General features: G+C 39.4%; 3 protein-coding genes, 1 long non-coding RNA gene and 3 pseudogenes across 11 annotated transcripts; 4 read left to right on the top strand and 3 right to left on the bottom strand.

Annotated features, from left to right (window-relative positions):
* Nucleotides 1–46876: 46876 nt before the first annotated feature.
* On the top strand, nt 46877–84563 carry TRHR (thyrotropin releasing hormone receptor; the record flags this gene model as incomplete). The annotated part of the gene is made up of 2 exons (XM_079796110.1): nt 46877–47699; nt 84156–84563. Exons 1-2 carry the CDS (start codon nt 46911–46913, stop codon nt 84561–84563), a joined length of 1197 nt encoding a protein of 398 aa, XP_079652236.1. The 5' UTR covers nt 46877–46910.
* A 66315-nt stretch (nt 84564–150878) lies between these two features.
* LOC307114104 (peroxiredoxin-1-like) lies at nt 150879–151987 on the top strand (annotated as a pseudogene). The gene is made up of 2 exons: nt 150879–151000; nt 151271–151987. The product of its transcript is annotated as a peroxiredoxin-1-like (transcript).
* Nucleotides 151988–166375: 14388 nt separating this feature from the next.
* LOC307114297 lies at nt 166376–171336 on the bottom strand. Its single transcript, XR_013814972.1, has 3 exons — nt 169375–171336; nt 169170–169279; nt 166376–167382 (listed from the first exon to the last, which is right to left on the bottom strand). It is a non-coding gene; the product is annotated as an uncharacterized lncRNA (long non-coding RNA).
* A 7256-nt stretch (nt 171337–178592) lies between these two features.
* EMC2 (ER membrane protein complex subunit 2) lies at nt 178593–538136 on the bottom strand. Of its 5 annotated transcripts, XR_013814944.1 has the most exons (18): nt 538063–538136; nt 535244–535357; nt 534528–534592; nt 533152–533237; nt 526445–526502; nt 516516–516601; nt 516310–516369; nt 510869–510950; nt 510117–510227; nt 508981–509085; nt 482739–482813; nt 448302–448386; nt 409857–410004; nt 406754–406855; nt 359585–359701; nt 316970–317069; nt 223444–223535; nt 178593–178699 (listed from the first exon to the last, which is right to left on the bottom strand). XR_013814944.1 is itself a non-coding variant. In XM_079796391.1 (11 exons), exons 1-11 carry the CDS (start codon nt 538100–538102, stop codon nt 495904–495906), a joined length of 894 nt encoding a protein of 297 aa, XP_079652517.1. In that variant the 5' UTR covers nt 538103–538136; the 3' UTR covers nt 491569–495903. The 5 variants fall into 5 exon arrangements, 1 of the variants encoding a protein (XP_079652517.1); XR_013814945.1 differs by lacking the exon at nt 406754–406855 and having other exon boundaries at nt 178596–178699; XR_013814946.1 differs by lacking the exons at nt 178593–178699; nt 223444–223535; nt 316970–317069 and adding an exon at nt 404067–404104 and having other exon boundaries at nt 359392–359701.
* TMEM74 (transmembrane protein 74) lies at nt 251603–252634 on the top strand. The gene has a single exon (XM_079796685.1). The coding sequence runs from the start codon at nt 251700–251702 to the stop codon at nt 252612–252614; it is 915 nt and encodes a 304-aa protein (XP_079652811.1). The 5' UTR covers nt 251603–251699; the 3' UTR covers nt 252615–252634.
* LOC307114225 (beclin-2-like) lies at nt 408251–409823 on the top strand (annotated as a pseudogene). Its single transcript has one exon. The product of its transcript is annotated as a beclin-2-like (transcript).
* Nucleotides 442612–443399, bottom strand: LOC307114152 (large ribosomal subunit protein uL22-like; annotated as a pseudogene). The gene has a single exon. The product of its transcript is annotated as a large ribosomal subunit protein uL22-like (transcript).
* Nucleotides 538137–576716: the final 38580 nt, after the last annotated feature.

Below are 576716 nucleotides of genomic sequence, written 5' to 3'. Positions count from 1 at the left end.
GGTGAGAAGAATATATTAAAGGAGGAAGTGCTGGGGATCAGGGAAACAGAGGCAAAGAAAAGAACTTTGGAGGCCCTCTCTCCCATCTTCTGCAAGGAGATGGGTGCGCTACACGTCATCTCCCATTGCTGACCAACTCCATCATAAAGAGGATAACAGGAGGAAGAGTTGGAGGTTGCAGAGCCAACATTTAAAGACCCTTAAATGCAGGACCAGATCTGTGGAATTTTATTCTTCCTACCTTTTAGCTATAAGAGACACCATTTTATAATGTGAAAAGTCTGGGACGTAATTATATTTAACTTAATGAAAGAGCTTGTACAACCTCTAGCACTAATTTTGGACATAGTTGTGAGTATTGAATTGGCATGAGAACAAGAGTTATTATAAAAAAGTTTCATCCTCTAGATTAGCACAATGGATTATGCAATTTGCCAAGATGTCAGACATGAATAAGGAATTAGTTGTTCTTATTTGGATGGAAGTATGCTCTAGCACTTTGGATTGTCTTCCAGGACTCAGGTGTTCAAGAGAATCCCAACAGTGACCAAGAGACCAATAATTTTCCAATTTCAATCATCCTACCATCACTTATTTGTGATGTAGTAGGAGGTCTCAGGTTGGGAGCAAGAGGAGCATACTCATTCTTGATTGGCTGGTGGGCATGGCTTGTGGGTGTAGCGGAGGTACAGTCAATTTGCATATCACTCTTTTATTAGATAGGATTATCTTTTACATATATTTTTATTGATTTCAGAGAGGAAGGGAGAGGGAGAGATAGAAACATCATTGATGAGAGAGAATCATTGATCAGTTGCCTCCTGCACAGCCACCATTGGGGATTGAGGCCACAACTCAGGCATGTACCCTGACCAGGAATCAAACTGTGACCTCCTGGTTCATAGGTTGATGCTCAACCACTGAGCCATGCCGGCTGGGCGTATTACTCCATTTTAAAGATGAAGAAATTGTTACTCAGAAAGGAGATGTAACTTGATCAAAATAATGAAGCTAGCCAATCAATGTCAGAGCTGGAATTTGAATCAATGCCTTCTAATTCCAAACTCTGGCATTTCCATGAGGGTGTTTCCATCATGTTATGCTGCTCTGCTACCACCGTAAGTAAGCACATGGAATTTAAGCACGTGCACTTTTTGAAGCAAATGAATTCCAGAGTATATCTTATGCTATCTGAATTCAACTTGCTACAATGTCATTTGATTAAAGGATTGGGATGCACACAATGTAGAGTATGGTACAAAATCCAAGACATTTTGTTTCGTGTCAATTAAAGAGTTTCAAGGATAAGAATTTCAGGAATTCTGAATCTGAAAGAGCCAGCCCACTTCCCCAGGAAGGGGGAGACAATAGCCTGGAAAACCAGACCCTGGAGGACAAGGAGGAAGTGAGGGAGGGAGAGGGAGAGGGAGAGAGAGAGAGAGAGAGGGAGAGAGGAAGAGAGAGATAGAGATCTGAGATTCAGAACTGCCCACTCTGCAAGAGATAACTAATTGGGAGTTTGGGAGTGAAATGCTATATACTGTGCTATGTGAATGCACACCTCTAACTTTTCCCAAAAATATTTATTAAAATACACATTGTTCAATAAATAATGTTTTGGAGTGGGCTCTTTCTAATAAATGTAAGCAGCCAAGTTCTGCTTCAAATTTGGCACACTGGCCAAAATAAACACTCCACCCAGGGACAGAGACAAATGAGTTGTGCATGTATCATCTTGTTTCGTCTTCAAAGACAAACCGTCCCATCAAGGAGTTACCAGCATCTTCTAACTAGAAGAAGAAATGGAGGTTCAAAATGTAAAGAACACCTGGTAGTCATACATCTAGGAAGTGACAACATTGGGATTCTAGCCAGAGTTCCTGATTCCAATGCCATTGTATTAGATAGAGCAGGGTGCCTCTCCCGTCTGCCCACACTCTCCCTCCTTCTTGAGGAAAAGTAAGAAGCTTCATTGGGTCCATGGTTATTTCATTTTGCCCCTTGCACGTCTATACCCCTTTTCGTTTCCTATGTGACCAAACCTCCTACAAAACAAACCCAAAAACACCTTATACAAATGTTTTCGAAAGGCTAATACCTATTACCTACTTTGAAAACGTAGCCTTTTGAAAGCTTTTTTGCCCCAAAGAGTTGACAACTAACCTTTAAAACATTTTAATTTAGCAAAGTTATAGGGAAAATTGGTAGAAAATTTGCCCAGTATCTGTTCAGGGACATTCAAATGTGATGAATCATGACACAGTTACACGTTAAATTTGCTTCCATAGATGATTAAGAAACACACATCTCATGTCATGAAGGTAAGAAAAATCTAAGGCTTCCATGATTATACTGTTTTCATTAGCTAAAGAACTGCTTTTAAAATAATGAGAATGCTTCTACTCTGAATAATTTTGTATCTGAGATAATATTCTACCCAAAAGGGCATAACATTTCTCTTGACACATCCAGGTTTTTCCTGCCCATTAAAAACTAGCCATTCCATAAGAGGCATGACTTGTCTTTCCAGTGACATACAAGAATCTTTTATGCAGCTCTTCCTTCTGGTAAATGGAGTAATGTGGCTGTTTAATCAAAAGCTGGACACTAATAGGCAGAGTCCAAGGGTGTAAGGATTTAGAATTATACTCAGTGCCCTGATTCTCAACCCAGCACTCTGAAAAATTCTACTCTAATAATACCTTACTAAAATAGGAAACACTTTCACCGGGGTCAGGAAGTAAGGTCAAAGAAGAAATGATGAGAAACTCTGGCAGAAAACGTCTCTCTCAGCTCTCTTTGAAACTGTGTTTCTCAGAGATACTTTGGCAGTGTCCTCATGAACGGTACCCTGCCTAAGGTCTATGAACACTAATCTCTAGAGAGGGTTCCTGAAAAGAAGATTTCTGAGGTTAAAGCTGGGAGTGTTTCAGATTCCACCACACTGTTTAAGATACACAAGACATAGCAACCTATTAAGGCTCTTAAAATATCCATTCATACTTACCTTTGTTTGATGTAATGTTTTCAAAACTTGTTTGACCACGGAAGTCTTAAAGGAAAAAACACTATTAATATTCTACCCCTCACTCCTGACCTATGTATTTTCCATTTAGTGATCAAAGAGATCTTTTTTTTAAAAGCACAAATCATGTCACCTGCCTTTGCTGTACATTCTCCAATGTTTTCACACCAACTCAACATGAAAATCGCAGTTCCTGACCAAGTCCAACAAGTCCTACATCATCTGGTCTGTCACCTCTATTGGTATCTATCTCACATATGCCATTCTTAGACCACACTGACCATCTTCCTGTTTCCAGAATATTCCAAGGGCTCTTTCACTTTAGCATTGTTCCCACTGCTATTCATTTGCCTGGCTTACTCTTTCCCAGATAAACTTTATGCCATTCTCTCTCATCCTATTCTGATCTCTGCTCAGATGATCACTTTCTCAGAAAACTTCCTTTCTTGAGAAAGCATTGTATCTAAACAATAGGCTTTAAATTTACTCTTTAGCCCCTTACATTGTCTTATTTTACTTCATAGTGCTATTCAGTACATGATATTATAGAATTACTTGTTATGACCTAAAGTTCTGTGAGTTGAAACCTGGCTTCATCTCCAGAGGAGAATATACAAAGATTCCATGACCTTCAGTGAGGAAAGAATACAAAGTACTTTCCTGGCAACTGAAATCTAGTACGTAGGTAAAATGCTGAAGTTTTTTCCTTTGCAATTTCAGAGGTCTTGCATCAAGAAATCAATGGTCCAATTTCACATTATTTGAATTATGAGTCTAATGATCTTATTGTCAGCTCAGAGTTCAACTATTATAACCCTTGAAAAATCAGAGAAAAGCAATTAAATACAGATGTGTTTCCTTGAATATGTCACAAATTGAGAACAGAGCATTATTCACAACCATCATTAACATCATAAGAAATTATTACCTTAAATTCCAGAGTCACTCACTACCACTGAAGAATTACCTGTTTAAAAGACAAAATAAAGAAACCAGCATTGAAAGGTACTACTGAATTTCTCTCCCAGAGACCTCTAATTTCTAGCTGCCACTAAAAAGAATAATGATTATCGTACTTTCTTCTTTGCCTGGCAATAGTTTAGAAGTTGCCTTTTCAAAGACAAGCTTAGGAAAATTTGATGAAGGAGGCTCATTTTTCATAATTATGTAAACCATATATAGTGAGCAAAAAAAGAAAAATCTTTTATGTGTGAGCATGTCATCATCAGCAGAAGCTAGATATAGATGAGTGACTTGGATTAATTTGAATCCCAATCAGTCTAAGGGCAGGAGAACAAAAAAAGGTTAACAGGTAGAATAAAGCAACAGAATGCTAATTTGGAAGATTCAACTGAGGTACAGAAGAAGGCTATAAACCAACAATGGTTTACAACGGGCTAGGCACGCTTACAAGAGCTCTTCATACTTTATTTTGCAGGAAGTTCTTTAAACCTCATTCTATAGATGAGGAAACTGAGGCACAGGCAGGCCAAGTAACTTGTCCAGTGCCTCACAGCTATTGTCATGTGTCTCAGGTTCCAATTTCAACCCAAGTATCCTGGGTTGGGGTGCAAGCCAAAAATGCTGCATAAAATACTGAGGGAGCTTGTCCATATGCAGGAATTCTTAGGAAACAGCCAGCCAGCAGAAACTGGTCTTAAAACACTAAAAACAAAATATTACCCACAAAGGGGTGATGTAGGAGAATGCCAAGAGCGTTAAGGTGAGAAAGAGGATTTTGTGAGGAAGTTTCTTTGGCAAAATTTGCCTTTTGAGCCACAACCCCACTTCCTTCAAATAAGAGGAGTAGTGGATGGATCCAGCCCCTTCCAAACAGTTGAGAGAAGTTTTTGGGGAGGAGTTCAACAGGACCACTAAGAGGACACAGGGGACTTGAGATCTGGCCTTTGTCTCTGGAAATCTGGACAACATCACAGGTAAGCTTCAGGGACTGCTCTGGTGGCCGGACGAAGGTGAGTTTCTGTAGCTTGCTGAAAGTGATTATACTCCCCTCTTAAGTTGAGTAAAAAAAAAAAAAAGAAGCATTTTTTTTTCTGTGAAACAGGATAGAGAATTGACCTGGAAGATACAGAAACCAGTGTCTGTTTTGTACATGCTGTTTCCCAGTATCTAGAATAGTGCTTGTCCTAGTGGCTAGACCAAATATTCTATGAATATTTATTAATTTTAGAAATAATTATTTTATTATAAAATATTACAGCCATAAATTATTGTTCCTACTTAATAATTTAATATATTAGTGTATTAGTTAATGACTATTAATTAGTTAGTTAATTGATTAATGAACAAAGCATCAAGGAAGGAGTGACCAGCTGGAGGAGAGTTGCTGCTACATCACAGGACACCCCAGCTGGGGATCCAGTAAAAGCCTTCCAAAATATGTGCTCAATTTCCTGTGGGGGAAAAAAAGACAGCATTTTTATATTATTTACCCTGAAGATTCCTTAGAGATGTGTTAGTGGCAAAAAGGTACTACCAAGGCTCTGTCCAGCCTCAAATCTGGTTATTTAGCTGTTCCTCTAATTCTTTGACTACTGCTCCCAATAGGTTTCTTTCTTTCTTTTTTTCCTTCTTGTTTCAGATATCTAGAGTTGTTTTTCATAGTTTGCATCAAAAACAAAACAAAATTGAAATATCACAGCAGAGACACAACTGGCAGCCCCATACTAGAAACAGCTAGGTTTGGTTTGGCCCAAAGGAAAACTAAGTGTATTGCCACTAAGATCTAAGATAGCATTCACATAAAATCTGAACCTTCTGGCTTCTCAAATCTGGCAATAGAGGGCTGCCATCCCACATGGTAACAATTGTGTGGATTGGAGTAGTCATCTCCCTTAGAACAAGCATGTGCTTATTTATTTATATCATCTGTTGGACCCTGTGGTAGTGGAGTATGTAATCCATGGTACATACAGTATCTTCGTGCTCTCTGGTTTTTTATTACTTGCCTGATTCAGTTTAGTTTGACTCACTAAATCTTTTTTCTTTAACACCTGAAGTAGCTGGCACCTAAGAGAATGAAATAAGCTACGGTCAACACCATCAAAGAACCACTTAGTCTAATCAGTGAGACAGGCATTTCAAAGGAGAATTTTATATGTAAATGGTGAAAATCATGGAGGAAGGTACAATATAGTATGAGAAGCAATAAAGAGCATTTCATTCAACCTGAGTTATCAGGGAAGGTTCTGTAGAAGATAATGCCTCATTGGGTTTAAAGGATAGGGGAGAAGAGAATTCTTGACAGGCAAGCAGGTTGAATAAAAGGAAGAAGGAATGAAATGGCAGATGGAGTATGAATAAGGTATTTAAAAAATATTTTTAACAATCAAGCAATTGCTGATGCCACAGCTCTATTTTAATCTACTATTAACTAGAATTTAGTCCCAAGTAATGTCTTTGCTCCTTATAAAATACCTATTTAGCTTAATTGATGATATAAAATTTGCCATGTATTAAAATATTTTTATAGTTCCACTTACATAGCCTTTTAAAGTGCAATTAACTCCAATGATCTTTATCAAATAAATAAAATTAGTGTGACTGAGTGGTTGAAATAGAGATCATAGGCATTCCTTTTTTTTTGCTATTTAAAAGAAAATGTGGTATTTAAATCATAAGCTTACTTTAGAAAACAGTAGCAACCAAAATTATTTCAAACTTTTTGTATGGTATAGGGATCCAAGGAACTAATATTGCAACTAGATCTTTCTCTTTATATTATAAGATTTATCAAGTGGTAAGCTGTGGGTCATTTTGTTGTGTTATTTATAAGATATTTCAAGGAGAGAGCCAAATAGACATATTAGCACTTCACTGGAAACCATCTACCACTTACTTCCCTATTACCCATCTATTTATACCCAATCTTGTTTCAGAAAAGATTGAGTGCGGCTTGCAAATACTTGGATAGCATAAATAAAAACAGAGCAAAAGGAAGAAGCAAATGACATAAAATGCAACTAGGAATGATGCTAAAATGTAAAATGTGCATCATAAATGTGCTATAACTGAGCCACAAATTGGCTCTGAGCATTCTACCAAGTTCCTTGGAAAATGGAAATTTGACCAGTTCCTCAATGCCCAGGACTCATAACATAGAAACAGCATTTTATCAGAATGCATAAAAAGACGATTGTCCTAAGATCAAACAGGATGTATTCAATAATGTTCTTATATTTTATCACAGTATAGGCTGATGATCAATCACAGTAGACAACAATTTAATAAAAGCAATTCTAGCCTGGCTGGGGTTGCTTAGTGGTCATGGTTCAATTCCCCACCAGGGTACATGCCCAGATTGTGGGGTTCATCCCTTGTAGAGGATGTGCAGGAGGCACCCGATGGATGATTCTCTCTCACCATTGATATTTCTCTCTCTCTCTCCCTCTCTCTAATATCATTTTTTTTTTTTAAAAAAAGCAATTCTACAAGAGAAAATACCTCCTGGTGACTTACCTCTCCTTATTTACCTGTGTGCCATTAATTGGCATGAGTAGCTAAGAATTACAGTCAGCACAGTTGGCAGTGCTGGAACAGGCCCTTACATGCCCTATCTCTACTTATTTTTGCTTCTGAATTATCGTTTTATTTTTCAGGCAATATTTTGCCCCCAATCCTTTGGGAAAATGATGGTAGACTCTTAGAGCTGTTGGATAATTATAGTAGGTAATACATCTATAAGAATAAAAAACCTATGCCTGCGACTATTGATTGCTTTTCTTTTTAAAAAATATATTTTTATTGATTTCAGAGGGAGAAGGAGAGAGAGATAGAAACATCAATGATGAGAGAGAATCATTGATCGACTGCCTTCTGCACGCCCCCTACTGGGGATAGAGCCCACAACCTGGGCATGTGCCCTTGACTGGAATTGAATCCGGGACCCTTCAGTCTGCAGGCCGATGCTCTATTCACTGAGCCAAACCGGCTAGGGCTTGCTTTTCTTTTTAATGTCAAAATTTTTCAGCTAAAAGACTCTCCCATCAGGGGCAAACTTGATAAGAAACACAGGAAGGGAAGGAGATGGAGAAAGCTCCTTCTGCTAGAGCTTAAATCCCTGAGCAGAGAAGCCGAGCATGTCTTATTCATAACTACATCCCTTTCCCACAACACCTTGCATGTGCACTAGTGTTGATTCTACTTGGCTATCAAATGAATGAATGAATGATCAAATGATAGATGCATGAAAGCATTAGCCAGGGAATGTGGACTTTTCAGTGGATGGGAAAGAATGTTCCAAACAGAGAGAAAAGCATGTGCAAAAAATGAGAAAAAAAAGTCAGAGAGATTATGACAAGTGTCAGAAACTGAAAATAGAGCAATCTAGAAATAGTAAAGAATAAGGCATGAAAGCTAGAGATGTAATTCTGCATCAACTCAATCATTTGGCGACACAAACTTGTTGAATAAACTTTGCTTTTCCACCGATTGGGTTGCCATTGTCTAGCATGTCATAATATCTAGTTCATAAGAGATTAAGCCACCTTCTATGGGTCACTTTGGATGTATGGGGGTATCAAAATAAACAGATCTGTCGTTTTGCATATAAGCAAACATAATGACTTAACACCTATAACATATTTTAAGTTTTCCCCTATCTCGGTAACTTTATCTGAGTTGTCATGGTTGGGAAGCTCATAAAATCATTCTATAATTTAAAACCACAGTTAATTACTCTGAAAATTAATATTTTCTTTCTTGTGCTCATGGCAAGAGCTTCTCAGAGCCTCATTTCAACTAGCAATGTCCAATTATAATAAATGCCTCTAATAAAGATGTAAAAGGACAGGAATAAAAGCGAAAGAACTGGAACACCGAGGAGAAGAATTCTAAAGGGCAACCATTATACCGTTTCTTGTAATTGCCCTCAAAATTTGCCATCTCCCTTAAAAGAAGGAAATCTGAATTGTATAGAATGGGCTCATAACAACTGTACTTTGGGAGTTTTTCCAGGTGGTTCACATACATGGAAAACAAGTGTTCAAGGGGCCATGCATATCCTTCTGAGTACTTAAGGATAATAACATCAATTTTAAAGTACATTTTTCTAAGAAAAAGGGTTAATCCTTCCCCATTGCTCTTAAGTCTAGGTTGCCTTGTTGAGGTGTACTTTTGAAAAGTTGCAAGAAATAAATTGTCAAATGCCAACATTTACTCTGTTAACTGATAAACTCATGTTTTAACTTTATTAAATTTTTCAATTTTAATCTTTAATTACTAGGACATTACCTGCTATCTCTGGGCTTGTGTGGCATGCATGTGGAAGTATTTCCTGACTAGCTCATCAGAAGAAATTAAAAGTAAAGGGTTCCGGCGAGACTTTCAACCACACAAGTAGCATTAGAATCAAAGTCTAGCTGAATAAAACCTGTAAACACAACATTTTCTTTCATCAGATTAGGATCTGTCCAAGGATGGAATAGCAGGTTCAAAATAATGGCCTGTGTAGGCAGACAGATCTAAGCCCAGAGGCAGGGGGAACTTTGGCAAATTTGCCCCTACAGTAAGAATCAGGTTTTGCTGTATTTTTGCCCTTTGGGAAGTCTAAGGCGTTTAGGAAACTCCACATGCCTATGAAATAATCATATGCCCACTATTTGCCTACTATCTATTAGGTTTAATAGTTCCATGATTTAGTTTAAGTCTCACTTCTATGAGCTAGATAGTTGGTTTTATTTTCTCTATTTTACTGATAAGGAAAAAGGAAGAGGATGAACTTGATCAACACAGTGGAGAAGAGGAGCAACCAGGAGTTAAACCCAAGTCTATCTAACTCCAAAGCCTCTGCTTTGTCTTCCATACCCACAAATGCCAATCTTTAAAATAAAATAAAATAAATTTATACTTTTTATTTTGCTGAAAAGTTAGGTCCTCTGAGATCTGGTTGATTTCAGCAACATGATTAAATATAGATTCACCTTAAAGTAACTAAGAATATAGTTTTCGAGGAATTGTAATATCCTGGAAGCCAAATGCATCTCTGTATTCCGGCAGCATGATTGACATAAAGGTTCACTGTCACTCCCACTGACTGACAGCACAGATTTTTCTACCAGCCAGGTATATTGTCTGGTCATTTTCTTTCTTCCCCCCCCCCCCATTTTTTTTATTAAGGTATTACATGTGTACATATCTTCCCATTGACCTCCCACCCCACCCCACCCCACTCCCATACATGCCCTCACCCCCCAGTGTCTTGCGTCCATTGGTTATGCTTATATGCATGCATACAAGTCCTTCGGTTGATCTCTTATCTCCCCCACCTCTCCCTAACCTTCCTGCTGTAATTTGACAGTCTTTTGATGCTTTACTGCCTCTGTATCTATCTTTTTGTTCATCAGTTTATAATGTTCTTTATTATCCACAAATGAGTGAGATCGTGTGGTATTTTTCTTTCATTGACTGGCTTATTTCACTTAGCATAATGCTCTCCAGTTCCATCCAGGTTGCTGCAAATGGTAAGAATCCCTTCTTTTTTATGGCAGTATAGTATTCCATTGTGTAGATGTACCATAGTTTTCTGATCCCAGTCATCTGCTGACGGGCACCTAGGCTGTTTCCAAATCTTAGCTATTGTAAATTGTGCTGCTATGAACATAGGGGTGCATATATCCTTTCTGATTGGTGTTTTTAGTTTCTTAGGATATATTCCTAGAAAGGGAGACAGAGAGAGACATTGATTTGTTGTCCCCCTTATTTATGCATTTATTGGTTGATTCTTGTATGTGCCCCGACAGGGATCTAACTCACAACCTTGGCATATAAGGGACAACACTCGAACCAACTGAGCTACCCGGCCAGGGCCAATTACAATTGCTTTTTAAAACAGAAATTAGGGGCTTGAAATATGTAGCAACTTTACTTCACACATCAGTAGTTTTCTTTCCTTCATACACGTGGGAAAATGTCTGAAATAACCCATTCCTGTAGAAAAGCCCATGTAAAGTACTCTGAACAGAGACAGAATATTCTGTTTACTATGACTCACATTTAAATATCATTTCACAGGAAAAGAAAATGGCCCCTGTGGCTTTTAATATAATCACAAAAGCAGAGAACATTCTTGAATATAAAAAACTGCAGAGCCCTGGCCAGTTTGCTCAGTGGTTAGGCCTTCAGCCAGTGGACCAAAGGGTCACGAGTTCAATTTCCAGTCAAGGGCATGTACCTCAGTTTCAGGTTCAATCACTGGCCCCAGTTTGGGGGCGGGGGCGGGGACGAGCAGGAGGCAACCAATTGATGAGTCTCTCTCATGTCAATGTTTCTCTCTCTCTCTCACTCCTTCCCCCGCCTCCTTTCTACTCTCTCTAAAAATCAATGTGAAAAATATCCTAACTCCTGGGGTGAAGATTAAAACACACACACACACACACCAACCCCCCCCCCCCAAAAAAAAAACACAACAAAACAAAACAAAACCGCAAAGAATCTTTGTACAGGAATATTAGTACTGCTCTAATAAATTAACCATTAACCCACTCCCATATTCTAATTATGGAAAATATACCTCCACAAAATTTCATTTAAGATAAAAAATAAGGAAAGGTACAGAATGAACCACAGATTTCCTCAGAGAAAATGGGGCGGGGGTGAGGGGCAATGGAACTGCGCATGAAATTGACATTTTTTTGTCTTCTCATCTCATTAGGTATGCCAGCCACACAGGAGCTGAGGAAGCTCGGAGCCGGTCACTTAAGGGAAGACTCTGCTTGTTGAGAACATGAGGAGAGAGAGAGAATAATGCCTCTAAGAGTCTCACTAAGAATGCTTCAATCAATATTTTCCCCCAAACTCCACCCCTAATTTTCCAGTAGCTCTTCCTCCTTGTGGCCCTTCCCTGCTCACACATTCTTCTCACCCATTTGGAAATGACTTCAAAGTGAGAGCCATAAATAAGCAGTTGTAGCTACTTCCCATCCTCTGCTAACTCCAGGCAACACGGAGGTTAGGCACAGGGACTCCGGAACCATTCGGCTTGGATTTGTACTCCAGCTTTGCCCTGGAGACACGTCTCATAGGCCTCAGTTCCTCACATAGAAAACGGAGATGGTAGCGGCCTCTCTCCACAGAATGTGGTGGGGATTGTACGTGAAACACTGACGACAGTGTCTGGATCAGAGTAGGTTTGTGGTCCAATATTTTGTAGAAATTGTAAGTTCAATGCTCTAACTCCATACTGATATAATTACAAAAATTCCATTTATGTTTTCAATTTAATGGTGAGAAACAGTGTTTTTGTTCCAAGCTTCATCAGACTCTCATTAAATACTCAGGGGGAAATAGCCCATCTGTCTCTGAACAATATTTCAGACCTCACTGGTCACTAACTTCCTTCTCCTAAAAGCTTTTCCCTGCTCCTCACTTTATGATTATGTGTTTTTAATGAGTTGAAAGAGGAGTGTTTCCACTTTGCCCTGTTTTATTCCTCCCACTTTTAAAGTGAGTAACATTCTTTTATTTTTAATTCACTCTCAGTCACAACCCACCTAATGGCATGCTAATCCTCTCTCTTTTTTTCTTTTCTTCACATACCAGGTATGTATACATGGCCACTGAAACTAAGGACTGTTGTTTGGGTTTCTTTATAATGATATAAACAATTCGATTTATAAAAGGTGGCCCACTATTCCCAATTTTCTGGGAGTTTCTAAATTTAAACCCTGAAAGTCCCATGTTCAGAGAACTCCTTTGACACCAGACAACCTGGGACACTTGGTCTTTCTACATCATTCATATTGTACAAATATATTGCAATTGTCTTTTAAAATATCTCAAACCATAAATGAAGCATAGTAAAAATGGCATTGAACTTTGGACTCAGAAGTGCTGGTTTCGAATAATGTGCCGGTTTTGCCTTTTTCATCAACTCAGTAGAACATTCAAGGTTCTCATATATAAAATGAAACTGGAATATTGGCCTTTGTTATATGAGGACAGTTGTGAAGGTCAACTGTAATAATGGTTGTGGAAACAGAATCTTAATGAAGAAAAAGTTTCATGTGTTATGTGATATTAAAATTCAGTGCAAAAGTTGCTAACTGTTTCTCCTATTAGTTCATGGTGGTTACTAACATTTGGAAGTTAAAAGGAAGTGTTACACGAGAAGTTTTGTTCTTTTGCACAGATATTTCATGCCCAACCATATTCATAAGAAACTGTATTTTATGTTTAATCAATAATAAAAATTCATATCATCTGGTATTAAAAATTATTTCATAAGACAGTCCCAAACCTCTCCTGTTAGTATTTTTTTACCCTCATACTAGGATATGTTTTTATTGAGTTTTAAAGAGAGAGGAAGGGAGAGAAAGAGAAAAACATTGATCTGAGAGAGAAACATCGATCAGTTGCCTCCCATAGGAGCCTTGACAGGGAATCCAACCCCAAACCTTTGGTAAACCAGACAACGCTCCAACTGAGCTGCCCAGCCAGGGCCCTCCCATTAGTATTTGTAATACAAATATTTTCCCAGTTCAAAAGGGATCAGTAAAAATAGATTATTTTAAGTACTGCTCTCATCAGTGAGCATTTTCACATAGTTACACAGACATGGTTATTTTAGGGTAACGATTTCTTCATAACTGCAATATGCTTGTACACACACACACACCCACCTTCTGAAAACAGACTGTGTGACCTTGAGGCAGATGCGTAGCTTCTCTGTACCTATATCTGTGCATCTGTAGAACAGATATAATAACAACATAGGTTTGTTATGGGAACTAAGTGGATGGACACAAGAGTCTAAAACAATACCTGAGGAACCCATAGAGGAGAGTGTAGATGTGTGTGGTGTGTGTGTGTGTATGAGATAGGGTCAGTTAGATTCTGCAGGTCTTCCAAGGGGCTCCCGAACAGGGCAGCCCTAGACGGCGGAGCCCCGCGCACAAAGCGGACACTTCTCGGCGGCTGGTGCGGACGCAGAGACCACGCCATCTTGAGAAACAGAGCTGCCTGAGACTCAGATCCTGGCTTCTGACACAAACCAGGACCCTGCAGCCACCGGGGACAGAGAACTGCTATCACAGCTTCAGACAAACAAACAACAAGAATCCAGACTTCCCGGCAGATTTCCGTGAGTCAAAGAGCCTATCCCCCTCCTCGCAGGCGCTGATAGCGCCATAGTAACTGATAGACCTGCCCCTCCCCCAAGCTGCTGAGCGCCCACAGCGTGCGGAAAGCGCCATAGTAACTGATAGACGCGCCCTTCGCCCTAGCGGCTCACAGCGTGCACAGACAGCTCCATAGTAACTGATAGACCCGCCCCCGGCCCAATCTGCCGAGCTTTGCGCAGGGACGCGCTCCCTCTTAGGGAATTTGGCGCGCGCTCGCGCACGGGACAGAAGCAGCTCCCCGTTGGGGAAATCTGTCAGTGCGCACAGAGGGCTCCCCTTCGGGGAATTTGGGGGAATTTGGCTCGCGGGTCACAGCTCCCCCTTCGGAGATTCTTAAGAGCCTGCACAGAGGGGCTTCCCTTTGGGGAATTTGGCGCGCAGGACGGACTCCGCCCCCCTTCTGGGACTTTGGGAGAGTGCACTGAGCCGGCTCACCTTCAGGTTTTTAAGAAAGTGCGCTCTAGCCGGTTTGGCTCAGCAGAGAGAGCACACACAGGACGCAGCTCCACTTCAGGGAATTTGGCACGCCGGACACAGCTGCCTGGGATCCCTGACTCACAGCGCATTCACACTAAGAGCCAGCGACCCCAATTGTTGGTGCGTGCACACACAGGGACCCTGATTCTCAACGAGAAACCGCACAAGGCAACAGAGACTTTGACACTCGAGTCTTGGTGCAGACACAGGGAAACTCTGACTCCTGGCACATGCTAAGGATCTCATTCTCGGCACATACCAACAGTGTGGTGCAGACAGGGCCCCTGATTCTAAATGTGCACACGAGACCACACAGAACACTGGGGACACTGATCCTGGGCAAGTCTGGTTCCCACCAACCAAAGACAGCCACACATCCTAGTGTCAGAGCACTTCAGTGAAACTAGGGTGGAGCGAAGTCCCCACAGCACACGGCCCAGGTCCACGCAAACAGAAGCTTGAGCTTTCTGGTAATAGCCAGAATGGGGAAACGAAATAACTCACAGAGGAAAGAAAATGTGGAGTCGCCAAGAAAGGAAATTAGTGAAAATGAAGCTTGCAACATGACCGAAAAGGAATTCAGAGTAATGGTCATGGAATTTATACATCGGATGGATGAGAAAATCAACAACTTATGCAAGAATCAGGAAGAAATGAAAAGTGATATAGCTACAATCAAAAACACCATGGAAAGTTTCAACAGTAGACTACAAGAAGCAGAGGACCGAATTAGTGAGTTAGAAGATCAGGTACAGAAACAAGCTCAAGCTGAACAGCAATTGGAGAAAAAAATTAAAAAGCAGGAGGAAAGCCTAAGGGAACTTCGGGACAACATGAAACGAAGTAACATGCGTATAATAGGGCTGCCAGAAGGACAAGAAGAGCAGCAGGGATTAGAAAATCTATTTGAAGAAATAATGACAGAAAACTTCCCGGATATGGGAAAGATAAAAGTTACGCAAGTAAAGAGAGTCCCAAGCAGGATCAACCCCAAAAGACCCACGCCAAGACATGTCATAATTTCAATGGCAAATATAAATGATAAAGAGAGAATCCTAAAGGCGGCAAGAGAGAGACAGAGAGTTACCTACAAAGGAACACCCATCAGATTGTCAAATGATTACTCATCAGAAACACAACAAGCTAGAAGTGAATGGAAGGAGGTATACAAAGTGTTGCAAAGCAAAGGACTGAATCCAAGAATACTATATCCAGCAAGACTATCAATCAAAATTGAAGGGGAAATCAGGAGCTTTGCAGACAAAAAAAGCCTCAGGGAGTTTATCACCACCAAACCAGCAATGCAAGAATTGCTAAAGGGAATACTGTAAAAAGAAGAAATAAACAGGTAAGAAGGAATACAGACACAAAAATAGATATGACTGCAAACAAATACCTTTCAGTAATAACTTTAAATGTAAACGGACTAAATGCTCCAATCAAAAGACATCGAGTAGCTGAATGGATAAAAAAACACGACCCATATATATGCTGTCTACAAGAGACCCACCTCAGAACAAGAGACTCACACAGATTGAAAGTGAAGGGATGGAAAAATATCTTTCAGGCAAATGGAAATGAAAAAAAAGCTGGGGTAGCAATACTTATATCTGACAAAATAGACCTCAAAGTAAATGCCATAACAAGAGATAAGGAAGGCCACTTCATAATACTAAAGGGAGAAATCCAACAAGAAGAAATAATTCTGGTAAACATATACGCTCCCAATATAGGAGCACCCAAATACATAAAAAAACTCCTGGAGGATATCAAGGGAGAGATTAATAGCAACACAATCATAGTAGGAGACTTTAATACCCCACTATCACCACTGGACAAATCCTCTAAACAAAAAATCAGCAAAGAAACAGCAATCCTAAATGACTCACTAGACCAGATGGAATTAATTGACATCTTCAGAACATTTCACCCCAAAGCCACAGAATATACATTCTTCTCAAGTGCACATGGGTCATTTTCAAAGATAGACCATATGCTGGGTCACAGGCAAAGTCTCTTCAAATTCAAGAAGATAGAAATTATATCAAGCATCTTCTCAGATCACAGTGGCATAAAACTGGAAATCAACTACAATAAATACAATCCAAAGAAATCAAACACATGGAGACTAAACAGCATGCTATTAAACAAGGACTGGGTCACCAGAGAGATCAAGGAAGAAATAAAAAACATCATGGCAACAAATGACAATGAAAACACAACAATCCAAAATCTATGGGACACAGCGAAAGCAGTCTTGAGAGGGAAGTTCATAGCTCTACAGGCCTATTGCAAAAAACAAGAAACAATGGTAATAAATTACTTAACCCTACAACTCAAAGAGCTAGAAAAAGAGCAGCAAGAAAAGCCCAGTGTAACCAGAAGGAAGGAAATAACAAAGATCAGAGCGGAGATAAATGACATAGAGACCAAAGAAACAATACATAAGATCAACAAAACCAAGAGCTGGTTCTTTGAAAGGATAAACAAGATTGATGGACCTCTAGCCAGGCTCACCAAGAAGCAAAGAGAGAGGACCCAAATAAACAAAATCAGAAATGAAAGAGGTGAAATAACAACAGACCCCGCTGAGATACAAAGGATTGTTACAAAATACTACGAACAACTCTATTCCAACAAACTGGACAACCTGGAGGAAATGGACATATTCCTAGAAAAATATAACCTTCCAAAAATCAATCAAGAAGAATCTAAACAGCTCAATAGGCCAATAACTATGGACGAAATTGAAGCAGTCATCAAAAAGCTTCCGACAAACAAAAGCCCGGGGCCTGATGGCTTCACAGGAGAGTTTTACCAAACATTCAAGGAAGAACTAAAACCTATCCTCCTCAGACTATTCCAAAAAATTCAAGTGGAAGGAACACTTCCAAGCTCCTTCTATGAAGCCAGCATCACCCTAATACCAAAACCAGATAAAGACAACACAATGAAAGAGAATTACAGACCAATATCCCTCATGAACATAGATGCCAAAATCCTCAACAAAATTCTAGCAAATCGGCTCCAGCAGTACATCAGAAAGATCATACACCATGACCAAGTAGGATTTATCCCAGGAATGCAAGGATGGTACAATATCCGCAAATCAATAAACGTGATACATCACATAAACAAATTGAAAGATAAAAATCACATAGTCATATCAATTGATGCAGAAAAAGCATTTGACAAAATCCAACACCCTTTCTTGATAAAAACTCTCAACAAGGTGGGAATAGATGGCTCATACCTCAACATAATAAAAGCTATATATGATAAACCCACAGCAAACATCATACTCAATGGACAAAAACTAAAAACATTTCCCCTAAGAACAGGAACAAGACAGGGATGCCCACTCTCACCACTCCTGTTTGACATAGTACTGGAAGTATTAGCCATTGCAATTAGACAAGAAGAAGAAATAAAAGGCATCCAAATTGGAAAAGAACAAGTAAAGCTGTCTTTATTTGCAGACGACATGATATTGTACATAAAAAATCCGAAAGACTCCGTCAAAAAACTAATAGACTTAATAAATGAATTCGGCAATGTAGCAGGATACAAAATTAACGCCAAGAAATCTATGGCCTTTCTATACACCAATAGTGAACTTACAGACAGAGAGACTAAAAAGGCAATCCCATTTACCATCGCACCAAAAAAATTAAGATACCTAGGAATAAACTTAACTAAGGAGGTAAAAGACCTATACACGGAAAACTACAGGACACTGAAAAAAGAGATAGAGGAAGACGTAAACAGATGGAAGAACATACCATGTTCATGGATTGGTAGAATCAACATCATTAAAATGTCCATACTACCCAAAGCAATCTATAGATTCAATGCACTCCCCATTAAAATACCAACGGCATATTTCACAGACCTTGAAAGAACTCTCCAAAAATTCATCTGGAATAAAAAAAGACCCCGAATAGCCACAGCAATCCTGAGAAAGAAGAATAAAGTAGGAGGGATCTCAATACCAGATTTCAAGCTGTATTACAAAGCCACTGTTCTCAAAACAGCCTGGTACTGGCACAAGAACAGACATATAGATCAATGGAACAGAATAGAGAATCCAGATATTGACCCAAACCACTATGCTCAATTAATATTTGACAAAGGAGGCATGAACATACAATGGAATAAAGACAGTCTCTTCAATAAATGGTGTTGGGAAAATTGGACAGATACATGCAAAAAAATGAAGCTTGATCACCAACTTACGCCATACACAAAAATAAACTCAAAATGGATACAGGACTTAAACATAAGACGGGAAACCATAAAAATACTAGAGCAATCCACAGGCAGCAAAATGTCAGACATATGCCAAAAGAAATTCTTCACTGACACTGCCCCTAGGGCAATGGAAGCTAAAGAGAAAATTAACAAATGGGACTACATCAAAATAAAAAGCTTTTTCACAGCAAAAGAAACCATCAACAAAACAACAAGAAGGCCCACTGCATGGGAGAACATATTTGCAAATGGCATCACTGATAAAGGTTTAATCTCCAACATCTACAGGCAGCTTATACAACTTAATAAAAGGAAGATAAATGATCCAATAAAAAAATGGGCAACAGACCTAAATAGAATCTTTTCAAAAGAAGACAGAAGGAAGGCCAAGAGACACATGAAAACATGCTCAACGTCACTAATTATCCGAGAGATGCAAATCAAAACAACAATGCGGTACCATCTCACACCTGTCAGAATGGCTATCATCAACAAATCAACAAACGACAAGTGTTGGCGAGGATGCGGAGAAAAAGGAACCCTCGTGCACTGCTGGTGGGATTGCAGACTGGTGCAGCCACTGTGGAGAACAGTATGGAGTTTCCTCAAAAAACTGAAAATGGAACTCCCATTTGACCCAGTAATCCCACTCCTGGGAATATATCCGAAGAAACTAGAAACACCAATTAGAAAGGATATATGCACCCCTATGTTCATAGCAGCACAATTCACCATAGCTAAGATTTGGAAACAGCCTAGGTGCCCGTCAGCAGATGACTGGATCAGAAAACTGTGGTACATCTACACAATGGAATACTATGCTGCCATAAAAAAGAAGGAATTCTCATCATTTGCAGCAACCTGGGAGGAATTGGAGAACATTATGTTAAGTGAAATAAGTCAGTCAATGAAAGAAAAATACCACATGATCTCACTCATTTATGGATAATAAAGAACATTATAATCTTGAACAAAAAGATAGATACAGAGACAGTAAAGCATCAAACAGACTGTCAAATTACAAGGGGAAGGTTAGGGAGAGGTGGGGGAGATAAGAGATCAATCAAAGGACTTGTATGCATGCATATAAGCATAACCAATGGATGCAAAACTCTGGGGGGTGGGGGCATATATGGGAGGGGGGTGTGGGGAGGGCAATGGTAAGATATGTACACATATAATACCTTAATAAAAAAATTGAAAAAAAAAAAAAATAAAAATAAAAAATAAAAAAAGAAAAAAAAAAAAAAAAAATAAAACAATACCTGACACAACCCAAGTATTCTTATAAGTATTTTATCATTTTTATTAGTTTAACCAATCACTTCCCTAAGGCCTGAGAAAAGATACTGAATAAGGTTGGTTATGAGTATTATACATGTTTGGGGGGAGGTGACTATGGGTCATGGTGTCAAGCAAGTCTATCCTAAAGGACACTGTACTTGCTCTCTCTTTAACTCAGGAAAGGGGTCTAAACTTTCTATGCATCCATTTCCTTATAAGCTTCATAGAATCTCCCGTTGAAAACCTTAATCCTAAACCATTTCCAGGTTACAAGTGTGTTTAGTCTTCAGTAACTTCTCTTCCAAACAGAATATCAGGACTTTCGACATTTCAACACATACCAGGTCAACAAAAATAGCTCCTCCTGCCTCTCAGCGCCCTCTCTTCTGAATGTTTGTTGTTACTAATGTGCTCCATCAGGGCTCCAAACCCAAAGATCCTTTGTGTTCATCCTAACCTTTTCATAGGTTGTCTTCTTCAAAGACATGTTGCCAGATCGTCGATATTTTCTCCACTAGGACGCTGAATAATTGGTTTCCACCTAACTCAGTAAAAATGTGTGCATAATTGAGGATGTCTCACTTAGCCAGCTAAGCTGAGAACATCCTCTGTTGTCATCTGTGTCACCGTGACCTTTTGGCACAGCACCGCCCCTCCACCCAGTCTCTGCTGTTACTGCTTCCCCACCCACTCCTCAGCCCCTCACTAATTCTGCAGCGCCAGTCACCTTTCTCCACACAAAGGAAGATGATCAGTGACTTGCTGTTCCGTACTAGTACAGGTATTGAAAGGGCAATTATTATTTACAACATCTGCTGCTGAAATGAAACCCATCAGATCTCATTTGGTTTTATTCATCGCCAAACTTTTTCTTTAACTCTCTTAACAACATGGCACCTACTACTCAGTTTTCTTCATTGGAAAATTTAAAGTATCTTAAAGATGCTTTAAGATCTTTTCATGTTCTTCAACTCTGTGCATTTATTCATTAAGGGCAAATGGGGATGGCATCTAAAGAGTGTGCAGTGAGAAGCATCGATCGGACCGTCAAACCTCAGAGGGAAGGTAGGGGAGGGTGGGGGTAAGGGGGAGAGATCAACCAAAGGACTTGTATGCATGCATATAAGCCTAACCAATGGACACAGACACCAGGGGGGGGGTGATGGCATGAGTAGGGGGGGGGCAATGGAGAGATAAGGACACATATGTAATACCTTAATCAATAAAGAAAAAAAAAAAAGAGTGTGCAGTGGCTGCAGAGAAGCTTGTAAGGCAGGTGAAGAGCTTGGTGGTGCCCATCTCCAGTCCCATGCTGAGGTCCCATTAGCCACAGTGGCCTGTGATTCAGACAAGCCTCACCATAATGCAGGCTGCCTCCCTGATCCCTCCACGGCCCAGTCCAGGTACCAGCAGAAGCATCACCCCAGAATCAGAAGTGGAGTTGAGTCTCTGCAAACCAAAGTGACTCATTCAGTCAATTTTCACCTTGTTGGAATTCCTCATTAGGGTTCTTCAGAGATTCAGGTTCAGCAATAGTTCCAGGGTTTTATCTTGTGGATGGTCTCACGTTCCTCCTTATGTTCATGCTCACTTTTCTCTGCCACATTCCAGGCTGCATTATCTTCATTGGTTCTCCTAATTAATGGAGTTTCTCTTTTACTATCTCACCAATATGAAGAACTATTTGTGTTTTTTTTTTTAAATTTTCTCATATTCTAGAGGCCAGAGTTCAAATCTCATTACTCTATCCTCATTTTAAATAACAAAAGTAATCAGTCACTGATTCTAATTATTCCTCTTCCATGGACTTTTATCACCTGCCCCTCTTCTTTTTTATCTTCTTTTAACAATAATGACTTTCGTTTATGGGAGGTTTACTATGGGTCAGGCATTTTGCATGCATAGTCTCTATTCCTCTTCCATGGATTTTTATCACCTGGCCCTCTTCTTTTTTATCTCCTTTGAACAATAATGACTTGAGTTTACAGGAGGTTTACTATGGACCAAGCACTTTGCATACATAGTCTCTAAATCCTCGCCACTACCATGCAATGAAGGGGTTACCTCTACTTGGTTTTTCTCTGTTTCACTTACTATGATCTGATATGTACATATTTAATTAACGTATTTATATGTTCATTTTTCCCTCCGCCGTCTAGAATGTAAGCTCCAAGAGGATGAGAATATTTGTTTTGTTAATTGCTGTGTCATCAATACCTAGAACTGGTACCAGGTTGGCAAGGACCAAATTTGTTGCCCATTATTTTAATTTAGAACATAGCATAGTACTTTGCATTTAAGTTTCACCCAATAAATATTTCTTAAATAATTAATGAGATCAAGAATGGCACATATAACTCCCCCCTTTTCTATTTCTCTCAGTTATATGCTGTTTTTGGCATTTTATTCCTAATTGGCCTGCCTTGCATTTATTGATTCCTCTTAAATATGAAACTATTTTGAAAGGGTACATGGTATCTATCGGCTGGTATTGAATCAGAGAAGCAGAACCACTAGGGGACCTCCCAATATAAACGGATTTGTCACAGGGTTTTGACCTTCTGCAACTCTGGGAGCTGGTTAAGCAGTCTCCGTAAGTTTATTGTCTTTGCACCTGATGTTAGAGCTTAAACTCCACTCATTAGCCCTTCAGAAAGGGAAGATGGAGGTCAAGTGAGGGTCAGCAAGGAAAAGCTAGAACCCATAAACGTGACCTGGAATCCACAAAAAAGGAGTCAAATCTGTGTCATTTCCTGTTGCCTCCAACCTTGATGGTGTGGGTGTCTGAAGAGATCTGGACCTTCCATCACAGAACTAAACACACACACACACCTGGCGCAGGATTCAGAGAAGCTGAAGGAAGATCCAGAGGCAGGTGGAGTAGTTGCAGACCTGGCTGCTACCTCAGACTCATGAGGTGTACCGGCAGGTATACGGCACGTTGTTTAAGTTACACACTGGCTGCAGCTTAACTTCTGCGTCCACCTATCCTACAAGGATCTCTCTTGTGGCCCATTCTACCTGGACAGACACTGGAAAGGGAATTCTGAGAAATGCAGTTCAGCCTAGCCACGCTGACACATTACAAAGCTTCTTCTCATTATCTTCCAATTAATTGTTCATGACAATTTTGAATTGCATTTCTATTTTATAAATTATTAACAATTCACTCTAATTAAGACTATAAACTTGAGGAATGATCTTTGTTTTTTCTTTTATAACAATCTCTTACAAAGTGTTACTGAATTCCTAATAACATCTTACCTGTACTATGCCACTTCACACTTGATTGGATATTTACTTAAATTAACTTCTCTACTGGTTAGAATTGGGTTTGTCTACAAATGACATTAAGTCAAAAAATAAACAAATAGAAATATTTTCTTAAACAAAATAGAAAATTCTTTCTTTCTCACTAAAAAGAAATATAGAAGTAGGAAGTCTAAAGCTGGTCTGTCCATGAACATCATAAATCAAGGCTTTTTCTATCAACAAGATAAGGCTTAGCATCTTCAAAGTTACTTAATGGTTCACCATAGCTACTAAATCTCTGATCATTATACCTGCTTCCCAGGAAGAGGTAAAATTCAAAGACCTTACCTCTGAGCTCCTTACAGCTTCCTTGAAGCCTTCCCGGAAATCCTGAAGAGCAACTTTCACTTGTATCTCAGAGCTTCAAGAGAAGCTGGGAATTAATAGCCTAGAGTTATGCACATTGCTCAGGGGAAAGCAAATGTTGGGACACAAATAGCAATGCCTGCCACAATTTCTAAGAAGAAATACTCCCTACACAAATCATACTTACCAACAGGAGACACTGCTTTCCTCCCTAGGGAAGAGAATGTTATTAAATAGAATGGTGGGCTTGAAAAGAGTTAATTTTGTGGTAGGTGACTTCATTCAACATTGTCAGCAAGTACTTTTGAAACGCTGCACTCACAATGTGGATGTTACAAAGAGCACCCTCGAACTCTTAAGCTGAAGCAGTGAAGATAACACAGGAAGCCAAATTTTACAGGCAAAAATATGTTGACTCCTGTGAAAGATGTGCAGTATTATGAGAGCCCAGTAGAACCTGGGGTGCCCGTCAGCTGGGAGTGATAGCCATGGGAACTGGAGACTGATTCAAACAGAGCTGTGGACGGGGCGAGGGCTGACACATTGAGATGCACATGAAATCATCATGATCTGAACCAGGTTTTGGAGAGTGCAGGGGTCAATCCGACAGGGAGAGATTTACCAGAGGACATTTTTCCAGTTGAGAGAAGGAAAAGGCCCTGAATCCTAAGGGCCTGCAGAAGTGGAGGAAACAATACAAAATTCACTTTGGCCACAGAATTAGTGTCTGTTGAATAGCACAGCATGTGAACCTGAACTACCCACAATCCCCCTGCAGGTCTGTCCTTAAAGGCAGCTATTTATCCGTCTGATCATACTACAATCTAACACTTTTCTGTCTTCGTTATTAAGAATGTTATGCCAGACAAAGCATAACCTTAATAAAAATCACGATTGCATTCTATCTTTTCTTTTGTTGCCTTGTCTCTCAAGCAATAACAAAGGAAGTTAGTTTGTCTAAATTTGCTCATCACTTAGCCATGCTGATCACTACATGTGAAGACTGACCGCAGGGAAGTGAGAGGCAGGGCTTACAGATGGGGTGGCGTGTATGCGCCCTCGTGAATGCCATCTCCTTCAAAGTGTCACAGGGAAGAAGACAGTTACAGCAGTTGCTATGGTTCCACACATTTTGGAGCTCTTGTTTTGGAATTCGACAGAGACTGTGGCAATTTTTTCCCTTCCCTTTCTTTGCTGCTCTCATGTATGCATTTTTTTCCATCCTGCTTGGGTGAAAAAGGACCCAAAGAACTGGTCTGTTCTACATGGTAGGCAACTGGGGAGGACCAGAACATATGGTTAAGAACACAGGCTCCAGGGACTGAGCACCCGCAATAACTTCCCATACAAACTGGGTAGCCTTGGGTGAACTTATCACCTCCTTGTCTATTGTCTCATCTGCAAAGTGGGGATACTAAAACTAGTTGTACATCTTGGATCTGGGACAAGGCTGAGGCTTTAGGTAGGCTTCAGATTATTTTAGCTGTGAGAATACGGTCCCTGGTAGCAAACAGAAGAGAAATATGGTAAACAAAGAAGTACAAAAATTAAGCTACTCTTTCTCACAATATATTCTTAAGCAATTAAGTTAAATTTGAACAACCAAGTACTTAATGTTTAAAAAAATAAAAACGGAGCATCTTCATAATTAATGTCTTAAATATTTTTCTAATTAAATTTATTGGTACATTGGTTCATAAAACCATACAGGTTTCAAACTCAATAAAAAATCGTCTGCATACTGCATGGTGCATTCACCATCCAAAGTCAAGTCTCTTTCTGACCCATTTATCACCCTTTTGCCCACTTCCACCTCCCCCACCCCACTTTCCCTCTGGCTATCACCATACTGTTGTCTATGTGTCATATATACATATTTTTTGCTTAATCCCCTCACCTGTTTTCGCCCAGCCCTCCAAACCTCCTCCTTTCTAACAGCTGTCAGTCTGTTCTATGCTTCTGTTTCTATTTTGTTTGTTAAATTATTTTGTTCATTCGATTCCACATATAAGCAAGATCATATATTATTTGTCTTTCTCTGACTGACTTATTTTACTTAGCATCATCTCCAGGTCTATCCATGCTGTTGCAAAAGGTAAGATTTTCTTCTTTTTCACATCCAAGTAATATCTCATTGTGTAAATGTACCATAGCTTTTCATCCATTTATCTACTGATGGGCACTTGGGCTGCTTCCAGATCTTAGCTATTGTGAAAAACACTGCAATGATATAGGAGTGTTTTATTTTTTCAAATTAATTTTTCAGGTTTCTTCTAATAAATTCCCAGAAGTGGAATCACTGGGTCATAAGGTAGCTCCATTTTTATTTTTTGAGGTAATTTCATATTGCTTTCCACAGTGTTTACACCAATCTGCACTCCCACCAGGGTTTCCTTTTCTCCACATCCTCACCAACACTTGTTGTTTATTAATTTATTGATGATAGCCATTCGGACAGGTGTGAGATGGTATCTCATTATGGTTTGAATTTGCATTTTTCTGATGATTGGTGATGTTGAGCATCTTTTCATATATCTATTGGCCATTTATATGTCCTCTTTGGAGAAATGTCTATTCAGAGCCTTTGCCCTTTTTAAAATTGGTTGTTTGCCTTCTTGGTGTTGACTTTTATCAGTTCTTTATATATTTTGGAAATTAACCCCTTATCAGATGTATCATTGGCACATATGTTCTCCCATACACTGGGTTGTCTTTTTTTTGGTTGTTGTTGATGGTTTATTTTGCTGTGCAAAAGCTTTTTAGTTTAATGTAGTGCCATTTGTTTATTTTTCCTTTGTTTTCCTTGCCAAGGAGATACATCCACAAAAAATATTGCTTTGAGAGCTTTCTGAGATTATATTGCCTACCTTTTCTTCTAGGATTTTTATGGTTTGTGACTTACATTTAGGCCTCTTATCCATTTTGAGTTTATTCTTGTGTAGGGTGTAAGTTGGTGGTCTAGTTTCATTTTTTTTTTTCACGTACCTGTCCAATTTTTCCAACACCATTTATTGAAGAGACTGTCTTTACTCCACTGTATGCTCTTGTCTCCTTTGCCAACTGTTAATTGACCATAAAGGTGTGGGTTTATTTCTGGGCTCTCTGTTCGGTTCCCTTGATCTATATGCCTGTTCTTATGCCAGTACCAGGCTGTTTTGATTATAATAGCCTTGTGGTATAGTTTGCTATCTGGTAGTGTGATACCTCCAACCTTGTTCTTAAATCTTGAAAAAAATAACAGATTCTCAAAATGTAAAGAGTGGGCAGAACAAGGTGTTTCTAAATTAACCACTCCTGTCTTGAAGACAAATTAAGAGTTACTGAGAAATTAAAGGGCAGGCTCTAGTTCCTCAGTTAGCCTGCCTTCAAGACTATGCAGTCTAGGACAGCTCTGAGTTCTAGAAGGATGCTACTGCCTCCCTTCAATATCCCAGGGTACATGGAGTTGTGTCAGTGCGACAGGTCAAATTTAGTTTGAGGGGACAAATTGGAAATGTAGAATCAGTTACCGGATAGTGTTACACATCTTCAAGTTGTTTAATTACAGCCTTCACTGAATTTATTAATTTATATTTCCCATTAAGAACGAGTGGTTATCCCCAAACCACCATGTAAAACAACAGGATTGCTGTCTGCTAGAGCTACAGAGCCCCGGTGCGGATGAACCCCTCGGGCTCGGTGACTCACTCAGAGCCCAGGACGACTGAGCCATCAAGCATGCCTGTTGGTATTGAGTAGGTCTTGCCGGGAAGGTGTTCACGTGCTCTAGATAGGTTCACTGCGCTCTGGGTTTTGTGTGAGATTGTAAGTGCAGACTTGCAAATGGCTGTGGAAACAACAGGTTGACCAAAAGTGTGTTTCTTTATTCCCAGGTAGACCCTGACTTGAAGAATTCATGTGGGTCCTCGATTGCGTGTTTAGGCACATTGCAACTCATGCCCCGGGGAAGGAGGCGAGGGACAGAATGTTCTGCTGGCTGGCCTGGGCCGCGGCTGCTTCCTTGATTCTTCCTAAAAAGGATCCATTTGCTTTCAGGCAGCACATCCCTGCCTTTGCAACACGTAGAGCCCCTCTTCCTCGTTGTGAGCACTGTACAGTGTAATTTGTGTAATTTATACCATCAGCTGGAATCAGACAGAGGAGAAGCCTTGAGTAATGCACAAAACAGAATTCTTTCAAATCCAAGATGAAAGACTGTTTCCGAAGTACCTATTTGCAATGGATTTCAGCTATCACTTTTACTTTTCCCCCCATTATTCGCTTTTTTTTCTACCTGTTTCAAAGTGTCAATCTGATGCTTTGAGAGTTTCCTTTTAAAAAAATTTTAAGTTACTCATTAGGAACTCACTGTGGGCAGTTCAAAGGGAAGTCTCTAGGACTCCTGTAGCTTCAAGGAGCTGTGAAGAACACCTTGTGTGTCTGGCAAGATTTACATTTGACTTTCAGAATACCAGCAGGAATGTCAGTAAGAGGCAACACAGCAGACGTACATGGGTGTTATATGGGCGTATAAAAGGACAAAGCATTATTTTCCAAAATGATCTCTACAGGACAAGGGCATGAAATGCACACACATACACACACACACACACGAGGAGGGGTAAAGAAGAGAGAATTCCACAGTCAACTACACTGGGGAAATGTTACACACTATATCCCTTCATAGAGACATCCAATACACCTTATCGTAGAAGGTATGAAAATGTTCTGTAGAATAAATTTGTTTAACCCAGAATTTCTGCAAGTGTCTGAACCACAAAATACCTATCACTTGGGATTAGTAGGATTTGTATTTTCAGTAAAACACTTTGGGAAACATTGCTTAATAATCACCAGTTAAGGCTTGTATCAAGGACTGGCTATTGTATTAATTTTTAAAAACAATAATCCTATCAATTTTAATCATATATTTTCCTGTGAACGAAATTATTATATCTCTACAATAGCCATTTGTGTTTTTTAACATCTGTAGGTCTGGAACACTGGAATGTTGAAGTTTTGTCTGCAGAAGCCAGGAGACAAGACTTGATTTAACTCTAATAAATAATTACTTTTCTAACCTGATGACTAATTTCCTTTTTTCCCCCACTTCTAGCTAATAATCACTGTAGCCTCCATATGCCTCCCATGTGCCAGATAAGAAGTGAATATTATTTCCCAAGAATCATACAATTAAGTAAGATCATCCCCATTTTATTAGGAAGAAAATGGAGCTTCTAAGATGCTGAGAAATTTCACTAGTAAGTAGCAGGGTGAGAGACTGAACCCAGGTTTGTTTGACTCCATCTGCTTTCCGCTGGACCACACGGTCTCTCTCTACTGTGAGCTTACTTACCTGCTTTCTGCTTTTAGGCCAGTTATTATGTGTCCACATGCAAAATAAAATCTCGCTGATCCCACTGGTGTTAAAGGGTGAAAACTGTGGGCCTTTACCTTGAACTAAGTACCATCTGTTTACACACACCTGTGTCATCACCACTATCACACTCTGTTACAATTATTGTCTTATTTGTGGTCTCCTTTATGAGCTTGTGTGTGGCTAAACCTCGTGTCTTAAAATTCCCAGAACTTACCATAAAACCTTAACTAATTACAAATATAATAACAGCTAACACGTATTAAGCAGTTTTTTTTGTGTCAGGACTTAATTTAGATGCTTTAAATGCTTTTAACTCATTTTCTCCTCCAATACCATGAGGTAAGTACTATAATTCTTTCTGTTACAGATGAAAAGCCTGAGACTCAGAGAGGTTAAGCAACTTGTCCAAGGACACATAGCTAGTAAATAAAAGAGGCCAAAGTCTGAACATAGTAGAGACAATTGAACACCCTTATGAATAACAAATGATTGAAAAGAGCTAACACTGACTAAATTATTACTTCGTGCTAGGTGCCATCTAAGGGCTTTGCGTGAATTATGACTTTTATTTATACAACAACTAGAGGGCCGGTGCACGAATTCGTGCATGGGTAGGGGCCGGCCGGGGGAAGGGGATGTGGAAGGTAGGAGGAGCCAATCGGGACCAGGGCCTGCCAGGGGAGGGGCTGCGGTTGGCTGGGGGGAGGGCCCATGGGGCAGTAGGCTGGCTGGCTCTCCCCCCTGGTCAAACTCCTGGTTGAACCCCTGGTCAAGGGGACAATTTGCATATTAGCCTTTTACTATATAGGATTCTATGAGATGAGTGGGATTATTACATACACCCCCATTCTGTACAGAGATGGAAACTGATCAAAGAGAACTTAAATAATGTGTTCAGAATCACAAAGCTAGTAAGTGATGGGGCTGGGAGTAGAACTGACTCCAGAACCTGTGGTTTTATGCTTTTCATAATTGAATAATTTAATTGTTTTTAAAAACTGAACTAATTACAAGACAACTCAGTAGGGAGTCACACACCTAAACAATAGGAATCACCTACTTATGAACATCACTAATCTTAGAAAATGTCTGAAACCATTTTTAAGAAGCAATAAAAAGTATTGTCAATGGTTTCCATTATGAAATTCTCCAAATTGACACCTGGCTTTCCTGAAGTTACGAAAAAATACTTTGGTACAGCATTCCTTCTTGTGGCTTGTATCTTAAAAAAAAAAAAAAGGATTTTGATATGGCCTTTCTTGGGAAAACTGATTTGAAGGATTTTAAACTAATCATCAAAAGCAAGCAAAATAGAAAGCATTCATCAGAGGCTCACCTCTAGATATTTTCAAAATTCCTCCAAATAATATATGCCTATTCTATATGCTCTATTCTCTCCCTCAAAAAATACATTCCTCAGATCTAAATTCCCTTAAAGGACCGGGAGCCAGAAATAAATAGGGGCAGAGAAAGGAGAGAAAGCAACAAGCAACATAGAAAAAAACAAACAAACACCTCTTCTTTTCACAGACAACTCTTGGAGGGCAGTTCTCAGCGGCCCAACAGCTGTGTAATGTTCAGCAAATTTTGCCTCTCTGGATTTATGGGGTATAGAAAACGGCCATCATAAGATCTGAAAATGATGAGTCCAGTCCTGAAATCACCGTGTCAACACAGAAAGTGCAGTGGAAGACAAATAAAAATGATTACATTTTGTGTGACAGAAGGTGCCGGCTCACAGAGCACGAGCAGCTGTTTCCCCAGGGAGACATTTGTCACAAGTGGGACATTGATGGTGGCCAAGAGCAGGCAGCCAGGGCCAGGTGGGTGCAAGGCAGGCTGCACCGCTCTGGTGATTGCAGAAGGAAGGAGGGGTGGTTCTATACTCTATCCAGGCCGCATCGGCTCTTCCCGGGGATGTCAAACCTTGCTATGTCAGTCCTGCCCCAAGATGACATAGCACCTCCCATTGTGCCTGAGGTCCTCTGTGGATGACAATGACTGCCATTAATGAGTACTTGCTATGTTAAAAGCAATTCTAACCACTGTTTATCTATCCCTTCACTGAAACTGTAAAACTCCACAGCAATTTCAACTGTACACATGAGGAAACCAAGACGTGGAGAAATTAACTGCCTGAGGTTTAATAGGTAGAAAGGAAGAGTCCAGAATTCAGAGAGAGACAATCTGACCCAAATTTGCGGTCTTCACATTCTATGCCAGAGGTCAACAAACAGCAGCCTGGTGGCCAACTCAGCCCACAGCCTGCTATGTTAGTGGCCCATGAGCTAAGGATAGTTTTTATATTTTTAAATGGTTGGGGAGGAAAAACATCAAAAGAAGGAGAATATTTTGTGGCACATGATCATCACATTAGATTCAAATTTCATTGTTTATAAACAAAGTTTGATTGGAACACAGCCACGCTCATTCATCTCTATGTTGTCCCTGAATGCTTTTGTGCTACCATGAAAAAAGTGAGCAGTCACTACCGAGGTGGTATGACCTAAAAGCCAAAAATGTTTATTCTCTGGCCTATAACAGAAAATCTTTTGGTGCCTGGTCAGTTCAATACTGAGCAAGGACTGAGGAGAATTCTCCAAAGTTGACGTACTCAAGGGATGATCCGGACAAACCTTCTGGTCCACCTACCCCCATTCATTTCATTCATATCTTTGTTTCTGTATGTGAATGTGATGCAGTAGCAAATTTCTGACCTGCCCCTGATGGATTGCTTCTTTTGTCTTGAGATGGATGGATGGAAATAACCCAGCAAAAGTGGCCATTCTACAAAATGGAACTAGTCACAAAACCAAATTTCTAAAATACAGTTATTGTGACTTTAAAAATATTTGGGCCAGTGTTCCAGTGGGAGGGGAAAGAAGCATTGAAAATCTTTTTGTAATTAGATTGCTCCCATCGAAGAATAGAAGGTTATATTGTTGCCCAGAAAAGGTGGGCCTTTCAGCTGATCCAGTCACTCAACTGTCCTCACTGTGGTTTGGTGATTCTCACCCGAGAATAACAAAATGCAGATGAGTCACTGTTGATGAAGACACTTGTGTGCATAAAACAGCCATCAAAGAGGAAAAGGCAAAGGTAATTGGGAAAGCAGTACTTCAGCTTCCCTGATCACCGGGTTTTGAATATTTTAATAAATAAATTAAAGTCCATGTTTAATTTAAACATTAGTTGGATAAAAATTTCACCTGAACACTTCATGCCTGGCTTTTATCTCTCTAGCATCACTATAGCAACAAGACAGGAGCAGGATTTGGCATTTCCTTAACCACAGTTAAAGGGGTAACCAATAAAAGAGGTGAACTTAGAACAAAAGACCCATAAAATATACATCATTAGCCCAGTGGAGCCCTGGTTTTCTCTTGTGTTAATATGCATTCCAGAAGAACAGAAAGCAAGACAGATCTAATGATTATCTCCAAAGAGGAGATATTACCCTGTACTCCCAAGGGGACTCATCTGCATATGGACAGTGGGTTTAAAGGTCCCCAAGAGCTTGATTCTTTGACATCATGTGGGTTTTTCTGCTCTGTTCCCTTATGCAGCTCTTAGCCTTCACAGGTTCTGCAAGATTAGGGCATTACTTCTCTGATGCATGCGGGCTTGGGCTTTTCTCCATGCTGGAGGCGCAAGAGGACCAGAGCAGCCTCATAGGCCACCAGCAAATATAAGCAGTGTTGACAGATATGGGATGAAGTCCAAAGGGCACAACCAGAGAGCCCACCTCCCCAGCTGGGTTCAGAAGACAGCTTAGTCCAGCTTCACAGAGGAAACCAACTTCTTCCATTTTGGTTCCCTTGGGATGATGGGGTATGAGAGATGCTGGAGTATGACTGCGCTACCCGAGCCTTAAACATATCTCTTGGTTCTCAGGAAGCACCTGAAATACCCTCAAAATTAGACATTTAAAACTAGAACGTGTCAATTATTCCATCACCCTCATTTTACAGACCAGGAAACTGAGCCTCAGGGAATTGAAGCAAATTGGCCAGGGTCATCAGCTGATTCATGGGATACCCAAGCCTTTCATGGGACATTGGATTCCATTTCTATTACACATATCATCTTGCCTCCTTGCTCTTCCAAGCATGGGCCAGTTCCTTTTAAGAATGACATTGGAGCCCTACCGGTTTGGCTCATTGGACAGAGCATTGGTATGTGGACTGAAGGGTCCCAGGTTCAATTCTGGTCAAGGACGCATGCCCAGGTTGTGGGTTTGATCCCCAGTAGGGGGCCTGCAGGAGGCAGCCAATCAATGGTTTTCTCTCATCATTGAAATTTCTATCTCTCTCTCCCTATCTCTTCCTCTCTGAAATCAATAAAAATATATTTTAAAAAAAGAATGACATGGATCACAACACATATTGAACTCTGGGTTGCCAAAGGCTAATGTTGCTTGTTGAAACATTGTTAAAAGCATATGTCTAAAATGAGAAGATATTTTCATGACTTGTTCTACCCTGGGGAGCTAGTGAACACGGCATACTAATTGAGGCAAGCAAGGAAAGTTTAAAATTGCTGCCTGCAGCATCTCACTGGAAAGCCAGTCAATCAATCAATAGAAAGTGTTTCAATCTTTGAAGCACACTAACCCCTTAGGTAAGCCAATTCATCCAGAATTTATTAGGAACAGGCATAATGTTGTAGAAATTTCCTTTTCCAGCTGTGCTAGTATTCAATTACATATACTCAATAGAGCCTAGGAGAATGCAGCTATTTTGGCAAGATTCAGCATTTCTTCAGTTATAAGGATGTTGTAGAACATTATGGAATGTTTCATTCCAAAGACATTCTCATTACTAGGAAACGTGGCAGTAAGTAGTTGGAATAGCTTATGTTATGTTCCATAAATATATCCCACTTCTTCACTTTATTATATACATTCTTCCCTCAGCCTGAAATACCCTTTCCTCTTTCCACTCTCAAGATTCAGGTCAAGAATTGGCTCTCCCATAAGCTTTTTTGATCCTCCAGGCCACTTTGGTGGCCACTCTGATGTACAACTAAAGAGCTCACTGCATTTCTTCACATTTCTATCATTGAACTGGCAAGGTCATTTTGTAACTCCTATTTTGTGTTTGCTTGTCTCTCCCATTGGACTATGAACTACTGGAGGGCAAGAGACCCTACTTATTTATCTTTGCTCCCCACAATAATTGGAGTATATAGGTTCACAGCAAATATTTATTTTCTGAAATAATGTTTTGTGAATGATACTAATTGAATTGTTTATGATCTGCACATGCCAGCTGCTCTCCATTTTCCCTCCCTAAAGGATGTCCTTGAAGATTTTGACATCTTACTCTTTTGCATACACGGACATTCCTCTCATTCTTAAATTGATTTGATCATTTGGCTAAAACTCAGAAGTAATGTGAACATTAACACTAGCCGCGATTGCCAAGATGGGAGGAGGACTGTGAAGGCAGCACAATTGATGAGAGATGTTGGAGTAGCAGGGCTTGCTCATCTCCTCATCATAGTGGCTTTCAAACTCTCTTGACCTAGACCCACAGTGAGATGTATATTTTATATTATAACTGTGTACCTCATAGCTCTGGAGACAGACTTCCAGGTCTGCACCGGACTCTGGAATATATCAACTCTCTGTCCTTATCCAGTTGTTTAACCCGTTGGTTTCCTCATATGCAAAATGGAGCTGGTAATCGATTTCCTAAGATTGTTATAGAATTAACACAGTATTGTTAAGTTCTTAGAATGGTGTCAGTCATGTTTTTACCTATATGAATTCAGTAAAAATAGAAGTCTATGAAATAATGCTTACCCAAATTATCTAAAAGGGCATTTGTCGTAAAAATTTAAATTAATTTCACAACCCAATATTGGGTCTTAACCTGCAGTTTGAAAAATAACAATGCTTGACAATTTCATTCTCTTTTAAAATACTCATTTGCTAGATTTTGCTAAATACCAATTGCTTTTGGAAATCCCTGTAGAATAGGCAGAGAGACTATAAAGCTTCAAGTCACAAGAATGGGCACTCTAGTCTCCCCGACTTACTTTAAGATTTGTTCAACAGGAAAAAAAGCTTTGCTATCCATTCTTTTCATCATTAAATAGATTTAGATCCTGTCTTTTCCCTGTTGGTTCTTTGCAATATTGATGAGCATCTAGGTTTTTTAAATGGCCCCTGCCACTTCCTGAAACCAATAAGTAGTTAGCCCAGGCTTCAAAACTCAGCAGAATTAAATAACAGTGGGGTTTTTTCTACTCTAAGTATAATAACAGTTACATTTATTCAGTACATTATAAGTGTGGGCATAGTTCTAATAATTTTAATTATTATTATTTTATTTAATCCTAAAAAAGGACATGCAACCCTATGAGATAACTACTGTTAAAATGACATGCTAAAGTCACACAGACAGTAAGTGAACCTGGATCAAAGACCAGTCAGTCTGAGTCAAGACCATGGGCTTAGTGTATGCCTTTGTGAAAGGGTTCCATGCCCAATGACGGGAAAGTCAGGCACTGCATGTATTGTGGAGTAGTATTCACCATGTAACCTCCTCAGAGAGAGACCAGCCATCTACTGCCCTCCACTGAGAATTTTCCATCTCTATTTCCCAGCTGGTTGGCCAGGGGCTATTTGTCCGACTCTTTATTGCTTATTTTTTCCTCCTGGGCCTGATCATTATTGACTTTCTCCCTAGTCTTGTGAAATGACTGCACACACCACTTCACATAGAATTAGTCACTCCTTACATTGCACACCCTTCAAAATGTGTACACACTTCCATTATAGCAGTGAACATACTGCATTATAATTGGCAGTATATGTGCCCTTCTTCCCCCCTCCCAGCACCCCCCCCCCCCCAACTTCTGCACTGCCAGGCCGGGAGCTCCTCTGTGCTTTTCATATTAACATTTCTATCTGTAGTGTCAGGCATAGACCCTGTCAAATAACTGGCACTCAATCAGTAAGCATTTACCAAGCATGAATGGATGAAGAGGGGGACAGACAACAGAGCCTTTACATTGAAGGTGAGAAATCACTCTGTAATGTTGTCTCATAATTCACTCACCACATTTCTTTCCTGCCATTCGTCTTCCCAGAGGATTTCCCAGCACTCTGGAAAGTTAAAAAAAAATACGATCAGATACTTCAGGAAGGTCTTGCTTAGAGGAGATTGACGATTTCACAAATTGAAAACTTGTTCTACATTAATGTCTCTTTCTATTTACTTACTTACTTTTGTGTTTTTTTTAATCATTTCAATTTAAAGTGGCCTTTGATTCTCTGAGATACTATACTTCTAATTTTAGCAGATCTTACTGAACTTCTTCAAACAAAGTTCCTATCACCATCAGTCCCAAGGAGCTCCCACCCACCTACCTTCTCCATGCCTTTGGGCCATCTGTGTAGACTGTCAGAAAACATTTCTCATGGAGGTGTGGCCCCTTTTGCACCCAGTGCTAGCATGAACTCATCAGTAACCAATTATCCAGACCCAACTAACAGCCTGAAAACTGACTGGATTTTATTTGTAATGACTGTCTTCCTTCCCTTTTGATTATATACTAGAGGCCTGGTGCATAAAATTCATGCACAGGGGGAGGGTCCCTCAGCCTGGCCTGCACACTCTCGCAATATGGGATCGCTAGTTCCTAACTGCTCACCTGCCTGCCTGCCTGATCTCCCCTGATCACTCTGTCTGCCTGCCTCATCACCCCTAACCACTCGCCTGCCTGCCTGGTCACCCCTAACCACTGTGCCTGCCTGCCTGATTGCCCCTAACCATCTATGCCTTGGCCCTCGCCACTGCAGCTTCGTCCAGAAGGACGTCTGGAATGACGTCCAGAAGGTTGTTCAGCTGTCTGGTCTAATTAGCATAATACACTTTTATTATTATAGATAGCTTCTATATTCTATACTCTCCTTTCTGTCTTAGGATATTAATTAAGCCAACAATTCCTCACAATGAGAACAGATCATTTTCTTCAAGGTTTTCTATGACAATCATTACCATTTCAAAGGCACCAGTGAGAATTTAAATTCCACAAATTCTCCCATTTCTTATGGACACAATTATGGTGAATAAACAAATACTTGCATTTTTGTTAATTAATAAAATTACTGACGAATTTTTTAATGTTACATTTCACATTAGCTCAGTTTTAGAAGAATGAGAGTGATATGGCACAAGCATCTCCATGGAGGTAGATCTCAGCCAAACCACTAAAAAACTCCATTCGATACAGCAAGACATATTTCATAACTTAGCTGTTTTAAAGGTACAATGTGGTGTTTTAGCAAGTGTAATAATGCCAGTTTCATTTTTTCACAAATACGTTGTGTTTATAGAGTAGTAAATATGCTAAACTCTTATTATGTGCCAAGTGCTGGGCTAAGTGCTTGATATGTGTTATCATTTACTCATCACATCCATTCTATAAATTACATTTTATGTCAATCATTTGGGGAAATCAATTCACCCATTTGTACAACAAATGTGTATTATACGCAAACTGCCTTCTCTGTGTTCTCTGATTATTCTGTCTGCTGCATGCGGGGGGCATGCAAATGCATAAAAGGGAGTTCAGAGAGTTCACCTTAAACATGTGGGGTTACTTTCTGCTTTTATTATTTTACATGTATCTGTTATGTAGATTTGAATACAAACAAAACATTATGTAGATTTGTATGAAAATGGTGCAGTCATTTTGGAAAACATTTTGGCAGACTCATGAAAATGTAAACATATTCTAAATTTATGTCCTACCAATTTCACTCTTAGGTAATTTGATAATCCTTATCCAAGGAATATGACAAAATATTTCCACAAACATTGTATTTATGTGCATGTTAGTGGAAGTTTTATTCATAATGACCAAAACCTGAAAACAATGGAAATGTCCACCAACAGGTGAATGGATAAACAAAATATGATATACCTACATATCCATACAATGAAATGTTATGCATCCATAAAAGGGGACAAACTACTGATTAATGTGACAAAGTAAAAAAAAAATATACAAAACATTATGCTGAATTGGAGAAGCCAGAAATATAAGAATACATGCTGTATAATTCCACCTATATGAAACTCTTCAAAAGATAAATATAATCTAGAGATAGGCTGCTGAACCGCATTTACTGGGGCACAGAATTGTTCTGGGGATAGAGAACTGACAGAAAAGGAACACAGGGAACATTTTAGGATGATGAAGGTTTTCTGTATCATGTTTGTAGTGGTAGCTACAAAGGTTTATATATTTGTTAAAACTCTACACTTAAATGAATTCTTTTTATTTATGTAAATTTATGTAAATAATCACTAAAATTTATTTTTAAAGAAAATTATGTATAGATTCAGTTGGGAAGCAGTGTTATGTGTTTACATTTGTGTGTATGACACAGTAAATATGCACCAGGGAGGAACTGAAGGTCAAATACAAAAGTTGATAGATTTAGTAGGTAAAAAAACGACATTTTATTGTTAAAGTCTTATGCAACTATTCATGTGAAGATACAAATTTGGACTTGAGATTCTTAGCATCCTATATAATAAAACCCTAATATGCAAATGACTGAACGGTGGAACGACCGGTCACTATGACGCACACTGACCACCAGGGGGCAGACGCTTAACGCAGGAGCTGCCCCATCGTGGTCAGTGCACTCCCACAGGGAGCAGAAGCTGGGCTCATGGCTAGTGAGCACAGCGGTGGTGGCAGCAGCCTCTCCTGCCTCTGCAGCAGAGCTAAGGACCCATCGGTGGATGTCTGCCTGCTGGCTTAGGCCTGCTCCCCGTGGCAGGTGGACAACCCCCGAGGGGTCCCAGACTGTGAGAGGGTGCAGGCCGGGCTGAGGGACCCTTGCCCCCCAGTGCATGAATGTCATGCACCAGGCCTCTAGTAAAATATAGTCAGCTACCAAATGAAAGTTTATAGTAACATATTTTTTTGAATTATATGAATTAAAAAAATAAGTTTAGTGTTTCATAAAACATGCAATAAATCAAAATAAGCACAAGTTCAGAAGTTAGATGTTTTGCTTGAATTCTTACTCTTTCATCTTTTGTATGGGTCATGCCCACAAGCGACACTCTGGGGAAACTGGTAAACAGCATTAAACCTTTCTGATCAGATAACAAAAGGTATGGACTGCAGGGATGAAGGAGCTATGTGTGTATGTGTTTATGCTTTTTTTCATCTTTAAATATTTGTAGGTTGAGTTATGCTGCACTTTGTTTTTAAATTTAAGATCCTATTTTCTCCACCAATGTTGACACTAGTGTTATTTAGCATTGTAATAACCTGGCTATTATTTAACAGGAAATGAATGAAAGGGGAGACCAACAGATACAGGCATGTTATTTACACAGCTTTTCGAAAAGGCTGCTTTAACATTCTCCAAGTCTACTCCCTGCTGATTAATGGGAGAAGGGACTGGATAAAGGCAGTTCAGATACACACCCAGTAAGGTCTGAGTGATGTGGGAAAATGCTTACCTGTCAATCACACCTGGAAACAGGCAATTGGCCAGGATGGGTGTGGCCACAGCAAGCTCTCAACATCTAAATACATAAACTTCTAGACAAAAGAGTCACATTCTCCTGGGTCCAGGTTGCCGGGACCTCTTGGGACTCCTCCTGCAGGGACACACTCCCCTTTGTCCCATAGGGCTCAGGGCCACGTGGGCTAATGTGCTGTAATCTGGCCTGAATGTGGAACCACACCCAGCTACAACATGGAAGGGAAGCTCTGGACACTGGCTCTGTTTCTGACTTTGCTGAACTCCTAGCTGCCCCTCTTCCAGGACCGGCTTAAGGGGCAGGGGACTTTGGAACCTGAGAAATGTAACTTGATGCAAATAAAGCCTTCTTCCTATGCGAGTCTGAGAAAACTCGTATTCTGAAGATCTCGCAAGAGCCTCATTCACTGTTGTGTCTGGGAAGTCTGGCCCTTTAATTCCTCTGACATCACTAGCATACATAAAAGTATACATGACAGAGAAACAGAAAAGGACAGTTTGTGCCCAAAATACCCAACACAGCGTATTTTATCTTTCAGCATAAACAGGATTTCATGTCTTTTCCAATAAACACAAACTCATAATCCCATTACATAAAGTATTTTCTCTAGCTAATATTTAAATTCCAGCAAAAATGGATTCTGACACTTTTTTTTTTTTTCCTATAAAGTTTGCCAAATGCCTTCGTCTACCCCAGGCTCTGGGGGAAATTACACCTGAACAGAGGAAATGGAAGTATCATCCTTAGTTCAGTATCTGGGTGACTCAGCATAAAATCCCTTGTTTTCCTCTCCCAGAACCCATCCCTTCTGTCCCAATCCCGGTGACTAAGTCTTTGACGTGGGTTCTGTGTCTCATTATTAACTTGATGGACTGCACGGCATTCAGCATTTCTAAACCTAGATACCTGCACCGTTATACAATTTCTCTCAGGAACCGAGACTGTGCCAGCGTTTGGCTGCCAAAGTTTTCTGATGTCCCCTTTTCGAATCTTGGCAGGTGACTCGCACCCAGTTTATTTCACCTCACTGGCTGTCCTGCAGCCTAGACTGTGTGTCCCTGCAATCCCTCATCCAAGGCCAGCATTTGCTGGTGCGGATCAGTGGCTCGTGACCACTGTTGCACGTACTACTCTTGGGCTTCACTTTGTGACTGATTAAGTAAGACTGTCTGAAAGACAGACCTGAGTATCTATATTTTTTTAAACCTTTCCAGATTATTCTAAGATTTAACCAAGGATGAGAAAGCTGGGAATGGGACAAGGCAAGGGAGGGTACAAAATGTAAAAGAGCTCCAAATACTCAGTAGTCAAGAGAGAACTTTAGTGCAATGGTTTTAAAAATCAAAATGAATGCCAAATAATCCGTAGTAAACAAAGTAACGAAATTTTGCATAAAGGATCAGGACTCAGAGACTTGTGTGAAAGGGAAAATTCATCCTATTGGTCCTGTCTCTAACTTTTTGATATTTTATTCATCAAAGACTTTTTGCATTACCTTTAATTTTTAGAAATATTGCATTAACATAATGCGAAATAAGCCAGTCAGAGAAAGATAAGTATTGCATGATCTCACTCATATGTGAAATCTAATGAACCAAATAAACTGATGTACAAAATAGATCCAGAGACATAGAAGCATGGAACAGACTGACAAATTTCAGAGGGAAGGCAGGGGTGGAGGGGTGGGGAGGAAAGATTAACCGGGGAACTTACATGCATACTAGTATATGCATAGCGCATGGACACAGACAATAATGTGGTGAAGGCCTGGGAGGGGCAGGTGTGGGGGTCAGGGGGGGCAATGGAGGAAAAAGGGGGGCCATCTGTAATATTTTCTACAATAAAGATAAATTTTTGAAAAGAAAAGAAAAAAGTCCTATCAGAAAAAAAACATTGCATTAAAATATTAATTATATCAATTACTGAGGTTTTTGCCACTCCCTTAAATTTTGTTCTCTCTTCACTCTGCTCTGGATCCTACAAACCCCTGAACCAGCCGAATGCTCTACACTATCTGTGACCCCAGCAGCATTTGAATGTAGTGAGCACAGATATTCTCTTTCCCAACAATTCCCCACCTACTACTATAACCTACTACAGTTATGCCAGTTTAAGACAGAGGGTAAGAAGAATACTTTTGTCTACAATCCAGATCTCTTTCGCAGGCCATTCCTAGGAAATACACCTGTAACCAAAATATGTAGGTGGGCTGCCCTAGTATGCACATTTTCAAAACTCTTTCTAGGTTATTCTGATTCACCATTGCTCTTTACCTCCCGCATCAGAACCATTGAGCTAGATCATATAGTTACTCCCAGTGTTACTCAAAGTGTGGTCCACAGACCAACAGCCACAGACAGCATCACATGGATGTTTATAAGAAATGCATGCACTCAGGTCCCATCCTAGAGCAACTAAAACAGCCATTTGGGGAAGAAGCCAGGGATCTAGGTTTTAACAAGGTCTCTGGGAGATTCAGATGTGTGCTAATGTTTGAGAAATGCTGATGACGTAAATAATCATCCATCCTCTAATGGGTTTGCGACAACCAGTAGAGGACCACCTACAACCTGGATAGCTAAGATGACCTCCAGAAACAAGTATAGGGCTGGCCTGATTCCTCTTGAGTAGAGAGATAGGAGGGTCCGGCAGGGGTGATGTCATGTCAGCCACAGTATCGCAGGGACAAAGACTTGGCCAAGCAGATGATTTCTTGGGTAGCAAGGAAAGAGAAAGCCTGATACTGAGAGCAAATTACATGATTAGGAATGCCAAGTGTGGGAAGCAGAAGTACTAAATCTTTTTAGAGTTCAAGGTAAGGTCTAAGGCCAGACCTCCTCACCCCCTCACTCCCCCAAAAAAGTCCTGACTAGGATTCTAAGACCATACGTAGAGGAGCCTGTGAAGTCTCATGCTCATTTTTATTGATGCGTGAGTGTGATGGCCTGGCTAAAGGCATGAGGGCAGAGGAAGAAGGGTGAGACTGAAATGGGCATGAAAGTGTGTGCAGTGTTTTAAGCTCCCCAACTACACTGCCCCGGCCATGACTTACTGTCCTTTTTCAAAACAGATGCCACTGGCCTATTCCCAAAGGAGGCATTTCTCTGTAGTCTTAGTACTAAAAAGATATAAAATGATATAAAAAGATACAAAAGCCACAAGTCGAACATCTTAAAATTTAAGCTATTGTGAGGGAAAAAAAAATCTCAACCCAAATGTAAGGTTTATTCTAATTTGTGCAGCTCTTTACACAGAAGGAGCATTTATTAGCTATTAGCTGATTGGGGTTTACAAATGACAAGCCCAACGAATGAAATCACAGTTATTTTGAAAATATAATTTTGCAAAGAGTATTAAGGTGATTGAAATAGGCAGGACCATCATGAACAGGCACGTCTGGGATGGTGGAGTCAGAAGTTTGGACTCCCCAGAGTTGAAAGAACAAGTTAAGGGGGAGGGGAGAATGGTCCGAGTTGGAGCAGAAGGAGGGCTCCTTGCTAGGAAACCTGCCTGGTCGGCATCAGTGGCTGTCTCATCACCAGCTCCGACTTCTACGGCCAAAGCAGAATCATCAATCACTCCCCCACCCTCCAAAACCCTTGTCATTTTACACAGCGGGGCTTTACATACCCTATGGCCTTCAGTCAGAAGAGCTTCACTCGCCCCTCCTAGCAAAAGGAAGCTGTACTTTACGTTGAGACTGTTCTCAGATTACCTTGCCTCTGAAGCTTTCACTGGTCTCTCAGTCCATTGTCCCCACTACTCACAAACGACGTCTCCTTCACAATCTAAACCCTCTCCCAACATACGTGGGTTTTTTATTGTTGTTGTTTTTAATGTTGTTGTTTTTTCAATTGATTTTAGCAAGAGAGTGAGAGAGACAGAGAGAGAAACATTGATGTGAGAGTGAAACATCGACTGGTTGCCTCCTGCACTCCCACTACAGGGGATGGAGTCTGCACCCAGGCATGTGCCCTGGTCGGGAATCGGGAATCGAACCAGCAACTTCTTGGTGCATGGGGTGATGCCCAACCAACTGAGCCACACTGGCCAAGGCAACATACATTTTTTTAAATCTCCCTGTAGCTGTTTATAAGTTTACTTCTCCCAATAGACCATGACCTATTTGAAAATAAAAACAAAATTCTATATAATAGGCCCTTGGTACGTAGTAAAAGCTTAACAATTATGTGCTAAAAAACAATAAATAAATAGAGACACAAAATAGAGACTCAGAATGATGACCTTGCATAGAATTGTTGGGGAATGTAAAACAAGAAGACTTGGGGCAGAACTGGCATTGCCAGAGGAGAAGGCATTAGGTATGATCTCTCCCCTGACCTTTACGCCTTAAGTATAAGCTTGAAGTACGGTCTTTTGAGGAGGCCTGGAAGCTGACTCTCATCCCAGGGAGAATGGCAGGGAAAGATGTGCTTTCTGAATTGTGACTTCAAGAGGCATTTTGGGTTGAAGGTGATAGGGTTGGGGTGGGGTAGGGAGGCCGTGCATTCATCTTAGAATTTTTTTTTTATCCTGAAATGGAGAGGTCTAGTCAAGAAATGGGGTATTCAGAGCAATCCCTGTCCTCTAGATAAGAGAGAGGTAAAGGGTGCATCCATTGTCCAGTCTGCTAAACCAGTTGTGGGAACAAACTAGGATATGGGCTGAAATTCTACTCGGGGTAAAAGAATTTGCACGTGGCTGGTACTCTCCGTCGCCTCTCTCAGGAACAGAGGGCGAGACTCAAATGGCTACAGTGTGATAACTGAGTGAAGCTGGCACGTGTGACAGATCAGACGTAGTGTGAAGTGAGGAAAATAGGAGGCACTTCCTGTATCAAGGACCCCCACAAACTGCTACCCACAACCACTGCTCAGCTTCCGATGATAATTTCTATGCAGGAATATGGGCCCATGGTTGCCAGATCTCTCTTATTTTGATGAGAGGCAGAAATCCAAATAGAGAATACAATTTCTCAATTTCAAAAGGTAGACAATGATCAACTTATTTTAAATTACACTTGAGCTTACATTGTACAGGCCAAACAATACACATCTGAAAGCTGAATCTGGATTGTGAGTTATTAGTTCGTAACTACAGACGATGTGAAAGGAGAAAGAGATACTCAAAGGGCCCTTATTTGCTCATTCAGAGGGTGGAATTTACTCAACATGATCCAGAGCTTCCCCTTCATCTTGTTACCTGGCCCTGAACATGGCTTTGATTCCCCCATGGTCTTGTCTGCTCAAAAATATATCCTTCTATTAACATCTTCTAGAAGGAAGATCATCTAAACGTCTTAAAAACAGAGTATCAGCCCATTCAATGTACAGGGAATTCAGTTAAGCGCTGTTTTTCTTACTCAGTTAATAAAATAAAAGTGGACAAGCATTAACATTTGGTGTATTCAGTTGGAGCCTGGAGAAGGGAGATATCTTACCTGAGCTTCCATAAAAAAGTATAAAGATTTGCCCACAGGCTACTTTAGAGAAATAAAAATCCAAGTGAAGTGCACTTTTCTTAAGATAAAAAAAAAGATGGGTCTATAAAGTTTCATTTCAGACATGTGGCACGGAGGGGCACTGGCCTAGATTTCCACTGGACAAGTTTTCACCTACAAATCCATTGACAGAAAACATGGCTGGGTGGTACATGGGGCTGGCGGTCCAGAGGGTGGGTGAAGACGGGAGATGCACCCAGAGCAATTAGAGAAATTCTCAGAGCAATTAGAGAACTCTTACTAAGTGACGCAGAGGCAGAATTGGAAAACAAACTTAGTTGCTCAAACGCAGGTTTAAATGGATGTTCTCAGCTCAAACAGTTTTTTAACACAGCAATATTTATAAGCCCCAGAAGATTGAAGCTGAAATGGTTTTAAATAAATTTTAACTCCTTTTCCATTCACAGAGTAGGAGAGGAGGGAGACGATTTTACTGGTTCACAGGAGAAACACTCTAAGGGTTTCTGTAGTAGAGAAAGAAGTTGATTTCAGCTCAGATATTTCAAGCTTCAAGGGATGGTGTCTGGGCTAAGAAAGGTGTGCTATTCCCAAAGTCCTACCAAACAGGAAGTGTCAAGATATTTCAGGGCTGCTCGGGTCCTGAAGGGCCCATAGAACTCAGACCATAAGCAACTATAAAGACTGCCTGCCTCTGGACCCCTTGCTTGTGATCAGCCTTCCAGATTGAGGAGTGTAACATCAGCATAGTTCAAAGTAAATCCTTCAAGGGGAGAAGATTAAGAATCAGTGAGGACTGATTGGCATCTGTGAGTGTGTGTGTGTGTGTGTGTGTGTGTGTGTGTGTGTGTGTGAGAGAGAGAGAGAGAGAGAGAGAGAGAGAGAGAGAGAGAGAGAGTTCTCATTAGGGGGCGATCTGTGATTTGCCAGCCTCGCTGCTCCTGCTGCTGCTGCCTGGCTGCGGCTACATGGTCCGTCAGCACTTGAACAGGGCTGCGAGGGCTCAGAGGAACTGCAGTTCTGAAGACTGGGCACTGCTAAGTGGGCTCCCAGTCCAACAAAGTGGATGAGAATTCCTGCAGGTTTGGAAACTTGGACTTCTTACTGCTTCACCCACCCAGAGAGGCAGGCAGCAGCGCTACAGGAGACAAGGTAAGAGATTGCTCTTTACTGGGTGGGTAGGGCAGGGGGCTCAAAGGAGATGGAGACTCAAAGCCTTGCTTTTATCCTAGCGAAGGGATCTCACCCGCTGAGAGCTAAGGAGGCAGATGCTGATTTCCTACCGGGCTTGATCATTGAGCCCCTTGGCTCCCTCCACCCCATCTCTCCCCCCTCGTACCTTTTTTTTAATTTATACTTTCCCCAAGCATCTGAGAGGTTTCTTGGTACCTGTTTTTTAGTTAGCAGATAATGTTTAGTTTTTCCCTCTGAGCACTCTTTCAAAACAGAGAGCTTTTTCTGTGTCTCATTTCTTAAGCATTTTTTCTCCATGAAACTGGTCCCTCTTTCTATAAGCTGCTCAAAAACAGTTTCTCCATCCTACACTAGAGCTGCACTAAGAGGAGTTTCCAGAAGTACGCAGGAGCCCCATTCTTGCAGCAAAAGGGGAGGTGAAAGGAGAGGTGAGGGTTACTGGGCAATGACTGGATTTGAATGAGGCTGTGAATGAATGTGGACTATTCCTCTTCACAGGGGAAGGGAAGCACTGTGATAAAGGCAGGACGCTGGAAAGAGAATGTTTTGAGAAGTGTTTCAGAGAAACTTCAAGCCACTGAAGATGGAGAACGAGACAGTGAGCGAACTAAACCAGACACAGCTCCAGCCACGAGCAGTGGTGGCCCTAGAATACCAAGTGGTCACCATCTTACTTGTGCTCATCATTTGTGGGCTGGGCATTGTGGGCAACAGCATGGTAGTCCTCGTGGTCATGAGAACCAAGCACATGAGGACCCCCACAAACTGCTACTTGGTGAGTCTGGCAGTGGCCGATCTCATGGTCCTGGTGGCCGCGGGCCTACCCAACATCACAGACAGTATCTATGGTTCCTGGGTCTACGGCTATATTGGCTGCCTCTGCATTACTTACCTCCAGTATTTGGGCATCAATGCTTCATCTTGTTCAATCACAGCCTTCACCATTGAGAGGTACATAGCGATCTGTCACCCCATCAAAGCCCAGTTTCTCTGCACATTTTCCAGAGCCAAAAAGATCATCATCTTTGTCTGGGCTTTCACATCCATTTACTGTATGCTCTGGTTCTTCTTGCTGGATCTCAATATTAACACCTACAAAGATGCTATTGTGGTGTCCTGTGGCTACAAGATCTCCAGAAATTACTACTCACCTATTTACCTAATGGACTTTGCTGTCTTTTATTGTGTGCCCATGATCCTGGCCACCGTCCTCTATGGATTTATAGCTAGGATCCTCTTTTTAAATCCCATTCCTTCAGATCCTAAAGAAAACTCTAAGACGTGTAAAAATGGCTCAACTCATCAGAACAAGAATCTGAATTCGAAGACCTCTAATAGGTGTTTCAACAGCACAATATCTTCAAGAAAACAGGTAAGCAAATCTGGACATCCAGGTCCACAGAGGAAATGTAAGCTAGAGTGCCTTGTGAGATGGGATCAACTTTGCCCTCCTTAGCTGATGCCTAAACCAAAATACAATCATGTAAACATTTCACACTGTAAGCTTCTGCTTTACATATTAAATCCATCTCTAAAGCAACTGAAGATCTAAAAATAGATGGGGAGATGTTGCTAGCACATCAGCAGGTACCGGTTTAGGTGTTATTAAAGTATAAGGAACTATAAACAGAAGCCCTAGAAATCCATCTTTAAAATGTTCGTGCCTCTCTGGGAAATGGTATCAAAATATTTATACCCTTTTGGGCTTCTGTAGGGAGCAGCTGGATGTCTTTTAAGAATTCTATTGCACTGCAAAGATTTGATAAGATAGCTTGAGAAAAGATGAGAAAAAGCAATAATGAAACTTTTCTTACCCTTCTATCGTTGCTCACGACTGAGACACAGGACTGAGAGGGGTTCCTGGACTTGCCTTAGTCTCAGTGGGAAAGATTCTATCACCCTCTCCTCTAGGCCCCCACAAAGTGTGTCAGCCTGCAGAAGCTGAGAATGTACTTTGCTCAGGCAATGCACTGATAAAAAGGCTAACACCAAGCTCTCTCTCTCTCTCTCTCTCTCTCTCTCTCTCTCTCTCTCTCACACACACACACAATTGCATTTTTTAAAATGTATGTTTTTCCTACTAAAGCATAACTAAAAAGCCCTTTATGCTTTCAGATCATCTGAATCCCCAGGTGGCTACAGCTGGATAGTAGTTTTATTAGTGAACGAAGTACAACTTTAGTTATAGTAGATATGGTTTCTAAGAAAATATTGGAAAAATACATTTATATCAGATACATATTTATCTATATTTACACAATTGTTTTAAGTTACTTATGAACTTGGCTTTAAGTTCCTTTCTTTCTTTGCTAAACAGAATAAACACATGGTAAACATTTTTGCTCACAGCTGGAAAAGAAAACTTGAAGTCAACAACACTGGCTCTTTCAAATAGGGTGTGTGTGTGTGTGTGTGTGTGTGTGTGTGTGTGTGTGTGTGATGTAATTCTTCCTGTGTACATAGATAGAAACTTAGTATGCCTTGAAAATACTCATATGGATCATTTATGTTAACTCTAGATTAACTGATATATGAAGAGTTATAATTGGAAATGTGGGCACAAGTGCAACAAGCTACTAATACATGTCTGTGTTTTAGGTATACATGAAATTAATAATGAACTGTAACTGAAAAAAATATTTACAGCATTTTAAATGATTCTGTGGTACTTGATTTATATAACTTTAATTATTGAAGATACTTAGATGATAGGAAGAGAAGACCTGAACAACTATTGCCAACTCTTAGATTCCTATTGCTTTGGGTCTAGCAGTACTACCTAATACAAGGCATATTTGGCCATCTAGTACCCAAAACTTGATTAAGGGAAATTCAGAGAGAACCGCTGACCATCTGCCAAGACAAACATTAAAAAATACAATAAGATAGTAAAGCATATGTACATCTCAATTAGAGACCAAACATGGGCTAATGTCTGCAGCAAAGAAGGTTAGTGAGTAAATTTATTCATTAGACTCCAATTGATATTCTTGTTATAAGATCTGAAATATTGCTTGTCTGGTCTAATATTTCCTTCCTTTCAATTACAGTCATTAGTACTGAACAGCATTAATAATGTGCTTTAAATTGTTAATTCTGTTACATATGCACACTCTTATTTCAAAGCTGTTACAGATAGGCTGTCTTTACAGAGGCTGTGTGGCAGAAGAAAAAGGCAAAATTTTGGCTCCAAACAATCCTGAGCTTAAATGCCAGGGTTCTAATCAAGTTGTGTGATCTTGGAGAAGCAGAACTCTCTGAGACTCAGTTTTCTCATTTATAAAATGAGGGCAAACAGCAACATCCAGGGTTGTCTATCTTATGAAAGACACCTAAAATGGCATGGTAATTAACATCTGGGTGTTAATTAACCTCCTTCATAATTTTCTAGCATGCTGACAGCTATTAAGAAAAATACAGCCCATCAGAGAAAGACAAATATCATGTAATATTTGTCTTTTTCTGACTGGCTGTATTTTTCTTAATAGCTGTCACTTACATGTGGAATCTAAAGAACAAAATAAGCTGACAAATAAAATAGGACCAGAGGCATGGATAAATGAACAGACTGACAGTTCTCAGAGGGGATGAGGTGGGGAGGACAGGAAGAGATCAACCAAAGAATGAATATGCATATATAAACAGTCCATGGACACAGACAATAATGTGGTGAAAGCCTGGGGTGGGGGTGAGGTGGAAGCAGGGTGGAGGGGGGCAAAAGGGGGAAATACAGAGGAAATCTGTAATAGAGTCAACAATTAAAAAAAAGAAAATACAGATTTATTCTTAAAAACATACATTTGCCATTTAAACAGATTATTTGTTAAACAAATGTGTATATCATACAGTAACTTCTTTAAGGAAACTTTAAATAATTAGGGCGTTTGGAAATGTATTCAGAGCATTTCGGGTTGTCACAATAACATCACCGTCAGCTAGCATCTGGAGCCAGGGATGCCAAATGTGCTGGAACGTGCAAGACAATCCTGCGCAAGGAAGTGCCTTGTTACAAATGCCAATAACATGCTCAGAAAGAAATATGGGATGACATATGAATCAATAGAATCGTATTTAAGTACTGTGTCCTGTCATTTAGCCCTAATCATAGATGGGATGGGAGTTCAGAGAAAAGAAAGGAAATTATGAAGCAAGAGACATCAGAGAAGACTTCACAGAAGAGGTGGCATTTGAGAAGGCTCTAGAAATGGGGATAGCCCTAACCGGTTTGACTCAGTGGATAGAGCGTCGGCCTGCAGACTCAAGGGTCCCAGGTTCGGTTCCAGTCAAGGGCATGTACCTTGGTTGCGGGCACATCCCCAGTAGGGAGTGTGCAGGAGGCAGTTGATGGATGTTTCTCTCTCATCGATGTTTCTAACTCTCGATCCCTCTCCCTTCCTCTCTGTAAACTATCAATAAAATATATTTTTTTAAAAAAAGAAATGGGGATAATTTGGAAAGTGAAAGTCAGGAGGGACAGCACTCCACACAGAAAGGATGTGGCTGGGATGAGAAGGGTATGGGTTCGAAGAGGCGATAAGGAGGAGCACATAGGGAGGGGTTTTTACAGGATGGAATGACTTTGTTGACCAAAATGAATGATGCATTAGAGTAGTAAAGCGTAAGATGGGATCAATAGGTGTGAGAGAGAGGGGGGCGGGGGCGGGGGCTTTGGAGGATTTCAACTATCAGGCAGAGAAGGGAGACTGAACTTAGTGCAGGGGCAACAAAATGAGAGTGGTGAGCAGGAGCAGCCGGAGGAAAGTGGTGTTGAGGATGATGACTGGGACAGCTGTGGAGGAGGCAGGTTTGGAGGGCGAGAGATGGTGGCAGAAAGACCACTCTGAAAGCTGGTGGCAGTGATCCAGGCGTGAGGCTGTCAGACCCTCTATCAGAAAAATGTAAAGGAAGGTATGAACTGGGGAGATGTTTCGAAGAAAGAAAGGGTGAGATGTGTACATATTAGATGCAAGCGATGCAGAGAGGACCATTCAACGTGGACCAGTGTTCTGAGTCTGGAACAATGGTGGTGCCCTGGATAAATGGGAACGAGAGCCTTGAAGTTTTGTCCACAGTCAATGAACCTTTATCTAGCCTTTTCCTCTTCTGAAGTAATTATTTTCTTAAATCTTTGAAAGTTCAAACCTCCACCTTCTATTACCCATGGACTTCTATTTTAATATTTCCTCTGCATTTTTTTTTCTTTCAGGCAAGTTTAATTCCTGTTTTAATAAATATTATGTCCAGGCCAGGTCTTTTTAACCAAGTTATTACAGTCAAATATGCTTAGCCTAAAAGAACTACAGTTAAAAGGGAAATAAAAGAGCACTTGTAGGTAAGAGACAAATATAAGTTTTTTTTGTTTGTTTTCAACTTATATCCTCTATGCATGAAACCCAGGCCAGATTCTTTCTTGCTCCTATTACTCAGAGATTTAATTACATTTTAGGAAACTAAATAAATATTTGGTAAATTCAATGAAGTAAATTATTCAAACTAATGGCTTGGAATTGCATAGACAAGAGAATTCCCTGATTGAATAAATCTTTTGCTTATAATTAGTTGTTTTGATATTGAGGAGACACAGTTTAAATGATCAGTTTGTCACATTTCAGCTGTATCTGCACAATGGGAAAATATTCTCCCAGTTCAGTCCATTCAGGTGTTCGGCATTGTGTAGATAAAATAGCTCTATTATTGACTGTACATTTCAAAGGAATTGATTGGAACTTTTGGCATTCTGGAGGCAACAAAAACATGGACTATCATATGGATAAACACAATCCATTCAAACATTTGCTTTCCACGGGATAGAGGGGTCTGCACAATACTTTAGTGATCACGCCACCAGCTTTAATTTCAGTTGAGTCACTGCAGCTTTCTTTTCTGTGAGCATAGCTGGTGGGGGAACTGTAACATAACCCAAATAGAAAGCTTTAACACTTTATGGCCAAATTTTCATTATGGGTTTTATGTGACTAAACAAGCCTATAAAATACCAAACAGTTTTTGTGTCCATAAATTTCTTAAATGCCTTCTACTTTATTAGAAGAATGTTGGTATCCAAGAAACAAAAGCAGTTTTTTTTAAAGCAATACATGCTTTTTGTTGCTGTTTCCATTGTTACCACAATGACAACATAAAAGCAATCAGGTGTCTTATGAAAAAACACAGAAAACTATGAATAAGAAAAAAATATCCTTTACCCCACCTCTTAAAACCACAATTTATTAGTATTCAATTATATTATTTTTCTGATATTTGCATTGCTCTTTTTATATTATTGTAGATATACATAGTATATGTAATTTTATACCCTGCTTTTACATAAAAGTGTTAAAATTATTATTCTCAAAGAGAATAGCACAGAAAAAAATGAGAAAGACCGTGAGTCCATTTCTCTCAACCTCAGTTTCCTTATCATTAAAATGGGAATAACAATTACTCATAGAGTCACTCTTTAAATTGAGTCAGATGCATCATACAAAACTCATGTTTGCTCTCCTCCCACCTGCTCCATCAGCTGTCTTCCCTCACTCCTGTCCTCAGTGACCTCCGACCCCTAGGCAGCCTCCTGGCTCTCTCATAAGCAATTTCCTACAATATGATGTGCTCATTGAAAATGAAGACACTCAAATAAAGAAGGGGCTTTAATGCATCTTCTCTCTTCTCCCCCTGCCTCCCTCCAACTCCCACCTCTATTGCTAGTTACTTTTTTAAAGAAGAAATCTTAAACAAAGAGGAGGAAGCGTAATGGTGGAATGTCAGGCAGTGGGACTGATATTTAGGAGGATAAAGTCCTTAAGTTGTACGGGTAGCTTAATCAATGATTCATCTTATAAGGCAGATTAATGATACTAAACTCTTCAGCATTAGGCCTAAATTAGCAGTGTCTGAAGTTCACTGGGACTGTTTTTATAGTGTTTTCACAGGCCCATCTTTCATTTATAATTGTTTTATTTGTTCCACTTGTCTGGGTTCAAGCACATCATTAATAGTAAAAAAGTGCAATTTTGTCACTTAGCAAACAATTATCTAAAGGTGCCATCTTATTTTTATTATTAAAAAAACAGCTTTACATTTTCTGGTTCATATTCTATATGAGTAAAGACCTTGTGCATATCCCATAAAATGAGTAAGTGACAATCCCCTGCAGTTAGACGCTTTGTATCCTATGATTAGATGAACACACATTGTTTGTTCCCAATGTTATACTTGCAACTTTGAGCCATAATTTCTATAGCAAAGAAAAATTAATTTTCCTAAATGCCTACAAAAAAGAAAAACCTACACTCCTTCAGAATGCTCAATTTGGTCACACACACACACACACACACACACACACACACACAAAGAGTAAAATCAGCTAACCTTGAAAATAGTGAGCTATTTTATACTTCTTAATGTATAATATAATGTAGCCTCTTGTGAATGCTTTATACTGCAAATAGATATCCCAAGTTCAAAACAGATAATTTTGGGGCTGTATCTATATGCTCAGTCTCCTTCACTAATTTATTTAATGACTTGGGGCAAGGGTGAAAGGTATAAAGCTAGGTCTTGGGGTCAACATTAAGTAAAATTTTGCAGTAGGTCATTTTATATCACTATCATCCTCAATGTAATTAAACAGGCCCCCAAAGCACTCAGCACTGGGAGAGGTGCAGATGCTATAGGGACACATAAAGGCTAACTTTACCTTCAAGGAGCCCCCTGTGGGCCACGCACACAAATACTCCTGAGTGGACCATTCATTATGTTCTACAACAGAGGACACACATCAGTGAGGGGCGAAGAAAAAAGGGGGGAATGGAGGGAGGTTTATGGAGTTCATGACATTCAGCAAGGCCTGTACAGGTGGGCAGAATGTCTCAAAGCAGCAATAGGGAGGAAGGGAGGAAAGGAAGAGACAGTTGAACACAAAAGGGCATTGTCTAGTGAGGGAAGTCCCAACCAGGTTCTAGTCCTGCTACATTTACCTTCTGTCTCTCCTCCCTGCCCTTTGGCATTCCACCTACTTCCATCATCCCCATCCTTACAACTACCACCTGCCAGTCTCCATAGACAGCGCTCACAGAGACATCTCCTGACCTGTACTTAATTGTTCGGTGGACCTCATGCAAATACATCAAATCTAATATGTCTAAAACTAAACCCATTATTTTCCCTGATAAACCTCTACCTCTGTGTTTCTTTCCTATTTTAGGTGCCCAAGCCAGAAACACAGGAAGTCCCTCTAAGAGCCTTTCTGTCCCACTCACCTGCAAATCTCAGCAGTAGCCAAGTCCTGGAGCTTCTAACTCCTAACTTTCACCTCTGACCTCCTCCATCACACTGACATTGTCCCAGTTTACCATTTGTCACCTGCATTCATCCAATACACACCTCACCAACCTCTCTGACTTCCATTCTGCACCCTGCCGCCCCCCCATCATTCTGCACATTGCTCACTCACAGATCTAACACAGAGATGTGTTATCAAAGTGATCTTTATAGCTCCCTGAGGCCTACAATTTAAACTCCTCAGCATAAAAAATAAGATCCTAGATCCTTCCTATATTCTCAGCTTCATCTCTTCTAGCTCTCCTAACTTACAGTTTATGCTCCAGTGACACCAGATTATTTGTAGTTCTCTGAACTTGCTCTGTTCTCTCAGCTGGAATGCCCTTCATCTGGCAAACTCCCAGTTATCTTTCAAATCTAAGATCAAATGATGCCTCCCATGCACACCCCATCAAGCTTTCCCTGAATTTCTCAGGCAGATTTCTATATCTAAATGCATTGCTCTAACTATGTATGCTAGGAGTTCTACCTATGCTTTTACAGCACTTTGCATCTACTTATGGTTTAGTAATTCTTATGTATCATAATTGTTAGCTTGTCGGTCCTTCCACTGACACTAACATCCTTAGGAGTAAGGCCTTGCATCCCCAGTGCCCCCAGCACTGAGTTTGGCAGTGTTATCAACAAGAGGAAAAAAAAAATCCCAGAATTAAAGAAGCATGTACTATCTGAGGAATAGTAATGAGATTAGCCAGATGTGGGCCATAGATTCATGTTAGGGAGACATGGAAAACACATTTGGAGGACATGTAGGATGGGGCCGGATTAATGAGGCCAGAAAACCAAGCACAGGATCACCACCACCTGCCTTCCCAGGTCCCTCATCCTGCTATTGAGCAACACCAGGGTCACACTCCATAGACAGCATGTACCTTAGCCTTGGAGTTTCCATTCCAATGGGCCCTCAGTGATCTCTGTCCATCCATTTACAGGGCCATAATGAGTTCCCTCTTTTCATGCCTTAAATGTTTATTTCAAAACTTCCTATTCTCCTCGAATCATTATACCTGGAATATTTTCCCTCTGAAATCCTCCCACATCCAACCTCTTCTTTCTACTGCCATTTCCTCAATTCCAGCCTCATTTCCTCTCTGCACTATAGATGAGAACTCTGGTCTCTCTGCTTCGCCAAACCATTGCAAAGGCTTCCTAACCAATCTCCCTGCCTCTTAATTCCCCTCTTCTCAATCATCCCCCAGAATGCTCCTAGGGTCACTAAATACAAACTTGATAGCATCACTACACCACCTGAAATCCTCCAATATTCCTACTTCTTATAGGTTTAAACCCAACGACATTATCATGGCACACTGGGGCATATTTATGTTCAGTTTTCTGCCTACTTTCCCAAACTCATCTTCTTCCTTCCCCTACATGCCATTTGACAAGTGGTTTCCTAAACTGGCCGTACTCTACCATACCTCCAGCCAGTGTGCACATCCCTAGCCACAAGCATTCTGCAGGCCTCACTTACCTCTTACTTCTAATCCACCCTCTTGTAGATCACCTCTCAGAGCAGGCTTTCCGGACCTCCACTGGCAGGGTTTGGTGTTTTCCCTCCCCTTTGTAGCATTTTGTTCTTGCGTCTGTTCAGGACACCATGTTGCTGTAGTAATTTGTCCAAATGTCTCTCTCACCAGATTGGCTGAAACATCATCCCATTCATATTTGTGTCCACAGTGTCATGGTGCCCAGGGACATATCAATAAATGACAAAACTAGTAATGACTGGATATAAAGGATGAGAGAGAGGACAAAGTCAAATATGACTCTAAAGATTTATTTTTTTAAGGAGACTGAAAATGGAATTGTTAAAAGCAATGTTGAGGGAGAGATGTTAAAATCTTCAGATTAAGATGGGGATGTGGAAAATTTAAATTGTAAGTAAATGGTCAAGATCAGATATGTGAATTTGGAAATCATTAGGATAATGGGGGAAAAGGTGTGACCAAGGTTGAATTTTAAAAGAGATAAGAACAGACTGACAAATACTGAGTTCTGGACCACGCTTTACCTTTAGGGAGCTAGAAGAGGAATTGGGTCTTTGCTAGAGATAAAAGACCTATTTTCCTCTTTTGGAACATAGCCAGAGGACTAGAGACAATATTTTATTGGATTCTCTCAGTTGGGAAAGAAAGTAAAGAAAGAAGAATGATCCAAGGAGAGAGAAAAGGTTCAGTTAAAAGAGTAAGTGGATTGAATATATTCCTTGATGAACACCATTCAACAAATACATTTTGAGTTAAATTTAAACAGTGAATTACTCTACAAATATAAAACATGCACAATGGTAAAAATGTTTATATGCAAGTCATTCAAATCTATTTTCTTTTCAAAGTCAAAGAAAAGAATAAGTGGATTTATCTAAAACTGAAAAGTCATGGCCTGGACACCAGAGTCAAACACAGCTCTTCAGAGATTCGTGACAGGCACAGGGGAAGAACTTGAATAAGCTAAAAGTTAAATTAGCTCAGAAAATTAAATAGGGCTGAACACATGTGCATATGAAATAGGATGAATAATGTAAAAACACCTGACAGCCATATTTAGTTGAAATAAAAATAGGTAACATCCTTTTGGAGGAGAAACTGCTACAACCTTTCATAAGCAGCACTGCTGACTTTTGGCTCTATCCCTTGGATAGATCGCCTGAACCTAATTATATAGTTGCGGCAAGTAAGTAAGACATCCTATGCCTCTCCATTCTGTGCCTTTGTTGTTTGAGTTTTATGGGGATTTATGATTATGGAATAGCTCCGCATATTTTCTGAAGGCAGCAGTTCGTAGCTTAGAAAATAAGGAAGTGATTCAGAGAGATGTGGCACCATCGTGAGAGGGAGAGAGGGCAGAAGCAGGATAAATGCAGAGCACGCCGGGACACTCATTTTAAAGATCATTGGTAAAGTCAAGTGATTCAAACCGCCACCAATAAGCAGACGGACTCCCTGCCATGCTCCCCCCGGGACAGGGGTTCGCTTTTTGTGACTGATTCTACTTGGCACACATTTAAAAGATTATGCATTCAGAAAATTTGGGTTGGGGAGGGTGGGAGAAAAGCATGCATGGAGATATTTTCTGCTCTACCAGGAAAGATAGCAATAGGCTCAGATTCAGGGTGAATTTACAAGAGAACTGTTTAACAGAAATTATCAAATGCGAGGATGGCCCTCCAGGCATGTCTTTATGAATCAATTAGACTGCTCCGTGAATACGTTAACATCAATCAAGTCAAAACTTGTGTATAAACCAACTGCAGGGTACAGACGCGGTGTGATCCTACAACTAAGGATGGTCTTGTTAAATTATTTCAATCCCTTCCAAGGTGTTGTTATAGGAAATAGGGGAATCAAGGGCAGATTTTCACCTACTCACTAATGACTGTATTGAGAACCTACTGTATATAAATAAGGCACTGTGTTAGGCATTAGAATTGAATACAGAGTATCTACTCATAAAAACATCACAGTCTAATAGGAAAAACAGGGGAGTAAATGGATAATTAAAGCCATAAAAAAATAAGTGTTACTGTAGGGAAAAGCATGGATTAGTGTTACCTGACCTAGATGGCTTGGGAAGAGGCTTTTTGGAAAAGGAAATGCTTAAGCTGGGCCTTACAAATGAACAGTAGTTTTGTAGGTGAAAATGGGAAGGGAGACATTATGGGAACTATAGAGGTGAAGGTCAGGGGTCCCAAAAGTACACAATCAGTCCAGAGAACTCCAAGGAGCTCGTTAAGGCTGGGCAACAAAAGATGAGCCTAATGCAGCAAGGAAATATGGAATTTATATAAAATATTGAGGGATATGGATGGAAAATTACACGACAAATCATATTATAATGAGATGTATGCTTGAGGAAGGTCACTGTCTTCAATTTAGGCAAGGAATAGACCAGAATCAAGGATGTTAATTAGAAGAGTGCTATAACCATATGGGCAAGACAATGATTCTGGTAAGGCCTAATATGATACCAGTAAGAATATAAAGAAATAGATACATTGGGAATAGAATCAATAGACTTGGTGTGAGTAGATGTGAGGAAGAGGGAAGAGAAAGGAGTCAAAGGTAACTCACTTGAACCATTGAAAAAGAGAGTGACTGACGGTGGAGAGCCTGTATTCCAGAATCTCACTCCCTGGGGTCAGAGCCACTGACTAAGTGATGTGAGCAAGTTAATTTGACTCAGTTTGCACATCTGTTAAAAGGATGCTAGTAACAGCACCTACCTCTAAAGGTAGTTGTTATTATATTATAATTTAGTGTAAAAGTCCATATAAAGTGCTATGCATGGTGTCTGGAACATAGAAATAGTAAATGGTAGCTACTATTATTATTAATTGTATAGGGCCGTGGTCAGCAAACTGGCTCGCAAGCCACATGTGGCTCTTTGGCCCCTTGAGTGTGGTTCTTCCACAAAATGCCACGGCCTGGGCAAGTCTATTTTGAAGAAATGGCATTAGAAGAAGTTTAAGTTTAAAAAATTTGGCTCTCAAAAGAAATTTCAATCGTTGTACTGTTGATATTTGGCTCTGTTGACTAATGAGTTTGCCGACCATTGGTATAGGGTAACTTGCCTAAATGAGGAACAATTAATGGAGGCACATATTTCAGAACAGTGAGCATATTTCATTCAGTTTTGCCCATGTTGTATTTAAAGTGTCTATAGACTGCAAGGGTTCAGTTAGAAATATAGAATTAGAGCTCAGAAGAATCATCTGGCCTAGAGATGTAGATTTGGGAGCAAACAATATACACATGGTTTATTGAAGACCCTGGAGTAGATATGATTACTGGGGGAAATTTGGTGGAATAGAAAAGAAACTTTGGAGTAGCTAAAATTCTGGGGAGAATAGGATGGAGAGCCTGTAAATAAATGGAAGGAATTTCCAGAGAGAAAAACCAGAAGAAAGTAGAGTCACAAAAGCCTAAGAGAGAAACTTAGGAGTGGTCAATAGAAAGAGGTAAAGACAAGAACTGGAAAAGTGCCTGAACAGGCATTGGTAACCTTTGTGAGTGTGGCTTCCAAAAAGTGTTGGGAGGAATAAATTAGATTTCATGGAGTTGATGAATGAATAGATGGAAAGCAGGGGACTGGTGGTCAGAGAATAAGAGTAGACAGCTGTTCTAACAAACTTGATTAAGGGAGGGAAGGAGGGAGGGAGGGAGAGGAAGGGAGAGAGAGAGAGAGAGAGAGAGAGAGAGAGAGAGAGAGAGAGAGCAGTAATGACAGAAATAAATAAGTCAGAGTATTTTAATTTGTTTTATTTTATTTTACTTCTTAAGAAGAAACCTGAGCCTGCTCAGGTGGAAAAAAGATACTAGAGTGGGAGGAATTATTTGTAGATACACAAGCAAGATTCAATTTTGATAGGGCATGATCCTGAGGAGGCCAGAAGGAATGCCATAAAGACTGTAGCGATTTACCTTGGAGAGAAGCAGGGTGTCTTTCTTTTCCTGTCAGCAGAGATTGTGTCTAGGTCACTGATCCATTTGCAGCACCGAGCACAGTGTCTGGCACCTAGAAGTATCCAATGAATGCCAAACAAATAAGTGGATAAACGAGTGGATTAAAGAAGGAATGAGTACGATGCCAGGAGAAGAGATAAAGACGATTACTGTTACAGATCAATTTTAGGTTATGGGGCAGGAAGTGATGAGTTCTCACAAGCTGGTTTCTGCTTTCTCAGTGAAATAGAATGGAAAGTCATCAACTGAGAATGAAGAGGCAATGGCAGAGGGAGGGGACTTGAAGAGAGACTTGGCAATTCATGCTGGGAAATGAGAGCAGTAGATGACAGGTAGAATGATAACAGGAATAAGTCCCATTCATATTTAGAAAAACTAACCTGGTACAGCAGTAAATTACAGGTGCTCTGAATTCTTTAGCGACATCTAAACACTTTGGAGTGGGCCTGTGAGACTCATTCCCAGTAAACATATCAAGAAAATGAGGAAAAATGCATCCCTTTGTTTAGAGTCTAAATTTTAGACCATCAGAGGCCCTGATTCTGATGCTCTTTACACTTGGTGTCCTATTTATTTATTTTTAAAATCTTTACTAAAAAGAATTACATATGTCCCTTTTCCCCCATTGACCCTTTCGAGCCCACCCCCTGGTGTCCTACTTAGATGAACATTTCATTGTCCTCAGTTTGTTTCCTTTACTGGGGTGGCAAGGGACATACCCACAACCAGTACAATTTCACATGTAGCACTTCGTTCCCTTCGCTGAGGCAACGATCTGTTGCTAAGGGCTGGACTGCATCGGAGGCGGTGCATCACCACAGGGCAGGGACTTCTACAGTCACAAAAAAGTTCCATCCGAGGCCCGGCCTCCAAGTGGATAGAAGCCAGGTGCTTCAATAAATCCCTTACTCAAAAACACGGAGAAACAAACAGCTCATGGCAATAGCTCTGTACTCACCACATTGAGCCACGTCTCTCCTGTATCAGCATCTTCAGCTGGCGTATCTGGTGTTCACAGCCTGTTTTGTTTTCCCTCAAACACTTGGCTCTTTCCAATTTATCTTTGAAGGATTCTGGAAACACACTCAAGAGCAATTAGCCTTGTGACAAAAGCAACCCACTCCATCTTGCACACGGTCCTTGACTTTGTTACTGACTTTAGCTCAAAGAAAGATGGTATCATAAGGTGCGAATAATAAACAGGGATCGACAGGATCAAGGATGCTTGACTCTTCCGGGTTTTGTGCCTCAGAAGACCCTAGAGGCACTAAAGGTAAAAGCCAGACAGGCCCCACAGAACAACACTCCCTTTATCAGTGCACCGCTCTTCACACTTCAGCATCATAAAGGAGGTTTGTTTATTCCTTAGGGGAGCTCTCCCAACTCAAGGAGACTGTGCACGCCACTTGAAATCCAATGCAGACCCAGAATTCCGAGAAGTAGAAAACTGCTGGTACTGATTGCGGCTTTTAAGCTAATGGATAACCATTTCTGTTTCTGGCTCCTCCCCAACTCCACCCATCTCCTCAGAATAATTAGTCAGGAGAGGTTATTAAATCCCATCAGGCCTATTGTCCCCATTCTAAACATGTTTTAAAATAGATAATTATCCATGCACATACTACAAGTAGAAAAGGCAGTCTTGAATATATTTTTTTTTAATCTCGAAGACTGCTGCACTGAAAGAAAACTCATGTTCCTATTACGCCCAGTTAGTCAAAAGACAGAAATTTCTGGCCCGTGACAGTATGAATTATCTTCTCTAATAATCTTTAATGGTCATTAAAAAGCTCTTGGTAGCACTGAAGGGAGGTTCATTAATTTTTACAAACTGATACTTAAGTGTAAGCCCACTTTCCGACAATGCTGCTATCTTTTAAAGAGTTATAAAGTAAAGCTATTATAATTAGAATGTTATTTATCTGGGAAGGTCACCTTTCTGCCTCAGCTAAACCAACCCAGTAAGATTCCAATATTAAAAATAGAAACAAGTTATTTAGAATATCAAGTATTCTTTCAACACACCAATGATTTATCATAAAGACAACGTAGAGTATGAGGATTAGCTAGAATGAAACTCACAAAGTCATTTCCCCACAAAGAGAAATGTCTGCTTAAGTAAGGCATCTTGGTGAACCGTTGCAGCAGGGCTATGGGAAAGGCTCTGTGCAGGAGCCTCTGAAATGAGTAGTGATTTCCTTGTGAGCTAACTAGCCAATATTTCAGCTCTATGCCATGTTTACAGTCATTGTAAAGATTTGAACATATTACATCTTACATTATAAATTTGTCAACTTTTATTTCACTCCCAAGCCCCCGAGGAGCCGGACATTTTACCTTCAGCAGCAGAAGTACATCCCAACATAAATCCCATCCCTTTTCAAGAGTCGCTGTCTAAATATTCTAGCTTAGATTCTTCAGTTAATATCATGCACCAGGCTGCTTGCCTGGGCTTCTCCCCACCTGGAAGGCAACCTGAAAAATAGTCTGTCCCACTTACATAGGTGACTGTGGTTTATTAACCTTTCTGATAGGTAATGTTTATGAGCTTTTACTATGCACCAGGCATGGTGCTCAGGGTGTTCACACATCATCTCCTTTGCACTGATGACAATTTATCATCTCCATTTTTTTATTGATTTGTGAGGGAGAAAGGGGGAAAGACAGAGAGGGAGAAAGACACACACACACACACACACACACAGAGAGAGAGAGAGAGAGAGAGAGAGAGAGAGAGAGAGAGAGAGAGAGAGAGAGAGAGAACATCTATCAGCTGCCTCCTACACATGCCCCAACTGGGGATTGAACCTGCAACCTGGGTATGTGCCCTGACTGGGTATTGAACCCGTAACCTTTTGGTGCATGGGACAATTCAACTAACTGAGCCACACTGGTCAGGGCTAGCATCTCCAAAATCAGGTAATAGATATAAATAGCATATGAACAAATAAGCATAGTATATTCAAATTGTGACATATCAGATTGTGGAGAAATATTATGCAGATAAGGAGGATATGAAATGCTGACATTGAAGAGGTGCAATTTTACATAGGGTGGTCAAATAAATAGCCATTTTCAGAATGTAGTGTTATTTTGATTCCATATGCAAGACACTAACAAATGTCACTTAATAAATCAATGACTGAAACAACAGAGTATTTCCCATTGATGCAATGTTAAAACACCAGGCTGGCCTATCATAAGTCACTGGCTTTTATACACAGGAAGTATATATAGCATTATTGATACTATTCAATTATATTTCATAAATTCTATAATAATTTTTCTGAAAGAAAATACATTCTATGTTCTAATGCAGAACCAAAGCATCTCCCAGTGGTGGGAATGGGACTGCTAGGTAGGCCAGAGATTGAGAGGTTTGAGATGAAATGTTCCTTTAACCCAAACAAAGTGTTAGCTCTCTAAGAAACACTTGTCCTTTTAGGGCCAGATAGACAAGAGACTGTCATCTTTGTGTGGTAGCCAGAGCGGTTAAAGCACAGATTGGGGCAAACTGTCTGGATGGAATTCCAGTTTTACCACCTGCAGGTGAAATACTGCTTCCCTCATTTGTAAAATGGAGTTAATGATCCTACCTTCTTCACAATGCTATTGTTGAGGGTGAATGAGCAATGTGTAAATGAAACACTTAGAACAGGGGTTGAGGCACAGTAAGTCATGAGTGTTTTCTATTACTAGTTTCAAACATAGCTTTCAGTTTTCTAGCGTTTACTATGTTCCAAGCACTAGTGTAAGAACTCGGTATACATCATCTCAGTTATCCACAGCAACCCTGGGAATTAGGTAAGATTTCTTTCACAATTTTTCCTGAATAGAAAACTAAGACTCAGAAATAGTAACAGGCTCCAAATTCTAACAGCTGGTAAGTGGGGGGAGCCGGGATCCCAACACAAAAAAGAGTGACTGCTATAAACAAGGAGTCTCTGACATTGATTAATTAGGAGAGTCTGATTTAAACATGAGAGAGAGGGGGGGGGGAGAGAGAGAGAGAGAGAGAACAGAGAAGAGAAGAGAAGAGAAGAGAAGAGAAGAGAAGAGAAGAGAAGAGAAGAGAAGAGAAGAGAAGAGAAGAGAAGAGAAGGGTTTGTCTTTCTCTGGGCCAGAAGGGTAAATTGCCATCAATCAAAAGCACAACTTCTCTGACTGGCTCCTGTCCTGATGCCTATATTACTCCTGATTTAAACTTCCGTGAGAGTGCATGCCTTCTGGGGAAGTAGCTCCCACGATTACTAAAAGGACAGTGTTACCATTGCATTTTTAGGTGGTATATTTTAGAAAGGCAAAGCTAATCATGATTCTATCATAGGAAAAAATCAAACATAAAATCAAAACTTTGGTCCACAAGCTGACAGCCAGTATTATTTGGCCCACGTTTCTCATAGGCTCTGTGGATAATTAGATGAAGAACTTAAAAAAAAAGTTAGCCATAAATCCTCATCGTGGTTTGAAATCCTCTATATGTCCTTTGTCCGTTTTATTAGGTGTGTTCAACTCTCCCATTGGTTGGCAAACTAAGGTCATGGGCCAAATTTAGCTCTACTGCTTGTGTTTCCAAATCAAGTGTTCAGGGGACACAGCCAGGCCCATTCATTTATGTGTTGTCTGTGGAGGCTTTCACATCACGGCAGAATTGAGCAGTTGTAGGGCCCACAAAAGCTAAACTATTTGCTACCTGGTCCTTTATGGTAAAAGTTTGCTGACCCCTGAACTATGTCTACGTAAAAGTATATTTTTGAAAATACTGTATATTTAGTAAAGACACCGGCACATGATAGGTGCTCAAGAAATAAATGATAAAACATGTTTGGATTCCACAAAATTACAAAGACAGGCAAGTTCAAGCTTATCACAGACAGCCAAAATTAGCAGCTAGTGAATCTCCTGCCTCCATCTTGATTCTTTATCCCCTAGAGAAAATGCTTTGGCCCTTACATGGGAGCAGCCTTGATTTCAATGGGCCCTAAAAATACAAATTTAAGATGCAGGGTGACATTTAGAGAGAAAGCTTCATGAGTGACAGAGAAACCACACATGGATAAACATGAAAGGAAATAGATAACACAGAGCAAGAAGCCTATCAAAGTGAGATTTGTATCTTTGCATGGCAAATCTTACCTTACCTTGGCATGTATTAACATAGTATTAATCAACATCCAGTAATGGGAAATGAGCTCAACATAAATCATATTGAGTTAGCATCTCCCTAGCTCTTTACATTTCCTGGGTTCTTCATAACAATATATCCAATAATTATTTCTAGAGTCACAGACTAAATAACAGAATAATAACAGAATAAAATTCCCCAGAAAATTTTCTTCACTAAAATTATAATCTGATCTATCATGCCCCTTTTTGAGACTGAATCTTTGCACATTGATTTTAATGTTTAACTTCAAGCATTTTTTTTATGCCTAGCCTGGTTTTAGTGGCTAGTGAGAAAAATAGGGAATACACACTATTTCTGCCATCAGGATCTTAAATATCAGAAAAAAAGCCCCAAAATAATAATGGTATTTGTATTAGAGCTGAAAATACTTAAGAATAGCATAGTGGATTCCTTCCTTCCTCCCTCCTTTCCTTCCTTCTTCTTTCTTCCTTCCTTTCCTGAATATTTATTGCACCTACCAGGTGCCAGATCTGCATGTTGCTCCTTGCAGGTAGGGTAGGGCAGGGATCTTCAAGGAGCCATCATTCTAGGGAGTAAAGAGAGGCAATAAACAGGTAAACAAATGAAGTAACAAAACCCTTTCAGAATGTGACTATTAGTATAGATGAAATAAACAGGGATATGAGAGAAAGTAATGGGGAGGGCTTAGTTCCCACCACTCTCTCTATAATAGTGACATCTCTAGATCTCTTTCTCTTCACCTATAAAATGAAGAGAATACTTACTTTATAAATACTGTAAAGATTGAGTAATTCAATAAAGTCTCTGGTGCTATGTTTAAAATATATTAAGTGCTTAATAGAGTATTATTATTATTATTATCATCATCATCATCATCAAAGGCTTCTCTGTCACTTGGTTAAATCTTCCACATTTTCCCAGAGATTGAGATATATAATCACTCTAATATAATATTAGATGTTGTTTTTTGAGGACCACACTCTATGCTGGTGCTTTACATAAATCACCTCATTTATTCTTTACTAGAGGCCCAGTGTATGAAATTCGTGCACTGGGGGGGTTGTGTGTGTCCCTCAGCCCAACCTGCACCCTCTCCAATCTGGGACCCCTCGGGGGATGTCCAACTGCCTGTTTAGGCCCGATTCCTGGGGATCGGGCCTAAACAGGCAGTCGGACATCCCTTTCACAATCCAGGACTGCTGGCTCCCAACTGCTCGCCTGCCTGCCTGATTGCCCCTAACCGCTTCTGCCTGCCAGCCTGATCACCCCCTAACCACTCCCCTGCCAGCCCGATCGTCCCCAACTGCCCTCCCCTGACAACCTGGTCACCCCTAAATGCCCTCCCCTGCATATTCCCTCTTCATTAGATAGGGTTTTTTCTTTAACATATTGGACAGCCCTAACTGGTTTGGCTAGGTGGATGGAGCATCGGCCTGTAGACTCAAGGGTCCCAGGTTTGATTCCGGTCAAGGGCATGTACCTTGGTTGGGGCACATACCCAGTGGGGAGTGTGCAGGAGGCAGCTGATTGATGTTTCTCTCTCATAGATGTTTCTAGCTCTCTATCCCTTTCCCTTCCTCTCTGTAAAAAGTCAATAAAATATATTTTTTATAAAAAGAAACATTTAAGATTCCTCCATATCTGCCTGGTTGGTGTGACTCAGTGGTTGAGACCCCAGGCTGCCGCAGCTGGGAGGGGATCACGCAGTGGGGGTGCGGTGCCCCTGCCAGGCTGAGACCCCAGCCCAGGCTACCGGCGCTGGCAGGGGATCGCGCCGTGGGGAGTGAATTTGTTTTTGTTTTTATAAAGAGTCAGGAGGGCCTCTGGGCAGTATTCAGCCAGGCCGCTTACTCTGCAGGCTGTCAGCGGCAGCCCTCCCTGAGACTGGGGGACTCTGGTGGGGCTGAGAGGATTGGGCTCTGCCATCTTGTGGCTATGGGTACCGCCATTTTGTTGTGGAGTGATGGTTAATTTGCATATTACTCTTTTATTAGATAGGATACTTACTCCTGTTTCACAGATAAATATACTGAGGCTTAGAAGGGTGAGATGTCTTGTCCAATGGCATACAGCTAGTAACAGGCAGAACTAGAATTAGAATCCAGCTATGTCTGGCTCCCCAGCCTGTCCCCTTAACCACTATACTAATACTACAAAGTGTCCTGGACAATATTACCCAAAAGAGACTCTGATGACATAGTGCTCTGTGGTGAAAGCTTGGGCCTCACAGCACAGGACCAGCATGCCGTGGTTTGCATCACACACCTATAGAGCCAGAGGGTTTCTAGTCAAATAGGCAAGAAGCTGATACATGCAAAGAAACTTTATTCAACCTGTTAGTTTAACACAGAGTAGTAATAAAGCTAGACCTCCTTACTAGGGATGCAGATTTCAAGGCAAGCTAAGAAATACAATACTCCTTTAGATCAGAAAGTTCCAATATATGTTACAAAGTGTTTTTACGTCCTCCTTGCAATTGATCTTCAAACATATGTTTTCATATATTAACTGCAGACTCTCAAAAAGCTTTGAGTGATAATGTGTGGTCAAGCTGAGACTTCAAACCACGTCTTCTGATCTTGAGTCCCATGTTTAGCATATTCCAAAGCTAACATCAGTGGAAAACGCTGAATTTATGGCTTGCTGAAGGAAAGAAATGAACCGCTGCCATGTTTGTTGTCTCTGTGAGTCCTTTCAGGACAGCTAGGAAGTTAGGTCTGTAACTCCAGGGGCACTAGCATGGTCCAGGCAGTCTTCCCTGGGAGACACACAGGCACAGGAGGAGCTGGCTGCCTCCCAGGCAGGCTCGGCCCCATGGAACTTTGTCCAAGACTTTTAGAAGCAAAACAACCCAACGCCCACTAAAAATTTGGCAGCCCTGAGAGCTTTCCTCCCCTCTCCATCACTCACGTTTTACATTTTAAAATATTCTCATTGATTTTCCATCCCCTGCTGCGTGAGCAGCTGAGGGATTGCTTCCCTGTATCACAGTCTATAATGTCACCCTTACCGGGCTGTGTGGCCAGAGACGATCAGGGAAGAGATTAGGTTGGGAAATATGTCCCTCAGAAAGGATCAATTTCTTCATAGAAGTATTACAGGTAGCAACTAGGCTCCTAGCTCAGAGCCGGCCACGATGCTTCATTCGGAAATTCTAGGGTCTAGTTCCAGTGAGAAAAATGATCAGGAAAAGTAAACAAACCCTAGAGAGCAAAGGTAAGAAAACCAAAGCAAATGTATTAGGGCCGACCTTTCCACATGCTTAGCCATTTGCCAACAATTTACCTGGAAGAGAGACCATTAAGAAAAAGACTAAATAGTCCTGGCCATTTTGCTCAGTGGTTAGAGCGTCGGCCCATGCACCAAAGGTCTGGGTTCAATTCCCAGTCAAGGGTATGTACTCGGTTGCAGGCCTGATCCTGGCCTGGGTCAGGGTGTGTGCCAGAGGCAACCGATCAATGTGTCTATCTCACATCGAAGTTTCTCTCTCTCTCTCACCCCCCTTCTGCTTCCACTCTTTCTAAAAAAATCAATGGGAAAATATCCTCGAGTGAGGATTAACCAAAAAAAATAAATAAATAAATAAATAAAAATAATGGGGGTGGGGGGCTAAAAGCACATGCAACCCACAGCAGACAAACTATAGCTTTGTTCCAGTGTGGCCCATAAAAGAATTCAGAATGACATTTTATTTTCTAAATTAAGACGGTATTATAATTTTGAATTCCAATTCTGCCAGCTGAGTTATTCCCTTCCCAGCGTGTTTCCAAATATCTGCCTCCTGTGAACAAGAAAACATGCAGGCAACAGGAGCGGGGCAGCCTTTCAGCGTGCACAATTATCAGGCTGCAATCAATACTGACACCTCCACACGGGCACCGCTGCTAATGTTGTGGAAAGTTCTGCATCTAATCCTCGGGTCTGGTTTGCAAATGTTACCTAGTGCACAGCTGTTTTCCACTCTGAGAAGAACCTTGAAATCAGAAACATTCAAAAATGTGTTGCATCAGGACTTCGTATCACAGTGTGAATAGAAGTATCTTTGTTTGAGGCAACAACCCTTGGCTGGAAATAAAATTTAGTTTTTTCTTCTCCTACTTCACTCTCACATACAGCCTTCACCAATTCCAACCTTTCACTTCAGAATTAAATATGTTTCCTCCCCAAATTCAAGGTATTATAGTAAAGAGGAGACTTTGGAGTCAAATACTGGTATCCTCGTACATGTTGGTAGAGTGTGACTTTTATTCATTAGCATATGGCTTTTCTCAGCATTGGTCTTATTCTCTGTAAAATGCAGGTAAAGTAGGACTGTTATGAAGAACATACCAAGCACAATGCCTGGCACATGGCAGGCATGTCACGTATCTTAATGCTCTTCTTCTCTTTCATCTGCTAGTTCCTACTGTTAGATTGGAATGCCTTCTCTTTAAACCTGGTTTTCCTCATTCTAGATGGAAACATGTTCAGAAGTACTGCACAGCCCCCGGGTAACAGGCTCCCAGAGATTCTCAGAAAGTGAGGCTCACGACCACTCGGGGTCTCTAAGTGAGCCCTGAACCATTAACCAGAACAGCTCAGTGTTCCCTCACTTTTTCCCACTCCTCGTGTGTTTGTGCTTCTCACTTTGCTCTTTACAAAAATAGAGGCTTTGAAGGCTCATCTGACATCAGACTTGGGTACAGAGCTCTGCCCATTTTCCTCAAGAAACGCCCTCATACTTGGCATTTGGTGATTGATGTTAGTCATTTTACTGGAGAACTGGCGGCGGCGTGTCCTGTTCTGCACCGAGGTATGCCCTCCTGTACCTCCAGCTCTCATCCGTGCTCTTGTAGCTTACCAGCAGGAGTGCCAATGTGCGACCCTGCCAGTACAGGCAGCCCCACTGGGGTATAGAGTCCTGTCTCCACAAATGTCTCACTCAGGAAACAGCTCTGCTCGGCGAGTCTACCTTCCTCAGCACCCCTAGATTTGTAGAGAAGAAAATGTTTCCAATCTCATTGGGTACACCACACTTACAAAGTGACACTTCAAAAATCTTGCATCACCATTTCCCCCTGCTTCTCCTTCCCCAAGCATCACCAAATACAACCAAAGTTTCCCTCCTGTGAATCTCTGCATGTATATTTTTTAAATCATTCTTTACTGTTGAAAGTATTACATATGTCCCCCTTTTCCCCCCATTGACCCCCTCCAGCCCCCCCCCCCCCGGCCCAGGCCTTCAGCACCTTTTGTCTGTGTCCATGGGTTATGCATATATGTATACAAGGTCCTTGGTTGATTACCTCCCACCCACACACCCTCCCTGCCTTCCCTCTGAGATTCTGCACTCTGTCCCATGTCTCTGGATCCACTACGTTCATCAGTTTATTTTGTTACTTAGATTCTACATATGAGTGCGATCATGTGATATTTGTCTTTCTCTGATTGACTCATTTCACTTAGCATGACACTCTCCAGGTCCCTCCATGCTGTCTCAAAACGTAAGAGATTCTTCTTTTTTACTGCTGCATAGCATTCTATGGTATAAATGTACCAGTTTTTTGTTTTGTTTTGTTTTTTTATCTCCTCATCTACTGATAGGCACTTGGGCTGTTTCCAGATCTTAGCTATTATAAATTGTGCTGCTATGAACATAGGGGTGCATCCATTCTTTCTGATTGGTGCTTCGGGTTTCTTAGGATATATTCCTAGAAGTGGGATCACTGGGTCAAATGGCAGATCCATATTTAATTTTTTGAGGAAACTCCAGACTTTTTTCTATAATGGTTGCACCAGTCTGCATTCCCACCAGCAGTGTACTAGGGTTCCCTTTTCTCCACATCCTTGCCAGCACTTGTCGTTTGTTGATTTGTTGATGGCAGCCATTCTGACAAGGGTGAGATGATACCTCTTTGTCGTTTTGATTTGCATCTTTCAGATGATTAGTGACTTTGAGCATTTTTTCATATGTCTCTTGGCCATCTGTTTGTCCTCTCTTTTCATGGACATTTAAAATCAGAGCAGAGCCCAGAAAATTCTCCATAATTCTTGCCAGAATGCCTATTCTGAATGGAACATTTAAATATTGTACTTGACAGATAGAGTTAAAAACCATGTATTAGCATCTCTGAGAGCCTTCTTGTCAAGAAACCTACAAGTAATCTACAATGCAAGATATGACAGACCATGATCACCCCCACCATAAACCATCACACTCCAACTTTATTCACTTTTCTTATACTTCATCTGACTCTGAGTTGATTCCAAGCCCCTATTCAGCCCTATAATTCAAGTTTTAAGCCCCACCAGTGATCTCACTCCATAATATGAAGCACCCCACATTCATCATATATACACTAGAGGCCCAGTGCAGGAATTCCAGCATGGGTGGGATACCTTGGCCTGGCCGGTGATTTGACCAATCAGGGCCAATGGGGCCGGCCGGTTTGGGGGAGGGACCATGGAAGGTTGGCTGTGGGAGTGCACTGATCATCAGGGGGCAGCTCCTGCATTGAGCGTCTGCCCCCTGGTGGTCAGTGTGCATCATAGCAACTGGTCAACCAAGCGTTTGGTAGTTCAGTCATTCAGTCACTTAGGCTTTAATATATATAGATATACATCAATGTCCAGACATTAAGTCAAAACAAAGCAGAAAATCTACCAGATGAAAATCCCAGAGGTCTCAGTCATTATAAAAACTTGGCTAATTCTGATTTATATAATTTTCTAGTCAAGTTTATCCTTCAGTTGGCTCAATTAATGTAACAAAATGCAAAGGGTCACTGATCACTTTGCTGAAGGCCATCTAATAGCAGAATACTCCCAGTCACAGAACACATTTTTAATATGCAGCAATTCAGGAGATGGGCAGACTCCAAATGCAGAACATATTATTACCCTTAAAAAATGGCATCAGAATTCAAGGTAACTGTTTAGTATTCAGTAGATAAGAACATGTTTTCAGATGGAAGTACACTTCTGAAAAATTGGGCTATTCCAGCCAGAAATCAAGAACTAGGTATGTGTAAAACCTACATATACCTCTACAATTATATTTTAACATTTGTGAATAATAAATGTACACTCAACAACAATTCAGCTGTACATTGAGCACTTATTATGTGCAGGCATATGTACTAAGAACTTCTCCCGATCTTCTGTAGAGCAGACATCCAATAAAAGTTTGTTGTTGTTTTACTTTGCTCATAAGGCCAAAAAATAGAGCTTTGGTATTATAAAATGTGGGATCCAAAATTAATAAAGAGCCTATTTACAATTATAGTTACCTCCTATGAAGATTATTAGTTATAAAAGAGGTGAATGTTCTTCAAAGACCAGTTTACTGGTGTAGTTGTTATTTCCTGTTATATAGCTTTGCCTTTTTAGTACTGAGAAAGCTTTTTCACTATTTAAGCATGCCCTGAAATTTAGATATTCTGCTAATAATGTTGAATGGGGCCCCGTTACCTTCTATTAAATAACTTTTGTCTGCCTGACCCTTTTAAAACTTATACAAATTCAGTGTTTAAATTGGCAGTACCCCTTTGAAAGATGTATTTGTTTTCTTTCTAAAAGTGATACCCCTATACCTGTTTTTTAAAAATAAAACTTTATTGTTCAGATTATTACAATTGTTCCCCTTTATTCCCCCCATAGCTCCCCTCCAACCGGTTCCCACCCCACCCTCTGCCCTTACCCCCCTCCCCCACTATCCTCAACCATCGGTGTATGATTTTTGTCCAGTCTCTTCCTGCACCCCCACACCCCTTTCCCCCCAAGAATTGTCACTCCACTCCCTTTCTATGCCCCTGATTCTATTATATTCACCAGTTTATTCTGTTCATCAGATTTCTTTATTTACTTGATTTTTAGATTCACTTGTTGATAGATCTGTATTTGTTGTTTATAATTTTTATCTTTACCTTTTTCTTCTTCTTCCTCTTCTTAAAGAATACCTTTCAGCATTTCATATAATACTGGTTTGGTGGTGATGAACTCCTTTAGCTTTTTCTTATCTGTGAAGCTCTTTATCTGACCTTCAATTCTGAATGATAGCTTTGCTAGGTAGAGTAATCTTGGTTGTAGGTTCTTGCTATTAATCACTTTGAATATTTCTTGCCACTTCCATCTGGCCTGCATAGTTTCTGTTGAGAAATCAGCTGACAATCGTATGGGTGCTCCCTTGTAGGTAACTAACTGTTTTTCTCTTGCTGCTTTTAATATTCTCTTTGTCTTTTGCTCTTGGCATTTTAATTATGATGTGTCTTGGTGTGGTCCTCTTTGGATTCCTTTTGTTTGGGGTTCTGTGCGCTTCCTGGACTTGTAAGTCTATTTCTTTCACCAGGTGAGGGAAGTTTTCTGTCATTATTTCTTCAAATAGGTTTTCAGTATCTTGCTCTCTCTCTTCTTCTGGCACCCCCATAATTCGGATGTTGGTACGCTTGAAGTTGTCCCAGAGGCTCCTTACACTATCTTCATATTTTTGGATTCTTTTTTCTTTTTGCTTTTCCAGTTGGGTGTTTTTTGCTTCTTTGTATTTCAAATCTTTCACTTGATATTTGCGATCCTCTAGTCTGCTGTTGGATCTCTGTATATTATTTTTTTTATTTCAGTAAGTGTATGCTTAATTTCTAGTTGGTCCTTTTTCATATCCTTGAGGGTCTCACTAAATTTATTAGCCTTTTCTAGAAAATTCTTGAAAAACCTTATAACCATGGTTTTGAACTCTATATCCAGTCATTTGCTTTCCTCCATTTCTTTAATTTGTGACCTGTTTCTTTGTCTCTGCATTTTGGCTGCTTCCCTGAGTTGATAGAGTGGTTTTGTGTGCTAGATGTCCTAAAGGGCCCAGTGGCTCAGCCTCCCCAGTTACCTGAGGTGGACACTCTTGGTGTACCCCTTTTTGGGCTGTGTGCACAGTCTTGTTGTAATTAAGCCTTGATTGTTGTTGGTATCACTGGGAGGAATTGACCTCCAGGCCAACTGGCTGTGAGGATCAGCTTTGTCTATGCTGGGAGAACTTCTATGCTAGAGACCCCCTTATGAGACAAGACTTGCAAAAGCCTCTGTGCTCAGCTTGGATGGGGCGGAGTATCAAGGTAGAGCAGACAGAGAGAAGCCAAGATGGCGGCGGAGGTGAACGGCTGATCTGTTGCCTCGCATGGCAGTTTCGGAAAAACAACTAAAAGATGGACTGGTGAGCGCGGCGACTCTTGCTCGCGCCTCCCCAGGCTGGGCGGCTGCTCCTCTCAGCCAGCACCGCAGCCGGGGCCATGAGCTCGTGGGCGCCGTGGCAGCTGCTGTGGCGGCGGCCGCGGACTCGGCGCAGCGGCTCTCGGTGAAGGAAGAGACCATCTTTCTGCGAGACGGGCCCACCCGCGTCACCGACCTGGCCCAGCTCCTCACTGAGATCCTCGGGGCCCCGGAGACCGCCAACACCGACTTAGAGGATTCTTAAGACTTCCTGTCTTACACTCAAGTCCTCTAGCCATTTTGAGAGAGGAGGACCAAGAAGGCAGCAAAGTCAAACAAAGGAACTTTGCGCACAGCAATTTCAAAGTTAAACAAAGGAACTTCGCCGCGCACAGAGCGTCTGCCACCCAGAACCACAGGAGAGCTGGCTGAATGGTGGATTTACAGCTAAGAGAGAAGAGGAAAGAGCGAACTCTGGAGGAGCTGAGGTGCGGAGGCGCGTGGGTCGGGGGAAGGGACTTGTGGCTTTTGTTCCAACCCTAGGGGAGATTAGCTCCCCAGACGCCTGCGGGGAGAGGCTGGACTCTCGGCCTTTGGATCGGAGAGTGGGAGTGACTTCCTTGTGGAGGTGCACCCAGCAATCAGTGTTTGCTGCATTGGAGTGCGGAACGAGGGGGCTTAGAAACGTGAAAAGCAGAAAAAGCAGACTTGCAGCCAGTGTGGTTCGCCACGCCATGGCCTGGTGGCGCCCTGAGGCCCCGCCCCGCCCTGAGACTCGCCCCGCCCTGGGACCCGCCCCACTCGATTTGCAGGTCTGCCCCGCACGTCTTGCAGGCACACCTGGGCTCCAAGCAACGGCTTTTGCATGTGGGTGGCCTGCCCTATGGCAGCTTGACCAGATAAACTGCGGTTCTAGTCGGACTGCTCTAGGGACGCTCAGACAGGAGGAGGAAACTGCAGTTTTTGCCGTAAGTCCTGCTGAGTGGTCTCAGGTAGTAGCTGACCTACACACCATTGGAGACCCAGAAACGAGGGCATCTAGTGGTCGGTGTGAGATGACACCAGATTTCAACCACTCGCATAAAGGACACATTCCAGAGGCAGACTCAGTGAGCGCCAAAGCCTTGCTGCACTAAGACCCGGCCCATAAATCTGTCTCCTACACAGCAACTCTTCCTTTATAGACACAGAGGATCCGCACGGCCAATTGGCCTGGAGGACAATTCCTCCCAGCGACACCAACAACAATCAAGACTTAACTATACAAAGGAAGACCAAGATGGAGGCATAGGGCGGAAGCCTGATTGTTGCCTACCACAACAATTTTGAGTCTACGACGGGAGAGCAGAGCAGACACCATCCAGAACCACCGGAGGGCTGATTGAGCAGATGCTCTACAACTAGAATAAAAGAGAGGGGTACTCGGGATGATGCTGATGCCGGTGACCCAAAGATCACACTTTAAGAACTATGGCTCAGGCGACACAGTGGCGGCCTGGAACGTGCTCGGCGCAGTTCCCCCGGCGGTCTCCGGCTGAGGGGAAGGCCCCACTCGCTGCCGAGCACGGACAGACGAGCCACTGGGAGACATGGGGTGGGAGACTCCGCGCTTGCTGACCTCTGAGTCCTTCAAGAATCTCAACGCCCCGGAAGCGGCCAGGTGCGCACGCTCGGTGACTGGCCACCGCTGCAGACCCAAGGGCCGACACAGCCACCCCGAACCAGCCCGCTGCCGCGCACCGGGCACACCGGAGCTTCGCCGAGCCCGCCGCCCAACGAGTTCTGCGGCGGCTGCCCTGGAGCTCTGAGAAAATGGCCGAAGGAATTACTGAGATGGAATTGACCAACAGGAAATGGGATCAAGAAGGTAGAGCAGACAGCAATGGCTTCCCATCAACCCTGCCCTAAGAGGCCCCTGGATCTCAGTGTCCCATGGTAATCGCTGAAAGCACCTCTTAGAGAAAACCACCCTCGAGTTTTGCCCGCTGCCAGACAATCCAGTTTCTCCCCAAATGAGTCTGGGTCCCCAGAGTCTTGCCCGGAACTGGAGTTCAGAGCAGTTGGGAGCTTTTGTCTCCCTCCCGATTGAGAAAGCCAGCTGCGTACTCAATTGCCAGCATTCTCCGCGTGCGTGCCTCCGTACTTCTGCCTTCTGAAGCTCCTCTGAGTCTCAGTGTGCTTTTCTCTTCCTTCTAGTTGTAGAATTTCCACTCAGCCAGCCTTCCTGTGGTTCTGGATGATGTCCGTTTTGTCTTTTAGTTGTAGTTTTGAAATTGTTGTGTGAGGCAGCAGTTTAGGTGTTTACCTATGCCACTATCTTGGTTTCTCCTCACCCCTATACCTTTGTTAACTCCATTTCTTCAATAATATTTCAGTTATAGTGAATTTTAAAAGAGAAAATAATAGCAGGTCAGGAAGCCAGGGTCCTGGTTCTAGAAGGCACCCTGTTCTTAGTTGGCTATAGGAAAGTAAAATGAATTCTAATAATTTCTTCAGCACTTCAGGAAACTGCACCACCTCTGCAAATGCAGCAATTAAGATGATTCCCAGAAATCAGTGTGATTAAGAGCTCAATCTGTTCCTATGGTTTATCAGCACCTTGAGGGATACATACATACACTCTGGGTACTATTTCCCTTGTCCTGGCTTTATAATCCCCAAATAACAAAAACTAATTATGTGAAAATGATCATAAACATGTCTGAATATTGTGTCACCGTTAGTAATATATAAGCTAGATTTTCTAAAAATGTTAGAACTGGAGAAACTTTTCAAGATTGTAAATTTACTGATTCTGGAAAATGAGGTCCAGACATAAGACCATGAGACCTAGAGTATTAATCTGGAGGTGATGAAGATGACAAAAGGATAAGTTGAGCAGGACTGAATCCAAACTCTTATGAGAACTATATGCCACTATTCCCCATAATTAAATATAATGAGGAGTAATATATCTAGTCGGACTTGAGTTCAAAATTTCAACCTGATCCTCATCATGGGGTCAAGGAGAGAAACTCATCCAGCTCTTAGACTGTCCTGTTCCCACTCTGCTCTTCTCCTTAACCACCTCTTGCTGGCAATCTGTCTCTTTAAACACTACATTTTAATCAACTGCTTTCTCTACCTCTATGCCTGGCCTTCAATATATGCTACAAAAAATGCCTGGTCTACTTCCGGGCTGACAATTGGCTCCATGGAGCTGGCATTTTCAGAAAACCCTCTGCCCTGCAGCTCTATCTGCTTTGGCAGATGCACCCCTCCTTCTGTCCTGGCAATGGAGAGCCAAGCACCCTACAGAGTGTGGCATCGCCTCATCGTATAAAAATGATGGCCTTGTAATGGTTTCCACATGCTTCCTAGAGCAAGAGGACGCTCCACTTCATTACACGGTCTGCAGTTAGACTGAATTACTTCTGATCCCTAGGATATGCCCTGCTATCTCATGTCTCTTGATCATCACACACACCAAATCTCGTAGGACCACTCTTCCTGCCTCTCCTTACCTTCAGATTTTGGCTTAGATGTCACTGAAACTGAAAGGCCCTCACCATCCATTCTCAACCCCAAGTTCAGATCAGGTGCTGTCATAGAAGCCCAAATTTCCTCTATCTTAGCATTTATCACATTGTACTATAACTGCCCGTCAGAGTACAAAGTACCTGAAATCACTGGCAATGTCTGTCTGCATTACCGTCAAATCCACAAGGGCCAGGATTTGGACAGGTACACAGTACGGCTGCAAATGAATCTCTTAGAATGAATGGATGAATTCCTTTCCAATCAAAAATATACTGTAAGATCATTTCCCCTTGATGATTATGTCATGCTGTTTCTCAAGGACATCTTGAGGCAGAGAATTCTATAAGGAAGACTGTCTTTTATATAATTGCATATCCCATGCTTTGCCTTGGCAAAAATGGCAATGCTTAGAAATAATGGCCCAAGATGTTTTCAAATTAGCATTTTTGTTACTTTATTTAGGATAAAGAATAACAACAGAAATAAAACTTCTGCCACCACTGTGAAATTAATTGAGGGTGAAAGACAATCTTTAGGACATTTTCTTTCTGGGTGTTTGTTCTCATACTGAATAAGAGGTACTAAAATCCAAACTATAGCCACACTAAAAACTTGTGGACTTAGCCCCCAGGTGCCCTTCGTGGTAGGTATCTTCTTTCTCAGGGTCAACAATGCCAACAGCAAGTGTAAGATCTTGTGGCCTCACCTGGCTTCCACGGTCTCCAAGAAGCAGAGAGCTGGAGAGATGGAGGAAAATGTCCGGTGACACCTGTTACTTTTACTCACTATGCATTGAGAGGGATTTCATCACGTGAGCATGCCTAACTGCAGTGAGGGCTGGCAAAAGTGAGCCAGCCATGCACCTGGGAGGAAGCAGAAAGAGGTTTCGTGAATAGGTGGCCCACCCCCACCATCCCACCTCATGGGACCACTGACTCCTCTTAGAAAGGAGTTGTTAGCTACAGAAGATAAGGATGGTGCCACACAGGGATGAGGACAGTAACTGGTCTGGTGATGATTAATGAGAAGAACATCTTTGATTTATCAAAGCAATGTATTTCTGAAGACAGTGCTCACTTAACAAAAGTAGTCCCTCTGGTGCTCCCTGGTGACCTCCCATTGGGGATTTCAAATAGGAATTAGAATTTCAAAAAAGAGTGATCTGTTTGCAAGAGCCCATAGAAGGTAGGATGCTAATATTTGTATTCACATTTATTGCAGTCTTTGATACCAGCCATCCTCCAATCCCATTTCGTAAAAGGGTGAGTTTTATAATTAGAGTCAGCATGGGTTTGAATCCTGACTCCGTCATTTACTAGCTCTGTGACCTTGAGCTAACCTCTTGTCACTAAGCTTCAGTATCTGTGACTGTGACCTACTAATGGTACAAATGCCTCAGAGGAGGTGGTGAGAATGACCATAGACAGTGCAGGTAAAGAGCACAGCACGGCCCAGTGGGAGTGGCTCAGTGGTTGAGTTTCAACCCATGAACCAGGAGGTCACCGTTTGATTCTCGTCAGGGCACGTGCCCAGGTTTTGGGCTCAACCCCCCATAGGGGGCTTGCAGGAGGCAGCCTATAGATGATTCTCACCATTGATATTTTTATCTCTCTCTCCTTCTCCCTCCTTTTCTCTGAAATCAATAAAAACAAAATAAAACTTTGTGAACATTTTAGAAAGTGATTATATTCAATCAAAGATATTTGAAATTAACTAAAAATAATTATGAGTAGGATTAAATGTAATCTCTGTCATTCCACTGGAGACATTTTCCTCTGGGTCAATCTTAGAAAGTCATTAATATTTATTTCATTTCATACCTCCATAAATTTAAAAAATATATATTTCAAATAAAAAACAAATATATTATGGACTCATTTTACTAATTAACCATCTCCATTTAAAAGGATTTTTGATATTAAAAAGTAAAGTACTTGCAAAAATCCCCTAATAATATGTTGGGGAACTGAAATCTACAAAAAGATCATGGTTGCATATTTTGAAATAATTCTTTCAATGCTTGAATTTATTCAACATTTTTTGAAGACTGTCTTACATCACATTGTCACTAATTCCCTGGAGAAATGAATAACCTTCCTCCTGCCCTGAAGAAGCTCATTGTCTAGTGAAGAGATGGACAAATATGGTTCATTGCAATAAAAAGTTTTGGGAGTGAAGTTCAAGTATTCATGGAGGGCTGTGGAAGCTCATGGCAGAGATTCTAACTTCAAAACAGGTTGTTTTTCTTTGACACAATGAAAGTTGCTCCCTCACTGACATTAAGTGAAAACAGAAAGGTAGATATGAATGTGGATTCCATGTTTCACCTGACAACTGTAGAGAAAAATATAAAGATAGATGAAGGTCAACTTTTAAGTTCGGAAATTTAGTAGCAATGAGTTTGTTGGATTTATACTTAGAAGAAGTTACATGTTTTGGTGACGATGATGGGGATAACACAGTAAAAATCTCATCATTGGATTGCAAAAGGCTTTCACAGGGAAAGTGAAGCATAAAGGAAGGAGGATGGGATTTGGCTTAAGTAGGCTTAGATTGAATTACTGCTCTCTCACTTACTACCCATGTGTCTTGAGCAATTTTCAACTGGTGTGCCATACAGTTAAATTCTTAAAACATGCAATACCTATTAGTCAGGGTCACTAACTTTTTACCCCTTAGCTTGTCAAATAAAAAAATGGCAACTGCCAACAAAACAATAGCAGTCCATTGGTAAATGAATCAAAAGTATACCAATTTTATGTTAGATAGGCAAAAAGTATATTTTTGGGTATGCTGCAGAATTTTAGTAATTAGTTTATGTGTGCCATGAAAAGTGTTGAAAATCACTGCTTTAGACAACTCTCACTCCCTAAAACCCAATGTCTTAACACGCAAAGTAGAGGTAATACTAGCTTACACATAGAGTTATAAGCATTATATATGATAATGTTCACATATCTTTGTGATGGGGGATCATGAAGGACTCAAATGTAGGCTACGGAGTCCTTGGCAAGGAGTGGAAGGATGTTGGCAAGTGTGAAGCAGTAGCCTGATGTCAGAAACCTGGAGTGCAAGGCAGGAAACAAAGGCAGGGATGTGAGTGATGATATGACAATAAAGGTAGTAACCACTATGGCTCCTTCCAAAGCTCAGAATATTTATCACTGAATTAAGCCTTTGATTTCCTATGACCACTTGTTTACTCATAATCTTAACTCTGCTTGGGAAAAATCAGGCTCCAATTTACCTCTTGGCTGAGTAGCTCCTCCTTGTCTCTATGAAGTCAGAGTCTCTGGGATGTGTTACCTGGTATTACCCATGTGAAAACCATACCTTCCCACTGAACGACGGCTCAACCCCCAGGGAGCAAAATATGAAGTGTAACTGTCCTACATGCACTGAGTTGGAAGAGATGCTCAGGAAATGGTAAGTGAGATAGAACAGGAGGGCAGGGAGCTTCCAGAACATGATAAAACAGCCCGTGGAAGCAGAGGAACACAGCAACTTGAGAGCAGGAGGGTAGCTCACAAAGCGCCATTGCAAGAAAGTAGTAGGGGTCATTCAGGAAGAGATGGGGTTCAAAAAGAGAAAAAGATGATGCGTACCCATGGGTGAGAAGTTTGATAGCAGTTGATATTTGGAGAGCCAAGAAGGAGGCAATTACTATAGACCCAGGAAGAATAACAGCAAGTCAGGACTCCGGGGAGCTCCTAGGTAGGGGGAAAGAGATACAGTCAAGGGTAAGATAGAGCCCCATGATCAGAAGACTAGGAGTGCGGGGGAGAGAGGGAGATAGTCTCACATACAAGACGAAAGTGGATCCTACAACCAGGATTAAGTGGAGCTGAATTTATAGTAGACTAGAGGCCCAGTGCATGATTGAGTCATGCACGTGTAGGGGGAGGGGGAGCTGGGTGCCTGTCCGCTGGTGCACCAGGCCTTTCAGAAGCCTCCAGCGGGGCGGAGGCTTCCGAAGGTGCCTGAGTGGACAGGCACCCAGCTCCCATGCTTTTGCTTTTGATCGCTGGTGCACCAGGCCTTTCAGAAGCCTCCAGCATGGTGGAGGCTTCTGAAAGGCCTGGTGCCTGAGCGGACAGGCACCCAGCTCCAACCAGGATTAAGTGGAGCTGGATTTATAGTAGATACCAATGAAAGAGGAGGTGTCTAGATGGGAATCTTTATTTCTACTTTGAAGAACTTTTAAAAGCCCTCTCTAAAAATAGGATCCCCTCATTGTCAGAACAAAATAGAGGTTTCAGTGAATCGTGAGAGGTTAAGAGGGATGAGGGAGGAAGAATCAGATCCTTCTAGGTTGTTGGGTATTTTCCAAATTCAGAACATTTAGAAAGTATGGGTTGAGGAAGCTGAAATTTCTCAAACCCTGTGGGAGACTAAGGAGAACTAGAACCTTGTTTTTAAATGTGTAAAGTGTCGCTCTTGAAAAGTAGCCAGTTATGATCTCCCCCACTGCTACAACTTTAATACACCCTTCCTATAGTTGAAACACTATGGTCTCTTTATGCGGTCATTAGTAAAAGGGTAAAATTTCCATAGCGCTTTAAAGTTTCAAAGCCCTTCTCGCATTCATTATTTTATTTTCTCCAGACCTCTATGAAGTAAAAGCAACGATATAATCAGACATAGTTCCGGGTGTAGAAATGCAAATACAGATGAATGACTTTATTAAGGTCTTAAAAGCACTTAAAAAATCAAAGCCAGATGATTTAACTCTGATTCCTGGCCAATTCCCAGCCTTTCACTGAACACAGGGGTGAATGAGAGAAGAATCTGCTAAATTATGCCTTTCAATAATCTTGTGCCTGGCCAATCTTGGATATTAAACCCCATCTTCCCTAATATCCTAGCTCCTGTGCACTGCTTGGACTTCGGACCACACTAAATTCCAGAGTTTGTTTCCTCTGGCCTCCCTCTCTGTTTACCCCGAAGGAAAGCTGTGCATGTGAAGGGCAAACGCCTTGGATTCCTGCCGACATGGATTCCAATCCCAGCTGTAAGGCTCTACAACTCCCGCCACAGTGCTAACCAGCATCTGTACCTCCGTTTTCTAATTGGAAAAAATGGAGTATGCAATACCTATTTGGGAGAGTCTTAACCCTTTGCACTCACTTGCTTTTTTCTCGATGCCTTTATTCTACTCGGGATTTAATTTTTTAAATACCCCAGATTTTACAAAGTGCGGCAGTAGAATAAAAAACTGGAGTTTCTTTTCATACAAACTTATTTATTTGGATTTTTTTATATTTCAAATTATTGATACATATAATACAATTCGACATACGAGCTGCTACCGATGCTAACCGTGTCGAGTCACACTCGACATCCGAGTGCAAAAGGTTAAGCTTTTTAAATGCGATCACATATGTCAAGCACCTAGTATAGTGTCTGGCACATCGACATTCTATAACCATTGGCTTTTTTGCTGAGGACACTTTATCCTTTTCAAGCTACGATGTTACCGCGTTTGACACAGGGGAGCAGAGTTGGCTCCATTTTACAGATGGGGTATAAGACAGCTTAAGCACATTTCTCGGGATCACATGTGTGGTAAGTAAAGATGGGATTAGACCCCACGCCTCCTAATGTTTGTTGAAGACATGCGTTTTGGCACCCTGTGTCACATCCTCTTAGCGGGACTGGTTTCAGCCACAGCTACCGTGGATGGGTCCTGCCTGGAGAGAATGTCCTACTCCCGGCACCCACTGTCCCCTGTCTATCTATCACCTTCTCTGCCTCAAGGTTCTCTCTAAAGCCCCCCAGGAGTTTCCAGGCAGGAGAATCCTGGAGTGTAGGGCCATTAAAGACCCTAAAGGTACCCCTCAACAAAGCGGGGAGGGCAGCCAGTGGATAAATGCCTGTCCTCTCTTCCTCTGGACAGATAACCCTGGAGCGCACTATTTGGTTGCCAGTTGCCCACAATGGGAACCTTCTCCATAACACACACTTGATTTGGGCTTTTCTTCTCCTATGACACTGTCCTCCATACCCTTGATCCGCCTTCCTGGGACCATCTCCCAGATAAACTTCCGACGCTTAAGTCCTTGTCTCAAACTACATCTTGGGAACTAAAGGTCGGGACGGGGGTTGTATTGTTTTCACTCTTTTGCTTTGCTTTGTTTTCATTTGTGTTTACAGGCATTTCTCTCCCTGTCTCTCTCCACAGGTCACCAAGATGCTGGCAGTGGTTGTAATTCTGTTTGCACTTTTATGGATGCCCTACCGGACTCTTGTGGTTGTCAACTCATTTCTCTCCAGCCCTTTCCAAGAAAATTGGTTCTTACTCTTTTGCAGAATTTGCATCTATCTCAACAGTGCCATCAACCCAGTGATTTACAACCTCATGTCTCAGAAATTCCGAGCAGCCTTCAGGAAACTCTGCAACTGTAAGCAGAAGCCCATGGAGAAACCCGCTAGCTACAGTGTGGCCCTAAATTACAGTGTCATCAAGGAGTCAGATCACTTCAGCACAGAGCATGATGACATCACTGTCACTGACACGTATTTGTCTGCCACAAAAGTGACTTTTGATGACACCTGTTTGGCTTCTGAAATCACCTTTAGCCAAAGCTGACTCACGAGTTAGAAGAAAATGGACCATAAAGTGAATCTGTGCAGTTAGCCACCCAAGAGAGGAAAAGGCCGATACTCGTATGTGAAGACAGAGCAGATAGTCTTTTCCAGCGCTCTAACAAATCCTGGCCCAAGATCATCTAACCCACAGAATGACTCATATTTTCCTCCTAGTGTCACAAAACTAATATCACAAAAAATGAAGCAGATCTGTGAAAGAGCCAAAGGGTGAAAATTGAGAGTGTAGCCCTTTGCATTTAATGTGAGAAGTTCACTTTATTTTGGGGGGCTATGAAGTTTAGATAAAATCTAGACATCAATTTACATTATTTATAATAACTCTACCAAATGTGATTTCTCAACTCCCCCCCCCCAAGTATTTACATATGGGTGGGACAAAATTAGGTTTACAGTTGTCCATATGGAAAATAATACAATAATTCATAAATAATAATACAAGAATAAACTCTGTGTTTTGCATACTCACAACTGGTAAGCCTACTTTGCCTCACTCTGTATTTGGTAATTTTGCAGCATGTGAATGCTTAAGTGTTTGCATTTAGCATTTCAACAAATGCAGTGCTATATCAGGAATATCTGAGACTACAGGAAAAAATAGAAAAAGTATTTTTTATTTATTGAGTAAAAATGAGATTTCAGACAAATAGGTTCACTATACTAAAACAAATACAAAAGGAAATGTCATGATTCTTATAAAATTTTGAGGTGATTTTTATATCTTACAAAGTAGACAGTCATCATTTTAAGTTTAATGTAAAATAAACCACAAAATAGTCAAAATTACAAATTAGGAGAAAATGTGTATTTAATTTTTAGATAAATCCAGCTCTTATCAACTCTTTGAGCCTCCTAAGTGATGGCTTAGACATGAGAATTATTCAAATTGAGTAACTGTGAAAATACAAATGAACACACAATTAATATTGAAAAGTATTGCCAAGATAAGACCAAGTATTTAAAATAAGGTTTCACTTGTCTCTGAAACTTTAAGAAAGGAAATCCTCCTTGAGTAAATATTATTGTGTGTAAAGTACTGAGCCATGTCCAGGAAATAAATCCTTCTAACTGACTCTAGCTTAAAAGATGGGAACCTTCTCAAAAGCTCACTTGCTATTCTGTCAGTCAGTGTGACTCCTCTCTGATCACTACATATAGCCTCCAGATTTTAACTTGTCTACACTTGTCTTTCCTTGCTGCCTGCTTGTTATTTGTAGGTACTTTATCTTTTTCCAACTGCTAGTGATATTTTGTTTACAGAGTCTAAATCAAAGCAATGCAAGATGCTGTTGGCTTTATTTTCAATAGAGCTAAAACTGATTTCAACTCATAATCAGTATCTCTTTATAGTTATGATTTAGACTTGCTAGTCTGTATCAGTGATTATTAGAGAGCTATGAATGTGAGTTTGCCCAAGACAGTGTCTGGTCTTACTTTACTCCCTTTCAAATGACTCACCTACTGAGATCTGGCCAATCAGCATCTCCAACTATATAAATTGCCCTTGTGATGACAGTAAGAGCTAATTTTTAATGACTGGGCCAGAAAGTACTGGGTACTTTTAAGTATCCCATAGGCTAAAATGTTCTTTCTCCAGCCTGTATCCTTTTTTTGTGCATTTTTCTGGAACCTAATCGTTACTGATAATTATTCCGCCCCACCTTCTTAAAGAAGAAGACATCATTCTGTTTTGGAAACTTTTTAAAATGCTGCTTTGCCATCCAGAACCTCATTTCAGGATATGCTTTTGTAAAAATTGGCCTCATCCACTCCAGGAAGACATTCATATCCTGACACTGTGTCAGTAAACAAATACAAGCAAATCTATATATATATAAAAGGCTAATATGTAAAGTGTCCCCACGGGAGTTCAACAAGGAGACCAGGAGTGCTATTGCTTGCTATGACATGCATTGACCACCAGGGGGCAGCGTGGAATGAAGAAAGGCCCCAGACGGCAGCTGGTGGCCAGCAACCAGGGAAGGGAGGCCCTGGCCCCGATTGGCCCTGATCACCGGCCAGGCCTAGGGACCCTACCCATGCATGAATTTCATACACCAGGCCTCTAGTATTTATATAAATACTCTAAACGTCTATCTGCATGACACTAAGAAACCTATTTTAACTGACTTGCATCCTGAATTAAATGTTAATCTTGAAAGCACCAGAGGGACCCAACCCCAAACCACATGAGCACACGTGCAGGTGCATAAAAACACAGACACACACATGTAAATAAACTGCTTAACAAAGGGAATTGGAATATATTCAATTTTTTTCATTAGGGGAAGGAACTTATATTATTGAGCTTCTAATTATGTCTCAGGCATGCTGATATGCCCTTAACCAATATTATCTTCATCACAATCTCACTACTGCTGTAAAGTCTCTGATGATAACACCAGGGGTCAGGGATCAATGCAACTTCCCTAAATTGTGTAGATACTAGGGAGAGAAAATGCCATTCTTTCTTTTCTTTTTTTAAATCCAGCATGATGATTAAATTATTTTAGCCTGATGCCCTGAAGAATAAAATATATATATGCTTTGCAGGATGGTAATATCAGATGTCAAAAAAATTTACAATTTGTCTTACATGTCATACACAGAACACAGTACACCTTTCCCACCTTTGGAAATTGAATATATGTGCTTAGTTTTTCCATTTTAATTTTTTAAAGTTATTTGCACCCTGGTCAGTGTGATCACTGGTTAGAACATCAGCTCATGTACTGAAAGGTCTCTCTCAGGTTCGATTCCCAGTCAAGGGCACATACTTGGATTGTGGGTTAGCTAGCTCCCCACCTCTGATGGGGTTCATGTGGGAGGTAACCAGTCTATGTGTCTCTCTCACCTCCCTCCCTCTCTCTCTCTCTCTCTCTCTCTCTCTTTCTCTCCCTCCCTCCCTCCCTCCCTCCCTCCCTGAAAAAAAAATCCTCAGGTGAGGATTAACAACAACAAAAAGTTTTTTTGCTAATAGTCTGTTAGTTTTAGACGATATGGGAAATTCAAAAGAATACAGTGTTTCAACTGTAAAGCAAATGCCATAACAAAATTAAGAGTTCTCATGCAATGTTCAATAGATATCTGGATTTACATAGAAGAGATACAACTTTTTAAAGTATTCTTTCTCACACTGTACTAAATCATAAAGTATTTCCATAAAGAATCAAAACTTAATATACCATCAAATGAAAATTAAAGAACTAGATTAAAATTTGCTGTTGGAGTAAAGTAATATTATTAAGGAACCCCCTTAATAAAATTCCTTGAATTATTTATTACTTCCAATTTCATTAACTGCTGAGTGTCTTTGGTTAGATCTTGCACCTGAGGTAATTAGGTAAAGGTCACAGATCATGAATAAAATAAGACTTCGCCATCAGTATTGTGAGTTTATTTCTAGAGCTTCATTCAGCACAACTATTCTAAATGCTGGAAAGAAATGGGAAAAGTCCAAACTAGATTCAACCGTAAACAGGCTAAATGTACAGAACAAGACACCTTGACAATATTCAAAACAAATGGGCTGTTTCAGTTAAGTAATTAGTAAAGTCAAAAGAAAACTGTAGCCATAAAACTTAGTTGAATATAACAAAATGTTAAATAAAGGCTTTGTTTAATTTCCAGAAGAACATGTTGGAATAGTAAGACAATTTGTCAGTAAAGCTGAGTCACAGAGTTCGAGACTACTCTTAAAGAATCAGAGTTACATCATCCTAAACTATGTTAAATTTGAAAACATGACAGAAGAGAGAAGATATTAACTTTTTGGAGGAAAAGGAGATTTTAAATAGTTTGCCTATGACTGTGAATTCTATGAATATTACCTTGAACATTAAGGAATGGAGTAAGAATAGAGTAAGGAAAGTAGATGTGAATAAGAGGGCATCCGCAAACAACTGGTCAGTCCCAGGTGCAAAGGAAAGATTTTTCAAATGTGTGGAATCACTTGTTCCCCTTGGAAGAAGCAGAGGGTGAAAACCTCTAGCAATTCATTTTCTATTTATATCCAGTTATCTAATGTAAATATCCATCAAAACCAAGATTTGGTTGAGCAAATACATTTTCAGAGTAATACACATGAAGATGTCTTACAGAGTTCTGTGTTAGATATTTTCCTCTCTTTCTCCTCCTCTCCCATCAAATCTTATTCCTCCATACACATCACCTTTCCTCAGAGCAGGCAGGTTCATCTGACTTCAGCTAAGGCTAATCTTGAACATGAACTGTCTTAAGTAAAAGTGTAAATATTATTTCAACCATATTTATTTATAAAAAGACGTTTTGTTGTTCTGAGCACCTTCGTGCTGTCATAAAAATCATGTTTAAATGGAAAAACTGATTCCTCTAAAATCTCTATTTAACTTATGTCCCCGTTTTTATGGTGGGGGTCATGTGTAGAATGAAGCTAGCTGCTCAATATGGGTGTTTTCTCACACAACCAAAAAATAGGTTTGGTATTTCTGAGGTTTCCATGAGGAACCAATAAAAGAGCACTCAATGTGTGAAAACTTTCTGCAGAAACCAAAAGGCTTTTCCAAATCTTGAGGAGCTCACAGACCATGAAAAAACAAACAAAACAAAAAAAAAAAAAAAGAAAGAAAAGAAAAAACAAAACAAACAAACAAACAACAACAAACAAGACCAGTATGATATCATTTCAAGATAACTGCTTGGCAATATTTAGACTATGAATTGGAGATGTCATGTTTTAAAGAAACAATTGTTAAAAGTCCATTTAGAAATACCTTAGGATGACTTTCAATATAAAGATCATTTTTAAGTATTGTAATTCTATTTTATGAACTATAACTAGTTACATTGATTCATTTAATTCTTAAACTTAATTAATTACATGGGGGAAAAGGTCAGGTGACACCCTGTAATTTTTTTGTTCATATGCTTGGTCTATAAGTATAATCTCAAATCACTCAGCAGAAAACCTCATTTACAAGAGTTGCACATTGGGGAACAGTTTTGTTACTGAGATGGTTAGCTCCAAATGGACCATGCTGATGGGAACTAGATCTATATGATTCTAATTTTAATAATCAAATAATCGCTTGTGAAAGGAATGGCTGTGAGTGTTTGCATACAGTGTTGTCGGGCCTATTTACATTCTTGGACACCAAGCACATTCATCGCCAATCCAACCTGAGGTGACTGGTTTATGTTTTAGAAATTACATCTGGAAAATGTAATTTTCCAGAAGGGGCTGGATGAAATAGTACAACTGGAACAGCCATTGTCAGAACTGTCACATCTGGATCCAGCAAGAAAACAAAAGGCGGTTTTATGGCCAATAAACAGCAAATCCACACAATTGCCTATATGCCCTCATCAAGGAGCATCTGGTTCAAGTCCATACTACAGGCTCTCAACTGCAATAACGGACGTGAAAGTGCTGTGGTAATTAATTATAAAAGTTAAAAGGATGGGATAAGCAATGGAGTTGACTAGAGCTTCTGCAACTTATTTGAGCCCCGAAGCAACACTGTAAGTGACTATTTTTTTCCTCGCAGAATAATAGACTAATTTGTATGCATGTGGTTGTTCACTGACTTGCAAAACAAGAGAATGAACTTTGTCAAGAATATTACAGATTGATATTGATAAAAGTGGAGACTTGGCAGAAAAGAAAAGCAAACTCAACATGGCAGTAGAATGAGACGCCACCAGTTATAACTGGATGTCTGAATCCAGAAGTCAGGAAGAGCCGTTTCTACATTCCTGAAATGATGCCAATGCCCCAGTCAGGAGGCCAAATGTTTACTCCTGAGCCAGGAAGGATAAACCACACCCACTTTGGTAAACGGAAGAATTATCTGGGAGCTTACCTTAAAATTTATTTATTTGGCCCTGACCTAAGAGATTCTCATTTCTTAGGTGATTTTTGATGCCTGTAGTCTGATCACACCTTGAAAACCTCTGAGTCCTGGTCCCCCATGTAGAGGCTTTAGGCTTTTATTCATCACATAATTCTTAATAAACAACCTGCATGGAAAAATCCTTGAGGGTAAGTCTATTTCACCTTCGTATTTCACAAACTATCTAAACTTAAACGATGTCCCTAAGTATCTGCTAAATGAATGAATAAATCAATGAATCCCAAACTAAGAAATACATTTTAAAATCTGCTGATGCCCAGTTTGCCTATAGATCTGTCTGCACAATCAGATAGCTAGTTTTATTTGTTTCTTATTTTTCCAAACGGTTCTCTCCGCTAGGAATAGAGATGAACATTGTCTCTGCCCTCAAGGAGATGATCATTTAATGACAACATTGAACTCAGAAATACAAAATACATAACTGGAAGCCAAATTCCGTGTTTTCAGAAGTACAAACAAGTGAGCTCCTCCAAGAAAAAGGGTGTCCATGGGACCTGGAGTCACTAAAGAGGACTTTGTAGGAATGATAGGACTTCTTTCAAAGATGCACTTGGTTTAGATAGTTAAAGGAAAGACAATCCATGTGGGAGAAATAAAATGAGTGAGGGCAGGGAGACACAAACCTTAGAGCAAGGCTCTGGACATGAAGGTTATATGTCCAAGGCAAGTATGTTTCATGAAGGAGTGGTTAAGGAAGGCAGCTCATCCTTTAATATTCCTAGCACCAATAAAGCCCCAAGTAAAGGAAGTCAAAGACCTACTTACATTTGGTGAGGAAATATTCACCCATACGCTAGAGCAGTGGTGGGCAAGCTCATTAGTCAACAGAGCCAAATATCAACAGTACAACGATTGAAATTTCTTTTGAGAGCCAAATTATTTAAACTTAAACTTCTTCTAATGCCACTTCTTTAAAATAGACTCGCCCAGGCCGTGGTATTTTGTGGAAGAGCCATACTCAAGGGGCCAAAGAGCCGCAGGTGGCTCACGAGCCGCAGTTTGCCGACCACGGCACTAGAGTATAGAGTTAAAAAGCATACTGGTCAGCTATGTTAATTTTCAAAACTTTGTGAATTTCAATTATTATCTATAGAAAATATAGTACACTATTTGTCCTATAAGTGTTATAATTCTAAAAAAATTCTTATGGTCTTAATTTTCCAAGTGCAAAATATATATATAGAGAATATATATATATATATATATATATATATATATATATATATATATATATCTTTGTTTCTGTATTATATTGCCACTATATATTTAAAACTATTTATACTTGTGTATGTTATCCAGGGGACCTTAGCAACAATTGCCGGTTTATCCAATTATGCTAAACATAGAGATCAGAGCTAGCTCAGGGACCTTGGCTCTTTATAAACTTAAACTTCAAGCTTAAATATGATATTGAAAAGCATGTATTGATTAGCTTCTGATTACTTGTGACAACATCATGGGATTGCATGTTGCTTATAATGTGCTTCTGAATGTGTTGGCTTCTTTCTTCTATCAATTTTAGAAAGAGTTATGCTGACTAACTTCATCACTTGGGAATTAATCATTGTGGAACAAGGACTCTTCTTTAAGAAAGTACAGTATTATGAGCTCTGCTGTGGGAAACTGTGTGTCTTACTTCAGTCTGTGTATTGTGAGCAATAAAACATCAAACTAAAAGAACTGGCTCTGTAGCTTTCGTTTTCTTCCAAAATTATTTCATTTTTGGTGTAACCTGACCCTAAACCACTTGACCAGAAGAACTTAATTTTGATTTAGTCTGTTTTTATTTTAAAAGAGACTTCCAACATGTATCAGTCACTATGGTGTTTTTAGATTATTGTAAGTAATACACAGATAGACATTTTCCTTTTGTTGTTGTTGATTTTATAAATCCTCACCTAAGGACATGAGGGCATTTTTATTAATTTTAGGGGAGGGAGAGAGAGAAACATTGATATTGATGTCAGAGAGAAACTTTTATCAGCTGCCTCCTGTATGTACCCCAAAAGAGGATAGAACCCACAACCTAGGTATGTGTCCTGATTTTGAATCAAACCTGGAACCTTTTGGTGTATGGAACGATGCTACAACTAACTGAGCCACCCAGCCAGAAAAATGCAACATTTTTCCATTCTAAAAATAAACTTAATGTGTATTGAAGCAAATACGACTTGCCCATCAAATACATTATGTCAATAATGTTAATGAGTTCATTTAATGTTGATATTGGATAAGACAAAAGCCATGAGGGTAAAACAAGTGGTTGAAGTTTGGGCAACACTGAAGTAATTGTTCCAAATGTCTCTGTCTCTTCTTGAACACAAACAAAGTAAACTCAAGTGGTTGTGTATTATTGTAAAGCAGATTCCTCCATTACTTTTGTAATTCCACAAAATCTCCAATTTACCTGGAATGGGCAGGTCAAAAAACACAGGCCATGAAGTTCAGTTTTGTGCAGAGGTGGATTTGGCTACTCTAGTAAACAGACTCCATTTGATAAAGCTCATTTTTCCACATAAAAGGAAATTCTTGCTTAAGTAAATCCCAAGCTTTGCTTGAATGACCTCATTCTTTCACACTTGGAGAACATGGGAAAAATAAAATTTTAAAAATGCATTTGAAACACTATCATATTTAGTGAACAAGAGAGGATTCTTAGAATCCTTATTCAAGAATACAACAGGCATGCTGCCACTAACAGGGTCTACCTTTTAGAACATGTATTCTTAGATTATGACATGTAGTGCCTCCAGCTATATAAATTTTCCTCAATTCCCCCAGGTGACTGGTTTAGTGGGATTTTACCAAGTAGCATATTGCTCTTTCCCAAATATCCTGAAAACGCTATAAAAATCAATGAAGACACATTTTTGCTCACCATGATCAATAAAATGCAGTGACTAGCACATTACCTGGAACATAATGGACCCTCCAAAACTATCTGTTGATGGATATAAATGAACGTGCCTATTAAAGAATTAAATTTAATGAAGAGAAAACATTCTAGACCACAGAAAATAACTACTAAGAGTATGATTGCATGTAGACACGGAAAGTCTTAGGCCTCTTCAATCTCAAGTACCATCCACTTATTCCTATTGACTTTCAGATATGTTCAACTTCATGATTCAATGCTATTTCCTCTGACATGAAAATCCATTAAATGTGATCACCCCATCCACCCCACACACCCGCCAGTTCTGCTGGTAAATTTGCTGCAAAAGGTTAGATAATGTAGATGGTTCTATGCAAATAAGCCAGTGCAAGCTGCCACCTGTGGAGCTTTGTGCTGCATCTTCTCTTTGGCTCCCATGATTTCAGCACAGCGGTGCTGGACAGTTCCTCACACATTGCCACCCTCCTGTCTACAGCAACCAAGGTGGCTCTGTGCTTTTCAGCCTCACAGCTTTCTCTAAAGCTATGCAAAGCCATTCAGCTGGAGCACAGATAGCCAAGGGTTTCAATGGCCCTAGGGACAACACTGTTACAGTGAGGGATGGACACCGATGGACAAATGCTCCCACCTCTCCTCTTCTGGTGGAATATATCTGAGGTGCCTTCAAAAATGGTTCCTTATAGGATCTTCTGCTTGACTAAGCTCCCATTCTCCACATTGGTAACCACATCAAAAACACATCCTTCAGCCGAAACCGGTTTGGCTCGGTGGATAGAGCATCGGCCTGCAGACTGAAAGGTCCCAGGTTAGATTCCGGTCAAGGGCATGTACATTGGTTGCGGGCACATCCCCGGTAGGGGGTGTGTAGGAGGCAGCTGGTCGATGTTTCTCTCTCATCGATATTTCTATCTCTCTATCCCTCTCCCTTCCTCTCTGTAAAAAAAAAAATCAATAAAATATATTTAAAAAAACACATACACACACATCCTTCATCAACCTTTCTTCCTTTCTTGTCCGACTCTCCAACTTCCTTACTTCTGCTTCTTGAAGTCACCTCCAAAATGTAACATTGCACCAAATCCTCGCTTGGGGGTACAATCAGGGCTACAAGTTTAAGTGGATTTCTAAAATAGTAGATCAGAAATGTCGTAGTCAGAAAGTTAACACTGAAACTGAAACTCATTATATTTCTAATCAGAGATTTCTGTCTAAAATTTCAATGAGTTGATATTGCAAATGTGTGTCTGTTACTAATCATAAAAGTTGTTTATCTATACTACTGAATCATAAAGAATCCTGTCATTTCAATTTATCTTTGTTCTCCTCATTCTCTCTTATGAAATTTATAAGTATTTGACTCAGCATATAATCATTGCATTTGTGAAATGGAGATAGAAATTTCTAATTCATGCATGAACTGTGAGGATTAAATTAAATTACACATAAAATTAGTTATAAGATACATGGCCCATGATATGCACTCAACATTTTTAACAATTACTAATCAGACTTCAAACAAGGAATTTCAACCATCTCAAGTAACAAATATTGAGAAATGCTGTGATGATTAGTGACTTTTTTTCCCCAAATGTCCCTTTTCCATCTGTGTGTCTATTCAGGTCCTTTGTCTATTTAATAATTGATTGTTTTTTTTTGGTGTTGAGTTTTATAAGTTCTTTATAAACTTAGGATATTAAACCCTTATCAGATGTATCATTGGCGAGCCAAAAAAATCCTAGAAGAAAACATAGGTAGTAAAATCTCGAACATTTCTCATAGCATATTTTTTTGATTAATCTCCTCAGGCCAGGGAAACAAAAGATAAAATAAACAAATGGCACTATATCAAATTTAAAAGGTTTTGTACAGCAAAGGAAACCATCAACAAAATGAAAAGACAACTCACTGAATAGGAAGAAATTCCCTAATTATTAACATAGACAATAATTGCCAAGAAAGTTCATAAGAGAGAGAAATCACTCCAGGCTAGGCCAGCCAGAAGAGACCTTGAAGAGGCAGTGGGATATGAGCTGAATGTTAAATAGTAGCAGGATATGAAAAAGGAGAGTGGGTAGACAGAAAGGGGGGCATTCAAACGATAAGGGATAGGATGATTGGAGACAGAGGAGTGTGATGAAAACTATGAAAGATTAACTCATAAGAGAATATCAAGAGCAGAATAACAATATAAAGGCAGGTAGTGCTCATTCAAAAGGGGAATTTAGTTGGGCTATGTTTTACTTTCAAACTAAGAAATGTATTCTGAAAATACCAAGCATTAAAATCATAATCATACCTGGCTGGTATTGCTCAGTGGTTAAGCATTGACCTATGAACCAGGAGGTCACAGTTCTATTCCAAGTCAGGGCACAGGTCCAGGTTGCAGGCTCGGTCCCCAATAGGGGATGCACAGGAGGCATCCAATCAGTGAATCTCTCTCATCATTAATGCTTCTATGTCTCTCTCCCTCACCCTTTCTCTCTGAAATCAATAAAAATATATTTTAAAAAATCATAATACTGTCATGAAGTGATGTTTATGTCACCCTGAAATTCATATGTTGAAATTCTAACCCCAGGGTGATGGTATTTGTGGGTGGGGACTTTGGAGGTGATTGGATCAGAGCCTTTATGAATGGGATTAGTGTCCTCATTAAAAGACCCCGGAAGCCCACTCCCTCCTTCTGCCATGCTATGACAAAGCAAGAACATTACCTTCCGTACGCCAGTCACCAAATCTGGTGGTGCCTGATGTTAGACTTCGCAGACTCTGAAACTGTGAGAAACAAAGCCACCCAGCCCATGGTATTCTGTTATAGCAGCCCAAATGCCCTAAGACTAATACTATTATGCTTAACTTGTTTCTGTTTTAGACTCAGTAGAAAGTAAGCAGAATAAAGCACACTCTTTGAACTTGTCTATAAATCTAAACTATTACATAATTTTTTAAAGATATATTTTATTGATTTTTTTACAGAGAGGAAATGAAAGGGATAGAGAGTTAGAAACATCGATGAGAGAGAAACATCGATCAGCTGCTTCCTGCACACCCCCCACTGGGGATATGCCTGCAACCAAGGTACATGCCCTTGACCGGAATCGAACCTGGGACCCTTCAGTCCACAGGCCGACGCTCTATCCACTGAGCCAAACTGGTTACGGCTATTACATAATTTTTACAAAAAAAAAAAAATCGACAACAAATGTTTGTCATGGAACTCCAGGAAGAAAGTGATTTGTTCTAGAATGTTTCTCTTAAAGATCCAAATTATTTAGACATTAAATTTTTTTTAAATAGTCAAATGGAAAAATTAGGCAAACTCTCTCACCAAAATTGCTAACCAAGTTCACAACTCTCAAACTATAATTAAAGTGTAGCAGGACTTTATTTACAAGAACTTTTTGAATGGCTCTCACTTGAGTCAGTTATCTTCATATTTTGTAATATAGCAGTGTAAGCCAGAAAAGCCCACAACCTAACCCCAAATACACACAAACACACACACACACACACACACACACACACACACACACACACACTCCCAGATTACAGAATTTTCAGAAGTATAAAATAATAGGGATCCCAGGGTGACCACAGACATGTTTCTCTCTTCACTTCATCCACATAACTATTCACCAACTAAAATCCATTATGTACCTCCTGCATGACTTTGGTCATCCTCCGGTGTTATAAAATGGACACTGGTTGACTCCAAGGAGTTTCTAATGACTCTGCCTTTGCCAAGTCACCCTCAGAGAAACTCCACATTGATGATTAACATAGTGTTTTCACTTTTACCCCACACTCCAGACCTTGAATGTCACATATTATGTCGTTGTCTATTATGGCAGGTGACATGGTTGTGGAAACTTCCAAGTTCTAAGGAAGACTAACTTGAACTGGGGGGAAAATATCCTGAAAAATAGGTGACAATAGCCACCACCTCTACATTGCTTTCTGCTTAGATGGCTGTTAATAATCGCCTGACATTCTGGGGAGACTTCCACAGCTGATCAGATAAGGAGGGAGTGCACACCCAGGGAAATGGTCCTTAGTTTAGGGCCGTGGTCAGCAAACTGCGGCTCGCGAGCCACATGTGGCTCTTTGGCCCCTTGAGTGTGGCTCTTCCACAAAATACCATGGCCTGGGCGAGTCTATTTTGAAGAAGTGGCATTAGAAGAAGTTTAAGTTTAAAAAATTTGGCTCTCAAAAGAAATCTCAATCATTGTACTGTTGATATTTGGCTCTGTTGACTCATGAGTTTGCCAACCACTGGTTTAGGGGAAGAGAAATCGGATAAAGATCTATGAGGGCCTTAAAGATGGCTCTCCAATGAAAATGCACTGATACTCATTGAGAAACAATCTTTTACCAACAACATTTTCATGAATTAGATCATCTCCTTTCTTCAAACCAGAAATTTGTGAAAAATCTTTGTTTGCCTTCTATAGACATAATACCAAAAAGAGGATTCCCTGTTTTGAGAATGTGCACTCATAAGAATCAATTACATTTATTGAATATCTATTATATCCTAGGCACTGTGCCAAGTGTTTTACATGCATTATCACATATCATTCTCACAAGTTTCTCCTGAGATATGTACTACATATTCTCTTTTATAAATGAAGGAACTCCACCATAAAAGAATTGAGGACAATCACATACCAGGCACTGTTCTTAGCTTTGTATGGGTTGTCTCATTTGATCTGCAATTCCATTCCACGAAGTCTTATTATTATCCCGCATTTACAAAGGAGGAAACTGTGACCCAGAGATGGGCACATTTCTTAAGGTCACACAGTTTGCACAGAGTTAACTATCATTTGCATCCAGACAGTCTGACTTCAGAGCCTTGCTTAGAAGCTCACATCATGCAATGTGCCCAAGGACCCTGGGCACATAAGCATAGATGGAAACCTAACCCAGCCTAATTGGATCCCAGACTACGGGGTCACATTATAACCTTCAGCAACACTGAGCTCTAAAGTGTATAGCTTCCTCCACACATACACATATGTCATTCAAAGTTAAAAGCACCCTACATGGTAAAACCAAGCTTACATGTATGCTAAAATTAAAGTAATTTCTAACTCGCTTTTCTGATGTCACAATTCTAATTATGGGTGTATAAAACGAACTCTTGCACATTTTTGTCAACTCTAGGAGGATGCCACTCATCTACAATCTCCTATTTTTGATACAACAAGAAAGAATAGAAAAGTCTTTCTCATCAGATTATAGAAAAATATATCTGATGTGAATATGCTGAAATAATGGAAGTGCAACAAAAAGGGTGGTTTTTCTCTGCCAATAATTTGGCATTAACTCAAAGTGCCCTAAGGCAAAGTGCAATATTTCTGTTTCCAAGTGAATTAAAATCTGCAGACACAACGAAGTCACATTAACATTCACACACAATTTCACTGGCTGGTCAACCCACCTGTCTAACCAGAGGACCTCAGCCTCCACTTTAGTTATCTCTTGCAGACCTGGGGGTGTATCGCCTTGCCCAGGACCTCAGCCCCCACACCGATGCAGACCCACTGGAGGACAGCAGCTCCTAGTTGCCATGGCTGCCAGTTCTCACCCTGAGAATGTAGCTTTGCCCAAATACTACCTCTTTTGAGTTCAAAAGGTGCAAAGCTCTGAGTTACCAAAAAGAGCTGCACTTCTTTCCTTGCTCCATGTAAAATGCACGTCTCTCCCCTCTTTGGTGTCGTCTTTTATACTAACCTTGGTTCTGTAAACCACTGAACATGCTCTCCACTGAACAATGACTCCTATGAAAACTGGCTCTCAGCTTCCACCTACAAATGTTCTCCTGCAAGATCAGATCCAGCCTGAGTTCAAGGCTAAGGAAAAACACCTCACTGTCCTCTGCCACTTCTCATCTCTGCTCTTGGACACACATCACAAAATTTCTGCCCCTGACATCTTCCCTCCCGCCTTTTTAAAAATATATTTTATTGATTTTTTTACAGAGAGGAGGGGAGAGGGATAGAGAGTTAGAAACATCGATGAGAGAGAAACATCGACCAGCTGCCTCCTGCACACCTCCTACTGGGGATGTGCCCGCAACCAAGGTACATGCCCTTGACCAGAATCAAACCTGGGACCCTTCAGTCTGCAGGCCGACGCTCTATCCACTGAGCCAAACTGGTTCAGGCTCTTTTTCCCCTTTAATACAAATCAACTCATGAAGGTAGACAATGAAGGGCCTGGCCCCCAGAGCAGCAGACAGAATCCCAGCTTAGGTTCTGAGAAAATTACAGCTATATTGAAAATAGAGTAGGTTTGAGCAACAAAGTAGACATGCTAATTTACTCTTCTTTCTGGGACTTGAAAAACCAAATGTTAAAGAAAAGAGGAACTCAGGGGGTCCTGAACTTACTTGGAATCTGTAAGTAGCAAGAAGTACTGATACCAAGGTCAGACATGAACATTTGTGGCTTTAGACTATCTCTCAATCTTCAGTAGCCTCAAGCATTCAGATGGAGTGAGTGAAGGGCAGAGCCAGAATGAAACATACTTGGCTGTCATTAGAGTAACCTATATAATAAAAGCCTAATATGCTAAGAGTTCGGTCGTCCAGTCATCCGTTCAACCAATCAAAGCGTAATAATACTAATGATATGCTAAGGCTGCTCAACCACTCGCTATGATGTGCACTGACCACCAGGGGGCAGACGCTCCAACCAGTAGGTTAGCTTGCTGCTGGGGTCTGGCCAACTGGGACTGAATGAGATGCACTGGACATGCCCTGGAGCCCTCCCGTGGTCCCTCCCTGGCTGGCCAACCTCCTGCGTCCCTCCCCAGCCCCATGCACCAGTGGGGTCTTTCAGCCTGGCCTGCACTCTCTTGCAATCCAGGACCCCTCAGGGGATGTCGGAGATCTAGTTTCAGTCCTATCCCACAGGCCAGGCCGAGGGACCACACTGGTGCATGAGTTTGTGCACCAGGCCTCTAGTACATGAATAAAAAGAGAAATGGCTGCTTAGTTTAACCGACAGCTGACAAAAGTGGAAATAAAAGGGAGATTTAGCTGTTCAAATAATAATCTATGTTAACTTTAATTATGGTAAGTAAAATAATACCTACTTGAACAAGATGGTATTGTAAGGATTAGAAATGATTATATAAAAGTATTAGCCTATTGCAGGGCTAACTGAATCATAAACATTTGTATATCTGAATGTGCATAGAGAACTCTTTTCAAGGTATAAATGCAACACTATGCTAAAATACAAACTAGTGGTAAATGTATTAGAAAATGATTCTACAGAAATTATCCATATACCTCATTGTTGGAAGGTTGACCAAGTCACTGTGCTGGTTTGGCCAGTTTATATTTATTACTTGAATGTCATTTTTCTGATCATGGCTAGGAACAGTCCCATTGATGAATTCTTTGGGACAAAGGAAAATTGAAGGAGTTGAGACCAGAAACTAGGCTCACCCCCAGGTATGGGTCAATAAGGGGATAATGGATTTGATTTTGGATTTCACATCAAACCCTGAAATGAGTGGAATCATACTGTAGAGGCAGCAGGGACAGAAAGGGAGTCAGAGAACCAAATATAGAAACCAGGAAACCATAAGGGAATATAAAATAAATGAAGGGGCAAGGCAGAAGAACCAAATCCAGTGTATGTGCAGGTTGGTCAGGTAGCCAAGAACAGAGGTGAGGTCTTGGTATAAAAAAGATTGACTGTGGATTTGCTTCAATTCTAACCAATCTCTAAAATCAATTGTAATTTTTAAGGGTGTGTTGTTGTTTTTTTATCAGAGTTTCCTTTTTCCACACCACTGCCTCTGCAAATCAACTCTATTGATTTGTTTTTCCCTGCCCCTGCATGAAATTTAAGATTTAATAGCTTCTGTACTTCCTGTAATTTTTTCTTTTTCTGGGGGGTATTTTTATTATTTTTTTTTTCTTTATTGAACTCCCTGTAATTTTTAAGACAATAAACCAAAGGATCTAATTTAAGGTTAGAACTTCAAACCCTCTTTCAATTTATGGTAAAATGTCTACATCCTCCTCAACATCTCTCCAGCCCACTTGTTGGGCTTAACGCAGGTGATTAACCTAGATTGGAACAGAGGACATGATTAGCTGCTCCTTCACTTTCCCCCAAACTGCCTGGCTTCTTTTCCTCCCCCATACATAATTCTGCATGAAAGACTGGAGGGGAAGGGGAAAGCTGCAGCATAGAGGGGGAAAAAAAAGGGGGGGGTGTTTGATAAGTCCAGTTTTTAGCCATCACTTACGCCTTCTAGGATGTCAGACACCTAACCATTCTTTATTGATTGGTGCTTCTGTGGGTGTTTGGAGGTGTCTTCCTCCTCCTCTGGGTTTCTCCTTATCAGTCCCCTTGATGTAAGTGATTCCTCCACAGGCTGGCTACTCTGCACCTTAGCTAGGATCTCCACATTCCTTTGGGAGTTCCCAACGTATTCAAGGCCAGCACCTATCATAGGGTTCACACCAGTCTCATAGTAAGGGAAGGGCACCCAGTGAAGCCCATGTTGCTACAGATTGGGTATTTCTGGACCACCTCTCACTTCAGGCATTGACTTTTTCTGGGAACTCGTGAAGGTCTTGAACTGGCTTTCTGAAATCATGCTCACATGACTTGAGAAGGGCAATGGCAGTGATGTCTGGCAATAATCTCACAAGTCTTCTCTAAAGAAATCATCTCTATAGTTTTTTAAGGGCTAGTTTAATTAGCTACTAAATGGTATTTTCACTTTTAACAGACATACAAATCATTCTGCCATCTCTTTAACTCTACACTAATTTCATCACACCCATCCCCCCTTATATAGTCTGGAGATGGGTAATGGACTCAGCATCCCAAAATTGGTGTCAGAATCTCTTAGCAGGTCGTGAATACATGGTCTGGTGCTTATTGCTTATGGCCTTTGGAGCTTGGCCAACATTCCAAGACCACAGGAAAAGTCATGCCTAACATCTGGTTACCCAACAAGAAGCCTCTCTGAAGAATTTTCCTGTATGTTGCAGTCTTACTTGCTGTTCGTGGATTTCCCTATGGAAATCTTCAAGGGGCTTCACAGCTTCTCGCACACAGTCTTCACTTCTAAGAAGTCATTGCAGCTTCACGGTTAAAGGTGTATGGCTTATCTCTCGCCATGTTCAGCTAATAAACACTGCCCTGTATTTCCTGAGTTATCTAGCACTGCACAAACCATTTAAATCTCCCTGTGCCACATTTTCAACGTGTTGAATGGCCACAATACTTGACTCATTTGGATTGGTGTGAAGATAAATGGAAACACTTTAAAATCTGAACACACTCAGTAAAAGATGGTTTGAAAATATTTACCTTGTGAATAGATGAGCCTGTTTGAAGGAAGGCTCTTTTTGTGGGGGTCTGGAAAGAAGCAAAGCAGGGTTCATTCTGTGCACTGGAGATTTTGGCTTAAGAGTACCCTTCTGTAGTAGAGTAGAAGCAAAGTCATGTTGATATATGTATGTATGGCACAGATAGTATGTTTTGGTGAAAAAGCAAAATAAGCCAGATATATTTTGACATACCAGCTTACTTTATGAAATATATAGTTTTTAAGTGATCAAATCTTGTCTCTGTACAATGATAGCTAAGTGTTGCAAGATTGCTTCTCTGGGATTTAGTATTACCCCGGTAAAGCATGGCCTGTGGTAAAATGCATCTGAGTAGAGAGATTGAAAAAGGTTTCAGAGTTCACATTTTGAAACAGTTGTTATACCAACTATGAATTTCTGTCGGACAGTCTTCAGACTATCTCTTTCTCATATATGTATATAAAAGCCTAAGCGACCACTCGACTGGTCCACCTTTCAACAGGTCGACCGGTCGCTATGATGCTCACTGACCACCAAGGGGCAGATGTTCAAATGCAGGAGCTGCTCCCTGGTGGTCAGTGCATTCCCACAGCAGGAGTGCTACTCAGCTGACTGAGGGGCGCCAGACGCAGGGCTCACGACTGGCTGTTGCAGTCCGGAGACCGTAGGGGAGCGGCAGCAAGCTTACTGAGCAGTGGAAGGCGCAGTGGGGCTGGGATGAGCAGGAGCAGCAGACAGGAGCAGCAGGTGGTATTGTACTGCCGGTTTCAGCCAGATCCCCGCAGGCCATGCCGAGGGACCCCACCGGTGCACGAATCCGTGCACTGGGCCTCTAGTCTTCAATAATATTCTATGCTATTTTGCTAAATACTCTACAAAGTTTCACATACAATGTTTCTAAAGAGATGCCATCAATAAACCCTGCCACCCTAACTTTAATAGTTATTAATAAGATTTAATAAATGCTATTTTAGGAATGTCACATGCCCAGTAGGCTTAAGTATCCTCTTCTCTGTTACTAGCAGGTATAACTCAAATAATCTAGCATGGACTTTCACGTTGTTTCTTTATAATCCAGTTTCCCGCATTCAATATTTTTACTCTCTGGTTCTCAAAACACATTCATTAAACCTGAAGGAGTATTTAGGCACCCACCTGTGACCCAATTTAGAAGAAATTGTACAGCTATAAGCTTAGAACAGGGCTGATGGACTCAAGTCCATTTTTTAAGAGTCAAAACACTGACTACTGAATCCAATTATTACAATCAGGAACATTGGTCTAAAATATTTTTGAACCAGACACATTTTGAATTTCTGCTTTCCTCTTGATAAAAGAGATTTCCTTAATGGGCAACACCAGTGTTTCAAAAGGAATCCCGAATGATTGAGAGAGTTGTAGAACTCAGTTCACATTTACATATGTATGAGATTCAGTCTCCCAAGTAAATATTGCAACACTAGCTTATCCTGTAATATGGCTGAAGACTAATCATTAGTATTAGTTAAAACACCTCTGTGTTTTCTCAATATTTTCTTTTGACATCAGTTATATTCTATGGGAAGCCCCAAGATAGTCCTGGAAGAGATAGAGCCTGGAAGACAGGGGCAAATGCTTTTAAGTATTTTTAAAGCCTGAACATGAGGAAGAAGTCCAAAATCATGAAGGCAAGAGAAGTGGAAGTCAGAAGAAGGAGTCTCGTCTACCTTGCCTGTGAGGGTGAGTTGGAAGGTGGGTGGATGGATAAATCTGCTTTACCTTCATCCTCAAGTTTATTCCAACAGGCCAGGTATCACTGAGGATGTGTCCTCTTATCAAAGAACCTGGATACAACTGTCCTAATGAATCAGAGAAACCCGAGAAGCACAACTCTCCTTGGGGGACAAAAAAGACCTGTTTGAGTTTGAAATCCAATCGCTTAATATCTCTGAACTTCAATTTTACCTAATATAAAATGGATACATTAATACACACTAAACAATGCTAGAATTCAATGAGATAATATGTACTACAACTTTATATACAAAAAGGGAACATGTGATTTTCTTCAATCCACAGGAGGTTTCTTTAATATAACAAATACAGTGTAAGTTTCATAGATCAGGATACCTAGATTCAATATTCATCAAACATACTGGAAGCTTCTTAACCATCAGCAGACCAAATTCTGATATTTCCTATGCAAATGTATTGCAGCAAAAGAAGTTCATACAGCCTTAAAGACTCTTCAATAGTCAAATAAATTCATTCATTCAAAATATGTATTTGATGATTTCTCTGTGCTAGATCCTGGGCATATAATTTTGCCTGGACAAAGGTAAACAGACATATAGGATTTATTTTGTCACAAATGTTTAAATGACATAAATTAAGACAAGTAGTTTCAGAATCAAAGCTATGATTGCACTTCCAAATGAAATATGTGATGTAGTTAGGGAATGGTGGGGATTGTGTCACATTTTGAGAGTACAAATTCAACCTAAAGATATTCAAGTTAGAATGAATTAGAAATCAACTGTACTACCCAAATGGAAGATAGCAGCAGCTTGGATTTGGCTTGGTGGGTCTGAGTTTATGGATCTCTTTTATACAGTTAGTTATAGACTATGTTTATGAAAGAAACAAATTTGCAAAATCAAACATTCTCTAACATTCTAGAGCTTCCTGGTGTTTTTTGTTTTTTCTTAATTATTCTTAATGGATACAGGGAGGGATAGTTGAAGATAAGAATTTTTATGTGTCACCCCATTTCAAGTTCCACTGCAGATCTGAGAAAAGAGAAGAAAGGAACAGGTCTGTCTTTAATTGAGGCTAGCAGATAGAAGAGTCATATTCTTTTTGATAAAACTTATCAGAAACACAGCAGGGCAGCTGCTTTCAGGCACGACATTGGGGCCTCTTGGCACTGATACAAAGAAACACAAATAATGAGGCCTTTTCTGGTCTGAATAACAAAACAGGATGGCCACCAGCAGCTCCTAAGAACCTACAGGCTTGCGGGCTGTGCTGGTCACAGGGGAAAGCAGGTCAAGCACCAAAGTGGACAAAACACCAATTGGAAACCATCTCTTTAGAGCCGCTATTTCAACCGTTATCTCATGGCACACATAAACTATTACTAAAATTCTGCAGCACACCAAAAATATATTACATTTTTGGCCGATCTGACAAAAAATAAGTATAATTTTGATTTGTTCACACTGGACAGCTACTGTTGTGTTGGCTGCTGTCGTTGTTTTATTTGACAATCTAAGGGAAAAGAGGTCAGTGTCCCTGACTAAATAGTCAGGTATTGCATGTTTTAAAAATTCTTGCTGCACACCAATGTGCCATGGCACATGGATTGAAAATTGCTGCCTTAGAGGATAAAATAAGCAGAATTTAATTTTTATAAGTTAGATTTTGTGTTAATTGATAATGGCATTGACATAGCTAGTAAAGACAAAGATACAACATAAACAACAATGCAGTTCAAGAGGTAAGTGGATATAACTGGCTGACCAGAAATGATATATATATATATGTCTATTCAGGTAATTTCTTTCATACAAGAGATAGGAATGAGAGAGTATGAACACAATTTCACTTGTCATATTTATAAGATTCCAAAACAAGTCAACTTTTTTGATACACTGTATTTCTCTGAAGTAATATTTGAGAGCTCTGTGATTTATACTGCTGAGTCAGACCAACGCACACCTCAGTCCATAAACCCTTTTTTGAGAATCTCATATCCTTTAATCCCAATTTACTCTCATCCTAGCCTCTTGCTTTGTGTCTCAAGGTTCAGCTTTCTAATGCCTTTGGAGAATTTCCACCTACATGTTGTGAAGTTATTTTCAAATTTATATTCTAAAACCAAACTTACCATATTTGCTCCCAGTTTCTTTGATCTCTCCCGTTTCCTATTCTAGTTAGTCATTTGTATCATCTAGTCTCCCAAGCTCCAAAACTTAAATCCAGCCTCCGTTTTCCCTTCTCCACATGCATCTAATGGGTCCTAAAATTTACTTCACTGTGACAATTATGGTTCATCATAAGTGTATTTCAAACTCTACCTATGTGATTTAGTTGCCAAGTCTTACTTCAGATTCTTATCATGTCACATCTGGATATTTGGGAATATTTTTCTTTTTATTCCTAAGTAGATATTTACAACTGGATTTTAAACATCTGTATAAAGAGTGGATGTGTAATCCTCTGAATCATAGGAGAGACCAGGCAATAAAAGGAAAAGCATCCTCACAGCTCGAGAGCCAGCTACCACGTGGCCAGGTGTGCCACTAGCAGGTGGTCTGGAGCTCACAATAAGGCTGTGATGTTCTCCTTTGAACATGAAACATTTCACCAACACCAAGATGGACCAAGAGAAAAATAAGGCCACTGTATTACTACATCTAAGTGGAGACAAACAGAAACATGGAACAAACCACAGAAAAAAATTAAGCAACTCCTTTTCTAACTACTATAAGAGAACTTATTTTGTTTATTTATTATTTGTTATTTGATTTGTTAATTATAGGCTTAATCTCACTTTTGTTCCCTCTATATCCTGGATAAGGTGCATTAACATACCCAATCATGGCATTACCTTTATCTTCTAAGAGTACCCGAATCAGAGTAAATCCCCACTTCCTTAAACTCTTAACAAAAAGATCTAAGAAAAGTCTAATCCCTATAAAAAGTCCCTGTCAACACCCTCTTCCTGAAATACCCCTCAGTTCTCCCTTTATTGCAACAAGACAATCAATTCAACTTTATTTAACTTTGTGTATGTCTCTGGTCATCAACACTGATACTGAAATATAATTTTTTTTTTTACCTGAATGTTCCGGTATTAGTTGAGAATGCCTCCAGCATCAAATAATACAAAATCTGTTTTATAGTTGTTTGCATTAGTAGGAGCTTGCATTATAAAAAGTAGAGAGAAGTGTTTGCTACCAGAAGTTCTCCTCTAAAATAATGGCTTTTGGGGAACCAGGCACTTCTGCTCTTTCTGCTCTGCCACCCTCAGGTTGTCATTCTGATGATTATTATCTTATGATCAGATGGTTGTTCCTGCACCTCCAGACATCTTTCAGAATTCCAGGCAGAAAAAAAGAGATAAGGAGGAAAAGATATTTTTTCCTCACCAGTTTTTCTTTTTAAGAGATACTCTCTCAGCTGAGTGGAGAAACACAATGGGGACCAGGCCAGGAGGGCCTTACGTGCAAAGACTAAGAGGTTTGGACATTATCTTTTTATCTGCATGGTAAGAGGGTATGGTGTCTACTCTTGGGTAATGTGTATTCCCAGCACCCAGCATAGCACCAAGCACATGATACTCTATCCATTGATTATTTCCAAATTGCATTATTTCTTCTGGAGCTAGTGATTGACAAGTCTACTTGGAGAAGAGCTTTTTCTTTTCTCCTATTTATTTATTGGTTTATTTCTTTTTCTCAGTGTGGGCTCATGGATTTTTATTTTATTCAATGGGTTATAAACTGTTATTATAATGGGTTATTTGGTGCTCTCATTGTCCTAGATTTGACCAATAGTAGCCTCTTCAAGTTGGCATCTGTGCCCATTGACATGTCTCCATCATTCTTTGAGCACTATCTTACTTTTTGGCAGGACAAAGTGTTCTGGATTAAAGAAATCTAAAGAAACATAACAATTAAATGCAAAGTGGATCCTGGCCTAGTTCCTGGACTGGGAAAGAATTTTTTTCTATAAAGAATATTACTGGAACAATAGGCCAATTTGATTAGATCTGTAGATTAGGTAAGAGTATTGTATCAAAGTTAATTTCTTCATTGTTAACTGAGAGCATATTCTTGTTTTAGGGAAATGTAAACTTCTGTGTTTAGGGGTAAGTGAGCATTATGTCTGTGACTTACTCTCAAATTATATTTAGGAACAAATAACAAAAGAGAATTGTATACAAATATGTATTTATGTATATATGCAACATAGGCACTATTGTATATATCTGAGAGAGATTGATAAAGCCAATGTAACATGTTATTGTTTGGGAAATCTTGGATATGGATATATGGAAATTTTTATATTGTTTTTGCTATTTTTCTGTAATTCTGAATTGCTTTGAAATATAAAATTTAAGAGAACAAACATACAAAAAAGATCTTGGCTGTTCAGGGAAGAATGATTTGTCAGGAATCAAAAGTGGAAAAAAGAACCTAAGAAAGGACGCTATTATAGTAGTCTGGGAAAAAATGAGCATGCCATGGACTAGATGATAGAAGCCATGGATATATGGAGATGTAAACAGACTCAAGGTACAAAGTAGAGGTGGAGCTGACGGGACTTGGCTATGGATACCTGGGTTTGGAACTTCAGCAACTTGATGGATAGTGGTCATTTATAGATATAGGAACTTGGAGAAAAAATTTTTGCAGAGAAGGAAAAACCAAGAGCTTTTATTTGGACATAAAATTTGAAATGGGCTTTAGTCATCCAGGTGGAGATATATGACATACATAAGCAACTCAGGGGAAAATCAGAGTTAAAACAATTTATGGGGGTGGCTGGAATAAAGGTGGCATTTAAAACCACAGAACTAGATAAAATTATTTAAAAAGTGAATGTGGGAAGAGAAGAGAAGACAGCCTTGAAGCACTACCATATTTCAGAGTGGATAGACAGAAACTGCTATGTCATCTTTGAAGCTCGGTGCAAAATAAAAATGTAGGGTCTTTTGTTAAAAAATTATTAAGAATTTCAAAACTTATTTTTCATGGGTACATATTTTTACACTCTATATATCTAACTTCTTATCCTTTATAGTTAAACTAGAGGCCTGATGCACGAATTTGAGCAAGGGGCTCAGCCCTCCCAGCCGCAGTGGCTTGCCTCGGCCCTCACAGCCCCGGCTTCATCCGGAAGGCTGTCCAGAAGGACGACCGGAATGTTGTTTGGCTGTCTGGTCTAATTAGCATATTACGCTTTTATTATTATAGACTAGAGGCCAGGTGCACGAAATTCATGCCTAAACTGGCATTTGGACAACCCTCTCACAATCTGCGACTGCTGGCTCCTAACCACTCACCTTCCTGCCTGCCTAATCACCCCAAACCACTCGCCTGCCTGCCTGATCACCCCTAACCACTCGCCTGCCTGCCTGATCATCCCTAACTGCTCACCTGCCTGCCTGCTTGCCCCTAGGTGCCTCTGCCTCAGCCCCTGCCACCGCGGCTTCGACTGGAAGGTCTTCTGGAAGGACATCCGGAATGACATCTGGAAGGTCATTCAGCTGTCCGGTCTAATTAGCATATAGTGCTTTTATTATTATAGATAGTTATATTATCTCAAAAACTCAAGTATTATAAATAAAATTTCAGTAAATATCACTATAATTTTTTAGTTGGTCTGTATTTGATGCTTATTGACAAATTAGTCTCCACTCCCAGGAAGTACACAAAATGCCTATTCTACTCACCTCATAACATGTCATTTTAAAAAACTATTGTTGTAATTTTAAACTTAACACTTTTTGATTAGCAGTAAAGTTGAACATAGTTTGAAGTTTAACATTCATTAGTATTTCTCTTTTAATGTTGGAGTTCTGTATATGTAGGGAGGATTAACTATTTGTCATATTTGTTACAAGTGTTTATTCCCAGTTATCATTTTACTATTTTATTGTGTTTTATTGCTTTTAATGCTGATGCTTATTCTTTTGTGTAGGCATATCAAAGTACTTTTAAAACATATTTATTTATTTTTACACTTAGAAAAGTTTTTCTCCACAGAGACTATATATATATATATATATATATATATATATATATATATATATACATATATATATAGTTTTCCTTTTTATCATTATTTTATTTTTTACATATATGTGTATATGTATATATGATGTATGATACATGATAAATGATATATGATATATGTGTGTATATATATATTATTGGTTCTGTTCTGGAGAATCCTGACAAATACATGTACTAAATGTCATAAAGATATTCTAAAGATATTCTCTTCTGCCTTATTTTTTATAGTTTATTGTACAATCTTTTACACTTAAATCTATAATCCATCTAGAATTGATACACTATTTTGTTTTTTAAAACTGCATATTACTTTGGTAAATATTCATATGACATGACTGATGGTATCTTTGGTATGATTTGTAAACCTTTATAAATATCTACAATGCTTCACTATTAAAACCTGATTTTATCTATTTGTTTGAAAGAATCATTTTAAAAATTCTATTGAGAGAATACCATTAGATTATAAAATTACTGAATTACTATTAAATTTTTTAAAATTACATTTTTGCCTCTATTGAAATCATAGCTATGGTCTCATGACTTCCACTTACCTACCTGTAGTAAATTACTTTAATAAATTTCTAAAATTTAAATGAGCATTAATTTCTTGATTTATAATTTTCATTATATTGTTCTGCTAGATTTAATTTTTAAATATGATTTAACTTTTAGTCATATCTGAGTTTGCCTAATGGAATTTTTAAAATTAAGGATATAGTCTATTATTCATAAAAAGATGAATGATAAATGACTAAGTTCGCTTAATTAGTCCTTTTCTCCTTTAGTATTCTATGAAATTAACAGTATAAATTTTATTTAGAATATTGATTTGATCATATCCCATACTATTTTTTAATGAATTGTCTATTAGTGACATATTCTAAATGATCTATAAATAGATTAATCCAAAAACATTTTAGAAGAGTGTTTTAAATTTTAACTATTTTTTATTCAACCATTTATAATACATTTCAAGCTCTATTAGGACATGCTTTGCACACATTTTGCTTTTGAAATTAAGGTTATCAACATGACCTATTATGTAATTAATTATTGTAACTACCATGGTTTTGTTAGGAAAAAATATAATCATTATGTCATCAGAAATTCAATATTTGATAAGTCTATCTTATTATTTGTGGTTTTTATTATTATACTAGAAGCCCGGTGCATGAAATTCGTGCACGGCGGGGGGTTGTCCCTCAGCCCAGCCTGTACCCTCTCCAATCTGGGACTCCTGGAGGGATGTCCGACTGCCCGTTTAGGCCCGATCCTGGTGGGATCGGGCCTGAATGGGCAGTCGGACATCCCTCTCACAATCCAGGACTGCTGGCTCCCAACTGCTTGCCTGCCTGCCTTCCTGATTGCCCCTAACCACTTCTGCCTGCCAGCCTGATCACCCCCTAACCACTCCGCTGCCAGCCTGGTTGATGCTTAACTGCTCCCCTGCCAGCCTGTTTGCCCCCAACTTCCCTCCTCTGCTAGCCTGGTCACCCCTAACTGCCCTCTCCTGCAGGGTTGATCACCTCCAACTGCCCTCCCTTGCAGGCCTGGTCCCTCACAACTGCCCTCTCCTGCTGGCCATCTTGTAGTGGCCATCTTGTGTCCACATGGGGGCAGGATCTTTGACCACATGGGGGCAGCTATATTGTGTGTTGCAGTGATGATCAATCTGTATATTACTCTTGTATTAGATAAGATAGAGGCCTGGTGCACGGGTGGGGGCCAGCTGGTTTGCCCTGAAGGGTGTCACAGATAAGGGTAGGGGTTCCCTTAGGGTGTGGGGCGGCCTGAGCGAGGGGCCTGTGGTGGTTTGCAGGCCGGTCACGGCCCCTGGCAACCCAAGGGGAGGCCCTGGTATCTGGGATTTATTTTCCTTCTACAATTGAAACTTTGTAGCCTTAAGCGGGTGAGCCCAGCGAGGGTGTGCGGAAAGCTTTGCTTCCCCTGTTGCCGCCGGCAACCCTGGCCTGCTCTCTCAAGCTCCATTCTGCCGCCATTTGTTTGAATTTGTTTACCTTCTATAATTGAAACTTTGTAGCTTGAGTGGAGGCTTAGGCCTGCAACGGCTATGGAAAGCTTGGCTTGCTCTGTTACCTGGGAAACCTTGCTCTCTGTGGCTGTAGCCATCTTGGATTGGGGTTAATTTGCATACTTGCCCTGATTGGCTGGTGGGCGTGGCTTGGCTTGTGGGCGTGGCTTATGTAGCGGAGCGATGGTTAATTTGCATATTACCATTTTATTAGAGAGGATTATTTCTCTATCAATGGTTATTTGTCTACTGGATCAGTTAAAACCTGAAGAAAATATATAAAACTTAACATTTTTGTGTCATGAAAATTTCTCCCTGTGTTTTGAACAGATATTTATATATATGTATACATACACATTCACATGCAGTTTTATTTAAATGTTTTACTATGGAAATCTACAAATGTATATAAAAGTAGAGAGGTAGCTATAACAAATCTGACTTATCTTCCACTGAGCATCAACAATTGTCAATACATGACTAATCTTATTTTATTTATATCTCCATCCACTCATAGGCATCCATACCTGATTATTTTAAAACAAATTCAATCATATAATTTCATCTGTAAATACACCAATATGTAGTTCTAAAAGATAACAGCTCTTTATAAATATAATGAAATATCATTAGTACATTTCAAAGATAAAAAATAATTGCTTAATATAATCAAATATAATCATATCAAATTGCCTTATAGCTTTTTAAAAATTAGTTTGTATTAGCATCTTAGTAAGGTCCATATATTATATTGAATCTAATGTGTTTACTAAATCTATTTTGAGCTATAATTTCTAACTTTTTTCTTATGTAAAATAGGTCAATAGTTCTGTAGATTTTCCATTATTTTGGGTTTGGTTGATTGCATTTGTGGTATCACAGTGTAACTTATTATTCTCCTCTGTCCCTTTTATTTTTTGTAAATTGGTAACTAGGCCCAGGGGTCCTGGGCAGATTAAGCATTCTTTGTTTGAGTGGCAAGACCTATTAACTGGTAGTGTATTTTCCTTCAGATATCATTTTACTATTTTCTTATTCTTCTTTTATTGCGCTATTAGCCATCAGTTCTCATTCCAAAATCTATTAGTTATTAGTAGTTGTAATATGGTGGTTTTTAAATTCTATCACCTCTTCCTTTATTAGTTGAAATAATTCTATAAAGAGAAACTTTCCTTTATCAACTATTCGGTTACCCTTTAAGTCCAGATTATACATGAAAGTGGAGTAAATGCATGCCTTTTCTTTCATTTACCAATTTTCAGGATAATGAATAAGGGTGCTATATTGGATTTCCTTCACCTAAGCAGAGTCTGGGTCAAAGAGTTGTGTGTAGGTAGTTTATTTTGTAATTAATCCCTTGCATCAGGAGTGAGTGGTATGGAGAAATGAGGAAAGAAGGAAAAACAACAGACAGTCAAGTCACATTATTGAGATCATTGCTTGAGGTCAACTAGAAAATACAGACCACCTCTCAAAACTGTGCATCAGAGGAACAGAAGGTAGGAGTATTTATTCATCAACTTTTAACTCTTATTGATGGAGGGTTGTCTTAAAGGATGCTGACTCCCTCATGTTTCTGAGCTGTGCATGAACAAGAGGCAGAAAGCAGACACCACCGAAACCGGTTTGGCTCAGTGGATAGAGCGTTGGCCTTTGGACTCAAGGGTCCCAGGTTCGATTCCGGTCAAGGGCATGTACCTTGGTTGTGGGCACATCCCCAGTAGGGGGTGTGCAGGAGGCAGCTGATCGATGTTTCTCTCTCATCGATGTTTCTAGCTCTCTAACCCTCTCCCTTCCTCTCTGTAAAAAGTCAATAAAATATATTAAAAAAGAAAGCAGACACCTTACAAACTTGAGACAAGCTGTTCTCAACAAAAGTCCACATGGAATTGTCTCTCCAGTGTACTTAAAGCTCCACTTAGAGGTGTGGCAGTGGAAGAATGGGGAAATTACACACTTGACTTGAATTTGTGTGTGTGTGTGATTAAGAACCCATAGATTTAAACATAGTTAATGTTTCTATTGCATTGAATTTATTTTCCTTATATGGCCAGTAGAAGTCTCTTCAAGTTGGCTCCTGACATGACTCTGGTAGTGTTTGACAGCTCCTATGATATCCAGTATGAAAAGATATTGCAGTCTTGTTATATATTTCTGCATGAGACTTGGTATCAGTCATTTTTCTAAGGAGCACTGGTCTTTTAATGAGATATGTTCATTTAAAGATGGCAATTTGTATTTGTTGCTAGGATGTCATTGCTACTAGACTGGTCATGTCTTCTAGGCGTTTTTGGTAAACAGATCTAGGAAATGAGTGTGTGTCATTAAAAGAAAATATTCACAGAGAACTCATACAACATAACAAAAGGAAGATAAATGATCCAATCAAAAAAATGGGCAAAGGATCTAAATAGACACTTTTCGAAAGAGGACATACAGAAGGCCCAGAGACATATGAAAACATGCTCAAAGTCACTAATCATCCCAAAGATGCAAATCAAAACAACAATGAGATACCATCTCACACCTGTCAGAATGGCTCTCATCAACAAATCAACAAATGACAAGTACTGGCGAGGATGTGGAGAAAAAGGAACCCTCTGTGCACTGCTGGTGGGAATGCAGACTGGTGCAGCCACTGTGGAGAACAGTATGGAGTTTCCTCAAAAAACTAAAAATGGAACTCCCATTTGATCCCACTTCTAGGAATATATCAAAAGAAACCAGAAAAACCAATCAGAAAGGATATATGCACCCCTATGTTCATAGCAGCACAATTTACAATAGCTAAGATTTGGAAACAGCCTAAGTGCCCATCAGCAGATGAGTGGATTAAAAACTGGTACATCTGCACAATGGAATACTATACCACTTTAAAAAAGAAGGAACTTTTACCATTTGCAACAGCATAAATGGAACTGGAGAGCATTATACTAAGCGAAATAAGCCAGTCAGAGAAAGATAAATATCACATGATCTAATTCATATGTGGGATATAATGATCAACATAATTTGATGAACAAGAATAGATCCAGAGACAAATGGTGGGGTTGGGAGTTAGAGAGCAACCACAGGACTTGTATGCATGCATATTAGCATAACCAATGGACACAGACACTGGGGTGGTGGGGGCTTGTCCAGGGTGGCAATGGCTGGGCGGGGGGCGGGGGGGTTACTTGGGGGAAAAAAAAGGAGACATATGTAAAACTTTAGACAATAATAAATAAATAAATAAATAAATAAATAAATAAATAAATAACAGACACTATATTAAAAAAAATTCTTTTGAAGTGCTCAGTACCATACTGTTAACTATGGCACCATGTTGTACATGTTGTATAGTGGATCTTTGGAACTGATTTATCTAGCATAACTAAAACTTTATAGCAATAAGGTAGACCATGTTAAGTGTGTTTACCAAAACAAACAAATAAACAAAAGAAAACAAAAACAAATAAACTTTGGGAAATAATGGATATATCTATTCCCTTGATTTGGGATGGTATCATGGGTGTTTGCATATGCTCAAACTAATTAAGTTGTACACATTAAAGGTGTGCAGTTCTTTGTATATCAATTATACTACAATAAAGCTGTTAAAATTTTAAAATAAAAATATTTCTGAACATTATCTTTAGTTTATACTAATATGTTCTATTCAATCTTACTAATCTTACTAAGAATCTCATGTGCCTCCTCTCTCCTATGCTTAAAACTTATGTCTCAATGTAATTATTCACTAGATTTACTCCAAAATATACACACAAAAATCTCAGAATAACAGTAACAACACAACCCTAAGAATATGACCACTGCAAAAAAGCTTGAATTTTTTCTCAATTGTTTTTGTCCTTTGCTTATATCCTACTCGGGATGTGTGGTACGTGTGTGAATTTTAAAGTAATTTTGGATTGTCAGTCTCTGTGTGGCTATGCCATCAAATGGTTAGATAGTTGAGTTCATTTGTTTAATTTCCTTTTTATTTTTACGTACTTTAAGACTTTATTTAATTTTTTAAAATAACGATGTATAATATTAAATAGTGTCAAGCTAAACATCAACAGAACAAGCTAGCTTCTCTTCTGGTTGATATATTTCTCTTCCTGTGACAATAGATAAATTTAAGGAAAAATTATTAGGTTTTCTTCCATTTTAAAAAATGAAATCAATTGTGTATAATCACTATGTATATGTGTGTATACTATATATGTATATGTGTTAATAGTACCTTCCCACCACCCTTCTTAGACAAACGGTATTCTATGTACACTTTACTCACTTTGCTTTCTTCGTGTAACATCATATTTTCCATTTTTAAATTTTAATTGTGATCTCTGTTGTATGACTGAGAGCTGAATTTAATAAAAATAATTTTTGTTATTCAAATTGTGGCCTTCCTTCAGCGTAGGAGAGTTTTCACCTATCAAGATATTTTATTTTTTTTCTTATGGACTCCTATTAAGTTTGCTTGAACACCTTCACCACTACACACAGGAGAAATTGCCATTGTCTGTCTTCTACATCTCTCTCCTCACTTTTAACTCATGGTTTAAAGAAACTTTTTCTTCTGCTTTCCTGAAAGGCTTGAGTGCTAAAAGGATAGATTTGTTTTTCTTCAGAGATATTTATAACCTTTATTAAGGCAAATTCTGCTTTTGCCTTTGAGAGAAACTAGCTGAGTGACACCAACACATGGAGTGGATTGGAAAATACCCACATTGAAATGGGTAGGAAAGACTGAGACTTGCAGGACTTTAACAAAGAAGCTGTTCTCTCAGTTCGGGTGACAGTATAAGTTACCATAAAACATCCCCCGTGAGAAGACAAAGACGAAGAGAAGATGGGAAGGCTGCACAGGGAGACTGTCGTCCCTGCGCATTTGGAAAGGATAGGCCTACTGAACTGACCCAGATAACTAACTAGTATCTTCTCTCCTGCCCAGGACTTTGCTACTTTAGTGAGTTAATACAATACCACTGGTATTTTAAACCTAAGAGTGTTTAGCATGTATCAAACTAGGCACACAGTTATTGTCTATTAAGTATTATTATCTACTAAGATCAAGATGGAGCAGTTTAAAAACGTTTTCTTTTTCTAGGGGCTGGGTAGGAAAGAAGCAAAGGTTTTTTTTTAACTTGGTCAAGGTCATAATAAAATCCTGTGATTTGGAGAATCTAAAATAACATCTTTCTACAGCCCTACCTTGTGCTCTAACCACAAAAGTAACACCGGGTTCTTTATAAACTACAATACTGGCAGTCCCATGTGTAATCTCAGCAGTATTTTGGCAGAAATATAATTCTTGCTGAGGAGTTATCACTCAGTTTTATTTTTCCTTTTCCTAAGTGGAACATTGTAGATAGCTGCATTGTAGCTTATTGATTTTAGTTTTCCTCATTGTCTAATTGGCTTTTGATCTTTTGCCCGCTCCCTTAATAACGTTTAAATGAAACTTAACACTTCCAAATACAAACCTGTACAACACAAACTTCTAAATGCAAAAAGGTATCTTTTCAAATAATGTGATTACTATGTCATGGAGAGATATGTGGAAAAGGCAATAGAATAGTTTATTGAAGGCATATAGAACATATGGCTTAGAGTTTATTTCACAAGACAACTTTATAAATGGAAATACCATATCAGGATGGCCCTCTTGGAATTTCATGAACTCTTGATCAGAGACTGTATTGCAATCTCGGGATCAATGGGAGTTAAGAGAATCCATAATCCCCTAATATTGAATGCATACATTTTTACATATGTGCTTTCTTTTGCACATAAGTTCCATAGAGCTCTTGAATTTTTCAAAGGGGTGTGTGGCCTCAGTAGGAAAAAAACAACTAAATATGTTAACATGTTACCAAAAATTTTAGAGTTTTATGGAAAAGTGCTGTGTAGATTCAAATATCTTGATCTAGTTGCTGCAGTCTATCTAGGATGAGGACTGTGAATTGCTATTTCTATTGAATAGTAACTGCCATTCATGAAACGTCTATTGCTTTGAACATTTTATCTCAAATCCTCATAGATCTCTTCAAGGTAGACATTATTCTCCTCATTTCACAATTAGGAGACGGAGCCTCCAAAAGTCTAACAGAGTGTATAATTGCTAGAAGCTCTTTTTGGCTACAAATCCTGCATACTTTTTTTCTCAAAGGGTAGTAAAATTTCCTGTTTTATTGAGCAACTGCCATATTAGACTATAAACTGAAGTCTTTACAGTTGTTAACTTTCAATCCTCATACATATCCTGCAAATGATATCGTTATTCTCATTTAACATATGAGTGAACTGACACTAATGAGCCCTCACAACTGGAAACAGGCAGAGAGAGCTGGGTGTAAATAACCAAAAAGTTGTAAAATGTTGGTTGCCTTTTACACGCTCAATAATCTTTTCAAAGGGATTTCCTGAATGAGTTCAGAGTGTGTTCAGATGAAAGCTTGAGCTTCTAAAGAGTATTTAGACAAGCAAGGGGCGTATACTCTTGTAACAGAAAGTCTGAAGACAGTGGCTCAGGGCTGGTGAGATGGCTGGAGGATATTGAGCAATGAACCAGGCACATCCAATCTTCCTGTTCTATCATAATTACTACGCAGCTATCATTCTGATAGCTACATTCTTATTCAGCTTTATTTCCAGGTATTACCGTGCATTCTTATTCAGCACGGAAGAGTGGGAAGCACAAAAGACAAATTTTAAAAAGCCTTTTCCTCATGAGAATTAATTTGGGAAGAGGAACCCTTTGAGGACTCTCCTAGGAGCCAGAGTTTAATGGCCATTCTTAGTAGAAGCAAGGCTGGGAGATGATTTAGGTAAACATTGCTGCCCTACATTAATCCTGGGTATAGTTAGTAAGAAAGGGGAGGAATGGAATTGGATAGAAAGCCAGTGGGTCATGCTAAGTCGTCTTTTCTATTTGATCTTATCGGTGGCCTATTGGTGACCTCATTCAGTAACTGTAGGAAAAAACACTAATTCAGAAACACAGAGTCTTAACTAATCAACAAAAATTACTTGAGCAATTACTAAACATAGGACCTGTTCTAGAAATTAGAATTCAGTGGTAAACAGTGTAGATATGATTTCTGACTTTATACATTGTAAAATTTTGTAAAGAAAATGTTCAGAATGTACAGGAGTATGATGAGCCCTGCCAAAGAGGAAATATAATATTGACATAAACAAATATTATAGGGACATAACCTAGTTTGAGTGGTCAAAAGATGAGGCCTAGAAGCTGAATAAGAGTTTGTAAGTGTGTAAGGCCTAGAGGAAAGCAGGAGCATTTCAGGCAGAAGGAACAGTGTTTGTGAACGTGTTGTGGAAGAGGAAGAAAATGTGGTGCACTGAACGCATGTAGAAAATACATGCAATGCAGCAGGGCACTGAGAATTTGAAGAGGCACAAGAAAAGAGGCAAGAGCTAGAGAAAGGGGCCAGATTACAGTGGTCTTCTTAGGAGCTGTTTTAAGTCTTAGGTCTTTAAACTAAGATCAATGAGAATGCAAGGGAGGGGTTTAAATATGAGTGACGTATGATTGAATTTTACTTTAACAGATCATCCTGACTCTTGTAAAGAATGGAATGGCAGGAAGTGATAGGGCATTATATTATTCAGAAATATGAGAATGGACACTTAGATTAGTGTGGCAATGTCACTGTAAAAAGAAAAGGGATGGGTTCTAGTGATATTTTGGTAGTAAAATCTACCTATCTGGGTCATGGATTGGGTATTTGGATGTGAGGATTGAGAAATAAGGAGACTCAGGTTTCTGGTTTAAGTAACTGGGTAACAATGATAGGTAAGAATAATAAATTTGTAAACTCAGAAGAGATTATTTAGTCCAACATCAATAATTTATAGATGTGAACTCAAAGTAAGAATATGACGAAACTTTTACAATAACTGTTTTCCAATGGTTGAGCTCAGATGGATTCATTTTTTAAATCATTGACAATATTAGAAATGTCTCCCATTTCCCCTCCCTTTGCCCCCCTCCACCCAGCCTCCACCTTCACCCCTGGCCTTCACAATAGTGTTGCTGTGTCCATGGGCTAAGAATATATGCATATATGTTTTTTGGCTAATTTCTTTCAGACCACCCCCCCCCCGCCCATGCCTCTACTCTCTGAGATCTGTCAGTCTGTTCCATGTATGCATGCCTCTGATCCTATTCTGTTTGTCAGTTTATTTTGTTCATTAGGTTCCCCATATAAGTGAGAGCATATGGTATTTACCTTTCTCTGGCTGGCTTATTTTGCTTATCATGATAAGGTCCATCCATGCTGCTGCAAAGGGTATGAGTTCCTTAGTTCCTTCTTTTTTACAGCCACATAGTATTCCATTATGTAAATGTACATCTTTTTTTATCCACTCATATACTGATGGGCACTTGGGCTGTTTCCAGATCTTGTAAATAATGCTGCTATGAACATAGGGGTGCATATGGCCTTTCTGATTGGTATTTTGAGATTCTTAGGATATAGTCCCAGAAGTGGGATCACTGGGTCAAATGGCAGTTCCATTGTTAATTTTTTGAGGAAACTCCATACTGTTCTCCACAGTGGCTGCATCAGTCCCATTCCCACCAGCAGTGCATGAGGGTTCTCTTTTCTCCACAACCTCGTCAGCACCTGTTTGTTGATTTATTCATGGTAGCCATTCTGGCAGATAGATTCATTTACCAAGATTTATTGAGCACCTATTATTTTCAGTTCCTGTGCTATCACCTGGAGATGTAGAGAGAAACAATAAAGATTTGGTTCCTCTTGCTCGACATCTCAGAGTTCAAGCCCAGGCTGGCTAATTTCAGCCTCTGAGATCTTCTATGCAACTGCATACATTTATTTCTTCCTTTCTGAGCATTTACATAGAGTTACATTTTATGGTCTTATCTTTACTTAAATTAATGCCTTTGAAATAAATTATTTTACCAGTTTGAATCTGCATAACTCTGCATAACTGCTCTTAAATCTTATCAACATTTCTACATATTTATTGCATTAGTAGTCTTTTAAAAATGCATACAACCTTTCTCTAATATTATTTTGATCTGCCAGCTATATAGCTCTATTTGCTCTATTATAGGTTAAAATAGCCAAAAGCACAATTTTGTCCAACTTCATTTGTATTCTATCTTAAGAAAGACCATGTAGGTGATTGTGGTTGAATATTTTAGTTTTTAAAATTCTATTAGGTTTACTTAGAGGAGAGTGTTATAGGATTTCAAATTCTTATTGTAGTTATTCTGATTTTTTAATGCTTTATATGAGAGAGTTTAAAATAAAGCAATTAATTCTTTACATTTTTTATGAAAATTTTAAAGGTACATTTTGTTGGTTCTATTTCACACTTTGATGTTTATTCTTTTCATTCTGTTTGACTTTCATGTAATGTATTTCATTAGAAAACTCAGAGAAAGGTTTCCTTGACAACCATAAAAATAATTAAGAGTTTTTTAATCTTGAAGTACTTGTTGCAATAGTGATTTTTTTTTTTTAGTGTTTTGATTGACTCCATATCATATGTTTTCAATATGTGAGTTTCCCCAAAAATAAGTCCACAGAGCCCCTGGCTGTCAAATGATTTTACATTATATGCTCTATCATTACGTAGGGTTAGTTAATAAATGGCTTCAAAAACAAAAAGTGGACCCTAAACCCAAGTAAATGATCTGTGGATCAAGAAAGAATGTGCAATTTTCTGTATTTTCAAGTAGAATTAAAGTTTTTCCCTTATGTTGTTTCAGAGTACATTTTGAAAAAATTGATTTTAAATTTTATTTATAGCTTAATTTTGAACTTTTAATAAAAGTCTCCAACAGTAAGAGTGTATAATAATAGAATCATCTGTTTCTGGAGGGGTTGAGCTCCTAAGTTAGAGAAATGTGTCCATGAGAGTGAATGATCAGCACAGTGAATTGGCGGGGGAAAGGGGGGGTTGGAATACTGGGACATAGCACTCATTAAAAGTAACAGTAGAATTTATGGTCATGATGTAATAGTAGCAGTAATAATATATGGCATTTGTCATTATTATTATAATTACTGAGGTGATATTATTGTAGAGGAAGTTCAAACATAGGATAGATGGCCAAATTATACATAAATTAGGAATATTTCCACACCTTGGATTTACTGATTTTCTGAGGTTTACATGTTTAAATTGCTTTGTGTAAATGAATATTAAAAACTATTCAGTGAGCCTGGCCGGTGCTGCCCAGCAGTTGAGCATCAAACCATGAACCAAGAGGTCACTGGTGACTAGGGATCAAGCAGGATGAAGCCAATCCATGATGTTTCTCTCTCATTGATGTTCCTATCTTTCTATCCCTTTCCCTTTCTCTCTATCAAAAAACAAACAAACAAAAAACAGAGGACAAAAATAAAAATAAAAACTATTCAGTATTTTTTCTCTACGTTAGTTAGCTAGAATTTTAAATGAAAGTTGGTATATGAAACACTTTAAATAAAGCCTTCATAATCTAGATGAAGGAATTATCTTTTCAACTAATATTATTAAATAGCCCAGACACTATTAGTGCTGTCATTAGTCATTTTGTAAGTATAAGATTGTTCTATATTTCAAGGCCTTTATCTATCTTGAGAGGTGTTGGTACAAATGATTTTCCTGGTGCTGTTTGCTGTTCCAGCATTAGGATTAAATTGACTTTGTCCATTGTACAGCTTAGGCTCATAATGGTGTGTGGAGATGAGATATCATGTACATGTTTTTATTGGTTAGGGTAGGCTGAACTGTTATAACAAAGAGGCCCTCAAATTCACTAGCTCCAAATGGTAAGAATTCCTTCTTTTTTATAGCGGTGTAGTATTCCATTGTATAGATGTACCACAGTTTTTTAATCCACTCATCTGCTGATGGGAACTTAGGCTGTTTCCAAATCTTTCCTATGGTAAATTGTGGTGCTATGAATATAGGGGTACATATCTTCTTTCTGATTGGTGTTTCTAGTTTCTTGGGATATATTCCTAGAAGTGGGATCACTGGGTCAAATGGAAGCATTATGCTAAGTGAAATAAGCCAGTCAGAGAAAGATAAATATCACATGATCTCACTCATTTGTAGAATATAATGAACAACAAAAACTGATGAACAAAAACAGATTCAGAGACAGAGAAGCATCGATCAGACTGTCAAACCTCAGAGGGAAGGTAGGGGAGGGTGGGGGTAAGGGAGAGAGATCAACCAAAGGACTTATATGCATGCATATAAGCCTAACCAATGGACATAGACACCAGGGGGGTGAGGGCATGAGTGGGGGGTGGGCGGGGGCAATGGGAGGATAAGGACACATATGTAATACCTTAATCAGTAAAGAAAAAAATGGAGGAAAATATGAAAAAATGAAAAATAAAAATAAAATAAAATGTGAAAAAATATAAAAGAAAGTTATTTCTAAAAAAAAATCAGTAGTTCAACCAAGTTATGAGTTTCTATCTCTGTCATAATGAAGGAGAATATAGGGTGCAACCTGGGGGGGGGGGGGCGGGCAGGGGGCTCTTGTCAGCCTATAATTAAGTCACTGCCTCTTTCTTAGGCAATAGTCTGTTTTCCTGGGTGCTCCCAGTTTGCAGGGGCCACAGGCTAGGAATTTGGCAGCTTGGCCGGAGGGGGGTCGCTGGCGCCACCCAGGCCAGGCATTTAGATACAATCTAATTCCCTATTCTAACGGACTATGGAGGGGCTGTGAAAGCCCGCCACAAAAGCCAGGAAGGAAGGAAACAAAGAATGCAGAAATATATAAGGAGTAATCTCATTGTATAGGTTGTTCAGGCTTTGGATCTTCGAATCCCCCGAGCCAGCAGTGCTGCTTTAAATGAAGGGTTTTTTCTTGAATCTCTGAGTACTCCTTGTGTATTTCCTGGTCGCCTGGTAAATTCTGTAACAATGTAGCCATGATGGGATGGGATGGGATGGGATGGGATGGGATGGGATGGGATGGGATGGGATGGGATGGGATAGGATGTCATGGCATGGGATGGCATGGTATGGGATGGCATGGCATGGGATGGAATAGGATAGGGGGATGGACATTCAGGGAACAGTTTCCTTCCATCTTGCTTTTTCACCATTTTCTGGGGAAGTCACTGCATGCACAGTTGAAATGGAGTCACTGGCTAGAGCATTAGCCTATGAACTGAAGGATTATAGGTTTGATTTCTGGTAAAGGCATGTACCTGGGTTGCAGGTTCAATCTCCAGCCTGGTCAGGGTGCGTGCCAAAGGCAACCAATTAATGAGTCTCTTTCCATATTGTTGCTTTTCTTTCTCTCTCTCTCCCCCTCCCTCTCTCCTTCTCCTCCTCCCTTCCTCCCTCCATATCCCTGTCTCTAAAAAGCAATGGAAAAAATATTCTCAGTTGAGGATTAACCAAAACAACAACAAACAAACAAAAAACACGGAGTCACTAATACTTCTGAGTTTCAGACAGTGAGAAGGACAAACAGAGGTACACCCGCTCTTTAAGGGCGATAGCCAGAAAATCACACTCACAACTTGCGCTTACGCTGAAGACTCTCCCTACCATAAGGGAAGCTGGGGAAGCACAGGCTATAGCTGGGAAGCCATAGCCTGTGCTTCTATGACTATGGAAGGATGGCAGACGGGACGGGTGGTCTGGACTGCTAGCAGTCCCTTCGCAGACAGAGGTCAGGCTTCTCTCCCAGCTGTGTAATGGAGAGCTTGAAGGTCAACCACAGCAAGCCTCTGCCTCTGATAACTAACTCTTTCCTGGAATATCAGAACATGTATTATGTCCACTTGTAAGAAATGGACTTGGAAAGATGCTGAAGATGAGACCCATGGTTTCTCACATCAAGAAATGAGCTTCTTATTTACAGCAATGCCTGACTTTGGGCTAACATTGTCAGCTGCTAAGGGAAGCTATACAATAGATGCTGTAGCTATCTCTGCTTCTAGGAGCCCCTCTGTTGCTAATATGTCCTTTGGAAATTTTATGTTATTGGGAATTGGGGATTTTATCTCACTTAAAGTGACATGTGTACATAGTCTCTTCCCATGAATCTATCTATCTGTCTATCTATCTATCTATCTATCTATCTATCTATCTATCTATCACATATATATTATTTTTAGTTATAAACACAATATATTTTGCTCTTTTAAAAATATTTTTCAAGGGGATCCTTAAAACAAACAAAACCAGAAAAAGAATCAAGAAAACTTAAAGGAAACATCAGGAAACAACTTCTACTCAAATTGGGCTTCTCCTTTAGTTATTTATTAGAATTTAAATGGAACCATCAGAACCCTCTTTGTATTGTAACCTTTTGCAATCTTTTGCAATTCCTTACCCCTAAAATCCCACAGTATTATGCTTATTCTAGGATTTTAGGATTCAGCCTCTGGAACAAGCAGTTTCTTGAGGGCTTCAGAATATTGAATCCATAATCTGTTACATGCATTTTCTTTAAAGTAATGTGGAATCAGGCAATTTTAACTTAATTGGTCTATCTTAAAATTATTTTAAATTGCATAATAATTTTTTCAGAATAGTACAATAAGAATAGAGGGCCCTCTGCTAGAGAGCATGCAATCAAGAGCATCACATTTTATATTAAAACTCCTAAAAATCCAGTCATTTCCAACAATCACTGTGGTGAGTCATTATTGCTTGATTACTCATTAAGGTCTTACTTGTACAATGGATAAACTTCTAAAACAGAAAATTTAAAAAAAAAGTATAATAGGAAGAGAGAGCAGATTACCTGAGAATCTCTGCTTTTTGTTTTTTAATATTTTTATTGGTTTCAGAGAGGAAGGGAGAAGGAGAAAGAGAGAGAAACATCAGTGATGAGAGAGAATCATTGACTGGTTGCCTCCTGCAGTCCTCGACTGGGGATGTGCCCTGACCCGGCATGTGCCCTGACTGGGCATAAGCCCTGACTGGGAATTGAACCATGAACTTCTGGTTCAGAGGTCAATGCTCAACTACTGAGCCACACAAGCCAGGCCTGAGAATGTCTGTTTTTATTACAACCTTTATTTGTCTTTTGTCTGTGAAATGTTTTAAATTGAAAAATATTGGAAAATAGCATGATCGGCAATCTGTAGCTCCAGCGTGGGGATGGAGGGACAATTGTGTCAGGTTAGTTAGTAGAGTGCATCATCCAAATTCCAAAACATAGGATTTGGGTGTTAAGTTCTACATTGTACTAGAGCTGCTTCCTACTTTTAGTTTCTTCCTACTGCTCTTAGTTCACTGATGAGATGTTCCTGAAAATAGGGAAACACCTTTATTGATCTCCCAGCATGAAGGTTCCTTGCTTGTTGTAAGATTCTGGATGTCTGACTATTGTTTTAGGGGCTCGTTAAGTGGCAGCTTTAATAGCAATTGTCTAACACATTGATGTGATTATGGATGAATCACCCAGCCCCAATGCATCCTGGGATGTGGCACATTTATCTATTTAGCTCATCTATTTGTGGACTGCCATTAAAATACCAATGGAAAATTCATAAACTGAATGTCAAAATGGGGGTGGGAGAGAGAGAGAGAGCGGGCTACTGTATTAACTCTTTTGTAAGCAATATTTGGATTATGTGAAAATGCACCATATATATATATTCTTTTCTTGGCAGAAATATCCCAGCACTAATAGAAAAGCTTCTTAACCATCTTTTCATTTCATAGTTTGTTATGTGATTTGAAATAACTACTTGGAACTTGAATTGTGGATCATAATTTTTAACTATTGTTGAATATAACTCTGGTCTTTTTAAAAAATAAAACACAATCAATACTGAAAAAGAATTGCCAGACATTACCCAGAATCCCATTATAATTTTTATGAGCATATCATAGTTGGCCAAGTTGTTTTAAAATGCTATTTTTCTTTGCCCCAGTGTCTCTATAGTTTGAGATGTTGCTCATTGATCATAAATATAGTTTGACCTTGCACAAAGTTGGTGCTGAAACATAAAATACAGCTCAATATTTTAAAGTCTATACTTTTTTCAACAATACAACAACAAAATATATTGTAAATGATTAACTACATTTGACTCCTGAACATAGGTTTGAACTGTGTGGGTCCACTCGTATGTGGATTTTTTTCAATAAGTATTATAAATGTGTTTTCTCTTTTTTATGATTTTCTTAATACCATTTTCTTTTCTCTAGCTCACTTTACTGTAAGAATACAAAGCCTAATACATATAACATACAGAATATGTGTTAATTGAACTGTTTATATTATTGCTAAGGTTTTCAGACAACAGTAAGCTACTCATAAAATTTTGGGGGAGTCAAAAATTACATGCAGATTTTTAACTGTGAGGGGGCTGAGTGCCCTTAACCCACAGTTATTCAATCGTCAACTATATATGAAATGAAAGTGTCAATAGTTATCTGGCCATTTTCATCCCAGTCTAGATGGTACAAAATACAAATATTCATTATTATTACTGAGAATTCAGTAATAATTGTTTTAGAAGAACTTCAGCGAACCAAGATTGTGGTGTGATTTACTAGTAAACTGCATCTATGTGCATCACTGTTTCAACTCATTTAAAAGAAGCTTTGTCTACATGACCTTAGTTAGAAAATAGGAAATTAAAAATCAATAAATGTGCTTTGACTTTTTCTTTTTTTAGGATTTACAATTTAGATCTAACATGATTAGCTGTTCATTGAAACTTAAACTGTCCCTCAGCAGAGAAATCTGCTATTATCAGCCACTATTTGGTTAAAATATATTAATTTATTAAGTCCATCTTGTTTAAGGATTAAAATTCTACTGCAGATAGTAGCAGGGTATAATTTCATTTTTGAGAACATATTTTGTGAGAGTTAATTTATAGATTGATTTTGCAGATACAGTAAGCAAGTACAAAAGAGCAGCTTGGAGGAAAACTAAGCATTGACATTTCATGTTCCTCTTTATTTTAATACTATACTTAGAAGTTTAAGGTTTTGTTAAAATGAAACTATTTTCCTTTTGCTCATAGTAGTGTGGTGGGTGAAATAAATTCTAATTTTTGAAGAGTGATGAGATTATTTTTGTTTAGAAAATAGTGAGTTAAAAATAGCAAATATTCTCCAGTCACCTAAAACCTAATATTTCACAAGCTTTTCCTAAGTTACTTGTAAACATTACAATTCTAACAGATAAAACTGAAGTTGAGATTGGGAAAAAATCAATGAATTTCATTTAAGGACAAAATGTGTGTGTGTGTGTGTGTGTGTGTGTGTGTGTGTGTGTGTGTTCTTATAGCACTGACTTCATTCTGCTAACCATTGGACATAATTTGTCTTGGCAGTAATCATTCACTTCTCATGAGTTCTACAATAAGAAAATGTTGTGCATGAGTATGCAATGCTATTATCCTAAACCAATAAATAAGTTGCAATATGCTATTTATGTTTTTTTCTACAACTCGCATTAATAAAAGGCAAAAGAAAATTATGAAATCCTTTACCATGGAGAATTGCAAATTAAATGTCAGGTTTTAATATTTAAAGTGGCTAAACTTTATTCATATATTTAGAAGTTGGAATTTTCTTATACTTTAATAAGTAAGTTTAATTTAGGACTAGCTGCTCTGTTATTTTTCAATAGTATAACAAAACATTTTTTAAAAGAAGAAAAAGTTAGTTTTAGTACTAGTGCTTTTATCACATTTAATTAGGAAAGGGCACCTGGCCAGTGTAGCTCAGTGGTTGAGCGTCGACCTATGAACCAGGAGGTCAGGGTTCAATTCCCGGTCAGGGCATATATCCAGGTTGTGGGCTCGATCCCCAGTGTGGGGCATGCAGGAGGCAGCCAATTAATGATTTTCTATCATCATTGATGTTTCTATCTCTCTCCATCTCCCTTCCTCTCTGAAATCAATAAAAAAAAATTTTTTAAAGAAAAGGGCAAAAATGGGAGATTTGTGAGCTACTTCTTAGAAGACATCTTTGAGGTAGATGAGAGGTAAATACCCCTTTTTTTGTAAACAAAGAAATGTAGAGTGACTTGGAAGCAGATGGGAATTCCAAGGCAGGATGTTTGGCCCTCCTGATGCATTTGCCTTGTAAGCCAGCACATCTCCACACTTACCAATCTGCCCACCCTCACCCAAGCTAAGTAGTAGGAACCTCAGTCTCTCCTCTGACCAATGACCACAATTTTCTCTTATTAAGCCAAAATACTGATGCTGCTTCTCCCTTCAGTGTTATACATCTCACTCCCTTTATTTGGCTAAAATACCCTTGCACTATTTCAGTTTTCTATTCTTGGCTTGTTTTTGGACTCTTTTCCCAGTGGGATGAGTAATTTATATTTCTCTCATTTGGGCAGTAATATTTGGATTTATAGGTAGTTCTCAGAAGGAGGGAGGACCTTGGGGAAACAAAGCAGACTATATTTTGATGCCACCTGAGGTTTCTTCTATAAGTTTTTTGGAAATGAGATGGCATCAAAGGGTGAGAGGACAGAAGTTCCATTACTGCACATAACCTATGACACATTATATGGGGCTTCATAATATTTTGATATATCTGGAAGATGAGAGGTGCCGTGCCCCTCATTCTGTCAGAATATAAGCCATTTTCTGTCTGTGGTTAGCAAAGCAGTCTGAGACATCTGTTTTTGTTGGGTCTATTTTATTTATTTACTGGAGGCCTGGTGCATGAAAATTCATGCACTTGGGGGGCGGGGTCCCTCAGCCTGGCCTGCACCCTCTCACAATCTGGGACCCCTCGGGTATGGTCCCTAGGCCTGGCCTGAGATCAGGGCCTATTGGGGCTTTCCTTCCCCCGGCTGCAGGCAGCTGGCCCCAACCCCGCTGCTGCCACTGCTTGCCATCTGTGCAGTGTTGCCCAACCCCCTGCCACTGGTGGCCTCCCTCTGCAGGCTACAGGTGTGGGGTGCAATGGCTTGGCTGGCCTGGGCCTCCCTCTGTGGGGTGATTGCTGGCCAGCCGCACACCTGCCACAGAGTCGCCACAGGTGGCCTGGGCCTCCCTCTTTCTTTGCTGGAGGGCGGGGCCAGCCCTGTGAGGGGACGTCTGCCTACCTCATCACCCCTAACCACTCTGCCTGCCTGCCTGATCGCCCTAACCATTTGCTTGGGGTTGGAGCCAGCCCGGTGAGGGGCTATCTGCCTACCTGATCACCCCTAATTGCTGGCCTGCCTGCCTGATCACCCCTAACCACTGGTCTGCCTGCCTGATCACCCCTAACCACTCTGCCTGCCTGCCTGATTGACCATAATCGCTTGCTTGGGGACAGAGCCAGCCCAGCGAGGGGCCGTCTGGCTACCTGATCACCCCTAACCACTGATCTGCCTTCCTGATCACCACTAACTACTCTGCCTGCCTGCTTGATCACCCTAACTGCTTGCTTGGGAGTGGGGCCAGTCCTGGGAGGGGCTGTGGTGGTTCTGGTCTCTGGTCATTCTGGTCATTCTGCTAATGGTGGCTGGCCTTTTATTATATAGGATTTTATTTGTCCAGTATGCATTTTTCTCTCTTATGATTACAACTCTCTAATTTTTGGGGGGGATCTTTCTTTGCTGACCACTGATGGTTACACTGCAATCAAGGACTCTGGTGTCTCTATGTGGTCTATAGGCTGGGAGGAGCATTGGGCCAAAAGACAACTGACCCAATGCTCCTCAAAGTTAGTGGCACAAGGCAATTAGACCTCAATAAAAGGATTTCTCTCCCCAGGCTCCATGGGCTCAGGGATCTTGTCAGCATTTTCTCCCTTAATCCACTCTGCCTCTCTTGTCTGTTCCTCATTGGTGAGCCGCTTGCTTCAGATCTGATCGCTGCCCTCTACTTGCCCCTTGGGTTTAACTCTTCACAGTGTTCTTTGTAAGCTTATTTTTGTCCATAATATGACTACAGTTTTCATTTATTCTTTGCTCCACAGCTGAAAGTCAGTGTTAACTACCACTGCATCTACCGGGCTAGCCTATCCTCTAGTCTCCTGCTTTTTCAAGATAGATGGTGAAAACAAGTTATAGCTGAAAAAAGGAGCTAGCCAGATAGGAGTGAATAGTGGGTCTCAGATATGATTCACACTATGAATGAGTTCCTTATAGTACATCATCTTTTTCCCACTTTACAATTCTGTCTGAACACATACTTCCCTTCTGGTATTATGGATTCCAATGTAAGAATCACGGGGGTTGCACCAACCTGGGGAATGTTGCTCAGCTAGTTCCTGCCTACTCATGACTGTGCTGTCACTCCATTATTAATCAAAGCTTACTCAATCAACACTCTATTCCGCCAACCCTGAGTTCCACACAATCTGATACTTATTAAGTGCACTTCAAAGAAAAAAAAGTATTCTTTGTTTTACTGGTCTACCCATAATTGTTTGCATACTATCAAAGGCACCTTAATCATATCTTAATCAAGAGCTATGCCTTTGATATTTAACATTTCTTTAATGTTTTATAATCCATTCTATGTTTTATTATTCTTTTGTATGAAAAGGATGTTTCAATGAATCAATTTACCCACTATTTTGAAAGTACACTGTGATAGCTTAATTAATTTATTTTTACCTGTCCAGCATTTTGTGGGGAGCTACTTTCTCCCTTTCTCAGTCCCTGTGGTTCTGCTCAAGTTGACACAACCCTCAGGAGTGGGTTAAAAAATGACCCAGGTTTGACCATCTTGACATCAAATTTCCATTAGCGATAGTGATTGTTTCACGGATTGGCATATGACAAAAATGAAGCCAATCCATCAATCTGAGGAATTGGCTTGAGTTTCTAGGGAAAGTAGCACTCCTTTTAATTAGTATTTGTAAGCTGGTTATTACCTTAGCCATGCCATGTGGTAAACATATAAAAATATAGCTCACATATAAAAAGGGAGAGATGGAAGACGCAGAGGGAGAAGAAACTTGAGAACATAATTTGAGGCCACATTTCAGCTAAACTGGATTCATATCACTCCCTCCACCGCATCTGGTTGTATAGGCCAATATTTTATTAATCTAGCAAATGGGAAGAGAGTATCAAAATTTGTTTGAGAGTCAATCCAGGAAACTGAGTAAAAATTGCTTCTGCCAAATAAATACTGTTTTTTTCTTTTATTTTTTTGCACTAATTTCCTATACTTTTTAAATTTAATTTAGGAATCATTACACCTTTTTGTATATATTATTTTGTGTTAGGTTTTCAAATATGTAAAACATAAAATTCCCATAACTGAGGACTGCCACCCTGCTCAATATCATTCCTGTAGATTGCTCTCAGATTATCACCCATCTGTGACACCTTGCTGACTGCAACACAGAGTCTCCATCCTCTTATGATGAAGAGAAATTTGAGTCAAAGAATGTTCCAGATCTGTTGAGGTTTGTGAAAGCCTGCTTTGTTGTGGTGCTTTAACCTATGGTTATGTATTTATCACTAATGTGAGCACGTGAGTACATATCACAGGAATCTTCTACCATAATATCCATGCATATCCCATGTTTGTTTACTTATCATATAATTTTAGGGATATGGTAAAGGTTGTTTTTTTTTTTAACTGTCTATCTCTCTTGCCATTCTATAATACTTGCTGTAGAATCTAATACTCCAACAAGAGAGGGTTATCCCAGTAGGTTGTGTAAACACTGAGAAATAAGACACCTACTAAGATGGGCTCCTGGTGGCTAACTTGGCTCAAATTTTAAAAGACAAAGCCTAATAGACATTTCTACACAGGAGCCTCCCATACAAACTGCACCTCAGGGAGAAGCCTGCATTGAACTGCCTACCTGCACTGTGTTTCTGCCATCTGAGCCAGCCCTTACAAAGAAGTTCCTGGAATCCTCTTTCAATCAGTAGGACCAAGGGTTTCCCCCATTCAATGGGCTGCACAGCTCTGACCAATCAGAGTGGCTCTATTCTGACCAACCAGGACAGTGCCCTTTGGACCAATCAAACTGCAAGGATTTGGAGTCTTCATTTGCATGAGGATGGGCCAATGAGGGCTCAGAGGCAGGGACTTCTGTCTATGTAAGCCAGCTCCCCTCTAGTTCTGAGAGTTCACTTTTTCTTTCCACCAAGGACGGAAGAGTGCATTTCCCGGGCTGAGCTAAAACACTGAAGATGTCTCTCAGGAGCAGAGCAGAACAGACAGGTGTAGGCCAGAGCAGACTGGTAGGAAACTAAGCAGACCAGATCAGAGCAGAGCTGGGCCTGAGATGGGCCTGTCCTGGGGCCACCTGGCCTCAGGGTTGCCTCACAGCCTTGCTGTTTTGTACTGTATCACAATTGCGCAATTCCACAGCAGTGCTGTTTTCACAGCTGTGCTATATCACATTTGAGCTATTTTGCACTGAATAAAGCTTCCTTCCTCACCATACCCCAAATTGGACATTCCTGTTGGCATTGAATTGGTGCCAACAACCATGGGTTGACAGTTGGAACTGTCTTCTGCTGTCTCCTAGGAAACATGCAAGGATCAGCTGTAATAAACGAACTCACTAACTAACCATCAATATTGTGGATTGGATTAATATGTAAGAATATTTTTTTAACCAGTGTAGAGAGAACATTATTTCGATAAGGATTTGGGTGGCGATGGTGGGAAGTACTATATGCTATGGTGGTGTTTTCAGTCTGCGTACAACACTTAGAACTGAGCTATTACCAAGGCCCTAATTTCTCCTCTCTTTCCTTCTTTTCTTTCCGCCTGCTCACAACATACTTGGAAATAGCAAAATTTGTATCAATCCAAAAGCCAGAAAGGTAGCTTCTGCCGTTCAAAGCAAAGTCTGAATGCATTTATTCTAATAGAAAGCAGCAATTACAGTGAGCATATTTATAAAATAGAAAGGAAACTGCATATAACCTGAAAGTCTAATGTGTCCACCTTTTGCTCCATATTCTTCTCCCTACTAAACAAAGAAGCCAGGATCACAGCATTAAATCTTTTATCTTGATAATTCCATAAATGATACATCCAGGAAAGAAAAGTTATCCTATTTAATTCATTGTTATTTTTACCCTAAGAAAGGAGGAACTTGCCTGTATAACTACTTTGGTTCTCAAAGGACTGATGTTCCCCAAGGTTCACTGAGAAATGGAGATCTCACCTGAAACCCAAGGCTTATCTTTATTTAAGAGAGGGCTGGGAAATTGCGAGGCACCACGGGAAAGCTAATTTACATCCTAGCACAGACTATTACTCACATCTGTAACTCCCATGCTGATTCTGTGCCTCTCTGGTGGTCGCATCCCACTGGTGTTTTGTACCGGGCAGGTATATGGTAATTTCCTGTGTAGCCATAGACGCTTTCACTTTGGCGCTCACTTTCCTGGGGCTGCAAGGCAGAGGGGAATGTTCTCCCAATGCTTAAGCACCTCCTGGCAGAGGAAATGCAATGAAAACCGAGCATTACCTATTTTCCCTGGTGGCCCCAATTTTAAAGCAGAGCTATTTTAAAACAAAGAAAGAGACAGAGAAGTGGAAAGAAAATGAATCCTACATTGGCTGTTTGGAAAGCACTTACTGGGTAATTGCTGAGTGATTTGAGGTGGGAAATGGGATGCAGATTTAATGAGATCCAGTCTAAGGCACCATTTGCAGGAGCCCAGAATGACAATAGTGGAGGGTAATTTTCATGCCTCCTGATTGCCCTCGGTCTCAGTGAAATCGCGGGGATTTCTTAGTCCAGTACTATGGGAGGCACCATAACACTGGCTTCCAGGGACGCCAATTTGCAAAAGCGCAGAGGCCAACCAATGGCTGGGAAATGGATGCTCTTCCAGGACTAGAGATCAGCTCATTTTATAAGGAAGGTTGACTAACATGACTGCAATGTTCCTCTCAACTTGGCTACACCTTAGACAGGTTTCTTCTGACTAAACCCCCCCCCCCCCCCGCCCCCCGGCCTCCCTTTCCTTAGAGCACTTACTTTATTGCAATTGTAAATTCTTTCTTTGCCCCTTGGGAATACAGTTGGCCCTTGAACAAAACAGGTTTGAGTTGCATGGGTCCACTTACACACAGATATTGTCAATATATCTATTAGAAAGACTTTTGAAGTTTTGCAATAAATTGAAAAAACAGATGAATGAACCTTTTGATTTTCTTAATAACGTTTTCTTTCCCCTAACTTACTTTAATACAAGAATATAATACACAATACATACAACATACATAACATATGCTAATCAACTGTCAGATTGGATTAGGGTGGCCTCGTTTTACCTTAAGCACCTCTGAAAGGCCTTATCTCCTAATCTAGTCACAATTTGAAGTACTAGAGGTTAATGTTTCCACCTACAAACTTGAGGGGTGGGACACAATTCAGCACAGGACTCTGGTTCTCTGTTTTTGTTGCTCTGGTCTCTCCCCCTCCCTTCTGAGGGGAAACTGCTTCCTAAATGCCAATCCAACCATCTTATGGAAACCTTTCTCCAGGATAACAACCATGTATGTCTTTCTAGTTTCCTACCCTCAACCCCAAAGACAATAGCAGGTGAATATTCGGTGCTTGCCAACTAAATAAGCTGCACGTACGAAGAGGGCTGGAGGGAGGGGAAGGCAGGGCTGCTCCACGGGGAATATGGCATTGGAAGACGGAGGTATTCATTGTGCAAGTTTAACTTTTGCCCCATTACATCACCTTGAAGTGCCAATCAGTAGATCTCTTCTTTTAAATTTGTATACTTGTGTTGGAACTAGCATATTTACATGGCATTTTTAAAATCAAGAGTATTAAACAACTATCAATGACAAGCAACACAATTTTCATCACTCTGTTTTGCCACTTCTTTTCTAATAGGGCACTATTATTATTGTTACCATCCACACACACAAATCAACTTCTAAAAGACCCTGCCTAAGGCAACACAAATAGCTATTTGAAGTGTTTCCGAAGATCAAAAGTAAAGCTAAGAGAGAAGTTCCTGTTAGAAGACCATATAAAGTCCACGCTATTAACTCAGGTCAGGTTCCACTTTATATTAGAAAAACCCAGGAACTGTGAAATCTGAATAGAACAATTCCATTAATACAAGATATAGCCTTGTGTAAAGCATACCGTATTCTCTGACAAATTCATTTGACTGCTAATTTAGAAGATTGATAAGAAGATCATGAACCAATGTGTCTTATTAGTAGCCTACCGCCTGCCAAGAATTCACTGGTGTTCCCTGAAATAAAACTGTAAGTACAAGCAGAGGCATTTATAAAGTGGAGCTAAGCCTCCTTTCAGAACGAGAAAGTTGTCCTTGGGCAAGGTGGGGTTAAAAGCCAGCTTTTCTGTTGCTAAGCTATTGGGCAGGGGAATAAGCAAGGAAAGAGTGTAAATGGCTAGTTACATGGAAGTTTTGCTGTCTCTATAAGTGTTTGAAAAACCATGTATACAGACATAGTTTCCTATCTGAACTCATCTTATGGTCCACAAAGTATGTATGTATTTTTGTGGGTTTTTTTTTTTTTTTGGTTTTCTAACTTTACCTGAAAGATACATTTTTGACCTTATTAAAAATGATTTTACAGAGAGATTACCCCAGAACAATAATAACCTTGCCCACACACACTCCTGAGCTGTCTAAGTTTCCTGACCTTAACATTTAATGTACTGACTCTGTATATCCATTCAATTCAAATCATTAGGCACCTGCTCTTATCATTTTTGGGTTTTTTTCTGGGGGCTTCATTTCTTCCAAAATACTTCCAGCTTCCAAAATCCTAAGCAAGGTCATAGGCTTTTATTTACCTTGTACTTTTTAAGCTTTTATTTTATTATTATTATTATTTTGATCCTCACTTGATATGTTTTTTATTGATTTTAGAGAGAGAAGAAGGGAGAGACAGAGAGAGAGAGAAACATCAATGTGAGAGATAAACGAGGATCAGTTGCCTCCTGCACACACCCTGGCCAGGGATTGAACCCACAACCTAAGTATACACCCTGATCGGGAATCAAAACAGCAACATTTCAGTGTAGGGACGATGCTTCAACCAATTGAGCCACCCGGCCAGGGCACTTTATAGCTTTTATATCATCTTTCCCTCTCCACTCATCCATTTTTTTGGGGACGATTATTTCCTCAGATCTCCACTAATAATAATAATAATAATAATAATAATAATAAACAGTTTGCATCTACCTAGCATTTACTATGTGCCAAGAAATAAGTGCAGTGCATAGATTAATTTCTTTACTCTCCACAGCAACCTTATTTCTATTGATTGTTATGTTATCATCACATTTTATAGTTGAAGACTCTCAGGCACAGAGAGCTTAAGTAACTTGTCCCACAACACATAACCAGTTAGTTGTAAAACCAGAATTTGAGCCCAGGTAGTCTGGTACCAAAGTCTGTGACTAGTATACAGTAATGGAATTTAAGCAGAACTGATGTATACAATCCCCATAGAAACCTTTCTAACAATCCTTCATGCAATTTTTTCTTTCCTGGTGTGTCTCTGGATGATGAGGGTCCAGAACAAGAATGCATAGCCTAGGACCTACATTCATCTGTTACATGAGTGAAATTTGGGGGCTGAGAGATGCTAAAAAATAAAATGCGTTTAGCTTCCCATCATAAGGATAAAATACCATGTTTGCTAGTCATTCACAGGAAGGACTTTAGATTTGAAATCACAAGCCTTGTTCAGTGACCAGAAAATTTAGATGGCCAGGCTATTTTTTTAATAGACACCTATCTCCACACATTCTTAGCCACATTTTCATTGTGTCACAATAATAGATCAGGTTCTCAAAGTAGACCTACATTAAGGTCATCTCAGGCAAACTCCTTCAATCTGCCCCTGAGATTTGGCAGAGACAAAGGGGTCCAGAGACAAGTCGGAGAGGGCAAGCTGGAGCTGTTAGAAGTTGAATTGTCTGCACACATTGGGTTCGTTTGAATCATAAATGCAGTGGACTGTAAATAAGCAAATGCAGGGGGAACTAAGATCAGGTTGTTAGCACCCTGTATGTTTGGATTTAACTTTCACCAAGGTCCCTGAGCACTTCAATTGCTATACTGACTATATTTTTATAAATTTATTTTAAATTCATTAAAAATATTTCTTATGCACATCTATGCAATTGTATATCAATGCCTAAATGTGATTCCTGCATATCTTATTATTTTTTCTGCGTGCCAGCATTTTGCTTTCCCTCTTTATTTCCAATACCTTTCCTCCCCTACCCAACCTCTTACCCTTCTATTTTTCCATGCTTTAAAAATACTAAGCAAAGAGACTTTATATACATATATGAATATATTTATATGCACCTAAACATGACTATGCATATAAACTCACATAAATGTATACACATTATTTATGCATAGTTACATATATACACATATATACTCTGAGTACACACACAAATGTGTATATAATAACATGCTTTCTATAAAGGTTTTTTCTGTGTCCTGCACACCTTCAGTTGTAGAAATTAAGAGGGGCCTCCAAAACTCTGTATCCTGGCATGGTACACCCCCTTCCACCTTGCAAAGTCTCAAAGTCTGCCTCGGAGGCCATCAGGGCTAATCCCACCACTCTTAGCCCTATGCAATGGGTAGCTACAACGACTTCAAGCAGCCTCTACAATTCTGAGTCCTCCCACTGCCCCTGTGGTCTCTGGAACTTAAGGTCCATCAGAAATTCTCTCCTTTGAATTTTCCTCTACCTTTGCAGATGTTTCCTGCGGCTGCTGCAACAAATGACTACAAACGTGGTGAAAACTGAATTCTCTCAACTCTCGATTCCTGAGGCCTGGTCACACCGGGCTGAAATTAAAGTGCTAGCAGGCCTGTGCTCCCTCCAATGGCTCTAGGGGCGAACGCATCCCTCACCTCTTAAAGCTTCTGGTGGCTGCTGGCACTCCTTGGCTTGTCACTTCACTCCAAACTTGAAGGGAATCGCCTTCAAATCTCTGTCCCGTCCACCTTTTCCGAGTGCCTTTTCTTCTGTCTGTCTTATATCTCCCTCTGCCCCGCTCTTAATAAGGACACATGTGATTGCATTTAAGGCCTACCTGGATGATCCTCACCTGGAGACCCTTAACTTAATTACATTTGCAAGACCCTTTTTCCAAATAAGGTAACATTTACAGGTTCCAGAGATTAGGAACTGATACCTTTGGAGGCCATAATGCAGCCAACAACAGACTCTGTCTCAAACCTGACTCTTCCCTAAGGAACCTGTGTCTTCTGCAGCACCCTCAAAGGTGGCTGGGTCTTGGGGGGCGGGGGGGCGTTTAGTCTCCCACAGCCCAGAAGTGAGGTAACATCCTACTCATTCCTTATCAACAACATTGTCCCTCTCTCCTTCCAAAGAACTGCTAACTTCAACGCTCATGCTATCACACTATCCCTTCACCTCCCCTCCTTTTAGCATCATCTACAGACCCTCAAGCTACTTCTGAAGATTTTATTACATAGCTTGCTCTCACTTCTCCTAATGCTATTCCTGTTATAATGATGATTTCAATATCAATGTATGCAATATTCCCATACTTTTGTTTCTCAGTCTCTTAACCTCCTCTCTCCTAATATCTTGAAACTTCAGTCTATCTTGGCGTTTTAGTTTCATGATTATACACTAAATATTGTCAATAATAATAATAACTGTATCCCTTTTGCAATCTTGAATTTCAGACACTGCATCACTCCTATCTTTTTAGCTCATTTCCTCTAATACCCCAATTCCAAAAACACAAACAAAAACACATTTGATCTATCTGGGATCTATAATCTCTTGATCCTGTCACAGTTCACTATTCTTCACCCCTTTTATGTCACAATCCCCTCCCTACAGGGCCCATCTTTATGTCACCCCGCCCTGTTTATATGCAACTCGGCTTACTCCGGATGTGTACCCAGAGAGCCGAATGTGACTAGAGAAAAACCTCAGCTGGTGGGAGCTCACTTTAAACATATAGCCTCAAGAACATTAGTGCTTCCCTGCTGGCGTGACTCAGTGATTGAGCGTCAATCTATGAACCAGGAGGTCACCGTTCGAATTCTGGTCAAGGGCACATGCTCAGGTGGTGGGCTCGATCCCCAGTGTGGGGCCTGCCGGAGGCAGCCGATCAATGGTTCTCTCTCATCATTGATGTTTCTATCTCTCTCTCCCTCTCTTCTCTTTGAAATCAATAAAAATATATATATTTTAAAAAGAACATCAGTGTGCTGACAAAAGCCTACTGCATTTCCATCGTCATTCCCTCCACCCCTTTCCTAGATGACTTTCCCATACCTTTTATTTCTCTTCAAACTTCCAGCGCTGACTTCCATCTTCATCCTCAGCTAATGATCTTGCTTCTGTATTTCATTATGAAAATGCAAGAAATTAGAGGATATCTTTCACTCACTGACATCACTACATCTGCCAGCACCCAGCATCTCTACCGTATACCCAGGCTTCCTCTTTGTTTATGGTACAGGAACAGTCGTGCACCTTCTAAAACCATTCCTGCCATCTGTGCATTAAAATCCATTGCCTCTAGTTACCTTAAAACGTCACTCTAGCTAATGTCTCCTGTCATCAATTTTCTTCTACCGGATAGTTTTCATTAGCATGCAGCTGTTCTGAAATGTCGATCTTAAAAATCAAAACAAAACAAAGCACCCCCTTCCAGCTACTGCTATTTTACTCTTTCCCCTTTTAAATCAAAACTCTCTTGCAAGATTTGACTGTAATTGTCTCTTCTTTCCCTCATTTTCCCATTCTGACTTGAAACCTCTCCAATCAAATTTCCATCCCCATCACAATAAAAAGTATCTTGAAAAGATAAAAGATGCATAAGTGGTCTATCTCCATGTTACTAAAGCCAATGGCCTCATCTTACTCTACCCAGCAGCCACTTTTGCCCAGGGTGTTCTTGAACCTCTTTTTTTATTGGCTTCCTGGAACCTGCTCTCTTGTTTCTCTACCTACTTCACTTACTGGTCATCCCAAACGCATAGAATCACATACAATGAATAAATATATAGAATATGTTTTTGTTTTGTTCTGTAAAAATATGGCCAAGTCATTCACAGTTTTATATATTGCTACTTCAATGCTACAATACATCGTGGATATCCCTCTAAGTCAGTTGGTAAGGCTCAAATTGATTCTCCTTTTTAAAAAATGTATTTATTGATTTTAGAGAGTGAAAGGGAGGCGGGAAGGAGAGAGAGAGAGAGAGAGAGAGAGAGAGAGAGAGAGAGAGAGAGAGAGAAAGAGAGAGAGAGATTTGTCATTTCACATATTTAATGCATTCCCATGGATGATTCTTGTATGTGCCCTGACCAGGGATCTAGGCTGCAAACCTGACGTAGCTGGATGATGCTCTAACCAACTGAGCTACCCAACCATGGCCTCAAATTCATTCTTCTTTATGTCTGGATTATATTCTGTGAAGTAGGGATGCAATAATTTATTTAAGTATTCCAATTTTATGAATAATTCTTTATATTTATTTACTTATTTGAATTTAATTTTATTTTTAAATATATTTTTTATTGATTTCAGAGAGGAAGGGAGAGGGAGAGAGAGAGAAAAAAACATCAATAATGAGAATCATTGATTGGCTGCCTCTTGCACAGTCATTCACAGTTTGAATCTTTATGTCACCCCGCCCTGTTTATATGCAACTCGGCTTACTCCGGATGTGTACCCAGAGAGCCGAATGTGACTAGAGAAAAACCTCAGCTGGTGGGAGCTCACTTTAAACATATAGCCTCAAGAACATTAGTGCTGGGGATTGAGCCTGCAACTCCAGCATGTGCCCTTGACGGGAATCGAACTTGGGACCCTTCAGTCTGCAGGCCAAGGCTCTATCCACTGAGCTAAACCAGGTAGGGCTATATTTATTTTTTTACTGTGATGAATAATGTGGTAATTAACATCCTTCCATTTTTATTCCTGTTGGGTAGTTTCCCAGGAGTAGGATTGCTGAAACCAAGGATATATGTATATTAAATAATAGCTATTTTGTGATTGTTTCTCACAAAGCCTATATTAATTAACATTTTTGCTAACAGTGTTCTCTACTGCTGTATTTCAAAAAGTGTTTTTACTCTTTCAATTTTTTGCCAGTATACCATAAAGCATTTTCTATCTAGATGTTGAGTCACCTGTCACTGTATTATGTACAGGTTACTATATGTATATTATTAATTGCAGTCTCCTAAAAGCCTGCAAATGGCTGAGCCAGAATATAAAGCTAGGCAGTTTGGTTCTGGATAGATATTATTACATTTCTTTTTCATTAGAGGAGCTACTAAAACGTGGTGTTACTAATCCAGTGCTGAACTGATTAAGTCAGACTGCTTTCCAATGCTTTTCTGAGGAAGGCAGTATTTCAAAGGCATGATGCTGGGGCGTGAAATATTTTCTCCTGGATGTCTAAGCCAAGAGTGCTGGCAGGGCTTGGGGAAGGAGGCCGTGAGAAGGCATGTGGTGCAGGGAGCCAGTGCCCAGACCCAGCGGACCTTCAGTTCACTCCTCTGATTGACTCCGAAAAGCATTTCCCCAATTTCGGCTTGACCCTGAGCAACCGTGGAGATTAGTTAGGAAAGTCACTCCTGAGATTGCAGCAGAAATCTCATTACTCAGTTAAGGTATCCAATCAGCCTTCATGTTTGCATCTTCCTGCCTTCCCCCAGTAGGCTCGCTATTTGTCTACATAATCTCCAGGACTTCTCTTGAGTCATTGCGACTCATACACATGGAGAAGTTGTCTCTAGTACCTTTAGTGTGTGGAAACTATAACTGTTATAAAGAACAGAGGATCTGTGAGTCGGAGATTTCTGCCAAAGAGAAACACAAAATAAAGCCCTTTCACAAACATAATAGTTAAATAGGAAGGGAGGAGGAAGGAGAGAGAGAAAGAGAGAGAGAACTCTGTTATCAAGCCACTCAATTTCTCGACTACCTCCGAGTCAGTTTCAACAGAGGGGCTGCTCAATCCTTCCTAGTAAAGAGTGAGAAATGTTTTATGTCCAAAGAACATGCTCAAAGTGGGTCTAAATAGCGTTTTCTCTACACTAGGTTAGGACAGCATCTGGAGACAGCCTGGCAAAGCATATTTTCCCTTTTATTTAACATGAAAATTGAAATGAGTGAAACTCACATTGTTTCATGTCCATGCATAGCCTCGCATATTTGAGGTCTGACTAGAAACTATATAAACTTTGGTGATAAGAGAGATTTACCACATATCATTAACATGTTTATTATTAGACAAACTTCTTTTGTCAGCCAAGCTTTTTTATAAATCTTCTAGTTCACCAATTTTGGCTTTATTATTATTGTTTGTTATTCTTATCATCCAGCCGTTAGTGAAAAAAGGAAGCAGCAAGAGAGAAAATGAAGAGAAGCAGTGGGCCCAGATCAAGCTGTATCCCAGGCCACTCCAACTATGATATATAAAGATGGGCTTGAAGAAATTAGTTCTGAGTCTGATTGTCCCTTACTCATAAAACTATGCTCAATATTCCCGTAAAGATATGCCACTACTTGTATTGTTCTATCTAAAGATGGATTGTAAAATAAACACAATTTACCAGGTAGGCTAATAGGATTGACTGTTCATTTTAACAAGCACCACACTAATAAATCCAAGGGCATGGGTGTCACCTCCTCACAAGCCCCATAGCTTTGCCTTTTTGATGGTTTGAAACTGCTGTTGCGGTGCTGTATCAAACCATATCCGCATAGGTCTAATTCCTTTATTTCCTCCCAGCACCAACCTTTTAATGCCTCAACTTGATTGGCCATGGGGTCCCAGATTAGTCTTGTTCTGAGAGTCTGCGAGGGTGTTTCTTGATGAGATTAGCATAGGAAGCGGTGAGCTCAGTATAGCAGACTGCTCTCCCAACCTGCGTGGGTACAACCCAATCTAATCCTTTGAGGCCTGGAAAAGAACAGGAAGAGGAAAGAATAATTCACTCCTTTTCCCCCTGCTTCGGAGCTTGAGTTGGAACATCACATCCTCCTGCACTCAGACTGGGATGTAGACCATTGGCTCACGTTCTTCTCAGGCCTTTCCAGACTGCAAGTGCAGGGCTTCCCAGTGTCCTCCATCATCATGTGTGGCGATTCCTCGTATTCTCCTCTCTCTCTCTCCACCCGCCCCCCACCCTCAGATAAAATATGGTACAATTGGAGTCTCAGAACATTTGACTGTAGATTTACATCTAATAAGATTTTTATTGCTGACCAAAGTTTTGAGCTGGGCAAAGAAGGCGTGAGAATTAGGAGCTAATCTCCATTTATAAAACAGGTCTACTGCTTCACAATAATTTAATTGGGCATTTCTTTGGCATCTTCCATGTGTGTTGGATTTTGGAATGGGGGTCACTTTCTCCACAAATCCTTCTTCTGATCTTCTCTGCTGGGCATTTCTCTCATATTTTTATCATCGCACACTGTACTTCAACGGTAACATCGTGCATCATTCTGCATTAGATTTCCCTGCTTGTATCGTAGAATCTTTTTGTATTAGTTTCCCAGGGCTGTTGTAACAAAGTACCATCAATGGGGTGGCTTAAAATAATATAAATGTATTATCTCATAGTTCTGGAATCTGGAAATCTAAAGATCAGGGTGTCAGCAGGTCCACACTCTCTGAAACCTGTAGGGAACAATCTTTCCTCGCCACTTGTGGTTTCTGGTGTTTGCCAGAAATCCTTGGCATTCCTTGGCTTGGAGGTGCATCAATTCAATCTATTCCTCTATCATCATATGACAATCCTTTCCCTGTGTTTTTCTCTCTCCACTTCTTATGAGGACACCAGTCATATTGCATTAAGGGCCCACTCTACTCCAGTATGAGCGCATCTTAATTACTTACATCAGCAATGACTCTCTTTCCGAACAAGTTCACATTCTGAGATACTGAGACTTCAACATACCTTTTTTTTTTGAGGGGGGTGGGGGGAGAGGGGAAAGGGAGGAGGGCACAATTCAACCCATAGCAGTGGACAAGGTTTACATCTATTTCATCTTTTTTACTTCTATATTCTAGCTCTTATTCCATTGTCAAGCGCCTAGAACATGTCCAATAACATATTGGTGAATAAATGAATGTATGTCTAAGGGAATACGATTGTACTAAGAAGTCACATTCCATTTTTGTGTGGAAGAAATTCAGGCCCTTTCAGTCCCACCACTCTGAGCTTCTTTAGTCTCAGCACTGATTTGGTCTCAGCCATTTGGAAAAGGTCCGTGAGAGGTAACTGTGTGATTACATCTCTGTAAACCCAAAACAGACAGATTGTAATTAAGTTTCATGAAGAATATCTTAATGCATGGCATTGTGTGCCTATTGTTTGAAGTTTCAGGGGATTTCAAAGGTCTTTGCCCTTGTATCTGAGGTTGAACTGTTTTTGTTTGTTTTTTGTTGGTGGCAGTTTAATGATCCATGGAACTTACATAAAAGGTTTTCTTGGGCCCGGTCAGCATGGCTCAATGGCTGAGTGTCAACCTATGAATCAGGAGGTCACGGTTCAATTCCTGGACATGACCGGGTGGCGGGCTTGAAGTCCAGTGTGGGGTGTGCAGGAGGCAGGCAAAGATTTTCTTTCAATAAAACAATAATAAAAAAAAGAAATAAAAAAGTGATTCTCATCATTGATGTTTCTGCTTCTCTCTCCCTCTCTGAAATCAATAAAAATATCTGTTTTTTTAAAAAAGGTTTTCTTGAGTAGCTGCAAAATGAGTAGTTTTACCCATCCACAGGCCAGTTCTAAAAGTTAACGTAAAGACATTCACTGGGCTCAGTCACGCACACGGGAAGCTGTGAGTAGGGTCAGTCACATAACCAGTTCAATGGTCTCAACAGCCCATTTCTATTCCAAGGCTGCATCCTTGGAGCAACTCCTGGGATCCTGGGAGGCAAATGGAAGGCATTATCCAAGGACAACAGAGGAATGAGGAACCTCCAGCTGCCTGGGCCAACTTGTGGGTCAGCTGGCAGTCTTTTTGATAACCTCCTCCAACAGATTTTCATTTGCAATTCCCTGATGAATATTTGCAAACAGGTTTTCATTTGCAATTCCCTGATGAATATATGCGTCTGATAAGGAGTTAATCTCCAAAATATATGAGGAACGCACAACTCAATAGTAAAACCAAAACAAACAAAAACCCCCCACAAATGATCTGATTAAAAAATGGGCAAAGCATCTGAATAGACATTTCTTCAAAGAAAACATTAAGATGGCTAAGAGGTATATGAAACGATGTTCAATATCAATAATGATCAGGGGACTCAAGTTAGTTGACTTGTTTTTAAGCCTTTTAGGAGAGAGACAAAGAATTTATTTGAGTTGTAAGACTGACATCTAGTGGCTAACTCTGGATGTGCAGAACGGTGTAAGCATGAGAAAGGGAAATAAATGGAGTCACTCAGTTTAACTGTTAATCATTAGAAAGGAAAAGAAAAAAGATTTTATATATTTATATAATATACATATATATATATTAGAAATCTATTCACAAATGGACAAATGCATTTTTTTCATAAAGAGAGAGTTAGCATTATGGCCTAACACATATTTTGTGGAGTTCACCAGAATTGATTTTGGCCTTGGAGAAGAAAATGAGGGAAAGAGAAAACATAAATGAAGAGACCATTCAGGAAGTGAGCAAGAGGAAACAGATGGATGGAAGTGTTCCTGATGAAAGCCTAATGCTTTGGGGTTCTTATAAGAGACGTCAAATACTATGAGGGAGGTTCTGGGATACTTTGACAACCAGACTGGTCTTTACTCCACCAGAGGCAGAACTAGGGTGGGTACGAGAGGTCTCTGTAGGTGTTTCCATTTGTACCTTCTGCCATTTATGCTGGACTGACTTTGCCCCAAGTTCAGGAGCACCGTCGGGCTGACTATTTATTCCTTTATAAGAAATGTGCTGATCACACCTTCCGACCTTCTAACTTGTTCCCTAGTTTATTGTTCTTCTCTCTGAGCGGTTTCACTTTTCCTTTCATGAGGATGCACCGCAGAGGGCATTGCAGAGCACAGCTGTGTCCTGAGTGCCTGCTGCCTCCCTGCCAGCCACATGGTTCCTTGCTACTGTCAATTCCAAAAGGAGGACAGGAAGAGAAAGAGAAAACAAGTGAAATGGATCAGTCAATTTAGCTATCAGGAGTTGCTCCTATGTTGGGGGAGGGAGGGAGGGAGGTTAGGAGGGTTACATCCTAGTAAGCAGGATGAACTGGGCTTCTACCATCAGAGTCACAGAGATGAACTCAAGCAAAAGAATTTTAAAAATTAACAACTAATTAATGATTGCTGCTCTAAGTGCTACTCAGGACAGACAGGGTGCTAGGCAAGTGTGTAACAGGGACTCCTGGTCTAATAGAGGGAGAAAAGGTTTTACAGGCACAGAACATTTAAACTCTTATGTAAAGAGTAGGTGTCCTTTAAAGAAAGGGATTGGGGGGGGCAGCATTATAAACAAAGACAAAGGCACGTATTAGACACTTAGGCAAGAAAAACAAATCATAGAAATCCTCCTCTAGCCCTATCTGTGGGCCAGACACAAATGGACACTTTCCCATGGATTATTTGATCCTCATAACATCACTGTCAAGTGGATACATTTATTATATATATCTTACAGATGAGGAAACTGAAGCACAGGTATAAGTAAGTACCTTGTCCATAATCACAGAGCTCATCCGTGGCCAACTGGGGACTGAAACCCAGGCAGTCCAGCCCCAAAGTCTAGAACAGTGATTTTCAACCTTTTTCATCTCATGGCACACATAAACTAATTACTAAAATTCTGCAGCACACCAAACAATGTATTATATATTTTTTGCATATCTGACAAAAATAGGTATGATTTTGAAACATTCACACTAGATGGCTATTGTTGTGTTGGCTATTGTTATTGTTATTTTTTTTAATAACCTAATAGAAAAGAGGTCAGTGCCCCTGACTAAATAGACAGGTATTGCATGTTTTAAAAATTCTCACAGCTCACCAGTTGAAAATATCTGGTTTAGATGAATAAGGTCAGAGTGGCTCAAGTTTAGAGGAGGAGGAGGTTGAGAGGGGAATTGACGTGGGAAAGGTGGAAAGGATGAGATCCTGTTGGGACCTGTGGCCATGTTAAGAAATTTGTGTTTCGTCCCAATAGTAATTGGACACTATAGACAGATTCTAAGCAGGGAAGTAGCAAATTAAAGTTTGCCTTTTTCAAACGTCAGCCTGGCTGTGGTATGAACAGAGATCTTGACTGGTCCTTTGTGCGATTCGATTAATAGGAGGGGACCGTCCTCACTAAATTACCCCCCTGTTTGCTGTATCTGTAAAAATAGCACTGCTGCCCGACAGTTACACTGCAGCATGGGAGAACCAAGCAATCTGTTCTCACACATTCCTGACGAGAGAAAGGTTAGGTTATTATTTGTGCAAAAGATATTGAATATAAGGCATGGGGGAAATGAAAAAAGAATAGGTCATCCGCATGCCCATAGCCTCAGAGCAAAATGAAATACTGAAAGTATAATGCAATAATACTTGGTAGGTTCACACTACGAAATACAGATGGATAAGAAAAAATTATGTATGTCATAGTTTCCTGGTAATTTAGCTCTGTGTATGCAATGCAAATAATTTTAGAAATGATTTGCAAGATAGACGTTTCTACCATACAAGGAAATGACCAACTTGACCTTGTTGAGCCTCATTTTCTCAATCTCTGGAGTTAACTGCATGTATCAGGTGTGCACATGTACAAACCTTAAAAAAATTAGCCACGGTGGCATCTCTGTAATAGCTCTTGAGCAATCACCTAATTGAAGGTTTGGTTATGAGCAGTGACTCTAACAGAAACATGAGCTTCTTAAGAATGAGTGCCAGGCCATATCACTCTTCCTTTCACTGTATCTAACTTAATGCTTTGCATATCTCAGTGAAAGAATGAGTGTTGAATGAAAGAATGGAGCAGCCATGTTCTTCTGCTCTTCAGCGCTGGTGCTCCTGGTTCTCAGGCCTTTGGGTTTGGACTCCAACTACAGCATCAGTTTCCCTGGGATCCCAGCTAGCAGATGGCAGATCATGGGACTTCTCAGCCTCCATTATTATGGGAGCCAACTCCTGTTAAAAATTTCTTTCTATGTATATCTTATTGGTTCTGTTTCCCTGGAGAACACCGACTAATACACAGTCCTTTGCAAGCAGAGAATTGAAATGGGGAGGACATGGGCAGGAGCTGCCTAAGAAGAGGGGTTGGGAGGAAATATAAACCTATTGATGAGATCTTTATAATGTCTAAGGACTTCCTGCCATTTTAAAGTTATAATTAGTTACTGTGTGCCGGTGCTTATAATAAGCGTGCTGTAGACATGATCTTTAAATTACACATTAACACTAAGAAATAGGTGTATCACCATACTATCAATCATCCAGTCACCAAGGCTTATAAGTTTAGATTCTTCCTGTCACCCCACCCTTTCATTTGGTAGGCAATATGGAGCCTGAGAATATTTCTGAAGAAGGTGTAACAGGATAGGGATTGTGCTTTAGTGAAATTAAACAGCAACATCCTCAAAAATCTAAAATAGGAATCCAAGGAGGGTTGTATTCAGAAATGCAGCCATGAGATTTGGAAACGATTGGTTGAATATGACCCCATACATAGTTATCACAATATTATCAAATATTACATATGTTCCCTGTGCTATAATTTACATCTCCATGACTATTTTGTAACTATTAATTTGTACTTCTAAGTCCCTCCTCCTTTTTCAACCATTCCCTGCAACCCCCCTCCCAGTAACCTTCAAAATATTCTCTATATCTATTACTCTGCTTCTATTATGTTTATTTTGTTTTGTAGATTCCATATATAAGTGAAATCACATAGCATTTGTCTTCCTCTGACTTATTTCACTCAGCACAATACCCTCTAGGTCCATCCATGTTGTTACAGATGGCAAGATTCCATTCCATTCCATTGTATGTATGCTCTACTTCTGTATCCATTTGTCTGTTGATGCAACTTAGGTTGCTTCCATATCCTGGCTATTAAATAATGCTGCAATAAATATATGGATGTATATGTCTTTTCAATTTAGTGTTTTGGTTTTCTTTGGATAAAGTAGAATTGCTGGGTCCTTCTTTGTCTCTTATTAGATAGCCTTTGTTTTAAAGTCTATTTTGTCTAAGTATTGCTACCCCAGCGTTTTGTTTCCATTTTCATGAAATATCTTATTCTATTCCTGTACTTTTAGTCTGTTTCGTTTGATCTGAAGTGAGTCTCTTATAGACAGCATATATAAAGGTCTTATTCTGTCATCCATCCGGTCTCCACATGTCTTTTGGAGCATTTAATCCATTTGCATTGAAAGTAATTGATATGTGAGTCATCCTCCTGATGGTCTTGGTATTTCTGTCTCAGTGCCGCTGATAGCTGGATGTCTTCAGGAAATGCTAAAATTGGGCACCCTGCTCCCAACTTTAGAGCCACAGCTGTTATGCCAGATGGTCAGTTCAAAGATATCAGGCGCCGAAACCGGTTTGGCTCAGTGGATAGAGCGTCAGCCTGTGGACTGAAGGGTCCCAGGTTCGATTCTGGTCAAGGGCATGTACCTTGGTTGTGGGCACATCCCCGGCGGCGGAGGGGGGGGTGGTGCAGGAGGCAGCTGGTCGATGTTTCTCTCTCATCGATGTTTCTAGCTCTCTGTCCCTCTCCCTTCCTCTCTATAAAAAATTAATAAAATATATTTAAAAAAAGAAAAGCCACATTTCTTTAAAAAAAAAAAAAAGATATCAGCCTATCTGACTACAGAGGAAAATATGTATTCTTCTTTTACCCCTCTTTGCCTTTGTGTGCCCCATGGAGATCATTTCTTTCATTGATAGAGCAGCAGAATTTAAGAAACACAACTGCCAAGTGATTGGTGCTTCTGTGGATTCTCACTTCTGTTACCTGGCATGGGTCAACACACCCAAGAAACAAGGAGGACTGGGCCCCATGAACATTCCCTTGGTGTCGGGCCCCAAGTTCACCACTGCTCAGGACTATGGGGTCTCAAAGGCCGATGAAGGCATCTCATTCAGGGGACCCCGTATCACTGTATCCTTCACCAGATCACCGTAAGCATCCCTCCCTGTTGGCCGCTCTGTAAACAAGACTCTGAGGCTAGTTCAGGCTTTTCAGTTCCCTGGCAAACATCGGGAAGTGTGCCCAGCTGGCTGGAAGCCTGCCAGTGATACCATGAAACCTGACGTCCAAAAGAGCAAACAATATTTCTCTAAGCAGAAGGAAGTGCGGGGCTGTTTTAGGGTCATGTGGCAGTGGATGGCCAGGAGAACAAAACCTCTTTTGACTATTGCCAAGCTTAAAACACAAGATCTTAGACTTAACCCAGATGTAGTATGGGACATGACAGGCCTTTCATGCAGAGTTGGGGCGATGGGAGGGAGGAGCAGCCAATTTTCTTTCTTTGGAGGAAATAGCCTGAACTTATGGAGCAGGCAGAAGATGTAAATAGAAAGCTATTGGGTCCCAAGCTGTAAAGGCCTTAATTGACAGACTGAAGAGTCTGGATTATAGTCTGGAAAATTATATTGCTTCTGTTCTATTCTTTTTCCCCCTCTCCTTTTGGGACTCCGATTACATATACATTATACTTTATACCTAATCTCAAATCTCAAATGCTCTTTGTTTATATGTGTTTTGTCTATCTTCACTTTAATCTCTAACATTTTCTTCTTTTACTAGGTTTGGACTTAGTTTGTGCTTCTTTATCTAACTCTGTAAGGTGTAAAATTAGGTATCAATTATAGATCTTTTTAATGTATACATCAATAGCTATACATTTCCTTAGGGAGCACTGCTTTCATTGCATTCTGTAAATTTTGGTATGTTGTGGTGGTTGTTGTTGTTTATTTATCTCTAAGCAATTTCCAATTTCTCTTGTGATTTCTTCTTTAACCCTTGGTTGCCTGAGAATATGTTTTTAAATTTCTACTTATTTGTAAATTTTTCAGTTTTCTTTTTGTTATTTTTTATTTGTGTGTATGTGTCCAAAAGCAAAGATAACACTTGGATATTTAAATACATTAGTCCCTTAAGTAGAAAACAAAAAGTGGAGCTACAAACCAAAGTTACAATAGTACTAACTTTTATAATTGTCCATGTACTTACTTTAATAGATATCTTTTCATATGGCTTTAAGTTTACCTAGGAATGTCTTAATTTCTCCCTCATTGTTGAAGGACAGTTTTGTGAGATATAAGATTCTTGGTTGACAGCATTTTTCCTTCAATGCTTTGAATATAGCAATTCACTACCTCTGGTGTCCAAGGTTTCTGATGTTTCTGCTCCTGATCTTATTGGCAAAAATATAATGAAAGCTATCTTCCTCTCTGCTTTATAGATGTTAATAATGTACCTTCCCATGTCTTATGAAACAGATATTTTCTTATAGTATTGTGATATCAGTTAAGTTGTAGCATATTTTTAAACCAATCAGAATTTAAGGAAAATGAATTGAATGTTTTAATGGTAGATTTTCAAATTATAAATGAAAAGGTCACTGATGCATCCTACAGATTTTAATTTATAATAAAGCAAATGATAATCTTTAGTATTGCACATAAACAAAAGGTCTTTGTGATCTTTTAATTTTTTTTTAGAGTAAAGATATCTTCAGAATAAAAAGTGAGGAAACCACTATGGTTTATTACTAGCCATGAAAGGCTGGTTTCTTGCTCTGACTTTATAAAGCAGCATTGTAATAAAATTACAAAAAAAAAACCCTCCTATTGAAGGTGCTGGCTAGGCTGAGGTTTTTGTCCTTGTAGCCCATAAACAGATTTGTGGTGACCTATCAGACTTGTACTTGTTAGCTTGTTGTCACTCCCACACCCCCTCCTCTGGCCCCCACCACCTCCATTTTTTTTCTTTTATTTACTCTTTTTTCTCCATTAGTTATAATTTTTCTTTCCTCTCTGTTTCCATGTTTCTTTATTCTTTTTGTATTCTTTCAGTTTTTATTTTTTCTCCTTTTTCTTTGAATTTTCTCAAATTTTTTGTTTTCTATTTTTTTTCATTTGTCTTTATTTTTCTGTTTTACTCATTTTTATTTTTATATTTTTAGTATTTTTAGTTAGCTTTGTGAGTACAGTTGGTATACTTAGTATTGTCAGTAGAATTAATATACTTAGCATAGTTAGTATTTATTTTCATAGGTAGTGAGTATATTTAGCATTGTTAATGTTAGTATTAGCATAACTAGTTTTGTTCTTTAGCATAGTTACTAATAATAGTTAGCAGAGTTTTTTAGTATTGTCAATTAGTATAATTAGCAAGTCACCATATAGATGACCTTGCAGCCATCTCTGTGGACCAGGAGCCCCAAAGTGGGCATTACAAGTTCCTCAACACCATTGCAGGAAGCAGCCAAGGGGAGGTTGGACTGACACGTTCTGAACGGTACAGAAATGGCTGTCAAAGTCATCAATCAGCAGGGATCCTCCAGCCTTCAGAGGCTTCCCCTGCAGGATTTCCATGCATGAAGGCATCCGATCACCAATATAGTCAAGTTATCAGAGGTGACTGGAAGCAGCAGAAAACTCTTCATCATCATGGAGCACCTAAGTGGAGGGAACATATCCAGTCACCTGGAGGACCACTACCGCGTGCCCAAGAATGAGGCCTGAGGCATTTTCTGTCAGCTGGTATCACCTGTGCAGCACAGCCACCAAAGTGGCATGGTCCACAGGGACCTGAGGCAAAGAACATGCTCGTTGATGCTCATAGGAACGCCAAAATGGTGGACTTTGGACTCAGCAATTTGGGAGCGATAAGGTGAGAACATTTTGTGGTATCCTCTCTTATGCTGCCCCAGAACACTGCTTGGGCCAAAAATATGATGGCCCCGTGGTAGATATATGGAGCCTAGGAGTGGTTCTCTATACGATGGTCACTGGGAACCTGCTGTTCATAGAAAAGAACTTCGGAAAGCTGCAGCAAAAGATTGGGAGCAGAAAATAAATACCTTGTACCATTGTTCCTATCTTTTGAATTGGAAACAACGTTTTTAAAATGGTTGATTCTCATCCAAGGGATAGAGGAAGTTTATGGGATAACCATGGCTTAGAGGCCAGGTCCATCGTCTTCAGTCCAGCCCTCCAGTGTGGCCCTGGAGGTTCCTATCCACCTCCAGCTCTAGCAGCAGCAGCTGAGGATCCCCAGAGGGAACCAGCAAGGGCCTGCAGGCACTAAGCAGGTTCTTGAACTTCACGTGTTAAAAAGTTCTGCTTCAGGTCATCCACAAAAAAGCATGGCAACGGAAATATGTAGAGTGTATGTAAATGGTGGACAGCCAAAGAAGAGATACAACCAAAGAGTCCATGGAGGTCAAGCTACGCATTCTCCACTTTAAATGAAGAATTAAACCATGATGCGCTACAGGGAGCCCAGTCACGTGGTGCAGGGAGAAAGGCCAAAGGCTGGACACAGAGAGCTTCCAGAAGAAGAGGAGCATAATGTGCACACTGTGGGTGCTAGGACCCCTGGGCGAGAGAGCACTAGATCCAGTGGACAGTGGAGCTGTGCAAACTGCCACGATGTTCTCTGCACAAATTCACATCCGAAGGGCACCGGGCATCTCTGTGGCCTGCAAAACTCAGGGCCAAAAATACCTGCTGAGCATGGAGGATGGCCTCGGGGACAACAGGAAAGGACCCCTCACTGCAGGTCCACCACTCAGCCAGCCTGTTCTCCTGGGATCCTTTTCACCTCTCCTGTTCTTCTTTCCTTCCATGTTTGTGTGAGGGGATGATTCTCACATGAAAGTACTTGGTTCTTCCAAGTCTTGTAATGAACTTGGTGCTTCAGAAAGATACATTGGATACTCTTGTTTGGCCTGCTCCCTCACAGAATCAGGGCTGTGCATCCTCCAGTTTGAGAAGCATGTAGTGATGTAGCCCTTGGACTGGATCAGAACAACTAAATAGAAGAGAGAGAGAGAGAGAGAGAGAGAGAGAGAGAGAGAGAGAGAGAGAGAGAATGATCTTAGTGACTCCCAACAGCAACGAATGTGGTTCTGAAGGGCAAGGCTGTGAGCCGTACTGCAGGGGAGAAAGGCAGACCTGTGTTACCTTCCTGCACTCACATCACCTAACATTTGCATGGAGCCCGAGGGGAATTGTGGTCCTGTGGCCGGTGCTAATTATGACCAAGAGGTCCACAAGAGGACATCAATGTGCATCTTTGTGTCTTATCTATAATGTAGTTGTATCTTTCCCTTTTCCCTCTCAGGAAGGTGCCAGGATGTGAGGGTTTGACCATAGGAAATGGAGGTGTGAGGGCAAGAGGAAGCTTAGGTTCAGCAAACCTCTTTGTTGAGTCAGAAATGGCGCCCTCTTATGAAGTCAGAAAGTGGCATGGTGGTTTTGGAAATACAGGCTCTGGGCTCAAATCTCACCCCCACAACTCACCCGTCAGCCCCTTACCTACTTTCAGCCTCTGTTTCTCCTCTGTAAATTGGGATACAGTCCTTCTCACTCTCACCCTAACCCTAACACTCAGGATGAGGGTGTCCTATATAAATTACAACACTAAATGCTGGGTTGTTTTCAGTACCCTGGGCAGGGAGTGTAGGCCTCAGGCTGGTCCAGGTCAGGTGGAAATGGTGAGCTGCAGGATCACAGGTGTGACATCATGGCTGTAAAGGAACTGGGCTAAGTGTCCTGCATTCTAACATCCAGAAACAGGTAGCTGTTGAACTTGTTGAATAGCAAGATGAGTAATTAAGGTCATTAATTAATATCACCTATAATCTCTCTTGTCAATTGTAATCATCTGAATAGAAGCATTCGGAATTTATTAATAACTTTTCCTACCACAGAATAACCCTGCTCAGTTCCTAGAATATAGGTAACCTTGCATACCTGTGGTATTTCCACCTGCTCCTGCATTTACTCTCTTGCTCTGTGTCTCTCAGTAGCTCCTTACTGTCTTGGCCTTCCCTGCTCCAGGTATAAAAGGTAATATGAGAACTAAAGCACCTCTCCCCACCTGAGTGGTGTTCCTGCAGTAATGAACCACCAGCAATCCCAAGCACCAGGGTGTCTCCCACACCTCTGTACCTTTGCATATTCTGCTCCTCTTGTTCTTCTGTTCCCTCGGCTTTGAATTCTCAGCTACCTTGTCCATTTCTACTTTACGGTGGAATGATGTTGGTTGCTCAGACAACATTGCCTTCTTCTTAAGGATGTTCAATTGGAAGGAATTGGGGTTGGTCTAAGGCAGTTACAGCAACTGCATAACCCCCTGCTAATGATTGGGTCGGTTTTGACCAATGACATATTAATGGACAACTATGGGGCCTCTTGGGAGAAATTTTCCTTCCTTAAAAGAAAGAGGTGGGAGGAAAATAAGTTACACCCTTGCTTCTGGCTTCGGTGCTAACTACGCAGATGTAATGGCTGGAGTGGAGACAGCCATAGTGCAACCATGCGGGAGTACACCAACATTTGATAATGGAGTACCGAGGTGCATGGTATTTTCGGACCACAGTGCCACCTCTGGACCTCCCATCTTTCCCATTGTCTATCAACATTAAATGTTAGAACCTTTGTAGTTTAAGCCAACCTTAATTGAGTTTTCTATTATTTCTGCCAAACAAATATTTAACCAGTAAAGACTTCGAGTCTCAGTTAAAATTCTCTTTTCTTAAAAGCCCTCCAGCACGCCTGTGTATCTGCTCAATTTCCCCACCCTGCAACCATGAAAACAGCTCCTAAGCCTAGAGTGTCCTATCTCTCTGGTGTGTCCTTTCTGATAGGTGAACATCCCTGTGGCATGCCTCTGACTTTTTGTCTCTGTCCACATTGAACCTGCACACAGTGGGCCTTTAGAAGAGTTTGACATCACCACCTGCACTACTCCTTAGCCAGAAGCCCAGAGCCATAAAGAAGCCTAGGAAATGAAATAATTGATCCAAGCACGGCCTCCAGACCTTGTGAGCTTCTGTAGCCTCTTCAGCTTGAGTGTCAGGTCCCAGCTCTCAGATCAGCCTCATGCCTGCCTTTGAGTGCTGAGCTATTGATTCATGGTGAGCTAAGCCTCCTATTATAGCAACAGGAAGCCTTGTGCATAGAAAGGAGAGCATGAGCTACGGCGCAAGGGAGTCATGGAAAAGACTTAATAGATACATCCCTTTCACACTGGGTGAGGGTCTCTGCATATCCTTGAAAAGACTTTGATGTGCAAGTGGGGAGTAGGGTTCCCCCAAACCCAAAGGAAGATGTTCTCTGGTATAGTGGGTAGGCGAAGGCTCTTGGCCTCACCCATGGCAGTTCCAGATGCCAGGCTGGAAATGGGGGAATGCCTGTGTGGTCACAAGAGCATGACTAATTGCCAAGCAAAACTAGAGAAAAGGATGGTAGGCATGGGAAAGCTGAGAGGGTGTGGTGTTACCAGTGAAGGAAGGTCTCCCTCCCTCCCTCCTTTCCTTCCTTCCTTCCTTCCTTCCTTCCTTCCTTCCTTCCTTCCTTCCTTCCTTCCTTCCTCCCTTCCTTCCTCCCTTCCTTCCTTCTTTCTTTCTTTTCCTTCCTTCCTTCTTTCAGAGCAAATTGCTTCTATGAGTCTCTTAACTGCCAGGTATCAGTGTCCAAGTCTCAGGCACTCACAGGACACTGGGTGTCGGGTAGGATGCTAAGCCATTGTCAGGAGCACAAACTACATTATGCAGTTTCCCAGAGTACATGCTGTGGAATTTTGGTGTGTGGTTGGGCTCCTCAATTCCTCACTATGAACCACTAACCTCCCTTCTTCGAGCATCAATCTTGCCCTTTAAAATGGAAACATCAGTTGCTACTCAACAGCGTTAATCCCATGAGGATTAATTTGGTTTGGCCAGTACCCAGCTCTCAACAGATACCACTTGAACCCACTTGGAAATCCAGATTAGATTGGAGGTAAACAATCAAAGCAGGGGGAAAACAATTTATGTAACTGAGATGTCTACGTGCAGACAGCTTCAGGCAAGACTGTACCTGAGAGCTCCATGAATTCAGCAAAACAAAACAAAACCATGACTCTTTAGACCTCTTGCTTATTTCCCTCTGTGCTGTTGTCATTCTCACCTCAGCTTTCTTTTTATGAAAGCAAGATGGCCAGCAACACCCACAGGCTCATAACTGCTCAGCTCTCCAACTGAAATAGAACTCTCTTCTCCCATGATTCCAACACTAGGGACTGAATCATGGGACTTGACTGGTCCCATGCCCAGCCCTGAGCCAATCACTATGTTTTAGGATGTGAAATGTACTGATTGGTCAGCTCTGGGTCATGTGACCTTGATGGAAGCTTGTGAACTGTTCACCCTGTTCCTGGGGTGGGAGGTAGTGTGGTGCTTGATAGAACAAGAATAAGTGTCCAGTTTCCTCTGTGCTTAATTTCCTGGGATGAACCTCCTCATATTCTCTACCCACAGCCTGTTGTCTTCTGTTTACAAAAGGATACCTGGCAGTATCTCTTCTCTGTCCAAGCTTGTTTCAGGATTTTAGTCAATTTTCAGCTGACAGGCATGCTTTTGTGTCTTATGTTTATTTAGTCAACAAACATTTACTGAGCACTTATGAGCTACTGTGAGTTTTCAAAATTGTTAATTATACTGAGAAGTTTATCACCCAGGAGTCTTCCAAAGGAAATGAGTTCTGTCTCAGCAGGCATCTGAGGTTAGGTGTGTGGCCCTGAGGGAATTCCTTTCCCTCTTTGGGCTTCTGCTTTCTCATCAGCAACAAGAGGCTCTGGGGTAAATGAGTTCCACCACCCCCTCAGCTCTGACTACTGTGCTCAGTCTCAGAACATGTCTCTCCAGCTGTGAGTCAGCCCAGGACAGAGGAGGATCTGGGGGTTCTGTGTCTGTGAGGACCCCAGGCTCCACGTTCCTGTGAGGTTGCCCGATGCTGCTGCTGCTGCTACAGAAAATCTCTTTGGGGGAGTTTGTTAGTCTCAAGCCCTCCCACCCCTGAAAGGCAGTGTGGGACTCTGAAAGGGAAGTGTAGGGAGGTGGATGGAAAGGAGGAGAGGATGATGTCAAGTTCCTAGGAACCCATCCATCATCCACTTTCCTCCCCCTCCCCTCTTCTTCTCCTGCCCACCCCTTTTTTTCTTTCTTGTGGCTGAAATTGGTCCTGGCTGCCTGGAAGAAGAGAGCCCCCTGATGTGTTGGTAAAGGAGAGAGGGATTTGTCTGAGGCAAGCCCAGTGGGAAGGACTTTCTTTTTCTTCTGGCTGAGTCTGGTTTCTCTTCACACTTTGAGTATAAGGGGACATGAATTAATTCCCCTGGTCACTCTGTCACTCACGTGTCAGCTTACTAAGCAGCTCTTCACCTTATTAATCCATTTATTACCCCCTCTACTGATCTCATGTTTCTCTTTAATAAAGAAGGAATATTTATTATAATAGAGGACCAAGAACAAACTGACTAGAGCAGCTGAACTTCTCAAAAAACTGGAGTAGCAACTGGTAAGAAATGAAAAACCATGTCGGTTGTGTGTCTTCTACCATCTGTTCCTGGGGCCAGACTCACTCCTGTTTCTCTCTGCCCATCACTAATCCTCCCATCTCTTCAATGTAGTGGTTTTTCTATTTCCACAGTCATATCCCTTACCTAAAGTACTATCCTTTCATTTTCCTTGAAAGCTGAAATGGCTCACTTATTTTTCTCACTAAATCCACCCTTGCAATTCCTAATGTGTCATTCCCTTTCTAGGCAAGAGAAATTTATCTATATATATAAAAGCCTAAGTGACCTTTACAATCGAACGACTGGTCAACCAGTCGCTATGACGTGCATTGACTAGCAGTGGGAAGACGCTCAACACAGGAGCTGCCCCCTGGTGGTCAGTGTGCTCCCACAGCGGGAGCACCGCTCAGCCAGAAGCTGGGCTCACATCTGGCAAGCACAGCTGTGGTGGTGGGAGCCTCTCCTACCGCTGAAGCAGCGCTACTGTGGCGGCAGGCACAGCATGGCCCAGCCCTGGCTTGGGCTCCTCCCTGGCCGCCTGCCACTTAGTGCACTGCTACATCTCTTGTACCCCATAAGCCTGCAGTTACAATCTCCGGAGAATGGTTGAAGCACAGACACTCGGAGTAACCAGGAGGAGCCTGATATCCCAATCACCACCTCATGTGGATTCTTCCTCAGCATTCTCTGCTTAAGTCCCACACACGGCCTTGCTATTTGCACCTGTATCCTTCATTCAACAGCTATTTCCGGAAGACCGACCTACTGTGTGCCAGGCCCTGCTGCAGCAACTCCTGGCCATGGTTGCATCTGCACCTCCCTCCTCTCTCCCCCATCCACCCTCCAAGGCAGGAGGCTGAGACCCTGCTGCCCAGGAGCACTTGGCTGGTGAAGGGGGAAAGAAGAAAGTGTCAAACAGTTCCCCCCAGTGTAATACGGACTGGAGGGATGTGTCTTACCCACAGACCTGGCTTTTATCGGTGTGTGGACGAGTGTCAACTCTCCATGACTGCACCCACGTATGTAACTGGGAGCCAGAACGGCCAGTCTTGGTTGTCCGAGGTCAGAGCCAGACCATGAAATTTCAAACTGCAGCAGACACAGCACCACGAAAGCAAAAGCAACACCTCTGCGGACGGTGCTGCTCCTGCCGCCCGGGGCCCACCGAGTGGGGAGAGCCGGAGGTAACCCCCGTCGCTGTGCCTCTGTTGGGGCCACCCTGGCGGGGTCAGTGATCTCGCTCCATTTCTGTGTCAACGGGAGAATCTCTCCACAGGTGGGGCCAGCGTTGGGCAGACACACACTGACCTGACATAGTGACAGGAGTTCTGGAACCCACCACCCCTCCGTGCTGTGGACTTCAGGCAAATCATACTCAGAGTTCCCTGTCTGTAAAACAGGGGCATTAAAAAACCAGAGAGGGAACGAAAATAGGCCCTGCGTCCTTCCCTGCCGCACTCCCCATTGCTCCCCAATGCCTTCCCAGGGTCCAGGCTTGTTGAGCCATATGCCTGCCCCTAGCACACCCCGCCCTCTGTTTCTTTATACATGCTGTCCCCGTAGCCTGGCCCAGCCTTCCCACCTCCATTCACAAAACACATGTTTACCCCGTGTTTACTGTGCACCAGATGCATTGCTGGGCCTCAGGAAGGCAGTAGTGAGAGCTAGAATTCACCCAGAGGCTCCAGGGGCTGATCCCTGGGTGGGAGCACTGCAGGAGGAGCAGGCATTATCTAGGCCCGTGGTCGGCAAACTGCGGCTCGCGAGCCACATGCGGCTCTTTGGCCCCTTGAGTGTGGCTCTCCCACAAAATACCACGGCCTGGGCAAGTCTATTTTGAAGAAGTGGCGTTAGAAGTTTAAAAAATTTGGCTCTCAAAAGAAATTTCAATCGTTGTACTGTTGGTATTTGGCTCTGTGGACTAATGAGTTTGCCGACCACAGATCTAGGCCAAGAGAGGGCCGAGTATTGGGGACCATCCCCCTGTGCCAAGGCCCCGAGGTGGCCTGTTTGAAGCACTGGGGGTATGGGAGGGCTGGAGGCTCTGGGATGCTGAGAATCACCTGTCCTAGGTAGAAGAGTGAGAAGCCCCAAGGTGGCTTTCAGTAACCCCCCCATGTTCCCGTTTCATGCTGTCAGCATCGGGCTCTCCTCTGCAGTGGCATGGGAGGGACAGGCGTTTTCCTATATTTTTCCATTGGGCTGTCCTGGAATGTCTGAGGCCCATTTGAATGGTGCTTTTTAAGAAATAGAATCCAGAATTATGCGCAGGATTTAAGAAAGGTCCCTACTGGTGAGGAATCCTGCGGTTTCAGCTTCTATAGCTTCCCAGAAACCTACCTCTGTGAGTCCAACTCAAGGTAAGAAACCCTGTGTCCATGTTCTGTGCCCTGACAAGCTGTGTGACCTTGACCTGGCAGCCTTACCTCCAGGGACCCCAGGCAGTGGTGCATTCAAAGACCTGGACCTGGTGAGAAAAGGACAGTGACAACACTGAGGGTTTCCTCCTCAGGGAGAGATGAGTGGCCTGGGGATTTTTAAAGATTCCCAATGGGCTGTGGTGCCGTATTGAATGCTGTTTGAATTAATGCAACCATTACACGTCGTCACATCTGCCTAATGTCACCTCTTTTTATTCTTGTTTCAAAGCAAAATGCACATCATACAAAATGGTCAGTAATGTGGTAAAACTTCCCATTTGAGTAAAGCATTCCTCCTCCTCTCTGTTGGCTGTAAGTCCCCCCCCCCCCCCCAACAATCTGGTCTGTTCTGACCTGAACTGTGTGCGCACATGTACGTGGGGCTCTCTCCCTGGAGTCCTCTTTCTTCCTTCCTTCATTGTGCTGAACACAACCTCGCACTCAGACGAGATCAGTGTTTTGATGGCTTTGATCAGCGCTCTACTGTGCCCCAACCCCATCCAAATCAGGTGGGCATCAGGTCTTGTTTGGTGCAGGGGCTCAAATTATATCACCAGGAGCCACCTTAGCTCTGCTTTCCAGGTAGGCCTCACTCTCAGGTCAGTTTCCCCAAAGTAGTAGCCATGGCAGCTGCCTGTGGGTAATGAACTTGAATTTGCATAGTTCTGTTGTAAGTCCTGGCACGGGGCTCAAATTTGTTGGACTTGGGCCACACATCCATCCTCAAACTGGTTGCTGAAGCAAAGGGGATGGAATCCGTGGATTGACCAAGTCCAGGTGATGTGCTCACTCTTTGATTCCGGTATGATGGAAGATTAATGTCTCCCAAACCACATGGACGAGGAAAGGCTGGTGGAGTCTTCCCAGGGAAAAGGAGGTACTGTTGGCATAAGATAAAGACATAGCGAGCAGCGTACTAAATCTGAAGGGGCAAGTTCACCCCACAGCTGATGGAAAAGCCAACTCAAAACCCCTAAGAGCCACACATAACATCAGCGGTTATGGAGCCTGGCATTGAGACCAAATGGGGACAAGGCAGGAGGCAAGCAGAATAGAAGGAGCACATGGTTTCCTGCTGGGACTGCTGGCCCGGGGGCTCGGGGCTCGGGGTTGGGGGCTGAGGCCAGACTCAGGTGCCTGGGCTGTGCCTCTAGGGATTGTTCGCTAATAGGAAGCAGCAGGCAGCAATGAGGTGAGGACTCTGAGGAATTCTCCGGGAGTCGCTTAGAAATGGAGCATCTCCAGCCCCACTCCAGACCCCCTGCCTCGCAATCTGAAGTATAGTCAGACCCATACATGATTCCCAAGCGCCGCTTAGTTTAAAGACTCCTCCCTTGTCTCTTAGCGCTCACATTCTGGGGTGGTGGGACTTAAGTCAGCTTCAGTTCCGACTTTCTGGAGTGCAATGTGGCCATGGGTGTGATGGAGCCTTAGGCATATGCATGCTCTCTGGTGCAATGTCTCTGCTCCTGAGAAAGTTAGCAAAACCATAAGCTGCAGCGATAAAGAAATCTAAGCCTCACACAGGCTGGTGCAGTGGGGGAGGGGCAGGCTGCTCTGAGAGGCATGAATGCCGGATTGGGGAGAAGGCTTGGCAGAGTCCGAGAAGGGTAGCGGGACACGCCCCCCGAGTTAGAGACAGGTTGCTGAGTGAGGCTGATGGTCAGGTGTTAACTGTGTGGAGCATTCCAGGCAGGATGAGGAGTCCGGCAGACTGCAGGCTGGAGAGGGTGGATTAGCTCAGGCCTCCAGAACAAAGTGCCGCAGCCCCGGGAGGCTTAAACAACAGAGATTACTTTCTCCCCTTCTGGAGGCTGGAAGTCGCCGGTCAGAGCCCCCCAGGGTCAGTTTCCGGTGTGCTCACTCTTCCTAGCTGAGCCTGCTGCCCTTCACTGTGTGCTCACATGGCAGAGAGGGGGAGCTCTGGGGCCTCCTCTTCTTGTCAGGGCACCAGCCCTACTGGACCAGAGCCCCATCCTTTTGACCTTGTTTAACCTTGAGCACGTCACAGGACTCATCTCCAAGTACAGCCACTCTTGGGGGTTAGGGCTTTCTGTCTTATTTCCTTTTTCATATTTTTTTTGCTCTCTTTTTTTCTTCTCTATTATTCTTTTGTCTTGTTCTCACTACTCTTTTGTTCCCCCCCACACTCATTTCTTTGTTTTAATTTACTTAATTTTTGTTTTATCATTTTGTTCTCTTTTTCATTATTTTGTTTTTCTTATTTAAACAAATTTAGATAGTATTTTACATTAGCAATGTTTGTACCATTGTATTGTTGGTAGAGTCAGTATAGATTGTTAGCATTGTTACTATAGTTATTGTTTTATGGGATAGTTAATAAGCATAGTCAGTAATCATAATTAGCATTGTTAGTATTGTCGATTAGTATAGTTAGCAAGTCACCATATGGATGACCTTGCAGCCATCTCTGTGGACCAGGAGCCCCAAAGTGGGCATTACAAGTTCCTCAACACCATTGCAGGAAGCAGCCAAGGGGGGGTTGGACTGACACGTTCTGAACGGTACAGAAATGGCTGTCAAAGTCATCAATCAGCAGGGCTCCTCCAGAGGCTCCCCCTGCAGGACTTCCATGCATGAAGGCATCCAATCACCAGAATATAGTCAAGTTATTCGAGGTGACTGGCACCAGGAGAAAATACATGCTCTTCATGGAGCACCTAAGTGGAGGGAACATATCCGGTTACCTGGAGGATCACTACCGCATGACCGAGGAGGAGGCCCGAAGTATTTTCCATCAGCTGGTATCACCTGTGCAGCACAGCCAACAGGGGGACATGGTCCACAGGGACATAAGGCAAAGAACATGCTCACTGATGCTCATAGGAACGTCAAAATTGTGGACCAGGAGCCCCGTAGTGGGATTACATTCTCCAAGACAGTATTGGAGAGGGTGGCGAAGGGGGGGTTGGGCCGACACGTTCTGAACGGTACAGAAATGGGTGTAAAAGTCATCAATCAGCAGGGCTCTTCCAGAGGCTCCCCCCTGCAGGACTTCCATGCATGAAGGCATCCAATCACTAGAATATAGTCAAGTTATTCGAGGTGACTGGCACCAGGAGAAAATGCATGCTCTTCATGGAGCACCTAAGTGGAGGGAACATATCCGATTACCTGGAGGATCACTACCGCATGACCGAGGAGGAGGCCCGAAGTATTTTCCATCAGCTGGTATCACCTGTGCAGCACAGCCAACAGGGGGGCGTGGTCCACAGGGACCTGAGGCAAAGAACATGCTCACTGATGCTCATAGGAACCTCAAAATTGTGGACCAGGAGCCCCGTAGTGGGATTACATTCTCCAAGACAGTATTGGAGAGGGTGGCGAAGGGGGGGTTGGGCCGACACGTTCTGAACGGTACAGAAATGGCTGTAAAAGTCATCAATCAGCAGGGCTACTCCAGAAACTTGGACTCAGCACTCAGTTTTTGGGCAATAAGTTGCACATGCTTGTGGTACCCTCTCTTATGCTGCCCCAGAACTATTTCTGGGCTCAAAATATGGCAGCCCCTTTGGTTGATGGATAGAGCCTAGGAGTAGTCCTGTATAAAATGTTGACAGGGACCTGCCCTTCATAGAAAAAAAAATTTAGGGAGCTGCTGCCACAGATATTAAGCAGAAAATAAATACATCACGCCATCTCTCCATCCTTTGAATTGGAAAAGACATTGAAAAAATTGTTGATTCTCATCCAAGGGACAGAGGAAGTTTATGGGAGGACCATGGTTAAACATGGGCCAAGAAGAAATACTCAGTCCTCACAGCGAGCCTCCCTGTGATGACATGGACTCCTGGGTGACAGACAGACGATGAGCCTGGGGTTGGAGTGGGGTGAGATCCCAGAGCCAGAAAAGCACAAGAGGTTCACCAACACAGTGGCCACTTGTCTCATTATGAGCAGCAAGAAACCAACACTGGAGTGCCACACCGTTGTGATAGGGCCCTTCTGTTCCCCTGACCATACAGTTGGTCCCTCCCCGACTCAGGCGTTTTACCCAGAGTTCTCCATGTGTCTGGAAATATATAAGCAGCCAGAGGACCAGGAGTCATGACAGAAGACCCAGGAGCCTGCCATTCCACCAGTCATCTCGGAGTCAAGGGCCGCCACACCCAGCCCAGCCTCCAGGGTGGCTCTGTGGATTCCTGGACACCCAAAACGATCTGATAATCATAGCAGCAGCTGTGGATCCCCAGCGGGAACCAGCAAGGACCTGCAGGGGTCACCAGGAGAATCTTGGTCTTTATGTTGAAAAAGTTCTACTTCAGGTCATCCACAAAAAAAGCTTGGAAAAATGTAGCGTCCATGTAAATAGTGGACAGCCAAGGAAGGATACAACCCAAGAATCCAAGGAGGTCAAGTTACACATCCTCCACTTTAAATTAAGAATTAAACCATGATGAGCTACTGGGAGCCCGGTCACGTGGTGCAGGGAGAAAGGCCAAAGGCTGGGCACAGAGAGCTTCCAGAAGAAGAGGAGCATAATGTGCACACTGTGGGTGCCAGGACCCCTGGGCGAGAGAGCACTAGATCCAGTGGACAGTGGAGCTGTGCAAACTGCCACGATGTTCTCTGCACAAATTCACATCCGAAGGGCACCGGGCATCTCTGTGGCCTGCAAAGCTCAAGGCCAAAAATACCTGCTGAGCGTGGAGGATGGCTGAGGCCGCCTCGGGGACAACAGGAGAGGCCCCCTCGCCGCAGGTCCACCCCTCAGCCAGCCTGTTCTCCTGGGATCCTTTTCACCTCTCCTGTTTTCCTTCCCTTCCATGTTTGTGTGAGGGGGTGATTCTCACATGAAAGTACTTGGTTCTTCCAAGTCTTGTAATGAACTTGGTGCTTCAGAAAGATACATTGGATACTCTTGTTTGGCCTGCTCCCTCACAGAATCAGGGCTGTGCATCCTCCAGTTTGAGAAGCATGTAGTGATGTAGCCCTTGGACTGGATCAGAACAACTAAATATAAAAAAAATAAAGAAAGAAAGGAAGGAAGGAAGGAAGGAAGGAAGGAAGGAAGGAAGGAAGGAAGGAAGAAAGAAAGAAAGAAAGAAAGAAAGAAAGAAAGAAAGAAAGAAAGAAAGAAAGAAAGAAAGAAAGAAAGAAAGAATTATCACCGTAACTCCCAACAGCAATGAATGTGGCTTTATTTTCTTTTCTTTTTTCCCCTATTGATTTCAGAGAAGAATGGAGAGGGATATGGAAACATCAATGATGAGAGAGAATCATTGATTGGCTACCTCCTGCATGTCCCAGCTCGCAACCCAGGCACGTGCCCTTGACCGGAATTGAAGCCTGGACTCTTCAGTCCTCAGGCCGACACTCTAGCCACTGAGCCAAACAAGCCAGGGCACGAATGTGGTTCTGAAGGGCAAGGCTGTGAGCCGTACTGCAGGGCAGAAAGGCAAACCAGAGTTATCTTCCTGCACTCACATTACCTAACATTTGCACAGAGCCTGAGGGGAATTGTGGTCCTGTGGCCTGTGCTAATTATGACCAAGAGGTCCACAATAGAACAAAGTGTAGCTTTGATTCATGGCTATAAGGCAGGAGTTGGGCCTTTTCCCTTTCCCCTTTAAGAAGGGACTGGGATGTGTGGGTTTGATCACAAAAATAAAGAGAGGGCCTGGGGGAAGGAGGAAGCTCAGGTTCATCAGGCATCTCGGAGCAGTTAGGAGGGTGCAGTCCTCTGAAGCCATGGTGGCATGGTGGAGTGGGAAAGACAGGCTCTGGGCTCATGGCTCACCCCCACAGCTCACCAGTAAGCCCCTTATTGACTTCCAGCCTCTGTTTCTCCTCTGTAAACTGGGACACAGTTCCCCTCACCCTAAGAGGTGTGGGCTTCCTATGTATATTACAACACAAAGTGCTGAGTTATATCGGGCACCCTGGGGGATGGAGGTGGTGGGCTGAAGGCTGGGCCCAGGGCAGGTGGGAAAGGTGAGGTTGTAGGCATTATAGATGTAACATCGCAGCTGTCTACAGAACAGGGCTGAGTGTGTGTTTTTTAATATCCTGAAATAGGTGGCTGCTAATAGCAAATTCATTAATCTAGATGCGTGGTCGGCAAACTGCGGCTCGAGAGCCACATGCGGCTCTTTGGCCCCTTGAGTGTGGCTCTTCCACAAAATACCACGGCCTGGGCGAGTCTATTTTGAAGAAGTGGTGTTAGAAGAAGTTTAACCCTTTGCACTCACTTGCTTTTTTCTCGATTCCTTTATTCTACTCGGGATTTAATTTTTTAAATACCCAAGATTTTACAAAGCGCGGCAGTAGAATAAAAAACTGGAGTTTCTTTTCATACAAACTTATTTATTTGGATTTTTTTATATTTCAAATTATTGATACATTCAAAGAGTATAAAAAGAGCTGCTACCGATGCTAACCGTGTCGAGTCACACTCGACATCCGAGTGCAAAAGGTTAAGTTTAAAAAATTTGGCTCTCAAAAGAAATTTCAATCATTGTACTGTTGATATTTGGCTCTGTTGACTAATAAGTTTGCCGACCACTAATCTAGGTCATTGATTAAGGTCATTCTATGATACAGGTGACCTTGCACACCTGTGGTTTTTCTATTTGCTCCTTCACTCTCTCTCAATACCTCCCCATTGCCTAAGGCCTGCATGCTACAGGCATAAAATGTGATATGATACCTTGCCCACCTTTCCCCACCTGTGTGGTGTTCCTGCAGTGATGAGTCACTAACAATCCCGAGCACCTGAGGTGTCTCATGCACTTCTGTACCTTTGCATGTTCTGTTCCTCCAGTTCCCTTGTCTTCGAACCCTCAGCTACCTTGTTCACTTCTTTATGGCAGGATGATGTTGGTTGCTCACACAGCACATCGCCTTCTTCCTGTGGATAGTCAGTTTGAAAAAAAAAAATCACAATTATTCTATGAAGTTACAGCAACTGCATGACCCCTGCTGGTGCTTGGTTGGGGAACTTACCTGAGTCCCAGTTTTAACCAATGAGATATTAGAGGATGTCTACGGGGGCTTGTGGAAGAGGTGTTCCTTCCTGTAGAGAAATAGATGGGCAGGTAAGAAGGTGCTTGTGGCTTAAGCACCAACTACGCAGATGTGAAGGCAGCCACGAGGGAGTAATGGTGGAGTACAGAGGTGCAAGGCATCTGAGGCATGATGACATTGTTGGGCCACCAGACCACCTCTGGACCTGCCATCTTTCACATCATGTACAACATTAAATGTTAGAAGATGCTGTAGGTTAAGCCACTCTGAGTGGGGTTTCTGTTACTTCAACCAAACACGTATATAATTGCTACAGCCTTCAAGTCTCAGTTGAAAATTGTCCTTACCTACTTCCTCAGTGCGCGTGTGTCTCCCAAGGGCCCTGCCCTTCCCCCTGAAAGCAGCTCCTGAGCTATGGTGCTCCGTCCGTCTGTCTGTCTGTCCGTCTGTCTGTCTGCTGTGTCCTTATTTGATCTGTGAAGAGCCCTGAGGCATGCCTCTGTCTTTTCTTTTCTGTCCACACTGAGCCCGCACACAGTGGGGAAAACCCTAGGAAGTAACTTTGGCCCAAGCACTGCCTCCAGACCTTGTGGGCTCCTATAGCCGCTTCAGCTTGAGTACGATGTCCCAGCTGTCACATCTTGCCTCATGCCTGCCTTCAAATGCTGTCGACTGATGGTCAGCTCAGCCTCCTGTCAGCAACAGGAGGCCTTGCGCATAGAAAGGAGGACATGAACTCCGTAGAAGTGAGACATAGAAAGGACTTGATCCATCCCTTTCACACTGGGTGAGGTTCTCTGCGTGTCCTGGAAGTGCCCTTGGTGTGTAAATGGGGAGGACGGTTTCCCAAATCCAAAGGAAGAAGATGTCACCTGGGATAGTGGCAGGCCAAACACTCTGGTCCTCACCTGTGGTAGCTCCAGATGCTATTCTGAGATGGATGATTGCCTGTGTGGTTATATGAGCATTTGTGTTATCGCCCAGGAAAACAAGATAGGATGCTGGGCATGGGGAAGCTAGGAGAATGAGTTCACGCCAGTGAAAAAAAAGGTCCAGTACCACCCATCAGTGAAATGGGTTCTTCAAGTCTCCTGCACATGACAGTTTCCAAGCCTCAGGCACCCACAGTACACTGGGTATAGAGCAGGGTGCCTTAGCCACCCTTGTGTGGACAAGTTACATTGAGCATCTTCCCAGAGTACAAGCAGAATGTGGGTGTGCAGCCTGGCTTCCTCACTCTGGACCTCCCTTCTCTGAGCCTCAATTTTGCCCTTTAAAATGGAAACATTAGTTGCTACCTTAACAGGGTTCATCAATCCCATGAGGATTAATTTGGTTTGGCCAGTATCCAGCTCTCAACACATACCATTTGATCCCATTTGGAAATCCAGATTAGATGGGAGGCAAACAATCAAAGCAGGAGAAAACAGATTATGTAACAGATGTCTAAGTGCAGACAACTTCAGGAAAGACTACCTGAGCATTCTATGAATTCAGCAAAAATACCCCTCTTACCTCTTGGCTTTGCTTATTTCCCTCTGTGCTGTTGTCATTCTCACCTGAGCTTTCTTTTTATGAAAGTAAGATGGCCACCAACTGCCACAGGCTCATATCCTAACTGCTCAGCTCTCCAACTGAAATAGAACTTCTTTTCTCCATGATTCCAACATTGGGACTGACTCATGGGACTTAACTGTCACATGCCCAGCCCTGAGTTAACCTCTGTAGTTTAAGATGTGAAATGTACTGATTGGTCAGCTCTGGGTCAGGTGACCACCCTCTCCATGGAAATTTGTGAGCTGTTCACCCTGTTCCTGGGGTGGGAGGTAGTGTGATGCCCAATAGAGCAGGAATACGTGTCCAGTTTCCTCAGTGCTTAATTTCCTGGGTTGGACCTGCTCATATCCTCTACCCACAGCCTGTTGTCTCCTTTATTTGTTTTAAAACATATTTTTATTGATTTCAGAGAGGAAGGGAGAGGAAGGGAGGGAGGGAGGGAGGGAGGGAGGGAGGGAGGGAGAGAGAGAGAGAGAGAGAGAGAGAGAGAGAGAGAGAGAGAGAGAGAGAGAGATATGAAAACATCAATGATGAGATACAATCATTGATCAGCTGCCTCCTTCGTACTCGCCCCCCTCCTGTACTGGGGATTGAGCCCCCAACCCAGGCATGTGCCCTGACCAGGAATTGAACAGTGACCTCCTGGTTCATGGGTCAACGCTCAACCACTGAGCTACCCCGACGGGACACTTGTCTCTTTTATACAAAAGAAGCTATGTGGCATCACTTCCTTTCCCAATTCCATGTCAATATATAAGGAAAGGAGTGAAATGTCCTTTTTGAATTCAAGATTTGAGATCCGCTCCCAGCTTCAAGGCCTGCTGTGTGTGTGTGTGTGTGTGTGTGTGTGTATGTGTATATATATATATATATATATATATATATATATATATATATATTTTTTTTTTTTTTGCCAGATTATAATTATCTAGTCAACAGAAATCTACTGAGCACCTACAATGATCTACTGGAAATTTTCCAGATTGTTAATTATTCTGGGGAATTTATCACCCCAGAGTCTTCCAAAGGAAATGAGTTCTATATGAGCCAGCATCTAGGACTAACTTCCAGTCCCACCCACTCAGGCCCTCACTGTGTGGCCCTGAGGGAATTGCTTCCCCTCTCTGAGCTTCTGCTTTCTCATCAGCAACAGGAGGCTCTGGGGTAAATGAGATCCCAGCACCCCTCAGCTCTGATATACTGTGCTCAGTCTCAGAACATGTCTCTCCAGTTGTGAGCCCAGGACAGAGGAGGATCTGGGTTTTCTGTGTCTGTGAGGACCCCAGGCTCCAAGTTCCTGTGAGGTTACATGCTGCTGCTGCTGCTACCAAAATTCTCTTTGGGGGAGTTTGTGAATCCCGAGCCCTCCCAATCCTGAAAGGCAGTGTGGGACTCTAAAAGGGAAGTGTAGGGAGGTGGATGGAAAGGAGGAGAGGGGAGGAGAGGATGATATAGAGGGTCCAAGGAGCCTATCCATCATCCACTTTCTTCCCCCCTCCCCTCTTCTTCTCCTGTCTACCCCCCCCCTTTTTTTCTTTCTTGTGGCTGAAATTGGTCCTGGCTGCCTGGAAGAAGAGAGCCCTCTGATGTGTTGGTAGAAGGGAGGGATTCCTCTGAGGCAAGCCCAGTAGGGAGGACTTTCTTTTTCTTCTGGCTGAGTCTGGTTTCTCTTTTCTCTTTGAACATTTGTGGATACAGATAAATTCCCATGCTCAATCTGTCACTCACTTGTCAGTTCACTCAGCATCTCATTACTTTATGAATATATTTGTTCCCCTTTTAACTGACCTGATTATTTATTTATTTTTTTACTTATCCTACCTAATAATAGACAAATATGCAAACTGACCACACCTTCGCTACGCACAAGCCACGCCCACCAGCCAAGCCACGCCCATCAACCAATCAGGACAAGTATGCAAATTACCCAACCAAGATGGCAGCTAATTTGCATATCAAGACAGTGTAGAAAGAAGCCAAGAGCTGCAGAAGGGAGCAGAGCTGTAGAGAAGCAAGCAAGCCGGGGGGAGGAGAAGGGAGGAGCGGAGGCGGGGCCGGGGGAGAAGGGAGAAAAGCAGGCGGGCTGGCGGAGAAGGCGGGCTGGGGGAGAAGGAAGGAGCCCAGGCGGGGCGGGGTCGAGTGCAGCAGGAAACCCTATTGCAGGATTTTTCCTGCAACGGGAACGCTAGTTTATTATGAAAGAGGGAATATTTGTTAGAAGAAAACTGGATCCTAAAACAGAGACTAGAATAGCTCGACTCCTCAATAGACCAGAGTCACTAACTGGTAAGACATGAGAAACCATGTCGGCTGTGTCTTCAACCACTAACACCACCCATCACTCGAGGCCACAGCATCTCTCGGCATCACTAGATCCTCCTATGGGTTAAATTTTGTGGTTTCTTTCCATTTCCATGGTCATGACCCTAGTCTAAAGCTCTATCATATTTTACTTTTTTGGAAGACTGAAATGGCCTTATTTTCTCCCTAAATCCATTCTTGCCCATTTCTAATCTGCTATTCTCCTCACTATGATCAGAGTGATTTATTGAAAATGAAAATTGTACTCAATGGTGTTCCATCACTCCTTGGGTAAACATCTAAATCTTAAGCATAATGGGGGACTGGATTCTGATTCACTCCCACTCAGTGCCCTTGGTTGTGGCAAATCTTTCATTGGAATTAAACAGCCCTGACCCTGTTGCTCTCAGGGATGGCAAAGGGGCTGATGAACAGAGAAATGTGAGCACACACTTTAAGAACCAGTGTGTGATTGATCACCTCTCTTTTCCTTCTTCCACAACAAAGACAGATTGAGTATTCCAGACTGAGTTGACAGCCTGAGTCCAGAGGGCAGATAACATGGAGCAGAACCATGTAGACAGGCAGCATGAGAGCCAATTAAACCTCATTGTAGGCCACTGAGATTTGGATTTCAAATCTTTACTCTTAAAAATAATTCAAGGAAGTTCTAATCAACCTGATTATTTTACTTTGTCACAATTTTGCAAAGATTTCAAAGAATCAAACAACAATGCCACATCACAAGTCTTTATATCCCCTTTAATTCTTTGCAGCTATGTCAATTTTCAATGAAGAATTTTAGATGCTCATCTAAAAATATGTCAAGTAGTATAAAGTTTCTTGAAATTCTTATTAGACCACTGGACATAAAGGATTTGAAGAATTTTATAATTTGAATTATGATTAATTTGGCTTAATATTAATTTTTAAGAATTAAATAGAAATTGGGGAAATAGAAATTGGTGAAAGATGCTTTATAAACCATTATTAGTTAAAAATTAATATATGGATATAGTAAAATATTCAAGTAATAAAGTATATGACATTGTTGGGACACCAGGCCACCTCTGAATCTGCCATCTCTCACATCATCTTTCAACATTAAATGTTATATCCCTTTGTAGTTTGTCACGCTTATGTGGGTTTTCTTTTACTTCACATCTCAGTTCAAAATTCTCTGTCTTTTAAAGTTCCCTAGCACACCTGGGTCTGTGCTCAATCCCCCTGCCCTTCACCATGAATGTAGCTAAACGAACTATCGTGCTCTATCTGGTGTCTCCTTATTTGATCTGTGAACATCCCTGAGGAAGGCTTCTGACTTTTATTCTCTGTCCACTCTGAGTCTGCACACAGTGGGCCGTCAGGACAGCTTAGGGACCTGGTAATCTGCCCCCACCCTCTTAGGCAGAAGCCCACAGCCGTCAGAAAACCTAGGGAATCGCTTTGGCCCAAGCACTGCTCCCGAACTCTGAAGGCTTCTGCAGCCTCTTCACTTGTGAGGTTCCAACTGTCAGATCTTGCTCATGCCTACCTTCAAGTGCTGAGCATTTGCTACCTTATCAGGGTTAATCTTACAAGGATTAAATTAGTTTAGCCAGTAGTCAGCCCTCAAGAGATATTGCTTGAACTCATTTTGATCTTAAGATTAAGTTCAAGTCTTGCAGTGTTAGCTGGAAGTTCCTCCTTGCAGCTGACCTTATCCCTACTGCTGAAGTTCCAGGAAACTCCATTTAGCCTGCTGGAAAGCACCGTCAGAATTCTCTTGATAGCCAGTGACAGAAAACAAGCAACGGATCAAAGGAGGAGGAAACAATGTATGTAACTATAAAGATGTCTAAGTGCAGACAGCTTCAGGCAAGACTGTACCTGGACTCTCTAAGAAGTCAGCATAAAAGGCCTCTTCTGACCTCTTGAAGCTTTACTTCCCTCTGTGCTGCTATCATTCTCACCTGAGCTTTCTTTTTATGAAAGTAAGATGGCCAGCAACTGCCACAGGCTCATAACTGTTCAGCTCTCCAACTGAAATAGAACCTCTCTTTTCCCATGATTCCAACATTAGGGACTGAATCATGGGACCTGACTGGTCACATGCCCAGCCCTGAGTCCATCATTGTGGTGTTTAAAGTGCAATATATTGATTGGTCAGCTCTGGATCATGTGACCTCCCTCTCCATGGAAACTTATGAACTGCTCACCCAGTTCCTGTGGTGGGAGGTAGTGTGATGCCTGATAGAGTTAGGGGTATGGGGCTAGCATTCCTCTATGGTTAATTTCCTGCTCATATCCTCCGGGAACCATCTATTGTCTTCTGTTTACAAAAGAAGTCTTGGCATCACTTCTGTGCCCAATTCCCATTTCAACCATATCAGAAAGGAGGGAGGGAGATGTCCTTTTTTTCCCCCTTAATTTTTTAAAAATTTATTTCAGAGAGAGGAGAGAGAGAGAGAAACATCAATGATGAGAAAGAATCATTGATTGGCTGCCTCCTGCTCACCCCTACTAGGGATTAAGCCTGTACCATAGGCATGTGCCCTGACTGGGAATTGAACTGTTTACTCCTGGTTCATAGGTCTACACTCAACCACTGAGCAACACCTACCAGGTGAGCTGTCCTTTTTGATGACGGTATTTGGGGTCCATTCCCAGCTTCAAGGCCTGATGGTTTGTGTGTGTGTGTGTGTGTGTGTGTGTGTGTGTGTGTGTGTGTGTGTTTTATCAGATTATAATTATTTATTCAGTCAACAAAAATCTACTGAGCACCTACAATGTGCTACTATGTGTTTTCAGGACTGAGAAGTGGACATCACCCCGGAGTCTTCCAAAGGAAATGACTTCAGTCTGAGCCAGCATCTGAGGCTAGCTTCCAGTCCCACTCAGGCCCTGACGGTGTGGCCCTGAGGGAATTGCTTCCCCTCTCTGGGATCTGGATTTTCTGTGTCTGTGTGAACCCCAGGCTCCAAGTTCCTGTGAGGTTGCCTGATGCTGCTGCTGCTGCTACCGAAAATCTCTTTGGGAAAGTTTGTGAATGCAGAGTCCTCCCACTCCTGGGAGGCAGTCGGGGACTCTGAAAGGGAAGTGTGGGGAGGTCCTGGCTGCCTGGAAGAAGAGACACCCTGATGTGTTGGTAAAGGAGAGAGGACTTCCTTTTTCTTCTGGCTGCATCTGGTGTCACTTCTCTCTTTGGACATTTGTGGATATGAATTCTTTTTCCAGGTCACTCTGTCACTCATTTGTCAGTTCACCCAGCATCTCAGTACCTTATTAATGTATTTGTTCCTTTTGTTACTGACTTTATGATTTTTTTTTTAAGAAAGAGGGAATGTTTATTATAAGAATAAAGAGGACCCAAGAATAAACAGAGTCTAGAGTAGCTGAACTTCTTAAATGACTGGAGCCAGGAATGAGAAGACATGAGAAACCATGTGGGCTCCCTTTCTTCCACCTCCACCACCACCTGCCCCCCGTGGCCACAACAGCTCTTATCTCAGCTTCTCTCTGTGCATCACTAGATCCCTTCATCTTTTATATTTATTGGTTTCTCTCCATTTTTACTGCCATGTTCACAGGTTAAAGCATTGTTCATTTTTGTGGGTTGTTTTTTTTTTTTTTTTTGGGGGGGGGGGGAGGAGAGGTAGCTTGGAAAACTGATTTGGCCTTTTAATTTTTCTCCCTAAATTCATTCTTGCCCATTCCATTTGTTGTTCTCCTCACTGTTGCCAGAGTAATGTATTAAAAAATGAAAATTTTACTCAATGGTGTTCCATCGCTCCTAGGATAATCATCTAAATCTTAAGCATAATGGGGGGGCTGGATTATGATTCACCCCCACTCAGTGCCCTTGGTTGTGGCAAGTCTTTCATTGGAATTAAACAGCCCAGACCCTGTTGCTCTCAGGGATGGCAAAGGGGCTGATGAACAGAGAGAGAAATATGAGCACACACTTTAAGAACCAGTGTGTGATTGATCCCCTCTCTTTTCCTTCTTCCACAACAAAGACTGAGTCCAGAGGGCAGATACATGGAGCAGAACGATGTAGACATGCAGCATGAGAGACAATTTAACCTCATTATAGGCGACTGAGATTTGGGTAATATTTGTTACACATGGATAACAAATCCTTTACAGTCAGGTGGGTTCCAATTCTTTTCTCTTAAAAATAAGTGAAGGAATTTCTAATCAACCTGATTATTTTTTCATTGTCACAATCTTGCATGGATTTTATATAATGAAATGACAATGGCACATCACAACTTTTTATATCCCTGGCCATTTTTGTAAATAAGTTTTCTTAATGCTTGTGCCTTTAAAACAAAAAATAGAATTACAACTGATAAACCTTGTCTCTGTGAAGCAGTAAATAATTTATGAGTACATTAATTAATTGGTAATATTTTAGATTTATAATGGTAAGCCTTTAGTGGTAGTAGTAAATACATGCCTGTATACACACATACACACATACAGCACACACATAGCGTTAGTTCATAAAAATGAAGACTTAAAAGAGAATTTTACATAAAATTATTAAAAGTGTGTATTTATATTATCTTTTAAATTTATTAAATGCAAAATTTTCTAACAAGTATTATAATATTCTACTTATACTTTTTACTAATCTCTCCTCCTTTATGTGGCTCAGAGAATAGTTTTTCTTTTTAGACCAAATGATTAGTTAAATACTAGATAATATTAATAAAGGGAATAAAAGCAAAAGAGCAAAGTTTACTCTATGCTTTCCATATGAGCTTCATTTTATATTCTCATCTATATAATCATCCTAAAGCCAGAACTTTAGGTAATTAATAAAAAGAGTAAGATCAAATCATGTTAAATTAAGATTTGGAAATGGTCTGTAATATTTACTTAAATATTTTGTTATGTCAAATTAGTGAGAAAATGGATATAATGTAGAGAAAAATGTTAACAAGCCAGAAAAAAAAGATAAAACATATTCATAGGGCAAGATTTTCACTGAAGTTAATCTTGAATTTGACACCTAAAACTGAGTGCTTTAATCAAACATCCTATATGTTCTCTTTGGCCTATAACATTTTGCTAATTGTAATCATACCTCAAATTTTAAAAATCACTTTAAATGCTGATTTAAAAAATATATTACAATAACATTTTCTGGATTTTTATTTTTTTAGTCTATTTTGAAGAAAAAATTGTAGGAACTTGTGAACTTATATATTTAACAATCCCTTTAAATAACTTTAGATGTACCAGATGGTTGTCTCTATTAGCCAGGTGGACTAATTGTTATAATAATTATAAATTGTCAACGTCTTAATGCCATAAATATTGAATACTTAGTAAGCCCAATGTATGTTGTTGGAAGGAAAGTGGGCAGATTCTTCTCCATGTAGTCATTCAGTAATCCAGTTGGTTTCCAGTCTGTTCATCCCTTTCTTCTAAGTCCAGGAAATCCTCTTCACTCTATCTGACAAAAGAATGAAAATGATAGGTGAGAGGGTTTTTTTTTATTATTATTAAATATATTTTATTGATTTTTTACAGAGAGCAAGGGAGAGAGATAGAGAGTTAGAAACATCGATGAGAGAGAAACATCAATTAGCTGCCTCCTGCACATCCCCTACTGGGGATGTGCCCACAACCAAGGTACATGTCCTTGACCGGAATCAAACCTGGGACCTTTCAGTCCGCAGGCTGACACTCTATCCATTAAGCCAAACTGGTTTCAGCTAGGTGAGAGGTTTTTATGAGCCAGGCCTAGAAATAGCAGCATCATCGACCTCTCAATTGTATTAGCCAAAATTCAGTCAAATGGTCATATTTAATAAAAAGAAATGTTAAAAAAGTTTGTATGACTGCTTCTCCAGGAAGAAGAGTAAAAAACCCATTAGTGATCACTAATAGTGTTACCACAGTGGCTAAAAGATTTTTAATATATGACTTTGGATATAAATATTTAGAAGGATAGAACTAGTTTCCTCAATTCTTTATGTGAGGGCTAATAGGTAAAATCTGCTATCAGGTAAAAACTTTCAGTTATAGTTTTTAATTAAAAAATGAACCTAAAATATTGGAACATAGTATTTAATGTGAAATCTGACATAATCACAACAGAATGAAGAATTACTACTGTTGATTCAAGAACAAAGTAATTCGGTAGTTCAGTGTTTGTGGAATATATTCAAAGGATGGTTGCCAAAAAAACACTATACCATCAATATCATTCATTGCATAGTTTAAGTACTGTTATTTGATTTGTTTTTGTGTTGGTATAGAAAAAAAAAGTAATTACATTAGCTTCCATCAAGTTTTTATTTAGATGGAAAATTATATGGCTCATTAAATTGTAAAAGAAAAGAGAGCACAACTATACTTTAAATGTTTAAAAGAATTAAGTGGTTATGTTGCAAAGAAATGTTTATAAGACCAATACAGAAACATACTTTTAATTTTTACATTTTATTTAGTTATTAGGGGGGGGGTGCATATTTATTTTATTTTTAATTTTCCAGTACGTAATACACATGGTAAATACATATATCTAAAAAACTAAAAGAAAAATGGCATATAGTGAAAAGTCTTATTAATACATCTTGGCTAATCACCCTGTTCCCAACTCTGATCCCAACAAATAAACCCTTTTTTTTGTTTGTTTCTGATCTATCAATCCTTCCAAAGATTCCATTTGCAAATATAAGCAAAGATGTAAATGTTTCACCCCGCCCTTTTCTTACTTGTCATTTTGCATAGCAAGCATTCTATTCTGCACCTTGTTACATTCTCAGTAATGATAAAAACAAAGACAAACTACAGAGTATTTACAGTGAACATAAAAATACTGAAATTTAAGACCAGATTGAGAAAAGCACCTTTAGGATTAAGAAAAGTACCTTTCGGATTGAAACACATATACTCCTTTATTTTTTATTTTTCGTGTGTGGCAAGCACTGCTAGTAACCCCATGACCGTGTTTTCATACTTCCTTCTTGCTAAGAGAGCCCCTGTTTTTTGAGGCAGCAACATGCCTGTTAATTACATGGTTAACACATCAGCCTCCTTTACAATTGCAGGCAGCCCTATGATGATATTCTGGTTAGTGAGGTAGAGTCCCTATGAAGGGCTCCCCTTTCTTGTTCACAGGACAAAGCTCACTTAGAAAAGCCCATCCCTTCTCCCATCTTTGTGCCTGGACTGGGCACACATGGCCTGGAGGTTCGATACTCACTTTGTGACCATGAGGCAGGAAGCACACGAGTAAAGGTACACACACAGGATGGAAGGTCACAAAGATGAAAAGGTCTTGGGTGCCTGATGACACTAAACACAATGCTAAGTCCCATTCCTCCACATTCACAATTAAAACAATTTGGTGATTTGGTTATAGGGGATGAGGCAGAGGAGAAAGTCACAAAAATGTGGTTTTCTTGGTTTGGGCACATGAGTTGCTTGTTGAGGCATGAAAGGACAGGCATCATATTTTATGGTGTTGTGATTAACCGTTACTCATCATCATCTTTTCCCACCAAGCAGTGAATTTTTTGATGAAGGACCTTATTCACTATCGTTTCCTTCACAGTCAGCACTCTGAGGTTAAGCATAAACCTCTCTTTATTTTTGGAAGCATAAGTATTTGTTAAAAAAGAAACAAAGAGAGGATAACAAGCACAGTTTGGGACACAGTTAATGATGTCTGTGGGAATGGCAAGTTTGGAGCTAATGCTAATGGTTAATTTTGTTTAAGCACTCACTATGGGTCAAAAATTTTACTAGTTTTACATGCATTAATTCACTTAATCTTCAAAAAATAGAAGAAAACAAAATATTATTAGGTAGAGATTAGCATTATATCCATTCTTTAAGATGTGGAAATTAAGGTAACAAGAAGCTAATGAACTTGGCTGAGGTTAACACAACTCAAGTAGAAGAGTCTGGATCCTAATTCAGTCAGTTTGGTTTCAGAGCTCATAAGCTTAACCATGAACTCATGAACTATACTCTATACTATCTCTCCTTGGTATGTGTGACACAGAATATATATATATAAATTAGTTAATAAAAGTGTAATATGCTAATTAGACCAGGTCAGCCAGATATCTTTCGGTTGTCCTGCCTTCCTTCTGGACAAAGCCACAGTGGCGGGGGCTGAGGCAGAGGCGGTTAGGGGCGATCAGGTCGGCAGGGGAGAGCAGTTAGGGGTGATCAGGCCAGCAGGGGAGGGCAGTTAAGGGCGATCAGGCAGGAAGGCAGAGGGGTTAGGGTCAATCAGGCAGGTGAGTGGTTAAGAGCCAGCGGTCCTGGGTTGCGAGAGGGATGTGTGACTGTGGAATCGGGCCTAAACCAGCAGTCGGACATCCCCCAAGGGGGTCCCGGATTGGAGAGGATACAGATCAGGCTGAGGGACACACACCCCAATGCACAAATTTCATGCACTGGGCCTCTAGTATATGTGTGTATGTGTGAGTGTGTGTGTGTGTGTGTGTGTGTGTGTGTGTGTGTGTGTGTGTATGACTTACAGTCATTTTTCAAACCAGAATTGGAATAAGGAAAATTATGCATCTCAACTAAGATGTCTCCAGGAAAGCTGGACCAACTGTTGTTAAGAAGCCTCCTTGACTATGTGCACCAGAATCTTGGATCTAGCTGTCAGAGAAGCAAGTCAAAACTTTAGATTTGATTATGTTGTTGCTGTTAATTTAGCTTTAGGGAGTTGACTCACACTAATTCATAAGAGACTCAGTCATCAAAATCAGAATGCCAATGGACTCATTTGAAATGAGAAAGTTAATAGAAGGTAGAATAAACATCCACACCAGGCAAGCAATGTTCATTAAAGGTTCTTAGTGAGAACAAAACAAAAACAAGGGACATTAGTTAAAATATTTGAATGCTTAAAGGCACTAGGATCTTACATGTTACATTTCATCAGTGATATACACCTGTCAGGTAGACTTGACTGAGAATCCACAACCTTGATTTCTGAGTGGGCTCAGCCAGTTTCTGCATCTGTCATCCTTTTCAGTACTTGCTATGCTGTCTGATTTGAGTCCTTCTGGTTGACATATTCTTCCCTTAAACTTCAGTCAAAGCATGGTAACGTGACTGAGCATTTTCACACTAGTAGATGTGTCCATTTATGGTTAGTATGAAAGGACAACCTGATTTGTTTCTCCAAGTTCTTTGTCTCTTCCTACATCCCTTTCACCTCTACAACTCACTGATTTTCATCTGTTTTTCAGTTACAGTATAGGAAACAGTATCTAAAACGTGCAACCTCTCCTTTAAGACTAAACCCTCCATTTGTACCTTTGTTTCCCACCCCTTCTGTACTTTTAGGACCCTGACCACTCTCGCTTATCTATCTTCCCTTCTGCAGGTTCAACCTCAACTTCACCAACTTATAAACATCATCAAGTTTCTGTCTTAATAAAAACACAAAACAACCAAATGCCTAAATTTCATGTTCCCTTTAAAAAAAAAAAAAAAAGAGCAGGGAGCTCTCCTCAGAACCTGTGTGCCCTTCCAATACTGCCATGCCTCCTCTAATCCACAGCTAACCTCTCTGACAGGTTGATCTGCATCCACTATTTCCACTTCCTTACTTCTGTGACCTGCTATTTGGCAGCAATCTGGCCTTGGCTCTCACTGCTCCAATAAATACACTTTGGCACACGTCCCCAGTGGCATTCTACTTGTCACATTCATGGACTGTGCTTTGCATTGCATCTTACTTGACCTCATTAGCATTTGGCACTCTTGAACACTGCCTTTGCAAAGCTCTCACCTCTTCCACCCAGGACACCATTTCTCCTAGTTTCTTTCCACATTTTCTTCCTCCTTTACTTTATGTGTTCTTCTTTCTTTATCTGCCCCTTAAATCTGCATGTTCCCCAGTGCACCATCATTGGCCCTTTGTTATTCAGTATCTATCTATCCTACTTCTGAAATCATTTCCATTTTGATGGTTTCAACTGTCATTATATATCTAATACTGATTGTCCTTTACATTCAACTGCATGGTGGACATATCCACCAAAGGACATTTCAAAATCCACATTCCCAAACTGAAATTTAATATTTCCCTCAGGTATTTAATATTTCCCTTTCTCCTCTTGTCCATCATACCATTTATCCAACCAAACCATAAACCTGGGAATTATTCCAAACCTTTCTGCTATCTCGGTATTAAATTAGTGAAAACCTCCAACTCTATTAATTCTATTACTGTACTTCTTTGGTAGTTTTGACATTCTCTTTATTCGTCAAAAGCAGAGAGGGAAATTCTCTAAGTTTTCATTTTTGTCTTTTGATACTTTCCCTCAATGTTGAATAATCTCATATAAGAGATTTTTAGTAATGAATAGTGTTGCTTTGCCTATAGGCCTTCTCTATTGACAGAAAACTTCTCCCCTTTCTTCCTTTGTTGGGAATGAGTTTACCCTCTCTCACTTTAGAGGAGAGGCTGGGTAGAAGCAGAGAGAACCCACTACAGTCATATTTTACTAACAAACACACTAACGTAAGTATTTAAGTATAATTGCCAGATAAAATATAATATGCCTAGTTAAATTTGACTTTCAGATAAACAACAAAAATATTTTAGTATAAGTATGTCCCATGCAATACTGGGACATACCTATACTAAGAAAATTCATGGTTTATCTGAGATTCAATTTAACTGGGCATTAACTAAAGCTGATATCCCTAGTTTAAGCTCCTTTTCCTTCTAAATATGTACTCTCTGGAATGCGGGGGCGGGAGGGGGGAAGAAAGTCTGGGGACCTAGGTCCACTAAGTGGTCATTATTGTCACAACAACAACAAAAAATACTGAAAGCATCTTCAATCTCTACCATCTTGGGATTTATGTTGGTTGCCCCGGGGCCTATGAAATACCCACCCAGCCATTCATTATGACGATATCATATTTCCTGTTCCACTGAAATCTTCTTTATCCAAACCCTGGAGCATGTCTAGATCAGGATTGTGAAGCCTGCCCATTTTCCCTGCCAAAGAATTGCCATCTTGTAGAGGTAATGCCTGCCTCTTGAGATTTTAAGTTTTATTAGTTATCCCCCTGCCCTCACTCTTATGTTGTTGCCTGATTCTATCTACCCTTGTATTGTCTCTAGGAAGCATTCAAGCCACTGTTCAAAATTCTTTCCCCCATCTCTGGAAGGGCTTCCTTCTACATGTTCCCAGTTTGGATGCTAATGGATACACACAAGAGAAAAAATATTGGTTAAAAAAAAAAATCTCAAAATAATCCTCAATATCAATGTATTATATTGTACTAGTAGCCCATTTGCAGGAAAATCCTGCAAGCGGCTGTTGCAGCCCTGTGCGCTGCCGCTGCCACTGCCTTTGTGGCCACAGCGCCTGCACCCGCTCGCCACTGCCGCCCGCCCCGCTCCGCCCCATTCCACCCCGCTCCGCCCCGCCCGGGCTTTCCCTCTGGCAGCCACCTTGCTTTCCGCTTTTCCTCCCTCTTCCTTCTAAGTTGTCTTCAGTCTTCACTCCTCCCTCTCTCAGCACATGCAAGTTAACAGCCATCTTTGTTGGGTAATTTGCATACTCGCCCTGATTGGCTGGTGGGTGTGGATTTGGCTGGTGGGCGTGGCGAAGGTGCAGTCAATTTGCATATTACTATTTTATTAGGTAGGATTAGTGAAAGGGCACTACAGATTATTTAATTGATTCCTAATATTTCAAAATTATTTTGAAATCTGAAATAATGCAATGAAGTTAGCATGTTTTTAATAGATATTCATTCCTTATTGAATAGGACTGAAGAAAATCCTAGAAAATTCTAGATACTTGAATCATAGAATGTTCAAGCAGGTATATCCACACGATATCTAGCTCACTGTAAAATAATAACCAGTGTAATTTGCTAAGGTCACACTCTGTGTTTAACACCAGGTGGGACAGCATGGAGAGGAAGGACATCCTTGCAGCTTTTGTGGATATATCACTAATCAACACAGTAATTCTAGTAAGGTGGTCATTATTATACTTGTTTGTCAGATGAGGACATAGAAACTCATGTTATTTATCTAAGATCATACAGATTAGGGCTGCTTGACTCCAAAACTCCTTCTCTTTCTGTTATACCTTACTCTCTCATGGTTAGACGAGGACATATGCCCAAGTCTCTCCAGAGTGGTTACTTATTACAGCTAAACTCCACAAACAGATCAACACAACTTTTAAATTAACAAGCAGTAGAGATTCATTAATCATTTTAATATTAATAAATTCAGAACAGTTTAAATTATAAGGTTCTTGAGCCAAATTGTTGGGAATTGCATTAAAATGCTAAATGGCCAAAACAAAAAAGTTGGAAAAAATTAAGAAGGCAACCTATTTAAAAATGTTTTGTATTTCTTTTCCAGGCTGAAAATCTGGTTCTTTTTTTAGAATAGTTGGTAGCTCCTGACACCCTGTGGCCACTTCATGTATTGCTCTAAATATATTTGAAGACAAATGGCCCTATCAGCGAGGGGAAAAAGCAACAATAAAATTAATGCATATTGTGAGATGCATTATTTCATTCATTGCCATTTAATTGTTTAGGGACCGAATATTATGGTTAAAGAGACCAGTGGATGGTTATTAAGTTATTCGTGTCTGTACTTTAAACATTTATTCCAGTTTTATTGCTGGTGTTGGCATGTGCCCTATTCTTTTTGTTTTTAAATATGTTTTTATTGATTTCAGAGAGAAGAAGGGAGAGAGAGATATAAACATCAATGATAAGAGAATCATTGGTCAGCTGCTTCCTGCTCACCCCACATGAGGGGTCGAGCCTGCAACCTGGGCATGTGCCCTGACCTGGAATCGAACCATGACTTCCTGGTTCATAGGTCGATGTTCAACCACTGAGCCATGGCAGCTGGGCTGTGTACGATTCTTAACAGTAAGCCCAATGGTTTGTATGGTCCCTTTTGACCAAGATAACCAGAATTATAGCATAGCAACGAAGAAATATTGGCTTTAGAATCACATGAACTTCAGTCCATCCATCTTCTTCGGCTTCTATCACTATATTGCTGAGATCTCTTCTGGCCACAGTCTAGCACTTACCCCATAGCAGCATATCCAGAACATTAGGGTGTCATTGGGTCACTAGCTGATGCCCCCACAGTTGGGCATTGTCAATGCGTCCACCACCACAGCTGATGTCTTGGAACCTCCCTAGTGCCAACGGGCACCCTGTTCTAGACTACGGATCCAGCAGACCCAGTGGAAACTACCCTTTATTACCCACAAAAGCTGAAAGGATGCACTTCCCCTTTGTCAGGCGATGCTCTGTCTCATGCGCATTGAAGTGCTGCCATGCACCTAAAAGAACTCAGAATGAAACAGGCCTAAAAGAACTCAGTGCCTAAAAGAACTCAGAATGAAACAGGCTCTTGAAAGTCTGTCACCAGATCCGCCTGAATTCCAGCAGTAAACGCCACTTAGTCATAAGCTGATGTCTCTTCAGCACTCTTCACGTGTACTCTAGGTTTCAAAAACCAACCATTGCGGTTGTAACAACTACACAAATATTCTACAGTATAGATACAGGAGGACAGGGATCTATAGTTTTCTGAGGATCTTATCAAAATGTAAGGTCAGTGACAAGTCTAATGTTATGAGTATAAACTTAACATTCCAATTATTTGCCCTTGTTTCTCTCAGGTGTGAGCCATTGCAGATGTTCTACTCAGCTTCAGCGGTTCAGGAAGTGCACAGATGTAGCTCAGCTGAGCATGCTGACAAACCTGGAGAACCATCAGAGAGGAGGGGATAGAGATAAACACCTTCACTTTAAAAATATGTCACAGGTGACACTGGGGAAATTATTGGCTTTGGAGTGTCTTTTGTGAGAAAACGTAAAAATCAGTGTTTATGAAATAAGCAGCAATAGGAGGCTAGTTTTTATTGTGCAGCATCTGCTAATATTAAGTATTTTTTTCTCTCTTTTACCTCATTTTGAACAAATAAGAGAAATTTGCCTACATGCTGGACATTTTCAGTACACGTGAATAGCCTATGAATAACATCTACTAGCTTTTAGGGACCTGGATGTCAGAGTACTTTGGGATTCTAAAGTGTTGCTAAATCATGTTCTTATAAAGCTGCTTTTTGAGTACTGGACTTGCTAAGGGACACAAGTGTAGGACCAATACCTACTAGCTGTTCATTTCAGGTAAATGGATTGGTCTTTGGTTATGATTTTGTAATATGGGGGTAGAAAACAACAAACAATGGGCTCTTAAATAAAACAATGAAAGCATTTATCATCTGTTCTTTGAATGTAGAATTTGGTTTTAATTTCATAATCTGCTAGCAAACATGACATATAAATAGTGTATTTATATGTGTATATATATATATAATTTTATATGTGTGTATATATACTGTATGTATATATGTAGATAGCATAATTTTAAAATTCCATTTTACAATTTTCTGATTCCAAGGTGAAATAATGCATTTAGTAATTTTGGGAGTGGGGGAAATATTGTGTTTAATTGGAGTTTCTCAAATTATATTTTTTCTGTTTTAAAAGACATCTTGTGTTTAATTCTTAAGCCATTGTCATTTAAATTTTCAAAAATGCTTAAAATTCTTTTCTTTTAAAATTAGAATTGCCAATACCTTGACCTTTGAGAAGGGTTTCTTAGAAATAAGTCCTATGTTTAAACTTTTCTTTAAAATATGCTATTGGATGTTAACTTTTACACAGTTCTGAACACTGTTCACAATATAAGGAAAGTATTTTTAGATCAGTGGAATGTTAAACATTCTGAATTTAACATGAATACAGAACACTTCTTTTTAATTCACAAAATAAAATTAGATTTTTCAAAGTAAAAAAAAAAAGTCACAGGTAATGCTTTATTGTATATACATGTTTTAACTGACAAGAGGAAATTTTGGGGGCAATATGTAAAGTGCCCAAAAGAATGCATACATACTTTATAGCTGATGGCTCAATTGCTGTTTCTATCCTTTCAGATTTAACCCATTGGAATGAACAATTATTCAAAGTGTGTATACAGTTTTCATTTGGGGGGGGGGGGGGAACATCTGTATAAGTTTAAGTATAATTATGCTTTTATATTAATACTAGAGGCCTGGTGCACGGATGCATGCACCGATGGGCTCCCTCAGCCTGGCCTGTTTGGATTAGACTGAAACCAGCAGTCTGATATCCCCTGTGGGGTTCCAAATTGCAAGAGGGCACAGGCCAGGCTGAGGGACCCCACCAGTGCACGAATCTGTGCACCCGGCTTCTAGTATGCACATAAGATCTTTGGTTAATCTCTTCCTTCTCTCCCCCTCCCTCCCATCTCTCATCAATCTGTTCCATGTTTTCATGCCTGTGGTTTCCATTCCTGCATTGAGCATCTGCCCCTTGGTGTTCAGTGTGCATCATCATAGCTACCGGCCAGTCAGCTGGTCGCTTAAGCTTTTATATATATAGATTTTCCTCTGACTGAACTAAATCAGAATTTATCATATATATTTCAGTTGTATTTCTTTTTGTTAGCACTTTTGAAAAACTTTACATAAATATATTACACAAGCTTTTCTGTATAAAAGGAGCTGTTTCTGAGTGCTTTCTTGATTGATCATTGTCATAAAAACTATCCTTCTAAGTGAGTTTTTATAAGTTCAATCAATGAAACCCAGTTAATCAATGACAAGAGTAGTTAAAATGCATTACAACTATGAGTCATGATATTGATGTAAATGTTTTATATGAAACAGTCAGCACTGAGTTGAGTTATATTTTAATATTTTAAAAATATTTGTCGAAAAGATGACTTTGAAGTGTTAGATTCCAGGAAGAAATTCAAAATAGTTTGCTTTTCCCTTTTTCCTGGAAGAAGGTGCTATGTTTTAGAGAATTATAAAGAGAAAAGTAAATAAATAAAAGTTTATTAGAAAACCTGAGTCTTTTAAGATAAAAATGCATTCCTGATAATATATGAAAAGGAAAAAAAATAGTAACTTTCCAGTGGAGCATCCTGCAGACACCACTATGGCCAAATGATGAAGCTTAAAATTAACCCTAGTGTCATATGTTTTTTTTTGTTGTTGTTTGTTTGTTTGTTTGTTTGTTTTACTGGTGTCATATGGATATCACATATCCCTTGACATCATGTAAGAAGACACTTCACCTCTGTGACATTCCTTGAAAAACCAAATGCAACAGCATAATCTTGAGAAAAATATCAGACTAACCTGAATTTAGGGATATTTTACAAATGTTTGATCAGAAGTCCTCAAAACTGTCAAGGTTGTGAAAGATAGGGAGAGGCTGAAAATCTGTCACAGGACAGAAGAGACTGTGGAGACAAGACGACTACATGCAATGTGGTTCCCTGGATTAGATCTTGAACAGAAAGAGGGCCTTAATAGGAAAACTGGTGAAATTCATATAAATATGGTATTTTTTTTAATACTTAAAAAAATGCATCCCTGAGAAGGGCAATATGCTTGAAGTAAATATTTCAATTGTGACAGTTTCTACTGGGTTATTCACACTCTTTAGCAAACTAGAGAATTGTGAAAATACTGCCCAAATCAAAGGAATTAAAATAGATATTTAGAACTTCTCTACTGCAATCTTACTCCACTCAGTTGTCCATTTCTATGAGTGTTGGAATATAGGTATTGTCACATATGCAAGATTGCCTAGGAAGCAGTAAGAGATTTCAGTTTTATACAACTCTTTGACTAGAAGAGCATTCATCTAAGAGATGAAGGGGTTGGGTAGGATTTGGTAAAGAAAACAATGTATTTAAGTTTTGGATATGATGCATTTTAGAGACCCAGGACAAGTTATAGGTGTGGCTTGGAGCTCAAGGGCTGGAGCTGTCAGGTCCTATAGACAACATAGATTTGGTAGTCATCAGCCGAAGTTTAGGTGGGTCTCCAGGGCAAGTAAGGAAAGAGAGAAGAGCAAATCCCTTTCAATCTACTTGTTTCTTTCACCAATGTCATGAGTTCATGGTCACAAAACTCAATGAAATGAGAGTTTAGCTGACAGCATTTTCCAGCCTAGATGTCTACAATAATTTCAGCTTCAAGAAGCACTCTGCATAATATTGATACTTGTCTCATGGAAATTGTAAGAAATCATACAGCTTACTATTTTTTTCTAAAAGCTAGAGATATTCCAGTCTAAATACTAAAGAAGAAAGAAGATCCTTAAAGTCACAAATTTTGTCCACATATATTTCCCAGGCTTTAACAAAAAGATTTTCATGTATATTATTTTAGATTTTCATAGGGGCCTAGAGAATTTGAACAAAACTTAATGATGCATTTTTTAAGAGTCCAGATGTAGGTTTTGGTGTTGCAGTGCACTCATTTCAATTATCTCATTTTGTTTACATCCACCAGACTTCCTGTAAGAGTTCTTTGAGGTGACCCTGCATTGTCCAGCTTGGAGGTCAGAGTGATTGGTTGGTCAATTGCTAGGAACATGGACCTTTGCCAAAAGTGTTTAGGTTGGGAATTTCTATAATTTCCCACCAGGTAGAATTTCCTGAATGTGAATTTGATATCAGGAAATGGAGAAAGTATAGAGAAAGACATGGAAGAGGAAGCAGCATAGCTCAAAAATGATTTATCCTGATGAGACTACAGAACCAAAAGGAATCTTGTAACAGATTAGTACTTTCCAATTCCCTTTGGGTTAGCTTCTCAAACCTAATAACCTTTCAGGTTTAGGTCTTGGGACTCATCAAAGTGGATATATGAAAAGAACATTTAGGAGAATAGTGCCTTGGGCATTTGGAAAAGAGAGATCTAGTAAAATAAAATATTTTAGAAGAGGTCCAATATGATGAAAAATCCTGCTTTGGAAAATTATTCAGGAAGCAGTATTTGGCCTCAATGAAAGGAAGGATGTCCTTGGATGATAAAGCTGGTCTCAGGAAGTTTGCTGCTGTTCCTTTCTGTAGCCAATCACCATCTATTCCTTCTGTCCATAGCCCAGAATCTACTACTCTTCAGACCTCACTTTTATCCCAATCCCATAGTAATGCTGCTTACTGTTATCACTGCTTTTCTCTACAGTATAACAAATAACTGTGTGGTTAGTTCCCACATTAGATTATAAGCCATCTTATCTTGACAACTTTCATTCCTGGAGAATTTATAGTTCCTTGTAATCACCCTAGGAGGTGGCTAAAACTATCTCCTTTATTTTATTTGTTTATATGTTTTCTCCTCCTCTCCTCATCAAACTATAGATGCAACTAATGCCAACATCTTGTCTCTGGTTTTCTTCTATATCCTCAGGACCTAGAACTGTGACTGACATGCAGTAGAACCCAGTAAATATTGACAAATGAAACCCCATTGGCATATATATGGCAAAGACTTGAACTCATTCCTGTCAGGCTTCACAGGTCAGTTGTGTTTAACTTCTGTATTGATAAAAAATCAAAACCCACTCAGTATCCCAAAGCAATCAACCAATCAGTCAAATAACCAACATCAATTAACCTTACATAATAGGCAGAGAAGTTGTAACTGGAAGGACACACATTGGTATGACTTTCATATCTCCACTTTGATGAGTCCCAAGACCTAAAGTGCCCAGAGCATTTAGAGCCTTGTTTTAATAGTCAATAATTATTGAATACTTAGTATGTATCAGAATTATTTTAAGGCTTTGAAGTATTTTCTCACATAATGCTTACTATATAATCTGAAGAAAATATTATTATTATTATGGATGATGTAACTCAACATAGTTTAAGTAATTTCATCACTTCACATACTGAGAATGACAGAGCTAAGATGTGAACCCACTGTCTTCTGTTTATCCTTTCTAAGAACTTGGCATATTGATGTGGTCAGGAGTTAGCAAAGTAGCCAGCTGTGTTTTAGCAAGGGCTAGTTTTTATTTTCAGTACCTTCCAGGATTAAAACAATCCTGAAAATAGCAGGGGCTCATTAAATATTTATAAAATTAATCAATGAATGAATCTGACTAGCTATTTTCTTATAGAATTACTAACCTAAGAGCATGGGATTCAGTGGTAAACTGGGATGTCTTGAGCTTTAAACAATACTCCAGGATAGTGAGAACTAAAGGGATATATGTTAGGAGAGTGGAGGTTCAGTGGGCATGGAGAGGATGAGGGAGGCTCTTCACGGGGATAAATAGGTAAATAAATGAGGTCAGAGAGACAACTCCAATATCCAGCTTTACTATTGATGTCCCTGAAAATGAACTTTTATAACTTTCTCTGAAACCAGCCTCGTGGTAAAAATATCACCAGTGAACCTAACTTGCTTAAGTTCTTCAGCTCTTGACATGTGACAACTGAAGCATGTGGGCCATGGATCCCTTCATGAAACTTCACATCCTTCCAGAAAGTATGGTGAACATATAATTTACTGTTCTCACATGGACATATTAATAAGCATTCTTTGAGTATCCATGAGTCATCTTATTAAGTGTCTATAGTAATAGGCTGGCCCTGATAAGGTGCATACCTTCAATCTGCTGTTAATTTGAGAAAAGAAAGGGATGGTCACAGGAAATATTAGAAAAAAACCTCATTGACAGAACTTGATGACTGACAAGATATAAAGTGAGAGAAAACAGAGTCAATGAGTTAAGATGGACTCAAAACAATGATGGCTAAACATTGTAAGGAGTCAAGAAAGGGATCTGGATAAGGAAAGGGCAATGCTGAAAAAAAGATGAATTCAGTTTTCAAAATATTGGATATTTGGAGATAAATGACATCTAAATAGAAATGTCTAAATGCTACTTAAAATAGTGAGAATATGGTCTTAAAGGCCTCTCCATGGAGGTGATTGGTAAAAACTTGAGAGAATTCATTCATTTAACACTTAATTATGTATTCCAATGTTCCTTGCATTAGGCAAGAAACTGGGATACAAAGAAGAATGATGAAATTATTATAGAGTCTTCAAAAAAAGACCTTATAAACCCAACTAGCTGTAGAAACAGATTTGGGAAAATGTATGGCATGGTAAAGAAATTAATTTTCAAAGCTCAACGGAGAAAGAAGAAACAAGGAGGCTTCAGAAAGGTGAGGAATGAAATAATGATTGAAGGATAGAAATAAGAATCATGCCTGGTTGGTGTGGCTCAATGGTTTAGTGTCGACCTATGAACCAGGAGGTCACGTGTTGATTCCTGGTCAGGCACATGTCTATCTCTCTCTCCCTCTCCCTTCCTCTCTGAAATCAATACAATATTGAAAGAAAGAAAGAAAGAAAGAAAGAAAGAAAGAAAGAAAGAAAGAAAGAAAGAAAGAAAGAAAGGAAGGAAGGAAGGAAGGAAGGAAGGAAGGAAGGAAGGAAGGAAGGAAGGAAGGAAGGAAGGAAGGAATCTTATTAAGACAATTAACATATTTACCTCCAGGGAGAGGTAAATTCAATGGCATAAAAGTACTAAGATGATGGCAAAAAGAAGTGACAATCAACTTCACCTGGGGGAAGCAGGAGGAACTCTGGTAATGCTACAGTGAATAAGATAATTAAACTTTTATTCACAAACCTTTTCTATTTTGTTTATTGCAGTATTCCCAGAAGTTAATATTATACAAAAATGAGTTTAATTTTAATGTGTTTACCTGGAAATATGATTAATCTTTAAATGAAAAAAAGCAACAGATATAGAGTGTGTCAAGAACTATTGCCAGGTTATTTTAAAAATGCTTTAGGGGCTTTGTTGGCCCTTTGCCATATTTCAATGTTTTTGTTCATCTGTGAAAATATGGGCTTGCTAAACTGTCACTGAAAGAGCATTCTATAGTAAACTGTGGGTCATTCTACATCTACATGGCAATTCATGTATAATATAACAAGGGGAGTAAAACAACACGGGACCTTCTCTCTCCTTGATCTCAATTTGCATAGGTATAGTGCTTTGTCATGAGACGTTCATAAATGCATGCTACTCTCTATTAGAGATCAGAGGGAAATCTATTGCTCAGTGTCTTCCATGAGAAAGTGTGTGATTGGCTAATACCACCATCAATTATCTGGGGATAAAGAGGGAGATAGTCACCTCAAGAAAGAGAACAGGTTGGATCCATATGTTTAATTATGGCAAACCTTCTTTTAGTCTAGACTTTGGGAGTTAGGAGTAAGGGATGGTCTTCAAATTATTGGTTATGATTTTTGAGATGCTGACTCTATTTTTTTAATAAAGAACTAAAGTCCAAGAAAACCCAGGGCTCTCTGGAGGAAAATGGTTAAGTGGAGGGGGATTTCTCTATAAGATACTGAGTGCAACATTGGCATAGAAATAAACAAATTGGCCAAAGTAACAGAATAAAGACCAACATCTATAAAAACTTCATATATGCAGAGGTTGCATTATAGACTGAGAAAAGGAGGACCTACTTAATAAATAATACTGGAAAACTTATCACTATGTGGAAAGGATTATTTAAAATTATTTTTAATTTTACATACAATGTATGACTTCATTGTTACTCTAAAAAATATAACAGATAGAACTAAATTTTTCTTTGATCACCTCCCCAGTGCTAGCAATTATGCCCCCTTTTCTTGGGCAATAATAATAACTAACATTTATTTAGTTTCAAATAAAAAACTGGCAGAGACACTATGAGACAAAAGGTAACACATTTCAAAGGTGGTGCTATTCCATATGCAACATTTATAAATAAGTTATCAAAAAACAGTTACATGACCCTTATCCCTTAACTAATGTGAATGGCATAAAAGTACTAAGAGTTAGAAATTAGCCCAGCCGGAGTGCATCCTGTGCACTGAGAAGTTGCTGGTTCGATTCCCAGTCAAAGCACATGGGTTGTGGGTTCAGTCCCCAGTTGGAGCATGTTTGGAGGGCAGCCGATTGATGTTTCTCTCTCCCATTGGTGTTTCTCTCTCTCTCTCTCTCTCTCTCTCTCTCTCTCTCTCTCTCTCTCATTATTTTTATTTCTCTTTCTCTCCTTTCCTCTCTCTGGGCATGTCCTCAGGTATGGATTTTAAAATACTGCTACTACTACTACTGATGATGATGATTTTTAAAAAAATGAGTTATAGGGGGGTGGGGCATGAATGGGAGGTGAGGGGTAGTGGGGGAATAAGGACACATATGTAATATCTTAATCAATAAAGAAATTAAAAAACAAACAAAACATATGGACAAAAAATTAAAAAGTAAAAATGAGTTATAAATTAGAATGGGGAAGAGTGTCCTGCTAATAAACTTCATTTCCCAGCCTTCCTCAAATGAGAACCAAATGAAAGTCATTGGGTAGAGTTTCCAGGAAGCTCACATTGCCCTCTCTCTTTCTCTTGCTTCTAGTCTGGAGCTCGGATGGATTGGCTGTAGCTCAAGGAGAAATCTAGGTCAATGAGGAAAACTGAAAATGGAAACAACATGTTACAATTGCCAAAGCAGAAAGATATAAAATATGGGCCCTGGTGACTATGGAGCTGCATGTCAGCACAAACCACCTACCTCTTGACTTCCTTTATACAGGAGAAAAATGAACTTCTGGCATGTCTATGCCACTGTTATTCTGTTTCTGATACAACAGCTGAATGCAAATCCCAATTGACACAAACATGTTACAAAGAAAAGATACTTTGAGGAAAATGTTATACAAATGATATGTATACATATAGATATAGTATCTCACACATATACACATATGTGCATATATGCACATGTATATACTGTATGCATGTATGTATATGCATGTGTATGCATGCATGTGCATAAGTATGTGTTATAAGTAGAGATAGTGTGTGTATATTTAATACATATATCTCATGCTCACACACATACATGTCCCTTGAAGTTGTTACCATAGACAAACTTGACTTAGTAACTCTATTATAATTGCTGTGGGGTATTTGCTGTGCCATCCTAAGTAGTTGGTCATGCCACCAGAAATGTTCATTTTAAAAAAAGAACAAGAAGAAACTAGGAAAGCAATTTATTGTCTACTAGAGGCCCGATGCACGAAGATTCATGCAAGAATGGGCCTTCCTTCCCGTGGCTGCCGACACTGCCTTCGCTCTGGCCAGAGCCACCTTTTCGCTAGGCCTGGAGCCGCCTTTCCACCTTCCCACACTGCCCAGAGGCCCTGAGCAGCTGGGGCAGTGCGTAACGCCTGCGTGTGCAAATTAACCCAGCTTGGTGCCTGCTTATGCAAATTAACCCGTCATCTTTGTTGGGTTAATTTGCATACTCACTCCTGATTGGCTGGTGGGCATCATGAAGATATGGTCAATTTGCATGTTACTCTTTTATTAGTGAAGATATGTGCAGCCTTGGGCAGGTTTGGAGGCAGGGAAAATGAATTACTAACATTTGTTCAGTGGGAAACTAAAGAATGCTATTCCTTTCTTTAGTGGTAGTTTTTTTTAATAGGTGAGCTAGAGATTTCAAATTATAATTTTTTAGGGGTGTAAACTAGAGGAAAAAAATAATCATTTACAAAAGGAATAATGATGAACCAAGTCTTTGGCTGGTCACACTTTATTTTGTAAGAGTGTTATTAAAATTACTTTCCATTTTTCTTCCATCTGCCAGGCTGTATTTTGCTTGGATTATGTCAGCACAATTATATTTAATAAAAAGCTCCTTCACAGAAAATTGTCACACTTGGTAATATAAGGCTACTTCAATCACCAGAGTGTGAAAATTGTTTCTCTAGCTGGCAGTTTCCTGATTAGCTGAGCATCTGATCCCCACAGTTTTTTTATTTTCTTTCCAAAGCATATTTCTTTCATGTATATATGTGTAATTAATTTTTAATTATATGGCTTCTAATCAAAGACAAAGTTAACACAATGAATTACATATGTAAAAAAATAAATAAATAAAAAGAGGCACCCATGATCTCCTTGGGGAAACATTGTCCAAGGCAAACTATCATGTTGTTGACCTTCACCTATTTTGGGGATGACAAGTGATGCTTAGCTACATGAAAAACATAGTTCCATGCAATATAAATTGCAAATTTAGCAGGGCTTAAAGATTGGTAGGAATGTTATTTATTCTGCTAAGTCTTAATAAGCAATTTTTTTAGGTTAATAGGCAATAGATAACATCCACTCATATAAAACAAATAAATAAGAACATAGTGGTAGTTTTTGAAAGTATTGCTTTATTATTAGCATTTTAAGGCTAATAATAGGAAAATTATGCTGTTTCTAAATAATAGGAATTATGCTGTTTCTAAGATAATAATGGTGAGCAAGAGAGAGAGATTTCTGCCCTCAAACGTACAAGATAGACAATTATATGGTCATTTATCTATGCAGGCAGTTATGAGAGCATGTCTTAGAAAGACCTGATGTATACCAAAGAGTCAGAGAATTAATTTAGTTAGTTAATTAATAAATTATTAATTAATTAACAACTTTAATATTGATTGATGATTGATTGAGTTAGTTAATAATTATTAAGTCTTAATTTAGGCGTAATATTAAAATGAGAACTCAAATATGACTAGAAGTTAACTGGGCACAAGTGAGGAAAAACTAAAGGAGGCCAACTGACTGAATGTCAGAGAGCAAAGGAGAGAAAGTGCAGGATACGTTTGGAGAGATGGTGTGTAAGGCCTTTCAGATCTTGTTTAAGATTTTGGATTTTATTCTAGGAACACAGGAAAGTCTTTAATGTTTTAAGCAGGAACATGACATATGTAAATTTATATTTTAAGTGATTGCCCCAGCAGTAGTGCAGACCTTACACTGTAAGAAATGAATGGAGGAGGTTAAACGTACACCTAGTAAAAACACTGAGGAGAATTTTGAGGTAGTTCTTGTGAACTAAAGAAAATTAATCTCCAATCATATTTTATTCATACAGGCTTCCTGTCTCCCCATATATAAAAATAAAGCTGTATATTGATGTGGACACTATAGTGTAGACAGAGAGGACATCATCAAAGGAACTAGAGGAAAACAGTACCTATAAAGAATGATGATTCAACCTTGGAACAACTTCTTATCAGCATCATGGAGATGTGAAGATAATGGGATATTTTTTAACTGCTAAACCAAAAATAATTATTTAATAGAGTTCTATGGGATGCTGAACTATTATTCAAGAATAAAGTTAGCTAAAGGTATTTTCAGATAAACTATGATTGAGAGATTTTACCACACACATGCACTTACTGGAAGAAATATTAAAGCATTTATATTTCACAAAGAAATAATGTGCCGAAAATGAAGGAACTGGATGTAAAAAGCAAGGATAGTAAATAAATTGAGCAAGATTTGAGCAAATCTAAGTAGCATGCAAATAAGTGATATTTTTCAATTTAAAAACAAGAAAATAGGCAATAAATTTCAAGACAGAAGAGGTGATTATCTTTATAGCATTATAAGGTCCTTTTTTAAAGGAGGAAGGTAGAGCTGTAGACAAAATTAAACTATGGTAAGTGAAGTTTATATGTTAAAAATTTAATGATCACCACTAATATAATATAAATAACATAGATCATTTCTCAAATGGTTTTAAGGCAACGGGAGGACAAAACAAACCTTGACAAATCCAACAGAAAGTAGAAAAAGAAACAAAAATCACATTACATGACAAAAACTAAATTTAAATACTGTATATAGATAATCAGTAAATATAAATAGAAAATCATGCACTTATCATTAAAAGTATCTTATTCACTATTTCTCCACAACTTCCACCTCAACTTACATGATAGATGGGTGGTTTTAGTGGGAAACCACACTCACCTTTGTGAACCTAGCATTTTAGAGGATGAATTTAGGAAGCTTTGGATATGCCTCCAGTTAAAATGCTTCCATACTTCATTGACAAAGAGAAAAATGCGTAATTTGTGCTTATAGTTCAGATTTAAATGGGATTATATCAAATTCCTATAACTTCTTACAGAATAAATTGTACTCTAAAGCATCTGGGCATACTTTCGTAATTGCTTCTCCTTCTTGAGACCTTTTTTCAGAGCAGATAGAATTGACCTGATGTCACAGATAGTCTTGCTAAATATATCAGAGTGGAGTCAGCATGCAAGATTTTCACATCCCCTGAGGATCTGCATCTGCTACAAGTGGCTCCTGTAGCAGATGGGTGAGTGTGCAGAGATCCTTTGAGGCTTCCAGGTGCCTTTGTTTATGAACTGTACTTCCTATTCATCTGCAATCTAATCAGATAGGAAGTTCATAGAGCTCCAGAGTACCTGCTCATTAACATTGCCCCATTTTGAAGTAAGAGCTCCCAAGTTCTCTGCTGTTCCCATAACATGACCATGCCTGGAGGTCAAATGAAACCAAACTTGCTACCCAGGCTCTCGCTGATTTGGCCAGATTCTGGTACAACATCTGAATGTATCTTCATGTCTAAATGCAAGAGAGGTCAGGGGCCTCTGAGACTCAAGTTAGGTGGTAACAACCTGATACAATCATATCATCTCTTTTTGTTAGCCCAAGTTAATAAAAAAGAAGGGGAAGGAGCAAAAAGAGTAGTTGTTCTCATGAACAACGCTGTGATTGTTCTTGAACTCAGATGGCTGTTGTACAGCTGAATCTTGCATGCCCTGGGTGCAAGGTAACATTGCTGCCCATGTCACCCTATGGGGAGAATTCCTGCCCCAAACTGTCATCACTGAAGGTAACCTGTGCATAATTTCTCCTGTGACCCAGAAAGGTAAAGTCAGGAAAGAATATCCAAAGCAGGGATGTCAGTCAGGGGAATTCCAGGGAGGGGGACTTGAATGTTTTATACCCTGGTTAAAGCAGACTTTAAAGTCCCAGGTTTTGGAGCAGGTGCCTCCAGGTCACCTACTTCAGAGCAAGGCTTGCAGCAGATGGTCCTAAGGCAGAACAAAGACTAAGCTCTGCCCCCTGCCTCCAACCAAGTCAGAGCTAGTGACACATCATAATGGGCTTACTTCAGGGACAAGTAGACTTGGGGAGTAAAGAGCTAATGTTGAGTAAGTCCAGAATATTCTTTAAGATGTAGTTTTCTCAATGCTCTACAGAGAGAAATTCAATATTTTCTACATCAACTTGCCTCTCTTCATAGCACTGACACAGTTACTAAATGAATTTTTCCCCAAGTTATAAGAAATGAGTCACAAAATAAATGACTTGTGTTTGACTTTCAAGTATTTCTAGCACCAAGCATTAGCAGTAGATGAAATTCTTCTAATATTTTCTATGGGTGCAATGCGTCAGATGACTATGACTTTTAAACTAGAGAGCATTTACATTTAATACGTTTCATCACATATAAAGCAAGTTTACTTAGGAACTATTAAGCATGTGTCAAGGTATTAGCTGAAAGTCAGAAAATTCACTCTGCGCTTCAGAAATAAATACAGGTGAATCACTTCCCTCCTGTATCTCAAAACAAATTTATTTTGTTGAATGTCTCAGGCATTCAGCCCAGAATGAAAGAACATGGAAGGATTTAATTGGAAAAAATAAAATAAGACCCTGAAGAGATCATCTATGCTGTCTTTCATTTTACAAAGATGGAAACCAAGGCCCAGAAGACAAGTTTCTCTCTTAGGGTCACACAGAAAGCAAGTAGCCTAAATACTGGCCTCATGACAGCCACTCCAGTGGCCTTCCTGCTATAAAACGATCCTCCTGCTGTCAATAATACTAAAACTATTGCTGAAATGAGACATAGAATTTGGGAAGAACTTCTAGAGCAATCGTCCCTAAGCTACGTAACAACAAGATGAGGTCTTCTTAGAATGGAGCTTTTGGAACTCATGCCTGTTCTTAAAAATAAGATTTATTGAGGTATAATTTAAAAACAACACATGTACTTACCAATTTTAAGTGTCTAATTTAATGAGTTAATATATAGAAATATATAGTCACTTAGCTACCACTAACAATCAAGATTGTAGAACATTTCTGGTCCTGGACAGGTGACTTAGTCGGTTGGAGTGCCGTCCCATACACCAAAAGGTTTCAGGTTTGATTCCCCATAGGGGCACATACCTAGGTTTCAGGTTTGATCGTATGTCTGGGCACATGTGGGAGGTAACTGGTTGATGTTTCTCTGTCTCATCAATGATGTTTCTCTCTCTCTCTCTCTCTCTCTCTCTCTCTCTCTCTCTTTCTCTCTCTTCCTCTTTCTCTAAAGATCAATGAAAAACTATCCATTGGTGAGCATTTAAAAAAAAGTAGAACATTTACATCAACCCAGAAAGTTTCCTTGTGCCTCTTTAAAGTCATTTTCTTTTCCCCTGTGCTGTCTGCTGGACACCAGTGATCTGCTTTCTGTCACTAGAGTTTGTGCCTTTTCTAGGATTTCATATAAATTAAATTCTAGTCTTTTGTGCGTGGCTTCATTCCTTTGCTTGATGATTTTGAAATTCGTCTAAGTTGCACATATCAGAAGCTTGTTTTTATTGCTGGGTAGCATTCCATTGTATGATTGTGAAGTAATTGATTGATTCACCAGTTAATTTGTACTGTTTCCAGTATATTATTATTTATAATTTGGGTATTTGGATGGTTTTCAGTGTTTTACTATGATTAACAATGTTGTTATGATTATTGGACTACAAGTCTTTGTATCAAAATACAGTATAATTTTATTTCTCCCGAGTAAATGCATAGGACTGTGATTTCTCATTGTATATATTTAACTACAGAAAAAATGTACAAAAGTGTGTTCCTAAGTGGCTGTACCATTTTGTATTCTTACCATTAATGTTTGAGAGTTCCAGTTGCTCTACATCCTCACCAAAGTTGCTCTGTGTCCAGAATTAGTATAGATTATACCTTGCTGTTATCCTGTGTTGTCACTTCAAATTAAAACTAAGTATGCCTGGCCAGTGGCTTGGTTGGTTGGCGCGTCACCCATACACCGAAAAGGTTGCTGGTTTAATTCCCAGTCAAGGTACATACCTAGGTTGCAGGTTCGTTTCCTAGTAAGGGCATGAATGTTTCTCTCTCTCTCTCTCTCTCTCTCTCTCTCTCTCTCTCTCTCTCTCTCTCTTTCATCTATAAACATATCTTCAGGTGAGGATTAAAACTAATCATCAATATTTCAAACAGACTTGTAGTCCCAGTAGTACTCCAGAAATACAAGCACCAAAGTTTTAGACAAGAATTGCCTTGTTCCCTACATTTCATTAAGAGCATTCCCCATGACATGACCCACAGTATCAGTACAGAACAGAGCTACCCAAAGGAACTTGCAGAAGCCCTGACATAGCTGCAGGCATACTTCCCACTGAGTGGATGATTAAATAGAATTAGGGATCTCTTTGGACTTTCTACTTAGGTGGTGGGGCGGTCTGGGTTCAAATATATGTCAGTGAATTTTACCCAGTTTTACTCCATCCCATAATTTCTGAAATATTAAATAGGACTGACTGGTGACATGATAGCATGCTAGCATTTTATCTTTTCCCTTTATCAGGTTGACCTGTAGGATTTGTGTAATCTTGATAGTCGTCTATCTACTTCTGCTAGACATAGAAGAGAATATAAACTGATGTATCACGTGGAGTACCATCTACCTGAGAACAGGGCCATGTTTCTGAACAGATGTTAAACATCACAAGGTACCAAGAGCTCTCCACAAACTTAGATGAGATCTGCAAACTCAAATTAGTTAAACTGGGGATAAAGGTTGCAGTGGCAGTCTCTTTAATATCATAGTCATGGGCTATGAATTGCTATGATGATTAGAGGGGGAGCTTATGTGTTCAAAGAGTATTCAATATTTCAATGTGAGAAGTGTGGGTGTGTGCGTGCGTGTGTGTGTGTGTGTGTGTGTGTGTGTGTATGTGTGTGTGTGTAGGGATCCATGACTCTGTTCTTATTACCACTTATAGCAGTAATGAGTTCAATAAAGTTTTCCAAATTTTTAAGCCAAACAGGTCTCCCTGCCCTTATATGACCCTCAGGACTCCAAAGGGGTACAGCAGTAAATGAAGGGGAGTCTTGATACAAGTAAATATTTTCTTCCAAGTGTCTATATTCTTGCCAAGGTTGATTCCTAGAGTTTAAAAATAATTTATCATTTTTAATCCACTTTAATTTTTAAAAAATCTGGAGATGGAACTGTTCAAGTACAAATATTTCACCTGCGAAGGTTAGCCTGAGTGTAAATGAACCTGTGAGCTCATTAGCGCCTGGCGGCCGTGGGGAGAGAGAAGGACCAGGAACGCCCGCCTGCAACCATGCCTAGCAGTTGGAATGAAGCGGCGACACCAGCTGCCACCTTGGGGAGTGAGAAGGGAGGATTCTGAATTCGCTGTGGTGAAACTCAAAGCTCTCTTGCTAAAATCCTCCTCTCCTCCTGTTGCTTCCCTTTATAGGAAGCTTGTGGCTGACCACCTGGTATTCTGAATCATTAATTCATGGAAGACATTCTGTCAGGAATAACGTGTAACAGGCTGCCTGGCAACTGCCATTGACACCCATTCACTTTAATTCACTTCAGTAATTATTTATTGCACACCTACTAGCATGCCCAGCCTGGTGTGAGCAAGGAGGCTTTCAAATGAAGAGAGTACATTATTCTTACCCTAGAGATTTAAAAAATTAATTTAGTTCTCTATTTCTTTTAGGAGAGTAGATAAAATGTTACATGAAGCAAATTTTTTTTAAAAATTACATAAGTGTCAAAGCACTATAGGCAAAACAAAATGGGAAAAAAATGAGTTTCAGATCCAGCTGGTGTGGCTCAGTAGTTGAGCGTCAACCTATGAACCAGGAGGTTACCATTCAATTCCTGGTCTGTGTCTCGATCCCCAGTTGGGGGCGTGCAGTAGGCAGTCCATCAATGATTCTCTCTCATCATTGATGTTTCTATCCGTCTCTCCCTCTCCTTCCTCTCTGAAATCAATAAAAATAAAAAATAATTAAAAAATGAGCTCCTTTAGTCCAGTTCTTGCCAAGTGAGAGGTGCTATACATTCATAGGCTCTGAGCACTTTTCATGTGTCAGCTCCCTTAATTTCCAAAACTACTTAGGAAAATGATATAAAAACTCCCACATTAGACATGGAGCAGGAGGTCTGGGGTAAGACTGGTTAACTAATCTTTCTCAACAGTTGATTCTTCAGCCAAGGAATGCGAGTCCAATGTCTATGGGAGTCAGGTGGAAACACCCATGTGACTGCGGTAGGGAAGGTGAGCGGGTTAGAGAAACCACAAGGGCCTCCAGGTGGACACAGTGACAGGTGTCTGAGTCTGAAGTGTGTGAAGAATGTCGAAGGTTAAAAGACAGGTGGACAGGTACAGGACCCAAAAGACAGAAAGGTTCAGCTACGCATAGTCTAAAATCCAGATTAAATGACAAAAAAGAAAGATCCTGTAGCAATTGAGAGAACACGGTGACAATGAGCATAAAGCAGCTCATCACAAAGTAAGGTATTTCTGAAACACCACTCATGGTTCTCAGGTGGTAGAAATCCACGCTGCCTGAAGGAATCAGGCAACCGGGAGCAGGGGAGTCAGGGATGGGCTCTGGGAAAATAAATAGTAACAGCTTTGAGGAACCAATTTTTTCCAATTTGAGATGTCTCTAAGAATTTCTTTGGTTTATATTGTCTTCATGAAGCCTCAAAATAAATCATTTCTATTATGCTTCTCAGTTATAAATCTGAATTCACTGGCTAACATGTGCAGGCATCTTGGGCCTAAGAACTGGTTTTTAAAATGAATTAGTTACCAAAACTATATACATAAATTAAAAAAATAAAATATATTCATTACAAAATAATTAAATTTTAAAAATAAAATGTATTGGATACCAAACAAGAAAACCAGTGGCACAATTGCTTAGCTCCACAGAAAACAGCAGGGCAAGGAATTTCCTCTTTGCTTATATAGGTCATGCATTTGAAGTTTTATGGTTATTTTCTTAATGTAACTTTCCTTGGGTTCTTGAGTGCGTTTAGAACATAATTTCAATCTGGCAAAGATCTCACCATCAAAGAGAGATGTCTCTCCAATTAAGCATTATATCCAACTTACAAATTGGGAGCAGAGGCTCAGGAAGAACCAAGAGTTCCTGAGTGATGACTGGAGGGCTGAGTGTCCCAGGCTACTGTGTGGAAACTAAGGTGGATTCCAGCGCTTTGCTACTTGACTGCAGTATGTGGCTCTTTGCTAAACATGTGACAATTAGCAGGGCATGAAATTAATCATCGTGGGCAACTTTAATACATATTTGAACATGTTATGCCCTAAAGTAACTGCAATGGTTTTTTCCTAGAAAGAAGTAAACATGTATGCTTTCTTTTTGCTTGAGATTCCTTTTTATTTGGAAATAATCAGAACATGTTATTTAATTCCAGGAAGGCAACTATGTAAAGCAACAATTGCCAAAGAGGGTAGGATTTTACCTGCCCTGTATTTACAGAACCTTTGCATAATTCTGTATTTTACTATATCCTACTCAATTAATTTCAATGAAATTGGTTCTTTCTTCTAACCGATTTTGTGTTCACCTTGATGACTGAGGAAATACCTAAATTGGTGATTCTCAAACTGTAGGCTAAACACACACACACAGTGCATCAGCTTATACTCTCACGATACTGATGATGGGCGCAGACATGTCATTGTAAAATAGCAAATTCTAGCATTCCATTGGTTTCACTGAATTGGGCATCCTGGAGTGTATAGGCCTGCCTAAGAGCCAGCGGAATAGAACAAAAGTGGTACTTTTCTCTTTTAGCTGCTGATTCTATTTTGAAGATAAGCCAATTCTAACTGGACTGAATGCACTTTATGCTTTCAATCCTGTTTATTTGTAACTTTCAGTCACATCTTGCCAAAAGATTGATCTGTTTTGTCTCACTTTCTTTTCTCCTGCAATATTAGTCTAAAAGATAATTTGAGGAGGGCAGGGACTAGAGAATATTTTCTCTTGGGATAGTCACCTATTTAAATCATGCGGTATTTGGCCAATCGTTCTTCATTGTATGAATTGTTCATCCTGGGTGTAAGTGATTCGTCTTTTTCTGATAATTGGTGGTAGAGCTTCCTTAGACTAAGAATGTTCTTGTTTGGATAAGGACAAACAGATAATTAAAAATCCTATGCAGGTATTAGATGCTTGGGTAAGTCCTTAACAAAATATATTTTTTGTGGAGTTGGCTATTAATGAAGCGATAGAGATTTAAATATCAATAATCTTTGCAAGTACATGCTTATAACAATTTAAATACATTTGTTTTCTTTGTTCCATAAAAAGTAAATGATGTGTCTAGGTTTTGATAAGAGTGCAGGTCAGATTATATATTGGAATACATAGTAAAGTGCATTTACTATCGTCATAGTAAAGTGCATTTTAGGGACTGAGGAAACAGATAATACTAACATCTCCTGGTACCAGACCCACATGTCTGCTTTGTAACCAAAGCAAGCTGCAAACTAATCAGATACAGGAAACATGATGCTGGACTGACCCCAATTAGTTGTTATTTTTCAGATTGAAAGAGATTCAATTCAGTCGCATGCTGTCTTCTATATGAGTAAATGCTATATATTGCCACACAGAAAGATGGAGTTTTTAAAACAAAACAAAACAAAACAAAACAAAACAAAACAAAACAAAACAAAAAAACCTTTCTCCATGAGGGGAAAGAGTCACGGTGGATGAACTGAGGAATTGTGTCTCCTTGACAGACTGTCCCTATAGCAGGCAAGAGTGCTTCATGTCACCTATGTCTGAGAGACTTTTTCAGATCACCTAAATCCCTTTGTTTCTATCCTGACCTGGCAAAACTTTGGTTTTGCAGAGGCTAACCATGTGGCTTGCCTACAGTGATTGTGCACGTGTATGCAGACACGAACATTTTTGGCCCTTCAGAATGAGCTGCAGCACATAATCCTTAGGTAATAAAAAAAAAAATCTAGCTTTTATATGTGAAAATCTAAGGACTCCTGTCACTCTGACATGGTGAATCTAATTCAGTGTTGTTCCTAAAACTACTTAATGAATAGGAATTTGAACTTTCTGTTTTGCCAAATGATCTTTTCCAACTGACTGAACATGGTACATTTCACCTTCCAAACAACTTGACAATAGTTCTCATTATAAAGGAGCTGTCTTTCAACAGTTAAAATATTAATCATTGTCATTAGGTCTGATCATCAAACAATTCTTTTTCCATGGACAGCATTGCCCTATATTAGTAAAATTCTTTGCCTTCACAATATTCCCCTTTATCAAAATTAATTATAAGTTAAATCCCTCAAATTACATTAGTCCCAATATTTCTCATCTTCTGAGTTATAATTTGTGCAAGTTATAAAACTATTGTATATTATTACTCCAAAATATGTGTGTAGAGGAGAAAAATATATATTTATTTACATATTTTAATTCTTGCACTATTAAAAGAGTAAAATAAATAAGATTTTTTGGTTGCTTGGAAGTAAGTAATGAGAAGGAGGACATAGAATGGCCCCTTGGTATATAGTCAAAAGTATAAAGTTGCTCTATGATCTCTATAATAGTTCTCCATTTGGCTTAAAACACACCAATATGAAAAAACAACAACACATAAATACAGAGGAGAGAGGTGTCAGAAGCAGAGGTGTAAAGATGGGTGTACGACCATGCCTTTATTATCATGTTCTGAAACATTTCAAGTAAAATAGCAAAAGAAAAAAATAAGAATTTACTGGAAGACAAATAAATGCATCCATCAATTAATTTCCCCACTCCTCACCCCCCCACCAATGCCAGTACTTTTCCTTTCATATTCAACTTTTAAGGCAGGGATGCAAATCAAGAGAAATCATATTTATGAGACCCTGATTTAAGATGATAGAGAGACTGAGAGAATGGGACTGGTCAGGGATATTTTAGGAAGTAGGCCAGACAGGACGTAGTCAAGAATTGGACACTGGGAGACAGGTAAGAGAGAAGTCTACAGTAAGTTCTGCTTTGGGTAGTTAAGAGAATGCCTTGGGGAAAGACAAAAGAATAGGCATATCTGAGTGGAAATTTTTGATTCATTTTTAAAATAGCTTTTTATTGAGATATAATTTATATATACAATTCATCCATTTAAAGCACACAATTCACCCAGCCAGTGTGGCTCAGCGGTTAAGTGTCAACCCAGAAATCAAAAGGTCACTGGTTTGATTCCCGGTCAGGGCACATATCAGGGTTGTGGGCTCCATCCTCAGTAGGGATTGTGCAGGAGGCAGTCGATCAATGATGTTTCTCTCTCTTGTCGATGTTTCTATCTTTCTATCCCTCTCCCTCCCTTTCTCTCTAAAAATTAATAAAAACATTTTAAAAGAGATTAATAAAGTACACAATTCAATGGTTTTTAGTATATTTAAATATATGTACAGCCATTGCTACAGTAAATTTTTAATTTAATATTTTTGTCAAAAAGAAAAAAGAAGCCTCATACCTTTTAGGAATCACCTCCCTGTAACTCTATTTCTCCCTCTATGGCCCTAAGCAACAACTAATTTACATCTGTCTCTGTATACTTTAGGCTTTTATATGAATGGAATCATATAGCGTATGGTCTTTTGTGAGTAGCTTCTCTCATTTCGCATAATATTTTAAGGTCCATCCATGTTGTGTCATGTATCAGAACTTCTTTACTTTTTATTGATAAATAATAGTTCCTTGTATGAACATACCAGATTTTGTTTATCTATTCACTCATTGATGGCCATTTGGTTTGTTTTCACTGTTTTGCTATTATGAATAATAATACAAATGGCTATAAACATTTATGTACAAGTTTCTATGTGTATCTGTTTTTTCATTTATTGTGTGTGTGTGTGTGTGTGTGTGTGTGTGTGTGTCCACAGGCTATAAATAGTTGTTTTTAAAAAATAGTTTGTAGCAGTTTCTTTGGGGAACAGCAGATTATCAGAGCTCCTCATGCTGTCATGATGGATGATTGTTTTACTTTTCAATGTGCAGAGCTCTGGGTACTCATCAGCTATCTAGATGGAGAATTGAACAGGCAGAAAGGGATAGGGGCCTGGTAGTCAGGGAACAGACCTGAGCCGGATATGTAGATTCAAAAGTTGGCCTAGTGGTAGAAGTAATGATAGAAGACAGATTAGAAGAGGGTCAGATGAGATCAGCTACGTTCAGGGTGGTATGGCCCTATCTCACACCTGTAGAATGTCTATCATCAACAAATCAACAAACAACAGGTGCTGGTGAGGATGTAGAGAAAAAGGGACCTCATGCACTGCTGGTGGGATTGCAGACTGGTGCAGCCACTGTGGAAAACAGTATGGAGTTTCCTCAAAAAGTTAAAAATGGAACGCTCATTTGACCCAATAATCCCATTTCTATGAATATATCCCAAGAAATCAGAAACACCAATCAGAAAGGATATATGCACCCCTATGTTCATAGCCGCACAATTTACAATAGCTAACATTTGGAAACAGCCTAAGTGCCCATCAGCAGATGAGTGGTTTAAAAAACTGTGGTACGTCTACACAATGGAATACTATACCACTTTAAAAAAGAAGAAACTTTTATCATTTGCAACAGCACTGATGGACCTGGAGAGCATTATGCTAAGTGAAATAAGCCAGTCAGAGAAAGATAAATATCACATGATCTCACTCATATGTGGGATATAATGAACAACATAAACTGATGAACAAAAATAGATCCAGAGACAAAGAAACACCAAACAGACTGTCCAACCTCAGAGGGAAGGCAGAGGAGGGTAGGGGGCCGGGTAATAGATCAACCAAAGGACTTGTATGCATGGGTATTAGCATAACCAATGGACACAGACATTGGGGTGGTGGCGGCTTGTCCTGGGGTGTGGGAGTGGCCAGGGAGGGGTCAACAGGGGAAAAAGGAGACATATGTAATACTTTAAACAATAAAAAAGAAGGTCAAGATCAGAATCTAAAAGAATGGTAATACTGAAAGAGATAGTGAGGGAAGCTGGGAAGAAGTGGTGAGATAAATAAAGGTACATATAAGAAAAAGTGTTTTCTATGGAAGAAATGACTCAGTGAGGACTTTCAAAGAGAAAATGGTCCAAAGCATCTAAACAAGGAAGAGTAAAATAAGAGCCAAAAATACTTCAAGATTTCAAGATATAAAAGACTTTACATTTTACTTTTTAAAAATTCAAGATTTCCAAGATGTAAAAAAAAAAAAATTACAGAACTGACACATGTTATTGGATTTGACAATTAGAAATATACTGGTGAATTTTGCCAGAGTGGCGGGGGTGTCCTGTGGGTGGAAACCAGATTGCAGAGGGCACATATATAAGGAGGTGGAGTTGAGGGGTGTGAAGTTTGGAGTTGGCTAGGTTTTAATCCTACCACCTAACTCTGACTCTCCAAGATTCTGGCCAAAGTCATTGTACACAAAGAACAGGCAGCAAGATGGGGATCACAGTGAACCTTTAGTCAGGGCTGGCTGGAAATGGCTGGATTGGAAAACATAATGGGTCTCTGACCTCCTCCACATACAATCAGGTCCACAGGCACTAGTGTGACCTGATCTACCTCATCTATGGTCAGCTGAGAAGCTGGCACAGCGAGGCACAGACCCACAGTGAGGGCAACACTACAGGGAGAGCTTACCTGATCTGCTTGCACCTTAAGAGAGGGAATGGGAAGAGTCCTAAGCCTTTTTAATGATCCATGAGGACTTCAGTGGGAAATGCAATGGAGTGGACTCCTTCTTTTGGGCCACAGCAATTACATGCATAATTAATATGGCTCAAGACAAAGCAGATTCACTGACACCTGTGCTTTAGCCTTCCCCCTTCCCCTTACTCATTGCTCCTTTGTAAAGTGGAGCAATGAGTAAGGGGAAGGGGAAGGGGAAGGCTAAAGCACAGGTGTCAGTGAAGAGGCAGAGTTTAGAAATTCACACGGTTGGAAATAATAGAAGACCACAGCTTCTAGAGAAGATGGGCAGGGATTCAGATCACTTGAATTTATGGAATCGGGAGACTTGTGGCTTTGATTTTCTCAAGAGAGAGGAAGTGAAGCTGTATGCTGAGTGGGAAGTGCAGAGCTGGGCTGGCAGCTGGAGGAGGGTGGACAGGGTTCATGCCTGTGAGGTTCAACACTACACGCTAGAGACTGGCATGGCCAGGTGAGCCAAGCTGTCTCTGACAGGATAGAACTTTAGGATCTATAAACCATTGGCCTTTTCTAGAACAAACCTTCCCACATGCTATATTCACTTTTATTGTCCTATTGTCCCCTGAGAAGAGGTTATCAAATATGTGTTGGGAAACAATGTATGTCCAAGATGAAATGCTTAGCAGTCTAATAAAATAAAGACATGATTGATTTTATAGGGCTCTTCAAATTTAACAGCGTCTCTCATTTAAAAGTGTCCTTCCTACTTTTGGGGGAACAAAATGTCCATTCTTGAATAAAACTAGGAAAATGGGTAATTATTTTAAATGTTTGCCTTCACTTAGCAATAATAAAAGTGGACAAGCATATATTTGTTCCTCTGATGTTTGAGTTCTTCCAGTCTGGAAAATCCCAGTCTGATCATCAGTGTCCTTAAGAATATTCCCTAAACAATACGCCATCTACTGTGAGCATAATTGAAGCAAACAAGGGAGGAGGATAAAATAATTATTTAGCAGCTGGAATACTGTACCCTGAATAATAAAGGAAATTACCGTAAGGTAAACTTTATTCTCACAGGTACCTGCACATCAAGGTTTGGACCAGGGCACAGTTAGAAATCCGTAATGAGAACATCTCATTGTGGAACTCTGCAAGGTAACTCAAATAGCTGCCGTGGCCGAGACCATAGCTTATAATGTCATAGTCTGTGTTGTCAAGGCAACAACACAGCCAGCAACAGAGGCTGACATTTTGAAACATGCATGTGATTTCATTATTTACAAGTTAGAGAGAGGAAGTCAGAGCCACAGGGGTGACTTAGAAACATCTGTTCCAATACTGCTTACTTACTTTTGAAAAAGACAGTGCATTATCATGGGTACTCACTCTCATAAAGAGGCATATGCAGACTCATTCATTCATTCATTCATTCACTGACTCAATGATTCATTGATTGCTTCATTCACTTATTCAACAAGCTTTTATCTACTGAACACCTTCTATGTGCCTAACACTGGAAATTCGAGAGTAGACAACATAGACACAGTCTTTGCTATTTTTGCTATAATACATGACCTAATGAAACTATGATGGAGATCAGTGTACAGGGTCTTAATCTGATGGGGAAAGATAATGCTCAAACAGGATAAAGGTTGTGCTTTTTTCTCCCCCATACTCTATCATGAACATATGATATGCTATCATTTGCTTTCATTCTTCCCACAAATGATAATTCTAATGGGGTATTTATCCTTCAAGATATTTTGTGAAAGGGGGATTCCTAATCAAATAATTTTGAAACACACAACAGAGTATATCTTGTTCCTACAGATTCACAGGAACATTTCTTGGTAGCATGTCTCCATAGAACCCAAATATCAGTATTAATCTTCCAAGGAGTATACTTTGGGAAAAGCTAGTTTAGTGTCTATTGTAAATTAAGATTGTGATGATGACACTGGCAATTGCAAGATTGTGAGCAACATATGGACCGTGGCATCACCAGAAGACTACATTCATAATTTATGAATCCCAAAAGTATTATCCAACCTTTTATTGCATCTTCTTATCAGAATCAAGCAGTAGTATTCCTACAATTTGAAAACACTTCTCACAACATCCCTCGTTTAAATGTCATTTATGTACCTGCCTGATGAGCTTGAATTTAGTAATATGAAAGCAAACCCTACTGGTTGTGCCTAGGAATATTTAAAAAGATGATTGCAACACCTTATTTTAAGGCAATTATTTATTAAAGCACAGGTGCAACCCTATATATGCAGAAGGAGAGCAACTGTACGGATTGGCAAGGGAACAAGGGAGCATGGATGGCTTGGTTGCTGTTGGATCCACCTAAGCAAAGTTAGCTGTTAGCAAGTGATGCCTGTTCTGTGCTGCTCCTGGCTTTAGATTCAATGAGCAGCACCAGGGTGCTTGCAGCGCACTGGGGCTCATCCCTCATTGAGTTATTGCTTTTGAAATAAAACCTCTGCCCCCAACACAGCTAAGGACACCGGAATTCTGTCTGCTTTTGTCATTAATTTTATTCTGCTGGTACTGCCCCGTTGCTAACTGATAATACAATTTAATTTGTGAGAGGAAGAGAAATCATAGCTCTTACTTCCTACAGAGGGAGAGAAGATGAAAAGAGCCTTGCTGAGCCCCTGTTGTGTAGAGACTGCAGAGGTGTTATTAGATGGAGACAGTGCATAATTCTGATGCCCCTTGCAGCATCAGTGAGCAAACTGTATATGTAGGCAGGTGCTTCTGAATAGCAGAATTGCCACGGCTCTGTGCGGAGGACGAGGTCTGCGTGATGGTTTGGCCCGAAGCCTTTCTCTGAGACAGCTTGATGCAGGCACAGATGTCCCAAGTAGTAATGCGACAGAGCAGCCCTCATGCTGAGAAACACTGTATTGTCTGACTCTTTTCAACACCCTCTGCATATGTTCTTGTATTTTTATATCCATTTTGCTCTCACACTCCACTGATCTTTTTAAATTTGTAAATTAAAAAGAGATGACTCTTTCAAATGAACCTACACGGAATTACCTACTAAAAAGAGGGGCCTGCTATCTAAAGAATGTATAAGCAAAGAGACGACCACCTGATTATCTGGGCTTCCATTAAATTGGCAATTGGGGACTTTTAAAATGCACACGAATCTTGTTTTTATGGTGTCAGGAAGTCACTGAAACCTGATAGTTAGGAGAAAGCAAAAAGCAAAGCTCTGTTTTGAAATAAGGCATTTACAAACAGTTATAGTCATTCTAGGACCTTCCCTTTTTGCTACTCTGCGCCAGACCCTTCGATACATGCTAGATGATATGCAAAAAGGAGTGAGACTGCATTAACATATATAGCATCAGATATAACTGGGTTTGAAAACAAGTCTTTCCAAGAAGAGCTTATGCTACTTCTTAACTTCTTTAGACACCAATTTCCTCAACTATGTAATGGGGATAATGGTGGAACTGGTTTCATAAGGATGTTGTAAAGATCAAGCAATATATGTAAGTGCTTTATATAGTGTTTGGCACATTGTAATTGCTCATTAAATAATGTCTATTATGATTTTTCTCTAAAAGTGAATAACCTGTCAAGAACTTTAAAAGGTGAAATGCTGGCCTTATTCTCATGTATGTGTATGTCTACTTGTGTGCTTATACCTACATGTTTTGTTTTTTAACTTAAAGTGAAATCTCCAACATACTCATTTTGAGTTGGAATTTTACCCCTCTGTACCATTAAAAAGGACTTAGAATAAATGTGCATTTGGTTTTCAGTAGTGTTTGGAAGTCACTAAAATGGTGTGGAAAGCAGTGAGAAAGAACTCTAAATTTATAATTCTACTTTTGCCACCAGGTTACTTTGAAGTGAGAATATTCTGAACAGACTTAGAGAGAAACCAGGAAGTACAAGTAACCCAGAAGCTCTGTGCCTGGAGTCATTCATATTTATTTATTCATGCATTCATTCACTAAATAAATACTAACAGCACATCTACCATGATGTCTATGAGCATTATTAGTTGCAAAAAATATAAGAGTAAGAGGTAAATCCCTTGTCCTTAAGGGACTTGTAGTCTTAGGGAACAAAAAAGTCAAGAAATGTCATTAACTTAACATGAAAGGAATAATAATAAACACAAATTAGGTTATTTGATTTGCAGAGCAAGTTAATATCTCTCCCTTATTCAACAGAACTGAATGTCTTTATTCATAAATATAAAAAACAACAGCCTGATATTCTGGGATGATTTTATTTGCGCTTACATTTTTGTTTTACTCTTGCTTGAGATATATTCTCTCCGTTGAGAAAGCCCAACCTGGGATGACATATCTTTGATTTTATAATAGCTTTTCATATTTTTTCTGTCAGAACAACCTGCCATTCCATTTATTAAATGCCATCATCTACATAGGAGAGGATGCATGGAATTTAACAGTAAAATAATCACAATCCATATAAGCAGTTATCATCAAATATTTATTTTCTATATGGTCTGGTATTAGGCAAAAGTGCGTTTCAAATTTTAATGGCTTAATATAAAAAATAGATGTGAGGTCATCAGCCTCAAATGTAGCCATATTGATCAAAATCAATAGTTATCTTTTTTTCTTTCTCTTCCTCTTGTTCTTTTTCTCTTTCTTTCCTTCTTTTTCTCTCTCATTCTTTTTTGATACCTTTTTCTCTTTTTCTCTTTCTTTCCTTCTTTTTCTCTCTCATTCTTTTTTGATACCTTTTTTATTCCTTTCAAACTTGCTTGACTAATCAAATTTATCAAAAGAGTCAAGTATTTCTAGTCTCTGAAACAACTAATAGTCTTATATAAAAGTTAGACCTAAACTTGGATGTTAGCTGTAAAACTTAAAACAAAACAAAACAGAACAACAATAACAAAAAAGTATAAACATTTTCAAACAGAAGTGGTTTCCATAAATTCTACGGAGAAGAAGGCACCCTGAGTAGAAAGGTGGTGAGGCCTACCTCTATTTGCATCATGGGACCCTACAATTAGTAGTAAAATGAGGGGATATAGTCACTGTCTAGCAATTTTTAGTAGCAAAATTCTGTTTTTCAAGTGAACTATCACAAGTCCCACCCTAACATAAATAGTACAAAATATAACTGGTTTAGCCAGAACTGAGGGGAGGAACCAAGGACTGCAATGAGTGGAATTTGAAAACCTTTGTGCTAGGAACTCTGGGCTCCTCCAGTACTAACCGCATGTGACTACAGGTGCTAAATAAGTCACATGAAATTAAACTTTTTCAAATAAATGGATGACTTCCATTTTCAAGGAAGAAATAACTGAGGTTTTCCTTATGCTTGTGACATTTACTTTCTTTTTTTAATCAACAAAACTCAGTGACATAGAATTAATCTCCCTGAAAATTATTCATGACTAGAAAGACATTTAGGCATAAAATATACTGCTGTTTCTAGACTGATAGATGAGGGCTATTGAAAGCAATGTCAATATGTTCTTTATTTAACTACTTGATTACAGTATGACTTCCCTGCATAAATCCTCTATTGACCTAAAATGCAGGTGACTTTACTTTTAGTTACATTTTCTGCCTATTTATGATAATGAATATCTATACATCAGAAAGAATATGTAGCATTCGAAACAGATCAATATTGGGTCTATATTACTTACTTCGGAAAGCTTCACATATTTATTTTTAAATTAGCATCATATACTACTGTACTCACTCTGTAGACACCTTATTCATCTATTCACATTAAAGACAGAGAGGATTCCGTTTAAAATGTATAATAGAATATTTTCCTTTCTATGTCTCTCATATAAAACAATCCAAGCTGCTTCTTTCAGTGGTGGCAATTCTTTATACTGCAGATGTCAGGGATCAGAAGTGAATAACAGGAGATTTCCATTTATTGGAGGAGATCTCCCACAATATCATCAGATGAAAAAATGGCGAGTTGATCTGGGAAGGGATTCATCCCATTGTTACTTTTGTTACAATGGTAGATGGAGTTTTTCCTTTACCAACTACAATTTTCAGAGTTCTGAGTGCCTGTGCCACACTAGCCTGTAGGTGAGATGGTGGAAAGGGTTGGAAATGGGGGCCGTGGGCAGGTTTTTGGAAATGTTCTCCAGAAGGGAACGTACAATGTGTGGTGCCTGCCTTCTTTTGATTAAAGCACGGATAGCTCTGATAATGCTTGTTAGGCATTTCATCTATTGTTGTGGGTCTGGTCTTTCTGGCAAAGTGATTCATTGGGGGTAAAGATCTTCCTTTACTTTCAATATGTCTCAAATTCCCATAGATCAAACTTTTAATGCCACATGATAAAATTTACCCATGGTGCTTAGATATCTTAGTCATCTTAGAGGTGTCACTCCATTTTCAAACACTTTGTTTTCAGTTTTAAACACAGTGAACAAATTATATTTTACTAGAGGCCTGGTGCACGAAATTCATGCATGGGGGGGGTGTCCCTCAGCCCAGCCTGCACCCTCTCCAATCTGGGACCCCTTGAGGGATGTCCAACTGTCCTCCCCTATAGGCCTGGTCCCCCCCAACTGCCCTCCCCTGCTGTCCTGGTCTCCCCCAACTGCCCTCCCCTGCAGACCTGGTCTCCCCATACTGCATCTGGAACATATTTACATGTATTGACTAATTGGTTTGCTCCTAATAGCTAAATACTAAAAGCTATATTTTCCATTTTTGCTCTGGCTGCCAGGAAAGCTGGGTATAAATATCTCCTTCAATTGCTACAATTTTATTCAAACTTGAGGACTTGATGTAAATGTCTTCTCATTTACAATGAAGTTTTACCCTTTTTTATTGTATTAATGTCTTGGGGTTTATTACACCTATCCCATTATCCTAAACTCTTTCAAATCCTATTTTGGATATGCTTTATGGTCAGGTAAATATGTATGGCTTTTTCATTTTATTCTCACCCTTTCTTTTTTCCAACTTTTTTTTCTATTTATGCTTTTGAATTAGCCTGAAATCCTCTTGAAAGCAAAAACTAAGTCAGGGGCCTTTATAAAAGCCAGACAAGAGAACAGTAATGAGGGATGAGAAAGAATGAAACAGAAAAGGAGAGAGAGCCAATTTCTTGGTAATATTGCACACTGATTTCTGTAGCAGACAACTGAATCTCAATCCAGCCAAGATCTTTGGAGGTGTCATAGATGTCAGTGAAAGAAAAGACCGGACTCCTGCTAGCATCCATCAAACTGTGCTTCCTAGAGTGTTAATAGCGCTCACACCCATCCCAGGCTACTGTATCCAAGAATCCCCAAGCCAAAATGATAGATTTATACCTGTGAAAATTCATTGCTGCAGCAGTACTTGAAAACGTGTGACCCTAGTGGATATGAAGAAGAGTACAAAGGATTCCTTACACATTTTTCTACTTGGTGGGATACCTATGGGGGTATTGCCTGACTTCTTCTCACTAAGACCTGACCCCACTATATGTTGCTAACAGTACTGGGACAGCATACACCTCGTCTCTTCCTTAGTGGAGAGAGAACAGTGCCAAACCATTGTATTTACTGAACAGGTCTTTTTTTTTTTTAAAGGAATTAATTTAATGGAAGGCCATAGGGATATAATTAAGGGGTCCAAAAAAGTCTCCCAGAGGTGACGACTTAGAATTACCTCATTGGTTTTACTGAGATTCCTGGGGTGGTGAAAATGATTCTTTTTCTGACCTCTCATCTGTCAGACACACCTGGGGTCTGGGTAAATAGGAATTACAGTTTGTAACTCTGAATTATAGGAGCCGCCAATTAAGTAGAAAGGAGAATGCAAAATCCTGGCTATTGCTTACTCTCGTTTCCTCTGCTGTCTTCACCTCCTTCCCAATTCTCAACCTCCAGCAATTTGCCCCTTTCCTCCTCTGAGAGCTCCTACCAAAGACCAAGAAACTGCATGAAGGAATATTTTACTGTCTTTCTGAGTTCCCACAGAAGGATCCACTGCTAAACAGGTTTTACACCTGTTGTCACCCATTGGATCCTTCATAGAATGTGGAAACATATGTGACAGCTGTTCCTTCTCTAGCAGATGTTCAAAGATGGGAAGCTAAAAGCCATTGCCTCAGCAATAGAGTTTAAAGTCTCCCAGATCTAGAGTCTCCCTCATCTAGCTCCAACACATACTGGCTGTGTGACCTGTGGAAAATTTACTTATTTTGCTTGGGAGACAGAGACATTCAGTTATGAGGGAACTGAGTATATAATCCTAAAGTTTCCCCAAGGTATAAAAGTCTATTATTTTGTGAAATCAAAGACTGGAAAAGATTATTGAATATTGAGATTTTTTTTTGTAATCCTATACTATTTTCTTGGTGAAAATGAAATAAAGGTCATTCCATGGTAGCTGTGACTCTAACATGAACAGCCAACAAATGCCTACTGAGTTATAAGCACAGCACTAGGTACTGTGTATATACCATTGAACCACATGCACACAGCTTCTGCCTACATAAAGGTTACAGTCTAAAAAATTAGAGTCCATGGGATATTACAGTAAAAAGCAACTCCTAAAATTTATTAAGGCATTGAAAAAATGTTATAACCCTATCAAGCCTCATGTCCCAGTTTTAAAAAACGGGGCAGTATATTGCCTGCTGGTATGGCTCAGTGGTTGAGCGTCAACCTATGAAGCAAGAGTTCCTAGTTGATTTCCAATCAGGGCACATGTCCAAGTTGTGGGCTCATGCAGGAGGCATCCAATTGATCATTCTCTCTCATCACTGATGTTTCTATCTCTCTCTCTCCCTTCCTCTTTGAAGTCAATAAAAAAATATATTTTTTTAAAATGGGGCAGTATATACAGCTAACTCATTTTTTGTTTTGCTAGTAGAATCAAACATAGGTTGTATTGTGAATTGGACATTAAATTTTATAGTGAAGGTGAGTAGATTAATAGGTATATTTGAGTATATAAAGGGTTGATGTCTTTTGAAGATTGAGTAGCCTTTATATCTGTCTGAATAGAATTATGCTCAATGTATTAATCACAATGTGTTAATTAAGATAAATAGTATGGATGAGTGTACCACTGAGGATAAATTTCAGATTATTCCTAACATAATAAATCTATTAATGGATCTTATGAACTTTTTAGTTTATTATCTTGAAAAATTGAGTTACTTAATGCTTAATAGATAAAACATTATTATCTATAAATTGCAGGACAAATTGGAGTCAGCTGGTAAATATGCTATGAGGTTATCAAAAGAAATTTGTGTTTTTACAGTTTTTTCATAGAAATCAGACATGGGTAACCCTATTTCCTAATCTTAAATTTATATTGTCCTTTGTATTGGAGCCAATGTTTCTTTTGATTTCTAGGGAAGACATTCACTAAATAATAAGATGTTGATTCTAATTTTATCTGAGTTTATTTCTTAGGTATAATTTCACAAATTTACTAGTATTTTTCTTTCTTCCTGTTGCTTCTTTGAACACTTAGTTTACTATATTGGGCTATTCTGGATGTTGTATACAGGGTGGGGCAAAAGTAGGTTTACAGTTGTGAATATGCAAAACACAGAATTTATTCTTGTATTATTATTTATTAATCATTGTATTATTTTCCATACAAAATCTTTGAACCTACTTCTGCCCACCTTGTATATTGATATGTATTTAGAAGGAAAACCTCCCCTCCAGATGAATCATGAGCAGAATATTTGACACTTCTTTTTAATCCTCACCTGAGGATATGTTTTTACTGACTTTTTAGAGAGAAAGGAAGAGAGAGACAGGGAGAGAAACATCGATCAATTGGCTGCCTCTAGTATGTGTCCGACCTGGGGATGGAACCCAAAACCTAGGTGTTTTCTCTGACTGGGAATCAAACCCATGACCCTTTGACCCTTGGTGCACAGGGCTATGCTCCAACCAACCAAGCCACCTGGCCAGGGCTGGATGCTTGTTAACTTCCTAAGGTCACTCATCAAATTCTAAAGGCCCTTGTTTTACACTGTTCCAGTTACATGCTTTCCAAATCAGGTGCAATATTGAATATGAGAGTAAATTTAAGGGAAAAATGATGATTCTCACCCAAACCCAAAATAACTTCCTTAGGGAAGGAGGAAAAAAAGAGTGTTAATCATTAAATAATCTAGTATATTTCTCTCTTAATCAGACATGTAAATAAAATTCCTCTTGGGCCTATTTAGAACTTGATGATTATAATCACACAAAATTATAACCAAGAATTTCCATCTTTTATTAATGTAGTTAACCCTGTTATAATAGCTAGTGATATTTTCCATGTAAGAACCCTCTTCAGAATTACTGCAGTTCTATCATACTGGTCACCTAATACTGTGATGTCAACTAATAGACAATATTTGTTTCGGAAAATATCACACACATTAGGATTGGGGTTGCATGTGTTAAATTACACTAGGCCAGCCTTTTTAAAAGCTTGTGGAAAACATTTCTGTTATAAGGATAAACTATCTCAAAAGCTGATATTCAGGAATTATAAGGATAAATGTGGTTGGCCCAGTCTTGTCTCTATCAAAATTACTTTGTTTGAAGGCAAGATAAGAGAAGCTGAAATCTTATTTTCTAAAAGTCAGATCTCTTGTATTCATAAGTTAATTGAAGCCCGAGGCAGACTGCTGGAGGAGCAGAAATCATCAGGATAAAGGAAATGTTTAATTATTCAACTCTTGTTTTGTTTTGGTTTTTGTGTGTCTTGATTGTGTTTTCAATGCCAGCAAGAAAGAGATACAGATCACAAAAAGCTGGATCTAATGGTGGTGAAAAGAGAATTAAATCCCAAGATAGGTGCATTGTTTGCACTGATATAAGCAAATTACACCTAAGTTACCCCAAATCACTACACTAGATTATTTTTTTCTGTTAGTTTCAGGAGACTGGGAGATAATGTGAATGTCATGACAGAATATTCTAGGAACCAAGATTTACTCATCTAATTCCAGAAAAGGAATGAGCTAGAGGTTATTAGATTAGCAGATGATGATCCTAAGAGCAAACATAATTGTTTTTCTTCTAGATGTGTTTACTAGTCTAGCAGGGAGGAAATAAATAAATGTTTCAATAAATATTCTGCGTATTCTTCACCTGATTTTTAATATAGCCATTTGGCCCAGGCAGCAATAAATTCTCCCTCTGTTCAATCCATAACAATATATTTAGACAATGAATTTTGTAGAGTTTTAAATAAATACTTAAATCCTAATGCTAATGTATATTTTGATAGCCTGCTCTTAGTAAATATAGCTAAAGAATTACTTTGAACAATATTTTTACTTTGGATTTTAGAATAAGATATACATAAATAATCAAATTCCTTAATTCTCAACTAGAATCTTTCTTAGTATTTCCTCTAAATAACGTTGCTGATGTTTCCTCTAAGATGTACAAGGGTTATATTGACCAGATTGTGCAGGTGAGACAGTCTGAGTTTCTCTCTGCTTCTCTCTCTCCAGGATTGGGAAAGCATCTCAGTTTGCCCTACAATTAAACTCTTCAACAGTCACAGTTTGAGCTTCTCATTTAGCTAATTAGTACTTATTCTTCCAATCGCATTATTGTCACCCATATGGGAGAGGAGCAACAGATTGCATGTCTGTTCCTTTTGATTTTCCTGCTAAACTGTAAAACATGGTGTTTCCTTTCTGGGTTCTTGTCACTGTTCTCTACAACCAAGAGAAATTGTGAGGCAAAGAGTAACTCAGTCTCTATGGAAAAGTCTTGATGTACCTGCCCTGACATGTTTGAGCATAGAGGGCTCACCTATACAAAAAAAAATGTGTATTAATTAAAAATTCTCATGACAATAAAGGCTAGCAGGAAAATTGTTGTCTGGAAATCACTGATGGACAATGCCCTATGTATACATCCCTACATTTGTGTATATAAACGTGAATTACAACAATGGCTAACTTATTTCACCTGTTTTGAAATAGAAAAACTGTTTTAGATGATTTTTTTGTTTATTATTCATAACAGATAAATTCTCATCTCAGCTATATAGGAGCAGTTATTTATCAATCAATTTCCAGGCAAGAAGGCTCACACAGATGGGACTTTTGAAGTAAATTCAATAAAAGGACGGTCTACAAAGGAGTGGACAGAAGATAAGGAAGCCAGCAAAAGGTATAGAAGCACTCACAGACTACTGGAAAGTGAAAGGCATTACTACCTCTAAACCTGAAGGAGCAAGGAGAGGAAATAGTGCTACCTGTGCCAGGTGAGAAGAAAGGAACATAAGCAAGATGGGAGCAGAAATACCTTGGCCTCTACTTCTACTCTTTATCTTCATCCACTGCCTTATACAGGGCAAGGAGGCAGGTACTGGTGTACAAAGTGAGAAGAAATAAACTTGTAAAAATACCACTAATGACCTGGCCGGTGTGGCTCAGCAGTTGAGCATCAACCCAGGAACCAAGAGGTTACCAGTTCGATTCCCAGTCAGGGCACATGCCCGTGTTACAGACTCGATTCTGAGTAGGGGGTGTGCAGGAGACAGCCAATCAATAATTCTCTCCCTCTCCCTTCTTCTCTGAAATCAATAAAAACATATTTAAAAAAAACATTAAAAAAACATAAACAATGCCACTAATGGAGTATAACTCGAGACTATTGCAAAATTCAATTTTACCTTGTTGGCCTGTGTTGTTGTTCTGTTGTGGTCGGAGATGAAGATGATGTAAATTGCAAGCATCTAGGATATAGTGAGCACTGAATCAATTTCTGTTGAAGAAACACATGGGAAATTTGAATCATTAATTAGAATTTTTCAAATTTAAATTATAATGCTTTGGTTCTAATTTGACAATGTAATAATTTTTATATTTCTAAAAGTATTCTTAATAAAATCACTAGAGGCCTGGTGCACAAATTCATGCACAGGTGGGGTCCCTCAGCCTGGCCAGTGATAAGGGGCCAATTGGGGCTGTCTCACCCAATCCTGATCAGGGCCGATTGGGCCTGCCTGCAGGGGGGCGGGGGAGGGCAGGGGGCAGGGGGGGAGTGGGGGGGTGGGCATGGGGGAATCGCAGGAGGTTGGCTGGCCATGGGAGGTTGGCTGTGGGAGTGCACTGACCACCGGGGGAAGCTCCTGCGTTGAGCACCTGTCCCCTGGTGGTTAGTGCACATCATAGTTACCAGCCAGCCGGCCGGTCATAACAGTCACTTAGGCTTTTATATTTATATAGATTCTTTTTCTTCCCACTGCCTGATTCTAATCCTGGAGTTAAGCAATCTATATCTCTAAACTCACTGAGTTATGTGGGCCTCATATTTTCCACTGTCAACCCAGAATGCATAATTCAGATCCACCAGGTGCCCCTTAAAAGAGGCCGGAGGAATCCAGTCCCTGGTCCTTGCATTCCAAAGCAGAGGAACACACTAGTGTTGATAGAGTTGCATGATACCTAAATGAAGCATTAAACACTATATATTTTTTTCTGTTTTATTCCAATAAGGGAATACTTTAAATTGGAAACTGGCCTTGTGTCAAGGTAGAGATAGTCATTCTCTATGCTGGAAATACAGGTAAATATAAAAGTGAGAGAGATTTCAATGCAGTGAGAATGAAAGCAGCCTTTTTGATAGATTATGAGCATCTCCGTAGGCTATTCTGTAAATATCAGCAGCTTAGGATAATACATTGATCAATGACAATAGTAATACCCATTTAGTGAGTGTTTACTGTGTAGCCAGGAGGGATTCGAAGGGCTTGAAATAAGTTCTTTCTCCCCTCCCATTTGAACCTCACAGGTTTTGACCATTTTTAATGATAATGAAATCAATAAAAATAACAGCCACTATCTATTAGGTGCCTGGTATAGCCTCATTTGTATCCTCTCAATTATCCAAACAATTTTGTAAAGTTGGCATTAGTATAACATTTTACAGATCAGATAACCTTGCTCAGGGCTACACAGTGAGAGCAGTAGAGCGCATAGTGAGTAAGTAATAGAGTGTAGTTGGAGCCCAGGTTGTCTGATACCCAATCCTTACACTGACAACCCTCTTCTGACTCTCATTTGATTTAATACAGTTTTGGCTGAAATTAGCAGAGCTCACATCTCCCACTTGGCTCTGCAGGGTGCTCTAGAACAATAAAATGTACAATGAGAAAGTGAATTTTTGAACAAAAAAATTGCCACGGTTGAACAATAGAGAGTGTATTGTCATTCTACTCCATGTTCTCCTTCCACTTATGCATATTTTCAAAATATAGCCAGAATCATTCAACTTGACCCACTGCTACCTTTAAATAAAGTCAGCTCTCTCATGCAGCTCTGAGCAGCAGCATCCATAAAAGCATCGGTGACAAAAACCCTCATTGGTCCAGGTAATTCTTGCTTATTTTGACTCTGTTTTCCATATTAGTACTTAGTCTCTAACCTAGTGGCACATTGGCCTTATTTGGCCTTCCTTTTCTAGCTTAGTAGAATAATTCTCCCTCTTTTTAAAAAAATTATTTTAGAGAGAGAAAGAAACATCGATGTGAACGAAACATGGATCGGCTGCCTCCCGCATTCCCACACCACCTACTGGGTATCGAGCCAGCAACCCTGGCATGTGCCTTGGCTGGGAATCGAACCAGCAACCTTTTAGTGCACTGGACAATGCCCAACCAACTGAGCCACACAGGCCCTGGCGAATGAGTTTCCCTCTCAAACTTTGACTGTCTCATCTTCTCATGTCATCATTGGTAACAGCTTTGAAGGAATGCACTCTCTTCTAAGTCTGGTCCACTCAGATACTTCCTTGCAACCAAGCCAATCCCCAGTGTAATCACAGGGGGCAAAGTTAAGCCTAACTTTTTAAAAAGGAAAAGGAAAAACCTTTACAGAAGGTTAAGTATGTCAATTTCCACCTATTCTCTTCAAACAAAGTTTAATGTGTTTTTGTTCTATAACAAGTATTTTGATCCCTAAATTTCTATCTAGGGTTCTGTTTTTACATATATCAGAGAAGAAGACTTTTTGAAGAATGCTTTATAGTAAATAGTCAATTAATTTCTAACAATGCTTAATAACAATTTTTTAATATAGGCAAAGAGAGGAAGGTCTCAAAAAATATCTAATCTGCATACTCACCTCACGAATTCTAGAATGTTAGAGCAAGTGATGTAAAAAAGAAAACTTGCAATTAAAAGAGACAGCATGTTCAGTGGTTAGACACATGAGCTGTAGGGTCAAATCTCCTAGGCTCAGATTCCACCTGTAGTAGCTACTAGTTGTATGACTTCAGACAAATTTCTCAACCTATCTTTCCTTTTGTTTTATCTGTAAAATGGCAGTTATTATAATTATAGCACCTAGCATATGGGGTCTTAGGAGAGTTGAGTGATAAGACCTTAAAGCATGGGAAACTGTTAGAATAATACCTAGCATAGGAAGTACTTGGTACATGGCAGCTGTCATTCTAACCAGCAACTAGCTATGTGACTACTGCAAGTCACAGACCTCAGGAGCTCACTGTCTTCCTCCTGAATCAGCATTGGCCTTTGATCTAGACGTCCCTGCTGTCTCTGATGAAATATTCTCTCCCTAGAAAGAGGCTCCCTTGACCAAATGGCGATCAGTTAAATTCTGACTGGTGGCATCTCACACATCTTAACATTTCTAAGCTCTAGTGTAAATCTCTTCACTCTTATTAGTCCCCATGCATGATTCGAAATGTACAACCATTTGTCGGGTAGCTGCAGTAACTCCTGAGAAACCTCATTCTGTCAACAGAGATACAGCCTTTGAGGATTTGTCTGTGCCGTGTGTCACGCTTTGCAGCCTTCACTTTAATTGCTCAGCCAGAGTGGTTGTCTTCTAAAGAGAGGTCATCCTAAAGCCTACACAGGGAACGTAGTTCCCTCTCTTCTCCTGTACTCTCTTTATGGGCTCCCTTCTCCTTTAGGATTAGAGACAAAAAATCATAGAGCGGATCCATTCAAAATCCGTGCCCCTTTCCTCTTCTTTGTGCCTGGAGGATATAATATTTGAGTTCAACATGGGAGGCAGGCAATGTAATATCCTGATTCCACCACGTATTCACTGTAGCAATGCAAGGCATCTTCCTTGATATCTTTGAGCCTCAGCAAATAAGGGATATTACGAGAGGGAATTAAACAAGACAATGCATCTAATTGTATACAGTAAACTTTCAAAAGTGGTGTCAATTCTTGCTGTACCTCCCTCTGTTTTTCCATGTTTCCTCTCGGCAACTATGTCAAGATCTTTATGCTCATTTATGTATCAGTCTATTCTCCACTCCCTGCCCCGCCCCGAAAAGCACACCCTCTTAGTGATCTACTCTGAATCCTTCTTCACCACCTGATATGCTCAGATTGTGTACCCTGCTTTTCTCATTAGAACACGTCTGCTTTGGTAATTTTCCACGTTCCTTTCAAAACACTTATCCCAATCCCTCTGCTTGATTATCTGCAGCTCCACACAATTGAAAGCAATTACCATTCCATTTTGTGCTAATGTACGGGAGTACAGCTTCAGTAGTTGCTCTCACTTGCCATAAAGGCACTTTTCTGAAACACGAGGAGAGCTCCTAGAGCCGCTGGTGAGACTGAGATTGGGGCTGATGTAAAACCTGCCCAGCTGCCTGGGACGGATGCTCCCAGCACAACCACTGTCCCTGCTCCTTCCAAAGCCTGAGGGTTCAGAAGCTGAAAGGAGTCCCTGGTACCGTAGCACAGAGGGAGAGAATCTAAACAAGGTACCCAAGTCAGGCGAAGTGGTGAGCACAGAACAGAATAATGCTTGAGGATATGGGTTTTAGAATCAAGACAGGTTTAAGGTCAGATCCAAGCAACACTGCTTTCTACCTGTGTGACCTGGAGCAAGTTATTTTAACTTTTCTGTCTTTTGTTTTATTGATTTAAAAACATGAGGATTAACAAAAGAGTACCCACTTTTTAAAGAGATTCTATGCAAATGGCATAATGCATTTGAAAGGGCTTAATAAATTGCCTGGCATATTATATTATTATCATCATAATTATTATAAACATATATAGCTGCAGAGGTACATATATATATATATATATACATATGTGAAGATGTGTATACATATATGTGCACATACATCTTCAGCTGCATATCATATTTAAAATTATGATAGTAATAAAATATACCAGGCAATAATTATATAAAATATTCATTCATCTCCTTCTCCACTGCCGTGATGCCTCCTTAAGAGGCTGCTACGCCCTCCCTGAAATAATACAACAGCTTTTAACTGGTCATCCTGCTCTGCTCCTGCATCTTCCTACTCTATTACCCAAAAAGCTGCTAAAGTTTTCTCATAAAACCTGTAAACTACATCATGTCACTCTTCTAGTCAAAATGACTTTCCATTGCATTTAGGAAAAACTCTCCTCTTTGACAAGTCCTCTTTATGTGGTTCCTCTTCTCCCCACCCCTCAGCTACATTTCAGCCCCATTAGTCTGGCAGGTCATGGTGCACCTATCTCTTCCCTACCAGAGGGCCTTCCCAAACCATTTGCTTGTTATCACATGTCATTTCTTCAGGTCTCAGCAATGTTTCCTCGGAGAGATCCTTCTTCACCTCCCAGTCTTCATTCCTCTTTTGAGTTCCTCTGTAGCACTGTGACTTTCCCTTAAAAATATCATCATACCTAATAAAATGGTAATATGCAAATTACCATCACTCCACTATGCCCACGATTGGGCTGGCTGGAGGCGCGGGGGGCGGGACTCAGGGTGGCCGATTGGCTGGCGGTAGGAGTGGGGGGCGGGGACTTAAACGGCCGGCGCTGCTTAGGCCGGTGCTGCAGAAGACGCTGGTGGTGGAACTCGGGGTGGCCGATTGTGTGGCTGCTGGCACCAGTTTTCCGCCAGCAGCAGTTTTCCTCTGGCCACCCACCCGATCGGAGCGCCTCCCGATTGGAGTTCCTCTCGGGGTGGCCGATCGTGCTGGCGGGAGGCACTCTGACCGGCGGGTGGCCAGAGGAAAACTGCTGCTGGCGGATAACTGGTGCCGGCAGCCAGGTGAAGGAAAAGTCTATTGCACGAAACTTCGTGCAACGGGCTCCTAGTATATATATATTTATTGATTTCAAAGAGGAAGGGAAAGGGAGAGAAAGAAATAGAAATATCAGTGATGAGAATCATGGATCGACTGCCTCCTGCAAGCCCCCTATTGGGGATGGAGCCTGCAACCTAGGAATTGAACCATGACCTCCTGGTTCATAGGTCGATGCTCAATCACTGAGCAACACCAGCCAGACTGAATTTCCCTTTAGAAAGCTTATCCTTATTTGCATGTCTATATTTATGTGTCGGATTCTCTTTAATATCTGCCTCATGACCACGCTATAAGCACAGTGAACACAGGACTCATATCTATTTTGTTCATTTCTTCAACCCAGAGTCAGACACATGGCAGATGCCTCAGGAATATTTGAAGAATCAGTACTGAGTGAAAATGACAAATATAGGCAGGAAGCTCTTTCAGCTCTTGCCTTATCATACTTAACACCCTCAGCAGGATCTTCACAGTAGCAGTAGCTATGACGGGAATGGCTGTTGTGTGCCAGCTCCGTGCTACACTTTTTCTATGTATGTTCTATTTAATCTTCACCATCACCCTACCATACTTTACAGACAGAGCAGGCAAGAAGTTCTAAGTAATGCTATTAAAAGCATGGATTCTTAAAGTTACTCATAAAAAGGTGATTAAGATCGTGTCTTACATTTCTACAATACTCAAGGAGCTCAGGGAGACTCTGGGATAGGCCCCAGGAGTATTACTTTGTATTCACTCAATGATCCAGTTTGAAACTTGCACTCAAGCATTCCTATCCATGTTTCCATTATCTAAGGAGACTTTAAAATATTTTGAAGATATTAGTCTCATGTGGTGGGTGCCAATAATAGAGCTGATCCCTCATAGGATACAAGTGTAGGTTATCAAAGATAGCTGTCAATTTCTTTAGAGATTGCTTTAGCTGAAGAGAGCTCCTTCCTCCAAGATCATATGCTTCCAGAGGGACCCTCATCTAATGATTGACAGAGGCAGGGATATAAAGGTCCAGCTATTATGACTCCAAAGGGACATCTCTGATGAGCTATTTTTAAATTTCATTTTTCAACTACAGTTGACATTCAATATTATTTTATACTAGAGGTCCGGTGCATGAAATTCGTGCATGGGTAGGGTCCCTAGGCCTGACCGGTGATCAGGGCCGATTGGGGCTTTCCAGCTGCCGGCCAGGGCCTATCTTCATTCCGCGCCGCCCCCTGGTGGTCAGTGCACATCATAGCGAGCGATAGAACTCCTAGTCTCCCAGTTGAACTCCCTCGAGGACACTTTGCATATTAGCCTTTTATATATATAGATTAGTTTCAGGAGTACAGCATAGTGGTTAGACAATCATATACAAAGTATTCCCCCTGGTATCTCAAGTACCCACATGTCACCATACAGAATTATTACACTATTATTGACTATATTCTTTCCTATGCTTTGCTTTTACATCTCCATGACTCTTCTCATAACTACTAATTTGTACTTCTTAAGCCTTTTTCACCCAGTCCCCCAAACCCCCTCCTCTCGGGCAACCATCACTCTGTTCTCTGCACCTATGAGTCTGTTTCTATATTATTTGTTAATTTTGTTCTTTAGATTCCACATATAAGTGAAATCACATGATATTTTTCTTTCTTTGTATGATTTAGTTCACTTAGCATAGTACCTATTAGGTCCATTCATGCTGTCACAAATAGTAAGATTTTATTCTTTTTCATGGCTGAGTAATATTCCATTGTATACTCTCTAGGAGATGGAGCAACATGCTAAACATGGCAGCAAAGCAAAATAAGATCCTGGAACTTGATACACATGAAGCTACAGCACCAGCCCAGACTATCTACTACTAGGTTTTCTTACATGAAAAAAATAAGCCCTAACTGGTTTGGCTCAGTGGATAGAGTGTTAGCCTGTAGACTGAAGGGTCCCAGGTTCTATTCCAGTCAAGAGCATGTACCTTGGTTGCAGGCACATCCCCAGTAGGAGGTGTGCAGGATGCAGCTGATCGATGTTTTCTAACTCTCTATACCTCTTCCTTCCTCTCTGTAAAAAAATCAATAAAATATATTTCAAAAAAAATAAAATAAACTTCCATTATTTAAGCAACCTTTGGGAAAGGTTTTTGGTTTAGTTTTTTACTTACAGCTGAATCTAAACTAAAATAATATACAAGAGATATGGGGTGGGGGGATACTGACAAAGGGTAGAAGCAAAGGAAATTCCCAAAATGAAAACAAACATTCCAGGAAAAAATAAAACATGCTTATTTGGCCTAGAAAACAAATTGTTCAGATCAAAGCATGAAAGCTATTTCCAGGAAAATACGTGGAACTAATAATTCATCTGACATGTTTGATTGTCAAAAAAATTGTACTGAGAGACATTTTAAAAAGCTATTGGAAACTGAAGAAAACTTAGATCTTCAAAGACAGCTAAGTGAAAAATAAACAAACAAAATGTTAGTAGCTACTGGGGAAATGAATTGTATAAGAAATCAAAAGCATCATAGGACTTTACCTGGTATAGCATAAACATCAATTGTGTAGTTGTCACCGTGAAAACACTGAATATTCTTTTAACTAAAATTTGAAATGCAGTAGTCCCCTCTTATTTGTGGTTTTGTTTCCCTCAGGTTTAGTTTCCTGCTGTAAACTGCTGAAAATATTAAATGGAAAATTCCAGAAATAAACAATTTAAGTTTTAAATTGGGCACCATTCTGAGTATCCTGATAAAAATCTGAAGCCATCTTGCTCCCTCCCACCCAGGACATAAATCATCTCTTTGTCCAGCATATTGACATTGTACATATAGCATAATAGATATTTTGAGAGAGAGAATGCATTCATACAATTATTATTTTAGCATATTGCCATACTTGCTCTATTTCATTGTTAGTTATTATTGTTAATCTCTTACCATGCCTAATTTGTAAACTAAGCTTTATCACAGATATGTATGTATGGAAAAATATAGTATATATAGTGTTCAGTATTATTTGGGGTTTTATGCATTCACTATAGGTCTTCGAACTTATCCCCCTGTAAATAAGGGGGGACTCCTGTATACTGAGATGATGTGATGATTAAGGGAGGAGAGGAAAATTGTGAGTGAAGTCCTCATATACCATAATAGAACATTTTTGTTGATGAAGAAATAAAATGTAGCATATGCATATATTTTTAAATTGTAAAGATTAGTCCCTAGAAAACAAGTTAAAAAGCATTTCTCCCTGGGGTGTAAGACAAAGGGATTGAGTGAATGTCATATTTATGTTTTTTAACACTATATTTATTTTTTGCAAATATTTCTTTGCATATAATACTTCAATAAAACTAAAATTTTAGCCTGGCCAGTGTGGCTTAGTGGTTGAGTGTTGACCTATGAACTAGGAGGTAAGGGTTCAATTCCTGGTTACAGCACAAAACCAGGGTTGCAACTCGATCTCCAGGAGGGGGCATGCAGGAGGCAGCCAATAAATGTTTCCCTCTCATAACTGATATTTCTAGCTCTCCTCCCTTCCTCTCTGAAATAAAAAAAATATTAAAAAAAAACACCTAAAATTTTATTTTCAAAAACTGAGGGAACAAAATTGAAAAGGGTTAAGAGGAAGGCCCAATGAAATGTGAGAAATAGATAGCAGGAAAGATTGAAGCAAGTTGGAAGCCTGAGAGTGCTTTAAATACTTTTGCAATGTCATTTCTTATCACATGATATGAACAAAATCTGAGCTATGACAATTATAATTATTGCAATCTACTAAAATTTCCCAAGAGACCTTTAGCTTTCTGCCAGTTCACATAAGCTAAATGTCCTGAACTTTCATTCTCAGAATCAATGTTCTTCCCAGAAGGAAAGATCCATGCTGAATTCATTTCTAGAATTTGCCATGTTACACACTACTTCAAACTTCAAAAGAAATTTAAGATCCAAGATTGCCAAGGGGAGGTTTTTTCAATATCCGTTGACTGCCACAAACTCCATATTAAACTGCTAAATGATAAAAAAGGAAAAGACCTTAGCCATTCTTAAGACAACATGAAGATTTTGTGGGACTTAAAAAATTGATCAAGTTTTTCTTTTGAGAGCTAACTTCTCCTCTTTGTGACTATATGTAATGTCTTTTAAAATATTGGTCCCAGAATTAGGCCTTTCATCAGGAATCCCTGATTTATGTTACTTATAGAATCACTGCTTAATGGATGAAATAGCATGTTTTATTGATTTTTTATATAAAATATTTCCTGACATTTTTTTTTCCTATGAATTTTTCCTGCCCCCCCCCTTTGTTTACCCATCACACATCTCAACGGTCACTATTATTATGAGTCTTGTAAATGTTTAAATATGAGATGTGTACTTTAGTGGGGCTAACCAAAAATTTATTCAAGTTTGTTTCCTAAATCAATAAACTCTGACAAATACACAACTATTTCAAACTTTTTAAAAGATGTATATGTGAGGAAAAAAAAGATTCCAGGTCTGAGATTCATGACTCTGACACCCACACATTTCTAGATCATGCATTTCCAAATATAAGAGTCTTTAAAAAAATATTATCCACATTTCTACAAACATCTAAAAATATGCATTAATTAGATAACAATCTAACATATTTTTAATCCCCCCCCCCAAGCCCCATAATCAAACCATTGAAAGTCAGCTTCTTTAAGGGTAGCAGATAGAACAGGAAAACCCCTTGAGATTGTCAGAAGTGCTAACCCCCTCCAGTGACTGGGCTCTCTCAGCTCAATTAAAAGAGAAATAGCAAGTATATCTGGTCATGAAATGTAAAATATTTATGAGGACAAAAGACTTGTAACAGTGTCTTTCACTATTAATTCACAGCTAGATGGAAGAAATAGTTTGGAGTCTTTTACTTCGTTGTAATTTCTATGACAAAATGTACCAACTATTTCCCTTTTGGTTTAGCTTGCCCCAATGACTACTTGAATTCCTGATGATTTTAAGGTAGTCTGTTCCCTTCCTTCCCTCAAGAGAACTTGGATCTTCAATGTTGTTGAAAGAAGACAGAGGACAAGAAAATTCTCAGTTGACTGAAGACCATCAGCACATTGTACTTAGAAAACCAGGCATCTAAAGTGATTCAGTTGAGCAATTGCATTAAATTCTGGTTAAGGCATCTCATGAGTAGTTGAGTGAGCTCCAAGATATTTAATCCACAAGGACAATTGCTTATGGACTAAAACACTGGTTTGTCTCTGACACTTTTAGGAAGAAAGAAAAGATAAGGATAATGTTCCTTTTCAAGCTAGCCTGCACTAGGTTGGGACAAACCAGAAAGTAGAGATCTTACTCATGTGTCCCTATGTCTTTGAATTCCCAGCATCCAGCATTGGGCCTGACCAGAGTGTGTGCTCAATCAATTTCACTAAATGTGTGAGGCAATAAATATGATGTGCAGACTGCAACATAACTTTTAAAACAGTCACAACTACAGCTACACAAAGGGTAGAAAAATTAAGTTCCCCATACTTGAAATTTGAAATTTCATTTGTCTTGGTATTATTTGAAGACAGCATCTGTTCTTATTACCCTAATCATAAATCTTGAAAAAATGCATGTAATATTCTCATCTGATATGACTATAAGAAATATGTATAAAAATAGAAATGAGGATTCTACTTGGTTGACAGAATTTGGTAATGAGTTAGTCTGCCCCCACAGTGAGGGGGAGATAGAGTAATACTGTAATGATCCACTTAATTATTTCTAAAGTATTTTTGATAGCTGGATGTTACAGCTTAGCAGATGTGACAGTGACATTGATTCTTCACAGTGACAGACTTTCATTACATATTTTACAGTTCATAATAGTGTTTTCCCCCCAATATTAAGCCTTCATTTCTATTGCTGCTTAAAGTAGTTGATTGTCTTGATTTTTAAAAGAATGGGTTTTGTCTTGCAGGCTGAGACATAGATTACATTCTAATTCCCATTATGATCAAAGAAAGACAGAATTCTTACTGTGTAAGAGCTCTGTCTCTGCCTCACAGAACTAACACTCCACATTGCTATTCGGTTCTCATTTTAGTGAAGCATCCATTCTAGTTAATTTTTGCAACAACCATCACCTGATAACCAAATTCCCTTTTCCTAGGCACACTGAAATCAAAATGTTAAGAAGGACTTAGGGAATTAGGCTCAGTTTGCTTATATATTTTACAAAATAAGAATGCTGTTTGTGGAACTGCCATGTTCATGATATTTCATGATGAACTTGCTCTTCAATTCTTCTGACGCTTATTTTCCTTTTCTTATTCTTACTCTGAAACCCATTAACCATAAAAATGATTAAATTTCTCTTTGTGAAATAATTCCTTCCTTTTAGTTGAAGGCATTTTGTGTGTGTGTGTGTGTGTGTGCTTAGATTTTTTGTGTTGCTTTTTAAAGCAAAAAAAAAAAAAGGCATTTATTTGTAGCTTTTTGTTTTCGCTATTAACTGTAGCAAAAAAAAAAACCTACATGGTTTGATATATTTTAGATTTAAGTTCTTCATTTATCAATTGATATATATATATATATACATATATATATATATATATATATATATATATATATACTTATAAATATGAATGAGCTTTATGAGTTGGGGTCCACTTACTGCCTTTTATCTCCCTATTTATAGATACTGTTTCTCCTTAAAAAATTATTTGATTCTTTATAGAGAGAGAGGGAGAGAGAGACACACACACAGAGAAAGAGACATCGATTTGTTGTTTCACTTATTTATGCATTCATTGGTTGATTCTTGTATGTGCCCTCACTGGGGAATTGAACCCACAAACTTGGCATATTGGGAAGATGCTACCAACTGAGCTACCAGGGCAGGGCCTGTTTTTACTTAATTTATACTGGAAACTATGTTACAGCAGGTTTCAGTTTCTACAGGGTCCTTACCCACTTATTTTACACCTATGATGAGATAGGCACTATTTTCAAACCAAGGAGAGTCAGAGAAAAATTAAACCTGGCATCTACCTCAAGGAGTCTAATGAGATAGAAACAGGCATGAAAACATGTCACATTTGGGTGCTTTCATAGATATTAGAAAACCCAATTCAATCTAGCAGTTTGTTGACTCAAGTACCATGAAGATGAAAGGAGAGAGGAAATTCACCTCAATTTAACTCTGACTTTCATTCTGTTTGTGATTCTTTAGCCTCTTCCCTCCTCCCATGAGTCAGCTTTATTTTCAGGCTAACTTACCTTGTGGTTGTCAGCAGAAACAGGGACTACATGCTTCCTCCCTCCTCAACCACTGACCAAAAGTTCGCACTTTACCTTGATTGGACTATTTTTGAGCCAACTGTGGTTGGAATTGGCTTAGGACTGTTTCCTTCTTTTCTCTTAACCAATTGCTGTAGCCTGAGGGAATGTGATTAGACTTATTGATTTGTGCCCTTGAGCAGAGGGTAGAGTTAATTTCCCCCAAACCACAAAGCTGCTGCACAATAGAGGAAGATGGTAACCCAGAGGAAAATCCAGGTATCGTTACAGAAGAGAATGATGGAAATTGATATTGGTAAGGCAACCGATGAATATGTGATTGGATCTAGATAGCATCAATTCTCCACCCATTCCCACTTCAAATTCAGGCTAAGCATTTTATGATTATGGCGCTTGATTGCAAAAATGGTCCTAATTGTTCAGCAGCCATAGCAATGTGACTTGGTAGGTCTTCACATCAAGAGGTAGAGTCAATTCTACTATCCCTTGAACCTCAACTGGGCTGGTGATTTAATTTAACAAAATAATGACTTACAAACAACTGTGGCCAGCTTTGAGCTTTGTGCTTCTCCCACTCTCTTGGGACCCTGCTGCCCCCTGTGAACACCTTTGGTCTAGTCAGCTGGAGGATGGGAGACAACCAGGGAACAGAGACAAGCTATCCAGCCCAGGCCAACCCAGTGATAACAGCATGTACCAGAGACATGACGAGCACTTCAAGACCAGGAGGGTCTGGTGAGGAAGTAAAAGCAAGGGTTATATATAGGGCCAGGTCTGCTTAGTCATGATTCTGAAGCCCAATAAACTCTTAAAACTAAAAGGTTTATTAATTTGTAGTAAGCTCGTTTTGCAGCAAAACCAACTCTGAACTTATGAAAGGCTACTAACACTCTTTCTTTATTCAAACTAGTATAACTATCCATAGTTTCTGTTGTAAAAGATAGTAATATGTTTGACCACAGGGTGCCCCCTCAGATCAGATCCTCCTGGTGATTTTACAAAATATATTGTTTATGCAAAGTTTTAACTTTCTAAATCATAAAAAGAAAAAACAAAAATCAAATCAAAACCAAAAGATAAAAGCAAACAAAAAAAAATCACTTTATCTTGAAATATGTATGTATATCGCGATAATTTAGGGAACCTGAAAATCCATTTTGCACAGAAAAATTTTTAGCCATTCTTTCTCTTTTTGTTTTTTCCCATCTGAGATGTTTTGATTCATAATAAGAAATACGTATTTGGTACAAATCACTTAGTCTGCTATTACTGGAAATAAATATTTTCTATAGTTCCATTATCTTTGACCCATACAGATCTAAAATATTTTAAAACTAAATTTAAAATATTTTTAATTTTTGAATAAAATTGGGATATCTGACTTTTATTGATATCTGAATTAACTCAAGACAAAAAGCAGAAAAAAGATGGCGACCGGCAGGAAGATAGGGAGAGAGAGAGTGTGAGTGAGGAACCCATAGAGGAGAGTGTAGATGTGTGTGGTGTGTGTGTGTGTATGAGATAGGGTCAGTTAGATTCTGCAGGTCTTCCAAGGGGCTCCCGAACAGGGCAGCCCTAGACGGCGGAGCCCCGCGCACAAAGCGGACACTTCTCGGCGGCTGGTGCGGACACAGAGACCACGCCATCTTGAGAAACAGAGCTGCCTGAGACGCGGATCCTGGCTTCTGACACAAACCAGGACCCTGCAGCCACCGGGGACAGAGAACTGCTATCACAGCTTCAGACAAACAAACAACAAGAATCCAGACTTCCCGGCAGATTTCCGTGAGTCAAAGAGCCTATCCCCCTCCTCGCAGGCACGCTGATAGCGCCATAGTATCTGATAGACCTGCCCCTCCCCCAAGCTGCTGAGCGCCCACAGGTGCGCGGAAAGCGCCATAGTAACTGATAGACGCGCCCTTCGCCCAAGCTGCTCACAGGAGCGCGCACAGACAGCGCCATAGTAACTGATAGACCCGCCCCCAGCCCAAGCTGCCGAGCTTTGCGCAGGGACGCACTCCCTCTTAGGGAACTTGGCGCGCTCGCGCACGGGACAGAAGCAGCTCCCCGTCGGGGAAATCTGTCAGTGTGCACAGAGGGCTCCCCTTCGGGGAATTTGGGGGAATTTGGCTCGCGGGTCACAGCTCCCCCTTCGGAGATTCTTAAGAGCCTGCACAGAGGGGCTTCCCTTTGGGGAATTTGGCGCGCAGGACGGACTCCGCCCCCCTTCTGGGACTTTGGGAGAGTGCACTGAGCCGGCTCACCTTCAGGTTTTTAAGAAAGTGCGCTCTAGCCGGTTTGGCTCAGCAGAGAGAGCACACACAGGACGCAGCTCCACTTCAGGGAATTTGGCACGCCGGACACAGCTGCCTGGGATCCCTGACTCACAGCGCATTCACACTAAGAGCCAGCGACCCCAATTGTTGGTGCGTGCACACACAGGGACCCTGATTCTCAACGAGAAACTGCACAAGGCAACAGAGACTTTGACACTCGAGTCTTGGTGCAGACACAGGGAAACTCTGACTCCTGGCACATGCTAAGGATCTCATTCTCGGCACATACCAACAGTGTGGTGCAGACAGGGCCCCTGATTCTAAATGTGCACACGAGACCACACGGAACACTGGGGACACTGATCCTGGGCAAGTCTGGTTCCCACCAACCAAAGACAGCCACACGTCCTAGTGTCAGAGCACTTCAGTGAAACTAGGGTGGAGCGAAGTCCCCACAGCACACGGCCCAGGTCCACGCAAACAGAAGCTTGAGCTTTCTGGTAATAGCCAGAATGGGGAAACGAAATAACTCACAGAGGAAAGAAAATGTGGAGTCGCCAAGAAAGGAAATTAGTGAAAATGAAGCTTGCAACATGACCGAAAAGGAATTCAGAGTAATGGTCATGGAATTTATACATCGGATGGATGAGAAAATCAACAACTTATGCAAGAATCAGGAAGAAATGAAAAGTGATATAGCTACAATCAAAAACACCATGGAAAGTTTCAACAGTAGACTACAAGAAGCAGAGGACCGAATTAGTGAGTTAGAAGATCAGGTACAGAAACAAGCTCAAGCTGAACAGCAATTGGAGAAAAAAATTAAAAAGCAGGAGGAAAGCCTAAGGGAGCTTCGGGACAACATGAAACGAAGTAACATGCGTATAATAGGGCTGCCAGAAGGACAAGAAGAGCAGCAGGGATTAGAAAATCTGTTTGAATAAATAATGACAGAAAACTTCCCGGATATGGGAAAGATAAAAGTTACGCAAGTAAAGAGAGTCCCAAGCAGGATCAACCCCAAAAGACCCACACCAAGACATGTCATAATTTCAATGGCAAATATAAATGATAAAGAGAGAATCCTAAAGGCGGCAAGAGAGAGACAGAGAGTTACCTACAAAGGAACACCCATCAGATTGTCAAATGATTACTCATCAGAAACACAACAAGCTAGAAGTGAATGGAAGGAGGTATACAAAGTGTTGCAAAGCAAAGGACTGAATCCAAGAATACTATATCCAGCAAGACTATCAATCAAAATTGAAGGGGAAATCAGGAGCTTTGCAGACAAAAAAAGCCTCAGGGAGTTTATCACCACCAAACCAGCAATGCAAGAATTGCTAAAGGGAATACTGTAAAAAGAAGAAATAAACAGGTAAGAAGGAATACAGACACAAAAATAGATATGACTGCAAACAAATACCTTTCAGTAATAACTTTAAATGTAAACGGACTAAATGCTCCAATCAAAAGACATCGAGTAGCTGAATGGATAAAAAAACACGACCCATATATATGCTGTCTACAAGAGACCCACCTCAGAACAAGAGACTCACACAGATTGAAAGTGAAGGGATGGAAAAATATCTTTCAGGCAAATGGAAATGAAAAAAAAGCTGGGGTAGCAATACTTATATCTGACAAAATAGACCTCAAAGTAAATGCCATAACAAGAGATAAGGAAGGCCACTTCATAATACTAAAGGGAGAAATCCAACAAGAAGAAATAATTCTGGTAAACATATACGCTCCCAATATAGGAGCACCCAAATACATAAAAAAACTCCTGGAGGATATCAAGGGAGAGATTAATAGCAACACAATCATAGTAGGAGACTTTAATACCCCACTATCACCACTGGACAAATCCTCTAAACAAAAAATCAGCAAAGAAACAGCAATCCTAAATGACTCACTAGACCAGATGGAATTAATTGACATCTTCAGAACATTTCACCCCAAAGCCACAGAATATACATTCTTCTCAAGTGCACATGGGTCATTTTCAAAGATAGACCATATGCTGGGTCACAGGCAAAGTCTCTTCAAATTCAAGAAGATAGAAATTATATCAAGCATCTTCTCAGATCACAGTGGCATAAAACTGGAAATCAACTACAATAAATACAATCCAAAGAAATCAAACACATGGAGACTAAACAGCATGCTATTAAACAAGGACTGGGTCACCAGAGAGATCAAGGAAGAAATAAAAAACATCATGGCAACAAATGACAATGAAAACACAACAATCCAAAATCTATGGGACACAGCGAAAGCAGTCTTGAGAGGGAAGTTCATAGCTCTACAGGCCTATTGCAAAAAACAAGAAACAATGGTAATAAATTACTTAACCCTACAACTCAAAGAGCTAGAAAAAGAGCAGCAAGAAAAGCCCAGTGTAACCAGAAGGAAGGAAATAACAAAGATCAGAGCGGAGATAAACGACATAGAGACCAAAGAAACAATACATAAGATCAACAAAACCAAGAGCTGGTTCTTTGAAAGGATAAGCAAGATTGATGGACCTCTAGCCAGGCTCACCAAGAAGCAAAGAGAGAGGACCCAAATAAACAAAATCAGAAATGAAAGAGGTGAAATAACAACAGACCCCGCTGAGATACAAAGGATTGTTACAAAATACTACGAACAACTCTATTCCAACAAACTGGACAACCTGGAGGAAATGGACATATTCCTAGAAAAATATAACCTTCCAAAAATCAATCAAGAAGAATCTAAACAGCTCAATAGGCCAATAACTATGGACGAAATTGAAGCAGTCATCAAAAAGCTTCCGGCAAACAAAAGCCCGGGGCCTGATGGCTTCACAGGAGAGTTTTACCAAACATTCAAGGAAGAACTAAAACCTATCCTCCTCAGACTATTCCAAAAAATTCAAGTGGAAGGAACACTTCCAAGCTCCTTCTATGAAGCCAGCATCACCCTAATACCAAAACCAGATAAAGACAACACAATGAAAGAGAATTACAGACCAATATCCCTCATGAACATAGATGCCAAAATCCTCAACAAAATTCTAGCAAATCGGCTCCAGCAGTACATCAGAAAGATCATACACCATGACCAAGTAGGATTTATCCCAGGAATGCAAGGATGGTACAATATCCGCAAATCAATAAACGTGATACATCACATAAACAAATTGAAAGATAAAAATCACATAGTCATATCAATTGATGCAGAAAAAGCATTTGACAAAATCCAACACCCTTTCTTGATAAAAACTCTCAACAAGGTGGGAATAGATGGCTCATACCTCAACATAATAAAAGCTATATATGATAAACCCACAGCAAACATCATACTCAATGGACAAAAACTAAAAACATTTCCCCTAAGAACAGGAACAAGACAGGGATGCCCACTCTCACCACTCCTGTTTGACATAGTACTGGAAGTATTAGCCATTGCAATTAGACAAGAAGAAGAAATAAAAGGCATCCAAATTGGAAAAGAACAAGTAAAGCTGTCTTTATTTGCAGACGACATGATATTGTACATAAAAAATCCGAAAGACTCCGTCAAAAAACTAATAGACTTAATAAATGAATTCGGCAATGTAGCAGGATACAAAATTAACGCCAAGAAATCTATGGCCTTTCTATACACCAATAGTGAACTTACAGACAGAGAGACTAAAAAGGCAATCCCATTTACCATCGCACCAAAAAAATTAAGATACCTAGGAATAAACTTAACTAAGGAGATAAAAGACCTATACACGGAAAACTACAGGACACTGAAAAAAGAGATAGAGGAAGACGTAAACAGATGGAAGAACATACCATGTTCATGGATTGGTAGAATCAACATCATTAAAATGTCCATACTACCCAAAGCAATCTATAGATTCAATGCACTCCCCATTAAAATACCAATGGCATATTTCACAGACCTTGAAAGAACTCTCCAAAAATTCATCTGGAATAAAAAAAGACCCCGAATAGCCACAGCAATCCTGAGAAAGAAGAATAAAGTAGGAGGGATCTCAATACCAGATTTCAAGCTGTATTACAAAGCCACTGTTCTCAAAACAGCCTGGTACTGGCACAAGAACAGACATATAGATCAATGGAACAGAATAGAGAATCCAGATATTGACCCAAACCACTATGCTCAATTAATATTTGACAAAGGAGGCATGAACATACAATGGAATAAAGACAGTCTCTTCAATAAATGGTGTTGGGAAAATTGGACAGATACATGCAAAAAAATGAAGCTTGATCACCAACTTACGCCATACACAAAAATAAACTCAAAATGGATACAGGACTTAAACATAAGACGGGAAACCATAAAAATACTAGAGCAATCCACAGGCAGCAAAATGTCAGACATATGCCAAAAGAAATTCTTCACTGACACTGCCCCTAGGGCAATGGAAGCTAAAGAGAAAATTAACAAATGGGACTACATCAAAATAAAAAGCTTTTTCACAGCAAAAGAAACCATCAACAAAACAACAAGAAGGCCCACTGCATGGGAGAACATATTTGCAAATGGCATCACTGCTAAAGGTTTAATCTCCAATATCTACAGGCAGCTTATACAACTTAATAAAAGGAAGATAAATGATCCAATAAAAAAATGGGCAACAGACCTAAATAGAATCTTTTCAAAAGAAGACAGAAGGAAGGCCAAGAGACACATGAAAACATGCTCAACGTCACTAATTATCCGAGAGATGCAAATCAAAACAACAATGCGGTACCATCTCACACCTGTCAGAATGGCTATCATCAACAAATCAACAAACGACAAGTGTTGGCGAGGATGCGGAGAAAAAGGAACCCTCGTGCACTGCTGGTGGGATTGCAGACTGGTGCAGCCACTGTGGAGAACAGTATGGAGTTTCCTCAAAAAACTGAAAATGGAACTCCCATTTGACCCAGTAATCCCACTCCTGGGAATATATCCGAAGAAACTAGAAACACCAATTAGAAAGGATATATGCACCCCTATGTTCATAGCAGCACAATTCACCATAGCTAAGATTTGGAAACAGCCTAGGTGCCCGTCAGCAGATGACTGGATCAGAAAACTGTGGTACATCTACACAATGGAATACTATGCTGCCATAAAAAAGAAGGAATTCTCATCATTTGCAGCAACCTGGGAGGAATTGGAGAACATTATGTTAAGTGAAATAAGTCAGTCAATGAAAGAAAAATACCACATGATCTCACTCATTTATGGATAATAAAGAACATTATAATCTTGAACAAAAAGATAGATACAGAGACAGTAAAGCATCAAACAGACTGTCAAATTACAAGGGGAAGGTTAGGGAGAGGTGGGGGAGATAAGAGATCAATCAAAGGACTTGTATGCATGCATATAAGCATAACCAATGGATGCAAAACTCTGGGGGGTGGGGGCATATATGGGAGGGGGGTGTGGGCAGGGCAATGGTAAGATATGTACACATATAATACCTTAATAAAAAAATTGAAAAAAAAAAGCAGATAAAGGAGTTAGAAAAAGCACTTGCTCTCAATTTGGCTACAGTCTTCCCTCACCCCTATTGCCTGTATCCAGTCTCTCTACTTAAATAACATGTTTGCCTGGCCACTGTAAGTATTTTTTTAAAATATATTTTATTGATTTTTTACAGAGAGGAAGGGAGAGGGACGGAGAGTTAGAAACATCGATGGGAGAGAAACATTGATCAGCTGCTACCTGCACACCTCCCACTGGGGATGTGCCCGCAACCAAGGTACATGCCCTTGACTGGAATCGAACCTGGGACCTTTCAGTCTGCAGGCTGACGCTCTATCCACTGAGACAAACCAGTTAGGGCTATTATTACTTAAAGAAAACTTTAAAATATAATCTGATTTTTTGTTCCTAAAATTTTGATAGTAAATGCAATCTTCATTACTCTAAATTTTGGTTATTTTTATTTTCTACCATCATTTAGAAGAGCCAGCTTGGGTCAAAAAGTAAGTCATATTCTTTGTACTATTCCCATTATATGACAGGGCCTCTATTCAGACAATTCTAAGAATGATTTCTCCCACTCCCTGATAACTCCAAATTCACTAAGAATATTTATTTATAATCAGTCATGATTATGCTGAAGAGAGAAAACTGGAAAGCATCCTTAGTCATCATTATAAGAGACTGTTAAAAGTCCTTCCACTACCCTTGATTCAGATGATAAATTTACTTCTCAGAATCTATTTTTCCATTGATTAACTTAATGTAATCATGATTATTTTCCCACTTCTCTCAGAGTATAACAAAGAAAATATGAGATACATTAAAAGTTATGGAAGCTCAAAATCATTACTTAGACTTCAATATCATTTTACTAGTGTCAATCATTTTGTAAGCATAGAATGAGGAACCACTGTTGCCCATGTTTTTTACTGTTTCATGCCCATGTCTAGCCTTAAATTTACAGGGAGAATATATTGGTTCTCAAGCAGCTTAAATTTTATCTGGGAAGAGAGACCACATCAAAAGCAGCATAAAATATACATGGCATACTTCTATAGATATAAAATGACTGTATTAAAAAGTACATTATGCCACTAGAATGCCAATTGGAAGTATAATCTGATGTTGAACAAGAAAGTCTTTTGAAAAAGTTTTTGGGTCAGATTTTGAGGAAAGTTTTAGACAAGGACTTATAGGAGAGAGAGGGAGAGAAAGTGGTATTTTTGCAGAGTTTTTCCTTTCAGGAGTTCCATCAGGCCACACTTAATTCTTTTTCTGCAAGATTTTGAAGGCTATTTTGTAGTATGTTGGCACAGAGTTGATATTTTTTAATGCTCAAAAATATGTAGACAGCCAAGTGTACTATATATAGAAATGAGAAAGAATAACATTGATAATCATCTCTAGTCTCAGTTCAGTCTTGTCATTTTCCTCATTCTATTCAATAGAAACATTGCACTTTCTGCAGGAGGTAATAACACATTTTATACATGGATACTGACATCAAGGAGCTTATAATTTCCCTTGGACATTTAGGCTCCTAAGTGAGAAATTAAACAATATGCAGTAGTCACCTCTGTTAGAGGTGGGGGGCGCTCCTTATCCCCACCTGTTTCTGGGAGATGTGGGTTTCTCGCAATATCACCAGAAAAAGAATTTTCTGAGACTCACAAGGGAGGATGAGTGATTGCAGAAATTTTTTTTTTCTGTGGAATTAAACCCCTGAGTTTCCAAGGTTCCACTTCCCTTCATCTCACCAAGGAAGAAGTCCCTTTTTGCTTTCCGCAGGCATAAGATTAAAGTTGTTGCCCAGAGTTCCCGATCCACGTTGGGACACGGTCCAGTCCAGTACCAGGCCAGCTCAGTTCCCTGCTGCAGTTTATCAGCCCATTGCCTGTGGGTTCTGCCTGGCCCATAGCTATGGCGGGAACATGGGCAAGAGAGCCACAAGCCAAGGGCCAAGAGTTAAGAGCTGCCATAGCCAAGGAAGTGAGAATTCCTTTGTCTGAGATTATGTATCCCCAAACGTTCACAGGTTTTCAGTGGCTCTGCCCCCTCTGGCTAATCCCTGGATCTCTGTTTCCAGATTTGACCCACAGGCCTCTTCCCTAGTCACTCTGACTCGCTGCGCATGCACCCAGCTTCCCCTGTGTCCAGTCTCTTCCCCCAGCAGCGAATGGACTGTAGGTTCCCTGGGGAGTGTAAAGTTGCAGCTTCCCGGTGAAGCTGCCCGAATAACGTGCCTATAATGTCTGGCTTCCCCCTTTGCTCCTTTCCTATTAGTAATAACTACAGATACAAAAATGAGAGTATGTAATAGCTCATTACAATGGTATCACCTGGACATACAAATAAAGCCACAAGGTGGTGGCTGATAAATATTAAAAATATCAGTGCCGACGAGTCCTAGCAAAGTCCATCAGAGGCAGAATCTTTGGGGACTGGCTTGGAGGACAAGGGCTTCATGAAAGAGATGCAACAGCAGGGAAACTACAAAGGTCCTCTAATCCAAGATGACTCCCTCCTACGACATCACTAATAAATAGCTCTTCTTTATTTTTTTTTTCCTCTCCAGTAATACAGAATTCACTGTCATAAGACATCTTATTTCAAGTTCTTAGAGAGAGAACTTGGACTTTTTCCTTATGCTCAGCCCCAAATTAGCCTCCTTATTAAATCTGACAGTGCTATCCAGACCTTCCCTGTGTTGGTCATTCTCAGGGGCCACCGTGTATCACAGATTTGCTGGCTTATTTATTCCTTTGCCCTCCAAGCTGTACTGCCAGGCCTGACGTAGCCACAGCATCAGAACTGTGACCAGGAGAAACCTCCTGTGTTTATTCCAGTGCATTAACTATTATCACCTATTAATAGATTGTAAAGCATTGCACTGTATAGTGTGGTAGTGAAGAGATCCAGGTTCTGGAATCAGATAGACCCAAGTTAGAATCTTGGCTCTGTTAGTTATTAGTTCTCATACTTTGGGAAAGAGATGTCAGCATTTTAAACCTCGATTTTTACACTATAAAATGGGTACAGTAATACTGGATGCCTTAGAGTTGGTATAAGAAAGATGATAACAATTAGGACTAATAAAATACTATTATTGTTATGGTTTCTGCTTTTACCCTCTTTTTTTCTTTTCAGAAAGAGGAAGGAAGAGGGAAAAAGAGATAGAAACAGCAAGGATAAAAGAGAGAATCACCAATCAGCTGCCCCTACTGGGAATCCAGCCCGCTCACTGGGAATCCAACCATGAGTTCATGGGTCGACGCTCAACCGCTGAGCCACACCGGCTGGCTGCTTTTAATCATAATATAGAATTTCTGTCTATTTTACAAACTTCAAATTATTTAAAGATAGTTTTTCCTTTCCTCTAGGTCTGCTCCTCTGGCTAAATATCCCAAGTTCCTTCAGCATCGCCTTGTCCAATGAGAGTTCAGATTTCTTTAACTTTTTACCTGCTCTCTTCCAGACACCCTATGGTGTCCTTGGGCTCCCTTTTAAATATACAGTCCTAAGAACAGACTGAGTCTCTGTAAATGTGGCTGGATGAGATCCTCCTTGAATGGTGGAGAGAACAGGGAAATGGAGGGAGGATATTCTCACTGAAGAACAGGGTAATGAGCAAAGAAACCATAATACGCATGTCATATTTACAAAGCACATGGGCCTAACTTGCTAAAAGAGAGCCGCAGGGGAAAAAGACTTCTAAGGGGATGGATTGGGAAGTCCCTGGAACTATGAGACTATGGGTTCTATTAATATAAAAGGAAACCAACAAAATCGTCATTATAGGAGACTGATGTATCACTTGAAAACAAGCAACCACAGAATTTCTATGAGCCACGCACAAATAGCAAAATGCTATAAATATTATAACCCTTCTGTTGCTCCCTTTGGATGAAAGCAATCAATAACCCTAGAATCACCCCAAAGGAGATGCTGAGAACTTGGAGATGATCCACAAACCACACGTTTCCTTTGGCGGCTGCAGTCCACTCTGGTTAGAAAGAGGTTAATGACCCCAAGGAGTTCCTTTGTCCTCATCTGGGAGTCACAACTCAGTAGCTGCAACCTCCAGATTTCCTTTGTTTCTAACCCTTTATCTTCTTACCTTCTGGTCCTCCCTCTATTCATTCAGTTTGCCTAAGACTTAGCAGCTGTGGTGGTCCATGCCCCACCTCTGCTGAGTACTAGCTGTATGACTTTGGGCTACTCAGTTTTCTCTTCTGTAAAACAGATCTTCACAGGACTTTAAAAATTAATTGTGAGCATTAAATGAGTTAATGTGCAGGTTCCCCACCCTTCTTATCCAAAAGTAGAAAGTTCCTATGAAACCTTCTGTAAGCTGAAATGGCCTGAAGTGAAGAAGTAATTACCATTAAGGTACATGGGGAACATTTTTTGAGCATTCCCAGATCTCAAAAATAACCTACTAAATCATACCAAACAAAACCTAAAACCTAAAATAACACCAACATAGTAAAAGGAATGATGTGATAAATACACAGCCTACATAGAGTAGAAATAGTATATGTACCGTGTTGTTTCATTCACCAGAGCATACTGCTCTATAACAGCTTGCTGCAAACAAATGCCGACCACTATTCTGGCTTTTCGATTTTTTTTCATGAAAGTCAAAATCCTCTTCGGATTACAAGTCGAGGTGGCATTAAGCCAACTTTCGAAAAGCCAAGTACCTGTCTCTAAAGTGATGAGGAGAGTCTGGCAATGTGCTATTTATGTTCATTGTTACTTTGTACCATTATTGTTCATAATTCAACAGATACCAGACACTCTGCCCAGGGGATGCGTAGGTGAACAGGACAATCTCTTATCCTCCAAAGCCACATTTTCCCTGATTTTGTGGCCAAGGTAATGACGTTAGAAACAGGTTCCTGGATACAATTTATTAGCAACAACTTATTGTCTTTGAAACCTTGGTTGAGGCATTTAATTCCTCTAAGCCTCTCTCCTCATCTGTAAAAGGATTAATAAAGTCCAATTAGAAGATGTTTTCTATTAAATAAGACAAAACATGCATATATTTTGGTAGGAACTAAATGTACACTCCTTCCCCCATAATCCTGTGGCTACACCTGAGGCTGGGGGACCCCACCTTGAGCTTAGGAGGCAGGAGTGTGGAGGTATAGGGAAGGCAGAAGCCAGGAGGTGGGAGAGAGAACAGACCTGAGGGAGGGAGACAGGCGGCCCCACCGCCGCCCCCGGACTACATCTCCCGGGATGCTCCGCTAGAGGGAGCGCCCCGCCCAGCCCAGCCCCGCCCCGCCCCGCCCCTCTGGCACCACGGGCGCAGCCCACCGCGAGGAGCTCCACGGCGTGCGGTGGCTACAAGTGCCACGGCGGTGATCGCGGACTTTCCCGAGAAACCCGCAGAGACTGGCGTGGTTCTGCAGGCGCACTGGGTGGCCCAAGCAGGTGAGTGGCGGAGAGCAGAGAGGAGGAGGCACTGGAGCGAGGGAGAGACCCCGGGAGCCGGGCGGAGCAGGGGAGAGCGTCCCCACTTTCCGCCCAAGGTGCCTGCCAGCAGCCTCAGGGTACTCGGCGAGCGAACGCAGCCCGAGTCCGGGTGCTTCCCTCCCGAGGGCGCGGAGTTCACCCGGAATGAATGGATTGATTCCTGGGGGGACCGCTGCCCAGTGCTTGCGGGGCGCGCGCGCGGTCCCTGCACAGCGCTCCCAGGACGCATGCCGAGGTCGCCCTCCCCAGACCAGCCTCGCCCGTGTCAGTTAGTTCCAGCGCAGACATTCATGCTTTAATGGATGGCGACAGACGAGGAAGATTGCTGTCTCCTTGCTTTGAGGTGCAGTATTATCAATCGCGCCCTTAAACCGGAGAGAAGAAAGGGAAAGGAGGGCTGGAAAGAGCCTTTAGCAGGTCTCCTGGGATTATCTCTTCTCCGTCGAGGATGGAAACCCCGGATCAAGGAGCTGCAAAGGAAATCCACTGTAAGGCTAGTAGATCGCCCTGGGAACCAGAGGAGTCTCCTTTGAAGAGAAGATAGACGTAGCACCAGGGAATCCAGTGGAGATTTCTCTCCCTCTTTGTTATAAATTGGAAGCCCCCGAAGGGACTTTGCCGATTTTATCCCGAGGAGTCCAGTGCGATGAGTTCATTGTGCCAAAGGTTCATCCGGGCGCCTAATGTCTGAGCGACCTGCGGGATGATTTCTCCTTTCAGTAATCAAACTCCTGACCATCCCTTCCTTCACTGAGGGATCCTGCAGTAGGGATCTGTCCACTCGCTCAGGGAAAGCCCTGGTTCAGTTGTGATTTTCCTGCACTTGGTGTATTTCTGTTTTGTTTTAGCTGCAGAGAAACTCCAAAAATAGAAGAAAATTGGGTTTTAAAAAAAAGCTCATGTATAGCAGAAAACGTGTGGATTCCCTCTCCTATATTTTAAGTGAGTTGTGGGTTGACCTTAGGTGAGCCTTACCTGTGTGGCTTATCGGCTTGTGGAGCTGTGGATTTTGAATCATAATAAACCCCTAAGCCATGGGTTAAATCAATTCATTACTACCCTGGACTTGGGGGCTTTATTTTCTTTGAAACCTCTGTACTTTAGAAAGTGAGTTTTTATTCCTCAGGAAGATGTCACGGGCAGAGAAAGATGGGCAAATGGTTTTCTGCTTAACTTAACAAGAGTTCTATCCCGGGAAGGTCCTTTGCTGCGCTGGGGGTGGAGTGATATGGATACAGAGTTCCAGAGGTACCCTTGGAAATTGCTTCTCACCTATTTGCCTCAACCGAACCCTGACTCTGTGGGTTTATAATTTGTCTTTTATTGTCAGTTTACTTCTAGATTGGGTTTGTAAAACTTCTGGTCAAGATCCTGTGCACTTGTGTTAGCAACGCGTGCAGAGGGAGAGGAACTCAGACCCATGCAGAGTTAGTGAGCAGGAGTAGTCAACCTATACCTGGAGCAGGCAGAGGTGTGTGTGTGTGTGTGTGTGTGTGTGTGTGTGTGTGTGTGTAGGAGTGGGTTGGCATATAGTATTTGCAGGCATTGCACCATGAGGCATGTTGTCTACACACTTCCAGATCCATAACCTGCTGCCCTTGTGTAGCAGCAAGGGGATGAGTTAAGAAGGGAAGCGCAGTGAACAAGCTTGGGGTCTTGTAGATACAGGGCTGTGTGACCAGGGTCATTGGGTGCACGCAGTGCAAGGTTAGGAGAGGTGGCTAAGTAAGCCTGCCATCTTTCACCCCCACAGTCAAAACGCTGAGCCCCAGCTCCAGCAGAGCCCAACGGATAGTGACATATGCGTTCACCCATGGTGATGTGCTAAAGCTCATCCGTGTTAGAATCTGCTCTGAATTAAAGAGAGGGTAAACGCTTATAATTTAACGGAAATGTTGAGAATTCTGTGCTTCCCAGGTTCTCCAGAAAATCAGCAGTTCTGCTAAAAAAGGTCCCTGCCTTTCTCATTTGTGTCCCTGTACAGGAAGCCTGCCTTCTCATTGAGGGATCCTGTCACAGAAATGTGTGAATCCTTGGATAAATTTGGCCCGGTGATGGCAATGCCTTCTTCAGAGACACTGCTACTTCCTCCCTGCTCCTTTTCTTCCCTGACCTGAGATTCCTAGTGTTAAGCCCTGTGATAAATCAGAGGGCTTGCCCTTTTCACACTTCCTAGCTACTAGATATCCTCTTCTTCCCCTCACCCCTTTCAGCAGGACCTGGGGTTGAAGTGTCCACACTGTGGCTGCCAAGGACATGGGGGCCTCCGAAGCACTGGTGGTGCCGCCTTAGTTGGGTTCTCCTCTGTGCTGCTATTGGTGGAATTTCTGGAAGCTGCTGGGGGATGTCCGAGTAGTTCCAATGGAGCCCCACCATCTTGCTAGGAAGAGCGGCCAGGCAGCCTGGTGTGATGCTGCGGACTGGGGCTCAGGAGGGCCTCCAGCTGACCAGGCAGATGCGGCAGCCACCAAAGCTGCTCTCTGCTGCCAGAGACACTGCACATCCACGCCAAGAGCAGCCGAGGTGGAAGGCTCGCAACTTGGTCCTTCTCCAGCCTCCCCCTCCCCCTCTCTGCAAGACAGTGTGCTCCAGCCAAATTCCTTCCCGCCAGGCCCTCTCAGCTCAGAGAATCACCAAATAGCAGAACGGACGGTCTGCAATTGCTGCAGCCAGGAACTAGAAACTTCTTTTACCTGCGTGGACGAGAATGTTAACTTGGAGCAGAGGGACCGGAGCTCCCCTTCAGCAAAAGGGAGTCATCACCAGGGAGACCTTGGCTGGGGAAATCCCAACGAGTGGTCCCACGAAGCTGCCATATCCTTGATATCCGATGATGAAGAGGACACAAGTTCGGAAGCCACGTCTTCAGGGAAGTCCGTAGACTATGGTTTCATCAGCGCCATCCTGTTCTTGGTCACTGGCATCTTGCTGGTGATCATCTCTTACATCGTCCCACGGGAAGTGACTGTGGATCCCAACAGCGTGGCAGCCCGGGAGATGGAGCGCCTGGAGAAGGAGAGTGCCAGGCTGGGGGCGCATCTGGACCGCTGTGTGATTGCTGGGCTCTGCCTGCTTACTCTTGGGGGCGTCGTTCTGTCCTGTTTGCTAATGATGTCTATGTGGAAGGGGGAGCTGTACCGTCGCAACAGGTTTGCCTCTTCCAAAGAATCTGCAAAACTCTACGGTTCTTTCAGCTTCAGGATGAAAACCAGCAGTCATGACAACGCCTTGGAGCTGTCCTTGGTAGAGGAAGATGCTCTGGCTGTACAGAGTTAACTCTGGTTGTGAACTTGAGAGTCTGCCTTGGCATTTTTTTATATGAAATCACACACACACACACACACACACACACACACACACACACACACACACAAAACCACAAACAAAAACAAACCCCATTTCTTAAAATTAACAGTGCAGTTTGTTTGCCTGGCAAGAAAAATCTATTTCCCAAACCAACAGCCTGTGAGTGTTTTTGTTCTCCACGTATTTTTTATTTAGAAGAAAAGCCATGTAAGTTGCATTAAGAAACCACACCCAGCTACACCTGTCCTTCTAAAGAGCTGAGATGAATTAATCTGTAATGGCCATCAACTTCTACTTCTCTAGCAAAATATTTCAACGGCCCAGTGTACAAATGATTTCTTTGATAAGATATAGGATATTATTCTTTGGACACTAGGAGTTCCCATACACAGATCAATTATAGACATCAATTTTGTCAAAAAGAGCTTAAGCACTAATCACATAATAAGGTTTATATTTAACTAGAGGCCTGGTGCACAAATTCGTGCATGGGTGGGGTCCCTCTGCCTGGCCAGTGATTGGGGCCAATTGGGCCATCTTGCCCAGTCCCAATTGGGGCTAATGGGGGCTGGCTGGGGAGGGACTGTAGGAGATTGGCTGGCCTGAACTGATCTGGGCCGATGGGGGCCTGGTGGGAGGGCTCCAGGGTGTGTTGGGATCTCTCGCCCAGTCCCAATCAGCTGGACCCCAGCAGCAAGCTAACGTACCGATCAGAGCTTCTACCCCCTGGTGGTCAGTGGGCATCATAGTGACTGGTTGAGACACAGCATATTATGCTTTTATTACATAGGATTCTTAAAATTTCTTACTCATTTTTTTGATATGTTTTTCTTCCTATAATTTGGCTATACACTAAAATATAGGGTTTTTTGAGTTTGAATGTTTCAAAAAGTGAGGATTGTTGGTTATTTTTTTAAAACTATAAATTGCATATATTTAAAATTACCCCTGTACTCAGAAGTGGTAATTAAGTCATTAGAATACACTCTCTAGTAAAAGGAAATTATATAAATCATTATGAGACCAATCTGAATTTAACCCATAATGGTAATGCCAGATATTAGCCAGTGTCGCATGCCCATTCTCTAGATGGAATAAAATTAGTGGCTGATATAAATTTCATATTTTGTCTGTGGATTAGCTATGATACTGGTTACCCACGCTCTTGAAGTCTTTCCTGGCTCTCACATCAGAGAGGCAATTCGTAAGACATTTTAAAAATATTTCCAGACATGCAAACATCTAGGCGGGTTTGAGTCATGATTGGCTCAGGCACATGCCCAGGGGATGTTTTGTTGTTTGGAGAAAACTTCCAATACAATTGTAGCTGGACTTGGGGACTGTGCCTACAAGCATGTATCACTGGCTCTAGGCCATGCAATGAGACATTGCCCCAGGATGGCCGCAGTCCTTAAGCCCATAGACAAAAAATTAAAATGGAGAGAGAGTCAATGGGAACTGTACCCCTCATCACAATGGTCTAGGCATCATTCTGAGTTCTTATATCCAAGCCCTCAGTGACTGAGCTCTGGCCTCAGGAAGCTCCTATGAGAGGCATGATGGGCAATGTGGCAAAACACCCAGTATACACCCTAACACACCATCTTCCCTCTGGTAGTGGTTCAGGAAGTGCAGCCTCAGAAAGATCTTGAATTTTTGCAATTATTCCTTGAGGTGTTTCCAACCTCACGCTGGAGGATTTGTTGTGGCTTCCATTACTGTGTTACCATTTTCAGTGGGGTCATTCTGAAAGAGGACCGGAGCTGGGGGTTGGGGTGGGAGGGCCGGCATGGGGAAGTAAGAAAGTGATTTCTTTGCAGATTGTAAAGCCTCCTAATGTCTGCAGTTTTTTGTTGTTGAGGACTGTGGAATACGTGGGTGACTTTGGCTGGCAGAGTGTGTGAGTCAGGATTTCTATGTGAGTGAGCTGTTGGGTGTCAAATGGATTTGGTAAGTATGCAGTGTGTGACTAAGGGTTAAGGGGAAACACAAAAGGGAAGATCAGAGGACAGTAAAAAACAGAGAGGATGGGTATGTGAAAAAACTGTTAGGCAAAAAAACAACAAGAAATATATGAACATCGGAGGAAGTTAGAGAGAGATCAATTACCCTATAGAACAGACTATTACTGATTCAGAAAGAATTGGGACAAGCTGTACATGATTTATGTTTTGTACAGCCGGTTCTTTGTGCTTTTTGAACAAACATTTTGTTTTACTGTGAATCTCATGTCATTTTGTGGTTTGTGTTGAGGCCAGCTTACCAGTGGTATAAGTTGCATGTTCTAAAGGTTTATAAGTTGTCAGGTTTCCGCCTGCTTGAGGGCTCTCCTTGAACGATGTCGAGGCAGTCAGGGAATGATCTGCTCGGCTGAGTGAGTAGGTATGAGCTGTTTGTGTTTGTTTTAAATACATTTTGAAAATACATGTTTATTCATAGAAGCTAAGTGGGATCAGCTGAGTTTTGTTTTTATTTATTGATGAGCAAGATTCATTTAGGCAAATCACAGACTAAATTGAATTAATTGTGTGGCCTGATTTTCAGCTTATTTTAGAACAAATTTAAGAATCGAGTGTTAGGAAGTTTTTTCAATTCTGTAAAACTGATAATAAAGGAGAAAAACACTAAAGCTTTTTAGCTTTTCATTTGGAAGCATTTCATAAATCTTGCAGTGCTACCAAATGATATATAATTCTGAAGTGACCTAAAAGATATGTGGTGTGTGTGGAGAGAGAGAGAGAGAAAGAGAGAGAGAGAGAGAGAGAGAGAGAGAGAGAGAGAGAGATTAGGACAAGAAAATATTCAGAAGGGGGAAAATATAACAAGTCAGAATTTTTTTTATTTTAAAATTGAAATGTAATAAGTAAATGCTTATTTCAACATTATTTAAATATGTTCATTTATAGGGCCCATTTTTAAGGTTCTAAATCACAGGAGGACAGGCCATTACACCAAAAGGACCCAAGGAAGATTACTTGAATTGAAAGTGATGGTGGCACAGGCAACTAAAACCCCTGAAGTTTAGACATGTTTCCAATCTGATGAAGAGGGCTTTGGGGGGCTCTAAATATTTACTTAGAAGTACTTTGTCAAGATCAGGTGATAACTGATAGAGGCACTGAGTAGACCATAGCTGTGGTGTTGGTCCTGAGTCCTTCTTGGAGATTTATTGCCTTACACCTCTCTCTTCAACATGGTGCTGGTTGTTCCTATGAGAGTTTTTATTGCCAGCCTGGAAAACAAAACTTTTTTCAAAGGTCCGTAGTTTAGGCCTTTAATTTATGTGTCAGGTTTCAGAAAGCCGAATTCAGAGTCACCTTCCTAATCGGAAGGGAAGGCAGCTCATTGTTCAATAATGCAGCCCAAAAGGGTGAGTACCAGGAAGAAAGCCGCCTTTCTCCATTTCTCCATGCTACTAACGGACAGTTTAATTCTCTTCAAGACTTTCATAAACTGCTCCTTTTTAGGGGACCTCAAACTGTCAGTGGCAGAGCTGAAGTGTTTTCCTAGCGATGTTGTATGTCCTTTCCCGCCATTTGGAGCGCCTGAAGCAGACCATGTACTGCACCATGTACTGGTTCCTCCTGAAAAGAATGTCCTTTCTCCAGGCTCCCCAGGTCCTAGCTGACTTACAAGTTAGAGGAGTACGGGACTGCTTGGAACCATGCAGTGCTTGGTGACTGTGGTGCTCTTACCCACGACTACTCTGCCTCTTGATCCTGTACTAACAAGATACTGCCTTGATATCAATCAGTATCACATGCTGTGCTCTCTGCTTAAAATATCTGAGTCCATTCCTCTCAGACTTACTTGTTTTAGGGACTGGGGTGGCCCAGTGCTGGAACAAGTCCTTCAAGGTGCAAATTTAGACAAAGAGACTGCCCTTCCAAATTCATGTGTGCCTTACCTTTGCCTCCAGGCATAAGAATAAATGAGTGAGTGAGCATTATACCCATTGAACATCGGGAATTAAGGGTCTGAACCCAAGTGACTGTACATTTTGTTATTTCTCTGTAACAGGCAAAAATTTTAGGCAAGAGGACTTGAACTTTTCAACCACTATCTTTCACATGTGACGGGCACATGCAAAACCTTACTTTGATGAAGCACCTAAAGCTAGATAAAAAATGTTCCTCTGTGTACTAGGAGAAGGTTTTTCAGTCTGAAGGTTAGATTCCTTTGTGGCAATTACTGCTATGACAAAAATGTGGTCTGACAAAGGAGATTCACAACCTTCACCAAATGTTCACCTATTCAGCAAGGTTTAACACTACCAACTAGATTCCACCGTGACAAAGGAATAAGGTCCTCACAGTTCTCTGTAATGGGGTTTTACTTTTCCAAAAACTGGACTTAAAGAGTGACTATAATGAGAAGAATTCGAATGGCTTTTCCCAGTATGAAAGGGTTCATAAGAATTAACACATTGTCCTTCAGCCCATTTTTAGCTATATCATTTTATGGCTCATAGAACTCTATAATATTCTCTCTTTCCAACTTTTATGGGCATAGGCTTTGGGAAATAATTTGCCTGACTCCTGCACTGACACTGTAAAAAGTAAGAGGTTATTTTAAATACATAAAATTGATTTTTTAAAAATCCGTGGCTAACACTTGAGCATGTTCTTGTGGTTTATGTTTGTTAGTGTGAAAGTTTAGACACACTCAAGTCTATGTATGTCAGGAGAATATTTTATAGAACTGTAATATCCAAAGATGTTGTTAGAATAATTTTCTTATAGGAAACTTGGCATGCCTTAATGTTGGCTTTTAGGACAAGTCTTTCATGGGTCATGAATGAAGAATTTGGAATCAACCTCAGAATGAGATGCCATAGTTATATAGATCTGTTTTGGTGCTCAGCAACCCACAAACAATTGCCTAATTTTTTTAACCTCTCAATTTCAGACTCATAGAGTATGGCATATTTAGAAATTATTTTACCAGGAATTATTATTTTATTTCAGGGAAATATGGGAAGCAGACAGTATTTTCCTTTGATCTAAGTTTTTATAATTCCCCTGTGTCTCCAGAACAGCCAGTCTTATTTCCTCACTGCCACCTTCACACTTCCTAGCCAGGCTCCGAACACATGTCAGACAAGAAAGCGAAGACAGGTTGCCTCACTGAGAGTTGTTACTTTGTGGTTTTAATTGTGCTTTTAATTGTACTTTTCTTGGTCCCCCCTCAAAAAAAAATTAATGTTGATTATGTGTTATTTAATATTGTAAGAGGGCAGTTATTAAGGTTATGGGCATTTGATGCCTTATAGGCTAATACCAAGTGTGTCATATCATTTTAAAATAAACCTATAAAAATGTTGTATTGTGTTTAACTTTTATTTAAATCTGAATCTTTTTAAATTATATTGAAATTATGTTTCTAGAAAAAAATAAAAGCAGTATTTAACCCTGATTCAAGTATAAGATTCTTCCTGTTACATATCATTGAACAATGTAAACTATGCCTTATATATATTTTTTTACTTTATATGAAATAGTCAAAACTATTTATGTTTCTCTAAATTACTCAGTATTGAACTCAGGCTGAGAATTGCATGATGTTGAAAAAATACATAAATAGATATTTAAAAAAACACTTAACTAAAAATCTAGAAAGCTTTCAGGTGAGAAACAAATATTGATTTAGCTATGCCCCTGCTCTTAAACTTTTCTTAATCTAATTTTGATCTCCATTTTCCTTTGAAGGATACATCATCTATATCATTAAGTAGAATTGCATCTTTATTATGTATAAGTGCTGTCAAGGTTGAGAATTCTAAAGGGATAATTTGAAGTGAGGCCCCAAATATTGCTCCAATTATTTAAAACAAAAATTGGCCCAGCCGGCATGGCTCAGTGGTTAAGCGTCAACCTATGAACCAGGAGGTCACGGTTTGATTCCCAGTCAGGAACCATGCCTGGATTCCGGGCTCGATCCTCAGTGTGTATCTCTTTCTCCCTCACCCTTCCTCTCTGAAATCAATAAAAATATATATATATATATATATATATATATATATATATATATATATATATATATATATATATATATTTTAAATATATTTTATTGATTTTTTACAGAGAGGAAGGGAGAGGGATAGAAAGCTAGAAACATCGATGAGAGAGAAACATCGACCAGCTGCCTCCTGCACACCCCCTACCGGGGATGTGCCCGCAACCAAGGTACATGCCCTCGACCGGAATCGAACCCGGGACCCTTCAGTCCACAGGCCGACGCTCTATCCACTGAGCCAAACCGGTTTTGGCAATAAAAATATATTTTAAAAAATAAAACAAAAAATGGATCAATAGTCTTACCTTCTATAAAGAAATAAAATATAATTTAAAAATATATATTTATATGTCTTTTCTAGACTTTTTTTTTAACTACCTGTGATCATTCAGAATGAACTACATTTCCAGTCTTCTGCTGCATGACCCTTAAAGGTCAGCAGGGAAGGTCTCAGTGACCTATTCTGATGCAGGTACCTTTTCAAGTATTGCTGGTTGTCAAGCTAGAGGGGAAAATAGAGTCTGAAAGGTCTGGAACAAGTACTGCATCACACACCTTGTTACTCAAGTCTAGTCACACAGTCCCACTCAAGCAAGGAAACTCAGTTCCACCACAGGTCCTGAAATGGGAGGGTTAGGACTGTTTGACAGATGACACTAATGACCGCCATAATTTCGAAGATCTTTGTCTTGTTAAAGCACACTGGATCTATGAACATAAAAATTCTTATATTCTTTCATGACCACTTAATTATTTTAATATTTTTATACAGAGGGCAAAAATTATTTCAAAAACTCTCCCGAAAAAGCACAATTTAGTAGTACTTTATTCGAAATACTTAAATAGGGTGGCTCAGTGGTTGAGCTTCGACCTATGACCCAGGAGTTCATGGTTCAATTCCTAGTCAGGGCGCAGAAGGGGTGTATAGGAGGCAGCCAATCAATGATTCTCTCTCATCATTGATGTTTCTCTCTCCTTCTCCCTTTCTCTCTGAAGTCAATTAAAAAATATTAAAATACTTAAGTAGGGAAATGATCATGATTTTCCTTAAGATGACTATATGATTTTATTATATTACTAGAGGCCCAGTGCATGATTGAATCATGCACGTGTAGGGTCCCCTACACGCTTTCGCTTTTCGCGGTGGAGCTGGGTGCCTGTCCGCTGGTGCACCAGGCCTTTCAGAAGCCTCCGGCTCGGCGGAGGCTTCTGAAAGGCCTGGTGCCGGAGCAGACAGGCACCCAGCTCCCCCACTTTTGATGGTCCGCGGCCGCTGAGGGGGGCTACCCTGCTGTTGAGAGGCGCTGAGGGGGGCTGCTGCGGACACCTGGCTACCCTGCCATTGAGAGGCGCAGCTGGGTGTCCGCGGCAGGCCCTGTCAGCAGCCGTTGAGAGGCGCAGGGGGCGGGAATCCCGCCCCCTGCGCCTCTCAAAAGCAGGGTAGCCCCCCTCAGTGGCAGCGGATCCGTGCCTCTCAATGGCCGGATAGGCCACCCCGAGTCCCGCCCCTCAGCCTCCCACCGCCCAATCGTGGGCATAGCAGAGTGATGGTAATTTACATGTTACTCTATTATTAGATAGGATTTTATAAGAATTAGGAGACTAAAAGAAACCAGTACCAATGCTCTTAGCTCACAGAGAAAGTACTTCCTTAAATCCTTATTATGTATTATTCAATGTATACCTTATGTTACTCTCACATTCCTGCAAAACAAGTATTATTATCTGCATTTCATAAGTGAAACTCTAAAGCTCAGGAATATTAGATGACTAGCCAGAGTTAAATAACTAATAACAGTGGAGAAAGGATTGACACCTAGGACTGCTTCACTAAAAACTCATGCATTCCAGGTTAGAAGGAATATTACTCTTCTTACAAAATAAATCAAGTTATGCTACCTATTTTATTTCATATTTATCATTTTATAAAATAAACTAGTGGTCAAGAGATTTAAGAAATAAACTCCATAAAGAAATCATACCAATATTTGTCTGCTGGATAATATAGCCATTTCTCAAAATATAAAACCAAATTAAACCTATCAAAACTCGCAACCATCCTACTCACTGCTCCCACTGAGATTCAGATAAACTTCTGCTGACAATTTGCCTTGGTGCAGAAAAGAAAATGTAGTTATTCTTCCAATGTGCTCAATAATTCTCATAGGAATTATGCAGTCTCCAGTAAGGAACTCAAAGATAGAAAGTCCTATTTGAGTGGTTCCAATGTGTCAGGCATTCTTTCTCATGTATGGTGTCTTACTTAATCTTCACAACCCCTGATGTAATAAGGGCTTCAGAACCCAGAACCAGGAAACAAATGACTTGAAGTTTGAATGTCTGCTCCTTTACTCTTGTCAACTCATCTGAGCGATAGTTTTTTCATCTGGAAAACAGGGATAATACTAGTACTGTTTGATTTTCAGGACTCTGGTGAAACAAGAAAAATAAAACAAAGGATGAGAGAGAGTCCTATCTGAAGTCCATCATTAGATCCATTATCTTTAGTGGGTTGCTTTGTAACAGCAGAATCTGGGTTTAGAGAAGTGCTTTGGGAGCTATGTTCATGTTAAGTACTACTGACTGACAAATAACTGAATTGGGCCATTATCAGGATCATAAATAATCTCCTTCACCCCCTACTTCCTCCTTCTCCTCCTCTTCCTTTGTCCTCCTACTATACCCCTCTTTCCTCCTCCTCCTCCTCTTCATCATCATCATCATCATCATCATCATCTATGTGGAAACTATTCATTTGGAGGTCTCTTAATCCCACCATCATAGATATGTCCAAGAAAGAAATTTATATTTCCCTCTATGAAACAGAAAATCAATCTGGAAATTGTCTTTTGCCTAATTGTGAGATATGATTGCTAATATCTTATACTGTATATCCAGGAAAAGGAAGAAATTGGTTTGATGAACAGCTAAACAGTCTCTGCCAAGATGTATGACATGCTTGTAGTCAATTTCCTGTTTGATATTTGCTTTTTATAGTTAGTTTCTTCATTTATGCTTATCAAAGTTTTCTTCTTATTAACAGAGTATATGGGTTGTTTTTTCACCAGTGAGTTAGGTTAAGTATCACATGATAAAATCTCAATGTATATCATATTCAGTGTTATATACACTAAGTGGCCAGATTATTATGATCTCTGAATGCATAATAACCTGGCCACTCAGTGTATATCCTATATAATAAAAGGCTAATATGCAAATTGTCCCCTCAACCAGGAGTTCAACCAGCAGGCAGGCCAGCCAACTGCCCATGTCCCCTCCCCGTGGCCAGGCTGGCCAGACCCCACCCATGCACGAATTCATGCAATGAGCCTCTAATATATATACTGAGTGGCCAGATTATTATGTGTTCAGAGATCATAATAATCTGGCCACTCAGTGTATACTTTGCTGTGTGCTTTTGGTTCAGAGTCTCTCATAAGGTTGCAGTCAAGATTCTGGCTAGGGCTACAGCATTTTAAGATTTGACTGGGACTGGAGGATTCCATTCCTAGATGGTTCATTCACATGGCTGGCAAGTTTGTACTGTCTGTTGGCAGGAGGCCTTGATTCCTTACCATGTAGACCTCTCAACAGGGTCTTGAGCTTCTTCAAAACATGGCTTTGGGTTCCCATAAAGAGAGTGAGCCTAGATAGTAAGGAGAATGCTGCAAAGCTTTTTATAGCCAAGTTTCAGAAATGAAACACTGTGACTTCTACTGTATTTTAAATAGTTGCTAAGTCCAGCCCACTCTCAAGGAGAGGGAACTAACTCCATATTATGAAAGGAAGAATGCCAAAATAGGGATGTGCATATTTTAAAACCTCAGCACTCAATGTTTTGATTTTTCTATATCCCTTCATCTTCTTTAGTGCTACTAGTATGGTATTTCTGTACTTATTTGGTATTTTAATTAACTCCTTTACTTAATTAACCTTACCACTTTTAGAAATGTTAATTACATCTATTATATAGGATGTATTAGTGAGAGTATTGAGTTTTATCTTTAAAAAATCTTCCTTAACCTGGGGAAGGAAATAGATATACAAGTCCAGAAAGCACAGAGTCCCAAACAAGATGAACCCAAAGAGGCCCACATCATAATTAAATGCAAAAGGGTAATAACAAAAAGAGAAACTTAAAAACCAGCAAGAGATAAGCAGGTAGTTACTTACAAAGGAGCTCCCATAAGACTATCAACTAATTTCTCAATAGAAACTTTGTAGGCCAGAGGGATTGACAATAAATATTCAAAGTGATAATAAGCAAGGACTGTCCTAACCATCTTGGCTCAGTAGATAGATCATCAGCCTGCAGACTGAAGGGTCCCAGGTTCAATTCTGGTCAAAGGCACGTGCCTGGGTTGCGGGCTCAATCTCCAGTAGGGGGCATGCAGGAGGCAGCCAATCAATGATTCTCTCTCATCATTGATGTTTCTATCTCTCTCTCTCTCTCCCTTTCCCTTCCTCTCTGAAATCAATAAAAAATCCTATCTAATAAAAGAGTGATATGCAAATTGACTGTCACCCCAACACACAAGATGGCTGCCCCCATGTGGACACAAGATGGCCAGCAGGGGAGGGCAGTTGGGAGGGACCAGACCTGCAAGGGAGGGCAGTTGTGGGCAATCAGGCCAGGAGGAAAGAGCAGTTGGGGGGGGACCAGGCCTGCAAGGGAGGGCAGTTGGGGGGGACCAGGCTGACAGAGGAGGGAAGTTGGGGGTGACTGGGCCTGCAGGGAAGGACAATTGTGGGGGACCCAGGGCTGCAGGGGAGAGCAGTTGGGGGGGACCAGGCCTGTAGGGGAGGGCATTTAGGGGGGACCAGGCCTTCAGGGGAGGGCAGTTAGGGGTGACCAGGCCTTCAGGGGAGGGCAGTTAGGGGTGACCAGGCCAGCAGGGGAGGGCAGTTAGGGGCAAACAGGCTGGCAGGGGAGCAGTTAGGCATCAATCAGGCTGGCAGGGGAGTGGTTAGGGGGTGATCTGGCTGGTAGGCAGAAGTGGTTAGGGGCAATCAGGAAGGCAGGCAGGTGAGCAGTTAGGAGCCAGCTGTCCTGGATTGTGAGAGGGATGTCCGACTGCCCGTTTAGGCCCGATCCTACTGAAATCGGGCCTAAATGGGCAGTCGGACATCCCTTGAGGGGTCCAAGATTGGAGAGGGTGCAGGCTGGGCTGAGGGACACCCCCCTGCACGAATTTCATGCACCTGGCCTCTAGTTAAAAAATAATAAAATAAAAAGAAAAAGCAAGGACTTACAACCCAGATTACTCTGCCCAGAAAAGCTATCATTTAGAATCAAAGGACAGATAAAGAACTTCTGAGACAAGAAAAAGCTAAAGGAGTTCATCACCACCAAACAAGTATCACATGGAATGTTAAAGGGTCTTCTTTAAGAGGAAGAAGAAAAAACAAGATAAAAAAATGTGAACAAGAAAATGGCAATAAATACCTATCTATCGATAGTTGAATCTAAAAAAAAACAAAATAAATGAACAAGCAGAACAGAAACAGACTCATAGGTACAGAGAACATTTTGATGGCTGGCAGATGGGAGGGTTATTAGGGTGATGGGTGAAAATATGAAGAAATTTAGAAGTACAAATTGATAGTTACAGAATAGTCATGGGGATGTAAAGTACATCATAGGGAATATAGTCAATAATATTCTAATGACTATGTATGGTGTCAGATGAGTACGAGATTTATCAGGATGATCACTTAGTAAGTTATAAAATGTCTAACCACTAGGTTGTACAGATGAAACTAATATAATGTTGTATGTTAACTGTAACTGGACAAAAATTAAAAAAATGATTTAAAAAATCAGAGCTGACTTTGGGCCTTCCAGAAAAACATCAGGCTCTCAAGTCCAAATAAAAGGGGCTATGTGGATGTGGGCTATAATGAACAATATATTGACATTCAGGGAAGAGTGAAGCACTCCACTTCAAAATATAAAATGTGCATTATTATTTGGGAGGAAAACCTCCAATTCCAGTCTCTTTCTCGCCTTGGCAATGACAAATCTGTCCAATTCTCAATTAAACCACCCGTAATTATCAATTATGGTGGAGAATCATTAGTACCTCATGTTAAGAAGTGATTTACTAAACTGATGCCTAAGGAGGCTAATGATGAAGACTACTGACTATTGAGTGCTTATGTGCCAGGCCCCACTTTCACATTTCCTCATTTAATCCCTGCAACAATCCTGTGAGATAAATACTCTGATTATCCTAATGTTATTGGTGAACAAAGTTAGATTTACCATAGACGTTATTAGTTTGCTCAGATTATTAGCTTTGTCACACAGCTCATAGGTGGAAGAACTGGAATTCAAACCCAGCATTTGAATGGTTAATACAGTTGCTTTAGATCAGTGGTCGGCAAACTCATTAGTCAACAGAGCCAAATATCAACAGTACAACGACTGAAATTTCTTTTGAGAGCCAAATTTTTTAAACTTAAACTTCTTCTAACACCACTTCTTCAAAATAGACTCGCCCAGGCCGTGGTATTTTGTGGAAGAGCCACACTCAAGGGGCCAAAAAGCCGCATGTGGCTCGTGAGCAGCAGTTTGCCAACCACGGCTTTAGGTTAAAACTAACAAATGGTGGAGCTGAGATTTCACACCCAGGTCTGACACAAAAATCCATGCTCTTTGTGTCTGTAAATGCCTGCCATTTACTGCCATTTTCATCGGAAAGGCCTGCACTTTCCTCTGCCAAAGCCAACCTCATTGATGATTACTCATATCATCATGGATCTCTCCCTTCTTTAAATAACCATAGCTCTTTGTATTTGTATTCACAATTCACTCAGTGTAGGTCGCCTTATATTGATCACTAATTGTTTTATGCATTAGACTTTTCTTTCCAATTAGACTTTAAACTCGAGGAGGGCAAGAACCCTCTCTTACCTTCATAATACCAAGGATCAGTACTAACTCGTACCAGCACTTGATGATTGTTCATGACTTGCATAAATAGAAACATGGTGAAGTTTCCCATTTTGCAAATATAAGTAGTCTGGCCCCAATACTAAACTAGCCTCTTACTCTGCTTTACGGGATAAGAACCACACCAAAGATAGAAAAACACCTTCTGGAGGAGAGCCGTGAAGTAGATTAAAATTAGAATCCACAACCCAAGGGAAATCATGAAAGAACAATGAATTCCACTTGCACAGCCAAAGGCTAAAGCATAACTCAATAAAAATTCACTATTTTTAAACAGTTGCTATGCAGAAACATTCACTCTCACTAGGAATCAAAAATTCAAATTACACTGACATAATTTTTATCATCAAATTAGGAATTTTTTTCCCTTTTTAAAAGCAATTTTTAATGTTGTATTGAAAGATGCTATCTTATATATTACCTCATAAGTGCATCAATTAATGCATTTCTTTCTGGAATACAATTTAATAGTATGCACCTGGTGTTTTCAAAACATACTGTATCCTAGTACCCCACTTCAGAAAAATTTAGAGTAGGAATATTCAAGAAGATGGATGAAAGTTTATTTACAAAGATATTTATTGCTGTATTAGCTAAAAGAGTGAAATACTGAAAATAATCTCATAGTCAACAATAGGGGATTGCTAAAATGGCTCATAAAATGGATAAAGATATGAAGAAATGCTCAAAGATTTTTAAGGATATGCAGAGATGCTCATAAAATAACATTAAGTGAAGAAATTGATGACAAAGAACCTTTTCTCAAATATAGCATCATCCCAATTGTGTGCTATAGAAGTGATTTATATATATACAAGACAAGAAGGCAACATTAAAATGTAAACAGTTATCTCTAAAGCAAGGTAGTCTGTTTCTTTTGTTGTATTTTCAAAATTGTCTTTTGTATTTTCTAAATGTGCTTTTAATTTTTTAACAAACATTTTTGTAACACTATATACCGCCTTTGATTCAAGGAGTTTTACAGATACTACTCATTTAATTGAATCCTCAGAAGAGCCCTATGAGGTAGGTACTATTGTTACCTCCATGTTATTGATGATGAAACTGAGACACAGAGCGGTTTAACAGTTTCCCCAAGGTCACACAGCTAGTAAGTTATGGAAGCAGGATTTGAGCCCATGAATGTAACTGTACCATGACTGTGAAAAACTTTGGAAATCCAAAATAAAAACAAAATATATTTTAATTGGAGAAAATAACAAATTACCAATTAATTATCTTGATTTGCCTGGGCTAATAGAAGAAGATAAGAAATCAACACGAGGAATTCAGTTTTCCATCAGGAAGACTATTCTGACATCTAGCATTATTGCACTGGAATGAGTCAGAAGGCAAAATGAGGGAACTTCTCAGTGTGGCCTTAAAAATGGGATCCGTGGTTGTCTGGTATAGCTAATGTCTGCTTGCTGAGCATAGGAAGGTGGTTCTCAAGGTCCCTGCCAGGCCTATGATTCAGTGATTCATCAAATAATAAAGCCAGGTTGGATGACCTAGTTTGTCCCCTAATTACATTTATATTCCTGTCCTTTAAAGGAGCCACATAGATAGGACTCTTCCTTCCTGTAAATATAATAATTTAACATTTTGTCTAGAAGTTAGAATAACAAGCATAATTTAAATAAATTCTAAGAAGAGAGAGAGTCCATTGTTCTCTTACCTTTTTTTCTCAGACCTGACTAAATTCGTCGACTGAGGAAATGTAGTAGAAAGAATAGCTTGTCAGCATTTTGCCAGGTAAGAATAGGAATTACACCATATAAATAGCTGCCATGAATAATTTATTTGGTAGTTAGATGGCATTGTTTGTGCTGAACTGTACTTTATCAGTTGTCCTTCCCCTTTTGGGGCTTTTATGAGTTTAGGTTTTGTGTCAGACTATACATCAGAGGAAAAAGAAATATCTGTTTAACAATCAAAAAATAATTGTAATTTGCCAAGAGGCCTGTACTTTTTCTGAGAAGTTGGTTTATTGGTGTTGACTTCCATCCAGTTGCAGTAGGAAAACAGCTTAGTAAAAAATTACTAATTTATTTCCCCACAATAGTAAACCATATTGGTTTTAAAAAGGAATTTTCATTCTATAACCTTGGGCCACTTGGTAGCTTTTTACGCATAGGTTGAACTTCCTCCTTCTAGAGAGAATGGGTGGAAAGTAAAATGACTCTATATGATAAATAATGAGAAACTTGAGGGTCAGGCACAGCCCAGGAGAGAAGGATAGGGGGAGAGAAAAGCAGAGGAGGGTGCCCAGGAAAGTGGTAGGAGCTGCAGAAGGAAAAGTGGACAAATTCCTGGTCATAAAGATGGCTGAAGCAATTTGAAGATCAGTGATGTTAGGTCTTTAATAATATTAAGCTGTTCCCTGTTCCTCATTATTCTGTATGTTCTCTCTCAATGTCTTCAAATCTCTCAAACAAGTCAGCCATATGTAACAGCCTCGTGTTAGTGGAGCCACAGGGAAGTTAAGGATGGGGCACAGAAGGGCCGGACCCTTGGCATTACCCCTCTGCTGCAGTCTATGTGATGATTCGTTGTAAAGCAATAGTAGAACCATGGCTAACTGTGGTACTCAAATCCCATCTGAGATGGATCCTCGCGGAGCTCAGCAGGCTGCCAAATTGAAGCACAGCTTCTTGCAGGCATTCTATACCTGCATTAATAGGACCTTTCCAGGTGGGTCTAATAACCCAAGCTGGACCACGTTTCTAAGAAATATGTTCTTCTATATTCCATATCGGGTTAAAGTCGAATGTCAATGTGAAATTATTCTGGCTGGCCCATTTATATGTTTATCAAATGTTTTTCTACTGGAAAACTAGGAAAGGATCCCATATTACTGGACACGGAAAAATTTACTTTCTAAAAGCAGACCCATTCTTTCCCTTTTATCATCTCTGTTCCCTCTGCTAGATGTTTCTATTTCATGCCCTAGACTTCTAATAAAGAAAGAATCCCAATGGCTAAGACCATAGCTAGATTGTGCTATCTATGAAGTTACCAAACTCACAACTACCTCTTAATGCCCTGGATAATGAAGGCCCCCAGAAAGACTGACTTAGATTTGCAGTATCACAGGGGGCTGGGGAAAGGAGTACCCCAGATAAGGCAGATTTGTCAGACCTGAGCCTCTGTACTAAGGGTCGGCTAAGTTCTGATCTCCAGTTCAAACCTGGAGCTGAGTGTCAAGGCCAACACTAGTAAGAATATGTTGTGGTTGTGGACTTGGAAATGATGACCTTATTGACTTGATATGATGAAAAGTGAAGAAGAGGCTGAAAAACAGTCACATCAGAACCCTAGAAATGTGATATAGCAGGTGGCTGAATACTAATAAACTCAGCTTGATGGAGTTCTTAACAGATTTTCTGCAGTTGGAAAATATGAGGAAGTGAGTTTATCTCTGGCAAAACTGAGGCTAATCCTTCAGGTGCCTAGGAGAGTGCAGAGTGTTTGTAAAGGTCAGACACCATCTGTTGCAGCTGAAAAATGGAATCAGAAATCAAGTAGAGTGAGATGAGCTGGACAAGGAGGCACGACCCCTCCAGCAGTAGTTCAAGCTAATATTCCCTGACACTGTTCAGACATGACCTTCATCAACTCAGCCTAAAGCTCAGGCTCAGCATAGAGAAATGTTCTGTCTCTTTGAACGGCAGCATGATGCAGCCACATGACCTTTTGTCTTCAACTAACTTTTTCATACACACAGAAGGGCAAGGAATTTTCTTCATCTTAAACTCAAAGCAACCCCTCCTCCAAATAGAAAAAAAAATGTATATGGAACCTTTCCAATAACTCCTCTATTTTCTTTTCCTAAATACTGTCATGTTAAACTGTGTGCATGAAAAGCATATTTAAATAATCAGGAACCTATAATGTTACTAGGTGGAAGAATTATTGTTTAATTCTGAGAGTATAAATTGTCAGGAGACCTATACTTGCCTGTGAGATAACTCTGAAGATTGTTATAACTTCTCAATTCAAGAATTAATATTCAAGAATTCAGATATATACTTCATTATTTGAAATAAAGATATTGGTCAGAGAACTAGACCTTTTACTTGATAAGGGCCTTAAACATCTGCTTTGAGTGCTAGGTGTTGGTATATATTTATTTATTCCTCCAAACACCATAAGGGTAGACATTCTTATCTAAGTTAATGGAGGAATGGATTGCAAAGGAAAAAATAGCAAAGTTTTCAACTGTGGTAAAATTTAATACATACACACACAGGCAGAGAGCAAAACCACTCACCAAGGACTCTATGCAAGAAAAAAATGGTTAAAACCCTTCAATAAAGTTACTAGATAGATGGATTTCTCAAAAAAAAAAGTCTCATAGTATTTAGAGGGAGGGAGAAATACAGGGACAGTCAGAAACAGGGAGTGAGATAGACAGAGAGAGTGAGACAGAGCTCTTGGTTTTCACTTCAATTCAGGAATCCAGGAGCTGGTGTACCAGCTGCAAGGAAGAGAATACCGTGGGTCCAGCCAGCTATGATCCAATCCCTGAGCTAGCAAATCACCTCCTCTCTCTTCTGCTCTGCAGCTTGGCTTGAGTGTTGAACCAGTAATCACTTTTGGGTTTGCAGCACTTACGAATAGTTCACTATATATCACGGTGTAGGATTACATTACTGTACCCTCTCTGGGTAATGACACCCTTGGCTAGGGCTCCTATCAGTCACCAGTCATCAGGTATGACATTGCTGCAGCCCCACTACAAAGTGACATGGAGAGAATTTTGAAAAAGGGCAAGGGGGTCATTGTACCTCTTCTAAGGAGAGTCAGGCACTCAGCCAAGTAAAAGGTTAACGCAAGTTAATGTTGCATCAGAGCAAGAACAAGCCACAAGCATTTGCTGCCTCTCACACTCCTGCCAACAGATGCATTCTGTCAAAACCGCACTCAGAATGGGCTTGCTAAGCACCGTCTAGCTCTGCCACTGGCAGCTCATCTCCTCAAACAGGAACTGTGACCTGCAAGGCCTGTGAGACCCCGCATGCTTCCTTGATGCACTTGGCTTTTCAACCCAGATCACCAATGCCCAGAGATTGGCATGACCCTTGTTCTGCTTTATCTAAGATACTTGGATGTTCCACTTGGAATCATCAGATCCACTATGGGGTCTGTATGCCAAGGAGAATGTTATGTACTTCTTTAAAAAGATTTCACTAAACTAAGACTACATATTTGTCATCTTGAAGTCATTGATATCGAGGCTAATCTTAATTATTTTGCCTACATAATACTAATCAGGCATCACTATTTCTTATTGGCAACAGTAAGAAATACTTGGCCTCTTAAATGTTAAGCATGTAGATCCCAAAATAGGAAATGAAAAAACAGTGTGTGTGTATACATATATATATATATATATATATATATATATATATATATATAAAATAAATATATATTTTCATATATATATATAAAAAAATCTCCTGTTTTAGTATTGCTCCTTTGACTATAGTCTCCTAGCTCTTACACATTGCGGACCAGTAGTTTTATTGCTAGCTTTACCCAGTGGCCAGATACGTTTCTATTGAACGAGTACAAAAAACGTTTTATATAAATGTTAAAGGCACACTTTAGAATTAAATACCCATTGCATTTTGAAGTTATTTATTACATGTTCTTACAAGCTAATATCTTTTTAAAGTATGATACTTTGTAAAACACTATGTAATATGAAGCGAGAATTCTCGTGATCCGTTTGCAATGTGTTAAGGAAACAAAAATGATTAATGGAATTACTGAGGTCTATCGTCAAAGCAGAGGTCTCCTGGGAATAGCCAGCAGTGTTGGCACCATGAACTCAGAACTTAGGCTATTACCAGGTGAGAAGAAGCTTTGCCCTACTTAGCATCATTTTGGAGTTTCTGTAGCATGTGAGTACCTAGTCATTTTGAACATAGCTACAAGGAGATAGCAGGTCTATCTTCCTGGGGAAGATTTGATTTATTTCATGAAGTGATTGCACTCTGTTCCTCTACATTTGCAGATATGTATCTTAGGTCTCAGGAATGAACATGCTGATTTGGCCTAAGGTGAGATAAGGTTCAGGAGCACAACAAAAGACACTGAGGTTAAATATATCAAGAATATACTGTATCAGATTTTAGTCCCTTTCATCTACTTCTAAGTTAGAAAGGGAAACAAAGAGATGAAATGATTTCCCAAACCCTATTAAAAGAGTTCTCCAATTTATGAACATATTAAAATCTAATTTCTATATCATCAGGTAGGTTTATACTCCCAAATTCTGGAATGCTATCTTCTGTTTAATTGGAGATGGACAAAACCCAAGCTGTTTGAAGATTTAATAATAGCAGAAAACAAATAACTTTAAAAGTTCAGAAACAAATTCATTCCAAATAACTCTAATTTTCAATTACACTTTACTTTCTTATCACGAAGTATTTGTTGTTGCTTTCAAGTGATTAGAATATAATTCCTTAATCCCAGGGCCCCTTTTAAAAGCATTGAATGAATGACAAATACCAAAAAAGAAAAAATATTCCCTCTCAGTCCAATATCCCAAAATCCTGCTATACTTTTTCTTCTTTTTTTTTTTTTACTTTTTATTTGCATCTACTCTCTTATCTGAACCTTAAGTTCAGTTTAACTTGGCAATATCTTTTATATTGCTATGAATATTCAACTTACTCTGACCTTAGTTCTAATATGACTTTTATAAAAAATATAGTACTTATTTTTCTTAGGTAAGTCTCCCATTTTAAAGAAATTTATTATCTGTCCTTTATTTTCAGATTAAGTCAATCATTAGCAGAACTCATAATTTTTTAAACTTCAATAAAAACAATCTATTAAGGTATAGAATGTATATGTTAGATTATTTTTAGATTGTTTAGTTTAATACAGAAGTCTTGGTTAGGCTTGGACCCTTGAATAATAAAATTAATGGTGCCAAATAACCATTTATTACAGTGTAAAATGCTCCCTTTAGACTTAAATTTTTAAAGACATCACATGGTTTTAAGTAAGCCTTCCAACCTCATTTTCTTTCACTATATTTTAATTGTTTTATTTTTTTTAAATTTGTCAAAATATAGTTAGTTTCAGGTGTACAGAATAGTGATTCAACACTTATATACCTTATGATGTGATCACCACAATAAGTCTAGTAACCGTCTGTTACCAGGCAAATTACAATATTATTGACTACATTCCCTGTGCTGCACACTATATCCCTTGGCTTATTTATTTTATTTTCTATTTTTAAATTTAATTTTATTTTTAGTTAACTTATTGGAGTGACATTAGTTAATAAGATTATATAAGTTTCAAGTGTGCAATTCTATGATACGTCATCTGTATTGCATTGTAAATTTATTTTAAATTACAGTTGGCATATAACATTATATTAGTGTCAGGTAGACAATATATTGATTCAGCATTTATATACCTTACAAAGTGATCACCACAATAAGTCTAGTAACCATTAGTCACCACACTTAGTTATTATGATAATATTGGCTCCATTTCCCTATGCTGTACATTACATCCCCATGACTTATTTTATATGGAAGTTTGTACTTTATCCCCTTTTTCTTTTCTGCCTAAGCCTCTACCTCCCTCCTCTCTGGTAACTGTCAGTTTTGTTCTCTGTATCTATGAGTTTATTTCTGTTTTGTTTTGTTTGTTCATTTGTTTTATTTTTAGATTTCAGACATAAAAGAAATTATACCATATTTGTATTCTACATCTGACTTATTTCACTTAACATAAAACTCTCTAGGTCCATCCATATTGTAACAAATGGCAATATTTCATTCTTCTTTATGGCCAGTTTCCCATTGTTTATATATACTACATCTTCTTTAGCCATTCATCTTTCAATGGACAACAAGGTTGCTAACATATCTTGGCTATTGTAAATAATGTTGCAATATAATTTTGTGCATATTATTTTTTTGAATTAGTGAGAAAGAGAGAGAGAGAGAGACATACAGACAGGGAGATCTCTCATGATTAAGAATGTGGTCTCTGGGCTATAAGTATAAAGATATCTTTGGATTCACTCATATGTTCAGATCTCAAGCCATGTTAAAGAGTAAGTTCTGCTCCTCTCCTCAAAGCCTTTAACATCTGTGGTGAACTACACAAAACTAAAGCTGCAAAAAGTGTTGATTGAGCTCAGATAAAGGTTAGATTGTCTCGTCACCACATCCTACCAAACTGGCCTGACATAAGACAGGGCACATGGGTGTGTTTTTATTGTGGTTGTTGTTGTTGTGTGTTTTTTTTTTGGGGGGGGTTGTTAATATTACATATTTTATTCTCTATTGTTCTTGTGCATCAATATTCAGCCTGTAATAAAAGTTTCAAGATTTAAAAGTAAACACAAAAAAATGTGGCCCATGGTCAGGAGAGGGAACAATCAATTGAAGCAGATCCAAAGGCAATGTAGATGTTAGAATTATCAGAGTCTTTCAAAGAACTTTTAAAAAGTGTTAAAAGATTTAGTGGGGTAAAAAAAATTGAAAAGCATGTATAAAGAGAAATTTTAGCAGAGAAATATAAACATAAAAAAAGAACCAAATGGAAATGTCAGAGATGAAAAATGCAATGTCTAGAATGAATATTTTATTCTATGGGCTTAACAACAGCCTAGATTTTAAAAGGGGGAGGGAGGTCATTGAACTCGAAGAGAAGTCAACAGTGTTCATCTGAACTGACACACAAATAGGAAAAAAGAATACAAATTAAAACAGAACAAAGGGCCCAAAATTCGTGAGATAGCCGTAACAGCCATTGATCTAAAATACTTAAAATTGGAGTCCCAAAGTGAGATCAGAGAAAGAATTCAGCAGAAGAAATATTTGAAGAGATAATAACTGAGAATTTTCCAACATCAATGAAAAATGTCAACCACAGATCCAAGAATCAACAAATCCCAAGTAGGGTACATAGAAGGATAACCACACCTCAGTACCTCTTAAGTTAAAGTTATTTAAATGAACATAAAGAGTATGTCTTAAAATCAGCTAGAAAAGTGATATTACATATAGAAATGCAATGATAAAAATGATACCTGATATCTCATTAGAAACAGTGGAGGCCAGAAGACAATGAATATCCTTAAAGTGCTGAAGGAAAAAATATTGTTGACCTAGGATCTATAACCAATGAAAATATCCACCAAAAAAACAAGCTCAGTAGAAACGTGTTCAAGCCCACAAAATTAGAGAGATTTTTATCTCTAACCATCCTGCACTACAAGAAATGTGAAAGAAAGTTGTTTAGGCAGAAGAAAAATGGTATCAGAGGGAAACCTGAATCTGTGGAAAGCAAAGAATAGCATCAGAAAGCATACATATTAGATTGTGTTAGTAACTAGTTATCACAAACTTTACAGCTCAAAACAGCCCACATTTATTATTTCATGGCTTTTATGGGTCGGGCATCCAGGCACAGTTTAACTGCATTCTCTGCTGAGGGTCTCATAAGGCTGCAATCAGGTGTCAGCCAAGCTGCTTTCAGGTTAGGGGGCTTGCCTGGGGAGGGATATACTTCCAAGGTTATCCATATATTTTTTTAAATATAATTTTATTTTGATTTCAGAGAGGAAGGGAGAGGGAAAGATAGATAGAAACATCAATGATGAGAGAGAGTCATTGATTGGCTGCTTCCTGCATGCTCCCTACTGGGGATCAAGCCCAAATCCCGGACATGTGCCTTGACCTGGAATTGAACCGTGACCTCCTGGTTCACAGGTCAAGCTCAACCATGTGAGCCACACCAGCTGGGCCCAAGGTTATGCATATTGTTAGCAGAATTCATTTCCTTGAGGCTGTGAGTCTGAGGGCTCCAGTTTCTTGCTGGCTGTTGGATACAGTTGTTCGAGGCTATAAACAGTTTTTAGAAGCAGCTTACATTTCTTTGCTACATGGTCACTAACTTCATACCAGCAAGTGGAGTCTCTAAAATGAATCTGCCATATATAATGTGGCATAAGCATAGGAGTGACATCAGGTTTTCTGTATTCTTTTTAAAAAAATATTTTTAGTAGACTTTTTAAAGAGATGAAGGGAGAGGGATAGAGAGTTAGAAACATCGATGAGAGAGAAACATCGACCAGCTGCCTCCTGCACACTCCCTACTGGGTATGTGCCCGCAACCAAGGTACATGCCCTTGACCGGAATCAAACCTGGGACCCTTCAGTCCGAAGGCTGATGCTCCATCCAAACTGGTTAGGGCTGGGTTTTCTGTATTCTATTGGCTAGAATCTTGTCAGGGTTCTGCCCACTCCCAGGTAGAGACCAGGAGGCAGGGATCATGATGGTGGGCACTCTAGGGCCTTTCCACCATATCGATAAATATAGAAGACTAGTGACTCAGTGCACAGATTCTTGCACATTGAAATTAAATTAATTAGAAGAAAGATTCATATGGTAATTACATTACTGCAAACAATTACATGCCAAAATTGTGCCAATAGTTGGTCTTCAGATACATTCTGGCATCGCATGTGATTGGTGCCAGCAAGAGCTTTATATGTATTGCGCATGCACAAGTCTACGGTTATTTTTAAATTTCCAGTGCGTCATATGTACGGGCAGGTTGGTCAGTGGGTTGATCGAACGATGGATGGTAGGTCACTTAGCCTTTTACATATATAGATGTTTTTATTATCTTTAACATATTTTAAATTTTATGATGTTCTCTCCTTTAAAATGCATTTTAAAATCTATTAATAGTTTAAAACAAAAATAGTAACTATCTTGTGGAAGCTTAGCATACGTAGAAATAAAATACATGTCGACAAAACCACAGGGGAGTAAGGGATAAAATGAATTTTAGTGATTTTTGTTTCATAGTGAAACAGATTATTTGACAGTAGACTGGGGTAAGTTGAAGCTGCTTATCATATTCTCTAGAGAAGCGGTTCTCATAGTGTGATCTCCAGAACTTGTTAGAAATATAAATTCTCAGGTCCTACCTCCTACTTCCTGAATGATAAACTCTGAGGTTAGGTCTAGCAATGTGTGTCTTAAACTTCCAGACAATTTTTATGCATTATAAAGTTTTAGAACCACTAAAAAGTAACATGATGAGGTATAACTTAAAACATCAGTGGAAAAGATAAGGTAGAATACTAAAATACACCCGATTAATCCAGCTCAATGCAGTAACAGAGGAACAAAGAGCAGTGAACATATTCCAGGATGGAAACTTTCACACAAATTTCAAACAATAGGAAACAGAATAGATATGTCTAAAAATTGAAGCACTGATAGATATGAAGTTTCAGAGTAACCTCGGTAAGTGCAGGGACAAAGAAATTGAAGCAGTCAGAGTAAAACTGGTAGTTATAACAGGCAAACTGGATTTCCAGTAAGTATAATTGGTATCCCTGAAGTATGGAACTCAACAAATGAGTTCAAGAAAATATACAAAAATTCCACCAAAGGCAGAAACACCTGAAATTTCCTGCCAAAGGCTACATATGTTCCAAGAAAATTTGATTCCAAACATTTGGCACTAAGGATAGCAGGAAAATTTAAAGGCAAGTGTTCAACACCAAGGCATACCATGAAGTTAGTTAATTTCACGCATCCATACACAATAATAAAAATGCATATGAAAGAGAAAAATAGGCTGGCATCAAATTTCTATACACAAACATTCAATGCCTGAGACAGTGAAGCAAAATTTATTAAGTTATGAAGGCAAGAACTGATAAGCTAAGAATACTATATCCAGCCAAGATATTTTTCAAGTAGAAGCAGACGTTCTCAAATATGAAAGAATTTAGAAAATAAAATGCCTGAAAGTCCTTCTTGAAAAACTACTTGACCACAAACCCCAGCATTTTAAGAGATAAATCAAAATGATTAAGAGAAGTTCAGAAATGGAGTTTAGAAAAATTAACACAAACTGAAACGTGGGCAGGATGCGTTAAAATGTCTGTGTATAACTGTTAATACTCTTTTTATGGCTTATGTAAATGTTAAACTAGATGCCAAATACAGAAAAATGAGACAGAAGGCAAAACTTGGATTATGATAGTTCACAGGACAGAAACAATCCAGAATGTTTTTCTTAATGAATGCCATAAAACCCTACTGCCTTTCATTTACTTGCCCTTCCCTTTAGGGGAAAAATATGGCCTCAACTCAGATCCCATGATATCAGCATTGCCCCATCCTCAATGGTCAATAAGGTGATGTTGATATTGAGACTTCCTAGGAATGAGCCTTCCTAGTGCTGTGAGACCTCACTATCTGACCAAAAAGTTAGACATCAATGCATGCTTTGGATTGGTTTATTACCAAAAGGGGTTTTATAGAAATTAACCTCACATGGTGATATGATCATAAATTCCTAACTGAGTAGGTAGGTCATGGTGTGTAGTCAAGTCTCAGTCATATAACTTTTCAGTAAAATGTTTATCTTTGCCTTAAGCAAGCCCTGTACATTGTTTCTGTGCATCTAGGCTACACCTTTGAAATTAGCTATAACCAACATCAAGAAAGCATACAATCTCGTTAACTGTCCTGTAATCCAATCCCCAGCTTGCTTTTTCCCACTTCCATGCAATCTTAATTATATTCTCTCCTTAATTTCACATGCATGAAAACCACAAAACTATTATTCTATGGAGCATTTGAGATCTTGCTCCCTGGCATATGTCATCAGGTTAGCTCAAATAAACACTTTTAATAATTTTTATAAAATGTATGGCTTTGAATTACCAAAAGGAAAGCTGAAGATATAGACCAATGAATTTGTGGTGACAAAGGATCTCCTTTCTTTAGCTCCCCAGTTACAAGATTTTCATAACAAGTGTAAAAGAAATAGAGAGGCAAATAAGCTGGTTGTACTGATGATAAAGACATTGTGTCTACGTCAGATAAGAAAGGAAGCAAAATCATGGGAAGGTAATGGACTTTTGCAGAAAGGAAGGTTTAGGTGTTTGGAAAAGTACAAGAAGATTTGAAGTGAAGATAAGAATAAAAAAGGTGAAAGAATATGAGGTTATGGGCAGAGATTAATATATTCGAGTGGATAGAAATCCTATATAATAAAAGCCCAGCAACCAAAAAGCGGAACGACCAGTTGCTATGATGCACGCAACCACCAGGGGGCAGATGCTAGACACAGGAGCTGCCCCCTGGTGGTCAGTGTGCTCCCACAGTGGGCTGATCCCTGCAGGCCACCCCTCCACCAGTGCACGAATCCCATGCACCGGGCCTCTAGTTATTATATAAGACTAGAGGCCCATTGCATGAAGAGATTCATGCAATAGGCCTTCCTTCCCTTGGCTTCCAGCACCAGTTTTCCTCTGGCACCCGGGACCCAGGCCTTCGCTCCGGCCAGAGTCTGCCTTCTTCGTCTTTGCTGCAGACTCTGGAGTCTGCAGTCTTGTCTTCCCTGTGGCACTCCGCTCTTGTAGATCCCTTAGCCCCCCGCCCCCACGTCTCATAGCAGGCATCCTGTCCCGCCCAGCCACTCTGCGCCTGGAGCAGTTGGGCGGCCGCCATCTTTGGCCTTCTAATTTGCATACTCACTCTGATTGGCTGTGGGCGTAGCAGAGGTAACAGTCAATTTACATGTTTGTCTATTATTAGGTAAGATTCCATAGAATAACTAGTTTGAAGTGACAATAAGGTTTTGGTTGAGACCATGCAAGTAGTTGGTAAAGTGGTTTAAGGTACATAGTTGGGAAGAAAGGTGGTAAAGAACTTTAAGACTGTTTGGTTAGGGAGGTCATTCATGTGAAAGCAGGTGTTTGGATGTAAGATGCCATATCATTGGCTTTTGACCAAAGTCTACATTTATAAACTTTCATCCTTCATTTTTCACTCAATATTTCCTGAGAGTTTATTCAGTGCTAGGCACCCTTCACAGGTTTTAGATGGATAAAGATGTACTCTCAACAACCACATGAGGTATTATTTTCACTCCTACTTTAGAGATGAGGAAACTGAGGTACCAAGAGGTTAAGAAATTCAACCAAGGGCACTTAGCTGGCAAGTAATGGCACCAGGATTCAAACCCAGAGAGAGTTCAGCTTTAGTCAGTGCTCCTTACCACTGCTTCTTTGTTTCATATTGTCCCATCCTTTATCAGGGGTCCTCAAACTTTTTAAACAGGGGGCCAGTTCACTGTCCCTCAGACCGCTGGAGGGCCAGACTATAGTTTAAAAAAAACTATGAACAAATTCCTATGCACACTGCACATATCTTATTTTGAAGTAAAAAAACAAAACGGCAAAAACACCTGCATGTGGCCCGTGGGCCGTAGTTTGAGGATGCCTGCTTTATACTTAAAAATGAGGGTTGCATACAAGGAAACTTTGTCATTCAGTCATTCACAACAACGTCAATTGACTGATGCAGTGGTAAACACCACAGACAAGAGCTTGTATCCATGGAATCTCCTTTCTCTCCTAAGAAACATTTTCTACTAGCATCTGGTAGAACAATTCCCCCTCTTTCTTTTCAAATTGTCTTAGCTGTTTTCACATATTTATTTATTCCAATTGATTTTAGAACCATTTTATATGTTCTTCAAAATCCTGTTAAGGTTTTGACGGGCATTATGTCATATTTGGAGACGAGTTTAGGAAAAATAAACATCTTTATAGTGTTTATTTCCTATCTGAGAGCAAAGTATTTCATTCTATTTCTTATGGGTTTATTTTAACATCCCTCAATAGAAAATAAAATTGTTTTGCATTCCTTTTTTCATTTCTTTGTTTTGGTTCTGAGCATTTCTTGTTACATTTTAACACTATTTTATATTTTTTGTTGCTGTTACAAAGAAGAGCTTTTCTCCCATTATATTTTCTAAACAGATATTATTAGTATATAGTAGAGCTATTGATTTTTACATGTAAATTTTGTAACCAGTGACCATGTTGGATTCTTTAATGGTTTTTAGTAGCTTTGAATATGCTCGCTTGTGTTTTCTAAGTACATAATCATGCCATTATTTTGCTCCAGGATACAAATAAAATGTGTGATAGAGTCAGAATTCAAATGTACATCTTCTGATTCCTGGATCAATGCCATTTGTACCATGCTGCAAATTGCATATATGAGAAGAAGACACTAGATTTGAACCCCTTTCCTAAGAATATCTTCTCTTCCTTGCTGTTTGTCATGGGACCTCAAATGTTTCAACCCTAAAGAATCATTCCTTTGGGTCTTGAAAAGAGTTTAATCCTCAAAAACAATTCTGTTAAAGTTCATATACTGCTGGGACCCAATTCCAGCATGTCATAATTACAAGAGTTGCATCAAAAGGTTGATGAAACTTAGACTCAATAAGGGCTGAGTCACATGATGTGATTACCTGTTGGAACAGCTAAACGGCACATCCCCCAAAACTGATTGCTTGCTGCCAGACAGCTCAGGGCATCTTAATCTACATGTTATTGCCTCCTGTTGGTCAAACATCTGAACAGCTGTAGGCTATTCCCCAATCTGACAATGCTTCTGTAAACCCTATCCTTTGAAACCCTACCCTTTGAAGTGTATGTCTCCACCTTGCCTTAGGACAATCCTACCTAATAATAGACAAATATGCAAATTGACCGTACCTTAGCTATGCCCATGATTGGCCAGGAGGCGCGGGGGGGAGGGACTCAGGGTGGCCGGGGTGGCCGATTGGGCTGGCAGGATGCTGAGCTCGCGTCGCCAGCGGCGGCTCGAGCTCAGCATCTGCGCCATGGCTGTGCTGCGGCACAGAAGGGGCCTCTGGGGCAGCGAGCTCACGTCCCACCGCGGACCATCAAAAACGGGGGAGCTGGGTGCCTGTCCGCTCAGGCACCAGGCCTTTCAGAAGCCTCTGGCGGGGCGGAGGCTTCTGAAAGGCCTGGTGCACCAGCGGACAGGCACCCAGCTCCCCTGTGATCGAAAGCGAAAGCGTGTAGGGGACCCTACACGTGCATGATTCAATCATGCACTGGGCCTCTAGTTTGTGTTAATAAAAAGCATGGGTCCTGAGTCAAGGAGAAGTCTTTAGCTCCTTTAGCTGAAGCTCCTCTGACCCCCAGTGCCTTTCAAAACTATCTTTCGTCCATGGACTCCTTATTGAATCTATGCACAGCCCTTTTTCCAGATTGCTGAAACCCTTCATAATGCTGGGACAAGAACCCTGACAATATACTACAAGGAATAATATTGTACTGTCCCCAAAATGGGTCATTCCTTGTTAAACTATAAGCTCCAGCGTGGACCAACTATCTTGGTGGATGTTTGGAACAAGACCAAACATCTTTCAAGGTACTAGGGGTTTTCTTTAAAAAAAAAAAATCCATAATAAAATCCACTTGAGCAACCTTATATGGAACGATGTTTACACAAGGCGATTGACTAGAATTCTCAGAGTATGTCTACACTATCAATTGCAAGAGCTAGATTTTCAACGTTTTCAAACTTCTTTTTCCATGGAGCCTTTTCATTTTCCTCAGAGCACTTTATGACTTTGAGAGTGCTGCTTCGGGATCCTGACTTAACAGATAGAAATAGTAATTAACAGAGAGCTAAGATCCAAGGCCTATGGGCTGTGGCAGAGAGTAGACAGGTGCAGAAGAAGGGTGAGGAAAGGAGAAGCAGGAAGACTCTAAAGATAAACTCTGCTGCTTTTCATATTTTGTCTAATTCTCACTTCTGAACCCATAACATAATCTTGTAAGGGCATAAAATAAAGGCACGTGGTTGCTAACTAATCTGCCACCATTTCCCAAAAGCTGTGAGCAGCTTCTCCTTTTAACATCTGGAGATCAGTCATGGTATTCAAGGTCTGTGTGCAGATTGGGGCAATTAAAGTTTACTCTGCTGCTGTGAGTCACAGGGGCAAGTTGTCTGGCTCTATTAACAGCTGTGATACAACTAACTGGACTTTATAAGTCTAATTGTATTTTCTTCTTTATCCTGTTTTATATATATATATATATATATATATATATATATATATATATATATATATATATATATATATATATATTGCAAGCTCCTTAGATTCTTTATTAGCTGGACAGGAGCATAAAAAATGAATAATACTGGCAGATATTTTAGGAGACACTGGGGCCCAGTCTCTCTACCCTTACAAAGCTCCTAACCCATCGGGACAAATGCCTAAGCAGACAATTACAACACAGCTCAATGGGTTGTATATTGGGACATGTACAAGGTGTAAAATGAATGTCTACATCATCTAGGGAAAACCAGGACTCTTCACTTTGAGACAATTCAGTGGTTCATCTAATTTCAAATGCCAAGTAACTCTGAAACCCATTTCTCTCGGGGTAGGGAATGCATCCTGGAACTTTCTCAGTCAAAATATATCCCTCCTCTTAAATGATCTTTGGGACAACATTGAAATGTTGCAGAGATGGCAAAAAAGGAATCTCACCAAGTTTGGGGTGACAGAGGGAAATCAATGTGGAATTCATGTATCTCAGATAGTCTATAGTGATCTTACCCAATTTAGCAACTACTTACACGTATGTAAGTTTAGTAAGAGCTTTAACATACACCATGATCAGCAAATTATAGCCTGTTAGCCCAATATGGCCCAGCACTTGCTTTTGTATGGCCAAGACCAAGAATGATTTTTACATTTTTAAATGTTTGGAGAAAAAATAAAATCAAAAGAATATAATTTTTTGAAATGTAAAATCTGTAACAAAAATGTTCAGTGTTCATAAAGGTATTTTTGAACACAGACACCCTCTTTGGTGTATGTATCGTCTATGACTGTTTTTGTCTTACAACAGGAGAGTTGAATGGTTGTAGTGGAGGCCAGAATCACCCACAAAACCTAAAATATTTACTCTTGGCCCTTTATGGGAAAAGTTTACTGATCCCTGAGATACACCATTGTTCATTCTTCACAAGAACTATAGAGAAATTAGGCAAGCAGTCACTTCATTGAACAGGTGAAGAAAGGCTAGCAAGTTTAGGATCACATGGCTTGTGAGTGCTTGTTCTGGGCAATTTATTCTAGATTTCCTGACTTCAAATGGAATCTCTTCTCATTACAGTACATATACTTTTGGCCATTTTGCTTTAATTGGTGTTACTATTATTGTTTGAAGTTTTGTCCTGTGTTTGCTGTTGTTGTTTTGCTTGTTTATTTTGGGTGGGGTAAAATTTGTGGTTCCTTCTATGGAGGCCGTTAAACTCTCTGGCCCAAAAATACCCAAGGACTCTGAAGTGAAGTCAGGTTGACTCCAAAGCCCACAATCAGAACTTGCTGCCTAGCAAACTCTTGCTTACTAAAACTGTGACCTCTTGATAGAGGATAACAATAAAATGATAACAGTAAAACCACTAAAAGGAAATGTTGAATTCCCACAGGCTGCAGGTATATTAAGCATTGCCCAACTTCTTACTTCATTCTCCTGCTTCTGCTAAGAAAATGGGATTAAGTATCTTGGTTGGCATTCTTTCCAATCTCTGGATAAAAACTAATAAAGATTTTCATGTGAGTTGCAGTTCACATCTTCCCTGACATTTGCAAACATGCCTTCTCCCCTGGAAAGCTGCTGGGCAGACCACCACTGTAGGGAGGTGAAAGGCTATATGGAAGACTGGGGGAGGATGGGACATTCTTAAGAGAAAAGTAAAATCCTGTGAAAGAAAAAACAACGAACTGAGTTGTCTGAGCCCATTGGTATTATGAATGGTGTGGGTTGTTGTTTTTTTCCCACCAATGAGATAAAGGTCTCTGGAAGATTTTTCTGAGTTTCAACTTTATAAGAGCCAAGAAAACGAAAATATACCAAAGCAAGGAAAGTCTGCCAGGTAACTTTATAAAGCTGTAAAAACAACAACGCTATACATTTTGCCTTTCCTCTCATTTCTAAAAGATTTTGAAAGATTTTTTTGTTTGATAAACCTTCTGGAACACTCCACATATATTTTCATAGAATCTATTTTTAATAAAATCAAGTTCCTACACTTTTTTTCTGTTTAATCTCTGGTAAGACTTTTTGGTTATCTTGCCGTGTTTTACATATAGTAGCCCTTCTTATCTGAGTTTCACTTTCCAGGGTTTCAGTTACCCACAGTCAAGCCACAGTCCAAAAATATTAAATGGAAAATTCCAGAAATTAACTACTCATAAGTTTCATTTATTTATTTATTTCTGTAGCAGTTTTATAATGTGGTTTGTAATTTGTATTATTTTTAAGGATATTAAATGTAATCTATTCCTATGGTTCAAAATTAAAAGGTTTAAATTGATATACTAAAAAACAAGGCTCAACATTTGATACCAGCCCTCAGTCCTCTCCTATCGAGGCAGCTTAGTAACTAATTTTGTGTCTATGTCTGGAAGAGAGGTATTTTATACGTATTACAAGCAAAGAGATATACATACAGGGTGAGGCAAATTTAGGTTTACTCTTGTGAGTACACAAAACAGAGTTTATTCTTGTATTATTATTTATTAAATATTGTATTATTTTCCATACAAACAATTATAAACCTATTTTGGCAAGCCCTGTATATATATGCAGTCTTTTTTTTCTCTTTGTTTACACAAATGATAACATTGATTAGACAGTCATTGGATGGCTAATACATATTTCAAATTCACATGTTCAAACTGAATTCCTGATCTTTCCCTCCAAACAAGCTCTGCCTGCAGCCTTCTCCTCAGTCCACAGCAGCCCAGCCTTCGGGTGCTCAGTCATCCTTGCCTCCTCTCTTTCTTTCACACTCCACATCCCCTCTCTCAGGAAAACCTGTTGACTACTTTGAAAATGTTTCCAGAATCTGATAGTGCTTGCCTTCTCCCCTACTGTCCCCCTGGTGTGGCCACCAGCAACTGTCACCTGGATTGCTGCCACCCATGGCCTCCCTGTGCTCTCCACTTCCACACTTGCCTCCCACTGAGCACTAGAGAGATCCTTTTCAATCCTATATAATCAAAGGCTAATATGCAAATTGACCGAACGGCAGAGCGACCGGTCGCTATGACACGCACTGACCAACTGGGGGCAGATGCTCAATGGAGAAGCTGTCACCTGGTGGTCAGTGCGCTCCCACAGGGGGAGTGCCGCTCAGCCAGAAGCTGGGCTCACGGCTGGCAAGTGCATCAGTGGTGATGGGAGCCTCTCCCGCCTCCACAGCAGTACTAAGGATGTCCGACTGACGGCTTAGGTGGGGAGCAGGCCTAAGCCATCAGTCGGACATCCCCCGAAGGCTACTAGACTGCGAGAGGGCACAGGCCAGGCTGAGTGCACAAATTTTGTGCACTGGGCCTCTAGTTTTTTTTACAAAATGTCACTCCGTGCCTCCAAACCCTGCAATGGTTCCCTGTTCACTCAAAATAAAAGTCAAAGTCTTACCAGGCCCTGGCACTGATCCCATTGTCTTCCTCACCTTCTCCCTGCTATGCTTTTCAGGCCCATCTGCTCAGCCTCCCAGCCTCTGATGTTCTCAGCACTCAGCAGACACATTCCTGAGGGCCTTTGCTAGCTGCCTCTGCCTGGAACTCTGCTCTCAGATACAGTTTGCACTAACTCCTCACCTCCTTCAAGTCTTGTTGAAATCTTGCCTTCAGAGGTCCCCTGACACACTGTTGGTAACAGTGCACATCTTCTTCCCCACCCCCAGTTCCTGGTGTTCTCAGGACCAGCTCAACCTTTTCTCTTTACCCATAGAGCTTACCAGTTTCTATATCCTATGTAATGTTCACCTTTGCTATTTATTGACTGTCTCCCTTAATAGAATGTAAGCTCCCTTATGGTAAACTATTCATAAGTTTTATTAAAAAATTTTAGTGTTGACATTATTGCAGACTTCCCTGATTCCTACTCCCTTTTGCTCACTGCCACCTACCCCTACCTCCAAGTTTTAAATTGTACACTGTTCTGAGCAATGTAATGAAATCTCCCACTGCCCCTGCTCAGTTCTTTGCAGGATATGAATCATCTTTAGTCCAATGTATACACACTGTTTTTGCTACCCACACATTTGTTACATAGTAAGTAGCCTTCTCAGTGTTATCAGATAGATTGTTAAGGTATTGCAGTGCTTGTGTTCAAGTAACCCTTATTTTACTTAATAGTGGCCCCAGAGCACAAGAGTATTGATGCTGGTCCTTCAGATATGCCAAAGGGAAGGTATAAAGTGTGTGTGTGTGTATAGGAAAAACATAGTGCATATAGGGTATGGTATTGTCTGCAGTTTCAGGAATCCACTGCAGGTCTTAGAATATAATCCCTGTAGTTGTTTTGTTCGTGGGAAAGAAGATGATGATGAAGAAGAAGGAAGAGAAGCAGAAAAAGAGGAAGAAGAAAAAAAGGAGGAGGGGGGAGTAGAAGAGAAGAAGGAAGAAGAATAGAGGCTGCTCCCAAATTATGCAAAAGATAAGATAGTGCAGCCAAATAAATACTGTATAATATTTCCAGGACTTTCTTAAAAAGAAAAAGCCACAAATTTAACTTGTATAAGTATTTTATCGCCAAATATATCAAATTTATTCCTGTACAGTAAAAAACTGAGGTCGTTTGCCTTCTTTTCAACCGAGAAAAGCAGCTCCTGAATTAATGGAGGCTGAGCCCGTAACAACAGATATAGATCCTTTAGCATTTCCTGCTTAAAGTATGCTCATTATGCTCTTGCTGATCCATGTCAAGGCTGTGGCTATGCATAAAACTATCCACTATGGAAAGCAACAAGCAATGAGGAAATGTCACTTGTGCTGAAAGCAAAACATGGCTTTTAAGTGGTTTTCAGTTATATCTTTATAGATTTATGACTTTCCCGACTGAAGTGCACACTAGGTCATTAATAATAACAGTAACTCATATTTTCATGGTGCATGCTGGTTCCCAACCTATCTCCACTTGTATGCCTTCATTTGATCACTTCATTTTGATACCAATTTGCACCCCAACCAGTAGTGAGAATAACTATAGCTCCACATGACAATGTTGGGGTACTGCTGGTAAGGAGGAAAGAAGAAAATAAGTATGGAGTAGGCAATAGGCATGGCTACCATGAGGTCCACCTTGCTCTCCAGACACCTTTTTCCACCATGCATAGATCACATTCAACCTCTTCCTGAGGGCAGCAACCTGAGTCTCAGACAGTGATTTGCATCCCACTCAAATTTAAGACCCTCTGGCTGATGTGCAGTCGTCACTCAATCAGGTTCCAGATATGGCTTCTGTGGTCCAGCTGCCTATAACATGAAGGCCAGCTTTCTGACTGTGTTATTGGGATTTATAAAAAATATATATTTGGTCATTTAGATGACCAAATATATATGTCTCATACATATTTGGTTTTCTTCCACGGTTCCTGGCTCACAGCTCCCAAAAACCCTTGGAAATTCCTAAGTGATGAGAGGTTAAAGGTGGCTCTTATGTTGATGAGGTGACTTTTAGAAAGCACTTAAAGATGGGGGCTGGTTGCCAATGAAACTAACCTTGTGATTAGAGGGTTGGACTTTCAATAACTCCGCTCCCCCAACCCCTAGGACGGGGAGAGGGGCAGCAGAATGTCCAATGATGTCATCAATCATGCCTATGTAATGAAACCTCCATAAGAGCCCAAAAGGACAAGGTTCAGAGAGCTTCCAGTTTGGTGAACACATGCCAATTAGGGGAGAGCAGTGTACCTGGAGACAGCATGGAAGCTCCTCACCCTTTCCCAATACTTGCCTTATGCATCTCTTTCCATCTGGCTATTCCAGAGTCACATCCTTTTATAATAGACTACTGATCTAGTAAGTAAAATGTTTCCCTGAGTTCTGTGAGCCACACTCGTAAGTTAATCAAACCAAAGGAAGGAGTGGTGGGAACCTCTGATTTATAGCCAGTAGGTGAGAAGCATAGGTGATAACCTGGGCTTGCATCTGGGGTCTAAGGTGTTTGAGGGGGCAGGGAGAGGGGGTGGAAACAGTCTAATAGGACTGAACTCATAACCTGACACATCCCTGGGTAGCTAGTGTCAGGTTTGAGTTGTATTGAGAATTGCTTGTTGGTTAGGAAACCTCCCCCCACACATTGGAATTGGGTGCAGAACCCAAAAGACTGCCACAAGTAGAGAATGGGCAGAATGATCATGATTGAAACAAAACAAAACAAAATTTTAAAATCTTTTCTATTTAGAAAAGAGTAGAAACAGGGAACTACAGCAATCCCTGGTCCATAGCTCTGGGGAAAATGCCAATTGGGTAGCTGTCAAGCTTCTGCAGGGGATGGCCTTGGGGCTGAGCAGTCACAGATGGATGCCGGTAAGGTCTTGAGTTTCTCTGACAAAATGGTCTCCTCATATACTTAGTAGGCTTCTGGTCTGTCAATTACATGTATGCGAAAGAGCTAAAGATCTTTCCCACAGTCTCTGAGCTTGAAGCGTCCTTTCGTAAACCAACTGACCTCTGCTCTGCACATGCTCTTAGCCCACAGTTTATTGGAGCTATCCTGAAACAATTTAAAACATTCTCAGTTTGAATGACAATCGTATTATTCCCATCTTTTCCTTCAAACTCAGAACCTTTGCTTAATAGACTTTTAAGAAAAGTTGCTTGGGTCGCTTTGCTCTTGCTAAGGCTGCCACAGCCATGGAATTTGTTCAGAATGCAAAAGCAATTGTTTTCTTTTCATAATCTTTTAGTATCCAAATTCAGTATCCAATTTAGATTTCAGGACACAGGCATAAAGCAACTGTCTTAAGAAATTTATATTCTCTTTCCAAAGAGAATAGTTCAAACCAGAATCATCTCAAGAAAGAACATGTACATTTAGAAGAATAGTGGACTGAAGATGAAACCCTAGGGGGAAACTAATAAAAAACAGCTGGGTATAGGGGAGGGAGACTCTGACAGGCATTATGAGAGATCAGTTAAAAGAGACAGCAAAACCAGAGAGGGAGAAATTTATGAAAATTTGATGGAAAATTTCAAGTATTTCCCTAGCCAGTTAGGCTCAATGAATAGAGTGTCAGCCTGCAGACCGAAGGGTCCCGGATTCAATTCCAGTCAAGGGCACGTACTGTGGTTTCAGGCTCCTCCCCAGCATGGGCTCTGGTTGGAGCTCACCCAGGAGGCAACCAATCAATGTGTTTCTCACATATCGATCGATATTTCTCTCTGTCTTTCCCTCTCTCTTTAAAAATCAACGGGAAAAATATCCTCGGGTGAGGATTAAAAAAAAAGAAAGAAAATTTCAAGTATTACAAATAGTTTGAAATGCAGCTGGTGAGAACAATATAATAAGGACTGAAAATTGCTCCTAGGATTTACATAAAAGTGCTACACAGTTTCAATAAAACCAGTATCCAAACCAGCTTACAGGGAATTGAGGACTTAAGGGAAAATAAGGAAGTGGAGGTCTGTGGTAGACTACACCAGACTTTTCTACCCAAGCTCGGCTTTCATATGCACCCACATCTTCTTAAAAATATAAAGAACAAAAGTTTTAAGTACTTGGAGGAAAGTGTGGCAGGATAGTAAGAAGCTAGGAAAATTCCTGGGCAAGTAGGATGGGGAAACTGAGACAAGAAAATTAAACAAGGCCAAATAGTTTGGGCAGCATATGGTCAGCTTGTGAATTGCTAGACCTGTCTTCCCCAACCAAGGACACTTTAGGGCAGCAGTCTTGGGACTTGCCAAGATAAAATCACCAGATGTTCTCATAAATTCTGGGGAAAGTTACAATAATATAAAAAAGGGGGACTTTGAAATCTAATTTATCCAGCAGGGGAACTTTTAAACTTATAGGGGACAAAACTATAAAACTCTTGAACCCCCACCAGGCTAGCTGAGTTGCACATTTGTGCTATATGCCAAGTGTATTCTTAATAAATCTGCTTGCTTTGCTTCAACACTGCTGTCTGTCACTCATCTGAATTACTTTTCATGAGCTGACAAGAGCTGAGATGGGGAGAGCTGAGCCCCCTTTAACTGGGGCGGGTGGCTCTCCTATAACAGAAAGGGTAATGGAAGATAAATGTATTGCTTTCAGTAAACTATCCAGAAAAGTCCTCCTCTACTGAATTTGCATTGTACTGGATTGTATTAAAGTTTGTTGACTTGTAGCTACAGAGATCCAAGGACACCTTTAGCTCAGACAGGTGACACCTGTAGCAACTAGTCCCAAATAGGTGAATGTGGCTAAACTTAGTGTGTCTGTGAATGCTAGAAGGCAATTTTAAAATCAGACTGCCTTTGCTATAAAGTGATGAATTTGAATATATTTTAATATTTAGATTCCACACATTTAATTTCATCAAGAAATTATGCTTGCTCTTTAAATAAAGCATGAACCAGATCCAAAGGACAAATGTTCTGAGTGATATTGTGTCTGCAGCACATGATAATTCTGCCAAGTTGATTTGCTATGCAAGTCATTGAGAAATCATGTTAATTCAATCAAGAAGAATCAGTCTAGAGCCAAAGGAAATAAAGGAACTTTATAAAGGCACTTTATGCATATTAGTTCCTCATCAATAGCCTCAGAGGTTTTCATTTTGAGATTGAGAAAAAATAAGGCTTAGGGTGGTCAGGAGTGCATATAGGGTAATTATCAGAGCCAGGATATGAACACAAAACTTTCTGACATTCAGGTCAGCATACTTTCTACTACACCACTCTGCCTTCTAAAGTGAACACTTCAAAGAAAATAAGCAGAAGGTCAAAGGGGCTTTTAATAAATTACTGATGTTCCTATTCTATTTTTATAAAATTAAACATTTGTTTTTAGAAGAAAGCTTTGAAATAATCTAACCAAAGGGCATTTGTAATGAAGTATCATATTGAATTCTTTTTAAAAAAATTGGCCTATGCTACAATGAGGCCATTTACAAATTTATGTCCTTGTTTACATTGAGTGTGATATTAAGATAGATTTATCATTTGTTCTAGAAAAGTAACTAAAAGTTCTATTCACATTGCCCAATAGTGTGACCTACCTGCATAACAAACTATATACCATAATCAGGTCTGATATAAGTTGTGCAAAGAAGAAAATGTCAAGGTCATTTAATCTGCCTGAAAAAAGACTTTGCACAGATGATTGGGAACGTTAGGGCTATTTCTATGTTTTTTCTTACCCTGTTTTCTAGTTCTGAATTAAAAGAGAGAAAAAAAAGAATTAATTATGAAACATTGTATCTTGTGTACAATGTATATTGATCACATTTTATTAAAGGGACATCTTTTTTTCCTGTAAAATGAAAACAAAAATGAAATCCAGTGAAAACATTGTCCTGCATCAAGATTTCTTTTCATAGCTACTCAGATTATTTTACTCAACTTACATTTTCCTTAGATTAAAGGCTTCTTGTGTATGTTTTGCATTTCTCTGGAATTGAAAATTATAGCTTACATGAGACTAATGGGAAAAAAGAAATAACATTCTAAGAGTGGCATGCAGACTAATATCTAATTATCACTAGAGTTGTCATATCTACAAATTTATGTAGGAATATCATTAGGGAGAATAAGCTATCTATGATGTTAATTTTAAGAATAATATATTACCAATTTTCAAAATAACTTACATATCAACTTCAAGTAAAAAGAAAAAAAGAAGGCAAAAAAAATCCCTGGGTAATGGAAGGTAAACAAACTGCTATAACCAGTGGATCTCAAATATAAAATGATTCAAACATAATAGAAGTTACTTGCCTTTATTAACAATGCACTGGTGGTGCCAGTGTGCTGGTGGTGGGTAGAGTAGGGTGCTGTGGGGGTCCTTCTGGGCAGTCTTTTAAAGACCCAGGCTGATGGGAGCACTACTGCTCTGTGCATAGCTCCTGGGCCACCCTAGGTGCCAAAGTCCAGCTGGTGAAATGAGGAAGCTCATGGAGGATCACTTATGGGGGACTTTAATTAGCCATGCCTGGGAGTGGCTTACGAGGACATGCTGATTCTTTGCAAGATGCCACTCACTTCCCCTCATTGCCTCCAGGTCCAGCACTGCACAGTTAAAAAACGTTCGAGGCCTAAAGGAGCAGCAGAATCTTCCCAAGGCATGTAATCAGAATTCTGGAGATCATGCCTGGGACCAGGTTCTAAGTAGCTGACATCAGGCTTATTTATTGCGTTGGGAGCACGTTCCCAGGATTTAGAAGTTAGTGTGTTAGCTCATGCCATGCACCTTCTTCAACTAGATAGATTAATTGAAGCTGGACTCTGTGGTCCACAGCTCTGTGATCCATTTCAAATAATTTCTGTGTGTGGAGTAAAGTAGAAGTTGAAGTGCTTTTTTTATTTAGATATGCATTTTTTTAAGTACCATTTGTGAAAATATTTTCCTTTTCTCATTGAAATGCTTTGATGCCTTTATTGAAAAATTTTGACTCAATATATGTGAGTCTATTTCTAGAGTCTATATTTTCATCTATTTGTCTATTATTTTACTAACTAGTGGCCTGGTGCACATTGAAAGGGAATTCAGGTATCTGGGCATCCGGCTCCCACCTCCTCCAGTCAGGGTCCAGAGTGTGGGTGAATGGGATTTGGATTCGGGGCTGTCAGAAATGGACAGCAAGCTGACCAATGGCCAATTCTGAAAGGAATGGGGCTCCTGCCTCCCTGCTGTCAGGGTCTGGGGTGGGAGTGAATGGGATTTGGGGCTTTCAGGGAGCCGACAGTAAGGTCTGGGTCAGTGCTCATCATAGCTACCGGCTGGTCATCTGGTCATTGGTCATTCTGGTCGTTACTCTGTGATGTTCTCTGGGCTTTTATTATATAGGATACCACACTTCCTTTACTACTATAGCTTTATAACACATAGTGAAGTTGGGTATCTCTAAGTTTATTTAAAAAGGGTGTTGTTGTTTTTTTGCTATTCTAGGTAATTTACATTTCCAAATACATTTTTAAAAGATTTTTTAATATATATTTTTTATTGATTTCAGTGAGGAAGGGAAAAGGAGAGAGAGATAGAAACATCAATGATGAGAGAGAATAATTGATTGACTGCCCCGTATATGGCCCCTACTGGGGATCAAGCCTCCAACCTGGGCATGAGCCCTGCCCAGAATGAAACTGTGACCTCCTGGTTCATAAGTTGATGCTCAACCACTGTGAAACACTGGCCGGGCCCAAATACATTTTAAAATCAGTTTGTAGTCTTTAAAAACCCATGAATAATTTAGATAATTTGTGATTATATTGAATACATACACAAACATAAAACTTGGGGGATAATGGACATCTTAACAACATTGCCTTCCAATCAATAAATATAATATTTATTTCTATTTACTTAGGTCTTTTAACATTTTTCTCAGCATTTTTGGTTGTTGTTGTTTACAGTAAACCAATATTGTATACCTTTTGGTAAATTGCTCACTTAGTATTTTATGGTTTCAACACTATTGTAAGTGGTATTTAAAAATTTTTATTTAGCAATTTTTCATTGTTTAAGATATTTGAAGGGAACAATTGGTGGGGCTCAGAACTGTTGCATTTAGGAGCTGAGAACAGGAGGCCCTGGGAACAGAGGCTCAAATATAAGGCCAAGCCCATAAGTCCTAGGGATCAGAAAATCAGCTTTCAAATTATGAAACAAAAAAAATTGGCTGAGGAATAAAACAATCATAGTGTTTTTGTTTTTTAATATTTCCTTTCATCTGTTTTTATGTGGTTTAGATTCTCAGGGATAGATCTCTTTGTAAAAATTGAGAGGAGAGATTTCTCTTAGAGGAACTAAGTGATTAAACGTAAAATTTTCCACAAAACAACACTCAAAAGTTACCAAAATATTCAGACATGACTCAATTAAGAATAGTTTTTGAATGACAGACCAAACTGACCTGGGCACCCCATTCATCAGAACGTCAGGCTGGCTCCTGTGTTGAGTATGGGTTGGCATAGAACAGAAAATTATTAGCAAGCAGAGTCTGACAGATGTGTGTTCTGTCTGAATGTGTGTCTGTGCTCTCTATCATCTAATGTTCCCGGTGATTCGGTGTACCCTACAGAAGAAATTTTTATTTGAAAATATAGCACTACTTGTTGTGGCAAATGGCCCAAGAGAACGACAGCTGGCACCCAGAGGAATCAGGAAAGTAAACTTTGATTACGCAGCGCTGCTAATCCAGGGGACTTTGATCCAAAGCCTGAACTGCCAGTGTGGGGAGGTTTTGGTATATACTAGTATGTCTTCTTGTGGCGGGCCCCTCGGGTAGGCTTTGCAGCTCTGCCCAAGTCAGTTAGAATGGGGGAAGTAAGATTACTGTTTAACTAGAGACTGAACTAGGCGGTAAGCCCCCTAAGTTGCCCCCCTATTTTCCTTCTCATACTCTTATTATAAACAACTGGAGACACAGTAAATGCTTTGGCAGGCAGAAATAAGCATAGAGATTTTATGCTCCTGAGTATGAGCAATTTTTGCTAAATATAAATTGTTATGTTAAATCAATATGCTGAGTTTCCAACTATTGAGAACATGTATCCTATTAATTGATCAGGAGATTATACATTTTCCCAGAAAATTCTGATCATCTTTTTGAGAATTCTGCTCTCTACAATTTAAATGAGAGGGAAGGTGGGGATGGGGGATGGGGAAGAGATTAACCAAATAATTTCTAGGAATATACACAGAACCCATGGACACAGACAATAGTGTGGTGAAGGCCTGGGGTGGAGGGGTCAATGGGGAGAAAAAAGAGGACATCTGTAATACTTTCAACAATAAAGATAAATTTAAAAAATAAAGTATAAATATAAACAAATGACCTTACATTTTGTCCATTTTATTCAACTCCTTAAAGCTGGGTAGAAAGAAGGGAATATACAGTTGACAGATAAACTCTAGGACACACAAAAAAGAGGCTTATAATAAGACAAACAAAGAAGGAAAGAAAATGATATGAAAGTAGAAGAGAATGAGGGAAGCAAGGTACAATGTTTTCTGAGTGAAGAGAATAAATTTCTTGGTGGAAGTTGTAAATTTCCACCAAGCATGGCCATGCTGATAGAACAATGATCTTTATAATCACATATGACTATGTTGTTACTCATACCCTCCTTTCACTGATATATTAGTTCTGACTTTGGCTGAACAAAAGGATCACAACAGAACTTTTAAAAGTCCAGATTCCTATGCCCAACAGAGATCTTCTGAATCAGACCCTAGCAAGTAGTGTGCTGGTAATCTGTGCATTTTTAAAGGCCTCCTAATTAAATGAATGATATTTAAAATTGTTAAAAATCACCGATATAGCTGAAGCCGGTTTGGCTCAGTGGATAGAGCGTCGGTCTGCGCACTGAAGGGTCCCAGGTTCGATTTTGGTCAAGGGCATGTACATTGGTTGCGGGCACATCCCCAGTAGGGGGTGTGCAGGAGGCAGCTGGTCGATGTTTCTCTCTCATCGATGTTTCTAGCTCTCTATCCCTCTCCCTTCCTCTCTGTAAAAAATCAATTAAAAAAAATCACCGATATAAAACTGTAATGGAGGCAACCTCTGGAAGAACTAAATATTGAAACAGTCAAAAGTGAATTCTCCTGGGGCATGATTCTACAGGTAGAAGTGTAGAGCAAGAGATTGAACTTTCCACTTCCTAGCCCTCTAGACAGTTTATTTTCAACCATGTGCCCATGTTATGTTTTAAAATAAATTTTTAAACCAGTAATATTATTTTAAGTTCACCAGGTGACTCTTAAGAATAAGGAGATTTTTTTGCCAAAACCAGTTTGGCTCAGTGGATAGAGCGTCGGCCTGCGGACTCAAGGGTCCCAGGTTCGATTCTGGTCAAGGGCATGTACCTTGGTTGCGGGCACATCCCCAGTAGGGGGTGTGCAAGAGGCAGCTGATCGATGTTTCTCTCTCATTGATGTTTCTAACTCTCTATCCCTCTCTCTTCCTCTCTGTGGAAAATCAATAAAATATATTAAAAAATAAAAATAAAAAAAGGAAAAGAATAAGGAGATTTTTGCCCTAACCGGTTTGGCTCAGTGGATAGAGCGTCGGCCTGCGGACTCAAGGGTCCCAGGTTCGATTCCGCTCAAGGGCATGTACCTTGGTTGCGGGCACATCCCCAGTAGGGGGTGTGCAGGAGGCAGCTGATTGACTCTCTCATCGATGTTTCTGACTCTCCCTCTCCTTTCCTTTCCGTAAAAAATCAATAAAATATATTAAAAAAAAAAAGAATAAGGAGATTTGAGAACAACTGCTCCAAGATGCAGTTTTAAAGGAGTGAATGGATCAAAATAAATAACAACAAAAGATTTCTTCCCACAGCAATTCAACTGTTAATGCACAAACATACCCTCACTCAGAATTGATATTTATCACTCATGACCCATATGGCAAAAGCAATTGCTTAAATATCTAAATGTCTTCCTACTAATTGGTAATGTATTCTCTCCCCTGACACCCAGTCCCCTCTTAATCTACACACTTGCCAAAAACTAAAAGCCAATGCCATGCCAGGCACAGCCAGGAGTCTCCAGGACACTGCCCCAGATCTCTGGCTGATGTCTGTTTGGTCTGGTTGGTGCCTTACTGGATGCTCAAAAATATTAATGGTTTCCCCACTTCTCTCTTATCCTGCAGATTAATAGTTAACTCTACCTGCTAAGACAAACTTAGTTTCTCATTCCCTCAAAATGTGGGGAAGTCTGCCTACATTTAAAGCTAAAGTTTTACATTCTGGAGGTACACAATGAAAGAAAAGGATAAATGAACACATGAATGAATTATTTAATGAATATGAAAAAAAGAGCTTTTTCTGAGGTGGGGAAACCACATTTCCGCTGAAATACCATTATCCAAAAATGAAAACAAAACAAAACAAGGCAACTGCCAGACAAAGCCAGTGTCTTGATTGTATTGATAAAAGACTGAGTCAATTTTTTCTGTGAAGGACAGTGCCAGGGGCTATATACCAAGTTGCTACTGTTTAATAAATCTTCAGAGCTCAGCCAGTGAGTGCTCAGCAGTCTTCTACAAGGCACAGCAAGAGTGATTACCAAAGGGTCAGAGGAACCCAGATGGATGTAGACATACCTGCAGGCCCCAGTCCAGCCTGCCTGCTTGAGTCCCTACCCCACTCTATTGATCATGACCTGGAGCCTAGAGTTTTATAGACCTCTGTTTGACCTTGTAAAGTTATAGAAAGACTTAGCAGGCTCCTGCCAATTCTCAAATGTTTTCCTCTTTAGTCACAAGGCAATGCCCCAAAAGATCTTTATTCAGGCAGTTAATAATACAGATGGAGAAAAATGTTTTCTAGAAATGGCTGGGGATCCTAGGAAATCTAGTTACTTTGGAAGTATTCCTGTGGTCCAACAAGGCTCTTGGAGTTCTGGGGTGTATAAGGTAATTCCAGTGTTTCTAACTCAATTCTTTTGTCCACTAATGCTCATTCACCACACCCTGTTGCTGTAAATTATGTGTTTGTGAGGTTTTTCCAACTAAGTTGAGAGCTCCTTTAGAGCTGAAAAATGTCTTCCATTTTTATATCTATTATAACGAGCATTGGTGTTTGGCACATAGAAGTTGTCCAACTAAAGTTTCTGGAATTGAATGGAATAGAATGGTATTAATGAAAATAAAAGGGAAAAGAAAGGTTTTTAGGAAATTACAATTAATTTTTTGCTTCTCTTCTTGATTCTCTAAATGGGGTAATATCTGTAATGGCTTATCCAGGAACAAATTATAATTTTATAGGAATATCTTTTGAAAAGTGTCTTGAATCTTTTAGATGAAAGTTTTTGGTAGACAGAATGACCCCCCCACCCCTCACAAAATGTCCATGCCCTAATCCCTGGAATTTGTGAATACATTACATGGCAAAAGGGCTTTGCAGATGTGATAAGGTAGATTATATGAAATTATCTAGTATGGATAAGAAAGAAAGAGAGAGAGACAGAGAGAGAGAGAGAGAGAGAGGGAGAGAGAGAGAGAGAGAGAGAGAGAGAGAGAGAGAGAGAGAGAGAAGGAAGGAAGGAAGGAAGGAAGGAAGGAAGGAAGGAAGGAAGGAGAAAAAGAAAGAAAGAAAAAAAAAGAAAGAGCCCTGACGGGTTTGGCTCAGTGGATAGAGCGTCGACCTACGGACTCAAGGGTCTCAGGTTCGATTCCAGTCAAGGGAATGTACCTTGGTTGCAGGCACATCCCCAGTAGGGAGTGTGCAGGAGGCAGCTGATGATGTTTCTTCTCTCATCGATGTTTCTAACTCTCTATCCCTCTCCCTTCCTCTCTGTAAAAAAATCAATAAAATATATATTTTTTAAAAAAAAAGAAAGAAAATAAATGCCCATTTTCTTTTGACAGTGATACAAAACAACAATTTATTCAACTCTCTAAATCTGGGTAGAAAGATGGGAATATACAGTTGACAGACTAATCCTATATAATAAAAGCCTAATATGCAAATTGACCGAACGGCCGAACAGTGGAACGACCATCGGGATGACCATCCAGATGACCATCCGGGACCACGCTATGACACCCATTGGTTGGTGCCAGGCCAGCCAAGGCGGGTGCAATGTGATTGGTCAGGGGCCCAGCCATTGCCCCATGATCTCCCCACAGAGGGAGGCCCAGGCCACCGACTGCCAGGCTGTGGTGGGTGGGCAGGGCCTCCCTCTGCAAGGGAAGCCCAGGTCCCAGGTGCTGGAGGGAAGCCGGTGCTGGAAGCTGGGTGAAGGAAGGCCTACTCTTGCATGAAATACGTGCATTGGGCCTCTAGTATTAGATAATCTAGTATCTAGTGTTGGGTAAATCTAATCACATGAGCCCTTAAAAGCAAAGAACTTGGCTGAAGTAAGAAAGATTCAAAGTGTTGTTAAAGTCCCCTACTAGGTTGTTGTACTATGATTGTATTGTTGTCAATCTCTCCCTTCTTTGGGTGAGGATTAAAAAACAATAATAATAATAAGGTGCTATCTTTAGTTTGACTAAAACTCTGTTCTCTTGATCAACAGACCTGAGGCTTTGTTCTTTAAGACAGTTTGAGGCTGACCAGAACCCAGTTGTCCCGAGGGTCTAATGATTAAGGGAGTGGGCTGCAATGTGTGCAAAGGAGGGATCAGGTGGAAAGGAGGCAAGTGAGTCATGGTGCTAGTAGACTGGACAGAGCTGGCTTGAAAGGAAAAAGTCACATTAAAGAAATGAAGTGCCTGGGTGGTTACATAAAACAGCAAGTTGTGTGTGGGGCTTGGGCTGAGGACTGTGTTTCATCATGCTAAGGAAAATTCATTGAACTTTTGCAAATGTACGTTCACAGTGAAATAAAGTTCCGTGGTGTCTAAGAGAGGAAATTATTTCCTTCCTTTGCTTTAAAAAAATACTTCAGAGATAGTTGCTTTAAAAATGGAATTGAATACTTCCTTAGGAGAAATGTTTTTAAACTCCATTATCTTATTTCTTGCCATGTGTGTCTTCTTTTAAACTTATTAATATTGCATTCTGGTTTTAGTGTTGAATGTGACATCTCTCATGTTTTATATTTTCATTTTTTCAAAGCCAAAAATAAGTTTACGGCTGCTCTGCATTATTTGGAACGTTGTAACTCTCTTCTAGTTGAATTTGCTTCCGTGAAACCATTTATAGTTTATTGCTTCAGCAATCCTTGTCACAGGAAGAATTAATTTCTTTGAAAGGTTATGGTTTGAAAAGATTCAAAATGATTGCTGCCTTGGCTATTTTAGTGTAATCTAAATATATATGCCAAAAATATATTTTGCAAATTATGGGATTTACAGTCTTGGTCAGCCACCAAAAGACACTCTGGGATTGAGATTTTTTAAAGTTTCTCATCTTGCCAAAGACATTAAGAGCATTTTATAAAATAATTCAAATTTTTGTTAACCCAGAATGAAACTAAATTAATGTTCTGCTTCAATTTTTAAAGATGCATATATTATGTCAAATGGCTGTGAATCTGTGCCATTTAAATCACTCCTTAATCAGTTTTGCTAAAAACAGAATCCAAAAAAATAAGCAACACATAGCTCATCTACTTCACAGGATTCTCACTCACATGGTGCTCCCTCTAAGGGCCAAATGAATTACTGCATCTGACAGCCTACCCAATACAGGACAGGGATGCCTATGTGTTCAGGCCTGTGATCAACACTTTACCTGCACTTCCATTATCCTCACACAACACCTTGAGGTAGGTAGGTTCTATTACTCTCCTCAGGAGATAAGAACACTGAGGCATAAACAAATTACCTGGTCTCACACAGCAGCACATACTGACATAAAGATTTAGACCTAGGGCTCTGCAATTCCTAACTCTATACTAATGTATTCTTAGCCATGGTATTAATATAAAGATTAAAGATTTCAGTGCACATAAACCAATAATATAAACATCAGGAATAAAGAAAGCATGTCCTTCGCCCAGAAAAAAATGTAGCCTAACCATAGCAAAGTTTCCTGGGAAAAATGTAAATTATCGTATATTTTATGTACCAGTTGCTCTCTAGGCATTTAACCTACATTATCTCTTTAGTCATCAAAATAACCCTATCAGATAAGCATCACTATCTATTATTAAATGAGAAACCTAAATGGAGAGAGTAAATTAACTTGTCCAATGTTATACAGTGACTAGTGGAAAAATTGGGGATTCGAATTCAAATCTCAGTTACTCCTAAGCCCATGCTCTTTCCACTACAAACTGGGTGAACTTTTGGTGTTCAAACTTTCAGTACTCAGTCTTTCTCCTCCCATCCCCAGACTGAATAGGATGCCTATGTCCTAATCCCTGGAACCTGTGAACATTTTACCTTACAAAGCAAAAGGGACTCTTTAAATGCAATGAAATTAAGGATCTTGTGATGGAGACTACCATGGATTATTCAGGTGGGCCTTATATAATCCAAAGGTTCACCACAACTCAAAATTGATCGTAGCCTGAATGTAAAATCTAAAACTATAAAAACATCTAGGTTAATATATAGAAGAGAACATATTTGACCCTTGATTAGGCAAAGGTTGCTGGGGTTCTTGTTCCAACATTAAGAAGGGTTCAGCAATCTGGAGAAAGGCTGTGCATAGATTAAGTAAGACTCCAAAGATGAAAGATAATTTTGAAAGGCATTGGGGATCAGAGGAGCTTTAGCTAAAGGAGTTAAGCCCTAAGTTCTAAGTCCCCTTGTCTCAGGACCCCTTGCTTTTTATTAACACAATTTGTCCTAAGGCAAAGTGGAGATAATACACTTCAAAGGGTAGGGTACAGAAGCATTGTCAGATTGGGGAATAGCCTATGGCTGTTCAGGTGTTTGGCCAACAGGAGGCAATAACATGTAAATTAAGATGCCCTGAGCTGTCTGGCAGCAAACAATCATCCTATTCAGGTTTGGGGGAAGTGTCTTTCAGACATTCCAACAGGTGATAACATATGCGACTCAGCCCTTGTTGAGTCCCCAAGTTCCATCAACCTTTTGATGAAACTCTTGCGATTATGACATGCTAGAACTGGCTTCCGGCAAAAGGTTTCTTAGATTCACCACAATAGCATGATCGTTAGTTATAAATTATTACATTCCATACATTGAAGAATTGCTAAATAAGTATGCTGAGTGAAAGAGGTCAGATAAAAAATAGTACATATTATGTGCTTCTATTTGTATACAATTCTAGGAAATGCAAAATAGTGTATGGTAACAGAAAGCAGATCAATAGGTGCCTGTGGATCAGGGAAGGACAGGAAGGAACCATTACAATGGCCATTAAGAAATTTTGGACATGATAGACATGTTCAGTATTTCGATCACAATTTTAATTTTACAGGTCTATACAAATGCCATAATGTCAAGTTGCATACTTATTGTTTTTAAAATTTTTATTTTATTTTTTCAAAATATATTTTAATTGATTTCAGAGAGGAAGGGACAGGGAGAGAGAGATAGAAACATCAATGATGAGAGAGAATCACTGACTGGATACCTCTTACATGGCCCCTACTGGGGATCAATCCCACAACCCGGGCATGTGCCCTAACAGGGAATGGAAGCCATGACCCCCTGGTTCCTAGGTCAACGCTCAACCATTGAGCCATGCTGGTTTTGAAGGAAAGATGTAAGAAGGTGGTTAACTAGTGGAAGCATTTACAACAGAAATATTTGAAAGTTAAAGAGGAACACAACTGAGGCTGAAAGTAGAAAGAAGAGATTTTCAGTTTTTTTTCCATATCTTTCTCCAAGTTGTTTTCATTTTAATTCTTCATTTTCTTAATAAAAAAAAATAATAGAAGTAGTGTTATGTTCCTTTGAACTCTGTATTTCCAGTGCCAGGCACATAGTTGTCATCCAAAAATGGCAAAATAAATAAATAAAGATTATAACTGAACTGTCTTGAGAAATTGATGGGTTGCTCTTCTATAAACTCGGATGCAGGCTGAGCAAGAAATATTTTCTTTCATGAAAAGCTTTGCTATTATGGAATTTATATCCTGTGTGAGAAAATAAACAGACAATCTACTTTCAAAAAGTCATTATTGCTATGAAGAAAACACAACAGTTTAATGTGATAGAGACTGGAGTGGGATGACCAGCAAAGGTGGAGGGAGGGGAAAACAGGAGCCCCCTCTCTGAGGAGATGCTGTTCAACCTAAACCCGAGTGAGAAGATCTGAAGCAGAATATTCCAGATAGATGGAAGAGCAAATAGAAAATCCCTAAGAAGGGAAAGTGCTTAGGCCATCCAAAGACAGAAAGATGACCATTGGAACAAAGAAAGGGAGGGAGAGGAGTGGAGTTACTGTCACTACCAATTTCTAGCATAATTCTATGCTGGTGTGTTCTGTCCCAGTTGTAATTTGACAAGATTCTGGTGAGACAGATTACCTTTCTTGATATTGAGGACAAGATGGGATTTGGGGAGCTAATCTTATTAGCAACTCTAAAACTATAAGTTTCTTGGATGCAGACATTGGGGACCCTACCTGGTTTATTCATCACCAGTATCTGGCTCATAGTAGGCAATCAATTAGTGCTGATTAAATTACAAAATTTGAAAATCATCTCTAAAGTAAACATTTTAATTTTACATCAGAAGTTTGGGACCTCAGGTTTCATTTCACTCATTCCAAAACCTTATCTTGGGTTTCTTTTTTATGCTAGATACTGTGCAAAGAATTAGAATACAAAGATAAGAGTCTTTGCTATTCACTGAGTTTATTGTCTACCTCATTTGTTAGCACTTACCTCATAATTCTAGCTTAAAAAAAATCTGTAAGACTACAGGTATCATTAAACCAATTATTCAGAAAGTATAAACAGTTATACTGATATGAGAAAAGCACTTTAACAAATTACAAAAGGGTGCATCTCATAACTGGTGTAATACCCATGTCCTTTCTGATTCAAGACTGAATTTTGGCCATTATTTAAACATTTCCCACAGTACTCAACAGTTCTCACTGCTATGCTCACAAAACAAAATTCATTTCCAACTGTACTAGTAGTTGGGCTGACAGCTGTCTGAAAAGCTAGAACAGTTATTTTTTCTTAGTCAAAGTCAATGCAGAATGTGACAATTTCATTTTAAAATAAATTTGGATACTCATAAATAGTTTTTCAGTTTGGGTGCAACTGGTCTGACCACCGCATGGAGTAATTTTGAAATTCGCTTTAATCCTTGCCTATTTATAAGGTCAGAGAAAGAACAAAATTCTACACACCAAAAATTAGCTAAGGCTTCAAAGAGCCCTTGACTAGAATCAAACCTGGGACCCTTCAGTCCACAGGCCGACACTCTACCCACTGGCCAGAGCAAAAGCCTAAGTCTTTACAATGGTCCTTGTACAATCTGGCCTCCTTCACTGACTCCATTCAAGGCACACTGGCCTCCTGACTATTCCATAAGTATACAAGGCATAATTCTGATTCAAAGCCGTGGCCTGGAATATCAGAGCTAGAGCAGGGTGAAAAGGGCATTCACACAGGGAGAAGGGAGTAGCCTGGTGTGAGCAAAGGAAATATCATTAGTAACGGGACAAATGGATATAGCGTGACATCTGATAGGATGCAATGAGAATATAGCCTCACTTTAGTGATATTCCTGCCAAAGGTTCATAACCTGAGGGTCTAATCGAATCGAATCTAATCATGAGGAAACAATAGACAAACTCAATTGAGAAGAATTCTATAACATAGTTGGCCTGCAATCATCAAAAGGCACAGTCATGAAATTCAAGAAAATATTAAGCACCTCCTTCAAACTGAAGAAATCTAAAGAGACAAGTCAACTAAATTACTGGATTTAGTAGGATTCTGACTGATCTTTTCACTATAAGGACATTGTTGGGACAACTGGTGAAACTTGATTGGGTTTTAAGGATCAGTTGGTAGTAATGTGTCAATATTCATTTCCTGATTCTGGTAGTTGTATTGTGGTTACAAAGCAGAATGTCTTGTTTGTAGAAAATACACAGTAAATATACTTGAGGTAAGAGAGCAACAGGTCACCAAATTACATTTAAATGACTCCAGAAAAAAAAAAAGTTTCTTTCCTATACTTGCAGCTTTTCTGTAAGTTTGTGATAATTTCAAATATTTAAAAAATTACTGAAAAAAAAACATACACACAAATGCAATTCAGGTCATGTCATTCCTTTACTTAGAAATAATTTCATTTCTCTCATTGCCCTCAGAATACAGTCGCTCTATAATCGGACTGTTGATCACGGGCCAGGACTTCGAGTCCTGAGGATGCACATGGTCTTTCCTATCACAGAGTCTTAGCCCTCGCTGTTCCCTTCTCCAAAGGCATGTTTCCTCTGCTCATGGCAAAGCTGCAGGTTCTTGGCTCAAATGCACTTCTCCAATCTCATTCCGGCCCCTGACAGCCTGCTCACAGGGGCTCTTTATTCATACTGTGCAGGACTTTCTGTGACCGTAATTGTGCCACGCAGATACCTTATTTTCTTTCATCTGGGCTTTTATTTTTATTTCTTTTTCTTTGATTCAAACTGGCCTCACCCAGCACCCTGACTCACTTACCTCCCTCTCCCTTATTTAATCATTGCTCAGGACAGTGAGGTTCTGGTCAGCACCCAGTCGTCTTAGGAACAAGGTCCTGGGTCTATTGATGACAGAGACAGAGTTTTCAATCAAACTAAAGACAATATTGTGGCCTCACTTGTGTTTTAGTCCCAGACCCAGAAAAGCAGAATGATGCTACAGAATAAATCCTTGTGAAGTTGGAAAGAAAACTCCATGGCTGACATCAGGACTGGATGCAATGATCAACCACCCCATCCCCTAACACCAACCAATCAGTATAGACCACAACCCTAACTCCTTTAGTCACCATGATGAATGATTTTCCCCCTATGTAATCCATCCCCTGGAAGCCATCAGGGAGCCAGGCCTTTGAGCATGAGCTACCTGTAACTCTGGGCATGATGCCATCTCCTTAATAAATCCTTACTTTGTTGACTGCAAACTCCTGTTTGTGTCGTGTTAGGCTTTGATGCACACAGGCAAATGGACCCCTTTCAGTCCATTAACAGAATTAATTGTTAGCTCAACATATAATTATTTGTCCAAGAAGCTACATGAGTTCTGGGACCTCACTTATCGTATTTACAGTTTCTCCTGGATGTTGTATAATACATAGATAAATATCAGATAAATAGTAAACATAGTTAAGTATTAAATAAATATGGATAAACATTAAATATATTAAAATTCAGGGTATTCCTTTGAAGTGGATATTGTTCCACATTTTAACTATAAAGATACTGAAGCTTAGAAAGGTTGTGTCCAAAGTCATGTAGCTAGTAAATGAAAAAAAATCACAATGAAAACTCAAGTATTTTTGGCTCCAAAACACATGCTTTTGTTATTTCAAACAGTTGAGCCAAGATTGATAATTCCAGAGCCTAAATTGATAGGCTACCTAGCAGGAGAAATTATACAGAGTCACAGGTCCTCCTGGTTCCCTTCTCACACAATCCTGGGAAGACCATGGAAACTTAGATTCTATGCTCCCTCCTTCTCAATGACGTCATGGTCTCTCCCTAGGAGAGAACTTTTTCTAAGGTAGTATTACTATTCTAAGCCTAGAAAATCAGGAATATTGTGTTCTTTGGTACAAAATAGAAATTATCTAGGTCTGATTGACTAACTGGCAAACCTGATCAGTTTATAACTGTCTTTTAACATTTTGTAACAGTGATCCATATAAGTTAAAATGCAGTTGCTTGATAGAATAGAAAAACTTGATAGGGAAAAACTTGATAGGGTAAATGTGGACATGACTAAAGAGATTGCAGCTTCTCTGAGCAAGTAAGTAGGGTTTTTCTCAAAACTTTGCATGGAGTTCATATGTGGAGCTCTTGTTTGCAATCCCTGTCCTTCCGGTGTGGGATCCGTTTCACTAGTGTGTGTGCTTGTCTACATCTAGCCACTTACCTCCCTGGACCATGCAGTAGCCCCAATCCTGCATGATATGTATTTGGTGCCTTTCTCTTGTGATTCTGCTTACCTCAGTTATACAACTTAAAAGAGTTGACATGTGCACAGCACTCATCACAAAACAGAGACTAAATAAATGCCTGGATTTTTTTCTTCCTTTTGTCAGTCTATTTCTATAAATCAAAGGAGTAGTGACCAGGGGTAACTTTGGAGAAGATTCTTCTCTGGAAAAAAATCTTGCTTGTTTGGAATATTTTTTCCTTTTTTGTTAGTGTCAAGGACAGTGTTAGATATATTATAACACATGCCCCTAGTATGTTGCATTTACACAGTTGCATTTTGCTAACACCTGGAAAATAAGTAGGGTTACTGTAAGTGGAAGAGGGAGAGAGTTTTGGAGTAGGGGCAATAGTTTTCTTGGCACTGAGAGTACTAATAAAATCCCCTTTGGGCTCTCTTAGGAGCAGCCTTTTAATTCACAAAGAGTGGAGGACTTTAGAGCAACAGGAATGGAATCTCCAACTGGCCACTTGGTAACTGTTCAACTTTGAATTGTTTACCCTCTCCACCTCAATTTCTCATTTCTAAAATGGGTATACAATGGTTGCAGTGAGCTAGAGTTACCAGCTCAATTTCCAGCATAGAGTGAGTACTAAGTAAATGTTGGTTCTTCCTTCACTTTGAATAACTGGTATTCTGAAGAGGAAAAACAGCAAATGAAAGGAAGAAAATGAATGACAAGGACACATGCAGTTCCATATGGCAGACAGTGGCAGCAGGTGATGGCAAGATTAGGTCTGGTTTCAACCAACACATGAAGATTCTGGCACAGTTCACCACAAGCTCCTGCTCTCATCACAGGTTAAGGTCAGAATCTGGCAGTCTAATGATACTAACATCAAGGTCTCTACAACCCTCCTGCAGGGATCTACAAAGCAAGCAGTTTCGATAGGTTTTTTAAGTAACCCTTCCAGGCAGAAGGGCAAAGCAAAGAGGCATTGCAGGAGAAATACGTAAGGGCATACTAAACATTTTCTATCCTAGTAATAATTATAGCTAACATTTACTACGTTTTTGTCATGCCAGGCATTGTGCCAGGCACTTTACAATGCCATCTCATTGATTCTCAATAACTCAAGAAAGTAATCCTGTTATATCTTCTGGTGGTGGCCAGTTCTGCCAAGCTCTCTCCTGATCCCTTCCTCCTATCCACCAGCATCATCAGGCTGTAACATATCAATCATTCCTATTGCATTCTCCAGGTTGGTGGAGCTGGGTGTTCTGAAGCAGCCTAGAAAGATATTCCCATTGTGAAGGAGGCTGGAGTGAGTCTCCTGCCCCTCTGTCTCCTCCTCTAAATGGGGGATGGGAACCTGCTGCCTGCCCTGTGCTGGGATCCTACAGAGCATTGGAGCATCAGGAGCCAGAGCATTTGGGCCTTGCTTTCTTCCTGACATTGTTTCAAAGTCTCTCCAGCCTCTTCGATCATGATTAAGCATTGTAACTTGTTTTTTAACTTAATTTTTAACATATAAAAACCCGAGACCTAGAGAAGTTATGTAACTTACCTAAAGTCACACTCCTAGTAAGTGGTAAATCTGAGATGAGACCCGGGTAATGTAATTAGATTCATAATCCTAAGGCTATATTGTTAAGGAAAAAAAATTAGAAGAGCAGTTGTCTTAAAATGTAGATGTCCTAGATGTAGCTACAGACTTTGCAACAGTATTATGGTCTCTTAAACACTTGAGAGATTGCCTATGCAAACTTTAAACCTAATGCTAAAATTTTCATGTGCTGGCCTTTTTAAAACAGATTTCCACCATAGTTTGGCCAACACAAGTGATTCTGAAGATCTCTTTGGAAAGAGTTGGGATCAGGGGATAATTAAAAAGGTACACGAGAAAGCAGTACTTCAAGGCTACAAGAGGAGTAGCTGCCCAATGGTTCTAGATTAAGGTCGCCCGCCATCCATCTCTTGGCCTGTTTACCTATTTCATCTTACACCTCTGTCCTAGTGCCTTGGGTGCTCCCAATAATTTCAGATATTCTTACACATATGTTTGCATGTGTGTGCACATGCTCCCACATGCACACGATAACTCTAGAAGTTAAAAGCAACTGGAAGAGTTGACTTGTCTGCGTAAATATTTGGAAAAAATGCTGATAACTCTCTTAACGCTACATGTGAATAATAGAAGGCATAATTGTAGAGACCTTTTCAAGTAATTTGCAAAAATACATTAAATTTAAATTAACCTTATGGGTCAATGATTCCCACCACCTTTATTCAATTCAATAAGTATATATTGCACATCAGTGTCATTTACTTTGAGATTTACAAATCTCCAAGGCCTCTCAAGAGGCAAAGAGTTGTGTAGAAATGTCTATGAAAGTTTCCTTGCAGTTTGGCATTTGTAAGTCTTTATTTCACATGTAACCTCAAGAAACTGGAAGGCAAGACACCACTTCCTCTAGGCAGCCTCCTCCCTCCTTCAGTGTGAGTTAGATGCCTCCTTCCCTGCTCTGAGAATTCCCCTATCAGCGTCTTCATCACACTGTGGCCTCGGATTATGTGGTTACTTTTCTGTCTTCCCCAATAATGATAACTCATAGAACAAAAGAGAGCTTGACTTTTTTAGTTTTTTGTATTCACAACATGTAATAGGTGGGGAATACCTGGTTGCTGAATGATACCTGAATGAAAGAGAAAACAGCATGAGGTTTGTTCTTATCCTATAGGCCTAAATTCATAAATAAGAAGTGGACTTTAAATTCCCTTATCCTGAGATCTATAGAAAATTTCAGACAATCAGACAGAAAAAAAAATCACGAGACACAGTTATACAGAGAGACTGGTTGAGAAAGCTCCTAACTTGCTTTGAGTCCTCAAGAAGAACAGGCAAGAGATGGCAACATGGGCTTAATGTGATAGAAAGTGAAAGGGAAATGTATAGGTAAATACATATGCAGGAGCAACATAAACATCTATAACCATGTCCCAAGTCTAGTGAACTTGAAAGAAGGTACCATGAAATGAGTCAGAAAGCACAGACATCGTCCCCTCTCTCATTCCATGCTGCTCTCTTCTCTCCTAAGATACAGATGGCAAGCTGACCTTCCCAAGCACCTAATTCCCCATCGGATTTAAGTAAAGTCCTTTCTAACCCTAACTTCAGAAAAAACTTTTCACTGTTAGAAGTCAGTCTTTGATACTTCTGTCGATGAACCAGAAGAGGGCAGCATTTATTCACAGTAGGGAAACCAAGAAAAGTTTTTACTTGAGCTGCTCTTTCAAAGCAGGAGTGGTTGGGAAGTTGGATAAAAGGGACACAAACTCTGTATTGAAGTGGTGTGAGTACATAAGCATGCCAGGAATAGGAAAGTGAGTGGAAGTCTAGTATCTACTCAGCTGTGTGTGCATTTAGTCAAATAGCTCCATGAGGAAGAGATCAGTCCCTCTTGTTCATTCACCATTAAATCCTTGATGCTGAGTAGTTTCTGGCACATGGCAGTTGCTTAATAAATGAATGCTGATAAAGAATGGTGATGAAATGGGTTCCCAGGGCAGGTCTCAGGCATAAGTGTGAATAAAGCAAATCTTTCTTTGGAGCTTCTCTCATACCCTTTCCTAGGGTTCACCCTCCTTCCATGAATTTAACATAGTTCTGTGCACCTGCAGCTCTACTTACCCCTGAAGTCCTCTTCATTACAATTATTGTTTCACCCACCCATTTACTTAACAAATATATTGAGCAACTGATATATATCATACACACACACACACACACACACACACACACACACACACACTAGAGGCCTGGTGCAATGGGGGGGGGGGGGGTGTCCCTCAGCCCAGCCTGCACCCTCTCCAATCTGGGACTCCTCGAGGGATGTCCGACTGTCCGTTTAGGCCCGATCTCTAACTTCTGCCTGCTAGCCTGATCACCCCCTAACCACTCCCCTGCCAGCCTGATTGATGCCTAACTGCTTCCCTGCCAGCCTGTTTGCCCCTAACTGCCCTCCCCTGCAGGCCTGGTCCCCCCCAACTGCTCTCCCCTGCAGGCCTGGGTCCCCCCCAACTGCCCTCCCCTGCAGGCCTGGTCCCCCCCAACTGCTCTCCCCTGCAGGCCTGGGTCCCCCCCAACTGCCCTCCCTTGCAGGCCTGGTGCCTCCCAACTGCCTTCCCCTGCTGGCCATCTTGTGGCGGCCATCTTGTGTCCACATGGGGGCGGCCATCTTGTGTGTTGGAGTGATGGTCAATTTGCATATTACTCATTTATTATATAGAATAGAGGCCTGGTGCACGGGTGGGGGCCAGCTGGTTTGCCCTGAAGGGTGTCCCGGATCAGGGTGGGGGTTCCCTTGAGGCATGGGGTGGCCTGGGCGAGGGGCCTGTGGTGGTTTGCAGGCTGGCCACGCCCCCCGGTGACCCAAGCGGAGTCCCTGGTATCTGGGATTTATTTATCTTCTATAATTGAAACTTTGTAGCCTTGAGTGGAGTCCTGGGCCTGCCAGGGTGTGCAGAAAGTTTGGCTTCTTCCATCGCCGGTGGCAACTCAAGCCTCCTGCTCTCTCCAGCTCTGTGGCTGCTGCCATTTTTGTTGGGATTTATTTATCTTCTATAATTGAAACTTTGTAGCCTTAACTGGAGGCCAATGCAGGCCAGGGCAGGCAGAAAACTTGGCTTCCTCCATTGCCGGGGAAACCCAAGCCTCCAATTCACTCCGTGGCCGCAGCCATCTTAGTTGGGTTAATTTGCATACTAGTTCCCGATTGGCTGATGGGCGTGGCTTGTGGGTGTAGCAGAGTGATGGTTAATTTGCATATTACTCTTTTATTAGATAGGATATATACCAGATTTTTCTGTGACTACCCTACCCTGACAAAATACATGCTAATTATCCTTATGCTTTAAGATCTAATAGTTCCTAAGAATAAGCATACCAGAGAGCAAGGTTGGGGCTAGGATTAATCCCTTATTTTGGAATGTGCCAGGAGATGGACTTTATAACACATAAAAGTGAACATCTAATAACATTAGGTAGAGAAAGTGATAATTTGGGGCAAGAGAACCTGTCCAGCTCCTCAGAAATTTCACCACCTACGTGACTCGGAAAGAGTAGCCTCGATTGCTTAATCCCAAACTGAGCAGCAGGAGGCGCAAAGGGACCTTAGACACTATCTATTCTACCTGCTTTCTTTGTTTCTATGAGCAAGTGGAGCCCGGGAGTTGCTTGTTTTCCAAGGTACAGCTGATTAGCTGCAGAGCACGATTTAGAAGTGGTTCTCCATGCTCCCTGTCCAGTGCTCTTTCTAAATGTCTGCTACTCTTTTTTTTTTTTTAAATCTCATTCGTACCAACACACTGCCTATTATGTTATTTTAAAAACAGACTTTAATTTTTAGAGCAGTTTTAGGTTAACAGAAAAATTGAACTTAACTAGATCTTTGATGAATCATCAAAAAAGTCATGATCAAACCCAAGATCATCCAGATTTTCTCCTATTAACATTATTTTCTAGGAATTTTATAGTTTTGCATTTTATAGTTTTGCATTTTACATTTAGGTCTATGGTCCATTTTTTTGGTTAATTTTTTGCATTTTATTTGAAGGATGGGCCACTAATGTAAATGATATTTTGTTTTTAATTTCAAATTCCATGTGTCCATTGCTGGCTCAGGTCAAAGCAACTGACTTTTGTATATTAACTTTGTATCCTACAATCTTGCTATAGTTGCTCATTAGTTCCAGAAGTTTCTTTGTTAGTTCTTTTGGATTTTCTGCATGGACAATCAAGTCACCTGCAAGCAATAAGTTTTATTTCTTCTTTTCCAATCTTTATACATTTCATTTCATTTTTTTGTCTTAATGCCTTAGCTAGGACTTCCAGTACAATGTTAAAGGCAGTAGTGAGTGGGGTCATCCTTGCTTCCTTCCTAATCTTAGTGGGACATCTTCTAGTTTGTCATTAAATATGATGTTTGCTGTAGGTTTTTATCAAGTTTTTTATGTTCTTTATCAAGTTGAAGAAGTTCCCCTTCTATTTATATTTTGCTAAGAGGTTTTTTTAAAATCACAAATGTGTATTAGATTTTTGCAAATGCTTTCTCTGCACCCATTATAATCATTTGATTTTTCTCTTTAGCCTATTGATACAATGGATTACATGAATTGATTTTTCAAATGTTGAACCAGCCTTGCATTTGTGGAATAAATCCCACTTGGTCAGAGTATATAATTCTTTTTATGCATTATTGGATTTGATTTGCTAGATTGTTTTTAGACTGACTACCAGGCTCTCCCAGGCATCTATTTTTTCTTCCTCCAACACCAGATTAATAATCCTGGTGCCAGATATTCCTCTAAAATCCGTGTGCTGCCAATCTGCAGGAATGTGGAAGCCATCAGCTCAGGAGTTAAGCCTGATTTTGAATCCTGCTCTGCTGCTTCTCAACTATGTAAACCCGAGCCAGCCATTCACCCTCCTGAGCACATGCAGTCACTTATTTATCTTGTAAACACTAAAGCCATCCAGAAATGGCATTTAAAAGCAGCTTCTCAATTTTTCATTAGATCAATAACTTGCTTTGTTTCTGTTGAGCTTATTAAATGCACTATGTGAAAGTACTCCTTTTTTCTCTCGTTTTTTGCTATCCTGAGATTGCATTTCCCCAATAAAGCATCATCAATCAAGTCTTACCATGCATTCTGTGTTCTAGAAAACTCGAACCATGATGGTCATTTAAAATGGCATTATTATTAGGGATATCATTACAGCATTTCTTCTTTTCATTCATTTCCTGTTGGAAGTTGTTGGCTACTCATCAAGGCTATCCTAAGGGAATGATTTTATTTAGGTGAAATCAGGTTTAAAAATGCCACCAAATGCAGCTCGGAGGAAGAACATGCATCCCAAAAGGGCAATGTGATGATTAAAGGCTTGTTTGTAAGGATAGAATAGCTGCCCCTTCTGTCCCAGGAATGCCCCTGCTTCCTTTAGCAACCATCTGACTGGTGCTAATACTCCCAGCTGAGGACCCATTAAAAGCCTCCTTTAAGGACTGTCTAGTCACATGGTCCCTTGAGATGGGTGCCTGGTCATACATATACACTCACATGCACACACACGCACACACACTCACACGTACACACCATGCATAGCTTACAGCAGCCTCTCTATTTCACATTTCCCAAAGTCTAAGGCCATGGTTCCCTGATTTTCCTCTTTACAGAACTTTTCATAAAAGAAAGACCTCTTTGTCACAAAAATATAGGAATTACATAATCTCAGAGTAAATGGACTTCATTTCAAGTAAATAAATTGAGCCCTAAGAAAAAGTCCCTATGCGATCCTTATTTTTCACCTTTTACCTCAGACCCATGAACTTCTGTCACAGACCTGGGTTTGGAAACCACTGGCAGAGGGACAGCTCAGTTAATGAGCTAAGTAGAGAACTGGGAAAGGCTGACTCACCCACAAGGTGAGGAATGTTCCAGGGTAGACAAACACCAGGAAATACTCAATTCAGAAGAGGACAGTTTAGGACCCACCTCGATATTTTAAGTGGTTAAGACCACGGTGAATTTACTAGACACTGTGCAGTCAAGCAGAGAGCAGAGTACTGGTCAAGGTGCCCAGGCCTCCTCCCTTTCCTCTCACAGAGGTCATCCTTAACAACCAAAATGGAAGACTCAATTTTTAAATTATGTGTATGATTATTATTTCAATATAATTTTTTCTCTAAATATAGGGAGGTACTATGGCCAATGCCACAGAGCACTGAGTGAGATTAACCATGAAGATGTGTCTGTCTGTCTATTTGTTTTGAGAGCATGACCCTCCTCAGTGACACTGTGGCCCTGGCAGAGTGTGACATTCTCGGTATTAGGGTATCACCCAGAGCAGGACCAGGCACAGTCCCTGCCCCTGAAGTCCAACTTTCCAGGTCTGTATATACACAGCACCATAGCATTAAAGACACAGGCCATACCAAAGGGTTAGTTTTGTATTTGATTTATTTTTCTGTCTGCTTTAATTCCCTAATAGAAGGAAAGAAAGGAAGGAAACAGGATGGGCGGGAGGGAAAGAGAAGGAGGGAGGCAGTGAATGAGGGAGGGAGAGAAGAAGGGAGGGAAATCTGAAAGCAATGGCGGTGGTTCCCAGAAAGAAGGGCAATGGCTGGTGGGAGATTTATGGGAAGTGAGAGCCCTGCTCCTGCCCAGCTTGTCCGGGAATTCTTCCTGCTGGAGGGTGATTTGTTAACTGCTGCCTGGTCAGCCTTTCCAGGGAGTCAGTTTTGGACTCTAATCCTCACATTTAGAATCAAAAAGCCAAGCCAAGGTTGTTTTCCAGGAACAAGGGTTTTATAGAACAAGGCTGCTTCGTGCATTGTGTGGTAATTGGTAAATATTCCACTTCGTTTTTAAGAATAGAGTCAAGACAGAGAGAAAGTGGTGATATTACCAGAGCTTGAAAAGCACTAACTTGAAAAAAAGGTCCTTTCTCTCCAACATAGACATGGCCCCACGTGACCGTGAGCATGATGTGGTCAAGCACTGAAACCTCTGAACTCCTGAAGTCAGGACAGCCTTCCGCCGATGTTTCAGAGTAAATGTCATGATGCCAATGATTCTGTTTAGTGAACCACCTTTAAGTCTGGAAACAGTAATAGCAACAATAAAATAGCATGGATTGAACTCCTAAACAGCCACTGCCCTAAACAGTGATTCCACAGGTGACATCACATTTAGTCCTCCCAATACCCCAGAAAGTTAGCCAATTTTTTAAAATATATATTTTATTGATTTTTTACAGAGAAGAAGGGAGAGGGATAGAGAGTTAGAAACATCAATGAGAGAGAAACATCGATCAGCTGCCTCCTGCACACCCCCTACTGGGGATGTGCCAGCAACCAAGGTACATGCCCTTGACCGGAATCGAACCTGGGACCTTTCAGTCTGCAGGCCGACGCTCTATCCACTGAGCCAAACCGGTTTCGGCTAGCCAATATTAGTATAGTTATGTCCATTCTAAAGATGAAACTATGTCTCAAGAACTTTAAGTAACTTATTCAAAGTTAATTAGATAATGAAGGTGGCGCCAGGGTTTGAGCCCAAGTGGTCTGACATAGATCCCCATTCCTTACCATCATTAATATTTCCTCCCATTCTTATAGCTGTTTTTCTCGCTACAATGGGAAATGGATAAAACATATTTTCAGTCATTCTACATTTTAAGGTCAGATCGATATAAATGTAAATCCCAATGTGTGACCTTAGAAAACGCACTGGATTTCTTTGAGTTTTTTATTTGTCAAATGGAGATGACACCAATTTTCAAGATTACTGTGAAAGCGAGAGGTCATACGTGGTAGCCACTCAGTACATGGAAAGCACAGATGTGACGCAGACTGCCAAGGTGAGAAAGGGAGAAGAACATCACATAAACAGAAACACAGAGCCTGGCACTCAGGACAGATCTCCAGGACAAGGGGTGACTGGGAGTAGATCAACTTCAGAAACACTGAAGGAAGTACTTTCCCTTTAGGCAGCTCAGTCAAAAAAGGAAACCTTAAGCATGCTTACAAAATAAGAAGAGATTTCAGCTAGTAATGTAAAAAAATAAAAACACAACAAACAAAAACAAGAAAAGAGAATCAGTAGAGCCTGTATAAAGAAAAGAAAGCAAAACCCAAACTATTACAAAAGACTATGCTCTGAGCCATACCAAGCCAAATTAATTCCCATAGTAAAGGAGAGTGGAAGCTTATAGCAGAACCTGCCTGTCATGTATAATGCAATATCCACAAAGGTAGTTTAAACCCCATGTGAGGCAGACAGTCCTCATCCTATGTTGTGAAGGCGTCCTTTCTGTGACCCTCTTGTTGTCTCAGTGAAGCTCTAGGTGAGACTCACTCTAGTAGAACCCTGGGCTGAGTGGACATCCACAGGCTATTGCAGTCAATCATCTGGAGCGCAGGGTGGGAAACAAGAAGAAGACAACAAACCTCAGAGGTGAGCACGGTGACCACGTCCCCAGCCTTCTTATGCTCTGCTTTCTTTAAGGAATGTAGTTTCCCAGTCCAGTCGAGTTTCACAGCCCTTCCACTGTGGAAACACAAAATATCTATGATGAAAAGAGTGGGGAAAATGATGACGGGAGAGTGAGTGTAAAGGATGGCACACATAGCAAAAGCACAATGTAAAATAGCCTGAGGGGGGACCTGCTGTACTAGGAGCAGAAATCTCCATGTGCATTTTGCTACCGTCAGTAGGATTCTCCCATTCTGTAGGTCCCTGTCTCCACAGTGCACTGTATGAAAAGGGATAATTCATGAAAATAAGACCCATTCTTTGCTAGTTTGTTTTATGTACATAAAGTGTGCAGGCAAGAGGTTAAATTTAAAACATTCAACCAATTAAACTTGTAGCTGTGAGATTTACTTAATTGCAGTCTACTCAAACAAAATTAAAATTCATATAATATTTTTGGAAGGAAAATTACTGCACTCCCAGCCATTTTGGAGAGACCCTTCAAAAAGGCTTTTATTCCTCAAATGTTACTATATCTTTCAGGAACTGGCATTGAAGACTGCTATTAGAGTGAAAAAACAAAAACAAAAACAAAAAACAACAACAACAAAAAAAAAACATGACTGACTGTATTCCTCATTCTATACTGGGCCATGTTGTTTTAATCTGCAATTATGACTTTAACACCCAAAGACATTCAATGAACATTTGATAAATAATTGGAAGAATTTGCTAAGAAGTTTAAAATGACATTTCATGATAATTATGACCAAGGGTTTAAGACCAACCAAACAGACCTGACTAATTCACTACCTGTATCTTTGAGCAAGTTCTTAAACCTCCCTAAGCCTCATATTTTTTCATTTTAAAAATGTTAATATATATTTACCTCTTCCATTGAGTGGTCATTTAGATTAATGAGATAATCCACATGAAACTTTTGGGCCAGAATCATGCTTAGAGTTAGTGCTAAAAAATGTTGATAACTAGCACTTTATGCCCCATCTTAGGCAAATAATGTACACAATTCTTTAATCTGCCTCTTGGCCATGCAAGTCATATATTAAGACTTTTTTGGTAGTATCAAGCATTTTGTCACTGCAAAGTGACATTTTTTTTGGTGGAAACTTGTAAGACTTGTCAACAAACATACGAATAAAAATATTTCAGAATTTGACTTGTTCATGGCTTCATGGTAAATTGTGGGTAGCTGGAGAGAAAGTGGATTCAACAGCAGAGGGAAGAGTACAGAGACTTGGAGGATGAGAATAATTCACTCCTAAGGAAAAAAAAAGGCCCCATTTTCTGATGCTGAGCCTCAGACCATTTCTGACAGGCACCATTGAAAAAGTACACATTTCAGAGCCAGGTCATTCAGTTACATGGGAAGATAAGGATACCCCCCTATCCACTATTTTTTTTTTTTTAAGAAAGAAGATGGAGAGAAGAGAAAAAAAGCAAAATATATATATTTCACTATACACAGAATAGAGCAGATCAAGGTAGGGCTGTGGGGGGCAGTGTGGTATTGTGGACAGAACATGAGCTTTTATAAGAGGATGGATCTAAATTTTGTTTTCTAGCTCAGTTGTTTGCCACCTCGGCTAAGTACGCTACTTAACGATTTGTGCCTCTCTTGCTTCATCTTTGTAATGGTAAGAAAAATTGTAATTATGTCATAGGGTTGCTGTGGGGATATAATGAAACAACATCCATTTTCTGGTTTAGAAAACATAGTTGGAAAATATTTCTTGCACACTCTGCAGGTGAGGAAAGTACAAAAATGCTTGCAGAAGCAGTGTTTCTTGCATCTGCTTACTCATTTCCTTCATAAACATTCCTGGTAACAGTGGGAGAGTCCAGTTAGCTAAGCTGAAACTACATTTCCCAGATTCCACCTTTTCTTCATGTGATCAGTTCAAGCCCAGACATGGGAGGCAGAAGTGAAGCCCCAGCTCCTGCAGCTGAGAAGGTTGGTTCTGGGAAAGGCACTGTTGAAGCTCCTGCCTGTTGGCACTGACCCCCTGGTTCCTGGCTGGATGGTAGCAATAGCCAGACCCTCAGCTCCCCCAGATCCTACGGCATCTCCTGCTCTGGGTTCTCCATCTAGGTGTGTGTTTAGCTCCATGACAAAGGGGCACCAGCTTCTTGTAAAGAAAACCCTTATCATCAAAGTTGGAAACTAGGAGGCGATAAGAAACCCATAAGGGTTCTGGTTTGTTCTCCTTTCCTCTGCTCCATAACCACATTCTCTTCCCAACCACCTACCTGTGCACATCAGGTTCCAGCTCTAGACTCAGAAATGAAACATCACAAACTGTTTCTCCTACTTCCATGATAGTGTGAGGTCAAGTCCTTATGATAAATTCTTATACCAGTATATATATATATATATATATATATTCTGGTGGTTCTACTTTGATAAGAGCCTTGACTGATAGAATGGGATCTCTCTTTATATGCAGGAACTATGTTCTGGGCTGAAGAAACAGATGAATAAGGTATAGTCCCTACATTCACAAAAGTTCACAGTTCTTAAAGGAGAAGTCAGCATTCATCATAAACAAAATTATAAGATTTCTATGGATTTACCTAATCTAGACACTTCATATAAATGGAATCTTAATATGTGACTTATTGTATCTTTTTTTCCACTTAGCATGTTTTCTGTGTTTATCCATGATGCAGGACATATCAGTACTTCACTCTTTTCTATGGCTAAATAATTAAATTGTATTAATATATCACATTTTGTTTATTCATTCATCTGTTGTTATTTTTTAAAAATATTTTTATTGATTTCAGAGAGGAAGGGAAAGGGAGAGAGAGAAACATTAATGATGAGAATCATTGATTAGCTGCCTCCTGCACACTCCCTATGGGGGATCGAGCCCAAAACCTGGGCATGTGCCCTTGACCGGAATTGAACCTCAGACCCTTCAGTCCACAGGTTGACACTCTATCCACTAAGCCAAATTGGCTAGGGTTATTCATTCATCCGCCGATGGACATTTAAGTTGTTTCCACTTTTTGAAACTACATCGTTACAACTAGATAGTGATGATTGCACAACATTGTGAACATACTAAATGACACTCAATTATACATTTTAAAAGTTAATTTTATAATATATGAATTTCACTTCAGTAAATTTTTTTGTTTATAAAGTTATTTTTCTTTAGTTAAAAAAAATTAACATTACCTATAATTGTTCAGAATGAAACTGAAGAGACTCCATTGAAGTTTATGGGTACCAAACTGGTAAAAAAAAAAAAAATGTGCTCATTAAACTAGATATTTTCAGTGATAAGATCGGATGCTTTCCACATTTGACTACAATCTGCTTTGTATATTATTCTTTGCTATTTTTCTACAAGCCTGCCATTGATCGGCTTCTCGACATGCACATAAAATCAATTAACAGTCAGCCTCTGAGAATAATTCTCTTAATAGGTTACTGCTTTCCCCATTTAGCCAACATAGAAACATTTCTTTCCACACTGGCCCATGCTTATTTGGAAAGGCATTTGGTAACACTTATGAGCCTGCACATGCCAGTAATTAGATATCAATAGAATTTCTATGTTCAATCCTTTGTATATAAGAAACATATAGCCAAAATTTCCAGTCTTCTCACAATTTTCTGAACTCAGTAATTTTTATCTTTTTATTATGGGTTTACTTTAGAGACATCGGATAAAAGCCCAACACATCTGCCTCCAAACTTCCCCTAACGTGTGGACAATATGAATATATGTTGAGATTGAGAATATGCCAGGCCAGTTCTCTTTTCCTCATATTATGGTAGGTACAATGAAGAACCATTATTTATTTAACTCTTTTTTGAAGTGTAACTTTTCCTCCAACTGCTAATTTAGCTTTCTTTGTTGTTGTTTTAGTTCTTTCTGACTCCACAGATCTGAGCATCATTGCCTTATAGAAATTCCTGACCCCATCTTCTTCCACAGTCCTTCTCTTGCACTAAACTCCAGCCACACTGGCTTGCCTTTAGCTTCTAGGACAGGTAAAGCTCATGTCCATCTCAGGACCTTTACACGTATTGCTCCTTCTGCTTGAATATTCTTTTTCACAAATGTCATGCGGCTGCCCTTACTTCATCATCTGAGTTTCAAATCATTCTGTGCCTTTTCACAATGGGCTTCCCTAGCTTTAGCATTACCCTGTTTATTTTTTATTTTCTATATCCCCTCCCTAGTTCATATGATACATAACATAGGGGCTCTGCCTGTAAAGGTCACAGCTGTTTTCCCAGAGTTTAGAATAATGTGGGAGGAGGCAGTAGATGCACCATTAATATCTTGGTTGACTGGCTAAGAAACTAGCAAGCACTAATCATGTGATTCATGGTGACACTATTTCTTGTAACAGAGGATGCTGGAAAGTATCAGGTAAGTAAGTATGCATATATGTAAGTATGTATGTAATATTTTGCTTAGAATTTTGTTGGGTGGAGACGAGCAAATTATAAGTTCAGTTTCAATATATTGATTTTGACGTGATATCAGATAAACAATTTTGTATATTTGATTGGACTTAAGAATCAAGTGGCCTAGAGATAAATTCAGGAGACATCTGCTTCTCAGTGGTTATTAAAGGTAGACATGGATAAGATCATCCAGGAATATCAAGAATAAGAAGAGAGGAATGAAAGTCAGAATGGATAACACTGGAAGGGGCCAGAACAGAGCGGTCAGTGAGGGAGGAAGATAACATGCAAGTGTGGCCCCTGTAGAAGGACGTTGCTTTGGGTTGAATGTTAGTGTCTTCCATGTGCTGAAGTCCAATCCCCAAATGTGATGGCATTTGGAGGTGGGGAAATAATTAGGTAATTACCTCCTTTGGGAGTAATTAGGCTTAAATGTGGTCATGAGGGGGAGGCTCCTATGGTGGGATTAGTGCCTTGTAACAAGAGGAAGAGGCACTATAGCTCGCTTTCACTCTCTCTCTCTCTCCCCCCCTCTCCCTCTCCCTCTCCCTCTCCCTCTTCCTCTCCCTCTCCCTCTCTCTCTCTCTCTCCTCAGTCACATAAAGAGTTTGTGTGGGCACATGACCAGATAATTGTCCTCTGGAACCAAACCTGCTGATATCGTGATCTTGGACTCCCAGCCTCCAGAACTGAGAGAAATTTCTGTTGTTCATCCACTCAGTCTGTGGTACTTCATTATAGCAGGCTAAGTGGAGCGAGACAAGAGTGTTTCAAGTAGAAGAGAATTGTACAATGTGTGAGGTGCTTCTGAGCCTGAAGTAAGACAAGGACTGAAAGGTACCCACTGAGTTTGGTCACAGGGAAGTTGCTGATAACCTTTGTTATTGTTGTTTTCGTAAAATGATGAGGCCAGAATCCAGACTGGGGAGTAAGAGATAAGAACATAAGGACCATGAGTACTGGTGACTTGCATACACAGACAAGACTGGTTTTTGCTACATGTGACCTTGGGCAAACCTCATACATTTTCTAAACTTTATCTTTATAATCTATAACTTGAGCAGCTTATACTTATCTTGAAGATATGTTGTGAGGATTGAATGATATGTCATAGAAAAATACTTCAAACACCATGAACACTCTATAAATGCAGATTCCTTTCACTTCTCCCACTTGATTTTAAAATAAATCTGTTGATCAGAATCAAACATATGGCTCTAAGCAAGGACTGTATGGGAAGTTCTGCTAATTGTATGATAAAATACTATATAAACACAGTAATTTCCATATAGCTATAGAAATTGCATAGGAATTATAAATGTGTGTGTATATATTATATATAACATATAAATACTATATATAACCCCCTGCACAGTTGAAAATCCACATGTAATTTTGACTTCCCAAAGGCTTAACTGCTGTCCACAGGGGATTGGTTCCAGGAACCCCATGGATACCAAAATCCCAGGATGCTCAAGTCCCTAATATAAATTGATGTAGAACAATGCCTGCAGTTGGACCTCTACATCTGTGGATTCCCAACTGTGGATCAGAGATACTGTTTTCAATTGGTGGTTGATTGAACCTACAGATGAAAGACCCAAAAATATAGAAGTCTGACTGTATATTTATTGAAATAAGTTCAGGTATAAGTGGACTCAGATAGTTCCTTATTTATTATGCTTCCTAAAGGAACCATTTTACATGTTTCTTTATTGAATCTCTCTCATCAGACTGCATTTCTTCACTGGTAAAGGACTGCAGTGAGCTTGTACCCTTCAAAATGTCCATCATCACTTCCCCTTTATAACACCAGTTATGTAGAAATGCTGTAGTCATTGCAAATTTAGATGTTCACTTTAGACTTCAACTCCAGGAATGCTGAGCACAAATGACTATATACTCTGTTGTTTCCAATATCTTGTTTTGACTACAAGCTCTGAGTGCTCCAGGCACATGCCAAACACTTAAAAAACTGTAGCCTCTTGGCAGTTTTCCTTCATGCCCTCTCAGTTCAGGTGCTCCTCCTCTGAGTGTAGCGGGCATGTGTCATATGGGGCACTTGCCCACCAACTCCTCTTTCCTTGTAGGGAGACACCAAAGATACCATGTCTCTTTTCTTTGGAGCACCATTAGCCAGAGCCGGAGGAAGTGTCTCAGGCCCAGTCAACCAGAGGCCCCACCATGGGACTGTGAATCTTTAACAAGAAACACAATGACATGGGGGCCATGCAGATTCTTTCATAGCAGCAGCAATAGCAGCTGCTGCTGCAGCAGCACTAGACCAGCCTGCTGCTAAAGACCTGGCTTCCTCCTTCTTGGCATAGAAGTGATTTGATTCATACCCTGTCTCTATGGCTGGTTCTCTGTCCTCCCATTGATTCTGTGACCTCCTGTTATCCTTGAAAATTTGTATATATATATATATATATTTTTTTTTCTTTTTCTTTTTTCCCTTAACATTAGCCAGTTAGTTTCTGTTACCTGCAACCAAAAACATTCCTTATTAATAGAGAGGGAGGTCTTCCCCTGATGGACCCAAGTAAGAACCTAGCAACTATGCTTAGTAGCTGAGCTGGCATATTATTTGTTACTCTTGGCATTGCCTCGCCAGAGCTTCTGTTGCCAGTGACTATCACTCTGGAGGTATTCTCCAGGGAAAAAGAACATTTTTATCTTGGGGAAAAAAGAAAAGCAAGCATTGCAATTTAGATTGCCACTCTATTTAATAATGGGAAAATGGTATTGCTTTACAGGTAATTAATTTTTTAAAAGCTTCACATACAATGTCAGCTGGACTCTGATTATTGGAACATATCAACACATTAGACAAACTTAGCCTTGTTGATTTACCCAAGACAGGGGTAAGCTGACGAATTTCAATCGAGCCTGTTACAAACTTGGCTCTGACTTTGTAGAAATGTCTATTTTGAGTCAAGACTGAGTAGAATGATATATGTATATACGTATTTTCCTGCCTCTAATGAGAGACACAGACTTAAGAAAAAGTTGTTTATCCATCCAGCACCAAACATCGTACTGAGTACCTTTGAAATGTTAAAATTTGGAGCCATTGGTCTATTATCTGCAGAGAGAAAAACAATACTGTGGCTTCAGGAGAAATGGATAGGAGGGAGTGAAATGGGAAGAAAAACACCAACAGGAATGATAAACTGCGTTTTAATGACAAAGTCACTTTGCCAACTGCAGCTCGGGTGCTGGGTAAGCTGATCTGACTTCATTAGGTGATAGCCAGCCTCGCAAAGCCATCATCAGCCTGGAAGAAAGCCATATGTGTTGGTTGCACAAATGGACATTGATTTTTCAATAAACTGGAACCCAAAGCCAACATCACTCCAATGATATCTTTTCTCAGGAGAGAGAATTTCTCGCTCACGCCTGGCACCATGTCTCAGCTCTTATATTACAAGAATTAGATGGGTGAAGCAGAGTAGAAAACATCAGCTCACTTAAGTCATGTGATAAATGGGACAATTAAGTCAATTAGATGCGCAGTTACTGAGTTATATCTGTTTTGCTTTGTAAAATAAAATTTTAAATAGGATCATCTGTCTTACCATACTTGACAGTATTAGAATTCTGTGGGGCAGAAATAATGTGATTCATTATTCTATGAAAACAGTGCCTACTCTTCAAACAGGATAAAGCAACCGTGGTCTTTAAGTTGGAGGTTGTGATCCCTTAACTCTTTATAAGAAGGCAGAACACATCTTGTATGTGCTGTTTGTCTACGTTTCTTGAAACGTATGGCTTTTCTACTAGTCATCATGTGGTTGGGGCATTAGTATACAGAACATAATTTTTTCAATGCATGATTTACCAAAGGCATCTCTTTCTGGAAGAAGAGAGAGTGTGTACTTGTAGATTTATGTTTCTCTGGGAAGAGTCGCTTGAGTGACTTCATAACGAAGAGTTAAACAGGCACTCTTGCATACCAGGAGAGTACCAGAACCTTTAGTGGCTTAATCACATGCTGTTCACCACCACTCCATCCCCTTGTATGCAGAACTTATCACTGGGGAAGAGATGTACACATCTGAAGAGGAGCCAAGGAGCCTTCTGGGAAAGATGACCATAACAAGACCTTTTGCTTTTGGAGGATCAACACTTCTTGGACCTCCGATGGTTGTTATGTGGGCAGGACACCAGGAGCCAGAGGGGAAACTAACCATGAAGGAAGGCAATACTGGACTGGTGGCCAAAGCTAGATTAAAGGTTTATCAAGATATTTCTCACATGGCAAACTAATTTTCCTTTGCCCTCCACAAGTTATTTTCTTTGTTTTAAAGTAGTGAACCAACTAACTTAGTAAACCATTTAAAAGTCAGGGTATTTCACAGATAAATATGGATTACTTTGACCAGGGCACATGTGCTGCAGTTTGCTTTCCAAAGTCTACCACTCACGTATATATGCCTACTCTCTCTGTTCCAGTCATTTCTTTTACTTTTTGGAACGTAGAAGGCAGTTGAGGTCTTCACCTTTTGCCAAATAGGAGAGGGTGCAGATTCTGTCACAGAATAGGGTTGGGACTGGAAGCCCCTCCTAACCCAGCTACCTGGGGTATGGTTGAGACACTTTGGCTGAGAACATGTCAGGAGAAACTGAGTTGTAGCCTTGGGATCATTCTTGGTTGGAACTGAATGTGTGAGTTGTGATCTCACACACTAAGAAGTGAGGATATTGCCAGGATACCATTGCAGGAGAAGATAAGGATATCAAACACTGTCAAATATTGTCAAATTGACCTCAGAAAGGTTGAGCCAGGTGAAATAATGGCCAACAAACTGTTCATGACAGTATAAGTTTATATACTAGTCAGCATTGGCCATTACTAATCTTTTCGATTTTGCTAATCTGATGGGGAGAATTGCAACTTTGGTATGAATATCCCTGAATACTGGTGTGTTAGAGCATATTTTCACATGTATGCTGATCATCTGTATTTTTCTAAGCACTGACAGTTTATAATTATCATTCATTTTTCTTCTTAGGTTTTTTGCTTCTCCTTATTGGATTGTAAGGACCCTTAAATGGTTCTCCTTTCTCTGTTGCAAATATTTTCTTCTAATCTGTTATCTGTCTCTCAGTTTTGCAGTTGGCTGTCTCATTGTGCAGAAATTGTTCATTTCTATTAGAAAATACATTAATTTATTTATGGTTTGGGGGTTTAATGTCTTTCATAGATTTCCTTAGCTCCATGATTGTTAAAACAACCTATACTTTCCTTTAATAAGTCTATAGGATTTTGTATTTGATTATTTAATTATCCAAAAGTTGTTTGCTGTACGGTATAATTTTAAAAACAAATGAATAACTGATTACCTCAACACCATTTTCCTCATTATTTGAAGTCCTAACTATATCTTAAATTAACAGGTGTCATTTTGATTTTTGGTTCATTTTGAGATTCCATAAGGCAACTTCCTTATTGGAGATTTGGGGTTGCTCATTACTCACCATCTCTCTCTCTTTCTGGATTCTCTCCAAATTGACAATAGACAGTCAATAAGAATGAAAATATGTGGCATCAGGTTTACACTGGCTAAATAATGTCCAGTCATCTCCCGAAAATATAGAACTTCCAATATACTGTGTATGAGGACGTAGTTTTACCTGGGGCCAAAGTGAAGCTTTGTATTTCTTCCTTACAGTTCTAGATCTTAGGATCTGACTGTGGGGAGGGTGAGATCTGCAAAAGCAATTACTTGGGCAGCTCAAGGAAGAGAATGATGACACCCCAAGTCCAGTTTTATTGGAGTATGTACTCCAACAAAACCTCTCTTCTCTAAGGAAAAACAGGAAACAAAAGCATCTTTACACTATTGCTTTTCTTATCCTCAAGCGTGTTTATTCTGGCTTTTTATATGTTTTAATAAAATCATATAATATTCCCTAAAAAGTTTTGTGCATTCTGCTAAGTTTACTCATGGGTATTCTAATAATTTTTATTACTACTGAATTGGATTTTTTTCTCTTTCGTTTTCTATCTAATTAGCTTTTTACTTGTATATATAAAAGTGACTGATTTTTGTATGCTGACGTTGTACCAACTTGTCTTAGTAAAATTATTGTTTAATTACTTCTTGCACAATTCTATTATATGCAAATAATAAAATTTTAGTTTCTTATTCCAATACTGCTATTTCCCTTCCTTGCATTGATCAGAATTCCCAGTTCTTAGTAGCCATGATAGTATTAGGCATCCTTATTTTGGTCAAGACTTCAGTGAGAATACTTTTAATGTTTCACCATTATGATGTTTGCTACGTTTTTCTGACAGATTTTTTTATTGACAGATTTATTTATTAAGGAGGACCCTATTTATTCTTAGTTTAAATTTATGAATAATAATATTGATTCATGAGAAATGAATGCCTTTTTGTAATATTGTACAATGTTCTCTAAATCTTTTAATCTAGTTGGATTTATATAAATAGATTTCCCAATGTTAAACCATTATTGCACTTCTAGAATAAATCCTATTTGGTCTTTTATATTATTCTCTGAACAAATTTCTGGTTTTAGCATATGTGCTGCCGAAACAAACATGGAAAATTTCTAGTTCTGATTTGTAAATATTTAACTTAAGGTACTTGTAAATAAGATTAATCTATAGTTTTCCTCATTTTTGTTTTGTTTTGTTTTGTTTTGTTTTGTTTTCTGGCTTTGTAACAGGATTATCAGCTTAATTAAATGAGTTTTGAAGTTTTCAACATTTTTAATGATTTGGAAAGTTTATTTAACCAAATAATTATCTTTTCTTTAAATGTTGAAAAGAATTGGCATATAATTTATTTTGAGCTAGTGTCTTTTCTAGAGATAGAATTTTAATATGGTTATTAATGTATTCAATTTTTTACCTCTTCTCAAGTCATTTAAAGTAATTTACACTTTTTAAATTTACACTTTCTTAGAGAATTGTTCATTTATTTGTTGTATTATTTTGAGGGCAAAAAGTTATGCATAGTATTCTGTTAAGATTTCTTGACATTCCATATATCTAGCTATATTTTTCTTGCATTGAAATTGGGAAAATCAGGTAAATTTAATTACACGCTATATTATCTCTAGGTGGATGGAGCTTTTGAAATCTTTTAGTCTAACTCTATTATAATTCTTATTATAATTATTTGAATAAATAATGTTCAGTGCCTACAATGTACTGCATGCTGAGCTATGTGCTGAGGATATAGCAGTTAACCAAATAAACATGGTTTCTATCTTCATGAGGCTTACAGTCTGGTAGCAAAACAAACATTAAACCAACCAAAACAGGTAATTTATAGTTGTTCTATATACTTTGAAGGGAAAAAAAAAGCTGCTATGAAAGAGAATAATTTAGATGAATAAATCATAGAAAATCACTCTAAGGAAGTGATATTTAAGTTACGATGATAATAGATGTTAGGTAGGCAAAGAATGAAGGCAGGGTGGTGGGGTTGACGAGAATAGCATATACAAAAGCCTGGCGGTGAGAGTGATCCTGGCTTATGCAAACATTAAAGGATGAAAGGTTAAGATTATATCAAATTAAGCAGTGGGGGCAATACAAAGCTGAGATATAGGCTGAGATCTGAGCATGATGAGCCTGTAGCTACAACCAGAAATTTTGGATTTCATCCTAAATGAAATGAGAAATCACTGAAAGGTTTTAATCTCAGGAATAATACAATATAATTCATATTTCTAAAAGACCCATCTGGCCTCAATGCAGAGAACAAACTGGAGCATAGCAGCAGCGGAAACAAGAAGAGTAGTTAGACATTGTTGACTTATATCATGAAAGAAATAATGATGGCTTGGGCTACAGTAGTAGAGATGGAAAATGTATACATATTCAAGGAATTTCATAAGATAAAATCAATATGACTAGGTGATGACATTTTTATTGTGGTAAGATACATGCAACATAAAATTTACCATTTCTTAACCATTTTAAGTATACAAGTCAGTGGCATTTAGTACATTCACAATGTTTGCAACCTTCACCACTATCTAGTTCCAGAATATTTTCATCACCCTAAAAGAAAGACTCTTTTTAAAATATATATATTTTTATTGAATTCAGAGAGGAAGGAAGATGGAAAGAGAGAAACATCAATGATGACAGAGGGTCATTGATTGGCTGCCTCCTGCATGCCCCCCATAGGGGATAAAGCCCACAACCCAGGTATGTACCCTTGACCAGAATCAAACCTGGGATCCTTCAGTCTGCAGGATGATGTTCTATCCACTGAGCCAAAACAGCTAGGACAAGACTCTTACCCATTAAACAGTGACTCTCTATATGGGCTGAATTGTGTCCCCCCACCAAATTCATATGTTAAAGTCCTAACCCTAAGTACCTTAGAATATGACTGTATTTGAAGATAAGGCCTTTAAAATGAGGAAACTAAGGTAAAATGAGGTCATCTTGGTAGGTCATAATCCAATGTTACTGGTGTCCTTATATAAAAAAAAAAAGAGTAAATTAGCACAGAGGAGAGGCCATATAAAGACAGAAGAGAAAACATCCATCCAGAAGCCAAGGAGCCAGGACTCGAAAGAAATCAGCATGACCAACACCTTGTTCTCAGACTTCTAGAATTTTCTTTTGTTTAAGCCACCTTGTCTGTGGTACTTTCTATGGCAGTCCTAGCAAACTAGTGTGTTCCCACTCCTTCTTCCTAACAGCTCACATTATTGGCTTTCTGTCTCTGAGGATTTGCCTATGCTGGCTATTTCCTATAAAGGGAATCATACAATATGAGGCCTTTTGTATCCAGCTTCTTTCTCTTAGCATAATGTCTGCATGGTCCATTCATGTAGCATTTATCAGGACTTTGTTCCTTCGTATGGTTAAATAGTATTCCATTGTATAGATATATCACTTTTAAAAAATCTATCCATTAGTTGGTGGTTGGTGATGACTTTGATGTAAGAAATGGAGGAGAAGAAAGTGTCAAGAATTACTTTTAGATTTCTAGCTGGGAAACTTGAGTGAATATATGCTATGTATTGAGGTGGGAATGAATGGAGGAAGAAAATCTTAGAAGATTAGGGAAAGCTATGTCTACAAATGAATAGTTACTGGATGTAGGCAGATCTGTGTCCTCCCACTCCATTTCCCTCTAGTCTAACCAATCAGCATGGGTGAGATCATTCAAACCATTTTAGTGGTTTCATCCATTGCCTTTTCCCATCTATCAACTGAAATTATTCTTTGTCATTTCTAGCCCAGGGATATGCCCTCTGGCCAATCAAAAAAATTCCCCAAACAAAAAAACTACAGGCAAAGACTTTCCACATTGAACACAACTGAGTTTAAGTACTAAACCATCCACAGTATTAAAAGTCTATTGACTATGTGATCCTTTCTCTTGATCTCCCAGAACATTCCAGTTATTTTTAAACAGTATATTTTTCTAATTATGAAAATAAGTGCACATTTTAGAAAATTTGGAATATCTAGGAAGGAACATAAAATTAAGTAAAAACTATTTATGATCTCTCCACCCATAGATAAGCACTGCTACATTTTGCAATTTTAGTCTATACATTTTACAGGAATATCTCTCTACACTTGGGGGCTCTATTCCTCTCCAGGAGAAAGGCAGCATGAAAATGGGCTTTCTACCTAAAGTCTATTTATAGCCATGGTGAACGTACTATCTTCTGTGATCTCTTTCAAGGTTATGTTAAATTTGTGGTGCCACTGAAAGCTGGTGATAGAAATAAAAATAAAACGTCAAAATTTGAATCATTGCAGCTTGTCACAACTCATCTGCATGAAAGTGCCTTACATGCAAGTCTTACTTGAAAGGACCTGGGAAGACCTAGGCTGATCCAATCTCCCCACTCCAAAGCCAATTCGCCATATTTGGTTGGACTCATACCCAAGTGGAAATAAAACGCTGATCAGTACAGCAAGATGAATTTTGTGGCAAAAACCTGAGGTTAAAGTAACTGCTATTACTTGTCAATATTGTCTCTTGCCACAAGGTAATGGTGGAAACATGGCTAGAGTTTGAGCCATTTCTGGAAAAGAAGTCATCTGGTCAGATTGCACATGATTCATTTGTTTCAGAAAAGGTCAAAATACCAAGGTTGTTTTGAAACTCACTGTAACCAAAAATCATTTTTTCATATTAAATTTAAGCTATTATATTTTCAAATATTTTATAACATACTTCTAGATCACTAATATGCACAGTGCATTTTATATGATAATTTCCTTATTTAAAATATTCTGGTTTTTTGAAGATTAATATCTTTGTGCTCATGGTCAATAGTTATACACTATGTCTAATTACTTAAAATGTTGTGAAAATATATATTTCAGTGACAAATTATTTGGAACCACTGAGATGGAAAGAAGAAAAACTAGATTATATTCCTGTCTCTCCAGGCTGGATCACCCTGGGCCATATGACAAACTGTCTCCCAGAAAGTGTATTTATCTCACATTTTACCTCAATAAAATTCTTACCTTCTAGCCTAGGAGAGTAAGATGTTAGATTCAAGAGATTTATGAGGACATATTTCCTAGCTAAAAATTGAACTATAAATTTCAGCAGCTGGAAGAAATAATTAGTTGGCCTTTGAATAATGTTTTGATTTACATTTTGGTGTCTATGACCAAAGTCAAGGTTCACTTAAAATTTTACCTCAGCACCTGTAAGGTTTTTTCTAGTCAAGCTCATAAAGATTCAGTGATTATTTCATTTAGTTATTCAACAACTATTTTGTGCCAGGTGTTGGTGCTAACAGAGGAAGCAACAAGTCATTATTCATTCATCCATCCATTAATATTCATTGGCACCCACTATGTTTTCAAGCATTGCTTTAGATGATTGAGATATATCAATGAAAAAAATCTAGACTAAATTACAGCCCACACAGTGCTTACATCCTAGCTGGAGGGAGGAGGGGAGTTAAATAAAAGTTAAACATAATATATAGATATATTATGCATTTTGTTAGAAGGTAAAAAAATACTATTGGTGGTCAGGGGAAGGATTGAAATTTTAAATATGATTATCATAGAAGGCTCCATAGGGAAGGTGACATGGGAGCAAAGAAGAGGGGGTGAGTCATGTACATACCCCATGGACAGAGGGAACAAATTATACAAAGGTTCTGAGGCAGGGTAGACTGTACCTGACATGTTTAAGGCCCTGAAAGCCCTTTGCACTCGGATGTCGAGTGTGACTCGACACGGTTAGCAGTAGAATAAAGGAATCGAAAAAGCAAGCGAGTGCAAAGGGCTAGAAAGGAGTGAATAAAAAGCATAGTTAGAGGAGATTAGAATAGAGAAGCCAGGGGAAGATCATGTAGAGTTGCATTGGATGGATTTTGGCTTATTCTGAGAGAGATGGGTATCCATTGGAGGATTTTGAGTCAAGGAGTGCCATGAGCTGATTTAAAGTCTCCAAAAGTGTTCCTACAAAGGGTTTTAACATGTATATGTTCTCCTAATTTACTGACTTCCCACATTCCTTTTCTGCTATCCAAGCCTATCTTTCCCTTTGCCTCGATGATAACTCTCCCTTTAAATACCTTCCCCTTTCATATTCAATATTCCTCCACCTTTTACATAGTCTTTTATAGTTTGTATTTTCTTTTAAAAAGAGTCAATTTATTATTTTTCTCAGTCTTTCCTTTTTGGCTTTCTTTTTTTCTTTCAAATGTTTTTGCTATTACAAATAATATGTACAATGTTACCTCATTGTCATAATTCTTCATACTAAACTATATTCAGTATCACAGGTTCCCATCCATTTTCAAATGAGTTCTCTGGAATGCTCATTCTCTGGAATGAGTATCTCTTAACAACTGTAGATAGCATTGGCCTAGCTCTGTGCCGCATTGGTCTGAGGTAGGCACACTCACCATTTCCCAATGTATTCTTAACTGTTTGTCATAGCTTCTGAGTTGCTGTGTCACCACTTCTAAATTAAAAAATTTATGCCATTTATCTCCCTGAATAGCTAATAGAAAAGATTTGGTGTTGTTGTGTGTGTGTTTTTAACACTTAATTTCCATTTACTCTGAAAACAGAATTAGGTTGTGAACAGAAATACTTTAAAGAGCCTGTAATATTGGGTAGAAATAGAAACAGAAACATTCATTTGAACACTTTGTGATTCGTTGGGATCTTCTAATTGGGATTTTAAATTATTTATTCAATGGGCATAGATGGCAGCATAGAGGTTTCCCCTTACATTTTGCAGGAATGTCGACTGTACCCTGATAGCTGTTCAGGGTCATTACTGCAACTCCAGTAGACAAGAAGAAGGCCTTTTCCAAGGGACCAGAATCATAACTACATTCTGGAAATTTTGAAGTAGATCTAGGTTGCACCTTATTTAAGTTCAAGTACAGGTAATACCAAAAGGAAAGTGAGGAGGTGATACAAGAAATGGAAGGCAATCAATAAAGGATATACTATTCTAGATACCACCATGGACTTACTCCCACAGGGGAATTATGGGAAATAGTGCAAAACACATGCCTCAGTATTATCTCATCTAAGGTACTACCAGATTCATTGGTCAAGAGCTGTTCGGTGGGTATTAACTCAGTTGTCCAACATTCCACTCTTCACAGGGGATAGGGGTTGGAGAGAACAAATCCTTGGGCTCATCTGGAAGTTAGAAGTCAGGCAGAGCAAACTGAGATGTTTGAGTGATATGGGTTGTGCACTGATAGCATGTGCTACACATCTGGATCTATCTCCCTTCCAGGGTTGCATATATTAACTCACAGTTTACCTGCTGTCCAATGCTACGCAATGCAATTCACATAGATGACATTGTGAGTGGTGCTTCTCTGGAATCGTGCAGCTTGGCATTGCCCACCTGGAGCCTAGTTCATCCACACAACTACTAGTTGTATGACATAGTAAACTGTCAACTTCTTTCATAGGTGGGCGTCCCACAATTAGTTATCTTAGAAGTATACAGACAAGGCCTGACCTCAGCCACCATGGTTTAATACAGATATTTCTGAATAGCTTTCATGGAGTATTAAGCCCAACTGACCCACATGACACTGAATTTCAGACTTACTGACCTTTATATTTTCACTATTGTTACTTTTCACTAACTGGTCTGATCAGCCAGACATATACAATCCATGACAATTGGTATAATGTTCCTGGAACCAAAGTGAAGACTGGTGGGTTATAACAGGCAAGATAAAAACCTAACGATAGATGCACCTCGTATTATGCACTTTGTATTTTGGGCCACACTCTCTTTCTCTATTAATGTGCATAGAAATATACAGACTAGTACATACACACCCTTACTTAACAAATTTGTAGAATACCAATGATACCCAATGTTGTGTTGAGTATATTCACACTAGAGGCCCAGTGCACGAATTCATGCACCAGTGGGGTCCCTTGGCCTGGCCTGTGGGATCAGGCCAAAACTGGCAATCTGACATCCCCTGAGGGGTCCTGGATTATGAGAGTGTGCAGGCCAGGCCAAGGGACCCCATTGGGGCCAGGAGGGATGCAGGAGGTTGGCCAGCTGGGGAGGGACCACGGGAGGGCTCCAGGGTGTATCCAGCCCATCTTGCTCCGTCCCAATCAGCTGGACCCCAGCAGCAAGCTAACCTACTGGTTGGAGCGTCTGCCCCCTGGTGGTCAGTGCACGTCATAGCAAGCAGTTAGGCAGCTTTAGTATATCATTAGCATATTACGCTTTGATTGGTTGAACAACTGACCGGCCAACCGGACATTTAGCATATTAGGCTTTTATTATATAGGATGAATAAGACACATTCTCAGCTCACATTATATGGGAAACATAGACATGAAAACTGACAATTAAAGTACAACATACTTGTTGAAATAAGAGTCTTTAGAGAGGGGTGCTAATCTACTTTTGCAAACTCCAGGCATCCGTATTTAACTGTAATAGTCAAGTTGGATTCACATAATCCAGGCAGCCATGTCTTTATGAAAACAATAGGGTATTTTGAAAATTTTTGAACCTATTTGTTGACATGGGAACTATATATTTTTCCATATCTAAACTTAAATCAAAGTATTAATGATAAGCCAAATGCTATTCATTAGGGTTCTGGTATCAGGATTTGGCTATTCCACACTCAAGAAAGAACCTGAAAAGTGGCCAAGACAATAATTTCAACTGGTTTCTTTTTTCTTCTAGGGTTGCTGATTTTCTATATTTCCCATAATGTTTTCTTTTTTGTCCCATACAATCTGTCCTGGGATTGTGTCATTCTGAGCACTTACTTAAAGTCTGTTTTAGGTAAAGTCTTTATCACATGGATGCTTCTCTGTAAAATGCTGCTCCAGCTACTTGTCTCATTAAGATGACCAATCTCGCTATGTTCTCTCTGCAGGCCACATTACCTGCTATAGTGAAGGCTGGTTGCTTTATGGTTACTTTCAGCTCTAGCTTTTCTGAAGACTTGCTTTCTAATTGGAGCCTGTGCTCAAAATAAGCCCCTCCTTTTACAATGCCAAGTCTCTTCCAATGTAGAGTGCTACACAGCAGCTTACCACTCTATGCTCAGTGTCCTGAGTTCATGTGATAGTAAAGGCAGTAACTAGTATTTCCAATAGATATGGAGTATTACAAGTGCATACTAGTTCTACCAGGTAAGTACTGAGTACAGTAGAAGAGTATTACCCTGGAGTATACTTCTTTGATCTGTGTTTGAGGATAATAGAGACAGCTTCTTCATAGGATTTTTAGGTAGACTAATTAATTCCCCAAATGCTCTAGTTTCTTGGATTAGCCATTGTATTAGTTCTCTGGCATTCCTTTCATGGGATAAGGAGAATCCTTCATTCCCAATGAGTGGTTTGTTTTGTGTGTGTTTTTTTTCAAAAACAAACAACTTCTTCGGAGGTCTTATAACACTATGTAAGCATCTCATGAGTTTTTATGAACTTGTCAAAATCACTATAAAGTATGCTCATCACTGCAAATTAATTATTGCCAATACTCCTCTAAATGCATTGCTCATTGTTGTATAGTCATTCCAGTGACATGATTACAGAAGATAAATATGGAGTGGATCAGTAGAATTGAATTTTCTATTTATTTCTTTGCATGCTAAGCATTTATGCCTGGAACTAAAGTCATACTTAGGGAGATGATAAAAAGAGCAACTAGGGGAGAGAGAACTAATATTTATTGAGCACCTACTATGAGTTAAGCATAACACTTTGTAAATATCTGACTTGATCTTCATAAAATTCTTGTAGGTTATAAATTTTATTTTATGGTTAAGGAGGCTTGAAGAAGATAAGTGGTGTTCTTAGAATTTGAATCTATGTTCTCAGACTATGGAGGTCATGCTTTTCCATTTATATTTCTGCTATGTAAGATAAATGAAGATGAAAAGTTGGGTTTAATTAAATCTTGATCTACATGTCAAAACCACCTCTATTTGAAATATTCCAAGTCATTCACTCAGCAGCCAACATTCGGAACATCTGCTCATTCTCTATCATCTTGTCCTGAGCAAGGAACAGGCTTACTGCACTTCCCAGATGCTCAAAGAACAGGACACTACTACAGTTTTAAATTGACTTAACTTCTTTGAACTTCAGAGGGATCCTTGTTCATTGGTTTCTTTCAGATACACTTGAATTACAGAGGGGAAAGTTAAATGCCATCGCTTCGTAAATTTTAATCCTCCGACTTGAAAGTACCAGGATACTAAACTCGCTGGCTCATTCCATTGAACCAAACATCAAATTGGGCTCCATCCCTGTGCAAGCTTCGCACAGAACAGTCCTTTATAGTTGAAGAGAGGCTGCAGCAGTGAACTGACGCCCCAGAAAGCAGCTGTGCTGGTCCAGGATAGACCCATGACATAGTCCTGAATAGAAAAACCTACCAGCCAACTAGGAAGATACTGAGACTATCTCACAATGTCAGGGGGAAAAAATCTTCCAGTGATTTCACCAACACTGAAATCAAAGATTGGATTTCTGGAAACATCTGGATGACTGAGTAGATTTTTGTGCAGCAGCTTCATCTCAGTATTTGGTAACATTTAGACACAGCCTAAGGTTCCTAGACTGAAGCCATTCCCTACTATTAAATACACTTTTTTTTTTCCTCCCCCATAAAAATGGTCTCATTGTTCTTTATTTAGTCTAACAGAAGGATCCATGTACCAGCACTGCCTTCGCTTTGCTTGGCTTCAATTATACAAACTAACCACACTCAGTTGGATGGCAACTGCTGTAGCGGTGTGCCTTCCCTCTCCAAATTCATGAGTGGAGTTTTTCCACCCACAATGTCAGGTACAGGATATGAATCGAGGATCAAAATTCTCTAGTGCAAATGGGGGGAAGTTCCAATAAAATAACACTGCTTCTAAGATTGAGGTATGCAGACCTGCTCCCTCATACATAATAACAATAAATTCTGCCAAGATTTTAATTGAGTAGTCACTGTGATACTGGCACTGTACTAACTTCCTTTACATATATTATCTCACTTAACACTTTATCTTTTAAGTGGGCAATATGGAGTTCATGTATAATTTATCAAATTCTCAAATACTTGACTATGTTTCTCTCAGATTTTTTTTTTCTTAATCACAGTTTGTTTTAATTCAGTTGAGCTCTTGGTCCTCTCCCGTTTGCGGTCCCTGAAGGCTGTCAACTCCCTGCTGCCATGCAATACCAATTACATACTTTCAGACCACTAATCTCTCTCCACCCCACCAGCTTTCCTGCTCCTGACCACAGAGTGACAACATCAGCTGCACCACGCCACGGAAAACAGGACTCAACATTTCAGGAGAATCAGCTCAGCTAAGAGAGTTTCCTGAGCTGTGAAAAACCTCTTAGCATTTCAATATTGTATTAACCTCAGCTTCACCTGCTTTTTTTTAGGTCACAGGAATCATTTGTCATGTGAACATCTTCTGTCCAACCACAAATAGAAACAGGAGGGTTGCTTTTGGCCCAGGGAGACCTTCTCAACCTGGCAACAAGGAGATACAGCTCAATGGGCAATGTAGGCAGTGGAAACCCTGTTGTGTGAAAACCAAGTTATTGTGTGACCCTGAGCTAATATTTGACCCTTGGTTCTGCCCTGAGCCGAGCTGAAGGTGCCTTTTAAAAATAGTTGGATAACTAATAGCCAAAAAAAAAAAAAAAAAACAAAAAAAAAAAACAAAAAAAAAAAAAACACCAAAAACCAACAACATTTCCAACAGTAAGCACTGGCCATCACCTGTCTCTGCCAATAAATCAGATCATATATTTTGCCACCACTTTTAACTGAGGTTTCTGTGGACCCTCATCAGGTCTCTGGGCCCTTTCCTGGCTAACAACCCAACTTTGACAGGGTTAACGAAATGTTTTATCTTCTTATTCCACCAGTACATTCACTTTAAAAACATCCTATCAATAAGCACAAGAATGGTCCTCTCTTAACTTCTCCATTGCTCTTCTTTGTTATTAATCAGTACCACTTGCCATTCTCTGGGACTTGGTCCAGATCTTGTGAGGATTTTAACGTTTAAGATAAAGCTTAAAGGTTTATAAGTCAATTATATTCTGATTATTTTATGATCTATTTCCATTTTCCCTCCTCTTCCTTTAACCTAAAATGCATTTACTTTTTAAGTACTACTTCCCCCTAGATTGATGGGTCTTAATGCGAGAGTGAACATGGGATGAAAAAAACAAAGTTTCCTGGTAACATCTTACAAACCACTGAGATCATCCATCGCTCATATATTTCTGTATCTAGACCTTCCAAACAGAGTGTTACTCTTTATTGGATATAATTCTTTTAAAAAATTCTTAATCTATTTCTGAAAGGTTGAAATAGTTTTAGTAAATGTCTTGTGGGGTATTGAAAAAGCTAGTAAAGTAAGGGATTCAAGTAAAACTATCCAAATAAATCACTATGATCTTCATTTGTTTTTAAAATGGGGAAGTGATATCATAGGGTGCATTAAGACTTGGCCACAACTACACGGCACTATTACATATGGGAGAAGCAAGATTCTATTTATGATCTAAAGCTCTCATATATTGTGCTACACAGTGCCTGGTCCTGGATTAAACTAAGACACTCTTTTCTTTATGAAGACTCTGCAGGGTAAAGCATTCCGTAAGCACATCATGCTTCTGACCCACTCATCAGTGTTCTGAAGTAAATGTTGAACCATGGTTGTTGGCCACTTGTTCATAGAAGAGCTTAAACTGGAATAAAACTAAAATATATTTTGTCAGGAGCAAAGAAAGGACTTTTGATAATAGATCATTAATTTATCAAAATTCCAAGTGAACATCTTATTTGTGCTCCATTGTCAGCATTTTCCCAGATGCAAGAAAAATAGATATGAGGAAGAGAAATTAGTCTGCTTACTACTTCTGGAGAATGTTCCATTCTTTAATTTTAAAGGAGTGATAAATCCATCTGATTTGTGGCTTCCTATGAGAAGCTAACAGTGAAAAACACATACAAGTAAATATATTTTTTTCTGCTTTTTAAAAAATATTTTTTTATTGATTTCAGAGAGGAAGGGTGAGGGAGAGAGAGATAGAAACATCAATGATGAGAGAAAATTATTGATCGCTCCCTCCCACACACCCCCTACTAGGGTCTGATCCTATAACCTGGGCATGTGTCCTGACCAGGAATTGAACCACAACTTCCTGGTTCGTAGGTCAATGCTCAACTGCTGAGCCACACCGGCCAGGCCCTGCTTTTGAAATTTTACATTGAATTTTATTAAAATTAGAAAAATAAGGCTAATATATTATTGCTCCAAATCAGAGTCTGCCCAGTGTCATAGAGAATTGCTACTTATTATGAAAAATTGGAGGATAAATGATTTCATTCTACTCCTCCCCATAGTTAATGCAAACATCACCATCCAAATTTCCTCTGCATCTCAGCCCAGAATAGAAGGTGAAAGTTTTGGAGCCAGGTAAATTCTTCAAGTACCTGAAAGGGCCAACAATGATTACCTTTTTGTAGGAGTGTGTTAGGCAGGATAACATGCATGTGTCCTCCCGTAGCCACTTCCCAAGCAGATTGTCAAACTTTTGTAACCCCAGACAAAGAGACTTTGGCAAGATGAGAAGCAGGAAGAGAAAAAATGATGCTTTGAGGTTCAGAAAGTCCAGGAGGAAATGAGAGGGAAAACATTTGATAAGCTGAAGCATAAAGAGATCTGTAAGTCCTCTGAGCAATATTTCCATATACTCTGTGACAGCCACCTCAGAAGATGACGAGACTTGAGAGATAAATGGTTACATGGTGTACGCACATGTAGCACATAAACAGCGGAGCTCCACACCTGGATTAATGTTGCCATAGCAGTTCAACTACAACAGACTATTGACTGATATCCAAATAAGCTTCTCCAATGCTTCAGCACCAAGCAGGATCACCAAGTGCTGGAGAATAAGGAAAGCCAGTCATACTGATCAAGAAGTCTGGATTCTCAAGGATGGTGTAAAAATTTTTAAATGTGGTATTTTAGTATAAATGTGTTTCTTGCTTTTCCTTTGATAAGAGGCAAACTTTCCCCCCTACAATCTGTTTGAATCAGGATCCAACTAGACTACTGGTAGATTTCTGAATACGAACCAAACTTTATATATATTTGTTTTATATTTATTTTTTTACCTTCACTATACACACTGTTCTACATACATCTTGCTTTTTTCCTTTTTCTTAAATTGAATTTATTGGGGTGACATTAGTTAATAAAATTGTATAACTCTCAGGTATATAATTCTACAATACATCATATGTATATTGTATCATGTGTTTTTCCACTCCAAGTCAAGTCTCTTCACATCACCATTTATCCCCCCTTCACCCACTTCTATTTCCCCCACCTCCCTTCCCTCTGGCAATCACTATACTGTTGTCTGTGTCCATAAGTCTTTCTTTCAAAATTTTCTTTGCTTAATCCCTTCACCCATCTCACCCAGCCCCACCATAATCACAACAGCATGGTATTGGCATAAAAACAGACATATAGATCAATGGAACAGAATAGAGAGCCCAAAAATAAAGTCCTGCTTTTATGGTCAATTAATATTTGACAAAGGAGGCAAGAACATACAATGGGCTAAAGACAATCTCTCTAATAAATGGTGTTGGAAAAATTGGACGGATACATGCAAAAAAATGAAACTAGACCACCTTCTTACACCATACACAGGAACAAACTCAAAATGGATTAAAGACTTAAATGTTAGGCTTGAAACCATAAAAATCCTAGAAGAAAACATAGGCAGTAAAATCTCAGGCATTTCTCTTAGCAACAATTTTTCTGATATATCTCTTTTGGTAAGGGAAACAAAGTGTGTGTGTGTTGGGGGAGAATAAATTGGGCCACATCAAACTAAAAAGGTTTACATAGCAAAGCCAACCCAACTTTTTTGATGTATCAGATGCTGTCAACATAACAAAATAGCAGATACCGAAATATGTATTCTTGGAAGTCACAAAGACTGGTTTATTTCCCTGCTTCTGCCCTTCTTCCCTTTGACTTTGGACAAGATATTGAAATGTGCTCAGCTTCAGGTTCATCATTTGCAATGGGAATAAGTGTAGCTATCTGGTTTACCTCATAAAAATAGTAGACACACAAATGCCGATGGTAGCTGTAGTACCAATAGTAGAAGTTGGTGCTATTGCTGCTATTGTTGTATGTTTTGCTATGACATGTCTTAAAAAGGTATAATTTCTCTAATAAAATCTACCAGCAACTATAACCAACACAGCAACTGACAGACATCATAATTTTCCCAGATGGTTGATGTAAATGTTACATACAATATAAATATGCTTTTACATATTTGTATGTCCTTTGATAAATTTATTAAATGCTAACTAGAAACCATTTAGAGATTATATTTCTAAAAGTAGTACTATTATAAAGAGCTCTTTGAAAGTCACTTATTAAATTAATGAGCTGACAGAGAAGGTGCCCTAGTTCATTTTTGGTCATGTGAGTAATATTCAAATCTGGGTAGCTTTTATTTTAAATGATATTCCAATAACCAAATGTTGGTTGCAAACTGATTTGAAATGGAGCATGGTGTCTTACCCAAGCAATATTTTTGCTTTAAGACAGGGAAACAAGAGCTGCAGAACCAGGAAATGTGGAGGGAGCTTGGAAAATATTTAATCAACAGTTATCCCTCTACAGAAAAATCACAAGTGCCCATAAAATAAAGCAGATGACAGTGTTGTTCTGCTTCTTAGTATTATGGGAGGAGGTACTAGGCATGGAATTATTTCAATTTAAAGAGATGAAAGTACATAGGCTGAAATCTGTGGGGGAGAGGCAGACTCTACATTGTACATTCCAAAGATGAATGGAAGCCAGGAATGCTCCTTTTATAAAGCATATATACAAAGGGAAAATGAATGAAACTATTAAAAAACACCTTAGGGTTCTGAATCTTACCAGGATATAACTTGGTATGTTTTCTTTATTATAACCAGATTATTAGAGAAATGACTAAATTCAGTGAGTGGTTCCTCTCCAGTTTGAGTGCTGCCTGACTAATAAGTTACTTAACATTGCAGTAATCTAGAAATCTATGACTAAATAAAGCAGCGAGATACTGCCATAACCTTTGAAGTTCCTTTTTCTCATTAGCTAAAATAATTACCCAGTAATCAATCAATGGTCATTCCAATTAAAATCCACAAGTAATATTTCTTCCTTATTTTTGTTGAATGAAAGGCTGCTTTTGTAAAACTACATGTTTTTGAGAGAAATATTATATATTTATATTTTATATATTTCTTCCTCTCTCAATGTTCAGATCTTGGCTTCAGCACCTTTCAAATGACTGAGTTGAGGCTGAATTGAGATTGACCACACCCAACCTCAGAGAGTAGAGACAAACATTAGGAGAAAGTTAGATAGCAGTGGTCTTTTTCTCACACTATCATTCTTTAATCTTGACAAAGTCATTCTGGTAGAAGAGTTGCTTTTTTTAAGTTGAAATATAAAGATATGAGTTTAAATTATGAGAAGCCTACTTGTTGATTTTCTGCTCAAAGTGAGGATGAAAGGAAACATGAGGGGAAAGAAATACACTTAATACAGTACTGAGAGATAGCCGGTCAGGGGAAAAGATGCTTCCACATAAGAGGCACAGGAGGTTCAGGTCCAGGGCCAACTAGTATTTCCTTTAAGTCAACAACATAAAGGTAGAAATGGGACCACAGGACGTTAACAAATCAGAGTTTTTCTGTCTTTGTTGCAAGAGTCACAGTGGGGAACACGACCCCTGCTGAAATCTCCCCAGCTCATTCAGAGAGACCCCCAGTGGTGCTTATATTTGTTCTCTTATCCATCCTGTGGCCCCCCATTTCCTCTTCGGATTCAGCAGCTTCTGTTGTCCCTTTTCAGATTGAAAGTCTGCTTTGCTTCCTTTTTGTGGTATTCATTTGTTATTTTTGCCACCAACCTCCACTTCTCCATCTTCTAGCAATAGCAAACAAATTTTTGTGGGAATTCCTCAGTCCTGTTGCTGAAGTAGGATTGCCCATACCTTGATATATAATAGCCTATCGGCCTGGTTACAAAGGCCCATTCAGGAATGGACACATAGCAAATGCAAGGTGAATGAGACCTGAGGAGGTGTTTGTTCTGTCTTCCTTGGTAACGTTCATCAGAGACTGCCTCAGCCCCAGGATGGATCAGTATATGTGAAGTCTGGTTGTCTCTGCCATTTTGTTACTCAGAAACAGCCTGCTTACCCTCTGTGTTCTTCCATTTCCTTACTACAATGGCTTGTTAGGGGAATTAAATCAATTAATTTGTATAAAGTATTTAGAATAGTTCCAAGCAGGTAAAGCACTACATAGGTGTTTAAACAAAAAAATTCCTTTCATCACTCAGATTTGTAGTTGACTTTGAGTATGCCTCCTTCATGACATCTGCCATTCACTGACAATTCTCTCCTCTGTATCACCATCCCCTTCTTTTCCAGTTTGCTATACTCCACTGACTAGGCCTTTTTTTTTTTTTTTTTTATACCTGTAGACTCTTTTGTTCGCCTCCTGCATACTTTTAGTGAACACCTATGGTATTGCCTATTGTAGCTCCCCTCCTCTAGGAATTGGCCAGCCCTCCCAGGCTTTCAAATGGTTCTGTAGGAGTTTCCTTGGTTGAGATGCTTATACTTGCAGACCAATAAGAATGTGACATAGTTTCTCACCAGGGGCTAAAGTTCTAAAATATAAAACTGCTGTGGTAGCCACGTTTTCTGCCATGTGGAAAAGCTGATTAACTTTCTTTTTCCCTTGGAAACTTTAATATGGTGATGTGCTAAGCCATGTACACAGAGTCATTATGATGGAAAGTATCTAGGCACCCTGCGGACCTACACTGAGGACTAATTCTGACATTCATGCTTCCTTTCTGCAAACTGGCGTGATTTCATCACATCACTGTGTTTAATGTAAGATGCTCATTAGCCTGGGCCCTGTCCATAGAGGAGAAGGATTGCCTGCAGCATATTAACAAATCAGACTCCACCTCAGGATCCTGAAGCTTTCAGTGTTTAATCTAATCAGCCCCATTTACACTCTTGAGATTTGCTTGAGACCATTCTAGGAAAATATATGATTCTTTCAACAACATTTTGAAGTGTCTTATCATCTCTACTTTACAGATGTAGAAATAGAGGATCAGTTAAACAACTGACCCAGGTCAGAAAATATGTTACATGGGCAATGGAAGAGAATGCAAAGCCAAACAGGGAATACATAAATTAGAGAGACGCACAACCACAAAAAGTCTCTGTGGTCTCTAGGGTTGGAGAGAAGGGGAAGGGTAATCTTCCTAGAGCTCCGAACCCAGGGCACCCATGGAAAGCTGGAAACACAAAGGCCTACCTGTCCTGCCTGGAGTCTGCACTCTAGAGGGTGAAGCTGTCCAGTGACAATAAGTGAAGGAGAGATGCTGGAGACTCACCCATAGCAGAACAAGAAAGGGAGAAGTACTCCTGCTTTCTCCTCCTTCTGTCCTCCAAGCTAGTTGAGAATGAAGACTGAGAAATGCAGTTCCCTGCTATGCAACACACAGGAAGAGAAAGGCAGGGAAATAATCTGAGAGCAAACAGGGAAACAACTGGTGCACACTCCCCTATTTAAAAGATTGAAACCACACTGAGTTTTGTATCCTTTTGTAGGGGGTAGAACTAAAGGTTCAGAATCTAGAACTACAGAATGAGAGTCCCTAATATTGAAATACCTGCTACGGTGGTTTAAAATCTAGAAGCACTTTTGTGGTTTCTTGTTAGACAGGAGAGCTTAAAGTGAGAATAACAGACTTTCAGAACTTGTCTGCTCAAAATCTCTATTTACTTTTGCTTCTATTATTGCTATTGTCATAAGGACATATACAACTCATTATTTTTATGTAATAGGAGCTTTATTGTATGGAGATAAGGAAACAAGCTCTTTTCATTATAGACCATCTTCTCAGAAGCTAAGAAAAGCTGAAGAAGCAGACATCAGGAGGGGCAGATACCAGAATTGTTGGAATCAAAGGGTCATTCTGAATCTAAGGCAGTTCTAGCAGCAAGAGTCCATGGAGTTTCAGACCAGACACCTTTTAACTGACTCAGCTATTCTCTGCATACCTATGGTTCTCAGTCCACTTCTCTTCTGGATAACCTCTGATTTATTCTTTTCACACTTCCTAGTGCAAAGTCCCAAGAGAAGTAATCTAATGGGCTCAACTAGTAACCCTTTATCTTTTCTACAGCAGAACACTGGACTAATATTACCTCATAGGCTGCTGCCTATGCTATGGCTTGGCTAACCTTGGCTCAGTTGCCCACTTAGTCTCATCACCTGGGACGATGGATCGAAAGGCACAGGGTCACAGTTACACAATGTGATTGCCTGAAACTACTTCTCAGCAGGACAGCTTTCCTTAGAAATTCTGTAGTTGTGACTGCATCTTTTACCTTGAAGAAGAAAAAGAATAAACAAGAGAAACAGAAAACCCTCCTCCAAAGGAATAACTAATGCATCTGAGCTGAGAAAATTAATTTAATTAATCCACATTCACCATCAAACATCATGAAAGAAAAATATATATCATCTATAATAATAAAAGTGTAATATGCTAATTAGACCAGACAGCTGAATAGCCTTCCAGACATCATTCCTGACGTTCTTCCAGACGAAGCTGCAGTGGTGGGGGCCAAGGTAAAGGCAGTTAGGGGCAATCAGGCAGGCAGGCGAGCAGTTAGGAGCCAGTGGTCTGGATTGCGAGAGGGATGTCCAACTGCCAGTTTAGGCCCGGTCCCGCAGGGATCGCCTAAACTGGCAGTCGGACATCCCCTGAGGGGTCCTGGATTGTGAGAGGGTGCAGGCCAGGCTGAAGGACCCTCCCCCCAACCCCTGAGAACAAATTTCGTGCACCAGGCCTCTAGTTTTACTATAATATTCTATCTTTACCGAAAGTGCTTAACAATCTTATGTTAATATATCCTCTCTGCATCCCTGAGATATTGGTTGGTCTTGTTTGACTACTCAGAAAAGTAAAATTGTCATGCAGTCAGGACTTGTACTCATCATTCCAGGTCATGAGTCTGTTTTTAATCTAGACCAACTGGAATCCAGGTACTGTGACTGCTTTGAAAAACACACAGATCCTTTTTATCATATCCCCCAAAATCAATCTATTTTGGGAAATTAGGCATATCCTTACAACTATCAATCTGAGAAATAGGATTTGCTTCTGGGGGTGCAGAATGAACCAGGCTATTTTATTTATTTATTTTAAAATATATTTTTATTGATTTCAGAGAGGAAGGGAGAGGGGGAGAGAGAGAAAGATAGAAAAATCAACATCAGAGATCTAGTCTAAAACCTGGGCATGCACCCAACCTGGAATTAAACTGTGACCTCCTGGTTCATAGGTTGACACTCAACTACTGAGCCACGCTGGTGGGTGAACCAGGCTATTTTAAATGAATGACCTAAGAAACCCATTACAGATGAACCAAGATTGGATTAGAAAATAAATGTGAACAAAACCATTAGAGTTAATACTGCAAAATGGCCCGGGTTCATTTGCACTACAATTACCACTTGTGAGGACTTATCTATACACAGCATAATGTGGTAAATGTAATCCAAAGTTTGTGTAGGGTTCTGTTTAGTCAGCTGTTGGTTTTAAGCCAAACAGTCTTTAAAACCCTGATGCCCTTAAATTTACGCCCAGAGATGGGATGTGACCACAACCTGTCTTGTAAAATTTGTGTTATTCTCCCTCTTCTGTTATCCAATCAACCATCTCTCAACATTGAGATGATGAAGAATAGAGGTAGTCACAGTATAAGGTCAGATGGGAGTCCATTAGCATGATTTTATGTAGTAGATTTGATGGGTCAAAGAGTCTTCCTCTGCATCCACAACTCCTGTGTCCAAACATTGTGGTTCAATATGACTATAGTCTTCAAAACGGTAGTGGGTGCAATAGGGATGATCCAGCAAGGCTAATATTCAGTTTCTTCAGCCAGCATTCATCACCATGATGCTTTCCAATTCCTTTAGGGATTGTTGCCAACATGTGCACGGACACTCAACTCATTGTAATCACCATTGCTTGCTCCTACATGGTTGACTTAACTATTAAGCAAATAATATCTATTAGGTTAATCTTAGGTTAACACCTATGTTGCCATCTGATTAATTAAGTAATCCATGGAATCTGTTTTTGAAGATGGTGGCTCTTAGATAGAATGTATAACCAGGCTCTCCCTTAAAAGAGTTTCCAACTGGAAAGTGTGGATTCATTCCATACAAATTAATAAAACCTGTGCCTAAAAACTTAACTGTTTTTATTATTTTAACTTTTATCTTGTGGTGAATTTTTCTCCCTCCACAGTCTTCTATTCAACACCAAGTCATTAAAAAACAAACGATATTTGCAAATGCAAGTGTGTTTACTTTTTTCTTATGCATCATTCTAATTAAATATGTTCTTAGCATTATTCATGATATTTCATCATTTTAAAAATCCTCATCTGAGGACATGTTTATTAATTTTAGAGAGAGAAGGTAGAGAGAGAAACATTGATGTGAGAATCATCAATCAGTTGCCTCCTGAACACACACCCCAACTGGGGATTGAACCCGAAACCCAGGTATGTGCCCTAACCGGGAATTGAACCCACAACCTTTGGGTGTATGGGACCATACTCCAACCAACTGAGCCACCTGGCAACAGCTATTTCATATCTTAGCAGATATTTTGTATTATTATTTTTATGCTGCAAGCATATAAAAGCATGTCCATAAATAAATGGACTAGTTTCCTGCATATGTGTTATACCCACTCACTATAAAAAGTCAAAATCAAACATTTCTCAATACACATTTTCATGGTATCTATTAAAAAATGAAGACTAAGGCTATATGGCTGGTCCATGTCACTATTTCACTGAAGTTGTACCTGTGGTGAGCGGGATGAGGCTTGGTAATATAGGAAACAGAAAAGGGGCACCTAACCAGCTCTGGGAGGATTCGGAAGACTTCCTAGGCCAGGTGATGCCCAGCTGCTCTTCCTGTGAAGTTCATAATGCAATATTCTTGTCTATAATCATTATGTTGTACATTAAATCTCCAGTGCTTATATCTTTTCTAGTTGTAATGTTTAGACCCTTAAACATCTCCTTAATTTTACCCCATCCCCTGCCCCCAGTAATCACCATTCTACTCTCTGTTTTTGTGAGTTCACTTCTTGAAATCCTACACATGTGTAGTAATATCATACAGGCTTGGGCAAAAGTATGTTTATAGTTGTTCCTATAAAAATAATGCAATAATTAATAATAATGCAAGAATAAACTCTGTTTCACATACAACTGTAAACCCACTTTTGCCCCACCCTGAACATTATTTGGTTTTCTCTTACTGACTTATCTTACTAAGCACAATGCCCTCAAGGTCCATCCATGCTGTCACAAATGGCAAGATTTCCTTTTTTCACATGGCTGAATAATATTCCATTGTGGCATATCTATATCTATCTCATGTATTTATCCATTCATCCATTGATGAATGTATGACTTTTTCTTTAGTTGTCTCTACCTCTCTCAGTCGTGTGTCTCTCACTGCCTCTTTCTTATGTATGTATTTATGTGTGTGTATCTTTGTCTTCTCCCTTTCCCTCTCTCTCCACCATCTCCTCAACTTGCTACCTGCTTCTTTCTCCATCCAGACTGTCTGAGGTTCTAGGCTGTACCTCCAAATCCTTTGCTCTCCCTATGGGTCTATCTATATTTTTTAGCATGTGAAATAATCTTTAGCTTCTTTCATTTACCATCACTGTCTCTCATCCCATTCAGAAAATGTGGACTATTATCTTTGATATCCACATTTCATAGAAGAGGAGAGATAAAAAATGGTAAACCCTTATATTTTAATCATCTTTTCTCCCCATCAGGCTCATTTCTTATTACTCCCTTCTATGTACTCTCCTTATGTTATACAGAATTTCTTGCAGTTTCACAAACGTCTGTCTCCTTAGAAGGCCTGTCCATCTTGTCCGTCTTATTATCCCCTTCACTTTCATGGATAGCTCTCACTCTTATTTCAAGGATTGGGCCACCCATTCAGAAAAGAGAACACTCCCTTCAACATGAAATGAAATGTCCCTCAGTGCTTCAGAAGTCCCCTGTGTTTACCATATCCTTTCCTCATCACACCCATGTTAATGTCCTCCCCATAAGACATGACCCTTGGACATGTGAACACATAAGTAACTTCAGTGTCTGGCTCACAGCTGGTGCTCCTTAAATATTTCTTGAGTGAATATTGAAATTCTAAGCAATAAGCAGTGATCAGTGCCAATCCCTCTTTACTTTGAAAGACTCCAATCTTAAACTGGAAATCAAAAAGACCAATTTGCAATTGCCTATAAGCCTCTCCATCTTTCTCAAATGACCTCAGCAAAGAGAGAAGACAAGAGCTGCAAGAGAGAGCAGAAAAAAGCCAGGTTCAGTGGCAAATATCACGAAACAGTTCTTGCACAATTGCAAAGTGAAAACATCTTGGCCGCACAGAGCCACTTTTAAAAGGGAGTGACATAATTCAAAAAGACCATTTGTGTAAGGGAGGTTGTAACTTTGGCCAACAATTCTCTTGCCACTGATTTAGGAACCCTGGAATAGGTAATTTTAAGGGAAAGGCTTAAAGGAAAATGTATCCAAATCGTAATAAAATGAAAATGCTTCAGAGGAGGTGGGTGAGTGGGAATCTTACAGGGCCCTAAATCTAACCATATGGCATTCTTCTCTCTAAGTATCATCTTAGTCAACCTCTGGAAATGAAGAATTTGTTTCTTAATAAGAAAGCACACTTTTTCAAAAAGATGGACCCCAACTCCATGGATTTAGTGATTTACCCTTGACCACTTACAGTTTTCCATGTTCTCTATGTGTATAGCAAATAAAGTCAATGATTGCAGCTTTTCTTTGACATGGCAAAACTCAGTGAGAATTATAAGAAACCAGGAACAGTTAAAATCTGCTCTCCTCTCCCAATGAACTGAGTTACCTATACTAAATACTCTCAGTGGGGATATCACAGTTAACTGTTTCACAATGCACTATAACAAAGGGATTAAAAGGGGCAGCTTTATGATGTGTGAATGATGTGCTTAAATCATTTTATAAACAAGTGCTCTGTAATAGAAGCACAATTACTTAACTGTAGGTTTAAATAATACCACATTAGGCATTGTTTAAATCTTACCTGGATTATACTCATTTATTAATTACCCAAACATTTATAAAGTTTCTAAGTGTCAGGAACTGCATATGGAGTTGAGGGTGTGAGTGAAGTTTTGTGGATTGTATACCACGATGAAAAAGATTTGGCTTTTAGCCTAGAGGAAAATGCAGTTAAATAAAAGAGAGAGACTTATAAATGTGCAATTCAGCAAGGAGGAGGACAATGGCTCTTCTGGGTCCATTAGAAAGATGAAAATTGAACCAAGTTATTAAGATAAAACTGTCTTTCACATGTCCCAGTATAAAAACAATGGGCTGGATACTAGTATTCTCAGTCAAATCACCCAAGAGATTCAAGTCACTAGAATTGGGGTTTTTAGAAGAAAAATAAAGTAGTTATTTGTGCTCATTCATTTATTCAAATAACATTTAGTGAACAGGTAATACAGATTAAGAACTGTGCTTGGCACTGAGGATACTGACATTCATATTCCAATGTGGTAAAGGCTGCAGTGGGAGGTGTGTCAGGGACAGTGAGGGCCAGAGGGAGGAGCAATTGAGCCTAGTTGGAAGCATCAAGAACTTGACAGAAGAGTTAATACTTGAGATGGCTTATGAAGATACCAAGTGGCTGTTATCTTGTCTTTATCTTTAGTTTTGGAGAATTGATCTTTTCTTCACTTGAAACTTTAAGTGACTTGTTGATTTCTGTCGTTTATCTTCTTTCTCCATAATCTTTTCTCTGAGTTATTTCTGCCAAGCCTCTTTATTTTCACAGAGTTGGAGGGGTGGTAAAAACATTTAACTTGCTGCCACCTAATCTAGCCATCATCCAATTTCTCTGTTTTCTCTCATTTAATAATCTTTTTTTTAATCAGAGCTATATATATATTTTTACTTCCTCTCCATTTTTTTTCTTTCTTCTTTTTTTGCTTGCATTCCCCACAACTGAAATCACTGAAATGACTATTCTTTTGCTAATAACTGCCAGTGTACCAGGGTGAGGGTTTAATCCTCATATTCAAATTTTTAGGTATGAATTATAATTGTGACTTTACCACTGAGGTTCAGAGAGATTAAGTGATTTGCCAGAGATTACAAAATTACTAAATAGCATCACCAGGATTCAGATTGGTGTCCGCCTGGCTGCAAAGCTTTTCTGTAACAGCCTGCTGCCTTCCTTTATCACATTCAGGATTATTGGTAAAGTCAGATGCCTTCTTTCTTCCTCACAATCCTTGTCTTCCGTTGACCTGATATCTTGACTTTCCTCTTTGTGGAGAACATCTGGTTTTGCCAGTCTGAGATCTGCTCCTTTTGAATTGTGAAACAGCATTCCAGCAATCCCTTTGCAGAACCACCCACCTTTCTCATTCCTAATCGTTTGTAGGAGGGCTGGTCTCACTCACCCCCAGATCTAGAGGTACACACATGACATAAAAGAAAGCGAATATGGGAAGACCAAAAAGTGCATGGATATGCCAGTGTTCCTGCTTATTTTAGGTACCCCTTCTCTACATAATCCTGCATCTTCTAGGGGGAGCTCCATGCATCAGTTGTAAAAATTGAACTTGATGAAAATAACAACTAATTTACATGATTCGCTAAATTCTCTGTCCTCCTCCTACACCATGATGATCTAGTGCTTGGCTGGTATCCTCCCAACGCAAGCTTTTAGCTCACAACTTACATGGCCAGCAGCCAGCAGAAATGAGTCCCAGGGTGGCCAGCCTGCTCTCTGCCATGATTCGGTGTCCTCTCACTTTTCTTCTGCCTTGTTCTCACTTTCTACTTGGTCCTAGTATCCACCAGATAGCTGGTCCTTTGGATTTCAATTTATAGTGACTAAATTACATTCCTAAAGTCTGAAAGTGATAGAACCTTAGAATGTTCCAAGGACATGTTTGTGTTGTAGTTCTTTTGGTTTTGTTTTATTTACCAACTAATTCTTCCCAGTCTTGGATACTTCCGAGCACTTACCAGTACAAATTCCAGGCTTTAGGAACCCAAACCTAGCACTAATCCATTTGGCCAAAACCTAGGTTGGCTATTCTGGTGCCTCAGAAGAGGAGGATCAGACAGTAGATTGGTTGAATTCACATCTGCCTCTCCCATTTATGAATAAGAATCTCTGGGACAAGGGCCAGGTCTGGTTAATCTTTAAACACCACCCCTCAACCCCTAAGTTTCTAACACAAATGGCACTTACTCTGCAAATGGTTGCTAAATTGAGCTAACTGGACTGCGTATGGCTCAGAAGGATAACCTTAGAGTTTTAGATTTTAACTCTGCCAGGCATTCTTCCTCTAACCTGGAATAACTCAAGATTTCCCTTACATATAAATTAGGGATTCTTTTAGAACTGTCTATAAAAGATTTTAACTTTTTAATATCCTCAAGTGAATACTATAAAATCCATTTTATGACTATTATGTAGCAGAGAAAAACCTTAAAAGTAAAAGGTTTTCATTTGTCATCTATTCTGAGCCCTATTTCACCAGTTTATTTTCATAGAAATGGTCTCAGAAAAAAAGAAATCTAGAGTTTGGAGAAAATTGGTTTTCATTCAGATTGGATATAAGAAAAGTCTAGAAATGTGGAGAACTATATGATATCAGACAATACTTAATTTTCTAATGAAAAAGCAGGACTTTCCTTGCACTTACTACTCATTTTTTCCTACTTCATTAGTTAGTAGATATTTGTTTTGTTATCTGCATAATAAAAATAGGGAACAAGAATATGTGACCATAAGAATTCTAGTTGAATCCTCCACTGTGAGATGAATATCGTAAATACATCGCATGGGGATGCACTGGTCCCTTTGGGACAATGAAATCATTCTAAGAGTGACTGTCTCAAACTTAAGAAAATCATAAGAAAAGGCTTCTATTTTGAGCTACTGTCAGGTAGAACAATATGTCTGTGAAATTATATTTTCTCTGGTGCAAGGTGCTACAAATAATGGCAAGTGACTCTGCAGAAGATAATATTGGAGCTTGAGGGAACAATTAAATAACTACCCTGTTTTCCCTGCCTGAATTCTGAATCGAGATGGACACAGAGTGAGGCAGATGGGGACCAAAAGAGGGCCTTTGGAGAACATGTAGCCACAATGGACTTCCTGATTCTGAACCCCTAAAATTGAGCAAATGTTCTCACCTTTTTACTTTGAATAAAAAGCAAGCACAGGATCTTTACCACTAAGCTTTGCACCTGATCTATCAGAGCAGATTCTTTGCAGGCAGGCAGATCCCAAAGATGAAATAGAGAGAAAGGAACTACTCCTGCCAGATCCTCCTCCAAATCTCACCAAGCTTTAGATCACTCTGCCTCCCTAGGCAACAGAGAGAGGGACTGAGAGGGAAAAATTCCTTGTGAAGGACAAGAGGAGTGAGGAATAAGAGTTCTCTCTCCCATACCAGCACCGTCCAATGCCGTATAATTGGTGCACTACGAATCTATCTACTCTACAGAACACTGTTTGGGGGAGCACAGGAGAGTGAGAGAGAACTTCCATAAGGTGAGTTCTCCAAGAACTGCTTTTAAACTATTTTTCTTAGTGATGCTTTGACTTTGCAAGTGTTATTTTTAATTGTACCCCTGAACATCAAAAATTTGTCTTTTAACTTAATCAGAGCAATGTTCTTCCACAATTCTGGATGCTCAACACTATGCTATTATCTCAATAATGTTCTTTTCCCTAGAATGTAGTAGATATATTACATTGCTCCACAGTGTTTTAATTCTTAAGAACATTTTCCATTCATTATAAATTGTATCTCCAACACTTATCCTAACCAACTGTGGAATGAAAGATCTACAAAAGGTCTTCTTAGACACTGAGCCTGTGAAGAAGACTGAGAAGGAATGGTCTGAGGTGGGAGGTGAGCCAGAATAAACCTTTCTGGAATCCAACAGAGAAGATTCAGGAAGTTTCAAGAGGACTCAAGAGGTGGTCGAGATGTTGATGTTGAACTATTAAGCTAAGTAAGGAATGAAATACATATTTGCTCCTGGCAACTAAGAAGCCACTGCACACCCCAATGAGAGTAGTTTTAGCAAAATAGAGGGATTAAAGCAATTTACAGAGGGTTAAGGAATAAAGGAGCTATGGAATAGAAACACACTACCATAGAATGCAAATTTCCATCTCTAAAGGTTTAGCTGTGAAAAGAAGAAAGCACAAGATTTTTTCAGAAAGATCAGGTCAAGGGAAAAATCAATGTTCATCATAAAAACTGGTACCAATAAACATATACTGAAAACCTATAGTGATTAGTAAAATATATTCTGAATATGGTATCATAAAATAAAATATGAATTTCTGTAGTTCTAATAATTAGACCATATAATATAAAATAGGACAAATATCACATGATCGTACTTATATGTGGAATCTAATGAAAACAATAAACTGATGAATAAAATAGAACCAGACGTGTGGGAACATGGAACAGACAGGAACCTCAGAGGGAGAGGGCTGTGGGGGGTGAGGAAGGACAGGAAGAGATTAAGCGGAGAATGTATATGCATATATACATTGCCCATGAAAACAAACAATAGGGTGGTAAAGGCCTGGGGTGTGGTGGGGACATCTGTAATACTCTCACTGATAAAGATGTAAATAAATAAATAAATAAATAAATAAATAAATAAATAAATAAATAAAATAGGGCTAAATGTGATAAACAAACAATATATGCAAGAGAGTCGGGAGAATTCTGAATGGGCCAGGGACTTAATAAAAGGCTTCATGGAGTGCCCTGGGTGGTTTGGCTCTGTGGATAGAGCATCAGCCTGAGGACTAAAAGGTACCAGGTTCAATTCCAGTCAAGGGCACATGCCTGGGATGCAGGCTCAATCCCCAGTAGGGGGGCCTGCAGGAGGCAGCCAATCCATGATTCTCTCTATCTTTCTCTCCCTCTCCTTCTCCCTTCCTCTCTGAAATCAATAAAAACTTTTTTTTTTTTTAAAGGCTTCGTGGAGGAAGTAGGCCTTTTTTTTTCTTTCTTAAAATTTGTTAGGATAGGAAAAAGACTAGATAAAGGGGACAGAGGTCTTTCAAAGTATAAATAGCAGCAAGGTATTGATCATACACATGTTGCATTGTTTAAACATCCAATCAAATTAAAATTTTCTCCATCCCCTGGTCTTCCTTCAGAAATCCCAAACATTGCTCAAACTAAAGCCTTATTCTTCTTCCTCACAAGAGTGCCAAACCCAGAATTATTAGTGAAAGTAGACATGGGTCTAGTTAGAGGAAATAAAACAGATTGAGTTGGATCATGGTGTGTGGGTTGTTGTTTTTTCTTTTTCCTTGTCCAGGCACATAATTAAGACATTGGTTTAAGCACTTTATGTTAGTTAATTTCATTCTCACAGCGACCCATAAGAAAAACACTTCTATTATGCCCACTTTACAAATGGGAAAACTGAGATAAAAACTAAGTTACCTGAAGTTATCCAGCTAGTAAATAGCATACCTGAGATGCATAACCAGGCAGTATGGTGCCTGTTCTATGCTCTTAACTTCTACTCTATTCTGCCTTTTTCTCTGCTAACTTTTGTACGTAATATCTCAAAGTAATATATACTCATGATCTAAAAAATTCAAAAGTACACTATGTCTTGGCATATTCACTAGCCCTGCAGTGAACAGTTCTGTGTATAAGAGTGCGAAGAGGAATTGGGTGAATGGAGTGATACAGCTTTCCATAAACTCATGTAAAAACCCCATTTTTTAGCCTCACTTCTCATTCCTGCCCTTTCTTACTGTCAACTGGGAGTCTAAATGCTCTCTGGGCATAAGCAGAAAAATTAGCAGTTTCCCAAACACACACACACACACACACACACACACACACACACACATTCTAAAGCTCCTTCCTCCATGTTTTCAGGGCTAGCTACAGTTGCCCTCAGATGATATTCTATTTCATCCTTCCACTTGCTCTGATTTACCTTCCAATTTCTAACTTTTTAAAAAAATTCACCTTTTATCTCCATCCTATCCCATCTTTTCTATAATGTGTTTATTTTATTTTCATAAAATATCAGCCTGAACTAAAAACAATGCAGAAGATTTAAAAATATATATTATTGATATTTAACTATATTTATAAAGGCTGAAAACACTGATTAGATGAGAGGTAGAGAGGAAAATGCAAGAAATTTTGGGAACAGCTGATGAATCAATTCCTAAAAGTGGCAGGAGAGATTGACTTTAGTGTATAAACAAAGAAGTTTCATAGCAAGGGAAAAAACATTCATTCATTCAACAAGTCTATATTGAGCTTCTATTATGTACCAAGCAATATCATAAGCTCTGGAAAATATAGCAGTAAAAAAACAAACAAAAATCCCTTTTTTTATACTTATACTAGAGACCCAGTGCACGAATTCGTGCACGGGTGGGGTCCAGCCAGCCTGGCCCCAATCGGGGCGGATTGGGGCCAGGCCTGTTGGGAGGAGGAGATGGCGGGAGTTGGCCAGCTGGCCCGCCCCGATTGAGACCGGATCAGGGCTGGGCCAGCTGAGGGGAGGGACCATGGGTGATTGGCTGGTGGGCCCTGCCCCCAATTGGGGTGGGGAGGGCAATTGGGGGTCAGCAGCTGTGGGAGGGGCCGTGGGAGGTTGGCTGGCCAGCCCCACCTGCGATTGTTGTGAGGGGAGGTGATCGGGGGGCGGAGCTGGCTGGGGGGAGGGGCCGCAGGCTGATTGGAGTGGTAGGGGATGATCGGGGGTGGGGCTGGTGTGGGGAGGGACTGTGGGTGGTGGGCCGGCCGGCCCCACCTCTGAATGGGGTAGGGGGGCCGATCGAAGGCCAGCGGCCTGGGGGAGGGGCCATTGGTGGTTGGCTGGCTTGCCCTGCCCTATATTGAGGTGGGGAGGCAATCATGGGTGGGGCCAGCCCGGGGGAGGGGCTGAAGCCTGATGGAATAGTGGGGGCCCATGGGGGAAGGGTCGGCTGTGGGGAGGGGCTGCAGGAGGTTGGCCAGCCGGCCCCACCCCCTCCCTCCATCGGCCAGTTCTCTGGCCGCAGTGGGCGTCATATCGACCAGTCATTCTGGTTGATACAGCGTTCCGGTCGCTGGCTTTATATATATATATATATATATATATATATATATATATATATATATACACACACACACACACACACATACATATATATATATATATATATATATATATATATATACACACACACACACACACACACATATATATGTATATACACACATATATACACACACACACACACACACACACACACACACACACATATATATATATGAAACATTTGAACAATATATATATTGTGGTGGAAGAAGTAAGACAATAAACAAAAGAAGTGACTATACACAATGTTTGGTAATGGTAAGCACTAAGGAGAAAAATAAGACAGGAAAGGGGAATAGTGCGTAGTCAGTGGGATTAAGCGAGTGGGTGCAATTTCAAATAAAGTGATCAGAAAGGACTGTCTGGGAAGCAAACATTTGAACAATAGCTGAGCTAAGAAAAGGAAAGGCAGGCAAAACAAATATCCTGAGGAAGACTCCAGGCAGAAAACAACAGATGTGAAGGCCCAAGGCTAAAGCAAGACCCTCATTATCATATTCAAGGAAGAGCAGGGAGGTAGATGAGTGAGGAGCATAGTCAGCCATTGGTCAAAGATGCAATGGGAGACTCTTGGTAGAGCTTTACAGGTCATTGTGAAGACTTGGGCTTTTTCTTGGGGCAAAATGAAAACACAATGGAAAGCTTAGGACAGAGCCTGTGATCTGATTTTGAGCAGAATGACTCCAGCTATTCTGTTGAGAATGGATTGTAGGGCCACAAGGGCAGAAGCAAGAGGACAATTAGGAGGTTATTGTAATAATCCAAACAAGAGATGAGAGTGATTTGGCAGGCAAGAATGACTCCAAAATTTGGGAACTGGACAACTAGAAGGATGGCGTCACCATTAACTGGCATGGGGAATACAATGGAACAGGAGAATTTGCCAAGGAAGAATAGGAGTTTTGTTTGGAACATGTTGAGTTTGTGAAGCCTATTTGATACCCAATGGAGATGTTTAGTAGGCAATAAAAAGTGTGAGTCTGGAGTTTAGGGGAGAGGTTTGGCTGGGGATATGTAGCACATAGCTAATAAATAGCAGCTCATTTTCCCTTAAAACAAAAAAGTAGAATGGATGTTACTCTGGGCAGTTTTATAATGTAGGGAAGGGAAAATATTAGCATCTGACAGCCTTTATTTTCTTTGTCAAGGTTGAAGCAAAGTTATTTACTAAAAGAGAGAGTTCAGGCTATTAACCAGCATCAAGTAAAAGGGTTGCCACGTGACAGTGAGAGCCCAGCTGAACTTGAAAATACTAACCTTGTAATAGTTTCAGTGTGTGCTTATACAACTTCACTTCCACAATGTTCAGTAGCCTATGTGGTAAAGCAGGGAAGTAGGTCCTTCATCCACTCGGGGTCAGAGAATAATTGGTGGCTGGAGAGGAAAGAAAGAGAGGCAGAAAATTAATAATTCTGGTGACAGTATCATAGAATTGATGTCCATAGATCTCAAGAAGCATGTATAATAGTGATGGTAAAACAAATATATGTATATAATATAGAAAATTGATATAATACAGTACTGGGACTTAAAGCAACTAGATATCATGTAACACAAGTTATGTTTTGCAGCACCAAGAAGTATACCACTGTATGTACAAATTATAGGACATGCAAAAGAAAAAGTTCACAGTAAAATTGATATGTTAATAGTTGTGAAATTTCTTTCACTGCTCAAATTCTCTTTGCTTTTACATTCCAGACTGGTTTCATTTGATTCAAGCCAAAATCCCATGTGATTCTTTCTAACTTTCCCTGGAATTTTTCAACAGACATAGGCATAATAATATAACTGTGGTCAGTCAAGTCCCTTAACAAAGGATAGAATGTCTTCCTTTGGCATTCCATAGAGATGACTTAGTCTTAGCTGAGTAGAGAGCAAGACAAGTAATGATCTTAGGCATGGAGACTCTCTGTAAACAGTTCTAGGCTTATGTTGACTTGTTTCAATGAAATAATAATCAACATAGAAACTTTCTTTTAAGTGTCTATAAAATGCCAGAAATTTAAAAGATAAATCTAGAGATAAGTGAATGTCTTTCCTATCATGCTTCCAAAATATCAGGGTAGCTAACATTTATAACAAGTGAGTAATGAAAAGGATTTCTCAAATTGCATTCATGGAGCTCACAGTATAGCAGTAACACAAACCAGTCCTGGCTAGTTTTGTGTGTTTTTTTTAATTGAATTTATTGGGGTGACACTGTTTAACAAAATTATACAGGTTTCAGGTACACATCATACACTGTACTGTGTATTCACCACCCCAAGTCAAATCTTCATACATCATTATTTATCCCCCCCTATATCCTTCTCCACCCCTCACCCCCTCCTACTGGCAATCACAACATGTTGTCTGTGTCCATAAGTTTTTTCTCCTTCTTTCTTTTTTGCTCTATCCCTCCAACCCTTCCCAGCAATCCTCACAACAGCCGTCAGCATGCTCTCTATCTATGAGTCTGTTTCTATTTTGCTTTAGTTAATTTTGTTTATTAGATTCCACAGATGAGTGAAATCATATGGTACCTGTCTTTCTCTGACTGGCTTATTTCACTTAGCATAATGCTCTCCAGGTCCATCCATGCTGTCACAAAGGGTAAGATTTCCTTCTTTTTTTACAGCAGAGTGATATTCCATTGAATAAATGTACCACAGCTTTTTTATCCACTCATCTACTGATGGACATTTGTGCGGCTTCCAAATCTTGGCTATTGTAAATAACATTGCAATGAACATAGGGATGCAAATATTCTTTTGAATTACTGTTTTTGGGTTTCTGTGGATAAATTTCCAGAAGTGTAATCTCTGGGCCATAAGGCAGTTCCATTTTTAATTTTTTGAAATTAAGTATGAGGTATCTCCATACTGCTTTCCACAGTGGCTGCACCAGTCTGCACTCCCACCAATAGTGCACAAATGTTCCTTTTCCTTAACATCCTCGCCAGCACTTATTGTTTGTTTCTTTATTGATAACTAGAAGCCCGTTGCACAAAGTTTCGTGCAATAGACCTTCCTTCACCTGGCTGCCGGCACCAGTTTTCCGCCAGCACCAGTTTTCCTCTGGCCACCCGCCGATCGGAGCGCCTCCCGCCAGCGCGATCGGCCACCCCGAGTTCCTTCAGCACCAGTTTTCCTCTGGCCACCCGCTGATCAGAGCGCCGTGGGTGGCCAGAGGAAAACTGGTGCCGGCAGCCATGCAATCGGCCACCCCGAGTTCCGCCACTGGCGCCTTCTGCCGGCCCCATGGGTCCTCCTGCAGTGCCGGCCATTGGGGCTGGCGAGAGGAACGGGGGGGGGGGGGGGGGGACGACTCGTGAGTCCCCAACCCCCGCTCCTCCCGCAAGCCCAATCAGCCACCCTGAGTCCTGCCCCCAGCCTCCCACCGGCCCAATTGTGGGCATAGTGGAGTGATGGTTATTTGCATACTTCCCTTTTATTAGGTAGGATAGCCATTCTGACAGGTGTAAGGTGATATCTCATTGTAGTTTTCATCTGCATTTTTCTGACAATTAGTGATGTTGAACATCTCTTCATATGTCTATTGACTATCTGCATGTCATTTTTGAAGCAGTGTTTTGGTCCTTTGCCCATTTTTAATTGGATTGTTTGTCTTAGGTGTTGAGTTTTACAATTTTTTTTTTTACAAATTTTGGAAATTAGCCCTTTATCAGCAAATAATTCTCCCATTAAATGGATTGTCTTTTCTTTTTCTTTTCTTTTTTTTTTTTTTTTTTTTTTTTTGGTTTCCTTTGCTATGCAAAAACTTTTTAGTTTGATTTAGTCTCATTTGTTTATTTTTTCTTTTGTATCCCTTGCCAGAAGTAATATGTCAGAAAAAATATTGTTACGAGAAATGTCTGAGATTTTACTGCCTATGTTTTCTTCTAGGGTTTTTATGGTTTTGAGTCTAACATTTAAGTCTTTGAGTTTATTCTTATGTATGGTATAAGAAGGTGGTCTAGTTTCATTTTTTGCATGTATCTGTCCAATATTGCCAACACCATTTATTGAATAGACTATGTTAAACCATTGTATGTTCTTACTTTCTTTGTTAAATGTTAATTGACCATAAAGGTAATGGGTGACAGTATCATAGAATTGATGTCCATAGATCTCAAGAAGCATGTATAATAGTGATGGTAAAAAAAATATATATGTATATAATATAGAAAATTGATATAATACAGTACTGGGACTTAGTACTGTATTTCTGGGGTTTCTATTCTGTTCCATTGATCTATATGTCTGTTTTCATGCTCTTTTAATTACTATGGCCTTGTAGTATAGTTTGGTATCAGGTAGCATGATTCCTCCAACTTTGTTCGTCTTTCTCAAGATTGTTGTGACTATTCAAGATCTTTTGTGGTACCATATAAATTTTTTGAATATTTGTTCTAGTTCTGTGAAATATACCATTGGTATCTGATAGGAATTGCATTGAATCTATAGATTGCTTTGGGTAGTATAAACATTTAAATGATTTTTTTTTTAATTGTGTTTGAGAGAGCTAGAGAGAGAGGGGGAAAGAGAGAGAGAGGAAAGGAGAGGAAGAGGAAGAGGAAGAGGAAGAGGAAGAGGAAGAGGAAGAGGGAGAGGAAAAGCAAGGATAACATTGATCAGTTGTCTTTGGTATGCGCCCCGACCAGGGATCGAACCTGAAGCCTTTTTGTGTATGGGGACGATGCTTCAACCAACTGAACCACCCAGCCAGCACTGCTTTACCTTTTTCATTTTGAACTTACAGATCAGTAAATCAGCTTACTGTGTAAGAAATCACCCCAAAACTTAGTGAGTTAGAACAACAGCTGTTTAGTATCATTTACTATCCTGTAGTAGTCTAGGTCAATGGTCGGCAAACTGCGGCTCGGGAGCCACATGCGGCTCGTGAGTCTCGGTTTGCCGCTCTGTTGACTAATGAGTTTGCCGACCACTGCCTTAGGGAAAAACACTTAAAAAACATTTTAAAAATGTACTAATGTCTTTAACCTGAAGTCAAAACTTCTGGGTAAGGGTAATACCTTACGCAGTGGTCGGCAAACTCATTAGTCAACCACTGGTGTAGGTGATTCTTCTGCTCTGTACCAGCTTAACTGATCTCTGCTGGATTCTGCCAAGTATCTATGGGCAGCTAGCAGGTTGGCTGTCATCTTGATGATCTAGCAGAGTATGTTAGTTTCTTAGGGCTGCTGTAATGTATTACCCCAAACTTATTGAAACAGCACAGATCTATGATTTTATAGTTCTGAATGTCACAAGTCTCAACTGGGCTAAACTCAGATATCAGCATAAATTGCATTCCTTCTGAATTCTCTAGAGAAAAAAACCTGTCTTCTCACCTTTTCCAGATTCTAGAAGCTGCCTGCGTTCCTGGGCTCATGGCCCTCCTTCCACTTTCAGAGCTAGCAGTGAAGCCTCTTCAAATCTCTCTCTGATTTTTACCCCGACTTCCATTCTCACATCTCCTTCTCTAACTCTGACCCTTCGGTCTGTCTCTCTCTCTCTCTGATAAGAACCCTGGTAATTACAATGACCCCACCCCAATCCCAATAACTCAGAATAATCTCCTTTCAAAATTTTTAATTAATCACATATTCGAAGTCTCTTTTGTCATGTAAGGTACCATATATTCCTAGGTTCTGGGGATTAAGAACCTAGGGGAGAGTATTTTTCTTCCTGCAGACGGCTTCCTGCTTCCTTCACATATTTGGCAGTTGGTCAGGATGGCTCAGTTCTCCACCAGGGAATCTCTTTCCCAGAGCAGGTAGCTCAGGTTCGTAGAGCACGATGATCTCAGGGCTCTAGCTCAGCAAGAGGCAGGGTCCAATGTATAAGCACTGGTCAAGTCCCTGCTAGTATCACATGTTGCTTTAGCCAAAGTAAGTCACATGGCCTATCCACATTCAAGAGGTAGAAAAATATACTCCACCTCTTTATGGGAAGATATGTAATCTCACATTGTGAGGGCTTGGATACAAAGAAGGGAAGAATCTGTGACCATTTTTATAATCTACCATAACTAGCAAGGTATGTGGGAGATCTTCTAAGACAAGTCCATCATTGCTTAGAATAATCTTTGTACAGTTGCTTCCTCTGCCTAGAATGTTCAAAATGCATTCCTCTCTTCCTAATTTATTTTCCTCTTTCTTATTGTAACTTATATATAACAACTTCCATGAGGCCACCTCTTTGTGTTTTTATCATACTCAGTATTACTCCTGTTGTAGCACTTACACTCTATTGAAATTATCTGTTTACTTGTCTACTATTACAACTAGACAGTGCTTCTAAGAAAATGGGTCTTAGTCACTCTTGCTTTCCCAGTGACTTAGTAATGTATCCTTTGTGTAGAAGGTTAATAAGAATTTATTGATTATATTTATTTAAAAATGTCCTATAAGTTCCATTCCTCAATTATTGCTAAAGTCTCATTAAAATATACTTATATTTAACAAATCTTTAATCCTTTCCTTTTCTACTTTAGAATCCATCCTTTCATTGATAAACTGGATAGGGAAAAATTACTATTACTCAATATTTGCTGCAAAGAAAAGTTTTCCTTGGAATAAAAAGTTAAATTGTGATTTTGGATTCTTGGTACCACAAATTGATTGTGTGACATTTAGGAAACCCACAAATTGCCACCAATGGTGCTGGTTTGCCAAACTAGAGATCTCTGGGTCTGTCTTCAGTTGGGAAACCCATCAAATTTAAGAATCAAAGGCTAACTTAACTGTAATTCCTTCAAACTAAATACAAAATAAAAACCAAGGTATTTTGGGATATTTCCAAGAAGGTCTTAAGGGGCTGCCTGATTGCTGTTAATATGTAAGACAGAAAGCAAAGATTTCCAAAATTACATGACTCAAGGGCTAAGATTCCAGAGCTGCAGACACAACATGAGTGAGCAGGCTGCTCCAGATTGCCAGTGGAATTAAGGAATCAAAAAGGAGATGGTGAGTTACAAGAAACAGAGCTTGTTTGCGGAAGGGATAGTCTGTATGCCTGTAACCAAGAAAGCCAGCTACAATATAAGACAAAATGAAATGTACCATGTTTAATCTGATGGAATTATATTAGAAGAGCCCACCCCTGTGTTATTCTCCAAGGTAATGTTACAATGGACTTCACTTGGAATATGGGTGGGTGCCTGGTATTTTTTTTTTTTTTACCTCAGGCGTGAACATTTGTATAACCTGAATTATGAAGCACAAAAATGAACAAAAACAGCACTGAAGTCCAAAGACAATCAAGTTAGTTAATGTTCACATATCTTGAGAGTGTTTCTATCCCAATGTTAAAGTGTCACTGTTAATGCACTGACTATTTTACAGAATCTGTTTAATTGTGCCTAAAAATAGATTATAGTTTAACAATATCAATAAATTGAATGGGTTCATTCACTCACTAAATATTTATTAAAAACCTATCTATTTTTAGGTCTTCTATTTATTAAAAACCTATCTATTTTTAGGAGCTTTAGAAGCTAGATAGATGAGTAAAGTACATTCTTGGCTCTCAAAAATGTACAACTCAGCAGCTAAATTAAATTAATCAATTCTAACCCTATTACGCATTCTTCTTTGTTGGACACCATAGATTATTAAAGAATGAGCATTAGTCATGTATGTCTTCTGAGTAAAGATGAAAGTACATAGACCAATGGAGTTTCCCAGCCGTGGCAATGGCTCTCTAGGATTATTCAAGCTATTAAAGGAGGCTGGATAAGATAATTTTGAGGTAATTTTCAGCTAATTAAATGCTTTTGTATTTTTTAAATCTGTTTTTGTATTTCTAATTGTATACTGAATATACAGGGATGGAAGAAACTAAGTTTACATAATACAAAAAAATAATATAATAATAAATAAATAATAATACAAGAATAAACTGCATTTTACATACTCACAACTGTAAACCTATTTTTGCCAACCCTTGTATATTTATTTGGATGATACATGGATCCTCCAACTTGAAATTTCTACTACAAATTGTTATATTTGCTAACATTCATTGAGTTTGAGCTTTCACTGTGCCAGGCACAGTGTCAAGTATAAACTATTTATTATTATATCATGCTAACCCAGTGTTCCCTGAGAGCAGTTGAATCTCCCTCAGAGACCTAAGAAGCTAGCTAAGAGGTCACGTGGAAGATAAAGTTGGAGTGGAGTTTATGAAGTCTCTTAATGAGCAGATCTTTCCAAGAAGGAGATGAAGAAAAAGAAGGCTTGGGTAGAAACCAGCAAAGGAGATTATTGTCTTGGGCTGCAGATCGACGAGATTAGTTGATTTTACACTCAAATTGACCATCCAGACTGGCGGACCTGAGAAGCTACCTGTCACACAAGTCCCCTCACTTTGGAGGCATGATCACTGTAATCCAAAGATCTTAGGGAGGGATATTTAGAGCAGGACAGAAGACAGTTCCATGCAGGATTCTGCATAAAACCAAACTGTGGATGAGTTCACATGATGGATGAGCCCTTCTAATGGTCAACCATGAGTGTAGTGGCTGTTGAAATGGATGCCGGATAAGAGGGAAAGACACCAGTCCAGACTGGCAGGCAGCATTGGCACAGGCTAATAACAGTGGCAACAGTAGACTCTCCCTGAAAATACCAACTAAACATATGGTCTTAAAATAAAAATGAGGAGAATTAATTCTGTCAATAAGGCATCATTCTCTATTTTTTACTATTTTTTGTACTTTTGTGTTTTCTTCCAAAGCTTTCTATAATGAATATGTATTATAATCAAAAAGCAAAATTTGTTGGTTTTGAATAGCACTCAGAGTTACAGGCAATCAACTTACCTGCCAACTTCAAAAGGATAAGTAGCTTCTTACTTTCCCCATTATACTGTAAGCTGATATTCTAAAATCATCCCAATTTGAGATAGAGAATTAAAAAAAAAAAGGCAGCCTAATCTATAGCATCATCGTCCCACATAATGACTAGGCTTTGATTTTACTTCTAATTTTGGAGGAGAAAGTCATGAAAAAGCAGTTGGACAGAAAGGGTTGAAGCAAAGCATTTTCTATATCATTCCTGATTGAAAAGTACTATATTAATGGCTAAAACGATTATAACATTCTTGAACAGGCACAGGTGAAATAGAGCTGCTGTTAATAGCTTCTCCAGAAGCTATCAATGTCTTTTGTTTAAGAAATAATTATTAACCTCACTGCTTAACATAATGTGTTCCTTGGTCATGATGCGAATTGAAGTAAGCCAATGGTGTCATGACCTCAAAACACAACCGTGCCAAAATGATAATACTTTTCTGAACCAATGCACAGCAGTGACAGACTCTGAATAAACTATACATAGGTTGGTTATATAAATGATGTTGTCATGGTGTTTTTTCCCCAAACAAAAAAATTGGATTAAGTGCCAATTTTTTTGCTTGGGGAAAAGAGATCTCTAGCCCCTTCCGCCATGTGAGGACACAGCGAGAAGGTGCCAGCTCTGAACCAGGCAGAGGGCCCTCAACAAGGAGCAGGACTGTGCTGGTGTCTTGATCTTGGCCTCCCAGTCTCCAGAACTGGGAACTGGATTTCTGATTTTTGTAAGTTACCTAGTGTGTGGCATTTTGTTATAGCAGCCCAAACAGACTGACAAGGGATATGTGAACAATTGGAGCTATTAATACAATCAAGCCACCACACTATATCACAGAGCTGTTTTGAGAATCACACATGCCAATAAATGTGAAATGCTTAGTTCAGAGCCTCATGTACAATAAGTGCTCAATAACTGTTAGCAGTTATGAGGAGTAAGTGGCTACAAATAACATTTCAAACTTCCTACCCAGTATAGCAGAATATAACAAGTTGTGGAATTATGCCAACGTCTGACTGCTTATTCCTAGAGAAATTTTTTTAAATGTTAAGAGAGTATGGAAAGTTCACAAGTTACTGAAAGTTTATTACTTGTATCTGGGTTGATTTAGTTTGAACTTTTTGAGAAAAAAAAGCACCACAACATAAATGATGAGAAAAACAGCATGTAGAACATGATTTTTTTCTAGAATATTATTAACAATGAAATAGACTCTTAATTAAAAACATTTTTTTAGTGTGAAAGGTTATTTCTCTCCAAAGAAATTCAGACAACCTTGAAAAATTTGAACTTTGAACCCCAAGAAGTTGAAAAGTATGTAGAGGTTTCTGAGCAGAGTTCTTCATATGGTCACAAAGGCAAATCCTCATTTTTGATTAATAAATGAAATGACATGGTATTACTGGACCTTGAAAATAGCTTGAAAAAACTAAGCAAGCAAGAGTTTTCATTGACCCTTCACTATATGCACTGGCCCTACCCAAAGTTCTACTTTTATGCCCAATTGTGAAATGTGCAGACATGTGCTCACAGAGGTAGGTACATTTAGAGTCAGGCTGCATTAGCTGAATGCAGGTGATACTTGGAAGCTAGAAATAAACACACAATGACCCTATCAGGTAAGTGAGCATTTACCCTATCAGGTAAATCTCTTTTCCTTCAATTATTTTATTAACTTTGCTTTCCATCTAGAAATAGATTACATAATCAACTTACTTGCTAGACTTGCCACTGATTGTGTCTTACCCAGGTACTTTAGAACCCTATTGTTGCTGTAACAAATTACTACAAACGTATTGGCTTAAGACAACACAAATGCATTATCTTAATGTTCTGAAGGTCTGAAGTCCTAAAATAAAAGTGTCAGCAGGGCTAATGTATCAAATTAAATGCCATACTGAGCATAATAACTCAGGGAACAAAACTGCAGACCTCCCTATGAACTTTTATTTGTATAGTTGCTTGTGACTCTTAATAAGTCTTCTTTCAGGAGCCTCTAGAAAATTATGTTTCCTTGCCTTTTTTCAGCTTCTAGATACCACCTGCATTCCTTCCTCCATTTTCAAAGCCATCAGCATCACACCTTCAAACGTCCCTCTCTCATTCTTCCCACCTGTCTGTCTCTCTCCCTCCCTCCTCCTCTCTCCATCTGCTTCTGAGATCACACCTCTAACTCTGACCTTCCTCTTATAAAGATCGTTGTGATAACAGAGGGTCCAGGATAGTCTCCCCATCTCAAGATATTTAATCATATCAGCAAAGTCCTTTTATAATATAATATAATATAATATAATATAATATAATATAATATAATATATTTATAGATTCCAGGGATTTAGGAAGTGGACATTTTAGGGGGCCATTACTCTGTCTACTACAGCTGGTCAAGAAGGAAATTAGGTATTTTAGAATATTATAAAATCAATAAGCATTTCTTGATTATCAGCTACAAAGAGCTGACATTTCAAATGGTGAAAGTAATATCGGCCTTACTAATTTATGTTTAAGGATACAGGAAATGAAATTTGATGAATTTGGAGAAGGTTACATAACACCTTAAAATGAGCAAAGCATTTGGAGCTGATTCAGGAGATACTGGCTGTCCCCAAGGAAAACATTGCCTTGAGGAAAGTGTGACTGCCTGATATGCAGAAGGATCAGAGGGAAAAAGTCCTAGCACTATCAGCTAGGACAGTGGTCGGCAAACCGCGGCTCACAAGGCACATGCGGCTCTTTGGCCCCTTGAGTGTGGCTCTTCCACAAAGTACCACTTGCGGGCGTGTATGTACAGTGCAATTGAAACTTCGTGGCCCATGCGCAGAAGTCGGTTTTCGGCCTAGGTGAGTCTATTTTGAAGAAGTGGCGTTAGAACACTCAAGGGGCCAAAGAGCCGCATGTGGCTCACAAGCCGAGGTTTGCCGACCACTGAGCTAGGACATGGTTACAGTTCTCAGGTGTAAAGGCTGGGAGAGTACCAGTGACAGAAAATCATTAATTAAGACCAGACATACTATGGAGGTAGAGTAATAGCTTTGTCTCTCTCTCTCTCTTTTTTTCCCCAGTTGGGTTGATATTGAAGAGAATGGGAGGGAGAGAAATTTGCAGGCAGGCAAGTCAAAGATTACTTTTTTTTCTTTAACAGACATGGGAAAGATTCAGAAAGAGACCAGCCAGTTGAGCGGGGAAGGTAAAGGACTTGGTTTGGCCATGGTATAATTGAAATTGCTAAAAGACATAACAAGGGTTGGCAATGTGAGACCAGAAGGCTGTACAATCGGGGCTGGAGGTGCAAATGAACATGTACCAACTATAATGGTGAGCAAGAACAAGAAGGAAAGGAATCTTTTTTTTTTTTCATTGATTTCAGAGAGGAAGGGAGAGGGAGAGATAGAAACATCAATGATAAGAGAGAATCACTGATTGGCTGCCTCCTGCTTGCTCCACGATGGGGATCAAGCCCACAACTAAGGCATGTGTCCTGGCCGGGAATTGAACTGGGACCTGTTTGTTCATGGATTGATGCTCAACCACCAAGCACACCAGTCAGACGGAAGGGAATCTTTTGACAATTCTTCATGCCAGAATGAAAAGACTTACTTAGAGGCAAGCAGAAAACATTCAGATCACCTCTACTGGTCAGACTATGATGCTGAACTCTTCACCCTGAAGTGTTCTGAGGCCCCTTGGTGCTGTACATACAATACTGTGCAGACCCCTTCCCAACACCAAGATCCTAGAGCTGGAGCTTGGTGTCCCGATCCACGGCAATGTCAAGTTGAGGAAAACTCTCCCCAGATGCTTAAAGTGGAGAGGCAGTCTTGGCTTCCTTAGAATGGGGAGAATCCCCTGAAAATCAGCCGTATTGCCAAGATAAAGGAGGGAAATGGCTGACCATAAACAGGGGAACAGGTTTGGTGAACGCCGAGTGTTCTTTCAATTGGTGTGGACAGCTTCATCCTAGGAAACATCTTCCAAAGTGACAACAGGCCCACGAGATGCTGCTCCTTTCCCAACGGGTTAGTGAATTTTAGCCTAATGTACAGAATTGAGAGAGGAGAGGGGGCATTTTTTGGGTGGAAAATAAGAGGAATAGTTGGTGGAACAGAGCTAAATAATGCTAGAGCATGCTAAGCAATACCTTCTACAAGGGCCCCAACCCGATTTCCTCTTCCTGGTTTTAGGCTTGTTTCATCAGCTGTTATTTGTTAAATACCATTTGCTGAGGTTGGGGGCAGGGAGAAGAGATTTTTATTGTGGTTTCTCTAGTTATTCTGTTTCTGTTCTGATTCCTCCACCAGAATGTTAAGTCGTGTGGCCACAAAAATACTCCTGGCTGACTGCTATGTGTTCTGTGCCCCCACACTTCCTTTTCTCTTGATGGCCTTAAGAAATGTCAATGAGAAGCCTCAATCTGTCACTGGTTTTTTTGTGTGTTTTTTTATCATCTACTTCACAAATTATTTTTCTGACTTTGGCTTATAATAATTTCCCATAGAGAAAGATACTTGTCTTCAAAATTTATGCAAAGCAATCCTCTCATTAAAACCAAATAAAATAAAATAGCAAATGCTTACCCCATCAAAATAATATTTAATTGCTTTATAAATACACATGTTGGAAGACTGATACCTAATGTTATGGCAGAAAGAAGAGATTTAGTTCCCCCAAACTTATATGTGAAGGCAGTAACCACTGAGGCAGGGTAAACTCCATGAGAGAGCCTGAACTATTGTTTAGAAATCAAGATTGACACCTTTTTATATGTCAACATTGATTCAAGTCCAAAACTGATACCTACAATAAGCATACTCATTGGAGACCAGACAATGAGAGAGAGAGAATAAAAACAAGGGAGAGCTGATGGAAAACCAGACCTAGGTTCCAATCCTAACTCTGGCACTGACTAGTTACATGGTCTTGGGAAAGGTATCTCGTATTACAAAGTCTCAGTGCCCTTACCTATTAAATGTGGATAATTATATCTTCTTTGTGGATTACTGTAAGGAAGACAAGAGATTATTAAATTCACAATTCATGGCTGATAAGCATCAGTCATTCATTGGCTACCAAACTAGATGAGAAGACAAGTTAAAGTTAAAGTAGAGAAAGAAATAAGGGACATTTAGCATGACCAGGGAGGAAAGGGGATGCCAGCACAAATTCTGTATGCCTGGTATTTTTTTCCAGAGCCAGCCATGTTTCTCTCCTCTCAACACTCAATATTTTCACAATTGAGTCATAATTGCTTATAAACTAAGATGTAAAAGTCTGATTGTTTCTTGAGGGAAGAATGAGTGTAAAAAAGTCTACAGTTATTACAGTAACCTTCTGAGTGATAAAAACCAGTTTTCACAGAGACATGACAGATTTTTCACAGAAACAACCAAAGCTCACGGTTTTTATTTCATACAAGTCATAAATGTGTGACTTTTATTACTCTGGGAGAAGGGGATTGCTGCCTAATGGGACTGCTAGCTGAACACTCTTTTCCCAACATGGAATTACTAACTCAGTATACTCAAGCCCCAGGTACTTTGAGTTAGGATGGTGGGGAAATGCCACATTCTACCCATCACAACCAGAACATGCTCTTCTCACTGTTCATGGCAGAATCTTGTAGAATGAGTGACCTTGGTTTAGCTCATTTTGCCAATGAGGGGATTAAGTTTCAAGTCTCCCACTTCAGGTTAGTGACTTGCTCAGAACACACACAGCCAGGAATTGACACAGCCAAAAGGTGAATGTAGGCCTTTTCCATGAGGTCAAAAATGACCACTCCATCCCCTCATCGAAACATAGCTAGAATTTCAATAAATTTTTACTGAATGAGTGAATAAATTCTAACTCCCATATTAGTTCATTTTCTACTCCATGTGGCTACTGCACCTCTTTTTTCTTGCAGCTAACTTTTCCTCTATTCTACCCCATCCTCTAATAGCTGCCCATCCTTCCTCCTTCCTTCTCTACCTAACACCTTCTTTAAAAAAAATCATTTGCGGTTACTGTAGATGTGCCATATTCTCTCATTTCCCTATTACATTGCCTGTGTTATGCCCACTCTCTACTCTAGGTTGTCCTCTCTTTCCCCTCCACCTCTGTTAACCTAGCTAGGAGGGCCTGTTAGACTTGGTTCAGAAACCATCTATTCCTGAAGCTTTCCAATCCCCTCCAGGCTGGGATAATGTCCTTACTATGTGTTCTCATAGCATCCCTGAGCTACTCAGCAACTGTTACAGTCTGCTGTGCCTTCTGTTTACTCACCAGCATCCCTCTCTAGACTGTAAATCTCATGAAGACAGGAACCAAGTCTTTTCTGCCTTTAAAACCCTCAAGTCAGTGGAGCCTAATATATAGTAAGGGCTCAATAAACCTCTGACAAATTCTGGATGAACATGCTACTAATTAGTTTTGTACAATCCTATATAATAAAAGCCTAATATGCTAAGTGTCCAGTTGTCCGGTTGGCGTTCAACCAATCAAAGCATAATATGCTAATGATATGCTAAGGCCACTCAACTGCTCGCTATGACATGAACTGATCACCAGGGGGCAGATGCTCCAACCAGTACGTTAACTTGCTCCTGGGGTCTGGCCAATTGGGACTGAGCCAGACAGGCCGGACATGCCCTGGAGCCCTCCTGATTCCCTCCCCGGCCCCTGTCATACACTGGTGGGTCTCTCGACGTGGCCTGTGCCCTCTCGCAATCCGAGCTGAGGAACACACCCTCCCTCCCTCCCTCAGTGCATGAATTTCATTATCTATAACTTCAGTGGCCTGTATCATTTAAAACAAAAGTGCAAATATTTCTATTTGATGTTTGGTATCATCTGAGTTTGATTTAAAAAAATGGAGAAATTAGGAAGTAAGGTTCATATCTTCCGCTTTCCATTAGTCTCAAGCCAAATATGAGTCCCTACCTAAATATGTTGAGTCCTCAGTGTGCTTTTGACTCCAAGTGGAAAGCAAATCGGAGGGTTCTTCCCACTGTGCTACAAAATCCCTTGGAAAACTAAAGGAAAGGAAGGTTCTGGAATCCTGATTTCCCTGTGACCTAACAGGATCAAACCACATTCAAACTGGCAATTCAATTGAATACCTTTCCTGGCTTGGTGTCTGTGACTATGACTTAAATCCAGGGAGGCCTAGCTTTTTCACATGCCACTACCTGCACCACCAATATCCTTACCAACTCCACTTTTTATTAAGTATCTGCACTGGTTTGCTAGTGAACTGGGTGGCATAAACAACAGGAATGCATTGTCTCACATTCCAAAATCCAAGGTGTCAGCAGAATTAGTTCCTCTGAGGTCTGTGATGGAAGGGTCTGCTCCAGGCCTCTCTCCTTGGCTTATAGATTGCTGTCTTCTCCCTATGACCATTCACAGGGCATTCTCCCCCTATTTATATCTCTGTATCCAAATTTCCCTGTTTTCATAAAGCTACTAGTCATGCTGTATTAGGGCCTAGCCTACTAAAACTCATTTTAACTTGATTACCGCTGTAAAGACCCTCTCTCCAAATAAGGTCACATTATGAGGTACTGGGATTAGGACTCCAATAAGTAAATTTTGAGGGGGACACAATCCAGCCCATAACAGTATCCAAGGTCCTAGACAAAGGACTTTGCTGGGCTGATAGATAATGTCTCATTATTCTACTGAGCATTCAAGGTGTCCACAAATTAAGTTTGATTTTCTGGTTTTCTTAGACCTCGTTCCACCAGCCCCAAGTGCTGGCTAGGGCATACTTCTCCATGTTCTTCGCTCTCTGCTTGCTTAAGGATACCAGTACTTTAGCTTCTACATTTACTCAGATAAAATTTTATCTCACTAGATTAGCTTTCTGATATGAACCCAAAATATCCCCCAAATAGTAACAAAAACCTTAATTTGCTGAACATCCCAAATCTTCCAATAAATATGTTAAGTTCTTTACTTTTTAATCCACAAAAATAACTATGAGGTAGACCTCATTTTAGAGATGGAGAAAATAGAGTTAAGATGCTAAAAGCTTTCCCAAGGACACCAGATATAAAAGTGGCTAAGTCTGACTTTAAATCCAGGAAATTTGACTTCAGGTGGAGAATGCTTAACCATCTCATCAAGCTATCCTACTTTCATATGTAGTGGGGCCACTGAGCCTTCTCTTTGATGCTGTAGCGAAGGAAGGAACAAACCCAGAGGAGGAAGTCCTAGGCCAAAAACACTGGGATCAGGAAATGCCAAGTTCTTTCCCAGGCCTTAATCTACTAACGCATGGCAGGTCCTTTTGCTGTGATAGTATCTCCCTTTGCCCAACATCTCCAATAGGCTTGCTAAAAGTAACTAGTCTAATGGACACTACATGGTGGTCTGTTCATAGAAGTTCATCTGCCTGTATGTTCCTAATATAATTTGAGAAGTGCAAAAGCTACCATTACACAAATTCTCCTAAAGACACCCCACTAACCCCACTATGCCTACATCCCTTGATAAATGTGGAAAGCATTTAGACAAATCTTTTCATTGTGCTTGTTGTGCTTAAACATACTTAGGAAGATGAAAACGCCTAACTTTTATGGATTGCAATAGATGCTGCCTTCAAAAGGTCCTTTTGTTGTGTTTATAACTCTATGATGACAAATTGGCTTGAATTAGCTCTACAGTTTCTAAACAGGAGTGTTGTAACTTTGGAGATCATTGGAGACAGCAACTTCCACTTTTGACCAGATTGCTAATGTATCAAATTAAATGACCATACTGAGCATAATAACTCAGGGAACAAAACTGCAGACCTCTCTATGAGCTTTTATTTGTATAGTTGCTTGTGATTCTTAGTAAGCCCCATTAAACAGCACCATTCCCCACCCTGCGGGCCTCAGTGAAAAATCTGGTGTCTCATTTTTTTTTAATATTTGTTTTTAACTTTCTTGCTATATTCCTGCAGCAACCACATTACACAGGGGTCCTACCCTTTGACCATGAGAAGTCTTTCTCGACGTGCTTTGCTGGGCACAGGCGTAGGAATAAGAGTAACAATGAACCTTATTGAGTGTATAATGCACAACAGGAACTGTGCTGGGAATTTTTATTCATTATCTCATTTATTCTTTAACAACCACGTAAGTCAGTGTTAGCACCATCTCTACTTTCCAGGCAATAGCACACAACACACAACTACAATATGGTGGAGCCAGGATTTGAACTTGATTTGCATTATTCTAAATCCCCTGTTTCTATGCTATACTCTATCCCATAGCACTGTAGGTCATTTCTCAGGTGGCAGAGGTATCCACAGGAGCTGGAAACCATATCTAAACTCAATATTACTAAGCCCTTTGTCTATAGCTGTTCTTACTCAAGGGACCAACCAGAAGTGTGGGAAGAGGGAGGATAATCAGATGGATTCCTTACCCTCTTTATAAATTATAGCAGTTTTGCAACTTCCTTATTTTAACAACCCACATACTGTAATAATGGAGAATGAAAATGGAATTTGCCCATTTATCATACTGGTTTTACTGAGTGGTAAACATTTTGTATTATTTTTAAATACTCAAAAGGGAAACGCTAGTATTAACAAAAGAGAATAAGAGAATTCTCATATTAAAGATTTTTTAAAAGTTTCCATACAATGACTTCTAGCCAGTCCAAGATTGCTTAATACTGTTAGTAATGACCATTAAGAAATCATTTATGGATTTCTTGTGAGTGTTCAGAGATACTAATGGGTTTTAGAATTACTTGGGAATCTTCCTGAGGTCAAAGGAAGAAAATAAAGTATGAAGTGATAATAAAATGTATGAGGTGACTAATGGACAGGTTGTATATATATAATGGTTCCAGAAAAAAAAAACATTCAATTTTTACAGCATACATTTAAACAAATGGAAATCTCACTGTCATAGTCTCTTGTCTTCACTCAAGAGCCAGGAAGGATGATAACACCTGTATATCACCATCATCCATATCTGATTCTCAGCAATTTTTCAGCCATCAGGTCACTACCCCCAACTACTTCTGCAGCCACTCCCACCCTCAGCTGCCAAACATCTTATGAGAAGTAGTGGGAAAATAATGCCACATTTGATGAGGCACTAATAAAACGACTCTCTCTTACACAGCACAAATAAATAACTCAAATGTGGTTTTTTCATAGCAAACATTAATACTGAAAAGAGCTCCCCACAGCCCTTCCAAAGATCAGGTATCTCTCTAGGTTTTTTCTGTATGTGTAAGCCAACAAAATCACAATAAATTGAATGAAATAAAGAGGTAGGTCATGTAAAATTTTGGATTGAAAGAGGGAAATTCAGAGTAAAACTTAATCTGAGGACTTTATTTTAAATAAACAACAGCACTCTGCTTTCCCCAATATAGAGACAAACACATAGTATAAGTTTCTATAGAAAATAAATATAGTAGAAATAATGTAATTATGTAAATTATGTAGAAAATGTAATAGAAACAATAAAATAATGGATGTTATTTTTTAAATTTGTGTGAAAACATTAGTGAGGCTAATGAAGGTGGTTAAATGAGATGTTTAACTGTTGTTCAATAAAACCATCTTGATTCTGTCTCTCAGTGAATTAGGTCTTAATATCTAAGATCATTAAGTCAAATGGCTACATTATTGTGATTCAATTATATACTGACTAGAGGCCCGGTGCACGAAATTCATACACAGGTAGGGTCCCTAGGCGTGGCCGGTGGTCAAGGCCTAGCAGGGCTTTCTGGTTGCCAGCCAGGGCCTTCCTTCGTTCCGCACCACCCCCTGGTGGTCAGCACACATCATAGCGAGTGATCAAACTCCCAGTCTCCTGGTTGAACACCCAAGGGGACACTTTGCATATTAGCCATATATATATATGTGTGTGTGTGTGTGTATATATATATATATATATATGCATATTAGCCATTTATATATATATATAAATATATATATATATCTTTGCATATTAGCCATTTATATATATATTATATAAATATATATATATATCTTTGCATATTAGCCATATATATATATGTGTGTGTGTGTGTGTATATATATATATATATATATATATATATACACACACACACACATATATATATGGCTAATATATATATATAAATATATATATATATCTTTGCATATTAGCCATATATATATATGTGTGTGTGTGTGTGTATATATATATATATATATATATATATATATATATACACACACACACACATATATATATATGGCTAATATGCAAAGATATATATATATATATTTATATAATATATATATGAATGGCTAATATGCAAAGATATATATATATATTTATATATATATATAAATGGCTAATATGCATATATATATAGATTATTCTCCTGTGTCTTAGAGTATACAAAAAGTTCACATTAAGTATGTTTGACCTACTATGTATCTTTTACATACTCTTCCTAAATTTGAAAAATATGTTTGTTTGAAATAGGATGTAATTGGTATATTCCAAAAATAAAATCTCTTTTTCAGATATATCAGACTTAATAACTACAACATCCCTCTAGTAAAATTAAGATTGCTTCAAGGGTAATATTGAGTAGAGAGTCTTGAAAATGAATAGGTTTTTCTCAAGAGCAAAATAATTCAACAAGAATTATTTTGTATAGCAGGCAACAGAGTAAGCACATTGGGGATATTATATGATATATAATTGATAAAGTACACCGTGCAAACATTTTGACTCCTATACCTTATCTTTAAACCTTAAACTGTGATCCTATTTTTAATCTAAAGAATTCACATCTGCAATGTATAATTGCATGTTTTGTTTGGAAAAGAAAATGTGAACAGTCCAAAGGAATTTTTAGTACTAAGAAGGGAAGAGTAAAGCTACTTGTGAACTGGAAAGCACAGATGAAAACACTTTCAAGGGAATACTGCAAAGAAATATGTTAGTATTTAACCGTGATCTCATCACATGACTATATAGAATGTCTACCTCATCATATTTTGATTTGTTCTTTATGGTAGGAACATTGTTAGGGGAGCTTTTTAAAAAACCAAATGCAGAATTGCACAACTTTGTGCCTTGCTTTCCTGTTTCATTGCTGTGGTTTGTGTCGCAGTTAACATTTTAAAATCCATGTGCTCCCTCCTCCACATGATTCACAAATATATGAGATAAGCTCTAGGGATCCAGGTCAAAGTCTCCCACCACTGGCTGTCCTGTGAGAAACACACATCTAAATTCTTATCTGTCCTCACCTCTCACCCTCCACCTCCTTCCCTCCAGAGTTTTCAATAACAAGAAAAAGCATTCTGTGGGAAAGGTTTGCAGAAAATCTATATGCTTTAAAACATACCAAACAAAACAGAACAATTCATGGTGGTGTGGCTGTCTTTCTAGCATCAGGTAATAAACTATATCTTTTTCTGATATTATAAAACACAGAAATAATCTATATGAGGATATTTGAGAGATAATCAAAGTGAGGAAGAACAATAAGTAATTCCATTCAGCATGTTGTAGACACACAGTTCCACAATAAGGAATTCCACAATAAGGAATGTTATTTTGGTAATACCTTTATCTTTACTATGGTTTTCAATTCCATGGGAAAGGAAAACCTGCAAATATCCACTAATCAATCCCAATCTACTGAATGCCAATTAAGCACATGTTCAGTAGATAGATACTATGAGGAAAATGAAAGATATAAAATAGAATCCCTTACATTTAACCCTTTGAACTCGCTTACTTTTTTCTCGATTCCTGCTACCAATGCTAACCGTGTCGAGTCACACTCGACATCCGAGTGCAAAAGGTTAAAATGCAAAATATTTAAAATTCACTAGAAGATACTATATATGTTTTTTTCCACTTAAAAAAATCCTCACCCAAGGATATGTTTTTATTGATTTTTTTTTTTTTTAGAGAGAGGAAAGGAGAGAGAGAGAAACATTATTGTGAGAGAGAAACATTGATTAGTTGTTTCCCATATTTACCCCAAATGGGGATCAAACCTGCAATCTAGGTATGTGCCCTGACGGAGAATCAAACCCAAACCTTTTTGGTATATGGGATGATGCTCTAACCAACCGAGCCACCCAGTCAGGGAAACACTATATATTTTTAATAAGATACACCTAATAATAAGTAAATATGCATATATTTTTTGACAGAGATCCACAGAAAGAGTGCTGGAATCCCCAAAGGGAAGAAGCTATTACTTTTTCTTGGGCTAGTCCAGAAAGGCTTTACAGAGAACTGGGCCTGGAAGTACGGGTAGAATTTTAATAGAAAGGAGTGGAATAGTGTGGGGAAAGACCTTACAATGAGAAAACCTTAAGGCGATTCTGGGAAAAGTGAGAATAAATCACAGTGACCACCCAAATTCTGGTGCTTTAACAAGTGGTGGTCACATTTGTTATTCCTCTGTTTTTCTACTTGACTGTCAAGGCTATATTAACCCTTTAGAGGTCTTAAACATGAGAAGATTATGGTGGTGACCCAATCCATGAACACACATATACACAAACATTAAAAGTAAAAGCAAATAATTCAAAGAAAGTAAAAGTTCTGATTTCTTTCACTTTGAAATAGCAATCAATTGGGTGAGGTGTTGATTCCTCTACTTTGATGAATTAAGTTTATAAGATTGTACTTATCCTGCCACTGGAAAACCCAAGACTATGGCTGGCAGAATTAACCTTAAAGAATGCAATTACATCTCCCAAAGTTTTCAAATAAGAATAAGGTTAGACTTACAGAGTTACTCAACTTAGCACTATAGATAGCTGGGGTCAGATAACTCTTTGTTGTAGGGGATTACCCTGTGAATTGTAGGGTATTGAGAAGCATCCCTGAGGTCTCTACCTAGTAGGTGGCAGTAGCAGTTGTAACAACTGAAAATGTCTCTAGATATTACTCAATGTCCTTGGGTGACAGGGTGGGGGAGAGAGGTGGTGGTAGAGAATCACTCCTTGAGAACCACTGGGTGAGAGGAGAACATTAAGACTGGTGAGTTTACAGGAAAACCCATCAACTTTCCCCATGAAAATGTAAACAACAACATTTTCAAGATGTACTTGCCCTCTATAATGATTGATTATTTAAGATTGAAAAGACACTTCTTGTGTGTATTGTCTATTAAGGCCAGTATTGGGCCGAGAGATGGGTAAGTAGATAACTAATTATATACAAGTGGAAAGATGAACACAAATCAGAAACCCATTAAAGGCTATTCACAGCCAACATAGAAACATTATGTTATCTGCACCTGGGAGAAATACTAGACACAAAACAATGAACCCCATTAGAAAGTTCTCAGTTTCTTTGGGATTTGGGATTTCCTCGAGCTTCAAAAACCAGCAAAGGCAGCAGGACTGGTCCCCACTTGAAAGGAGTTTGCTTATTCTGCTTATCTGCAGCCAGAACTAACAATCTTAATGGTTTTAAAGACCTTCATGTTTCATAGCATTGGGAAGGTATTTGCAGATAAAGGTATCTATCCATAAATGAGCACATGTCTTCATGAAAGTCTTGACATACAGTCAAAACTAACTTGAAAGCATTTAGTCTTCACTATTTCTAAACAATGAGTAGAGGGCAAACAAAATGGTGAGTTGGTTATCTTATTTTTTTTCTCAGTTACAATAGAGTAGAATTTAAAAAAAAAAAAAAGGAAAGAAAGAAAATGCAAGGTGAGAAAAACACACTCTCATCTCATCACCATAATTTCCCTGCCACTATTTTTTTTGGGGGGGAGGGGAAACACTCTTAAAGACACTGTTTATTATCCTACATTTTTAAGCAATTTGAATGTAGGTGCCATGTTAATTTCATCTTTATATTCCCAGCTCATAAAACATGCCCTTACACAGTATTTAATACAAGTTTATGAAGTGAATCAATAAGGTGGAAGAGGGAAAAGGATATCAATTACAAACGGAAACATCCTATATAGTAAAAGCCTAATATCCTAAGTGTCCAACCGTTCGTTCATTTGACCAGTCACTATGACATGCACTGACCACCAGGGGGCAGATGCTCCGACCGGTAGGTTAGCTTACTGCTGGGGTCGGGCCAATCAGGACTGAGCGAGAAGGGCGGGGCACGCCCTGGAGCCCTCCTGCGGTCCCTCCCCAGCCCTGATCATGCACCGGTGGGGTCCCTCAACCTAGCCTGCACCTTCTCGCAATCAGGGACCCCTTGGGGGATGTCAGAGAGCTGGTTTCAGCCTGATCTCTGCAGGCCAGGCTGAGAGACCCCACCGGTGCACAAATCCATGCACCAGGCCTCTAGTGTAAGTATAAAGTTAATTATAAAATAATTTAAAATCTGAACACCCTATTTACTATTTTCATTCATTTAGCTTGTCAGCCTCTCATTTCAAAACTTGTATCCTTTTACATGATCAAATTTATATAGTACTGAACTATAAAGTACTTATATAACTTCAGAGGATTCCCCCCAAGTCCCTATAGAGTAAATATCATTATTCCTCTTTTACAGAAAATATAACGAGTTCAGAATTGTTAAGTGATGCCCACAGCCACAAGTAATAGAGTAGGACTCAACACAAGTTTCAATTCTAAAGCCACCCTGAGTATACAGTATCTCAAGTGAAATCAGTGGAGAATAATATTTAGCTTGCTGCATGTTTCAGTTGTACATTGTGGTTAAAAAACATGCAATGGGGTCAGACTTTTAGGCCCACAAAGTGCCAGTTAGGGGATCTTGAGCAAGTTATTTCAACTCTCCGAATCTCTCTCTTCCTCTGAAGAAGTGAGCTGATAATATCTACCCCATAGCTTTGATATAAAGACTAAGTGAGATAATGTATGTAGCACACTTAGCACATGCCCCATCAGTAGTAATCATTGTTAGAGTTCGTCCCCAATATAAAGGAATTTATGTCACAGTGGGTATTGTTTATGTGAAGTTCTGAGAATATCCAGACTGCTTATGGCAACACTAGCACTTTCTGGTTTTCAGAACCTCTTGTCACTAGGCCCTTTTATAAACTTGTACCTCTTAAAGGTTGAATTCTCTGATTACTCAAAATTTGAGTAGATTACATGCTAAGGTATATGTGAAGTCCTGAGTCTGGCAGAAGAGGATTTGATGGTGGAATATAAAAGCAAGATCTCTAGTTAAAGAATTCACTGAGAAGAATTTTGAAAGTTCAGTTCTACATTTATAAAATTGAGGAGGCAACATAGGTCTCTTGTATGGCCAGAAACAAAGAGTGCTTGACTGCTTATTTTGGGATTGGCACTGTTGTAAATGCTTTACACATATTAGCCTGTTCCAAGTTGACACCAACACACTTGAGGCAGATATTATGTAGCACACTTAGCACATCCTCTTTATATACAGATGGGGGAATAGGTTAAATAACTTGACCAAGTTAACCCAGCTGGTAAGTAAGTAAGAGATTATTTGAATTCAGTCCTGCTGCCGAAGTCCACGCTCATACACACTGCACAATACTGCCTCTCTCCAGAGTGTCTTTTGTCTCTGATTCTCAATTATATGGCCCATAATTAAGTGATATGGACATTTAGAAAAACAGCTGAAGCATGTTTTGTACATAACTGTGCTTTTTTTTATGTTTTGAATAACAGAAAAATTATCTAGCTTCAAATTAGAGGAGCATGCATGTATGTGAAGAGCTGCTCTCCCAGAACCTGAAGGCTGGATTCTGAGACTTCCTTTAAAAAAAACAAAAAACCTCACCTGAGAATATGGAGGGAGGGAGGGAGAGAGAGAGAGAGAGAGAGAGAGAGAGAGAGAGAGAGAGAGAAGAGAAGAGAAGAGAAGAGAAGAGAAGAGAAGAGAAGAGAAGAGAAGAGAAGAGAAGAGAAGAGAGGAGAGGAGAGGAGAGGAGAGAAGAGAAGAGAAGAGAAGAGAAGAGAAGAGAAGAGAAGAGAAGAGAAGAGAAGAGAAGAGAAGAGAAGAGAAGAGAAGAGAAGAGAAGAGGAGGGGAGGGGAGGGGAGGGGAGGGGAGGGGAGGGGAGGGGAGGAGAGGAGAGAGAGAGAGAGAGAGAGAAGGAAAGAGAAAGAGAAATATCGGTTGCCTCCTGTACATGCTCCAATTAGGGATTGAACCTGAAAACTAGGTATGTGCCCTGACTGGGAATCAAATGTTCAACCTTTTGGTATACAGGATGATACTCCAACCAACTGAGCCACCTGGCCAGAGCTGATGTTATGTTCACCATTCTCATTATATACATATGGGGGAACATTTCTCTCTCCTTTAACTCTTAGAGTGCCAACCTTCTCAGGTTAAGAGCTACACATAAGATCTAGAAAGCTGGAGCGAGGATGCCTATCTACAATTACATCCATTCCATGGAGACAGAGAAAGCAAAGGGAGCTGTGGTCACCCAGTATCCAGCTTGTACCAAAACTTATTATGGATAATCCAGTGGCCCACTTTTTGGTGACTGGAAATTGTAGCCAGCCCTCAGCCCTCATGCTGTCACACACATACAGATTGGGACTCAGAGAAGTCCAGCACCTTCAACAGAACAATATTCCCATACCTCTGACCTTCAATAACTGCATTTATTATTCTGCTTATTGAATTTTTTATTATTATTCAGAGTTTCTACTTTTTCTTTCTAGTTTCTATTCCTGGGAAGCAGTGTTTTATAGACTTAAACATATTTTTTAACTAGAAATACAACATCTGGATTTGAATACTTACTCTGGTACTTAATAGCTATATAAGCTCTCTTGGCCTCAATTTCCTCACCTATAAAATTAAGATTCATATTAATACTAATACAATAAAGTTGTTCTTGGGATTCAATGAAGGTTTAAAACTGACTTTGGGTGGTAAATACATAATACAGATGATGTATTACAGCATTGTATACTTGAAACCTACATAATTTTATTAACCAATGTCACCCCAATAAATTTATTTTAAAATAAAAACTGCACTGTAAACCATTATATCTGGTACAAGTATATCATAATTCTCTTTCTTAGAAATGAATACTTGCAGAAAAGAGAACGTGGTTTGCCAGGTTAAGAGTTGTGGCCTGGGTTTCCATAGCATCATCACCTGAATAAATACCGGACAATGGTGCCAACCATTGTTATCATGGCTTACATTTTGCTGATGGGAGTGAAATGGCGTGGGTGGATATTAAAATTTCTACATCATGTCTGTCTTGTCCCACTAATCCATTTAAAAATCAAAATAGTGCACAAGGTCACCGAACCATTCTTTTCTACTTCAACAAAAAGAGTCAATGTAAGTAACTCCTCTCAGAGCTGAAAAGGCAAGTGGCATTTCAATTACCACAGCACTTCCAGGGATGTCTGCTTCAATGAATATGTAATATTTTCAGTACATCCATCCCTACAGGCTGAAGAATGGTGGAAAAGATTCATTGAGCAACTTCAAACAGCACAGAATCAAACCTTTACTAAAGTACTCCAACAAGCACTGATAACCAGTGACAGAACCACCACCGTGCAGGACAAAGGACCACAATACCTTTAAGCTGGAGGAGAAAAGCCTTCACAATTCTCTACTCTTTGGTTCATTAGGGCACAGGTAATAAAACTGAGAACCAGAGACACCAAATTGTAGTGAAACGAATTTGTCGTTAAGAAAGTTGAGTTAATAGTATAAACCATAATAAAGCTAAGATCTAACTCCAGATACAAGTCAAGGTCAAGCCCTCACTGAATTTCTCACAAAAGCTTCCATAATTACACCACCAAACTATCATCAGAATCTATATGATTTCCACTAAATCTTTGCCACCTAGTTTACTAGCACACAGGTGTTAAGTTTGATTCCTCCTCCCTCTATCTTACAGGAATTTTCACATGGGACTTCCTCAGTTTTTCTGGCATCTCTGGACCTATTCTTCCTTCTCTCCTTTTGCCTTCCTGTTTTCACAAGTTCCATTCCCATTCCCTTTTAATCTCTGGTCACTATTAGCATGTTTCATCCAGAAAGTATCCTTAAAATCAAACTAATGTCAAATGCACTTGATATGCACTCAGGGGCATGGAGACTGAGGAAAATAAGGGAAAATATTTGAGTTTAGTGAAAATGGGAAAAAACTTTAGTTTGGGCTAAAGCATAAAAGAGAATGAGAGGAAATGAGAGGGTGGCAGTATTGCAATACGTTGGACAGAAATTGTATAAGTAATAACCATTTGAGAAATTTTGAAATGATTTTTTTAAACTAAAAGTCTGCAATACTGTATAATTGCTTATTCTCTTTTATTAATAAAGGTCATTTCAATTCATGTACATGAAAAGAAAATATCCAAATGCAAATAAACCTTACCAAAAAGGTTTCATAAATTGCTTACTTTTAAAAAAGTAATTTATATGTTTTTATTGATTTCAGAGAGAGGAAAGGAGAAGGATAGAAACATCAATGATGAAAGAGAATCATCTACCAGCTGCCTCCCACACGCCCCCTACTGGGGATCGAGACAGCAACCCTAGCATGTGCCCTGACCCAGAATCGAACTGTGACCTCCTGGTTAATGAGTTGATGCTCAACCACTGAGCCAATTTATACTGGCCAGGCATAAATTGCTTACTTTGTGTCAGTTCCTAAATGCTCCAAATAAAGTATTATAAGCAAGTTGGTCCTCTTACTACCCCATTGGAAGATGGGGCTAAGTAAGGTGTAGCAATTTGCTCAAAAGTAAGGTTGAGGGATTTGAAATAAGGTTGTCTGCCCCACAGTATACACTCTTCATTATGACATCATACTGTCCCATTTGATGTAAGGCCTGGATCCCTAGAGAATATGTCTGGCCAAGTGGAGGAGCCAATCAAAGTTTGTGGGTTTGGACTTTCAAAGTCAACTCAAACCTTTTGGCATTGGCATTCTCTTTGTGGTAGACAAAATGCAAACTTCTATTTGAAAAGGGGAGAAGAAAGTGGTCTAAATGGCTTCAAGGCTTTTGAACATCAAATAGTCCTTACCAAAGAACAGTACAATCACTCAAGTGTGTCCAAATCAAAAAATACATGGATTTGACAGAAATCTGATTCACAAAATACCCAGAGCCATTTCGTGGTTATCATGGTTCCAAGTTAAATAGAAAGCTCTGTCTTGCCTTCTTCTCCCCAATAATTAATTCCTGATTGGGTATTCCTGCTTTTCCAAGGGCATGCCAGTGGATACACATTGGGAAGCTTCACCAGGAAATGATGTTGGCAAGACGGAGAAGTTTGGCATGGTGGGTGGCGTGGGGGCAGGCCTGGCTGGAGCTGCTCCTTTCATATGGCCCAAGTCAGCAGCAGCAACAACTGTAGGCACTTTCAGTCTGGAAGTTTCACAATGGGTGAGTTTTTTCCATGTCTTTCAAAGTCTATGGATGGAGGGATGGGCAAGTAATTGTGCCTGCAACTTGGGCAGCTAAGATCAAAGCAAGGGAAATTGTACAAATTGCCCACTTGAATACTAAAGAAGCAAAGAAAGCCAAGTCAACTCAACCAAATAGTGCTTCTTTTTCTTTGAATTCTTTATTTTTCTGATCCAGAAGTTTGAGTTCTAAATGGCTGGTTAACAAAGCGGCAGAAGTGGCTCACAGTCAAGATGTTGCGATTGCTACCAGAAAAACCTGACTTAAAAAAAAAAAGAAGAAGAAGACCTGGACTTTTTATTTTGCTGCCAATGAAGATAATAAGCTGGCATAATTCAAATAATCATGTCATGCAAATCTAAGCTGTAATGATTTACAAAAGAGCACTGATTTAGAAGAAGAAATGAACTAGAGCCAGGATACAGCTGGAGCATGCACGTCTTGCAGAACACATTTCTTATCTAAAAAATGAGAGAGCTGGACTACCTTCTCCATCAGTCTCCCCAGTCTAACCTCCCAAGACCCAGGATTATGTTAAATGTGTATGTGGAGCTGGACAGACCACTTGAGTCAAGGAGCTTTCAGTAATGAGTCATAGATAACATCCACCAATGCTTAGATGGTTCTTGTTAAAGATCTGTTAGGTTAGAACACCCAAGAGCCCACTGCTGAAAGTGAGTAAACTGGGCTTGACCTAGCTCTCACGTTGTTTTAGTTATGTGAAATTGGGCAAGCCAACTACCTTTATTTCTTCATCTGAAAAATGAGACTAACCTTATATTTTTTATTACTTGATTCCTAAATATTCACTATTGGTTATTCTTATGACTCTCTGTAAAATCATGTTCAATACTATTTTAATATTTCTTAAACTAGAATAATAGTAAGTAGGTTTCAGTCTCTTTAACACTCAAGTGCCTATGAAATAGGGACAGCATCTTTAATCCCATTTTCTTTAACATAGAAATGATGTGGAGTTCATGAATCTAAGTCAGTGCCCAGGAAAAAATATCTATCAGCCATGAACAACAACAAAAAAAAATCTTTCTGCTAATAAATCACAGATCCGTTAATCAACAGAAAAAAAATTAGTCACACCGGTTACTTGGTATTGTTAATTAATTAGAAGGGAGATGAGATCAAAGATGTTGCCAAGGGAGAATGAAAACAGGCAACAACGTACACTAGAGCCATCACCTAGCCAAACGCTGTCACCAGTTCTTACTTGTGTCTCATTCCAACAAGACCACTATCTATTTACTTGGAGCATTGGCATGTTTCCTAAGAGCCCAGCTGCATCTTAGCAAACTGGAAAACAAACACCCCTTGGCTCTATAATCCCAATTTATCAACTATAATTTACTAGTGACTGAACAGCCACTATGTAGAAAGGGTCAAGATAGTTTGTTATTCCCAGATATCTTACATGACTTGTTTGCATTGCCATGGGTTTCTAGCTTAGGAAATTCGGTGATTCTGTTGTATTGTTCTTAATGTTCTTTCTCAGGTATTAAGTTTACTTAAAACCCCAGGTCTTTAGAAATGGAAATGAAAGACTTATATAAACCCACATATTTCAAAAATTCAAACACCTTTCCAATGAGGCCAAATTCTCAAATCCTTCATTCTTAAATGGAAACACTCCATATTTATGTACTTAAAAGAATCCTGAAAAAAATGAGGCAACATTGACTTGTTTGGAGATTAACTGCTCATGGACTAAATGATTAATGTAATCCCCTTGTATACTAGAATATAATCTGAGGACAGGGTCCCATTTTTGACACTTTATCCAGCCTCTTCCATCCTCTGACCACCATCCACCCAAATATCCGCACCACACAAACACTGTCCACTACTAGTTCTGTAAATGCCATAGAGTGAATGACTAACTGAACTGCCGTTTTATTTCCACTTCATTTATGGTGGAAACAATCTGTGTAAGTTTTGCCTTTGTTCAGACCTTCTAATACCATCCCATCCCACTCAGAGGAGACGACAAAGTCTGTGATCTGCTAATCCCCTTCCAGTTTTGCTCTCTCACCTCTTTGCCGTCTACTCTCCTGGCCCACTCCATCCAGGCCCACTCCATCCAGGCCATGCTTCCACTTCCGGGCCTTTGCCATTGTGGTTCCTTCAGCCTGGAACCTTTCCAGCGAGGGCATTCCAGAGACTGCTTCTTGTTCCCTGCCTCCTTTGTTTTATTCAAATGTCACCTTCTTAACAAGGCCTTTTCTCTCCACTCTTCCTAAAGTTTCAACCCCCTTACCACTTTGTTTTTCTCTTGAACACTTATCCTTACCAGATCTAGAAATTATTGTATTTCTTTCTTTTGTATAGAATATGTCCCTGTACTAGAATGTAAAATTCATAAAGGCATTTATTTGTATTTTTTTAGAAATTACCTAGAATTTAATAAATACTCATGGAATGAACAGGCCCATTTTTATTGGAAATTTATACTTAACAGTCTAAAAACAGTGTTTACACAAACTGGTACTGATTAGGTGGTATAACTGTCCTTGTATCCCTATGCTTTCGGGTAGAAACCCCTCAGTCCTTCCTCCCAATATAGACCTCAAAAAGCTTTCTCTTCTCCCTTCTAAAGCTTTGTTTGTGATACTTGCATAATCTTCACCACAATCAACTTGTATCTTTGCTAAATATGGAGATTCCTGGCCCCCGATTTATGCCAATACCTCTGAGGAGGGAAGGAAACCTTTGCAGCCTGTATTTTTAATAACATCTCCGGATGATACTTGTGTACACTTAAGTGTGAGAGCCACTGACAGAAATAATCTATGACCCATTTATTTCTTAATGTCTTTTTTCTGTTGTACTAAGGTATACATATTCATGTCTGTCTAATTACCAGGGACATATCCATGTGGCTCCCCTTAAATTGCTGAGTAGAGACTTGTAGATGCTTAACCAATTTTATTTGATGGATTTGGGTGGAGAGGATGAGAATAACAATAACAACCATTATAATAAAATTTATTTTGATTCTAAAATACTTCCTTTCACTAAGTAGATTTTGAGACTTAATTACTTTCAAGTGTGAATGATGAAGGTATTTTCTCCTTTTCACGTATGTATATCATGTCAAAGCTTTGAATATTTTAGTAACAGTTTAGGTTGAAAAAGTCAGCTGCTTCTCTTATGAAGTAACCTACTTTAGATAAAATCTCAGTTAACATTCAGAAATCAAATAAATCTTCCAAATACATCTTACATCACTCGACCCATGGAAATCTATTGAGAAACATCAGCATCGCTTACTTGCGTTCTCAGGAGCATTTATCCATATAGCTTTCTGCCTCTAATGACCAGGAAAAGAAGGAAACCATCAACTTCTCAAAAACCTTTAAACAACCCGACTGCAAGCTGACCTAAGATTCTTACAGTGAGTGGGAGATTTTACAAGACAAGAGGGAAATAAAACTTGTTTGTTTGTTTATCTAACTAGCACACACATTTTTCAAACAATTTGGCATCACCCACAATGCATCTGGCCAAACACTTTTTCCCTGTAATTTTTATAACCAAAGAAATTTTCAGGGAAATTTAATCCACATGTTTCTGATTCATTCCATACTCAGTAATGTTTCAGTAACGGTTATTTGATTTCAAGAATTTTGGAAAAGATTATATTATCAGTAGTTCCTAAGACTGCAGGTAACTCAGTGTAAATAATAAGGAGATAGATTGAGGCATACAATACAAAGATTCACCCAAATTCAATTGGACAAACAATCGCAGGGGGCCAATGTTTTCCTCAAGGTTCTGGGAAGTTGAAGTAGCATGTTTTGACTTCAAATTCCCAGGGTGAGCAAATCAGAATTAGTTTTCCAGCAGTTCTATTTTCATGGTAACTCCACTCCAGAGAGTGACCTATTCTGTATTTAGTGGGTACATAAAACATGCCAGGTATGTTACTATAGGAAAAACAAAGAGATAAATAAGACTAGTGTTGACCTTAAAGAACTCCCGACTTAGTAGATGAGTATAAGACCCAGTGAGATAATATCAATATTCTATCTTAAAACTTTAAGATAGACTGCCTACTTCTCTATGTAATCTATGTCACAAACTCACTAAAATCCTAATATACACAGACACACACACAGGACTGCAATATTAGATGTCAACAACCAAGATCTTATTCTATTCAATGTAACCCTAATTTATCTTTTACCCTACATGTGTGGCACACAAAGCATTTTAAACATAGTACATGTTTAAAATATATTTTAATAATAATAATATGAATATATGAAACATAATTTATTTTCTGGCTTGTTTTATAGGTTAACCTACAAAACTAAAAAGAATAAGATTGAAATTGATGGTGCTTGAGACTGAAAAACTAAGCTGGAAAATCAATGAGTGCCCTTTTAATGTTAGACTTCATACTAAATTCTAGGCTCCTTACAGACAGAATAAATACCATGGTTATGCCATTACTCCATCCGACACAGCAAGAGCTTCGGCAATAGAATTAGTGGTTACTACATCCACCCAACCAAAGAACAAAATCTGGCACAGCACCATTTTATAGTCGTTCTGGTAGGCCACGTACCTCAGATGAGAACCTAACTGTGCAGGTCCTCTTAATAAAATGTTGGTCTGTACATTTGTTTTTTTATTGAATGGTTGCTCTAAAATCGCAGCCATGTTACACATTTAAACTTTTTACTCTTCAACTTATATATTTTATATTTAACTCAAATGCATTTCTAAATGAAACCATTACATTTACTCTGCAGATTGAGTCACATTACATTTTTCAAAAATGGCCTCAACAATAATAACTCCCATCCTACATGCTTTCCTACAGGATGACCTTGTCACATTTCCATCAGAACTGGAGTCCATTTCTCTTATCCCCTTGAATCTGGGAGGCCTTGTGACTGCTTTGAGCAATAAAAGAATACGTCTGATGTGTCACTGTGCCAGTTCTAGGCATATTGCTTAACTGACTTGGAGCTTCTGACTTCTTCCTCTTGGAAGTCAGCCATCATGTAAGAAATGTGATTACCTCAAGATAATAGTGCTGTGAGAAGCCCAAGCCACATAGAAAGACCTTGAAGGATGAGACCCCATGTAGAGAGTGACAGGCCAAGGAACACCAAGGCACCTGACATGTGAGTGAAGAAGCCAACTTGGAGGTGTATTCTCCAGCTCCAGCTGCCCCAGCTGACATCATAGGCATGAGAGACAAACCACCAGGCAAGCTATTCCCAAGTTCTTCACCTCCAAAACCATAAGTAAAAATAAAATGGTTGTTTAAGCTCTAAATTTGGGGCGGGGGGGAGGGGTTGTTATGAAGCAACAGATAACCAAGACACACACTCTTAGGGAGCTTCCTGCTCTCTACCCAAACGTGCACTAACCTGTGAAAAGAAAGGTCTAAGAGATCTAGAAGACAAGTCCGTGCACTCAAGAAGAGTACAATCCATTGAGCGCCAGACAGTGTACTTACTACAGGAGAATGACCAACAACAAACCAAGAGCTACAGATGATAAATTATTGATGATAACAGAATCAATGACTTCTGGAATCAAAGAGAAAATTCGTGCTCTGACTCTTGTTCAGCAGCCAGAGAAGATTTCTCACAGGTAAATTGCATCTTTAGATGATGATGGGTTAGAATTATTGGGAAGAGGGAGGAAGGCCTTTTGTGAGGAAATCAGTATGAAAAAAAACGTAGTATAGAGAAAACAAACCAAAAGAAAGAGGGGAGGGGAGCTGGGGAAAAGAAACAAATGAACAAAAAGGAGCAAGAAAAGAAAAAGGGAGATTTAGAGGAACCATAGAGAAACTGGTTTTGCTGGAATAAAGGGAAAATTGGGGTTGAGAAAGTATATTTTGAGATAGAAACTTGTATTTGAGGTAGAGGAATAAATACAAATACTTATACAAATACTTGTACATATATATATGTATATGTATATATATGTATATATATATGCAATTATATATTTATATATATGTGTGTGTATATATATATGTGTATATATATATATATATATATATATATATATATATATACACACACACACACACACACACATATATATAGTGAACTCTAACCTAAGGAGCTAAAACACACACACACACACACACACACACACACACACACACACACACAGGCTTGTTATAAACCCTAAGACATCATACCACTAATTTGGATGCAGGCTTGATTTCACAAACTGAAGACATAAATAAATAAGTAAATAAATGGGTGTCACACCCAGGTTAACCACATTTTCATATTCACCACTGAGAGTGCCAACTGAGCTAAATGTCATGGGTGAACACCCAGCCCTGGGAATCCTGGCCCCACTTAACAAGTTTACTAGCTGTTGCTGTATTTGGGAATCTAAACAGCAGATTAGCATATCTGGCAGGCTCCCCTGTGCTGTTGATACTCCCATGCGACTTTTTACTTGAACTGATATCGGAAAATTAGGAAATTTTGCAGTGTCACTGGACTTATGTAGCTCTAGAATGGACCTTAAGGATAATCTAGTTCAACTACCTTCTGCAAGCCAAAACCTATGGTACTCAGATTTTGCCTGTTTAGGAGCAGGACTTGAACTCAGCCTCCTACTAATCAGCCCCCTTCCTCCAAAAACTATTGATATCTACACTAAGGGTTCTGTCAACATGTCTAGAATGAAGCATAGTAGAATGAAACATTAGGAAGAAGTCCAAAGAACTGGATTAATTCTGCTACTCTCTCTGAGATATTAAGCAAGAAAGTTGCTTTCTCTAAGTATCAGTATTCTATTCCAGGAATTATTCATGCATTCAGTCATAGGCACAGACTATATACCAGGCAGTGTTCTAGGAACTTATGTAAATATAACACAATAATAAAGAGTGATATGACCTGAATTCCATAATAAAGGATTATTCTGGCTGTTGTGTTGAAAAGAGACAGTAAAGGGGCAAGAGTGGCAGAAGGGAGACAAGTTAACTTAGAGCCTATTGCAATTATCTAGTGGGTGATGAGTGTGGCTTGGATCAGGGTAGTGATGGAGGAAACAGAGGAAAGTGGTTACATTCTGGGTATGTTTTGAATGTAAAGCCACCAAGGTTTCCTGATTAATTAATTAAATATGACGTGGGGAGTAAAGAGTCAAAGAGGCTCCAAAGTTTCATACCTGAGCAACTAGAAAGATACAGTTATTGATTGAGATGAGGAAGGCTTGAGGTGAAAGAGGGGTAGGGCAAGATCTAGAGATAATTTTTTAAGACAATTTGAAATTAGAATGTCTAAAAAATAGCCATGGAAATATTGAGTGGGAATTTTAATATACAAATCTAGAGTTTTACTTGGCTGAAGAAGTTAATATGGGAATTAATAGCATACAGGTGGAAGACTCTACCTATTACTACAATTATGTTGTATAGCACCTACAGAAGGAAAGATAGCCTCGTTTAAGCAACATTTTCTAAGGAGTTTCACCTGATTTTGTTCCTTTCTGGGTTAAAAAAGATGTTGCCTTAAAACATGAAGAATTCTCTATCAGTTAGCAAACTATAATAATAGTTGCAAGGATTCTTCAGTTTTAGACTTAATATAAGATAATGAAAAATAGTTTTAAATGACTAAATGTATATTATATGCTGAATACTATATACATTTTACTAAAATGTTGATTCAAGTTTAAAGTTCAAAGTTAATTTCATATTATTTACAGTGAGTTTCTGATATAGGTTTTTAGTTCCTCCTTGTTAACACTTTAAAACCTTTTATCCTGGTATTCTTAGAAAGGTGGGTTACAAGGTGTATTTCTCCTGTGTTTTCCAGTTTCTGAATATTTGCTTCTTTCTCTCCTCAATCTTCTTCCCTACTTATCTGTCCTGGGAACTATCTTTGTCATATCAAGGTCCTAACAATTCAGATATTCTTAGTTTTCATCGGGATTTTGGACCCAAATTTACTCTTAGATACCAAGCCACAGGATTACTGAGGAGCTTTCATCCTCAGGGTCCTCTGCAAATGCTAATGGCCTGGCTGCTCTAAAGCTCTATAATTTGTCACTCTGTGTCTCCACTGCTCCTCTGCTTTTGATCAATTTGATTATTTGGTGTTTTATTTCCTGCCTCCTTCCACAAAGATTTTAAGGGTGACTTAAATCAGCCATACAATTTGAAAATATATATAAATGTATACCACAGAACAGATATTTCCAAGTGGTATACCATGAATGGTGTACAAGCATACTGAATGCCGGCAATCACGGAATCCAGGTGTAGTTGGGCTGGCTACCTCTGGCCACATGAGCTTCCTCTCTTTTCCTCAGCATGCTATGCAAATATAAGCATTTGTTTTCTGTTCTTGTCCTGATAAAGGTTTAAAAACATAGAAAAGTTACTAGAAACAAGATTCCTAGTGGCCAAAGCAAATAAGGAAACAGAATTAGATTTTTTTTTAAAGAAAAAAAAATTATAGTGGAGAAATCCATTATAATTTCCTATATCAGAAACTCACTGTAAATTTTCTCTAAGAATAATCTTTCTAGTGCTCTCCTTTATGTAGTGGATGCTGTCTTTAACAATGTACTTATATAGACACAACGATGACTTTGGTGAAACACTACTCGATAAAATCAGTTTTATGATGACTCCAAACAACACAGCATTAGTGCCCTACTCTTGGTGGTATTGTATGATCAAAGCGAAAAATGTGGAATATCTTGAAGACTTTGTGTCCTTTAGATAACTTTCCATAAATATGAGTTTTATTTTTTGAATAAAATTTGGTCATCAAAGAGTTCAAAAAACATTCCCCAGAGGAAATGTTCGGTGCAAATATCCTGTTACATATTTAACAACCAACTAGGCAAAACATAAGGTTAACATTTTCTTATGAAAAAAAATCTAATCAAGACATGTATCTGAATGAAGGGCCACCTCACTTGGATGGCCAAGAAATTAGTTACATGCAGTGCCAATATTTTCCTCTGAGAACAGGCCTAGTTTCAAGCTACAGATGGATTAATGGCCAATCAAAGCTTCAATTCTCTAAATATATATGGCATGCCATAACAATTTTAGTTGAAATTTTTAGACAGGAATTGCCAATGATCTTTCAGAACAACTGAAAGGCAATTATAATGATTCATTATAAATATGATTCTAATTTTGAAAACTATAGTATAGACATACACCTTTTGAGATGTTTTCTACACCCCTGGGTAAATAAATGACTTGTTCTGAACTATTGGATATAAACCAATTAAATATCACTTGACATCTCTCAGAGTAGATAATTTGGATACCTTAGGGCTGATCTTAAACTAGCCTTTCTGGCAATAATATATAGAAAGACTAAGTAAATATGGGGGTTATTTCTAGGGCACTAGAATACAATCCAATCATTAGTTATTACTCAAAATAACTAGTATTTTTGAATGCTTATAATGTGCCAAACTCTGTTCTAATTACTTTACATTTATTAACTCATTTAATCCTCACAACTCTTTGAGGTAAATACATTAGTGTCCTCATGTTACACATAATGAAACCCAGGTATTGTGAGATTATTTCACTTGCTTCAGATCACATAATTAGAAAGCAAAGGAACTAGGATTCCAACCATGGCAGTGTGGCCCTAGAGCTCACATTGTCATTATTATTTTATCCTTCCTCTCAGTACAGAGAATAATTATCTTTCTATCCTCAGTCCCATGAAACATCTGTCCATCTCATCTAAGCAGTATCATATCATCAACCTACAATTTCAAAGGCAGAAAGAGTAAAAAGTATAAAATCACTGAAAATTACCATCATTTCTGCCATCTCTGTAGCCTTCTCTTAAGTTTTCTGAAAACTATAGTGGTTTTCTTATTTATTTATTTATTTATTTATTTATTTATTTATTTATTCATTCTTGTTTTGTTTTATTTGATAAAGAAGTATACCTTCCTGGTTGATATCCAACCTATTTAATGTTTTTTCCTAATAGGGCAGAAACCGAAGTACCAGGGCATTACTGTATAGCCCCATTTCATTTCCTCTGAAGAAACAACAGGTGATTAATGGTCAATTAAATTTCATGCTCAAAATTTAGCTATACTTCAAAAAAATAAAGTCTGCAAGAAAGCTTTAGTAAACCCATGATATGCTGTGGAATGTTATCTTTGGTCGCTTAGGTTTTTGAAGGTCCTTCTCATATTTGGGTAAAAAACCAAAGACGGTCCTTGAATTAACCACTCCTGTTGTCAAGGAAGCCTTGGTGCATCCTAAAAATTACACTTAGAATTAAAACACTTTAAATAGGAAATCATTACTTAACAAGATATCATATCAATGGTTGATGTGGAATTCTGTTCCCTGCCCATTCATTTCCAATCTTTCTATCAGAAAATAGATAAGAGCTGAGGTGGAAGAAAAATCACTAATAAATGGTACTAAAACAAAACAAAAACACCCCAAAACAAACAAACAAAGACCCAGGGTTTTCTGACATGGCAGAAGAGTTTTGTCTCAGAGACATCTAGGAGAGGTTCATTTCTCTCTATGTAAAAGTTGCTTCCTAATGTTAATGGGAGAACCATGTTGGAGTATAAACATGATTTTAGGAGAGACTTTACAGAAAAGAATTCTGTACTTTCTTTTTCAGAGGCCTTCTTCTAACATTTGTTGTTGTTTTTTCCCCTTTGACTCCTTTTTCCAGCTCTGCATGTTTCTGTTAAGTTTTTTAAAAAGATACTTTTATTGATTTCAGAGAGGAAGGGAGAGAAAGAGAGAGAAAGAAACATCAATGATGAGAAAGAATCATTGATCAGCTGCCTCATGCATGCCCCCTACTGGGGATCAATCCTGAATCCCAGGCATGAGCCCCCGCTAGGAATAGAACTGACACCTCCTGGTTCATAGGTTGCTGAGCCACACTGGCTAGACCTCTGTTAAGTTTTTATTGTTTAGATGAGAGGGATGAGCCATGGGAGTGATTCTCACCTTCAAACAGTAAATTGGCAAAGATATAGGGTTCTCTCACTGTTATGAAAAGTGAGGCCAGACTTCGTCTCAGAGGAAAATGAACTGTGAAGCTGAACGTTTTATTAAGTAGCATCAATTGTATGTACTAACACTGAGGCAATTATCCAGTTCACAAATTAAGAGTTTTATTTCTTTTATATTAATTTAGTACAGTACCTGCTACCTCAATTATTACCCTGTTTCAGGCATTTTACTGGGTACCACGAATAAAATAATCCATTATAATTGGACTCTGCCCTCAAATTGTTCACAATTTAGTGGGCATATATACATGAACATAATGGATTTTAATCAACTGAAGGACTTGTATGCATGCATAAAAGCCTAACCAATGGACACAGATACCAAGGGAAAGAGGGCAGGAATGGGAGGATGAGGGGATAAGGACACATTTAAAAAAACTGAATGCAGTTCAGCAGTGATAAGCTTAATCTTGCCAATTTGAGATATTTCTGGTTTAAAACTTAGTATCATTATTGTTAACAAGTCAGTTAATTCCAGAGTCTCACTCTCACTTGTCCTCCCCTCCTTCTTCATGGGTGGTGTCTGGTTTTGGAGGAGGCTCAGAACACTATAATATCCTGGAAGTTGGGGGGCAGAGGGAATAGGCATATGCCCAGTCCAACATAATCACCTGACCTCCCTCTGAGGTTTAATGTGCCCACTGGCCATGAAGCTGCTGACATTCGTGGCACCCAGTATTCAGGGTCACACAGTCTGTGTTCCACAAGCCTCTTCTGAGCCATCTGCCACTCTTCCCTCTCACGACCATGGGAAAATGTTGAATGTTCTCCCAGACCGCTACAGCTCAGGGGCTTGTCTCGGGTCTTCTCTCTGCTATTCCCTTTTTGCTAGTCCAATCTCTGCTCTATCCTGGATGTTGGATCTCTAAAAGGTGGAAAGCATTTCCTGTGCTAATCTTGTAGAGTGAGACAAAAACCTCCACTTTTAGGTCCCCAAAATCTATCTATAGTTTCTCTCCAAACCGAGACTTAGATTGAGGGAGACATGTAAGGATCCCCTCACCTTCATCCAAAACTTCTCTCCTTTTCTTGTGAAGTTTCCATCCCCCACCTCTCTGCATGGTGGCAAAATCTTCCTTTATATCAACAGGCATTCACCCACACTTTGGTCAATTACATAAAAGCCTGAAATCTCCAGACATTTAAAATTCAAAGCAGAGCAATGACTCCTTTTTTGGCTCTTCACTTCTGCAATAATGTCCAATCCTGAGGACAATGATGTAAAAAGTCCCCATTGATGGGCCCATTAGAATAAAAAATACACAGAGAATCTAACTAATACATAGAGAATCTAACTAGTACTTTATTATGAATACATAACTAATCTGTTTTACTGCTAAGTTACCAGCTACATTTGATACATGATTTCTCTTCTTTCAGCTTGTGTTATCAGTCATGTAAACATCAAAGGATTGTTTATAAATGTAACAGGAGATTAAAAAGAGATTCTTCCTCTCTTGGTTTTGGTTAGGCTACCTACTCAATTTCCAAAGTAAGCTTCTATGCTATTCAAGTAGGACTTGTAAAAATGGTGGTAGAGAATCACTTTGTGACCTATTTACTAACTTTTCCATTAACCCTGTAAAGTAAGTTGAGGAATCTAAGACAAGTTAGTAGAAAACTAGAGAGATTTCTTTCTTTGGAGATAATTGTTGATGTACTGGGGGTAGTAGGACTAATCTAAAAAGTCTCAAGAATACTCACATAGTTTAGGGAAATGGTAGATTGTGGTCTAATACCTGGGAGATTTAAAAGATAAGAAGCAGCAGAGTAGAGGAAATGCTTTGGGAAATTAAGTGTATTTTCCTGTGGATTATATGTGTATATGAGAGAGAGGAAGAGGAAGAGACAGAGACAGAGACAGAGACAAAGAGGGGGGGAAAGGGGGACAGAAGGAAAAAGAGGGGGAAGAAAGAGAAAGAATGAACCACCTGGATGGGTGTTGGAAACCTAACACTGAGCGTTCATGTGGAGGTGGTACCTCCATCACCTGTGTCCCAGACTGTAGAGAGAGTCAGTGAGGGAGGAGTGTCTGAAAACCCTGCAGGAGTCATCTTAGCTTTAAACATCTGCCCAGACTAGGGTCAATGCCTACTCACAACAGTGCCAGCAAGTATACTTCTGACCCTTAGTTCTTCTTCACATTTTCAACTCTACCTTTCAGTCCTAAGGAAGCCAAAGGTGCCTAGACAGTGGAGGAGAAAAAAGTGTTGGTAGGCAAAATAGAGAAAATGACAACTATGCCTCTTTGCCCCTATAGAACCTTGGTCTGTCATAGTCCTGGGAGAAAACCTTCAACTTTAAAATAAGAGTGGAGTTTTGATTAGTATGAAGGGATATACTTAATAATTCCTGGACTGAAATGGTTTGGCATAATATAATGACTGGAGAAAATTTTTTTCTTAAATATGAGAATGACAAGATGAGTAAGTAAACAGGTCTGATTGAAAGGCAAAGAAAGAATTAGCTCCTCTGAGTATATCTGTTTGGGCATTAAGTTGTAGAAAGAGAAAACAATTTTCTACCTGCACCCTATAGTCATTGCCTTAAATATATAACACACAACGCACCCCCACCCCAACCTTTCAACAAACATACACAAAAATAATGCAAAGGGAAAAAATTTTTTCCCAGTATTTTTTCTATTTTCAGGATTAAAACATTTTCCTCCTAAAATTATTCCCAAAATGTGAGGCTTAAGAAGCATCTATAAAAACAAAAAATGTTCCTATTTTTATAAAACATAAAAGGGTTCCTTCCGGTTCTAGGTAGGATGGAGGAAGCACTGCATCCGGCCTCTCCTGCTGAATGCTGCTATAAACCTGGACAAGACATGTGGATGAGATATTGAAGACTTAGAAAAGTAAAGGGTGCAAGGTAATTTAGGGGAAAATAACATAATTCAAAGTATAACCAAACTATTGGTGAGTTCACGGTTTTCTTTTCTTCTGTTATCACTTGGCCTAGATATAAGATAACCAGAAACCTGGAAGTGGCATCAGTGTAGAAAGAGAACTAGAGGAGAAGCCCTCTAGTTCTGTCCAAGGCGCAGGAAAGGGTTCCATAACACTCAGAGAGAAGAGGGGAAATTCCCCCATCAGACTGAAAAATAAGTCAAGGATGTCTACTCTCACAACTCCTTTTGAACATCTCACTGGAAGTTCCAGCTATTGCAATAAGGTAAGACTAAATAAAAGACAAACAGATTGGGAAGTAAGAATAACACCATCCATATTTACCAATAACATGTTTCTGTACATAGAAAATCCCAATAAATCTACAAAAAAAAATAACTACTTGACTCATGAGTTTAGTAAGTTCACAGCATAAAAAAATCTACACTCAAAAATCAATAGTATTTCTATACACCAGGAATAACTGGAAACCAAAGTTAAAAAACAAGACCATTTACAATAGCTCCAAAAAAATTAAATAGGTATAAGTTTAACAAAATATACAAGATACGTTTTCCAAAACCTAAAAACACTGATGAAAAAAATTAAAAAATAAAGACCAAATAAATGAGAAGACTTTCCATATTCATTAATTGGAAGCCTCAACATAGTAAAAATATTAATTATTCCCAAATTGAAACATAGAATTAATGCAATTCTAATCAAATCCCAGCAAAAAAAAATTTGTAGATATAGACAAACTTATTTTTAAATTTATATTAAAAAAGGAACTGAAACAGCCAAAACAATTTTGAGAAATAGGAGTAAAATGTAGATTGTCTCACTACCCAATCTTAAGATTTCTATAAAATTACAATAATCAAGACAGTGTGGTGTTGCTGAAAGGATAGATACACTAATTGATGTACAAAATAAAGGCCAGAATGGACCTTCACAAATACAACTAATTGAATTTTTGGAAAGATGCAAAGATAGTCATTTCAAAAATAATGTTAGAAAATTTGGACATTCAAATGCAAAAATAAAAAATGAACTTTGTCCTAAACTTCATTCCCTATATAAAAAATAACTCTAATTAGGTCATAGATCTAAATATAAAACATAAAAATTCTAGAAGAAAACATTCACGAACATCTTTTTGATCTTAGGTTAAGTAAGGAGTTTTTAGACATGTCACCAAAAGCATTCCCATAAGATAAAAATGTAAAAACTGGATTTTATCAATATTTAAAAATTTTGCTCTGCAAAAGACACTCTTAAAAATGAAAAGACAAGCTACAAACTGAGAGAAAATGTTTAAAACATTTGTAAATCACATATTTCACACATGACTTGTATCCAGAATATATAAAGAACCCTCCAGGACTGAAAAAACAAATAGCTCAATTTTTAAAACAGATGAAAGAGTTGAACAAAAACTTCACCAAAGAGAATACAGGAAAGAAAATAAACATAAAAGCATGCCCAACATCATTAGCCATCAAGGAAATTCAAATTAAAACCAAAATGAGATATTACTATTCCCCCATTAAAATAGCTCAAGTTAGAAATATTAATAATGCAAAGTGCAGAGGAGGACACAGAACAAATTGGAACTCTGACACATTGCTGACAGAAATGTAAAATGGCACAGCCATTCTGAAAACTGTTTGGCAGTAACTTATAAAGTTGAATATGCTTTTACTATATGCTCAACAATCCCACTCCTCACTATTTGTCCTAGAAAAAGGAAGTTTATATTCACACAAAAGCCTATATATTAATGTTTATAGTAGCTCTATTAATAATGGCTAAAAGCTCAAAGCAAATGTCCTTCAATGAATAAATACCCTGGGGCACATCAAAACAATAGAATATACTCATCAATAAAAAGGAATGAATCTTTGATATATATTCAACTGGTATGAATCTCAAAAACATTACACCAAATGAAAGAAGATAATCTGAAAAGATTGCATATCAGATGATTCCATTTACAGGACATTCTTGAAAAGATAAAACCATAATGATGGAGAACAGATCAGTAGTTCTGAGGGGTTAAGGTATGACGATGGAGGGATATATAGCACAAGGGAGTTTAGGGGACAATGGAACTATTCTGTATCCTCAGTGTGGTGGTGGTTATATAAATCTATACCTCTGTAAAAATTCACAGAATTGCACACTCCCCCAAAAAAGGTCCATTTCACTCTGTTAAATTGAAAATTAATATAAAATAAAAGGAAGGAGAAGTAGTTGGGAAATGTCTTATTCACTCTCTCTACTTTCTGGTAACAGACCACTGTTTGCCAGAAACTGCTAGCCAGGCTAGATTATCCTACCAGAAATGCATTAAGTTGTCCAGCAGAGATGTGTTTCTTAATCACACAAACACATTACTCAAGGTGTTCTCCAAGAATTGCAAAAGAACTTCCAAAAAAATTGCCAGAATAAGAACTGCAAGAGAGAGAGAGAGAGAGAGAGAGAGAGAGAGAGAGAGAGAGAGAGAGATAGACAGACTAAGGGAAGCCAGGTTTTGCTATTCTTGGCAAACTTAATTGCCAAACCAAACCCTGTCAGTTACAAGATAACATTTACATAGGATTGGGATGCTTTCCTTTCCTACCAAGGGAATGGGCACTTACCTATTGCTGGTTTAAATATGTCAAATGGAATGTTATTTCTGTTGGGAAATAAAAATCTCAATTTACTGCTCAATTCTAAATTCAAATTTAACTTTACAATTATAAAGACTGGGCCTCTTTTTAGCTACATCATGCTCATATAAAGGGCAGATTTGGGGGGGAAATGCTCAGGAAACCTATTTTTTGATCATGTATGTGGGTTAGTAGAAATATATAATTTATTTGCTGGGATAATACATAAAGTCTCAATGAAGATATAAATATACATGTTAATTTGTTCTTGAAATGAAAAACTAGTAAAAGTATGTTGTTTGTTAAAAATAATGAAATGAAATCAAGAACAAGACCATTTCTTAAAAGGCAGTTAGAAACCACCCTCAGAAAAGGTCTTTATAAGGGGTTTGGATTTAAGAAAAAAATGTCAGTGAATAGGTCAAAGGCTGAAGAACCTCGTCCAGCCTATGTGGTTCTTCCTCGTTTCAACTGTATTGCAATCTCATTTCGGTAAATATTCATAGTCCAATTTTTGCCCACAAAAGCAAATAGAACATTCCAGCCTTGAACCTCCTCTGCTGCTTTGCTGATATAGATACAACAAAGGTGAAGACACGTTCTGATAACTGAATAATCGTGCACGACAAAATATTCAGGAGCCCCGTTATTTTACAACTAATGTGTTTCAGAATGATGATGTCTGAGGACACAACATTTATACTAAGCAGGTGTTAAGTGGCATTTATTCCAAGACGAAGTGCTGCTTCGGTGGTTTGAGGAATGAATCAAAGTAAGCATATAGGTATGTGTGTGGTGTGTATGCTTATTTATCTATAGATGGAAAGCGTTCTTCCTAAGGGTGGGAGAGATGGGCAAAGGATGGGATTGCTGCTCTTCTCCTTGGCAGGAAGCTCCAGAACCTGCATAGCCAGTTATACCTCTCGGGGAAGGAGAACCAATTTACCCCAAACCTTTGCAGCTGAGCTTTCCTGCCCTGTGCAAATTCACTGCCAGCACCCACACCTGCGGCTAATATTCTTCCCCAAACACATCTACTTCCTCTTGATCCCTGTTTTATCCAGTTTTTTTAGATAAACATGTTACTGATTAGATAAAAATACATGACAATAACATATCTGGCAAAAATACTTCTTAAAGGTAGCTAATGAAGTCCAAAATTAACAGCACCGAGCGTAAGATGCTGGTAAATTTCCTCTCTCTCTCTCTCTCTCTCTCTCTCTCTCTCTCTCTCTGCCTCGGGTTCCAACCTCTGTAAAGTTGAAGTCAATGAGAGGGGACATTCTCCCTTTGGGCCCTTATTCTCAGGCCCTTTCCATGCAGGCTTTCGTACACCTCATGCATTTAAAATAACAATCCCTATTTATTACACACCAGCTTGTACTAAGTACTTTAGATGCTATTTATTTGATCGTTAGAACAGCCCTGAGGCATAGCTTTCATGAACCCCTTTCCATGAATACATAAGTTGAGGCTCAGGGAGGTTGCATAAGTGATCATGGTGTATTTAACCTTTAGGCACCCAGTGGGGATTCTGGCCGAGGTCTATGTGATACACTGCTTGAGGCCCACGGGCTTCGTATAAGACAAGGTGACCATATGTCCTTGTCTGCTCTGGACGGTCCAGATGTATGTCAGTTCTCCCAGCATCCCATCTGACTTGGCATTTCTCCCTGTCCTTTTTTACTTTCAAGTGCACCCCAGTTTTGATAAAGATGGAATGGCCCTGCCTTTGGAAAGCTGATTGACATCACAAAGGGGAAAGACATGTGTCTTGGCTTCTTCCTCTCCCCAACTTTGCCCTTGACTGATTTTCCTTTTCTTCTCAGATGAGACCAACAGTCTCTCTTGAGGCCTTCCTTCTAAACTGGTCCTCTGGCACCATTTCTCTCTGTTACAATTTTATAATAAAGTTGAGATACACCCACCGGGAGACCTAAGAGTAAGAGTGCTATTGTTGGATATGGAAAAAAAAAAGAGTAGTTAATGAGACTTTCCAAAATCATGTCTCCACTAGTTTATTTTGACAGGGATTGAAAAGAAAAAGTAGACTAACATTTACGGAATGCCCATCATGCAGCAAGCAGAATGCCAAGACTTTTACGTGAACAAATTTCTCCTTTTGCCAATGAGAAAACTGAGATTCAAAAAGATTAAGTAACCTTCCCAGGGCCTGAAATGGATCCTCATCCTCATGGGTCTGACTCACACGCCTTACTTTCAGCTTGCTGCCTCCTACATAGTGTGAATGTAACACATTCAGCATTAATATAAAAATGGTGCTGACTGGAGTAAAAGCCACATATTTTATATTTAAAGAATGTGTACTTTTCTAAGGCATTTTTGACCTATATGCTGTTTTCTGTGTCGTTAAGCCATGAGGTGACAGGAGATGAGCTTGCAGTAAGCAGACCTATATTTATTCCTCCTTTTGTTTCCTATACAGAATCACCAGTGATGTACGTGCCTTCCTGATCAGCTTTGGTTGCTTTGGCTTGTGATTGGGGCTCTTTAATTGGTAGAAACAATTCTGTGATTTTGTGTATTTTTGAAATGAAGTCATAGAGAATGAACAAAGTAAAGCTTCCCTTTAAAATGTAACAACACCTCCCACCACCGAGGTGGAGGCCCCGTCACCTGCCGGGCCACCCCGCTTCTGCGGGCTCCACACCTACCTCTCTCTGGGCTTCTGTTTCCACCACTAGGATGTGGCTCAGGAGGGCGTGGGCCACTTCTTTCTCGAGTTGGTGGAGAAGAAGCTCGAGGGCGCTGAGCATCTTAAAGATACAAAACCAGCGCAGTGGCCGCATTCTCTCCAGGACATGCTGAAGCCTCCCCGGGATGAGTAGGCTGACACTCAGGACAACATGGAAGCTGCCATGGCCTTGGAGAGGAACCTGAACCAGGCCCTTTGGAGCTGCAGGCCCTGGTTCTACCCAAACACCCTCATCTCTGTAACTTCCTGCAGAACCACTTCCTGGGCGAGGAGGTGAAACTCATCAGGAAGATGGGCCGCACCTGACTCACCTCCATGGCTGCCGGCCCCCAAGCTGGGCAAGTATATCTTCGCAAGGCTCACCCGCAAGCACGACTAAGAGCCTGTGGAGCCCAAAGGCCTTTGAAAAGCCCCTGTTCATCCCCCTGGTGTCTAGCTTTTGCCTGAGCCTCTCCCCAAAATGACTAGCCATTCTTTTTTTATTTATTTAAATGTATTTTTGTTCATTTCAGAGAGGAAGGGAGAGGGAGAGAGAGAGAAGCATTTATGATGAGAGAGAATCGTTGGTCGGCTGCCTCCTGCATGCCCCCGCCCCCATGCGCCCCCAGGGATTGAGCCCACAACCCAGGCGTGTGCCCTGGACCAGATTCAAACCCGGGACCCTTCAGTCCGCAGGCTGACACTATCCACTGAGCCAAACCAGCTAGGGGTTGCCATTCTTTTAACCACCCTGAAGCCCTCTCCCATGCATTTAGACCAAATGGAGACAATAAAACTTTTTGCAGGAGGTGGGGGGAAGGATGGCCAGCAGAAAGTCTGTTCCCTGCCCTAGCTGGTTTGGCTCAGTGGATAGAGTGTGGGCCCATGTACTGAAGGGTCCCGGGTTTGATTCCCAGGCAGATGCCTCAGTTGCAGGCTAGATCCCTGGCACTGGTTGGGGCATGTGCGGGAGGCAGCCAATCAATGTATCTCTATTACATTGATGTTTCTCTCTGTCTTTCCCTCCCCCTTCCACACTCTAAAAATAAATAGAAAAATATCCTCAAGTGAGTATTTACCAAAAAAAATACAGTGTGGCCTACCCGGTGTGGCTCAGCAATTGAGTGTTGACCTATGAACCAGGAGGTCACTGTTGGATTCATAGTCAGGGCACATGCTGGGTTTGCAGGCTTGGTCCCTGGTGGGGAGCATGTGGGAGGTGGCTGATCGGTGATTCTCTCTCATCATTGATGTTTCTTTCTCTCTACCTTTCACTTCCTTTCTGAAATCAATAAAAATATTTTTTTTAAAAAAAAAGAAGAAATGGGGAGAGAAACTGGAAACATGGGCAGAGACCTTGGTATCAGGTTAAGATATTAAGATCTTACCTTAAGGTAAGATAAAAACATTAAATGTTTTAAGGAGGAAAGTACCTCCTAGATTTTAGTTTTATGAAGATTACCCTCAATTCTGGGCCTTTTGGCTAAGATCAAGTATAGGAAGATTAATCTTAAGATATGCCTTAAAAATGGTAAAGAAAGTGAGATGATTGGATTTTCCTTTGAGAAAGACTCACTTGACTAAAACAGCTAAGTGGTACACAGGTATCCAAGGAGGGTAAGGTTTGAGGAGGGAAGTGAGAGATGAGATATGCATTTTAAAACTCGGTCCCAAAGGCCCTTACAAAGTATAAATGGAGAAGTAACATGGGAGCCAGAGGAAACTTAGTCAATGGTGACAGTCAAGATCTCCACCATGTCCTCCATCCACTTCATTTGCCATTTCTGCTGCCGGCCCCTGAAGCTGACTCAGTCCACAGAGGCCTTGGGTCTTGACCTCAGCCAAGAACCTGCAGCTTTGAAGCTCCCCTCAGCTCAGCAGGAGCTTGGAGACACTCCAGAGGAAGGCTCTGCCTCCAGGATGGAGACAGACATTGAAGAGCTCCAGGATAGTGCCTCTGGCTGGACCATCCCTGTTGATGGCGAGATGTCTGGGGATGGTCCTAGCAACTTCACCCTGCTCGAGAAGCTGGCTTCTGCAAGGACTCTCAGAGGGCCACGAGGGGCCTTTGTGACATCCTATCGAATGAAGAAGAGCTGGACCACACCCTGTGCCAGGACTGTACTGACAGTGTCGAAGCAGCTGGACACCCAGCTCAGGATCTCAGAATCTGACAGTCAGAACTACAGATGCTGTTTGGAGGAGACCAGGGATGGATTAGGTGAGGACTCGAGGGAGACACTGGAGGAGGTGGGGCTGGAGGAAGCGAGGCTGGTCCAGGAGCCGGAGGAGGTGGAGAAGAACCAAGAAAGGGCAGCTGTGGCCCTGGAGGCAGCCCGGGCAGAGACAGAGATGCTGGAGCAGCAGGAAAGGCAGTACCACAGGGACCTCAGTGAACTGCAATGGCAACAACTGGAACTAAGAGCTATGGAGCGTGGAGGACCGGCTGCGGTACGCCCAGACACAGAGCCTGGCTGAAGAAACCAACGCCTTCAAGGCCATGTTTGAGATCTGCTGTGATGGCCCCTTGGCTGTCATCAACAGCTTCAGGCTGGGCTGCATCCCCGCTGTCCCTGTGAGCTGGGGTGAGATCAATGCAGCCTGGGGGCAGACAGCCTTGCTGCTCGTGTCCTTGACAAACACAGTCAGTTTCAGAGGTTCCAGCTCATCCCCTGCAGAGACCACTCCTATCTGAAGTCATTGACAGAGGACCCCATGGAAACTATAGAAACAGACTCAGAGAGAACAGGCAGACAGCTCTGATGGGGGTGGGGTGAGAGGGGTTGAAGGACTGAGCAAAAAAAGAGAATTCATGAACACAGACCACAGTGTGGTGATTGCATGTGGGGGAGGGGGAGGTGTAAGAGGGTATGGGGGGATAAATGGTGATGGAAAATAATGAAATAAAGGAATAAAATAAATAATAAAATAAAATGTAACAACACTAACGTTTACTCACCATCCCCCTAACATTTGGGTTATCTAAAACCATTCCTTGAATGGTTGTGTTCAGATACACATTCTACCTAAAAAGTCCATGAAAGAAGAGCTTTCAGCTTGCCGTGTATACTAAAAGAGCTTACCAAAGGCACTGGGCTGAAGTAGAGGAGTGCAAGCCAGAAAGGTGATATTCCCATCGATTCCCAAGTCGCTCAGTGACGGCTCAAATGTAGCCTAGGCTACTTTTCTTCACAGTTTACTGTCACCAGACTTGAGGCTGACCGTGGCCCCCTGCCAGAAACAAAAGGCGTTTTAGTTTTCTTATATTCTGTTGGAGACACAACTCCCATGTGAGTTTGGTGGTAGCACTCAATACAGCCCATATATTCTTCCCAACCTCCGTATATACAAAGGCGCTGCTTCGTGGTCCCTGCGGCACTTTCGTGAATCTGGGGGCACTCCAAGTAGTGACTCAGAATGTTTCAGCAGCCAAAACCAGAGTCCTGAGCATCTCTGGCCCAGCTGCAGAAACAGCCTGCCATTAGTCAGGTTACCTCCTAGAATCTATCCTTTCCCTTCAGATAAACGAAAAGGAAATGAAGATTTCACACAGGGACTTGTGACCAAGGGAAACTGTCAGGTAGACCAAGTCTCACCCTGCAACTCCTTTCACAGTAGAATCCCAAACTCCTTAATCCCAAACTGCAAACAGGACTTTGGAAAGAACGTTATGTAGTAGATAAAACGCTGGTCAGGAGAATGGACTCGGGTCCGAGCTCTGCCACCACCTTGCTTCATTGTCAAATTAGGGTGTACTCTATGCTTCTTCAGTTTCCTCCAGCTCAGGAATTGTAGGTTTTCTGTTTTTCTGATTAACCAGTTCTTGCTAATGTTCCACTGAGCCAGGGTTAAGTATGGTGTAGCCTTCTGACCCTTTCCTCACTTTTAGTGGCCTCTTTCCCATCCCTGACCCATGTAAACACCAAGCATCGTTTTGTTGTGTCTGTCTTCCATGAGATGGAGTGCTCCTTGAGGACAATGTGTGTCTTATCCATTTTCACATTCCCTTTGGATCAGGCATGATGTCTGACCCTTAGTAGCTACTAAGCAAAAGGGGCTCACCTGTTTCTTGGCTAGCAAATGGCTATAACTGAAGACCATTTATGAAGGTAGGATGGCACAACTGATTGTCAGCAATAAAGTAAGTTACTGTAGAATAGAAAGTAGCCTATATTGCCTTTTTAATCTTATCCCAGTGTCACCTTCTCTACCATTTTAAGGGCAAGCTTTATTCATCACATAATAGTCTAAGCATTGTAATCATGGGGCTATTCATTTTTATTTTAAACTAGAGGCCTGGTGCATAAAATTCGTGCATGGGGGGGTGTCCCTCACTCAGCCCAGCCTGCACCCTCTCCAATCTGGGACCCCTTGAGGGATGTTCGACTGCCCGTTTACAGGGATCGGGCCATGGGGGTGTGGCCAGCCTGGGTGAGGGGTTGAGGGCTGTTTCAGATTCCTGCTTCCAGCCGGCCCTGGCCTCCGCTCAAGGAGGCATTGAAAAAAAAGAAAAAGAAAAAAAGCCCCTTACCCAGGCTGGCCACACCCCCTTCAGGGTGGGGGTCCCCACTGGGGTGCCTGGCCAGCCTGGGTGAGGGCTGATGGTTGTTTGTAGGCTGACCAAGCCCCCCAGCGGGGACCCTCACCCCATGGGGGTGTGGCCAGCCTGGATAAGGGGCTTTTTTTCTTTTTCTTTTTTTTCAACACCTCCTTGAGCGGAGGCCAGGGCCAGCTGGAAGCAGGAATCTGGGATTTATTTATCTTCTATAATTGAAACTTTGTAGCCTTGAGCAGAGGCCAGGGCTGGCCAGGGCGGGTGGGAAGCTTGGCTTCTTCCATCGCTGGGGGCCTCCTGCTTGCTCCAGCTCTGTGGCGGCCACCATATTAGTTGGGTTAATTTGCATACTCACTCCTGATTGGCTGGTGGGTGTAGCAGAGGGATGGTTAATTTGCATGTTTCTCTTTTATTAGTGTAGATTTCCTCAACACACTGTGTGTGTGTGTGTGTGTGTGTGTGTGTGTGTGTGTGTTGTGTGTAGAGACAGAGAGAGAAAGAGAGAGAGAGAGAATGCACTTCCCCTAGTTTAACATTTCAACTTAGAAATACTTTTCTTGCTGTGTCATTCATACAGGTTTCACATCCCCCAAAAACAAAAACTGACCACAGATGCTGTTCTCCATTTCCTATCCCCTTTCTACTTCTTACTACTTCAGTGCAACAATTGAGCTCAATAATTTATTTGTTAATCAGCAAACTTAATGGAAAAACTCCAATTTCAAAGGCTAAAACTTAGGAAAATGAGGAAAAATGTTGAATCAATAACGTGGGTGGGTCACTAAATAATATTCTGTTCCAATTTGATTAGCATCGCCCAGGCTTCTGATGAGTAAACTGTGACAGTCAACATACCAGATTCCCCAAATTAAACATTCTTCTCCATAATTAAATATCACAACTTCATTGTTTCGATAACAAAATTGAAATATTTTCCACCATCATAATATCCTTAGCAGATAATGTCATTGGAACAGAATGATGTTACCACATGATAATAGGCTCTCGATGCCAAAGTCAAGTTATACTGTTTATTTTCAAAGCAGATCATTACATTGACTTTTTTTCCATTACCAAGTGATTGATGCAGCTTTAAAGGTGACCAACAAAAATTTCATCCAAAAAAAAAAAAAAAGTGATCTAACGATGGGGTTATGTGCTGAATGATTCAAATACCAAGGGAGATGCCACATATAGCAGCTCAGAATCCATTTAAAAATTAACCTTTGCCAAACCTTCAGCAGCAGTTTGCTCTAAAAAAGTGAGAGCAGCTGTCAGAGGCCCCAAAGTGCCTTGAAACACAATAAAACCTTGTGTTGACATAGTCCATTTCTTGATAACTATGGAATTCTGGAATAGAACACCCGCCAACAGAGGAACCTGGTGTGCAGCTAACAGATATGAGCCAACTCATCTTGACAAGCAGCCTGAAGAAAGGTGGCTCTACAAATGCCAGGCCCTGCAAACAGGCCCTCACCCCAAACCACAGAAAAGCCTCCCCCATGCCTCCCAGACCACAGCCATTTCAGTCACATACAACTCTATCGGTGAGGTCATCTTCAAATAGTAGAGACAAACAATGGATACCTTTCTCGGAGGCTCAAAGCACCTACACAAAGAAAGGCCTTTCAGCAGGAACGTGCTTAGTACAAATGACTGCAATATCACATTTCATCTTTTCCCTCCAGAGGAAGGCAAAGGGACAGGGCTACTATCTCTAACATAAAAATGCTAGGTGATCTGACTTGGACCGGTTGACTTTCAAAATCAAGAGTGGCATAGAAAAAATATACCAAGTCCTGTACACTTTTCATTATAACAAATATTTCACGCTGAGGGCTGCTGGAGAAAAAAAAAAAAGAAAAAAATATACTCTACCCAGATCAAGCAGCTTGCTCACTGGTATTTATTTTCTCTGCATGAAGTCATTTGAGCTGGGTGGATTCCAGTTGAAAGTACTTTGTACAGTCAGTGCTTGCTGTGTGCATGAGATGTGTGCCATTCTCAATATTTTTGATGATGATGTTAATTGGCGTTGAATTCAACTTATTTATAATTCTAGAGAATTATACATGTGTTAGGGATGCCTGAGGCTGTAAGGGCCCAAGTTACATATTAAAGATGAAAAAGGACAGATTTCTCAACTGGACAGTCCAGTAGGCTGACCCTCGCTGATTATTTGCAAATATGGTAGCCACAGTGCTGAGAAGCATTAGTAAAAGAGAAAAAACTTAATATTTTTTTTATTGATTTCAGAGAGGAAAGGAGAGATAGAAACATCAATGATGAGAGAATTGTTGATTGTCTGCTTCCTGCACACCCCACACTGGGGGTCGAGCCTGCAACCCAGGCATGTGCCCTGAATGGGAATCGAACTGTGACCTCTTTGTTCTTAGGTCGATGCTCAACCACTGAGCCATGCTGGCCAGGCCAAGAAAAAAACTTTTAAATGACAGCATATTCATGAGAGAAAGCACAGTAACCGAGAACCCCTCAAACATAATCCAAGAGAGCAATTCTCAGTGTCATATTGTCCTGGGGAGGATCTTGTCCACCCAGGGCTGAACGAGCTAGATCAGCGGAGAGCTCTTCAGCCCCACCTGATCAAGCAGTCCCACAGAATCTACAGCCATGCCCCTTGCCAAGCTCCTGCCCAGTCCTCTCTCAGCTTCTGCTCTGATGTCCTCTGATAGCAGGAAATATGTTCCCTCAATAAGGTCCCTAGTGCTGAGCATGCTTGCTCTACTTTTGACTTTTCTGTAATGTCCTGTCTGGGTCTCTTGCTCCCACAGTCTTTATGCTACTTTCTTAGCACCCTACACATCTTTTTAGCAGCACTCATTGGTTTAATGTCATTATTGGTTTATCATTAGACAATAAGCATTGTGGCCTAGGAGTTCGCATCTGGATTGTCTCTACTGTATTCCCAGTACTTAGTACAGTCCTTGGCACAGAGTAGGTACTTAAAAAATATCTGTTCATTGTCTTGATTTCCATATGCATATCCTTCCCCAGGCTCCAGGTTGGGGGGTTGGGGGAACTGAATTCTAGTTTAAAACCCACTGAGACTCATAAACAAGTCAGACTTGCTACCAAGGTCAGCTTTTATCCTGTGCTAGCTTATAGGAATCCACATCTGACCCTTAACCCAGTTTGGGTTCTCTAAGGCTGGGCCGTGACTTGCTCTTGCCAGTTTTTCATGGTGTGGAAGGAAAGCCAGCTACCTGCTGACGACCTTCCCTGGTGGCCTATATTGCCTAGTCCCCATCCCTAGACTCTGCCTATCAGTTAGAGGCTTTCTCTTGAATTTCCCTGATGCTATTTCTATGGATATCTTTCTGTTGCTTATCATCACACTCCAATTCAAATTAGGTTAGCCTTAGGCAACCTTATAATTGTATCAAATATGTTAAAATGCTTCTGTGTCCCTTTTTAAATATAATTAATATAATATTTTACTGCAACCTTTTGAAATATCTTTAGAATTTTGTTTTATATATGATGTGGTACACATAATAAATTCTCTATAGGCATCACTCATTCTTGAGAATTCTAACAAGTTTTTAAAAAATCCAGATTTACATTTTTAAAGATCTCTCCAGCACAAATGTAGAGGATGAAAGGAGTTGAGGGAAGAAAGGATATAAGATTTAAATTATGGTACAGCTATAGGAATAGAGAGGAAAAAACCTAAAATATTATTGGGACATAAAACTGGCAATATCAGGGAAGGATTAATTATTTTAAAAAAGGATCAATCTAAAATGACTTTGAGTATCTGGCTTGGGAGATGGAATGGATGGTGAAATAGAGAAAGCAAATTGTAGAGCAAAGGTGCTTAGTTTATTTTCATACCCAAGGCATTTGAGGTACCATATGATATACAAGTGGAATATTACTTGCCCAGTGATCAGAGTGGTGAAGTGTGGAGAGATTAGACTATCACCATTTAGGTGACAATTAAAGCCCTGTTAATGGAACCCTAAATAACAACAACATTAAAAACAGGGAGAGGCAAAACAACAACAGCAAGAGGAAGAGAGTTGGGAACAGAAAGAGAAATTATAGGAGAAGCAGGAAGATGCCAGAAGAAATTTAACATATGCATCCTTTCCAAACTATGATGTATATATACAAACACAAGTTAAAAATAACTGAGGAACATTATTTCCCTTATTTAATCACTCTCACGTAATTGAAGAATTTTCTTCCTAATTTCGAAATAAAGTACCACTGTGTTAGGAAAAGTAGAGAGAACTGGTCTATAGCCAACAGATAAGTTTTCCTAGTTACCAGCCCCAACTCCCTCTCTAGTCTCTCACAGTAAAGGGGTTTCCAAGCTGTCACTGTCTCCTGCAAATGCCCAATATATGGGTATTTGAGCTGAGACCCAGGCAACCTTAGGTGCCTTTGGCTTCTTGTTTTTTCTCTTATGTGCAGCCTTGATTAAACACTTTTTGCTTTCAAGTAAGGAAATTAGGTCTTAAAAATGAAGAAATGCAAAATTTAAATTAATTTAACTAGTGGTTGCTGTGTCAATGGGTGAGTCATGCCATTTTGATAAATGAGATTCTCAAAGAAAAATGAAGGTAATGAGAGTAGCAGTCAGGGCAAAACCATCATTGCCTTACATTACCCTCAGCTACAATTTTACATTGTTCCTATCTAAAGGAAGAAAATAAAATGGAGGGATTTATGTGGTTATCCTTCTTCATTAGCAAAACTTAAGTCAAGAGGGCATATATTTCTTTGATTCAGTTCCAGTATATTCCAAAACCTTGATTTCACCACCAGACCTACCCCAAACCCCATAATAGAACATACAACTCTCTGCATTGTCTCCCCCTTCACTGATTGAATTTTCAGCACCATCACAAACCATTATATAAATCACCTACATACATTTAGACTCTATCTTCCACCACAAGAATGTAAAGTCCATTAAGGGTGGGATTTTTTCTACTTTGTTTATAGTTTAACTCCCACTACCTAGAATAATGATTAACACATAGCATATGCTCAATAAATGTAATTGATAGATGAATTAATGTTGTCACAACACTATCAGATATATTTCTGTTACTAAATGATGTCTTCATAAAAATAATCTAGGATATAATAAAGTAATATTGTAAACTAGAGGCCCAATGCACGAAATTCATGCAAGAGTAGACCTTCCTTCCCCCGGCTGCCAGCACAGGCTTCCCTCTGGTACCTGGGACCCGGGCTTCATAGCCTCAGCTTCATCCTAAAGGTCCTCTGGAAGGACGTGTGGTTTAATTAGCATATTATGTTTTTATTATTATAGATAATAACAATGATATTAACAAATGTGAAAGGCATATGTCATACAGATACCAATACAGTGTTCTAATGCAGTGTTGAAAGCTTCAACATATCTATAATAATAAAAGCATAATATGCTAATTAGACCAGACGTCCTTCTGGACATCCTTCCAGGGCAAAGCCAGGGCTGCAGCCAAGGGATCAAGGCAGCCACTCATGGCTGCGATGGAGGGAATCCAAGCAGCCGTGGCTGCAAAGGCCTACTCTTGCACAAATTTCGTGCATCAGGCCTCTAGTCATTATATAAGAGAAGGTGAGGTATATTGACTGTTAAGTTCCCTTACTTATGATTCTAGATTAAGGTTAAGTCAATGAAATAAGAGAAGGAAAAGGTCAATAGCTAAGAAAGTTTTTTTACAATGGAATTGTGGCCTAAAGGTTGAGATGGGTAAGGGCTAATAATGGAGACAGGGTGGGGTAAGTAGAGGAAGTTGGCAGTCAACTTTGTTAAGAGTTGGCCCAAGGAGAACAAAAATGTGAGAGCTCAAGAGGAGACAGATCATGAGGTGTTATACTTTAGGCAATCACTGTGGGTTTCAGGATGAAGGAGGGAAAACATGGGCTATCATCAGTCATCTATTGAGAAGTTGCAGAGCATATATATATATATATATATATATATATATATATATATATATTATAGTGAGATAAAAACTATGCAGGAACAAAGTTTCTGTTGGAACCCTAGTATAGCCACCAATTACTGAGGACCCTCAATTTCATAGCTGAATTTACAGAGCTGATGGTTTTTGGAGGTAGAAGATGGAGTGACTCAGATATATTCTTATACTTAACTGAAAAATCAAAAACGGATTCTATGTTCTCCCTCCTAGAAAATCTCAGGAAATAGTTAATCTATTCCAAGGCCTTTCCCCCTCTGTCTTGCTTCTGCTCACCATCTGTTTATTTGGAGTTTCTCATGGCCTGATCTTACACTGATACGCAGTCAAAACACAGAAATTAAAGGGTTTTTCCTAGAGAAAATTTAACTTTATCAATAAGCACATACTTTTATAACATTAGAAGTGACTTTAACTAAATATTTGGTTTTATTTCCACTATTCTTAAAAAAAAAAAAAACTAAGCTAACACCATAACATCACTGAAACGCTATTTTTAAAAAAAATCACTAACATCCTATATAATCAAAACATACCCATTCCTCTAGTTTGTATAGCTATCCACAATCCCACTAGGGATTTCTAATTAAAACCAAAAAGGAAATAAACTCTCTAAATCCCACTGGAATCCACTGAACTCAGCTATAAATTTCACAAATATAAAACAATGCTGTGAGCATCTCTTTTGAATAAGTGTCTACATTCTTTCACATGTTTATTTAAACTATAATTGTTGTTGAAATATTATTAAGAAAATAAATGTACCCTTAATTAAAAAGAGTAAAACCAATCATATTAAATGACCCAATTAGCTCTACTAATCCATTTACTGCTTTTTAGCCAATACCAGTAGGAAACTATGACTTCCTGGATTTGGAATTGATACTCAGCCCTTAATGAGCTTATACAATAATGCTGTCTACTTTTTCCTTCCAAATAAAACAGCAACTGACCTTTATTCATTTGTCACACACAAAAAAGTTTTACATACCTTCTCAATTTTTTTTTTCCAGTGATTTCTACTAAGATGTGAAAAGGGCATTCCAGGCATGTCTTAGGGGACAGGAATGGAAGGCAGACCTACTGGTTTTATTTCCATGAGACCATGATAGGCCTTATGGTAAAAAACATGGCTGAGCCACTTGGGATCGAGAAGTGACCCCAAAACAGTCTGGAATTAATGGTATAGTCCCTGCCTAGTCCCAGGCATTGCACTACTTAGGCAAAAACTCATTTGAAAGGAAGAAGAGTCAAGGCACTTCCTTGGTTCATTAGCCGTGGTGTTTGTGAAGGTGAACGGTGTGAATAAAGTATACTTAGTACCACTGAAATGATAATTTGTCCAAGCTGCAAAAAGATTGGTCCACATGAGAAAGGAAAGGAAATGGTAACTAAGACTTATCAAATTTAAAAAAATACATTACCAGAAGTGCTGTAGAATACATAGAGCACACTGCTACTCTAGTAAAGAAAAAAATTTATTCAGAGGCAAAGAGTAATTTTTGCCCCTCTGCTTCCCTGCCACCACACCGGCAATGGAAGATAATCATGGTTTCTAAGCATTTTACAAGTGAGCCGATTCTTCCTTCAAGTAGCATTTTATGCAGATATAAGTCAGATCCAAGGAAAGTTACTGTACTAGCTTTCTATGACTGTCGTAACAAAATACCACAAACTGAGTGGCTTAAACAACAGAAATGTATTCTCTCAAGAGTTCTGGAGGCTAGAATTTGGAAATCCAAGTTTTAGCAGATTGGTTTTTCTGGAGGCTGTAAGTGAGAATCTGTCCCATGCTTTACCCATAGTAGCTTCTGGTGGTTGCCATTGGTCCTGGGCATTCCTTGGCTTGTAGACATGTTTTAATCTCTATCTCCATCTTCACATCTCCATTTTCACCAGTGTGTCTCCTCTGTGTTATGTTCAAATTTCCCTCTTCTTATTAGGATACCAGTCATTGGATTAGGGCTCATCTTAATTCAGTTGGACCTCACTCTAACTTGACTATATCTGCAAGGACCTCATCTCCAAATAAAGTCACAGTCACAGCTACTAGGGGTAAGGAATTCAACATATCTTTTTGGGAAAGGGAGAGGGAGGTACAATTCAATGTACAACAGCTACTCAACTGGACCCAACTGGCATGGCTCAGTGGTTGAGCATCAACCTATGAACCAGCAGGTCATGGTTCAATTACTGGTCAGGACACATGTGGGGTTGATCCCCAGTGGGGTGTGTGCAGGTGGCAGCCTATCAATGATTCTCTCTCATCATTGATGTCTTTATCTCTCTCTCCCTCTCCTTTCCTCTCTGAAATCAATAAAAATATATTTTTTAGAACAAAAAGCACGGCCTGGCCCATTATCCATCGTCATTCAGGTATGTGTTGAAGCATTTTCAAGGAATTCTAAAGTTCTATAGTGAGAAGTCAGAGAGAAGCCTTACAGTAATTACAACTATGTCAACATCAGGAACATCTCCAGAGTAGCTGAGGCTGGAAAAGAAGAATAACATTATGACCAGAAAATGATGGTTAGAGACTCAGAAAGTAATGATGGGATTTTGTAGGTCTAGGGCAAAACGTGAGATCTTACTTTTCTTCAAGCTTCTAGATGAAGCTGATACTACCAGACCTTACTTAGATCAGACTTTAGGTAGTAAACGTTTAGGGGAAGATGACTGTCCAATATGAAGAAATGAGAAGGCTGACATACACCATGATATTATTCAAGGCTACAAGGCTTGTTGGAGCCATAGACACACACACACACACACACACACACACACACACACACACACACACATCACATCAGAGTTTTGAGCTGAAAAAGTAGATGTATGGAGTTGTTGCACTTCTCTCCCATCACTACTACTTTCCTCTCACAGAAAGGTGAAAAAAATGCTAACAAGGGATGTTTTGGTTATTGGTAGGGTTTTTGGCTTGTTTGTTTTTGTTTGATTTTATGTGAAAAAGTGGTTGGGAGGAAAAGATATTAAATAAACAATTCTAAGAAAATCCAAGAAAAATCCACTGAAGAGCAGGAAAAGTATCAGAGTTAATCAGCAAAACTTTGGCTTAAGGAACCCAGAGGGGGTCAGCAATGGCCCAGGCCTGGAGGCTACATGGCCACACACAGGAGTGTGTTTGTCACTTTGCTGCATTCCCCAGAGTTCCAGCTCAGCCAAGCTGAATGAGGCCCGAGAGATGGAGGAGAAAGTCAGATAAGACCTAGTGAAAGGAGTATGTCACTTCCCAGATTTCAGGATAAAATGGCAGCCCAAGAGAAGGGGATGGGAAGAAGCAGCTTCAGTGAGAAATTCTCAGAATGCCTTGCCCCAAGGCAGATTGAAAGTGAGCCCCAAATGCTCCAGAACACCAGTACTCCTGCATGAACCTGACAGCAAAATAGTCTCAGACGGGGTTTCTCCTGCTTACATGCAAGCACTAATGAGTCACATTAAGTAGCAGCCTCTAGTATTATTGGCTCCCCAGAAAATTGTAAATCTGAAGCAGTTAAATTCCTGGGAATCCCTTGAGCAGTTCATTAAGAATGAATTACTGGCTCTGCATCATCCAGTCCAAGTAAGAAGTCCCAGAATCTGGTCATCTGTTTGAATTTTGGCAAAAGCATTCCCTGCATTTGGTGATTTTATTGGTTACTACTCTCTATCAAGTTTCCCAGAAAAAAAGGGCCTGTGTTTCGTCCATATGGCAATTATTCACAACACAAAACGGTGGTAAAGACATATTCAAATATAAAATAACATAAAAGTATAACTAAAATTTGTTAGTACCCAAATGCATTAGTTTTCTTTTTTTTATAAATTTATTTCCATGAAGCCTAGACACTATTGTGGACCTATAAAATTTTTTCCACTTAAATATTTTGGGATATGTTTCTAAAGTCTCTGGTCTTTCCTTACTTTTACTCTCATTAAATTATCTGACATATTTATTTGACTTTTATTTTATATATAAATATTGATATTTATCTGACTATTAAGAAAGCAAACCACTGACACTGACTTTTCTATATGACAAATAAATGAAGACATGGTGCTCATAAATTAAAGAAAGAAAAAGAAATTTTGCCAAAAATCTCAAAAGTGATTGTTTTGTTTTTTAAAACTAGTACTTACTTATTTTTTTTAGAAATAATTAATTTTTAAAAAAAGACTTCTTACAGAATATATAATTCCATATTCAAGGCAGAAAAAGTCATGAAGAGCCTGGGACATTTGTTTGTCAAAAAGTAAAATGAATTCAGAAATACCTGATAGTAGTGTACAAAATGATAAAGAGTTTAACCTGCAGCGAGGCCTGGCCTATGAATGAACAAGTAGTGACAACTTGAACATAAAAAAAAGTCCCCACCTCTATAATTAGATCATTAATTCATTCATACATTCATTCATTTCAACAAATGTTGAGTGTGTACTGTGTGTCAGGTATGATTTTATGCTAGAAATAAAAAAACAGACATAAATATGCAGCGCATATGGCTTATTTCTAGTTATAGGAGACATAAAATAAATATATAAACACATGAATTCATAACATTTTAGTTTCTGATACGTACCATGAAAAAGAAAATAACAGGATAAAAGGACAATGAGGGGTAGTGAGGGATGCTATTTTATATAGAAGTGTCAGGGAGGCTTCTGTGATAGGGTGTCATTAAAAGCATAAAGGACTGAGCCAAAAATAGCTGGGAGAGAAGTGTCCCAGGCAGAGGAGCCTGAGAGGTAAATCCCCAAGGTGGGAATGCTTTGGAAAAGTTAGAGGAACATTAGCCATTATAGCTGCAAAAGAGCAAAAAGGGAAGAAAGAGATGAACTCCAAGAGGTGGAGGGGGTCAGAACATGTCATGTGTGATAGGCTGTGGGCAGGATTTTGGAACAGCTAAAGAATTTGACTCAAGGACTGATAAGCTGTCCTGTGTTAAAAGGATAACTGACTGCTGTGTTGAGACCATAATGGGGGAAGGGTGAATGTAGGAAGAGCAGTCAGGAGACTATCACAACAGCTTAAGGTTGGCTGGTGAGGAGTGATTAAATATGAGAGAGATTTTACAGGTAGAGTTGACAGGATTTGCTGATAAATTGCTATGGGAGAAGAGAGGAAATATACATTCCAGGGGATGTGTGTATAGATAGATGATAGGTAGGTAGGTAGGTAGGTAGGTAGACAGATAGATAGATAAATAGATAGATAGAAACATATAGTATAGATATATAGATTTTAGATTGAATCATTGAGTCATAAAATTACCATGTTTATATATATAAAAAAATAGTCAAGTGTGAAAAAAAGAAAAAAACAGTCAAGTGTCAGAAATTTTACATGATTCAACCAAGTAAAAAATAAATTCAGGGGTAATTACCATGTAAACATTATTTAGACCCATAGGACTTAATCACATTATATAAAAAGTAGAATAGAGAAGAATTATAAGAACTGAGCCCTGGGACAGTCCAAACTTTATAGGTCAGGAAGAGGCAACAAAAAGAGACTTGGAGGAATAGCTAGGAAAATAGGAGCAAAAAGTATCCTGGAAGGCAATTGAAGAGACTGTTGCAAGGGGAAGGAATTATTCAACTTTGTTAAATGCTGCTGGTAGGTTAAGTGACATAAAGACTCAGAAATGACCATAAAAGTAAAACCAGTTATGTCTAAAAAGACTATTCATTCATAATGTTACAAAAAGAGAGAGAAAGAAAAAGAGAGAGAGAGAGAGAGAGAGGTATAAATAGAGACAGACTCATGGATATAGAGAACAGACTGAAGGCTGTTAGAAGGGTGGGGGATGGGGGCTAGGTGAGTGATGGGATTAAGCAAAGGAAAAAAAAGAAAGCCCAGCCACAGTTGCTCAGTGGTTGAGCTTAGACCTATGAACCAGGAGATCTCAATTTGATTATTGGTTCGATTCACCGTCAGGGCATATGCCAGGTTGCAGGCTCAATCCCTAGTAGGGGCCATGCAGGAGACAGCCTGCCTCTTTCATTGATATTTGTATCTCTCTATCCCTCTCCCTTCCTCTCTAAAACACAATAAATATATATATTTCTTTAAAAAGAAAGAAAAATGCCTGAGTACAATTATTATTAAACTTGTAAGTTTCTATACCTTTTGCCATAATAAGAATGCCTCCTGACCCTCACACATGTACAAAGAACATATGTACTGGGGAAAAGAATAAGGCACTAAGAATATTCTCTCTCTTTCTCTCTCTCTCTTTCTCACATGTATGTATATGTGTATATGTATATGTATATGTATATGTATATGTATATGTATACGTACACTAGAGGCCCGGTGCACAAATTTGTGCACCAGAGGGGTCCCTTGGCCTGACCTGTGGGGTTGGGCTGAAACCAGCTCTCCGACATCCCTCGAGGGGTCCCGGATTGTGAGAGGGTGAAGGCCAGGCCGAGAGACCCTACTGGTGCACGATTAGGGCAGGAGAGGGATGCAGGATGTTGGCCAGCCAGGGTGGGACCATGGGAAGGCTCCAGGGCATGTCCAGCTTGTCTTGCTCAGTCCCGATCAGCCAGACCCCAGCAGCAAGCTAACCTACCAGTCAAAGCGTCTGACCCCTGGTGGTCAGTGCACATCATAGCGAGTGGTTGAGCGCCCTTAGCATATCATTAGCATATTACACTTTGATTGGTTGAATGGCTGACCGGACACTTAGCATATTAAGCTTTTATTATATAGGATGTATGTAAATATGTATGTGTAAATATATATACACACACACTTATATATCTGTGTGTGTGTGCATGTATGTATCAATTAAAAGAACAATGGAGAAATTTGTAGTTACAGATTTTAATCCATTCCTTCCAAAACTGATAGTTTAAAGTAACTAGAAATATAAAAAAATAGAAAAACATAGTCAATTACATTGAACAATAAATATTGATATTTACACTCCAAAAAGAGAGAAAATATATTTTTAGCAAACATGGAGCATTCACAAAAACTAACTAGCACCAAAGAAACTAAGGCACAAAAGAAGCTTCAACAAATACCAAGTAATTATTGGCATACAAACTATATTTTCTAACCACAACACAATAAATTTAAAATCAATTATAATGGAATAACTTTTAAAGTCATATATGTATAGACAGATAAAGATATGGGTATGTATATGGAATCTGATAACATACAACAAATCTTGGAATAAAGAGAACATAATGTGAAAATTATAATATACTTCAGACTGAATGACAATGAAAGCACTAAATGTCAAAATTTGGGACAAAGCTTACATTATACTTAGAAAAATATTTAGTGCTTTAAATAATCTATTTAAAATAAGAAAGATATAAAATAACCAAAGTACACATCCAGCCATAAATTAGAAAAATGGCAACATAATAAACCAAATATAAGAAAATGAAGAAAAAAAACAAAGATAAGGCCAGAAATCAGTTACACAAAGCTTATCCTATATAGTAAAGAGGTAATATGCAAATGGTCATTATGCTTTAACGGTAATGACCGACCAGCAGGAGGGGGAGGAAGCGAGCTGTAAGCTGCAGAGAGCTACAGGAGGGTGGGGCAGTGAGCTATGAGCAGGGGAGAACTATAGGAAGGCGGGGCAGTGAGCTACAGTGCAGCAGAGAGCTACTTGTGCACGGATTCGTGTGCAGGGCCACTAGTCATAATAATAAAGAGCTAATATGCTAATGGTCAGGACGCTGTAACGAGTAACTACTGATCGCAGGAGGTTGCCTGCACGTGCATAGCGGGGCATTGCTCTGTCTGTCTCCTGGTGGAAGTGGGGAGGTGCCTAGAAGAGGCGGGACCATCCCATGCCAGGGAGGGTGAGGTGAGAGCCTGTAGTGCCCCCTCACCCATCCTTCGCCACCCACCGCTCGCCCATTTGCCAGGGGAAGGAGCACAGTGCAGCAGGCGGAAGGCTTCCACGCTCTCCTCCAGGGTCATGATGGGGCGGAGCCACCACGTTGCTCCAGAGACAGGGTGGAAGCGGGGAGGTTCCTGGAGAAGGCAGGACCAACCTGAGGTGACTCAAGGGACTGAGGGTGGGGCTTGAAGTGGCCAGAGAAGGCCAGAGGGATCGGGGGCTGGGCCAGGCATGCTGGAGCTCTGTGTGGAGAGGTTCGGGTATCAAGGCAGGGTGGAGGGTAGGTGGGCGGGGCCGTGCAATTTCACACACTGGGCTCCTAGTTTATAATAAAGATGGTTAACACAAACTAAATGATAATTCATTAAATAGATTAATAACCCAGAAAAGACTGAAAATACTGCTTTTTAAAATTTAGAAAAAATAACTATAGATGAAAGAGAGATTTTTTAAAATAATAGAATATTATTAAAAACTATATGCCAAGACATTTGAAAACCTAGCTTAAATGGATACATTTCTGGAAAAATATAAGATGCCAAGAGAAACCCAAGAAGAAATATGATACTTGAATAGATGAATCAGACTAAAAAACTGGATATGGAAATCAATAACTCCCCCTCCAAAAATGACCAAAACTTGGTCTCACATGGTTTTGCAGTTGAGTGCCATGAAACTTTTAAGAACAGATAATCCCTTTTTCAGACAAGTTCCAGAAAAATAGGAGGAAAAAATTGCCCAACTCATTTTATGAAGCTAGTATAACCTTGAGTCTAAAAATGAATGGATCCTGGCCAGGTAGCTCAGTTGGTTAGAGCACTGTCCCGATATGCCAAGATTGCAGGTTCGATCTCTAGTCAGGGAACATAAAAGAATCAACCAATGAATACATAAATAAGTAGAACAACAAAAATCAACCTCTCTCTCTCTACCCCCTACCTCTCCTCCTTTCTCTCTCTCCCTCTCTCTCTCTCTCTCTCTCTCTCTCTCTCTCTCTCTCTCATCAATAAAAATAAAATAGAAATGGATAAACAATAGAGGGGAGAAAGTATAGATATGTTTAATTTTAATTTATGAACATTTTGAACTTCCAAAAATATTTGATCCAATGTAGTATGTATTCAAACAATCCAAGATTTTTCAACATCACAAAACTTATTAATGCAATTCACAGCATTAATAACCTAAAAGGAAAAAATATAAGATGGTTGAGTTGGCATCTGTATAAATGAAAAAACTGTAATTGATAAAGGTCAATACATATTTATAACTAAATTAATAGAAAACTAGAAGTGAAAGAATTTACTTGACTTGTTAAGATGATCAAATAAAAACCAACAGTTACAGTATATTCCCTGTAAGAACTGGAACAACATAAGAATTTCCATTTTCTCTATTACTAGTCAGCATAGTAATACTGAACATCCTAATAAATGCAGAAAGATAAATAAGAAAGGATTATGATAATTGCAGGGGAAGGTACAATGGTATGATCATTTTAAAACACAATGAAGTATTGGAAGGAATAAGAAAACCCATCAAGTCTGTAAATATACTATCACATTATAGAAATAAAAAACTATAACTAGGTAATCTAATGAATAAAGAATTTATAAAGGAAATGTTTAAGCACTTTGGGAACTATCATAAAAAAGACCTAAATAAACATACCATATTTAAATTCAATACAATAACAATTTTTTTAAAGTCTGCAAAAATTTTTCAGAGAAACTTCACAAACATTTTGATGCTTATATGGAAGAATAAGATCTCGAAATACTATGGCTCATTCTATCAAAAACAAACAAACAAGAAACCATACACATGAACAAATGAAAACTAATAAGGCAGAATAAATAATCCAGAAGTAGGCCTGTGGGTCACCTTTATATAAAATATAACATCTAAATCCAAAATTTTCCTCACCATATAGCGTGCTAGATTTCTCCAAATATCTACCAAAATATTTACCCCTTTCCATAAATTTGTATTGTTAGCACTATACTGGTCACACTTATTACAATGAAGACTAGAAACTCCTTGCCTCTAGCAGTTTGAATATAAACATGACATTAAAACCAAGGACTCTAAGCTCAAACCAAGATGCCTCAGAAAAGAGCAGTGTGGTGTTTGTAAGAGAATTCAAATAGGAACATGATGGCTTAAAAAGGATGTGATTGAGTTGATACTCTCAACATGAGTAAAGAGATCTTCCAAAATATTTTCTCTTAATATTATCTTTTTGAGGCAAATAGTTTTTTCAACATTATAGGGAGCACTGAAGTTCATGAAGGAGGTGTTCTTTCATAATCAAGAAGTGTGGGACTTCTGATGAAAAGTGTTTCATGTTTTGTTATAAAAAGAATACCAAAAATGCCTTTGGAGGGACTTCTGCTTCCAGGAAGGTACTTTAGACATAATTTTGTACATTTCCCTGCTAAGTAAAATAAAAATCTTGGACACTATACATAAAACAAATGTAAGAAGATTCTGAAAGACGAAGAGAAGATGGCAGACTAGCAAGAAACCCAGAATCAATATGATGGTGAGTACACTGGAATATCTTTTTGAGTCCTATCCCAGGCTTTGAGCCAATGAAGCTGATAACCCAACAACAACAATGGGCCTAGACAAAAACAAACAAACAAAACAAAAAGCTGCCTCTCTCTCTAGCCAAAGGACAAGAAGGCAGTTTAGCAAGACAGAAAACCCTTAGAACGTAACTGTCCTGTGACAGCCAAACACAATAGAAGAAATCCTGTGCCACACCTCACTCATAAAAACAAAGGCCCACTGGGAAGTCTAGACTTCAACCCTAGACAGACTGTAATAAAGTGCCTCAAGCCTGGCCCCAGGATGGTGTCACAGAAGGCTAAGTAGAAGGCTGGGATGTTCATCCCCATTGGTAGTAACAAGGCTCCCAGTTCCTCACAGGGTCAGTGGAGACCACATGTGGAGCCTGAATTAATCAGCAGCAACCAAGTTACCCCACTCTCTACCCTGTGAGGTGATTATCAGAGGAGACCTAATACAGAGTCAAGATTTTAACCTTGCCACCAATAATGAAGTAAGACAGCTGTCATGGTATGTCAGTGGAGACCTGGTAGGGAGCTAGAATTCCATTCAGCAGCAACAAGGTGACAACAGAGGCCAAGTGGGAATCTGTACTTCTACTCTCACCTAACAGTAATGAGGTAGCACTCGTCCTTCCTGTGTCACAGGAAGCTTGTTAAAGGAGACGTTTTAAATAAGATCCAGACTCTCATTACATAATACCCCAAATATCCACATTTCCATCAAAGCTCACTGGTATACCAAGAGCCGGAAAGATTTCAAACTGAATGAAGAAAGTCAGTAAGTGCCAACATCGAGATGAAAGAGGTGTCAGAATTATCTCACAAAGATTATAAAGTAACCATCACAAAAATGCTTCAACAGGCAATTACAAACATACTTGAAACAATTTTTAAAAATAAAGTCTCAGCAAATAAACAGAGGTATAAAGGACAACCAAATGGAAATTTTAGAACTGGAAAACACAATAACCAAAATTTAAAAACTCGATATGCTTAACAGCAGCACGGACAATGTGACTGAGGAAATGCACCCTGTGAAACACCTACAATCAGATCCACCATTTCAAAACACCCATTGTTTTAAGAATGATTTTTCTAGAATCTAAATTCCCAAAACTGTTCTTCTTTTTTTTTAAAAAAAAAAAATTGAATAAAAAATGCCATTAGCACTGATATTGCAATATGGTTGACAGAAAACATGAGTGAAATAACCGCTAGTGATGTTCTTGTAGATCCCCAGGATTTGCTGTGATGACAGGCATAAATGTTGAGGGAGTTGGTAGATATGGTTGGCTGCTTTACAGAAAGCACTTACTGTACATAAAGTAACAAGATAATAATAATAGAACAATACTCAAAGTCATAACCTCAGCCTGGCTGGTGTAATAAGATGACCACACCACTATTCCTTCAGATTCCTTAAAAATGGTGGCTGCTTACTGTCTTAGTCACTTAGGATATGAAGTATCTTTAAAACTGGTTATTTATATCACTTTTAGGCTACTAACATCCCTATGGTAAATTCTATTCTTCAAAGATGTGATATTGACTTTAAACAGATATTTGCAATGCAAGTTAAAATTTACAACCATTCTTTGCCTCCAGTCCTACGGTTTTTGACAGGAGATTTGAAAGTGGGCAATTTAAGAGCATTTGAAACCAAGTTCTTATAATCCAGCATACCAATTGTACAATTTGATCCCTATAAAAAAAATCCATATTATTTTCTATTTTCTACAGTTCTATTGAAACCCATTAAAACTAAACAATAATAAAATACTTCACAAAAATAAAAACATGAGATGAGTGGAGTTTGGGAACAGACATTTCCTTCCATCTAGCTGGGTTCCCAGCCTCTTATTTCCCAGAATGATTCTCAAGTAGAACATAAAGCTCAACAGGTAGACCTAAGATCTCAAAACTGACTGTGGTGCAGGGCTAAATATCACTATGTTTATAGGAAGCCACGTTAAAAAAAAAAAAAAAAAAAGGAATCTTGTTTTTCATATAGCAAGTAAAAAATGTTTGTGTGTTTTGTAAGAAAATTTAGGTGTGTTTCCAGGCCCTTGCTTTTACTCTCTCTTCTTTGCCAACTTTTATGTAGGGAGGAGGGTGGCAGAAATGTTAACTTTGGTGAACTGAGAAGAAAGCATACACATACATGCCCACATAACATATAGATCCACAGTCCCCTCCCCGTACACACATGCTCTGTCCACTTAGTTCGCTTTTTTCCTACTCTACCAACACCACCCAAGGAAGAAGTTGTGTGAATAGATTGTTAAAAAAAAAAAAAAAGCAATTATCATGGAAGAAATGTTCCATTCCTCAGGCCTACCGCAATGTGTTAGGAGCAGGAAGGGTATGACTTTACATTGTTCAGAACAGAATGGCATGGGGAACAGCTGTTCGTGACAGATGAGAGCAAGGCTCCCAGGAGTTTGCAGCTATATACTAGAAAGGGTAAAAGGTTTTAATTTAATCATGGAAGTTTATGTTCTTGAACGCCCATAAATTTTTGTGAAAGATTCAAGGAAAGATTGAATTTCCTGTCTGTACACTGCTTATTTAAACTCCAGTATTATCCTTAGGGTAGAGGGAAACATTATAAGTAAGGTACTAAGTGAAAATCCATGGAGGTGAATGTGAAAGAGATGAGGAAATGCCAAAACTCCAGAGTTCAGTTGTGCCAGAGAGACTTTTAATATACAAGGTAATATAAATGTAAACAAAAGTAAATTTTAAAATATTTTTATTCACTGAAACATTATCCATCTCAATGTTGGCATCTTGAATTCACAGGAGCATTATCCATTTTATTCTAACTGATTGAGAGGTAGAGATGAATTTATGTATTTCTAGGTATGCACCCTTATTTTCAGACTCTATGTCATTGGATATTACTTCTTGTTTCCTGCCAGAATGGATATTCGAGAAGCATCTGAATAAAGAATATATGGTATGTATAAGGTGGAATACTACTCAGGCATAAGAAAGGATAAAATACTGCCATTTGTGACATGAATAGAACTTGATAACACCATGCTAAGCAAATTGGACAGAAAAGGACAAGAACCATATAACTTCACTCATATATGGGATATAAAACAGAAAGCAACAAATGAACAAACTAACTCATAGACTGACAATATACTAATGGTAATTACCAGAGGTGAAGGAGAATATGGGGAGACTGAAAGAGTAAAGGGGGTCAAATATAGAAGGAAACTAAGCTTTGGGTGGTGAGCATACAATGCAATGTACAGATGATATAACAGATTATACACTTGAGACTTATATAATGTTATTAATCAATGTCACCCAAATAAATTTAATTAAGCAAAGAGGCACCCTGACATATAGCTAATATGCCCCAAGAGTTTTAATGCATGTGTGGCTCAATATTCTGTGTCAAAAATACCCTTTTTCAGCAGTCCCTCTTATCTGCTCCCACCAGTATTCATGCTTCCAGATGGCAGGTTCTATTCTGATGTGGTTGATGCATGTTCCATCACTTCTTTATTTTCTTCCTATGATGTAATAGTTAACAATTCTTGGTAAAGAAAATATATTTCTTCTGTCAGATATTGAACACGGGAAATGGGAAAACTCAAATTAAAATTGAAGAGCCTGATATGAATACGAGATTCCAAGAAATCTAGAGTTTTTAAAATCACATTAAGAAGTTAGTCACCACCCACCTGATACCAGTGACCAGAAATATTAGATTATGTTATGGTTTTTTAAAAAAGAACACAATTAACCTGAAGGTTATTTTTGTATATGGTTTAAAATAAGGAACTAATTTTATTTTTCTGTTTAGGAAGAGTCAATGTACTCTGAGACAGCTATCTAGAATAGTGGCTAAAAGCATGGACAGTGAATCCAAACTTCCTGGGTTGAAATCCCTGCCTAGGAATCATCAAGTTATTTAACTTCTCTGTGCCTGTGCCTCAGTTTTATCTTCTGTAAAAGGGTGCTAAAAATATTACCTACATCATATGACTATTATGAGACTGAGTCTATAGATGGATGTATTTTAACATTTGGAACAATGCTGGAACATAGTAAGTGTACAATAAGTATTGGTTGTTGTTGTTCTTTTTATATCAACATTAATTTTTAATAATCCATTATTTTATAACTGATTCAAATAGCTAACCTATCCTTATTGACTGCTCATGTGTACATAGGCATGGTTGTGGAACCTCTATTCTATTATAATAGTCTATTTGTCCACTCCTGTGCCAGTGCTAGAAAAATTTAATTATTATATATTTGAAATGAACCTTTATTTTTTTGTTTTTACCATCACCATGTATCCCCTCTGTGCTCTCTTTCACCTCCACCAACCACCCCTCCCTTCAATCATCATACTGCTGTCCATGTCCATGAGTTCTCTTTTTTTTTCTTTTTTGCTCAATTCCTCCACTCACCCACAATCACCCCCTTTCCCACCAGAGCTATTTAGTAGTTCATGACCAAAAAGCAAGTAGCCAGGATCAGCACTTCCAGCTCTTTCTTATTTCACACACCATGCTCTTTCTTCTCTACAATGCTCAAAAGATTCAATGCAACAGCTGACACAAAAGTAAAATCGCTTCTCCAGCAGAAGTAAATGGAAATTACAGATTTCAAGTCAACCATCACTAGATCCTCTTTTTTATTTTTTGATGGACAACCAAATGACACAAGTGTTCCTCGGGCAGTAGTGATCCTTAATTGGTATTTTGCTCACCAATAAAATGAGGTTGCCCAGAAAATGTGAAGTTTTTCTAGGTCTAACCCATGTTGTGGAGTTTCCTTCCCAAAGGACACCCTCCTTTCCCATTCTCAACTAAGACTTTTCATGCACTGTGGCTGCCAAATAATGGCCTTCCCAGGGTGGCTTATTCAACAACCCAGACTTTGCCTTGTTTCAGGACCAAATAAAACAGCTGCCCATTGCCTTTACTGCCCAGGAAACCTTCCCCAAAGTGCCTGGTTTAATTTACTTCATGGTTTCTGAAATGTCTCCAGCTATTGATTCTTTTGGGTAATCAGACTCTTCTTAAAATGCAAACATTCTAGGAGTAATAAGATGTGTATCAATTATTCATACTTAAGTGTGGATTAGTTCAGCCAGCAAGCTGTCCTCAAAATCCACTTGAAAATTCCTCTGTGAGGAACCTAGGGAAGACATAATTAGAGGGGGGGGAAATACTATTTGGGGATATTTTGAAGGCAGAAGCCATCATAACGGGGGTTTTCTATATCTGGAGAACAATCATGAGTACAAGGCCCTAGAACTGGAGTGGAAAGGATACCAGTAGGTGGCAAAATAGGGTGACCAACAGGCAAAAAGAGAGATGCAAAAGGCAAAAGGTAGATTTCACCTCCATGCCGACTCAACCCATTGAGCCACCCAGCTCTTGAGACTTTCCAAGGAGCCTTCTTGGAAGTTGGCCCTTTGCAGAGTCACAGCCTGAAAACCAGGACACAATTCCTAGCCTCTTCCTGCCCAGCTGACCAAGAGGGGATCTTCTGCACTCACAGTTACAAAGCAATTGTTCTGGAGGATTGTGGCTCCCACTCTCCCTAACTAATGAGAACATGAAAAACAGAATAAAACACAGCATAGCTGAAATGGGTTAGATGGAGGAAGGAATTATTGATAACTAGACCTTCATCTGTATAGTGCCATATCTTTAGTTTGAGTGGAAAGGTTTCTGTTTTGTGTTTTATTATAGCCAGCATATTATGGGGAGGGTTTTTTAAAAATACGTATTTTTAATATTTTATTGATTTCAGAGAGAAAGAGAGAGGGAGAGAAGGATAGAAACATCAAATGATGAGAATCATTGATCGGCTGCCTCTTACACCCCTTCCCCTGCCCCGCTGGGGATTGGGCCCACACAACCTGGGCATGTGCCCTGAGGGGGAATTGAACCACGACCCCTGGCTCATAGGTTGACCCTAAGCCATAATGGTTTGGCAAGGGGTCTTTTTATGACTGTGGATTCAGGGTTGAGTTTTTATTGTTAATTGTGTAAGAGATCAGAATGCTTTAATATGTCCTCAGGCAACATTTCTATTCTAATTTAAAAAATGGAAATAAGAGGTGGAGTGGGTGTTTCCCCGCCCTGCTGAAGTCTTTGCACCCTTCCAGAGTCTTAGCAAGTGGGTAACATTTTGATCTGTTCTTTTTTTCCCTCCCTTTGGTAACTAAGAAGCAATAAGTGATGGAAACCGATTACAGTGTTCAGAAAAGACTACACAGGGGTGTGCTCATTACCATTCTCTTATAAGTTTCTAATAAATGTGTGCGGTTACACAGAGATGATATCATCAGTTTGTGGGGAGTGCTGCTCTGAACGCATCACAGCTGGACCACTCTAAGAAATATCAGACTCCAAGTAGATTAAAGATTTTAACCTTAGTGAGTTTTTTAAAAAGAGCAAGAAAATAGAATTTTGCCTTAGAATGAGATTATATATATTTTTATTGTACTAGTCTCTATATACAGAGATCAAACAAGTGCCTTGAACACAAATGATATTAGTAAAAATCATACCCTTGGGACTCTTATCGCTAAATTAAATGAATGGAGTTATTTTCAAGGGGTAGGAAGTATGCTGGCAATATTTGAAGAAAAACACCTACAAAATTCAGACCTTGACCCAACTGTAACTTCTCTTTCACATTCAAAGCAAGTTTGCCTTCTACTTGTAGACACCAAATGACAGTGAGGTCTTTGATAGATGAGAAGGTCCAAAACAGCTGTTCCCGTGTCTGTAACAGGACTTTTGAAAATATTACTATGCCAGGTCCTCTTTGGAATCCAATACTTCATGGGTTTGCTGAAATGTAAAAGCTCTGTCATTAGCCTGACTTTGCTTTTGTCTTCAGGCTAGTTTTTCAGTCATCCACACAGGAGCAGCATTTGTTTGCAGAATCTGGAAATACTAGTAAGGAGCAGATATTTGTGGGATAGGCAACAGGAGCAACCCACTGGATGAGGTCCAAACAGAATCTTCCAGCCTAGGATACATTTGCTCCCTGCATAGGGGCACCACAGTTTGTACAGGACCAAGCCCTTAGGAGGGACTCTTCCAGTAAATCTTGGTTTCACGCATAAGAATAAAACCTCAGGACACTCTGTCTTTATTGCAAAAAAAATCTCCTTTTGGGCACACTTCTCTTTCTTCACCAGGGTGGTCTTCTTGGCTTTGTTCATGCCTCTTTTTTACCCCATCGTGAGGAAGCAGTTCTCACCATCCAATTATTACATTCGATGAATTGCAGATTGCTATGAGATTGAAAACTCTTCCAACTCATACCGAGTTCCCAGAGTTAAATAATAGTCTGTGATTCTCATAAGAGGACACATAGGGAAGAGACAGGTAATTGGGTAATTACGGAAAACAGAGCTCAGAGAACCTCTCATGGCCCTCCATTTGATATTAAAAACCTTCCTGGTAAAAACAAACTAAGCCCTCTATGTTTCAGAGTTAACAAAGTAAAGAATCATTTCTGCTACAAATTCCAAGATGAAAATAACACCCTACTAACAGTTGGAGATGCACAAACTTCAGTGGAGCCTTGAGTCGTGATACGGAAGCATGACTAAGTTTGATGGAATAAAAACATTGCATCTTTATATTGAAAGCATCTCATCTATAAATTCACAGTAATAAAAGCACTAATTCACAAAAACAACTAAAGCATCTGCAGAACCATAGGTTTGAGGTCACACATTTGAATCACTCAAATATAATGAATAAACAAATAGTTAATGAAATCCTACAACATATTCAGTCCTGCAAAACCGGGGGTGGGGAGGGGGGTAGAAAATCAATGATATTTTGTATGCCTTACCTAATTGGAGTGACAAGAACTTCTACAAAACAAATACAAAGGATACTACCACACTTGGTATAGAAGAGGCTATGGATACTATAAAAAGAATGATCAAGATTGTGGCAAATTTTCCAAGAAAGGAGGCAAACACTGAGCTGAGCTTAGAAGGATATAGACAGCAGAAGGGTCTCTGGGTCTTGGGGTGGAGGGATTCACCAACTCAGGTTCAAGTAGCTAAATTTAAACAAAACTAAATTTAAACATTCAGAAAGTATGTATTGAGCACCATTATCATTTAGCATTGTGAGAACCTAACTAGCATCAACTTACCTCCTAAGAGCTTGTCAGAAGAAGCTGATGCTCAGTCCTTTCCTGATGACTTTCACACTTAAACATGAAACTCTTATTTAAATTTCTCTTTCTGTCCTACTATCTTGGTGTACATAACAAAAATATAATTGAAATGCTGATTGCCAGATTTAGGGCACAAATAGTTAATTCAAAATATTCAAAGTTAATGCAGAGATTTTCATTTTAAGTCTTACATATAAAGGTTCAATAGTCTCAGTAGAGTAAGATAAATATTCTGATTCTGGGGTAGGCAGCTAAATGGATCCATACTAAATTTTGTATATGAATCTCTATTCAAGGAAAAAATACTCAATATAAGTCAGGGTTTTCCAACTGAGTTCATAAGAAACCCAAGAATCCATGGGCATATTTCCCAGTTTCTGTAAATGTTTGAATAGAAATTACTTTTATAAATATAATTTAAGTAATGTTTTAAATGATAGTAAAAATCCATTTTTTATACACCAAACTTTGAAAAACGGCAGGTCAGCAATCCTAAACTTGTAGGACTAAATTATATATATATCCGAGAACATTTTTCATGAAAAGAACTTTCAATGAATTACTTGATTTGTTCCATAGAATTTCTATGTCATTGTAATAGCTAACATTTATGGTGTGTTTACTAAGTATTTATGCTAAGATTTATGCTAAGCATTTTACATGAGGTGATTTAATGCTCACAATGACCCTATGAAATAGAGACTATTAATCCCATTCTATAAGCAGATAAATGAAGTTTAGGAGACAACAATGAGCCTAAAGTCACAAAGCTAGTAAATAGAGCAGCTATTTACTAGAGATTGGCAACGTAGAAAGTCTGACAGTAGAGCCCAAGCTCTTGGCTACAAACCCAAAATTTATCAAATTTGGCACAGACTGAATCAATATCATAATTTTTTAATCAATGATAATATAATGATGTCTTTTTCCATAACAAAATATCTATCCAGAGCTAGACTGACTACAAGCAGCTTTGGTATTTTTCACATAACAAATTACTTGTCTTTTCTTTTCTTTTTTTTTTTTATATCAAATTACTTTCCATCCTCCAAGATGCTCAGAACACTTTGTTTCTCATGTACACTGCTTGTCATGCACACTGATCATGAAGAAAGAAAAATTCCTTTAAGATGTACCTTATTCTTCATTCTTTAGCTCAACATTATTTACTTTTATGTTATTTATGCCAAGGTTATTTTTTCTCACTGTTGAAAAGATTAGCCATTTTTAGTGTGTACCTAGCTGCAGTATCTCCAATAAGGAAAACTTGTTGATATAACAATGTGGAAATTATATTTTAAAAGATAAAATAAAAGAGCCCCATGTCAATAGCTTTTAGGTTGCCTAGACTAATGAAAATGCCTTTGTTTTAGTCCAGCTAGGATATGTCACTGGCAGCTTCAGAATTCGTTTACCTTTTTCCTCAGAAGCTTTAACTTATCACCTTCCAAAATCTACTGTCTAGAAAGTCAAGAATGCAAACTACATTTCATATCCCTTACACCTCAAGTTTATCTCCTCCGTTTAGATGATGTGATAGTCTATCAAAATTGTAGGACTTACTAAATGCATTCACCAACTCAGGTTCAAGTAGCTAATTTTCTCTGAGAGGGTTTTGCTTTGTTTTGTTTTTTTCTTACATCAGACATCCGCAGGACATCACTATATAAACATAAACTGTTAAAGAGAGTTTTCAGATTTCAATGACATCATTCTTATGCACCACTTAAAAGGTTTTGTTTATTTTTGAAAATCATTTTATTCTGATAACCAGCCAAGTATCCAGTTCATAGTAAAAAAAAAAAAAAAGGAAAATATATATTAAATGTTTTACTCTCATAAAACTAGATCTTTAAAGGATTTATCTGTTCCTAAATAGGCTTCTTTTGTGTCCTTAGCTTGGAAAGGTGGTAAGAATATGGCTGATAGTCCTGGCTTTAATTTACTTTGAGTTCTACAGATTTCCCAGGAGCATAAAAAATGTGATATTTGAATTATTAACCCACAGTGGACAGAAATGTGGTTTTGAATAGACATAGGCCTATAAAAGGGAAGCCACTGTAAGGTTTGGAATTTATATCCTCAGGAGACCTAACAGAACTCAAAAATACATAAACTTACCTATGTCCAGAGCTAGTATTATAGAACTGGTTGTAACTGCCCCCCGCAGGCCTGGTCACCCCTAACTTCCCCCCGCTGCTGGCCAGGTTGCCCCCAACTGCCCCCGCCCGCCCCCGCTGGCCTGGTTGCCCTCATCTGCCCCGCCCGCCAGCCTAGTTACCCCTCACTGCCCCCCCGCTGACCTGGTCACCTCTTACTGCCCCCCCTGCTGGCCTGGTCACCTCCAACTGCCCCCCTCCCCGCCAACCTGGTCGCCCCATGCAGCCTGCTGTTCAGTCGTTTGGTCACCCCTCACTAACCCCCCTGCTGGCCTGGTCGTAGGCAGCCATCTTTGTGAGGGTGTGAGGGTCAATTTGCATATTACCTCTTTATTATCTATATATACAGAGGTAATATGCAAATTAGGCCCGGACGCTGTAATGGGTCATGATCAGATAGGAGGCTGCGTGAGCAGGTGAGGCTAGGAGTGGAGATAGAGACAGAGACAGGGGGGCCTGCCTGAGCTGGCATGGAAGCTCGGGCGGCCCCGGAGCGGACACAGGCAGGGTGGCTGGGGGACACTGCGAGTCAGGCACGGTTCCTGGCCCCCTGCAGCACCGGTCCGGCCCCCCGCGGCACCGGTCTGGCCTTCCATGGTGCAGGTCTGGCCTGACTCCCGCAGCAGCCAGCACTGCGTGAGTCAGGTGTGGGTCCCAGCCCCCTGTGGCACCGGTCTGGCCCGACTCCCGCATGGTCGGTGCTATGCCAGTCAGGCGCGGGTCCCGGCCCCGCCCCCCCGTGGGGTGCCTCCTCGCACAGCGGGAGGTGGGGCGCCTCCTCATGTGATTTTAATCGTACACTGGGCCTCTAGTAATAATATACCAAAGAATCTAATATTTTTGTAATTGGAATCTCAAAAGAAGTTAAAAGTCCATTGCTCAAAATAGCTAAGATAAATGGCTAAAAACTTCCAAAATATGGTGAAATACATAAACCTACAGATTCAAGAAGCTCAGTGAACTCTAAACAAGAGAAACTCAAAAAGACCAATGCTCAGAAACATTACAATCAAATTTCTGAAAATTAAATGAATTTTTTTAAGTAACCAGAGTAAATGACTCAGTATTTAAAGGGAAATAACAATTTATATTCATCAGAAAACACAGACACCAGAAGTAAATTAAAAACACAGTTTTAAAGAACTGAAAGAAAAGAATTGTCTACCCTGCACAGTGAAAATATTCCTGATGAATGAAGGTGAAATAAAGATGTTCTTAAAAGAAGAAACACAAAAAGAATGCATTATGAGAAGATCTGCTATGAAATAATTAAAAAGGAATTTTTTTTGGAAGAAGGGAAATTATATATAGCAGAAGGAAAGTTGGAACACCAGGAATAAAAAGAAATAAGAAATGGTTAAATATTCATGTAAATATAATAATCTCTGTAAATATGTTATTCTTTCTTCTCATGTTCTTTAAGTTACTGTTGTAGGTAACCTTCTCAAATGACTCCAAATATGATCCCTCCTCCTTAATATGTAATCCCCTCTCCTTAAGTGTGGACTAGACTTAGCAACTTGATTCTAACAAACAGAATTTGGCAAAGTGATAAAATGTCACTTTCATGATTAGATTGTCAAAGACGATGACCCCCATCTTTTTCATGCAGCAGTAATATTTTGCCTTCCCCCTAGCAATAAATAAGAGTTTCAGTTTTTCCACATCCTCATCAGAGCTTGAAATTTTCAGTATTTTTAAAAAATGAGCCATTCTAATAGGTATATATCTCATTTTGTTTTGTTTTGATTGTTGACAGTATTACAGATGTCTCCCATTCCCCTCCTACCTCTACCCACCTCTGCCCAGCCCCAACTCATTTTGATTTTAAAATAAAGATACAAAATGCTGCTCTGGAAAACAGTTTGTCTATATCATATAAAGTTAAATACACATTTACAATATGGCCCAGCAATCCTACTCCTGACTATTTACTCTAAAGAAAGGAAACTTATGTTCACACAAAAAATTATACTTAAAATGTTTATAGCAGCTCTAGTCATAATTGCCAACAACTGGAAATAATAGTTGTCCAGTATCCTAAGTGCAGTGGTAGTTACAGAATCAATACATGTGTTAAAATGCATAGAACTGCATAGCAAAACAAAGCCAATATTACCTTATGTCAATTTACAAAATAAAATTTTGTAATTAAAAAAAATTGTGGTCCTTGTCTCAAAAAGCTTATTGACAGGATGATGTTGAATAATATACAGAACAGACCTGTAGAATGTTTTCTACCAAGTGGAATTATACATGCTACTATGCTCGCCTTTAGCTTAAAGATAATCAATCACTTATTCCCAGTTTGCTAAGAAAGAGAAGTTTTATGTTATTCTTTGTAACAGGGATCTTTTTCCTGTTACCTCTACTTTCTCCACATTCTTTAAACTAGACAGTTGTCTCCATTACCCCCAAAGGAAAGGGATATCCCATTAGAAATACAAAGGAAAATAATTATTAGCTTGGAAATGTCAAGAACTCCAGCTCATCAAAGAGAAAATTTCTGGAAGAACTTAGCTAAACTGGATTTTCATCTTACCCAACTAGAGTACCCACCACCACCAAAACGACACTCCTTCCCCACCCTAACACCTCCCCAAGTAAAAAAATTCCTCTCGTGGGTGGAGGTGAGAAAGGATATAAGGAGGATCAATAGTGATGGAAAAAAAGAAAAGAAAAGAAATTATTTTAGAAATAAAAATTCCTCTGTATTAACGAGGAATAGTCTCCAAATACCACATTCATGAAATAATTTGCCCTAGAAACGGTAATGTTTTCCTATTCCAAAATAGGCAGGAAAAAGAACATGGAAAGCCTAACTGCTTCTTATAGGTTCTTAAAACCGAACCAAAGTTCTCAAGAGGTTTTCTTTTTCTTTTACACGATTCCAATTTATCATCTCCTGCTTACCTCTCAGCTTTTACTATTCAGTTTCTCCCCTCATTGCTTCACCAAAAGAGATCTTGTGAAGGTCACTAATTAATTCCATGTTTAAAAAAATCAATGGATATATCTGTCCTCATCTAATACCATCTGTGTTAATTACCTCTTCTTTTGAAAAAATTTTTGCTGCAGACACTTGTTTTTCCCCCCTCTATCTCTGGTCACTCCTATATTTCCTTTGCAGGCTCAACCCCAACTCCACCAAGCCATCACATGTTGGACTTTCAAAAGCCTGGGTAGTAGACAACCTTTTTATCTTACCCGCTATGTTTCTCTGAGAAAATCATATCCATATCCACAGCTTTAATTATTATATACACTATGATCACTCCCACATTTTTATCTCTAGTCCAGAACTATTCTGAGCTTTATATCTTTACTAGAGGACCGGTGCAAGAAATTCGTGCACTCCCTCAGCCCAGCCTGTGCCCTCTCGCAGTCCGGGAGCCCTCGGGGGATGTTTGACTGACGACTTAGACCCACTCCCCCCCCCTGCCCCGCCCCAGGCCTAAGCCAGCAGTCGGACATCCTTAGTGCTGCCACAGAGGCAGGAGAGGCTCCTGTCACTGCCGCTGCGCTCATCAGCTGTGAGCCTGGCTTCTGGCTGAGCAGCACTCCCCCTGTGGGAGCACACTGGCCACCAGGAGACAGCTCCTGTGTTGAGCGTCTTCCCTCTGGTGGTCAATGCGCATCATAGTGACCGGTTGTCCGCTGTTTGGCTGATTTGCATATTAGCCTTTTATTATATAGGATTTTCAACTTTCTACCCTACACCTCCATTTGGAAGTCTCAAATTCAACATTTCCTAACTAAGCATATTCAAATTCAGCATTTACAAAAATCACGGTATGCATCTTTCCCCTAAAATATGAGCTCTATTGGACCCTTCCTCACTTCAACATTCAGATCCAGTCAATCACAAAGTCCCACTGACATAACTTCAAACTCAAATCCACTGACTAGTCTAAGAATCACTGTCTTTCACCTGGACTACTGCAGTAGACTTCTAACTTCTCATCCTGCATTCATCTGGCCTTTCTCTAATCTGTTCTTTGCACTGCAGCCACTGTGATCTTTTCAAAATGCAAATGTAGTCTTTTCCCACCTACCATTCCCAGCCACCCTCATCCTATCTAACTGAGTCTAAAATTGCCAACAGACACAAACTGTTCCAGGCAATTGCGACTGCATGTACGTGTGGGTGGGAGTAAAATGCAAAAACCTACACATGCAATTCTGAGAATGTGCCTGATTACACAATTCTTTTTTTTTTTTTTAATCCTCATCCAAGGATATGTTTCACTAATAGGAGGGAGAGGGAAAGGGAAAGGGGGAGGGGAAAGGGGAGAGGGAGGGAGAGGGAGAGAGAGAGAAACATCGCTCATTGAACTCACAACCTAGGTATGTGCCCTGACCTGGAATCAAACCAGTAACCTTTGGTGCACAGGATGATGCTCCAACTCACTGAGCCACACTAGCCAGGGCTGATTATGTATTCCAATCATATTTCAAAATCTCCCAAAGAGTTTCTAGGCTTGTTTGCCATTTGAAACCATTTATGCCTTTTCACAGGAAATGTCAAGTTTTCTGTAGAGTAAAAATCTTCATCACTTTCCAGGTTTATTTTTTCTCTTCATTGCACACAAAACATATAACATGGGTGAATTTCAGGAGGCCTTGCTTTTTTTTTAACTTTTATTCACATTTATTTTATGCTGGCTTAATTTACTTTCGGGTCATAAGTTTCTTCATCGTTTTTCTCCTGTGCAATGTCCTCTCTGATTTAGGAACAATCTGCTCTTTTTCAGTAAGATAATCTCTCTGTGGCAAGTAGAGCTCATGTGTGGGTTAAGCTCTGTAAGTTCTGTGCTGTATCCTGGGAGCTTTGTTCACCTGGATGTGCTCAATGACCAGAGAATCTACATGTAAACCCTTGAGTTCAGCACTACTCTCTGCATTTTGAAGCTTGTGCAGCAAAAATTCAGCACTTTTTTTGAGCCACTGACCCTTTGTCCAGCCTCACTCTTTGGCCTGGGTACACCTAACTCCACCATTGTATCAACGGAATAGGACACATTGCTTCTGTAAAGTGACATCCTTCAAATACTTGCTGTCTTTTTGGATATGCATACCCTTGATGACCTGGGTAATGTCACAAGTATTCTCAAAGTGAACACAAAGATTTGAAACTCTTGATTTGCATGATTTTGTAGGGTTTTCTGGGTCAAGTGAATAGTGAACCATTTTCAGAGGTCACCTTAGGCCACTTTTGGGAAGAGAAGGAGGCTTTGCTTTTTGAGAGGCCATGGTGGAGCAGAAAGAGCTTGGATTAGTGAGTGAGCAGATGTGAATTTAAATCACAGCTCTGCAACTTGTTAATATTATTTGAGCTCAATTCCCTATTTTGAAATGAGAATCTCTCATAGCTTTTTTTTTTTAGAATTTGATGAGCTCATCTATGCAAAGATTCTAACATATCATTTGACATGACATGCAGTAGGTGGTCAGTGAATGTTCCTTCTTACCAAGATGGGTGGTGTCAAAATATGCTAGTCCAAAGAAAATCCCAAGATAATTTGCAAATTTCTCCATAGCTAAGTTTGCCTCATAGACACTTGGAAGTGCGTATTGAGTTCAAATTTCATTTTTATTGATGCATTTTAGCTAGCATAAATATTAAGCACTTCCTACACGCTAGGTTTCATGCTATGCAATTTACATTCATTATTTAATCACCATAAATTCCCTAGGATGTACCATACCATCCCATTTTATAGCTACAGAGTGCCAAAGCTCAAAATTGAACTCCATCAATCCACTCCAGAGCTTGTGATTTTGTCTATCCGATTCTGGCCTCTCTCAGAGAGACCTAATACAGAAAACTCAAAGGAGAACTGCAGCCTCTGATCATCTAAGTTCCATCAGGGACTTGTAGAACACTTCAGTTCATTTTGCTAAAATCCAGAACCTGGAACTCAACCATATGAACTTCTTTATATGAAGCAATTTCACTTCATTATATTACATGGCAACACTAAGATTAAAGACCTAGAATGTGCTTTATTTTTCCATGTTTGATATTATCCAAATAACATTTCTGGGATTATAGCATTTAATACCTCTTTCTGGCAGTATTAAACACCAATACCCTAAAGAATTATTCAGGCAGTGTTAAAGATAGGAATTTGGCAAGAGGGGAGAATTTTGATTGTGATCTTTACAGAATCAGGCATAGTTTAGGGACCTGATTTTGATAGCACTGCGTATATTAGCCTCTATCTTTAACAATACTGATAGATTTTCAAACAAACTATCTCTGAAATAAAAGTATGAACCTCAGAGAATATTTCAAAGTTCAGGAACTATGTACCCAAAATTGTTATGCAACATAATATGCACCATATAAGGAAATTATTTTCCCCAAGGTTAACTAAGGGTTGAAATCTATCCCATAAGGGAGTTCTATGGCAGTACCCAAAGAAAAACACATGTCTGTCTCACAGCCCACAAAGAAATCCATAGGAAAATATGAGAGATGTGTTTGGAATATTAGTTCACAAATCTGCCTGCCTTTCATAGCACTGGTGGGAGTTTGGATTCAAGAACAATGTGAAACCACAGAGTACCTATAGCTTATAAATAGTCATCACTTTGCTTGGTTGGTTCCTGCTAACCCTGAACTCCAGTTTTGTGAAATCTAATAAATATTATGGAATCGACTAATATTTTGTGTTAGTATATCTTAGGTAGAGTAATCTGAGAGCAATGACTCTTACAATGACTTAGAGTTTTCATTTGGCCACATTTTATTATTTTAAGTAGCGAATATGTATTGAAGTATACGTAATAATATTGTACAATGCTAAGTATATGGCAGCTGCTCAGTGGAATACTGATCAGTTGACCAATATCTCAGAGTGTTAATGATATTTAATTTTTTTATTGAATTTTTTCGAGTGACATTGGTTTGCAAAACAATACAGGTTTCAAGTGTACAACTCAATAAAACATCATCTGCACACTGCATCATGTGCCAATTGCCCCAAGCAAAGTCTCTTTCCATCCCCATTTTCCCCTTCTTTGCCCACCTACACCTATCCCCCCATCACACTTTCCCTCTGGCTATCAACACACTTTTCCCTGTGCCTATGTGTTATATTTGTATATATGTATATATTTGTTTGTTTGTTGCTTAATTCCTTTACCTTCTTTGATCCAGCTGTCATTCAACAGAATGACATACATCTGTTCCATGTGTCCATGCCTCTGTTTCTATTTTGTTTATCAATTTATTTTGTTCATTAGATTCCACATATAAGTAAGATCATGTGGTATTTGTCTTTCTCTGACTGGCTTATTTCACTTAGTATAATATTCTCCAAGTCCAACCATGCTGTTGCAAGAGTAAGATTTTCTCCTTTTTTACAGCTAAGTAGTATTCCATTGTGTAAATGTACCACAACTTTTCTATCCATTCACCTACTGATGGGCTCATGGGCTGTTTCCAGTCCTTGGCTATTGTAAGTAACACTGCAATGAATATAGGGGTGCATATATTCTTTTGAATTCGTGTTTTAGGTTTCTTCATATATATTCCCAGAAGTGGAATCACTGGGTCAAAGGTAGTTTCATTTTTAACTTGTTGAGGAAACACCATACTATTTTCAACCCTGACTGCACCAAACCACATTCCCCCCAACAGTACATGAGGGTTCCCTTTTCTCCACATCCTCACCAGCACTTGTTTGTTGATTTATTGTTGGTAACCATTCTGACAGGTGTGAGGTGAAATCTCAGTGTGGTCTTAATTTGTATCTCTCTGATGATTAGTGATGTTGAGCATTTTTTCATATGTCTATTTTCCTTTAAAAAGACAGAGTTTAGCTAATAAATTTCTGTGTTTCTTTTTATACTTTCAAATGACTGACTTTTAAATTCAAAACAACTTGTAGCCAAAATATCTACGTATCCATTTTTAAAAGGCAATTAAGAGCACAGAAAATGTCAGGGGTAATAAACTTTAAAGAAAAAAAGCCATTGTTTGTGGGGGTTTTTTAAATCAGATATGCTGAAACTCTTTAATAAAATATCTTTTTAGATAATTTTGAAATAGTTACAAATGATAAAGAGAGTTAGATAAGGCTGCTTAATTCAATTCCTACATAATGGAAGGGCCCACTTTCACAAAATAAAATAATATAACCTTGCACTGATATGGCAAATACATTCTAAGATGATCCCAATAAGTCAGTGGTCGGCAAACTGCGGCTCGCGAGCCACATGCGGCTCTTTGGCCCCTTCAGTGTGGCTCTTCCACAAAATACCACGTGCGGGCGCACACGTACAGTGCGACTGAAACTTCGTGGCCCATGTGCAGAAGTCGGTTTTCGGCCTGGGCGAGTCTATTTTGAAGTGGCATTAGAACACTCAAGGGGCCAAAGAGCCGCATGTGGCTCACGAGCCATGGTTTGCCGACCAATGCAATAAGTCATTGCCTTGCATAATCCTTGCCCCTTCAGCATGGGAGGCATCTGTAACTTGCTTCTAACCAACAAAAATGGCACAAGTAATAGGATGTCATTCCCTTGATTTGGTTATGTTATATAGCAATGGTAATGGATTATTGTTATTCCCATGATTACATTATGTTGTTGTGTTAGATTTCTAGGGCTGCCATAACAAAGTTCCACAAATTTGGTGGCTTAAAACAACAGAAGTTCATTCTCTCACAGTTTGGGAGGCTAGAAGTCTGCAAGCAAGGTGTCTGAAGGCTATGCCCTCTCTGAAGGCTCTAAGGGAGGAATCTTTCCTTGCCTCTTCTAGCTTCTGGTGGTTGCCACAAATCCTTAGTGTCCCTTTGCTTGTAGCAGCCTAACTCCAATCTCAGGCTCTGTTGTCATATCCCTCTCTTCCCTCTGTGTGCCTGGGTGCCTCTATTTTCTTATAAGGACACAAGTGATTCGATTAGGGCCTACTCTACTCTAGTATGAACTCAACTTAACTTGACTAGTTACATAGGCAAAGATCGCTTTGCTAAATATGGTCATATTGTGAGTTTCCAGATAGGCATGAATTTGGGGGACACTATTAAACCCAGTACAATTATATATGACTTTATCTTAGCAGACCGGAGGGAGGACCATTTCATGTTGGATTGAGTAATAAGCTCCAGGTTTTGAGAGGGCTTATGAGGAAGCCATAGAGCAAAAAATTGCAGGCAACCTCTAGGAGCTGAGAGCCACCTACTCCTGGCTGACAGCCAACAAGAAAATAGTGGCCTCCATTTTACAAGCTCAAGGAAATGAATTCTGCCCATGACCAGAGCTTGGAAGAAGACCAAGCCCCAGAAGTGAGTGCAGCCCACTGACACTTTGATTGCAACCTTGTGAGACTCTGAGCAGAAGACCCAGCTAAACCATGCTCAGACCCCTAACCTATGCAAACCATGAGGTAATAAATGTGTATTGTTCTAAGCCGCAACATTTGTGGTAATTTCTTACATAGCAAAAGAAAACTAATATAAATGGCGTAGTGTTTTAAGGGGTTCAATCACTGTACCTCATTTATACCTCCCAAAGCTTCATCCAAAGGCATTTCTTTCAGTTCTGAGTTATGTATACCACCAGCATTTCACTGTATTCACATGGATCATTGGGAATTACATATAGAAAATAAGTGTGCTTAGTAAAAAAAAATCACAGAATTTTACTACTCGGAAGAACCTCAGAGATCATATATTTCAATCTTCTCATCATACAAATGAAGAAAGTGAGCGCCAGACATGGAAATTAATTCTTGATCACCAAGGTACCAAGTAGAAAAGGCAAACATGGATCCACAGGTCTCCTGGGATCCAGTCCAAGATTATTTTCAATATTCTAGATCATCACCAACTCACTGGGATCCTTTAAGATCCCTAATATCAAATAACAAAAGAGCTAAAAAATAAATCATGAACTTTTAGAAAATGTACATGTCTTATAGCTTAATAAATGTCAGCATTCATAACTAGCTCTAAGTAGCTTCTTCTAGAAAAGTGGCAGTCACATGATGTCACTCAGTAAGTACAGGGTGGGGCATGCACAATTGTAAGCCTACTTTTGTCCCACCCAGTATTAGATGAAAATTAATATCATGTTTTATGTACTATCACTGTTATAAAACATAAAAGACATGAGCCTATCCCCACATGTGTTGATCTGAAGACAGCACAGCCCTGTCTGCAAAAGCCACAGCTGCCAAGCTGATGTCAGACCCACCTGAGTTTGAATGCAAGCTCTCACATTTATTCATGTGTAAACTTGGGAAATTTTCTCAGACTCTCTCAGTTGTCAGTTTCCTCATCTGCAAAATGAAGGTAAGAACAATGACCTCCCAGTGTTGGTTTTAGATTCAAACAAAATAAGTGCAAAATGCTTGGCACTGACAGGGTGCTTCAAGAAATGTCATTCTACTACCCTTTGTTGATGAGTGTTTTAAAAAATAAAGAGCAGTTTTCCACTTCAGATATTTCTTTGAATTATAATCTATTTCAGAGGCATTTAATGTCAATATACTTTTAATTCTACATTAAGAAACATTTTCTTTGAAAACAATATTCTGTTGGAAGGATTTACTCTTCTTTGGTCTAACCACCCATCTCTCATCCCCTCAACAAGCTCAATAGAAAATAAAGGTTTAAAAAAATGTAGAGAAAAAAAAATTTCATTTGACTAGGCCTGAATTCATTGACACTTAGGAACCACAGACAGACAAAAGGCAACAGTTTGAAGATTTTTAAATTAGTCATTGATTAGGACTTTACATAATTTAGAGGTAGTAATCCAAAACCTGCTTCAAATTAGATGAGAGCAGAAAAGTGATGTGGAAGTAGTTACTGTTAAACTGGAATTCTTCTGATTGCACTATTTATCAGGTAGTATTACAGATAATTAAATAGAACTATGAGTAACATGAAAGATTATAGTTATGGTTCATTTTTGCACGGGTCTGTTGAGACTTGGAAATTACATGCAGGCAGAGTTGGAAAACTTCCAACATGGACCATAGTGAATTAGGCAACAGCTGGTGAAGAAGGTTTAGTTTAGGCACTGTCCTGACAGCTGGAGAAAAAGTTATATGTGGTCCATACTAAACTTCACATTAAAAATTAGCAGTAAAATAATTACAAGTTAATTAAAAATGTACTGTCTTGATTTCAAAGCTTAAACAATCTTCCTTGGGGCCAGTTTAAAACCATTTTAAAGTTCTTTAATCTCGGCTCAAGAGAATTTATTTTCTAGCAGGTGTGCCTTAAAGCTAAAAATGTAGACATGACTTAAAATCATTTCCATGAGTTTCAAGCACTTCCACATGTTTAAAAAAAAAGTCATTTCAATATTGCTTGAAACCCACAAAAGGTCATAGGGAGAGGAAGCTGTGAAAAACTTAATCCTGCAAATCTCATGACACATGGCATGATGCAATGGGGTTTAGAGCCAGAAGGCTTGGGTTCAAGCCTCTGCTCTGCTAATTACTAAGTAGGAGGTTTGGGGAAGAATGCATGTCCTTTTCAAATCTTAGTATTCTCATCCAACTTGGGAATGATAACACCTACCTTCCAACTATTGTGAGAAGTAAGGGACCCATATATAGTACCTAGTTTGTGGTTCCCAAACTGCACGGAGGCACTCCAGGACACTGAAGTATGCTCAGGGTGCTATGGGCTATTTCAAATTTTCAAGGGAAATACAGAAATATTTAAAATCTGTCAGCCACTGTGTGAACTACTAGCTCAAAGTGGTTCACAGTTTCAACATTAGATCATATTACATTCCTCTCAGTGATGGTATATCTTTGTGAAGCTGGGTTTTGGTGGTTGCTAGACAAAAAAGGATATAGGAGTGAAAATCAATGTAGAACAGGAAAAGAAGGTAGTGATGCCAATCTGATTGCAATGTCTGAGAGGTGTGTGGTGCCCAAGAGGCCCACACTTCTTTTCAGTAAGTAACTGTGGTTAAAACGAAAATAATTTTTTTCTTTCAACTAGGTATAGTTTTTTCTTAAAAAGCTACCAAGTTGTTATAAATATGTTTTCAATTGTTTGGGCCTAACCACTCAATTAACAATATAGTTAGTTAGTTATTTTGGCCTAGGGATCCATACAAAAAATACTGAGATACTGAAGGTGTCATAAATGGAAAATATTAGAGAACTTCTGTAGTCGGTACCAATAAATTCATTTCCTCTCAGACTTGATATTCTTTCACATGATTGAACTCTTTCTCTCAAAATTTAAATAAAATTAGTTCTGTTGTCATTAGTAATGCTCACCACTATTCTCAGATTTTGCAATTTGATGGGGCCATATGATTTATCTTTAACCAGTGGGATTTGAAGAGGTTATGAACTCTCCATTCACTCTTCTCCTGTTGAGGCATCTTACTCAGTTGAAAAGACAACAGAGACTCAAGGTGTAAGTAGTTTTTTCTCAAGTTACTGTAGGAAGAAAAGTTTTCCTGGAGAGTCAACCTGGACTCACTGAGTCAAGCCAATGAGATTTGGTGGCTTGACTAATACTCAAACTTGTTTCTATTACCCTCTCCACCATTCTCCTAAATATGGTTTTCTTACTCTTTTTGTGACTAATTCTAAAAGATAATTAGGTAATAACTGGTGCTGCAGAAAATGTGGCCGGGATAATAGAAGCCCGGATGGTGGAATACTCAAAGAATAGTAGTTATCAACAGTATCGACTAAAACAGCCTGATCATGGAGTGATGCCCCAGATCACAAATTAAAGTAAAAAACACATTCATTCAATCAATGTCAAGCTGTGGTTTATAACATCTTAAGGGTTAAAAAGAAAATTGCAAACATTTAAACAGAATGATTACATTTAGGTATAAGGACATATACAGAAAGATAAAGCTACTTTTATGTAACATGTTGGAACCATAGATGTTCAGTGTATTTTCTGTATTCTTGGGACTTTGGCTTTATATCACAAATGGGGAAGCAATTCAAATATTAAATATTTCCAGAGAAGAAGTGATCATTCCCAGTAGTTATAGAATGAGAGTAGTAGGAGGAGGCTCTGAGAGTAAAATTTAAATAAGTCACTCAATACCTCAGGTATTATAAAGAAGAAGTGGACTAGGAAGGAAGTCAGGAAAAGAAGAACTGCATTCATTGATTCATCAATGTTTACCAAATATCTTAATGTGTATTCCATAAATGCTACCAGGTAACTGGGACTTGGAATCTGATTCCAAAGGCTATTAATCTAGCAAGGAGATAGACTTGGAAAGGCATAATCACAAAATAATGTGTCCATTACTAGTTTTTTTTTAAATGCTCCGGAAGATCACAGATTTACAAGAATAAGTTTGCCTACAAGAATCAGTGATGTCTGTATCAAAGAGGTAAGATTTAAGCTGGATCTTAAAAGATGAATAGAATGTATTTAGAATTGTAAAGTTTTGAGATTTTAGCCTATTAACAAACTCTCATGCAACAATTTCATGGATGCTGGCAGAAAACATAAAATTCCTCAATCAAACCGAAAGGGCTTTAACTCAGAGCCATACGTAGTCATAGCCAGAACATTAGCATTTTCCTATACCAGTTTCCTGAGTCCCAATTCCCATGGATGACCCAAAAGGGGCAAGTAACACTTGCATGCATAGTGGGTTGTATTGCAGGGGAGAAACCCTGAGCTTAGGGTGGCCAATTGCTTTTTTATAATGGGCAATAAACATGCCTACCCTTTGCTCTAGAGCAGTGGTTCTCAACCTTTCTAATGCTTCGACCCTTTAATACAGTTCCTCATGTTGTGGTGACCCCCAACCATAAAATTATTTTCGTTGCTACTTCATAACTGTAATTTTGCTACTGTTTGTGAATGAATCGTAATGTAAATATCTGTGTTTTCCGATGGTCTTAGGCTCTACAGCAGCGGTTCTCAATCTGTGGGTTGCGACCCACAGGTTGAGAACCGCTAGCAGGGTCGCCTAAGACCATCGGAAAACACAGATATTTACATTACGATTCATAACAGTAGCAAAATTACAGTTATGGAGTAGCAACAAAAATAATTTTATGGTTGGGGGTCACCACAACATGAGGAACTGTACTAAAGGGTCGCAGCATTAGAAAGGTTGAGAATCACTGCTCTAGAGGAAGACACTATCTCTGTCTTCTAAGGATGCTTGTCATACAAATATCCTGGAAAAGATAATCCAGAACACTGGCAGTGAGTGCCTCTGCTCACGAAAAGTACAGAAATGTAAGAGATCCACAGAGAATTATCTCCCAATAATCAGGAGTTCACCAGGACGGTAGAGCATGATATCTTAGCAGAATGTATAACATATGTGACTAGCCGGAGTACAGGATACCTTTCAAAGAATGAAGCAATGGGAGGAGTAGGCAGGGGGTAGTGTGTGTTAGGAAGAAAAAATAAATCCATAGAATTACATTAGAATTAGATTATTGAGTAAAGAAAAAAAAATATAAAATGTTAACCTGTGTTCACCAATAGTTATTCAGTGTTAGCCTCTTGGTAGGAACTCCTTATATTAATTGAATGAATGAATGAATTACCTGCTTTGTCTTGTAAACATAGGGAGCTACCATAATTTCAAATGAAGAGGCAAATGATCATATCCAGTAGCAGTGTGACAAAAGCATTACTGTTGAAATAGAAAAATTTAGGCTATAGTTAGCCTTTTGCAATAAAATAGGTTAGGGGAGGTAAAGGAGAAGCACTGAGTACTGAGAGGAGTTGTTGAATTAATTTAGAAAGACCAACCAAAGAACTGGCAGTCCACTGGATGTGCAAGTGAGAGTCCAAGAATAAACATGAGTTGTATAGTGGGTTTAGGAGGAGAGGATTGTTGAATAAGCGGCGATGTCACTAACTGTGATAGGAAATGCAAGAGAAGATGCAAGTAGGAAATACAAAGAACTTGATGTTGGGCTTGTTTCATTTACATCTTAAGAAGATACATTTAGGTAGAAGGACTGGAAGGCTTTCTGAAGCTCCAGAGAGAGAATGACCTGGCAGGAAGTGGTAGGCACTGAGATAATAGCTAAAGACAAAAGAGGGAAAGAAATAACCCAATGACAAATAGAGAGAGAGAGAGAAAAGGCTTGCTTCCATATGGGAAGTGCCATCATTATTTCCCAAAAGAAGTATGTGTGGGAAAAGAGAGGAAACTGGTGAGAATAATTGGAGGGGGAAATACTGAAAGAGGTGGAGAGGGAATCAAGAGGATGATACCAAAGACAGTTTCAAAAGGGAAAGTCAAAGGGGGAGTCAAATTGGAGGGGAGCTAAAAAGTACCCATTGGATTTAGCTTTTGAATCATCGAAGATTTCAGGAAAATGTAAGGGTAGATGGTAGATTATATAATGAAGCCAGCTTCTTATTTCAGAGGAGAGGGGAGTGGTAGGTTCAATCAAGTTGGCATCAGCTTACCTGGTGTGATAAACTGTGGGGGTGAGGGGGAGCACTTTTCCAAATATACGCCTTAAAAAGAACATTCTCTCAGAAACCAAGATGGCGACATAAGGTAAACACCTAATTGTTGCCTGCCACAACAATTTTGAAACTACAACTGGAAAACAGAGCGCACACCATCCAGAACCACCGGAAAGCTGGCAGAGTGGAAAACCTACAACTAGAGAAAAAAAGAGAGGGGGACGCTGAGCCTCAGGAGCTGTGGAGGTGCGGAGATCTGTGAGTGCGGAAAGGGCGGGCTGCTGAATACGCAGCAGGCTTGCTCGCAGCGCACGGAGAGGGAGGGCAGCAGACGCTGCGTGGCTAGCTTTCTCATTTGGGAGAAAAACAAAACCTCCCGACTGCACTGAAATCCAGCTGCGGTCGGGGAGAAACTGGTCTATTTGGCAGCGGGCGAGGCTCGAAAGCTGCCTTCTCTCAGAGGCACGCAGCCATTGATTAGGGCACGGAGAAACCAGCCCTCTTAGGGCGGCGCGGACGGAAACCAAGTTTGTCTGCACCATTCTGAGACTCCGCCCCATCCAAGCTGAGCACAGCCCTCCCAGTGACTGGATTTCTCGTTCGGGAGAAAAACAAAACCTCTGGTCTGCACTGAAATCCAGCCCCAGCTGGGGAGAAACTGGTCTTTTAGGCAGCGGGAGAGGCTCGAAAGCTGCCTTCTCTCAGAGGCATGCAGCCATTAATTCGGGCACGGAGAAACCGCCCCTCTTAGGGCGGAGCAGACGGGAAACCAAAGCTTGTCTGCGCCACCCTGAGACTCCGCCCCATCCAAGCTGAGCACAGAAGCTCTCCCAGCGGAGACACTGCTGATCCTCACAGCCAACTGGCTTGGAGATCAACTCCCGCCAGTGATACCAACAATCCCAACCACTCTGAACTCCAGTTTCTGGGGTCACGCGGGGGACCCAAACGCCTACGGGACTCTCGGCCATCGGTCGGAGAGAAGAGTGACTTTTCTGTTGGTGTGGACGACACCAGATTTCAACCACTCTCATAAGGGACACATTCAAGAGGCAGACTCAGTGAGCACCAAAGCCCTACTGTGTCTCCAGCACAGCAATTCTTCCGTTATAGACACAGCAGGCCCTCACAACCAATTGGACCGGAGGTCAATTCCTCCCAGTGTACCAATAGCAATCAGGGCTTTTAACTACACCAAGACTTTCCACTCAGCCCACAAAGGGGAGTACCAAGAGCGACCACCTAGGGTGATTGGGGAAGCTGAGCTACCGGCCCCTATAGGTCACCAACCACACAAAGCCACTCCATCAACACAGGGAGGCAGCCAAAATGTGGAGACATCGAAGTATGTCACAAGTAGGAAAGATAGATGAAAGCAAACTAATGGACGACACAGTGTTCAGAACCATATTTATAAGGTTACTCAAGAATCTTCTAAAAACCGCTGAGAAACTTGAAGAGACCTTCAAGGACCTAAATGAGAATACCAAAAGAATGGAAAAGGACCAGTCAGAAATTATGCATACACTGTCTAAAATAAAGAATATACAGAGTAGACCACCGCACCCGAAGAGTCAAACCAAAGATCTGGAATATGAGGAAGAAAAAAACACCCAACCAGAGAGGCGGAAAGAAAGAAGAATCCAAAAGTGTGAGGATAGCATAAGGAGCCTCCAAGTTGACTTTAAGCATACCAACATCCGAATTTTTGGTGCCAGAAGAGAGAGAGCAAGATACTGAAAACCTATTTGAAGAAATAATGACAGAAAACTTCCCCCACCTGGTGAAAGAAATAGACTTACAGGTTCAAGAAGCGCACAGAACCCCAAACAAGAGGAATCCAAAGAGGACCACACCAAGACACATCATAATTAAAATGCCAAGGGCAAGAGACAAAGAGAGAATCTTACAAGCAGCAAGAGAAAAACAGTTACCTACAAGGGAGCACCCATACGACTGTCAGCTGATTTCTCAACAGAAACTATGCAGGCCAGATGGGAATGGCAAGAAATATTCAAAGTGATGAAGAGCAAGAACCTACAACCAAGACTACTCTACCCAGCAAAGTTATCATTCAGAATTGAAGGGCAGATAAAGAGCTTTAAAGATAAGAAAAAGCTAAAGGAGTTCATCACCACCAAACCAGTATTATATGAAATGCTGAAAGGTATTCTTTAAAAAGAGGAAAAAGAAGAAAAAAGTAAAGATAAAAATTATGAACAACAAATACATATCCATCAATAAGTGAATCTAAAAATCAAGTGAATTAAAAATCTGAGGGACAGAATAAACTGGTGAACATAATAGAATCAGAGGCATAGAATGGGAGTGGATTAATAATTCTCAGGGGGAAAGGGGTGTCTGTGGGGGGGGGGGGGTATGGGAAGAGACTGGACAAAAATCATACACCTATGGATAAGGACAACGGGGGGGGGAGGGAACCGGGTGATGGGGAGATATGGGGGGAAAAAAGGAGAAACAATTGTAATAATCTGAACAATAAAGATTTATTTTAAAAAAAAAAAGAACATTCTCAATGGCACCCATAAGTCATCATCTAAAGTCTCCTCCACTTTACATTGCTACTTTGAGTCATGAAGTTTTTTCCCCTTTCAAAGATCCCCTAATAAAATGAAGTTGCTCCTGAAAAAAAGTAATAGTTTAAACTCTTCTTCTGAAGTGTTAGTTCACACTGATTTAACAGAGAAAATGTTCTTAGCAAATGAGACACCACAGTGGTCTTAGTATTCTAGAAGTAGAATAATGGAGAAAGAGGCCTATTAAATGGGGACCTGTGAGGTCCCAAAAAATCAAGGTACCTATTGGATGATTTGGTTAGAGTCTGGCTAGGCTGTCTTTTTGCTGGCTGGCTCTGCCAAACATTTTATTTTTATTTTTTTACTATTTGAGAACACAGGACAGTTGAGAAAATATAAGTGTGCAGTAGAAGTGAATTTATCTTAAAGCACACAGTAGCTGGTGGAAAGTTACCGAGGTGTTAATAGTTGCTGTTGCTACCCAGACTATCAATTAAGATTTTAAGCTACTGCACTCACTTTAATTAAATCAAGCATGCTTTTCTGGCACTAACCAGGAGTATTTGGATCATCTGCAGAGCAAGGCAGATCCATAACAAGAGTCTTCAATCTATTAACAGCTGCTTTCCAGGTTACTGAATTAACCAGGCATTTACTGAGCATTTCCTATGTAGCATGATAGAGTCTGAAGTAACAAAAAGATGAATGGGAGTTGGGTATTACTTTAATTCAAAGGTAAGCTTTCGGCTTGTAATGAGGAATTGTATTAAACACAAATAGGATGTTTCCAAGTTGGCCATAATGTTCATCTCAGAAACATAAACACTGCTGTGGGTGGGGGGGAGGAGGGGAAACTCCCTCGCAACCAGCACATTCAAGATCATCTCCACTAACAAGTGTAGGGAGAGAAGTACATGAGTGTGGAGACCTTGCATACAACTCATAGGCAGTTCCTGGGTTATCAACTCAAATATCCATCAATAGGGAATTATTCAATAAACTACTATAATATTGCCCCATGAGATAATATTATATGGCCATTAAAATTAATGTATAATATATAAGAATAGTAAACAGCAAAATAAGTTCACAATAATATCTATAATTGATATTCTAAAAATATATGAAGCTATAGTATATATATATATATGTATATATGTATACACACACATATATATACACATACATATATATACATATATATATGTATGTGTGTGTATATATATATATATATATATATATATATATATATATATATATAACAAAGACCTGAAGGACCATAATAGTCAGAGTTGTCATTAACCTGGTCTAATGCTAACTGGTTTTAATCTACTCTTGGCTTCTAATAATCCTACTTCTTCTAGACTGCATCAATATCATTTCAAATGCAAATCCTATCATGCCATTTCCAGTTAAAAATATTTAAAAATGTTCCTTCCACTTTTAGGATATAAAAGTGGTTTTCTCTCTCTCTCTATCACCTCTTGCCACTCTCCTCTAGGTCTCTCTGAACGCCACTGTCTGCACTTCTAACAACTGCACCCCACAATTCAGTTCAAGCAGACACTATTCTTATCCTTCTCGAACTAAGCATTGTTTTCATCCTCCCTGATCTGTACAGTATAAGAGGCCTTAACAGCCCATTCCTAAAGAGGAATTTATATTTCCTATCACACCAAGAAACAGGCAAAAGGGTTTTCAATCAGCCCTGAAGCAAGATCTTGGCTAGAGAATAAACAAAAATGCACAAAGGCAGTTGGCCTCTCTCTGAAGGGTTTCTCTGGCAAGCTGTTGAGCTTAGCAGAAGAACAAGACCAGGGCTGCCACCATTTGGGTATAGAAAGTGGAGAACCTACCTTTTTGTCTCTGTCTCTGAATCGTGATCATAGAAGAATGTTGATTTATTAGCAACACTCACATCCTTCATCATCACATCTACTGCACACACCAACTATGTGTCTTTAGAAAATTCATTTAACCTCTCAATACCTCATTTTTTTGATGCCGTGTAATGGGAGTTGAACTCAGTCATATATCCATTTCTACATTTTGTTCTGGTAGCTGTAACTCTAAGACTTGCTGGCATTAATGTTCACCTTACCTTGGTTTTACCTGCATACAAAATTGGACTTCAAGGGCACACATTGATTTGCCCTGCTCTTGTAAAGCCCTAGAAATGGGTTTGACCAATAGATGCCACAAAGAAAAGATTGCTACGAGAAATAGACAGTGCATGGCATTAGCAGACAAAGCAAATCATTTAGCCAAATACATTTAAATCCATAGGCCAAACCTGGGCAGCCCAAATGTTTCATGAATTTCAGTGGCTGAGTGACTCTCTGAATTTGTATGGTGTGTGTATGTGTGTGACCTTCTTGCAAAGGAAGCTCTCCCCACACCCCCCAAAGTGCAAACAATCTCCCTTGTGTGCCCGAGGCCTAGATTGTTCAGGGCTACCCTGAGATAAATTCGACAACAGGTTGTGGAATGGGGCACCTCTGGAGGCTGATAGGCTAATAGACCCTAATCCTCACAATGCTCCACATTAAAATTCCTTTGAAAAAGGCACTCCTAAAAGGGAAATAACATGTCCTGCAGGGAGAAACCCAGGTAGACAGTGAACTCTTTCCCTCATAATTTTTCTTACTAGTCTTTCTGATTTTACAGCATGATATGTTCTGAACCTTTTAGTAAAATGGAGGTTTCTCATTTCAGCCTAACTGCTGTTAATCTGTTCCAAATGTTAAAGTTGCAAGTAAGGTCTGGTAACCATCGCCGAATTGAGTTGATAATAGGAATAGAGCTGATCACCATCTGGTTTGGTTCAGAGTACAACTTGCTGCCTAATATTGCAGAATTTGAGTTGGAAGACCCCTGCATTTCATGAATGCCACAAAAAAAGAATTTAAAACAGCACTCCCCAATAGTCAGATGTCCTTATTTATTGCTCTATAGGTTTGCTAAATATGGAATATCACATTACTAATTTTGGCAAATTCCAGGGTACATAAACAGGCCAAAACCTCTTAACATAAATTATGCCAGAGCTGCCTAATGATAATTTGAAAAATTCATGGTGCTTGTTTTCCAGAGTTATGACAGAAAACCATTTCATAAATAAGAAACAAAATTTGAGATCGGTTTCTTGTTGCAAGTCTCCCTTACCAATGCTGCTGTTTCAGATCTATGAAAATATACTTTCTCCTACCACATTATGAATAAATTGGAAAATCTGATTTATCTAGAACTACCAGTAATTTTCTAAATGGATCCTTGACTCAAAATGAAACATTTCACAAGTCCTTTACAATTTCAAAGTTCTGTTATAAGTATTAGAATAATCCAGCAACAATCTAGCTTTATACAAAGGAAACTTTCTTCTAATTATATTAAATTATTACTAGGCATTATATTTTCTCTGAGTCCAGACAATAAAAATAATGACAAGGACCATGTCAATCTATTTCCATTTTCTTTCCAATGTTTTGAATTATGCCTGGCACATAGGTGTCTACTTACTGAACAGTGCCCAAGAGACCTCTATAGGAAAAGTAACAAGTCTTTGAATAACAACTTCCAATTTGCTTGAAATTTCTGCCCTTTAATCAGGGCATTTATAAAAGATAATCAAAGAATGTAAACTCTCCATAAACAATGCAATAGCATGCAATGCCTCGCTGGCAGGAGATCCCAATTTCCTGAACACACATTGCTCATTTATTTAGGGAAAGCATGTCCCAAATCACACAAGCAAGACAAAGACACAGCCCTCCTTGACAGACTTATTTCTTTATATTATAAGTAGAGTATATCTCCAGGCACTCCCTCTACTGTAAGGAAACAAGATTTATTTAGATATGACTTTCTCAATTAACTATGGCTTCAGGAATTCTTTCTGAAATTTTTGCCCTAGTCCTCCAACTTTTTAACTTTATTAATAAATATGTCATTTCATTTTGACAAGATAGACTTTCTAATATGTCCCTGTTAAATACTTCTAAATATCCACTGTTAAATACTTCTAAATATCCAGAAACCAATTCCTTTAATTAAATGACTGAATATAATCACAGATTTGCAAGACTAGAGTAGACGTCATCTAGTCCAGCTCTCTACATCCATTTGAAGGTAAAACCTTGTGAAAAAGTATCTCTCCTATTTTTTAAAGACCTCCCAAGTAGATTTTAAGAGCATCCATTGAATGACTGTCCCAGAATCCTCTTAGATTAAAGTATTTCTTTAAACCTCATTTTCCTTCTACACCTTCTGGCCTACCTATCTCCTACAAGACCAGCTCTTATTTCCTAGCCAAAGGCTAAAGTCTGTGAACTATGGACAGGCTGTTTTTTGTTTGTTTGTTTTTAACAGTATGACTTCCATAAGAGCAAAATTGGGGTGGAAGAGCAAACCTATTCCCTATTCCTTTTTTTCTCCATCCTTTTCAATCTTCCAACTTCTTTCTTTTCTGGTTCTGCACATCGTATCTCAGAAGCCTATTGTGTATTTGCTTTGTCACCCATCAGACATAACTCTGCAGAGAGAAAAAGTGCCTCTGTGGCACATTATAACTTGGGCCAATAAATCCCCACTGTATCAAGAAAATTCCTTTGTTCCGTGATGAAGGCGCCTTCTAACAGCCAAGAAAGGAAACACCAGTCCACATGTGCACCTTAAAAGAAACTTCATGTACTTTGTTTTCCCTTTCCATCTGACAGCCCTGCAATCTGGAAGCTAAACAGAAATGGGTCTGCTTAGTACTTGGAAAGGAGACAGTTTGAGAATGCCTAGTACTGTAGGCTTTCTCTCCTCCTGCCCCCCCTAACTCATACCCCTACCTGCCCGAGCATTGTGGTGGTGAAAGAAAGCACATGGAATTCCAGATAAGCAATAGGGTGATTCAATAACCTTCTATGAATTACAAACCTTCACTGTACCCAAATTACAGAACAGATTTTTAAAATTTTCTTTCAGCTCTAAAAGTCTAACAATAGATTTTTGTGAAGAAAGTCTATTTGTCCATATCATTAGAAATGGGGTATGCTGATAGGCGACTGAACGTGAAGAAGGAAGTTAAATGTATGCAACATTGAAAACACTCTGAAACTTACATTCTCCTTTTTACCCACTGCATTGGTTTGCTCTGAGTTGTAAACCACTCTGCCCATACAATTTCTACATCATCCTCAAGACCTGGTTCAAGTCTAACATTCTGCCTAAATCCTAATTGCTATAACCTCCATTAAATACTCTGTCCTCTGAATATTATACCCAAAGTCTCAACCATATGATTCTGGGTTTAATTATTCTCTATTTTTTCATGTGTTAGTCTTATCTTCTCATCGAGACTGTCAACTCCTTGACAAGCTGGATGGGAGGATAATTAAACTACTCTTAACTTTCGTGTTATTCTTTCATTCACCACATCTAACTGTGTGGCTCTGAGCAGGTATTTGAAATGAACTGTGCCTGAGTTTCCTCATCTCTAAAACAGAGGTAACAATACTAAGCTTACTTGGTTTTGAGGGTCCAGTAGATAATCAGAAATATTTGAATCAATGTTTCCTTAATAATTTAGAAAGATTTCTAAAGTATTTCAAGCTCATAATTATATTTTAAAAACTCTAGCATTTTAGACCTAAGGATAGGATAGTCAGGTGACTTAGTATAGACCCTGCTTGAGACGTTGATGATTTTTTAAAAATCTCTCTTAACAATTATACTTACTTTATCTTTGCCTATCTCAAATAAAAGAAGAGGGTCAAAGAGAGATTTACTTAAGCTTTGGTGATTGTTTCTATTACAAATAGAGTAGAATTTATCATATCTTCATTTTATGAATTGAATATGTCTGCTGAAAATTCATAAGAGGCAAAGAAGCTGTATGTAGTAGGTAGGCAAGGGTTCAGATACCTCAGGCTTTTGATACTCCATTCAAAAGAGGGGTGAGCAGTAGGATTGTAGATATCATCAAATGAACATAATTAGGGTAGGCCAAAATATCACTCATTTTAGCTGTTCTTCCTTCTGGTGTAATACAGAATACTGCCCTGGAGGTAATTCTCTAGAAAAATTTTCCTATTTTCTCTTTTGAGAGTAATAAGACAAAAGCAAATGGTAAGAAAGTTTAGTAAAAACTTGCTTACTGGTAAATGATAACAGTGAGATATAAAGAAAAAATTGACAAGCTGGAAGAGTGTTTTCTGCTTGAGTGAATGAATGATATCACTTTGTTGGTTAATGAAGATTAAAACCCTCACTGTAGCTCCTGTAGGAAGACCACAAACAACCGGGCACTTTGTTGTTACCATCCCATATAGAACATGTGGAAAGAACAACAGGTAACAAAACCAGGGACCCTTAGGATGACTCTTGAAGTACACACCACAAGATTCAATCCCCCAGGTGGTGGGACTAAGTGCTGCTGTGGTTCAGCAAGCAAATGACGAAAAAGTAGTGCAATGTGAGGAAATGACTACAGAGGAAGGAAGGATTTGTCAGCAGTGCAACTGGAAAAGTAATTCTCCAAAAAAAGGCTTGGCTTCCATGTGAATTTAGCTTGGATCTGAAAAGAGAAGTTGCCTAGGATTTTCTGAATGCTGGCATCACAGGAAAGGCATGTAGCTCCACTGGCAGTGCCAGCCTTCCTACCCACTCGTAATAGCTCAGGTTGAGGAAGATGATTCTGGAAAAGCTGTTGCTGCTCCTTTGATTTCGTACTGAATCTTGGAGTCTAGAGATTTTAAATGCATTTGGCTAAAATGAAGAGAACCCAGATCACATTACTCATGATTATCCAACTTTAGAGAAGAGGATTAAGGACAAAAGATAACCCAAAACTATGACAGGAAAAAGGTCACTCATCCTCCATACTATTGCCAAAGTGATCTTTATTTATTTTCTTTATTTTTATTTTTTTTAAATAAATCTTTATTGTTCAGATTATTACAATTGTTTCTCCTTTCCCCCCACCCCATATCTCTCCATCACCCGCTTCCCTCCCCCCGTTGTCCTTATCCATACGTGCATGATTTTTGTCCAGTCTCTTCCTATACCCCCCACACAGACACCCCTTTCCCCCTGAGAATTATCAATCCACTCCCATTCTATGCCTCTGATTCTATTATGTTCACCAGTTTATTCTGTTCCTCAGATTTTGAATTCACTTGATTTTTAGAATCACTTGTTGATAGATATGTATTTGTTGTTCATAATTAATCTTTTTTTTAATTAAGGTATTATATGTGTACATATCTTACCATTGCCCCCCCCCCACCCCACTCCCATACATGCCCTCACCCCCCAGAGTTTTGCGTCCATTGGTTATGCTTATATGCATGCATACAAGTCCTTCGGTTGATCTCTTATCTCCCCCACCTCTCCCTAACCTTCCCGCTGTAATTTGACAGTCTGATGCTTTACTGCCTCTGTATCTATCTTTTTGTTCCACAGTTTATAATATTCTAATACCCCAACTCTAAATGTGTCAGGCCTCCAGGTGTCTGGGCAGAGGGCTAAACACCAGCAGTCAACTAGGTCTGCAGACCAAAGCTTTCTCTATTTGCATGGGTAATTTACACTTCCGGAGGGGAACCTGCAACCATGGGGTGTTAATACATTAAACAATAAAACAAAAGGTGTGTTATTGTGTTATTGTCCTGCCTCTCAATCTTTGATTCCAGTTTGGGCTGGAGTCCTGTGATATCATTTTTTTTTTTTAATTTCTTTATTGATTAAGGTGTCACATATTTGTCCTCATCCCCCCATTCCCATCCCACACCCCTCCCCCTGGATGCCCCAACCCTCTGTTGAACTTAAGCATTGGTTAGGCTCATATGCATGCACACAAGACCTTTGGTTGATCTCTCCCCCCTCCCCCCACCCTCCCCTATCCTCCCTCTGAGGCCCGATAGTCCGATCGATGCCTCCTTGTCTCTGGTTCTGTTCTTGTTCATCAGTCTATGTTGTTCATCATTTCCCCTAGATGAGTGAAATCATGTGTCACTATAGATATACTTATAAGAATTGAATGTGCGACGAGCAATAATAGTTATGCTGACAGGCAAATGAATCAGTCTGTAGTGAGTTTCTTTCTGGACCAACAGTTCTTTTGAGACCCAATATCAATGTCCACCGGTTCCCTATGAGTACATGTCGGCACTGACCCCTCAGCTTTGGATGGTGGACAAATGGTGGTAATGCAGGTCCGACTCCCTCTGGTTTGGTCTCGGCTGGACCCAGGGGCACTGCTTCACCCGGATCCAGGGGCCCACGGCCTCGCCCGGACCCGGGGCCAGGCTCACCCGGCTCCAGGGGCCCGCGGCCTCGCCCGGACCCGGGGCCCAGGGCTCACCCGGCTCCAGGGGCCCGCGGCCTCGCCCCGACCCGGGGCCCAGGGCTCACCCGGCTCCAGGGGCCCGCGGCCTCGCCCCGACCCGGGGCCCAGGGCTCACCCGGCTCCAGGGGCCCGCGGCCTCGCCCCGACCCGGGGCCCAGGGCTCACCCGGCTCCAGGGGCCCGCGGCCTCGCCCCGACCCGGGGCCCAGGGCTCACCCGGCTCCAGGGGCCCGCGGCCTCGCCCCGACCCGGGGCCCAGGGCTCACCCGGCTCCAGGGGCCCGCGGCCTCGCCCCGACCCGGGGCCCAGGGCTCACCCGGCTCCAGGGGCCCGCGGCCTCGCCCCGACCCGGGGCCCAGGGCTCACCCGGCTCCAGGGGCCCGCGGCCTCGCCCCGACCCGGGGCCCAGGGCTCACCCGGCTCCAGGGGCCCGCGGCCTCGCCCCGACCCGGGGCCCAGGGCTCACCCGGCTCCAGGGGCCCGCGGCCTCGCCCCGACCCGGGGCCCAGGGCTCACCCGGCTCCAGGGGCCCGCGGCCTCGCCCCGACCCGGGGCCCAGGGCTCACCCGGCTCCAGGGGCCCGCGGCCTCGCCCCGACCCGGGGCCCAGGGCTCACCCGGCTCCAGGGGCCCGCGGCCTCGCCCCGACCCGGGGCCCAGGGCTCACCCGGCTCCAGGGGCCCGCGGCCTCGCCCCGACCCGGGGCCCAGGGCTCACCCGGCTCCAGGGGCCCGCGGCCTCGCCCCGACCCGGGGCCCAGGGCTCACCCGGCTCCAGGGGCCCGCGGCCTCGCCCCGACCCGGGGCCCAGGGCTCACCCGGCTCCAGGGGCCCGCGGCCTCGCCCGGACCCGGGGCCCAGGGCTCACCCGGCTCCAGGGGCCCGCGGCCTCGCCCGGACCCGGGGCCCAGGGCTCACCCGGCTCCAGGGGCCCGCGGCCTCGCCCGGACCCGGGGCCCAGGGCTCACCCGGCTCCAGGGGCCCGCGGCCTCGCCCCGACCCGGGGCCCAGGGCTCACCCGGCTCCAGGGGCCCGCGGCCTCGCCCCGACCCGGGGCCCAGGGCTCACCCGGCTCCAGGGGCCCGCGGCCTCGCCCGGACCCAGGATTCAGCCTCACCTGGACCCAGGGGCGCACGGCCTCGCCCGGACCCAGGATTCAGCTTCACCCGGACCCAGGGGCGCATGTCCTCGCCCGGACCCAGGGGCACGTGGCCTCACCCGGACCCGGGGCCCAGCCTCACCCTGACCCAGTTCCCAGCCTCACCCATACCCAGGGGCACGCGGCTTCACCCGGATCCGGGACCCAGCGGGGTTTCGTCTTCTTGATCCCAATTCCTGTTGGTCAATTCCCTCTCAGCAATTCCTTCGGCCATTTTCTCAGAGTTCCAGTGCAGCCACCGCAGAACTCGTTGGGCGGCGGGCTCGGCGAAGCTCCGGTGTGCCCGGTGCACGGCGGCGGGCTGGTCCGGGGTGGCTGCGTCAGCCCTTGGGTCTGCAGCGGTGGCCGGTCGCCGAGCGTGCGCACCTGGCCGCTTCCGGGGTGTTGAGATTCTTGAAGGACTCGGAGGTCAGCAAGCGCGTAGTCTCCCGCCCCATGTCTCCCAGGGGCTCGTCTGTCCGTGCTCGGCAGCGAGTGAAGCCTTCCCCTCAGCCGGAGACCGCTGGGGGAACTGCACCGAGCACGTTCCAGGCCACCATTGTGTCGCCTGAGCCGTAGTTTTTAAAGTGTGGTCTTTGGGTCACCGGCATCAGCTTCATCCCGCGTACCCCTCTCTTTTATTCTAGTTGTATAGCATCCGCTCAGTTAGCCCTCCGGTGGTTCTGGATGGTGTCTGCTCTGCTCTCCCGTTGTAGTCTCAAAACCGTTGTGGTAGGCAGCAATCAGGCTTCTGCCCTATGCCTCCATCTTGGTCCTTGTTTGTATAGTTAAGTCTTGATTGTTGTTGGTGTCACTGGGAGGAATTGTCCTCCAGGCCTATTGGCCGTGCGGACCCTCTGTGACTATAAAGGAAGAGTTGCTGTGCGGAAGACACGCCTATGTGCCGGGTCTTGGTGCAGCAAGGCTTCGGCGCTCACTGCGTCTGCCTCTTGAATGTGTCCCTTATGGGAGTGGTCGAAGTCTGGTGTCATCTCACACCGACCACTAGATGCCCTCATTTCTGGGTCTCCAATGTAGTGTAGGTCAGCTACTGCCTGTGGCCCCTCAGCAGGAATTACAGCATCCCTTATATTCGTGACCTGTTTCGGTGCCTTCCCCTTTTGGCTGCCTCCCTATCGCTCAGCTTCCCCAATCTCCCTAGGTGGTCGCTCTTGATATCCCCCTTTGTGGGCTGAGTGCAAAGTCTTGGTGTTGTTAAGCCTTGATTGCTGTTGGTACACTGGGAGGATGTGACCTCCGGCCCAATTGGCTGTGAGGATCAGCTGTGTCTATGCCGGGAGACAGCCCCATTCAACTAGACTTGCAAAATTGTAAAAGCCTCTGTGTTCAGCTTGGATGGGGCGGAGTTACAGGGCGGAGCCTACCGCCTTGGCTTCCTGTCAGCCCCGCCCTATGAGGTTCCTGTGTCCCTCCGTACTCCCAGCAAACACCTCTGAGAGAAAAGCGCCCTGGAGTTTCGCGCGCTGCCAAACAGTCTAGTCTCTCCCCCAATGAATCTGGATTCCCAGATTCTCTCCCGGAACTGGGTTTCCGTGTAGTCAGAATTGGGGCTCACCTCAGTCTGGCGCTTTTGTCTCCTTCCCTCCAGGGCGACTCAGCGGCACAGTCAACAGCCCATCCTCCGCGCACAATCCCCTGCGCGCCTCCGGTGCTCTGTTCTTCGCCGCCTCTCTGCATCTCTGCCCCACAGCCCAGTTTTCCCCAGTATGAGCCTGGCTTTCCCGGGTCTTTCCCGGAACTGGGGTTCAGTGCAGTTGGAACTAGGGATTCAAGCACAGTCCGGAGCTTTTGTCTCCTTCCCGCTAGGGCAATCCAGCGGCACAGTCAACAGACCCTCCTCTGCGCGCATTCCCGTGCGCGGCTCCGGCGCAGCTCCTCTGTGTCTCCGTCCCACAGCTCAGACTCCCCCAGCATGAGCCCGGCTTCCCAGGGTTTCGCCGGGAAATGGGGTTCAGTGCAGTCGGAGCTGGGGTTCAGCACAATCTGGCGCTTTTATCTCCTTCCCGCCAGAGAACGCCAGCCAGGCCGTCAACCGCCCCTTCCTCTCCGGCTCCGTCTTCCCCGCGCTCGCGGGCTCGTGTCTCCGCCTGTGTCTCCATACCTCAAGCTTTTATGCTTCTCTGATTTTCCTTGTGGTTTTCTTTTTCCTTCTAATTGTGGGCATTTCAGTCAGCCAGCTTTCCTGTGGTTCTGGATGATGTCCGTTTTGACTTTTAGTTGTGTTTTTGATATTGTTGTGCCCGGCTGTAGGTTAGGTGTTTAACCTATGCCGCCATCTTGGTTTCTCCCTATTTATTTTCTTTATTTTGAAATTGAAATCTAGTAAAATTTATTCGTTTGGGTCTGCAGTTACATGAGTTTTGCCAAGTGCACAGCATCATGTGACAACCAAAGTGTGGTATTGTTTTAAACCCTGCCCCCTGCTCAACAACTTCCACTGGTTCCCAATGGCTGAAAGGTTAATCTAAATTTGGTAGCATGATATGAAGGATCATCATGATTTGGTGACTGCCTATTTTTCCAACCTCAGCTCTTACCAATTTCTCTCCGATACCCTGCAGACTAGCCATACCAAAATTCTTGTACTTAACCTGAACCCACCTACTCATTTTAGGAATGTATATAAAGAAATTAACCCAATAGGTATAAAAGGCTACTTTCATGAAATTGTCTGCTGCAGCATTATTTATAACTAGGAAAACTTGTAGAAGACACTGGAGAACGTTCTTGGAACTGAGGGATGTTTGACGTGTCCATCATACAACATACTAAGCAAGGGCCACAGAACATACTCAAAATTATAGGACACCCCCCCCCCGCCCTCCCGCCCAGTAAGAAAGCGAAGGCAAGCCACAGATTGAGAGAAAATATATATTTTTTAATCCTCACCCGAGGATATTTTTCCATTGATTTTTAGAGAAAGCGGAAGGGAGAGACAGAGACAGGGAGAAACATCGATGTGAGAGAGACACATCGATGGGTTACCTCCTGCATGTGCCCTGACCAGGGCCTGATCGCCCCTAACTGCTCTCCCCTGCCAGCCTGATCGCCCCTAACCGCCTCTGCCTCGGCCCCCGCCACCGTGGCTTTGTCCAGAAGGATGTCCGGAAGTACGTCTGGTCTAATTAGCATATCACCCTTTTATTAGTATAGATAGCAAGGAGGGAGAGAAAGGATTGAGAGAAATATACAGCAATAAATAAATACTCAGGGAAGGGAATAAAAAATAATACTCGCTGGAACAATTATGTAGTTTTTTAAAATAATGGTTATAAACACTCTGTAATAGCATATGAAGTATATAAACATAATACTTTGGAAAAACAAAAAGAACAAAAAATTAAATGTTCATCAGAATTACAACTATGCAAATATGTGGTTATGGAAAAACAATTAAAAGGAAAAATGCCAAAAGAATAATAGAAATTATGTGACAATGGTATGATTGTGGGTGGCTTTTTACTTTATCTTCCAAACTTTCTGTAGCACTGCTAAATTAGTACTAAGTGTTTTTAATTTACTATTTTTTAAATTACTTTTAAGAAAGACTTTTAGCTGTCCATTTTTTGAGGTAACTAGTTCAAGAAGAAAAGAGCTTTAAACCAAGATGAAATACAAGTTGAAATATTTGCATTTTCTTTCATTCACCACTATGCTAGCCACTGTGGATATAAAGATGAATTAGATATAGTCTCTACCTTTGAAATTTTTCAAATGTATCTGGGAAAAAGTCTTTCAAATATATAGCTATGACAGTGATATGAACCCAATTATTAGTATGAATATGTAATGTGACACTTAGAAAAGAGAGTGATTAAGTCAGTTCAGCCAAGGAAATCTTCACTGAAGAGGTGGCATTTAAATAGGACTTTGAATGCCCAGCCTGTGTGGCTTAGTGGTTGATCGTCAACCCATGAACCAGGAGGTCAAAGTTCAATTCCTTCCCAGGTTGCAGGCTCGATCCCCAGAAGGGGGCATGCTGGAGGCAGCCAATCAATGATTCTCTCTCATCATTGAGGTTTCTCTCTCTCTCTCTCCTTCTCCCTTTTTCTTTTAAATCAATAAAAATATTTTTTAAATAAAAAATAAATAGGGCTTTGAAGAACAAGTAGGAGTTCATCAGGTAGAAAAGAGGAAATGTAAGCAGACAGACAAAATCTGAAAACTCATAGCATAGTAGCAATAGACATAGTGGCTGAAATGATGGGAAATAAAACTGGAAACTACCATATTGAACACTTACATTTTAAGCACTATAAATAGATTATAGCTAATTTAATCTTCACAAAATTTCTAGGAGCTGAACACAGTTATTGCTCTTATCATTACGGATTTATTGACATGGACACTATTCTTAGTAAAGTTGGGAAACCTCCCTGAGCAATCACACAGAAAATGATAAAGATGACATTTGCATCCAGGTCTGTGTATGACCCTAAAGTCCTACCTTTACCCACCAATAATTACAATACCAAGTCAAGAAAGGACCTTAATGGTCCTATCAAGAAAGTCAGACTTAATTCCATAAGAAATTCAAAAGAGTCAAAGGTTCCTAAGGTACCTTGGGAAGCTAGAGAGATTGGAAGACCAATTAGGAACATAAAGCAATCACTTAATAAAGCTCTGAATCAAGGAAATAAAAAATGGAAAAGACATTCAGATTCCAGAGGTATTTCAGAGGGAGAGCCTTAAAGACCATGAAGGGGAGAAAAAAGGTTCAAGGTTTACACTTTGGTGACTAAAAACAATAGTAAATAAATTAACCAAGAAAGAGAACACAAGTATAAGAAAAAAATTTTTTAACTGGGGCAAATTGAATTTAAGGTTTCAATAGTACATCCCTGTGGCATTTTATTAGGCAGTTAGAACCACAGTCCATGGATAGAATTATACTTTCTTCTGGTACCCTACATGTCAGATGAAATTCTACATTGGAAGATTAAGTTGCTTCCTTCCTTTATTTATTCACCTGAAATGTAGACCAATTAATATAATAATATCATTTAAGCATCTATAATTCCTGGGGCTGAATTATACCATGATGTTGAATGTTATGAAAATTATTCAGAGGAAAAGATATAAAATATGTAAAGCAATGACTTCAGATGGCATTTTAAAAGCCTATGAACTCATTGAAGAGATGAGAATAAATTTGAAATTGTTAAATAAAGTCAATAATATAATAAAGTATTAAGTCCTAAAGTTATATGCTTTAATACAAAATATTATCAAAACTAATGAGAGAGGACTTAACTTTTTCCTCAGGCAGAAAAGAGAAGAAAAAGAAAGGCATCCCATGCCTTCAAATAGTAGGCCAAGAAGAAGAGTCAAGGAAATTCTCATGAAAGATTTTGAAATAGGCAATGAAAATCTTTCTCCAGCACTTTCTTTGGATAAGAAGTCACTGGAAATTCCTAAGAAAATTCATGATAACGACCCAAGTGGTTGTAGCATTACTAGTAGTAGTGGTAGTACATAACTGTTACTTTAAATCAGTACCTACCATCCATTCAGTACTTCGTATGTACCCAGTATTATTTATAATTACTATATAATTCTTACAACTTTAGAAATAAGAATTACACAAGCTTTTAAACTCATGAGTGTTAAAGAAGTGAAAGACTAACACAACTGGAGAAAGAATCCAGCTTCCACTCAAAGATTAGAAAGATGGATAGATTCAGCATATTCCAATTTTTCTACTTTCCAACATAATTAGATCCTGTTGTTTTGCTCACCTTAGATCCACACAAACACAGACTTGGGTATTTTATTGCCACTGAGCTTTATCCTTAACACAAACTTAGGGTTGAGCCATAGCTTTCCCCCCAGAAATCAATCTTTCTCTTATTTGATTAAGAAAAAAAAAATAAACCAAAAGAGCTAGCCAGATGCTTCAACACTGAAGGAAATTGATTTGGTATAATGCAGACAGAGGGGGAAAGCCAGGAAATTTGGAAAGCTCGGCCTTTTAGACCACACCCAGTCTGCCGCACTTAGGTTGTGTGACTCCTGTTTGGCAATTTCCAGAACAGTTACATGCCCCATACAGATTCAGCATTTAAGTCTTAAATATGTGTGGCCTGAATTGGCTACCACCAGATGACTATCTTATTTCAAGCAGTCCAAATCAGCCACAATGTTAAATATCCTTCTAACTAAATCATACTGAGCTGCAAAACTGCCAACCAAGCAAATGGCAGGAGAATGGGGCTCAGGCTTAAAGATGCAGGAGCTAGTTACTGCCTCAAGTCAAAGAAGAAACTGGATTTGTAATAGATCTTCACTTGATTAAAGGGAAACAGAATAGTCCTAAAAATTCAGCAAACACCATAGCAAATCAGAGATGGGTGTAGAGTTTTAGGAAGAGGGGACTAATCAAACACACGGTAAGCTAAGGAAGTCATCTTTCACAATAGGTACAAATAAGTCAGATTCTACCTCTTACCTCAGGTTCAAAGAATTTTAGTAACGTTGAATTCTTTTAATACTAACGAGTTTGTTCATTTGGAATTTAAATTATTTTAAAAGTAGTGCTTTGTGATATAGAATGTTTTCTATAGGCAATATAACTTCTGTTATAGAGCAACTTATTGTAGCCATATTGGGAAGTAAGGCTGACCATGATTTGAGGTTTTTACTGTTTAGTCTGCAGTCCTAATCTACAAAAGCTTTCTGTCTTCAACTTTTGAAAGGAAAATATGAAGCTTTTTGGTCTATGTGAAAGCAGAAGATTGTATTTTTAAACATATAATTCAGGTTCTAAAAGACACTTATCTGTCCCAGATCCCCTTTGATGTAATTAATTGCTTTAGATTTGTCTACCTGACCTTTTTATTTTAATTGAATTTGTTGGGGTGACATCTTATCTGATAATAGATAAATATGCAAATTGACCATACCTCTGACACACCCACAAGCCACGCCCACCATCCAATCAGAGCGAGTATGCAAATTAACCCAAACCAAGATGGCTACAGCCACAGAAAGCATGGTTTCCTAGGTAACAGAGGAAGCCAAGCTTTCTGCCAGCCATTGCAGGCCTAAGCATCCACTCAAGCTACAAAGTTTCAATTATAGAAGGTAAACAAATTCAAACAAATGGCGGCAGAATGGAGCTTGAGAGAGCAGGCCAGGGTTGCCGCCGGCAACAGGGGAAGCAAAGCTTTCCACACACCCTGGCCGGGCCCACCCGCTTAAGGCAACAAAGTTTCAATTATAACCCCAACACAAATGGCTGCCAGCCTCGGAGGGAGCCCCAGGCTTGGCTCTGCTCCAGGCTACAAAGTTTCAATTGTAGAAGGAAAATAAATTCCAGATACCAGGGCCTCCTCTTGCGTTGCCAGGGTGCATGACCGGCCTGAAAACCACCACAGGCCCCTCACTCAGGCCACCCCACCCCCCAAGGGAACCCCACCCTGATCAGGGACACCCTTCAGGGCAAACCAGCTGGCCCCCACCCCTGTACCAGGCCTCTATCCTATCTAATAAAAGAGTACTATGCAGATTGATCATCACTGCAACACACAATATAGCTGCCCCCATGTGGTCCAAGATCCTGCCCCCATGTGGACACAAGATGGCCACCACAAGATGGCCAGCAGGAGAGGGCAGTTGGGAGGCACCCGGCCTACAAGGGAGGGCAGTTGAGAAGGACCAGGCCTGCAAGGGAGGGCAGTTAGAGGTGATTAACCCTGCAGGAGAGGGCAGTTAGGGGTAACCAGGCCGGCAGAGGAGGGAAGTTGGGGGCAAACAGGCTGGCAGCAGAGTGGTTAGGGGGTGATCAAGCTGGCAGGCAGAAGTGGTTAGGGGCAATCAGGAAGGCAGGCAGGCAAGCAGTTGGGAGCCAGCAGTCCTGGATTGTGAGAGGGATATCTGACTGCCCGTTTAGGCCCAATCCCTGGGATCGGGCCTAAACGGGCAGTCGGACATCCCTTGAGGGGTCCCAGATTGGAGAGGGTACAGGCTGGGCTGAGAGACAACCCCCCTCCGTGCACGAATTTCGTGCACCAGGCCTCTAGTTGGTTAATAAAGTTATATAGGTTTCAGGTGTGCATTTCTATAATACATAATCTATATATTGTATTGTGTGTTCAGCACCCCAAGTCAAGTCTCCTTCCATTGCCATTTATCACCCCTTTACTCCCTTCTACCTCCCCCTGCCCCGCTTTTGTCTCTGGTGATCACCATACTGTTGTCTGTGTCTATGAGTTTGCTGGTTTTTTTTATGTGTGTTTTTTTATTTGTTTGTTTTGCCTAAGCCCTTTACCTGAACTTTTATTGCAGAAAGAAACAGTCCTAGATTAAAGAATCAAGAGAAGACATACTTAAAATGAAAGGGATCAATAGCTCCTGCTCACACTCTATAAAAATCCTGATCCTCTTTTGTCATTTGTTCGTTAGAAATGAAAGTCTAATAAGTACAAAATAACATTTAAATGGTAATATATTTACTCCTTTTATTCATTTTCAAAAACAAGGCTCTGATGGAACATTTGTGCTTCTAATATTTTCCCCTCCCCTGGCACATAACCAGCTTGCTATTTTCCAAGCAATATTTCATTTCAGGGCTTTGTTACAATGCTCATAATCTTATTCATTTCCTTGTTACCCGATTGAATAACTTAGTTGAGCCACAGCAATGTTTTCAGTGTTGCATCAAAACCTAAAATTAAATGAAACTTTAATGAAACTGTTTATTAATCTTGTAACAGGTCATCATTTACATTTATGCCTCAAACTGGTATTCTTTGTTTTTTTTCTTTATTCATATTTCTAGACTCTTCAATTTGACAATATTCTAAATCAAGTTAAATTTTAATGTGCACAAACAGAATTTCTATGAATTACCTTTCTATCAAATCTGGCTAAGTGGCAATACCAAAGTAGAAAACACTGATCACTTTTAAGTATATACTGTATATATTCATGTTACTAAATTAGGTTTTCAAAATGTTTTAACTTTTCTGAAAGAGCATTTCCATATGTCATAAAAAACTAAATGTGAGAATTTTTTACATAGCAAAACTTCTATATACCTGAACTGAGCTTCTTTATTTTCTCTAGTTAATATGAAATTCTATACAAAGAAGATGCTATTATGTTATGATAAAGAATCTCTAAATAAAAAATTGTGTTACCTGTTACAAAATGTAAATGTTAAATAACACCTATACCCTTTCTAAGTTCTCTAAGTAAAATTAACAAAAGCATTTTTTTATTTTAATCATCAACTAGAACAGAACCTAATGGCCAGAATCTTAACAACTATATTTTCTTTTCTGGTTGTTGTTTTTGTTTTTGTTTTTTGTTTTTTGTTTCTTTAACAACTGTATTTTCAATCACACTTGAGAGAATTATTTTTTCATGTGTATTTTTATGTGATTATGTTAACAAACATTTATTCTTATAAGCAATTTTTAAAATTTTATCATAATTTTAGTTATGATTCCCATTTGGAAGATAGATGGAATTACATATATCAGTAATACAAAACCTTATAACTCCATGTAGCTACAACTTAAAAGAAAATACATTCTAGAAAAGAAAAAAACTATGGAGACAAAAGATCAGTGGTTGCTAGGTTGGGGGGTGGGGTGTGATAAACAAGCAAAGCACAGAGGATGTTTATGACAAAGGAAAATCTATATAACATTATAACGATGGATATATGTCATTATATTTTGTCCAAAAAACTATAATGCAACACCAAGAGTGAACCCTAAGGTAAACTATGGACTTCGGGTGATAACAATGTGTCAATAGATACTGAGTGGCCAGATTATTATGATCTCTGAACGCATAACAATCTGTCCACTCAGTGTATATCCTATATAATAAAAGGCTAATATGCAAATTGTCCCCTCGACCAGGAGTTCGACCAGCAGGCAGGCTGGCCAACCGCCCATGTCCCCCCTGCCCCGACCAGGCTGGCTGGACCCCACCCATGCACAAATTCATGCACCGGGCCTCTAATAAATACACACACACACACACACACACACACACACACTGAGTGGCCAGATTATTATGTGTTCAGAGATCATAATAATCTGGCCACTCAGTGTAGGTTCATCCTTGATAAAAATGTACCACTCTGTTGAGAGTGTAAGGGCAGGGACCTATGTACCTTCCTCTCAATTTTGTTGTAAACCTAAAAGCCCTCTAAAAAATAAATTATTTAATAAAAATACATTTAGAATTTATTCTTTTAAGAATTTTTAATGTTGGCATTATTGCAGGTGTTCTCCCCCACCTCCCTTTGCCTATCTCCATCCATCCCCACCTACCCCTCCCTTGGCCTTCACCAAACTATTTTTTATGTCCATGGGGTATGCATATATGTTCTTTAGCTAATCCCTTCACCTTCTGTATCCAGTCACCCCCACCCCCCTCCCCTTGGGCACTGACCAGCCTGTTCCATGTTTCCATGCTTCTGGTTCCATTTTGTTCATCAATTTATTTTGTTCATTAGATTCCACATGTTAGTGAGATCATATGGTATGTATCTTTCTTATAGGTGGCTTTTCAAACTCAATGTAAAAAAAAATTGTAATAAATTCATGTGCTAGCCCTTGTTCACTTCCTGGCAAACATTATATCATTGAGGTAGTCAATGCACTTGTAAGATCTCAGTCTGGTGCCTACTGTAAGCAAAAATCTGTGCTAACCCTTAGGGATAAAAGGAAAATAAATGAATAAGACACAACACTAACAGCAGAAAGCACAAGTCATGTGTGAAAGAGACAAATATGTCTCCTTAAGGCCACAGAATATGGCTTTGCTTCTTCTGGATGCTAGAAGTAGCACATCAAGGCCCTGCCACAAGTAATGCAGAACACTTTCTTGTTGCAACTCTTCCTTTAACTTTTATTATGTCACCCTCTTCTGATTCTTTCTAGCATCTCTGGATATTAAAGAGAAGGAATGCTGAGGAGAAGCATGAGCTTTATTTCAGATCTTACTTTCACTCATCATTGCTTCACCACTTACTAAGTGACTGTGGGCAAATTATTTATCTTACTGCATTGCAACTTTCTCATTTAAATCAGTGTGTGTAGGCAATGAGATAAAGTATGTAATATCATTCATTCATTCCATGGTGATTGCTCTCTAACTGTTACATTTCCTTAGTTCTCTATCCTTTACTATATTTTTCTTCTTCCACCCCCCAAATTTTAGTAAGCCTTAAATTCAGTCTCTTTCTGCTCTCCCATTCTCTCTTCTTCTTAAGAATTGAATGGAATCCTATGCCTACATCCGTTCCTATTTGGCATGTCCCAAATAGTAATTCTCAAAGGTCCACAGGTGTTTTTTTTAAGAGATCATGATGTTCGAGTTAACAATAGTATCTGTTTATTATCTACTTTTTAAAATGTTAATAAAAATCGTGTTTAGCTATCCACCTAAAATGGAACACTTGGAAAGGCTGGAAGTACCAGTGCTATAAGAACGCGCAGTGACCATCAGAAATCAGAGGAAGGTGCTCCAGATACAGTCGCTGTCATTTTATAACTCACCTGAGCACGGCTGGTCATCAGGAAGGTACTAATCATTACTTAGTTTTAAATTGCCTGATTTTGGTCTCTTAGTACATAATTTATACCAACAACCAGTCACTGCTTAAAGAAAGATAACACAAGAAAAGGTTGAAATACATACTAGTGAATACAAACATAATAAATATGCCAATTTGCCTCAAAATGATCTCCTCTTAATCCATTAGTTCAGTGGTCGGCAAACGGCGGTTTGTGAGCCACATGCGGCTCTTTGGCCCCTTGAGTGTGGCTCTTCCACAAAATACCACGTGCGGGCACGCACGCACAGTGCGATTGAAACTTCGTGGCCCATGCGCAGAAGTCGGTTTTCGGCCTGGGCGAGTCTATTTTGAAGAAGTGGTGTTAGAACACTCAAGGGGCCAAAGAGCCGCATGTGGCTCGCGAGCCGCGGTTTGCCGACCACTGCATTAGTTCAATTTGTCTGATGAAAATTCATTAAAAATGCATCCTTTTTTTTTTGTACCTCAACAGATAATACTTACAAAATAAACTATATAGGTGACTATATCCAATTTGGCTTTATTTTAATGTCACACCTGTCAGAATGGATATCATTAATAAATCAACAAACAAGTGCTGGCAAGGATATAGAGAAAAAGTAACCCTCATGCACTGTTGGTGGGAATGCAGACTGGTGCAGCCACTGTGGAAAGCAGTATGGAGTTTCCTCCAAAAAAATTAAAAGTGAAATTACCTTTTGAGCCAGCAATCCCACTTCTGAGAATATATCTGAAGAAACCTGAAACACTAATTTGAAAGAGTTTATGCACCCTTTTGTTCATTGCAGTGTTATTTACAATAGCTAAGATCTGGAAACTGCCCAAGTACCCATTAGTAGATGAGTAGATAAAAATGCTATGGTACATTTACTTAATGGAATACTACTCGGCCATAAAAAAAGAAGAAGAAGAAGAAGAAGAGCCCTAACCGGTTTGGCTCAGTGGATAGAGCGTCGGCCTGCAGACTCATGAGTCCCAGCTTCGATTCCAGTCAAGGGCATGTACCTTGGTTTCGGGCACCTCCCCAGTGGGGAGTGTGCAGGAGGCAGCTGATGGATGTTTCTCATCAATGTTTCTAGCTCTCTATCCCTCTCCCTTCCTCTCTGTAAAAAAAATCAATAAAATATATTTTTTTAAAAAGAAGAAAATTTTACCTTTGTAACAAATGATGGATCTAGAAATTACTATGCTAAGTGAAATAAGACAGTCAGAAAAAGACAGACACCATATGATCGCACTTACATGGAATCTAATCAAAGTAAGTTTGCAAACAACATAGAAACAGAAGCATAGGTACAGAGAAAAGACTGACAGCTGTCAGAGGAGAGGGTGGTTGGGAGCCTGGGTTAAAAAAGGTGAAGGGATTAAGCAAAAAAAAAATAAATATGCCATTTTTTGACACACAGACATGAACAACATGGTGACAGCCAGAGGGAAAGGGGAGTGGGGGCAGATGGAAGTGGGCAAAGGGGAAATACATGGGAACAGAAAGAGACTTGACTTTGGGTGGTGAGCACACATGCCATAGGCAGATGATGTTTTATTGAGTTGTACATTTGAAATCGGTATGGTTTTATGAACCAATATATTCAATAAAATTAATCAATTAATTAGTAAACTCACAAGCAAATTAAAAAAATAATAATAATTAGATTTTTGTGTCCATACTGCCTTCTGTCTTATACATACTAACACAACCAGAGTATTCACTTATAATAAGGTTCCAAAACCCAGAAACATAATTGTGTAACATAGCTGGGTTATACACAAAGTTCTAAGTTAACTTAGTAGATATTTAATTCAACTTTGCCTCACAGACAGCCAGTGTTCAAAAAATAAAATAAAATACATAAATTATAGTAAGTCTAATCTACAAATCTATAAATTAAAATAAATATAATTTAATATGTTCACATTAAGGAGTTAATTGTTGGTTCTTCATATTAAGAATCACTATTAAAAAGGCACTTCTATGTTCTTAATGTAAATAAGGTACTTCTTTGTATATTTGCAGATAACCTTCAAGAACATAAAATATCCCAAGTTTATGTGGTAGATATAGGTGGGTTTAGAATATTGGCTTGAGCTTAATGTGCACTGACTCTAAAACATATACTGAAAGTTGTTGTTTTTCTTTTTAAAAAAATCCCAGGTATTGAGTTTACTTTTATTTTCTATTCTATTATTCTCTCTTAAAGGTTCATTTAAATTTTCACTTGTTTTAAGTAAACAAAAGTTTATACAATGATATTAATGATAATGATGATTTTCCTTTGACTAAAATCAATCAATATGTAAAGCTTCATTCTACAGAGGCTAATGTCAATCGACAAGACATTATATTTCGTTTTCAACTTTGGGATTTTTATATTATGATGCAAAGTTATTATAATGCAAAAATGGTCACTTACAGGTAGAGTAACTATGGCACACAACTGCAGTTGTATTTGGTGTTCTTGGAATATATGAGTCCAAGAAACAAGAAGCTACTGCTTCCCTGCCAAGAAGTCAAGTTTAATTTGCTTTCTTTTCCCCTCCCTCTTCAACTGGCTGAAATACAAGTTCCACTGCAAATGCAACAACCAGCAAACACAGATGCCATCATAAATACATAATGCTGCCAAGTAGGAAACCTTACATTGATGAATAACAGAACTCCCCATAGCAACAGGAAGATAGTCTGAGCAGCATATTTAAATCTTGAAGCTATATTATAAATAAAATATATGCATTCCTTATAACTAAAAAATAAGTTAATTTAAAAAACACACTGACATTTACTATTACTCAATGGCTAATTTTTCTGTCTAGTACATATTCTTAGTGGACTGAGAAATTTTATAAGTCTTTCATTCTGAACTTCTGCAATACATAACTGTGATCAAGGAGGCCTTGCTATGCCTTAAATAAAGTTTGCCATACTCAATAAAATAACAAAAACCACAAACCGTTTTCAAACTTTGCTAACGAAATTCATAGTCTGATAAGCTAATTTGGGTGTTTAAGATTTACCAACTGAGTGACCCTCTTCCCTAGCATCAGTTGGCCTGAGTACAAAATATGAAAACAACAAATATTTATAAGCATCCACTGTGGAAACAAAATATGTTAGATGCTGCAGTGGAACGAAATTGAAGACAAGACCTCTACTCTGCAGGAACTTTTCCTCTAGTTTGTAGGAATCACTTATAAGGAACACTAATAAATCAAAGCAGTATTTCGTAAAAAAAACAAAAAAAAACTGATCCTTGTGGGATGTTACAAGAAACATCATTTGCCCACAATTGCTCTCAGTTCTGACCTCCCTAACGCAAAAATCCCAAACATTACATATCAACAGATGCAAAAACTAGAAAAGGATCTTTTAGGGCAGAGATGAGATAGAGGCTCAAGACCTCTTCAGCTTTGGTTTTAAGTCCAAAATATGTTGCAATGAATTTATGAACTCTTTCCCCATCACAATCACTATGAAATATCAATGCTAAGGAGTGACATCACCAAGATGGTGGAGTAGGAAACCCCAACTTCTATTTCCCCACATAGATCAACAATTAGCTATCCATCAACAAAAACAGTTCTGGGGGAATCGGGAGTCCACGTAAGAAACTTTAGCAACACTGTGGAACAACCAAAAAATAAACAAACAAACAAAAACAAAACACCTGAGAATAACTGCACAAAAAGGAAAGGAAGAACAACTTCATTTTGTGTGCATCATCCCATCCCTCAGGATGACACTGCTCAGTGCCAAGAGGGAACTCCCCAGCTAGAAAGAGGTCCCCTTGCCGGGAAAGGGAAAGCAGGGTGAGTGATCAGCTTCCCCAGCCTTTCAGGACACTGTACAGATAATCCACAGCAGTTTCATCTTACCCAGAGACCAGCAAAGCTGAGACATATAGAGAAGGGTAGGGACAAAGAAGAAGGGAAGGGGCTAGCAGTATCAACTGCACAGCAGAAATGATGACGGTTCCCAGAGTGGTCCCTCTGCAGAGGACCCTAGCAGTTTTAGCCACTGGGGAAACTAGTACAGCTGCAACAGAACCCCTGCAGATGTCACTGGTTTTCACCCAACAGGTTTTTTCTATTTAATTATACCAACTCCAGATGCCAGATCTGCACCAACATCCCGCCCTGGCTTCTGCAGCCGCAGGAGTGTACGATGCCAGCCTAGATTTCCATGGCTGACCCACCACTGTGCACACACTCCAGGCTAGCTCCTTCAGCTGTGTACTTGCACACCTCTAGTCACCAAACTCCCTGCCTTGTGCACACCCATGACAAGACTCTGCAGCCACAGGGCTGCACACTGACAGTCAGAGACCCTACAGTTGCCAGTGCACCCACACTTGGCACCAACCCTTAATGCCTGCCCTATCCCCACCACTATGTGTGTTTCTGAAATCGGCACATGTCACAACATAGTCAACAGCACTGGCTCCCACAGCCCAGGTGTACACACCAGCAGCTTCAGTCACCAACACTGCCTTCTCTAGTTCCTAGCCACTGGACCTGGAAGTGACCCTGAGGAATCAATAACCTTTATGTCCACTGAAAAGCCCCCACAGTGCTCATCAAGGACCAATAGCTGCCAATGTTATGGACTCCAGCAGCCTGAGTCACAGACACCATGCCCCACCACCAGGACCCAGAACTGCCATACACACCCACACTGGTACTCGGAACCACTCGGAAGACCCGAGCTTACAACATACTGCACTGTGTACCCCCACACAGTTGAAGGTCTTTCCTTACTAAAGCCAGTCCATAAACTTTGGAAGAGGTGACTACTTCTTCAAACGTGTAGACACCTATGCAAAGGTACTGAGAATCACAAAGAATCAGGGAAACATGACATTATCAAAGGAACACAGTAAATGTCCAGTTTCTGATACCAAACAATGGAAATCCAGAAATTTCCCAATAAAGAATTGAAAATAATTGTTCTAAAGATAGTCAGAGAGCTATAAGAGAACAGATAAACAATTAATGACAATACAGAAAAACAATACAAGAGCAAATGAGAAGTTCAACAAGGAGAAAGAATACACAGAAGAAGAACCAAAAGGAAATTTTGGAACTGAAGAATACAGTGAATGCACTGACGAAGTCAATAACAGCTTCAACAGCAAACGGCACCAACCAAGCAGAAGAAAGAAACAGTGAGCTCAAAAATATATCACTTGAAACTACCAAGTCAGAGAAACAAAAAGAAAAAAAAATGAACAGAAATGAGGAAAGCGTACCGACACTGTTAAGTGAAAAAACTGCATCACTGAAGTTACAGGAGGAGAAAAAAGGAAGGGATAGAAAATTTCAATAAGAAATAATGTCTGAGAACTTTACAAACCTGGAGATAGATTTAGAGATCCAAAATCAGGAAGCTAATAGGTCACTCCACAATTTCTATCCAAAGCAATGTTCTACAACATACATTATAATAAAACTCTCTCAAATCAAAGATGAAGAGAGAATTTTAATAGCAGCGAGAAGAAAAAATTTCTCATGTAAGAGAATCCCCATAAGGATTTATCCACAGATCAGGAGAGAATGGGGTGATATAATCAAAGTGCTAAAAGGAAAAAACTGCCAACAAAAATATTTTACCTGGCAAAGTTGTCCTTCAGAAGGAAGGTAAGATAAACACTTACCCAACAAACAAAATCTGAGGGAGTTCATCACCACTAGTCTTGCCTTATTAGATACGCTGAAAGGAGGTCTTCAAGCTGTAACAAAAGGACACTAATTAGTAACATAAATTTAAAACATATAAGAATGTAGGGGGTGGGGTGGGGGTGGCAGGGGAGAGGTCAATGGGGGAAAAAGAGACATATGTAATACTATATGTAATACTTTAAACAATAAAGAATTTTTAAAAATAAAATAAAAAGCTTAATCTGAAAAAAACACGTAAGAATGTATAATATACTGCTAAAGGTTAAGTATACAGTCAGATTCAGCAAACTCTAATAGTGTAATATGATAATTTGTTTACCATTTAACTCCAGGCTACAGGGGAAAAAGTATTAAATAGAATTATAGTTACAACAACTTGTTAATGGATACATAATATAAAAAGATATAAATTATGATATCAAAAACCTAAAATGTAGCATGGAGGAGTAAAAGGGTAGTTTTCATACATAAACAAAGTTTAGCTATTGGCTTAAAATAGACTTTTATATCTACAAGATGTTTTATATCAGCCTTAAAATAAACACAAAACAAAAATCTATGCTAGATACAGACAAGATAAAAAGAAAGGAATCTAAGTATGTTATTATGGAAAATCATCAACTCACAAAGGACGACAATGAGAAAGGAAGAAAGGAACAAAGAAGTACAAAAGAGCCAGAAAACAATGTAAAGGATGGCAATGGTCCTTACCTATCAATAACTTATTTCAATATAAATGGATTAGATTATTCAATCAAATGGCATAGAGTGGCTGAATGAGTGGGGGGGAAACACACAAGAAAAAAACAACAACAAGACCTAATTATATTATGCCCCAGAGACCTACTTCAACTTCAAGGACATACACAGGCTCACAGTGAAGGGATAGAAAAAGATAATGTCATGCAAATGGAAACCAAGAGAGCAGGGGTAGCTATACTTATATATCAGACAAAATAGAATTTAACAAAAGATCATGAAGGTCATTACATAATGATAAAGGGGTCAGTTCATATAACAATTAACTATATATGTACCCAATATCAGAGCTATATTAAAAATGGGAAAAGTACTTGAACAGATATTTTTACAAAGACATACAAATGGATCACCAAGTACATTAAAAGGTGCTTAACATAACTTATCATCAGGAAAATGCCAATCAAAATCACAATGAGATACCATCTTATATGTATTAGAATGACTATCACAAAAAGACCAGAGATAACAACTGCTAGAAAGGATGTGGTAAAATAGGAACCCTGGTACACTGCTGGTAGGACTACTATGGGAAACAGTACCGAGATTGCTTAACATTAAAAATAGAACTACCACATGATCCAGCGGTCCAACTTCTGGGTGTATATTTAAAGGAAATGAAATTACTATCTTGAAGAGATATCTGCACTCTCACCTGCATTGTGGCATTATTCATAATAGACAAGACATGGAAACAATCTAAGCCCCCATCAACAGCTGATTGGATAAAGGAAGTGTGGTGTATACATATAAAATATAAATCAGCCATGAAAATAAAGGAAACCCTGCCATTTATGATAACCTGGATGAATCTTGAGGGCCTTATGGTATTGAAATAAATCAGACACAGAAAAGTACTCTATAATCTCACATATATAGATTCAAAAAATGTCAAAATCAGAGAAATAGAGGGTAGATTGATGGTTACCAGGGGCTCTGGGTTGGAGGAAATCGCGAGATACTGGTCAAGGGGCACACATTTTCAACCATAAGTTGAATAAACTCCAAGGTCCTAAAAGTACAGCATGGCAACTATAATTAACACTACTGTATTGTATACTTCAAAGTTGCTATGAGAGTAAATATTAAATGTTCTTTCTCATAACAACAAAATGGTAATTATATGAGGTAAAAGATGAGTCAATTAACCCTACTATGGTAAACATTTTGCAATATATGTGTATCAAACACCACATTGTAAACCTTACTTAAACTTACACAATATTATATGTCAATTACATTGCAATAAAGCAGAAAAAAAAAAACACGAAAATGTCAATGCTTTTTAGCATCACCTAGTTAAGGAAGCCTATAATTCTTACATAGTATTTTCTCAATAAAGATATATAGGTCTATGGATAAATTTTAAAACCTGTTCTTTTGGATTTCCCGCCCCTAAAAAAGCATATTTCATGTACAACTGAAAAACTACAAGATGCCAAACAAAAGGTTCTTTCATTCACATTTCGTTAGCATTTCAAAAACTTTAACTATTTGCATGTTCAGATCTCAAGCATCAAAGCTTACTCAGCCCTGGCCAGTGTACCTCAGTTGGTTAGAGCTTCAAACCTTACACCAAAAGGTTGTGGGCTTTATTCCTGGTCATACCTAGATTGCAGGTTAGATTGTGTAGGCGGCAGCAGATTGATGTTTCATTCTCACATTGATGTTTCTCTCTCTTTCCTTCTAAAATCAATAAAAGTATGTCCTTGGGTGAAGATTTTTAAAAAACCATACTCAATGGCTATGTCTTTTGCAATTATATTTTTAAAATTCGTTGAACATACCAAGATTAATCTTTGCTGCATGCATGTTTATGTATGCATACAAAGCTCATTATTTATATCTCTTAAATATTTCTATAATTATTTTAGTTGGTAATAACATATTAAAATCAGTTCTAGTGTCACTGAAATCAGGTTTTAAAAATCTTAATTTTTGAACTTGATTTGTAAATTGTTAATTCTGGAACTATAAACAAAAAATTATATCACATATACACCAATATTAAGAAAGTAGCATATGAAATAAAGTATATGCAAAAAATTCCACAATTATATTAGATTGATTTTTATTAAAATATGACTATTTGTAATTTAAAATAACATTAAACTAGCTCACTAGTTTTTATACTTTAAAAATCACAAAACTTACTCTAGGTGGCGTACTTCTATAAGCTTGTGGAAGAAAAAATACAATGGAATATCAAGCTTTTGTGTTATTTCTAATCAATGATTATTAAACTTATGAATTCAAAAATCCATCAATATTTGAGATTTATAAGTAGAAAATTAAGTTCAAACTTAAAGTTATTAAGCTAAATTAGGATATAATTAATAACAAAATACTCCATAATGACTCACTTTAGAGGAGTAAATATTTCCTTTTGAGAAAAACCTTAGAGAAATCTTATGCAGAAAAACGAAATACTTAGTAGTAACCTCCAAAAATGAAAGAAAAAAAATATTGTATTCAACTCTTTTTACATCTTTAACTTATTTTTAAAGTCCCCCTCATTCTAAAATTCTGAATCGAGGGTGCCACTGTTGATGCCACCATTTGTTTGGTACCATTTCTATTTCCTGACTGCTATTAGTTTTCTTAAATCAGTGACATAATCATGCTATTTGAACTTCTTTTTAGCAAGACAATTTTTATAGTTTTTCTTCAGTCGTTTTTATCTGGAACCATCCAACTCTGATCAACCTCAAAGAACTGTAGCCATGTGTATATACTTAGTCAGACTAGTGGGGAGATTGGGGAATTATCAACCAATGGGGCTGTGTTGTCTCTGGTTCTCTCTGTCATACGGAATGTGACATGTATACTAGTAGAGTGAAATTGGATCTAAAATCAGCTGTCATTCGAGTCCAACCCTTGAAACCCCTGGCTATAGTTACCAATCTGGAGACCTTCAAATTTATTTTAAATTGATGTGATATTATGGCATGCATTGTTACCTAGTTTTTAAAGAACATGCTCTTCGATAAACCTCAATTTTTTTTGGTGATTCCTCTGATACAATCACATATTCACAAAATTGTTACCCATGTTTTCATGCAATATTTAAGTTACCTAAAAAGGAACTGAATTCACAATTAAAGGGACTTAGTAGTATATCTCTCAAGTTACTTAGGCATAAGCTCAGATTTCTTCAAAGTTACTATCCATTCTCTATTTACCAAGGTTCATTATTACTTGGACGTCTACAAACAGATGTTTTCATATCAGTGACTTATTTGCCAAATTACTATCTCCAAGTTTATTTTGGTAGCAGCAGTTATATAAGATAGAGAATTTTTCCAGGACCTAAAGAGTTGAAAATAAGTTGTACTTTATGTTATATTTTCTTACATTAAATAGTAGAGAAACAATTGACCCTATTGGAATTCACTTATTTGTGGCTCAAATGGTTTGTTACAATATGCTTCTAATTTAACTTTGGGGACACCAAAATATTTCTAATTAATCAGACTTTTATATTAAGAAACAATGAGGGCAGAATATAGAACTTGATATTAGTCTTGCTTTCTACTATGCCCATTATAATACAAAACTCATACTTTCTATACCACAATGATTATAATTTGGTGCAAAAAAATACAAATATATATATACACAGGGGAGAGAAGAGGGAAGAAATGTATATATGAATATTTTCTATATGTGTGCAGACATATTTTCTCTTTTTAAAAGACTACTGAACTACCTCCATCTTCCTTCTTTAAAAAAATAAAGTTTAAAAAACTATTGAAGGCAACTAATATAAATCAAATAAATTCAGCTGGACTTCTGAGAAAAATAATAGCAACAATTCTACAGACAGGGTCTCCCCACAAAATATATACACACTTTAACAGATTTTACCTATTGAAATTAATAATTCAAAGTGTGTATACATATTTTGGGACGCCCTGTATATACTCATTTTTTAAATTACAAAGAGAAAAGTATTCCATTCAATAAACAAAAGAAACATGTATACCTCAGTTCTTTATTATGGCATCTAGAGAAAATAGAGTTGAGGGAAAAAATTGGTAAAATAAACAAAGCAGAATAAAAGGGGATAACACAAAGAATGTCATATGCAAACATAATAATAGAACAAAGGGAATAACACAGAAATCCACAGAATCATCTGCTTCTTCCAATCAGTCTTCAAATAATTGAGTCTAGTCAGATGTTAGTGGGCCTCAGGAATACCTGATGGGCTTGTTAAAAACAAATTGCTGGAGTCTCTCACATAACAGATTGGAGTGAGGCTCCATAATTTGCATTTCTAGCAAATTAAAAAATGAACATGCTTCGAGAACCATTCACTAGAACTCTCTAAACAGCCCATTAATGAAACTTGACCATTCACAATATTCTTAGAGTTGGAGAAAAATCTGTAGCTATTGAGAATGATCCAGATTTATGTATCTCAGAGTAGTCAAACTGTGAGGTATTATTTTTTCTTCCTGTTATTAACGTGGCATATATATGATCTCATTGGCAGCCTTAAGCATAATGTTGTTCCTGATATGGATATTAGATTTTTGAAATGACTTACTGATTAAATTTAATTTACCAGGGAACTAAGCGAAGCTAAAGTACATCTGGAAGATTTGTTAAATAGAGTACACCATAATGTGCAGAATATTTTACTTTTAATTCATTCAAATATGTACCATGTGCAAGCATCTGTTAGAAGCTGGAATGACAATAATGGACAAAGCTGGATATAGTCTCTGACTTTATTTAAAGAACCTATTGTGGAGGACAATCACCTGAAAATATAGAGGCAAATGGCCCAAATGAAAGGTACGTGATAATATGAAAGTATACAACTCTTCTCCAGAGGAGCTAAATATTGACATTTCCAAGTTGTTTCACATAATCATTGACACATAGGATTATCAATGTTTTATTTTAGCCATTCTAATAAGTGTTCAATGGCATGTCATTAAAGCTTTAATTTGCACTTCCCTATTAATTGCTAATGATTTTGAACATTTTTTTCATGCACATATTTGCCAACCTGATAGCCTCTTTGTGAAGTGTCTGCCTTTTGCCCATTTCCTAATTAGTGTTTTCTTAGTATTGAATTTTGAAAGTTCTTCATATATCCTGGACACAGTATTGTTTGCAAATATTTGTCTGTGGCTTGTCTTCTTTAACAGGGTCTTCTTTGGCCTGTCTTTTCATCTTCTTTAACAGGGTCTTTCTCAGAACAAGATTTTATTTGTGACAAGATCAAATTTATTTTTTTTTAAATTGCACCTTTGCTGTCACTTGAAGAATTTTGACCAACCCTATGTCATATTGGTCAGATATTTCTTCCTTTATTTTTCCTAAAAATTTTACAGTCTTACATGTTACATTTAGATCCATGATTCATTTTGTTATTTTAATATTTTGATTTTTTTTACGGAGAGGAAGAGAGAGGGATAGTTAGAAACATCGATGAGAGAAAAACATCGATCAGCTGCCTCCTGCACACGCCCTACTGGGGATGTGCCCGCAACCAAGGTACATGCCCTAGACTGGAATCGAACCTGGGATCCTTCAGTCCGCAGGCCAACGCTCTATCCACTGAGCCAAACCAGCCAGGGCCATGATTCATTTTAAGGTGTGTGTTTGTTTGTTTTTAATATGGTTGAAGGTCTAAGTTGAGGGTTTTTTTTTTCTTTGCTATGAAATATCCAATTGTTCCAACACCATTTTTTAAATATTCAACTGTCTCACACAATTCTATTGAATTGCTTATGCAATTTTTTTCAGAATTTAGTTTTTCATACTGGTGTGGGTCTATTCTGGACCTGTTCCACTGCTTTGTATGTTACTCTGACAAAACCACACCATCAGTAGCAATACCACATTGTCATGATTACAGTAGCTACATAATTTTTAATATCTGGTAGTCTGATTCCAAATTTATTTTCAAGGATGCTGAAACTATTCTACTTCATCTTTACACATAAATCTTAGAAAGTTTATCTACAAGGAATCTGAGATTGCAATAGAAATTGTATTAAATCTACATAGATCATTTGGGGGAGAACTGACATCTTTATTATATTGTCTTCCAATCCATGAATATGGTATGTCTCTCCATTTTTTAGGTCTTTTTTCTTTTATTAGCATTTGTAGTTTTCAGCAAACATATCCTATACATGGTTTTAAAATTTTATACTTAATATTTTTATATTATAAATATTATTTATTGCTAGCATATAGGAATACAATTGGTCTTTGTTGGCCTTGTATCCTGTGATCTTGCTAACCTCACTTGTTAGAGTTCCAAGATGTTCTTGGAGATTTCCTGGGATTTTCTATGTAGACTATCAGGTTACCTCTAAATAGAGACCATTACTTCTTCCTTTCCAATCCATATGTCTTATTCCCTTTCTTACCAAACTGCACCAATACACCAATACTATGTCAAATAGAAGTGGTTCAGAGTGCACATCCTTGCCTCATTCTCAATCTTAATGGGACCACATTTAATCTTTCATTAGGTGAGATAGTAACTGTAAGTTTTGTGGATTTGGGTCAGACTGAGGAAATTTCCTTCTATTACTGAGTTAGCTTTTTAAATCATAAGTAGGCACTACATTTTGTCAAATGCTTTTTTTATTATCAACTGAAAGGATCAAGTGGTTTTTCTTATTTTCTTAATATGATGGATTGCATTGACCAATTTTCAAAATATTAAAGCAGTATGCATTTCTGAAATAAACCCCACGTGGCAGTGAAAACAATTCAAATGTTCTTCCACAGTGGATTACCAGAATGTGTATGGTACATTCATACAGTGGAATATTACCTAGTAATAAAAAGGAACAAACTATTGACACATGCAAAAGCACCCATGAACCTACAGGGAAATACTCTGAAAGAAACCAGTCTGAAAGGGTTACATATTGTGTGATTCCCATTTATAGAAGTGACAAAATTATAGTGATGGAAAAGATCAGATGTCAGGCACCTGTGTTAGAAGAGGGTAAAACTATTAAGGAGTAGCAAGAGAGAATTTATGAAGTTCTATCTACACATATAACATTTCATAATCAGAAAAAAAAGAGAACATGTAAAAATTGTGAATCCAAGTAAGGTTTATACCCTAGTTAATAGTATTGTTGCAATGTCAATTTCCTGCTTTGATAACGCACTATGGTTATGTAAAATAATAGGGAGAAGCTAGTACACGGGAATTCTTTGTACTGTATTGCAACTTCATGTGAGTCTTAAAGTATTTTAAAATAAAATGTTATTTTAAAAATACCAGTAGGAAAAAAAGAAGGGCCTAACCTCTGGAGAATGAGTCAAGGAAGGCTTTGGTATATACCAGCAATTTTCAACCTTTTTCGTCTCCTGGCACTCATAAACTAATTATCAAAAGTTTGCCACACTCCAAAAAAATATATTTTGTGCCAATCTGACAAAAACAATAGGTATAATTTTGATTCATTAACATTGGGCAGCTATTGTGTTGGCTGTTATCTTTTTTTTTTTTTAATAATCTAAGGGAAAAGAGGTCAGTGCTTCTGGCTAGGCAGGTATTGCATGTTTTAAAAATTCGTGAGGTTGCTGGTCTATACAGAAGGACCAAGTATATTGAAGAAGAAAGCATAACAACTCCATGAAACTTAAGTGTGGAGAAATTTAGAAATAGAGGGGAGAGGGAGATAGTTTTCCTATATATATAAAAGCCTAAGTGACCGTTACAACCGTTCGCTATGATGATGCACTGACCACCAGGGGGAAGACGCTCAATGCAGGAGCTGCTCCCTGGTGGTCAGTGTACTGCCACAGCCAACCTCCCGTGTCCCTAACCCCGGCCGGACCCTATGAGCCCCGATCAGGACTGGTGAGACGATCCCGATCATCCCCTATCACTGGCCAGGCCAAAGGACCCCACCCATGCACAAATTCGTGCACCAGGCCTCTAGTACTTAAATAAAAATCTGAATCCTTCTTCCTGATTCTGACACTATATAGAACCTCAAAGGCCAAAGAGCAACAAATGAAAAACAACTGAATTTTAATGAGGGGAAGGATAAACTGGCCTCTTTAGTGATGTTAGAAACATTCTAGCTGCTGTGGAGAAAGTAAAAGTACAGGAAATCCAGCCATCTGGCTACTGTCCAGAAGTCAGGGGATTGTTCTTGGGCTCAGATAGTGGGGGCAATGGAAATAAAGAAAAAGACAGATTTGCTATGAATAAGAGCATAAAATTGGTTAGAGGACTAAAAAGGTCCATTAGATTGGTGACATGAAATTAAACTATTTCGAAGGAATAATGGGAAGGTGGCGGGAAGAATCTAGTTAAAATAAGAGAGCATAATGAAGAAAATAAATAGTTTTAAGATTAAGTGTAAAGAAATGAGATGATGGGAGGTCTTTGTGGTAGGAGAAAGTATGGCAAATTCATGAAAGTGAAGTACAGCTAAAGTATAAAAATGAAGGGACAGTGATGGGAATTGGCTCAGAAAAGGGTAGGGCTACTTGATTATAAGAGGTAAAGAGGTAAAGCTGGGTACAAGAATATCTGATCCTTGGTGGGTTTTTATCTGATTCTCTTTCTTTGGAAAATAGTAAGAAAGCCGTTATTAGTTTGCTAGGTCTGCCTTAACAAAGTACACAGAGACCTGGGTGTCTTAAACAACAGAAATTTATTTCACCACAGTTCTGGAGGCCAGAAGTCCAAGAGCAAGGTGTCAGCAGGGTTGGTTTCTTCTGAGGAATTGTTCCTTGACTTATAGATGGATATCTTCTCTTTGTCTTTCCTTGATCATTCTTCTGCGTGTCTGTGTCCTAATCTCTTCTTATAAAGGTCAATCAATTGGATTAGGGTTAAACCGTATGACTTAATTTTACATGAACTGCCTCTTTAAAGACTCTATCTACAAAAAAAATTCACTTTCTGAGGTACCCAGGGTTAGAATTTCAACATGAATTTGCAGGAGACACAATTCAGCCTATAACAAGAGGTTACTAACCAAGAGTAAAAAGGGAGATAGCATACATCAGAGGTTCCAAGTGAAAGAGGTTTAAAATAGTTCTAGTCTAAAATAGTTCTCACATTGACTATAAATGAAGTAACATTTTAAATGGGTAACTTATTTAGTTCAAAATAAAGTTGGACTTTATTATTCCACTAAAAAATTGTTTAAAAACAAATCATAAAATCGGAATTCTCTTCCCTGCTCTAACAAACAATGTCCCTTGAATATATCTGGTTCTACTTTTGTTACTCTAAAATGGGAACAATATATTAAAGGACAAGTATATGCCTCACAGTATATTAGAAAAAGAACTAAACTTGGGAGCCCGACATCCTGATCCTATTCCTTGCTCTGTCACTGTGAGCTTAATTGTTCAGAAACTTCATTCCTCATCTTAAAATGGAGTACAACTAAATCATCTTTTTCTTTTTTTCCCTTCTAAAACCTATAGTTCTATGAAATGAAGTAAAATGATGTTACCTTGAGAATAAATGGATTGTGGCATTAGAAAAAAATCATTCTTTAAAATATTTGCCAATAAAAATTGTATGCTTCCAGTATACTAAAACATTGGTCTTCCATTTATTTTTTCTACATCCCTCTCTGCTCCCAAGTCAATATTATCCTTATGGTTAAAGCTGTTTTAATATGCCTTTTTCTCACTTCTGTTGGCTTAAATACTGGGTGCTAAATTGCAACAAAATATTACTTACGTTATATCTAATTATCTAATTGACTTTAAGTGATTATATTCTTAAATAGCATTCCTAGCATGTCTAAAATAAGAGTTTTTCATGTTTTAAAAAAATGCCCTGGCCCGGCAGCTCTGTGAGTTAGAGCTTTTTCCTGATACACCAAGGTTGCAGGTTCAACCCCTGGTCAGGGCACATACAAAAAGCAAGTCAATGAATGTATAAATATGTGGAACAACAAATCGATGTTTCTCTCTCTTTCCCTCTCTCTCAGATCAATCAAATTTTTCTTTAAAGTTAAATGGTAGGTATAATTAGTCAGAAACATATATTACTAAAATAAGAGAAATCAAGAGTTTATTTTTCTTATGTAGTAAGTACAGAGGTTGGCAACTGTTCATGTAGGTTCAGGTGTTCAACAACGCCATTAGGGACCCAGGATACCTCTAATCTTTCTAAGAAAACTTCTTTAAATGTAGCTTTCATTCTCATATTTGCCCCTTTATTGTTGTAAGATGGCTGTTGTACCTCTAAGCATATTGTTGGCCAGAGTGAGGAGAAAGAGGCAAGAAGCTTCATCTCACAAAGCTTTGCCTTTTTAATTTGAAAGGAAGGCCCTTGCCAACAGTCTTTCATTTCTTTAACATCAACTAGATCATATGCCCACACATTTGATATCTGGGGCTGTCCAAAATGGTGGCCATGAGTCACATTCAGCTATTTAAACTTAAATGAAATTAATTTAAACATTCAATTTCTCAGTTGCACTGGCCCTATTTCAAGAGCTCAACAGTCACATGGAGCTAATGGCTATCATAATAGACAGGACAAATATAGGCCTGGCATATCACAGACCATAAAGAATGAAGCCATTTCTATATTAAATCAATCTGATGCATCTCCTGGAGTTGGGGTAAGATCCTAATCTCCTTGAGGAACAGGGATTTCTGCTCCTATCTCAACAATATAGGATACAATTTACTAGGAAGTGGAGGTAAGAGTTGCACAGGCAACTGTCTGCCATGATGGGATTATCAGTACATTTAAATGGAGGTCTATAAATTATTACATATTAGCAATGTACTGAAGAAAAAATTCTTGGCAAGAAGGTATTAAAATTTAAAAAAAACAAAGTGAAACTAAGGCTGACAGTTATGAGGCACTAAATTTCTTATTACACAAATGTAATTGCTAAAGAAAACACTATTCTAGTGACTGATGGGAGAAGGTTAGAGAGAAGAAAGGTAGTGGGAATAGTATGCGGGCACTATTTTCTTTGTAGCAAACAAATTTTAAATGGTTGATTATGTTGAAAACGCAGTTACTAAATTCATGTATAAAAAGAGTACATCTTGTTATAACAAAGATTAGTTCAGAAGAATTATCTTCATATGAGAAGAGTTTTTACACAGTTGCTCATTACTCCTGACAGAATAAAATGAAAAGGACTGTAACATGAAAGAATTAGACTAGATAGGAAGAATAACAGAATTATTCAAAAGGTTAAAATGCTGGTATCGGCAAGTTTTCTTCCTAAAGACTTTCATGTTGTCAATTCCTCCATGATCCCTATTTGCCCCAATCCAGCAATGACAAGTGAGCAAGAGTTTCTGTATAATGTTGGTATAAATATATAGGATTATGACTAACATATATATTATGTAACATATATATGAATTACAAACTAATACTAACAATAAATATTTGTCTTGAATGAATAATTGACTATTCTAAAAATTATATCTGAACGAAGAGTTTAACTCTCAAAGTTCTTTGTATTCTATTGAAACATGCAAAATACTGTTGAAGGTAGTATAATGGTTGATTAGTATGAAAAAAAAGAAGAAATTTCAATTATCACTAAGGAGATAATGAGAAAGGATTGTAAACATTTTTCTTCTAAAAAGTTTATTTTTTTTATTTTGCCATAAAGTAAAAATAATAACAGTCACTGACACCCCTTTAATTCCTATTCTCTATATCTCTGAATATTCTTTTATGTAATTTACAGTTAAAGGTTCAATAAATATAACTTTCCTAAAGGTTAAATTTGAATATCATAGCATGTATGAACCTTAAAGCATTTTATAGGTAAGAATCTAATTATGTTTTATGGCAAAAACAAACATTTTACAGACAGATTGCTAAATTTTGGAAAATTACGTATTTTAGCATGATTTAGAGGAATAATATTATAGTACATAAAACAATAGCCTACTGAAACAGAGCAAAATCCAACCTGACACTAAAGGAGAGTTAAAATAATTTGCCAATATTTTGCTCATTATATATGCTATGTATTTCTTATCATAGATAAAAAAGAGCTAACTAGGAACTGAGTTCTAAAATGATATCTTTACTATTTAAGTAAAATAAAAAGACTATAATCATCATGTGCAAGCTTAATAAATCATCATTGTTTATTTAATGAGGTTATTTCTACATCAGATTATGATTTAAAAGCAGTGTGATATTAAGAGAATGATGTACAATCAGTAACTCTAAAATCCTTCTATGGACCTTCCTGATCTTTCTGCTTAGCAATGAAGGCATTTTTAGGTTTATATAAACATATTCTTTACAACTGCCTCAACAGAAAATTAGCATATAAATAGCACTGGGCATTTAGTAAATAAGTCACAAGCCAATAAGTTCAATTGTGCAATTGTGAAATGTAACGTGAAAGAGTTTTTGAAACGTTAAGACTGGGTAATCTGCAGTGTTTCCAACATGTCTTCGACTGCCTTAAGAGAGTATTTGGTTTCCTTCTTACTTCGACCTGCAAACTAATTTTTTAAAAAATGCAATTAGGGTCAATTTCAATGCGGGTTCAAAATCACAACCTTACATTCTCATTGCTAATGAGAGTTAACATCTATTTTATCACTAGCATAAAATCAAATGTTTTCAAACAAAGGTAAAATATAAATGTAAAGTACTTTCTATTAAACATTTTAAGATAGCTCTATAATTATTCAAAGTTGGTCGTAATCCTTTAAATCTTTCCCGATTTATTAGTTGACTAGGTAATATCATGCTTCTGCAGCAAAGAGCTGTCAAAAAAAAACTTTGTTACATATTACAATGATGTAAACATGTTTTAAAATATGCATTTCTAGTTTAAATTGGATTTTACAATGAAAAATATAATTCATTAAATACTATCTTTGTATATTTAAACCAAATTCATAGTGTATTAAATTCAATATAGTACACATAATCAGTAGGGGAACCACTGTTGACTACCCCATGCTAATTTCAAAATGACTTCTAACTAGACTGACAATTCCCATCATTTATCAGTTTGATTTAACACTACTAGATAAGTGTTTCTTATGGGTGTAGGTTACTAGATAAGTAAATCTTTACTAGATAAGTGTTTCTTATGAGGGTAGGTTTATTATAACTATATTACCTATTTTCCCCTTGGTTAAAGTACTAACATTTACTATTAAAACATAAAGTACTTTCAATTAACATCTAAGCACTCAATACATTTTCATGTGACTGATCTTTCCTTCAAATACCAATGCTGTCTTAGGTACTTAGCACTTGATTTATGATGTGTTCCTTCTCTTTTGTAATTAACTTAATTTGGCAAACTTCTTATGACCTGTTGAGAAAGATTAAGTGATCAAGCACAGGTAACATCATAGAAGCAATAGGTTTCAGGAATTGTTAACCTGCCTTTGACCTCTCTGCAGCTTAACATTATGATTCCCCTACTTCTTAAACCATTAGCTTCTGTAGTTGAATCTTGATATGACAGAGTAAATAAAGAGGATTTCCAAAGGAAATGCCAGGAAAAGAGAAGAATTCATAAGAATCAAGATCCCTTTTACCTTTTATAGACATTACTAATTAAAGGAATTCAAATGTTAAATATTCACAATTAGAAAATGTCATAACAGCAACATCACATTTAAAACTTTGCCTTTACATAATTGCATTTGGTGAGTAAAGGATGTGGGGTGTGATTACTCCTATTATCCAGTTGACAAATTCACTTTTATAAGGACTTACCAAGAACAGAAAGCCTTTTCTTTTACCACTGCCTATCCAAAAGTAGGAATGGTCCTAATCAGATACTTAAAGGTCTAATTCTAAGTAAAAGCTTTGATGGGTTGAGGAAGGGGGTACAAATAGAATACCACATTATAACACTTACACAGCAAAACAAAAATAAATTCCCATAGAGCTGAAGTCATAAAAAGTATTTTAAAATACAACTTTTTTCTTAGTTTGTACTTAAACATAATAACAATAGTAAATATGAATTTGTGATTTTTAAAATTAGCTAATAAAAAAATCACCTAAGTTTGTGTATCAAGATTACTAACAACCAGTGAGTACTATTTAGAATAAACAAAGCAAACTTATTTATGTCAGAACAAATAAAGAGAAAGTTGAAAATATAAATCAATCACTTCAAATTTTGCCTGACATGCAATTATTTTGTCTATTCCAGAATTATATGGCAATTTAACTGATTAAGCCGGAATCCTATTTTTCCCTCAAATCATGATTTAATTTTCTATTTCCCAAAAGGATAGTAACAGAATCACCTCCACAATCATAAATAACATATGGATCACTAGCAAAGATGAATTTAGCAGTGTACCAAAGAAGCATTTATCTGGAAAATTATTGTGTGTAGGTTCACATTAAAGTTTTTCATGAGCATTAATCAAACTTGCCTGCCTCTACCGAACATGCTAAACCAATTACCTCATTGAAAAGTCAGTAGTAGACATATTCTGTTTCATTATTAAGTAGAAAGAAAAGCAGTTCCTAAAACCTCTTTTTCTCTAATTTACAAATGCCTAGAAAAACATTACAATAAGGAATATTTTTCTTTATACTTGTTTATATGCCTAGACATGAGTCATGAAGTTCTCAATTAGATCCCACAGATTTGCTTACTAAAATGTCAATCTCTAGTTATAATTTGCCAAATTAATCGTAAATTCTGCATTTTTGTTTTTATACAGTTAAGATTTTGCTTAAGTAAACTCTTTTTTCATAATTCTGTTGGATCTTAAAAAAATTCACCCAAAAAATTACAATAATAATAATAATAAATAGTCAATGATTCATCCATTGCAATTACTGGGATAAGTTGGGCTAAAATTTACCTTTACACAATTTTGAAAACAACATGGGTGTACAAAGTAATAGGATAAATAAAATGGGACACTGGTTGGATGAATCTCAGAAACATTACACTGAGAGAAAAGAGCCAGGCACAAAAGAGTACATAACCTATGATTTCATATATATAAAGTTCTAATACAGGCAAAATTAATTTATAGTGGTAAAAATCAAATCAGTGCTTGTCTGTAGTATAGAGTGAGTTCACTGCAAAGTGGCAGAAGGGAACTTTCTGTATGAAGATGTTGTGTATCTTAATTGGAATGGTGGTGAGAGGGGAATTTAAACTTGTCAAAACTCAACTATAGACCTAAAATGTGTGCATGTTTTTTGGCATATTTTACCTCAATAAAGTGGATAAAAAGGAAGGCAAAATAAACAAAGCAGAAGGAAGGGACTATAGAGTTATACAATCTATCTATATATATAAAAGCCTAAGTGACCATTACGACCAGAATGACCAGTGGTTGTGATACACACTGACCACCAGGGGGCAGATGCTCAACTCAGGAGCTGCCCCAAGCCCGCAGGCCCCGATCGCTGATGGGGCCTACCAGCCAACCTCCTGGTTCCTCCCCGTGACTGGCAGGCTCCAATCTCCTGATTGGGGCCAGGTCCTGGGCTGGGACGGGGAACTAGGGGTGGGTGGCGGCAGATGCGGTCCCTTTCCCAGGGGGACCAAGGGCCAGCTCCCTCCTCAGGGCCTGTGGCAAACCTCTCTGGTCCCTCCCCCCCAGCTGGAAGGCCCCAATCGGCTGTCATGGTTGCAGTTGGCTCCTACCCCCAGCCAACAGGTCCTGATCAGGACCGGGCCCCAGGCTAGAACGGGGAACCTGGGGGTGGGTGGCGGCGGATGCGGGTGGCAAGGGAAGGAGACGACGGGGAGCAGGGGAACCTGTGGGGCCTTGATCTCCGGCCAGGCCTAGGGATCCCACCTGTGCACGAATTTCGTGCACCGGGCCTCTAGTAGTGTAATAAACTGCCAAATGAGAACATATTTCTCTTCCTATTGAGAGATAAGTACTGCATCCCTGATCTAGGCTGACCATGTGATTTCCTTTGCTCAATGGAATACTAGGAACATGTGACAAGCCCAGAAGCTTGAAAAGCCCTTGCACATCCAAGTTTGCCTGTTTGCTGTTCTTAGAACCCTGAGACCCCTACTTGAGTAGGTCCAGGTTAGCCTGCCAAATGAGAGATACCCAGTACTCCCAGACAACAGATAACCTTTCAATTATTTAAGTGAGGGTATCAACCACTAGCATAGGACAGAAATTGGTAAGAAATATTCAAAGTGATGAAAACCAAGGACCTACAACCAATAAGTCCAGTCGAGGGAGTATTTCAGATCTTGCTCCCTGGCTTATGTCCTCAGTTTTACTCAAATAAACTCCTATAAGATGGCAGCGTAGGTGAACGCAGTACTTGCCTCTTCCCACAACCACATCAAAATCAGTGATTTGGAATATGAAGAAGTAAAAACAAACATCCAATCAGAACAGCAAAAGGAAAAAGAATCCAAATATATGAAATTAATGTAAGGAGGTTCGGGACAACTTCAAGTGTATCAAAATTCACATCATAGGGATGCCGGAAGGAGGAGAGAGAGAGAGCAAGCAAGAAACTGAAAACCTATTTGAAAAAATAATGACAGAAAATTTCCCTTACCTGGTGAAAGAAATCGATATACAAATCCAGGAAGTGCAGAGAGTCCCAAACAAGAGGAATCCAAACAGGCCCACACCAAGATACATCATAATTAAAATGCCAAAGGTTAAAGACAAAGAGATAATCTTAAAAGCAGCAAGAGAAATGCAGTTAATTACCTACAAGGGAGCACCCATAAGACTGTCAGCTGATTTCACAACAGAAACTTTGCAGGACAGAAAGGATTGGTAAGAAATATTCAAAGTGATGAAAACCAAGGACCTACAACCAAGATTACTCTAGCTAGCAAAACTATCATTTAGAATTGAAGGTCAGATAAAGAGCTTCCCAGACAAGAAAAAGCTAAAGGAGTTTATCACCACCCAACCAGTATTACATGAAATGTTTAAGGATCTTCTTTAAGAAGGAAAAGAATGATCAAAAATATAAACAATAAAATGGCAATAAATACATATCTGTCAACAATTGAATCTAAAAATCAAAATAAATGAACAAGCAGAGCAGAAACAGATGGACAGACATAGAGACCATTTTGATGGTTGCCAGATGGGAGGGGATTGGAGAAATGGGAGAAAAAGGTGAAGGGATTTAGAAGTATAAATTAGTAGTTATACTGTAGTCACAGAGTTGTCAAGAACAGCATAAGGAATACAGTCAATAATCTATAATAATAAAAGCGTAATATGCTAATTAGACTGGACATCCTTCTGGACGACCTTCCAGATGAAGCTGGGGCTACAAGGGAAGCCCAGGTCCTGGGTGCCAGAGGGAAGCCGGGGGAAGGAAGGCCTACTCTTGCATGAATTTCATGCATCAGGCCTCTAGTATTCTAATAATTATGTATGAAGTCAGATGGGTATGATATTTTTGGGGATGATCACTTAATAAGTTTTATAATGTATAGTCACTGGGTGTACACTGTACACCTGAAACTATTATAATATGGTATGTCAACTGTAAATGAAAAAAAAAAGATTTAAAATAAATAAATAAGCCCAGTCCAGACTAGTGCAGAATTACTCAATTGAGCCCAAGCCAAACAGCTTACCTATAGAATCATAAGCAAATAAGTTACTATTTTAAATCACCAAGTTAGCAAAGGATAAAAGATATAAATATTTACTGGATCAGATTGACAAAAAGCGAACCCTGAGCCTCTGTAGAAAAGGCACAGAATATGTAAGCTTCAAAAGCAACAAAAGATTTTATTTAAAACCTGTTACTGGTGTCAGGAGGAAGAAATAATTTTGCACAATGAGTCCTAGCTGAAGAGAAATGGAAGTTGCTATACAGAAATCTGACGACCAACTAAATTAAGATGCAATACCTTCTAAGATTACAGGAACTGGCAAAAATTCCTTGTACTATCCTGTCCTATGGAGTCAAGAAAAGGCAAATCATACCTTCAGTAAAGTTGTGCAAAACATCTGAGAAATATAGAGCTTACAGTATAAAACTAAAAGACTGAAGAGCATTAGTGATGCTTTCAGAGCTCTTTCCAAAGAACACTGAGACCTTATAAATAAGTCTATAAAAAGAATATGGATCTAATAAAATACAATAAGAAAAAAATTTTAAATAAGAATGGCGAGGAGGGTAAATATAACTAGAGTATAGGGCTTGAATCTTTTAATGATGGCTTAAATTACTGAAATGATGGGAGTCATGGCTATTGATAGTGCATCTCACAAGCAGGGAAGGGCATGTTTGTCTGTTTTTGTGTTACTGAGGGATAGAAAGAAAGAAAAAGAAAAAAAACAAAACAAAACAAAACTCTGAATTTAGTAATTATTGAAAGCTTTAGGTCTGAACTGAAGAAAGTGAAGTGAAGGTAGAATATCAATTGTTCACATGAGAAAGATTGAAAAGGGAGTTCGAAACCATAATTACAATGTCAGACACATTTATACCTGACAACTCCTTATAGAGGCAGTATATTGTGGCCATTAAGAGCACCAACTCTGGAGTCAGACCTGCCAACTCTGGAGTCAGATTTGGTAAAAATTATGTATTACCTCCTTTAATCCTCAGAAAACTTTTATTATGCCCACCTTGCAGATGAACAGTGAGGCCCAGGATAGTATGTAATATATCCAAGGTTGCAGAGCTAATAAATGTCAGAGCCAAACTTTGAAGTCAGACAACATGGATCTATTCTGTGTTCTTCTCTTTAAGTACTACATGGTACTGGCTTCCATGGAACGGGACTCATGACACAATACAGAGATGGACAAAAACACTCTGGATAGTTAAAAGGGGGGAAACTGAATCCTATTTCACATCGTACATAAAAAATCAGTTCCAAATGGACTTGGGATCTAAATGTGAAAAGCAGAAGGAAAAAAAGATCTAAAGACACTCAAGATTATCTTTATAACCATGAGTAAACGATTTCTTAAAGAGAAATCAAAAAGCACAAACCATAAAGGAAATGAAAGATTAGGTTGAACATATTTATATATCATCACAAACATACGTATATGTACAACAAAAGACTTGTACAGCAATATTCAGTATAGTACTATCATAATAGCCCAAAACACAAAATAATCCAAATGCCTAACAACTGATGACTAAGTAAAATATATGTTCATATAGACTATAGTACAATGAAAATAAATGAACTACAGACATAAAGGATAAATCTCATAAATACGTATAACAGTGATATTGGCTAGGCAAAAATAAATACATACTGCATAATTCCAAAAAGTTCAAAAAGGGCCAAAAACTATGAGATTATAAATCCACATTCTTGGGAAGGACAGAAGGACTACAAATTGAGAAGAGGTACCAGGAGAGCTCTGGAGTGCTGTAATGTTTCTACTTATTGACCTGGATAATTTGTTGGTGCAGGTAGTTAGCTAGTTATTGGTAAAGAAAGGGAGCAAAGGATATCACACATTATTAAGCATAATCAACTAGGAAGCATATTCCTGCTTGCTTCACAAGGAAGTTACAGCTTCACACACTCCCCAGGGAACCAGCAGTTCAATGGGATAAGGGATCCTATCTAATAAAATAGTAATATGCAAATTAACCACCACTCTGCTACACCCACAAGTCACGCCCACCAGCCACACCCACCATCCAATCAGGAGCGAGCATGCAAATTAACCCAACCAAGATGGCTGCAGCCACAGAGAGAGCAGGAGGGAGGCTTGGATTTCCCCAGCGATGGAGGAAGCCAAGCTTTCCGCACACCCTGGCCAGCCTAGGCCTCCACTTAAGGCTACAAAGTTTCAATTATAGAAGATAAATAAATCCTAACAAAAATGGTGGCAGCCACGGAGCTGGAGAGAGCAGGAGGCTAGGGTTGCCCCCGGCGATGGAGAAAGCCAAGCTTCTGCAGCCCTGGCCTGCTTTGGCCTCCACTTAAGGCTACAAAGTTTCAATTATAGAAGATAAATAAATCCCAACAGAAATGGCTGCCACAACGGAGCAAACAGAAGGCTTGGCTCTGCTTCAGGCTACAAAGTTTCAATTGTAGAAGATAAATAAATCCCAGATACCAGGGCCTCCACTTGGGTCACCGGAGAGCATGGCCAGCCTGCAAACCACCACAGGCCCCTCGCCCAGGCTGCCCCATGCTCCAAGGGAACCCCCACCCTGATCCGGGACACCCATCAGAGCAAACCAGCTGGCCCCCACCCATACACCAGGCCTCTATCCAATCTAATAAAAGAGTAATATGCAGATTGACCATCACTCCAACACACAAGATGGCTGCCCCCATGTGGACACAAGATGGCCAGCAGGGGAGGGCAGTTGGGAGGGACCAGGCCTGCAAGGGAGGGAAGTTGTAGGCAATCAGGCCAGCAGGGGAGGGCAGTTGGGAGGGACCAGGCCAGCAAGGGAGGGCAGTTGGGGGCGATCAAGCCTGCAGGGGAGGGCAGTTAGGGGTGACCAGGCCAGCAGAGGAGGGAAGTTGGGGGCAAACAGGCTGGCAGGGGAGCAGTTAGACATCAATCAGGCTGGCAGGGGAGTGGTTAGGGGGTGATCAGGCTGGCAGGCAGAAGCGGTTAGGGGCAATCAGGAAGGCAGGCAGGTGAGCAGTTGGGAGCCACTAGTCCTGGTTTGTGAGAAGGATGTCCGACTGCCCGTTTAGACCCAATCTCACCGGGGGGTTCCAGATTGGAGAGGGTGCAGGCTGGGCAGAGGGACACCCCCCCCCCCCCGCCGTGCACGAATTATGTGCATAGGGCCTCTAGTAGAATAATAAGGGGGAAGGGGTAGAACAATAAAGGGAGAGGTAAGCACATGTGTAGTAGGAGCCAAGATGGTGATCATATAAGGCCTGTCAGCCTACACTGGGAAAAGAATAAAACTGGATAAAGGGACACAAGACCCTAGAAGATCTAGGAAATAGATTGGTCAGGGGGTGGACCCATCAGAAGCCCAGGAAAGCTTAAGAAGTTGACCGGTTATAGTGAAAAAGCACTTGGTCCTTCCCAAGTGTCTGTATGTGAACATGCTCTTTCTCATTGTCTCTATTTGTAACATACATGTTCTCTCTCAACAGCAACAATGTGAGTCTGCAGGGACTGGGGCTCCAAAAGACTAGGCTTTAATATGGCACAGAATCTCTGCACACTGGCCCTGTTTCTGGGCAAGATTGGATTTTTTCCATGGCAGGACAGACAGAAATGGGACTGAAAACCTGGGGCCAGCCTTCCAATAAAGCTTATCATCAGACCACCCTTCCCATAGAGATCCTTGGAATGCTTTCCTTGTTACATTATGAAAGAGCCCCACTTTTACCAGCATCACATTTACCTTGTATAGTACATTGAAATGTACATTTATGATGTGTTTCTTTTTACCATCCTATCCTGTGTAATAAAAGGCTAATATGCAAATTGACCAAATGGTACAACGACCGGTTGGTATGATGCGCACTGACCACCAGGGGCCAGACGCTCAATACAGGAGCTGCCCCCTGGTGGTCAGTGCATTCCCACAGGTGGAGTGCCACTCAGCCACAAGCTGGGGTCACGGCTGACGAGCGCTGTGTCAGGGGCAGGAGCCTCTCCCGCCTCTGCAGCAGTGGTAAGGATGTCTGACTGACGGCTTAGGCCCACTCCCCCCTAAGCCGTCAGTCAGACATCACCCGAGGGCTCCCAGACTGCGAGGGGGCGTAGGCCAGGCTGAGGGACACCCCTCCCAAGTACACAAATTTTGTGCACCGGGCCTCTAGTGTATGTTGTAATTTAATAAAAATTGATTTTAAAAATAGTTATCCCATGTCAAAAAATACACTCTGAGCAGCTAGCTGCTTCTCAAAAATATCTTAAAAACAACAATGTAGTCTGCATACCATCCTATATAATAAAGGGCTAATATGCAAATATACCAAATGGCAGAACAACTGGAACAACCAGTTGCTATGACATATGCTGACCACCAGGAGGCATGTGCAAACATGGCAAGCATTGGCCACAGTGAGATGGTGGAACAGGTGAGCAAGGGCACCAGACCAAGGCCGGAGCGACCGCTCACACCCACTGCCAGTGCTGGCCCCACTCACACCCACAGCCAGCACTGAAGCCGCCGCTCGCACCTGCTGCCAGTGCCCGGCACTGGTTCCAAAAACTTGGCACCATCAGCGGGTGCAAGCGGCAGCTGCCTACCCTAATCTCCCCTGAGGGCTTCTCTACCTCCCCTTGCTCCTGAGGGGCAATTGGGGTAGCAGCGGCTGCTAGCACCTGCTGCTGGAGCCGACCCCAATCCCTCCATGCTGTCAGCGGGTGCAAGTGGGGCTGATGCTGTCAGCACGTGGGAGCGGTAGTGGTGGGAGTGGGGCTGCTGGCAGACAGGGGACTGGGGGACATGGTGGGAAGGGTCGGGCGGGGGTGCAGAGGATGAGCCAAGACCTGCCCCTGTGCCTAATGCAGCCTCATGGCCCACATTTCCTTTCAAGGTGCATGAATTCGTGCACAGGGCCCGAATATAGTTAGTTTATATTATACAAGTCTTATCTTTAAACTTCTCTAAGCCTGCTATGTATGAAATCCCAGTATAGATCTGAGCTATCTTAAACTGATACTGTTGAAATTAACCTAGCTATTAATAACAGGAAAGGAGCAAAGGGAAAACTAGACATTACAGGCATGTCACTTGGATAGTTTCACCAGAAGATACTACTTTATACTCCACAGGGGTCCAACGAAGGGGAGATAGGCACATGCCCAATAAAGTTGGAGTGACATAGGGAAGGTGCTGGCTGTCAGAGCTGAGAACAAAGGTCATTGGCCAGAATGGGCACAGCCATTGCAAGGGCATGAAATTTGGGGTATTTAATCCCTTGAACAAAGGAGTTCACACCCTCTAGGGACTCTTGGGACTTGTGTGACTCTGCGTTTGTGGGGCAACCCTTACATCCCACACAACAATGGACTAATGGACTGCAACTAGCCTGATACTGAACTGGACCCAGCTCAACATGGAAAGGAAACTCTGGATACTGGCTTTGCTTCTAGCTTTACTAAAACTCCAGCTCCACTTCTTCTATGACCGGACTAAGAGAAATGGGACTTTGGAAACCCAGGGATGTAATTCCACACAAATAAAAATCACCCATCCTCCCATGCAAGTCTCAGAAAACTCTTTTTCTCGAGATACTGTAAAAATTCCACCACCAGCAGCACCCAGTAGGGAAGAGAACCTCCCATTTTCTCTGATAACAAAACTGCATTTGAAGAAGCCCAATCAAATATTTATAACTATGACTTATATCCTAACAGAGCTAACGTTCTCTATTATATGCATAAAATAAAAATACAGTTACATTAAATGATGTAATCATGGAAGCATTGAATTTTTTAATCTTCCCAAGCTTCTCCAACAGAAGTACAAAAACAAGGAAACAGCACCAAAACCAAAATAACAGAAAACAAGGCCAAAGAAGACAACTTCAAAAAACTACACAGCAGGTAATTTTCCAAAACCCTAGAATATAGTTGGTATCCACAACAGAAGGACCTAAAAAAGACCAACAGCTGTGCGGTAGGAGCAACAGGAAGTAAAAGAGGACAATCTACTACTCTACAAGCCACAGAAAGAAAAAAAAAGTGTAAACTGATGAATCTTCCAATGGCCTGCAAAACCAGGACAGTCTCAAAGGCTACAGATCAAAGATATGCAACTGTAACATTAAACAAGTCTAATAGTCAGACCTAAAAATCTCTGAAATATCTAGTAAATACCCTCTTCCAAAGGGGAAAAGAAAACTAAACAAACAAACAAAAAGCAAAAACAAAATAAAAGCCACCTCACACAGAACGAAAACTACTGGAATCTGAAACCAAACTGACCAGGACAGAAAGCCTGGGGTTAAGAAGAGGAGAGATGGTTTAGAAAAGGTAGTCATGCCCAGAGACAACAAATCCCAGAAGAAGAAAACAAAACAAAAACACTAACAATAAAACCCAACATTGAAAAATGAAAGCAACACCTCAAAATTTAAGATCTATAGAGATCTAGGGTTAGAACAGAGGGCTGAACCGAAATATATTTCTGAATTAGACCTAGTTCTGACATAAGCTGAATATACAAAGAGGTCCTATTTGAGTTCTCTTTAACAAAGAAGAGGAAGCTACAGAGAAGTCAAGTTGGAAAAGTTATCCTATTTTATCTCTGATTCCCTAAAAACTTTCTCCTAATAGCCCAGGAAAATTGTCTTCCTGAATCATGGAGAATAAGAAAAAGAATATAAAGTAACTCCAGAAAAATTATTAAAGAAAAAAATAAGAAAATGATAGGAAAAGTATAGAAAAAAAATGAATAATATAGGATATGAGAAAAGAGAGCCAATAGACCTATAATTGGAGACCTGAACAAGAAAACTTAAGCCTTAGCTGGTTTGGCTCAATGGATAGAGTGTCAATCTGCGGAATGAAGGGTCTCGGGTTCAATTCTGGTCAAGGGCACATGCCCAGTTGGGGGCACGCAGGAGGCAGCCAATCAATGATTATCTCTCATCATTGATGTTTCTATTTCTCCCTCTCTGAAATCAATAAAAATATATTTTTTTTAAAAAGAAAAAGAAAACTTAAGCAAACAAAAAAGTATTTAAAATTATAATTTCAATAGCAAATTCCTCAAATTAAAAGAGGAATAAAATCCACATATTAAAGGGTCTTTTGTATATTTGAAAAATTAACCCGAGAATAATCAACAAAACATACTGTAGTATTTTAAAAATAAATAAAACATTCCTTAGGAGAACCAAACAAAAAGTCTAAGTTAGTTATTAGGGAAAGAAAATCAGGAAAATCAGGTGTCAGGGTTCTTGACAGAAATATTTTATCCTAAAAAACAATGGAACAATATGTTTAGAAGACTTAGTTATATAAGCTTCATAAGGTTTCATAAAAAGCCAAATCATCCTCCAAATATAAAGACTATAGACATATAAGTTATAACATGCAAGATGTAATAAGATATATTTTTCCAAGAGGCCTTCTTGAAGAATCTCCTAGGTATGAGCTTCAGAAAATCAGATAAGATATGACATGTAGGGCGAGTACATAAACTGTTATATAGTCTGGTTAGTTTACTTTTAGGTTTTTCTTCACTTTTTCATTATTTGAGATACCTCTAATTAATAACACACGCACATACCCAATTTGCTTCTGAAATGCATCCTGCAATTTGTTTATCCTTTCTGGATTTTTCACAATTACTTTTTATTTGCCAAATGCAGAACTACTGAGATTTCTAGATGGTGAGGCTAACTATGGGATCATAATAGTAACAGACTCCTCTAGCAGGGGGCGGGGAAGTGATCCTACAACTACAAATTCATTCTGTAGTTAAAACACATTTGATAAAGGCCCAGAGGCATAAAAGTCCAATGACAGACATTTGGCTTTGTACTTTGTAGAAACAAAAACAACAACTAAGATATACAATACATTAACTGACCTATATGATAATATAAAACTATTAATACTAACCTGATAAGCTCTGTTTATTTGACTAGCTGCCCAACTAGCATATTTCATGTTGTCCTTTTTTGTTTTTGCACTTGCTTTTGGATTAGAAGCAATATGACTTGCCGACTAAAAACAAAAAGTAAACATCAAGAACGAAATGCCATTTTTCTAGCAAGATAATAAAAAACATGTAAGGTCACAGTTGCAATGGGATGATAACAAAGTTTTAAAAATTGTACCAAAACAATTTGTTTTTAAAATAAATATAAAGTTAAATAAAATTGCAGTGTTTAAAAATGACATGTTTTAAAACAATGAATAATCCAAATTGAAAAGAGAAAGAATATCTTTAAAAATATCTAAAATTATTTTATTAGCTGTCTACCACAGCTCTTAAGGGTAAAATTCCATTTCTTTCTTGAAAAGTATTTCATTTGTTTCTTCCTGCCTCCATCTCTACAATCAATTCTTTTCATTCATCTAAAAGTCCATAAAAAGACTAGAATAAATTAAAATTCAAAGAACTGGCTTATTAAAGGAAAGTTTATTTTTCCAGGCATTTTGATTGTAGAAAGTGGCTCATTTTATATATATTTTAAAGCTCAGCAAATTCTTCCTACCCCAAAGCTCTTGTTAATTTACTTTTCTAAGCTTGTCACTTGGCATACATAAATAATGGGAATATTTAATTACATGCTTCCCACAACTTCCAAACTGGTTTTCTATACCATAAAAAAAATGTTTTAATTTTACATAAGAGATTTTATTTCTAATATGTCTTTTATTGCCATGGTTTAAAAATATCTCATACAATTTTAATTTAAGGTAAGAAACATAACAATGTTGAGAATAAATCCAAGAATGTCAAAACAATTAAGAAATAGTATGAATTTTTATCAGTTACTATTTAATTTTATAAGGGAATATATCACTTCTGATACAATAAAAAATATTTTACAATGAAATGTCAAATATATGGGATGTAGTAACATTCAAAAATAAAATTATCTTATAACTTATTACTCATAATTAACTAGAAGAAAAAATGCATATGCTTATAAAAAAAAACAACAAGAAAGAAGTGATTGAATAGGATAGTTAATGGAGTTTAAATGACAGATTTGGTAAAATAACATTAAACATGCACCTTAACTCACCATGTAAAGTCCAAACAAAGCTCTCATATTTCTGTTGTTCAGTTTCAATGCCTGTGCAAAATACTTTCTTGAAAGTTCAAGGTTTTCAAGTCCACCTTGGGTATATTTAACCTGTTAAAAATTTCAGAGTGCTGAAACTTGTTTATTTTACTACTTTGAAATATAGCATGTTTCATCATACCATAGGCATTAGTAACTGAAACAGATATTCTGTAAAAAAATACAAGATGTTTAAAATTTTTTCATCTTAAAGTTGTTAAAGCTTATCTAAAATTTAAAGCATAACCTTCCCCAAAAAACTATTCTATTAACAGTCCTTAAAATGAAGTCCTTCTAACCTTACAGCATTGAATTACATTGCTATCCTTAATACTTAATGACAAATACTTGCTACTTCCCAAAATACTGATCTTGATATGAATTTTCTAGAATTTAAAAAAATCATAATCACTATCAATGTTTTAGAAGTTATTAAATGGTGACAATTGTGGCATAATTCATAATTCAAAAAGAAAATAGTATACAAATAAAAAATACAAAGGATTTCACTGTTTTAAGCAGTGTTTTTAACTGAGAAGTCACTATTTCCATTACAGTATTAAAAATTTAAAACTTTTACTCCAAGTCAATTTTCATCAAATGCTTTAAATATTTATATACTTGCCTAACATTAAGGACATAATCTTAGTTCCATTATAATACCCAAACCAACAAAAATAAAATCATATACAATTGCTGTTTTTGAAACTTACTTCAGCATATTGCTGGCAGTATAAGTGGTTGTATGGATTAGTCATCATAAGCTCCTCTAAACAAAAGGCTGCTCTGGCATAGCTGAAAAATATCAAGGCGAAATTAAAAGTAACAAATTTTATCTTAGTTATGTCTTTAAATAATTTTAAAAAACAAGTTTATTAATGTTAGACATTTTGTTCCCTAAATAACTAAAATAGCTTTATTATTAATAAAGGACTTATCCTAAATTCATAAATACAAATATTTAGGTTTTTAATGAAATTAATAAACAAAGGCTTAAATCCTAAAGCAGCCCATGAACATCAATACATATTTTTGAAAACTAGGTCACTACTATGACATTCAAACATTATTAACAACATAGGCTTCAAGACCTTGGATCAAATTACATATAAAATAAACTTCTAGAATTCCACAAATCATTTAATAAAATAATCAAATAGCTAAAGTGTAAGGAGGAAATAAACATTTTATTAAATACTCTCTATTCACTAAAAATCCTTTATAGACATAAATTTGTCAACATATTCTATTACAAAGACTTTTCATTAGTTAATTCTACTGTAAAATACGAAATCATAATAAAGTTATAAATTTCTAAACCCATAAAAAACAGACTTAGTGGCTTTGATATATACTCTGCTATTATTTAATCACGTGGTAGAGAAACAAAAATCTTGCTGAAAACCTAAGGAGAAAACTGCTGCAAAGGGTTCTGGAAAAATGGTTTTACACCAGGTAACTACAATTCCCCTCAATGTATTTTATGTTTAAAGTCATGTGACTATACTCACTATTTGTAAGAAATCCTAAAGAATACAGGTGTCCTAAGATTTATTCGCAGTGAGGAGGTGATGAGAGTACCCATTAGAGAAAGGCTACCTATAGTTTTTTTGGCATTTGTCACCAATATTCTATCTTTACACTAATGTCTGATATACTTACTTTTCAAAATACACGTTGCAGTTTCATATATGTAACTAATAAGAACTAACTTTTTAAAAAATATGTTTTATGATTTTAGAGAGAGAGGAAGAGAGAAATATTGATGTGAAAGAAAAATGTCAACTGCCTCCCATACACCCCGATCAAACCCACAACCTTTCAGTGCACAGGACAATGTCCCAACTGATTCATACCAGCAAAGGCAAAATCTAACTTTTATCACATCCTCACTATGTATTATTTCCTAGGTATTAGAAGTATTAACTCATCTAATCCTTCCAAAACCCTAGGAAATAGGAAATTAATACACCATTCTATAGTTAAGAACACTGAGGCACAAAGATTAAGCTGAAACCAGGCTGTGCCACTCCAGATAGTCTACACTCTTAACCACTATGCATACTGCCTCTAAGCACTACATACCACAATGGAAAATTGTGGTGATGGTAGTGATGAAGATGTGAATGGTAACATAAAGACTGGAACAACAATCAAATACCCAGGGTCTGAGGAACCAAAACAGCTTGCAGATTACCCCCAAATCATAGTACTTTAGATTCATGAAGATTATTATATATATAGACTAGAGACCTGGTGCATGAAATTCATGCACGGGTAGGGTCCTTAGGTTTGGCCAGCGATCTGAGCCCATCGGGGCCTTCCTTCCCCCGGCTGCCAGCTGCCAGCTGCCAGCTGCCAGATGGGGCCTTCTTTCCCCCAGCTGCTGGCTGCCGTTCAGGGCCTTTCTTCATTCTGCGCTGCCCCCTGGTGGTCAGCGCACATCATAGTGATCGGTAGAACTCCCGGATGGTCAAACTCCCGAGGGGACAATTTGCATATTAGCCTTTTATTATATAGGATTCTCATCAAAGATCATGCAGCTGTTTAGCCCTTTCATTTTTATATCCAAAACCAGGTTCCTGACATATGATAGGTATATAATGGGTGACTGGCTAAATGAGTGAACAAATAACTGAATTAATGTCTAGAACAATGAAAGTATTGATATGTATTTATCTATCTGATGTTTATTATTCTATAAGACAAGGGGAAAGTGGACTCTAAACACCTAACTTCATCAAAAAGACAGTTCCCTTCTAAATGTTTCTTTTACTAAATTAAGTTTTTAAAGTTCTTCTGATCCTCACAAAAGCATATGTATAGGTTACATATTTGTCCCCTAGATTGCTTTATCAACATTATTTTCCCTTATAACATTTTAATTATTCTATTTGTTATAAAATTTTACAATAAGGCTGGGCCTACAAAAAGGAACCGTAATCACTATCATAATTAATTTATAATACTAGCTGATTCTTACTGATATAATATCTAGTTTTAACTACAAATCAAGTAAAAAACTTTAAGTGTCTGTTTAAAACAAGTATTTTTGTTTTATAATATGTATTGGTAATGCTAACAACACATATAAACAAAAATATATATTTTAGATATGTTATATTGTTTTATATTTAAAACAAGTAAAGTATCTCAACATGGTCAATTGGTGTAACATGTACCACTTGAATAACTAAATACACATTAGAATTTATAAATCAGAAGCAAACTTAAATAAAGGTAACATAAAAGATATAAAAAAATTCATGGCAGAATTCTATTTCCCTTTTCTCTCTCTAAAACACTGAATAGGCTTAAATGAACATTCTACTGTAAAAATTTAGAGTAAAAGTTCTAGATTTAGACTAGCAATGATGCCTGTAACCTATTATATTTAAAATAGCTTATAAACTATTCATATGCAGAAAATGCCAAAATGTTAAATATATCTAGGAATTCCTAAATTGCTACATTTTTGCCACTGTGTCCATAAAACTGTGCTAAGCTGACATCCCACAATAATTTACTACTTACACACACACACACAAATCCTACCTACTATAATGACTTGCCCAAACAAAATGAATTAAGTGAACAGATTCTGATTTTCACTTCAAAAAATCTGAAGGTATTTATTTCCAAGTACTCTACATCTGAATATTTCTTCTAAGTGCTCAATTTGAAAAAATAAATGGTTATTTTGTGAATGAATACCTTTAAGACCAAAAAGAGTTTTGTGATACAGGATAAAAGGGAAAGCTGAACACAATTATCATTTCCTCTGAAAAGAAATTTTTCAGGTGCTTTTCTGTCTTTGTAGTTTTCAATTGCTTTGGATTTTTTATTTCTCTTAAGTGTACATTCAACTCTATCTCAATAAACTCTTTAGAGATTCAAAACAAAGCAAAACTAAATGTGGGCATTACAAGATGAAGCAAATATTAAATTTAATGATAGGTTAAAAATAAAGTGTAACCTATTTGAGAATTAAATCGAGAAATATTAGAAACATGCAAAACAGAGGTGGTATATTTATACAGTTCTTAGAGGACAGAAAACATACAAGCAATGAAAATGGATACATATGACCATCTAAAAATAAAACCTGTTTTTTAAAAAATCAATATGAAAAAAAACTCAACTACCAAGCATATATTTCTGGAAAAACAAATGTTCCAATCATTTATATAAAGAGCTCTAAAATAAATTTTTTAAGGGGTAACTAATTTTCACCTAACAAAATTTGCAAAGATTAAAAAGAATGATAGCACCCAATGTTGTTAAAGGGACACTAATAATAGCTGGTTTAAGAGTGAACTAGGAACAAGTTATCAAAATCCCTGAAAATGTGCATATCATTTAATCAAGTAATTCTATTTCTAAGAATTTAGCCCAAAGAAACAATTAAAATAAAGCAGTATAGCATGATAGTGGAAATAAAAAACAACCTTTTTATTCACTAAGGAAATTAGTTAAGAAAACTAGGTTACATTTAATAAGATGGAATAATATAAAGACACTGAAATCGCATTGTGGAATATTTACTGTAATAAAAAAATTTTGACAATATAACTTAACTGAAAAGCATTAGGCCACAAAAGATAATTCTATTTTAGGTTTCTGTTTGTTTCAAGAGATATTAAAAAATAAAAAATAAACTATAGTTAACTTTAGATGATGCAATTACACATGATTTTTTCCTTCATCTTTACTCTTTATTTAGTTTTCCAAATTTTCGGCATTAGGTATTCCTTTAATCAATAAAATAATTTCCTTGATGATTTAAAATGTGTTTAAATGCTTTTAATCAGAGATCTTCAAACGGCACAAAAATATTTTAGATGACTATCATCTGTCTTATGAACAAAATAAAACTTGTTTTTTACTGCATTCTGAAAATTCAGCTCATGTTATTTAAAATACATACTATATACTTCATAAATATGGACTTTAAAAAATAAGGAAATGAAATTATTACCATTTAAATCAAATGGTAATAATTACCAAATGGTAATTTGGTTTAATTACCAATCTCACATGCATAAGAGAATCCTAAATATGTTCACATATGTGAATATACAAGTATACACTCATCTATGCTGAACATGATTTGGAAAATAATTTCCTAAGGGAAAATAAAGATAATCTGAGAGTCAAAATATGGTAGAGAACTGGAGAGTGCTTCCCAGAATATAGTATACATTCATTAAATGATGCTATAATTTTAATTTTAGCCCCCACTAATCTCAGAATTATGCAATTAACTACCTTAGCTCTCCATTTTGCATTACATATACAGCCCTGAGCTAAGGCAACAGACAAGTGTCTTCATTCTATTTTATTTCCTGTGTCAGCTATTTGTAGTATGAGAATGAGATTAATTATTCATGCATAGTAAGATGTGCATGAGAATCTGATTCTATTCTCTCTAGAAGAAAGAAAGAAGCAATGTGATATACTTCAGATTCAGAAGAACTAAGGGGGGGCAGGGGTCCTGCCTCTGGATGGAGGTTAGCGTTAATGCTGTGTTATTAGAAAACTTGCACTAAGACTGGGCTAATCCTCTCACACTGGGATTTCCTCCTGTCACTGCAGCAATAAAAAAAGCTAACAAAAACATTAAATATCCAATAAGCCAGTTCCTACAGCATTCAACATTCTTGATTATTCTTGATTTTTTACCCAGGCAACAGGATGCTTCTCTACTTTGGAAGACTTGATTCTCTTAGTACTAAGGCTAATAAATGCATACAATTGACAGAATTTTTAAACAGCAGGGAGTATAATACTCTTTGTATTATAAGAACAATTTGAACTCTAAAAATTCACAATTTTGATTCACTAAAATAACCATAGCTCAGCAAATGCAGGCCTTCCTAATTCCAAAGAATGCTTTATGCATTTTAAAGAAAAACTTATTTCCCCAACAAAAATAATTTAGTAAAAAACAAATAACCAAGTTAAAGCAATTCACATATTATATCCAACAAATCATGGATTTGTTATTTTTTCATTTAACTATTTATTTTGTTCATTTAAAATGGCATGACTCATAGCTTCTCACCAATCCTTCGGAAACCATTAGACCTTCTAAACTTAGATAGTGATGAAAACTGCACTCCTAAAAAAATTGTATGTGTACTTAACAACTTACTCATGTTCATTGATATAAAGTTCTGCAAGTTCATGCCAGGCTTCTTGGTCTCCAACAAATCTGGTGAGGGAAAAGGGAAAAAAAAGTGTGTAGATATTTGGTAAATAAACAGCATGTGGGCAAAAAGGAAAATCAATGCAAATTCCATTTTAATTAAAAAAGATTTATCAGAATAACGAAACACATTCCTCTTCGAAAACACTCACTGTTCCAGATATTCATTCAGTTCCCGAATGGCCTCCACATTTTTTCCCTGGGCTTTTCGAATGGCAATCTTACGCTTTCTTGCAGCCTATGGGTTGACATTAATAAAGGATTAAGCGCTCATGATTCCCTGGGTTTTTGTAAAGAAGGTAATTTGACTGTGCAAATTATTATCTCAATGCCAGTGAAACTCTATTGTAGAACTACTGCTTAGTGGAGATTTATAAACATACCCCATGACATCCCACTGGGGAATTCAAACATTCCTCTAACAATCACATATGCTTTACTTTTGATGTACACATATATGCATCATTTCATTCAAATAAATAACCATCCAGATTCCGATAATTACAAGCCAGCAGGGAATCTTAATCTTTATCCACCCTAAAATCCTTTACTCTGTCTCATTCATAAGATCTGTATCTTAAGAGACAGAGGAATAGTTGAGATTAAGAAAAAAAATATCACCATGACCACTTGAATGCCATTATACAAATATGGCTTCTGATAACTTTTTTGCAATTTTAAGAGAACAATCTGCTTATGAGTCTTTCAAATAAATAATATAGGTCCTGAAAGACATATTTTAAAATAGACAAAACATTTAAACTTGCTAAATAATAAATATCAAAATCAGGGGAGGAAGCTGGGTGGAGAGGGGTAAACAGGAAAAATAGGGACATCTGTAATATTTTCAACAAAGTTAAAAAAAAATTTTTTTTAAATCAATGACATTTATTTATGCATTCATCAAATATGTACTGAACACCTACTATATGATAGGTACTATGCTAGACAATGAAAATATAAAGAGAAAGATACATCAATAAAAGAAAAACAATAAGAGAGTATAGGGAGTTGTTGTGATGGAGTAGATCCTAACACGCCTGTAGCCGAGTGGAAGAGGTCAGGAAACAAAGAGGGTCCCAGATGTGACACCTGAACTGAAATAGAAAGGGCAAGTAGACATTAAGAAAGCAAAAGAGGAAGTAGTGTGGAAGATATTGCATACTAGGAGGAACACTGGAGCAAAGGCATAGGAGACAGCAATATTGTGTGTAATCAAGACTATGCACTAAGGCTGCAGTGAACAGTCTGGGACTGGAGGGCACTATATGAATTAATAAATTTACAACCCCTCCATCTCTGTTTATTTTATTCAATGCAGAAGGCTAAACAATAAAACACATTAGGGCCAGATTAAGCTTATTAATTATCATTATTGTTACTTTTTTATATAATACATACTCCACAAGATGCAGACAATGGAAGTAAAATAGATGGATTCTCTTTAGACTTAATGGAGCTACCGGTCAAGGAGTGAAAAAGGTGGGAGATTTTGCTCTGAAGAAGTGAGAGTCAAAAAACAAACAACAACAACAACAACAAAAAACAACACAGAAAATCAAGAGACTCACCAATGAGACCAAGAGCAATATCCTACCTAATAATATACAAATATGCAAATTGACCGTAACTTAGCTATGCCCGCAATTGGCCAGGAGGCGTGGGGGGGCGGGACTCGGGGTGGCCGGGGTGGCCGATTGGGCCAGCGGGACGCTGAGCTCACGTCGCCAGCGGCGGCTCGAGCTCAGCGTCTGCGCCATGGCTGTGCTGCGGCACAGAAGGGGCCTCTGGGGCAGCGAGCTCACGTCCCACTGCAGACCATCAAAAGCGGGGGAGCTAGGTGCCTGTCTGCTCAGGCACCAGGCCTTTCAGAAGCCTCCGGCGGGGCGGAGGCTTCTGAAAGGCCTGGTGCACCAGCGATCAAAAGCAAAAGCATGGGAGCTGGGTGCCTGTCCGCTCAGGCACCAGGCCTTTCAGAAGCCTTCGCCGCGCGGGATGCTTCTGAAAGGCCTGGTGCACCAGCGGACAGATACCCAGCTCCCCCGCGATGGAAAGCAAAAGCGTGGGAGCTGGGTGCCTGTCCACTCAGGCACCAGGCCTTTCAGAAGCCTCCGCCATGCTGGAGGCTTCTGAAAGGCCTGGTGCACCAGCGATCAAAAGCAAAAGCATGGGAGCTGGGTGCCTGTCCGCTCAGGCACCAGGCCTTTCAGAAGCCTTCGCCGCGCCGGAGGCTTCTGAAAGGCCTGGTGCACCAGCGGACAGATACCCAGCTCCCCTGCGATCGAAAGCAAAAGCGTATAGGGGACCCTACACGTGCAGGATTCAATCATGCACTGGGCCTCTAGTTTATAATAATAAAAAGATAATATGCTAATTGGACCGGATGTCCTTCCAGATGAAGCTGGGGCTGGAGAGAAGCAGCCCGGGTCCTGGGTGCCAGAGGGAAGCCAGTGCTGGCAGCTGGGGGAAGGAAGGCCTACTCTTACACGAATTTTTGTACATCAGGCCTCTAGTTTACAATAATAGCAATAACAATATTTCAGTAACAAAAAAATAACCTACATGTTAAAAATGTGCATCCTCGAATATTTGACTCAGGCCAAAGGCCTTACGCAATGCCTATCACACAGAAGGTACTGAAATATATTTGGAATAATTTCAGTATGTAAAACAATGAAAGCACCATAATATATGTAAAATTTAGAAAGTCTCGATAATTTATAAGAAATGTAGAAGTAAAGTTCTAAAAGTAACTCAATCCTAGAGCCTTTAGGGAAAATATTAGACTTCAAATGAAAGCCTTATTAGAAGTCCTTCTGAAAACAGGTGAGGAATAAATTACCATACAATTAAGAAACTAATTTCTTTTGGACATATATTTAATTTCACTGATCCAATATCATTTGAAACAAATTTAATTGTTTATTCTTTTCATTTTTCATGATACTTATTCCATATGGTAGAGCACAGAGTCCAGATTTTTTGGGGGAAAAAAGAACTAAAGCCCAACTATTCTCACTTATCAGCTTTCTAATCAAGGGCAAAATATTTATTGTTTACAAACCTCAGTAATATCACCAATCTCCAAGTATCATTGTAAAGCAACTTATATAATACTCAGAATATAATGATATTAAATGAATGTTATCTTCCTTTTTACCTTTGCTTTGTGCTTAAGATTTGTGTTTTAAGCCTTGCCAAAAGCTCTACTTATGAGATCTTTAAAGAATAGGCACAGGCTTGTTAGTTTGACATTGATATCTTCCCAAACCTTACAGGATTTGCACCAGCTGAGATGAGATAATTTATATAGATACAATGAAACGTGTTGAAAATATTGCATCCAAGTATCACAATTCAGACAAAAGTCAAAGTATAAACCTGAATGGCAACTAATACTTCTACAGTCATAATAAGAGGTATGGTATGAACACCGTAATGGACACCACTATGCAGAGTATGAGATTCGTGAAGAAAGGTGTACTAAAAACGCCTGTCTATTGTTGTTACCCTCATTTTCTCAGTGATTTGAAACAGAACCATTTCTCTACTGTTGAACATACATCAATATTTTTAGGTCAGCAGCATTCTGCAGAATATAGTTTATAAAGCACTCCTGTAGTGTTTCAAGGATAATTAATCTTTTAAAATGTCTTTTGAAAACAATTCTTTTTATAAATGATGGAAAATAGAGGTTTAAACAACATAAATGCATCAAAAGAGATCGAATTAAAAGATCTGAAATTTCTGATTCCCATCCTAGATCCTCCTATAAAACTACTTGAAAGAATCTGAAATACTGCAAATTAAATAATGTTATTTTGAATTATGTGTATTGTAGGTGAAATATAATTTATAATGTAAAACAAACAGAAATTCTGTATTAAATTTGCAATAGCCTACTTTAAAAACTGTTGTCCACCTAATAAATACTTAACAGTTAAGTATAAGATTTTAAATATGGGCTTTATTAATCAGTTTGAGAAACATGCCCAAAAAATCTCTACTATATGAGCAATATAGTGCTTAATCATGTAAAACCAAAGGTATAGCATTTTATCTCCTAATATTCTGAAGTTTAAAACAAGTGTTTAAGTGGTAACTATTTAAGTATGTGAAGCCAGTTTTCCTAATGTGAGAGCTTAAAAACCACCTACATGGCAATTACTATCATACAGGCAATAATAATTTATTACTAAGTCACATAATATACAGAGCTTTCCAGGTTTAGAGAAAAATAACACCATGTTCTGACATAAGAACCAATCTTTATTTATCTTGATCATTTAAAGGAACATCAAGCAGGGATTTCATTTCTAGCTGAGATGATGTAACAGGGACCAGATTTACCCTCTTGTCTGAAACAACCAAAGACCTCGACTAAATACATAAAACAACCTTGTACTGAGAGAGAGGGAGAGGGAGAGGGAGGGGAAGAGGGAGGGGGTAGAGGAGTAGGAAGGGGAGGAAGAAGGAGGGAGAGAGAGACATTGATTGCTTGCCTCCAGCAAGCACCCCTACCAGGGCTGGGGAACCTGCAACCAAAGTATGTGCCCTTGACCTGGATTCAAACCCGAGACCATATGGTCGGCAGGCCGACGCTCTAACCACTGAGAAAAATACAGGCCAGGGCCATGAAACAACCATTTTAAACCACAGGACAACAGGCAGCAAAAGACAGTAATTCCTGAGAGGCAGGAAACAAATGAGGTGAGTCCTATTTTTATTGCCCTGGCTTGCTGCCTTAAGAGAGTTTCAAGGATGCTGTGCAGAGAGGAAGAAAACCAGATTGAGCCCAGCAGACTCTGAGATCAGAAGAAGGAGCTGAGAGTCTAGGAAGATCAAAGAGGTTAGCATTAATAGGCCAGAGTACTGGAGGGGGAAAAAAAAAAAACAGAATAAGGACTCTGGAGGTTCCCCTTGAGGAGTACTCAGCTTGGTATTGATCAGTGCATGTGTGTGAAGAAACTACCCAAGGTCAAGGAAAAAAATCATCAAAAAGGTTTTGGAAGCCCAGCCGGTGTGACTCAGTGGTTGAGTGTTGACCTATGAACCAGGAGATCACAGTTCGATTCAGGTCAGGGCACATGCCCAGGTTGTGGGCTTGATCCCCAGTATGGAGTGTGCAGGAGACAGGAAATCAATGATTCTCTCTCATTGATGTTTCTATCTCTCCCTCTCCCTTCCTCTCTGATATCAATAAAAATATGTTAAAAAAAAAAAAAAAAAAAGGTTTTGAGGAGCCCTGGCTGATGTAACTCAGTTGGTTGGGATGATGCACCAAAAGGTCGAGTGTTTGATGCCTGGATTACAGGTTCAGTCTCTGGTCGGGGTGTGGCTGGAGGCAACCAATCAATGTTTCTCAGATCCTCTCAGGTTTGTTCTCTCTCTCTCTCTCTCTCTCTCTCTCTCTCTCTCTCTCTCTCTCTCCTTCCCTCTCTAAAATCAATAAAAACATATTTTTTTAAAAAGGTATTCCACATCACTGGTAATGTAAATAACAAGATAACATTTTAATCAATCATACTAGCAAAAGTTAAATATGCCATGTGGAAGGACACAGAGAGAGAAGCATCTCCTCCACCATAGAAATGACTGTAGACAGCTAAAAAAAAACACCCTTTGTGCAGGGAAATTTGGTAACCCCTATCAAAACTTAAAATGCATGTAACTTCCTGACAGATATTTTACTCCAGGAATCTATCCTACAAACAACATCAACTGCAACACTTTCTGGGAGGAAGACATCAAAATCAACATAAGAGTTCACCAAAAGGGTCTTAAGTAAAACTGTTTTTCATGAAGACAGAGACTATACATCCATGCAATGCAATGCTATGCAGCTTCTCAAAGGATGATATAAAGCTTATGCTGACATGACATGACCTTTAAAATACACTGCTAGGTAAAGTATGCCACCATTTGCATTTTCAGCAATTCTCCCTGTCAAAAGGGATACACAAACATGCACACATATCGTAAGTGTATAGGAAAAAGATTATCTAGAAAAATACAAAGAAATTACTAACAATGTTTGACGAAGTGAAGGAGGACTTGAAATCAGGAATGGAAGGAAAGACTTATTTTTCCACTACACATTGTTTTGTATTATTTGTAATTTTTAACCTGGGTATTAAAATTACTTTTTCAAAAGAGTATTTCAAAACATTTTTTAAATAGATGGGGAGAAGGTGTTCCATTTCAGTAACTTCCCAAAAGAAAAATTTAAAAACTTCTATTATAATTACTTTATTCTTTTTGCCCTAGGCAGGCCTTGTGCTTTAATGTTAAAACTTACTCATGCCATTCATGAAATACGATGGCTTTGTCTCAAGCCACACTCATCTTTCAAAGCCTACAAGGCTCAAAAATCACACAGCAAATCATCAAAGAACCAGGACTTAATAAGTCTATCTCAAAGTCCAAAATCCATTCATTATATCATCCTGCCACTCTAAAAGCAAAGTCAAGGATGGTGTTTAATTCATCCTTCTATTCCCAACACCAAACACTCTGCAAGCACTCAACAAATGATTTTTGAAATAATGAATGCATAAAGAGAGCTCTTTAAAGCTTGAATAACCTCATTTCTATAGTGGTTATCAAGGAGCATAGATGCACAAGACCAATAAAAGAATCACATAACCACTTTTAGACAATGCAAAGAATTAGTTACAAGCTTGAATTAAAACTACAGATGAAAACAGAACTGGACTTACTCATCTTTGAGATAATGAAGGTGCTTTGGAAAAAGAAACTGTGATGTCTTCTAAATAATAATTTGACTACTTAATATAAGTAAAGTCTTTCCCTAATACACTTTTTCAGTTCTAGGTCTTATATGGCTTTGTTATTTCCTTCAATGTCTACCTCAGTATTTTCTACGGATACAGTAACAGAAACAGCGTCTTTAATTCTTAGTAACATCAACACTTTGGTGGGTGGCTCATGAAACATAATCATCATTTACAGCAGGACAGAAGGGACTGAGTAGAGATTAGATAATCTCTTATAAAAGAATACATTTAACAGTTGATTTTAGTCACCTTGTTCTAAAATATTCACCTAACAACTAAGACATTTAGTTACTACAACTTCATATATAGTCAATGAGGGGAACCATTTGAATTTCTCTTTTGGCCAGTCTTAAAGCCATAAAACATAGAAAGTACTACAAAGACAGAACAATATATCTTACCTAATAATAGACAAACAAGCTAATTGACCGTACCTTCACGACACCCACAGCCAATCAGAAGTGAGTATGCAAATAAACCCAACAAAGATGGCAATTAATTTGCATACGCAGCCTCCAAGCGGCTGGGGGCGGGACGCTTGCGTCATCTCCATGGCGACGACGCAAGCATTTCGTCCCCTAGCTGCTCTGGGCCTCTGAACAGAGTAGGAAGGTGGAAAGGCGGCTCTGGCCAGAGCAAAAGCGGTGCTGGCAGCCAGGGAAAGAAAGGCCCATTCTGGCACGAATCTTCGTGCATCGGGCTTCTAGTAATTACATATTATTTTAGGTCTTGAAAAAGTGAAATAACTTATTTAAAATATCCTCAACTTAAACTGGCACAAAAGTAAAATGTTTGATTCCTAATTTCAAGAAAATAAATTACAAGCTATTAATTTTTAACCTAATATGAGAAAAATGTATGAAACTCAAACGTTTTTCAGAAACTTGATTTCATTTTTTCAATATATAGGGTAGGGCAAAAATAGGTTTACAGTTGTGAGTATATGAAACACAGTTTATTCCTGTATTATTTATTAATTATAATTATAATATTCTTTATCAGTATAACTGTAAACTTAGTTTTGTCCCACCCTGTGTGGATGGGTAAAAAAATTAAATACCTTTAAAACAGGTCAAGTCTTAGAGTTAAAATAAAAATATTCAGAACAACAAACAGTGCTTTTTATACAGTTAAGTTTAGAATACTATTCAAAACTTTCCTATTTTAACTACCTTTATTTATTGGGAATATCTAGACAAAAGTAACAGAAGCTGTTCCTTTTTCTTTTTCTTTTTAATAATAGGTGGATTTGTAGTTATGCCAAAACTTTTCCCTGAATTTTCTATATTCTTAGAATCTTCACAAAATAATGAATCCTTACCATTTAAATATGTGCCAAACAAACAAACAAACAAAAACCTAGGAAGTTTCCCAGGTGTGGGATATTAAAAACACAAATATAAAACATTGCAAATTATATACTTACTAGGGGCCCAGAGCATGTATTCATGCACCTTAAAAGGCACTGTGGACCGTGAAGCTGCGGTGGGCACAGGGGCAGGTCTCGGCCCATCCTCCGTGCCCCCACCTGGCCCCTCCCGCCGTGGCCCTCCCTGCCCACCCCCCCATCCTGTCTGCCGGCAGTCCCGCTCCCACAGCGGCTGCTCCCATGCGCTGACAGTGCCAACCTCATGGACAGAGCAATTGGGGCCGGCACCAGCAGTGGGTACGAGTGGCGGCTGCTACCCCAATCGCCCCTCAGGAGCAAGAGGAGGCAAAGAAGCCCTCAGGGGCGATCAGAGCCAGCAGCCACCGCTCGCACCTGCTGATGGCACCAAGTGGTTGGGGCAGCGCTGAGCGCCCGCAGCAGATGCGAGCACCAGGCAGGACCACGGCGTGCTGGAACAAAGAATTTTCAGTAACCACCAGAGGCTCGCCCCAATGACAGTGACAGGGGCCCTGCCTTAGTCTGGCACCCCTGCTCACCTACTCCACCATCCCGCCTGGCTGGTGCCGACTATGTTCTGTGCTCTGCTGCCTGCTGCCAACGCCCGCCATGTTCCAAGTGCGCCCCCTGGTGGTCAGCGCACATCACAGTGACCAGTTTCTGCCATTCAGTCTATTTGCATATTAGGGTTTTATATATATAGATAGCAAATCACCATGTTGTGTAACTTGTATAATGTTACTGGTCAATTATATCTCAAAAAACGGGGAAAAAAAACTCCATCTTTTAAGCAATAACTAAATAATGTATCAAAAGGGACAAGCAGAGATCAGAGATTTATGACCAATGAATGCTTGGTTTAATGCTATCTAGAAATTGCACACTTCAATATGAAATCATTTCCTAACTTAGCATACATAATTTATTTTTAAATGAATCAAGTGACTTATGTTCAATTATTAAACATTTCTGCATCTTATAATCCACAAGCATATATTTTATTAGCTTATTTTAAATGTGCATTTTTAATGAAATACTGCCAAATAAGAGAACACCATGTTTTTGTATTATGTGCTAATGTAAGAATTTCTCCTTTTATAAAAAGACAATACAAACTCAAACTGTTTTTTGTTTAAAATTTCTAAAGAATATTTTTATTTTAGCAGGCATATGTATGCAAGGACATAACAACATAAAACATTAAAAATGTCTGATGTTATTTAAGGTCTCTCTTTAACTTTTCATTTAATACAAGGTAAATCTGAGGGAAGCCATTATACCAATACTAAAGTAAAATGTTCTCAACAACAAAAAATTTTTTCACCAGGGTATTTTTAAAACAAATTATGTTATATAAGTATATTTGCAACAAATATTTTGTCCAATAAACTGATATAAAATTTGTTCAAAATCAGAATTAAAGATATTTACATATTTTTCCTTTAAATATATTTACATATGATATAGTAATTCCTATTTAGGTAGAAAAAAGTAAATCCAAAACAAAACACCTTCATTAACTCCATATACTAATTATTGAGATGACTTCTTTCATTTCTCATTAAGACAACTAAAATTTACACAAACAAGACAAGTTACTATTTCATAAACTTTAACAAAATATTACACAAAAAAACACACTGAGATTTGCTGGGCTTTTATGCAAGCACATAAAATTCTTTCTTCCCAAATTTTAATTAATTTTTTTTAGTAAGATATCTCATAAGTCAAATTTAACTGGAGAGTTTTAAACCTATTTTTTAAAATGATCCATCTTGAAATATTTAAAATAAGATAATAAAACAGTTCCATATGTATTTTCCCGTTACTTCCAAAATGAATTAATTTTGCGTTTTTAAATAAACTATATCATCTTCAGAACTATTAGTTAACTTACAGTGTTAGTTGGATCTTCATGTAGAATTCGATCATATAGCTGTATTGCATCATCATATCTATTTAAAATGAAAAAGAAACATCAAGAATCATGAACTTAAAATTTAGTGACAAATAGTAAATACTGGAAAAGATTCAACTGGCAGGGCTTCACATGCATTTATAATTGTTATCCAAGTCACTTTTTATATTCCTATAAAAGTAAGGTTTGCTATGGTGTGGGGTTTTTTTAATGGAAAAAAGTATCACATAAAGTATTTCTAGAAAAAGTTACTTCAAAACATACTGATCTAATTGGGCCTAAATACAAATGTAAAATCTAGCAGCACAAAGAGAATCCTTTATGATCCTAGTTATACCTAGAGTTACAACCAATAAAACATAAGGAAAAGTTTAATTTTAATAAATCCATTCACAAGGAATGATCTATGTATTAATTCTCCTTTAATGAATATTTATAATAGCTTCTCTTAGTTGAGCTGGTTCAGTTCATTAAGCACCTACTAAGTATCCATACGTAATACTTACCGTATTTTCCGGCGTATAAGACGACTTTTTAACCCAGGAAAATCTTCTCAAAAGTCGGGGGTCGTCTTATACGCCGGGTGTCATCTTATAGGGCGGGTATATCCCAAACTCTATATTTTAACTGGAAAAGTTGGGGGTCGTCTTATACGCCGGAAAATACGGTACTCTTTGCTGGGTTACAATCTCATGAGAGAAACAGTTAACAAATTTATCAAAAGAAAAAATACTCACATATGACAATAAATAACTAAGAAGCCAAAATTAACATTATGTGATAGAGAATCTAAGTAGGGATACATTAGAAATCAAATAAAAAACTTTCCTTAACTATATACTCTTACATATGATAACCTTGATTGGGATGCAAAGAAATAGCTGAGTGATTCTGAAATTCCTTCCTAACAATATTCATAACCCCCCAATTCCCTTCCTATCAATTTCTCCATTTCTGAATAAAAATCTTTAAAGAAAGCAAAAAACAATGTTTAAAAACTTTTATAGCAGTATTTCTAAAACCAGAAATAGCAGATACATTGTCTTGGGATCTCTTCATAAGTTCCCTATAGGATATTTTTAATTTTATATTTTTCTCTTAACGACATTTTCTGGAAGATATCTTTTAATGATAGATATGAATACTTTATATCATGTGACTCATCTTTCAACTATACACTGACCCCAAAATTTTAGTACCCAAGTCAATGTTGGTGATTATGGTCATGCCAATAGGTAAGAATACTTTACCTATTCTTGTTATCTGTAGCAGACTATTGAAAAAAATAAAAGCAGACTGAATTTGTAAATGTGTTCACTCCATGTGTCCACATCCCTGCACACTAAGTCAATTAGACTCAGCAGTAATTCAAATAAAGAAAATTAGTTTGGACATCCAATACATGGTACTGTAATAGGTCTGCTAGCCTCATAAGAATCTACAACTAAATGAGGGAATAAAATAAAATCATTAAATAATAACGAAACAAAACAGTAAAGTATGCAAAACAAGGGCAAAATTAATGCTACAGAGCAGAAATTGTCACAAGACAGTACATGAGAATCACCTGGGAATCTTTTCCAACTAAAATACCTCTGGAAAAGATATCAGAAGTGACAGAGAAAGATATGAAGCCATTCATTGTTTTTATACTTGTATAAAACCTATATACATAAGCCACTAATATCTAGTTTTATATTTAAACATATTTAAATTATACTGTAATTTAAAAAATAATTTATGTAAAAACTGAGTGTGATGGTTAATATTATGTGTCAACTTGACTGGCCCAGATCAAACATTATTTCTAGATATGTCTGATGGTGTTTCAGGATGAGATTAGCTTTGAATCCGTAGACTCAGCAAAACAGACTGCCTACCCAATGTGGGTGGGCATCATCCAATTCCTTGAGGGTCTGAATAGAACTATAGTGGAGAAAGGAGGAATTTAACCCTATTTTACAGCCTCACTTCTGAGCTGGGACATCTCATCTTACCTCCCCCTATCCTCAGAATGAGATTTATACCATCGGCTGCCTTCGTTCTCAGCCTCTGGACTTGGACTCAGACTGAATTATAGCACCAGTTTGGCTGGATCTCCAGCTTGCAGATGGCAGATTCTGGAACTTCAAAGCCTCCAAAATCATATGAGCCAATTCCTCATAATAAATCTCCATTTATATATGTGGTTCTCTGTGTATGTATGTAAATGTCTGTGTGTGTGTATGGGGGGGGGGGGGTGTTCTCTAGAGGATCCTAATACACTGAAGGTCAACAAAAATTTACATTTAGTCAACAATGTTCTGATACCTGTCTTTTTACCTGCAGAGTTTTTCAAAGAAAAAATCTGGGTTACACCCCCACAAACTGATTTCAGTAAAGTGGGAGCAAGGCAACTACTTATTTTTTAAAATTCCACATATTCTAATTTACACAATCATGTATGAGAATCAATGATTAATGATCCTATTTAACAAAGGCACGTCTAACAGCCACTCATCCATATAAAAACATTAAAACGTTGCTCAGTAAAATGGTTCTACGAGTTTCAATAAAAATAAACACATAATCTTCATTTTAATAAAAGCCTAAGCGACCATTACGGCAGAACGACCAGTCGCTATGATGCGCACTGACCACCAGGGGGCAGACGCTCAACGCAGGAGCTGCCCCTGGTGGTCAGTGCACTCCCACGGGGGGGGGGGGGGGGGGGAACACCGCTCAGCCAGAAGCCGGGCTCATGAATGGCGAGCGCAGGAGCAGTGATGGGAGTCTCTCCCACCTCCACAGCAGCGCTAAAGAGCAGCGAGTCAAGTGGTAAGGAGCAGTGAGCAGGCGGGTGGTAAGGGGCGAGTGGTCCTGGACTGCGAGAAGGTGCAGGCCGGGTTGAGGGACGCCGCCCCCTCCCTCCAGTGCACAAATTTCGTGCACCAGGCCTCCAGTAATAATAATAATAATGATGATGATAAGGCTTAGCCCTGGCCAGTATGGCTCACATAGCTGGAGCATCATCAGGTCACATGCCCAGGTTTCAGTAAAGGTGTGTCAGAAGGCAACCGATGGGTCAATGTTTCTCTCTCTCTCCCCCTTCCTCTCTCTAAAATCAATAAAAACAGTTTTTGAAAAGGCTTAAAGAAATTAAAGTTCACTGAGTTTCTTAGAAAATCTGAAGCAACACTTAACAATAAGTTCTTCTTACCATATCAATATTTTGTTTGGTTGGAAAGGGATAGTAAATATTAAAAACTAGTACCACTCAATCCCTCACAACATAATTTTAAAAATCATTCATCTTGGACTATGGAATGTATTCTACTATTCATATATTTTAAGAATGGTTTAAGGACTCATAGCATTTGAGATAAAACAAAAAACAATTATTAGAGCAGTACACTGATTCAGGAACCATCTTTTCAGATTTCTTCCATTCTGTCCTGATTCAAAATTAGCTTCTGCTAACCTAAACTAATACTATTTTATTTACTTTTTTATCTATATCCTTTGCTAACTTACAGAGAGGATACAAAGAGATTAAAATGTACACACAAACAAACATGTAAGCCCAGGAGTGAAGGGGTTGAGAAAAATTATATCAATAAATCTGGTTTGAAACAAACTACTACAATTGAAGTACAAGTTGTCTTACCTGAAACAAGCTAAAAAGGTGAAAATAAGCTGATCTTAAAATACATGCATAAATTCAAAAGATTCAAAATAGTCAAAATAATCTTGGAGAAAAAACAAAACAAAGCTAAAGAATTCACAATGCCCAATTTCAGAACTTAATACAAAGCCACAATACCAATAGAGTGCAGAAAAAATATGGTGCAATATATGATAAGCCCAGAAATCAACCTCACATTTATATTTAATTGTTTTTAACAAGGGTGCCAAGACAAATAAGGAAAACATAGTCTTTTCAGCAAATGGTGCTGGGACACCTGAATATTCATATGCAGAAAAATGAAGATAGACATGTACTTCGAACCATAAAAAATATTAAACCAAAATGGGTAAAGATCTAAATGTAAAAGCTAAAACTACAAAATTCTTAAAAGATAGGCATAATCTTTGTGACCTTGGGTAAGATAATGGTTTCTAGATATGACACCAAAAGTAAAAGAAAGAAAAAAAATAAACCAGACTTAATAAAAGATAAAAAAATTTGGTAATTCAAAGGACACCACTAAGCCAGTGATTTTCAACCAGTGTGCTGTGGCCCACAAGAATTTTTAAAACATGCAATACCTGACTATTAAGTCAGAAACAATGATTTCCTTTTCCTTAGATTGTCAAATAAAAAAATGACAACAGCCAATATAACAATAGCCATCTGTGTGAATGAATCAAAATTAAACTTTTTTTGTCAGATAGACAAAAAATATATATTTTGGTGTGCCAAAAAATTCTAATAATTAGTTTATGTGTGCCTGGAGATGAAAAAGGTTAAAATTGCTGCATTAAGTAAATGAAGAGTGTCAGACTATTTATGCAAATCATCCTATATAATAAAAAGCTAATATGCAAATGGTTATCACGCCCTCACACCTTCACGCCATAACGGCTCAGACAGCCAACACTGGGGAGAGAGGAATGGGGACCAGCCAGGCTGTGGCCCAGGAGAGGGACAAGCCGCCCGTCCCACAATCCCAGGCGCCAGCAGCTGCACCTGCGCCTGGGGCCTGGGAGAGGGACAAGCCATCCTCCCCGCGGTTCCAGGCTCCAGCGGCTAGGACTGCAGCCTGGAAGAGAGACAAGCCACCTGCCCCGCAGTCCTGGATGCCAGCGGCTGCGTCTACACCTGCGGCCCAGGAGAGGGACAAGCTGCCCGCCCCGTGGTCCCGGGCGCCTGCGGCTACGGCCGGCCCAGGCAAAGCCGGCCCAAGTCCTGGGTGCCTGCGACCAGCCGGAGGAGGGAATCCTGGGTCCTGGGTGCGGGACGAGGCAGAGGCGGTTAGGGGCGATCAGGCAGGCAGGCAGAGGGATTAGAGGCGATCAGGCAGGCAGGCAGGCGAGCCACTAGGAGCCAGCAGTCCCAGATTGCGAGAGGCAGTCGGACATCCCCAGAAGGGTCCCAGATTGGAGAGGGTGCAGGCCTGGCTAAGGGACCCTCCCCACATCCCCGTGCACGAATTTCCTGCACTGTACCTCTAGTATATCTGATAAGGACCTTGTATCTAGACACTATATAGAGAACTTTTACAACTAAATAAAAAAATACAAATAACCCAATTTAAAAACAAAGAAGATATAGAAATGGTCAATAATTTTATGAAAAGATGTTCAACATTTCTGGTTCCTGGAACAGCAAGTAAAAAGATCTTGGAAGTTGTCACTCCCATCCACACAAGAAAAAAGCTAAACAAACTGGACAAATCAACTAATTCTAGATTCATCAGAGAATTAAAGTCACAGGTCAAACCACTTCCCTGAAAATTAGAAGACATGTAAAGACAGATAATCACAGCTTACTGTAGCAAGAAGACAGGACATAAGTGTTGACAAGAACATGGAGAAAGATAACTCTTGTGCACTGTTTGTGGGAAAGTAAATTGGAACAACTATGTAAAACAATATGGGAATTCCTTAAAAAAATTAAAAATAAAATTACCATTTAGTCCAATAGTTCCACTTCTGGGTATTTATGTGAAGGAAACAAAAGCACTACTGTGAAAGATGTATGCATCCCCATGTTCATGAAAGCATTGTTTACAAGAGCCAAGACATGGATCAACCTAAGTGTCCATCAACAGATGAATGAGATTGTGACATGTATATGATGTAATATTATTTACTCATAAAAATGAAGGAAATTCTGCCACTTATGACAACCTGGATGGACCTTGAGGACATTATGCTAAGTGTAATAAGTCAGACAAAAAGACAAGTACTGAATGATCTCACTGACATGTGGAATCAAAAAGAACCTGAACTTACAGATCAAGAAAGCGGATTGGTGGTTGCCAGAGGTGGGGGTGGGGCTGGAGGTGGGAGTGTGTGAAATGAGTGAAGAGGATCAAACTTCCACTTATAAATAATTAACAGCATGGTTACTATAGTTAACAAGACTGTGTTGTAATTGAAAGTTACTAAGAGAGCAGAACTTTTAGTTCTCATGACTATGAGTGGTGATGGATAACTAAACTTACTATTATCGTTTCATTATACATATATATCACATCATTATGTTGTATACCTGAAACTAATACAATAATATGTCAATCATATCTCAATAAAAAAATTAATAATAATAGTTTCTATACCTTGAGTACCTATGAGGGTCCTACACATATATTTATTAAGTCCCCAAAGAATTCTGACAAGTTGGTAATATTCTTGCTTTACAGAGGAGTGAAGCCAAAAAACCTTAAAGTTAAATAATTTGCTAGATAACCAGCTATTAAATCCTAAAACCAGGATTATTTGAAGCCAATTCTTATTCCAAAATATAATCTATTTCACTAGCCCAGAGATGGTAAGTGGATTACACTTTTATGTCAAATCCTATTTACTGGGAGTAAAGGCCAGGATTTATGCTGACCTTTACTACTCTGACATTACTCTGAATCTCAGGAGCAAGAGATCTTGCACTCTCAATGATGCTGCCATAAGCAAAGGAGAACATAAAGATAGGCCTCATATCTGCAGTTTTCAAATGGGACCCACTGTTGACAAGACTCAGTTACCTTTCCATGGCTTCAAATCTCATGCCAGTTAGTCGCTTGACTCTGTGACTGCCAGGGAACTGTCTTCTCAACTCCTGAAGACAAAACTAAAAAAATAATTGGTAAACAAGACTTGAAAAGTAGTAATTATATTACATATACTAAATGGGCTACAAATAATGACCTACATAAGTCTTCAATGTATCTTCTTAAATAATTTCACTAGTGTAATATAATGAAATGAAGTGATATTAATCTAATGAATAATGGGGTAAAAGGAGAAATCTGAAATCACCGTGAGAGAAATCATCAGTTCTCAGACACTAATCATACTAATAAGTAGGAAAATAAGCAGATCATGTGTCCACTAATAACTTCAAATACTACCACCATATTACTTCTCAAAAATTGCTTACATAATGTGTCAAACCCCATTTAAATATCTACAACAGTTTCCTGGCATTTTCTTCCTAACTATGCATAAAAATTCTTTAGATAAAAAATAAGTTCTTTCAAGTCCCTGGCAACTACTACTAATACTTTGCTTAATATTTCTCTGTTGAAATTATATAATCTTCTTGTCAGTACACACATCCTGATTTGGGGCTGGGAAGAGACTGCAACCTAGGTACGTGCCTTTGACCAGAATCGAACCTGAGATCCTTCAGTCCACAGGCTGATGCTCTATCCACTGAGCCAAACTGGCTAGGGTGTGGCTGGGAGGCAACCAATCGATATATCTCTCTCACATCAAAGTTTCTCTCTCTGTCTCTCTCCCCATCCCTTTCACTCTCTCTAAAAACCAATGGAAAAATGTCCTCAGGTAAGGATAAACAAAAAACAAACAAACAAAGAAATAATTGTGAAAATTAAAGAAAGCATGATGTAAAGCATTTAGCATAGTACCTAGCAGATACGGGCTCAAAATATAGCTATTATCATTCTCTATTTTAAAAGCAGCATTAGTAATTTAAGTCATGCTGTGCAAATATTAGGACTTTCTAATAGTTTAAGGTATACATTTACAATATTACAAAACAGTATTTAACAACATATACTATGAAAGATATTCAATAACCCAAAAGATAAACTTGTTTTAAACTATCTACTTCTCATTACATACTCTATAATATAGCATAATTCACCCAGTAAGCAGATAACCTTCAACTAATTTATCCTCTTCAGTAAAACTGGAATACTAAATATCTACTTCTCAGGATTGTTAAAAAGATTTAAGAACATACTGTGTTCAAAGTACCCAGTTAGGCCTACCTACCCTTAAGAGTAGCATTGAAAACCAGCTATAGAAAGCATTCTATACAAGCCATATACTAAGTCTTATACATATAATCCATGAAGCATATTAAATATAAAATAAAATTAGTTTAAATACCTACCAATGCCAAGTCATCCCGACCATAGTCTAGAGCTGCAATCATCACCTGTTCATATATGATCCAAACTAGATACATAGAGAAAAAAACTAAATTTACTATAAAATCTCCCAACAAAAACTAGATAATGAATTCTTCCTGTTTGGTATTTTAGAGAAAAGTACTTATAACTGAAAACTGATTTACTGTATTTTATCAGCAATTAAGAAAAGAAGGTATTCTTATATGCTTCAGCAATGTAAATTATTTCAGTATCTTATTAAGTAAAAAAAAAAAAATCCAATTATCTAATACCTTTAATGTTCTAAAGGATTCTTTATGAAATACATTTTGCATTGGGATACATCTTACAATCAATTGCATCTTTATAATTGGAAATATTTTTTTCTTTCTTTTTGGCACAAAATATAATAGGGCATTTAACAATCTTTGGCATCTTAGTAAATGAAATATGATATTAAAAAAAAAAATGAAATACATTTTGACCAGACCAGGACTGCAGCCCTATGAGCTTGAAAACAAAAACGCCTATTTGATAGCTTTACTACTAACAGAAATTATAAAGCCTTCTCAAAATAAAGTCTTCCTGAGTTTTTAAAAAGTGACAATCACAGATAGATTGCTATAAACACTAGAAAAAATGAGATTTTTTTTAAAAAAACCTAAGAATGGTAAATAGACATGTGCCAAACATAAAGATAATAAATTAAAAAACTTACTATCATCTCCAAGCTTAGAAGCATATTCATTAATTAATTCCTCTCCAACTTCCACAATTTGCTCACTATTTCTTGAGTTTTCATCTCTCCATTTTCTCATTTTATCTCGCATTTCTGAAAACGCAAAATTTGTTATAATGTATAAATATATTTGATCAATGTCAAAATTACTAAAATGAAGTCAAATTTTTTGATAAAGAAAATAAACTCACACTAATATAAAAGTCCATGTATCTCAAAGTTCATAAAGCAGAATACCAATTTAATAAGAAAGACAGATCCTTTGGAAGACTACAAATATATTATAAATAATACAACTATCTTTAAAAGTAATGAATGGCATTGTGCTAGGTATCCTATCCATATCCTGCCCAAATACCCTAACCTCAATGAACCCTCCTTATAACTCTGTCCCACCTCCAAATCACTAAATAATAACTCCTCTAATAAACCTCAATAATTTTCAACTGGCTGAATAAATAAACCATATATTCTACTTTTTCTATAGAACCTAATAGAGACTAGGAGAATGTTAGATGTACTATATAGGTCTTTTATAAACATGTGATCACTTCTCCTATAACGAGATTTACAGTACTCTTTGAACTAACCATTTCTACAACTTTAGTTCATTATATGATTCAAAGGAATTCTTGAGCACCTAGGTCCAACTGACAGCCCTCACAGAAATATATAAAGAAATTATTCCAACACTAGAAAAATTACTTAGTTTTTTTTGGTAACAATTTATTAATGTTTATTATTAATCTAATGAACAATTCATTTAGTCAGCAAATAAATACTGAGTTCCTCTCATAAATCAGGCACTCGAACAAGAGGCCTGGTCCCTCCCTTCATTCTAGGAGAGAGAAAATTTAACAACTTAACACAACGGGGTAAGCACTTCAAGAGTATAAAAACACATAGTTTAAGGACGAGGGGTAGGTTTCGTTGTTGCTTTTTGGTTTCTGTTCTTTTTCTTTCCCTTTTTAAAATTTTGGTGGAGGGATGGGGAAGGGCTGCGGGTTAGTCAAGGAAAACTCTCTAAAATATATGACTGCTGAGGGGAAATTCTGAGAAATGATGAAGTATAATGGGGACAAGAGTGGGACAATGAGGAAAGAACACTCCTAGTGGGAGGAACAGCGCGTGTCCAGCCCTAATACAAGAGGAGCATGGCACATTCAGGGAATTCAACAAAAGGCAGCACTGTCAGCTCTGAAAGACAGAATAGTTAAGACAGAGCTAGAGACATGGGTGGGAGCCAGGTCATCTTTCCTAGATAGCACTTAGTTTAAAAGCACTTTTCACGTGTTTTCTCTCTTGTTCCTCAACGTACTTGTGAGGTAGCTATTATTCTAGACTGCCCACAGGGTAGTCCAAGTGACTTAGTTAAATCGCCTTGTCTGATGGAACACACCTACTCGTTCCTTAAGGTTATATACATGATACTATCATCTGAGAAACTTATATTGAACATAGTTTCCAAACAGCACTTTCTAAAAATAAGAACCATGACATATTCGAAACATTTTCAAAACACATTAAAAATAACAGCCACCTATCTACCATCCAACTTAAGAAATACGTCCTGAGAAGCCTTTTAAAACTACATATTGACAGGTTTGTCTTCATTAGACTGTGAACTTCATGAAGGTAGGGACTGTAGGCTGCTTAATTTCGTATATATCCAAGAAGATATAGCACTAAGCGCTTTTCTTGTTTAATATCACGGGATTCTCTGATACGGGTAGAAACACCGAGATTCACAGTGGGCAAGAGGCCACAAAACCAATAACCAACTGAATTCAGTTCAAGTATAAAGGAATTTCACCTTTTCCCATACATGTTTGCAACTCTGTAATCCTGGAGATTATTTATTCACCCTGGGTGAATATAGCTTTCAGTACACCTGTTATCGGGCCATTGTTTTACCACTGGAACAAGGCATTCCTTGAACACATAAGCTGTTTTAAGTCTCCTGTTAAACGCTGGGAATATGAATTTCAAATACAGGTATTTCATGCGTTAGACTAGAGAAACTCAAGGCTCTTCTCTCAAGCATGTTTCCCGCCCAAGTGTTGCAGGAGGGAAAAATCTCTGTTACAAAACTGGTCCCAAGTTTGCCTCCAGACTTAAAGAGCACACTTCACCACCTTACGTGAAACTAGGATGGGGAAGAAGTCCATCACACACTTGAGCAGATGCCCAAGATACCAGTCCTCCTTTCCCTGTAGAAAAGACATTCCTGTGGGAGTAAGAAGGAAGTTCTGCTGCGTATGTAAATGTGTTCTGAGGAGGAGTGGGACAAGGAGTAATTAAAAAGGGAAGATAATCAGAAACCCAGCTTTGAAGAGGGAACGAGACGTCAAGCCGCATGCAGAAGAAGGAGATCTGTTCGTGGGTCTCCCACACACCTTTTCTGCACCAAGTTGTAAGCCTTCCTACCCAGCCCTCAATACAAGGGCCTCCCAGGTCCTGTCTTTCTTGGCTGCAGGAATCTATCCCGCCCTCTCCGCGCCGCCCAGCAGCCCCGGGTCCCTCCCCGCCTCACAAGAGAGGCTGCCCTGGGCCCCTGAATTGGTCTGTCGACAAACACAAGCGGTGGGGACACCAGCGCTGACACCGGTGGGGGGCCGGGCCCAGCAGGACACAGGCCAGCCTGCACCTCCTTCTGGGCCACCACCTCAACTCAGCCCGTTCAGAGAGCTGCCGTGCGGGGAGACAGAGCAGAGAACCCAGCTCTCCCAGGGCACTCGGTGTCCCGCACCCGCTCCCAGGGCTTCGGGTCTTTCCGCGCCCGCTCCGCCTGCTGTTACCTTCCCAAGTGACATCGTAAAGCTCTGACACCTTCGCCATCTTCTCAGAACCTAGAGGCAGCTGGGGGGAGGGGGCGGGGACGCGCGATCACGTGACCCGAGGCCGGGTGGTGGCGAATTACGACGCCACTTCCCATTGGTTGAGAAAGCGCAGGGGGCGGGACCCGCCGCGCACGTGCACGCGGCGGGGCGGAGGGGCTGTCGGGCCAGGGGGCGGGGCGAGCTGGGCGGCGCGCGGGCGGTGCCGGGACGTTGAGGACGCCCACGCCGGGTAAGGGGGCGGGGCGAGCTGGGCGGGGCCCGCGGCGCTGGGAGGTGGAGGACGCCCCGGCGGCTGAGCTTGATGGGCGTGAGGTGTGTGTATTACCGCGGAGTTTTTAATGAATGCGGGGTTTTTAACGTGTGCACTTCCGGTTTTTCCTCTTTTTCTCCACCGTGGTGTGTTCATTCTCTTCCTGCTCCCTAATCAGTTCCTTGTCCTCCCGGCCTGCTGCAGCGCCACGTTCTGCCCGAATCCTTTATTTGTCCCCCAACTTTCCTTCTTCCTCAGCGGCATCGCTCTCCGTTTATTTTTTAATGTTCGACTATAAACTGATACTCTCTAAGTTTTTCCTTAAGTCTCTTTGAGGGACTAGGTGGGATTCGGCCTTTGCCTATGACCTACTGTGGACAAAAAGGGGCCGCATGCGAACCTGACTACCTCAGGGAAGGCCTGCGTGGGGCCTTGCAAACTCAGATACCTAGAGGAACCTCAAAAGATGGCCTGAAATTAAAACTGTTTTAACTAAGCAGTTTATGGTGGGTAGTCCTGTCCCAGGTGGGTATCTTCCGTGACAAAGGTCCGTCTTGACCTTAACCGAGGCTGTCTATTGTCTTTTTGCACCTACAATAACATATCGTTGCAATGTCAAAAGTCATTTTCCTTTTCCCTGGACCCCTCAAAGCAGAGGCACCACTCTGGGGAGACCACAGATCCTCTCATTGTTGTTAATTATTGACTGTTAATTATCCTATACATACCCACCCATGTAAAAGAAGCATGTGTCTACCATTTTACTTTTCATCCAATCCCACTTGGTTTTCTCCACCTCCCTAATCTATCACCAATGGATTTCATGAAACCCACATAGGTCTCCTCTTTTGATTGTAATGTACAAAGTAAGGTTGAAATCGGCCATTCTCAGAGCATTATCTCAATCTGTTGAGATTTTGCTTCCCAGCAGTTGTCTCCAGTTTGGCTCAAATAAGCTCATTAAAATTCTTCACGGGTTTGAATGTTTCTTAAATTGACAGTACCTGTGGCCTAGGGCTTCTTTAATGTCCCATTAAATGTCTTTGTGCCACCCCATATCCTTAACACTCCGAGGATCAGTCTGCCTGTCACTCTAGGTTTGAAACTCCCTGAGAGCAGCCAATAAGTAAATGCTTATGAATAAATGAAATACTGAATAAATGAGACCATCGCAAACCCTACCCTTCGCTCCTCTTAACCTCACAAGGGAACCTCCTTCCCTTCCTTTCCCACTTGGCAAATTGCTATCAGGAACCTTTGGATCTAGCCAGGGAGAAATGTCTGGAGTGGAAGCCAAAAATTGGAAAGTCATAAGCATATATTTAGTATTTGAAGCAATGAGAACACGAAATATAAAGGTGGGGGGGATATGTAAAGTGAGGAAAGAAGGCTAAAAATTCCTTCATAACAGACATAATTAAGAGTTCATGAAAAGAGGCAATCAACATTGAGAAAGAAAAAAAGAGTCCTATCCCACAAGCTAAGAAAGTAGAGTTTAAAAAAAAAAAAAAAAAAAAAAAGGCAGCCAGTTAGTTTTACCTCTCCCAACTTCTTACCGAAGTATGTGGCATACACATACAAATTAATATTTATACTAAATTGTTGATGCCCAACATTTTGTTGGACTTTTTGAGGAGGTAAAAGGCCAAGAAGATTTCTTTTAAAAATGTACAATGGATATCAATTAATGGTTAACAACTAATTGAGGGTGTAAATATTTTCTAGTCACTTAAATGCCCTTATAGCTAGCTACTTATTGTCTATTAGGCAATAAATCGTATTTTGACTCTAGGTTGAAAAAGCTCATTTTCAGAAATTTTGAGCTGAAATATAGAGTATTCTCATTGTAGGCTTAGAACAGTGGTTCCCAACGTAGGGTACACCCCACAGGGAGGCAGTTTGATTTTTAAGGGGGGCAATTCGAGAATGAGTTATTAACAATGAATTTTTTGCATTTCTTACGGTTCTAGGGGCCTTGTGACATATTTATGCATTTCAGTTCTCTGTTATATGCTTTGAAACTTTATTTTCCATTTTTTCATATTATTATTTTTTTAACAATTCCTTAGTGATTTCTTCCTCAGCACTTCAACTATCCTTTCGTTCTTTTATTTTCCTCTTTCATGGATGCCATGTTCTTTGGAAACTTGTTTAGACCAAGTTAATGGCCTTTTAGGCTTCCTCCATGTGAATAGGAGCTCACTTGTTGAATAATAAGAGTAATATATCACGTGGGGATGGGCATTACGATTTTAGAGATGCTTAGTTGGGGCATGGCCAAAAAATGGTTGGGAACCACTGGCTTAGAAGGTACTTATGATTCTTTAGAGCAATATTTTTTAAAGTTTTCTGCTTGCAGACATACTAAGGAATACATTTTACATCATCATACAGTATGTATACATATACTTAAAGCTGAAAATGTACAAACTAGCCTTACAATATGTCTTGTCCTCTATATTTTCTACTCAAATTGAGTCAATTCCATTTCATTTTATAAAAATACTAGTTGTGCCGCACTAATGGGGTAATGACTCATATTTTGAAAAAACACTAATGGACACTGCACATGTGTCCTAATCTGAGACCCTGAAGGGAAATGATTTTTCTCAAGTTCTTGCCACTAGCAGGTAACAAAAATGGGAAATTCATACGGAGGAGATGAGTTATTTAGATCATGGGTGAAAAATGAAGCTTTTATAGGAAAAATGTTTTTAAGGGAACATTTGTCACCAATAGTACTCTCTGAAGTGGGGAAAAGTGATTGTTTCCATATAGTAACATTTCAAATATCTAATAAAACCTGCCTTCCTCAGGCACACTCAAGAAAAAACTGGTATGTCAGTGACAGTATTCTTTTTTTATAGTCTTCTTTAAATTTTTGTAATGTAATTATAACTGTAAATAAAAAAGAAATAGCTTTTCTAGATAAAACCATAACCCTGAAAATATAAACCTTATGTTTTCTATAAATCTACCTTTACAAGATGGTCTCAAAGTTTTGCCTTTACCGTCTTACTCCTTTGAGAAAGAGTTTTCATTCATGTATGTTAAAAATATTTAATACAGTTTCTCTGATTGAACACTGCCCAAAATGGTGACAAATATCAAGGAAATATCAAAGCAGCTAAATATTAGACTGCAGTTTTAGACACCCTTGGAAATACTATCTCATTTAATGGTCTTAAAAGCACCATGAAAAAGGCACATGACTATGATATGCTTTTTTATTTTTAAGGTGAAGCTTTTTCTCCCCTACATGAGCATGTTTGAATAGTTAGAATGCTAATACATTAGAATAAACTAGGGTCAGAAAGGAATAACTTTGAATAAGCCCACATTTTCTTTGAGATGGGATAAGCTTTGATTATTTATCAAGCCAGATTGACCCACAAAACACTCTAGAGTGCTACTCTTTTATGGCCAGGGTTTACTTAATTAAGTTTATATTTAGCTGCTTCTTTAATTTAATAAACCTGTGACATTTATAAAATGGACATTGGTCCTTGCCGGGGTCTCTCAGTGATTGGAGTGTCAGCCCATGCACTGAGGGCTCCCGGGTTCGATTCCCAGTCAAGGGCACATACCTGGGTTATGGTTTTTGCTCTCCAGCCCCTGGTCGGGGCACCTTCAGGAGGCAACCAGTTGATGTGTCTCTCTCACATCAATGTTTCTCTTTTTTTCTCTCTCCCTCCCCCCTCCCTTTCCCTTTCTCTCCTCCTCCCTCCTTCCCTTCTACTCTCTCTGAAAAGCAATGGGAAAAAATAGTGAGGATTAACAAAAATAATAAATAAAATAAAGTGGACATTGTATTTAATTGGCCATCATAGTTGATTTTGCAGTTTATCAAATCATTTATTTAGAACCTACTATCTGATTTGTTCTGTCTTAGTCATAGTGAATTAAAGTATCCCACATTATGTAGCATAGTTTATAACCTCTATTTACTTTGACAATCACCCATCCAAGTAAATTGGTCTCACTACAACTCATGAAATTTACCATAGCTTTTAAATCATGTTAATGTTTCTAATTAATGAATCATAACCATATCCCTTTGTATTTAAGGGAAAATATTAACTTATTTTATCTTCATTCCATTTACATTTGCAAGGAAGTTTTCCTTAGAGTTTGCTTTACCAAAAGCCAGATTAACATGGAATTGTTTTAGGAAGCTTTTGAACATTGTTTTTTATTACATTTTTAAATCATTATGTAACTTATTATGTAACCAAAACACAAGAGCCTATGCCCCCTTTGCTGACACAACCATAGCATTTAAGCACTTCTAGTTTTTCCAAGTTTGCCGTCATTTGCAATATATATGTTTTTAAATGTGCCAGCCATTTATTTCACATCCAATTATATTATTTTATAAAGTAAAGGAAAGCCTCTAGGAAACATTTCCAGTGAGGTCACTTTGGTTCTTTCACAGTAGAATTCACAAACTGATAATTGCCCCTCTGTGCAATAGTTGTAACAGTGAAGAGGAAAGTACATCCAGAAAGAGTACACCCAGAATTTCTCCCACATGGGCAATAAATTAGAACTGTTTCTTTTTGAGATTTATAACCATACTTGAGTCCACTTTTTCAAGAAGTATTTATTTAATGTCCCCAAAGTGCATATTCTGTTCTGGTATGCACATACATTTGTGCGTATGTAACAATCCTTGTGCAGAAATGTATTTTTGTAAACATCCCTTTTGGATACTGAACATCCAGGAATCCCTATGTACTATAACTGTTACCTAATGGTCTATGGAGCCCACCTAGACTCTGTTTTCTACAACCTATCTATGTAAAACCCTAATATGCAAATAGACCAAATAGCAGAACAACCTAACAACACATCGCTATGACGTGCACTGACCACCAGGGGGCACGCTGGAACATGGCGGGCATTGGCCTTGGCAGGATAGTGGAACAGGTGAGAGGGGCGCCAGAACAAGGCGGGGTGCAGGTCGCTGTCATCGGGGCGAGCCTGCCAGCACTTGCACCTGCTGCTGACGCTGGCCCCAGTTGCTCCTCGCCCTCAGTGGGTGCAAGCGGGGCCTGCACCATCAGCACGTGGGAGCAGCAGCAGCGGGAGCATGGCTGCCAGCAGAGAGGGGACCACGGGGGGCCACAGTGGGAGGGGCCGGGCAGGGGCACAGAGTATGGGCCAAGACCCACCCCTGTGCCCACCACAGCCTCATGGCACACAGTTCCTTTCAAGGTGCACCAATTCATGCGCTGGGCCCTTAGTAGAACTATAATTGAACTCATGCTAGAAAAATGTTCAAAAAAGTATTTATTCACACAAAAACAAATTGCGTTATGGTTAAGCTCATGCAAAAATATACATTTTTTATAATTACAAGTTATTATATTATGGATGTAATTTCCATTTTTCAGCAGTCCTTGTCTTTGGTGGTTTGGTAGCATCACTAACCACAAGTGAGTAAGTTATTTATTCAGACCTGTAGTTCTGAGGTATCTTACCCTTGCCATCAGACCATAGGTCATTCACTTCACTGATCATCTTTTTCTTTCCATGGTTATACTGACCACTCTTGGCCAAATTATCTTAAACACATATAGACACATTGGGCATTAAGTGGCCATCTCATCTTTCATAAATCCTGTGCTTTTTTTTTAAACATAAGAGGACTTATTTATTCAACTCTATGGATTTATTTGGCAAAAAGAGTGATTTCCTGGCAGGATATCTAAAAAAGCTGCCCAGCCCCTAAATCCAATCCACCAACCCATCCATCACCACCTCATTTCTAAGGACACAGCACAATTTCAAGTGTGTTTCTTTAACTTTATGTAACATAGTATTTTTAATTTACTTAAAATTCTTTGCCTTAAAACTGTGAGGTGAGGAACAATATAGGTGTGCTCCGAAAGATTCCGCTCCATTTAAATTGCTATCACCTCACTAGAAATTCTTTCAACATTTTAATAACTTCCTTCTGCTCATTGTGTTTTTATTATAGATTTTTTTGAATCTTTTAATAATGGATTTGAACATTTGTCCTGTGGGTGGGGTGAATAGGGAAAGGCAGAGGGGGAATGATTTAAGTTGATGTAATTTTTCTAGCAATCTCAAGATTATGGAATATTAAGCATAACCTCAATCTAGTCATGGGAAAACATCATACAAACCCAAATTAAGAGCAAAAATAACTGACCAGTACTCACCAGGGAGTGGTCATGGCATTATATATTGCTCTTCTAAGCTGTTAGACAAATGCTTAGTCTTCAGGACCCATTAACAGATTCTAATGTCATATGTGTGATGAAATTAAGAGCATCAGCTTGCAGTTATGAAAGAATCCTCAAAGTAGTTTGTATTAATTCAAATTGTAACCCCAATCAATTTAATAAATATTTTAAAAATTACAAATTGTACATGCCACATCATAGAGGATATGGAGCTCCTTTATATTCTAGATAACAGAAATTCCTCAACAGAATCTGGCATATGGCATAATAGCACTCTTAGTGTTATATACTAGTTATTGAGTACCTACTGCATATCAGGCACTGTACAAATTGCTCTGTGTAGATTATTTCACTTCATTCTTACAATAACCTCACTTTACAGATGTGTGGACAGTTGGGAGTGGTTAAATGACTTTCCCAAAACACTATGGTATACTTCTTCACATAGTAGGTTCTTAGTAATTAGTGGCTTTGCTATTTTGGTCCTCTGGGAAGCAGATGTTGATGGAGTTAAGAATGCAAGAGGTTTGTTATAGGTCACGCTGTGTAAAAGATAAAAGGGGGAGGAAGCAGGATAGGGTTGGAAAAGCTTTCAGACCACAATTCACATTTGATATCTGTGAAAGAAAAGACAGTAGGAAGCAGAATTGGGCAGAAATTGCCTCACATCATAATTTAGACCTGATGAAATATCAGCCAACTCAATGAGGAGAGCTCCAGAGCAAAGATTACCCATCAGAGGAGGTCTGCATTTTGCAGAAATGGCCAAGCACCAGGATCCCTCCCCCATGTTCAGTCATTGGCTGGGGGCTGCCCAGAAGGGCACAGCCTCAGCTTAGAAGCAGAGATAATGCTGAAGGCTGTCAGCTCTCTGCACTCCTTGTAGCAGAATAGTAAGTTCTTTCTTAAAAGGAGATTCTAACGGTGCATCTCCATAGCTGCCACAGTAGCCATTATTTTTCTTTTATTCTGACTGTAATCTTTCATTTTTGATGAGGGTAGAGGTGTGTGTTCTCCTGAAATGCTAGCTAGATTCAGAAGCTATTTGACATATGGAAATTATATTTCAACTCCACAGAATGTCTTTTTCTGGTATGTGATTAATAGCTCAGCAATGGTTGCCTTCTGTTGAAGAAAAGACAGGGTAGGATATATATAGCCCACAGAGGCTCGACAATTTGCTTGTTTTTTATGAGACACAAATCAGTAATTATTCATTCTTTTCTTGGGTTGAGAATTAATGCTACTACCATAGATAAATTACCTAGAACTTCATATTTCTTTCTTTTTCACTCGGATTCCAAATATATCCAAGTAATTTAAAATTTTCAAACGTCTTTCCAAGAATAACAGTTTAACTCTGAATAATGGCAGCATTTCTAAAATTTTCAAGATCTCCATAAAGTACTAGAAAATTCCAAAAAAAAAAAAATGCACTCAAAATGCCTCTTGATAATTCATTGGGTAACTGCCATACTAACATGGATGATTGCTTATTAATAAACTTAAGCAAGGCCAAATTTTATCAATACTTCCCCCCCCACAAAGAAGACCCTTATTGTCAATCTGCTCTTCACCTTTTTAAATGCCAAGGCAGCTCTAGTTAGCATTTCCAAGTGGTCCATACTCTGGGCTTCCAGAAGCAATGATATCATGAAATTGGTACCTAATAGGAGGAGGCAGAGTACTTCCGAGTCTCACCTGAATAGCAAGGTTATTGAAGAATTACACGTTTTTTAAAAAGAGAGCAACAGAAGAGAAATGGTGAACAAATAAAACTTTGGTAGTTAATTTCAGGGAACATTTACATGAGACATGGTAGCTGTAAATCTCAGTACATAAATTCAGGTATGCAACTGCAAGAACTAAATTTGCATTTATATAAAACTCAATTTCTAATTAGGAACCATTCTTGGGGAAGGACAGAAATTTAATCTCAGTTAGGTTGGAATTTGCTCCACACTGCTGCCTCCTCATTTTTCAAGGCTACTCTGACTCATGCATGAAAGTAATGTTCAAAATATTTAACAACACATAGGGCAAGGTGACCAATTGTGGTAGGAGCAGTGAAGATGGTCCCCAGTGATTTTCACCTTCCTGGTTAATACACCCTGTGCAGTACCTCCCACATTGAATAGGATGACCTTTATTGTCAATAGGACACTTCAGAAATGATGAAATCTGACTTCCAATTCTAAGTCATAAAAACATTGTAGCTTCTGCCTTGCTCTCTCTTAAATCACTTATTCTGAGGAAAGGTAACTGCCATATGATGAAGACACTCAAGCAGCTTCACAGACCCCAGCCAGCATGGCTCAGTGGTTGAGCATCAACCTATGAACCAAGAGATCATGGGTTTGATTCCTGGCCAGGGCACATGCCCAGCTGAGGGCTCAATCCCCTGTTGGGAGAATGCAGGAGGCAGCTAATCAATGATTCTCATCATTGATGTTTCTCTCTCCCTCTCCCTTCCTCTCTGAAATCAACAAATATATGTATTTTTTAAAAAGTAGCTTCACAGAGAGGTCCACGTGGCGATGAACTTGCCATCCATTGTGAATGAGACATTTGGGAACTGGTCTCCTCAGCCCCAGTCAAGACTGAAGACCCAGCTGCCTTGATTGCAAGCTCATGATAAACCTTTGAGCCAGAACTGCCCAACTCAGCTGCTCCCAAATCCCTGGCACACAGGAACTGTGTGAGATAACAAATGTTTATTATTGCTTTAAGCTGCCAGTTTTTTTTTTTTAGTAAAGTGTAATACAGCAATAGATAATTGCTAAACCAACAAATCAGAAAAGGTGCAGAAACTGGCTTTCGTGGTTATGCAGCATCCTGGAGGCTCCTCTGCTATCCCAGGCATTAATTCTTTAGTTTGGGGAGATTGGGTGATTCTGTGTAAATGGTTATTTATCAACAATTACAAAGTCCTTTGATAATTTAACAACCAATACTGCTATACAGGTTACATATCAGTCATGCTTATGCCATCTCAAGGCATTGGGAAGCCCACCTGGTTGGTCTTACAGCTTGGCAGTATAGCCCTTGTTTCTCTCCGCAAGCACCTTCTTAACTCTCCTACTTTTCACATTGCAATTTGAGGTTCCCTCTGTAGACATATCTTCCAGCCTTTTATCTTCCTGAGTGCTCTTACCTCCTTGAGACTGTGACTGGACATAGGGCATCTCTCCCTGGGAGCTACCAAACTCTACTTTTATTAGCTGCCCTTGACTCTCTTCCTCTCTGTCTCCCCTGCATTACCCAGCCCTTCAAGAGCAGTATTTCAGTCTCAGGGGAGATTCCCTCATATCCTCAGTGCTTTATTCCCTAGGCATTGTCTTACCTGTGATTTACCCGGAAGCACCTACATATATCCTATTTGATGGGTTTTTGAAAACTGAAACCAGAGAGAAAGGTTCCTGAATTGTGAGTTTTCTCCCTCTTAGACAAATTTGGTCTGGAAGAGAGGCAGATTTGAGAGAGAGAGAGAGAGAGAGAGAGAGAGAGAGAGAGAGAGAGAGAGAGAGAGAGAGAGAGAGAGAGAGAGAATGAGAATGAATCACTTCTTACCTCAAAAATGCTATCCCACTACTCTATCTCTAGAGAAAATATCTGAATATCTGCTCTCTAAAGAACTGTTGTATTGGCTGGGACATGATTATTTCATCAAAGTTCAGCAGGCTCTAATTATAGCCATTAGCTTCAATTCCATGGTAATAAAGAAGCTCTTTGTTTTGCTTTTCCTAGTACCTAAATACCTTGAAAGAGATACTTTGCTCACAAGGCCAATATACCCTACTCATATTTTTTATTGCTTTCCTAGCGAAATTCTTGCCTGACTTCCCCTAGATAGGGGTTAGGTTCCCTTCTCATATACTCCAGTATTCCCCGACTTTCCTATCCCTAAAAGCGTTTATCCCACTGCATTATTATCTACTTATGTGTGTCTATCACTAGATTCTAAAGTCTATTCAACACTTGTTCACGATCTGTCCCCAGAGACTCAATAAATATCTGGAATGTCAGAAGTTCTATTAGATCACTGCTCACCAATTTGGGCCTTTATGAGCCAGTAAAATTTCAGGGGACAAGGTGGAGGGATCAATATAAGGTTGCCAACTGTTTTATCTTGCTAAGTGAAGACATTAAAAGTAACAACTACAGCCCAGCTGATATGACTCAGTGGTTGCGTGTTGACCTATGAACTAGGAGATCATGATTCTATTCTTGGTCAGGGCACATGCCTGGGTTTCAGGCTCGATCCCCAGTAAGCCGGGCGCGGGGGGGCGGGGGGGGGGTGGTGCAAGAGGCAACCAATCAATGATTCTCTCTCATCATTGATACTTCTATCTCTCTCCCCTTCTCCCTTCCTCTCTGAAATCAATAAAAATATATTTTAAAGTAACAACTACAGCACAATCTCCCTACAGGAGCACTCCCAAGCCTTTCCCCTCCCCCGCTTCTTCCCCCACAGGCATACATCACCTAAATTCTAAGGGACCCTAGACTTGCAGCCAGGGCAGCAATGGGCAGCAGTAGTTCGTCCTGGGCAAACCCCTGAACCTGTCCTCAAGGCCCCCTATTCTCTGACTCTTTCTTATTGCTCTGTCTATCCTAATCCTTTCCTTGTTTTACTGTCCCCAACTTTAATAAATGTGCTCTAAAATTCACCATTGTAAAATTTTTCCTTCACGAAGTCAAGAACCCTCATACTAGACACTGACCCTAGTCAGACCCACTAAGAGCCAGGTCCCCCTTCTGGTAACAATAGGAAGAGCAGATATTTACTAAACAGAGGTTTGCCCAGCTCTAAAGATAGGTCAAAAGAAGTTATCTCTGATAATCTCTTATGAGCTAGGTATTTAATTCAAAGTCTTCTAGGTAGTTTAGGGAGGAGCAGGAAAAAAAAAGTAAAAACTACAATTTAACTTCACATCATTTCATCTATAAACCACCACTTCAACACCAAAGGAGTTCAAGGATTTACTAAAGAATAGTCCCTGAAAGGAGTTTAAATTGAACTTCTTTACCAGAGAACAGTGGCAGCCTCTACCTGAATTGGTACCACGTGGCAGACACATTTGAGAACTGCTGTTACTTCTTAAATCCCTTCAGACTCTCAAATAAGTTAAGGCAATTGGAAATAACAATTCATCTATTTTCAAGGTGGCAACGTATAGATTTTTTTTAAAGAAACACTCTCAAATAGTTAAAACTTATTTTCTATCTGTATTATCTATGTCTTTAAAGAAAAAAAAAAGTCATTGAGTATTTTGGCACATGATTCTCAGCTGGCATCCATTACCCTCTTCAACAGAGTTTTTCTTCCCAAATTTCTGAAGGAGTGAATATACTAGAAAGTAAGAACTACTGTAATTTTATTTATTTTTTTAAAAAGAACATGTTTGGGGAAGGGTTGCTCCTGTATGATCTCAGAAGAAAAATAAAATTATAGTTGAAGTATCTCATGACGCCAAACATTTCTGGCAAATTCATTTTGGTTATAACTCATCTCATAAATTCAGCAAAATTCACTTTGGTTAAATTTTACACTAATGTAGAGTAAATGTATTATTCATGTTTTATTTAACAAATCACAAAAGTTCTTGATCTCACTGACAAAATAATGGAAATATAAAGTACAGTGGAATGGGAGCAGAAGGTACTGTTATCTCTGCAGATAGGTATGGTATCAACAAATGGCAAATACAATAAAAAACACACACAGAAGCGGTGTTTCTGTTTTAAATTTTACTTATTTTGAGGACCCAAGGTATAAATTACAGCAGCCTTTGGGAAAGCAGAGCCATTAAAATTAGAAGATGGAAAAAATGAAATCAATGATGATGTAATCTTTCCCTTGATGACACAGGAGACTCCCTTTAAGATCCTGCCTGCATGCTGTGTCTGTTGTAATGCTTCAGGCTAAGGGAAATTTCTGAATCTGACTTGTGCCTTCACATATCTATGCTTTCTCCTTGTTTTTACTTTGTATTGTAACTTTGTATTGTATTTTACTTTGTATTGTAACTTCCTTGCTATCCTTAAAGAAAGAACAGAGGCCTTAATATTCTAATTTCAGTCCTTTTTTTTTCTTACAATACTAATACTGAACACAAAAGCATATTATTTCCTGTTATAAAACAGTTCTCAGGTAAATTTTACAGCTAAAATCCAGCCTTTCAATAAAATTGTAGATGAGCCCTAGCTTGTTTTGCTCAGTGGATAGAGTGTTGGCCTGTGGACTGAAGAGTCCCAGATTTGATTCTGGTCAAAGGCAAGTACCTCAGTTGCAGGCTCCTCTCTGGCCTGGGCCCTGGTCCGGGCACATGCAGGAGGTAACCAATCAATGTGTTTCTCTCACATCGATATTTCTCTCTGTCATTCCCTTTCTCTTCCACTCTCTAAAAATCAATGGAAAAATATCCTCTGGTGAGGATTTTTAAAAAAATGTAGATCAAACAATATCCATATGCAGGAAGAAAAATTAGAAATCTCATGAATTATAAGAATCTAGTACATTTAACTCTGGTTTGAGATATAGAACAGGCATAATCAATTTTGTGAAAAGTAATACATTTTAATGCATCAGTTGCCCCAATTATAATAATACCTACTATATTAACTTAAGGAATAATTAATTTAATAGCCAGAATAGTATTTGTGATTATTATCATTAATCTGATTCAATTTGAGTATATGGCATAAGAGGTTAGATTTGCACTATATGTATTTTTAATGTAAACTAGAAGATTTTCATGTAGTTCATAAATATCTAATAACATCTTTAACCATTAATTTTGAACAAAAGTTTCCCATTCTAAATATGCTGAGAAGTGAAAAACAAAATAAAATGATTTTGATATCATTTTTTGAGAAGTGTTAATGATAACAGCTAAATATTTTTGAACTATCAGGAGCTAAATTTGGTTTATCATTTATGAAAATAGTTATAACTGGCAGCCTGATATCAATGCACAGATACTTTAGTGTCAACACAGACAGGATTATCAACCTGAGCTGCATGCTAAGCACAGTTAACTGAAAAACAAAAGTTCAACCAGAGTACACTGGTCTGATTTTTAAAGTTCTCTAACGTTTCAGATCACAGTCACTTAAGAGTGTTTACATGAAGCTAACTTAAATAGGCAGTTTTTTTAATTAGAAAAGATAATTTTTTAATTTGAGAAAGAAAAAGTATGTATTAATAAAATTTAATTAAAACTTTTTTGTCAAAAGACTCAGGTAACTGAGCTTCTGAAATATATCTTTGAATTACCAGTGGACCAACCTGAGAGATACAGTTGTTTTTTGGGGGAAAAAATGCCATTCAGGAATAGACACCCAATGAAATTATAAGCATGCAAATAATAATCTGAGTAAATATATGACAAATATAAGGATATGCTATTTCTCACAGTTACTGCCAAAAAAAACACCTTTATTGAATTAGTTGATTTTTTCAATTGCAGCTAATATTCTGAAACATTGATATTCCTTGGAATCCTAAAACTTTGCCTTGATTTCTGGATTTACCAGTTACTAATTATATGACCTTGTATAAGTTCTTGACTGTATCATTTGCTAGAAGATAATATTACCTAGCTTAGATAGTTATTAAGAAGACTAAATTTGAAAATGGCTGTGAAAGCATAGCACAGTACCTGACACATGAATAAAATAAATTTTAAGTGGTTAAAAATTACTGTAATGTATTAATCATTTCTGTTTTGTTTCCCATTCATCATTCAGTGTTAGTACAGGATGATCTAGCAAACTATGTATGTACTATCTCCTTGGTGACAGTTAAATAGAAGCCTGATGTAGATCTAAAAATATATATTTTTGAAAGAAGCAAAGATAATTTCTACTTGTTACATTTTTATTGACACTATTTTGACACTATTTATTTACATCTACCTTAAATCTGTAAAATTTGCAAGCAGTTTTGTCTTGAATTTTCAGCCAGATATCCAGAAAACTCAAATAGTTTCTTAAGTTTATTAAGTAAACAGCTACCTCTTCTAAACTAACTTGTCTATGAAGAAGTGGAATGCAATGAGATTATAATCACACCTGCCTCACATCTCTTCCCACACATAACCTAAAACTGAACCTCTTTAACCAATAGAAACACTGCTGATAAACCCTGCTAACATGGTTTTCCCTCTCTCACTTCTCTTTGGAATTTCCCCTTAATCTTAATCCTTAAGATTCTACTGCATACATGTGAAAAAAATTTATTCTAGAATGAAAATAGGGACATATATTCTTCTTTACACTTTTCACCATTTCATTTGGGATACCTGTCAATCACTACATTTTTACTAATTATCCACTTGGAGGAACTAGGCTATGGAGGAAAGAAACCTTTTGAACCCTTGTCAAGAGAGCTGAAAAGGTAAAGCAAATGTGTTAGGCAAGGTACCTATTCCTCAACCTCTTCTCTCCTCCCACAATCCTTGCTGAGTGAGCATCAAGGCACATGACATCGGCCCCCCCCCCCCCAGCCACCTCCACACACATATAGCCCACAGCTGATTGGCTCAATTATAAGCACCTGACTCAAGCTGAGCCAATCAGATTCTGTCTTCCAAGCATTTGTAATTGGGACTTAGAAATTCTCGTCTGCAACTTGGAGACATTTAGGGAGATCTGGAATGGCCATGTTTGACTTGTAAGTGAAACACAAAGATGTGCTCCATAGAGAAAGAAATTATTCAGGCAGGTAGAAAGATGAAGAGATGAGAGTTCTGGTGGCTCTGGAGAGAGAGAGAATAGAGGTAAGGAAGTCAACAGCCTTGGATCTTGATGACATTCTGTTTTCTTGTTCTAGTATCTCACAAAACCTGTTCTTGAGTTTTTGAAATAGTTCTTTATCCTTTAAATAAATTCCCCATTATTATTTAGCTAGTTCGAGTAAGTCTCTGTTCCTTATAACCAGTGACTAAAGAAGGAAGTAAGCTGTTTTCTAGCCTCACTTTGAAAACAAAGTTTTGCAGAGATATACTGTTATAGACGAACTAGAGGCCCGATGCACGAAATTCGTGCAAGGGCCTTGACCCCAGTCCCCACCTGCTGCCACCACAGCCGGGGGCCTCTGCCACCTCTGCCGTGGCCCCTGCCTGCTGCAGCTTTGTCTGGAAGGAAGGACATCTGGTCTAATTAGCATATTATGCTTTTATTATTATAGACCTAGTAAAATCTTTGTATGACAATTTGGATCTTTTGTTCATGTTTTTTAAAATATAGTATATATTTTATGTAAATGTAAAGATGTCAAACAAAACATAAATTTACTAAATATGGGCATTAATATAATGTGAAAATAAGAGAAATATTTGGGTTTTTTAATTTTGTTTTTCACGTGTATCTTTTATTTTTTATTATTTTTTTAATTTATCAGTTTTATTGAGATAATTCACATACTATAAAATTTACTCTTCTAAATATGTAATTCAGTGTTTTTGGTATATTTATGGTATGATGCAACCATCACCACTGTGTAATTTTAGAACTTTTCATTACCTTTAAAGAAAACCCTGTGCCCATTACCAGTCACTCCCCACTCACCATACTTAAAAAAAACAAAACACACAAATTTACAAATAGGGTCTGTAACTGAGTGAAATTGCTCTCTCTCTGTTTCCATCTTGTCCAAGCCTGCAATCCCAAGGCCTTCAGGCTAATAGCTCCTGCTTTGCCTTGCATATAGACTAGCTAATCATTAGAGGAATTCTGCAGAGTTTACAAAAACAGGCCCTCCCATTTTACTTTCACTTGACAAAAAAAGAAGCCTGAACTCTGTACTTTCTTAAAGTGGATGTGAGGAACTGCTAGGGCTCCCATCTTCTTGGTTGGCACCTTCTGGATCAATACACCTTTCCTTATTCCAAACTCTGACTTTCTGAGTTTTGGCTTTTGTAAGCATTGGGCACATGGACTTTGGACTGGTAACAGGTCCAGTTTTAAATTTAAAATTATTTGTATAATATGTTAAATATATGTGTGTGTGTGTGTGTGTGTGTGTGTGTGAGAGAGAGAGAGAGAGAGAGAGAGAAATGTTTAAGTCTTGACTACTCATTTCTAGTCTCTCTTACCCTTTGTTAAAATATGGTTTTCCTTTTTTTTTAATATATTTTTATAGAGAGGAAGGGTGAGGGATAGGGAGTTAGAAACATCGATGAGAGAGAAACATCGATCAGCTGCCTCCTGCACGGGGATGTGCCCGCAACCAAGGTACATGCCCTTGACCGGAATCGAACCTGGGACCCTTCAGTCTGCAGGCTGACGCTCTATCCAGTGAGCCACACCGGTTAGGGCATAAAATATGGTTTCCCTTTCGAATTAATTTTAATTAGGTTTTTATTTTTATCAAATGTATGTACATGGTTTTAATTAAGGCAAATTTTACTAAAGGAATTATAAAAGTGAGATTCCTCCTCTCCCAAACCAAATACTGAATTCTTCTAAATATGCTTCTCCTCATATTTCCATATTTCTAAATAATATACTTTGCTTCTGTCTCAGTATAATAATGTTATCTCTCACACTGCTTCCTTTCCTCTTTCTCCATCCTTTCCATATAGGGTTTACTTTATTCTACTATTACTAGAAAGGGACCCGGCCCTGAGTGATCTGCGAGGGCCAGCCTTAGAGTGTGTGTTCTCGATTTCATGCAGGAAAGATTTCACAACACAAGTCCAGGTGATTTTTAGAGGACATTTATTAAAGCTGGGGACAGTAAAACAAGGAAAGGCCTATGTAGAATAACAGGAGAAGGGCTAGGTGGAGAAGTGAGCCTACTCTGAACTGCTTTGGCTCACTAAGAAGTCAGAGGAAAGGGGCCTTGAGTACAGATACAGGTCTAGGTTTGCCCTAGATGAACTGCCATTGCCCATTGCTGCCTTGGTTGCAAGCCTCATGGGGGTCTCTTAGAGTTTAGGAGATGCATGACTGTGGGAAGGAAAGGGGGTGGGGGAAGGTGCAGGCATGCTCCCAGGATAGAGAGCTGATGCTGGGACCTTGGCTTTGAGGGGTTTTAAAGGCTGGGAGCTTAGGGGAGTCCTTAGGGGAGGATAGAATATTCATCAGTTTTATGCTGATGTGCCAAAATGAGATTTATTCCCTTAACTTCATCTGCCCTTGGGAGTGGTTGGCAAATGACACTAATTGGCTTTCTGCTATCTCTCTGAATAGAGCGATTTTATTTACCCTCTGAGGAGACATGCAAACCATTTACTCTTAAGTATCCTTGGTTAAGGGAAGATAGGATTTTCTAGATGACTTCAAACTGCTTGTTCGACTGTCTCAGTTTTCCTATTCTACTTACTGGCTTACTAGCCTGTCTCACTGGCACCCAAATACATTTTGTCAATGTAAGTCATTTAAGACAAATAGGATAGTTTGCACACATAGGACACTACAACTACTCCTTCTTTCTTCCCCGCCCCCAGAAAAAAATACCTAAAGTGTTCATTTGATAGTTTTTATTAGTTTTTTTATTTGCGTAAATTTACTCTAATTTTTCTTTTTTATTTATTTATTTTATTTTTTCCATCACCATTTATTATTTTCTTCTCTCTCTCTCTCTTTCTTTTCCTCAATCCCTCCACCACCACTCCACACCCAGTTCCCCAAATCTGCCCCTGACAGCTGTAAGTTTGCTGTCTATGAGTCTGTCTTTATTTTGCTTGGTAGTTTAGTTTGTTCATTAAATTCCACATATGAGTGAAATCATAAAATCATATGGTACCTGTCTTTCTCTGACTAGCTTATTTCCCTTAACATAATGTTCGCCAGATCCATTCATGCTGTCACAAAGGGTAAAATTTTCTTCCTTTTTACAGCACAGTGGTATTTCACAGCCTTATAAATGTACCACAGCCTTTTTATCCACTCATCTACTGATGGACACTTGCACTGCTTCCATATCTTGGCTATTGTAAATAAAGCTGTAATGAAACAGGGGTACATATATTCTTTTGAATTAGTGTTTGGGGATTCTTTGGAAAAATTTCCAGAAGTGGAATTGCTGGGTCAGAAGGCAGTTGCGTTTTAAATTTTTTGAGGTAACTCCCTACTGCTTCCCACAGTGGCTGCCCCAGTCTGCATTCCCACCAACAGTGCACGAGGGTTCCCTTTTCTCCATATCCTCACCAGCACTTATTTGTTTCTTTAATTTTTCAATACTGTTTTCCAAGTGCTCAATTACCAATTTCTTCTTCCTCTGCTTTTATTTATTTTTCTTCTACCTCCCTGTTCCAATCCAGACTGTTCGCTACACATGTCAATCCTGTGGACTTTTCTTGTGTAATTCTTTAGATTTCATTCTATCCATTTCCTTGTTTGAAAGTTGGATCTTTTATTGGATCCTCTAAGTTCTTCACTTTTTCCCAATCTTGTTTCCCATCTCCTTGATTTTTTTGTTCTACGGTCTGGGAAACTTTTTCAACATTATTTTCCAAATATCCTCAATTGTTCTTTATGGCTACCTTATTTTTATTCCCAAAAGCATTCCTTGTTCTCTGTTCTGTTTTTATAGCATGCTCTTCTTGTTTTAGGCTTACAATAATCATCTATTATTTCTCTGAGAATATTTCTTAAAGTATGTTCTGCTCCTTTTAGTGTTGCTATTTCCCCTAGGTATTTTAGTTTCTCTTTATCTAGTCAAATATCTGTCTTTCATGTTGAAGACTTTCCTCAAATAACCTTTGATACTTAGTTATCTGTTTTGGATCCCATATAGTAACAGGCTAATATGCAAATTGTCCCCTCGGGAGTTCAACCTACCAGAGTTCAACCGCTTGCTATGATGTGCACTGACCACCAGGGGGTGGCACGGAACAAAGGAAGGCCCTGGCTGGCAGCCAGCAGCCAGGGGAAAGAAGGCCTGGCCAGCAGCCAGAAGGAAGGTCCCAGCCGGCAGCCGGAAGGCCCTGATCTGCCCTGATCGCCAGCCAGGCCTAGGGACCCAACCCATGCATGAATTTCATGCACTGGGCCTCTAGTTTAAACATAAAATGCCATATGGAAGCACTATGTGTTTATGAAGAAGGTATCTCAGCTGTATAATGAATGATTGGTAGTGAACCTACTTTTAAAAAAAAAATTAGAATCTCTCAAAAGTGATTTTCAGTAGGCCTTTTCTTTGGAGTCATTTGGTTTTCCAGAAAAGTATTCTCTTATTCTGCCATCTGGGAGGGTTTATGCTTCAATGCCTGTGTTCCAGGAGCAGGGAAGAGAAGGCTATTTCCCTCCCCATACCTCTCTGGTTAGTGTCTCTGGTTCAGAGCCTCCTAGATGTATTAATTCATCTAGAAGCTGAAACCTTGCTATTCTTGCAGGCTGGAAGGTGAAGAGTAAATAGTAAAGGAATTACTTTTCTTAGGAATATGGAAAGTAGACAAAAATCTGATATTCTAGCCACTTTCAATTACTCTCTTTGTTTTCAGCACTGAGCTTCACCACCAGCTTCCCCAGTACCTTGTACCTCCATGTCCTAAACCTTTCCAGGTTTCTGTAGGGCAAATTAGAGTAAAACTAAAAAAAGAGAGAAGAAGAAGAAAGACACAAAAAGCATGTTTCTCATGGAGAGCCTATGTAGACACCCAGGTTATAGCTTTTTTTTACTGAACACTATTCTCCATCTGCTTTCCATCTCCCAAAAAAATTCTGTTGAAATATTTCATCATCATTTTTTTTTTTCATCATAGTTTTGTTCTTTTTTATTTCTTTACTTACTTTATTGGGGCTTCAGGCGAATGAGGAAATAGAAGCATGTTCAATCAGAAGTTTTTTCCTCACTTCATTTAGTGTGAATTCAGATTCCCTTCTAAAGGATGCTTCTGCTCATTGCTCTTGCCAAGTCCTGAGTTTATCCCCAGGGTATAATACTTGAGGGATTTCAACATGAAAAAAATTACCATGAAGAATTTTCCTGAATTTACGTAGAGAAACTTCAATTATAATGTCCTGTAGTTTTCCTTACCAAAAAGCATGGTATTAGCCAACAAGAAAAAGCACACCATAATAGTGGTAGCCACAGTTGGCAGTGTTGTGAATTTTTAGGCAATGAACACACTGGCTCAATGAGTGGAACAATGATTCAGTTAATTTGATCAAGCTGAGTGATGGAGCTCTAGGGACATCCCTAGAGGTGGAGAATGCCATGTGTTTGCCACTGGCCCTATGAAATGTAGCTCTGCTCTTCCTACTGCAGCCCTAAAAAACACAGTATAGAAATTTAATTTACCATATTCACTCTCCACCACTGGGAGTCATCTGAACTTTTACACAATGGCCAAGGCTTTTAAATTATTTTATCAAAGTCTGAGGAAAGTCTAGTTGTAGACTATATGCTAATATAAGTTTTCACATTAGGAAAATAGCTTAGTCCAATTTACCAAATAAGCCTGCCCCTTTGTTCTTCATTTCACCGTGCTCTTGCCACTATATGATAGATGCAGGCAGCCATTTATACAGTCCTTTATTTAATTTATTTTTTTAACTAAGTCCTTTAAAAAACATTGTACAATTGTAGCCTTAGGCTTAAATCATTCTTCTAGAAACATCCTTACAACTTATGCTGACTTTTTGAGTCTTCCAAATTCCCATGCACATGCATTTCCATGTGCTGTTCTCTTTTCTAGATGTTGCATAGTGTAGTTAAATGGCCATTGAGTGAAGAATAGAAGCGTGTTAGACCTAAGCCATTTTCTAAGTTTCTGTGAGTGTTACTTTCCCAGAATTGTGTGACTCAAACAAGAACAAGTAATATGAAATGATAAAGAAATCAGTATAATCCATCCCATCATTGTTAGTTTTTTAAAGAACAATGATTCTGTTGAAAATGATAAGGAATGAGCATTTTAATCATAGTAATAAAAAGAATATTAATGGATTAATTTGATGGATTTAACTTTTAATTAAGATATTATGGCTTCATAAAAGAAAAATACGATAAGATCTTCTCCAAGTTATGGTTTTCTCTGTAACTAACAATAGCTTGTTATGGACTGAATTGTGCCCCTGAGGATAGGCTATATCTATAACTTTGAGAGAGAGGAAGGAAGAAAGAGAGAGAGAGACATCTATGTGAGAGAGATGTTGCCTCAATTGGTTGCCTCTCCTATGCACCCAACCAGGGACCGAACCCACATCCTAGGTATGTGCCCTGACCCAGAATAAAATCTGCAACCTTTCAGTGTCTGGGACAATGCTCCAACCAACTGAGCCACACTGGCCCAAATTCATATTTTGAAGCTACACCCAGAATACTTCAGAATATGGCTATATTTGGAGATAGAGTCTTTATTTATTTTTAAGCAGGTTATTAAGTTAAAAATGGGGTTGTTAGGGTGGACCCTAATCCAATATGACTGGTGTCCTTACAAGAAAAGGAGACTAGGACATGGAAGACCATGTGAAGACTGGGAGAAGATTGCAACCTACAAGTCAAGGAGAGTGTCTTCAGAAGAAATAACCCTGCAGACACCTTAATCTTGAACTTCTAGCCTCCAGAATTGTGAGAAAGTAAGTTTTTGTTGTTTAAGCCACCCAGTCTTAATGGTATTGCAACACATTACAATTGCTTCAGCTGCAAGCAAGTTCTTTGGACTGAAAGGAGATATTCTACAATCTAAAAAGCCACTGTTTCATTATGTGTAAAAATAAAATATATACAAAAATAAAACAAAAAGTTGATTAATGTTTTAAATGACTTTTAAATTATTTTAAAACTAGAGACCTGGTGCACGGGTTCGTGCACCAGTGGGGTCCCTTGGCCTGGCCTGTGGGGATCAGGTAGAAACCAGCTCTCCAACATCCCCCGAGGGGTCCTGGATTGCGAGAGTGCAGTTCTCAGGTGTCACACCCCGGAATCAGGCTCCCTCCTCTCTGGTTCCGGACGTGTCACCCAAGAACTGCAGCTGCCAAGTCATCACAGCTTGGCAGCTCCTGCATTGAGCGTCTGTCCCCTGGTGGTCAGTGCCTGTCATAGCTACTGGTTGAACCATCAGTCAGTCAGCCAGTCACTTAGGCTTTTACATATATAGATAGTGAGCACATAAATGATAAAATATGAATTTAAGAAAAGTTGTAATAAATAAGCATGAGCTGTTTTCTGTAAACTGAATATATTCTGCCTTCTCTCTTGTTCCTATTTGTGAGTTATCTGTGCTTCTATCTAAGGTCAACCCCTGCACTTGATTACTAGATTCCATGCCCTTTCTTCAACTCAGGCTGTCATTCTAGCAACTCTTCCCATCCCTGCTCCATCATTTCCCTTTCTTATGCATCATAAGCTTAAAAATATCTTGTGGTTTCACCCACCAGACTTTTTGCATACTCCTTTTCCCAGACACCTCTTCTCAAGGACACAAATGCCCTTCATCTTTCTAAATCCAGCGGTTCATTTTCAGTCCGCAACTTACTTAACCTATGAGCAGCATTTTAAACAGTAGCTTCCAGGACACTCACTCTCTTGGTTTTTCTCCTGCCCTAATGGATGCTTCTTCTTAAATTCCTTTATTGGATCCTTCATATCTCTTTAACCTAACCACGTTAGAACCGTCATTGAACATCTCTATAAAACATCCAGAGATATAGCTTTAAATGTCATCTATCTGCTGGTGACTTCTAAGTTTATATCTCTCCCCACCCCAAATCTCTCCTCTGACTTCAGGCTCACATATCTATGGTAACTGCCTACTTGACATCTTTAATTGGATGTCTTAAAAGCATTTCATACTTGACATGATTAAAATTGAACTCCTGATATTACATTCTTCAATCCCCATCCAAGCGAGCATCTCCCATTGTCTCCTCTTCCTTAGTAATGGTAAGTCCATTCTGAAAGGTGCTCAGACCAAAACACATTATAGTCTTTCTCTCATACCCCACATCCAATCTGTCAACAAATCCTGTTGACTTTACCTTTGAAATAGATCCAGAATTTAATCACTTCTCACCACATCTATCTCACCTGGATTATTGCAACTGCCTTCTTACTGGTTTCTCCTTAACCCTTTGTTCTCTTATAGTTAATATAAAAGCCAGAGTGAGTCATTTAAAAGATAAGTTAGGTCATATTTTTTTCCTCAAAAATCCTCCAAAAGCTCTATCTCATTCTAAATAGAAAGTCTTACAACAACCTACTATAATATCTTCCTAGTCTTATTGCCTCTTATCCTTCCTTCCTTCTGCTTCAGCCTCATTGGCCTCCTTATTGTGGCCTTTTGTTTGTGAAACATGCTGGAAATGGTGCCACCTCAAAGCTTTTGTACTTGCTTTTCATTCTACCTAAAAAATTACTCCCCTACCCCAGTTGTTGTGGCTCAGTGGTTGAACACTGAGCTATGAACCAAAAGGTCATGGTTCGATTCCTGGCCAGGGCACATGCCCGGGTTGTGGACTTGATCCCCAGTGGAGAATGTGCAGGAGGCAGCTGATCAGTGATTCTCTCTCATCATTGATGTTTCTCTCTTCCCTCTCTCTTCCTCTCTGAAATTAATAAAAATATATATTTTTTAAAAATCACTTCCCCACATGCTTCCAACTTCCTGCAGTGTCAGTCTTCCCCCACCCTTCACTCCCACCCCAATCATTTCATGCCTTGTTCCTTCTCGCGTTTCAGGTCTTTGCTTTGTTGTCACCTTTTTAGTGAGAGCTTCTCTGATGACCCTATTTAGAATACTGTAACTCTCCCTCCACCCCACATTTGGCAATTAATATACCTCTTTCTGTTCTGTTACTTAATAGCACTTCTCACTATTTGATATGATGCACAGTTTGCTTTTTATATTTATACTAGAAGCCCGGTGCACGAATTCGTGCACGGAGGGGGGTTGTCCCTCAGCCCAGCCTGTACCCTCTCCAATATGGGACATCCCTCTCACAATCCAGGACTGCTGGCTCCCAACTGCTTGCCTGCCTGCCTTCCTGATTACCCCTAACCGCTTCTGCCTGCCAGCCTGATCACACCCTAACCACTCTGCTGCCAGCCTGTTTGCCCCCAATTTCCCTCCTCTGCTGGCCTGGTCACCCCTAACTGCCCTCTCCTGCAGGATTGATCACCTCCAACTGCCCTCCCTTTCAGGCCTGGTCCTTCTCAACTGCCCTCCCTTGCAGGCCGGGTGCCTCCCAACTGCCCTCTCCTGCTGGCCATCTTGTGTCCACATGGGGGCAGGATCTTTGACCACATTGGGGCAGCTATATTGTGTGTTGCAGTGATGATCAATCGGCATATTACTCTTTTATTAGATAGGATAGAGGCCTGGTACAGGGGTGGGGGCCAGCTGGTTTGCCCTGAAGGGTGTCCCTGATCAGGGTGGGGTTCCCTTGGGGCATGGGGCGGCCTGAGCGAGGGGCCTGTGGTGGTTTGCAGGCAGGCCACGCCCCCTGGCAACCCAAGCAGAGGCCCTGGTATCTGGAATTTATTTTCCTTCTACAATTGAAACTTTGTAGCCTGGAGCGGAGCCAAGCCTGGGGCTCCCTCCGCGGCGGCAGCCATTTCTGTTGGGGTTATAATTGAAACTTTGTTGCCTTAAGTGGGTGGGCCTGGCCAGGGTGTGCGGAAAGCTTTGTTCCCCCTGTTGCTGGTGGCAACCATGGCCTGCTCTCTCAAGCTCCATTCTGACGCCGTTTCTGTTTGAATTTGTTTACCTTCTATAATTGAAACTTTGTAGCTTGAGTGGAGGCTTAGGCCTGCAACGGCTGGCGGAAAGCTTGTTTCCCTCTGTTGCCTGGGAAACCTTGATCTCTGTGGCTGTAGCCATCTTGGATGGGTTAATTTGCATACTCACTCTGATTGGATGGTGGGTGTGGCTTGTGGGCATGGCTTGTGGGTGTGTCGGAGGTATGGTCAATTTGCATATTTGTCTATTATTAGGTAGGATTCTGTTATCTTTCATTAGAATATGAGTACAAAAAATAGAGGGATTATTATCTGTTTTGTTCACTGTTATATCTACACTAGAGGCCCGATGCATGAAATTCATGCAAGGAGCTAGTCCCTCGCAGTCTTGGCCAGCCCTTGCAACCTCGGCCAGCCCTTGCAGTCTTGGCCAGCCCTTGCAGCCCTGGCTTCGTCTGGAAGATCATCCGAACACTCATTCTGCTGTTCGGTCTAATTAGCATATTAGCTCGTTATTATATAGAATAGCCTAGAAGAACAGTAGTTTCTGGTATATAGTAGACTTGTAATAAATATTTTAAATAAATTAATATACACTGATATATTCTTTATATTTAACATATTCATAGCTAGATTTTAAGTAACCATAGTCTACTTGTATTTTGATAAATTATAGTCAATTTATTTTGTATTATTCTCACTATTACCCATAACCTATTCATAGATTTTTCTCTTTAATCATAGGATAATATATTTCATATATTTTTAAAGCTGGGATGGACCTTTTTAGTTGTTGTTGTTGTTGTTAATCCTCACCCGAGGATATTTTTCCATTGATTTTTAAGAGAGAGTGGACGAGAGAGGGAGAGACACAGAGAGAGAAACATCGATGTGAGAGAGACTCATATATTGGTTGCCTCCTGCATGCACCCCAACCAAAGCCAGGGATTGAGCCTGCAACCGATGTACATGCCCTTGACTGGAATTGCTTGGCCACCATGAACTACTTACTGAACCTCTTTGGGCCTTAGTTGTTTTTATTTTGTTTTGTTTTGTTTTGTTTTGTTTTGTCTGTAATTTAATAAGTCAAGTTTTAAATTCAGGTCACTTTTTAAATCAATATTCAACTTGTATATCACAATATTAGAAAGGTTTATATATAGTTTTTTTCCAATATACTAAATAGTCACTTTTGAAATGGTTTTCCAGATGGAGGATGAGGGGGGTCAGGCTGCATGTCTTTATTTATTTTTTTAATATATTTTATTTACTTTTTTACAGAGAGGAAGGGAGAGGGATAGAGAGTTAGAAACATCGATGAGAGAGAAACATCGATCAGCTGCCTCCTGCACACACCCTACTAGGGATGTACCCGCAACCAAGGTACATGCCCTTGACTGGAATCAAACCTGAGACTCTGGTCCGCAGTCCGACGCTCTATCCACTGAGCCAAACCGGTCAGGGCTGCATGTCTTTATTTTGTTAATAAAATGGGAGGTGTGGTCTTCAACTGAAAATGAGAGGGTAATAATAGGAAAGGGCATTTGGAAGGAATGGAAAAGATTGAGAATAGTGAGTGTGAAAAGTAAGGTCCAGAATTCACTGAATTACTTTTGTTAAATGTATACAAATCATGCAAATCCTTTTTCAGGGGAAAAATATATGAAAATAGTAAAGGAAATTACAACAGTTCTTTATATGAGAAATAAAAATATTTTAAAGATTTAAGGAAATGGTACATCTAAGTAACTTAGATAGTATTAAAATAGCTTTATATGTTTTGTTAGTATCTATCTTCAGATTTATAACATAGGTACCAAAAAATAAAGATGCTAAGCATTTAATCTTATAAAGTTTTTTTATATTTTGACTCTTACAGCTTTGGAAGGAATTGTATCTTACGGGCCTTGGAAACAGTTATAGTTCCTTGAAATTCAATTAAAATTTCTCTTGTCTGACTATTCCAAGAATATGAAAATATGAAAATTTAGTTCTCTAGTATTTTAGTTCTTTCATTTGGTCATTATTTAACAAGCAGTTTTTGAGAATCTCCTGACGGCTGCATACTGCAGGAAATTGTAGGGAATAAAAATATATAACTACTAGAGGCCCGGTGCATGGATTCATGCACCGGTGGGGTCCCTCGGCCTGGCCTGTGGGGATCAGGCTGAAACTGGCTCTCCGACATCCCCCACGGGGTCCCAGGTTGCGAGAGGGCGGTTCTCAGGGGATGCACCCCGGAATCAGGCTCCCTCTTCTCTGGTTCCGGGTGCATCACCCGAGAACCGCAGCTGCCAAGTCACCGCAGCTCAGCAGCTCCTGTGTTAGGCGTCTGCTCCCTGGTGGTCATTGCACATCATAGCTACCGGTCGGACGGTTGCTTAGACTTTTATATATATATAGATTGTTTTATGTGTTGTGCTAGTAATTTGAGAAGGATTCTTATCTGAAACTGTAATATGTTTTCTTAACAAGACCCAGAAAGAATCCCTGTTCAATCTCACTCTCAAGGTTCACTCAATTTTCAAATAAAATAAAGTCTACTTTATAATAATTCTATCCTATGTCTTCTCTTTTTCATTTTCATTACTACTACCAAGCTTACACCCTAGTAACTTCCCACCTCAAATATCATAAGGGCCTCCTAACTGGTGTCTGTTTCAGTCTTACTTCTCCAATCACCTTCACATTGCAATTTGGATTGCCTTCTAAAATTCAAATTTGATGTCACTCCCTGGATTAAAATCACAGACTCCATTTTCCAACAATACTGAACCACTTGAATTTTCTCTCAAAGATCATATTATTTTATACATTTTACATGTTTTTTCCTCTTGCTGCAATGCTCCTTGATTCCCCTACTTTATGTTCTATGCTTAGCTGAATTCAACCTGACCTTCCATACTACAGGCATCACCAACAAACCCTTCCTTGAGCCATTCTATTCCTGGCCCTCTGAGTTAGAACTGTATGAGCCTTTTGAGTGCTTCCATATCACTATGAAAACAACTTTAACATTCCATTTATCATGCTGCATTTTCAATAATAGTTGACTTGTCTATCTCCTACACTTATTTATGAGCAACCTGAACACCACAAATGTGTCTTTGAACTCTGCATTCTCTTTTTTTTTTTTAATATATTTTATTGATTTTTCACAGAGAGGAAGGGAGAGGGATAGAGAGCTAGAAACATCGATGAGAGAGAAACATCGATCAGCTGCCTCCTGCACACCCCCCACCGGGGATGTGCCCGCAACCAAGGTACATGCCCTTGACCGGAATCGAACCTAGGACCCTTGAGTCCGCAGGCCGACGCTCTATCCACTGAGCCAAACTGGTTTCGGCATGAACTCTGCATTCTCAATAGCTCTTGTGGTATCTAATAAATAGTAGACATTCTTTAAATGCAAAACACTTTTTTTCTTGAGAACTATTCTATAGTGCTACTGTAAGGATTGTACTCAAATATTATGTCTCTATTAGTGCAGAGCAAAATAAGGACTTCTATCTATAATAATAAAAGCATAATATGCTAATTAGACCGGACGTCCTTCCGCATGAAGCCAGGGTTGCGAGGGAAGCCCAGGTCCTGGGTGCCTGCCGGAGGCTGGGGTGAAGCCCAGGTCCCGGGTGCCAGAGGGAAGCTGGTGCTGGCAGCTGGGGGAAGGAAGGCCTACTCTTGCATGAATTTCGTGCATCAGGCCTCTAGTATGATGATAAAAGAAGTAGCAAAATATTTTCAGTAAAAATAATCTTAGAAAATTTTGAGTTAAAATATATATATATATTTTTAATGAGTTTATTGCTCAGAAGCATGTTATTTATTTATTTTTATTTTTTAAATTGGTTTTACAGAGAGAGAGGAAGGGAGAGAGAGAGGAAGAGATAAACATGGATGTGAGAGAGAAACATCACCTGGTTGCCTCCCCACACTGGGGATTGAACCTGAAATCTGGGTATGTGCCCTGACTGGGAATTAAACCAGAGACCCTTCAGTGCACTGGATGATGCTCCAAACAACTGAGACACACCGGCCAGAGAGTTAAAAATAGTTAAACCAATTTCTTACTAAATATTTCTTTTTTTTTTTTTAGTGTCCTTGTCATCTTTATTTTTATAAATCTTTATTGTTCAGATTATTACAGTTGTTTCTCCTTTTTTCCCCCCATAGCTCCCCTCCACCTGGTTCCCACCCCTCCCTCTGCCCTTACCTCCCCCCCCCGCTGTCCTCATCCATAGGTGTATGATTTTTGTCCAGTCTCTTCCAGTACCCCCACACAGACACCCCTTTCCCCCTGAGAATTATCAATCCACTCCCATTCTATGCCCCTGATTCCATTATATTCAACAGTTTATTCTGTTCATCAGATTTTTAATTCACTTGAGTTTTAGATTCACTTGTTGATAGATATGTATTTGTTGTTCATAATTTTTATCTTTACTTTTTTCTTCTTTTTCCTCTTTTTAGAGAATACCTTTCAGCATTTCATATAATACTGGTTTGGTGGTGATGAATTCCTTAAGCTTTTTCTTATCTTTGAAGCTCTTTATCTGTCCTTCAATTCTGAATGATAACTTTGCTGGGTAGATAATCTTGGTTGTAGGTTCTTGCTATTCATCACTTTGAATATTTCTTGCCACTCCCATCTGGCCTGCATAGTTTCTGTTGAGAAATCAGCTGATAATCGTATGGGTGCTCCCTTGTAGGTAACTAACTGTTTTTCTCTTGCTGCTTGTAAGATTCTCTCTTTGTCTTTTGCCCTTGGCATTTTAATTATGATGTGTCTTGGTGTGGTCCTCTTTGGATTCCTTTTGTTTGGGGTTCTGTGCGCTTTCTAGACTTGTAAGTATATTTCTTTCACCAGGTGGGGGAAGTTTTCCGTCATTATTTCTTCAAATAGGTTTTCAGTGTCTTGCTCTCTCTCTTCTTCTGGCACCCCCATAATTCTGATGTTGGTACACTTGAAGTTGTCCCAGAGGCTTCTTACACTATCTTCAACTTTCTGGATTGTCTTGTCTTCTTGCTTCTCCAGAGGAGTGTCCTTTGCCTCTTTGTATTTCAAATCTTTGACTTGATTCTTGCGTTCCTCTAGTCTGCTGTTGGGTCTCTGTATAATATTTTTTATTTCAGTCAGTGTATGTTTAATTTCTAGTTGGTCCTTTTTCATATCCTCAAGGGTCTTGCTCATATCCTCGAGGGTATCGTTAAATTTATCGGCCTTTTCTAGGAAATTCTTGAAAAACCTTATAACCATGGTTTTGAACTCTATGTCCAGTCATTTGTTCTCCTCCATTTCTTTTGTTTGTGATCTGTTTCCTTGTCTCCTCATTTTCGCTGCTTCCCTGAGTTGGTAGGGTAGCTTTGTGTGTTAGGTGTCCTATATGGTTCAATGGGTCAGTCTCCCAGTTACCTGAGGTGGACACTCTTGGTGCACCCCTTTGTGGACTGTGTGTACAGCCTTGTTGTAGTTAAGTCTTGATTGTTGTTGGTGTCACTGGGAGGAATTGATCTCCAGGCCAATTGGCTGTGAGGATCTGCTGTGTCTATAAGGGAAGAATTGCTGTGCTGGAGACACGTTTATGGGACAGGACTTGTTCCAGTAGGGCTTTGGTGCTCACTGAGTCTACCTCTTGAATGTGTCCCTTATGAGAGTAGTTGAAATCTGGTGTCGTCTCACACAGACCACTAGATACACTAAATTCTGGATCTCCAATGGGGTGCAGGTCAGCTACTGTCTGAGGCCACCCAGTAGGAGCTACAGCTAGAACTACAGTTTTCTCCTCTTTGCTTGGGATTTGGTGGTTTTGGAGCAGTCTGACTGGAGCTGCAGTTTATTTGGTTAAGCTGCCACAGGGCAGGCCATTTATATGCAAAAGCCGCTGTGTGGAGCCTGGGCGGGTTTGTAGAATGTGCGGGGTGGGGTCTCAGGGTGGGGCGGGGTCTTAGGGGTCTCAGGGTGTCACTGCCAGCCAGCCTTCTCTGCCCTTCGCCTTTCCAAGTCCCCACATCCCATGCTCCAGTGCAGTAAACACTGATTGCTGGGCGCACCTCTGCAAAAAAGTCACCCTCACTTTCCAACCCGATGGCCGACAGTCCAGCTTCTCCCCGTAGGCATCTGGGTCACCCGCGTGTCCCCAGAAACTGGAGTTCAGAGTGATCGGGAGCTTGTCTCCCTTCGTGTTGAAAAAAAGCCGTGCGCCCAGTTGCCCGCCACCAGCCCGATTCGCGTGCCTCCGTATCTCAGCTTTTCAGCGTTTGTGCTCCTTTCTCTTTCCTTCTAGTTGTAAAACTTCCACTCAGCCAGCTTTCCTGTGGTTCTGGGTGATAGACGTTTTGTCTTTTAGTTGTAGTTTTGAAATTGTTGTGCGAGGTGGCAGTTTAGTTGTTCACCTTTGCTGCCATCTTGGTTTCTGTCTCCCTGAAGTATTTCTGACTTTTTTTTTTTTTTCTCAAGTTAGGTTAATTTAGGTTTAATTTCCCTGAAGTAAAATTTACCCTTTTAAAATGTTTAGTTATATCAGCTTTGACAAATGCATGCAGTTGTGTAGCTGACCCTATAGCCATGATAGGAAATTTTCATAACTCCAGAAAGTTCCTTCCATCCTCTTTGCAGTCACTCCCCTATCCTCATCCCTAGCTCATGGCAAACACTGGCCTGATTTCTGTCCCTATAATTTTACTCTTTCTATGTCATATAATCATACAGCTTGTAGCTTTTTGTGTCTGGTTTCTCTCACTTAGTATAATGTTTTGAGATTCATCTTGATGTTTCATGTATTATTAATTAATTTTATTGATAAATGGTATTAAATGATTATAAGATTGTACCACAACTTGTTTATCCTTACAGCCATTGATAGTTTTCTCACAGTTTATGGCATTCTGGATAAAGCTCTTTATGGTAATTGTTTGAAAAGACAATAGTCTTTTCAATAGGTTGGAAACAATTAAAACTTCATTTTACCCATTGCATTTCCTTGGCACTTATGTCAAAAATCAAATATATATACTCTATTCTGTTCCATTCATTTATATGTTTATACTTAGGCCAATGTCACATTGATTACTATAGCTTTATAGCTTTATTATCTTGAAATCAGTAGTGTGAGCCCTCCAATTTTGTTCTTTTTCAAAATGATTTTGGCTATTCTGGATTCTTTGTGTTTCCATAGAATATATTTTTTAATCAGCTTGTTAATTTCTACAGAAAAGTTTGCTTGGATTTGATTGGAATTTTGTTGAATCTAGAGAGAAACTTCGTGAGAATTGACAATTTAAAAATATTAAGCTTCCAATCCATGAATTTGATATACCTCCATTTATTTAGGCATCCTTCAATTTCTTTAATTAATTTTTTATAATTTTCAGCATATAAATGTTATAAATTTCAAAAGGATATATCCCTAAGTATTTTATGTTTTTTATGCTGTTATAAAATTTTTTAAATTTCAAATTGCAGTTGTTTGCTAGTATTTAGAAATATAATTGATTTTTACATAATTGATATTCTATTCTACCAGTTTACTACATTCACTTATTAGTAGTAGCTTTTTTTTGTAGCTTCTGTAGTATTTTCTATATTGACAGTCATGCTATTTGCAAATAAAGAAAGTTTTATTTCTTCATTTTTTTATCTGAATTAATTATATTTGTTTTTCTTGCTTCATTTCACTGAATAGAATCTCCAGAACAGTGTTGGACAGAAGTGGTAAGGGGGACATCCTTGCCTTGTTACTGATCTTGGGGAGAAAGCATTTAGTCTTTTTTTTAAAATTTTTTTTATTGATTAAGGTATCACATATTTGTCCTCATTCCCCCCATTCCCATCCCACACCCCTCCCCACACATGCCCCCACCCCCCTGTTGTCCTTAACCGCTGGTTAGGCTCATATGCTTGCACACAAGTCCTTTGGTTGATCTCTCCCCTTTACCCCCACCCTTCCCTACCCTCCTTCTGAGGCCCGACAGTCTGATCCATGCCTCCTTGTTTCTGGGTCTGTTCTTGTTCATCAGCCTATGTTGTTTATTATTTCCCCTAGATGAGTGAGATCATGTGCTATTAGAAATACACTTATAAGAACCGAGAATGAGACAAGCAATAATGGTTATGGTGACAGGCAAATGAATCGGTCTGTAGTGAGTTTCTTTCTGGGCCAACAGTTCTTTTGAGACCCAATTTCAATGTCCAACAGTTCCTTATGTGTACATGTCAGCACTGACATTACAGTTCTGGATGGTGGACAAATGGTGGTAATGCAGGTTCAACTCTCTCTGGTTTGGTCTTGGGCAACCTGCAGTGACGCACAGCTGCTAACTGCTAGTATGGGAAGGCCACATCAGCGTCTTCCATCTCTGGACTGCTTCTCTTCTGTCTTCATGGCTGGAGTAGTCCTGTCGATTCCTCTCTGTTGCTGGAATCCACATGGTCTCGGAGTTGTTTTCTGAAAATATACAAACATATTCTCGACCAAAAGTTAATAAAGGAATATTTTCTATAAATTTGACTTGGGATCCTATTTCATTTTTTGCCCAAATGATTTTCCTCTGGCTTGTTTTGATACCTTGTGTGTTTTTCATGGGTGTCTTGCTTTTAGCCTTACAATTAATTTTCTAAAGTATTAATTTTCTAGATGTAATTTACTTACAGAGTATTTTCCCTTACATGATATTCCTCTACTATCCCCTCCTTTTTTGATTTAAATGGTAGGAGGCTTTTGAAAATTTTATAATGTAGTCTTGATGGCTTTTAAATTTTAATTTTTTGCATTATAATATTACTGTTTTAGGTTCATTACATGGTGCACAATTTTATCATGAGATGAAGTACCAATAAAAATTTTAGTTAACACTTTAGGAACACCTTTTTGTCCAGTACAATTAATTTTTCTAGAATATTCACTTGTTTCAACTAGCCAATTTAAATTTGCCTGAAAACTTGACTGTCAAATTTATTACTCTAACAACAATCTTATTTTACCCTGTAAATATTGGGGGAAGGGATTATTTGCCTTCTTGAGTAGGTCCTGAGCATTCCTGGTGGTAGGCTGGATTTAGATATCGTAAACCCGCTTCCCCACACCATGGGTACAAGACAACTCAAACAATTCTTGTTGGAGTGAGAGGGCAGCTGCTGTCGACCAAGTCTCTGTCGGTCACTTGGGTCCTGATCTGAGCTGGGCATGGGAAGCACGAAGCAGCCATGGGGGCAGGAGACCTCCCTCAGAAGGGGCTAGGGTTCAGGCCCCTGCAATGTTGGGGGGGTGAGGGTCTGTCCCCACCTCTGTTGATCCCCAAATTCTATCCTAATGGCCCCTCTGCGACTGTGCCTGTCTTAGGTTGTTCCTTCCTTGAGGAATCTTACCTGTCTCTGGCTAACCAGCCATCCTTCGGGGCCAAGCAGGGTGACGTGAGGTTCAGTTTTGTCTCCTTGGTAGCCTATGCCCCTGTGGCCTCCATGCCCAGCACCTGCCTTGGGATCCCCTCGCCTGCTGGCGGGGCCCCAGCACTGATCACATGTCTTGTGGAACCTGGGTTTCTTCTCCAGGGAAGGCTCAGTTCGCCCCACTGGGTGAGAGACAGATCCATGGCACCCGTCATCACGAGACTTCAACCTTGACATGAACAGAGAGCTCATGCAACAGCTGTGAGCAATTGAATTGTGAGAAGAGGGTCTCTCTTGGCCTAATGGTTAAGAGGGACCAATATAGAATGCTCAGGTGCCTTCCCAGGAGGCCCTCTACACAATGAGAAGGATTGAATCCTTACATGTCCTTTTTAAATTGCTGTAAGACATTCAAAGAATTAGTTTGTACGTTTGCTTGGGATAATTGTATATTATGCTGTTGTAATTCTAAAGTATCAAGAGATGTGTTAAGTTTGTCTCCAAGCACCAAACAGATGATTTCTTTTGTTTTTTTATCCCCAAGGGTGTGAGGAACTATTATAAGTACTGGGGGTGATCCAAATCTGGGAAAAATTTTAATGATAGTGTAGAATAATATCATGTAAGGATATTCTTTGTTCTAGTCCATGGCAATTCCCTTTCAAACTGGCTGTCCATTTCTTTTTATATAGACAAGGTCTTAGTTACATTTTCTGCACCTCTACTGGGGGCAAGTAGTGATAGTAGTGACACCCTTTCTTTGGTGTCCACACAAGCCAGAAACCTCTCTTTAATTGTACACACAAAGGAGCATTGTTTTGATTTCGTGTCATACAAAAGGGAAGCTGGGTGGAGACCCCTGTGTATTTATACTTTCTTGCCCCACCCATGGACCTCCTGGATGACCAAGGTGTTTGGTATTGTTAGTAACTACATTAGTCAGGGGATCAGCCCACGTAGGGGCTCTTACCCATGAAGGGTCAGGAGCATAAGACCAAAATACTTACCCTCTTGTCCCAGGTAAAATTACCGTACATCTGATGATTGTTAGCGTTCTCAGGCATTCTTGGGTTTCTGGTTACCTCACAATTTCTTCCCTGAGGTTTGACGTTCTGATTGATGTTTCTCTGTTTCTGGATCTATTTTTCCCCCCATCAGTTTATGTTGTTCATTATATTCCACAAATGAGTGAGATCATGTGATATTTATCTTTCTCTGCCTGGCTTATTTCACTAAGCATAATGTTCTCCATCTCCATCCATATTGTTGCAAATGGTAAGAGCTCCTTATTTTTTTACTGCAGCGTAGTATTCCATTGTGTAGATTTACCACAGTTTTTTAATCCACTCATCTGCTGATGGGCACTTAGGCTGTTTCCAAATCTTAGCTATGGTGAATTGTGCTGCTATGAACATAGGGGTGCATATATCCTTTCTGATTGATGTTTCCAGTTTCTTGGGAAGGCATTTAGTCTTTCAACATTCAAAATGTAAGTAACTTTGTGGTGTTTTTTTTTTGTAAATTCCTTTTATTAGCTTGAAGGAGTCCCCTTCTATTCTGTTTGCTGAGAGGTTTCATCATGAATGAATGTGGAATTTTGTCAAATTATTTTTCTGTAGTTATTGAAAATACTTCATTTGTGTGTTTTTTCAGCCTGTTATATGGTTAATTCTCATATTCCTTATAGAATATATTTTAAATCTTCAAGAGGAACAATGATACAGATTTTGACCAAAGGGGTCTCTTTTTCATTGGACTGTTTTTTAAAATAATTTATTTTTATTTATTTATCTTTTAAATATATTTTTAATTGATTTCAGAGAGAGGAAGGGAGAGAGTGAGATAGAAACATTAATGATAAGAGAGAATCATCCATCACCTGCCTCATGCACGCTCCCTATAGTGGATTGAACCGCAACCAGGGCATGTGCCCTGACTGGGAATCGAACCTTGATCTCCTGTTCATGGGTCAATGCTCAACCACTGAGCCACACCATCTGGGCTAATTGGACATTTTTTAGAACTGATGATCTATAGAACATATGGGAAGTGCTAATATGGAGAATAAATGTGTAAATTGGACATAATCCCTTTGTAAACTCAGGATTACTAATGGGAGTAACCAAGATAATGTAGATAAAGCACTTAGCTTAATGCTTAACACACAATAAATGTTCAAGAGATATTCAAATATTAAAAGCTAATTCATATATTAATTTGAACATAAATTTTACATTTATTATATGCGTACTCTTTCAATATCATTGTTAGTATATTATTAACATGAAAATTAAAAAATGATTATTTAATATGTGACTAAGTTACTTTTGGGGTTTTTTTTTATCCTATGAAGGAAATGGACATATATTCTGTCAGAATTATAAAGAACAGTTGTTTTCACAGCTCAGATTTACCAGATTTCAAATTTACTCTTCAGAGAGAAGCCTGACTAAAAGGTTCCTCAGTACCAACATGCTTATTATTTTAACTTTTTTCACAGGTTGGAAATAACCTTTGTGAAATTCCTTCCACATAAATAAGAAAAGGGGAAAGCATGCCTGCTTTATGAGCTAGCTTGTTCCTGAGGAATAAGGAGACAGTTGACCTTTTCTTATTCTCACATGACCCCTCATACATGTAGGAAGGCTTCAACTATGTGGGAAATCTTGGAGATCATTATATGAGCTTTCACCATCACTTTGTACCAAAGGAAATGAACACACATCTAGGCAGCCCTGGAAAGCAAAGATATAATTGTTGAACACACACACACACATATACCACACACACACACAAATAAATGCAGCTTTACTTTTATTTTCTTTTATACTAGAGGCCCAATGCATGAAAATTTGTGCAAGAATAAGCCTTTCTTCCCCCGGCTGCCAGCACCAGCTTCCCTCCCACACCCGGGACCCAGGCTTCCCTCCTCTGGCCACCGGCAGGCACCCAACCTGGGCTGGCTTCCCTGGACGTCCAGAAGATGTCCAGACTAATTAGCATATTACCCTTTTATTATTATAGATTTTTACTTGGAGAGTCACAAATTTACTGTCTGTGCTAGTGTTATACAATCACAGATACTTTACTGACCAATCACAGACTGAGTTTTCATTAAGAATTCTCAGGAAAGGAGAAGAATCAGGCAATTTCCAGTGACACACCAAATATCTCTTCACTGTTACAAGTTTTGCTTTAAAACCAAGTAATTATGTGGCTCTGATGATTTGTGGTACCCGGGACAATAGTTCTCTGACAATTCTGAACAGCAGTTTATAATAACACTTACATATGGGTTTGATATTACATGTTGTTAAAAGATTCAGCAGGTCTAGACTGGAGTTTATTTTTTAAGTGTATGGTAATGATCTGCTAAAATCCAAACAGAAGGGTATGTGTGCCTACCTCAAAGCAAGAATAATTGGGTAGTAGGAAGTACCCATATTGCCTATGTTATTTGAGGGGTGGGGTACAGAATAGGGGGCAGAAAAGATTCATTAGGCCTTCATTTGCTAGCTCTGGGAATGCATAAAGAAATGGTATCTGGATCAATCAACATGCTATGTACTTGGTATAATTCTGCCTCAAAGAGTCATGAAGGCCAGTAGACTAGCTTTAAAAATCAAGAAAGCTAGGTTTAAGCCCCACCAATACCACTTACCTTAAATGAATATATTAATTTTCTGATGTTTTTTTCACCTGTAAAATTCTCATCTCATCTTAATCTTAACTCATAGTTTTATGGTAAAACTATAACAAGTGACATGCAAAATACTTTATAAACTACAAATAACTTTAATAATACTTTCTCTTACTCAAATGCAAAAACTTAGAAATTATTGTTATGGTAGTTTTTCATAACATTCAAGGAAAATAAAAGTGCCAAATTGGCTTTTGTTTTGTTTTATTTTTTGTAATGGTCTAAATGACTGCAAATCTATATCGTGAAATATGTATTGGTGTTTTCTGAGTTATGTAGTTGATGATGTGAATCTATAGCTTCTAACATTGTTATTTTCCCCTCCTAATAAGCACATATAACCTAGACTATTGGCACATAAGCCATTCTCCCCATGTCTTGAAAATAATTGTTAGTGGCTTGTGATGACTTCAGCTAATTCCTTAAGAAAC

Source organism: Cnephaeus nilssonii, assembly GCF_951640355.1.
Source record: "Cnephaeus nilssonii genome assembly, chromosome: 18".
Classification (NCBI taxonomy): Eukaryota; Metazoa; Chordata; class Mammalia; order Chiroptera; family Vespertilionidae; genus Cnephaeus; species Cnephaeus nilssonii.
Note: the sequence above shows the minus strand (reverse complement) of the source record. Positions and strands in the feature narration are given on the sequence as shown.

Excerpts from the sequence above, each read along its gene's own strand:
- EMC2 (XM_079796391.1), bottom strand. The coding sequence starts at position 538,102 with ATGGCGAAGGTGTCAGAGCTTTACGATGTCACTTGGGAAG. Across the intron at positions 516,602-526,444 it reads ATGAAGATCCAACTAACACT|GCTGCAAGAAAGCGTAAGAT; the intron begins GTAAGTTAACTA and ends GTCAACCCATAG. Across the intron at positions 510,951-516,309 it reads CTTTATATCAATGAACATGA|CTATGCCAGAGCAGCCTTTT; the intron begins GTAAGTTGTTAA and ends GATATTTTTCAG.
- TMEM74 (XM_079796685.1), top strand. The coding sequence starts at position 251,700 with ATGGAGCCCCACCATCTTGCTAGGAAGAGCGGCCAGGCAGCCTGGTGT.